The 403,900-nt window shown below is 39.6% G+C and overlaps 4 protein-coding genes and 3 long non-coding RNA genes across 60 annotated transcripts in view; 3 read left to right on the top strand and 4 right to left on the bottom strand.

The window, feature by feature from the left end:
- Positions 1-26,337: 26,337 nt before the first annotated feature.
- LOC134473308 (uncharacterized) lies at positions 26,338-52,717 on the bottom strand. Of its 3 annotated transcripts, none has more exons than XR_010043515.1 (3): positions 52,458-52,717; positions 35,601-50,694; positions 26,338-29,444 (listed from the first exon to the last, which is right to left on the bottom strand). It is a non-coding gene; the product is annotated as an uncharacterized LOC134473308 (long non-coding RNA). The 3 variants fall into 3 exon arrangements; XR_010043514.1 differs by having other exon boundaries at positions 26,338-35,750; positions 36,674-50,694; XR_010043513.1 differs by having other exon boundaries at positions 26,338-50,694.
- Kansl1l (KAT8 regulatory NSL complex subunit 1 like) lies at positions 28,290-113,008 on the top strand. Of its 2 annotated transcripts, XM_013157340.3 has the most exons (14): positions 28,290-29,377; positions 50,610-50,751; positions 66,599-66,796; positions 71,735-71,856; positions 80,369-80,570; positions 89,305-89,470; positions 92,611-92,718; positions 99,051-99,179; positions 100,955-101,073; positions 101,776-101,900; positions 103,150-103,201; positions 104,746-104,858; positions 105,811-105,976; positions 106,850-113,008. In XM_013157340.3, the coding sequence occupies exons 1-14, from the start codon at positions 28,290-28,292 to the stop codon at positions 107,078-107,080; spliced, it is 2,961 nt and encodes a 986-aa protein (XP_013012794.1). In that variant the 3' UTR covers positions 107,081-113,008. The 2 variants fall into 2 exon arrangements, with proteins under 2 accessions (XP_013012794.1, XP_013012797.1); XM_013157343.3 differs by lacking the exon at positions 66,599-66,796.
- Rpe (ribulose-5-phosphate-3-epimerase) lies at positions 107,623-128,942 on the bottom strand. Of its 3 annotated transcripts, none has more exons than XM_063237436.1 (6): positions 128,808-128,942; positions 122,247-122,326; positions 112,868-113,007; positions 112,384-112,518; positions 111,766-111,852; positions 107,623-110,028 (listed from the first exon to the last, which is right to left on the bottom strand). In XM_063237436.1, the coding sequence occupies exons 1-6, from the start codon at positions 128,930-128,932 to the stop codon at positions 109,906-109,908; spliced, it is 690 nt and encodes a 229-aa protein (XP_063093506.1). In that variant the 5' UTR covers positions 128,933-128,942; the 3' UTR covers positions 107,623-109,905. The 3 variants fall into 3 exon arrangements, with proteins under 3 accessions (XP_063093506.1, XP_003474245.1, XP_063093507.1); XM_003474197.5 differs by lacking the exon at positions 128,808-128,942 and adding an exon at positions 128,186-128,409; XM_063237437.1 differs by lacking the exon at positions 122,247-122,326 and having other exon boundaries at positions 128,808-128,934.
- Positions 128,943-129,067: 125 nt separating this feature from the next.
- LOC134473309 (uncharacterized) lies at positions 129,068-134,036 on the top strand. Its single transcript, XR_010043516.1, has 2 exons — positions 129,068-130,107; positions 133,102-134,036. It is a non-coding gene; the product is annotated as an uncharacterized LOC134473309 (long non-coding RNA).
- Unc80 (unc-80 homolog, NALCN channel complex subunit) lies at positions 129,385-330,693 on the bottom strand. 12 transcript variants are annotated; one of them, XM_063237423.1, is made up of 65 exons: positions 330,528-330,693; positions 329,617-329,665; positions 326,875-327,031; positions 325,537-325,838; positions 316,918-317,041; positions 314,148-314,221; positions 311,122-311,261; positions 300,043-300,304; positions 298,864-298,998; positions 297,353-297,569; positions 296,546-296,686; positions 295,181-295,449; positions 293,668-294,039; positions 289,460-289,606; positions 285,533-285,680; positions 283,286-283,434; positions 277,447-277,613; positions 276,651-276,752; positions 268,956-269,170; positions 267,955-268,061; positions 267,391-267,487; positions 262,361-262,533; positions 238,909-239,121; positions 231,403-231,574; positions 228,097-228,230; positions 222,600-222,765; positions 217,401-217,604; positions 215,474-215,574; positions 211,576-211,776; positions 204,904-205,011; positions 203,692-203,830; positions 199,928-200,109; positions 199,267-199,398; positions 195,833-196,019; positions 195,138-195,269; positions 192,422-192,565; positions 190,417-190,517; positions 189,472-189,558; positions 186,022-186,205; positions 184,420-184,514; positions 182,883-182,972; positions 182,184-182,285; positions 180,295-180,475; positions 179,049-179,317; positions 177,656-177,790; positions 176,039-176,177; positions 175,124-175,220; positions 172,647-172,817; positions 169,408-169,500; positions 168,117-168,152; positions 167,583-167,801; positions 161,774-161,974; positions 159,204-159,327; positions 158,130-158,255; positions 156,832-156,955; positions 155,950-156,156; positions 153,236-153,420; positions 152,486-152,651; positions 150,695-150,874; positions 147,653-147,791; positions 144,934-144,990; positions 137,564-137,645; positions 136,422-136,533; positions 134,764-134,963; positions 129,385-133,380 (listed from the first exon to the last, which is right to left on the bottom strand). In XM_063237423.1, the coding sequence occupies exons 1-65, from the start codon at positions 330,617-330,619 to the stop codon at positions 133,120-133,122; spliced, it is 10,017 nt and encodes a 3,338-aa protein (XP_063093493.1). In that variant the 5' UTR covers positions 330,620-330,693; the 3' UTR covers positions 129,385-133,119. The 12 variants fall into 12 exon arrangements, with proteins under 12 accessions (XP_063093493.1, XP_063093494.1, XP_063093497.1 ...); XM_063237424.1 differs by having other exon boundaries at positions 195,138-195,266; XM_063237427.1 differs by having other exon boundaries at positions 231,439-231,574.
- On the top strand, positions 278,312-281,453 carry LOC134473306 (uncharacterized). The gene is made up of 2 exons (XR_010043512.1): positions 278,312-278,786; positions 280,192-281,453. It is a non-coding gene; the product is annotated as an uncharacterized LOC134473306 (long non-coding RNA).
- A 24,110-nt stretch (positions 330,694-354,803) lies between the features above and the next one.
- The window catches only part of Map2 (microtubule associated protein 2), a 269,697-nt gene continuing 220,600 nt past the window's right edge, over positions 354,804-403,900 (bottom strand). For 10 of the 38 annotated variants that reach the window (XM_063237389.1, XM_063237391.1, XM_063237388.1 and 7 more), the window contains 12 exons: positions 394,567-394,812; positions 389,086-392,808; positions 388,680-388,886; positions 388,353-388,487; positions 385,459-385,520; positions 381,436-381,606; positions 380,419-380,566; positions 374,944-375,284; positions 364,682-364,774; positions 362,617-362,698; positions 358,834-358,946; positions 354,804-358,677 (listed from right to left, as the gene is read on the bottom strand). In XM_063237389.1, coding sequence (XP_063093459.1) covers positions 358,462-358,677; positions 358,834-358,946; positions 362,617-362,698; positions 364,682-364,774; positions 374,944-375,284; positions 380,419-380,566; positions 381,436-381,606; positions 385,459-385,520; positions 388,353-388,487; positions 388,680-388,886; positions 389,086-392,808; positions 394,567-394,812 — 5,537 coding nt within the window. In that variant the 3' untranslated portion in view covers positions 354,804-358,461. The remainder of the gene's footprint in view (positions 358,678-358,833; positions 358,947-362,616; positions 362,699-364,681; positions 364,775-374,943; positions 375,285-380,418; positions 380,567-381,435; positions 381,607-385,458; positions 385,521-388,352; positions 388,488-388,679; positions 388,887-389,085; positions 392,809-394,566; positions 394,813-403,900) is intronic. The other 28 variants (XM_063237396.1, XM_063237398.1, XM_063237405.1 and 25 more) reach the window with 21 other exon arrangements.

Below are 403,900 nucleotides of genomic sequence, written 5' to 3'. Positions count from 1 at the left end.
TTTTGCCTTCCCACCATCAATATAGGAATTTCGTATTTTTTCCAGAGCTTTAATTTTTATTTTATTCGTTCTAAAAGATGTGTAGTGATCTCTCCTGGCTTTAATTCGCATTTCTGTATTAATGAATGATAGTGCACAGCTTTTACTGTGCCTGTCTCCCACATTCTTCCTTTGATGAATTGTCTGCCTGGATCTTTTACCAGTCTTATCTGGGCTGCTCATTTATTACTGTTGAGTTCCGAGAATTCTTTTTATATATCCTAATGTTGTCGAGAACCAGGCAGAGTCAGCCGGACAGCTCATCTAGTTTTTTAACAGTTCCATTTTTTACACTTATGTTTGCAGAGAGAGCATATCTAAAGAGCTGAAGGCGCTGATTTTCGGTGGCATTAAGCCAGGGAGATACTGAAATCAAATGGGTCCAGTGACTCCAGCAAGAAGGAGGGGCTCTGTGGCTGAGGGACCCGTGGCCTGAGGCTGCCGAGCGGCTCAACAGAGCCAGCGTGTTTTAAGGGTGATGAGCCAGGCAGCCCTGTACCTCGGCAGAACCCCGGAGGAGAAACACCTCGTACAGCCACTTTGGACACGGGAAAGCCAGTGAGAGACGGCCGGGTCGCACCAGCCTGCAGCCCCCGCCTGACCTCCTGTGCAGTTAGCTCGCTGCCACTGGTCTCGAGTTTTGAGTACAGCACAGTAAATATGCAGAGTGGTTTGGGGAATCACTATGCTGAGCCCTCCAGTTCAAAATAAGAAATGCCTCAGTTTATGTAGGTCTTCTGTAATTCTTCAATATTTTTTAGTTTTCAACATAAAGATTCTGTACATGTTTTGTTACATTTATACTCAAGTACTTTGTTTCTTGAAGCCACTGTACATTATATTGCTTTTTTGTTCTGGTTTGTAATTACTTATTGCCAAGATAACTGGTTGTTTGTTGATCCTGTATCCTATGGTTTGCTGAATTCACCTAATTTTAGGAGTTACTTTGTAGATTCTTTGCTTTTTTCTACACAGACAAAAATGCCATGCATGAATAGGAATAGTTATACTTCTGTATTTATAACCTGTAAATCTTTTATATACCCCATTTGTTTTGGTTTTAACTTACTGATCCGCACTTCCACTACAATCTTACACAGGAAGCGGGAGAACAGAGAAGTCTTTATTGTTCTTAGTCTTCAGGGGAAAGCATTGGGGTTGCACTTGTAGGAGTTTTTACATTTTTAAAAATAGAAGCCCTTTATCAGTTTAGGCATGATCGTAAATACCCTAATTTGGTGTAAATTTTAATCATTAATAAATATTGATTCTGCCAAGTGCTATATTTTTTTACATCAATAACACAATTATATAGTTTACTTCTTTGGCCTATTAGTAAACTGAATGTCTTAGTCTATTCCTGATGGCACACCAGTCACTTATAAATAATAGAACTGTATTTGTAACAGTTCTGGAGGCTGAGAAATCCAAGATGAAAGTGTTGGCAGATTCAGTGTCTGGGAAAGGCCCAGTCTGCTTCCAAGGTGATACCTTGGACATTGGGTCCTCTGGTGGGGATGAACACTACATCCCCACAGGACAGAATGGTCAAAAGCAAACCAGCTTTCCCTCGAGCTCTTTTATCAGGGTACTGACCTCATCAGATGGGTGACCCTATGCTGTGAAGTTTCAACATGTATTTTGGGCTACAAAACACTCAAAATATAGCACCAAAATGTTTTGATTGCTTTGAATATTGAAACAACCTTGCATTCTTGATATTAACCCTATGTGGTCATTATTTAAACACATTGTTTGCATTAGTTTAAAAACAGTTCCTTGAGAATTTTTGTGTCTTATAAGAGGTTTGGCACCATAATTTTCTTGTGTTTCTCTGGTTTTATCATGATAATGCTGATTTCATAAAACAAGTAGGGGATTACTTTTCACTTTTCCTGCATATAGTGAATTTGTTAGAGGAAAACAATCCTGGTCATTTATTTTGTGGAATGTCCACCATTATTGATTTGGCTCATTGATCTCTCATGGTTTCTGTTTATTCCTCCATGTACTGTGTTTACTGAAAACATAGATCGGGAGGCTTATTTTTGCTCAGATAACTTAAGAAATGGTAATATGAACATTCTGTATCACATCATGAAACATGTAACTAGTTTCCTTCCTTTTACTAATTCTGAAATTGATCAGTTGGTTCATATTGCCATAAAACTTCCTATCAAGATATTAACATCTTGGTTTCTGCCCATAATTATTTATGAGCTCTGTTATTCATTAGGAATTCCAAAAAGTAGTTTAACTTTTCACTCTTTTTGTATTTATTAACATTCTAAAGAACTCATCATTCTAAAGAACATATCCATTAGGTCACAGAGGAATCAGAAGCTGAGAAATAGAAGTGCAAGGGGTTTTTCGAGAGGTTACAACTGTGAAAATAAAGAGAAGGAAGTCCTGTGGGGCAGGGAAGACAGAATCTTTGACCATGAAGTGTGTTTGGCAGAGTCTGGCCCAGCCCAGCTGGGAGCTGTGGAATAGATTACACATTAGGTAGTGAAGCCAGCCGGCCACTAATTCCTGTCCTCTGCCCAGCCATCATCCCCAGACAGCCTAGGAGGAAACCCCTGCTCAGAAGTGGATGCAAGTCTGCTAGGTTCTAGCATCTGCAGGCTGTCGGCTGTGTTTCTTACAGTAAAATGGTAGTCTTTCTTGAAGGGACATCTGGGAATAGCGTTTACGTAGATATCAGATCATAAGATACAATTTATAAATGAGATGTAGAATAAATTCTAGATTCTTTCCTTTTATCAGTTTTTGACATATTGAGTGGGCATTGTAGCAACTTCCCGTGGCAAGGACTATGGAAATTCTGATGATTTTCAGTTAATTGAAATGGCTATTCTTTTTAATGTATAAATCGTTGTATCTTGTAAGAACCCTTCCAAGTTTGTTCCTGATTTTTCTATTTTATTATGGAAGATGTAAAATACAAAAAAAAATACATATAAATGTTGAATAAACTGTGTATTACCCATCTTTGGCAGTTATCAAATCATGATAATGTTTAGTGATCTATACATTTTTATACTCCTCATAGATTATTTAAAAATTAATTAATGCCAGAGCTGTGTGTGTGGTGCACACCTGCAATCCCAGCACTTGGGAGGCTGAGGCAGCAGGACTGCTGTGATTTCGAGGTTAGCGTAGGCTACATAGTGAGTTCAAGGCCAGCCTGAACTACATAGCAAGAACCTGTCTCAAAACAGTTCAGTCAATCAATCAATAAATAAAATACCAGACATTCTACAATCTTGAATATTATTGACATGACCCATTATTTATGAAAGTGTCTTTGTTTTCTGGTACAACATTTCTATTTCCTATTAGGAAAAATTTCCTAATAGGAAAGGAGCAGTATCAGATACAGCTCCAAAGATTTATGGTGTATTTATTGGAATAATTTCAGCTCTAATCTTGTGTCAATTTTTTATGTTTCTTTTGCTGTTTCTTTAGGTCATTTTGATTATTAAAATTTATACTTTTTTTCACTCTTTTCCTTAATACACCAGTGATTTATCTTAGCATGTCCCAAGAGAGGATATATTCCGTTTTACAGACGAAAATCATATCAGAATGATTTCTCTCATAACAAAACCCAGATCAAGTTTGGCTTAAACGATGAAGGAAGGACTCACAAGTCTGGAAATTTCAAAGCTGGCTGAGCAGCTTACATTAGTCTTGTGGACTCACTTCACCAGTTGCTTTTGGTCCCTCAGTTCTGTCATTTATGGTGTAGCTCTACTTCTGAAACTAGCAGATGTGAGAGGTACTTTCTTTTTCTTGTGCAGGGTCAGAACATTTTGCACAACATTTTGGGTATAAGAACTGAAATTCATTCTGAAGGGGCTAAGTTTTGTCCCAAGGTAACCTGTGAACCAATGGTCATGTCCAGGGAAATAAAAAGTGTGAGTTTATATAAGCCAGTTAGGGTCCTCGTTGGGAAATGGAGGAGGAACAGATTCACTCCAAGCATGTGAGTTGGATAGAGGCTTCCCTACCAGCAGAAAATGTGCAGAATGAGATTTATGGAACAGCAAACAAACGGGCAACTAAGAAATACCTACTACATAACTGCAAGCTATATTCTGGTTGTTGAGGTCAGGTCCTGGAGACTGTCATATTCCCGTGTATTTTGAATCTCCTCTAGATTACATATAATGCCCAATACGTGGCAAATACTAGGTAGTTATTCTATTGTTTAGATGATAATAAATCATTTATAAATGTTTAGTATAGACACAATTTCATTCTTTTTGGAATATTTTCTATCCTTTGAATCTTTGTATATTAAACCCACAGATGCAGAGGGCTAACTGTATTAGAGTTCACTATAGTAACAGATTCACAGTATCATATATTTTACATACATGATTAGCATATAGACTATATGCCATATATTACATATCTGTGATGAACACATATATCATCTATATTACATATAATTATAATAAACATATAAATATATATGATTTACAGTGGCTAACCAGAGTGTCAGGTTTGAAAGAATGCAAAAGGACTGTCTGCACTGGTGAACCCAATGATCCACAGAAAGTGGGTAGATCTGGCGCTCATTGCAGAGTCCCATTGGAGTCTGTATCAGGAAGCTGTAGGATCTGTGCTGGAAAGTTGATGAGTCTGAGTTGTAAACCTGGAGAGGTGTGTCTGAAGTGATGGTGAAGCCTGGATTGCATCCAAAGGATGGAGACTAGTAAGAATTAATTAAATAGAAATTCCACGGGCTGGGAGATTGCTGAACTCCCTTTGAGGAATAAGGAAGCAGCTGTCTGGAAATGTTTCTCCAGTCCTTGTGCAATAGTGGGAGCTGCAGTAGTCCCCATAGCCTTACAGGAAACACCTCAATAAACACTGTTAAAAATACTATTGTGATATGTTTACATCGGTCATTGTCAAAAGGTTAGGTCTTCTATGGGTAAGACTGTAAGATTTCTGGTTAAAAGATGGTCTTGGCATAAAACTAAATTAAGGAACAAAATTCTGCATATGGCTATGACAATTCATTATTGCTAATTTCATGGTATATTAAATGTATTCATGCCTTCCAGTTGTACAGGTCTTCCAAAATATAAAATTGGGCTTCTTTATCTTGCTGGACATTTTCTTTTGGATTCAGACATCTGCTTTTGTCTTGTGTTGTAGCTACTTATAAAAGGAGGTTTATGGCAAGCTAACATGAGGTCACTAGTGAAATGATATTTGTTTTACAAAAACTTACATGATGTGTATGCTGTATATGCACTACTACACTTAGCGGTGCTTAGATATTAAATAGCCCAGTGAGTGTCAAAAAAATTTTCAGTGGCACCCCATTAAAGGACAACAAATTAGACAGAAGCTTCTTTAATGTACTAGAGATGATTAAAAGGTTATTCTATACTAAGATGGAGATTTACATGTGTTACAAAAATGTCATCATGATTGTCGTGCTAAAATACTATGTATGACTTTTGATCTGAAAATTTCTATGTAAAATTATATAACTGTTTTAACATTCTACAGGGATTCAACTATTAGAACATCCATGGTGGTTAAGCAATATGATTCTCTGGCTATATATTTCAAAGTGCTTGATAGATAAAATTGCATTCCTCCCATTGCAATGCTAATGTCACTGATCTTCTCTTCTGGATATTCAACAAATCAAGTTTAGAGGTCAAAACTAGAAAGATAATGGGCAAAGAGGACAGCCAATATTTTGGCCCCATCCTCTGAGGTCAGTGAGGACCCAGGACATGAGGGAACCTTTTCTGTGACAGCCTACAATTCTGGTGACTCCCAACTTTCTAACTAGGGAGATTGTTGGACCTTGGAATATGAAAAACAACAATTTACTGTGTCTAAGAAGAATCACCAAAAGAAAAAAGTCTCCTAAGATTTCACAGAAAGCAACTTGATCCAACCATGACAGTGACTCATCTTGATGGCTGACACTGACAGAACAAGTGGGAGGCACTGTACATGGTTCCAAGGTAAATCCTGAGGAGACTTAACTGACCTTGGTAAATACCAAGAAGTTAATTTTGATTAATACAGGTCTCACTTTAACTTAGTCTTGAACTTTCAGTAGAAAAATATAGCCACAAAATGTATAAAACAATGCCGTAATAACAAAATAGATATAAAAAGGAACTCCAATCACTAATCCCTTCTGGTAATTTCCAGATATACTAGGAACTGACCACTGTTATGGATAATTAAGAAAAAACTGCAGGACTGGGGATAAAGCTCAGTGGCACTGCATTTGCCTAGTAGTCACAAGGTCCCAAGTTCAACTCCCTATACAGAAAAACAACTATAATAAAATCCACAAAAGCACAACAAAAATGCATAAATTCTTTAGATAAAATCAGCTAAAACTAGAGAGACTTATGACAAAATATCAGACTCTGCTACTACAGAGATCTAAGAGACATTGGGTTGCAGTTACTGTTCCAGTCCCATAAAAACAGTTTCTAGAGTTGGTTCTTTCCCAAACCTGCTTTTCCATTCTAGTGCTCATGCTTTGGTTATACAGTGTCTAATTTCTTTCTTTTTTTCTTCCGTTTTTTTGGATATCAGGGATTGAGCTCACGACCTCATGCTTTCCAGGAAAGTGCTTATGTCGCTGAGCTAAATCCCCAGCCCCAGTCTCTGATTTCTCAAAAAGCATTTTTTTAATTTATTCTTGCCTACAGGCTGCCAAACTCCAAAATGATCATGCAGATAAAACCTATGATAAATACACTACTTTCATAAAGAGAGTTTATAATCCAAAGAAACAAAAGTGAGACTTCCAGGCTGGGGATTTAGCTCAGTGGCTTAAGCGCCTGCCTGGCAAGCATGAGGTCATGAGTTCAATCCCCAGCACCAAAAAAAAAAAAAAAAAAAAAAAAAAGAGACTTCCTTTTTTCCCTTTTTATTCCCTCCAGGCTAAAGCCTATTGGTTGGTGCCACTCACCAACATCTACCACCCACATCTGCCACCCACATCTACCCTGTGACTTCCCTAGTCAGTAAGTCCATGAAGATACATGCAGAACCATGCTAAGCCATTTCTTACTCAAGTCGGCATACATCTAACTGTCACACTGACTGTATGTGTGTCACCTTCAGTGACCCCCAAGAAATTGCCCTGATGTGGATAATTCATATGATGTGTATGATATATTGGAATTTTGTTCAGTTGCAGTGATTCCTGACCAGTCACCTCCAGAATATGCCTATTTACAGACTATGGAGTTAATGTTATAGAGGCAAAATGTTCATTACTTAATTTCTTATGCAAATATCTTTAGTAGCTCCACTGTTGCCTATGAAACATTGCTTAATTTGCATCAAAGCCTTCCATTATTTGTTCCAAATCTACCCTTATATATGTATACATCATTATTTGTAAAAATTGCATTAATAAGTTTAGCATTCTTACTGCCTATGGGCATAGGCACGCAGCCTGAAAAATGGAATATTCTAACACAAATTTCTGAAGCTGCTTTTTTTGTTTGAAATTCCCACCCCCAGACATGAGGAGGACTTCATACGTCTATCTGACTATAGTTTTAGATATTTTGCTTGGGAAACTGGTGGGGATCATTGTCCATGCAAGATCTATTCCTTATTTCTTCCTAAAGAATAATTCTTACATTACTGGAGTGATAACATGTTCTGCTTTACCTGCATTTCCTAGGCTTTCTTGCAACAAAATACATTCACAAGAGAAAGCTATAGAATTGATGAAAGGATTTGAAGAGAGGCACCTTAAAACTGTGTGGCTTTCTGCTTTCCTTTCAACTTCCTGCCTAAAAAATGGTAATAATGGCTGGGGTTTCAGTAGCCATCAAGGACCACAAAATTACTCTATTAGTGGAGCTTGGGTCTGAGAATGATAGAAGAAAATAGCAGAAAAGATCTTGATTTTGTGGAGATTTTATGGAGCCATTGTCCGTATGGACTTCTACATTTCATTGACTTTTAAGGTGCACTATTTATGTATTATTAAGAAGAAAACACACTGCCAATTTGCTCATACAATGTTTTCTTATTACATGAACTGTGAGATCAGACTTCTGACACTTTAAACTGAAAAATGTATTTTAGAATCAATACAATGTGAGACAGAATTATCTCTGTGCTTTTAAAGTATTTTTATTTTGGTCTTTCTGATTTGTAACAGGAAGTCTATCTTCATCCTGATACAAACTAGCTTTTAAGTTTTCTATTTATATTTTGGTCTAGACACTCCCTCAAGGTTTCTGAGTCCTTTTAAAAATTAAGCTTTTTGAAGTTGAAACCAACCACAAGAACATATATTCAAATACATGTTTTTGATGACTTTTGACAAAAACATGCACCCATTTGGCTTCCACCACGATTGAGATACAAAATATTTTCTTCCCTCATACCAGTCACCAGTCAATTGTCCCCAGCTCTGACCTGCGCAGGGACTAATCTGCTGTCATTAAGTTTAGATTTATTTTCCTGGATCCTTTTGTAAGTGGGATCATACAGTATTTACTTTGTGTTTGGTCTCTTTCATTCATCATACTGTTGATGATTCGCTTGTGGTTTTTTTTTTTTTTTTTTTTTTTTTTGCTTGTGTTGTTTTTAATCAGTAGTTTCCTTTAGTTTCTGAGTGGTATTCCATAATGGAGTATATGGCTACTCCACAATTTATTTACCCTTTCATAAGCGATTATCGGATTATAAAGTACCTTGCAGTTTGAGCCTGTGGTGAATAGACTAGTTGTGGCTATTTGTATGCACAGCTTTTAAAATTTCCTTGCAGCTCAGACATTCTGTCCCCAGCCTGGCTCTAAGAATCCTATGACTCCTGCTATCTACTGTTAACCCCGTCTTCGTGTCTCTAAATACTAAAGCTAAATTGATGCTGAAAAGAACTGTTACTGTTACCCCTGCTGCTGCTTTTATTCCACTTTCTAAACCTAATAATAATAATAAAAAATTCCACAATCTGGCAATATAAGACAGTATAAGACAGTTGTCCTGGACATGGAAATATAGAGGATTAAAAAATACAAGCTTCCAAACTGGTTTTTCACTTTATGAGGAGGAGCAGGAAGACTTCTAAATGGACTTTTTATTAAGGTTAAGAATCTACGTACATCAACTTCACTAAGCTTTGTTTTTTTTCCCCCATGCTGGAAAAGGAGTTAAATACTGCAAAAGGTGAGACTTGGGAGGCGCTTGTCTATCCTGCATGTATTTGCTGAGAACTCTGTGCTGGGCCCTGGGGATAGAGCAGTGAGCAGAATGACACATTCCAGCGCTTATTTATATTCTAGATTAGGAAAAGGACAGAAGTCAAAATAAAAAATATATTTTAGATTAGATGGTGATGTGAGTGCTATGGAGAAAAACTGCGCAGGGAAAGAACTCTCAGCCTTGTTGGCTGAGAGCTGCTTGAAACCAGAGATTGATCATTCTCCTCTATCTCTGGCATTATCTCAGTGTCAGCTGTTTCCAGCATGGAAGGAATGACTGCAGACCAGTGCTGAGGGGTTTATCGCTTGGAATCACTGTGATACTGCTTACCTGGACACTTTTACCTGCTTCCAGACAGGTAATATTTATGTCAGCAAGGACAGTGCCCTTCTGTTCTCCTGTTCTCGCTGGATCTCTAAGTGTCCTATTCTGACCTTTCCTTGGAATTCAGAATTCTTTTACTGTGCCTTCTAAATTATGACATATCTGTTTTCTAAAGGTACATGCATTTTCAAGTCCTCACTGAATGAGCAGTGCAAAAAACAATTTGATAAATGATTTATGATGTCAGGTATTTTTTGTTTCTTTTGAGATAGGGTCTCCCTTTGTAGGGCAAACTGGTCTTGAACTCGCTTATGAGGACCAGGCAGGCTTTGAACTCATGGCAATTGTCTTTACTTTTTTCTCTTTGCTAAGACAAATTAATAGACACCCAGAGTTAAAGAGGGAAAGGCTTATTTATGTGACAGTTTGTGGAGATTTCAGTTCATGATAGCTGGCTCCAAGGCAAGGTGGCACATAGCAGAGGGGCAACAGTTCTTCGTGGCAGTGGAAGATAGCAAAAGCAACAAGACAAGACTCTGTTCCTTACATTATATCAGGTCTGGGATTAGGGTGGTGCCAATCCAATCAGGGAACTGACCCAGCAATCAGTCACCCTTAATCCCAGCACTGCACTACAAATCAATCCCACACTCCAGAGTCAGCCACCTCTGAAAAACTCTTAGGACTGCTGAGGTTTTGGAGAAACATCTAGACACAAACTGTAACAGTGATCCTGCCTCCGTTTCTGGAGTGCTGGGATTACAGGCATGCAGCACCATGCTTGGCTATGTTGGTTTTTATAAAAAGGAGTTTTGATGTTCTACAGTATCACGAGAACTGGCATGCTTATCTGCAGATAACTAAAATCATGCTTTAGTATTCAGTGTCAAGGGATAGTGTGCTTAATATATAGTTAAGTAGGGTAAAATCAAACAGTAAGTAGTGCCATCACATACTATAAAATACAGCAGGTCTTCCAGATAATTGCAATGTTTGTTTCTTGTGTTTTCAATTTATTTAACAGCAAGTTCATATTATTAATCATTCCCATATTCCTACTACATTTAAAGCGTTATACAGTTAATATAAAAGAAATAGGAAAATTTTCCCTACAGGATGGCTTCATTCGGTGAAATATTTAAGGTCTACAAAATGTGACAGAATGAAGATCCGGTTATAAGATAAAAGGCAGAACTAAACCAGAGTACTGGAAATAACTTCCTAGGATGTATGATGAACAAATCAGTAGTAATTATGCAAAAGTGCTTTTGAATTGCTTGTATAATTGTAAAGCTTAATACTGGCATTCATTACAAACACCACAAGAGCACTATACTCTGCTATATTTCCATCACCCATCACAAAATGTGTTCAGTAAGCATTATGGAAAATATTTATTTTTAAAACTGTTACCATCCATTATGAATTTTTTTTTTTGTTTTATAATTCCCTCAGGTTAAAATCTGAACACCTGTCATTCAAGGTTTAGCCAATCCAGTGGACAATATTCCTCTCAAGACTCATGGACAGTACCTCCTGAACTATAGATGTTGTCCTCTTTTCTTCCTGAAATCTTAAAATGCCAGGTGAAATCTGAAATCTTTGAATTCTATAAATACGTTTGACACAATACTATTAAAATAGTTTTGTAATTATTTTTGTCTTTTGTCTTTTTATTGGTACCAGGGATCGAACTCAGGACTGCCTGCTTGCAAGGCAGATGCTTATGCCACTGAGCTAAATCCCCAGCCCCTTATTTCTGTCTTTTTGAGACAGGGTCTTGCTATGTAGTTCAGACTGATCCTGAGCTCACTTTGTAACCCAGGCCTGTGGAGAACTCACAATGATCCTCCGGCCCCAGCCTCCGGAGTGATGGGATTACAGGCGTGTACCACGACCCCTGGCTAAAACACACTTTCGATACCTTTATCATTTTTGTGTTTCAGTGTTTACAGCAGCGATACGCCTGCTAAGTAACCAGCAGACCGTTCTAGATTTTCACAACACCCCTCCGTTCACGATTTTTAATCCAACGAAGGTAAATCAATGTTCCGAAACTCCATCCTTGCCTCTCATACTGTAGCGCAATTATTTTAAAAAGCCTTCTTCCTAGGAAATGCAGTTTGTCATAAAAATTATCCCAGCAGTAACCCGAGTGCCGGGAATACCAGGAAGCAGCTGTGTACTCTCCCTCTGCAGGACAGTCAGGGGTTGCGTGAAGGCTAGGACAGCGCTGGCCCGCGTCTCCTGCAACCCCGCCGGCGACCTCCTCCCCTCGGTGGGGTGGAGACGCCGGCCGCCCCGATCTCCGCACGTCCGCTCGGTGCGCACTAGGCTCCCCGCGCCGCCACGGCCGCCCTCTGCCAGCTCCGCGTCCTCCGCCCCCGGCACGCGCGGGCCCCGCCCCTCCGGGGCTTCCCCACCGCCCCTCATTTGCATGGCGCGGCCCCTCCCCGCGGCCATTGGCCGGCGCCGGCCCCGCCCCACCCCCCGCCAGGGTTCCGTCCCGAACTGCCCGGAGCTGGGGCGGCGGGCAGACTGTTAAACCGCGGCGGGCGGCGGGAGTGAGCGCGGCGGGCGGCGGGCGGTGGCGGAGCCGGAGTCGGTCTCAGCGGCCCCACCACGGCCGGACCGACGGCGCGACGCGGCAGGGAGCCGAGCGTCCCAGCAGGCGAGTGGCCGGTGGCGGCTCCACGGCGGCTGCGGGGTGGGTCCCGGGGCCGTGGTAGCGCTGGGAGGAGCGCGGAGACCGCGGGGGTAGTCGCGGGCCCCGGCCGCCCCCGAGCTCCCCTAATTCTCAGGGCCGTCGGACTCGGGGCTCCGGCGCTGGATCGTGGTCTAGGGTAGCGGTAGGACCGCAGCCAAATTTAAACGGCCGAATCCAACAGCCTTGGCAGGAGCGGGCGGAGGGAGGAGTGAGGAGGGCGGCGGGGCGGGGCGGGCCGGCGCGGTCACGTGGGCGGGGCGGGGCTTGGCCCGCTTCCCTTTTGTTTTGCCCTGCGCGTGCGTAGAAGCGGCGCACGTGGTCTCTGGGGTCGGACCGTGGGCGCCGCGGTTGTGTTCGCTTCGGGCAGGCGTGGTGCGCGCAGTTTTCTGGCGGCGCCAGGGCGGAGCCTGCTGTTAGACGCGAAGCTGGGTGTAGATTTTGTGCTTTACTTGAAGCCGGCGTTGATTCGACCTCTAGTTTAGCTGGGGAAGGTGCAGGGAGCCTGAGGACGACTCCGCGGAGGGGCTAAGAGCCCGGGCGTGCGTGTTGCGGGGCGCGGTGGGGCCGGGGCGGCGCCGGCTCCGCTCCGTTCTCGGGGGGCGCGAGGCGCTTTCGGTCCGGATCCCCAGCTTTAAGAACAGTCCTCGTTCCCTTCGTTGTTCCTCAGCTAGGTCCTCTAACTTCGTCAGCTGGGATACTAAGAGAAAATGGCTTTCCTCCCGCAAACCCGGGAGAAGCGTCCCTGCGAGCGCGTCTGGCGGAGCAGGCAGGGCCCTGGGCTGAGTGCGAGGCGGGGCCCGCAGAGGCCGCGGGGACGGCCACGCTCCCGTGCAGGTCTCCTCCTAGGATTGGCTTGCGCGCGGAGCCTGATTCCGGGCCGGTGCTGAAGATCCAGGACCTCTCGCCAGCGAAAGGGGCAGTGTTCTTCACCAGCTCTGCAGATGCAGAAATTGCTAGATGATACCGTCGTATAACCAGAGTCAGGTTTTCAGCAGCTCACTGCTGGACTGCAGACAAGAGTTAAATTGTGAAATGGGGTGTACGCGACTTTCCCGAAGTCTGCTGGAAAGTCCTGTGTTTGAATCTCATTTTTCACTTACCCGCAGTCCTGTCAAAATCTGCCACTTAAAAAAAAATAGCTTTGATCTGCATAGATTATTATACCTTCCATTTTCCAGCTTTTCTAGACTACTTGTAATGATGTGAAACTTTAAAGTCAATTCTGTTGCTTTGATTTTAAGCATTTTAAGTTTGCTTAATGATAAGCAGTTTTTTTCAAAATAACAATTGCTTATCTTATTGTATTTGGAAAGCAAAGATATCAGTAAGGAAAAGCAAAAGTTGTTTGTATTCTTACCTAATCTTCCTATATATGTGTATTTTCCCTAAAACGGATCCTACCGCATCTTCTTAAAAAATTTGTTTTATGGGGCTGGGGATTTAGCTCAGCGGCATGAGCGCCTGCTTTGTAAGCAGGCAGTCGTGAGTTCGATCCCTGGTACCGATAAAAATGAAAAAGACAAAAAAAATTGTTTTATTATCATTGAAAAAATGTTTTGATAGCTGCAAACGGATCATACCACATCTTGTTTAAGAAAAATTCCGTTTTATTAAGTATCATTGAAAAGTGTTTTAATAGCTGCTTAGCATTTCATTATGTACGAATTACGTTTTAAGTTTTTTCTACGGGCAGATGTTCGTAATAATTTGCTATGCAGTGGTCTTTTACATAACTCTTTGAAATTCTCCTCTACTCCTCTTAGATTTGTAGTTTTTTAAATTTTTATTTTCCTGGGTCTGTGTTTTGTAGTTTTTAAGGCTGTTGTTTATAACATCACCAATTTACTTTTTAGAATGTGTATTACATAACATTAGTGTAGTGGTATGCCTTCTGTCTTTTCATTGTCTATGACTAGCTTTAAAAGGAAAAGCCTTTTATTTTCATTAATTTTTTCACTTATATCTGTGGGATATGTCGTATTTCCTAACTTATCGTAAGGTACTTGAGAGGAAAATGCTTTATACAGGACATACTGAAAATCACATTGTGGGTACACAATACATAATTCTTGCTTAGCTGTTAATATTTATCCTTTATAATGTCTGAAAGATCGGGCTGTGTGTTTTACTCAGTTTAGGACTGCATTGCTAATGATAGATACAATTGTTGCTTCAGGTGGTCCTCAGGTAATGTCTTCATAGTTGACTATTTAAAAAGGTCGGGCTTCTCGTCCAAATGCTGAAATTTGAATGTTTCATGCAGTTTGGCTGTCATTTATCATAATTTAAGACTTTCTCATTCTTTACCCATTCATCTTCTAGGGAATTAAAGATTTCACTCTGATCGTTCTAATTGCATTTGTAGCCTTCTTTTTTCCTAGTTTCTAAAGTTCCTTAATTCAGATTGTTCTTGACAGCCCACCTGTTGTTGCCCATAGCAGAGGTCTTCCACATGAATCTTGTATGTAACTGTGCAGTTCTTGTATTTATGCTTTTAATGTGTTTATTCAATTATCTCTTGCTCATGTCCTGTTAGATTTGCCCATAATGTATCAGATGTTTGTCTAAAGAGGCAGAAAACTGGTTCTTTCAGGTTTAGAATTAATTTATAAACTGCAAGAAATGGGGTAGCACAGGTGACAGTTTGGCATTGACAGTGTACTGACTTTTAAATCAAAGACAATTCATGGTGGAAAGGTTTATTACTTAATGTTTAGGTTCTCAGAAACACATTCTATTTGGGTGTAATTCATTATATTGAAGCTTTATTAGTATTTTTAAGTATTTTGAGATACTTAACAATTACAGTGAACTTTTTCATTGTAATATTGAGGCTTTCTTTCTGGCCCTATAGCACAAATTCTCATGTATGTCACTTTTTTTCAATTTTTTTTTTAATCTCTTTTTATCGGTACCGGGATCGAACTCACGACCGCCTGCTTGCAAGGCAGGTGCTTATGCCGTTGAGCTAAATCCCCAGCCCCATGTATGTCACTTTTAATACTTTTTTAAATTATATTTGGTAGTAGGTTATTAATCAGTGTTTAGCTACATTTATAGATTTGAAATTTATAGATTGAAGCCAGAATTGGTTGAGCAAATGTAAATTCTTGCATCCAAATTGATGTGCGCAGATAAACAATGACTCGTTTATATTCCTGTGAGTCATGCGTTTTTAACTACATGGTAATAATTCTATTTGAAGTATGACCTGTTTAATGTGTTTTGTGGCCACCCAAGTGGCTTTATCTTTAATTAAATGCCTTTGTCTTCAAACGGATTCCTTTTTAGGCATGGTTTGTAAAGTGGAAGCAGTTCTTGCTTATAAACATCTCTGAAAACAAAGAATAGATTTAACTACACCCTGGTAATGCCAATAACTGCAGTGTTTTCTGCCGTAAATTGGGAATTCTTCTAAAACTGCACAGGGAAGTATTGAAACCGCAGCACAATATTTAGTATTTCTAGCTTCCATTGTGGTAGTTCCACCAAAGTCAACTCATTCTTTTTATTATTACTGTGTTAATGGGATTTTCCCTTTCTGTGCACAAGTTAGGAAACCGGAGTTCTCTTATATGATGGCAGTGTTTAAAAGCACATCTTTTAAAAAGATTTTGCGTTTTTTCTACTCTGGTTTATACTGTTAGCATAGGTTAGCGATATGAACATTTAAGTTACGTGTGAAAATAATTTTTTTGTTTGTGTGTGGAGATAATTTAAGATTGCACTCTTCAGAGTTCTTTTCTCTCGCTACTGTTGGTAGTCTTTTTTTTTTTTTCCAAGTAAATGTGTATTGCTCTTGATACTTTCATTCTAGTTTTACTCCTCTGCATTTAAAAGAGTTCTGAGTTTATCAAGATTATAATTAAAAGTAAATTTAATGCTGAGGTAGATTTGCATATTTTCCATGGATTGTATTTTTAATACTCATGGATTATATGTATGCTAGAATATAAATAAAGTATTTTAGGAACTAATAAATCATAGTCTTTTAATCTTTGCTCTCAGGAGGAAAAACAGTTTTTATTTAGATTATCAATTTCAACTCTGATGATAGGCTAGGGTACCAAAAATATTTGGGCCTGTAACATATTAAATTCCAAAGGCTTGTAATTATTACGTTACTAATTATCATCTCATCAAGACAGGTAGTTTTTGGGAGAAGATAGCTTTTGTCCATGGAATAAGAGTGCATTTAATTAATACTTAATTCATAAATATGAATGATTTGAGTCTTAAAAGTACAGATTTCAGTCCCTAATACTCCCTCTTCAGATGAAATCATTAATAGAAACACTTTGGAGATGAGGGAAAAGCCTTTTATTTATAATAATAATTTCAAAACAACAAATTCCTTCCTTAATTCTCAGTGAATGTTCTTTGGATTAAATTTTTAACTAAAAATTAAAATTTACATTATACACTTAACTATGTAATCCAGCCCATTGTTCCCATTGGATTAGTTTAATTTATAACAATGAAATTTAATTTAACCAAAAAGAAAAATGTTTCCATCTTTGTAATTAAAAACAGTATTACAGTTGTAAACTTTGGCCTGCTTTATGAAATTCTGTCTGGTTATTTTTTAATGAGCTATTTTAAGAATAATAATGTCTAGATTGTATGCTGAAGGATTATTTTCGTGATGGATTATTTAGAATGACTTCACAAAAGTGTTTGTTTTGGTACCACAAGTAAAACTTAGGGTACCATGGTGATAAGAAATTTAAAAAATTAAAGATGTAAGTTGAAAATTCTATTATGAAAACATAATTAAATTCATATTAAGAAATACAACTGGTTTTTGGGTTACCACAAACTGCTGCTTATTGACAGAGAATCAAATTACTGTTTAGCTGCTTTCTTCGATAATACAGCTTTTTTTTTTTTTAAGCAGGAATTGAACTCATGTCCTTGCGCTTGCCAGGCAGGCATTGTTCCTCTGAGCCTATCCCCAACCCAGTTGCTTGTTTTGAAAGACTTGATACAGTGTCTTAACTAAACTTCACTTAATGTAAACTTACATTAGCTTAGATTTGCGTCACAAATCCTGTTAGCTGGATATGTTAGTTTCTGTATATTGTTACCAAACAGTACTTATTTTTGTTTTTTTTTTTCCTTCTAAATGGTTTGAAGCTCTGTTGTCATTAAATTCTTAAAAAATAGACCAATGGGACCTGGGTGTCTTTGGTATATAGGAAACGGATGATGGAGTTATCTGGAACCTTAGAGTACAGAGTTTCAATAGCTAAAATGACATCTTTAGATCTGGTTTGGATTCTAGTAGCCTTCCCCACAGTTATGTGTATAATTTAGAAACTAAGTATCCGTGAAGATTAAAACTTCTTAGGAAGGGGACTGGGGATTTAGCTCAGCGGCATAAGCACCTGCCTTGCAAGCAGGCGGTCGTGAGTTTGATCCCCCGTACTGATAAAAATGAAAAACACACACACACACACACAAAAAAAACTTCTTAGGAAGCTTTTAGCATTTGTCTTTTCCATGTTTTTCTGTTGCCTAGAATACTGTACTTCCTGAAAATAAGTGTTTGGTTAGAAATGTTTGAGGGCTGCGGGGTCACAGTCAGTGGTTAGTTCAAGATTACCTTAGGGACCATGCATTTTATACTTTGTACTGTCTGGTACAGTAGTTCCTAACTGTAAGTAATGGTTAAGCACACTGAGGCTGTGTATAAATATAAAGCAAACACGGCACACATCAAGAATGCATAACACATTGTGATATTTTTATATTGATTGTTATGTGGTAATATTTTTAATATAGTGGGCTTGGTGAAATTGTACTTTTCCTTGTTTCTTTCTCCTTTTTAAAATATTTCTACTAATGATTTAAAAGTTGCCCATATTTCTATTGAGCAGTAACATTCTGTACTATTGTTTCCTAATTTTCTTATCTAAAGAATTGTTTTTTTTTTTTTTAATCGGTACCGGGGATCGAACTCACGACCGCCTGCTTGCAAGGCAGGTGCTTATGCTGCTAAGCTAAATCCCCAGCCCCTTAAAGAATTCTTTGATGATAAAATAGCTCATGAACTTGAAATTTGGAAGGAATTTTATAATTTGGGATTGTATTTTTTAGAAATATTTAATGCCTGCTGAGTGTCAGTATTCTGTGATACAACAGTGAATGAAAACAGAGAGCCTGTCTTGATGCAGCTGTCATTCTATTGGAAAAATATATGCTAAGGAAGAAATTTTCAGTATGAACTTTTAAATGAATCATTTGTTATAAACATGTACTGTTTTAATATAATCGTTTCACTTGACAAGTGATATATGTTGTCTGATTCAGTTTTGTGTGTATCTTGTTTGGCTCTTTCTGATCATCTAGAATCTCTTGCTTGCTGGCTGACATTAATTGGGATATTCTTAATAATTATTGTATCAAATATCCCTTCTGTCTTCGTCTGGTGTTCCTGTTATGAATATTTATACTTATCATAATTGTTCCACATTTATTAGGCATTCCTTTTTGGATATTCCTCCTACTCTCATTTTTTGGATTTAAAAGTTTCCACTGATAGATCAAGGTCAGAGCTTTTTTCCTCAGCCATGTCTAGTCTAGATTATCAGAGACATTCTTCATTTCTGTCACAATACTTTTGATCTCTAGTGTTTCTTTTAAATTCATTATTAGGAGTTCCATCTGTGTGCTTATACCACTCAACTGTTGTTGGGTGTTGTCTATTTTTTTCCATAAGAGTCCATAGTATATTTACTATACTTGTTTTATTTTAAATTGCTCCTCTGTTAATTCCAACATTTCTGCCATCTGTCTCTGCAAACTGTTTGACTGTTAGTATACTTTGTAACTTTTTTGGTGAAACTGGATACAATGTGTACTTACCTGAGTGAAAGGAATTCCAGCAGGTTGGCCTTGGTGGAGATTTAGGGTAAGGACATTCTTTAGTGATTGGGTGTACATCTTTGGTGATTCTGTGCCCCTGGGCTGTGATTGTTTTTCTTCCCCTTAGGATAAGGATGATGGTTAGAAGAGACTGGGCTTGAGTGTTTCCCTTCTGTTGGAAGGCTGCAGCATGCTGGAGCTAGGTGTATCTTTAATTTGTGTTTAATAACAGCAACAACAACAAAGTAAGGCTTTTTCAAAGATGTCTTAAAAAATAATGTCACTGGTCAGTTCTTCATCCTCTTTTTATTTAACTTGGTAACTTTATGTAGAACTGGGCATTTTTTTTTTTTAATTTTATTTTGAAAGTATACAACAGAACAAGTCAGAATAAAGCCAACTAAGATTGTACAGTGAAATTGGTACAGAACTTCACAGCAGGTTACCGGGATAACAGTAATAGGTATCACAGTATATTTTGTTATCTTTATAATAGTTGTTCTTTCAGTCACGTATATCACTGAAATATAGAACACTATAGAACTTATCAAAACAGAATATTGAATAGAGCAGTACCATTAATCAGAAAAGAGCAAAACAGTAATAAAAATATTTGCCTTCAAAGAAATGGTGGAAGGAAGTCCCCCTTATTTGCTATGGTCAACCTCCCAGGAGATGCTCAGATTTCTGGTTCCCATTTGCTAATGGGCGGGGGAAGGGGGAGGAGAAGGAGGATAGGGAAGTGGGATATTTGACTTTAGGCCATGTAGCAGTAGGTTCACTATTGCTAAGCAGGGACGCAGGATGGTCATTTGCTTTCACAGCGTCCTCAGTTCCAACATGGCGTGGATCTCAGGAGACACTCCTGGTTCTCCCCCTGGAAGGGCTGCAGTCTGCCACCCTGCCTCCACTTATCAGGGAGGGGAGGTGCTTGCTTGGCTTCCCTGAGTCCTGAGTTCCAACATGGTGTGGCTGTCAGGAGACAGTGCTGGTTCTCCCCTTGGAAGGGCTGCAGGGGGCCACACTGCCGCCGCTTACCAGGGAGGGAGAACTGGGCATTTTTAAACACATTGATTTCGTGGTTCCACATGTTCTTGGTGATCTTCCCTTCCCTGTACCAGGGATGTGAACCCAGAACTTCATGCATGCCAGGCAAGCAGGGTACCACTGAGCTACATCCCAGCTCTTTATTTTCAGGTAGGTCAGTTGTTCAGGCCGTGCTGCAGTGTATGATCCCCCTGTCTCAGCCTTCAGAGCTGATAGGATGACAGGCATGTGCTACGAAGCCCCGGCCTTCACTGGTGATGTTTTTCGTCTCCTTTTTGGTCCTGTGTCTTTTCTAGCTCCTTTGCTTTTGCTGCTGTAACGTGAGTGAATACCTAGGCTTGGTCCTGGCTGCTTACTCCTCTTTGTTTATGTCCTCGTCCTGGATAAACTCACCTCGGCCCTGGGTTTTAAATACTATTTATATGCAGTGACTCCTCAGCATAGTATTGCTAATTATAACTCATAACTCTCTCGAGTTCTCTGGCTTGTTTAGCTGCTTCCCCTGGAAAGCTGATCGGCACTTCAAACGTAGCATATCCCAAGCAAGACTGTATTTTTTCTCCTCTGAGCTTTTGTTTTCCGGAGTCTTCCCTGCTTCAGGAAACCGCACTGCTTACTTAGGCGGAAAGCCTGAGTCATTCGTGGTTCCTGTCTTAAGCACTGTACAAGCTTGCCCATCAAAAGTTGGGTTGACTCTTCTCAAAATGTGTTTTAAGTTCCTTATTTTTCTTCATTTCTACTATCATTTCACTAGTCCCAGCCCACAGTGGCGTTTCTTGTTTGGGCTATTTTAGCTCCCTAATTGTCCCTCTGCTTCCAGTCTTGCGGCAGGTAAAGTTTTCACTCTGGGGAAGAACCAGTTTACTTTTGTTTTCCTGTTTTGAAACCCAGTCCTCCTTTAAAGCCCAGGCTGGCCTTGAGTGGGTCGCAGTTTGCCTCAGGACCTCATGATACGTGGACACCATTATGCATTGACCACCACTGTGTTTTGTTTTGTTTTGTTTTTGGGGGCACCAGAGGTCGAACTTGCAACCTCTTACTTGCCAGACAGTTGCTTATGCCGCAGAGCTAAATCCCTGGCCCCTTCACCACTGATGTTTTTAAAGAAATAAACATCAAGCAGATTATGTGACTGCCTCACCCAGATCTCCAGTGGCTGTTCTGTGACTGACATAAAATGCCCATGGCTTGGCTTACCTACCTTTCTCTCCTCCCTCTTCCTCTCTCTTTCCCTCCCCTTCCCATTCTTCCTCTCCCTCCTCTCTCCTTTCCCTCTCTTTTTATCTCCCTCTTCTTTTCCTGGTTCATGATGTCCCACATATAGCTCCCATTTTTGTTCCCCAAACACCCAGTTTATCCCTGCCTCAAAACTGCTTTTCCTGCTTGGAAGACACATACCTTACATTCTTGTTATTTTCACTTTAGTTCTGGGCAGGTATCACCAAGAAAGAGGTCTTGTCTTCATCCACAAACTTAAATTTACTCCTACCCTATCGTAGTCATGCTCTATATTTTATTTAATTTTCATAAAAATACTTTTGAAGTCCTTATTGATAGTTTATTCTATAGCTATCGTTTGCTTTTATGTAAATTCCATGAGAGGAGAAGCCTTATTTGTCATGTCTGGTACTATCTTTATGGCACCTAGCAGAGTTGCTATCACATTTTGCGTAGAAATTATGTGTCAACTGAATTAGTGAATGTTTGCTTTTAGGTTGAATGAATATTCAGTGGAGATTAAAAATTACTTTTGTGACTTTACATTGGCTATTTTTCATTTTCTGCTTTAAAGATATGAACTGTTGATTTCCATAATTTGAACATTTTAATTTTGTTTTATTTTTAAAAGATAAAATAGGATTTCTTTAGCCATCATTAATGTACTTCTCTTAAATAACACATTGCGGAATGTATTGTCCTTATACCTCACGTGGAAACCAGGCTTTATTTGTAGCTCGATATTCTCACTGTCCTTTAAAAATCGGATTGTGAAATACTGGAGACACTTAAGTACTGTAAACAGATTATGCTCATGTGGATTTCAGCTTTTGGAACTAATGGAAATCATCTTGAACTTAGAATTACTGTTTTTTATTTTGTGCTTTTTAAATTATAGTTTTCCTTACCTATTTTGCCTCAAGCCAGTTGACCTGTCTGCATATATATGAAATAATACTGGAGAATAAATGCAACTTAAAACTGTATTGTACTCAAAACTGTTATTCAGCAATAAGCTAAATGATAGCCTTAGTAACTTTTAGTAGTAATCACATCCAATTTCCACTAACCCCTGAGCATTGTAGTACCCTGAGTGCATGTCATAGGTTCCAAACTGACTTTGAAATTAAGTTTTAAGTCTGTGTTGTATTTACTTTGAGTAAGTCCAATTTACCATTTTTTTAAAAATAAATAATGCTTTGGTTGTGACAAAAACTCTGACTCTGTTCTCTTTTTCTTTTTAAAGAATTTTTACACTTACACATTTATTCATTTATATGAGTCACTCTGGTATATCTCACCAAATTAATTCAAAATATGCAGTGCACGTGAAGGCCCTTTGATTTATTTATTTTGGCATGTTGTGTGTTCAGTTGTTTGAAATCACTTAGTAAAACAAAACAGAACCACGGTCAGCTGACCGTGTGTGTGTGTGTGTGTGTGTGTGTGTGTGTGTGTGTGTGTGTGTAGGGTTATTTGAGAGCGCTGTGTTTCCATCAGTCTTGGATGCCCCTTCTTTGGCCAGTGCAGTACTACTGTCCTTTATTGTAAATTGATACGCAGTGTGAGTCCTTTGACTTGGTTCTTAAAGATTGTTTTGATTACTGTAGTTTCTTTGCTTTTGCATTTAATCTTTGATTCAGCTTGGAGTCCTGCCCACTGTGTGTTTGAGATTGTGTTTAATCTTACCAATCTGTCTGAGGAGAATTAGCATTATAATAATAAACAGCGATCTGAATATGGTGAACTCCTCTATTTCTTTAAGATCACCCTGACAGTTTCATCACTGTTGTGTTTAGTAAGTCATGTACAGAGTTGGTTAGATTTTGTTTTGTTGCTGTTGCGACTGAACCCCGGGCTTCTTGTGTGTGGTACCCTCCCGGCGCTCCCTGAGTGAGGTTTAAGGTTTTAGAATTATTACTGCTTTGGGAGGTTTTGGAATTATTCCCCTCTTTAAAACTTCTTTCTGCAGTTTTTAATTTCTAGTGTACAGAGATACAAATGATTGTGTATGCTGACCTTGTCTCTGCTGCCTTATTAAACGTGTGAGTTCTAGGAGGTGGTTTAAGATCCCTGGGGCTTTTTTGCATAGAAAATCATGTGTGCACAGCTACAGTTGCAGTTACTTTCTTACCTGCCTGTCTTTTATTTCTTTTTTTGTTGCCTTCTTGCACTTAATAGGGTTTCTAGTATGACATGGGACGTGAGTGATGGAAACAGATGCTTTGCCTTCTTCCTAATTGAGGGCAAGAAAAATTTATTCTTTCACCAGTCATTGTGATCTGAGGTGTAGGCATTTGTAGAGAACCTTTTTACCAGGCTAAGACTTTACTTTACAATTTGATTTATTTTTCTTATCATGAAACAATACTGAATTTTGTCAACTACCTTTTCTCCTATCTATGAAGGCCATGTATTAGAAAACCTTTCCATGTGGTAAATTTGGGTGATTATTTTTTTTTAAATGTTGAACCTGTCATGGAGAAGGACTTCATGGAAATAAGCCATACTTGGTTATGGTATTTCATCCTTTTTATGTATAGCTGTGTTTGCACATGTATTTTTAAAATAGTAATGAAAACAAATACTGTTACTTACACCCACATAAATCGTAAAACATACTTGAAAATCATGACCCATTGGCTCAGTAACACAGTCAGTAGATGGTGGCGGTTGCTGTGCACCACGTTCTGGTGCTGGAGACCAGAACATGGCCCATATCCTTCCTTTGTGCTGTGAAGAACGATGCGAGGGTACGGGAATGGAAGGTGAGTTAAATGAGCAGATAAAGCGATTGCAGATACACTAGTCAGGGAAGGACCTGGCAGAGACCCTAGAGCAGAGACACGGAAGTGAGAATGCAGGACGTCTCCTATGGAGGCCGCTGTTCCAGGCAGAGACGGCAGAAGGCACAGTGACAGTGTCAGAAGCGAGGGGAGTTTCAAGTGTGGTACGGAGGCTGGCCAGCGTGTAGAGTTCAGGAGTCCAGGGAGCGGATGTGGAAGGTGCGGCCAGGGACTTGACAGTGGAGAAGGTGTAGCCATGTGCTGTGGCACCTACCTCTCTACTCACCAGATATTTAATAAGCGCTTGGTGTGTGTCACATATATAGCATTTTAAAAGAACAGTAATCCAGTCCCTCTTAGCGCTTGTAAGTGTTAGTGATAAATGTAGTTGTTGATGTGATGTAAACGTAGCCAGCAGTGGTATTCAGTTGGCTAATGTTACACAAAACAATTGTGTATCTAAATAATTTGAGTAACTAAGTCCACTTACTTTATTTTAAGGTACATAAAGGAGAAATGCTTATTTTTTGAATGTCATTGGTTGCAGTATACAGAGACCGATTTCAGGCTAGAATTTTTGGTTGTTTTAAGCAGGGGGTAGAGAAGGACCCCAGTACATCGGGGGCTAGAGGCTGGGGCCTGCCTGGGCCCTTCAGAGACGGGAGCTCAAAAGTCCATATTCACGTTCAAGTGTGTTAGTTACCTAGTGCTGGGTAAGAAAATATTCTACAGGGTAGTGACTCGAACATTTATTCCTCGTAGTTTGTTTGTGCTCAGAGGCTCGGTGTGGCTTAGCTGGTGGCCTGAGGCTGCTGCGGGGAGTGGTGGCAGCACAGCCGTCCTCAGTGTTGCTTCTCAGGCCTTCCCCGGGCTGCTGGCATCTGTCCACGGCTCCTGGTGGCCTGGTGGCAGGAAGGGGCGCTGCTTTGCGGTGGGTCTTCCCAGCTCTCAGGAAGCCAGCTCCCCTGAAAGAAGGTAAGGCGGAAGCCACGGCTTCTCTACGGCTTATTCTCCCATGTCGCAGCCATCACTTCTGCTGCGTTCGGTCACCGAGTGAGTCAGCTCAGTCGGGTCCTGCTCCAGATGACCACACAGGGCCTCAGTGCAGACGGGACTGCTAGGATTGTTTTGGAGGACTCCCGTCACCAGCTGAATCTCAGCGCTTTCACAGTTTTCTACTTCTTTACTGTAAGTGAGCCTTACAATTTTCAATCTGTGTTTCTTTCCCTGTAAGTTATATTTTTCAACTAAAAATATCTATGTTTTCCCTACTACTTATTTGTAGTTTCCCCTTAGCTTTATCTAGGGACCTGGATGAAATGTCCTGCCTCATGGTCTTTTTTTTTTTGTGGTACTGGGGATCAAACTCATGATTTGACGCCTGCCAGGCTGGTGCTTATGTCCCTGAGTTAATCCCCAGCCCCTTTTGGTTTTTTTTTTTGAGACAGAGTTTCATTACGCAGTTCAAACTGGCCTTGAATTCACTATGTAGCCTAGGCTAGCCTCAAGCATGCAGAAATCCTCCTGCCTCGGCCTTGCAAGTGTTGGGATTACAGTCAGGTGCCACCATGGCCAGTCACCTCACGTTGTTTCATTCTCTATATCCATAGGATCCTCTTTGCAGTTTTTAGAAAGGGAAAAGGTAGGTGTGGGAAGAGATAAGAATATCATATCTTTTGAATATTAGCATACCATCAGCATTAAGGCAGGGTCCCTCAGAAAATAATTTAGATACTACGATTTAAATACTAAACATAAATGCTAAATACTATTGTGGATCTTTGTAGATTACAAAGTACAGGTCATTGAGTTGATCAAATAATAACTCAGGCTTTTAGAAGTACTACCTAATATTTTACAATAACTTTTTTACTTTCGTAAAAGATTGTAAAATGCAAATAAAATTGGTTTTTGTTTTCCTGGTTTTTAAAATATTTAGGATAAATGGATATCTGCTATGTATAGAATTATTGCTTATTTTTGAGATTTTATACAAAAGTATAAATTTTTAGACAGTTTATGGAGAGAACTATACAGAAATCTCTACATAGATATTATACAGTAAAATACATAGATATATAATATACATTATCACCTAGAATTAACTGTTGACATTCATTTTGCTTTTATTCTTTTTCCCCTAAGGAAAACAATTGTAGTTGAAATATGAGCCCTCTTACACCAGCGTTCTGTGTTGTGTTTTAAAGAACTTGATGCAGCTATGGTTAGAAGCTTGGTGGGGATTTTTCTGGCTTGCTTTTTATTCTTGTAAACATTTCTCTGCACACTGACATTGTGCGGCTTTATGTTTGTGTATTTGTATGGTACTATATACTTCTGTATTTTTGCTTTTTACCTTAATTGCTTTTCCAGGTCTTTTCATAAATTATTCTTTAGCTTTCAACACATTCGTTCGTCATGTTTTATTATCCATCCTCTTGTTTAGACATCGAGATTGTTTTGAAAAGGTGTTTTCCTGTTGCAGACTTTGCTCTCTTTTGTGCCTTTGACAAACATTTTCTACTTGATGGACAAATTACTGAGCAATTCATGGTCTCAGCAGATGTAAGAAATCTTGTTTACCTTCATCCTCATGATAAATGATGTTGTTAGACTTGAAAGAAGGTTGCTTTCTTAACCCAGTGCCATTCGCATGCCGTGGTCAGTGGAGTCCTTGCCGCTCTGTCCTTGCCCACTTGGAGGAGGGGTTCCTCATCTCTCCGGGTCTTAGCATTTGTCTGTTACGTCTGTTGGAGGTGGATGCCTTCTCCTTGTCTGTTATTTGGCTGTAATCTTTGTGATATTTTTAACATGGAAGGTTTTGTACCCTTTTTTCCTGTCTTGGTCATTTGTGCATAGAGTTTACAAAAATAAGCGTGAAGGAAGGGTTCAAGCTAGTATATGAAGACAGACAGTATAAGAGTAGCCATTTAAATAACTATGAAAAGTCATATGTTTACGTATTTTTAAGAGCTCATAACTGTTAATGATGTAAAAATTCTCCTTAGCAATTCAAGCTTTATCATTTTATTATTTTTACTTTTTGGTACCAGGGATCGAACTCACAGCCTTGCACTTGCTAGGCAGGTGCTTATGCCTCTGAGCTAAATCCCTGGCCCCACAAGCTTCATAATTTTAATGGTAGTGAGTTACCTTTTTGGTGAATCAGAATATAAGGCTTCACACTTTTTTTTTTTTTGATAAAATACAATGAAATTTATGTACTTAAAGGATTAATGTAGAGTTGGTATCTGGCAGTCTGCAGTGTTTTTCAAAGGAAGTAATGTCTTCTACAGAGATAACTATTGAAATCCATTTGTGAAGAAGAAAAAAAGCATTGCAGATAAATTTTCAGGAAACGTGATAAGAGATGGGAAAGGTCTTACTATCATATTATTTGTAACAGTTATGAATTTAGGTTTTTAATTTTGGATCAGTTCATTTAGGTCTTACGAAAATATTATGTTTCAGTTCTTAATGTTATTTTCAGATTTGACAGTTAAATTCAGAAATGAAAGTTTAGTGTTACTGTATTTCACAAAGATAAATAATTCTTTTTTGATGAAACTATAGAATTGAGTCTCATTTTCCAGTGTGGTTATAAGATTCCAAGTAGAATAATTTCTTTTAATCTGACTAAACATTATCAAAAAATGGAATTCTGCATCCACAGTTATTTCTCAAGCATCGTGATAAAGTTAAACCAGCCTACCTGCTTCCTCGCTTCCTTCCCTCCTTCCCTCCTCCTTGGGAGTGATGGGGATTAAGCTCAGGGCCTCAGCCTGCTATCCAGGTTCTCTACCGCTGAGCTGTACTCCTGGCCAGTGGTGTGCATCTTTAGTGGGCGTATTAGATACTAACCTTGTAGTCAGAGGGAAGAATAATAGCTTAGTCCTTTATTAGATAAAGTTGGAAGCTGAGAAATAAAGGAAAAATGGTTTTATATTTTAATCAGTAACATCAAGATATTTGTGCTTTTGGAAAAGTATAAGCATAAAACTTTTTCTAGATATATGGTCACTTATGTTTATATTATTTTAGGTTTCCAGTAATTCTCTGCAGGAATCGCCATGACCCCAGCTCTGAGGGAAGCAACAGCAAAGGGTCTCTGCTTTTCAGCTTTGCCAAGTGCCATGGAGTCTGACAAGATGCTGTGCATGGAGAGTGCGAGAACTATAGATGAAAATCTGAAGGGAGACGCTTTCTCTCAGTTGCTGGGATTTCCAACTCCGGAACCCACTCTTAACACTAATTTTGTGAATCTAAAACATTTTGGCTCTCCCCAGCCTTCAAAACATTATCAGACAGTTCTTCTAATGAGTTCTAATTCTACTTTAAATAAATACAATGAAAATTATAAACAAAAGAAGTCAGGGGAACCCAACTGCAATAAGCTGAGGAGCATCCTGCGTAACGGCAGCAATATTCAGCTCAGTACAGTGTGCCATTCGCGTTCTGAAGAGTTCATTAAGAAGGAACCTCTGTCAGATCCAAGCCAGTGCATGAAAGATACACAGGTCATTCTGGAGTCAAATCTGATTAAAGATACCAGTGCAGATACCAAAGCACAACTGCAAAACTGTAAACAGTTCCAAAAGAACGCCCTTTTGGATAAAGTTACTGATGCTGATGTTAAAAAGAGTTTATTGTACTGTGCTCAAAAGAAACCTGGACCTGGCCTCTCCAATGTGCCTAATAGTTCCTCAGCTGCTGTGAAAGAGGAGGAGGTGAATGCACGTTTACTTCACTGTGTAAGCAAACAGAAAATTTTACTGAGCCAGGCGAGAAGAACTCGGAAGCACTTGCAGATGCTCCTGGCAAAGCACGTTGTTGAGCACTATGGTCAGCAGATGAAATTTTCTATGAAGCATCAGCTGCCCCAAACGAAAAGTTTTCACGAACCTACCTCGGTTTTGGATCACAGTTTATCTAAGTGCACCGAAGTTAAGCCAGAGGTCAACGTACTGACTGCAGAGAATAAACTGTGCGTTGATACACAGAATGGCTTTGCTCGGTGCACGGCTGCAGAGATCCAGAAATTCGCACTGTCTGCAGCAGGGCTGCTGTCGCACGTCGAAGAGGGTCTGGATTCTGATGCAACTGACAGCAGCTCTGAGGATGATGCGGATGAATTTGCCATTAGAAGAAACGTGTCCGTGTAAGTGCAAACTCTTTGTTAGACCTTTTCCTGTTCTGTGTATTCCAGCACTTGGTTTCAGGGTATGCTAGAAGGAAACAGATTTTCTAAACTCTTAATGCCATAATCTTTAAGTTATAAAAGTTCAGTGAGTTTTTAAAATGTTTCCTTTGCTAAGCCATTGTGTGTGAATCGGATCTGCAGAGGATGTGCAAATCCTGTATAGAAAATGGTGCAGTACTGGTGTGTACATGCATCTCCTGTGCGCTTGAGATCTTCCCTGGGCTACCGATAGCCCGTACACCGAGAGCGCTGTGCCAGTGGTTGTTATAGTGCATTACTTAGGGAATAATGACAAGAAAGAAACCCATACAAAAGTCTATATAGTTCTTTTCCTGTTTGTGGTATGTGGTTGGTGGAGTCTGCAGATGCAGAATCTGTTGATAGAGGTCTGACCCAATACATACTATTGAAAAATAATTCAGCTGTTCTGTTTAGGGAAAACTCATGCAGGAGTAATAACACTAATTAGCTGCAAGTAAGCCCTCTTCTATTTTATAAATGTAATAAAAGCAAAATCTTTTGATTAAGTGACCCAGCCATTAAGAATGGCCTAAACTAAAAAAAAAAAAAAAAAACAAACATTGAGATCTGCACATTGGAAGTCTTCAGTGGCACTAAGGATTTGTCAGATGAGAGAACATAGACATTTATCTGCTACTTTTTAAAAACTATATATTCATTCATAGCTTTCAGCCTTGACTTTTGCCTACTCAATCACTGTTTCCTGCATTAATATAACTAAAATAAAACTATAATGTCAAGCCTACGTAGGGTACCTGTGGAAGGCTTGCTACATACTGAACACTAGAGGTTCAGCTGTACAGAAGGTATTTAACATTTGCTCTTTTGGACATTTACTTGAAACAAAGATACTTAAGTCATTTTTAAAATACAGAGAATTTTTTACTGTCACACTGTGATAACCCTTCAAAACAGTTCTGATAGCAGTTTCCTAGATAATAGAAATGTTTTATATTTATGTTATCCAGCATCCTATGTGGCTGCCAAGATCTTGAAATTTGGCCAGTGATGAGGAATTGAATTTTGAATATATTTAATTTGACAATTTAAATAGCCAGGTAGAGTATAATTTTTGTTTGTTTGTTTTATTTATTATTTTTTGGTACTGGGGATTGAACCCACAGACTCACACTTGCTAGGTGGGTGCTTGTGCCACTGAGCTAAATCCCTGGCCCTAGAGCATAGTTTTTAATCAATTTACAGGGAATCTATTGATACCTTCAAATTGATATCAGTTACCTATAGAAGTGTGTCACTTTTGCAGATTCTCAAAAATGAGTAAGAATAGAAGTAGAAGCCAAACAAAATTAGAGTTTCCTAATAAATATCAGATCAGCTTTCCCCCTCTTTGGTGAGAAATGAAACAGCACAGTGGGCATTCTAGTGGCCTCTTCGTGCTCTAATTTCACTGTAATTAAAATTTGCTTGAATATTGGAATTATAATAGTTATGAAGCACAGATTATCTTTTGGCTGGTATTGTGCTGGATGCGTCTACATGTTACCTCATTTAACTGTTCCGACAACTTTAAGGTGTAGTTGTTACTGTCTTTATTTACTGAAGAAGAAACAGAGTTGGTATGGGTAGGTGATTTGCCTGCAACTAAAAAGCTAACGAAGCTGGTGGATCTGAGATTTTGCCCACATGCATATGATGTTAAGCCTGTGTGTGACTGATGCTCACCACCGGAATAATGGCAAGCGCTTGTGCTTTAAAAGAAGCTAAGAAATACATCTGTTTTTATATTTAAAATACTTGTAGAAGGAATTCAATTTAATACAATTTAGTAGGTTAATTATTTACTCTTTTATTGTTGAGAGGAGCTAAAGGCAAGTTTGTCTCTTACAACCTACCAAGAGAAATAAACTTAAAACTTCCTAGACTACTTGGTATGTAATGCTATTTCTATTAGTATTTGCTTTCACTGTTCCCTGGCATTCCCTAGTCTGTCATACATTTTATCATTAAATCACGTCTTATGCTTATGGGTTGCCAATACATCTAATAATCTTAAATAACCTAACTTGTAGGAAGGGTTTCAGTACTTTCTGTCAATTTCTTAATGTCGTACGCATATAATTATTGATAGATCAAAATTTTGTTTTAAGAATTGTATTTTTCCTACTAAAAGACACTTCAAACATTTGTATAAAACCTACATACATGGGGAGATCCAAACTATTAAAAAATACGTAATACAAAACATCAAACAATATACCTTCCATTTATTTTCTTGTCAGTACTGTCAGTTTATTGAGCAAAACTGAAGTAACTTAGAAAAAAGTTGGGTTCTGGTTTAGAAAGTTTTTCGTATTGTTTTTTGTCTCTTCGGCAACCCGAGGGGCTTTGTGAATTCATAGATTTTAGGAAAAAATGAGTCTAAGAAGTTTCAACATTAGTTTGCAGCTACTTAAATTACTGACCTTTTAGTATTATGATGACTTGGTTATTAAAGCCTACATCTGTATTTTTAAAACTCCAACTACATTCTAGTGTCAGACTCATCTATATACACATAAATAATAATTCTCTATAATAGTTATTTATATAACTTAGAGACTGAATTACTTATTTAGGTTTTTATTGCTTGTCTTTGCTACTCAAAATACACATTAGATGTTAAATTTTGTTTTGAATATTTCTGCTGACATTAGTAAATTTCATGTGAAAAAGATTCTTCAACATTTGATACATTTTGAAGTTTACTGAACTTTAATAACACAACACAAATGTAATTATCTTTTGATATGAGTATAAAAATGATTTTATTTTTAAGTTGGGTTTAATCAGTTACATTTCAGCTGTTAAATTCTTTTAAAATGTATAATATGCAGAGTTCTTTTCTTTTTTTTTTTTTAATCTTTTTATCGGTACCAGGGGTCGAACTCACGACCGCCTGCTTGCAAGACAGGTGCTTATGCCGCTGAGCTAAATCCCCAGCCCCCAGAGTTATTTTCTTTCTTCTAAAGTTAAATTTTTGGTGTTTTCTGTACATTCGTGGAAACTAATTTTTCAAATGTAGATGAATATTTTAACCTATGCTTTTCAGAATTAAACATAAAATAGTGAATAAAATGCATTTTTATGGACCTAAATTTTTAAGTGCGTGCTAACATAATTAAATTTTCATTATTTCTACTGATTAGGAAGACTTCTCAGCTTAAAATCATGACTTCCATAGTGGCAACTACTAAAACTGACTTGCGCTTATTTTGAGGGCAAGGGTTTCTTTCTCTGTTGTCATAGATCTATTGCCTCTTACTGTCTTGTTTGCTGGTTGTTTGTAATTTGTTGAGTGGGATGGGTGAATATCGCCATAGATGTATATGTATATGTATATGTATATGTATATGTATATGTATATGTAGGTGTATACAATTAAAAAGTTGGGCTTGGCAGTCTGTAAAATTTCTCTTTATACAGTTAATCTTCTCTATCCATAGGTTCCGTATTCATAGACTGAGCAAACCATAGACTAAAATACTTGAAAAATAATTGTGTCAATGTCAAATATGTACAGTCTTTTTTTCCCTGACTTTATTCTTCAAACAGTAGTTTAATGTCCACATTTCCATTGTACTAGACAGCTTAATCTAAAAATGCTTGAAAGCAGATAGGAGAAGGTGTGTATACGTCATATGCACATACTGTGTCATTTCCCTAAGGCATTTGGGCTTCTGGAGTTTGCTCTCTGTGGAACCCTGAAACAGGGCTCCATGGACACCGAGGTGGCTGCATATGTTTTTAATTCTTAAATCTGGAGTTGCTGCTTGATGTCATTTTCCCTCCTTCTTTGACTCTAATACCAAACTGGCTGCCAGGGTATTTTGTGTATCTTAGATACTGCATGAAAGTATGTTTAAGGAATAAATGAATGAATGAATTATGCCAAAATACAGAGGCTAAAAGTAATGATTTTATTATAATATTTGTGTCTTTAAAAATCATTAAATTAGATGTATTATATTTGCCTTAAAAACCTTAGATTATATTATTATATGTCTTCATATGTCTTCTATTTTTCTTGAGTTTGTAACTCTGATAGGAAACATGAATTCTTTTACTGTGGTCAGGAATTAACACTGATTAGCCATTACCAGTGCCTTGTTGTTTTAAATACATATTTGAGTTGCCCCTTTTACTTTCCCTCCATAAATATAGTCAGAACATAAATTCTTGCAGTTGTTACTGATACGCTTTAAAAATAACTTGTGGTTGAATGGGTAGTGTGCACTAAGTGGTAAGAAAATTGATTTTGTTGAAGGATTTTAGGAAGGTTTCATGTTTTTTGAAGGTTTGAGATAATACAGGTTTGTTTCTTTTTTTCTTTTTGAAGGTTTGTAATATGAATAGAATTTTTTCTTAATATTTCATTCTCAAAACAAGTGAAAAAGCTCATTTTGTTCTGAAAATAATTGTATTATAATCATGACTTACTCTGTGACCCTAAGCAAGATTATTCTTAAATCTTTCTAAGTCAGATTCCTTTTCTTTGATATACTTTAAAGTCTGGAGATAATCAGATGGAGTAGGAAAGTGCCAGGGCATGAGAGGGCATCAGTGACTGGGGCTTAATCCTTCGGGGAGAAACAGTGTGAAATCACACCTCAGCACTAACCCACGAGACAGGTGGGAACAAGGGTAGTTCCCATCAACTTCTGACTGCAGGCGGCTCTGGTCTGCCAGTTGAGTGGCCAAAACAGAGTCAAGCAACAGCAAAGAAAAGAAACCCTTGGTCAAGAAACGTGAATGTTGGCAGCTGGGAAATCAGGTGTATTGAACAGGTTATATATAAGAGGATGTGGATGGGTTACCAGTAAGTCAGCTATGACCTGGTAGGAAGGTCTTAGAACTCCAGCCTGGTCTTTCATATCACATAACTGCCTCAAGTGCTAAGGAAAGATACCTATCATTTCCCCAAATTAGTCTCCATAATTGTTAAAATTTTTTTGAATTTTATTTAGCAGGCTTGAAAAGGCAAAAAAAAATTTTTTTAAACCAGATTTAGGCTTTCACCAAAAAAAACCCTCAAAAGACAAAAAAGAATTATTTAAGTAGAGTTGTTGGGTGAATCCTTTCGGATTGAAAAACAGAAAAGAGCAAAGTAGCTTCTTGTAGGCCCACAGAAATGAATACTCATAGGTTTATTACTGCTATTTTGCCGTTGAGCAGGAAAACAAAATAAAGCCAACAAGTGAAGTATCTAGTATCTCGCTGATGAATAGGATAACTAGGAACAGGAACTCAGTGTGAGCAGAGAGGCTGCTAACTTTCCGTTTGTTAAGATGATAAACAAGAGTACCTTTACATTTGTATAGTGTAGAGTTTACAAACTGTTTTCACGTTCATCTCTTATGCTATAAACTGATGAAGTAGGTGAAACAAGTTTGATTTTAAGAAAAACAAGACGAGGGGCGGGGGATTTAGCTCAGCGGCATAAGCGCCTGCCTTGCAAGCAGGCAGTCGTGAGTTCGATCCCCGGTACCGATAAAAAGACAAAAAAAAAAAAAAAAAAAAAAAAAAAAAAAGACGTTAAATGGAAGGCAATTCTGGAGAATCTGCAATGGTATTTGAAAAGTGCTTTCCATTCTGTAGGGAAGAAGTAGCACAGTGAAGGGAGGAACTTCAGAATTATAATCATGAAGTGGGTTAGCTTTAAAAATGATAAAATGTACTGTGTGAGTCCTTTGAGGAAAAAGTACTTCAATTAAATGAGCTCACTGGATTTTAAGATGTGTTCTTCTAGCAGGGTAAGGTGGTGATCTTAGACCATGTGTCACCGACTTGGCTCAGTGTTAGACTGAATGGCACACCTGAAATTTTGGCTTGTTCGAACTAAATTTTCAGGCTGTTCTGTTATATCTAAATACTTTGGATGGATTAGGACAAAGTTAAGTCGACTGAAGCATTTTTAATATCTTAGTGTCGAAAACAAAGCAGAAATCTGCTTGTTTCCTTAAACTAGCCAAGAAGTTAAAGCATTGCTGTGAAAATGGAGGCTTTGATTAAAAAGCACCACGCTGCTTACAGCTGTATGAACTTCTTTAAATGTTGAAGTTACAATTCTTTCCTCTTTACCCCAACACAACTGAGGATGATCAAGTTATGACAGTGTTGATTACGCTGATTCTCACAGATGGAGACAAGTGGAGAAACTTACCATCTTTCTGGACCATGATATTTCAAGTGCTCTATAGGCGGCAGAAGTAATTTTTCTTCAGACTGCTGTACATAATGTGTATCCCTTAAAAGTCCTGTTTACCTTCAGTTTTAGAAACACCATTTTCACAGGAGAAACAAAATAGCAGTCCTAGAGGATAAGGGGAAACAGGATAGGAAAGCTCCTTTGGAGTGGTTCTGCAAGTTGTGATTTTGTTTCCCAGGAGGAAGTCCTCATAAGCATTTGCCTGGGTTACAGCTTAGGAGGGGAGAGCAGCAAAACAGCAGGAGATGCTAGCCCTTCTCCCTCCCTGACAAAAGCTGAGATGCAGTCATCTACCCGTGGATAGCCCCCACCCAACCCCGGAGAGCATGAGGGTCCAAGAAGGGACCTTCAGGTCACAGTGGAGGAGGGGGTGAAGCAGTGTGACCCACTGCACGGAAAGGACAGCTGGGGAGCGGGGCTTGTCTAAGGCGGCTCTCTCAGTGTCAGGCATGCGCTAGGTGCCACCCCTGCCCCATCTCAGGTGTGTGCCCCAGGCTGGTGCTTTGCTGGGTCGCTTACTTGAATGCCAGACCCTGGCTTTGTGACCGTGTTCATATGACCACATATGACCACATTCACAGCCTTGGCTTTGTGGCTTCCCAGTGTGCACCTTTGCCTCAGACAGGAGAGCTCCTAGCGCCAGCCCAGCCAGAGCCCTGGAGTCTGGGTGGCTCTGTGCCCGCCACCAAGGACACACAAGGAGCTAGCTGTGGCTCAGGAGTGCCTTCACTGTGCTAAGTTTCACACTGTGTCACGGACCATTATCAACGTGGTAGTGGATATGCTTGCTCTACAGGCGTAAGTGTGCCCTCGGCCCCAGCCTCTGAAGGTGTGGCCCTGTACTGCCCCAGCAGTGTGACTACAGAGGCCATGCACTGCACATCACTGTCAGTGCACAGTGTGGTCCCCTGGACCCCACTTCCCAGATGGGGGAAGCAAATCAGGAGGCCGGAACGGCATTCAGCACTAAAGGCCCCAGCATGCCCTGCATAGCTGTGGACACCCAGGGTTCTGTATGCTGGGGGTACCTGCTGTCTCCACCCATGCTGTCCTCAGATCCGACGCTGCACACACTCCCATGTCTTCACTGAGCCCGCTGTACCTTCACACACGCTGAGGCCAGTGTGTAACAGGTAGAGTCGACCAGTGCTCCATCTCCTAACGGGCATCAGCGCAAGGCAGCGTTTCACCCCTGGAAGAATAACTTTCCAATAACAGACCCCAAGAGGGAAGGATTTATGAATTCTCTCACGACAATGAAAAATAATTGTTTTTAAGGGAGCTCAGCAAACTGTATGAGAAGACAGAGATGACTCAACAGCATCAGGAAACAGTACATAAACAAAACAAGTTTAAAAGAGATTAAATAAAAAGGTGGCTGGCATTCCATTACTCAGAAAATTTGCAGACCAATAAAAAAAATAAGGGGGTGTCCTAGTTACTTTTTACTCGTCACTTTGACAAAATACCTGAAGTCCAAGTTGGGAAAGGAAAGGTTTATTTCTTACAGTTTTTGGAGGTTTCAGTCCATACTCAGTTGGCTCCAAGGCAGGCTGGCATGGCTGGGCTGCAGTTCATGGTGGCTGCAAACAGCAAGCCAGAACCAGCAAAGAGAGTAAGACACACCTTCTTCCTGCCATTACATCCCATCCTGGCTCCACCCCTATGTGGGTGTAGCACTGACACCATCAATCTAAGCACTAGACAATGAACAATCACAAATGCACAATGCAAACTCATGAGGCCTGGGACCACAGACATAAACCATGACAGGGGGTGACACATTCAAAATACTAAAAGAAAATAAATTTCCCTATTACACATAATCTGACCAGTAAAGTGATCCTTCAGAAGCAACAGAGAGCTGAGACTTCATCACAGAAGCTGAGGGCCTCAGTCATCTGACTGCCTCTCAGGAAATGCTCAGGGGACTTCTTCAAGCTGAGGAGAATGCTGAGTAGTAACAAGAATTCACATGAAGTTGTAAAACTTGCTGGTAAATGTAAATGTACTTCAGTAACAGTGATATGAAAATTATGCTAACATGTCTACTCGGATGGTTAAATTACAAAACTGTTTAATAGCTAATAATTTGCTGTTCGGCACACAATCTAAAAATGTGGACTGTGTTTTGATGCAGTCAGAGTTATTATTGTTATGATTTGGATATGATTTAAGTGTGTCTCCCTGTTGGAAACTTAGTTCCCAGTTTGGTGATAGTGAGAAATGGGGTGAGCTTTCATAGGTGGAGCCTTGTGGGTGCCGCCTGTGGAAGGGATTAAGGTAGTTATCATGGGACTTAGTTGCTGAAAGAGGATTGATGAGGAAAAAGCAAGAGTGGCCCCGCACTTTTGCTGCGTTGCTGGTGCTGCCTTGCTGGCTCCCCATGTGGTGTCTCCATCATTCATTCACACTCTGCCATCCTGGGAGTCAGTCCAGAATGGTGAGGCAGCCAGGCTTTCAGTCTCCAAACCAAGCTACACAAATCTCCTTTCTTTGTGGAGTATCTTGCCTCTGATACTTCTTTAGAGCGATAGAAAATGGAAGAGTATAGTTGTTATCACTTTAAAATACAGTCATACCCATAAGTTGTATTTTTGTAAGCCTCATGGTAACCATAAAGCTAAACAATAAATCAAAACCCATAAGCCATAAACTATAAAACCAAAAAGGGAAAGGATTTGAAACACACCACTACTGAAAATCATCAGTAAAGGAAGACAAAAAGACAAAGAAAGGAACATAGAGTCTACGTTTTAAAAAATGTCATTGTCCTTACTCTTACCTCCTGAATGTAAACTGATTAAATTCCTCAGTCTAAAAACTAAAGTTGCTGAAAGAACTGAAAAAAATCCAAGCAATTCAATTCAGATTTAAAGACACACATTACAATCCAAGCAAATAAATCAAGAAAGATATTCCATGCAAATGGAAACTGGAAGAGAATAGGAATAGTTACAGTTCTATGAGGAAAAAGTACACTTTTAAAAAAGTATAAAAAGAGACAAATAGGTCATTACATTTTGGTAGTGTCCAAGCAAGTATAAATTGTAAATATATACTTAACTATCTAGATATATAATAAAAATAATAGTTCTGAAGAGAGTGCAGATTGTGGTATGGTAACAGAAGAAGACTTTCAACAATGGATAAACCATCTAGATACACTTAAAACCCAACGAATGTAATAGACATATGCCGAGCATCCCATCCATTAACAGCAGAACACACATTGCTTTGAGGTACCTGTGAAAACCTTCTCCAGGATACATCATGTGGTGGGACACACATATAAATCTTAGTAGACTTAAAAATCAAATTATATCATGTATCTTTTCCAGCTAAAATTGTGTAAAGTCAAAAATTAATACTAGGAATTTTTGAAAATTCACAAATAAAACAACATGATCCTGATACGCTAGTAGATTAATAGGTAAAGAGCAATTTTAAAATACCTTGTTATACAAAAACAGAAAATCCAACATACCAAAATTTATGGAATGTAGCAAAAGCATCTTAGGGAAACTTACAGCAATTTAAGAAAGGAACAAAGTTTAATGACATAACACAAGGAATCAGAGACAAAACAAACCCCTAAACTCAGAATTAGTATAAAGAAGAAAATAACAAGGATCAGAGCAGAAATCAGTGAAAGACAAGAAGACAGAGGGTGGAAAAAAAAAGGCAGCTTGCTAGGGGGCTGGATGAAGAGCCTCTGTGCAGAAATCAGATCAGATGCTAGAATTTGACAACATGGAGAGGGCCAGATGGATAACAATCCTTATTAACCAAGGCGGTAGCTGAAAGGAAAAATAAAACTAGGAAGAGGAAGGAAAAGCACAGGTGGAGAACTCAAACACACGCTTACTGAGACCCGTTCCATGCTGTACTAGGTGCACCCGGGCAATCCAAAGTTGTGCTGAGACCGCAGCTGCTGATGACAGGAGTTGGCAAATCCCAGGCCCTTACTAGGAGGATGCGGCGCAGTGAGCAGTAGATCCAAGGGGAAGAGCTATATTGGCTCTCAGTGACTGCTGGAAATTGGATCCCAGGGACCCATGAAGCAGCCAGAGCCACCTGGCCACGCTGGAGATCACGAGAGGACCATACACCTGGGGGCCAAAGTCGTGCACTGCGCAGTTTTCTGACTGATCTGCGCTGAGCTCAGAGCGCAGTGAAGACATGTGACGCAGTGTGCAGTGGATCCAAGAGGAAGAACTGCATTGATTCCTGGTGAGTGCTAGGGATTGGGTCCCGTGGCTGCTGTTGCTGGCTGGAGGACATCTTGGAATTGGGCAGAGTCCGGTGCTGTGGCAACGTCAGTAGGCTGCCCCTGACACAGAGAGGACTGGTGGAGGACATCTTGGAGTTGGGCAGAGTCCAGTGCTGTGGTGACATCAGTCAGCTGCCCCTGGCGCAGAAAGAACTGGCAGGATCTGTTGGAGCTGAGCCACACCTCTGGTTGGGACCCAATAAGCAGGTACAAAATTGTCACGACTCTGTGACATCCACAAGGTGCAACCTAACTTGCAGATTGACTGGCTCAGAGGCTCGAGGCTAGCCTGCACTGTCCCTGTATCCCTGCGTGTACCGCAGATAACAGCAAACTGGAGAGGGGAGCAAAGCCCCAGTCAGCATGCTTCGGAAAGACCCTAAGCAATATGGAGAGGGCCAGAGACCCGCAGGACACACCAGTCTGAAAGAAACCAGAAACATGACAAGAGATAGAAATAAAAAAAATCTCCAGCTGCTGAACATGAGAAAATAAGCCCAGGAGAAGTAAATACAGAAGAGAACTAGTGCAGTAACCATCCAATACTAGACACAGCATCAGCGGACATAAAGAAATGTCTTCACGATCTCATAGATGAATTTAAAACTACTTCTGATCCAAGTGAGCAACATATAAAAAGACTGAAGAAATGATAAGCCCCTTCCAAGAGAACACAGATGGGAGAATGGAGGAACTCAGAAAAGAAAGAGAAACCTTTGATGAAGAATTTAAACATAACCTAAAATACATGAAACAGATCCAAAGAGATTACCAGGAAACTAAAAACTCCATTGAAAACTGGCAAAATGCCTTGACAGAAACTAAAGTTAGCCTTTTGAAACTTGAAGACAGATTTATGATACATGATCATGAAAGAAAAGATCTCTTGAGGAACAGAAAGAAACAATTCAAAGGCTAGAAGATGACAAAGGATATATAACTTAAGAATAAAACACGTGAGTGAAGAAGCAGGAGTAACCAAAAATGAACTATAAAGACTATTCACAGATATAATAAAGGAAAACTTCCCAAGCATAGGAAAAAGAAATGATATCCAGATAAATAAGGCATATAGAACTCCAGCCACCAACAACCAAAACAGATCTACACTCAGACATATTAATAACATATTAATAATAAGATTCCAGAAATCTACCACAAGAGCAGAATATTAAAAGCAGCCAGGGAAAAGAAGCAGATTACCTACAACAGAAAAATTATCAAAATAACAACAGACTTATCAGCACAAACTCTCAAATCGAGAAGAGCCTAGGGGGAAATAGTCCAAGCCCTGAAAGAAAATAATCTACAACCAAGATTGATGTACCCAGAAAAACTCTCTCTCATAATTAATGGAGAAATAAGATATTTCCAAGACAAGGAGGAACTGTGAGAGTTCATGGGTACCAACCCAACTCTACAAAAAATACCAAAGGACATTCCAGAGAGAGAGAAAAAAAAATACCAGGATTCCAGCAACAGTGGCAGAGAGGCCTCAATGAATGGGGCAGACAGTGGAATGAAAGAGTAAAGTGGACAAATTATAGCAGAAAATAGAATAGCAGATATGAGGCAGAGATGGTAAGCTATAATCTTTAATATAAATAACCTCGATACACTAAAAAAAGAAACAGAGTAGATTAAGTTAAACTGAAAACCCTGTATTGCTTACATTGTCTTACTATGACAGATCTTATTTGAAGCTGGTTTGTTAGACCGCAGTTTTTCCTTGGTTGATTTTATTCGAATTTAGTATGCTTGATAGTGTCAAGTCTAAGAGTAGAGGCAACTACTCTGAAGATGACAAGATATAAAAGATGTCCAAGGGGCTGGGGATTTAATTCAGCGGCATAAGCACCTGCATTGCAGGCAGTCGTGGGTTCGATCCCTGGTACCGATAAAAAGGAAAAAAAAAAAGATATCCGTACTGGTTTTGATTATTAACCACTCTCAAGTCCTGCAATGTCTTCAAAGTTGTGTTTTTATAAAAATAGCTATGTAATACTATGCTTAACTATATAAAGCCTGATGATATGGACAAGTGTATTGAAAATAACAAGAGAAAGCATAGTACTATGGTAGATCACCCAATACTGTGGTTTTATGTGTTTTTTTCATTGCATGTTTTTCTAGGAATTTGTTTTGTTGTCTTGTTATGATCTGTTCTTCCCTATAATACAGAAAGGATAGATATACATGTAGAAATTCACACATGGGAAGAATTTTTTTATACTATTTACAGTAACAGATTATATAATGCAGGATGTAATGAACAGATACTCTGAAGAAGAAGAGACACTAAGAAACCCAATGCTAATTCTGTAACATTATGATATAAAATCTAGCAATACTATTATTCACTGTTCAGAGTGATATTAGTCTAGTCTCTTTAGCATACATAAAAATAAGGACAGCTACTACAAAAAGAATGAGAGACATTATGGTAGTCATTATTGACTTCTCCAGTGTCAGGTCTTAAATACCTAAAAAGCCTTCATCATCCTGTAATGATTTGATTAGTTCTATAATATGCAGTATGTATTCAATGTGTGTGAAGATGGGGACAACTATTTGGAAGAAAACTAGAGACAATAAGATAGGCAGTGAAGATCTCCAGTGGACTTGATTTGAAATCCTTATTTCTTTAAATTGTTTCTTTATGAACTGTTCTGTTTTGGTATGTTTAATCTGACCCTCTTTAAGATAAAAAAACATATCAATTCTACAAAGTTTTTGTTGGATCATTGAGCAGAACTGTTGGCAGTGTCACTATTTGAATCTATTCATGCCACCATGAGAAAATCCCTTAGACTAGGGAATTTATAAACTACAGAGACTTAACAGTCTACAGTTCTGGAGGCTGGGAGGTCCAATGTGAAGGTACCAGCAGAATCAGCATTTAATGAATTTATTCTCTGCTTTAAAGACAGTGTCTCCTAGCTGGGTGGAAAAGATGAACAAACTCCTTTAGAGCTCTTTTATAAGGATACTAATTGTAGGTCGCAGGTAGAACCTAATGGCCCTTTGACCCCACCTCCTCTAAATGCTGTCATACGCTTCTGAAGAGGATACAGACATTGAGACTCTAGCACTCTCAATAGCTTACTTGACTTAGTACTAGAAATCCTAGCCAGTGCAGTAAGGCAGGAAATAAATAAAAGACATCCAGATGGGAAAGGAAGACATTAAATTACCTTTTCAAATGATGTAACCCTCCTCATACAAACTTCTGAAGACTCCACCAAAAAAAAAAAAAAAGTTGGAAATAGTAAATTCAATGATGGTGCCAGATACAAAATCAAGATATAAAAATCAGTAGTATTTCTGTATACAAATACATGTGTCTGAAAGACTAATAAAAATATTCTGTGTTAGTATCAAAACAAGTGAAATACTTAGAGTTAAATTTAGCCAAGGTGATAACAGATCTATAAACTGAAAACTAAAAACTTTGATGAAAATAAAATATTGAAATAGGCACAAATAAATATAAAGATATCCTGTGTTCATGTATAGGAAAAGTTAACATTGAAATGTCCACACTACCCAACATGATGTATGTAGACTCATGGAAAAATCCAAAAAGTTGTGTAGAACCCCAAAGATCCCATAATAGCAAAAGAAATCCTGTGCAAAAGAAACAAAGCTGCAGGCATGGATTTCAAAATATATCACAAAATTATAATGTTTACAGCATGTACTAGCATTAAAAGCAGATGTATTAGACCTATTACACTGAGTAGAGAACCTAGAAATAAACCCAGAGTTTATGGTCAGTTGATCTTTGACAGAATCAGTAGCAAACAAATGTGCAAAGATAGACTTTATCAATAAATATTGGACAAATCAAATATCCACTATGTGCAGAAGGATGAAATTGGATCCTTGTATCATTCCATATACCCAAATCAACTTGAAATGGGTTAAAGGCTTGAAACAGTGAAACTCTTAGAAAAAAAGTTTGATATTAGTGTTGTGGGTATGGCCTTAAAGCACAAATAACAAGCCAAAAAACCCAAAATGCAAACAAAAAAAGTCTTCATACAGCAAAAGAAACCACAATGAAGACATAGCCTACAGAATGGAAGAAAACAGTTGCAAGCTTTACATCTGACAAGACATCAGAGCTCTTTATCTTCCATATCTGAAAGATACACGGGAGTCTACAACTCAACAGCAAGAAAGCAGCCTGATTCAAAAGGAGGCAAAGAACCTGACTAGGTTCACTTTAGAAAAGAAGCAAATGACCAACAGGTATTGGAAATAACATTGAGTGTCTCTGACCATCAGAGAAATAGCAAAACCACCGCGAGGTCACGTCTCATATTGTTACAGTGGTTATTATAAGACAAAGGATTAAGAGTGTTGGAGAGGACAGAGAAAAGGAAGCCACCACGCATACACTGGGTGATAGAAACTAGCACAGACATTACGGAAACAGTACGAGTTTCCTCGGTTAAAAAATGGAACAAGCGTATAATCCACCAGTTGTCTTTCTGGCTATAAGTCCAAAGGAAATGAAGTAAGTATGTTGAATTGATAGCTACATTTCTGTATTCATATTTATTCACAATAAAATGTATAATCAGATACTCTCTTTAACCTTTAAAACGCAAGAAGTCCCATCATTAATGAAGTAGCTGTACCTGAAAAATCATTAAAACACTAAGTAAAATAAGCCCGACACTGAAAGAAAATGCATGGTTTTGTCAAATGAGGAAGTCTAAGAGAATCAAACCATAGAAACAGAGAGTAGATTTGTGATTACTTCTTGGAGTGAGGGGTGATGGGAAGATGTTGTTCAGAGTGGCACAGTTGCCTTGAGGTAGAAGCAGTAAGTTCTGGAAGTCTGTTGTCAGTAAGGTGACTAAGGTCCGCATTGTGTTTTGTGAGTTGCTAAGAAAATAAACCTTGTCTGACGTGATGGCGTGCATCTGTAGTCCCCGCACTCAGGAGGCTGAGGCAGGACTGAGACTGCGAGTCCAAAGGCAGCCTGAGCCACAGAGTGAGTTCAAGGCGTTTGAACTACATATTGAGACCCGACTCAAAAAGGCAAAAACAAACAAAAATAAATCTTAAATGTTCTCACCATTAAAAATAATACAGTAGATAATTGATATAATGATACTGATTTAGTAGTTTCAGGATACATATGTATAGGAAAGTATTCCATAAATATGTAAATTTTTGTCATTTAAGCCTTAATAAAGCAGAATATTGTTTAAATTGTAAGAATCACAATTTTAAGTTTTGTTAGATAAACCTGAACACTACAAGTACTGTTTATTTTTACTAGTGGGCTTTTTACAGAACTGATGTCATCAAACTCATTTTTAAAAACTTAATAAATTTTCATACTTGTAAGATAAAACACAATTCATAAAAACATTTTCAGTGCAGTATTTTTTCTTGGATTTCAACATACATACACACTATTTTATGTATTTTTAAAAAATGTTTCTAAAAGTGAAATGTATAATTGATTTGTATAATTAATATTATTTCCCCAATCTAAGTATTATTTTGTTAAATTGGAGGTATATCTTAAAATTAATGGCATCTTAACATCAATAGTGCCAATTTGTGCATAAAAATTAGGACAGTTATCTTTAGTGTGGTTGAAAGTATTAACCACACTATTATATTATAATATTATAAAAATGTATGTAGTTCTGTTGCACCATTTGGAAATGTGAATTAGTATGTATGTTTCCCATGTAATTGACGGATAGCAATACCTTATGGGATTTGGTTTGAATTTTTCCCAAACCTGTCAGATATGTTACAGTTTTGATATGATCACAGTCAAGCTTTGTCATGACTAAAATGGAAGTTTTAGCAATATATATTATGTAGAAAATGCTGAAAATTCTGCAAAAGTACCTTCTTATAGCTCAGTAAGTTGTTGCGTTACTGACTTCAAAAACTGCTGTGTTATTCCACTGCATGAACATCTGATGAGGCCACAACTTCAGTGGGCCAAGCTGTGAAGACTTCTTGTGTTAAAAAAAAGAAAGTGATTGATAGGCTATTTATAAATAATTTAAATTTTTATTAAATTTGCCTCTATTAGAACTAAATTCTTTTAAGGACCCAGGTCAAGGCAAGAAACAGGAGCCCCATTATATGAAGCTTTAAAAGATGGCCTGTTTTCATTTTAGGTTCAAATGCCGATAGGAAATATTTTTATAAGAATTGTTATACTGTTAGGCCTGAGGTTTTAAATTTCATAGGTTTTGTGTTATCTGGCACTATTATCACCATAAGTCATCTATTTTAATTTTCTTAGAACATGACACTGTTTAAGGATGTATGGCCAGTTGTGCTGGTGCATGCCTGTAATCTCAGCACTTGGGAGGCTGAGTCAAGAGGATTGCTATGAGTTCAGGACCAGCCTGGACTACAAAGTGAGGTCAAGGCCAGCCTGAATTACATAGTGAAAACCTGTCTCGGAGACAAAAAAAGAACAAAACACAGGAAACCCCATTGGACATTAATAGAAGAAATGCTTCTATTCGATCTTAATACTCGCCTTGTTGAGGAACAAGGGTTATTTTAATTATCTTTTACCCTTTCTTATCAGTGCCCTTTGCATTGTTTGGTAGAGCCATCACTAAGCCTCTTTTGGTGCCTAGAAACAAGTGTTCTCTGAAAGGTTTTAAATTTGTAATCCCAAAGCAGGGAGGACAGATCTCTTGCTGATGTTAGCTTTGCTTTTCCTTTCTGCGAGGCTCTTTTCCGGTATTTAGTTTGCAGTCACCGCATGGTTGTCTGGTTTCCTGAACAGAAGAAGACAGTGTTTACCTGCCTGCGCGTGCTCACACACCGCTGCGGCATGTCAGTGATCATCATTATATAAGAACTTTATAAACACGGGTAAGATATTTAACTGAGTACTGAGTTTCAACATCTTTTCTGTTTAAGGACAGAAGGCACCAACCACAGAGCTTGTGCTCCCCTTGCTCTCCTTTCTTTCCTCCTTTTCTCCCCTCCCTCCCTTCTTTCTCCTTCCTTCCTTCCTTCCTTCCTAGGAGAGGGCTTGGTAACAGACGCACATGGTTGGAGAACTAAAGTTGTTCAGTGTATGAATTCTTGTAAACTAATATCAAAACTCGGAGGGCTGCCTGACAGTCCACCGCCCTCCCTTTCCTGTTTCACTTCCTCTTAGAACACTTCTTATATCACAGCCTTGCGCTGTCCTTGGACGCTTAGAGCCTCACCCCTTAATTTGGTTTGTCTTCATGCCGAATTCCTAGTGTTCAAACCTATTTTTTAATTATCTTTTTGTTTTCCAAGTACATGTGTGGACAGCTAGGTTGTAGAATATTAAAGTTACTGATTTAGGTCAAGGTGTAATCTCCGTAAAGACAGTGAGCATTTAAATGTGAACTTGTTAAGCTAAATGATACTCATCAATAAAGTTAAGGTACATACTGTACTGTCAGAATGAAACATGGACATACAGGATTTGTTTTACCTCATTTAGTAATCAAGAACCAGACACCTTTCAAGGGGCTTATGAGACCGACGGCTCCCCTGTGCTGGGAGGCTGCTCCCGCCTGCCCTGGGGAAGCCGATCCCTGGAACTTCGCCCATCACTCCAGTCATTTTCAAGGGTGCATTCCATTAGTTTCCATATTAAGACTAAGAAGTAACCCGAATTATTTTGGTTCACATCTTACTGTCAGACTTAACTACCAGTTAGGTCAGGAAATAAAGTCCAGCTAGCTCTGGTACCAGGAGTTGGGTAGTCTGTCGTTAGGTTGGGTCATCATCTCTCCGCCACCTTGTGACTGTACTTGAGGTGTCCCGGTGTTTGAATGTGCGGGATTGGAGGCTGCACCGCATTCTTACTCAGATTCCTGCTGGTGAATATTTGGCTCTGGTTTTACTGATTGAGCTCCCTCAGATGTGTAAGTTGTTGGGTGCGAAGCTGTTAGTCCCTGGGGCATCTAGGACAAGGTCACTGCTTCTCCTGAGTCTGGCAGGGCCCCTGAGAAGTGTACACATTAGGAGCTGATGCACAGTGACGTGGCCTTCCCAGAGAGATACACACAGCGCCTCTTGTTCCCTGTGTAACCAGCGAGGCACGTGTTTGTGGAAGATGAGATGCTTTTCCTGGGCCCCATCTCACCCTCCCCTCAGGATTCTCCTGGGCAGCTCTTGGGCTGATTGTGTCAGGAAAGGAAGGTGCTGCAGGCACTGGCAGGCCTCCTCCCCAAGGAGCACCTGGCTGCAGCCATCTGGTCCTTACCTTCACGGCTTCATCCTCTACCGTCCTCCTCCTAGCAAATAGGAGTCTTCAATATGGAGAAATTAAAGTACGTATTTCTAAATAACTCATGGATCAAGAAGAAATCACAAAAGCTATAAAATGTTTTAAACTGGTGATATAATTCAGTATCATTTTTAATATCATCCAGCTATTAAATTACTGAAGTGGTGGTAATAAAAAAAAATTTAGGCTAGAAATCCTTATTTTAAAAAAAGAAGAAATGGTGTAAAGTCTGTGACCTATATTTCCCACTTAAAAATTACACAGAATGAAACCTAAAACAAATGGAAGGAAAAAAAAGACAGAATAAAAATCAATATGGAAACAAGAAAAAAAGATACAATCAATAATGAAGCAAAAGCAGTAGAGAAAATCAGTGAAACTAAAATACAATTATTTGAAAAGATTGAATTAATTTACCCAGCTAGATGGTCAGGGAAAAAAATGACCAATAGCAGGAAAGAAAAATGTCATTCACATATTACACATATTCATAGATAAATCAGGGAATAATATGAATGACTGTATGCCAATAAATTTGGACCAAGTAGGCTAATGATTCAAGATATAAATTACCAAAATTGCATAGCAGAAACAGAAAACATAAAATACCTTCCATCAACCAGAGAAATTGAATTAATAATTAAAAACCTTCCCACATGCAAGTTCCAGGTAGATGGCTTCACTGATTAATTTTATTGAAATTTAAGTAGATACTTCCAATACTATGCAAGTCCTTTCCAAAAAATACTCCCATCCATTTTATAAGCCAGCATTAGCTTGATTCTGAAACTAGACAAAAGTTTTAATAATAGTAGATCCATATATCCACTTTTTGTAGTCATTAAAAATATGTAGCGAACTATCCAATTACAATCTAGCAAAATTTTTAAAAAAATACATCAAGGCCACCCATGTATAGGTTGTCGGAATCAATATTGATTAAATATACAAAATCAAAGAAAAAAATGATAATTTTCTTAGATACCAAAACAAAATACTTGACAAAGTTCAAACTGACTTATGAGTAGAATTAACAACAAGCTGTAAATAGAAAACAGCTTCCTCAAAATGATAAATGACATTTCCAGAAACTTGATAGCCAATATTTTATTACAGGTGAAAGCCTAAATGCTATTTTTTGTAGGATTTGGAAGAAGTTCCAATGTAACAAAAATGTATGCTTAATATTTTTGAACTGTTAATTTTTCTACTGTATTTCAACTTAATAAAATAGTGTTAGCCAACAGAATGTGTGTCTATGGTGCTAATTGATCATGGAAATAATCTAATAATAGATTGCATAAGATGTTTATAATGAAGCCATATGTTTATTTCTGGATTTAAAATTTTAAACATTTACCAAGTCAATCTTTTTTACCTTCAAGAACCATAGACTTAACTCCAGTTATAGAAATCAGTAAGATCGTATTTATAACAGTATCCATTGAACCATTGTGCTATATATGGGACAATATAAATGTTTTTTTCTGGTTTCTATCAATGGTGAAATGAAATTTCTGGAAAAAAAAAACAGATTTTTAGACTTTTTAAGTGAATTTTTGTGTTTTGCCATTTAATAGTTATTTCCCATCGATTGCTTTGAAAATTTTCCCTGGCAATTTGTCACACACACAAACGTACACCACACATACACACATCATCTATCATTCCAAATAACTTTTCTAATTAAGGTAGCTGAAATATTATATAATTAATCTGTACTCACGAACTATAGATTAGAACAGTATTCTTGCCAAATGATAGAGGAACTATGAAGAGTTAAGATTCAATCTTTATTTTCAAATATACATGAAAGGCTTTGTATAATTTCTTTGTTATCTCTTGGTTGTGAGTCATGTAAATCAGATTTTTAACAAGGTTTTTATCTTAAAAATTCATCAAAATTTGTGTATTTGGTATGGTTATTATTTGAAATGCAGAAAAGCATTCATATTTTTAGTAATTTTGTCACTTTTTAAAAATTGATTTTATGAAATTATGGAACAGTGATACCTGTTTTAATAGATGAAACTTACATATCCTTAAGTTGAATAAACTACACTTTGCTGCACGGACTTCAAACTAGTTCAGATGGTTTGCCCAATACTTGGCTCATGATATTGGTATTATTTGTATTTACTTTGCTTTACTGACCCTCTTTGTCTTAAGTGTTTAGCATAAATAAAGTATTACACTGCAGAAAGATTATTTTACTACTGGGTTTACAGTGTTGAATTGTGGGTGGAAAGGTAAAGAAATTTAGTGTTTTTCATTGACAAGTCTACCTGCCATTCTCCTTTCATGTTATTAGCTGTTCTGTAAAGAAAGGACTATGCTAGGACTCACAGAAGGCAGTAAGCAGCCTGGGAAACCTTGATTGGCTTTGTGTTTTGACTGGTTTTCTTCTTCACAGTGACTGCAGTACTGAATGGAAGTGGCTGGTAGACCGGGCAAGAGTTGGCAGCCGATGGACGTGGCTTCAAGCCCAGATTTCAGAGCTAGAATACAAAATCCAACAATTAACAGATATCCACAGGCAGATTCGTGCTTCGAAGGTATTGTCGTGTTTTATTTTTGTTAAATCGTTACTGTTTTAGTTTCACGACACATAATATTACACATTTTTATAAAATATAGCGACTTGTGTTCAAGAATTTTAATAATTGCTATAAATTGAAGTTATCGTTGTAAAACCTTTTTGTATTTACTAAGGTCATTTTATCAGGCTCTAAGTAATTTAAAATGTCTTTACTACATTTCAGTTAGTAGAAATTAATATATCCCCTCATTTTTTTTTTTAAACCTGTTCTTACTATGTTGACCTGAAACTGTAGCCAAGGTCGGCCATGAACTCTCAATCCTGCTGTGTGCCCTGCGCCACTATGCCCAGTTCCCAGATTTTTTTAACTGCGGCAAAATATACATAACAAAATTTATCATCTGAATGATTTCTATGTAACATTTTAGTAAATCTAAATACATTAAAAATATTGGGCATCCATCTTCATATTGGTTATCAACATTTTAATACTGTCTACTGATTCATAAATGTGGGGTGTATTTTAATTTATGTGTATCTTTCAGGAATGTTTTGCATTTTCTTTGTACAAATCTTTAATCTCATTGGTTAAATACTTGCTGTGTTTATTCTTAGGCATTTTATTAATTTTGATACTATAAATGGAATTGGGTTGTAATTTTCTTTTCAGTGTTCATTTTTAATATATAAAATGCAACTAGTTTTTATTTGTTGACTTTATATCCTGCTACTTTGCTAAACGAATTTATTCTAACAGGTTTTTTTAGTGAAAAATTGAGAGTTTACTATTCATAAGCTCAAATCACCTGAAAAAAAATAATTTTCCTTCTTTTTTTACAATGTGGATGCTTATTTATTTTCTTGTCTATGTGACTAGAACTTCTAGCGCTGAATGGAAGTCGTGAAAGCGGCGTGCTTGCCTTGATCATAGATGAAAAGCTTTTAATCCTGCACCACTGAGGAGGATATTCCTGTGGGTTTTTATGTCTCTCTTATTTATTTATTTATTTGTCTTTTTTTTTTTTTTTATCAGTATCAGAGATCGAACTCACGACTGCCTGCTTGTGAGGCAGGCACTTATGCCGCTGAGCTAAATCTCCAGCCCCCATGTCTCTTTTACTATACTGAAGGACTTTCCTTCTGTTCCTAGATTGTCAGGTTTATTCAATCATAAAAAAATGTGCTGGGGCTGGGGATTAGCTCAGCAGCATAAGCACCTGCCTTGCAAGCAGGTAGTCGTGAGTTCGATCCCTAGTACCGATAAAAAGGAAAAAGACAAAACAAACAAACAAAAAAGTGCTGACTGTGGGCGTGGCGCTGTACAGATTCACAGCTGTGCTGGGAGAGGAAGGCAGAAGGCTCGCTTGGGACCAGTTAGTTGTTCAGGGTGCCATAGTGAGACCTTTTGCAGAAAGAAAAAAGTGTCAAGCTTTGTGAAAAAACATGGTTTTGCACCAGTTGAGATGATCATTTGGTTGCTTTTCCCTTCATTTTGTTAATGTGGTACATTACACTGGCTTTTATCCTGAGCCATAGTTGTATCCTAGAAATAAATGCCACTTCGTCGTGGTTTATAATCCTTTTAATGTACTGCTACATTTTGCCTGCTAATTTTTAGTTCAAAATTTTTACATCAGTGTTCATGAAAGATAATTGGTCTATATTTTCCTTTCTGCTTTACTTTGGCATCAGAGTAATGCTGGGCTTAGAAAGTATTCTTACCTCTTTGATTTTCTGGGAAAGCTTGAAAGAACTGGTAGTTTTTTAAGTGTTCAGATTTAGCAGTGAATCCAGAGCTTTACTTGGTCAGACTTTTGGTTACTCATTCAGTCTTTGTGTTAGTCAGGTTCACGCTGATAAAACCAGCATAAAGGGGGAAAGATTCACTTCATGTTTGTGCTTTCAGTAGTTGTGGTCCATGGCTTCACTGTTTGTGGGCCAGCGATAAGTTGTCACAGTGGAGAGGAAGCTGTGAGCTCATACCTGCGGGGAGCAGAGGGACAGAGGGAGGAAGAGGAAAGGAGCGTGAGGAAGAAAGGCAGGGAAGGAGGAAAGGAAGAGGTCTGGGTAAGATACAGATGCACCCCTTCCAAAGTGCACGCCCTGACCTGCTTCCTCTACATAGGGTGAACCTCTTCAAATTTCCCTCAGCTTAGGATAATGCCATCCAGTTAGGAACCGGCTGATGAGTCCCGCGATCTCCTCGCTGCATCATGTTCCCAGAGCCTCGGCTCCTAAGGCTGCTGCGGTGGGGGTGGCAGTGGGGGTGGGGGTGGGGGGCGCCGAGCCTTCAGCACAGGACCCTGGGGGATCTCTCCAGAACCAGACCAGGCTGGCCAGCACACTTCTCTCTCTTTGTGCTTTACAGCATCCTTGCTGGTGGAGCTGCTTGTCATTTCTTATCTTTGTGGTTTAGTTTTCATAGGTTTTGTGTTTCTAGGAATTTGACCATTTTATCTAAGTTACAAAGTTTTATACATACTGTTACTCATTACATTCGGTCATTCTTTTTATTTCTTTAGAATTAGTAACATTATCCTTAATTTCCTTTCTGGTTTTAGCAGTTTGACTCTTTTGTCTTTGATGTCTTAGTGCATTCAGCTAAAGACCTGTCAGTTTTGTTGATCTTTACAAACATTTTTAGTTTGTTTTTCTGCATTTTTTTCTGTCATTTTAGTTTATCGAGACTGATGTTTATTCTTTCAGCTAGATTTTGGTTTAGGCTTTTTTTCCCATTGATTTACTAGGTTATTAATTTGAGAGTTTTAAAAAATATGTTTATAGTTATAAATTCCTCTTAGCACTACTTTATTGTGTCCCATGAGTTTTGGTATGTTACAGTTTTTTTCATTCATCTGTATTTTCTATTTTCTTTTGTGATATTTTATTTTTCTTTGCCCAGTTGGTTATGTAAGAGTATATTGTTTCACTTGCACAAAATTTCCATTTTTTTCTGTTATTGGTATCTACTTTATTCTTTTGTGGTTACAAAACACATTTTAAAATATACCTTCCATTTTCCATCATTTGAGATGTAATTTGTAGCCTCACATGTGGACTCTTCTTAAAAATCATTCAAATAGACTTGGGAATGTATATGCTGTTGCTGGGTAGATTTTTGTATATTTCTGATAAATCTGTTAATTTATTGTTTTAAATCCTGCGTATATTTCCTTCCAACAGTTATCAGAGGGGCTGTAAATATCTGTAAAACCACTGAGTTACTCCTTCAGTGTTCTCAGTTTCACTTCTGTTGTATTTATAATTCTGTATCTTCTAATACACTGAAACCTTTATTAATATATAATGTCTTATGTCCCTTTCAACAATTTTTAAGGTAAGGTTATTTAAAAAAAATTTTAAAAAGGAAAAAAAACAGAAAAATCAGGAAGCAAACCAAAAAGAACAAAAGCAAAACAACAAAGCGATACAGGATTTCAAACCAAAATGATAGGAATTTAACAATGGTTGTTATATTGCATATTGTTATCCTCAAAATAGTTGCTTAGGTTACCAATACAGGGACGCAAAACTGATCAGACAATATAATTCCCTTTGAGCAGTTTCTTTTCCTTTTACTATATGTACTGTAACTTTCGGATCTTATTTACTCTTTCAGTTTTTATACTGCCGAGACAGTATGGTGTTTACACATGTAAGTCTGACTTACTTGACTTATGACTGTGGCTTTAGTTGAATCCATTTACCTAGAAAAGCCTCGTTTATCCTTCTATAGCTGAGTAGTACTCCATTATATAAAAATACCACATCTTTTTTATCCATTCCTCAGTTGATGGGCATTTGGGTTGCTTCAAAGATCTGGCTATTACAAATTGTGCAGCTGTAAACATGGGTGCACATATGTCCCTGTGGTACAGTGTTCTTAATTCTTTTGGGATGATACCTAGCAGGGGAATAGGTAGGCCGAATGAGACCTCTAATCCTAGTTTTTTGAGGAATCCCCACAGTGATTTCCATAGTGGTTGCACCAGTCTACACTCCCACCAACAGTGGAAAAGGGTTCCTTTTTCCCCATAGCTCCGCCAGCATTTGTTATTTCTTCTTTTTTTTTTTGTCTTTTTCGTTTTTATCGTTACCAGGGATCAAACTCACGACTGCCTGCTTGCAAGGCAGGTGCTTATGCCGCTGAGCTAAATCCCCAGCCCCAGGTTGATTTCTTCTTAATAGCTGTTCTTTCTGAAGTGAGAAAGAATGGCTATTATACTTCAGTGTTTTTTTAATTTGCATTTCTTGAATGACCAATTATGTTGAATGCTTTTTCATCTATTTGCTGTTTGTATTTCTTCATCTGAGAAGTGTGTATTCATTTCAGATGTCCCTTTTTGAATTTAGTCTTTGAGTTTGGGGATCCTGATTTTTTTTTCCCAGTTCTTTGTATGTTCTAGATAGAAGTCTTATGTCTGAAGTACAGTGGGCTAAAATTTTTTCCCACTTTGTGGTTATTTCACTCTGTTGGTTATTTGTTTTGACGTGCAAACACTTTTTAATGACATCTCAGTTGTTAATTCTTTAAAGTACTTCCTATGCAGTTTGATTTTTGTTCATAAACTGCCTACACCTATGTCTTCAAGATTCCTACTTTTTACTCTAGTACACTTAGTGTTTCTGTTTTAATATTTAGATTTTTGATCCATTTTGGCTTTAGTTTTAGTGCATGGAGATAGTTTTGGTCTTCAGCATCTGGAAAGCCAGTTTTCCTAGTACCACTTATTAAAGAGGCTGCCTTTCTTCCAGTGAACATAGTTGGTCCCTTGTCAAAGAAAAGGTGGCTGTATATGTTTGCAGTTGTGTTTGTATCTTCTAATCTGTACAAGTGATCCTTAGATCTTTTTTTGTTTTGTTTTTGTGAGTACCATGCTGATTTTATCACAATAACTTTGCAGTATAATTTCAAGTCAGGGATTGTGATGTTTCTGCCTTACCTTTGTTTCTCAGAATTTCCTTTTCTATTCTAGATCCCTCTTGAGTTTCCAAATTAATTTTAGGAATATTTTCTCTAGATTAGTGAGGTATGCTGATGGTATTTTGATCAGGATTGTATTAAATCTGTTTAACAGTTTTGGTAATATGGCCATTTTAATAATGTTGGTTCCTCCTATCCAAGACCAAGGGATATCTCTCCATTTTTTGGCATCCTCTTCAATCTTTTTCAGAGTACTGTACTTTTCAATGTATAGATCTTTTATTTCCTTTATTAGATTGATTCTTAAGTATTTGATTTTGGGGGATGCTATTAGGTTTTTGTTTCCCTACTTTATCTCTCAGTGAATTTGTTGTTTGTGTACAGAAATGCTCCCAATTTTTATGTGTTGATTTTGTACCCAGGTATACTACTGAAATCTAGAAGTCTTTTGGTGGAGTATTTTGGGGTCTTCTATGTGGAGTATCATGTCATCTGCAAGTAATGATAATTAACTTCATTTCTTATGCATATTCCTTTTATTGCTCTCTCGTCTAATTGCTCTGGCTAATATTTCCAAAACTACATTAAATAGGAATGGTAATAATGTACATCCTTGTCTTGTTCCTGAATTTAGAGTGAAAGTTTTCAATTTTGGTCCAGTTAGTATAATGTTGGCTCTTGGCTTGTCACAGATGACTTTTATCAGAATGAGGTAAAGACCATCTACTCTGATTTTCTCTAGGGTTTTTTTTTTTTATAATCACAAGTGAATGTTTGACTTTATGAAAAGCTTTTTCTGCATCTATTGAGATAATAACATGGTTTTTGACTTTGGCTCTGTTCATGTGGTGTGTTACATTTATTGATTTGCCTATGTTGAACCATCCCTGTATCTCTGGGATGAATCCCACTTGGTCATGATGATTTGCTGCATTCTGTTTGCCAGTATAGTATTGAGGATTTTTGTGTCTATGTTTGTTAGGGATATTGGCCTGTAGTCCTTTTGTTTGGTTGATTCTTTCTCTGGTTTTGGTTATCAGTGAAATACTTGCCTCCAGGAATGAGTTAGGGAGTATTGTTTCCTTTCCAGTTTCATTAAAGAGTTTAAGGAGAATTGACATTAAAATCTCTAAATTTCTTACGGAATTCAGTTGTAAACCCATCAGGACTTGGGCTTTTCTTTGTTGGTAAGTTTTTAATTACCTTTTCAGTTTCATAAACTGATATTGTTTCTGTAGTGCAGTTAGGAAAAAAAAACTGATTGTGTTATTTAGAGTTTTTATATCTTCTTGATTCAGTTTAGATAGTTCTTATGTTTCTAGGAATCTGCATTTCTTCTGTGTTTTTCATCCTATGTGAGTAAAGATTTCTGAAGTAGGTATTAATGATTCTCTGAATTGCCATAGGATCTGTAAATATTTTACCATTTTTGTTCCTTATTGTATGAATTTTTTTCTTTTTCTTGATAAGGTTGGCTAAAGGTCTATCAGTTTTATTTATTCTTTCAAAGAATCAACTCTTTGATTTATTAATTCTTTGTATTGTTTTCTTGATCTCTGCTGTATTAACTTCTGTTCTGATCTTTATAATTTCCTCCCTTGTATGGGCTTTGGGCCTGACTTGCTTTTCTCTTTCTAGAAGCCTGAGGTGTAGCATGAAGTTGTTTATTTGTGCTCACTCTATTTTCCTGATGGCGAGAATTCGCTAAAAATTTCCCTTTCAGTATTGTTTTCATTGCATCCTATAGGTTTTGGAAAGTTGTATTTGCATTTTCATTTGATTATACATTTTTAAAAATTTCTTCTTTAATTTCATCTGTAACCACTGGTTGTTCAGGAGGGTGATATTTATTTTCCGTGTTTATGCAGTTTTTATGGCTTATTTTGTCTTTAATTTCTGGTTTTATTGCACTAGTCAGATAATATGTATGGGATAATTTCAGTTCCTTTGCATTTACTCAGCATGTCTTATGGGCTAGTATGTGGTATTTTAGAGAACATCCCATGCGCAGCGGGGAATGTGTATTCTGATGTTGGGTAGAACACTGTAAATGTGTACTAAGTCCATTTTTTTCACAGGTTTGGTTCGGTTCTATTATTTCTTTGCTGATTTTTTTTTTGTTTAGTTGATTACTTTGTGATAGTGGGGTACTGAGTTCCCCCATTATAATCATGTTGTTGCTTAGTTGAATTTTTCATGTGTACTAATGTTTCTCTTAATGTTGGGTGCTGCCATATTTGGTGCATATATATTTATGACTGTTATGTCTTCCTCTTGAATTTTTCCCCTAACAAGTATGTAGTGACCTTGCTTATTTCTTTTGAAGTTCACATTGTCTGCAAACAAAGTAACTGTGGGAGACAACTTGAGTGACTTGACTCGAATGCAGGAAAATTGCTGCAACTTTGATTATACTGAAGCTTGTTTCCTTATACTGATATGTACAAAGCTGACTATGGTATTATTTCTCTTCAACTGGCTCTAAACATTGCAAATAAAGCCAGTTGAGGTATTGGTATGTAATCACTAAAGCCATCAGACAGTCTCCTGTTTCCTCCCATAGTGCTCTAAAATATTTAAGCACAGTGGGATGGTACAGCTAGTCACCTCCAAGAATGTCAACAGGTATGAGCCTCAAGGAGAGAGGCTATGACTCTCCAGGGCACAAAAGTTTACATATCAGAAACCAAACCAACAGCCTCCTGAAACAATTCAGTTGCTACCTTAAATAAATTATGCAAATTGCTTTGAGTCAAATAAACTGCTATTTTTTATTTAAAAAATTACGCAAATAGAACCTTCTGCATATCCTTATCTCTGCATTTGCCTAGATGCTTTTCTGCCTGCCTGACTACCAGCTCAAGTTACTCACATAATTCCTGCCATCCTCACTGTGACTCATCCCTGAGCCGTCCTCCTTCTTCACAAGCTAATTTCTAGGAGAGGCCTAGGTCAAGGCCTTTGTCACACATCCTCATGAGAACTGGACTCAGGACCCCTTGGCTGCCCTTAAGTTGGAATATGTCTTGGTGCCTTTACTCTCGCCGTGGGTGGCATTGGAGGTGACAGACTGAAATTAACTTGCCGGGATTCCAAATAACATCTCAATGGGATTATAAATATAACTTTCTGGATTGTGAAGAAGTCTGGAAAAGGGATTATGTATACTTGAATGACTGTACTCAGTATTTGGGATTACAGTAGTAACTACCCCTGCTTTTTTCTGGGTTTCTGTTGCACTGAGTATTGTTTTCCATCTTTTAACTTTTAGTCTATGTGTTTCTTTTTTGGTAAAGTGTGTTTCTTGTATACAGCATGTTGTTGGCTCTTGTTGTTTGATCTGTTGTCTCAGTCTGTTTCTTTTGATTGGTGAACTGAGGCCAATTACATTGGTGGTTGTAACTGATATGTATTGGTTCATCTTTGTCATGTTATTTTCCTGCTGCTGTTTTTTCCTGTTTAATTGCTTGTCTTGTTTGATGGTTTCTTTCTGTTGTTGTTCACGAACTAAAGATCATTTTTGTGTCTGTGTAGAATATCTTTCTATCTGCTCTGTAGTGCTGGTTTGATGGTCATCAATTTCTTTAGCTGTTCTTTTTCATGAAGGTATCTTTTTTCATTAATTTTGAAGGACACTTTTGCAGGGTACATTTTGGAAGTTTTTATCTTTCAGGATTTGAAATACTTCAAGTTCTTGAGAGTTCTGTGTTGAGAAGTTAGCTGTGATTCTGATGGCATTTCCTTTATAGGCAATCTGTTTCTCTAATGGGTTTTAATATTTTGCTCTTGTGCTGAATTTCAGGGATATTGATTATATGTCTGGGTGTAGAGTTATTCTGGTTATGGCTAAATGGAATTCTATATGTCTCACTTATCTATATTCTTAAGAAATTGTCTGCTATTCTAGAGATACTTTTTCTTATGTCATTCATGTGGCTTCCTGCTTTTTCACTGATACCTAATATTCTTATTTTTCTTGCATTGTCTTGCAACTGTTGAATTATTGTTTCCTTTTGTTTTGTTCAAGAGATCTTTTCTTTCATGATCACTAACCACAATCCAGTCTTCAGGTTCTGAAAATTTATTTTTAATTCTGTTCAAGTAGTTTTGCTAGCTTAAGGAATTTTTAATTTCCTGGATAGCTGTTTGAATCTGTTTCATGCACTGTTTGTATCCTATATTGATCTTTCACTTTCATGGATTCTATTCTTTTCCTATCATCATGTATTTCTTTATCTGTGTATACTCTGGATTTGCTGAGTGTTTCCTATATAAATGTTGACATTTCTTTTTTTACCTGAAAGGTCATTTCTGCTCTGATTTCCTATATAGCCCCATGGAGTTATTTCTTTATTTCAGTTGCTATCATTTTAGAAATTTTATGTGTCTGTCTTCCAAGTTCTTCTATGTTGATGTCTCCTGGTTGGGCTGCCGGTCTGAGATTGCATTTTGCTTTTTTGTCTTGTCATTTTATATTTGAAAAAAATTTTGTTTTCTGTGATGATTTTTATAGTAGATAGTTATATTACTAGTATCAGGGCCTCTCGATAAAAGTCTGTTCTTCAGGGATGGCTTGTGTATAGATTCTTGATTTGTGTCTGTCCTAAGATCCTATCTTTCCAATTTTTTGAGAGGGATGTTGGTGTCTGTTTGGCTCAGTTCTCAGTCCTTTTGTGTAGGACTGTGGTGAGGTTATTACCTCAGAGCTTCCCCAGTGTTGTCACAGAGGGTAGAGCAGCTGACTACAACAGATACGACATTCTAACGGAAGTAGTGAAATGAGCAATAACTGTAGCGTCACGCACAATTTAGAAACTTGACAAACTGTGGTAACTATTGATTCTGTGCTTTAGACCACAGGATCAAAGCCTATAGTTATGTAACAGAACCTATCATCAGTTAGGAGTCTGCAAAGTGTTTTCCTTAGCCGGGTGATTTTAGGGTGGTGGGGAGATTTAGGGAAGATAGTGTAGAAAATAAAGATAACTGGCAAGGAAGTGGAAGGAAGGATGTGGGACAAAGGATGATCAAGCAAGTTTGGGAAACTACAGAAGAGGACAGAAAAGAAAGAATGAAGGAGCAACTGAGGGGTTCTCTGAGCATGTTCTCTGGGTTTGTGGGTTGCAATTAGTTTTCTGTGGTTGGAGTTTTCCCAACTGTTTAGAAAAGAGAGACAAAAAGAAGGAAACAAAAGGAGGAGAATGAGGAAAAGAAGGGCCAGTTAGTAACCAAGTCGTGGGCTTTTCCCCATGCTGGCTGCCAAGTGCCAAGTGTGGTGGGAGGCCCGGAGACCTGAGTGCCTTAGTTCAGTTTTTAGAGGGGCTGAGAGGGGAAGAGGCAAGATGCGAGGGAGCGAAGATGGTAGAGAGGACCAGAGGGAGATGGCAGAGAGGCTTTAGTTGATTTTTTAATGAAAGGTTTAAATTCCTTTTTCATTTCCAAATTTTGTGCATATTCTGCAGCCATTTCTTGTGGCTACTGCATGGATTACTTCTCACAAAAAGTATAATATCCTATTTTGAATATGTACCAGCCTAACCTTAGTAACGTGCAAAATCTTATTCCTTTAGAGCTTTGTTGTAGGCTTATATTTTATATGTCCCAAAACACAAGCCAGCAATTCTTTTAAATATTATTAGTCTCTTCAGTCTTGTAGAAAATAAGTAGAGTTACACACCACTGTTAAAATGAAACTGGCTTTGATAATTACCCAGGTATTTGCTTTTATTGAGACATACTTCTTCCTGCAGTTTCCAGTTACTATCCAGTGAGTTCTCCTTTGAGGGCTGTGCGTTCTGCTTTCCGCAGTAGTTACACTGGTTTACATTCCCACCTACAGTGCAGTAGGTTCCTTTTCTCAGAATGGTTACCATCAAAAGTCAGATAGAGTTTTGGTTTTTGAAGAGCAAGCTGATACTTGAGGGGTTTTTTCAGATCATGCTTGTGTAACAGTTATCAAAATTGTTCCTCTCATAGGGAAGAGGAAAATAACTGCATATGTGATTATAATTTTATCATTCTCTTTATGGTTTCAAAGACAGGCAAAAAGTGCTTGATTTCTAGAAGTCTGACAAACTTCCTTGTCAAGTTTTGTTAGACGTTGGAAATGAGATACTATTGAGAAGGCAGATTCCCAAGAATAAATTTGTAGTTATTTAGATGGAAATAGCAGTAAGCCTGTTATACTGTGAAAATTTATGATAAAATTTATGGTGCTGTCCTTCCTTTTTCATTTTCTAATGTCTCACCTTTATTCTCTTACACATACTTTGGTGTCTAATGTGTGCTTAGAATATTTAGTGGTGAAGAAAAACTTTCAAGGTTCATACATTTTTAGGGATTTCATTTTAATGGGGATAAAAATTAAGCAACAATTACACGAATAAATGCTATTTTAATTCCAACCATGGGAATGTTCATGTAGTATTTCCTTAGCTTAAAAATACAGTTTTCCCCAAATTATAGGCTGCTTAAATGTTGAAATATTGAAAATTATAGAGTGCTTGAAATTCAAAGCACATTTTCCCATAGAAGCACTGATATAAAGCGCTCTTATGCACTTCCATGAAATCCTATTTAATCTAAATGTTACTAAATGTATGTTTGTAATTTTGTTTTTCTGGGAAACTTCTTTCAACATAGTGGGACTATGGATCTCAGCAGATAACACGGTATTTTAAAAGTTAACAGAGATGATACTAAAAAGAGAGAGCTGTGAATGGAGGTGATCCGACTCTGGACCTAGGTGGTGAGTCCAGGGCCTCCTAAGGTGTGCCACTGGCAAAGGAGACTGTGTTTTGGGCTGTGTTATTATTTATATTCAGATAAGGAAGACAGAAGATGAAGATGGAAGTAGCTGAAAGCTGATGTTATGTTCAGTGATACATGTTCTAGTAGGATATAGAAAAAGCATGAGAGAGACCATTAGGAGAAAAATACTCAGAGATAAAGAGAAAAAGAAGTGATGTGATATTTTTGAGGATAGTTTTCTGATGAGGTGACTGAACCACAAGAAAGGATTCCTTTAAGATCTAAAGGTTGAGCATAATCAATCACAGGTATGATGAGGTAGTGTGGAATTCAGAGGAGCACGACTGAGTTGTGTAAGAATGGGAGAGGAAATGAAGAAACTGGTGAATATTGTTAGTACCTTGTAGGATATGGCAGTGGTATTTGTAGAAAGCTAGATAAAAGAGTTGCCAGAAACCCTTATGCTTGTAGGTCTATTAGAGATGAAGGAACCAAAGTTTCGTGGTGGAAATTTCATTTTTATTACCATAGTTATTTCTCCCATTGTTTGCTTTCCTTTTACAGGGACCTTTGGTTTTAGTAATTTCTTAATCCTTTAAAAATCACCAGATAGTCTTTTCTTTCTGATATTTTTTTAAACAAATACCATATCACATGCATTTTTTATAACATGGAATTCTAAAAATTTGTAAAAAGCGATTTGGAAATTTTCAAGAAAGCAGATTCCTAGTTAAATTGTTGACTGAGGTTTATATTTGTATCTAGACAGTTTAGTTCATATTCCTTTGACCTGATTATTCTCTACATTCTAAGCAATACTATATGCTTGGTGTTTGAATTTTTTTTAGTAAAACATTTGATTATATGTTTTATAATGTCTTATCAGAAAAAATTATTTTAAGGAAGAAAATCTAAACATCCTAATAATAATTCATATAACTGTACATTTTTCTTGGCTCAGGCTAGATGTGGAGCCAGAGCTCTAGTCTCTTAAGATAGGGACTGGGGCCGTAACTCAGGGTAGTAAGAGCACTTGTCTAGCATGCAGGGATCCTTCAGTTAGATTCTCAGCACTGGAAAAAAATAACCAAACCAAAGCAAAACGAGATTATGTAAAATGCCAGGCAATTATGCTGTCATATATAATAGGTATTTTTATACTTTCTCTCTACATTTTTTATGAATCATGTTTTTTATTTACAGCTTACATGAGCTATTATTATACTGAATAGGAAAAACAGCACCTTATTTGCTCTTGAATTATTGTAAAAAAAAATTGGATAGCTAATACTATCTTGCGTCAGAACTTCCTGTTTAAAATACTTCAAAAGGAAAAGTATTTTCTTCTCAGTTAATTTAGAAATAAAGGGAAGACAAAGGCATTGATGCTATTCTGTAAATTTCCTGTTTAAGCTCCATGAAGGAGGGCAGGAAGGACACTGAAAAGACTTAGTATACCCACAAGTTTTGGGTCTTTAAGCTACCCTTTGCTCTTTTATCACGCTTCATATGGCCTAAATTCTGTTTAAATTTTTAGAGAGCAGAAAATAGCAGCTCTTTGTATCCCTTGATTGTTCTTACAACAACTTTATCAGCAGATAGCAACTGGCCTTGTTTGCCCTTCTCCAGCTGAAGCTTTCCATAAGTAAACAGCTTCTCATTCCAGAAAACAACTGTGGTAGTGTTTTCCTGAGAGGCACACTGGTCATCTGTTATTATTCTGTAAGAGTTGTGCCTTCCACATTTTAAATTACATATTTTGGGTGCTTAAAAATTTTCACTTAAGTTTTTCGCTTAAAATTAGCTTTGGTGACTTTATGTGTCTCATTTGTCTAAAAAAATGTGAGACTTTGTTACCTTTTTTCTATCATTGGATAGATAGTGTTATAATACCTAGAATATTCTAGTATCTAAACAATCCTAGTATCCAGAACTGTAGATAGTATCTAGAATTCTTTTCCAGCTTTTTTTTTTTTTTTTTTTTTTTAAAGAACAAAGCCTAACTGTGTTTTTCATGTAAGATTGAATCTTCTTCCGTTTCTTCTGTTTTTGGGTTGTGGTGGGTAAGGACGAGGCCCCCCTTCTTCTCTGATGCTGAGAGTTTGTCCTGGGAGACACTTCAAGGGGAAAATAGATTATAGAGCTGGTGGCTGCGAATGTCCCCCTGGCAGACTTTTTTTTTTTTTTTCCTTTTTCGTTTTTATCGGTACCAGGGATTGAACTCACGACTGCCTGCTTGCAAGGCAGGCCTTATGCCACTGAGCTAAATCCCCAGCCCCTCCTGGCAGACTTTTTAAAAACATCATTCGTGATTGAGCTAAATGCAGCAGACTCTTTGTGTACCAAATGGCAGTATCACAAAGGTTTGGGAAATGAGCTTTTCAAATCCAGGATAGATTTTTTTCATGGAAGCAATAGCATAAATGTGGGTTATGAAATAAGTCTAATCTGCAACAGACTCTCCAACAGTTGAAACTTCCATCAGATCCCAAGGGAGTTAAATTAAATTGGTGGGACGAACTCTTGTGTTGGTGTCACATGCAGATACTTACTTTAAAAAAGACCTCGGGCAAGACTTGTAGAAGTTTTGAATGGGTACCTTCACTGTTTTCTGAGATGGATCATACTGTGCCTGTCACATCTACTTTAATTTTAAAATACCAAATGAAATAAGAACTTCTGGTAGATATGTTTCTTCAGATTTCTGGATGGTCATATTTGTATATTCTAAAATATAAATGAGATCAATAATGGATCCTTTTCTCTTTGAAAAGTCAACATCTTAGCATTATTATAAGTGTTTATTTTAAAGAAATACAATATATAGTCTTTTTTTTTTTATTGGTACCAGGGATCGAACTCACAACTGCCTGCTTGCAAGGCAGGCGCTTATGCCGCTGAGCTAAATCCCCAGCCCCCCCATGATATATAGTCTTTACATAGTACATAAACTAAAGCACATTTATAGGTGCTATCCTCCTTATAAATTACACTTCAACATGATACAGGGCGCCCACATTAGTCATTTGATTTGTCCCCTTATGTTAATTAACTTATTAGTAATTTTAACCATTTCTATTCAGAACCTATTTTAGACACATTAACAGTTTTTAATACTTATTTATCTAGCTACAGGAGCTTAGTAATTGTTTTATATGTGGACACATACGAATGCCACTGCATATATTTTTAGAGGGAGGGCAGAGGAATGGGTAGACTGCAAGGAGGTTTTATGATGAGCACTTAATATGACACAATTAAGAACGTGTGTAAACTCCTTTTTCCTTGCCTGCCCTATTTCCATTGTCTCTAAGGATGTAAGATTGAAAAGCATTGAAAAGGAGGAGACAGCTGGGATATATGAGAAAATGCTGCACAGATCAGCTAGGGAACAAGTGTGTGAGAGTAGTAGCAACGCAGAGGCATGTAGACCGTTCCTTTCAGCCCCTGACACTGCAAAGCGGAAAGCCTGTGTCTTTATACTAACACAGCTACCCTATCAGCAGCATGCGCTGTTCCACAGTGGCACTTTCCTGCCCATGGCTGCTGGCTGTCAGGCACAGGGGCAGCCTCAAAGGGACGCTCTGAAAGGAGAAGTAGAGTTAAGAGTGTTTGTAAGATTGGTATTTTAACTTGCAAAGTTATTTTCAATACAGAACTCAGAAATGCTTGAAACCAAAAAAAGATCAAAGAAATATTTTGAATTTTAACTCCAAAATGTCCTGATTTTGAGTATGAGCCTTTTATTTTTAAATTTCCTTTTTGTCTTTTTGAGACAGGGTCTCTCTCAGGCAGGCCTTGAGCTCACTTTGTAGCCCAGGCTAATCTCACATTTGCAAGGATCCTTCAGCCTCAGCCTCCCAGGTGCTGGGATTATAGGCGTGTGCCACCATGCTAGCTCTTTAATTGTATTCTAAATGTATGATGCTTTTAATGCTAATCTGAAAACCAATAGGAAAAAACGTTACATGTGCATAAGGGACAGCAATGCATTTTACAAGCCCAGTCCATCAGCCGGCCTGTTGTTTTAACCACATGTGTTAAGTTAGCCCTTTTCTAAAGTTAAATTGTACTTTTAAGTGTGTGTTTTAACCACTTACAAGGTATACTAGGATGCACAATTTCATGTGCACTGCAGCATTAAAGCTGATTTGCCATTATTCCAATCCTTTCATTGCTATTTATCTAGGGGATAGTGATCCTAGAAGAAAGTCAGCTTCCAAAAGATATTTTGAAAAAACAAATACAGTTTGCAGAGCAAGCAGCTTCCCTAAGCACTACAGAGAATCTTCAGGTTTCCCAGAGGAGTCAAGAGCCTTTGCCAGAGCAAGATTTTGAAATGTCACCAAGCAGTCCAACACTTCTCCTTCGAAACATAGAAAAACAGGTAAAGTGAGAATAAGTATATGTGGTATGAAATGACATTTTATTGACTTTATAAATTATTCAAATGAATACCATTATATGTGCATTTGTTAAGGGGTAATAAAATTGACTACTTGACACTGCATAAAATTAAAATATTTGGTATATGTACATGGTTTAGCTCTTCTTGATACAATTAGAATTATTTAATATGTAATTAATTGTTACATATCCGTTAGGAAATAGTTCATTTATACTAGGTTTGGAAAGTTCTCTTTGAACAAGGCTGTTCATCACTGTACTTACTTCAGGAAGAAAGAACAGTGGTTCATCTGTGTTTGACTAACTGAATGAAACTTTCACTGAAGAACAATAATGGAATAAGAGTTTTTTTATAAAAATGATATGGAAAGTCAAAGAAGCCTCTAACAGATTACTTTAACTCCAGACCCTTGTCTGGTCTATAAATCCTATTATGGGTGACTCTAGAGGCTGAATTATTTTGTAATAGCTGTGCCTGTCTGTTTATATGCTTTGCAGCGAAGCAGAATCTGCCAGAGCAAAGCCAGTCTTGACCACAGCTGCATGGTATCTTGCTATCCTGGGAAATAACACAGATTCAAACCTGTCTACATCTGATTTTTCTGAATTTTTATAATATAAACTGTTAATGATTTAGTACTAGATTCCTAGCAAACCAAAAATACTGTACAGATTTGGTAGGATTACCATTGCCTAGAGTTTTATTTTCTTCCAGTATATAATCAAAGCACTTTTGTGAATATTTGTAATTAAGTTATTTAGTAAGTATTTATTCTCATATGCTTGCTTCTCTGTTCACTTTCCTGCCCTCATTCCACAGGCTCCGTCCCCTTTCAGTTTGGCATTAGTTGCTGCATACTCTAGAATAATTTATTTGCTTTCTCAGTTAGACTTACTTTCTCCACCTGTTGGTCATTAGTTTATTGGAAACTAAGCTGAGGAATCCATTCGCCTCTTTCTCTCCACCCGTCCACTTCCCTTCCTCCTCATTCCTTCTTCCTCTTCCCTTGGAGACTGAATCAACGCTTTTAACTAAGCTACATCCTCAGCTCTTTGTTTTAAGACTAGGGATTGCTAAGTCACTAAATTGCCCAGGCCAGGTTTAAACTTAGATCCATTTTCCTCAGCCTCCCCAAATGTTGGAATTGACACATATGATACCTCTTCCAGCTTAAATTAATAACTAGTACAATAAATTCTAGAGGAGTTTCTTGTTTTCTCTCCTTAGTTTCACTAATTTTGTTGGACCTGGTAACAGTCCTGATAACATCAGAACTGAGCTGTACAATGCAAAGTGCAGCTGCAGATCCCTTTATTAAAAACGTTTAAGAATTTAACAACAGTGACAGCAGGTATTGAGCAGCACGCGCATAATCCAGTGCTTCTGCACAAGCTGCATGGCTACCATTTGCCATCACTGAACGTAATACCGGATAGCTACAACTTAAAGGTGGAGAGGTTCATTTTGGCTCCTGACTTCATTTCATAGTGGGGGCTCCGAGACAGAAAGAGGCTGGCAGGGGGCATGACACAGAAAAAAGGTACTCAAACTCTGGCAGCCAGGATACACAGCTAAGGGGGAAGCGGGGGACAAAAACACACCCACGCAGGTCACAATCCCAGTGACCTACTTCCAACTAGTCTCCACTTCCTAACACCACATTCAGGTACTAAATGTGCAGTGGAAGACTCCACTGAGGAATATAGTGCCACCACAGTTCAGTCACCTCCCAAGCACAAGAGAATTTGGGAGAGACTTAGAGCTAAACAATAACATTCCAGCTCTCTTTTCAGACTCAAAGGATACCGTTAGCCATGAGTCCTTGTAAAAATCAGTAAAAAAGTTTAACGCTGCAATCATACAGTCGCACAAGATAAACACTTCCAACAATACATTGGCACACTCCAACACACACTTCACAGTCCAAAAGAGAAAAATAGGAATATAGAAGGAATCAGACCACAGCAAGACCACAAAAAAACCTAGCAGAGCAAACATTAAATCCTATAGTTGTATGTCCAGTACCTAGGGACGGTTGTTGTGAGATCTAAGCTCCAAAGTTTGGCTTGGGCAACCCCAATTTCTACAAAAGTCTTACTAGTTGAAGCTCACACATGGTCTGTCTCTTGGGCTTGGTCCACTCATTGCCTGTGGCTTTCCACAGGAGATGGTCCATGATGCTGGTATTCCCAGCTTCCTGGGCTCTCCACAACACCTTGGCCTTCACTTGCATACCTTCACACACTGTTCTCACATGAGCTTCTGCCTGGACTCCAAGGCTTGTTCTAAAACCTGAGTGAAACTTTCATGACCCTGTAACTCTTATATTCTGAATACCTGAAAAAATAGCACTATTTGGATAATACAAGAGTTGGCTGTCACCATGGGTAGTAGCCGGACTCTTTTGGATCATGGCTGCAGCATGAGAATCAAATTTGGGGATGTTTTCCTAGGTGACCCTGAGTGAGCAGATGTCCCAAGGAATCTCTTCTTATATGCAAGATACACAGTTTTAAACCCTTGGTCTTAGGATGGGTAAGATCTTGTTGATTTCTGAGATAACCTCAAGATCTTTTTGTTTTGTTTTGTTTTTGGTCCCTGTACACAATATTTTACTTTTCAGTATTAATCTTTTCAGAAACCATGCTCCTCTTTGTACCAAATTTCTAGCAAAACTGTACAATTATCAGTTAGTTCTGCCTTTTCTCCTGGTTCTTACTACATTAATGGGCAAACCATCCAGCAGTAATCCTGTTACAGCTTGAACATTGAGTTGCCTGGAAATTTCTTACACCATAGTAGTCTGTTTCCTTTATTTACAGTTCTCCATAGTCTCAGTTTTTCTGGCAGAGGGCAACACACATGGTCTCTAGTACAGTTGTCAGTGGAGTCCTTATTCTCCACTGAAGTCTCTTGGGCCTGACCTTTACTGTCCATACTCTTACCTATATCCTAGCCTTTTGATCTCTAATCGTTTCACACACCAAACAATGCTCACAACATCACAGAGCTATAGCTCACTCTTCAAATACTTAAAACACCTGAAAACTAAAGGCTTCTGAAGGCAACACCTTCATTTATAATACCAATTTTCAGTATCAGTTAATGGAGGAAAGGTTTGTTTTGGGTCAGTCCAGTGTCAGTTAGCGTCAGGGCAGAAATGCGTGGCCGAGGAGAGTGAGAAGGAAGTTTCTCATATGATGGCAACCAGGAAGCAGAAAGAAAAGGGAGAAACTTCAGCTGATAATACACCCTTGCATTACACCCCCAGTGACCTACTTTCTCTGATCAGGTACCACCTCTGAACCTGACACTCTTGGGGGGACCTTTTAGGTAACATTAAGGAGCCTAGTAGTTGTGAGACTAAAAGTCATGGCTTAACGTAAGGAGAGTAGGGGAAAAGTATTTATGGGTTTTTTTTTTTTTTTTTTTTTTGAGACATCGTCTCACTATGTAGTTCAGGCTGGCGTTGAACACTGTGTAACTGAAGCTGGCTTCAAACTCAGGATGATTCTCCTGCCTCAGCCTCCTGAGTGGTGGGATTACAGGCACGTACTGCTATGCCCAGCCCAGAGGAAAATAAAAAGGGTCAGCAACAATCACTTGTAGAGGTCACTAATAAATTGCCTGTCAACAGGTTGTTTTCTTAAAAGGTGATAATAATGCTTTACAGGTCAGTTCTTTAAAAATTAAGTTATTTTCAACTTTTTTAGGGAAGACAGTCTGAGTGACTTAAGCATTGAGGGTGGCAAGCCCAATATTATGCCTATTTTTGTTAGGGTAATCTTTTGTCTTGAATGCTTTAATTCTATAACATGAACAGCTATTTCTAAGACGACAATGTGTAACTTATCAACCAGCAATTTCTTACCGTTTGTTTTTCTGTAAGTTTGTATTATTTCTACCCTTTTTTTAAAATCTCCATGTATTCTCTTGTTTCCTTTTCTTTAAATAAAAAAATAAAAAAAACCAAAAAACATAATTGTATTGTTGAGTTGTACACTGAAATATATACACTTAAAGCTGATTAATTTTTGTTTTCAGAGTTGAAATTATGTCTCTCCTAATTTTTATGGTGCATTTCCTACCTCCTGTGTGGGTTGAGGTATAAATTGCTGGTGGTTAAGGTAAAGCTGGACTATTCAGGTGCTGTCCTTCTGATTCAAGTGTCACACACTTGGCCAGCAGTGTCCCACCTGGCTTAATAGATCTCTGACGATGATGTATTTGAAGAGAGAATAATGAAAATAGGATTTTTATGTTGCAGACTGAAAAATGATTTACTTCATTAATGTAACTGAATGACTAAACTAATGAATACTTGGTAAACAGATAAAGAATTTATTGATATTGATGAATTTGGAAATGAACTTTAATCAGAAAAGTATCTAACAATTTTCAAGATGAACTCATTAACTGCATACTCTAAGAAAATAAATGAGAACATTATTGGAATTTTTTTCATGAAAGAAACTTAAAGACCCAGGTTAGGTTATATTCTTTGTCTCATTATTTTTAATGACATATTAGTTTTGTGCAGATGACTTTATTTAGCAGGCTTATATAAATGTATTATTTTGCAGTTAATGAAAACAGAAAAACAGGTTTTAAATTAAACTATTAAAACTCATATGCATATATGGTTCTTTTTTGTTTTTAGTTGGTTTTACATGTTCCAGAGGATAGGATTGGTAGATGAAGAAATCATTAAAAAGGATATGGAAAAGGGCAGATTCTTTTAAAATACAGTTAGTTTGTAACGGAAAAATCAATGTGATGTAATTAATATATTTATGAAAATATATTCATTTGTACAGTACATTTTGAGAGATACCAAGCGTTGACTAGCACTTAGGTCCGAGAGATGGCTCACATCCCTTGCCTAGGAGGAGCACAACGCTGATTGTTTTCTTGCAGAGCGCACAGCTGACGGAGATCATCAACAGTTTGATTGCACCTCTCAACCTATCTCCAACTTCATCACCCCTCTCCTCCAAATCCTGCAGCCATAAGTGTCTCACTAATGGCATTTCCAGAAGGTAGGTATCAGGGAGCCAGGTATGCTTCTAAATGGCTCAGGTTGTGGATGGCGCTGTGGGTGGCAGTCCCTCTCTTGAGTGTGAGAAGTTGGGCCCATAACATGCATCCTAAGGGGTCTGACTCTGAAAGTGCTGAGATGAAGTACACTGGGTCACATGACTCCCTCACTGCCCACTTCCAGCATGGAGCTCAGTGGCCTGTTTGCTTTGTCCACCCACCAGTGTAACTAGCAATACACTTTACCTGGAGGTTGGCACATTCCTGGGTATGTGCACCAGGGCTCCAGAACAGCAAGTGGTGCAGCTCAGGAGCATGCAGGCCATACAGCTGGCGGGGCTGGGACACACCTAGCTGAGTGAATTAAGGGAGAGGATGAAGGCTATGAAGGAACAATTAACAGTGATTCTGAAGATGAACCAAACAGAAATTCTGGAAGTGGAAACCCCAATCAGTTAAATATTGACCAAGCAGAAGATAGTAAATGAGGTTGAAGAATTCTTACCTGCAGACACTTAACAGAGAAAATATAAAGAAATTATGGACTAAACAACCAAGAGCTCTGATCCATGAATAAAGGACTGCCCTTTAAAAATTTTGGTGTAGAAGAGGGTGCCAAGGCTTACACAAACGGAATAGAGTATCTGCTTTATGAAGTTATAACAGAAAACTTTTAGAATCCATAGAAAGATACAGATCTACAGGTATGAGAGGCATTTAGACTCCAAGGAAGCATGGCCAGAAACTGCCTGAAAATGTCAGGAGTACAAAACTGGGAAAGAATAATGAAAGCTGGAATAGAGAACCACCACGTCATTTATACAGACAAATGTGTCAGGATAATTGTAGACTTCTTTGCAGAAACTCTACAAAGGCCAAGGAAAGCAAAGAATGATGCACTGCAGTCTCTGAAAGAAAATAACTACAAACCTTGTTTTATGCTTATTTAGGCTAGACTAGCTTGTGAGCTTACCAAAACTGAGACTGAGGCAAGTGCATAGTGCCCATAGGTATGGGCAGATGTCACGTTCTGATACAAAGCCTGCCACCAAACGCAGCTGTACTCCTGAAGTTCTCACTAGCCACTAGAAAGCCTGCTATCACATGCAGCTTGTCATTTGCCACTCGCTGTGTATGGGGTTTTAATATGAGTCTGCAATCAATTGATTATGGTCTCTGCGCAGTCCTTTGCTACTGTTCATCTATACCTTCACCTACTCCCCAGCACTAACATCAGTACCTCAGCTCCACCTCCGCTCTGGCATTAAATTCTCAAAGGGAACATGCAGCCTAGATCCCTGACTTGTACAGTTCTCAGGAAGGTTGTGGAAGGTTGTGTCCCGTGAGAACGTTAACACTGACACTGTTCTCACAGGATGATGGGGAGCAGCTTTAAATACAGACAAGCTTTGCTGTCTTGCCTGCTGGCCGCCTCCTGCTGTGCAGGCTGGTTCCTCACATGCATTGGGCAGTTGTTGGTCTGGGGCCTGAGGCCTGATTTATAGGCTTTTGTGATTTTTGCTATTCTCCATAGTTGAGGTTGCCAGGTTGGTAAACTCATAAGTGAAATACTTTAGTTCTATTAATAAAGCACACTTATTCTAGCCTTACATCACAGTATGTCACAACTTCTGTATGAAAAGAAATATAAAAGTTTGAAGTTTGCCCACCTTGATATTTTGTGCACCATATAGAACTTACTGTGTGATATATTTTTTAAAAGTGGTAAAGGCCATTTTTATAATATCCTAGTCTGTTCGCACAGTGTCTTTATGGTAAATTCATCTGGTTAATTATTTTCTAGAGCCCTTGTTTGCACACTTGTTATTCATTGATTCCTAGGTCCTATTTCTTACTTAATGGTGGTTTTGTACCAGAAAAATGTTAGGGTTGATTTTTAAGCTTTATTATTCTTGGCAATGGGGCCTGAGATGACTCACTAGGAACAGAACAACTAAGACTGATTCTTTGAACACTAAAGCTTTACATTGTATGACTGTAAAAATAGTTACAAATTTTTAGATCAGATACTCTAGCATGAAGATAAAATGTAAATTGATCCTTGTTTAGCCCATGGGTATTATCTCTGACAGTGTGAACTCTGCCTGTCTGACATGTGCTGACATTTTTGTTGCTTGTTTTTGCCTAAATGAATGTCTCAGTGCGATAGAAAATTAAATTCCAGTGACTCACTGCCATGTTACTTATTTCCACGAATGGTAATTATTCCACATGAAATGCAACCACTCATTTTAATCGAATATAATAATTGAAAACTGCAGTTAAAAATGGCAAAGTAGTCATACAGTCATTCTTTTATCCTCACAGTGTTCTCAGTAGTCACTGCCCAGCTAGAAGCTAATGTTGTTAGCATTGTTCTCCAAACCGATGTTTTTGTAATACTATAAATGATATTAATTACTGTATTAGCTAGGTGAATGGCATCAATAGGGAAATAAAACTTCCCCTGCTGTGTTTTTTAAAGTAGTTCCAGTAGCAACTATTTCGCTTACTTTCTCCTTTTACATCTAATAAGTCATATCTAAAATTTAATGTTGTATAGGGATATTTGGATAAATTGTGGTACAGCTACTGGATGTGATACCATAAAACTAATAAAAATTGTGTAGAAAATGTGTAATCACCTGGAGATACATTTAGTTTGGAATTTTAATTAGAAAAATCAGGATACCAAATTATGGTACAGTATTATTTTTAGAAAAAATACTTGAAGGCTTTAAATCAAAATTATAATACAGATTACTTTCTGCTTAGCTTTATTTCCAAGTTTTCGTTAAAATGAAAAGTAAAGGTATAACACACTTTAGACCTCACTTCTCGGGCAGAAATCTACTGCTGTTATAGTAGCTTCCTACTTCCTTTGCATTTATCCTTTACGAAGTTGCACTTGTGCCAGAGGTGGAAATGCAGACTGTACTGCAACCGTCAGGCCCTTCTGCCCTGCAGTCTGTACTGTAGAAAGCGTTAGACGTACAGAGAGAATGTGATTAGCACAGCTGTTCCTTCCTTCGTGACTCTCAGGACTTTGCTTATTTCAGGTATTCTTTTTCCTGACATTATTTTCCCGTCTAGAGAATTTTAACAAGTAAATCCTAGTGATTCTTAATTATAAGTCGTTCTGTATGTTTCTCTGATAAGCTTTTTACACATTTAGTGTTACCTGTAGTCTGCTGCTGTCATGCAGTTGTGTCCACATTCAAATTTTTACAGATGTGTCAAAATATTTTAATAATTAGGCCTAAGTTTCATTTATTGTCAGTACTCATTTTAAAATGTATTTAAGTTCTAATAAGATTACCCTTTAAGTAATATTTTTGTTAATGTAAAAATAATACAAATTCATTGTAGCAAAAATAGAAAATTCAGAAAAAGAAGACATCACTTTTATTGCTCAAAATATTTTCATTTCTATACTTTTTATATATGATTTTCATGGTCATCTGTTGGCTGTATTCCTATATCTTTTTTAGTTAATATAGCATTAACATTTATTTTCTATTTTACTGGCTACATAATAAGTGTACATATGTGTTTTTAGAAATCATCCTGTTTGAATGTAATTTTACAGTGTAGTTCAACGTATATCCTTACTACTGAGATTGAAGAGATGTTTCTGAGTAAGGAGCATAGTCCCCTGGACAGTATGCAGGGAAATAGCCCAGGCACAGTGCCAGGAAGTATTTGGGTCTTGCTATGTTGTTCACTTGGAGGGTTTACTTTTGACAGTTGGGGGAAACGTGGGCCATTTTTAGCTACTTTAAATTATATTTTATATTAGTTCCCTTAAAATCGTAGCAGCCATCCCCAGTAGGGTTTGGGACACCAGGGAAGTAGGGGGAGGTTTGCTGCCTCCCTTGGAATGGCAGGTTGAATTCATGAAAACTGTAACTGATGAAAAGGAAGCATCTAAAGTAGAGATTGAAAATCACTCAAAAGCTGACTCTTAGGTGAATGTGCTTATGGATGCATTGGTTTTATAGACTGCGTTGTGCTTTTGACCTGGAATATCTCCTCCCAAAACCTCTAGCTTAAAATAATATCTGAAGTCTTTAGGTAAGATTCCTTTTCTGCCTCTTTCTAGCATGAGTTGGTCGAATGCAGCACGTGACTTTCCTGCTGGGATACAGACGTGGCAGCCTTCCCTGTCTGTGTCTCTTCTTGTTGGGAAGTCACTGATTGAATTTCGGGCTTAAGCATAGCCAGGGTATCCTTAACTATTATACATGTGCAACTCTACTTGTCTTTTTTTTGACATGAGCCTTAGTAAGATACTGTTCAACGCAGTACAGTGAGTGTAGGTGCATGTATGCACGGTTCGCTGGGGAACTGTCAGGTTACTAGTCTCTTTGAGAAGGCATATTCTAATCTTTTTCTCCAGAGTTCATCGCTACTTTTCTCTTAAGTATATTTAATATGAAAATGCTGTTGGGAAAAATACTAAAAACATTGGGCTAAAACAGTATCTTAAAATTCTATATTGAATGCCTATTCTGTGTTGTTCCTTCAGCATAGTTTCTTTGACTCCACTGTGTATTTTAAAGCAAACAGCGGAGTGTATACATTGTGAGGGGTGGGACTGAAGAGGAAAGGCCAAGATCTCTTTCCTAGATCTCTAGTTAGTCATGTCCAGGTATACAAGGCTGATCTGCCTTGAGTAATTCCTGGCCTTTTAGGATACCATAAGGATGTAGATCTTCCAGACTATTATACTAAAAGTTCTTGGTTCTTTTTTCTGTGAATGACAATGCACATTGAATACAGCTTAATACAAATAGAGTTCAAAATTTCAGAAGCATTTTTATGACATACTGTTCAATAGCATTTTCTAACTCAATCATCTAGGTTGTAATGTTTCAAATTACACTGGCAATAAATGGATATGTAACTTTAATTCTCAGTCATTGAGTTCTTTTTTGTCTAGCAATTTGAGGTAAAATAAAATACCTACTGTTTGCCTATTTAATGATTTTTGGGCTCTCCTTCTCATCTGTTATTTTTCCCCTCTTCTTTCTGAGATTTATTCTGAGTTACTTTACCTAAGGAAATAAATTTATGCAGTGGAAGGTGTGTACCAATGAATTTCATGGTCCAGTCATTTAAATGGTTTTATCCAAAAATACGTAAACTACCATGATAAAGAGTATGCATTAACTTCAAAAACGTATATCCATGCTTTATAAAATTTCTCCCCTGAAAAATCAGAATCAATAAAACTGAGGCTAAAAATGCAAAGAATTAATCAAGTTGGTTTGAAATAATAAACAGACAAATCCTTAGCCAGTCTTAACCCCCTAAAAAGGACAGAAAAGACCCAGTTCAATGCAGTCAGACATGAAACAGGTGAAATCACAATGCACACTGCTTTAAAAAAAAGCTGTACACCAATAAAAGAAGACACAGATGGATGTAAATTACCAAAACTGAACCTAGAAGATAAAAAAACTGCATAATCAAGTAACAGGCAATGATATTAAAGCAGTAATGAACAACAACTAAGAAAAACTCAGGCCCAGATTCACTGCTGAATTCTATAAAAACTTAAGGGAAGTTCTAACACCAATATCCCTCAGGCTTTTTAATAAAATTGAAAGGGAAGGAGTACTCCTAGAGTCATTCCTAAAGGCTACCATTGTCCTGATTGCAAACTTGACAAAGATCCAACCAAAGAAGGGAACTATAGACCAATCGTTTTTATGACTATAGATGCAAAAATCTTTAAGAAGATAGTAGCAAACAAATTGCAATGAATCATCAAAAAGATACATATGACCAAGTAGGACTCATCCCAGGGAGGTAACGTGTTTCAACATGTGCAAATCAATAAATACATCACATGAACAGAGGCAAGCACAAAAATCAAATGATCATATCCATAGCTGCAGAAAAAGCTTTCGACACAATCCAGCGTCGTCATATGATTGTGAAAACAGTAGTATCTTAAACTGATGAAAGCTGTTTATGTCAAATCTAGTGCCAACAATGGTAGGTTATGACAAATCTATTGCCAGCTTTAAATGAGGAGAAAATGAAAGTTTCCTATAATGAACCCACTGAGGAAGATGGAAAAATACACCATTCACAGTAGTACCAAGAAAAATTAAAGTCTTAGGAATTAACAAAGGAAGTGAAGACCTCTACAGTGAAAAACAGTACTCTGAGAAGGAGATGGAAGAGAACATAAGAAATGGAAAGAGATTCCCTGTTCCTGGGTAGGCAGAACCAATATTGTCAAAATGGCTATACTTCCAAAATTGATACACAGGTTTAATGCAACTCCAATAAAATTGCAACAGCATTCTTCACAGAACTGGAGAAAACAATGCTAAAATTCATACAGAACCAGAAGAGGGAAGCAGAAGGCAGCACAGCACAGTCCTGGACCTGAAGGTGCATAGGTACTGTTAATAACATGTTTCTGGCACAGAAACAGACATGATCATCGGTGAGTGGAATAGAAGATGCAGAAAAACCCCATCACAGTCAGTTACTTGATCTTTGAAAAGGGGACCAAAAACACGTACTGGAGGGCAAAAACAGTCTCTTTAACAAATGGCATTAGGAAAACTGGCCATCCACATGTGTAAGATTGGAACTAGACCCGTATCGCTCACGTGTACTAAATTTAAATTAAAATGGGTCATAAAACTTAAAAAAAAAAAAAAAAAACTAGAGCCCCCTCCAGTAAAAGACTTAATCACAATAAGGACAAGCAGAATTAACAGAGACCTCACAGAAGTACAAACAGCCTCGTAAATGAAAAAAATGTGTAACATCCCTGGCCATTAGAAGAATGCAGATTAAGAAAAATGCCAAGATAACATCCCAGAATGAATGGCCATCATCAAGAAATCTAACATTAACAAATGCTGGGAAGGCTCAGGAGAAGAAGAAACACCTCTGCACTGCTGGCAGGAATGTACACTAGTAGTCACTGTCAGTGTCAGTGTCAGTGTGGCAAGTCCTCCAAAAACTGAACCTAGAAATTCCATGACACAGGTATTTCCCTTCTAAGTAGTATCTAAGAGTTAGACCTTTATTATAATGACACATGCATACCCATGTTTATAGCAGCACAGCTCATAATAACAATCTTGGAAACAGCCTATATGTTCATCAAAAGATGAATCTGTAAAGAAAATGTGGTATTTACACATTGGAGTACCATTCTGCTACAGATGAGTTATTTGTCACAAAGTGGATGCACTTGGACACCATAAAATTAAGTAAATAAGAGATACAAGCTTAAATATCACATGGCTTTTTTTTTTTTTTTTTTTTTTTTTTTTTTTTGTCTTTTTCCTTTTTATGGGTACCGGGGATTGAACTCACGACTGCCTGCTTACAAGGCAGGCGCTTATGCCGCTGAGTTAACCCTCCAGCCCCCTATCACATGGCTTTTATATGAGATATCTAAAAGTATAAGAAGCAAAAGGTAATAAGAAGCAGGGAAATAGGTATGTCTGAAATAGGAAATCAAGAGAGGAAGAGACCGGGAGGGAAGGATAAAAAAAGGAGTGGAATGTGTTAATATACCTGTCCCAACTCCACACAAGGGATGCTATAAACTTACACGAATAGAGTGAAATAGTTGTTACCAACTTTCCCTTCTATACTCAGTTGTGTATATGTTGACTGTATTACAGTGGAGAGGAACTCCTATATTTAATTGCTCTTTCTGGTTTCACCAACATAAACCATTTGGGCATGATTTTTTTTAATATGTAAAACAACTTTGAATTGTTTGCTTTCCTAAAATACCAAACTCTGTAGCTTTAGCCTACATAAATAAGTTTGAAATTGGTAACTTATACCAAAAAAGTTTATTTCACAGTAATATATTAGCATTAACTGAAATATGTTGAAATATGAAGGGTAACTATACTTACTTTTACATGTAGCTTGTGTAATATTTTCATTATTCTACTACTGTAGCTTCTGTATCATTGAAAGCATTTTTCAAATTTCTAGAATAGAGGGGTTGGGGATTTAGCTCAGCGGCATAAGCACCTGCCTTGCAAGCAGATGGTCTTGAGTTCGATCCCCAGTACTGATTTAAAAAAAAAATTTTTTTTTCTAAAATAGGATAGTAACTATTTAAGAAAGCACTGAAAAGTATTCAGTGCTTAAGAGCAGCTAATGTTGCAGTGATGAGACTAGCGTTTTTAAGCCCATAATCATAGGTAATTTTACCCATGTGCAAAAAATTGATGTATTAAAACTAATATATATGAATTACTAACTTACAACTAACAATGAGACTAGAAAACTTGTGGGCATTGTCTAACTTTCGGGATATTTATTTGCTGGAGAAAATAGTAGAAGAAATCATTCTTACAATATGTACTTCTACAATGATACAAATTTTTTCACCAATAAGTACCACAATTACTTGTGGAAGTTAATGTTCTTGTATCCTAATAAACCAAAGCAATTTACGTTTAGTTTTTCTTCTTCCCCCTCTAACTTCCTTCTAATTATTTCCTGTCATTTCAGCTCTTCAGAAAATTTAGAAGAATTCTCTTCATCCAGTAGCTGGTTAGTTAATCAGAAGCACAGTAAAAAAAGGAGAAAAGACAGGATAAGACTGAAATCTCCATCTCTGACTCTAAGTACGGCAGCCCGAACAAGACCCCTTCAGAGTTTCCAAAAACGAAAACTCTACAGATTGAGCCCCACTTTCTATTGGGCTCCTCAGGTAAGGAAACCTTCGGAATACAAGAACAACTATGTCTCCATCAGTGTATTTCATGTTACAAGTGCATATGGATTACGCACAATTATTTAGAATAATTTTACATGTAGAAAACTTAAAAATACAGTATTATGTAATAGGTATTACCAGTATATAAGTGAAATTTACTTATTTTTAAAACAGCAAATTTCAATTTTCTCACACGCTTAGATTGCTGCTGCTGCTGTTTGGGGCTGGGGACTGAACCGAGGCCCCGTATGCCGGCACCACTGACTATGCCTTGCACTTTCCGCCCCTAGTTTAAAAGTTGCTGTTGCTTATGCTATTTTGAAAAACAAAAACAACAAAAAAAAACCAAAACATAGTAGGAAGGGTAACAAGGGAATGGGGATGTGCTGCACACTTCTTATGAATACTTGTTCACATAAAGGCAATCGCACAGTTGCAAGTTAGAAATGATGTTTTTGTTTTTAGGTTTTGTAGTAATCCTGTGAGCAGTCCCTTTTTTTCTTCTGGAACCTAAGCAGTACACTTTTAGTTGTCCATACTTATACAAGAAAATATCCCTCATTAAAAGAATACATTTTGAAAAGCATATTTTTACTTGTAAAAAACAAGATGAATGTACTTCTTTGAAATTCTCCTTGATAGTATTATTATTATTATTATTATTATTATTTGTCTTTTTCCTTTTTATCGGTACCAGGGATGGAACTCACAACTGCCTGCTTTCAAGGCAGGCGCTTATGCCGCTGAGCTAAATCCCCAGCCCCGATAGTATTATTTAATATCAGTGTATTTGTTTCTGACTGTAACGTTAACTATTTTAAATATACTTGTATAAAAATCAGTATCTTTGCTTCATTAGGAATCAGCTTTCAGTTTTGTTAAATCCATTTATACATAAGAATGTGAATTATCATGAATTTTTTTTTAAAAAAGACCATTTTGCATTTTACTAGTTAACATATTATTAGTAGAATTCCCCACTTTGAAAATGTTCTTTAAATTGTTTTATTTCTTCATTTAAAAGAGGTTTCTTAAGTCAATTTATGAGGAAATGATTTTTGAAGTTTTGATATATTACATTATTTTTACACAATAATTTTTCTGCAGTTTCTGAAACAGTAGATCAGTAGATCAACAGCATTTCTGAAATGTAATTCTGTGCTTTCTACCCATAAGTACAATTGTCTGTCTAAAATATTGTACGCGTGAATGTGCCACAGTAGCCTGACTGGAAGAGATCGGCTTGTATAATTTAGCTGGGTTGCTATGACTGTAAAAACCCACCTGAGAAAGTGTGCAGTTTTAAAACTTTCAGCAAACAGAAGCACATGCCCACCTTTTATTTTTCCCATCAGAGCACAGGACAGATTGCTAACCTGAAATGTGAGAGCAGGAGATCCACCAAGTCCCAGCCATGGTCTGCGTGCCTGGGCTGGAGCAGAAGCCGCCACTCACATGCTAACTTATCTTCTAGGAAAATGAACTTGTAACACTGGCAAGCCGCTTGAGGCTGGGTATGGACTAACTTGGGGGTTAATGGGTGGGTGCCCACACTTCTGGGTCAGTGAAAAGCCAAGAAGGACCTCTAGTGGCGCTGGCATGAAAGGCGAAGGGTAGTCACTGTGCAGTAATGCCTAGGGAGTCACTGTATGGCGAACTTCCCTGCCAGCTGGAGAAAGACATAGCTCTAACTCCTACGCACACTGTCCTCTCACCTGAGGGAACGGGGTGGAAAAAGAAAAAACAACAACAAAAAATACTGGTTAAGGTCACAGCTCAGGACACACTGGAAAGCCAAGATTTAATCATGAAGATTCCGGAGTTATTTCCCTTAACCCGTATTACACTATATACTAGCAATCCCGGCAGGGTAACATGGGTTACAGCTGCTGAGCAGAACTAAAGTCAGAAGTAAACCGAGAACCCAAAACAGAAAAGAAGCATGAAGCCCCTGGCTCACCTCCAGCCAGCATGAAGCGAAGCCTGTGGGATGAAGGTTTATTTAGCTCGGGATCTATTAGGTGACAAAGTCTACTTTCCAACAAAAACTACTAGGCATGCTAGGAAAAGTATACTCTGAAAAAGTGATTGTTAGAGCCCCCCTCAAGTATGATAAAGGTAGTGAAATATCTGACAAAAAATCATGAACAGCTGCAATTAATGTGTTAGCAGCGTTATAGGTATAGAAAGCACAGGGCTCCTGCAAACAGGAATGGGGATTCATAACAGCAACTGAAAGTTGATGCTACAAATTTAAAAACATTAACTCATAACTGAGTAGGTTTTTGATAGACTCTATAGCAATCAGAAAATGGCCAAAGATCAGCACACTTACATGGAAGTCAGTAAACTTTACAAACTAAAATGCAAAGAAAAAAGGCACTTTTAAAAACTGTAGAATATCCAAGAATTAGGAGGTAATTCCAGGTACTGTTCCACATACATAATTGGAATACTAGAAGAAGTGAAAGACAATAGAGAAACATTTGAAGTAATACTAGATGAGAATTTTTCAAATTGAGTAACAAAAAACAAACCACATATCAAGGAAACTAAGACAGGATAAATACAAAAAAACACAGGCATGACATGTTCAAATTGAAGAAACCAGAGATGGAGAAAATCTTGAAAAAAAGCCAGAGAAAAATGTCTTATCAAGAAAAGAATGAGGCAAGAACTACAGCTGACTTCTTGTCATAAACTATATAGGCAGAAAGAAAGCAGAAAAATATTTAGTGTTTAAATGGACAAAAACAGCTGCTATGACATGGAAAACAGTTTTTCTCTAAAAAGATACAGCTATGTATGCCCTCATTCATGTTACTTAAAATTATGATTTATGGGTTGGATTATGTTCTGAAGAGCTCATGTTGAAGCTTGAACCCCAATACCTTGAAATGTGACCTAATTTAAGATATTAGAGTGTGCTCTAACTAGTACGACTGTATCCTTATAAAAAGGGGTGAATTTGAACACAAATTAATGGACACATTGCCAAATGCCAAACAGAGGTCAAGATGATGCTTGTGTAAGCTAAAGAACTGCAAGGATTGGTAGCAGATGCCAGAAGCTACGGGAGATACATGGACTTCTTCTTCTTCTCAGTCCTTAAAAGAAACCAACTGTGATAATACCTTGCTGTGATTTCTGGTCTCCAGAGCTGTGAACCTGGAGTTGTTACTGCAGCCATTTGCTTGTGGTATGTTGTTAGGGCATATCTAGAAAACTGTTCCAATGAAATGATTTGTCAATAGGGTCTTTATACATTCAGTTAAGAATTTCAGGAAAGATCCATTTTGGATTATGATAAGCCTTAAGTTCAGTGAGTCCTATCAAGAGAGAAAGCAAAGAAAGAGATGAGATATAGACACACAGAGAATGTCTGTGCAAATGGACGTAGAAATTGGCGTCCTGTTCCCACAAATCAAAGAACAGCAGAAGCCACAGAACCTAAAAGAAGCAAGGGAAGATTTTCCCTTCCAGCTTTCAAATGAACTGGGGCCCTGCCAGTGTTTTATGGTCTGCCATCTAGCCTCTGGAACTGTTTCTGTAGCTTTAGTTACTCAGCTTATGGTAATTTGTTAATGCCAGCCCCAGGAAACTAGAGTCTGGTACCAGGAAATAGGATGTTGCTACAACAAATACCTAAAATCGTAGAAGTGTCTTTGGAATGGCCAATGGGTAGAGAATGGAAGTTTTAAGGTGCATAATAGGAGAAGCCTTCATTCCTGTGTGGGCTCAGAAGGAAGAGAGAATAGCAGACACAGCTGCCGTGCTCTCTGAGAATACACGTGTCTTCATGAACATAATCATGTTGCTAGAAATACGAATGTGAAAGGGGCCCTTGGTAAGATTTCAGGAGGAAGGAAAGAATGTGTTACTGTAAACTGGAGAAAAGATGATTTTTGCTATAAAGTGGCAGGATTATGTTCTACTGTGGGACAGAAAATACAGCTTTTAAACAGTGAACTTGGATAGTCATGTGAAGAAATTTCCCAGCCAAATGTGTGGTAATTAGGGTCTGGTTTCTCCTTGCTTACAGTAAAATGTAAAATAACACGCATAACTGAATAAGGAACTGTTAAGTAAAAAGGAGAGTTTGATGATTGGTAAAATTTGCATTGTCTTACAAAAAAAAGACAACATGCTCTGGAGAAAAGCCAGAGTATGAAAAAATGTTTGCCCCAGAAATATTAATGCATAATTCATGGCTCCAGGCAACTGTCTCAGGAGAAGCAAGACCAGAGCTAGGCTAGCTACAGAGGGTCTTTAGGGAATCCTCTTGTCTAGTGACATGGACCCCCCTTGACATGTGGTAGTACCACAGGTTTTTGGGAATCTTACACCACAGAAACAATACCAGCTTAAACGGAAGGAAAGATGACGTGCAGAGTTTGCAAACCCCTGAAATTTATAGGCAGGAAAGGGACTGCTAAAATTATTCAATTGCAAACATGTTACTCTTCAATATAAAAGAAAATGAATCAAAGCTCTAAATGTGAAAGACAAGCAAGCCGCTGAAAGAAATCTTTATGTCCTTAGGGAGGTTAACTTCAAAAGACTGGTAATTTGGCCTTTGATAATTGTATTCATTTAAAAACAAATACTAAGTCAAAGGGTATATACTGAGCAAAGACTTTTGATATACCCAAATATGTATTTCTATATCACTGAAATATATAGACAAAACATTTTGAATCCTGAGTGAACATATTATATATTTTCAGTGCCTTTTATTATTTATTTATTTATTTATTTATAGACAGGAGTTCACTTTTTTGTGCACTAGGTTGGTCTCGAACTTGCAACAGTCTTTCTGCCTTAGCCTCCCAAGTGCTGGGATTACAGGCATGTACCACCATGCCCAGCTTTTTTCAGTGCCTTTTAAAAGAAAAAATACTGATCTATACTAAAATAGGGATATAGTACTAAAAATGGTGGTTAAAATGGCAAATTTTATATTGTATACCTTTTCCGCAAAGATATACAATATTAAGACTTTAACAGCTCTCTCCTATAAAAAAAAGCATTACTTAGCAAGGAAAGACAATTAAAAATACAATGTGTACCACTGTGTACAAGTAATCTTACTATCCAGAAATTCTACTCTTAAAAACCTACCAGGGATAGTGAATATATATCTGCACAGAAAAATATGTAAGAATGTTAAGAACATTTGTATGGGTTAGAGAGTCTTCAGAAAAAAGACTTAATCAGAGCTAGAAAGACGGGTGGGACGCTCAAAAAAGGAAGAAGAAAAACAAGATTATGAGGATCACCTTCCAAGATTATGGAGGCCAAGAAGCTCATGATATGCTGTTTGCCATGGCCAGAACCAGGAAAGCTAGTGGAGTAATTCATCACAAGCCAAACCCCTGAAGCAGAACAGAGAATACCTAGTATAAGTCTTGCAGTCAGAAAATCAGAAGCATCTATGTCTGAGATGCAAGATGGCTATTCAATCTCAAGAACACAGAGGAAGTTTGGTTTTCTTTCCTGTGCCTTTGGGGCAGAGCATCTCTACTCGGTTTGTTGGAGCACACTTCTGGGTGTGTCCAGTAGGGAATGGAGCAGGGCCTTGGGGTCCATGTCTGGTCCTTTGCCCGTTCTTCTTGGGCTCTACCACTGAGCTCCCCGACTCTTTATTGTTGTCTCGCTAAGTCCCGAAGGCTAGCTTCAAAGATTTGATCCTGCTGCCTCAGCCTCCCGAGTAGCTGGGTCTCAGGCATGAGTCACTATGCCGGGCCCAGTTCTTCTTTCTAATACTGATGTCCAGTACCATGCAGATCACTCACTGCCTTGTTTTCCTCTCCCATAAAAAGGAAAAGGCTACCGTACAGAGTTGAGTCACATCTGAAAGCTGTGCACCATAGTGTGCATCAGAAAAGCCTCTTCAGATGCAAATGAGGATGACGGCCATACAGTTTGTACAAAGAGTGATGGTTTTTATATAGGAGTGAAACACTACAAATATTTCTGAAAGATTAATGTGCCTTTCAGCAGGATGATTACAGCAGAGAAGGCTGGAAAAATGGAAATCAGGAAACTATTTGATAAGGTTATAAAGAGAAGATTGACTACATAGTGGGATGATATAAAGAAACTTTGACTAATTCACCAGTCTAACTGATTTTCCAAAGTTCTGAAGAGAAGAGAAAGGAAAGGCACAGCCAATGATGACACTAAGGACACTTTGTAAACTGTCCCAGTCAGGTCCTCATAGTGACACACCAGGAAAGCTTGAACCAAACCTGAACTGACATGTCATCGGATTCATAGTTCTGTGAACTCCACTGTGGCGGATGAGTGGAAAAGTTTGTATCAGCACATCACGTAGAAAAGGGGCCACAGAGAAAACACGTCTAACCAAAGGCCCACTTTCTACCAGGTGTACTGATGCTTTGAAGTCACTTCCCAGGAAAGGCGTATGTTTCTCTCGCTGGTTGCAATTGGCTGTTGGCTTTCTGAAACTTAGTTTGGTGTCTGGGATGTGTGGGCGAGTTGTGAGTGATAATGCTCACCACATGAAGCCAAGACTGGCGGCAGACATGCTGTAGTACTTGTCATTCCTGTGGACACTAAATGCTCCTGTCACTGAGTCACTTTCTCCTTTATCTAGATGGGAATGAATGAAAGAAGGCAGCACCTTTTCTAATTATATATACAATCTTGGAGTTGCTTAGTAAAAGGAAATAATGTATCTTTATTCACAATCTTATGATGGCCTTACCATCATAAGATTAGTCTGCTTAGTTAATATTTACACCCATCTTACTTTGTTCCCTTTAGTTTTTTAAAAATGCCTCAAAGCAAACTAATGTTTCCTAATCATTTAAAGCATTTGTTAGTAATAAACCCTTTTATTCATTATTTGACTAAAGGTTTTGTTTGTTTGGGTCTTTGTGTTCTGGTTTGTTTTCCAGCACACATTCTTATTCCCGGCATGCGCTATTAGCCTATTGTTTTGTTTTCTCTATAGAAAACCTGTGGTAAAAAATGTGGTTATGTAAACAATCTCCTTTGAAATTCAAAATGAGTTGTTTTTTCATTACAATTAGAAATTAAAAACACATTGTTCTTTTCATCTGTCTTTATATAGAGACAAAATGTTTTACTATCTTACATAATAGCCAGTACTGTGTGAGAGCGCTGACTTTTAACAGAATATTTTCAGAAGAAAACAACACACAGGTCTTTGTAATATTCCATTGTTACAAGGCAGGAATGACTGTTTGGCATTGTGCTGTGATTCTGTTGTCCCGATGCTGCTGTGCTCCTAGAGAGCGGGAAGTAAGAGCAATGAAAAGGGGCAGAGGGTCCCCCTGTGTGGGGGGTATCATGTTTGCTGGGTAGAAACAAAGGGATAAATACATAGGCTGTATACGTGAATACTGATGGCAAGAATAATAGTGGTATTGTGTGGGGTTATCAATATGTGTAGAATTAAGCCCAACAGTGATAACACAGAAAAAGAATAAGGAGAGTTAAAGTGTTCTAATGTCCCAATTTTTTGAGGGAAATGCTAATAGTTTGTGTTGTACTATAAAAGCAAATGGCTTAAGGACCCATATTGTAATCCCTAAGGAGGCAAACTATTCAAAAAAATTACAATGCATAAAACACAACTGCACAAAAAAGAATATAATAAAATACTTAATCCTAAAGCAAGCAAGATAAGGATAAATACAAAACATCTGTTCTAGAAACTCAACAAATGAATTGCTATTTGAAAAGTTAATAAATTAAAAAGCCCTTGAGTAAGACTCTTAAGAAATAATCCAATCTTGATTTGACATTTAAAAAATTTTTAGTGAAACTCACCAGATTAATGGGTTAAGAAGAAAATCCCTGTAATCATTTCAGTGGGTTCAGAAAAAGCAAAGGAGTAAACTCAGTACTAATATATTTAAAAAGTTCTTTCAGCAAAATTAAGTTTATCATGAGCATACCAAAAAACAAAAATCCTACAATCCACATCACTGTAAATTTGATGAGTTAATAAAATTTTTGTTACAAGGACCAAAAGTTTCTCCTTTGGTGAACCTTACCCAGCATGACTGGAATCCCCCCACATAAATAATGAAAGTATTAGTGTTGGATGCAGTTAGATTATTATTTGCAATTAATGTTCAAATAATAGAAAGGTAAACAAAAGCTATAAATATACTACTAGATAAGAAAGTTTTGCACAGTTGTGGGATATGTTAAATAAAAAATTTTAAAATCTTACAATTGAAACAAAGGAAACATTTCAAAAAATATACATGTATGTCATTTTAAAATTGCAAGGTGTTACCGAAATAACTTGAATATGACTTAAATGAAGGTAATGCCATATTGTTGTATTCTTTTCTTTTTACTGTGACTTCCTAAGATAAGAAAAAGTCCACTTTCATGGACATTACTCTTCCTTTCAAAAAACTAAAATGAAATTAGTGAGGCTTAAGGTATGTGGCTGGTTTTTCTTTTCTTTGTGTGGTTCCGGAGATTGAACTCAACAATCTTGTGCTTGCCAAGCAGACGCTTATGCTGCTGAGCTAAACACCATGTGGCCGGCTTTTGTTTAGTTTATCTTATTTTATGTGTCATTCTAAAGCTCTTCTCCACCAGGCTCCTTAGGAAGACAGAACATGTTGGTACTATCTTTTAGGTACTGTATTGTAGCTGTCACACTAGCTCCCATTTAGTCTTCAAGCAGAACTGAAGTCTTCATTCTTCTTCCTTGCAGATTTTGCATTCAAAAGAAACATCATTTTTAAATCCTACAAAAATGCCTTGCCTGCAGTCAGCCCCCACCGGGACCCACTGTGAACACAGTTCAAAGGTGCAGAATCTACGAGAGCATGTTTCCGACCTAGATTCCTCTTTCCATTCAGTTCTTTCACTGCCATCAGGTAAGCTTTCTCCTACGAATTTCTGAGTAACTCTGTGTACTTCCCATAGTGAAACAGAATCCTGTAAATACAAATAATCTAACAAAGGCTATCATTTTGTCACTAGACCTAAGCAGTTTTTACAGAGGAATTTGGTTATCTGTGATGCTAATTTTCTTTTTAAGTTGATTTTTCAGTTACTTTTATTTGCCTTGCTTTGAGTTTTTACCTGGAGTTTTCCTTGCCACATAATGTTCTGCCATTTATAACTATCTGCAGGTTTAGTCAACTTTTGAGCCTCAAGTGTATATGTAATGCCTCTGAGTAAACAAGGCATTTATATTCTACAGATGTAAGGTGGTTTTAAATTTCCAGTTAATTTTTTGGGTAACTGTTCTAGTCCTTTCTATATTGGATCTAAATTAAATGTTATTTTAAAATTTTTTTTCATTTTTATGGTACTAGGAATCAAACTTATGACCTTGCACTTGTTGGCTAATGCCACTGAGCCGTGCCCCCAGCCTCTCAGTATTTTAGATAGAAAAGAAACATGCTTCATAGTCATCTCAGGTTCTTCTATTAGGGCATTTCTCAAATGAGCTTTAGTTTCCTTTGCAGCTTGTGTTAATGTTTAAGTTTTCAGTTAAGAGACGGTTTCTTTGTAAAACAACTTTTTTCTACCTATCCCACTTCTCCAAATCTTAACAGTGTTAGAGTGGCATGTTAGCAGCACCATTCTTTAAACTTTGAATGGGAATTATGTTCATCTGTCTTTGAGAAAACCTTGACAGTACATAGAAAATAATAAGCACCACAATGGCACTGCTGCAGCCAACACTTGGTGTTAGAGTACACTGGCCCTGTGTGCAGTAAGCATATTACCCATGAGCCGTGAGAACAGGTACTGTGGTCTTCTTCATCTTACATGTGAGAAAGTTAGGCTCGAAGACAGTAAGCATTCATCCAACATCATGCAGTGTCTTGGTCACTTTCCTCACTGCTGGAACAGAACACCAACCCTGCACTACAGAGGAGCACAGGTTTATTTTGGCTCCTGGTCTAGAAGTTTCAGCCTTGTATGCTCAGTGGCTCTGTGCCAGGGTCTGGGCAGGGGAAAGCTACTCCCTTCCTGTCGGAGGGGAGGCAGACTCAAGGGTGAACCTAGGAAGGTGAATCTGCCTCCTGCCTCTTCCTGTCAGTCTCATCTCCTCCCAGTAGGCCAGCGTACCGTCCCACAACCTTCCAGACACAAACTTGGGCCACTGTAGACCTGAGCTAATAAACCAAAGAGCTAGGAGCTGATCTGAGGTATTCTAAACCACCTCCTTTTTTCTTTTAAACTTCCTGTTTCTTAAACCGGGCTTGGTGCCATGTGCCTATAATCCTAGCACTCAGGAGGCGGAGGCAGGATTATTCAGTCTGACTGCATAATGAGATCAAGGCCAGCTTGAGCTACATAATAAGACCCTGCCTCAAGAAACCAGAACAAATAATTTCACTGCTGTACATTTCAGTATGTAGTTGTGATGTTTCTTTTGGGAGATCTGCACATGTATGTAATATAGCTTGATTATTTTCTGTCCCTTTAGACCCCACCAGCTGCTCCCTTCCAAAGTCATTTTGTTTCCTACCATTTTGCATTTTATTCCTTTTGATTTAGGTTTCTCTTTTAGTAAGAGAAACCATGTTTCTCTGTTGACATGACCCTGCCAGCTGATATGTACTCTTCCTAAGATAAAACCTGAGAATGTGTATAAGTATCCTTTATCTTACAGGCTCCTTATAGGAGACATTATTTTTTAATAAAATTAGGGCCATCCATTCCTTGAATTCATTTAATGAAATTCTCTAACTTACACACAGTGCACTAAATAGGTGCTAGGCATACACACACACACACACACACACACACACACACACAAGTAGACCAGGGCCCCTGTTTTCCCAGTTAGGACAGCTGCAGTGCACACTGAGAGCATAAGTCGGCTCTCTGGTTAGATCACATTTTAACCCTCACACATGATACAAGTGATCCTCCTTTAATAGGACTCTGCTGTATCTGAAGAGGCTGTTTCTGAATTAGCATGGATCCAAAACCTCCATGTTTAAGTAGCAATTTGAGGGAGAATTTTTAATTTATATTCTTTTGTTCATTTTGTCTCTGGCCTTAGGACACACTCCATGATGATGACCATGAGCCAGTTTGTTTTCTGCGTACTTTTCCCACACATGCACATGGACTTCACCAGCAAAATACTGTTTAAGTAACAGATACATCTCTAAAATCTACTCTCTTGGGTCTATCCTGGTTTGCATGGTTTCTTAAAATGTATCGATTGCTTTATAAGCCCCCCAGCTCCTGCCCCAGGGAAAACTTAGGTGTCTGATATTCACGGTTTTTATCCCAGGCTTCTTCATGCCAGGCAGATGTTTAAATGTCCTGCCACTTAGCTTCATCTCCCACTCTTTAGCTGTTCTGAGAAAAGAGCTTGCTCCTTTGTCCAGGCTGGCCTTGAATTTGAGATCCTCCTACCTCAGGCTCCCAGTTAGGCATGCTAATTTTTAAGCTTGCCTGTATGTTCTTAAAAGAAAAAAAACTTAGCAAATGTGAGCAAATCTTTTGACTTTCTGGTTGTGACAGTTTGAAATACATAAACATAATAAATTGAATTTTTTGAAGTATTGAATAATAGAAAGAAAGCTATGCCAGGAAGTTTTAATCATTGTGAAAGCAGTTTAATATTGTAAACTAAGTGAATGTGCAGTTTGGTGTTTTCATAACAGGTTGCATCTGAATTATAGCAATGTTCTAAGTATTGTTATTTTTTGCAAACTTCATTATTTCTCACGAATTTTGTGGTGATGTAGAATGAGCTGTCTGCCAGGTTTGGCTGTGTTTTAACAGTTAAAAAACCTCTTGGGTACATTGGTTTCCACTCACCTATGAATTGTGTTCATCAGTAGTATCATCTTACCTGCTATTTTAGGAAGTTCACAAAGCTGCTTATCTGTTAGATTTTCCTTATTAAGTACACTTAACCAATAACTCCCAATACAGAACATTACTGTGCAAGCTTACTTGGTATGTACAGTAAGGAAGCACAATATTAGACTGTAAAGAATGGTGTTCACTGAGAACATTTTTACTTTCATTTTTGTAGATGTGCCTCTTCATTTTCACCTTGAAACATTATTTAAAAACAATGAAATGAGAGGAGACCTTGCTGCAAATCAAATTGTAGGCGACTGTATCTTGTCACCATCACCTGGTATGTCACATTTACAAATCTGGTACTTTACGCTGCCTTTGACATCCTTCTTACTTACTATTTTGCATTCTAAGTAAATAAAATTTAACAAAAATAAATGTAAATTCTTAATTTTTAATAATCACTTTTCACAAATCACACAGACAGAAAATACACAGTGGTGTATCATTTGTGAGGCCCTGAGTTTCATCCTCAACACTAAAAAAGGAGTAAGTGAAAGAAAATACACAGGAGCAATCTCTTAAAAATGTGTGATAACTACTAGATGAAAATTATGAAATACAACTGATAAATATAGTGGAAAATACAAGTAAACAAGCATTCTTGTATGACAAAACTGATAAGGATATCCTATTTATGAGTTCATATGTTTAATGCAGTGTAAGTTCTAATAGATTTGGTTAGCTTAAAATAATTCTGTAGGCTACTGAAAAGATGAAATTATATAAAAAGAATGACTAGAAAATACAATTTCCCTCAACCACTTATAGAAATACAGCAAAACTCTTTAATATTTAAGAAAATAGATTTACAAGATAAGCCTAGTCTAGTTTATTATATGATCAGGAAAGAATTGTATATCAGAAGTGGAGAACTTAGTCAATATAACAGTATTGGTAGTTTTTTTCTGAGAAAAATTTGTAAATACTATACTTCATATCATGCAACAGAATGAATTCTAAAAACTATGTCATAAAACTTAAAAGAAAGTATAGCGAAATGTTTGTAATGCTCTGAAAGGTGTGAAGACATTGTCTATGCTTGGAAGTAACTGTAAGACATGAAAGTATTTTGATTGTCTGCAAAGTGAAAATCTTAGTCACATAAGAAAGCCATATGAACTAAGACAAATTATTTCCGGATGAAATGACTACCTAAAAATCTAAAAACTCAAGACTCAAATCAATGTCTGTTAGAACTGGGGTTTTATTATAAAAAACCAACATCCACTAGAGATGGGGCGTAGCTCTGAGATAGGACCTGGTTGCTCAATCAACAAAACAAAACAACTGCTTCTATAAATACCACTCATAAAGTATGCTAGTCATGTGACAATGAAAACAGAATATCTCTAAGATTAGAAAATGTTCACTGAGGGACACAGAAGGATGTTTCTACATGGAAAGAAATGCTGTTTTGTTGGAAGATCTGTAACTTGCCAGTTTTCCACAAGTCACCAATAGAGTGTGATTCTAATCAGAATCACAGAGGTATCCTTTTTGAATACTCTGAGATTTACACAGATGTTGGAGAGGTAAAACTGAAAGATCAAGAGGGCGACATATCAGATATCAAAATGTTGTGATCATTAAGACAATGCAGTACTGGTAGAAGCCAGAGTAAGGCGAAATACAAACAGCCTTGAGAAAGACTCAAAGGTCTGGGTTTTGAGTGGAATTTCCCTATTGCTTAGAAAGGGTGTCTTGGTCCATAAACAGGACAGCAACGATGCACTCACTCTTTGTGTGCCAGCCCTAGTGAAGAGCTTTCATGGGAGCTCACTATTGTCACTACCTTCCCAACTCACTGCAGAGGAGCGGTGGAGCCACACGCCCAGCCCAGGAGCCCGGCTCACAGCCCGTGGGCCAGACAACCAACTTCCATGTATCACAGCGGCACTGAATGATGGTTCATTAAGTAAGATCTGCCCTTTAAGATGGGTGACACTAAAAATACCTATTTCAGATGAATTAAAGATCTTGAAAATGATACTTGAATTGGAAGAAAAGCTAAATGTGACTGTTGATAAAATAATGAAAATGATACCTAACACTTAGTGACAACTTGTGTCACACAGTTTACTGTTCCTGCCTGGTTAGTATTACGATCAGTTCTAGTAAAAAAATACTATTGTAGTTTTAACAAGCATGCTAGTATTTCAGATAACATTAAAATCAGTACGAGCCTTCTGTGAGATACATCCCAAAGCCTTGATTTAAAGTATGTGTTTTATAAGATCACTGTGAGGGAAAAACCCTTATCGCTTACTTTTGTACCTACTCAAAATAAATGTTTACTGAACTGGTAATTCTGTATTCTGACCCAGTTATTCCATTTTCAAGACTAGTGGAATCCTACCAAACATGAAATCAACTTTCCACAAACACATTCATCCCAGCATTTTTGTGAAAATGAAAAACTAGAAACAACTTGAAGAATGTAATAGGGAAATGGTTAAATATATTCTGTAGAATATATTTGTCCTATAGTACAAATGCAACCTTAAAAATCTTACAAGCTCATGAAAAGATAGGTGCATGTTTCCCAAAGAATGCTGTGATAAAAAGGGACACAAGTGCTTTTTACTTTTGTGTATGACACAATTATAACCATGAAAGAATGTCCTTTTTCTCACCCAAAGACATTCTGGTTTGAACAAGAACTGTGTACACACACACACACCTGGGTTTTTAAACAACCCAGGAAACCTGAACATGAACTGGCTTGTAGATGCTAATTTGTCACATATAATAAGGCACTGTGGTTACATAATACACATACGCTATAAGTTTAATTAGTTCATGCTGAGATTTACAGATGAAAAGATATTTCTGAAATTTTCTTTAAAATATTATAGCAAAGGAAAAAAAACTGTTTGAGAAGGGATAAAACAAGATTGCTCATGAGTTGCTCATTGCCAAAGCTGACTGATAGGTACGTACATAGGAGTTCATTATTCTAATCTTTTTTGTACACATGTGACATTTTCCTACAGTATACAGTTAGGGGGAAAGAAAAAGAGCACCAGGGACAAGGAACAGCTAGCTCTGCCTAGCAGAAGACAGACTAAAACACTGCAAAGGATGAATTGTGTTTATGTATCTTCCCATGATATGATCCTACTCTGTGGGACACTGAGATTAGACTCATATCCATGAACATGATTACATTAAGAATCTCCCTAACAGCAATAATTTCATTATACTGTCGATGACGACTGTAATGTCCAACAGCAATGGAATACTTAAATGATTTTGTCTCTAACCTGAAAAATGTAAAGCTACCAAATGCAGAAATAATGGTTATGGGATGGAAAGAAAATTACGCTTTTCTCCTAATTATGATTCACTATTTGAAATACAAATGAGGCATGAAATGTACAGGTATGCGTATAATTGAAAGTTTGTGCAAAAGTGAAAGCACATGTGTTAGAAGTGAGATGATTTCTACTAATGTTGCCCCATTTATCTAACTTATAAAATAAAACTGTGAATGTGTTAGGCAGAGAGTTTGTACTATCAACGTGATGACCCGTTTCACACCACATTGGGATAGAAAGAATAAAGACTGGAACACTCTCAACGTGAAGGCTGCATAGTTAGGCACATTGATACAGTGTTCTTTTGTGTAACCTGTCCTTAGGTTTTATCCTCTGTATAAAAAGTTGGTCAGTGACTTTTCATTGACTGCTAATGATTTCTACAGAAATAAGAACAAGAATTTAACATTGAAAGCACCAGTGTGGCCAGGCAGACTACTACATGTTGAATCAAAGGTGAATCATAAAAAACATTGTAATGCAATGGGGAAAAGTCGACATGAACAGACTATTAAGAGTGTGATGAGCATATATAGGATAAAAGTCATGCAATAAAGAGGGAGTAACATACATAACTGTGCTTAGGACAAGGCAAAAAGAAAGGTTAAAGGAAATGAGAAAGGGCTGAGAGGAACTCCAGAAAGATCACCATCTACAGGAAGTTACAGAGTAAAGGGGAGGGTGTGGTGTGTGAGGACTCCTCAAACTTTACATGTGACTGTTAGAAGGCAGGTCTTGATTCAGAGTCTGGAATCGGCCCTGTGACTCTGCGTTCTGACAAGGTTCCAAGAGATTCAGATGCTATGGGTCAGTGTTGTACATTCATCAGAGACCTAGAACAGGATGATGGGTTCACGTGTCCACAGACGGCTCAGTATTCCCACAGAGTAAGCTCACAAAGAAGGGCATGTATCTAGTGTGCCTTCCTTAACACACAGTCTGGGCATAGCCTGCATTATCTGTTCACTTGTGCATTTATTGTGACACTGCTGACTTTAGTAAGAGGAAACACTGTACCAGAGAAAACCAATTTAGAGCCCAGACTTAACCAAAGTAGTAAAGGCTATGAAAAATGACAGTGGATCTCTTGCAGATACACAACTAAAACATAGTAAATGACTGAACTTTCTATAAAGAAAATGTAGGGGTAACTGGTCAAACTTGAACAGCTTCAAACCTGCTAATAATGCTAATTTCTGACAACTGTGTAGCTCTGTAGAAGAATGTTATTATTTATAAGAAATATACATTCATCTATGTAAAGGAGCCTCCAGACAGAAATGAGTACAGAAGGAGGGAAAGCAAATGTGATAAAAGTTAACTTTCTTTTCCAAGTTTTCTGTAACTCTGTGTTAAAATTTTTAAGAATGGATAGATGAGGAAGAACCTAAACTCACAGGACTCAGCCTCTACCCACCGTGCCTCAGGTTTCATCAGCAGGCTGTCAATACTGAGTGTTTCATGTCTGTACTCATTCCTACCACATTCAGTCAACAGCCGTCTATGCTCCTGAAAGAGACTGGCTGCAGTCACAGCCAGGGACCTTCCACTGCTGTAAATCTAAGTGTTGCACCGGCTCCCTCCCCGTCCCTCTAAGACTTAAGAGGACCCCAAAGCCTGCCTGCCCCTGTGGGCAGCTCCTGCCTGCTCATGGGTCTTCTTCACCGTTTCCTTATTCTACACTACACAGCTCCTCTTCAGGCCCCGCTCCGCCCACTCCCTGGGCCTCAGCACAAACTGTTCTCTCTTCCTTCCCCTCAACATCATTATGAGACCCACCACCTTGGGAAGAAAAGAGAACAGAAGGACAAACCGTCTGGGGAGGTTTACCACTGGCTACACCTCCCGCCCTGTTACATACGTAGGGCTGGAACTTTCAGAGGTGCTCCCGTGATGGCCTGCATGACTGATTTTTTTCTTCCATTTGCTCTGTTCGACATTGTTCAAGTGAATTCTCTAAATTTGTAGGGCTACTATAATTCCTGGAAAAACATTTGGCTATCCTTTCCTCAATACCCACGCCTTTACTCTGTTCTCTAGCACTCCACTTTGGTTCTTTTCTTTCTCACATTTTCTACAACTGTTACTTCAAATTGTCAAGCTTTTCTTCCAGGCCCAGTCTTGATTTTCACCTTCGTCTGTTCCGTTACTCAGCTTAATTAATGCTGCTTGTGACTAGTTGTAAAATCATAATTTTACAAGGCTTCCCTAGAGGCCTCTTGCCTTTTCTTTAGAAGTCTTTCTGGTTAAATCTGTATTCTGAATATGCTCCAGGTCCTATTTCTTGAGAGGGTTTGTCTACTTGTAGTTTATGATGTTGCCAATCAAGATTTCTGGAATTCGTGCACTCATCTTTGAAGTTGATATTCACTGTTAAGACTGTTCCACTGCTGTTTATGGTACCCTCTTTTTACCTCAGTACAAGAAATGAGAGACACTAACCCCTCAAATATAGAAATTAATTCTAGGAATTAATTCACTTAGTCTTCATAGCTCCAACATAGCTATTATCTGTTTTAAAGATGAGGAAACTGGGCTGGGGATTTAGCTCAGTAGCATAAGTGCCTGCCTGGCAAGTGTGACGTCTTGAGTTTGATCCCCGGTACCACAAAAGAAAAAAAAAGAGGAAACAGGTACAGTGACATTCAGCGTCTGAAAATTGTGTTGCATTGTTTTTAAAAAGCGGAAGCAGCTAGGGGCAGCGGCAGTGCCTATAATCCTAGCACTGGGGAGACTGAGGCAGGAGGACCTCTTGGAATTCAAGCCCAGCCTGAACTACATAGTGTGACTCTTACCTCAAAATGAGGGGAGTGAATTTTTTAACAGTATGACATTACAATTTTACTCTGAAACAATCTCTGGCTGCAACAATAAACACATACTCCCTAAATGAAATCTGGTCCTTGCCCTCACGGAGTCCTCGTCTACTGTGACTACGGTGGGGGACCTTTCTTGGATCTAAATTATTTCCAGATTTAACGATAGGCAACTTCAGGATTCAGTTGGTAGTCAACCAAGAACTTGGAGTACTTTAGGATCCCTTTACTTTTACATCCTCTTTAAAAACAAGCAGACAGAATGGCGAACAGCAAACTGGGCACCCAGTGTTTTTAAGGAGTCCTGTTACATGTATTTTTTGCTTAAGTGTTGTTCATCTTAGTATTTCACTACATGCAGTTTTGCACTGGTATCTTAAAATCCTGTAGTGTTAAAACTAAAAACAGGTAAATATGCTCATTATCTGTTCGTGTTAAGAAACTAAAAGCCTGCGTTTCCTTTTCATTTGTTTTAGTACACAGCACTTCCTTGAATCAGTGGAGAAAAGGATATTCGTCTATGTGTAAGCCTCAAATAAGGTCAGAATCTTCTGTACAGCTGTTACAGGCAAGAAAGAAAAGACATTTGAGTGAAACAGCAGTAGGTAGGTTAAAATGAGGATATGATCATTAGTGTTAAATATTGAAAAGAAAATTTTGGTCTTCAAAACACCCCTGTATCACAGGTACTTATAACCCAATCACCCAAAACATCTACAACCCTGAGAACATACTCATGCAGCTAATTCAGTCTGGAGCCTGGGTATCCACCCACTTTATGGCAGTGAAGAGTTTCTCCCCTATGTCCCCTGACCAGCTAACTCTGTCAGTCGTTGTTTCTCAGCTTGTTCTGGACTCAAGACTGGGTCAGTGCAGGACTGCCTTACAGAAACCTATCACTGCTTAAAATTCTGCAGGAGTTCAGAGAAAAGAGGCCATGGTTTAACTGCAGTACTTACCCAGTCTTGTTCAGTTCTCCTTAGGAGTCTTAAATGCAACCAAGAGTTATCAATGGATGTTCTTAGTGGGGGTATAGGGGAGACAATCACCTCAGTTACTGCTAATGATAAAACTGGCATGATTATATTTTGATTAGCAAGGTATGTGATATTTTTGGATCTTACTCATTGTTCCATTTATTAGTCAAGTATTCTCCAACTGTAACAGTAACATAACCAATAAACTAGGAGCTAATTACTTCCACAATGTCCTGACAGTTATACAGAATGAGTTTAGTACCAGCTCTATAACTACAGAAATGTCACTGATAATAGACCAAGTCACTACCCGATGATGTAGTACACTGACTGTGGCACAAAATGAACCAACTCTCATGTTTTCCGATGCTTCATTATTCTCTTTATTGTCTCACGCTTAAACTTGACCACGACTAGCTAGCTTTTAAGGAACCTTCACACATGCATAATGAAACACAGGAAAACTTTATCTTTTAATCAGATGCATTATGAAATGTGTTCCCTAATACACAGTGTTTCACTAGAAAACTTTAAATCCAATTTCAAGTGTACTGCATATACTGTATAAGGGCTAGAAGAACAAATGAAATGACAGACACTGCAACTAGACAGTTCCCTAAGTGGTACAGTCTCTGTAATGTCTGTCTAGATTGTAAGACACCTAGGAGACAATAATCAATTTCATTTGGAGGATCCTGATTTGAAGAAACTAAATCATAAAGGATACTTTTATGACAACTGAAGAACTATAAATGTAGACTTTATAATTAGACTTTATATTTTAAATTAGATTTTATGTAACATGGGAAAATATTCCTGTTAGGATTCATAGTGAAGCAAAACAGGCAACGGCAGGGCAGTAAGTGAGTAAGTGCGTAAATAGGGAACGAAACAAACAGAAGGAACTTAAACAAATGATACCAGAGAAAGAAAACATCAATATCCAGACAGAAGAATTTCAACCATGAAATGATGCTATTAAAAAAACCAGAGATCAGAAACTTACTAGTACTTTAGTTAGCACTTTCAAAACTCAAATGTTAAGATTTTTAAGTTTTTAAAAAAAGAACAAAATGAGAGAACATTATGATCAGTTCTGACATTGCAATTGCTAATACAGGTTAAGAGTCATAGAGAGCAAAGCCACGATAAAGAGAGATTTTACTCAAGAAATAATATGAAATATATTGGATTTAAAAAATTAGCAAATCCCAGAAAATAGAAATGCTTGTATGCAGCAAGAGTATAGATAAGGCTCTTTTATAATTTCCTTTTGCTTATTTTCTGATACATGAATTAAAAAAAAAAAAGAAATAGTAACCTCTCACCTAACTGGGAAAATAATACTAATAATCTTGACCATGTTTAATTTGTGACGTTCTGAATGGTTCTTTCCACGGCAGGAGAAAGGGATAGATTTGAGGAATTTGCTTTCCAACACACAGAACCAGGATCCCATTGCAATTTTTCTGCTGTCTCTAATTTCCATGTTATATCAAGAACCCAGAATTCATCATCACAAGTAGGTTTTTGTTTTGTTTTGTTTAGATTGAACTCTAAATTTGCTTTATTTTGAAATAAAACCAAACTGGCTTGCAGACTACTTTGCTAATCTTTCTCAGCCTTATTTCCTAGCACCTTTAGAACTACCTTATTAGGAAACTGTAAATTTGGTTAGATAAGGCACTTTTTACTTAGAATCTAAGAGTTTATTAATCTTTGGTTATGGATTTTTTTCTGTTGAAAACATTTATCACGGCTATCTCTTACTCTTTAACATTTGAAGATAAATGCAGTTTTGCTAAGGCAATTTAGGATTTATGTTGCTGTTAACCTGTTTTATTTGTCATATGGCCAGGGACTCGAGATGTCAGAAGGTGAGAAGATTTAGAAGTGAACTGTCTGAATAAAGGACAGGGACAAGGGACACATAAATGAAGCTTGTAATAATTATCTTTACTAAAGCTGACCAAAGCAGTATTTCAGAAGCCTTTCCTCATAAGAAGCACATAGTTCTGTGCACCTAAATACACACTACACACCCACAAAGAGGTTTAATTTACAAAACACAGGCATGCGTTAATCGGTAACATTTTATAATCAGATAACAATGTATTTGCAAAAGCTATGCAACAGGTATACTACTTACTATCTTTCATAGCTCATGAAAGAATCTCAGTAACTAGATGCTACTGTAAAGCAGTACTATAATCCTGTTTTGCAGAGTACTGCACGACGGAGGTTAAGAAGTGAAAGCTCTTATGACATAGATAACATTGTGATTCCTATGTCATTAGTAGCCCCTGCTAAATTAGAAAAACTCCAGTATAAAGAAATACTGACTCCAAGGTATGTACACCTACTTACCTCTATATTTCTTTCCTCTCCTTCGTCAATAAGCTTACATGTGGAGTGAAGTTAGAATTTTAACTGAGAAGAGAATGCTGCCTCTTTTCCTACCCTACTTGTAGAGTCATGGAAGGAAAAGGGTGGAAGACAACTTTACACTATTCATGCCATGTGGTATCACAACTTTAGTTTTTAAAACTTCTAGTTTTTAAAAAGTGATAATTTCTAGACTGATTTAGTTTAGCGGGATCTTTTTCAACTGTTTCTATTATGTGTACAGCATTAAAAGGTACTGTAGTGATGATTACAACTACAGCAACACACAATGCTTGCCCACATTAAAAACAGTTGTGCATGCAGTTACAGAGAGTTCAAGATTTGCATAGTTATAACACACTCCAGATAAAACATTTGTGATAAGGAAAATAAGATTCTGATACATTGCAAGTCAGCATTAAACACATTACCTAGAAAGATGAATAGAAAGGACTGAGAGGATATCCACCAGGTCAGAGAAGGAGACCGTAAGAAAGGCAGATAGACAGCACGTAAGGCTTAGGAGCATGTGAGGTTTTGCACAGGATGATAAAAGTTCAGGCGAGGGAAAAACCAGGGTGGGGAAGTCCCTGAATGTAATACACAGGTCTTCTATTGGCAGTGATGTTAGCACACTTTTTGGTAATGATTGAAGTAGTTTCTTAAAAATTTGAAGTCATGAATATTACACCAGGAATTCATACTGCAATGGCTGGAAATCAAGACATAACCCTTGAAATAACTACAGTTAATTCTTTTAATTTCATAATTTGACTCATTACTTCATTAATTACCTTGAAGCATTGAGAACCTATAAAGTATTATGAGAGTTGATATATAAAGAAATGTCAAATTTTTCTTCAAAAGTAAGAAGGGTAAGAAGAATTTTCTTATCCCAAAATTGCCACACATTACAAATCAAATCTTTTTTCTCCTCCTTTTGGCCAGGCTAATTTATTGGCATATCATTGACATAATTCAACATCAGTACATAATACTACATATAAAATGCAGCTGTGTAACTGTCTATTCATTCAAAGATAACAAGTAAAGACTTTTCATCCTTTTCTCATACTACAAATACCTTGTTTTAAAATAAAGTATTAAGATAACCATTTGAATTATGGAAATTCCAAGGGAAGCCTAATGTAAGAATAAAATTGCTATATTTAGAAAGAATAATAAAAGGTGTCTGAAATATTATCTTCAACAGCTGGAGGATGGCTGTTCTTCAGCCTCTGGACGAATGTAACTTAGGTGAAGAGGTAAGCTACCTTTCATTTAATAGGGTAACTGTACTTTGTATGGAACGATGCATGCTTAATCTGACATTTAAGGAACTAAAGGGGAACCCGGGTATTTTAACTTCTACTAATTTTTTCTTTACACTTACAAAGAGCAAGCTTTTGACAAGGGATAGTAATTCTGCTAAAATGTCTCTGTGCACATTTGTGTACAAAAATAAGACAAATAGGAACAGAAGAAAAATTTGAGTTGACACTAAATTTATTTAGAACTTCATCTATCTCAGTACTAGTCATATTTCTCTGCATACAGAGACTTAATCTCAAATTATTTGTAACTAAAATGCCATAAAAATATTAGGGTAAATATGCTTTAGAATTTGGAAGATTTCAGACTTTTTAGAAAGACACATTATCTCTACAGTTCAAGACAGTGCCATACGTGTGGGAAATGGGATATACACTAGAAGTGATTGCACCCCACTGTAGACCAGGCTCCGTGTGAACTATAAAACATTTGTTTTTTTCAGATTTTTGGATTTTGCAATTACAGGTAAAGGACTGGGGACTTGTGCAGATAAAATCATATTAAGACAACCATGCCAGGGGAAGATACTGTATATAACTCATAGTAAAGTGCTGCTCTGCAGAGTATGGTGTAGATTACAGTTTAAAAGACACTTGGTTTCTGTCAGGTAACAGTCTCTGCCAAGCATTCAGATCGGCCACCTCCCAGATTCACCTTTCTTTTAATGCCCTTCCAGCTTCTAAGGCTTTCCTTCTAACCACGGATGCTGGCCAGGAAACATAAGCTCCTGTTGTTATAGTCCAAACAGTTATCTAGATTAGATGCTCTACAAGATAAGCATTAAGTAAATTCCAATTTATCTCAGAACAGTTTAACATTTTTTGTTTTTTCATATTAAGTTTTTAGAATGGTATGTATTCTGTAATGGAAAATCATTAAAAACTGTGAATGAACAGAGACTTGAGAACATTTTTAGGTAAGGTAAGGCAACTGCAAAGCCCAAACAACCCATTTATAATCTAGGTAAGTCTTCACAAGAGTGAAGAGTTTAAAAAATTCCAGATTGGCAGGCGTGGTGGCTCATGCCTGTAATTCCAGCACTTGGGAGGCTGCGGCAGGACCAGCCTGGGCTACAAAGTGAGCTCAAGGCCAGCCTGAACTGCATGGAGAGAGCCTGTCTCAAAAAGACAAAAAAAAAAAAAGTTCCACATGGGCGTGACGGTGCACTTATAATCTTAGTTCTCAGGAGGCTGAGCCAGGAAGGTCAAGGCCAGCATAGGTTATGTAGTGAGTTCAAGGCCAGCCTGAACTACATAGGGAGACCTATCTTAAAAAGATATATAAAAAATAAAAATAAGAATAAATACAATAGTTCCAGCCTCCCATCTGAAGCTAATCCCCTAATACTTATTTTCTGGACTAACATAGATAATTGCATTTATTTAAAAATTTGCTTGCTGCTGTTCTCTAGATGAGGACACTTCGAAACCCATGTCAAACGTTTCCCATAAAAGCAAAATATTTTTTCTAATTCCAGGTAGAAGATCTTTCTGATGATGTGTTTTCTCTAAGACACAAAATATATGAAGAGAGAGAGCAAACCAGGTGGTCACTGTGGGAACAAAGCAAGTGGCACAGGAGAAATAGCAGGCAAGTATTTCAACTAAAAACCCACGGCACGGGTCCACAGGGACTGAGCAAAGCTTTGTGAAGTGAAAAGGAAAGGGTAGTACCACGCAGAACACCGGCTTTCTGTCGGAGCGTGTGCTGATGCACTGAGTCCCCTAGGATTATATATTCAGGCTACTTATGAGTTTCTGTTACTTTCCTCTCATGAAAACCCTCTCTATATGAAGTAGGTCAGTGGCTCTCACATAGGTCTTAGCCCTTCCATTTTAACATTATCTATTTCAAAAATAGTATTTTAAAGCAAAATTTCTCACAAAACCTTCATAGTCTAAAACCCAAATAATCTGAAGTACTCCTCAAAACATAACAGGACTTGCAGAGGGAGAATAAACAAACATATCTAGTAATTACAGATTTGAAAGAATCCTTGATGTTTTACACTACTTGTATTTTCATTATAGCCAAAACTCAAAAAGCAAGATAATATAAAGTCTGGCAGTCACTTCCATGAAGGAGCATCTTTCATTTATTTATTATTATTATAAAACACCCTTTTCTGTTTAGTTCTCAGGGTACCTAGATTTGCTGTCAGTTCCTGTTCAAGTTCTCCTAACAGAGATGAGACTGTGGAATTCTCATCTTTTTCCTTATTTGAGAAATAAAACTTTCTAGAAATTCAGAGGACAATATGAACCAATTCCGAGATATTAAGGAGTTGTCCTCATTGGTCTTTCCAAAATAGAGAAAGCAAACCACACTACATAACCTCAACTCCACAAGTATAATTTGGCAGAATAATGATAAAAATAAAAGCCTTTGATATACAAAAAGAGCATCAGAAAGATAAATATTTTTAAAAAACGTTTTATGCAGAACTGTTTAAAAGAAAACACCAAGCAGACTTAGTGATACCCTGAGTTCACAAAATGTTAAGACCTCAAGAAATAACAGATGGCACCGATTTTCTTGCCAGAGCTTACAGCAAAAATGTGGATGGACCAGAGATGCTTGTGAAGGAAGCCGCAAATGACCCCGGTGGCAGTCAGCACCGTGCTGCCCAGAGTCCCCCTGAGCCGGCCCCAGCATGCCAGGACACCAGTGCACAGGGCTCACCCTCAGGCGACAGCCCAGAAATCAAGGTGCGTGCATGGCCAACACAGTGGCCTTTTTACTTTACAGAAAATTTGTGCATACAAGCTCCTCCCTGTGAACCTGGTTTCCTCACTGCGTGTCAGTCACGGTCAAAGACTTGAGTGGGAATCAGGTCTCTAGGGCAGTGTTAGTACCATCTCCCACCTGCTCATGCCCTGGTAGGGAGCGGGGGTGCTACGGAAGCTGCCGCCCCGAGAGATCGATCAGCACAGAACCGTGGCCGGGATGCAGTGTCCACCACTGTCTTTCCTCCTCCTCCTGCGTTTTCACCTTCGGCTCTCAGAGCCAGTTCCTACCTTAAGGGTAGTGCTTTTTAACGGCATCCCCTTGTGAGCCTTTCCTCACACACAGATGCCACACAATCAGCAACAGATTTATAGGGGGAAGTGGAGTCTATGGAAATTATCAGGCATAGTGCAGAAAACTTAGGGAGGAAAATGTCAAAAGCGAAGGGCTTTCTTAAATGCCCTTCGGCTGAAAATGGAGAACAATGCCCTGTGGCAGCACTTCTTTTGTTTTGGTACCCAGAATTTTTGTTTTTTTGAGACAAGGTTTCACTGTAGCTCAGGCTGGCCCTGAACTCATCTTGTAGCCCAGGCTGGCTTGACCATACAGCAGTCCTCCTGCCTAAGCCTCCTGAGTGCTGGGATTACATGTGTGTGCTACCTTGCACACCTGCATGTCCTCTACTTGGCAGTGACAAAGTGAAGAAATAACTCGCCAGTCAATTCTCAAAATATTCCACTGAGTTAAGATTCAAGAAAAAAATGTTTGGATCTTGTACTACATGAGCACAATAATGATTGTTATTAAATTGGCACTTACAAATGAATTTAAACAAAAACAAACTTCCCTTTCAGTCTCTGTGGTGGGAAAGACGGGCTTTTCCGCTGAAGGATGAAGACCAGGTGGCCTTACCCGGCCACGGTGAAGGACAGGAGCATCCCGGGAGGCCGAGAGCCGCCTTCCGCGGTGATGTCTCTGGTACCAGTGCACCAGAGAGCGGGCACCAGGCGACCAGCCAGCTCGACGCGATGCCAGAATACTCAGCCTTCGGTCTAGGACTTTCTCAGGTTAAAAATAACAGGTGACAGGGAACAGGTAAAGAAAAGGATGTCAACGAAGAGAAGACAGACGCAGACACGAGCTGTGTCCTGGACCTTCCACGCCCTTTCGCCCAATTCAAGAGTAAGAACGGACTGCACGTTTTCATCAGTTAGGCAGTCTGTGAAACAGGCGAGAGAAGCCTCTTTGCTTCTCAGAGCGCAGAAGTAGCTGGCTTTCCACCTCTCGGCAAATGCTCATCATATGAACTATAAGCACCAATATATTAACTGCTGCAATCTGATGTCCAGTCACATTACTGGGTATTAGTAAGACGCTACACCCCCATACCCAGACAGACACACACACCCCTGACATCAAATGACGATTCCGCTTTCTATTCCTATGACAATTCAATGAAATTCCCTGGGATACATATTGGAATGTATACACACACGTCACACGCCTAGACTGAAAACGGCACCAGCAGTGACCCATTCCACTAGGAAACCCACACAGGGAGCACCTATGAATGGAAGCTGCGACACACAACGCAGGTCTGCAACAAGGAGAGACATCTAAGTCTAGATGATGGAGGAGTACTTTTGGCTTTTTATTTGTGAAGTTTGTTTAAACAACAAAAGTTACTTGAGGAAACTCTAGCAGATAACAACACAGTCATCTATTTAAGTGCTGGTATCTGCAGGACTAACCACAGGGTACTGTTTACTCATAATGGAGTTAGGATAGGCAAACCAGAGTTAAGTATCAGTGTGATTTTAAACTGTTACATCTTTGAAAACTCATTTTGCCTACATTATTTTATGTATCACATGAAGAAAAATCAACTTAAAACATGTGGCACAAACAGTAAAGCCCTTCGTAACTTTTTTTAATGGTTGTAATTCTGGCTCCTTCGGCCCTATATCGCTGTAACTATGGAAATAAAACTCTACTCTTACCTGCATCCCATGCATTAAAATGTTCAAAGGACAGTACTTCAGTATCAGAAACTCAGGAGCATACATTAAGGAAGATCTCTTCTGAATCGGTAAAGCTGGTTTTTTTTCTGTGACAGTTGAGAACAATCTGTGTGTATCCACATAACTGAAAACTCTGGCCACCTGGCCTAGTCTATGGGACTTAGCAGTAAGTTTTTTTTCAGGACTGGAAATTATTCCATTCCCTTTGAAGGAAACAAACATTGCAATTCAATACTGACAAACTTGTGCTTGTAGTTTTACTATACATTTATTTTTAAAGAGAAAGAAAACAAAAGCCAGACAAACCCAGGTTGTCCTGGTAAATAAATTTAAATCTTCGTCATGTCTAATATTATATAATCTATGTAAGATTTTTAATTAAAGTTATTTCTATATGCCTTGTGTGACAGAATTAAATGCTACCTATTCATGGCATGACCTCCTTCTAAGTCAAAATTAAAACAATAGTAACAAATTTTTATTCACAGTGTAAGAAAAAACCTAACTTCTATTCCAAGCACAAGTATTAATGCAAATATTCTGAGTCTTACTTCTCGAGAAATGTAATACTGGTCCTGTTACTTCTTGCCACATTTATCATACAGTAAGAGTGTTCACAAAACTCTGGCACCTCTCTGCCTAGCTGGTCTATCTTGGAATAAAATATATATTCTTGGGTCAGGATCCATAGTTCCAGAACATTCTCAGCCACCTGATGCTGCTACAGGGTACGGTCAGACTGAAAATGTTAAATGAAAGAAGCTTCTTTTGTCTAACCCACCTCCTGGAAGCTCTAGTTGTTAAAAAAAGGGAAGACCAAAAACCCTAGGATCTGCCATACTAGGTCCTTCCCATGGTGCCACCCTATTTACTTTCATTTTTAAAATGGAACAAAAATACCTGTCCTACCACTTAGGGGAATAATCTGTAGGTTTAATGAAATCATATAAAAACTTTATGGTCGACCAAACAAACGTATGGAATGTCAGCCACTTTATGTGGAGTAACTTCTAAGTTCTACAAATACTACTGGAGGCTTCCCATTCCTCTTCAGGCCCTTGACACATCCTGCATGGTTTTTAGTTACAGTATGCTCAACACTCCAGCGAGTTAAAAGTGCAGAAGGATGGGTGACTTGCCAAGGGCAGCAGAAAGGGACAGATTCAGAATCTACTCAACACAATGGAAATTCCAAAGGAAAGCTTTACTTTTCCTTTCCACACAGAGCTAACAAACACAGCAGCAGCATCCGGCGCCCTTAGGATGGTGGGTGAGATTAAGAAATCACGGAATAACTAACCAGCTTTGGCAGTATGAATACTATGGTAAAATCCACGCTTGCATTTTACAGTCCTTTACAATCCTTACACTGCTTTTATCGTTTTTAATGAGTTGAGTATAAGAAGGTCAGAAGTGAAAACTGATTCATGCAAGATGTACAGTCTGCCACCCACTCAAGCTTCTAGGTTTTAGTTCCACTGTACTCTTATTATCAGGCTTATAAACCAATCAGAAATAATATGAACTAGGAAAAACAAAGACTGGTTTCAAGAACAGCTGGAAAATAAAACATTCTTTTCAAAAATACAGAAAAAATTTTTTCATAGTAGCTAACATGCCCTTTGTAGGCATTAAGACATAGTTCTGTTTGTAACCTTATCAGTCATGTTTTCACACTATAAAAATCAATTCTTCCATAAAAACGGCATTTCACACTCATCTTTAAATTTCGTGGCTAAAATGTGGTTAAGGTTCTGTACCCAGCTTTGAGTCGCTGGAGTAGCTGCTCAGAGACGCAGCGCTGCCTCAGCTGCAGGGGGTCGGGGAGTCTACGTGCCTGTCCTCCAGGGAAAGGGTTTCACGACACACACGCTGGACTCCCTGCGGTCTCATCGGTCAAGGGAGCGTTTCTGAGCAGCCTCTGAGCACACGTTTCTTAGTAAGTTGATCACAGACCGGGGGTCCTCACTCCGCATGATGGCGCTGCCGGACACAATCATGTTAGCTCCCGCCTGGAAGAAGTGAACATGGTTACGGCTTTCAGGAGGGCCTGCAGCAGCTCTCCACGACAGTTTCTGTCGCCGCCTCCACAGCCGCGTTGAGATGGGTGCACCTTAGTAAGGTAGGAAGTTCAAATGCTCAAGGACGACAATATAAATGTGTTTAAGAAAAAAAAAATCACTGTCTCTCAGGTTAGACTGACTCAAACTATGCAGTATCTTTGCTAATATTTAAATAAGGCTTTAAACCCTCTCAGAGTTTCCCCCAATGTATACCAAAGCTCCTACAGATACTAAGAGCTATTACTAATCTCTGAATTCATTACGTGAATTTGTGGATACTCTGAAAGGACAATTATGGTGAACATGTGAAACTATCCGTAAGTTAATGGTAACATTAAATTTAAATAACCTCATTTTGTGTCAGGAAGAATGGAATATTTATGCCTCCTTAGCATTCCAGAATGCCAGAAAGATTTTCAAGATAGTATTTTAGAAGCAAAGAAATAAAAATGAAGAAAACGCAAACAAACCACCTCTTAAGTTTAGTTCTTAAGATCTGACTTGAAAGTATTCCAATCTGTTTAGCAATTCATTGCAAGAAAGGGCAGGAGGAAAACCACAGAGAAAACTCTATCAGTGAGACCCTGCCATATGACAATAGTGAGGTCTCCAACGTTCCTTATAGAAATCACAAAAGTATGGCACAGATAACACTTCACACGCCTCTTCATTGGAACAGGAATAGCATAACAGTTTAACAGACAGCAATCTATGAGGGACAAATGAATAAATATTCAAAAGCATCTGGGTGGTATGCTCCTCCATAAAACATCTATTGCTGTCAATTTTTTTTTTTTTTTTTGTCTTTTTGAGGCAGGTTCTCCCTATGCAGTTCAGGCTGGTCTCGAACTCGCAATGACCCTCCTGCCTCGGCTGAGTGCTGGGATTACAGGAGTACACCACCATCCTTGGCCTGCTGTCAAGTTTTGACAGGTATGTACCAAGGAGAAAAGCGTGGCTATCAGAGCAGAAACCAGAAGTGCAGACACACTCCCCTGCTGAATAAAAGTGAGCCATGTAGATAGGCGTTGACGGTGTACTCCTGGCACTCAGCAAGCAGAGGAGTGACTCACAAGTTCTGGCCAGCCTAGACTTCACAGAGAGGTCTCAGAGAAGCTTGTACCACCCCACCCCAAAGCAAGCAGGCAGCGTAAGCAGTAATTCCCTACAGTGGCATTCCAGGCCTCACATCCTCTTAGCTACGTGAAAACAGAACAAACGCTTGTCACTGCTACAGGGTCAAACGGACATCAGGCAGACTTTCATCAAAAGCTGTTCAGCTCTTACAAGTGACAAATAGGTGACACTTCTAAAAACCAGTATGATAATTAGGTCAACTAAATTTCCTTAGACAGTAAAAAGCAATGAAAGATATCGTTCCTTTCCCTCATCTGGAAGATTTCTCACTCAAGGCCTTGCAGCCAGAGAGCTGGCATTTGATACCTTTTTTCTCCATTAATGAACATTACTGAAATAATTTTCTACTTAACAATTTTATGTTATTTTAGAAATTCACTTATTGTTCTGTTTTCCTAGTTTTACATTTGGACAAGAGCATCAACAACCACAAAGCACTTTCCCAAGAAAGAAAGTCAATCCAGGAAACACAGGAGAACTGTCTAGGGCCACCCAACAGTGACAGCAAGGGTGCAGTCATAGTCAAGGTCACCCGGTGGTGTCACTCACCTCTGCACACTTATGGACAGTGTCAGGACCCACGCCACCATCCACCTCTATGTCCAGGGACGGAAACTGGGTCCTCAGCCAGTGGACCTAGACACATTGAACAAGTAAGTGACTCCTGAGCAGGAATGTGGGGAAAAAACAGCCCTGACAGACAAAAAATCAAATAGGTCATTAGCTAGCCCCTAAAACGCCAACCCTCTCAAATAAAGACATTATCTGTAAAAAAATAAATAAATAAAATAAATAATAATAATGAGGAACACATGCTTTTTAATGTACAGAAATGAACTTTATAAAAGGAAGTTTTCTGCTTGACAAACGATGTTCAATTTGCCATGGTTTTGCAGAGCCTAGATTTTTATGGAAACAAAACAAGCAAACCATTGATACTCAGTGAAAACCCCAAGATATCCCAAAGTATCTAGAGGCCACAGAGATAAAGGTTTCAAAAGGAAATAGGTAGGCATATAACAGCAGTGCTCCATTCAAACCCTAGATGTCACTGGCTGCTCACACTGTACTAGAATGAAGTAGGCACCCTGTCCCAGTGTAACATAAACCACCCTCTCTATATACACTATGCGAATAAACACACAAGCTACTAAATCCTTCTGTTACCTTTGGCATCATGTCCTCCATGAATTTCTGTCCTCCAAACCCAGGTTCCACTGTCATGACCAAGGCCATATCGATTTGATTAGCCCATGGTGCCAAATACTCAACCGTAGTTCCAGGTTTGATGGCAAGGCCAACCTGTGACAGAGATAAAGGTGCTACTTCACACAAACAATCATTTCCCTGTGTTACAGGGGCATCGCAGACCTAGCAGGAATATAGATTCGTATTTTTTAAAAAATGGAATTATTCAGAACATTACGTAAGTCTTTTTTCTTTTTAAATCAGTATTTCGGCTATCAAATATAAATGGCTCCAAACAGCAGTAACCTGCAGAAACAATTAACAGAATATACACATCCTATCTGACAAACAACTTACACTTCATCTCCAGCTTCACAGCTAAAGAACTGCTGTGTAAGTTAGGTCTTCTTTACCTGCCGGTTCCCATGTTCCACCAAATCGACTGCCATCGCGGACCTCTTACCTTCATCCCGTTCTCCCGGATGTCTTTGATCAAAGCCCCGGGGTTGTCGGTGGCCTCGAGATGAAAGGTGTATTGATTGGCTCCCGCGACGGCCATTGGCTTCACCCACTGCTCGGGCCTGGCCACCATCATGTGCATGTCTGGCAAGGAAAGACGGGCCATCAGCACCACTAGAGCACCACCAGGAGGAAGGCACCCGGCTTGGGCAAGCGCACGCTCTCCATCCGACTGCCGCACTGCGGTACCGGAGCCTCCCTCTACCCTCATGGATCTACCCTCATGGAAAGCGCGGGCTGCTGCGTTCGGAAACTACCGCCCAGAAGTCAGGAGCCCTGGCTCCCGACGACGCCAGGCTAAGAAACGTTCGCGTTCGCGGCCCATCTTTCTCAGCAAGTGGATCTCTGACTCCCCACTTACTCCTGCAGGCTAGCCTTAGGAGCGCTTAGCAAGGCCTCGGGCTGAGGTCTGGCTGCGGTGGCTGGGGGATCCATCGCTGCAGAGCGATCACTGCGGGAGAGGCAGGAAACAAGAGGCCAAGCCGGCCACACTCAGAGTGCACGCGGTCAGGCCGGTGACCGGGAGTGGACGGGCATGGGGCTGCACTCCACAGGGACGGAACAGCACCGGGCTTTGGGAAGAAGGGGCGAGTCTGACTGCAGCCGCTGCTGTGATGCTACCGAGAGGGCAGCGGGGTACAGCAACTGCGCGGTTGGCCAACCGGCAAGGATGAGACGGCACAGTCACTAAGGGCCAGTGAAAGTTAAGGCGGGAGGATTCGGGCCAGAGCCACTAGAACAGAATGGCTGGGACTGAACGATGACGGACTAGCACAGAAGGAGGGACAGACTCGAGGACAGAAAGGCTGACTGGCGGTCTGATATTTCCTTAGTTTTGAAGTCTGGCTCAAGACCTCTTCAGAGATCTTGACTTCAAACAACAGGGCTTCTTGAGCAGGAAAGGGCCAGTGAGACTGGGCCAAGGATCAGCTCCGTAAGGAAAGAATCCCAAGCCTGACCCAAGTGGTGTGGGGCGCATTCCTGAGTTTTGATTTTACCAGAAGAACATTTATGACATAGCCACACAGCGTTTAAGAGAAAAACTGTAGTATTTTAGAACCTAAGACTTTAAAGTTTACCGAAACTTTAGGAAAAAGTCAGGAGAAGAGTACACAGTTTTACTAATGAAGTCAAGATTAAAATTTATTTCTAAAGTAGAAAAACAAATTAGAATTTTAGTGGGCAAAACTTTCCCTCCCTCCTTACTTTCACACTGCTGGTGACTGAACCTAGGACCTCTGCAATGAACTACATTATTGGTCTTCTGTGCAACAGTGGTGGAACCTGAATTCGTGATCCTTAGTTCCTTAGTTCATATATTCTCCATAAGGAAAATTCAATCTGGCTTATAATATCCAGTTTATTTATTCTGTAAGTTATCAGATTTCCAGTCATTCTGACTCAATCTCCAGCCTACAGTAACAACCCCACTGCCGAATCCCCATAATTTGGGACAGTCATGGATCAATAATTTGCCTATAGTTAATAAGATCAGCAGTTCTCAAATATCCTACTATCTGGTACCCTTTACACTCAAAACTTAACTGAAGAGCTCAAAAAATCTGTTGATGTAGGTTAGAGTAATATGTATTAGGAATTCAAAGACATTTTTAACATTTATTAATAAATTGTTTACACTAAGTCATTAACTGTAATTCCCTTTTATTCAGGGTTTTGCTTCTGCAGTTTCATTTCTGAGGTTTTCTGCTGTTGATCCATGGTCCAAAATAATAAAAAAATTCTGGAAGTAAACAAGTAATTTCTAAGTCTTAAATTGTCGAGCTTGAACCACCTTGCTCGAGGAATGACCCCTCTGCCCAAGTGTGTTTTACTTAATCATCACACGAAGGCTCCCAAGTAACGATGTTGGCAATGCAGATGTGCCAGAGAGGCTGTGAAGTGCTTCCTTTAAGAATTATTTCACATCTTCACAAGAAGAGTAAATACAGTACGGTAACATAGCTTGAAAGACCATATTCACAGATGTCTTACTGCAGCCACTGTATTTTTTTTTTTTTGGGGGGGGGGTCCCCTGGGAATCGAACTCATGACCTTGTGCTTGCCAGGCAGGCACTTCTGCCCCTGAGCTAAATCCCTGGCCCTAGCTGCTGTATTCTTGTTGCTAGTCCCTCACTGCCTAATCATAAATAAGCTACACCAACAGTATAGACTCTGATTTGGCAGTGGTTCTAAGCTGGACAGCGTACTTTGAATTCTGATCTGTTTCCTGCAAGAGCCATTTGTGCACAGTAAATGCTCCCTTCCAACGTGGCGAGGAGCCACAGCTCCCAGTCAGTCACGATGCTGTAAAGTACACTGTGCTGCCACTGTTGCTCTGGAGACAGGCATTCAATAAATCAAGGCACTCAACCATCAGTATGCAGTGGGCTTCCTGTTACCTGATTTTGCCAAGCTACTGGCTAATGTAAGAGACGCTAGGGTAAGGCTGAGTTTGACAGGTTACAGTTATTAAATGCATTTCTGACTTATATTTTTCACTTACAATGCATTTACCAAGAATTACCCCACTGCAAGGCAAGGGGCATCTGCTATTGAGCTCAGAGAGGTAAAAGAGACTTTTCCAATATTGTTTTTCTCCTGCAAGCTCCATCGATGGCAACAAAAACTGACAAGCCATTTTCCCTGAAGTGACAAGTTCATCTTGTTAATTTTAAAGAAAATATGAGTAAAACAGTCAATTCTAATAAAGCACAGTTTGTCAGTTGTGTTTTCAAGAAAAAACAGTGTTCACTGAAAAAGCTAATTCAGCTCCTAATTCAAACTACCATGCAACAGGGTTTTCCTTGAAACAAGTATCACAGCTGAGTATGCAGAAGAGCTTCCTCTTTCATACAAATGTTCAAGAAACAAGATCTTACCATTAACATACCTTACAGATCTAGAGAAAACATTTCTAAAATTCATTTGGAAACAGAAAAGACCTATAGTAGCAAAGGTAATCCTGGATAACAAAGGCAAGGCAGGCTGACTTGAAATTATACTACAAAGCTACTGTGATAAAATCAGCATGGCCCTGGCAAAATAACAGACCTAAGGAACAATGGAACAGGCTAGAAGATGCAGACACAACTACAAAGATACTCAGCCACCTTATCTTTGACAAAGGGACTAAACATGTTCACCAGCATAAAGCCTAAAAATAACACAGTGCTGGAAAAATTGGCTTTCCATAGGCCAAAGATTGAAACTAGACCCACGTTTATTACCATGTACTAAAGTCAGAATGGATCAAAGATCTAGGACAGAGTTTTTGTTGTATTTTTTTTTTGTACTAGGGATTGAACTCAACGACTACAGGTTTGCAAGGTAGGCACTTATGCGGCTGAGCTAAATCCCCAGCCCTGGATCAATGATCTAAATATTAAAATAGAAACACTAAATCTACTGAGAGACAAGGTAGGGAGAAATCTTGAAGACGTGTAGGCAAAGAGTTCATGAACAAAATGCAAACTGCATGAGAAGTATTTCAAAGAATCAACAATTAGGATCTTATTTTATTAAAAAGTTTTTGCCCTTCAAACGAAATCACAGGGCTGGATATTTAGCTCAGTGGCATAAGCACTTGCCTGGCAAGTATGAGTCATGAGTTCAATCCCTGGTACCAAAAAAAAACAACAACAACAACAAAAAAAAACAAAAAAAACAAAATCACAAGAGGCTGGGGATTTAGTTCAGCGGCATAAGCACAATTTAAAAAAAAAAGAAATCACACAAAAAAAATCAATAGAGTGAAAAGGAAACCTACAGAATGGCCAAGAATTTTAGCCAACTATCCCTCAAAGGACTGGAATGTAAGAACTGAAAAACATCAGACCCCCGCCCCCAATTCAAAGAGCCACTCGAAAAATGGACATCTGAGATAAACACATACTTCTAAGATGAAGAAATACAAATGGCAAATAATTACATGAAGAAATGTTCAACATCACTGGTTATTTGAAAAATGCAAATTGAAAATAACATTGAGATTCCACCTCACTCCAGAAAGAATGGCTGCCACCAAGAAATCAACCTATAACAAATGTTGTGGGGCTGTGGGGGAAAAAGGAATCCTTTTGCACTGTTGGTGGGAATGTAGACTGGTGCAACCACTGTGGAAATTCCTCCAAAAACTAGGGTCATTCAACCTAGCTACTCTCTGTCTGGGTATTTTCTCAGAAAAACTGAAAATGTCATGTCACAGGATATATGTGCACCCATGTTTATAGCAGCGCAATTTGTAATAGCCAGATCTGGGACATAAGCCAAATGGCCATAAACAGGAATAGATAAAAAAGATATTGTACTGTGATACAATGGAGTACTACTCAAGTACATAAAAAAGGATAACCTTAAGGCTTTTATAGGTAAATGGAAGCAACTTGAGACCATACTCATAAGTGAAATAAATCAAACTCACATTTATAAACATTGTATTGTCTCCCTAGTGTAAAAAAAAAAAAACACTAAAAAACTGAAAGAGTAATAAGATCCAAGATGTACAACAGATACTATAATAATGAAAGGGTAAGAAAGTGCTCAAAAAGAACGAAGAAATGGGATAGGGGAAAGGAGAAAAGAAAGGAAAAGATTATATGTATTTAAGTATACATATATAAATGTATGTTATGTATATGTATGCAACATAGATAACTGTACTACTAATCTCTGTTCATCAAAAAAAAAGTTTATGCTGTCACTCATCTTTTTTTTTGGTACTGGGAATCGAATTCACAACCTTGCACTTACCAAGCAAGTGCTTGAATCATAGAGCTAAATCCCCAGGCCTTATTTGATCATTTTTATGCCTAAATCTTATAATTAGAACTACTACTTGTAAGATAAGAATATGCACTATATTAACTAGAGTTAATTTCATACTATTTTTAAAAATTTCTATCCTTTTTTCTGTTTTGTTTTTTAAACTAAAAAATGAAGCACGATTTTTTTTCAGATCAGCAATTTATACTGTTTCCTAAGGGCACTTTCTGTGGACACACAGTGATGACACATTGATCAACACCACTGGAATGATCTGTATCAAAGCACCAGCTCACTAATGCACCACTGCCTTTGCATCATCAATATTTGCAACAAATAACACCTTCATTTTATGAAAATAGCTCTGACCACCCAGATAACTGGAAAAGGACTTAAGGATTTCCATGGCCCTGTACCACACTGCAGTAACAGTATAAACACAGTTATCTAAATCACAAACTAGTGATTAGATAATGAGAAAAGATTCCTTATCACTTGATTCCTTAGATGGTTATTTCAGCTCAATACTAAAGTGAAGCAATTAAAATTCTCAGAAGTTATGCACACAACTTGTGATTTAGGTTCCTAAAATACTTGTAGCAATTTTCTAACAACAAAGATAAAAGAACCAAAAAAATGCTTCTGTTACAAATATTAACTAGCAAGTTTTGCAGTGAACAGTAAAAGCAGGAAGAAAAGGGGAATGCACCTAGCAGCAGCAGCGGCACTGGAAACAGGAGAGACCCTGCCACCAGACACAGTCTGGGGAAGAGGCTGCACCAGAAACAGCCAAACTAAAAGGAAAAAAACGAAAAAAAATCTCAAGCCCGCTCTAGAAAGCCTCAAGCAGAGAACTCAGCACCCACTGTACAGTCAAGGTACACTATTTCATCCACGTCGTCTGTGTGTGTGAAAAATTCACAGAGACTCACGGGATCAGATATGACCTGATCAAAGAAGTAAGAAATTTACTCTGGAAATGCCATTTTCAAAAAAAAAAAGATTAAAAAAAAAATTCGGCCTCTCCAAGCATTGTTCCGATAACCTGGAAATTTCCAGTGATGGCGACACTGCTGGAGAAGTGTCCACTGTGTCCCCTGAGCAAAGCATGAAGGGTGTGCTCTTTGGTCCACTCAAAGGACACAAAACCCCCAGCAAGGCTGGAAATGTCCCTCAGCTGACCAGTCCAAGCCCAGGGGTCACTGCCCCACATGGCCAAGGACTTGCGATGGGGCCAGTGTGAGCAAGGAATTCAATGTTGAATTTTAATCACTTCTAACTGGTTACTCGTGGCCTGCACCTACCACCAATGAACAGCACTCCTTTAAGAAACTGGCCGAAAGTATGCCGGTAAAAACAACAGAAGGGAGTCAACGGAAGGGAGTCTGCGGTAGCTTTACACCATACTCTTGAAAGCGCCTCACTTACACTGAACTAGCGTCAGCTAGCAGAGTTCCTATCTCTGACCAGAGCCCTACAACTCAGCAAGGGGCAAAAGGTCAGTATTTATACTCAAAGTATGCTTTCCTAGTATTACATGCTCATGCGGTCATATGGAAAGAAAGAAATTACCCAACAGCCAGCGGATCGCCTATACAATATAAGGAAATAGATGATCTTTATTATCTGTTTATCTACCCTACAAAGTGGCAGTAATACACTGAAAAGGACATCAAAAATAAGGTGACAGACTATCTCAGGATAATCAACTGGCTGACGCAGCAACTAAAAAGGCTGCGTGGGGGACCCACCTTCAAGCCCCCTTCATCTTGGAGGGTCCCTTGAACATATTCAACCCAAATACTCTCAGCCAGAAATTAAATGGGCTCTCTCAGCTTCTTCCATCAGGATGGATACAATCAGATGATGGAAATTGTTTTTTCCTGGTGCTAGTCAATGGAAAATAATTAAGTCTTTAAACCAAACCTTTCATCTAGAGACAAAACTCAACAGATGGCTTCAAAGCTATTCATAGGAAAAGGACTTGCTCAGATAGTAAGACAGGTATCTAAGACCTGTGAGCTCTGCCAAAAGAACAATCCTCTTAACCGAACCATAGTTCCTCCAGGCCGACAGAGACATGGTAAATATCCTGGAGAAGCCTGGCAGCTCGATTTTACTCATATGCCAAAAGTAAGGGACTTCAGTACTTCTTGGTCTGGGTAGATACTTTCAAAACTGGGTTAAGGCTTTCCCTGGCAGAACAGAAAAAACAGAGGAGGTAGTGAAAGTTTTAGTCTCAGAAATCATCCCCAGATTTGGACTTCCTAAGAGCTTACAAAGGATAATGGATCTTCTTTTAAAGCAACAGTAACACAGTGTCTCTCAGGCCCTGGGCATCTCTACCACCTCCACTGTGCGCGGAGGCCACCATCATCAAGAAAAGTAGAAAAGGTAAATGAGACCCTAAAAAGACATCTTCTTCAATGGCTCAGGAAACCCATCTTCAGTGGCCTCATTTACTATCTCTAGCTCTTATCAGAATAAGAAATACGCCTCAAATCCTGGGGCTTAGTCCATATGAAATGCTTTATGGATGCCCTTTCCTCACTAACGATTTTTCTTCAACAGAGAAAATGATGCCTTATTAAAAGATGTCACTTCACTGGCTAAATTTCAACAAACTCTTCAGGAGCTAACAGAAGCTTGGCCTACAGAAAAAGAAAATCCTCTATTCCACCCTGGAGATTTGGTAAGATCTCCTCCCTCATCATCTCCCTCCCTAGGACCAACTTGAGAAGGACTTTACACTGTGATCCTGTCGACTCCTTCCACAGTGAAGACAATAGGCCTGGACTCCTGCATACAGCACACCAGACTCAACCCTGGGAGCCAGAGCCGTCACTGGAAGTGAACAACCACCCACACACCCCTGCGAGCCCACAGCCCTCTTCAAAAAGAAAACGAAGACTTCCGATAAGTAATGCTACTACCAGCCCTTTCACGTTCACTTCACCACTCAAGGCAGGATGCAATTCCTTTTCAATATGGGCACCAGAACAATGCAAAATCACTGCAACAAACATCTTGCTGGATATGTGGCTTTCTGCCCTTGTCCAGTACATCAGGATTTCCTTGACTTAAAGCTATGCATATACCCAAGATGAAAATGCCTGGTATCTATAGAGGGCCTGTGCACAGGATCTCTGTGGAAGTACCTTGGACTACCGATCAAACACTGCAACCCTGTTCAGCTTGAGGCTGCTCGATGGGTCATCCCCCATTACCCCTCACAGCAGTGTGGATTACTTCTTCAGAGGGGGGAAATGTTATAAGGCAGCTGAGCCAGTTAGAAACATTACAGGCAGTCAGACAGGGTTAGGCCCTCGAGGAAGCAGGACCAGATATCTGATGACCTTGGAGGGGACACACACCTTTTGCTGTGGGCCAGATCTCAAGACAGAAGTCAAAGCAAATGCAACCACACTGTTTTAAGTATAATCCTTAGGGATTAAGCCTGGATCACCTTGAAATCAGGAGTCACCATTCCAATCCCTAGGGAAGAGTCACTGCTCTCTAAGAATGCCTGCTTCCCATGTGACTTGCTTTCCCATTCGTCCCTAATGTAATCAATTTTACCTGAACTATTGATTTTATTGGCTAACTACGGTAACGTCCCACCTTATGCCCATCTGCCTTGTGAGTTTCCAGTCCCTCCTCCCCCCCAACCTATGGTTTTACTCTATAACCTTCTCGGGACTCCTTCTGTCTCTCTTCAGACAGAAGCTTTCTTTCTCTCAATAAATATATTCTACTCTTCACCTCCGCTGTTCCTAAAATTCATTCTTCAGTTTTAGAGAACATAAACGCATGGACATGGTAGGTTAGGACTCTCATTCCTCTATATCAGAAGTTATTAAATTCTAGAAGTTACATAAAACACGATTTACAAAAATATGTATAACTTCTTATGCAAAAAGACTTGGAGAAATGAGGCATTGCTAAGACAGTTTAAAACAACAAATGCAAAACCATGTGGACTGAATCTATGCCTCGGTGGATGCAACCCCAGATCATGTGCTAAGAATCTGAATTAGTGTTATCTGAGGAAACTGAGGTGGACCACACTTAGACTCCATGTGGAGAAGGCTGCGCTTTCTATGAAATAAATGACTTCCGGACCATAGATCAGTCAACCGATTCGTAAGTCCAATCACACTGAGTCCCACTCCTATACAATGCACAGCTTCAGGGAAAACGCAGTGAACAAGTTAAGTCACTCTCCGCTCTCATAAATTTTATACTCTGATAAAACTAATCTCTGACTGAAGGAAATTCTAACAAGAAAATCAGTGAGACCTTAACTGGATAAAAGTTAATTTGGCGTGAGTGACCCGAGACCCAGAGATGAGGCAGTCAGCCAAGTGAAAAGCTGCTCAGGCAGACATGGGCAGGTAGGAGACGGAGGCGGAGGAATTTAGCCCCTGAAGCCCTAGCACAGGGAGCAGCGCAGCAGGGACCAGGAGCCAGGCACAGATCAACCTGAAGTTAAGAAATCAACTCTCCACTTTCCCTTCACACAAATAACACATTCAACTTCAGATGACATAACCCACACTTACCAAAGAAAGGGTCCTGGCCTAGCTGCTTTCGGAGGCTTTCTACCACAGGGTGACCAAAGGTGATGTTGGGAACAAAATGCCTACAAGACAAACAAAACCTTACTCTGAAAATGTTTGCAATTCAGTTTCTGCATCTCTCTCAGTATGAAGTGTGATGGGGACAGGAGATGGATCGTGCAAGTTTTCAACTTAGTATTAAAACTGAGGTAAAAATGCTGGGTAATTTTGGTTCTGGGTTAACAGTATCTCCCTGATGTGGCAGCAAATATGTAATGTCACATGCATCTTCATAACGATCAGTCTGTAATTTATAACCCATGATAATTGAAATGCAAAGATAACGAAGTTAAAAATCCCAAAGTTTATGACTTGCTGAACACACAACTAATTAGTGAAATGCACAACCTTAACAGTCTCCCAAATTCTAGCTTGTCACAGGAAACGCGTGGCTACTGCCAATCCACTTCAATCACAAGGCACAGAATACAGTTTATTTAAACTTTATTAAAGATACCCATTTACATGCCAGGGACTATAGCCCTACTTCAATCTGTTTTCACAAAGCCAGATGAAAAGGTACTACTATTACTCCCATTGAAGAACACAGGCTAAGTCATTCGGTTAATAATCTGTGGAGGTAGGATTCAACCGAAGTCTGCCCGGTATCAGACTCAAGATAGCCTTTAACCTGCAAGATTCATGCTGGGTACCTAGGGCACTGTGTCTTGGGAAGAAACATGTCAGTGTTGGCTTTTTAGGCTGACTTCACACATTCGCTGACAAGTGATGGCTGGCCACTCACCAAAGTTCATGACCCTGCAGCTACAGTACCAAGGCAGGCGAGAATCCGGCTCACCCAAGGACTACATTCCAAAGCAGCCCATGTGACTAGCTGTCATGGATGGACTGAGTTTTGTGATATGTGTCACTGCAGAGTCTATAAGTTAAGTGGTACATGAGCATCCTTGGTCCAAAAACCCAAAATGTTTTAAAATTATAAAACTTTTGAGCGCCAACATGATACCTTGGGTTGTAAATTCCACTCACCAAGTGACAGACTGCAATCAAAATGCTGGGTCCCTAACGTGTACCTTCAGATGTGTATAAGGTGTATTTGGGGGGAAAAAAGGAATTTCATGTTTAGATTCAGGTCCCATCCCCCAAGTATCTCATTCTATACACGTAAGTATTGCAAAATAAACAACTGACACACTCCTGCATTTTGGATCAGGTTGTTTTCTACTCTCTGTGGAGCAGGGAACCAGGGCCTTAAGCACGCGGAGCAACCGCCCCTATTCTGGAGGAGGGGCTTTCAACCCTCCCAAAACTCATCCTACTCTTGCTGTACCCTTCTACCATGAAAGCCCTTCAAGACAAAGGCAGTCTATTCCCCTGAATTACCGCTGCAAAGGCCACTCACACTGAACTGTTATACAAATAGCAAACTACACAGGGTGTGGCAGCACACACCTCCCTCTCAGCGCACTAAGAGGCTGAGGCAGGAGGATAAGGGCCCAGGGACAACCCCGGCAGGGAAGCGAGACCCTGACTCACCACATACAAGGGCTGGGGATGCAGCTCACCACGCGGGCACTGAGTTCAATCCCCAGGACCACAGAAGCACACTATAAATAAGCACTGGCTCTGAGGAAAGGTATACAAGAACAGCCATTACGTGGTTACATGTCATCGTGGTTACATGTCAAACAGTTCAAAATAAGAGCAAATACTGCGGAATGGTAAGAAGAGATACAAGATTCATAAAACAATAAGATTTGTAAAGATGGAAAAGAAAGGAAGTAAAAGCTGGGCGTGGTGGCTCACACCTGTAATCCCAGCACTTGGGAGGCTGAGGCAGGAAGATCATTGAGAGTTGGGGGAAACAGCATTGATCAGCTTGCCTGGTATGAACAGCCCAAGAGGTAGGGGTCGTCAGATGAGGGGTGTCAGAGGCCGAGCTTGGCTTTTCAGACTTTACCCACTGTAAAGACAAGTAAAGCAAGAAGCAAATACTAGCTAAGACACAAACAATGGAGCAGGAAAAGGGGCAGGCTGTAAATGGCAAGGCAGCTTTGTAAGAGGTGGTGCTGGCAGGTAGCAAGGAACGGAATAATGGAAGGGAGTCCAGGACTGCTGGTCATCTGATTAGCAGGGAGCCCACCGTGAGACACGCCCAAGCACAAATTTCACAGGTTAGACTTTTAAAATCCCTTGCAAAACAGGTACTATTACCTGCATTTACAGATGAGGAAAAGAGACTTGGGATCATACAGCCAGTACCACAGGCAGGAGTAAAGACAGGCAATCTGGATTCAAATGGTTAGGTTCTCAATTACTATGCACACCGTCCCAGCAAGGAAAACAAGGACCAGAGTCTGGGGGAGAGAACACTGCTGAAAATGACGGACAGGCACAGTTTGAGTTGGAAGAAAACACTTGCCTAGCATGCTAAGGCCCTTAGGTTCAATCCCCAGCACCACAAAGAAAAAAATAAAAAAAAACACAAAAGTGTAGACACTTTCACAAACTAATATGTGGGTCCACATAGGTTGGATTTCATGTATTTAAGAAATTACTAACAGAAATCACTGTCAGGATTATAGATAAGATGCTATGTTAATTAAACTAGAAATAAGGGTCAAAGGTGCAGTCAGTAAAGACTTACTGAATAGTCCACGACTCTGGAATTAAAGAGATTTGACTTTATATACTGTTCATGAGTTTTGTAGTCTTGATCTGAGGTTACACTTACAATAAAGGTAATAAGATAACCACATCTTAGGAAAACACAAGAGTCAACCAAACACAGGTTTTCCTCATTGGGAAAATCAAGCACAACACGTAAACCTGACACCCACACTAGGTAACTGTTTGTGCTACTTAGGATCAGTGCGATGCGCTGGGTTTCCCAAGTACACTAGAAAAACAAAATGCACCCCTTTTCCCAGGAACAAGGGCCACACACCTCGGCAGGAAGCCTGGCTGTGCTGAACTTGCCCAACAGTGGTACCCACAGCAGCACCTGGTACGGACGGACAAACAGCCTCCACCTCAAGCCCACAGCCTCCAAAGAGGGCTGGAGGAGCTGAATCCTAACAAGCGCCTCAGGGAGTTCTTTTCAGACCAACCTGGAAAGCATTCAGTTTACTTTCAGGAGGAGAAACTGCATCAGGAAGTCTGCTTCACTCTACGTTGTTTTCCCTAAAGATACACTCTGGAGTAAGGTGTACAAGAAATAAAGTGCAGGAGCTAAGCATTTCTTTTCCCGAATTAACCCTAACTTTTCCTGGAATTAACCATAACTGTCTGTGATTTTCTGGTCTGTCATTCTGTCCCATCATCAACCTTAAGCTTCACTTAGAATATAACTGTAATGTAATCTGTATTAGACAGACAAGATAAACTCAGTAAAAACAAGGACTGGGGTTGCGGGGTTATACACCAAGACCAGAAAACACTGTTCCCGGGAGTCAGGAATCACACATCTAACAAAACTGCAGACAACATCTAGAAGCCAATGGGACAGAGCAGGGTGGGGTCCAAATGGACACTGGGCCTGGCAGAAGTGGCCACTGCCCCGTTCAGCTTATCCATTAGGATCCTGTCAGAGTGTGGGTGAGGGCTGGTCAATCCTTAGATTTTTAAAACAATTTCCCCCAAAGTCAGAAATCCAGTAGGAATATGAATTTTAAATCTTGCTCAGAAACACTCTTAGGAGCCAAACATTACACTCATGAGGCATTTGTGTATTCTGGGTTGTTTTTCCACATTGTACTTTACTGCAAATATCCAACCGTATGAGTATTCCACCTTCCGAAGTTGATCTCTAAACTTCTTTTGACTTTCTAGATAGACATTCAGTCTAGGTCAGGAAGGAAACTGGGGTCCCTAAAGTGAGGAGAGAGCGTAGAAAGTGAGCACATTCCAAGTGCATTAGATGAAACTTAAAAATTCGGGGAAACTTAAAGGTGGTACCAGGAAGGAAGGCATGCTGAGCTGCCCACCTTGGGCACCAGTTCTCTGCCCCATACGGGCACCACAGGCCTAGGAGATGGCACAGCTGGCCCTGAACTCACTATGTAGCCCAGGCTGGCCACAAACTCACAGCAATTCTCCTGCCTCTGCCTCCTTAGTGCTGGGGATACCAATGTGCACCCCTACACTTGGCATTACTCAATTCTTTTGAGAACACACAATCTCCTTTTTGTTCCAAGTTCAGGACTCACAGAAAGCATTTTTTGAGACAATACAGAGTGTTACATGCTTTTAATCCTGGCTTCCCCATTTCCTACCTATACACAAGATTCATATTCCTCACTGTCAAAAATCCTAGCGATAATGGCAGCACCAACCTCCCAAGTTTGTGTGAGCTTATGCACAAGAAATGTCAGCACAGAAATGGACAAGTGGCCATAAACATTACTACTCTTGTTAGGGATACATAAACTGGCAAAATGAAGACAAATTATTTTTCTCTGCCATTCCACAAAGCCATATATCAGCTGTTAAAGAAATTGCTTTCTTTATCAAACTTACTAACCTTACAAACTGAACCTGTAATTCTTAGCACTCTAAGGTCGAGGCTTTGCCATTTTAGTAAGACAGATTCAGAAGGTGGAATGAAAGAAAGAGGACAGATCCAGCGACACAGAACAAAGCAAGACAAAATTTTTTCCAAGTGAATAACGTTAAAAAGAACTAACCTGCTGTACATAATAACACTAACTTCCAATGTGAGTGACGGCACATGGAAGTTTTATCTATTTTAAGGGAGTTTATTTTTCCTATCCTGACCCACGGTTATGACTTTTATGATTTTTATGACCAGATGACACTGAGGTTCTGAGAGTGGCAGGCACTTGGCAATGGGACGTCAACCTGAAAGTCACACACACTGTGCTTCAGTCAGTCTGACTGTGTTTCCTAGGTCTGTCTCATTTTATAACCAGCTTAAGAAAGCTGTATCAGCCGGGCGTGGTGGCTCACACCTGTAATCCCAGCACTCGGGAGGCTGAGGCAGGAGGATCGTTGCGAGTTCGAGACCAGCCTGGGTTACAAAGTGAGCTCAAGGCCAACCTCTCAAAAAGACAAAAAAAAGGGGGGGGGGGCTGGGGATTTAGCTCAGCGGCATAAGCGCCTGCCTTGCAAGCAGGCAGTCGTGAGTTCGATCCCTGGTACCGATAAAAATGAAAAAGACCAAAAAAAAAAAAAAAAAAAAAAAAGCCGGGCGTGGAGGCTCACGCCTGTAATCCTAACACCCGGGAGGGGAGGCTGAGGCAAGAGGATCGTTGCGGAATTCGAGACCAGCCTAGGCTACAAAGTGAGCTCAAGGCCAGCCTGAACAGCACCGCGAGACCCTGTCTCCAAAAAAAAAAAGCTGTATCCTAGCTCCAAACATTATATGCTCTAACTACAGTGCCTGAAAATGACTTACAAAAACCTACCTCTCCCTAAAGAAGCAACAGGAATCTCAGATTTGGAACAGGGATACGACAGGGAATGTACACTACTGCACTTGCACTCGTTCTAAGCCGTCTAGGCAACGCAACTATAGCTCCGGGGAGGGTAACTGGAGACCCCGGAGCAACTGCCCACCCAGACGCTCGGTCTTCGCACCGATGCACTTGCCCACCTCTGCCCCTGGCCAGCTGCGCGAGCAGGAGGAAGGCACACCCGCCCCCGCCCCTGTGGGCCTCAGTTTCCCCACCTGGACATCAAACATGTCCTTGAGCCACGCTCGCTTCCGGGTCCTTCGGCCGGGTCTTCGGTGGGGGAGGGGAGGGCTGAGACGGGGACCCGACGGCACCGGCGCCGGCCCAGTGCCCGCCGCAGGCCCCTCTTCCTCCGGGGAAGGGGTGCCGAGCACCCCGCAGAGGTGCCCCCGGGGTGCGTCGTCCCGCCCCGCAAGCGGCAACCCGCCCCGAGCCCCCGGGAGTTACCCGTCCATGACGTCCAGGTGCAGATAATCGGCCCCGGAGTCTAGCATCCGGAGACACTCGGCTCCTAAACTGGCCAGGTCGCTGTTCAGGATGGACGGGCCGATCTTGCAGCCCGACGCCATGGTGCTAGTTGCCTAACACAAGTTATCCAAGACGGCCCCGGGTAAAGAGAAGGTTCGTCTGGATTGGGCTCACAATTTGGACCCGCCCCTTCCCCGTAGAATCTTCCGGACGCCGCCGGAAGCAGCCGTCCTTCAAGAGGAAGTCCCGCCTCCGCCCCCAGGGGGTGGGGCCGCTAGGGGAGGGCCTGGCGCAGGGGCTAGACCCACCTTCCTCTGACGTCATTCCCGCCTAGTTTTCCGGTCTACCTCCTTCAGGTAGTTTCTTAGCTTTCTTTTGCATCTGTTCCATTGGCGTTCACTCTTCTCGCTTTGGATCCTCCCTCACTTTTACTTTCTCCGTCATTTACTTATCCAATTCCTTTCCGCCCTCCACCTCGTGTGTTTTATTTGCCTTTGAAAAAATCACCCAGACTTCCCTATCGTGTGCCTCCTGCGGTAACGCTCTGGTCTCCAGTGGGAGCGTCCAGAGCCGTCGCTGCTCCATGCCTCAGTTTCCCCACCTGCGAATGCCGCAGTGCCCGGCATCTCGCTTTGCTGTGAGGATTCTGAGATGGCCGGGTCCTCGGTACGAAGTGATGGTAGCGGCTCCCCTCTCTGTCCCGGGTCTCCTGTGCTCCTCCCGCATTGGGCGAGGGTCCTGGTTCTAGGAGTGTGCGGAATCTGCGGGCTAGGAAGGAGATGAAGAAAACTCCGCGAGGACGGAGCGGTTCCGGGGGGCCGAGGACAGAGCGCCCCGCAATGTGCGGGAAGACACCGCGGTGGGAGGGGCCTAGGCCTTTATGGCAGCTCCGGCCTGTCCTCCCTCTGGGAAGTGCGTAGTCTGTAGCACACTGCAGCCTGGGCGGTGTGTTCCGTGGTCGGGATACCCGTCTTCCCTGTTCCCCACTTTGCTTTATTCTGTAAGTTAAGGGTAAGGGAAGCCGGGTAGAATGGCGCTCACTGCAGGGCGCCGGGGTACTGGGGCTTCTGGGTGGACGGTGACCTCGAACTGGATACAGGCAGCCCGCAGGGACCCCAAGTGAACATGTTGCTGAGAGAGCCAAGCCCTGTCGTAGTGAGAAATAAAACTCAGGCATGTGAAATGATTCTAATTTATTAGAGGTGCATATTCAAACACAGAAGTTCTTAATATCTTTCATAAATATCTTTCATAAACATTTCAATATTTGTTATGCATTTTCCCATGCTCTTTGGTCAGTATTCCTAAGATTTCTTAGTCCTTTGAGGGAAGTTGGCTGTGTAGTCAATCCTTCATTTTTACCTGTAAAGTAACTAACAAAGTACTCGTATCCTGTGGTCACAGTGACTGTTAAAAAAATATCATGGAGGTACACAGATCTGTAATCCTAAATGATCCTAAAATAATGTAATAAATTTATCTTAAGCTTTTCCAAATACATTCTGTCCTCAAATTGTTTTATTCTCCTGAGTGTCAAATCAACGTTTGCTTCTGCAATGCTGCAGTTGAGACCCACTGAAGTAAATGAGGAAGTGGGACATTCCACTTCACTGCTAAGACAGGAGGCTGTGCAGTTGGGAATATGAGGTCACAGGGCAAAAGTATGACTCAGTATTATATAGCAGCAAATTCTGAAGACTGTGCTCTTTTAAAATATCTGAATATCTTGATTCTTGTTTTGGACTGTAATTCTATTCCATTTTTAACTCTTTTTCCCCCCATAAGTCTCTAAAAACACTGTTCTTTCCTCAGAACCTCTCAAGAGCTGGGAACTGGCGTGGGCAAAGTGCTTTGCCCGCCAAAGGAACAGACGCTAAAGAGGAGATGTCCTCCTGTCTCAGGTATTCTCAGAGGCTTGATGCAGAAAACCGTCTTCTCCCAGCCTGTGTAATGGGCCTGATGATATCAGTACCACATATTTTCCCTCAGCAATGCCATGCGCCTGTTTATGCCTTCTGCTGCCAGTGTCAGTAACTCATTTCCTCTTCAGAAGGATCAAATAACTTATTTAATAGAATTATAGAAAGCAGCAAATACTGAAAAATGAAAACAAAATGTTTGCTATACAAAATTCTGTATCCAGGATTTGAACTGGTTTGAATCTGAACAGTACAAATCTCTACCCACTATCACGGGTGATAACATGCTTGTTCTAGTGTCTCTCAAAAGTTAATTTCAGAAAAAGCAATCTCTTTGTCAAGTCCAGTTTTTATACATGGGAGTGGGTACCTGTTATTTTTTTTCATTTGAATAGGTAATTATTAATCATCATGGCTTGAGCAATGATTAGTTATCACTACTGTATTTTTCATAGGTAATAATTGTTAGCTTTTAGTCATGTACTCAATAATACTGTTAACAAAAAGATTGTCAATTACCTTGAAATTTTTCCTTATCTTGCCCAACTGTTGATTTTTAAAAATAGTTATCCCTTCAAACTCCAGGAAACAGTATTCCTGAGAATACATCTTGTGACAGTCTTATGCACACATGCATGGATACTTTAGCCATTACACAGAAACAGTCAACATAATACACTCAACACATTGTTAAAGGATACCTTAGATGGAACAGATGCACACATCTGCAAATCTTAGTAGTTCCAGTGTGAAAATATTCCCACTCCGTAAGGCCTTGTTTCTCAGAGTGGAAGCTTTGCTTTGCTTCTCTTCTCTTTTTCCTTTTTTTTTTTTTTTCAAAGTACAATTAAACGTAGCTTATTGAAAAAGTCTAACAGATTTTCATAGACTAGAATGCGAGAGTCAGGCTAAAGGGTAGACAGACCAGCAAAATCATGTTCAAAACAGCCCAATACATTTAAAATATATATAAAGATATTTAGGGTTTTTGTTGGGTATTTAACAATCTTCTTTGATCCCTTTTTAAATATTTGAAAGTTATATAGAGAGAATTTGAATCAAGAAACAGACATCACATACACTAGAGACTCAAGTACCCAGACACTTGTATTACCAAACATAAGGCCTCTAATGCTAATTAAGCAGCATAATTTTTAACAGGAAAATATATATCAAAGCCAGAAAACCACTTACATATCTACTTTTGCACTTGGGAATTCAGCACTAAGTATAAATGACATGAGAATGTTATAAAACATAAAAGAGGCTGTTTACCTCCTTAATTTTTTAACTGTAAAATTCAAGTTCACTCATCATTAACTTACTACTATTTTTCATTCTCTTAACAAAGGGGACTATAACCCCAAATTACATTTGAAATCGTAAGTCACAGTATAAACAGTGCCTACTTAATAATTTTTTTTTTTTGAGACAAGCGTCTCACTATGTAGCATAGGCTGGTCTTGAACACGCATATATAGCCTGGGTTGGCCTTGAACTCATAGTGATCCTCATGCCTCAGCCTTCCAAGTGTTGGAATTATAGCCAGGCATCCACCATTGTGCCTGGCCCTATAAGCAATTCTAACAAAAATAATTTTGCTTATGATTATGTTAGGTTTAGTCAGTATCCTCGACAAAAGGTACGTTTTACAGCCATTAAAGTGAAAGTTTAACCATGTAGACTATATTTTAAATTCACCTCAATGTAATCAAAGTATATGTTTAACTTTTACTTGAAGACTAGAAAACACACATACATACACGCACCTCCGCCACTGCCACACCAATTTAGGTCTGTGTATAGTAGTTATGTAATAGTTTTCTAACGTAAACTGTTAAAACACTGAAAATTAATATTGGACTACATGATGCCCAGCCCTTCAGTAATCTGCCAGTTATTGGCCTCACAGCCCTTCTAAATCTTATACTCTCCTGGACATAATTGAGCTTCAAGTTAAAGGCCTATTTGTAAAATATACAAGCTTGCTATGTCTATGAAGAAATTGCTTACTTTTTTTTTTCCTCATAAACGTAAATGCCCACGGGATCATAAGAATATTTTTACTACTGAGACAGTTATTTTATTGAACCAGTTCTACTACTAACTTTAATATATGAAAATATATTCTCAAGGGCAGGCACAGGATACTGTAAAGAAATAGTCACATTTCCCAATAAATTCTAAAGTTGGCACTGATGTAGTCAAGACTAGAAGTAAGAGTACTATCTCGAGCTATTATATTTACATTAAGTTTTTATAGTTGTATAGATATTTAGGCTCTTGTTAATTCAGACATCTGTCTGGTCATTTCTAGCATATTTTCTGCCGAGTGGTTGATTATGAAATGGAGTGATCTTACGGTATTAGCATTTTGATTTACAACATGCAGTCAAAATGACAATTGAAAAATAAATTCTGAAAAGTCCACGGCTCTAAAAATAGTATCTTTTTATCCTTCTAAATGGTTCTATTATTGACCCAAACACAAATGGCTGAGGACATGGTATTTAGTATTATCAAACTAATATTTTCCTTATTGTTTTTTTTGTGTAAATTGCTATTTATATAGCCACCTAATTTAACGTTTGAAACTATAAAAATAAACATTTGCATGAGATGTATTTGAACAGTCTCAAAAAATTGCATTCTTTTTAGAACATATTACTTGCTAATATTTCTATGAAAGCACTTGAGTAGTATATATTTTTAACTGCGCAAGGCTTCTTAGATCATAATGTGCAGTGCAATGGCTCTCTCCTCGTACTTCTCCCTGGTTTTTACGGACTCCACCAACTAAATCCTTCTGGCCATTGATTTTAAGACGTTTGTGATACATCAGATGTACTGGCAGCAAAATCTCTTCAGATTGCGCCATCTGTTGCATGTAAAGTGCATTTTATAAGTAATCTTTAAAGCAGACGTATTAAACTCTCAGCAGTGATCCTTCCCATCTCTTCTGTCCCCCCCCCCCAGTGCTTGTAAGACACACAGCTACACATGAGACTCATCCAGGGCCACGTCCACCTCCCCCAGCTCGGTGGGAGTGATCGTGAACTGGCACAACAGGGGGTTCTCCATGCCGTTCTCCTCACTGATGTGAAGCACAGTGTCTCCGTGCTGTAGGAGGCTGGACGTCTCGAGGCCGGTGAAGTCATCAGGGTCTGAGAGCTGCATGGAGAGGGGACTGTGCGCTGCAGCACCTTGTGCTTCTGCCTCCTCCTTTTTGTCTCCTTCGGCGGGGAGGGGCTCTCCCTGTGATCAGGAGGGTCACAGTGTCATGCACACATGGGGAAGCTAGTACACTATCAACAAACTGCGTAGCTTTAACTGGATGTGGAATCAGGCTAGTCTGAGTTCTAGCCTTTATTAGAGGTAAAATCTTACCAGGCATTGCCAGCTTTCTAGGCTTCAGTGCTCCTTTCTGAGTGAGTCACATACTATGCTGAGGACTCCTGTCGTGCCAGGCAAGGGCTCCACCACTAAGCCACATCTCCCCCGTATTTTTTTTTTTTTTTTTAACATTTTATTTTGAGATGGTCTCACTGAGTTGCCCAGGTCAGCCTTGAACTTGTGATCCTCCTGTTTCTGCTTCTCAGATAACTTGGATTATAGCTGTGTGCTACCATAGCCAGCTTAATCGTCAGGGTTTTTTTTTTTTTTTTTTTTTTTAACATTTAGCATAGTTTTGGTCCTGCTTACCTTACAGAATATAAAGATCAAATGGAATAATTATAAATATTAAAATGCTTTTAGAAATTAAAGGCTGGGGCTGGGGGTTTAGCTCAGCGGCATAAGCGCCTGCCTTGAAAGCAGGCAGTTGTGAGTTCGATCCCCTGTACCGATAAAAAGGAAAAAGACAAAAAAAAAAAAAAAAAAAAAGAAATTAAAGGCTATACAAATGTACATAATACTATTAATCTTTAGTATCCTTCACATGAAAAGAATTTGGTACCTATAGCAACTCATTTATAAAAATGAAAAGATGAAAAAAATCAAAATGAATATATGAAAACAATGAGGAAAAAGAACAAAAAGTTCCTCCCACAGGATACCGAAGGTTCTATAAAGCTTCATCTAAATTGGTTGCTTATTCTATGATCCTGGGGATTAAACCCAGGCTGAGCTGCCTCGCCAGCTGTTTTTGTTATAATTTTTTTATTTTGAGACAAATTCTCACAAGTTGCTCAGGCTGGCTTCAAACTCGCTATCCTGCCTCAGCCTCCTAAGTAACTGGGATTCTGGCTATATGCCACTACTCTTGACTAGTAATTTTGTTTCTTGAGACTAACTATCCACTATATGTCATATCCCTGTCATATGTCAGTGGATGTTTCAGTGGCAAGATATTTTTAAGTTTTTCATAACTGAAGAATACAAATATTCCCCCTACCCCATTTTCTTTCTTAGTGATAAGGGTTTCACTGTGTCATTAAGCTGCCCAGGCTGAGCTCAGACTTCCTATCTTCCTGCCTTGGCTGCCCAAAGTTCTGTGATTTTGTTCCTTCTGTGTGTTTTAAATAGATCTGCATGATGGAAGAACCAGTGCCTGGATAGTAAAGTACCACAAACCCATACTTAAGCCAATGGAATGAATTTGCATATTCAAATGGTTGCCTGCTTCTCCAGTGTCCTCACCTGTGTAGGAGACAGGCTGTGCATATCTGCAACCACGATGGCCGGGGAGGACGTGAGGACTGGTTTGTCTGTTCCCTCCGGCCGCCTGGTCAAAGCTGGGCTACAGCCCTGAGGCTGGCCTGTGGCGGGAAGCGTGTCTGCTGGGGCAGCTGTTGGCTCTGACTGAGCCTCGATGAAGGTCACAGATCGCTTCTGATCCACTGTAAATCAGCAGTAAGTCAGTAAAGAAGAAACTGATGGTTAGTGCCACTAATCAGTGTCTCCTGGCTTATCTTAATCAAGACATTGCTGGTTTATCAATCAAGTGAAGAGACCAAGAAAGCTCCTTCCATCTGCTGCTTCCCCTCCTCTTCTCCCTTCAAATCCAACTAGGTTAAGTTTTAACTTCCTAAAGGCCATAAAACAAAGGCCTGAGGTAATAGCTCCTGACATCCTGGGTCTTCCCTATCCAGAAGCCCCATCACAAATTGTGTTAATTGCATCAGATTGTATTAGATTGTACATTCTTCACAAAAATAGCTTCGTTTATATCATAGTAATACCTGTAACTTGGTATTGTATCACAGTAATACCTATAACTGTAAATGTGTGTCTTCCTTTTTCTCTGGGTAAAAGATTGATATGTTAATCAATGCTCTCTTCTGTAAAGAATTGTAAAATCTTACCCAATTGATATGTTAACCATTGTTGCCCTCTACAAATAGAAAGGTTGTGGTGCTAAAGTAAGGTAATTATGTCAGGAAACTCAGAGATAAAGTCTGCTGACTATGCTAATCAAGATTGGGAAGTATGTCAGAACCAAGCCACACAGGAGCTAGGTGACCTAAAAATAAGCTGTGCAAAACAAGACAGTTAATCAACTCTGACCCACTGGTCGCCCCTCATGATCTGACCAATCACAAATGGACAAATCACCAACTGTTCTGCTCTAACTGCTATGATTGGCTTCTGTAACAACGCTTGCTTTGTGGTTTTCATCCTTAAAAACACCAGCCTTGCCCCAACTCAGGGTTCTCGGTTTCCACCTGTTTGGAGGACCCCGTGTACACGGAATAATAAAAACCCCATTGTTTTTACATGAGAGCGAGGCCCTTGGAGTCTTCCTTGCGACACCGGTCTAACACAAGGAGAACATATCTGATGCTTTTGTAGGGTTTGATTGTACCTTCTAAAGCCTGGATAGAAAAATAACTTTTTTTTAGAAAAATAATTTTTATATGATGGCCTAAAACAAGAGTTGTAAAGAACCATTAGGTAAATTTGATCATCCCTCAACTGCCAATAAAACTTAAGAGCCCCAGACTATTATGCCTTATACCTGTCTCTTTGCTAATTCATGTAAAAATTTCAGTGCCTGCTTTTAGTACAAAAATAAGTAAAAACTAAAAGGCATCACAACCCCTCTGTGCCCGAATTCCAGAAAGTAAATCATTTACCTTGGGCTCTTCCATTTCCCTAGGCTCACTGGGGTGGGGACAGGAATTGGGAAGGGTGAGAAGAAAAACAGGTAGTAAAAACTTATTCCCTTAGCCTACAGGCTCTCGGGGGATTTGCTTATCTGCATCAGCTCAGTTACTGTAGACTCTGCTGGCTGAGCTGAGCTGAGCTGAATGGCTTCCTGTTAATGGCATGGGCATGAGGGACACAGGAGGCCTCACCCGATGGCTTTGTTTTGGGTTGGATGCTCCTGCGGGTGGTTGACAGCCTAGCCCCATGGCGGTTTCTTGGTTCAGTCTGAGTCTTCTGCCGTGATAACAGGGGACGTCTTAGCTAGAGAGAACAGGGAAAATCCAAAACTGATAACCGAGTCCTCCTGCTTGGAATAAAACACTGTGCTTCCCAGATTCTGACCCGAAGCTTGTTCTTCCCTTTCCCTATGTCTGCACCCTAAGGTTTCTCCTGGCAGCTACGGCCCAGCAAGTTCTTTCTACATATTTAACTATGAGCACATTCTTCTAGCAGATCCCCTGTAAGCACCTCATCTCTGAATTATTACTCCTTTATACAACCTAGTAATAGTAACATCATTTAAAATGATAAACTTGAGAGTTTCAGTGCAGATAGATCTGTAAGCTGTAGCTGAACTTATGCCAACTTTCAAAGGAAGTTTCTTTCTCTTTTTTTTTTTTGTCTATTTTTGAGATGGGGTCTCACTATGCAGTTCAGGCTGCCCTTGAGCTCACTTTGTAGCCCAGGCTGGTCTCGAACTCTCAAGGATCCTCCAACCTCAACCTCCCAAGTGCTGGGATTACAGGTGTGAGCCACCACGCCCGGCTCAAGAGGAAGTTTCTTAACCTCAGATGGTTTTAAACCGCTGGTGGTACTCAAATCAGTGCTGGACAGCTCCCAGTGGAGCAGCAGCTGTGAGCTTCATTTAGAAAATAAATATATCAGAATCCCTCCTAAGGAAATTGTAAAGATGATCTTATTTCAATTTCAGTTTTTGATTAAATCACTGATGCTAAAAAGAACTGCCTCTTTACAAAAACAGGCCTCAAATCAACTGTATGATGACTTTCCATCATTGGTGTGTTGGGCAGGGAAGGTAGCTTTTGGATATAGAACAAGTCCGCCTCCTTGACTAAGTATTCAGCTTTGCAGATAAGAAGATAAAGATCCAAAATAGAATCTTAGAACTCTCAGCTTGCTCAAGCAATTACCATGTTTTACAGTTGCTCTGAAATTGCTTATTTCGGGCAAGGAGAAGGCAGAATATAATTTTAATAAACATAAGGATTAAAGATCAAATAGAGCTTCCACCTCACGCAGTGATTCTCCCACATGCTCAGAGTCTGCTTACCTGCCTCAGGCCCCTCTTCCTCCCCAGTGGCTGCTGAATAAGGAGGTTCTGCTGGCCAGGCTCACTTTGTATACTTGCCACCCTGTCAAGCATCAACAGTGTAAGTGGACCCTGCAGAGGGCTGAAGACCATTCTCTAGTGGGTGTTAGCCAAAGCCACTTATATGGAATAGTCACTTCAAAGATACCGTGATCTTTGAAGGAGTGTTGGGAAAGGGTCCCTGGAAGGGGGGTTTCAAAGGTTTGGGAAGAAGGACAAGGCCTTATAGCCCCAAGCTGCCAAAATTGAGATTTTATTTTCAATCACTGGTGCCATTCATCTATCATTCAGCAAAATGTTGGTTTGATCACACCCCTGGTTTGGAAGCCACCAAAAGGCTTAAAATGTCATATTCTAATCTCAATTTTTTTTTTCCAAGGGGAAGGGAAGAGGTGGTGACAAACACACACAAACAACTCTTATCACATGGATGGGAACACCTTTGTAAATTTTCCAATTTAAATGAAAATAAGATGGACAAATACCAAACACATCAGACACAGATTCCATTTGGGTGAAGGGGCACATTTAACACGTTTGCAGCCTGAAGTCTCTGTGACTACTGAATAAGTAATAGTCACATGGGTAGAAAATTCATTGATTTTTTAAAAACAATTTTAGATTTAAAAGGCTGGCAAATTAATCTAACATTTCAACTTAGAAACTTTAATATCAAGTAGCTGCACTTAAACATGCTGTGCAGTTTATAAAAGCAACAACCTACTCCCCCCAAATTTACTGTGTATGTGTGTCTTTTATAAGCAAAAATGACTACTGGCAGTGATTGCTATTTTAGTGTTGGGTGAAACTGGAAATACTGACATGGGCCCATGGTTTTTCATTCTGCATGCATGTATCATAGGTATTTATAATGGAAGGGGTGAAATAAATATATTGTGCCCCAGAGAGCACTGTAATTCTGTAAATGATGCCAATGTGATTCTTTGGTAAATGGGGTTAATTAACTTCTGCTTTGCCTTTGCAAAAGGAGAGTCTTTTACAGACTGGTTTTAGTGTATTCCACCGAGGAACCCAGAGTCAGCAACTGTCCAGGAAAAAGACAGATTATAGCCATTCATTTCCATTTTTTTTAAAAAAGACAAGCTACATAAATATCTAGCTGAGTTTTAAGAAGAAAAGTTGGTGGCAAGATGGACAATTAGATATTTCCTTTGTTATACCAACAACTGGCTGATTATCACAGGTGACGAAGTCACATCTGTCATTTTTCAAAAAGTCTTACTCTTACTAGAAGAGAATCAGTAATTTACTAACAAGAGTCTCTTGTTCCTATGAAATTAGGGATTAATTACACCATTTGGGGTACACAATACAAAATTCCAAAAACGTATTTAAAAACTGTTCCCCTGAATATCAACTCCAAAAAGAACAATATACATTATATATGTGTGTGTGTGTGCGCACGTGTGTGTATGTATACCTGACCTTGTACTATGTATGGCATGTATTTCCAACTTTCTGTGAGTTGGAAAACTAGCCCAAAGGAGTAATGCAATAAATTCTGTTGCTGGTATGTTTGAAATTACATTTCCTAATTAATTACACATTCTAACATATGTCTGTTAAATTCGGAAGAGTATTTAACAATATGCACAAATGTAGAAGCAAGTTTCTCCCAATACCAAGCAAAGCTTTCATGTTTGGAATGGATTCTTCATTGACATCTAAATATTACCTCAGTTCCCTTGGCCATAAAGGGAGGTTGATACTTACCAACTACCTCCCATTAAGGTAGAGAAAAGAGTTAGTTAATGTAAAATGGTTTGAACATGAAGAGTGATGTAGATAGCATGCTTTCTTGTTTTACATTTGATGTTTGTAATGAGTTTATTGCTTCTAGAACACTAGAAGGAAGTAACGTTTTAAAACATAATTGGGCAGAGAAAATGAATTCGAGGCAGTCCACTTGTCTCATTTTTATTCAGTAATCCGCGATTGTGAGAAAAATGGTGCAAGAAAAGAAAAATACATGTTACTCAGTGTTAGATGTTAAAACGTAATGGTAATTTCATGATGAGTATTTCAAGGGAGGCTCACAAGCATCAGAAATTTTTCTGTAGATAGGCTTATATCTCAGAAATGTATCAAATTTTTAGCTTTAGAAATTAGCTGTCTGTAAATGATGTAGCATATTATTTTGGAATGCACACATCCAAGATAAAATTATAGAAAAATAATTCCCTGGAATATTTCCCTGGAAATATCTGCCTGATAAATTATATTTTCCCCAGAAATATGATTCCAATATGTCTGGATTTGGAACTTCAATTGCTGACCTAACTGTGAGTCATTTGTACACAACAAACAGCTGGAAAAACTAACAATGGAAATAATTTATACAAAACACCTTTTAGAGTCTATTTCAAATTGGAGGCTCATATAAAAATTAGTTTCAGCCTAGCTTCTTTCCTTATCCTGCAACAGTTTTCAGACATTTGAAGGATTTGTGATATACAAGTAATACTAAAGTGGAACAGGAGAAGGCCAAGGTGTTTATACTAAGCACCTCTATGTTACACCCCATTTTCTGTTTTGGTCTTCTGCAGCAACCCATCATAGCCCCCATCTATCAGAACTGTAATAATCAAGATGATTTCCTCTTTTGGGAAATACTGTGTTTTATTGGCTCTCCTAGTGCTTTAAATTATCATAGTCCAATAGGCCTCTGATTCTTTTGAATAACTGAAGTATCTATTTCACATATTATAATCATGAAAACTAAGTTGAAAGTTGAGACTATATCAAGATTTGTCAAAGCGATGGAATAAGTACTAAAAACCCTTATGCAGAAAACTGGTTTCTTGAGATACTATCAGGTATGTAGTCCATTAGGAAATACATAAATTTTTGTTACATAGTACAGTCTAGACCATGATGTAGAAATAGGAAAAGATGTAATTTGTATCTGAATTGTTTTCCTAATGTTGCCTAAATTTCCCTAGTATAAATTATTCCTTATATTTTGGATGGCCAAGTTTTACTATATTGGCCAAAAAGAATGAAATGATAAGGATAAAAGTAAGCAAATCTTCCTACATTGAAGCTAATGTTTCACAGTATACTTAGATTATCCCTTTATTTTTGAGTTGCTGAAAAATATCCCTATAGCAAACCATATAATCTAAATTTAGAGAAGTAAATTCATCTGAGGCTGGGCAGAACTGTTGTGATTCACAGCATCTACAAAAAGCACAAAAGCTTGAGCTTGGAGTGGTGGTACACTCCTATAATCTCAGTTACTCTGGAGTACTGAAAATTTGAGGATAGCCTGGGCAATGAAGTGATCCTGTCTCAAAATTTAAAAAATGTAAAAGAGTTGGCAATGTAGTTTAGCATTCCCTGAGTTCAATCCCCTGTGCCACAAAAACAACAAAGACAACAGAACAAAACCCTTTTTCAAAATGTAAGGAAGTCATTTACACACTTGGGAAGTTGAAAGAGTATTAGGAAAACAATTGTGACACAGATTACTTCATCTCTTGTTTCAGCATAATAGCCTAAATCGGTGATGGCAAGCCTTTTAGAGACCAAGTGCCAGAAACCCAGTTATTTATTGTACAATGTAAATACTGCAGTTACACCTGAATGCTCAGCTGCTGGGTGACCTGACGCATGTGCCAACAGAGGGCGCTCTGCGTGCCCACTGTGCACACAGGCTGTAGTTTCACCACCACTGTCCTAGATTGTAGTGTCTATGAGATACGTCTGCATTTCCTAATATAACATATTTCTATTAGTGTTTCTTCAAATAAGGGAGAGGTAATGGGGACTTTTAGTAATGCAATGAAAATTCCTATCTCAGTGATTATAGATTGAAGTATACTGCATAAATAAAAAATTTCAGTAGAAGTAGGTGGAAAAGTGAATTAGTGTTTATTGCTTCTCTCTGTGCTTTTGCTTTCTTTTAACATGGTTAAAGAAGCCCAAAGGTGGACCACAAGACCTGCTTACTCTGAGCGATGGTCTTGCGATGGAAGGCCCACAGTGATCACACACCACAAGAACCACAAGGCATTTGGAGAGAACAGGGCTATCGTGGACCAAATCCTGCATTTCCCTTTCACTCCTCCTTTGCACTCAAACAGGATTTTTTACAATTTATTTAGCCTCCATAGCATCTAGGAAGATATATTTTAGATATCAGAGGCTTGAATCTGGATTTTTGATAGCTTGTAAAAACTAATTTAACAATGGCAAAATTCTACTACAAAACACTTTCTCAACCAGTAGTTTTCAGACACATAAAAAAGGTTGTTTGAATTTTTTCCTTTGTACTTTAAGAGTGCTTGCCAATTCTTCATGTTTTGAAAATGTGGATGATCATGAACTGAGCTCAACTTAATAGGTTATTTTTATGTCATGTTCAAACTTAAGCCACATTTTTATGTTCCACTGTGATTATCCTACAGCATTAAATAGCATAATAACTGCTTTTTAAAAAAAAAATAGAGTTGGCTGCCATTTCCTGATTTTCAAAATAGACTGATGTGTTCAATCAGCATCTAATCCTGAAGTATAAACATCTTAAAGACTTGAATAAATTTTGCATGTCTCTATTATATATTCTGGAGAAAAATGTCCCATGTGTGTATGTGTGTGTACACATGTGTATGTGTGTATATATGGGTGTACATATGTGTGTGTGCGCGCATGCTTGCATACCCAGGCATCTGTGCATGCTTTCTGAGGGGGTTAGGGACAGGAACAGAACATCTACAGCCAGTTTCCAGAGAAGAAAATTTTTCCTTGGAATATTGCTTTAGTTTATGATCCAAGAGAAAGAACCTTCTGTCCAAACACAAATGTTTCTAGTAGGCTATTTCTTGAGAAGAATCCTTAAAGAAACCTGTTACCCTATATTAAAAAATTTAGAAAAAAACTTTGAACAGGAGTGCAAAATTTCTATGAGTTTCCAAGTACTCATATAGTCATCTTCATCCCTTCCTCATTTACCCCACTCAGCCGGACTTGCCTCTCTTCTAAAACAAGTAAACTCTTCTTTCACAAGCAAACTCCCATGAATTCAGTTAAGCAAAATATTACTGGGGAGTTGTGGGAGGAGCAGGGTTTGTTATTTCCCTCAGGCAGGCTTCCTGATACTTACTCTCAGCTTCGAGCCAGGTTTAGATCAAAGTTTAGATCCTGGGTACTAGATCTAAAGTACTGTGTAATAAAGTACTGTGTACTAGATATCATGTACATGGCTAGTGTTTTATTGCTTCAGGATTTTGAAAGTCTGTAGCATAAAAAAACCTGATGCCAAAAAGTAACACCTGGAAACCAAATATGAAAAGTGTACTATTTTGTAAACCCACCTCTTCAGTAACTGCCAGAAGTTCCTCTGCTCCAAAGAGGTCTTGATGACACAATAGAGTTCAAAGGATACAACTGGCAGTGTACAGCTAAGGCAGATGGCTATGGGTTGGTGGACTGCTTCTGCATTAATAGAACCATTTTTTAATCCCAAGCGATTGCATCATATTCCCACTTGTTAACACCACACCTGGGTGTGAGTGACTGATACCCCGAGTTTAGAGGATGGTTATAGAAACAACAGTTAACCTAAGATGGTTGTAAAACTCCTGACATGATTGACTAACACAACTACAGGTAAAACCTATAAGTTTGAATCTGAATCAGTTTTGCCTGGCACAGACTTTAGGTTTATTTCCATGACAACGGACCCAGGAAAGAGTAAATTGGTTTTTAGATAACGTTAGTGCTTTGAACCCTGACTCTTTCGGAGATGGGCAGCTCCTTTGATGACTTGGTAAAAATAAACTCAATTTCTTGCCTCCTCTTAACCACCTTGGAATAGTGTTTATACTCATCCAAGATAAAATTTGGTCTAATTAGAAAAGCCACAGGACAAAACCAACTAAATGGGAGTCTGATTTAATACTTTGTACACAGAAAGCCACTGGAGTTATTGTCTAACCGAGGTTCTCCTATCCCACATGGATCCCACAAATATACAAATGTAAGCATTAAACAAATTATTTAAAAACAATGGTCAGTCTGGTAGACCTGTTTGATTAATCTTAAACACTAACCAATTAAGAAAAACTCTCTCAAGGACTGTTTTGTTTCTTAGCTTCTTCATTCTCAAACCTCCAGCTAATAAAATTGTACCCTACAGCACTTCCACATTTATTACCAATAAGGCAAGGGCTCTCAAACACAAATGAATGCCATGAATGATGACCCCTGTTTAAAAAAAGAAAAAGACCCGATGATGGACTAAATTTCCCATTTTCAATTGCAGAAGAAAATGTGAAATCTGAACAAGATGCAAAGAAAACAAAAGACAACCTCCCAGGAACAGCCTCTCAACATTTCCTCATCTTTGTGACAAAGCAATAAACACGCGTGTGTGTGATACTCACTACTTAACGCAAACCTGAAAGGGAATGTTTTCTCAAGAGGGACAAAGGCATTCTAAAGATGTGAACAAGAAGCATTACCCTAATGAGGGTTAGTTGAGAGGTGTAAATCAACAGCACAAGATTGGGAATGTTTGACGTGATTTATCTGAGTGTTAAAGGTGCAGTCCCCTTTTCTGAAACTTTAATCCAATAATCAACATTATATTGTTTGCATCATAAGAATTCTCTTACTGAGAAATGTTTGTGTCTGATATTTCATGGCAAATTTTAGCATCATTTTTATGCTAGAATAGACATTCTTTGTATGTGTTGCTTAAAGAAGCTGTTACAGTAGTCTGCCAAATGGCATGTATTCAAAAGAGGAAACTGTAAATTATAATGACACTGTTACTACCCTCAAAGCATCTTTGCTTTCTTACCTTCCAGAGTATTAGCTAAAGACCTGACTCCATGTAAAACAGGGGCTTCCTGATGATGAAGTTACATTAAGAGGCCTTTGAAAAGCAATCCTTCGTGAATATTTAGTGTGGACAGGAATGATTAGAAAGGACAAATTTTGGGGGGTGGTGGGAATAGCGCTGGATATTGAACCCAGGCTCTCACATGTGCTAAACACATGCCCTACCATTGAGCTTTTGGCATATCGGAATTTTTGCACATCCATTGGACAAGCCTCGTAGAGAATTCTGTAGATTGCTGATTTAGTAAGGTTTTTAGGTGATTTGTAATTGAGCTCCACAGCTGAAAATGAAGGAGGGTTTGCTACACCTTTGACTTCCAGGCTCGTGTGTTCATGAACAACACAGGGCAAGGAATGGAAGTAGGTATCAAGACGGGGCGAGAGAAGACAGGGAGACAGAAGAGACAGGGAACAGCTAGTTTCCCAGCACAGACACCAATAGACAGGTAGCATTGACACTGTACCTAGAGAGGCTGCCCTCGGCGGCCAGGCCCTGGGAGTCATCGAGGACATTAGGTTCACTGCAGGAGGGGTAGGGAGATGAAGCATTTAGGGAAAGAAAATGCAAAAAGAAAAAAAAAGAAAAAAAGGCATGCAATTTTCTGTTTCCAGAACTAAAAATAAGTAAGTTTAACAGAACAAAGAAGGAAAAGGAGACAGTCAACCATTTCACCTTGTGCTGGGTTTGTCAAGACATAAGACTCAAGGTAATGGGGAAGGAAGGACTTTGGATGGATACGACTCTCAGAGGAGTGGTCTTTTTATTAGTCAAGAGTTAAAATGAGCTCCCAATGGACATGAGCTCTGAAATGCATTGCAGAATGGCTCTGTAGAAGATGAACACAGCACTCCTTTGGTAACCATTGGACTCGTGGTTATTGTTTTTAATCTGTCTTATATGTAGTGTTTCTTTGAAAGGACCCTGCTTTTTTCTTAAGCATTCTGACATTATCACAGAGAAACCACTTACCATGAATTTCCATAACAAAACTCTTAGAACTGATGCCATTTTAAAAAAGAAAGAAAAGAACCCAACTCTCCCTGCTAATTTTGCAATGAAAATGCAAGTAAACAAATGGAAGGAAGGTATCTTGGAAAATCCACATGGAACTACCCCCTTACTCCTTACTCTCTCCATCCCCTGTAAATGAATTGTAAACGCCAAAAGAAGAAACCTGTCAGGCTGGGGAGAGAATAATTAAATAGTTTATCAATTTATTTAGATATAGCTGAATGGAGATCTGGGAATGGTAACAGTGTTGTATTTTATTTGTTTTTCCTTTTGTGGCTAGCATCCAGCTAAGCACCCTGAGGCCTTACTCAATTGGGTGGAGTTAGACCATTTAGAAAACTGGAATGCTGGGGCTGGAGATTTAGCTCAGCGGTATTAGCACCTGCCTTGCAAGCAGGCAGTCGTGAGTTCGATCCCCGGTACCGATAAAAATGAAAAAGACAAAAAAAAAAAAAAAAAAAAACTGGAATGCCCACCCCCAAGGAATTGAGAGGTTGATCTAACTGTAAAATAGTCTCTGTCCCCAAGAAGAGTCTGGTTTTCTCTAGTAACAGAGATGATAATTACCTTTACTAGTCTTCAAAAATATGATTCAATCCAAAACGGATTAGCTATATTATCTTTTCTAAATTTCTAGGATATCTATATAATAGACATTTTCTCCCTGGAAATACATTATCTCCTTAATATATCTGTAGAAAGAGAATTGATAGACTGAGTTATTTTAGGTAAATAACCAAAAACTTCTCTACTTAAAAATACTATTACTCTATAATTTAAAATAACTTCTAAGAAAAATGTTAATTTTATTCTTGAACACTACTGGCACATTAACTGCTTATGTGACTTTATATCATTTCTTAGCTTTTATTTTGGTTACAAATTTTATTTATACTATTTTCTTTTCGAAGGAAAACCTGCCAAATAATTAATGAAACAATCTCTTAACAATGTTAGAAACTTTTATGTGTTATTAGTCTTTGTAACAATTAAATATGCTTATATAAAATGCTTTCTTTAAAAACCTGCAATTTGTTTTATTAACTATCTTTTATCATTTCCCTCTATTTGATGTTCTTCAAATTTTGGCTCTGCTTCACAAATTATATTTATTTATGAGGTTCATGAACCATATGTTAAAAGATTTGGGGTCAGGATAATTATGCCTGCATGTAAACTGATTTTATCTGAACATAACAATGTGCCTTAACTTTTATGATTATTTTCTACAAGTGAATTGTACCACAGTCAATATATAAGGATTAAAAATAAAACAACAAACTAATTAAAACCACATAAGGCCTACTCATAATGACTTTAATTCCTAAAATCAAAATAGTGTTTGTAAAATAGTTAATGTTTGGTTCTTACATCAGATCATTTTCTGTATACATTATATATGTGTGCATATATATACACACACATATATACATATATCCCTGAAGTTTTACAACTTATGTTCTTAGATGTCAGAAAACACAAAGATAATATTTAAGAGGGTTTAGACATGGACTCATAGAATGATAGAGTTGCTACCTGAAAGATCATTTTACCAACCTCCTCACTTCACAGAGGAGAATACTGGCTGTGAAGTGACCTGTCCACGGCCACACACAGTGAATCAGGTTCCTTTCGGCTTGGTTAAACATCCCTGCCTCTGCCTGAATACTGGTGACATACCAGAAGCCTGAAGTTTACCAGTTCTATCATGCTGGTGCTATACTTTTGCCAAACACTCATTATTAGGTTAGCTAATAATAAATCTGAAACACAAAAAAGTCATTGGAGCAACAGGAAGAAGACCCTATCTCTTTATGCAAATTTTAAGGACAGGCAATGCTTGGATCACAAGTTGGGGTCCCTTCTATTAGCCTGGCTTACAACACTGCAAACTACTGCCACAGGGAACCTAGTTGAAAAGTCCTTTCTTGAATGCTCTACCTAAAACAATAACCAGTGCTTGCTAATCTTTCAGTCTTTTTTTTTTTTTTTTTTTTTCTTATCTGTACTGGGGATTGAACTCATGACTACCTGCTTATAAGGCAGGTGCTTATGCCACTGAGCTAAATCCCCAGCCCCTAATCTTTCAGTGTTTGCAGGATAATGTGAATGTATTTTCAGTTTCCACCTGGCTCCCAAGTACAGCTTGCGGGACAGTCATGGCTCTTTACCTCTGGCTGGGGAGCATGCCCACTTCGGCCTGCGGCGCGGACACGCTGGAGACGTGGCTGGAGAACCGTCGCCTTCCGATGGCGCTCAGAAGGTAAGCTTCCTGTTCACTTACCACACTGGGCATGCTCACAGAGTCATCTGGAAGCAGGTAGGCGACAAATGTCATAAAAACTGTTCACGGGATCACAAACCCCCAAGCAAAGCCACACTGCAGTTTTGCCCTTGGCCTGAGTACAATCTAACGTTAAATTATCATTAAATTAGTCCATTCTTTACTGGAAAAAAAGAACCCAATAGGACTGATAATACATTATACATACACATCTTGCACTCTCCCACTAAAACAGCCCTTGTGAAATGAATGTAAACTCTGTGACGATTTTTACATGTATATTATGTGTAAAAGTTGACAATGTCCTGCAAATTAAAGATGTCAGAAAAGCTAGAATGTAGGGGCTAGGGATTTAGCTCAGCGGCATAAGCACCTGCTGTCCAAGCAGGCAGTCGTGAGTTCAATCCCTGGTACCAATAAAAATGAAAAAGACAAAAAGAAAAAAAAAACAAAAGAAAAGCTAGAATGTGACATTTTACAACATTCCAGCAGTGTTCCATACAGAGTTCGTTCTTGAATGAGCCAAGTGTAATTCCTTGACCTGTAATTGTATTCGGGACTATACAATTAATGAGTTCTACCCTACTAGTAGTAGGAAAGACTACTTCAAATATTTTCAGGAAAAATTTTTGAAAAAACAATTCTGAAGTAAGCACTCATTTTAAAATGGAAGCATATAATCTTGTTTTTGCCATGAAAACATGTAACATTATACTAAAATCCATAAAAAGTTAACTTTAACACAGTATTTGCAACAAGGGACCTCACTGAAAATAAGTGAATGTGATTTGGTCCTGAGTACTAAACATACTTCATTGAGCGTACTGAGCTTTGGGGAACATATGTTACCACAGAAGATCATCTGCTACTATTTATTTTAAATATGCAAGTGATCATATTTCTAATTGAACTTTTCAAAAGGTGAATATGAAATTTGTTATAAAATCTGTTATGAAATGACTGACAAAATTTATTCTTCTTATAAAATGGTATTTCCTTTTGACACAGGTTCAGAGAGAAATGCATGAAACATATAATAGGGTATGTCAACCTAGGTCCTAGGTGTCACTGATTTTTTTTTACCCTAATTTGAAATCATGTCACATAACATTCCCTCAGTATTTGGTGATTAGTCATGTTTTGCCTTACACTAAGCCTTTTGTTAAATTTTGTAAATGTCTATCATCTGCCCTATAAGACTATAACTAATAGAGAACAGATAACATATGTTATGGTTTATGTTGGTGGCCTCCAGGCCTCATGCATTTATATTATGCATCTGTGATTGGTTCATTGTATAGTGCTTGGATTATGGTGTCAGTGCTACACCCACACAGGGGTGGAGCCAGGATGTGATGTAATGGCAGGAAGAAGGTATGTCTCATTCTTTTGCTGGTTTCTGCCTTGCTATTTGCAGCTGCCATGAACTGCAGCCCCACCGTGCCACCCTGCCTTGGAGCCAACTGAGTATGGACAGAAACCTCCAAAAACTGTAAGAAATAAACCTTTCCTTTCCCAGCTTTGGGCTTCAGGTATTTTGTCTCAGTGAAGAGTAAAAAGTAACTAAGACAACATATCTTTCCCATACATCCTTTTCTTATGTCTGATAGGTCTAAATACAGATTTGATGACTGGAAAAACAGTTTAACTTGAAGCAGTCGATCGTCTGACTTTTTTATCCTTCCTTACATAAATATACACATCACAACTGCATTGCATTGTTTGTTAGCAACAGGGCTTTCATCAGGATGACTGCAATGTCCAAGAACAGAGATTATGGCAAAAATTTCCATCAGTGTATGACAAAGGAGATCCTGTTTATTTGTTCTCTTCTTTGCTTCCCTGCCTGTTTCCTACTGGCTATAGCGTCTGCTTATTCATACGTTACTTGCCAAATAAATCTAGGTATCGATAAGACAGGCAGTATCAATTTTCCATCATAAAAAATGAGACTATTTCACGCATCAAAAATATGTTTTATATTTTCAACTGCTACCTGAACTTTTTCCCCCAAACTTTTAATGTTTATTTTTAACCACTAATCCCATAGCCAAGATTTTAGAGTATTTCCCTAATTATGACTTTAGGTGTATTTCCACAACAGTCACCAAGGTGACTCTGACAGAAGTCTATGTCCGTAGAATGGATGCAGGACAATACGATAATCACCATATCTTACTGAACCTAAAACTAAATCTGGAAATGTACTGCTAAGTGTTTTGGCAAAGCAGTTATTTCTTTTCTTCTACATACCCAACTACAGTGAGGTATTAACATGCTTTTATTCATTCTAATTCATTAAAATTCTGACCTCAACTTCCATTTCCTCTATTTAGTTCAGAGAGGCGTTTTTATTGTTGTTGTTTGGTAGAGATTTATTCTTAAAGCATGGACAGTACAACTTTGCAATGAATGTTTTCTCTTGGGTATCTTCAAATGCAAGTGTAAAATAATCCGTTCAGTTTAGAAGCTCCTTACATGAGAATGGTAATTAATTGAACCTTTTATCTCGCCTTTATTTTCAAATCTGCTCGTGTTAAGCATGCATACACTCGAAAGGCTTCCTGACCAGGTTTCCCGTTACTACACAATGCTAAATCTTCACCACATGCGTTGGAAGCTCCTGGGCTGATCTCATCCTTTGGGATTCTGTTACCTCAAATCAGTGCTATTTCACCTCAAGACAGCCTGTTATATAATTTCATTCTGGCTGCCACACCCAATGCGTCCTTTCCAAGTCCTGACATGCTTTGCCCATTTTTCCTTGCCCATTACATGCTGGTCAGCCCTGAATTCTTTCCAAATAATCAAGGACACAAGAAACCAGAATCCTACTCTGAACCCTTTAATACTTGGAAAAGCAGAAAGTCCCAAGCCCTCCCTCGCGTGGCCAGGTTGTTTACCACCAGGGTTCTTTGGTGTGACCTACTTTCCTCGTCTTCTTCATCAGTCCGACTCAGAGTGTCCTGTGAAGCCTGCTGGGACGGCTCACTGTCCTGTTCCCAGACAGTGCCTGTGCCCGTGTTGGAGCGGGACATGGTGGCCAGGCTCAGGCGGTAGGCAGAGGTGGAGGTGCCCACTGTACTGATGGACGTCTTCCCTTGGTAGGCTGGGGGTCGAGAGACGGAAGGAAACGGACTGTGATACTCTCGAAAGCAAAATGTTTGCTTCAGAGCTCTCCCTAACCACTCGCATTTTTCTTTTTAAGGAAAGGTAAGTTAATAGACAAATCATGCTTAGGACAAAGTAACACATGGACCTGGATATGTTGCCAATGACAAAGAATCACTGTTGGCTGCTGAAGTAACTGTGATTGAACGGTTTCCTTGTGAATATACAACATAACCAACCAGGTGAGGTATTTCGGCAGGAACAACAGTGACTTCCTCTCACTGCTTTTCTATTTCATTTTCCAAAGCTGATAAACTGGAAGTTAATTTTGACCGTAATTTCTACTTCTAATTTGCCAGTTTTTACTGAGACATACACCTGAACCCCACATGAGCATACATAATAAATTAATGAGCGTCCCATAATCAAAACCAGAATTTAAAATCAAAACTGAATTCTCATTCTCCTTTTCTGGCAACTATGATATATAAGATATGTTTCAGTTCTAGATCAGATGATTGTATCAGTTCTGTATCAGATTAATCAGAATATTATTTGAATCGCAATACACAGATTTTGCTGAGATGGCACTTGTCAAAGTTTTTGTCATTAACACGTCATTTGAAAACAACAAAAAAGCTTAAGGGACAAAGAAAAATATGTAACATATTTTACTCCCACCACTGGCACAATACAATTTATTTTCCTTCCTTAGTAGTCTGTTGTTAATATAATTATAAAAAATAAACAATGCACACCCAAAGGAAATAGTTTGAATAGTGTAAAGTATACTCTACTTTAATGATTCTATTGCACCTTCCTCATTCCAGTTTGTGAAAAGTTAGAGACTTTATAATTACTCATGCAACCTGCCTTAAAAAAAAGCACCTCAGCATTGTCATCTGTATGTAAGTTATTTATCCTCTATTGAGTTTCAACTTTTTCCCTTTTTTGGTTTTTCTCTTGTTTTTTGCAGTATGGGGAACTGAACCCAGGGCCTAACACATGCTAGGCAAATTCTACCACTGAGCTACATGCTCAACCCTTTCTGCTTTATTTTCAGACAAGCTCTAAGTGGCCAAGGATGGTCCCGGACCTACGGTCCTTCTATGTTAGCTTCCAGAGCAGCTGGAGTTTCAGGCTTTCATCACCATGCTTGACTGATTTCCTCCTGCTATAAATATATTTTCAGTGATAAACCTTGGGGCTATTTGTGTGAATGAGAGGGAACAACTGTGACAATCTACATCTAATAGATGCCCAATAAATGTGAGGCCCCCTTTTTCAAAAAAGAAATGAAACAAAACTTAAGTAGTTTAATTTAATTACATATTCTAGAAATAGTTTGGATACTAAAATTAGGATTAAAATATTTAGAAAAAAATGAAACTCCTCTGATTTATGGCTTGTTGACAATAGTCACATGATTTGATTATAGTTATTATATATTTCAAACATGTTAATTTTTGAAAAATCACATGGTCAAATCTACTTCTGTTTTCAAAACATGAATTCACACATGACTCCAAAAAGCACAGTAGCCTGAATAGAGTGATTCTTGGTTGGCTGGGAGTTCAGTCGAAATCAAAACACCCCTATACATATTTACCTGATCCACTGTGGACGGCTTCTTTTAGGATTTTTAGTTCACTGTTAAACTCGGCAATGAGCGAGCTCTTACACAGGGGCCGTGGTATGAAGCGCCGCTCCAGCTGGTCCGCAATGTGCTGCCGGGCAGAAAGCTCTTCATGATTCTCTGCTGGTTGGGCCAAAAGCTAAAAAGAAGGCATTGCATTCTCAGGGCCTTAATTTCTTCACCTGTAAAATGGGCTAATTACCATTCCTATCTCGTAAGTTGAGAGGTATAAGGTAACACATGTGAAGTCCTTCACAAGGTCTTTCACAAAGGCAGGCTTACTAGTTTTGGATTTTGAGTCACTGACTCAAAAATTAAGCATAGGAATAAAAAGGCAAGAATAATGAGGGTGCTGGGGGGGGGAGAACATGCTAGAAGTGTCCTACTTTTTTCATATTTATTTAAAATCAGATCTGGGTCATGCCACCGATCTTAAGGGAATGCTCCAGTCTATTCCACCGGTCATATCTTTTTTTAAGGGGAGGAGGTAACGAATAGGGGGAGCGAACTAAGTTTGCAGACTCTAATAACCATGAAGGTACTTCCGGTGTGAAATCTTATTACCCGGTTATAGCTTGGGGCTGCATCTTCATGGAGCATGAAGTTAACAGACTGTGTTAACTGCCCGAAGCAAGTGCCAGGAGCCTTCCCGCAACAGCCCTGGCTTCCCAGAGTGCGGCCCCTGCCCTGGGCTTGGCACTGCGGGCCAAGCGGCCCCCGCACCTTGCACTGAATGAAGGGACGCAAGAGCACAAAGATGGGAATCCGAGTCCGCACGATGAAGTCCAGGAAGTCCCACAGCGCCAGGCCGCCCACCTTGCGCAGAGCCATCTCCTTCACCTGGAGGCTCAGCCAGTACCACTGGCTTCCCAGCTGCCTCTCAAAGCAGACGAGAATCACCTTCAGCGCTTCAGGGCGGGAGAGAGGAAGGAGAGCCTGAGGTCTGGAGCCTGGGGAGACCCCAGCCTCGCAGCCTGCAGCCTGGGCCTGACCGCTCCACGAAATTTTCCTCACTTCTAAACGTCACATTTCCTAACACTCAACGCAGCCCTCAGCGAGCGTTCCTGATGCTGAAGCAAAAATTTGTGTGCTAAACTGTTTTGGTTCTGATGAGAACACGAGTATCTTTCCTAAGGGCACTGACCTACATCAGAAAGAAAAGAGTGATGTGGTCTGTGGAATGGACACAAAACTATTTAATAAACATGACATTTCACTAATACTTTGCTGTCCAAAAGCTTTGTCACCAGTTTTATAGCGATAGCAGCATATTACCCCTATTCACAGCTAAATCATGGATGTTTCGAAAACACTGTTCTTTTAAGCATAAAAAGAGAAGCCCTTGTTATTGAACATAAAGCCAAAACATGCAGAAATACACAAAGTTAAAAGCAAAATGAAGTCCTTCCTCTTCCCCATTCTCCACCCCACACTAAACCGTTCCCAAGAGGTAACCCGCAAATGTCATTAGTGGGTCATTCCAGATATAAGTGACCCCCTTTCTGCACATCAGGCCTGTAAGTCCTGTGGGCTTCTTTCACAGTGCCCCCACAGCGTTCCAGCAGCCCCTTCACAACATCCATTCATTCATGCTCTCACCACGGGGCCTGCCGAAGGCAGTTAAGAGGACCTGGACCTTCTTGACCATGTCTTAGGACCCACCTCTTGGGTATCTAAAAAAATCTGAATGGTGAACATGTTTCAGTTCCTATGAGGACACAAATATCTTTCTTAAGAACACTGTGCTACTAAATACACAAAGAAATCCCACTTCTCAAAGCTGCAGAAACTCCCTCTCCGCTCCTTCCTCAGGGTCTTACTCTTCGCGGCAGCTGGTTACCTCCAGACCCTCCCTGAACTAAGCAGAGAAGCAAGTGAGCAGAAAGCCACTTTCCAAGACGTTGCTATTATTTGGTGCTGACTGGCAGCTGTTGGGTTTCTATTTCCCACTTTTACTTCTGTCAGTCTGATACACAAGCTATTAATAAGGTACTCAAAAACAATCTGGGGCCAGAAGTCATGGATTTGAAATCCAGCACTGTGGTTCACTGTCTCTCTAGGCGAGTTTCTGGGCCTCTGCCTCTTTGCTCCTGAAATAGGAGCACTAACTTCACAGAGTGGTGAGGCGATGGGAAGTCAGGGATGATGCTGTGAGAGACAGAAAATACCGCAGCACAATAAATTCCTTGCTAAGTAAGCAAAACAAAAACAAAACAAAAAACATTAAAGGGGGTTCAAATTAAGCCAGGCATGATGGTGCACACCTGTAATCCCAGCACTCAAGAGGCCGAGCCAGGATTGCTGCCAATTCAAGCCCAGTCTGGCTAAACCGTGAGTTTAAGACTCTGTCTCAAGACCCTCACAAAAAGGACATAAAGTAGGTGGAACTGAAACATGCTCTCATCCGAGGGTTTTTTCTCGGTGAGCTCCTTTCCTCTGTTGTCCTGTGTGTACTCCCCAGCTTTACACAGGATGCCAGCCAGAGTGGGAATTTCATATAAGCCTGCTTCACACCATGGCAACCAGGCACCCTCACAGGTGGGCTCCGTGCACACACTGTTTTCTTCTCCATCTCATTCTCATTGCCAACCATGTCATTTTCAGACACGTCCCTTTAACATGAAGTTCAAATGTCCCAGACTCCAGGGACCTGTCTTCACTGGCGTTTCATCTTGGCCTCCTCATCATGACCTGCCTTGGTGAACTGGAAAATGCCAGCAAGACTTTTGCGAGTGCCTGCTGACAATGTCGCTACTCTGGCTGTTGAGCCAAGAGTAACCTGTTCCGCCAGCCCCATTTATTCAGGGCCAAAGAGTGGCTTTCCATTGGAGAAGATCAAATTAGAGGCTCATGAAAACTTAGGAACTGAAGGAAGAAGGAAATTGGCGAGCCCACAGGGAAGACCGTAAGTAGACTGGCCTTACTCAAGTAGAGATCAAGATGGAAATTTAAAGATGACACTGTGAGCAAAGAAAACTAGCTTGTGGAAGGTATAGCAAAAGAACAAGAATACCAGCACCTTTTATGGCACGACTAGAGCACCTGACCCCAAGGGCTCTGTTCACGTAGATGACAGCCCAGCGAGCCCCACACACCATGCATCATGGTGTATGTGTACAATAGGCTGAGTGTAGACCTTGTAACCGCTCCAGATCTCACCAGTGATCTTGCACAAGACCAGCAAGAGGGAATCCTCCCTACCGATGCCTTCCTTACATTCCCGGACATCTGATGAGAACAACCCAGTTGCAGATTTGAAAGTATTGTTTTTGTCATATTCTTACTGAAGGCAGCTAGACCTGCAAGATGTTTCCTGCAGTTTTGTTAAATACTTTGAGTTGAGGTGGAACTAAGTACATCCATAATACATAGTACACACACACACACACACACACATGCTCACACACACTGGAGAGGGTGGAGTAGAAAGCACCCACCCAAGTACGCAGCCTGGCTAGTGGACTCAGCCAGCCCTTCCCTGCGCAGGTCCTTCCCTGCATCCCCAGGCGTGGAGCAGTGGGCGGGGGAGCTCTCTAGCATGAAGTTCTTGCTCCTGGACGTGCTGATGATTCGCGGTGGCAGCAGCACATTAATGACCGTCTGCAGCAGCAGCTGTACCTCGGGCTGCTCCAGCCACGGGCTATCTGAAGGTTGGAGTTAAGAAGAGGAAGGGGAAAGAAAAACAGTCACAAGGTAGGCTTTTTCATAGCAACGAAAAGTGCAGCTCTTTCCAATTCCAAACCAGGACCCCCCTGCAATTCAGGTGTTTCCCACCCAACACAGCAACCACCCCCCACCAGCAGACACAATGTTCCTGGCACTGAGTAATCCTATTTACCAAAAGCTTAAGGTCTTAGCCAGATGCCTGCTTACCATTCAATCTCCTTTTCACAAATATTCATAAACCACTGTCCTTGCATTTGAGATAAACTTTTCCTAAAAGAAACCCCCCTCTCCTAAGAAGAAAGAGTAACATAAAGAGATCAAAACTGAAAGACCATGGCAGGGTTTCTGCTAAACTCAGTGGCAGCACTACACACTCCGTCCACCTGTCAATTCTCATCATATCGCACTTCAACTAATCCCAATTTCTTAAATGATTTTAAAAGGCCGTGTCTTCTAAGGAGAGCAGAGAAACTTGTCCCAAGGCAGCTAAACTGGAAAGAAAGAAAAACTCTTATTTTCTAAGGTAACCCTATAAACCATTTAGAACGACTTCGAGTGGTAGCTTTCCTGGGAGAAGGAAAGAGGAACAGTAGCCAGATATGTAAGAAAACACAACAACAGTGATATGGTTCTTTTAGTTAAATTAATCAGACCTTTGCTTCCAGATCCTACTGTGAGCACAAATGGGATGAGCAGATTTAAAAGCATCCCCTCCCTTCGCTCTTGATTGGTGAATGGAGAGATCACATGGCTTAAAGGAAAATCTTCTTTTAAAGCCTGTACAGCAATAATAGAGAGAAAGATTAATTGGCCATCACACCCACTTAGTTGATCTTTACACAGCAATGACCGAGATGGTGACTCCCTGCTGACCGCTCCTGTAAACTGAGTTCGATTGTCTGTGCAGCATACGGTGGGAATCCAAGCAAAAGTGATACTTTACCATTTGCTGGACATAATTGAGAGCTATGTGCCTAAAAACACAGTGACATCTTGAATATTAAATGAATTATAATACATATGGTCAGATGTAAAACAATCTTATTTCCCACTTCCATGTGTTCCACCAATTCCACCATGAATATTTTAGAGACAAGTATTCTTGTTCCATTTGCAAGTTATTTAAAAGTCCTCTGACCCCTTCCTAAGGCCTTCTTGAAGCCAGGAAGCAATAAGCAATAAAGAAGAGGTTATTAAAATATATCACTTTGGAGATGTCATTCTTTCTCTTCAGCATGGTAACCATACTTCTTAATGCATTCTCTTTATGGTCTACTTGTTCTTTGGAGGATGACTATCAAGCCCGATTGTCAGACAATGGGTAGATGGTTAATCAGTTACATGTACTTTTCATGTATCACAGAGCTTTTCAATCATTTAATGTTTTTAAAATTGGGTAATAGAGAAATAGGCAAGAGTATTGGAAATGTGCATATTTTTGCCTTGAAAATTATTATTTTAATTTTAAGAAATAGAGTGGAAGAAAAAAAATTTTTTTTTCAGAAATCACCCCTGATACTCAACACACAATCATTAAAGAAAATTAAGATATTCAAATTCTGGTAATGGCATGTGAAAGAATTTTATGTGGTAATTCTTTCTGAAAATAATTTAAAACCAGACTTTGAATATTACTGCCTCTTTTAATTAACAATTGTGAGCTGATTATCTGTAAACCATTATTTTGCACACTTTAAATGACTGAAGGGCTTACTGAGGTCATGGCAGAACTCAATGACTCTGCTATTTTTGAGATCTCAAGAAGAATTACAGAAGTACAACTTAGGGCCGCGCTCAGGGCTGAAGCTCCAAACCGATCAAAGTTCGGAGATGTTCCCAGTTTTGTTTCACAGATTTTGCCCAGCCTTTGCAGAAGGAAAGAGAACACCATGATCTGGCGTCTCAACCAGCAACTCTTAACGAGCGTGACAAACAGGTAAGACAGTCACACCTGTATCTGCAATGCTACAAGCCGGACAACAGCTGTGCTGAAGGGCAGAGGTGGTGAGAGATAAGGGCTGAGATGAAGAAGGGGTAATCCATCAGCAACACTGGAAGGTCCTACCACTCCCATCACCTGAAATACAAACAGAGCACATGACCAGCCTTGACCACTGCAACGTCATGCAACTGTAGTAAGGAGTCTCATTCCATAGTAATAATGATGGTAATGATAGGAATAATAAGTTGAAGGTTGGGCATGTTACTTTCAGTCTTCTCTATCTTGTTGCCTTCTTCTGAAGGCAAGTAATGTCTGGAGTCAGATCAATCATTGGAGTCGATTATTCACACAAGGTTTTGTAGAATGCTGTTTATAGATAGCTATGTAAAGAATGAGAGATGAACCAAAAAGCTGTTCTAGTCAGGAGCCTGGACACTGACTTGTGGGTCGAGAGGAGCACGGTCAACACTCTTGGATGGAGCAAATACTGACAACAGTGACAATGGCAGCAGCTCTATGTGCGCGAGGCAGTCCGACTACAGAGTCGTTGTTCAACTAGTCAAGCAGCGGTTCCTACTCGATGAAATGCTCTAACATGGTTTCCATACATTGTACAAAACCTTGTCAGGACCAGACTCTAGATATTACATCAGTGATTAAAAATAGTTTCTCTTTACATAAACCCTCGAATGACAGTGTCATTTTGCACTGCAACATAAAAAGTAACACCCTCTGTATTTTAAGGTCCCCACCCAAGACTTTCTCAACCTCTTGCCAATCGTGCAGCCTCCACCACCCCACTCTCCAACTGGCAGCCCTCAACTCTCAGCGCAACTTCAAGAGGCGAAATGTCAAAGTAGCGCGTGGGAAGTAGCACGCCAAAATCCCATCTGGGAGGGACGGACCCCTGCGTCTCCCCACGCACCACCTTGAAATGCCCCTCACTAGTTTCAGAGTCACCTGAGCCACCTGTTTTCATGGGGAGGGGCACAAAGTGGTTGACCTGTAAATCTTCAAAGCAGAGAAATCAATAGCAGAGTTAAACGGTGCCAAGTATCGCAAGACGGCCCCGCGGCTACTCACCAGATTGACACAGACATTGATCAGTGACCTAAGGTGAGGCAGGAAGGATATGATTGGCTGCCTCTGAAGTGTCAAACAAACCCCTTCAATCAAATTGCTGGCAGGCTCCCACTCAACCTGTCGCCTGGAATACAACATAGGAGCCGTTAAAATTTTACGGTGCAATACTTGGCACTTTTCTGAGGCAAACCCAAGGTGTATTTCTCAAGGTTTCTGCTGCCTTTAGGAGCATTGCATGGATGATCTTTTATACATTTATACTAGGTGAAAATAAACCAGATTGCAAATCCTTTTTAAAATCTTAAACCGTGTACCAGTTTTTTGGATTGGAATTGTGTAGGATAAGTTAAACTGCATTATTTTAACCAACATGAGTGTATTTCTCTAAGTATAGTTACATTGAAATAAATTTGTAAAAAGCAATATATAAATATAAATATGTATACCATTAGCAGTGCAGCTCCCTTCTAGAGGGTCTGTAACAAGTGAATGAGACAATGATTCTGACACCATCTGGGGCAGGACACGTGTCTGAGACACGTGGTGGAGTTTACCCATGTTGTTCCCAAAGCACAGAGCACACAGGGAGGGGAGGAAGATACTGAGAACACAGCGGGGCACCCCTGCCCCACCGACTAATGAGACAAAATCTACTGAAGAAAAAAAAAAGATGATGAATGGGTTGAATTTTAAGTTCCCTGATTTCAGCTTTGAGAGAGGGTCCGAAGGCTGTCGTTTTAGGGACTCACTTGGGGGCAGTTACTTCCGGCCTCCTGCTGTATTTCTGAAATCTACTTTGCAGACTACACTTGAGTCTATCAGCTTTGATACTACATTACTGCTAATTGGATTTACAGGGCTTCATTCCTGTCAAAGAGGTTACATTAGAAGGGAACCATTTGTCTATTTAAAAAGCATTCTTTGTTGGTCTCCTAAGAAATCATGTTTTGCAATACTTCCTCGGCAGTCTGAATGGTGAAACACATAACCCAGTTGGATGAACATGGCATTTTTCCGTAATAAAAATCAACCCAGTTTCTGTTAGTCTCAGTACAGAAAGATTCATTCCCAGGACTCCTAAATAAACAAGTTGGGCTTTGATAGTATCAGTATTACTTCAATATATTTTCTTGGAAATATTTTCTAAGGTTACATTTTCCTAGCAGAATGGAATCTCTGCAACGACATCATGAAAATGTCATTCGTAAATGACATATTCACATCCCTGATGTCAAAGTACCTAAGAATTTTACACATCACCCACAGCCAATGTGTCTGCCTTAGGTGACTGAGGTCACCTAAAGGAGTTAAATCCAAGCCAGCTTCATTTACATCACCTCTCCCAAGAGAATTTTCTACAATTGGCCACGTCTGTGCATGGGTCCTGAAGTATACTTTCTGGAAGCGTCATGCCACTTACAGTGGGTTTAATCATATGACAGACACGTGGGCCAGTTTACAGAGGGACACTCAACATCCTTAGATATCAAATTACTTAAGTAGAAGAATTTATTTTGAAGTCCACTTATAAGACAGCTATAAATCTTTGCTCAATCATTTTCCAAAAGACACAGATATTCCACAGGGACCACTAAAGACACAGTGATTTAGAAACAGGCATTCCTATGCCACTGAAATCTTAATGTCTAGACATTCATTACCACCAAATAAAAGAATATTTAAAAAGCCATCAATTATTAGCAAGAAATCATCTTTTTCTTTTTCTTGGAAATTGCCTAATGTGAAGCACAAATGTGAAAAAGAACATTGGCTGATACCTAAAAGCACCCTGACAAACTGAACACTAAGTGCTGTAGATTGCTGGGCAAGATTTGCACTGAATTTTGCTTTAGTTTAAAAGGACAGAGAATGGTCAAATGAAGCCAAGTTGAAACTTCCAAATTAGTGGGGTTATCAGCATTTATTAATTGAACTATCTGCTCACTGTGACTATGATCACCAAATTGAGCCCTGTCGCCAGGTAGACTGGCTCAGAGGAATTCCTTTATCTTATTGGAAGGGCACCAGTGAATATTTCTTTGGCCATTGAACAGAAGTCCAGTGGGAAATGTGCTGTTCAGAACTGCACTGAAAGGGGAAAGGTAGGTATTGGTTAACAGTCCTCTAAACTTTTTAGCTGATTTTGGCTGATTATTATAGAACTTGTCATTTTTCTAAGTTGGTACCTTAAATATGTGAACTAATCGTTAACTACAGTACTTGGAGTTGCAAATTAATGTTTCTGGCTGCTTTAGCTGGTGGTTTATAGAGCATCCCCTGGCTTATTTCAAGAGGGAGCGGAGGGTACCGACTGACATACACGGGATGAGGAACCACTGGTGAGAGCTAAGAATGAATAGATTTTTAAAGATGAAAGCACTTTAAAAAGATAAAAGCTATTTCCTCAGAATGGGCCCTCCAGTTGGGTACACTAGTCTTGATGAACTGTCCACAGACATCGCAAGAGAACTTTGGTCATCCCTCAACTCCAGACGTCCCCTCTACGGTAGGAGGTGACAGCTTCTGACTCTGAGGCTTATCGCTCAGTGGCTGCCCTGCGGCCTCCTTACCTCAGCGTGGGCATCTTGTGGATCTTGTTGAACATCCGGTCCAGCCTCTTCAGGATGAGGATGAGGGCCGGCCTCACCGCCTCGGCCGCCCAGTCAGTGATGGGCAGCATCTCCATGATGTAGCGCCGTAGCCCGCGGCTCTCCATCGTCTGGGTGTCATAGGGCGCCAGCTTCAGCAGGGAGTGTGCGATCTCCGCCAGCCTGAAAGGATTGTTTTGAAAAGAATATGCTGAACAGGTCACAATGGAAATGGTCCCACACAGCATCACGCTAATACCTTTCTTCCTGCTGCTTCTCAAGAGACTAGGGAGGGTCTGCACATGCGCAATGACACCATCAAGGGATGCTGCAGAGGGTAAATGAAAAGTCAAAGGAGGACAGGAACTGCCATAGGCAGTCAGGCTTCCCCCAAGGCTGACGAAGATTCCCAGGCACTGCATCCACATAGTGGTTTCTGCTAAGTGTAACAGTCCATAAATAGTCTTCAAAAGCAGATACGGACTACCAATTTGCAAAGAACTAAAAGAGAGCAACATACATTAACCTTTTTTTTTTTTTTTGAGACAGAGTCACACCAGAGAGTGCACGCTGGCCTCAAACTTATAGCTATCCTCTTGCCTCAGCCTCCTGAGTGCTGGGATTACAGGCATGCGCCACCATGCCCAGTCATGCACAACTTTAAAGTCAATTTAAGTTAATTTTGTATAAAAGAAACAGTGTTACAATTTTATAGTTTCATAATGTTAATACAAGGAGTACATACAGAAAGTTTGGAAAATGTATGCCCATTGATGGAATTATCTTCACCTGTTGTACAATTTAAGCCTGGTTTTCCTAAGACTTTCATTCTAAAATAACATACATGACACTCCTGTCACAAGAGAAGTATCGATTTTAAGTTTTAAAATTATGTGAAAACAATTTTTTAAACTAATGATATATGTTAAGGTCCTGTCACTCACTAGTGACTTGAATTAATATATATCTAGCCAGGAAGGTAGGGGATCTTATGAAAGTAGAGTACAGATGAGGGAAATTCAAATAGAGAAGAGGATGAAGCAGCCTAATGTGGCCTGAAGTACACTTGGGAATGACATTATCAGCAGACATGTAGGATTTTCAGGACTGTTATTAAGAGAGGGGAGGAGATCTGAGACACACTATTCTATAGTAAGTTTTTCCTAATTTTTTGAAGCACGTTTGCCTTGGGAAATCTCTGCAGATACCCTCTTAGAGCTGTGGAATCTCAGCACTGAAGAAGACTTTAATAGTCATTTAGGCAAGGAGGTTTCACATGTTGGGCATTTGAATTGTGCTTCTTAAAAACAAAACACAAAACAGACAAAACAGTTTTAAAGACAAATTGAAAAATGGTTTCCCAGGCCTCGCTTAATACATAGTAGTTTCTATATATTTTTAACTTTTAATTTGGAAAATTATGAACGTCTACACATGTAGAGAGGAGAGTATATAGAAAGTCCTTCAAACTACTCATCACCACATTCAGCGATGGCCACTTACATCCCTACATTTTTCCCCTGGAGTGTGGACTATTTTGAAATAATTTTAAGCATCATCTCATTTATCTGTACATATATCAATATGACTCTAAAATTAAAAGGCAAAGGGGAAAAGATATTATAATACAACTGTGGTATCCAATAAATTTAAAATAGTTCCTTTTCTTCATTATTATTATTTTTTTGGTACTGGGGATCAAACTCACGACCTTGTACTTACCAAACAGGCAGTTATGTCACTGAGCTAAACCCTTGGCCAATAGTTTCTTTTTAAAGAAAAAAAAATCAAGTCAATTTTTAATATTTCTTCATTCATATTTTTAAAAAATGGGGGGGAAAATAAGGCCCATACATTTCAATTGATGGTTGGCACCGATTGAATTTTGCTTTTTTTTTTTCCCTATCTTGGAATTTATTTGTTGAAATAATTAGTGGCAGCAATACTGATCTTGCTGACTGAATCTCCAGGTGTTATTTCATCTATCCTATTGTATTCACGTCAGGGGGTAGTTAATTTCAGGGGCTGGATCTATAGACTCGGTTTTGATCTTTTGATTAAGAATTCCTGGCAGGGCGCACACAGTCAGAGGCCCACAGTCCCTAGCTGTCACTCTGTCTATGTTGTTAGTCGCCCGAGTGATCCCTGCACAGATCTACAAAGTACCAGCATGATCCTGGGACCTTCCTTTTCTTACATATTAGCTACTTCATTTTAATAAAGAGAAATGCTGATTACTCTAGGAGAACAGAAAAGGCAGGACAAATGCCTGGCAGGATCTGCAGTGAAGAGCTCTCTGGCATTCTGCTTCAGCAGTCACACGGAAGCCACTGTGTCTCTGATACTCGGATGATTTACAAGGGCCTCACTGATTAGCTTTGTGACAGCAGAATCTACAACTGTGCAAGGCTCTGGAGCAGCCCTTACATCAGGTCCCTAAATTTCCTGCATTGTCTTCCTGGGAGACTTAACTCTGGAGGCATAAATCCAACTCTTCTTCCTCCTGTCCCCGCTTCAGAACTGAGAAATAGTTCCTGTCTCTTCATCCGCACTCTCTCCCCCCAGATTGAACATGTTCACTGTCCTGAAAATGGGGAATTCAGTTACTCCAAAGACATCATTTTAAACAGCCTATATGCTCTTTTTAAAAAAATCTATTTCCCTTGGGTGTGTCATGCAGCAAATAATGCTTTCTCAATTTGTTTGTGGCAGATAAGAATGTATCTAAAGGCACTTATTTCTTCCCACTTCTTATTTCAGAGGTTGTATGGGGCAATGATCAATCTGTGTATTTGATGCATGAGAACAATATCTACGGCTGCACTGAAGCGCCATTTTACTGAAGACTATAAATGATTTTATATTTCTTTAATTCTTGGCCATATGACACAGTGAATTTGCTTTGAGCCTAAAACAGAATTCCCCTGTAGTATTACCTTTGTGGTATGAACACATGAATAATCTCTCTGTGAGAAAAGTTAACATGGTTCTTTCTTAATGAGAACACAAGAAAATTTCTTTGGGAGGGAGAGGTTGGGAGAGGAAGAGAACTGCAGATTCTGCTGCTTTGGCAACTCAGGATTGAGCAAATGAGGCAATAAAATCCTTTAGGACAGAGATTCTATCTCCTTGAGAGTATTTTTTGCCAAAATATGGTAATCACCCATATATTCTGCAAATGCAGGAGAACAGACTGTCTTAACACTTCTTCTCAGCTTTTTGGTTTGATCCAAATTCTTTGTACAAATACCCCCTGCATCCTCACATCACCCCACTTATCTCTTTTAAATCAACTCTTTCTCTTTAGATAGTACCCATTCTTATGCTTTTAAGTATTACCCACAATGCCAAATTTTAAGCATTCAGTTTGACATGCACACACACACTCACATTTTTAAATTTCTATTAAATTATTTTTTCTATTAAATTAACTTTTAATTTCTATTAAAAAACTTAATTATAAGCTTTGGTTGCTACAGGGTCACAGCATTTAGATCTGTCACCTCTCAGCCACATAGACTGCCACCGGATGGCCACCAACCACACAGACCTGTCATTTGAAAATTCATTCTGTGACATTGCCTGCTAGAGGGCATTTAAGTTTTTCCTGTGAACTAAGACTTTTGTCCACCTATTTATTGGTCCAGATGTTCTGGAATGAGTTTCCCGCACTGCATTATGGTTCTTACTCCAACTTTCTCTGGTGACACAGCCAGACACATGAACCAGACATTCATCTACCACAAGGCTGTTGTTGAGGACACCACATACTTTCTTTTTAACAAACACAACCAGGAGATAATTCTTGTTCTTTGTTACTTTTAAAAGCACTACTTCACCAGAAAACAGTTTCTTAAAATTTTATTGACACTACAAATTTGTAACTGCTTGATAATCTCAAAGTTATATTTATGGTCTACGAATAATGCCTAATGTGATCTCATATAATTTCTTATGCTCAGCCTATTACAAACATAATTCTTTTCCACACTGATTTGACTTCTGCATTTGGGAACTCTATCACTTTGTGTCTTACAATTGTCCAAGTTACCTTAAACCTTTATAAAACGATAAATATATAACTATACATGTGAGTAGCAATTATAGCATTGTAGTACTGCCATTTTCTCATGGCTAGCTTTGTATTGGACTGTGGTAATTTTGAAGACCAGAACTGTATTTTCACAATGTCTAGTGTAGTCTTGGGGTCACTTTTATTAGCAGTAGTATCCATCATGTGCTAGGCGCGTGTTGGCCTCTAGAGGGCGCGCTAGTCCCCTCTGACGTCAGCAGCCCCTCCATCCAAATTCCAAGTGTAGTCAGACACTTCATATAACACTTAGTCCTTTCTTTCTTTCTCTTTCTCTCTCTCCCTCTAACACACAGGTTTTATGAATCTTTTCCCCTTTCTCTTACAAACAGCTGTCGGTAGCAGTTTTCTGACTCTGACAGTGTGCTGTTACTCAGTTCACAGAACCCCTCAGGTCAGCCAGGCTTGATTAGTGAGCGAAACCTAGTGGAGCCCAGTTGCTCTAGCACTAGGATCCTTCTACTCCAAACTTGCCTGCCCCTTCTCAGAAGTGTTCTGCCCAGGGGCTGAACCTCTCCATGTGAGACAAGCGCTTCCCTTGGACTGCACAGTTGGATACATGAGCAGAAGCGAAGCTCTGGAATTCTCTTGGTGGACATGGCTGTGCACGGCTCTGCAGGTCTCTGTGTGCACAGCTGTGCAAAGCTCTAAGTTCTCTCAGTGTGCACAGCTGTGCAGCCACAACTCGGCAGAAAAAAGTCTGCAGGGAAAGCACCTGTACTCACATAGATTTCTACCTCTCATTTTTTCTTTCTACCTTTTTTTTCCCCCAAAAGACCATCTTAAAAAAGTCCCTAATCAGGAAATAGCTGTGCTTTGCTGCATCACAATTTCTGAATGATTAGATCGTAACTCTACCTTTAATTTTGTAGGTACATTAAATTTTCCAAGTAAAGCTTTCACTACCTGTGAAATTTTTCTTTCAAGGATTTTTTAATAACCCTTTATGAACAGCTACAAATCTGAATGAATGAAAAAATAAAAACACAACCTTTATAAGAAAGTAACAAGCAAGAAGGCATCTCCACAGGTTGAGGGAAACATCAAGCACACATAACTAAGTCTGGGACCTATCTTTGGAGGACCAGCAATAAAATTTTAAAATAATTCCAGGCCTGATCCAGTTCAGGATTTTTACCAGACATTTCTTTTCAAAAGTTGAAGCCTATGTCATGCACAATAATTACAAAAGGGATTTCAGACCCAACCTAAGTACCATGCCTAAGAATTAAAACCACTCACTTTGCTGCAGGGTATTACTGTATCCGCAGACACTCCAGGGCCAGAGCAAGTCCTTAGCACAGAGCAGTACTGTATTTTTCTTATTAAATGATTGAACTTTACAGGATTCTTGTGAAAAATTAAAATCAGAGCAAATCATAGCAGAAGACTACTTTAGTCCAAATTTAGGTGATGGAAATTTTTATTCATTCTCTTGCATTGAAGAGCAAATATAGGGACTGTGATTGTCTGTCTCAAGAACATTGCCCTTTGTCCACCCTGAGATCCTTTCAGACAGACTTACTGGACAGTTCACCAGGGGTTTCTCTATGATATGCATTCAAATCGCAGGAAACGTTTCATTTCAGATATCTTAACATGAATCCTATAGCATAAAAATTCCCACAGCCCAACCCTGTCCCCTCAGACTCAGGGCCCCAGCCATATCTACTCTTAGTGCAGGGAAAGTGTGGCTGGTACCTCATGTGGGATTTGACATCCAGCAGCTCCAGAGCAGTGACCCGTGGCTCCCCAGCCAGGTTTTGCAAGATCTTCAGCCTTGGTCCGCAGTGCTTATAGAACTCAGTGCAGATATTCAAGAGGGATTCCCTGGGTCTCCTGAACTCTTCCCGAGCGATACGCTCATCCAGTTCCTCTCGGGGAAGTCCTTGCCCTTCCTCCAGTAAGTGAAGGTTTTCCCTGGGAAATTAGAAAAGATCGAACCAGGGGTCTGGAAAGGTGGGCATGTGTCAAGAATGAGAAGAGTGTGAAGGAAATCATAAGATTGCTACTGAGGTAAGGAGGTGGTAGGTTTGGGCCAGGTGAACCTCATGGGAAGGATCAAGTTTACCAGGAGAGACTGTTGCCCTGAATTTTAGTGATTTTCCACGAGCCGCTTCCTGAGGATTTACATGGAAACAGCAGGTCATGATCCCTTGACTACATCTAACAGAACTCTGTCTACCCAGATCCCCGGTCACAAATGGCGTGGAATTCGAGCAGGTCTTTCTGTACCTGATAAAGTGCAGTTTGGCTCCTTGCTCCTGGTACCTAGGAGTCAGAAAACACAGCTTGTGTCAACACCAGTGCAACCCAGCCGCCCTTGGCTGAGGCTTCCTTTATAATTTTCCTAGGAAAAGCTCTTGCTGATATATTTTAATCAGCTCGCAAGCATATACATATTAATCTCAACAAATGAAATCTGTGTCTTTCATTTGGCTGCCATGTACAAAGCAATTATAGTCGCTATGAAAGCTGCTCCATTACTGTATACTTTAAGAAAAATGCATAAGAACTCACAGAATATAGCCAAAGGAGAGACATTTTTGACAACTTTGAATTCTAAGGCACAGCTTTAACACTATGTGCCCTGGTTTAAGGGATCAGAGAAGGAGGGGTGGCTGACCCCTGTTGTTTTGCAGCCTCACCTACTGCTTTGTGATTCACTGATAGTTTGGCAGGAGAAGACTTTTTTTTGTATTCACCTAGTGGATGAACCTAACCCAATATGCATGGACAAGAGATGTAAGTGATAGCATTTTCTCATAAGGTAAGAAGCGAATGCCTGAGTTAATGATCACACTGCGTAATTTATAATTGGGCTTGAATTTATTTTTGCCTTATTTTTAATATGCATATGTGTGCTAAGCTGCGAAGTTTGCATAAATAATAATACACACTTAAAAATATGCTTCAGAGAGAATAGAAATGTTTTTTAGCTTTTCTTACAAGTTCCTTGTTAATGACTCCATACTAGGAAAAGAGAAATTTCTCTTAAGTTGATTGTGGGTTTGTGCCCACAATCAGGGGGAAGAGAATGTCACTGTTGTATTTTGGAATATTTTGAAGCTCACACAAATAGAATGAAGCAGGTAAAGCATTAAGTAGTACAGGTGATGTCTGAGTTACATCAAAACAAGGGAAGGAGAATCAAGTGAGCAGTTATCAAACCCTATTTGAGGACAAAAGTCAAAATTTGGGTAAAATCTGTAGAAAATCTGCCCCGGGGATGAGAAAACATTATTACTAGAGGCAAAGGAAACAACACTGGAAAAGTTTGCAGAGATCACTTAGCAGGGCGATGCAAACAAGCCAACACGACACCAGCTCCGAATGTGGTTTGGGTTTCTCTTTGACAATTTTAAAAGCAGCCTTGATTGTCTCATAACTCTAAAGTCACCTGTATTTCTTTTCACAGAAGACTTTCCACTTAATATTGACTATTTTTGGGACTCCTTTCATTCCCAACAACTGGAATTCAGGTTATAGGAAACTGAAAGATCATAAGAAGGAAAGCGTGCATTACCTGGTGTTCACGCCAGAGGACATGGTGTGGTTGGCCGTGGTGGTCCCCTTGTGACCCTGGTCACACCTGCTCATCTGCGGGGCTGTCATGGGCCTGTAACAATAACAATAATTTCCAGAACAAAGCAACAGTGACCAGCTGGAGGTGGTAGTGCATGCCAATAATCTCAATACTAAAAGGTTGAGGCAGGAGGATCAAGCCAATCCTCGGCTACATAGTAAGTTCAAGTCCAGCCCAAACTATGTAGCAAGACCCTGTCTCAAAAACCAAACCAAACCAAACCAAACAAAAAAATGACAACAGACATGGAAACCATCATGAAAGTTTTATGTTATGTTATGTTTATGTTAGCTTTTGTTGTAGTTTTAGACTCTTAAAAAGGCCAGGCTAGCTAGGGTTGGGCTTTCCTGTCATATATTTTCTGTCTGTTTGGAGAGGTACATTAAAGGCCAGGTTAATTCCTTTAGGTCTGTGAGTCTATCATTATTTAATCATTAAAGACCGCTTCGTGGTTCTGAGTAATAAACTACACTCATCAAATAAGACTCGTGACCAAGTGCCCAAGACTGCTGACTGAGAGTTCAGTGCTCATTCTGCAGGCCGGGCACTCAGCCAATCTGGCCAGGTATGAAAAGCACAGGTTTCTACATATCTCTGTGGCCACTGACACCAAAATCAATCACTCTTACTCTTCTGAGAAACCGTCAAAGAATGAAAAAATTCTCACAGCGAAAGTTACAACTAAGGCCACCCATGAAATCTGTACCTACATTATGGCAGTAATTTAGATGCTTTGGGACAGGTTCCAATCATCTCATTCGATATCTGCAGCATTTATATAAAATATTTAAAGTTTCCCTCTGTGTTGGTATCTAAGACACAGATGGGATAGTGTAGTTTTTTTAAAGGAATTTTTAATGTTTGCTTCTATATCGCTTATGTTCTGTGTGCTAAGTACACCTAGAAATGAAGGAAAGTTCTAATAACCACACCAGGTTCTTCTCTTCCTGCATGGCACCCTGAATTTAAAGATAGTTTCCAAGACTGGCTGTCAGGTGTTACCGCACTGATTACGTCACATTTCAAGCAAATCATGACAAAATGGAGGGGAGGTTACTTGGGCAGCCTTTGAAAGCAGGCAGTCTCTCTGGTTGGGGCAGAGATCAGAAGTGTGAGAAGGTTTCAAAGTGCCACTGTTGGCTGAAGACCGAGGGCCATGCACAGGAGCACATGGGCCTTCTCAGTGTAGAAGCAGCCCTGGCTGAGGGCCTACAAGGACATGGGATTTCAGGCCAGAGCTGTGTGAAGCTGAGTTTACCCCAAAACCTAAATGAGCTTGGAATTAAATTCTTCCCCTGTCCAGTACACAGGGTAAGAGCTCTGAATGACCAGTGCTTTGATTTCTACCTTACGAAACCTGAGAGCAGAACTCAGCCGCCCCTGCCTGTGGCTCACAAAACCCTGAGATAATAAATGAGTTGCACTTTAAGTCTTAAACTTTATAGTAATGTGTTACACAACAATAGACGAGCAACACACTCACATTTGCCTATGTAATGCCTACAGGACTTCTGAATTTCTCTTTTCATAAGATAAAGACCTTAGGAATTGGGAAGTGAATGGGGATTCTTGTCTCTTTTTTGTGAAAACAATGAAATCTATTTTGTTTGGACTGTTACCAACCAGTGAGTCTTTTATTCCACAAAAAGAATACTAACTGCACTGAGATAGAGAAGGCCACAGAATTTCCACTGCCAGAGTCTCACCCACAACTCTTCGTGGTATTTTGGGTAAATCAATTTTGGATAAATTAATTGACTTAGCCTCATAGAAGGGAACAGAAAAGAGGAATGGGTCAACATTATGTACTATAAGGAGAAATAACTAACATGGTACTTCAGAAAAACAGACACCTTTGCTATAGTTGCAGGAAGGGCCTAGTACCAGCATACAGATGGAAGCATGTAGTGTGTAAATCACCGCTTATCTTTACAATGTTCTCCTCCCAGAACTTTAATGAAATCATCAGCAAAGCACTGGGACTGTTTCTCATTGGAAGAGGTAATTTTTTGCGACTTCCTGTTTTACTTTCCCCATTTACTCATTTTAGGTGCATACAAACATTCAAAGATGATTATCTGCTTGCAGAGGATGGTGTGTGGCTCAGGGCTAGGAAGGAGGCATACACTGCAGTTCATGAACAGTGATCTCACTCGCTCTCATTGCCTGGGGCATGCTCAAAAGTTCTTCTGTGGATTCAGGGAGTTCCCTGACTAAACTAACACAGCAACATGGGGCTGGGGAAATCGTGTCTCTTGTGGGGGATGAGGAAGGTAAATCATAAGCAGAATTTTGGTCTAAGAATATGGTACTTTAGGCTAGACAGATGGTACAGCAGAATGTAATGAAGGAGGAAAAACAAAACAAAAAAAAGCAAACCCAGGAAGAGGACATCCCCAGTCCCATCTGGTGAAGAATACATCCTTGTAGATCACTTAGAAGGAAAGAAAATCACTGGCTGAGTGTCCTGCACTCTCTCCATCTTTGATTACATCCAGAGACTGCCACCTGCTCCATCCTTACCACTTGGCAGCTCGGTTCTTCGTATTAGTACACCCAAGAACAGCACAATTGGGCTATGTTCACATTTGACCTCTTGTGCCAATCTACGTTTCCATTCCCAAAGTACCCAACCCTCTCAGCATTATTTAGGCCTGGTCCACAAAAACCATGTTAATCCTGTTATTAGAATTGCAGTGTGCAGTTTATATTTGTTACACAGTTTCTAAAATTATAGTATAAAGTCATACCTTCATTAAAATAAAGTAATACAGTTTAGTTGGATTTGCAGAAATTTAATGTCTCATTAAATCATAAGCTAATAAAAAGGTTGCTCACATTTTCACATTCTCTCTTTTACAAGACTTGTCAATGGCGTAAAATTGCCACCAAGCTCCGCCAGCTATATGCAATTGTATTTAGCAATCATAGTAGGGATATTATTATTACTACACTATTAATACTACCACTATTCTAAACACTGAGTACTGTTTATTCAGGAACTGTTAACTATTTGAAGTTAGGACATCAGGTTTTAACAGATACCCGTAAAATAGTAAGATAGGAAATCTATAAATAACAGATAGGCTTTTAGAGATTTTAAGCTATAACATACTTGTCTTCATCTTTTCAATGGACACCTGTGGTTCAAGGCTGTGATATTTCTGTGGTGGGATTACCTGGTGAGTACCTCCACACTGTATAAAAGGGCTTGCAGGGATGTGGCCAGAGCAGCCATGGCAGCAATCTCCTCCCGGGCAGCAGGTACAGTCTCTACCTGTGATGTCTGCCTTTTTAGCTTTTGTAGGTAACATGGAACTAAAGCTTCCAAGACCATCAGCATCTGAAGACTACAAACCAGAGAAAGAACACCAAGTCACACATTGCACTCTCCTTTTGTGGGCAATATTTAAGAGCACAAAGAAAGCCCCTAAAGTGCCAGGCATGGTGGTGCACACCTGAAATCCCAGCACTTGGAAGGCTAAGCAGAAGGATCACCTTGAGTTTGAGGCCAGCCTGGGCTACACAGTGAGTCCATGGTCAGCCTGAACTACAGGACATAGTAAGATCCTGTCTGAAAAAGCAGAACAGAAAAAAGAAAGCCTCTCCAACGATGAGGAGCTCTAAGTCTCCTTCCCTTCCCACCCAAGTCTGCTGGAAATGTTGGTCACAGTTAACTAATTAACCACCTGCTAATGGGTAGTGAGTTCTGCCTTAAAGAAATATGTGATCTAGTTGGGGGAATTGGCCATTGAAATAAGTGGCTGAACAACTGAGCTACACAGGACATTGAAAGAAACAGGTTTCAGAATCCTCAACAAGGCTTTTCTGTTCAAGAATTTGCTGAGTGTGATTTTGTGGCTGAAACAATTCCAAGACAACAAAAGGCCCTTTTGAAGGAGGTGGGTTTCTAAAAGCTTAAGCGATCTTGCAGTGAGAGACTGGAAACTATCACTGTGATGCGGGCTGGTGATGCCTGTTTACTGGCAGACCCTGCTCATTCACAGCACCCATACTCGGCGTAGTGCTGAGGTGACATTTGAGAATGTCATCTCAAAGCGGAGATGGAACATTCATTCAACTGTAAAATTATGACTCTAAACTTTTTACATCACTATTATACCTAAGTAAAATATACTTATTGATGATCTGGGCTAGTGAAAGATGGAAGAGTAAGGAGGAGAGAAGAAGTAAAAAAGATCAAGATGTGATAACTATCTGTCTATCTATGCACCAATTTCCTCATGACGAACGTATTTATTCTGTATCTCAAACATCCACTGAAAAAAAAGGATAATTTAAGCACAATGACAGTATGACAAGAATGAAAGTCCTGTAAAAATATCCCAGGCCACAACTATTTAAAACATTGTGACTCTACTTAGGAATCATGAAGTCCTCCTATTTAACCTGAGAGGAATGAGAATTAAGGAGGATCAATTTAAAATTAAAAAAAATCATGTAATAATATTGGACATTGGTTTTCTACATACAATGATAGGGAATTTGATGGTGAACTCCAATTTCTTTCCATTTCGCTATGTTTGATTTTTAACTCAAAAGACGTGTCGCATTGGGAATTTGGTAATATGAAGATTTTTTAAAGTCTCTGTTGCTGGCATTTGAATATTAGAGAATGTTACACATTTCATTATTGCAGTGCTTTAATTTTGTAACTTAATCGAGTGCAGAATCACTGATGCATCCTATTAACAATGTACCTGGACACACTGGGAACAAAAAACAGAACAGGAAATACATTTCTACATTAAGTTATAGATTTGGAATTAACTTAACGGAGGGCTGGTCCATTCTGGAAGCTTTTAGAGCTGACATGTTGGAGGAGAAGCAGGAAAGTGGGAGATGAACCACACTGGGAAGAGATTTCAGGTTTGCCCTTCGAAGGGTCACAGTCACACCAGTGGTTGATTGCAGGTACTGTATGATGTTTAACCTCCATCACTGAAGAGAATGAAAAGCTGGGGAGGGCGGGGAAGCATTCCTACTCTCCATATTTCCTCCCATCAAGAGAGTTCAATTAATGTAAATCTTGGGCCCTGGTGGCCTTTCATTCATTGTGTTCTAGGGGAGAGGAAACAATTTACCCAAGCGGCAACTGTGTAAAGGTATGCTGAGCATAATTAGCTCTGCTCAGTCTTTCTTCCAGGGGAGCTGGCCAACAAAGCGGGACTTTTAAATGACAGATGAGACTTATATACAAGGCCAGACGCCACACTGAGGAATTGGGACGATTCACTTTCCATGTGAATCCTTTGGCTTCCTTGTACTTGGCAAAAGGAAAGACAAGACTTATATTCTTGTCCTTTGTGACAGGTGCTCTTACTGCTTCTTGAAACGGGTTTTCACAAGTGGTGTGAATATCTGTAAAATGGGGTTTGCTACTCATCTGTATTACATGAGAGGAAAACATTCTCTGACAAGAGTAAAAATGTTATCCTCCACACAATTCCAAATGAACGGCTTGCCAATTAATGAAGATTTACGATACTTTCCAAATCTTCTGCTATGACACATTTCCTGAATTTAGTTTTTAAAGCCTGTTTGCCAGCATGGTGCCAACTGATACAACCTTCATATTCACGCAACTTTATTTCCTTTGCCGTCTCACAAAGCACGGACTACAGGACTCAGTTACCTTCTAAATGACTCAGGCGCGTACGCCACCACCGTAACACAGAGCTTCATGGCTTCGCTGATGGAGAATGTCAAGTCTTCACTCCCATAGCAGAAATCTGAAAGGACAGAGAGTCGGTGTACACAAAAAGAATGGGTCGTTCTGGGGACAGAGATGAATTTATCACTCCTCACAATGCCTTTCCATTTATATTTCATAGCCTTTTTTATCAGATTTTATTTTCAAACTGTGAAAACTATTAATTTCTTCTTCTGGAGGAAATGGCATTCTTTTTTTCCCCCCTTGAGGCAAGATCTCACTATGTAGTCCAGGCTGGCCTCAAATTTATGGGGGATGACATTCTGTTTTCTACTTTTTAGTAGCTGGATGAAAAATAAAAATGCCTTGTTGAGATGGTTTTAATAATTTATAGAGAAGGCATTGGAATAATCTAAGAGCTAAAACACGATGTTTCATCTTAGGATGATGTCTACTTCTACACACTTCATGACAATCAAAGGCCATTTGGGAGAGCTGTTCACTTAAAATTATTCAAGACAACCAGACCTTCTAACGCTTGACAGAGCAGTGAGAGGGTAGGGGTCTATTGGATATCATTTTAGTATGATTTTCATGGCAGAGAATTTCTTCCTCTAGAGGATCCACAGGAAATTTAAGAAAAAATAGAAGACTTTAAAAATCTACTCAATAGGGGCTGGGGATTTAGCTCAGCAGCATAAGCACCTGCCTTGCAAGCAGGCAGTCGTGAGTTCAATCCCCGGTACCAATAAAAATGAAAAAGACACACACAAAAAAATCTACTCAATAAATGTGTAGCACTTTCTAGATACTCCATCTATCTGTGTATCTGTCTACCTATATATCTATCATCTATCCAGCCATCATCTATCTGTCACAAGAAACTTTTGCATTTACCTAATGACTTAAGAGGCTTCTCGGCTTTGACCAACTCCAGGATGTCTAATATGTCAGCGGTCTCTCCCTCCAGGGATTGCAGCAAATCAAACAGGCACTGAGCTGACACACCTTTGTTGGGGCTATTATTGGCAGCATCCTGTACAAAGAAAAATGACTTTAGTTTACTGACTCTCACCTTGGTACTAATACCACTGACTGATCAAACTTCATAAACACAATCGCTAACAACAATTGCTGCACCTATCTGGAATTCAACTTATATATTTCTGCATCCAGCAGTACTGGTACCTGATTTCAGGGTGGTGCACCTGAATTTCAGGGGGATCTATTAAGTACAAAAGAGATATGTGGGAAACTCATTATAGAACAGTAATAGATGAACTGCTAGAAAGTTTCATGATAATGGCTCTATTGGCATAAAGTAGTACAATTATGGAAATTTTCACAATACATGGTTGAACACTTGAAACGGATGCTTCTTTTAACTAAAGACTTCTTTTAACTAAAGACTATGAATTTCACAGGTCTTGATCAAAAATATATCTCCCAAACAGAAATACAGTACTCGCTATTTTGAATCTATTTGAAATACTTTTGATCTATTCATAAAAACAACAAATCCATATTAAGTTCCTATGTGCCAGGGACCATGGGCACTGAAGTTATAGCAAACTAAAAATCAAACATACATCCACAGGACACCACACAAAAATACCTAACAAGCAAATGCAGAAACCTTAAATTCGGCTGATGACTGTTGCAGACACATGTTAATGAAACAAACACAAGCATAGCACACGGTATGGTGGTAAATGCTCTGAAGAAAAACAAAAGTAAAGCAGGGTAGGTGGTAGAGAATGACAGACAGAAACGATAATTGGGGAACCTTCCTCTCATCATTACCTACTTTCCAAATCTTGCAAGAATGGAGCATAAAAATAGAGCTGGTTTATTTACACACAGGTGAGATGAGATGAGATGGGATGGGGATTAAAGAGAAATGTTGAAGGGAAACGATTTTCTTATTAAAAGAGAAGTAATTTATGGTATTCGTGTCTTATTGTTTGGAGGAAGGGAGCGGAAACATTGAGTACCTAAGCTGAGAATGGCCAGGCCACATACTAAAGGCAGTTTGCACCTGCAGAGCCAACCAGGAAAGCAGCCTACTGTTCTAAAAGCCAGCCCAGGAAGCCAGCCAGCCCAGGAAGCCAGCCTGATCTCCCAGACAGATAGTAGATCAGACTGCTCACTCTAGTAGAAACCAAGCACTAACCCTGCAGTGATAGCCTAACATGGCTGGGCTTTGACCCAAACTGACAGCTTCCCTAACTTTTGTGTCTTCTTTCAACCAATGATAGCCAAATATCTGCCTCTATCCAATCGCGTAAGATGTTCTGCTTCATGTTAGCTCACCGACAACTTCCTAGGCCCACAGCCTTCACTCAGGCTTACCTGAAGCATCCTTCCCTTCCTCCAGAAAGTTTTTCTACTCCTCTGCTGTGTTTGAGGTCTCTGCCAAATGCACCTGGCTCCCTTGGTCTATTAAACTCTGAATAAGTAACCTTTTCTGTTTGTGTTGGTTGATCCTCATGTATCTCCACAGTGCTTACTTACTGGAAACTCCAGGAGAGGGGCCACACTAGCAAACAGCTGCAGCACAAAGGGCTTTCGGTGCAGGATGTAGAACTGGTGGCAGGCGAACTCGATGGCTTGACGTAACTGAGGATTGCTTTCATAGTCTGAGTACACCTGTGGGGAAACGCGTGCTGAGCAAGTGCCTCGAGATGCATGGAATGATGCTTGCTTCTAACACTTCCCATAGCTTGGGAAACAGAAAAATGGCTCATTTCGTAAGCAGGTGGCAGGGAGTATAAAATGGTATAACCTTTCTAGGAAGAAATTTGTTAATCTACACAGAAATTCTGAAAATCTAAACAGACTTTTCCCTAGGAAATTTACAACTGAGAATTTATCTCAAAAGAAGATAAACATGCAAAGATGTTTATCTAAGCAGGTCTCATCTAAGATTGTACATGATAGTCAAAAACTTGAAATGACTCAAATTATTCATTTAGGGTCATTTGTTGAGTGAATTGTGGTCCATGAAAACAAAGGAATAACATGCATTAACTGCTTTTCCATGCTGTAAAGATAATTGTAACTATACTCACGATGTTCTTTTTTATATGAAGATGTAACTTATAAGCATGAACAGTTGGCATGAGCTTTTGTTTAAAAAAGTGTGTGTGTAAACATGCATGCACGTGAGTGTATGTACATGCATGATGGAGAGAGTATCAGGATTTTTGAGAAGTGTAAGCAACGGTTTTTCTGAGAAGGAGGACTTAGGAAATTGGTATTTTCTGTTTAAACTTTATCTTCAAATTTTTATAAAAAGCACACTTGCTTTTGGTAATCAGCAAGACAGTTACAAAAATAGAGAAAACTGCCAATGTTTAAAGTCTTGTCATAGGACACGTAAATTTCTTACCCCATTCGCTGAACAAATTCAACTTTGCATGAACATGTTATTTTTTATAACTTTTTCTAAAACTTCCATAAAAACAGAGAACTAGGGTTAGCCCATGAACCTGCTTGAATTTTACTTAGTTTTCCAAACACAGCCAGGGATACATCAGGCAGGAGTAAGCAGAAACTCATCCTGCTAAATTCACTTCCTCCAAATCCATCTAATCAACTTCCGGGGCAGCAGATAGCTCTGTTCAGACGGAGGTCAGAGAACCTCTCAGGAGAAACAGCACCTAAACCGATGCCATGGAGCCAACCCAACACAGGGATTCTGTAGCACCGAGAGCAGCAGCACTATCTGGAGGTCTTGCCCTGATTCAGGAACCCTGAGGGGGCCTGGTCCCATGCATTTCTAGCTAACAACACCCAGGTGCTGCTGAGAGCACATGGACAGTCACTGGCCTGGAAGAAACAGCAAAGCACATCACACCCGAGAGGCTCAGGATGGGAGCGGATGCACCAGCTTCCACCTAGGCACCTGCAGCATGGTGGGGAGAATCCACTGGTAGCCGCTGAGAGAGAAGAGGTGATTGAAGTGCACAGCGGTGTTGATGACGGTGGCCGCATACTGCCGGAGCAGGGCGCTGTCCTCGGGGTGCAGGATCAGAGCCCCATTGAACACGTTGAGGAAGAGCATGATTTCGTCTCCCCAGGGGAACTCGCTCGGCATGCCGAGGAACATCTCCTCTAGGAGCTGGATCCACAGGCTTTTCTGCAGGGTGTCTAGGCCAAACAGCTCCTTCCCAGCTGTGAGAAGCAGAAACAGCAGGGACAGAGTTAGCCCACCCACGCCAGTGTCATCTGCGTGAGCACATGGCCGAGGCTCTGCTGTGTCCCATGTGTGCCAGCTCCGGGCCGGCCAAGGAGGAGCTCTGTTGCGGAAAGGCGTCCAGGCCCCGAGTGGCCGGCATCAGCACAGCACCTCCTGGTTGTCAGAGCACTTCGTCAGCACCTCTGAGTTTGTTCTGCGGGAAGGCAGGGCCAGGGTGTGCAGTGCTCTGCCTCTAACTAATGTAGCAAGGCACAGCAATACTGATTTAGCCACATTAATAATAGTCCTGGTGTGGGGTTTCCAAAGTGGGTCTCCTTCTGTTCCCATCTGTCTCTCAATTCAGTATAATTTAGAGTAACATATATAGACTTCGAATGTAGAGTTCAGTGAGTTTGTAAAATACCCAACCTCGTAACCAACAGCTCATCAATATAGCAACAATTTTCATCAGCTTCGAAAGTTCGCTGGTGCCTTTTGCTGGAAGTTCATTTCCTCCAATCCAGATGTGACCGCTATTCTTACTTCCATAGCCAGATCAGCTTTTGCCTCCTTTTAAACTCTTATTTTTCAGAGTCAGCCTCTCCTCTCCTAACACCCTGCATACTTTGCTTCATCTGGTTTTTAGTTTTGAGCCCCTTCTCCAAGCTCAGAGCTGACGATGGGGGTGTGCGTGTCACCTGGGAACCTGTTACCAAGGTCAGGCGTGTCACCTGGGAACCTGTTATCAAGGTCAGGCGTGTCACCTGGGAACCTGTTACCAAGGTCAGGCGTGTCACCTGGGAACCTGTTACCAAGGTCAGGCAGGGCCCCCTCCTGGAACTCTGAAGCAGAGGCTGGCACTCAGCAATTTGGGCTTTAATGAGTTCTTTGGGGGATCTGAGGATCCCTTGCTTCCGGAACTCTCTGCCTGGAAGGCTGCTCTACAGGCAAGAACCCGCAAAGGCTGAGGTACCTTGAGGGTCACTGAAGAGTGAGAACTCCGCGTCTATGGCACTGCGCGGGAAGGAGGGCAGCCGCAGGAGGTCCTCCTGCAGCATGGAGACGTGGGACTGTTTGTGGGCCGTGGGGATCTTCTGGGTCAGGGAGATGAGGAACAGCACCCGGCCTACTTCCTCCAGCTTCCGAGTGAACACCTAACAGAAAACAAGAGCAGGAACAGGAGCTCCAGCATCAGGGCCGGGGAAGCAGAGTGACACACCGGGATGACATACCAGGCAGCAAGAGGGGAAAGTGTATTGAGAGGGAGGTGGGTCTTTTCTTTACCACATGGAAAGAGTAAACAAGATTTAATGGACACGCTCTCTGCTTCTGTCTACGCTACAGAAGGAAGAATGTCTCCTGGACTCTGGAGGCTGGAGGGACACAAGGCAGGCGCGGCCAGCTACATTCAGTATCACAGGGGTCCAATTGGTTTGGCTGTCAGAACACAGAAGACTTTCCTGACAGCCAGCCAGCAAGCTAGTTCTGACTGCACCTGGTGAATCTGGGTTTGTCCCTTGAAAGATTAAAGTGGATTCTGGGGGGAAAAGCATTATATTGAGACAAAAGTAGATAGGCCTGTAATTGGTGCCCTTTGTACCTGAGTTAGATGGCTTCCATAGGACTGGTCCCTCCTCTTAGTTCAACTTCTCTTGATGACCAGGGGCAGGGGATGGGACTAGGAAATTCAGGAGAGATGAGCAACTGGAGAGGGGAATTCTGAGCCAGAAGCGTATTATCATCTCCCAGGGAAACTTAAAAGTATGAAGGTTCTACTTTGGGGCTCACATACAGCAAGCATCACATTTTAGGACACTCTTGAAATATGTTCTTAAGCATGGTAAATATCCACACACAGGAGAAGTGCCATTACTGATCATGCTTCTGTCTTCCCGTTAAAATTAGACTAGTGAAATTGTTTATATTTAGTATTTTTCAGTTTTGTCTAATACTCCCGCAGCTTGCTACGAATTAGTGTTTCTCATAAGGCAATATAAGTAGTGAATGGTGGTTAGTATTAAAAATTACTTCAGTGGTCAATTCTATGCCATTATCATTCATCTCATGTAGACATTTTTAATACTTTGATGCCAAGTTAGCATTTTTGATATTTGCAGAAAAATCAAGAAGATCAAGTATCACAAAATTCTTGTTCAAACAATCTTATTAAAAAATAAAGGTAATGCATGGGCAAAACTAACATTGAATCAACTTTACAATTGTATACTAAAGCTATATTTTGCGTGTAGACTAGTGACTTTTCTTAGGCTCAAAGTCTGATTCGAGAGTGGACATTTGAATACCCTTCTGATCTTCAATCCTAAACCTTCATACGACAGCCTGATTGTGTCTTTTAAGAAAAATTACTACAGTCAGATCCTTGACAGGGATAAGCCTCTGGTCATTAGCGGAGCTGGGATGGAATCCAACCTCTGGTCCCTAGTTCAGTGCTTTTTCAGGGACATCAATGGCTTTTACTTTTTCTTTTCAGAGGGCAGAGACCTCTGGGACAACCATCTATCTGATAGCTGCAATCTGTAGACTTCCAATCCTGTTTTACAAAAATGTGAAATGAATATCTATATCTTGAAATTAGGGAGTAAATAGACATTTTTATTGTTTAAATGCAAAGATTTATCATAGTATTTTCCAAGTGATGTTTTTCTTAGTGCTTGTACCTCATGATTCAATTTATGTATAAAACAAACATTATTTTCAGCAAAAAATCTATTGAGCAAGGCCTTTCATTTACTCTCTCCAGAGAGACTCATAATGGAATCACACAGTCTCAGGGCTGGTGACACATTTATGGACTGTCTGTCTCCACGACATGAAGTAGAATAAAAGCGAGTGGTCGGACACCTGTTTCTGAATGAGCTCCTGCCCCTTCTCCGGGTGCATGTGTACCAGGTTCAGCTGTGGGGACACGGACCTCCGGAAGGGGTAAATATCTCGAACATAGGTCTGTGATGGATTACATAAAGAGACAAAAAAAGTTTAAATAGTTAATTTTATTCTCATTTCTTCTTCACTCAAAGGTCAGCCAAAAAAATTATTTTCTAATGGTTTGATTCTTGATTACTTTTATGCTCCTCAATTCTATAAAAATTCAGAGATAGTGAACATCTACCTTGGGAAAGCTTTAGTCCATGCAGAGGGGAGTGTGTCCCATCATGCATCCCTGTACGGGTGTCAGGAGCCATGGAGCCAAAGACAGGGCAACAAACAATGTTTGAGCAGAAGGAGGTCTTGTAAAGTGCTGCCGGGGGTCATCCTGAGGCTGCCCTTTGCTTAGTAAATGAAGTAACCATGGTCATATGTAACACGGTAGAAAAAAGAATCACAGCAGCATTGCAATTCCAACTCTTTACATAACGGGCAACCTAATTTTTTGCTTTGATGTAATCATGATGAATAACTGGTTGGCTTTATTTGCTTTTCCCTTAACACAGATATTATTAACTTTCTGGGCAGACACACCAAAGGGCCAAAAGGTGGCGTAATTGTAGTTCAAAGTCATGCAGACCCCACTCATCATGCCCACCCCTACTTCATTCTCACCTTATTGTAGTGGATAAGGTTCCATCGTTTATCCATGAGGAAGTAATGGGTTGACTGGGATTCTGGGATGTTGAAAAACTCTAGGCACTCCTACAATGAGAATATTAATAAGTGTTTTTCAAGAACATATTGTTTGAGGGAGGGTGAGGAAGGAAGATTATAAGCTCAAGGTCAGTCTGGGAGACTTAGCAAGACCTTGTCTCAAAATAAAAATTTAAGAAAGCAGGTTGGAGATATGGTTTTATGCAAAGCCTTGAGTTTAATCCCCAGTACCACAAACAAACACAAACCCATATTCACCAGGTAGTAAGCTGGAAGATACAAATATTGAAACAATAATTTCTTATTAAGAAATTTATATGTATTTGCATTTTATATATTTTATGTAAGTCCATATACATGAGAATACACATTCAGGAAGTTACCAAGAATGAGGCACAAAGGCTGATAATATAATATAAGCTATTCATTCTCATAGTACTTAAAGATACACAATTATAATTTGGACTGAGTCATAGTCTATGGAGATGCAGTGGCACCTACTGGTCTTCTGTGTTTAGTAATAGCATCAATGAAAATCCAAACTACAGTATGTCGAGAACTTGTTGGATGCTGTATTCTAGGGCCAGTGATTTGCATGTAGATAACTTGTATAGCGTGAACTAGTATCTCAGTACTGCAGGGGGAAAAAACAGAAAGAGAGGTCCTGTGAGTCATTAGGTCACACTGGCTGTCGTGGAACCAGGCTTGGATGGTGCTGTGTCTTTCATTTGTCCTGTCCTTTGGTGTGAGGAGCGCAATCGAGTGGTTGTTGAAATTGCCTCACTGGCTTAGACACTCTTTTGAGGTGTCTGTGTGTAGCCTGTACGAGTAGGATGATTGCATTTCTTTGGAGGGGAATCATTGCCGTAATTATCAGAAAACACTTTCTTACTTGATTTATTCTAAGGCAATGATGGCAAACGTTTTAGAGCTTTCAATTGTACAAACAGCCTGCTACAGTATGTGCACTGAGTTCTCCGTCACCTCTCTAAGGTATGTATTTCCTGCTTTGCCAATAACACCTGCCAATGACAAGTCAAGGCTATACAGAGTCAAGTAGTTGTCACAAAAAGGGTTTCTGGCATGGATCACCAGCTGACACCTAGCGTTTATTCCAGTGCCGTCGGTGGGAAAATGCTGGGAACCCCAGAACCATTGTGATGATCCGAAAAAAGCCCATGAGCTGAAATTCAAAGTATTCCAGGGGAATCAAGAACAACATTAGAGGGTTCTGCTGCTACCTGTAGCCAAGACAGAACCTCCCTAATTACGCCTACTTTAATGAAAGGCTAAAAATACCAGTGAAAGTGGGAACAATCATTTCAGGATGTAATTCATTTAAGGATGTAATAGTGCTGCAAATTCTCAAGGAGTAAAGAATGACACACATCCCACTGGAGACAGAAAAATGTCATTTAACCTAAAATGGTTATTCACAGAGGTAGCCAGAGGAACTGTGCAGAAAAAAATCATTTCTGTCAAAAATCACTCCTACCTTCAAGAGAGCTTCAAACTGAGTATCTTCGTGGACTGGTAGCTGAGTTGGGATGTCACACTCGTTCTGTCCATGAACAACCAAGGTTTTGGTGCCTACCGAAAGGGAAAATCATAACACATGGATCCCACTATAAGAAAATTTGTATCTAAAACATAAACTATTAAAATAATATCAATAAGATGATATTGCTACTAAACACTTAATGTGAGATATGCATTGAACTTTAATAGTTAAAGATATGTTTTAAATATTTTGCACTAAATAATTTTAGCTACCATTCTATTTATGGAGTTTCCAATGCTGTTATCTACTTTTTACATGCATAAATTGTATTTAACTCTCAGAGCAAACCTATGACATGAATATAATCTTCACCTTACAAATGAGGAAACAGAGAAATTGAGTAACTTATCCAAAGACATACATTTACTGTACTTAGTGGAAGAGTCCAAATTCACACAAACACTGCAAGAAATAATACATCCTAGTCTGTTAAATGAGATAACCAGGTGATGCCAGTTGAGATATATAGAGAGAGATTAACAAAACCAAAACAGGCACCAGAAAAGTTGCTTAAGTATAATTTTCTGTATTCTATTTATTTCCCTTGAATCCTTATTTTCAAACCTTTGTGAATATTCTGGCCACCTTGATTTTTTTTAATGAGTTGTTTTTAAGTATATGTGTGACAATATGAATTTCTTTGCTATAATAATACCTGGCCAATATTTTGGATAATCTACACAGCACATAGATACACAACTCATATATGGATTGTTTATCGTGAATCAGGTTTGCCAGCAAGCATTTTATAGACTTAACCTCCTTTATTCATTGTGACAGTGAAGTATGAATCATATTCATATTTTATACACGAGAACAGAAAAATGATCTTTATCTCAGTGAGCCTCAGGAATATGACTAATAAAAGGCAGCGCTGATTTTAACACAGGTTTCTTTGTTGCCAGATCTGTGTCTTGGTCTTTGTATGATTTTGCCTTTCTCTTTATTTCAACAGATGTATAATCATCTATTCTCATAGAAAGCAACCAAAGCTAAAAGATTGGTTAAAATATTCATCTCAAAGACAAACAGGCTACGCAAAATATAGATGGAGAGTACCAAGGGTTTGGAGCACATGTAGTGTTCTTTTGTGATTCTGCCTCTTCCTGCTTCTCTCTTCCAATTTTTCATAAAGCTGCCTCTCACTGAGTTCACAGAGGAGTGGGGCCGGTGTCACACAAACAATATGGCTCTCCCTGCGGTGCCAAAATTCACTCAAAAGTGCTTTCCGTTTAGCTGGCGCTCTATGACAGACTTAAATAAACCTTTAACCTTGGCAGCCGTTCAAAGACCGAGTCACACGGGCCTCGGTTCTGCCGTCTCTTTTCATCTGGCAAATGCTGATGTTTAAAGGCTCTGTTATGGTTTTTTTTTTTCGAATTGTATTAAACAAAAACTCTTTGGTGCATTCAATACCTGGGGTGAGAACTCTGGAAGTTTTCTCAGGAATGAAAGCAGCTCGTGGGTTTTCCAAGGGCTATTTAAAATTTTATTTTTTTAAGTTATGTCACCGGAAGGCGACAGGGGCTGGATTACCCGGCATGGAAGCAGTCACCAGCAGCTTCACCTCGCATTGCTCCTTCTTCATGGTCTGCTTGAGGTCCTTGAAGAAGAGGCCCTCCACGTACCCCACCACCTCCCACAGGAAGGTCAGCGTGGCCGAGATGGCGTCCATGCCCCACTCGCAGGGCGTCCGCACGAAGTACATGATCAGGCCCACCTGGAAGGCAGAACAGCAGCGGTCACAGGGCCGCAGTCCCGCGGGCTCGCAAACTCCATCTCTCACCTTTGCTCCTTCCTCGCACACATCTGCAGTAGGCGAGGTTCACACGCACCCCCAGCAGGAGGTCCGCGTACACAGCACAGCTGATCCTTCTTATCTCCCTTCCCTCCTGCCCGCCTGCCTCCTCCATCTCTAGATCCCGTTCCCCCTTTTCACTATTACTGTTACTATTTAGTTCATGTTTGGGGTGTACCGCATTTACGTTCACTGTGGGTATCTGGTATCTGTACAAGACACACCTGAGATCCTTTTATTCCCCCTTTTCTTTCCCCTTCCCCTTCACTCTGCTTTTAAATTAAACCTTGCTGCTCTTTAGTATTCACTGCTCAAATGCTTCTCTAAGACTCTCAAGGAACAGTGGCCAGGAAGGAGTGTAACTCAGATGCAGACCAAGCAACCGTCCGTCCATCCATCCACACATCCATCCATCCGTCCAGCCACCCATCCATCCACACATCCATCCATCCATCCATCCATCCACCCATCCATCCACACATCCATCCATCCATTCGTCCAGCCACCCATCCATCCACACATCCATCCATCCATCCATCCATCCATCCATCCATCCATCCATCAACACATGTCAATTCTGTTAATATACTGTGTATCACAATGTTAAAAGAATGGCCAAAATATTACTCAGACTACGAGTCATAAACAAAAAAGAATTTTCTCTCCCAAGGAAGAAACAAACATATGAAAGACCAAAACTTTTTCAGTGAATGAAAGAAACTAGTAGTGTAAATGAAACAAATTGGCATTTATCTGAAAATATTTTGAAACAACAGATAATTTGGGGAGTTATTTGAACTTCTTCCTGCTTCCTATTTACCTATCTTCTATTTTACTCCTATATATATGTATTTACTTCAATATATATAATATATTTAAATATATAATATATGTAATATAATATATATGAACAAGTATATATAGAAATATATACATATATGTGGAAATACGTACTTATATAATAATATATACTTATTTCCATATATAATATGGAAATTTACTCCCATATATACTTACTTCTATATATAATATATAAATAGATATTTCCATATATGTAATATATATAAATAAAATACATATTTTATTCCCATATATACTTACTTCCATATATAAATAAATAAATATACAAATATATACTTATTCCATATATATATAAAATAAATGTATAAAATATATAAATATATATTTAATCCTACATATAAATATATATATCTACATGCAATAGTTAAGCTTGTGTGTCTGATGTATTTCACTTAACACTGCGGAGGAAGGTCACGTTTCCAGATATCACCTCATTTGGGAGCTCCAAAGCTAATACCTGTATCGGATGTTTCCCCAAACACCACTTGTAGTAAGTGGTGTAATATATCTAATAACCTCCCTAAGAATGCTCTACTTGGAATACATTAAACATTGTATATGCAGAAATATGTTGAGGACTGATATTGTAGTAGCGAATGAAATAACTTCTGATTTCCATGATTACCTTACTTAATAATGTACAAGAAAATCATAAAGAAAGAATGCAAACTTTTTTTCTGTAGGTTTCCACCTTTTTTTCTTGACAGTTTTGGTAGTCCTGGAAAGCTCTGTAGTTACACCGAAAGGCCCAGTGTTGTTAAGCTAATCTGCTCTGATGGTTTTAAATGGGGAAATACCCTCCAGAACCAACCTCACCTGGAGCAGAAACCTACAAAAGGCAGAAGAGGTGGGAAGCCTGAGGAGTTTAAAGTGCCTCCATCAGTCCAAAATGCAGCTTCCCTAAACTAAGACACACTGAGGCTCTTTCTGAATGGCTGCGGGTGCTGCCAGGTGACAGACTCCTAGGACAGTGGGGTGGGCCTTGCTTATCACAGCAGGACAGTGGTGACTGAGACCGCAGATTAACTCCAGGAGCCCTGGTGCGTGTGTATAAACTGAGGATTTCAAGATTTATTTCCTTTAAATTATCTGGACATCAAACTTCTTTAAAAGCCTTTTCACACCACAGAGGTGCGCGCATCTCCTCCAGCTCCGAAGCTCCAGCACCAGGCCAAATCTGACAGTGGCTTTAAATGTCCTGACGGAGCCTAGGACTGAAGGGCCCACATTCTCAGTATTCCAGAACCAGCCAGAGCCTCAGGTCACAGCAGCCCAGGCTTCCTTCTGCTTTTGACAGCCAAGTATCAAGCAACCTAAAGAGCTCTGTCTCATTAATGGGCAAACAGGAAACACAGCATAGACCATAAAGAAAAGCCTTCTCCTCAATCTATGCAGTCTAAGAAAAGAAGTCCGTGGGAAGCAGGAGGATTCCTAAAGGCTACAGGCTTACATCCAAGAGAAACTGAACACAGCCTAGAAGTACTGTTTATATTTTTGTGTTAGTCTCAACTTAAAAGTGGATTGGACACTTATTTATATTTTTGTCCCTTTCCAGCCAGCAAGCGGGCACTCTGAAGTGAGACCAAATTAGCCCCACACAAGAGAAAGGAATTACAAATGTTCTCTGCCCCGCAGAGCTGTAATGTGAGTTAAATTTATCACCGGGCTGTGGATGTAAATGCACAGGGATAACTATTTCCCTGATGCTAGTGAGGGAGAAAGAAGGAAAGACCTCCCCAGAGAGACATGAGTTTCCTATCTGTCTGCCTCAATTACGGTGCGGTTTCAAAGGATAATTGTCATGCCTCAATCTCCAAACTGCATTTTCATTTGCAGAGTAAGGAGTAGAATGGGGAGAAATCAGTAAAGATTCTGGAGGGGTAAGGAAGGAGTTATCAGAACAGGCTAAAGCATAGATAGTTGGCAGGGAAAAATACATACGCAGATTCTATCGAGGGAAATGTTGGCGTGTGTGTGCTTTAAGCAGCACAAAAGGAAAAGGAGAAAATGACAAAAAATGACCTGAACCACTATAAGGAAGTTGCATTATGTGGTGGGAAGACCAAGGAAATAGGCATCTACTAAGACTCCATCGTACGACAAAGATTGTGGCAGGAAGGGACTCACACACACACACACACACACACACACTCACACGCACACACACACGCACACTGAAAGTGGTGATGCTAGCTGATCATCACCCACTTCAGTCATACAACCCACGGAGATTTATTGAAAAAATATCTTGAGACATTTTCCCTGCATGCCTACTTCTCTTCTCATTGGAAATGAATGCTTATAATCTTCTGGGTGCTGGAACTCACCAAGTAATTGAACAGGATGTGAGATGTCTGAGCAGGAAAATCACCAATATTTAAGAGGAGTTTTCGCAGCATGTACATTAACTCATCCTGAAAGAAGAGCAGAATTTTTAGCGACTCATTCATTCACCAGGCTGTAGAATATACAATTAATTTCTGAAACACTAGGGAGATCTTTTTTCTATTGCACAACAGTTAATTTCAATTATGTTCAATATTTCAATGTGGTATCATTTTCCCAATACAGTTATACTTACAGTATATATGACATTAAATATTGAAATTGTCTGGAGCACCTCTCTCCTAAGAGAGGTGCAACATACCAAGATAACTAAGCAGTAGTCAGACAATTATTTTCGAAATTATTTTTGAATTATTATTTTCGAAATAATAATAAAAAAGACAAATTTAGCCCTTCTTGCTAGGTCACAGGCAAACCACTGGAAAGCTGCATATTTAGTCTATCTGCCAAGGCCTTCCAGGAGTGATGGCAATGGAACAAAAGTCTCTGCTGAGACACTGTTAAGTGCACCACATTTATCAAACATCATAATTCTGTTTCCTAGATTTTGAGTCAAGGAGCTAAAGTGAAGCCAAGAGAAGATAAATCCGTAAGTCTGTAACTACCCTTAGCTTTCAGACCATAAGCCTAGTTTTTAAGCAAATATAACCATGACATAGGGATGAACTAGTAATTTTTAATCATCAGGGCATTTTTTGTTTTCAAAAAACTGCTTTAATTAGAGACAGTCTTACTCTAGGGTGGTCAGGAGCACCAGCTCCTTGCTTGGTGGAGGATGTGAACACCGATCACAACTTACAAACTACTTATGATGACATCAGAGACACCGACGCTGCATGCAAAGAACTATAAATCCCTTCTTCGTTCCTTTTTAAAAAAAATAGTGTTCATTTTTATAGCTATACTTTAAAGGAAGAGGGATTTACTTGTCTATTGCTGATGGTCAGTTTTTCCAGAAAATGTCGAAGCACTGTTGAAGGATCTTCAATTAGACAATTCCATAAGACCTGCTGGGCCACAGCACTCACTTGGGAAGAGAAAAGAAATTCAGTATTTGTCTTTCAAAGGAGAGAAGTCTATTATTCAATTTATAATTCTTAATTTCTCTCTCTCTCTCTCTCTCTCTTTCTCTCTTGCCTTGAAAAGCTTCTCTGAATTCCTTTTCAATTGAAAGGTAACTGTTTTTTGTTTTTGCTATCTCTAAACATTTGACATGTAAGGCAAAGGAAATCAAAACTAGAAAATGGTTTTTGGTATTAGCATTGCTTTAGGAAAGACTATGTACATACTTAGTTGCTTTTGTTATGGAAACCACCCTAATATTAGCAGAAGTAAGTTTTTATTAAGCTAAATGCATATTCCATAGCTTATTGTACAGGTAAATTCCTAAAGTAATTATTTTGTTTTTGAAAATATATTTTGGTTAAAAAGGCATTATGGGTTACCTATTACTGTTTGCATGGATGCTTACAGTATTTCCTTCAGCAAAATAAAGTAGCTGAGCCAGTATTAATTAGGTTTCCATTTCTAAGAGGAACTCTCATGAATAAATCATCCTAATAAAAGACCAAGTGCTACTTTGGAGAAGGAGGTCAGATGAAATTTGCTAGAAATGCCCAGACTAAATAAGCAGTTGAGCAGAAGGAACAGTAAAGCAGGAGTTTAGAATTGACCATGAATTTATCATTCAACCTATATTTTGAATAAATGACTTGGCTGTGAACCATACAACAAAAACTAGACGCTGTATAATCAAAACTATGAACAAGAAATACATAATATAATCTCTAGCTTTCATAAATACAAATAGGCTTGAATTTTTCTTCTTAAGTTCAAATTGGTTAAAAATGTCTTTACAAAATTTTAAAAATATTCTTAGCTGCAGTAAGGGAGTTAAATACTGGAAACACAGAAACATAGAGAATAAGAAGGGAAAAAGAGAACTATTAATGTATTCTAAGCATAAAAACAGTAACAGTAACAATATGTCCTCTCCTACATACAACATACATTTAAATACTACATAGAAAATATTGTTTCATATTCAGCTTTTACTTTGCAATATGAAAAACACATTTTGCACTAATATTTTAGAATGTGATTTCTAATGTGTACAGAAGGCCATTATGTGATGCTAACAAGATTAATTGCCTGTGGCTTGGCATTAAAATTTTTCTAAATATTTGTTATTTTGTACCATGTCATTTATATAGCCTTCATTATTTTTTTAGGAAATTGCTAGAAAACAATTCTGTGTTTAATCCATACTATAAAACTGTCTTCTGTAACATTTATACCAAATTTCATGTTTCACCAACTATGGGTATTTTCTTTGCCAATTCTGTAACTGAAATATAAGTTTTCATTTTCATTTTAAACAATAATTTTGTGTACAGGTGTTGCTGGTCAGTAGATATGTTTATAGCTTTTGCCCATTTTTCTGTTGAGATTTTTAAAAAAATCATTATTTAGTTTTAACATTAAGAATATTAGCGTTTGGTCTGTTACAAATAAAACAGCTTGTCTCCTAGTTTTTCATTTCATTTTGCAGTTACTCTCTTTAGTGTTTCTGGGAAGTTAATCAAATAGGAAAAATAGCTTTAGTTGTATCAGGTTAATAGCTAAGGTTTTTAGGTGGTCAAAACAACTGATTTCCACACTATCAAGTAAGGGTGTTTTGCTTTGGTCTCATAAACGATGTTTCTGGACACAGTTGCCTATTTTAAATGCAATGTTTTGGTCATAAAAGTAGAGGGAGAAGGAGGTAGAGAAAGTGACAGTGTTTGAACGGTGTACTGCAAATGTATAAGCATAACGTGTGGATTATGCGGTCCAGAACAGCAACAACAATTATCGCAGCCATTATGCGATGGAGAACATGCTGCTCTCCATGCATGAAGCAATCAGTGCTCGGCCTCGCGGAAGCCTCACCTGCGACTCCATCCTCACGCACCTCCCCGTCCTCCATCAGGTGCACGATGGGCAGCACGGCCGCGCAGATGCAGGCTGGGAACACTGCCTGCGGGGGCTGCGGCATGTGGTGGTTGGGCGTGTGCTCGGTGGTGTGCTCCTCGTCTGCAGGGGAACAACATCAGAGCCTCTGCTTAGTGATGCGATTCCAACACAGCCAGGGTGTGCAGCTCTGGCTTTACCTACTCAGTGGTGCAGTCCTTACAACCCACAGAAAACGCTAGAAGTCTCTAAAAGGCAAGTTGCTGTACAAGGCTTCTCTGTGTTAAAACAAAACCAGCCCACTTCCTAACTACTATAGGTCTTACTTCTGAAGAGAAACTTAAGACATTCTGGAGCAGGCGGATCAACTCATAACACAAAAATCACAGAAAATAAAATTCCAAGCAGTAACTGAGACAGTTTTCACAGGTGGAACTGTTACAAGCATGTATGTGAGAGATGGTGACATGGGGCAGGAGAAAGCACCCACACACACGTTTAAGGTACGAATGGCTCGACCCATTCATTTTAATGCTCTCTTCTTCACTGACATGTACATTTGATAATAAATTCACAACTTCAGACCACAGCAGCAGACCCTGAGGAGGAAAAAGGGTGTCTAAACTGCAGAGCTGCTGTTTATATTATTATATATAATATATAATTAAAAGTATTATATAATTAAAGGTATTATATTAAAATATTAATTAAAAGTATTAGAGTTAATAGTATTATGTAATTAAAACTATTCACTTTTCACTAAAAAAAATTCTGAGACATGCAAAGAACCAAGAAAATACAATCATATATAGGAAGAAAAGCAGTCTGTGCAACTGTCCCCAAGGAAGCTTAGATGTGTTTATTACTGGATAGAGATTTTAATCAGCTGTTATGTTTATTTTCTACTTTGACGTTTAAAATATACCTATTATAAAACAGATAGAAGGAAACTGGAAATATTTAATGTTTTAAAATGGCAGGCATTAATCTTACCTTATCCATAATTACAGTTAATGTAAATGAACTAAATATTTTAATAAAAAGTTAGTTGTGATTTAATAAAAAGAATTAGTGTTATGATTAACATGACAAGTATATGTTACATGTAAGGACTATAATTTAGTTTCAAAAATACAAATCAAAGGAAGAAGGATGGGAAAGGACACATAGACCACATAGACCACATAGACAGTAGTCAGAAAAGCCCTGGCTTGCCTATACTACTAAACAAAGTGCACTTTAATAGAAGAACTTCTGGTAGAGGCAAAGGCCATGTAATAATGATAAAAGGGTCAATGTGTCAGGAATACAACAGTTATGCACCTAATAATAGAGCCCTGAAACATATGAAGCAAAAACAGACATAAAGGGAGAAATGAGTAATTCAGTAGTACCCACAGGAGTTCCTAAAGTTTCGTTTTCAGTAATGAATAGAACGAAGCAGAATTTAGCAAGATTAGATGACCTGACTACAGTTATAAACCAAGTAGACCTCAGGCATATCTGGAGAGAAAGTATTTTTCTGCAACATCAACTGTAACATATGAACATGATGATCCTTGAAAATGCTATACTAAGTGAAAGAATTCAGTCACAAAAGGTCACATATTATATTATTCTATTTACGTGAAGTACACAGAATAGGCAGAGCCGTAGAAAAAGGCAGTAAATTTGCTCTGGCCAGGAGATGGGAAATTGTGAAGAATGAATTTTTTGGAGGATAACGAAAAAATAAAATTACAGTGATTCTTCAAGAGGACAAATCTTATGGCATGTGAATTATATCACAATAAAAAGATTATATAAACATAGAAGTCCCTCATACTTTTGTGATTAATTAGCATCACTCATTTATTTCAAAGAGCCCAGAGCTGTGGAGGGAAAGGTTGAGAACCACAGTTCTATTTTCTCTGTTTCTTTATATCTTTTTGTTGACTTTATAAATCGCAGTGAAATTTGTATAATCATGAAGCGATGAGTCTTGGCCAGTCGTCCAGTAATACCAAAGCGTATTTCTCAGATTCTTGGAACTAAAACACCACGTTGGTCAGTCTGGCTCCCACCTCCCAGCACACCTAGAATCAAACTTCACGTCAGGACCGGCATGAGGTTCGGTCTTCGGCTGGCTGTTAAATGATTCTAAGGCATCCTAGGACCATGCATGTATCAGAATTATCCAACAAAAAGTGTAAAATATCAATGCACATTCCCAGAGTCAGAGCTTCCAATTTGGTTTTGGGTATAGCCTCGATAGCTTCCCTTAATTTTAATTTTTATTGCTACCTATGGGCGGTACACAATGATAACGTTCACCATAGGGAGCGGGTACACATACATAGCACACCTTAATTCTTTTCATGTACTCTTCCCCTCCTCTCCTTCCCTGGATATTTTTAAAGAAAAGCTTCCTGTTCGATTGCAATGTTCAGCCAAGGTGAAAAACCATCGATCTCAAGAATAATGTCTTCTGTACCCTCAACAATATTATTGTACAAAATTTAATTAAAATCGGACCGACTATAAAAAGTGACAGTTTGGGGATAGCATCAACAATTTTTAAAAATTTTTTGTATTTTCGTATTTTTTAAACTTTAAGTCATCAAACAAGTTATGGCATTTAATAAAGACTGTGTAATGGCATGCTGATGTGAGCCCTGAGGACCAAAGGACGCATCTGCAGCAGGCTCGCACGCACCTTCGGCGCTGACCGCAGAGCGCACTGACCAGACCGAGCCCCGGCGGAAGGAGTAGTTCCTGTGGGAAGTGCTGGAGGTGCAGGACGGACTCACGGACAGCCGGCGGGACGCCAGGTTGGTGACTTCTTCTACTGGCAAGCAAAATGAAGAGTGTGACCTTTGGCTGTTTTTTCTTTTTTTAAACATAAATTTATTCTCATCACAAGTGTACACTCTACTCCGAACATTAGGCTTATGTAATTTAGAGTGTAGTTAGCAATGGAAAAATCAAAAACCTCCTCCAGAAACAACAAATCCCTCCCAAAACTTTCTGCAAAAATAAAGCAGAGAATCACAGAGTGTAGAATGGCTCCTAAGTCATTCCGTTATGACAACCTGTCTTGAAAACAGTTCATTGATTGACCCCGTTTTCAAGGAAGCCAGATGGGTTGCAATGACTGGCACATGCATTCTGGATTCAGCTCTTTCCCGAATCACAGCCAGCGCCTGGGCCATCAGCAGCCAGGGTCACTCAGTGTGGCTAAGGAATCCGGAAATAGCCAGTCCGAACTTGTGGAAACATCCTGCCTCTTTCACTAATGTTAGGAAATGAGAGCAAGATGGAGGGGACGCATCACCCTGTGTCACCCCCCCAGAGCAGCAGGGTCTGCTTCCCTGCGATGCAGCCCCAGGAAAGCCAAAGAGCACAGGGCACCTTCTTCCTCTGGCTCCGAGCTGGGCGTGCAGGTGGGCTCGTAGCAAGCCTCCTGGGTGATAGGGATGGCCGTGATGAGGCTGGCTTCTCGGCCAAGGCGCTTCTTCTCCTCCTCCTGCTGCAGGTTCTTTAAGATGTGTTCCGCCCTCTGATGGGAACGGGACACAGCCCGGGCTGAAAAGGATTTCTGAGGAGACACAAAGGCAAGTTTATGTAGCTGTGACTCCTGGGAGGTGAGAGGCAGAGAGAGAGAAGAGAGAGAGAGAGAGAGAGAGAGAGAGAGAGAGAGAGAGCTGACAAACTACACAAATGTGGTTATTCATCTTTAGGAAATGCCAGGGCATCTGTGATCTGGTTTTATGGAGATTTGTTTATTTTCCCACCATGTTTCTAGTTTATGTATAACAGCACTCTCTAGTCAGAATTTTTTGAGAATATCTATAACTTCTGGAAACAATTCTGTACAATTCTGTTTCACTCTTAGGATTGGGGAGAAGTATCAATGACTCATCCTTTAAACAGTAAGATCAAATAAAGTTTGGTACAAAACTTTTTGAACTGGTTTTAAATGGCAGGACATTTATTATATAGGGTGAATAAATCAGAACAACAGGTCCACGGAAGAGGGGAGGGCAGAGAGGTATGTCTCATATAAACCAGTCGTATCTGTGATTTATCTCATTTACTACACTGTGAACACAAAGATGAACAGTGGCACACTTAATATTTGTAAAAGCAAAGTTACTGAGTGGAAATCAGGAGGTTTGATAGAGTTACTAACGTTGAATATAAAATTTGATTCTATGTTAATCAGCAGCAAAGGCATAAGGAAAAAATATTAGGGCTCATCCGTTCTTCAGCACCAGACAACAAAACAGGAGAAAAATGCAGTCTGCGACATGGTTATCCTATCCATGTCTCCCTTCCTTAATCAAGGTGCCCACACTGAGACAAATTCTTAGTGGTTTGGGGGATGCAGTCAGTGGTCTCAGAGTGGGAAACTGATCCCTGGAACTCTTCACTCCCACCTGAAGTAATGTCTCTGTAACAGCAATTTCACCTTCTCTGCTGCCCTATAGTCCCAAGGCTCTTGAGACGGAGAGAAGGTATTCGTTACTCTGCTAAAGGGCCGCACTCTTAGAAGCCCACTTTGCAGGCAGTAAGACAAAAGGCTGCTATGATAACACAACAGCAAGGAAGAGCACTTAATAGGCCACTCAGCAATGCGTTTTCAAAACCAGTTTCAAAAACTGGCTGCTGACGTGGGATAAGGTAAGAATTGAAGAATGACAAAGAAAATGTGTTCCAAATATAGTACTGTGGAGCTTAGTTTAAAATCTGTTGTGAAGGTGGGATAGAGTTCATTGACTGAAACAGGAACCTATACTGGAGAAGCATCCCAGATCTCCATGCTCATAGTTCAGAGGCTGGAATTACTGCATATAAAGGAGTAGAAACAGGTGTGCCTTTCTCTTTGGTACAGGGTCACAGATTTGAAGATCCCACGTGTGTAAGAATTAAAACAAAATAAGCAATAGAGTTCAGACAAACAATTCTGCACTGCAGAATAGCAGATGAACTTGGAAAATATAACATTGAGCAAAAATGAGACATGCAAGTTTAAATGCCATGTGGTGTCTCTCATTTGAGTAAGGAAAAGTACAAACACAGGACACAACAAAGGATGGATAGAAAGAGATGAGGGGATGCATGCCTTGCAAAGGGAAGGCATCCAAGGGCGGGGTGGTGAGAGGACCGTGGGAGGGGAAGGTAAAGCACATAGAACAAAGATGTGCCATGTACCGGAAAGAACGCCATGTGCACATTAATAATATCAGGAAGAGTGAAAATGGGGGGGAGGGGGAGGGAGGGCGGAAAGAGGAGAAACCAAAATAAATCCAGGCTGTATTATGTACAGCTTATGATGTACCCCTCAAGGTCACTGTAAGCTGTACGCACTGCAAACCTGTTAATATAGAAAAGCAGTGGCTGAAAAGAAAGTTCTTCAGAGAAAACTGCACACACCCAGAAAAGTTATGCATAATACGTTTTTCAAAGGAGTCTGACTTTAAAATATTTTGCTATTCAAAGTGTCAGTTAAGGAAACAAACATGTATTCATTAAAATAGGAAAGAAGTTTTTGTATAGGGTGAAACATATAAGGTAAAACTGTATCTTCTTGGGTGTGTTATGAGGTGTATTAAAACCTTTAATACTTGTATACCAATGGATGCTCAAGATAAAAATAATGGTAGATATATCTAGAGAGGTGTTCTTTTTCTACTTTTGCTTTATTTCCCACATTTTACATTATTCAAAATTTAGAAAATGCTATTCTATGAGTTATAAGCTATATTTTTGCAAATTGAGTTTCTCAAAAGATGCATAGTTTTGGTTGTTGTTTGCAGGTAGATTATGGTCTAAACTTAGCTGATAAAGAGTTACATCACAAATACCAGTGATGCAAGATCTGAGGTCTTGGTGGTAGTGATACTGATGACCAACAAAAGGAGGAACGCTACAAACCAAGACATCCATTCTCTTCTTTCTTCTGTTTGTAACCTCAGATAGTTTACATATTGTGGAGTAAGGGAATATGCTTATTTTATAATAAGTAGTAGCAAAGGTAGACTTCCCACCCTTTGGCTGGGAAATCAATGCTTAATGTTTCAATAGTTTTGTTTAAAAATTTTTCTATTATTAAGTTTATTAGTACACATATGCAATGTATAATGGTTACATTTTTCACGGAGAGTTAATACTCATACCACATCTTGATTCCCGTTTTCATCCCCTCTCTCTTCCCTCCCTCTCTGGTCCCCCCTCCCCTCGGTCCCCTTCCTCCCTCTTTTTGTATGTTTGCAATGCGTAACATTTACATTCCTTGCACGGAGCTGACATACGTACACGACACATCTTAATTCCTCCTTTCATCCCTTCCCACCCCTCCCTTCTCCCACCTCTGGGCCTTTCCCTCTGAGAACATTCTCCCTCCCCACTTCCTATTATCTATCATTTACTTAGCTCTTTATTTTTACTCTGAGCTTCTCCTATAAGAGAAACCATGTGCGATGTAAGCCTGATTTATTTCACTTAACATTCTGATCTCAAGATACCTTCATTTTTCCCTATAAATGGCTCAAGTTTATCTTTCTTTACGGCACGCTAGCACTCTATGGTGTGTAACCGTCACATTTTCTTATAAGGTGGCTGCTGCTTTGATTATAAAACCAAACTTGGAAGACTCCAACTACACACTATCAGATGTCAGTGCTTTCTATTCCTAGGAGTACATCCCCCTGTGGCCGGTTTTCTGCACTGTTCCTCTGTTGCTACCATAAGAGAGAACCCTTTGTCTCGTACGTGTAGTTTCATCTGGGGTGCACTCACTGCCCGCGTCGGGACAGGTGGGCACCCGCGAGCCTGGTACTCACAGACTGGTCCTCGCTGATGGGGTCCTGGACGCTCCCACTGCACTGTGGAACCCACGGGGGGTCGAACATGGGGACGGATGGCATCCCGAGTACTGGCGAGGGCAGAGTGAAGTTGATGCTGGGCGGCGGGATCTGCCCGTGGACAGCAGAGGAACCCAGTGTGAGGAGGACGCAGTAAAGACTGCAGTGCGTGTAATTACCACACGATCTGCCTCAGGCAGCTTTAAAAGTCTACGCAACTGTACGTGAAATAAACAAGCATCACGACATAGGTTCATTTCTCAGGGTTTCCTGCTATGGGGCACAGGATGACTGTGGGCCTCAGGTTGCACCTCGGTAAGATGAGTGACTTCCACCATCCTAATCACCCCATCTTCCCCAAAACATCTATATGGGTGTATCCAGCAAATCACCTGGAATATATAACCTAGTTGTTTATGTCCTTACCTCTGGAATTGGTGCTAAGCTGTTCAGGCTTACGGAAAATCAGTTTCTTACTTTAACATGCTTTTACATTTCAACGTTTTCAGCAAGAAGAATTTGTCCACGCATGACTTAAGTGGGCATGAATGATTAGAGAGAGACACTAAGCATTGCTGAGGCTACGCACCGGGGCTCTGAGGGTGGGTTTGAGAAACTAATTCCCACATATGGCTCTCACCTTAAAAATCTGCTGCGCGCCCTCCTCCATCCGGGGCCACACCTGGTAGCGGAACCTCCAGAGCGTGTGGAACTTGAGCACAGCGTTCAGCCTCTGCACGGTCTCGGGGTGGTGGAACTCTGACATCAGCATGTCCGACACGGCCTCAGGGACCTTCACAGCGCACAGCAGGAACATGGCAGCTAAAGACAGGCAGTGGCAACAGTGCTTTGTAAGACTCTCCATGGTTTCTGAGGTGAGGGACAAAGGGGACCTGCTCCTGGCTCCTGCAAATGCCCCTGAGCTAGCAGAACCACTTCACCAGCTCTCCCCAAAGCCCGCTTGCCTCAGCCCTTGGAGACCAAACGTCACTCTTAGTTCCCCATATCCGTCAACAGCTAGGGCAAAGGCAACAGCATGGCAGTAACTCATGCTAAGCAAAGCTCACTTTGGCTCACAGTGGGAAGGAAATTTCAGGGTAAAAAAGCAGATAAAAACACAGTAATATGCTTTTTAGGAAATGGCTAGAATTTTCTGACATTAGCTAGGCATTAAAAGCAAAGCCATGTCATAGATTCTGTTAGAAATGTCTATACTTCCGAAAGATAGAAGAAACTGAGAAGCAATAAGAGATTTCCTGTGTCATGATACTTTTTCTTTTTTTGTTGTTTGTTCAATAGGATAAAGGGCAGGTAGGGGCTGGAGATTTAGCTCAGCGGCACAAGCGCCTGCCTTGCAAGCAGGCAGTCATGAGTTGGGCAGGTGCCATGGTAAATTATAAAGCTAATCAACAATGAAACAGAAACACACTCTAAAGCATAGATAGATGAATCGGAGAAATCGTAGCAATCAAAAAACTCATTTTCTTCCCGTAAAAACATGCTCAGGCAGCTGCATTAGAAGAACTGGGGTTGATCAAGAAGCCCAGAATAAAGCCTTTCCAATTAATAAGTGAAAACTTTATAAGGCTTCAAGGCCACATAATGGGGAATCATGATTTTGCCATATTTGACTTTATTCTCCGCCCCCCAAAAAAGTAATAAGAACTAAGGAGTAATAAAACCCAAAATGTGTAAATTTTGTTGTAAAAAAGAGAGGGGAAAAAAAAAGAGCTCTAACGGATATAACAGCAAGTATGTTTAGGGGTGTTAAATAGCTGACTATATTAATGTTTTTGGATCATTGAACACAGCTGTTTGCAGTCTCTCTGTTTGAATGTCCACTTTGTATTCTTTGATACTGTGATTTGAGCAACTATTTCTAAGATGATAATATGTAATCTATTAACAGGTGATTTCTTACTTTTTTTTTTTTTTGTAGTTCTGTATTACGTGTACCCTTACACCGCTTTGTTTTGTGTTTTTCTCTTTTTCCTTTTAAATAAAATTAAAAAAAAAAAAGAACTGGGGTTGAGTCCTGGCTCTAGAGCTTCTCTATTCTGTGATCTCGGGTAAGCTTCATAACATCTCTTAGCTTCCCTTTCTTCACTCATAAACTGTCAATGAAATGACGATCACGACGATGATGCTGACACCTGACTGAGGTTGATGTTACAATAAAACAATATCAGCGAGCACCATGCAATAAGGGAAGGGAAGAGCGCAACACAGCTCTAGGGCCTGATCTGTCCCCGGCAGTGTGGGATGAAGGGATGGGTGTCCACAGAGGCACTCACAGCTCTGGGCTTGATTTTCTGTGCAAATCTGGGTAAGTCTCTCCCTCTGACTCTTCATCTATAAAACGTTTACCAACAAGATAGTGTATGGTCCTATTATAAATGTTGTTATGATCATTAGCTTTTGATAATCCTTTTTTAGTCTACCAGCTGAATACATCACGACCTTTCTTCATCACTTTCCATTAAAATGTACTGGCCCCTGCTTAAACTTTTTAAGACAATGCTCATTCTTTAAAACACTGCAGGGCTTGGCTTTCATCTCTGTATAAAAATACTTTTCTTGTAATATTCGCCAATCAGCAGATGCAACAGTACTTTACAATCCTTGTTTTCCTTTACTACCCTGGTAAGAACCTGTCTGAAGAGTTATTCTCTTTTATCTCTATGGCTTGAGACTATAAGGTTTCTACAGCTCGGATCAGTTTTTCTGGTTTTTTTCCAGCCAGTCTCTTTCTCTGGTCCTCTGAAGGTCGAGCAGGCCAAGCGCTCAGGGTCATCCTTCTGCTCTTAGTTCTCTACTGATTCTGCCTAGAGACCCCACCTGCTCACACAGCCAGCTGCCACATACACCAGTGTGTTCCCAGACTGCACCTCTCTCTTTGGTCTTTCTTACTAGCTTTAGCGTCATAAGTTACCCCACTTATCACCTCAGGCTTTCCAAATGAGCCCAGTGCATTTCCAAACCCATGTAAATATGCCCAAATCATTTGCCCTGTTTTGCCAATTTCCAGCTGTTCTCAAAGTCCAGTGTGCTGTGGGCATTTTCCATGGAAGTTGATCCATGACTGTCCCATTACTTGAGCTCCTGCAGCTGCCTCGGAGAAGCACATGGTAGAGAAGCAAACATCTGAGCTTTCACTGAACAAACACATTTTTTAACAAAGTTATTTGTTGCAGTAGGGTAAAAAACAGCAAAAGGCTAAAATCAACTTACATTTCAATTTACAAGTCCTGGGTAAATAAACTATGGTATTTTCATTCATCTAGCAGGATACTTTGTAGCCATTTAAGAGTCAAGTAAAACTATAAGCTGATGTTAAAAATTGGTCTCCAATAAATAAAAATGCAAAAAGAAAAGGTCCTTATAGTATGTTTCATTTGTGTGGAAACAGAAACTTGCAACATGTACATACTAATACATTGACATATACTGATAGGCATTTAAATTGTGAAATGCATATATTAAAATTCAAATGGAACAAAATGGTTTGAGTCTCTCAAGACCAGTCATTTCCTTCTCCAGGAATTTTTGTTTCTCAGGAATCCTTGTAGGTCTAGGGTACACCATACATATACACATATACATATATGTGTATATACACATATGCATACATATGCAAATTTGCATGGCTATGGAAATGCCCATGTACCTATATACACGAATAAGAATTCCATTATGTATATATGTTAATGAGAGCGGTTTATGATAAATACAAGAATTAACAGAAGAAGAAGTCTATCTTTGTGAGAATGTAGGTCCCTGGGAACATCATTCTGAATGATTTGGTAACACTCTGCTATGGTTGAATATTAATCATCCTTAAAAGGCCTGTGTGCTCAAGGCTTGTCCCCCACAGTGTGCTGCCAGGAGTCTGTGGGTCTTAAGGAAATGAGGCTTAGTGAGAAGAAATGGGGTCAGTGGGCATGTGAGCCCAGAGGGAATAGTGGAACCCTGGTCTCTTTATTTTTCTTCTGCTTCCTGGTCAGCAAGTGGGCAGTCCTGCTACGTCACCACTCCCCACCAAGCCTGTCTGGCACCCCCAGCAAATGCCTAGAAGCAGGGGGTCTGCTCGATCATGAGATCATCAGCCAGAACCTCTAAAATCATGAGCCGAAATTTCCTTCTTCTCCTCATAAGTTGACTGTCTCAGGAACTCTGTCACAGTGATAGAAAGCTAACCAACACATATAACGAGAGGTCTGCTTTTGTGCAAACCACACAATGAAATGGGAAGGAAGCGATCAAAACTGCAGTGCACAACTCTACCTGACATCTAACAACAGCTGTCAACCTGACTTAGGAAAAAAACCCTCTGTCTCCCATTTCGACATTTGGATCAGCATTGGCAGGGGCCGCAGGAGCCAGGCCCCAATGGTCTTTCTTTACCTGCTGCCCCTGCCATATGCTCATCCGCGCTGAGCAGCAGCTCCCAGGCAGCTGGCTGGATGTCCCCGTACATCTCCTCTGTCAGGATTGGTGCTGCCTTAATCAGCAGAGACAAGGGAGCAGGGGATAGGCTCATCACCTGGGGGAAAATGGAAAACATGTCTTCAAATCCTTTACAACACTGATCGCTGCCTTCTTAAAACTTACAAGCAACTTCCCTTCTCTCTACTTTCCTTAGATGACCTTATGCATTATATTTTGTTAGGTAGAATAAATTGGAAGTAAAATTGCTAATTGTATAATTTTTTTTTTATCATAAAGTGCCTTTGCGATCACCCAAGGAATGAAATTCAAAGTAAGTATAAGTCTACAAGAAAAGAAAGATACTAAAAGTCTATCAGGACTTTTTCAAGCCTTCTTTTTTCCTTCCTTTTAGTATATTTCCACTGAAAGCTGCAAGTAGTCTCTAATTTATGAGGCAGTTCCCTTAGAAAATTAGTTTTCTAAGCCAGTATGAACTTGGGTGGCATTTCCATTTGAAACATTATATGTGATAATTATGATCCAATATCCACCCACAAAATCCTATTTAATCCATTATTTCAGATACTTATGGTGATCATTTAGATGGTAAATGTAGGTGCTGGGCAAGTCATTTTAAGTGCTTTCCAGAAACACATGAAAGCTTGCCGACTCCCACCTCAAAAGCGAAAGTTATTACAATTTAGAACTTAGGCTGTAATTGCAATATACAATGTGTCCAGCACTGAATATGTAAGTACTTGAACCATTTTATTTAACCTACCCATAAATTCTTGAAGATAAGTCGGTGCTAGAAGCCCCATTTTATAGATGAGGAGACTAAGATAAAGAGACAGTAAATAAATTGCCCTAATCCCAGTGCAGTGGCTGTGGGATACAAATCCAGACGAATTCCAAATCCACATGAGCTGCTGCCCACACTGGCAGGCAGGCAGCTCCCCTGGACGGGTGGAGGTGGAGAAGTCCTGCCCCGGCCCGCAGCCATCTGTGGAAGCTGCCTACCTAGCAAGAAGGACATGCAGCCTCGCACACCTGGTACAACTCCTGCTCACCAATGAAAGGACTGGGCCAACACCGTGCCAATTTGTATCACCTGTCCCAAACAAACAGGCTACCTGGAGCCTCCTCGTGACAATGCCGTACGAATACCTTAGAACCAGGTGCCAATACCTGAAGCCTGATGTACTTCAGCATCCCAGAGTCCTTCTTCCCTTCCAGGTTGGCGTCTGAAACTCGCTTCTTCAGGGAAGGGGTCCTCAGGCACGACTTGTCTGAGCACTAGAAAGGGAATGAAGCATCCGGTGAAGGCATCGTGTTTTCTCATAAACCAACGGGGCTCTATTTCTCTCCCATTCTCCAAATAACCACCGTCCATGGGAAGAATGATTGAAGGGATTTTCATATTTTCTGAAATTTAGAGAAGCAGTTTATTTTGTGATGAATGTGAACTCAGAGATCACTGGTAACAAACCGTTCATTTACATGTGAGGAAATCCCAAGAGGCGAAGTAACTCAACCAAGTCACAAAGGTGGCTATTCGTAAAATGAGGAAAAGCCAAGAAGCTGGTTTGCATTTCAGGGTTAATTATACGCCATCAGGCAGTTAAAAATACAAAAGTTTAAAAACAGTAAGTCAGACAAAATGCATTCTCTCAAAGGGTCTCTGGGTCCAGGATAAACCCAACTCAACTCCCTCAGGAGGCAGAAACAGTTCTTCCCTCCGACCCCTGGGGAACACGGAGCACCCAGGAGCAGTGTCACCCCTCCCAGCTCCTGTTTATTCATCCTGAGTTCTGAGTCTTCCTAGTTTTGCACTCCAGGATGTTCAAAGAGCGAATCTTTCTCCTTCACAGAAGAAAGCTCATCTGTTTTTTTTTTCAGTGTCATGTCAATGAAACACTTTTTCTTTTATGCCAAGAGAAAGAAAAACTAGACTCAAGAATACCAGACAAAGCATCACAGTGTTATAGATGGAGATATTTTGAAGTAAAAGGCAAATCTAAAAGTACATGAATGTTGCAAGAAATTTTTTCGAAACTCTGGTGAAAAGATTCAAAACAATGAACCTGTTATGTGTGGCTGGTGTGGTACCAATTTTTTCAATAAGTCTAATGGGAGACAAGAACTCTTGCTGTGTTTCCTGAAGAAAAAAAAGTGGAGATGCATAGCTGGGAATACATACCATTTGAGGGCAGAAATAGTGCATCGTACTTTTTTCTTGTGACTTGAAAAGCAGCATACAGAAAAACGGTTCTAAAACCATATATAGCAATAGTTTTTCCTGTTATTGTGGGAGTATATCTGAGGTTCCTCAGAATAAAGATATTTATAATTTAGTATCTCTCTGCTTTTATTCTTTCTACCTATTAAAACAACACATGTATATTACAGAACATTTGGTAAAGACAGGAAGACTGTAAAGAATATAAAAATTCCAGTAATGTCCAATTCAATGATAGTCATTATTTGGCTCCTCTTGGCCTATTATTCTCTGTATGCATATTAGCAAAACTGTGATAGTGCTATGTATATGAAATGCAGTCTTAAATAATTCATTATGATTTTATAAGTATTCTTCAGGTCATTACAATTATTTTAAAATACAATTTTCAAATTTTATAATATATTTTACCCTTTATCCTCTGGCTTAACATTTTGTCTTTTTCAGGGATACTTGTAAACATTTTTTTTAATTAAATTGTAAAAATGAGTAACCAGACAAATACAGGAAAACACTCTGCATAGTGGAAAAAGGATGCACATTTATTTTATCTCTTGATATGCTGGGCAATGAGCTTGTGTTTAATCTGCTTCCTGGTGTAAGTCAAACTTCCCACGTATCAAACATTTAATATGGCAGCATGGTTCCTTAGAAAGCATGGTGTGCTTTGGTAACCCTATAACCATTAGGGTACTTGTTCCAGTGGGAATGCAAGGGAATTGGAAGAGTCTTCACAGCACAGTGATAGGGTAGTAGCTATTTTCAAATCATAGTAAGACTTGGAAGGTAGCTGGGAGAGATGGGTTCACCGTGATGAGGACTTCAGTAGGTGAGTGGAGGAATTAAGTATTTCTACGGGCATGACCTCTAGGTCAGACTAAAAGCTGTGAATAGGTGCTTTGTTCTGTGGTAACAATGTAGTACTCTCATAGAAGGACAGAGAAACAGGATGGAGGACCCTAGTCCTGATGGGATCTATAGTTTCTTAAAGTGAAATAGATTTCACTACCCTGTAAGATGTATATGAATGGGTGAAATTACAAGTTAAGGATAAATCGGCAGAAAAAGAATAAGATAAGGCAATTTATCACTAAAAGAGGCCAAGATTAATTGTTGAGACAGTTCTACTAGAGTTAATGATCCGTGGAAGATTGTACAGAGCCCCAAGATGTGTCAGGAGTACTGGGGGATGCTTACAGTTGTATGTCTCAGCAAAATCCATCTTAGTTAACTCAGTGGCTTCTCATTTGGACCACCATTTATTACATTTGCAATGCAAAATCCTTGGCTGACTGGGTAAGGATTTCTCATCCACTCTAAACGAGGAGGAGTGGCTCCTGTCAAAAGCCTGTCCTAGTGTGTGGAGGGGCTCAGAGTCTCAATCCTTTAGTGATGGCTGCTGAGGACAAGAAGCAAATGCCACCTTGAAATTTTCAGTCCGAGAGTAATAAAGCTCTCTGTCAGAGAGCAGAGATGGGTGAGTCCACTAAGAACCAGGAGGAATCAGACATGACAAACGCTGTCGTCCCGTCCTGAGACGGAAAACGGTTCTGGCTGTCAAGCCCCTAAAGCTCGGAGATGTTTCCCTTTCTATCCTTGGTTTCATAAAATTTTGCTGCATCCTTTGGGAAAAAAAACCTAATTATCTGGACAAGTTTGAATGAGTCTCTACTCTTTGAAGTAAGAAAATATTGACTATTGAAGAGTAATAATTATTCAAAAATTTTTCCTTATTCTTTTAATAAGTTGAGAATATTTATTGAGTTAACCACAAGCCAGGAACTGGGCCAACCTCTGGAAATAGACCGAGCAGGAAACTATCTAAGATGCTGGCCTCTGCGGAGAGTACATCCTGCAGAGACAGATAACAAACGGGAAAACAAATGAAAAGCCAAGGGAGGTCAAAAAGGAGATACAGCCTGTGAGGGATGAATCACTGTAGAAATAATAAGATTTTTAAAAGTTGGCAAAGTTGAAATCATCTTACTTTGCCTTTGAGAAAAGGATTTTACTATGAACATCTTGCTGACAGCGGGCAACATTTCCCAAAAGGTGACCCACAGCCTTCAAACTTTGCAACTATCTGACATAGAATTTATGCATGCTATGTCCAGGGCTCACTCTGGCTTATAAAATCAAGGACCAGGTCTTGGCACTACGATAGTGTTGCCTGCAGTTTTAGGGGGAAAAACACTGTTCCTATAGGAAATTATTCAACCCGTCGCTGTTTGCAATGGCTTCATAATATGTGAGGTGCCCTGTCTTTTTGTGGCTATGTATAATCATTTACCCTTCTCTTCTTTTTGTCTGAAGGGAAAACACTGTTTCGACTCTCTAATAGCAAGTACTAATGTAACATTCACTATATTTAGAACATAATTTTGAACAAAATGCAAAAATACAGACAGAATTCTTTGGTGACAGTAATATATACATAGAGGGTCACAGTTTAAGTACGTTATGAAACCCTCAGGTAGGAAGTACATTAAAATAAACCAAAAGAACGGACAACAAGTTCCTGAATATTGAAGTGTAGATCAGCAGATCCATCAGGGTTCAATGGGTTATGAGATGTACTGGCAGCCATAAATATATTCTGCCATTAAAACTGATTAAAGAAAACACAAGAATGAAATAGCAGTGGCTCAGGGCTGATGCTATTCAGACCACTGCTTTTCCTCGCAACTTACTGCTTTTTGTTTTTATTTTGGCTCTGGAAATGTGGGCACTGTTCATTTATGTGACAGACTCAGAACAGGCTAAGGGAAAACCTCGGGGGTGGGGAGATTTGAGCAGGAAGCTAGCTCAAATCTCACATTTCTTTGGGAAAGAAATGTGTATCACAGAAGACTCAGCAGATCCTTTCAGCTTTGCATGCAAATGGCTAAAGGTTGTGAGGTTAGAAGAGTCTTATCCTGCTTTCCTTTCCTTTGGTAGACATAAGCCACAGCAGGACGGCAGAAGCCTTTTACCACTTTATGCCAGTGTCTTGGCTGAGGCAGGAGCAAGGGCATGGGTGAACCATCCTAGAACGAAATCCCACCTACTCAGTATCAGTGGGCCCCCTGCTGGAGTGTCAGGATGACTAGTGCTCCGAGACAGTATCACTAAGCAAATACATAAGATGTTTGCAGCTGATTAAGTGGCAGAGTACGTAAGGCTCTACTCAGAGGCTCAGAAGTTCAGCCTTCTCCTGGCCCTGGTGGTGTATCTTTATTAGCCTATGCAGCCTCACGATGTGTCACCATCCTCAGGGGTCCAGCCACCATCCTCTGTGCTCCTCTTCTCTCTGGTTGGAGAATCTTTTTTTTTTTGGTCCCGGGGATCGAACTCATGACCTCATGCTTGCTAGTGAGATGCATAAGCTGCTGAGCTAAATCTCCAGCTGGTTGGAAAGTTTTGTAATGAATTAACATCCAGGCTTCCTTCAGGTGAAGACTACCTTATTGGACAGGCTGTCTTTTATTTCCTTTACCAAACTCAAAACCTCACCAATAACCATTCTTACTGGAGCACGCCTCTCGACTGCCCTTATTGCTGTTGTGATTTTGTATCCACTGGGAAAGCTGTTAACACAGGTTTCTCAGGTGAGACCTTATACATTACATACAGGCAGGGACTGTATCTCTTTTGTCCATTATTATCACAGAACAAAGTATGGGCTCAGCCTAGTTCCTTAAAAATGTGTTGAACAGGTGACAAGATAAATAGAAAAATAATATGAGAAAATGAATGACGAATGGGAAAATCACAAGTTACTGTTGTACTTTAGACAAAGGAAGAAAGAAAAATAACATTTATCATCCCCCTGAAATATATCCTGTACTCATCACTAGGGAGATCGGAAATTGTTTTAGGGAGATGATGGGCTTTGAGTTGGATCTGAAAGGATATTTGTGTTTGGTTATATACCAACTGGAGATGAAAGCATAGTTTAAGCAAAAGTATAGCAGTAAGTATTTTGATTGTATACAAAGAATATGAACATTAATTTAGATGTGCGTATTTTTGCAATTACCAACATATATAATTTTCCTTAAAGTTACTGATTTTCTTTGAATGTAGTGTTCTTTGTTTGAAATATTATATAAATACATAGAAATGCATGCACGAAAACCTATATACATATATTTTATGTCATTCATCAGTAGTGCATGCACTTTATTGAAACTTATATCAACGTATTCCCTATTTTCATAATCTCAGAATTTGTATAGTTTTGATATTGAGACGTACCACAGTATAATTTAAAAGCTCTGATTTTGATACTTCTTTTCTAAGTTAAAGTCTAGCTGACTGTGTTATAGATGTGATCTATGGACAATCTCATTTTTCTGAGCATTTGAGGTTTTCACCTGGAAAATGAAGACAAAAACATCTCTTGCACAAAGCTTGTTAAAAATTAAAAAAGCATTTGTCCACCTGGGAATATAGCTCAGAGGTCAAGTGCTTGCCTAGCATGCACAAAGCCTTGAGTTCCATTCCCAACACTGCAAATACAAGCAAGCAAACAAACCAAGAGCATTCTGTCAGTGATACATACATATCGCATGCCCTTATTGCATGTTTAGAAAAAATATTAGAAGACCATATCCCAGAAGCTAGCGTGAGAGACATAACTTATTCTGTAGGATCTCTCATGTTAGCTAACATCTCTGCAATGAATATGCATTGTTTTCATAATAAAAAGTTGTAATTTTGAAAAGTCCCTTTGTGACTGCTGTAGCACAAGACCTGGTTATGTAACCCAGCTGCACTTCTGTTTCCTTCCCTCGTATTCCCTAGCTGTTTGATGGATGCCTCATTGCCTATTCTTAGTCCAAGCCTTCTGGGTGAACTCCTTAGCAGAAACTTCCTTTGCTCCTACTTACTTTTTACAGAATATCTGGCCAAATATTGTGCCAACAGCAGGTGCATAATGAATACTTGTGGAAGTGAATAGGTGTTACCCGAAAATCTCTTTGCAAAAAACTATTTGGGAACAGCAGCTGTGGGGGTAACTCATGGCAGTCATGCATCTCGGTTCTCGTGTCTGCTCAGGGGCAGGTGGGAAGTCAGAGCTTTCATCGCAGGAACCCAGAAGCCCTGGTTACTGTCTGTACCTTCTGCCAGTTCAGCTGCCCAGGGTAGCCATCAGCAAAGCCAGCTGCACCTGTGGTTTACAATGACTCCAAAGTCTCACCCTACAGTTCCGGAGCCCAGAACCCTAAACAGGATCCACAGGGCTCTGCTCCTCCTGCAGGCTCTGGGAGCCACTCCATGTCCCTGTCTTTACCAGTTTCTAGGAGCAGCCACTGTTCTTTGCCTCATGACGTGCACTGCCCTGACCTCTGCTTCTGTCGCCTCATCTCTCTCCACCTGACTCCCTGCTCCATTTATAAAAACCCTTGCAATTTCATTAATCCCCTTCACAGAAATAAGACAAAACCTGGAGAAGAACACCACGTTTGCTCATGAAAATGAAGATGGACGCTTTGTGCTATCCTCTGTGAGCCTCAGAACTGCCCACACCTGGAGCTCAGTCTGCACCGCTACAGCTGCCTGACAATCTTCACTTGCAGAGAACGTGGCCCAGGACAGGTGCCTCCTCCTGGACACATAGCTTGCAGCGGTTCTCTCACCTCTTTCTGTTTCTTGCCCCGCAGAGCCACGCTGCTCAAGCTGCTGCTCTCCCTCAAGGAGTCCACACTGTCTCCGTAGAGCAGCTTGATGGCCCTGACCAGCCGGGCGCAGGAGCGGCTGTGGTGCAGGCAGCAGTGGGGATGACAGTAGTCCACGTGCGTGCAGATGAAGCTCTGCTGATTGCACAGCAGGATCATGACCTGGAAAACACACACCGGAAACTCAACTGGGCAGCTGGGTGCACACCTACGGACACTCACGTGGGACAGGAGGAGGAGAATCAGAATGTTGACTTCCCTGATGGCTTTGAAACCCCCAAGAATTCAGCAATTTCCACAGGAGAAAAAGAGTTATAACTGGAGTTGTCCGGTTGGCCTTTGATCTTCCTCTGTAGGTACTTGGTACAAGGATCTTTTGAAAATGTCAAGAGGTTAACAGACTTTCAAAAACTCCAAACAACTATCTTGGAGTATATGATTTCAAATACTTTCAAATGGAGATTTGCAACCCCGCCCCTCTGCCCACAGTTCTTATATTAGAATAGGAGTCAGACAGAAAGATGCACAGATGATCCTTGCCTTAAACTCCAGCCCACTCTTTGTGGAGCTTGAAATCATTCCTGCATCTCCTGCTCTGCCTGCAAAGCTTGAACTGGAACCGGAACCCCCTGCAGAGCCCCAATTCTATTCCTTACTGACAGACTTTTGGCCCTCTAGTGCTTTGGTCATTTCTGCTCTTGTAATTTAATGCAGCTCAAATCCTCACATATCCTAGAATTCCCCATTACTACTCCAGAGAGGAATTTCATTGATTTAAAAGATACAGTTATTTTAAAATAAATAAAGGACTTTATGCCTGTAACTTCCCTCCTTGTTACACAGGGGACAGAACCCAGGTCTTTGCAAATGTTAGGCAAATGCTCAATCACTGAGGCCTTTCCCACACCTTGGGCCCATAACTTTTAAGTAGCCTCCCTAAAAAGGCAGTATTGCATTTGCAGCTGTCGGATGACTCAAATACGCAGAGTCGGCTTCTGAATGCTTCATTCATGAAACTAGTGTGTCATATTGACACCTACCCTGAGAAGGATTGTGTGGCAAGCTGGGTACAGAATGTGAAACCAGTCTACATGCACAGGGCTAATCGAGTCCACCCAGCAGGGCTACCCTGCATTTCTTTAGGGACAAAGAGACATGCTTATTCTGGGAAAAAAAAGATAAATAACAATAACTCCATACGCCTGTCAAATTCAGGTAACAACATCTCATGCTCTTCAAAGCTTTCAACTATTACATATCAAAATATTCAGTTTTCTCAAGAGTCCCTGTATATCCCTGATATCTTTCTTTATCCTAGCATGAGGCAGACTGCATGTGGGAGCTATGGGAATTCTCTTTGTACTCTCAAATCTGGATAATCCAGAAAAACACTAAGGAAATGAACCAAAAAGGCAAAATGATGATAGCCATGTAACAGCCCAAGGAAATTTAGAGCCTGACTGGATTGAGGTAGTGTGGTTTTTTTGCTGTCTGACAGTGGATAGGATTAGTGCTTTCCAGAGGGAAATGAAATCGTGTGAAACCTCTGTAATTTTGAAACTAATAAATTTCATGTTTCAGAACAGTTTTAGATACACAGAAAAGTAGAGCAGAAGGTGTAGAAACCTCCTGTATACACCAGATGCGCACACAAGTACAATGTCTACTATTAACATCTTGCATCACAGCACACATTCATTATAATCACTGAATTTATACTGACATATCATCCGCTATGGTCCGACCTTCATGTGAGGATACCCTCTTGATGTACATCTTTTGGATTTTCACAGGTATGCAGTGCCATATCTCTACCACTGTGCTTCTAAAGTTTTCATCTACTACATCTAGTGGTCAATCAAATTACTGGGAATCTTAAGGAAAAGGACCAAGAGGAGTAACAGGAGATTCTTCTTTGTCTACCCTCCCTTGCTTACTGTTCCTGCCCCTTTTTGAAGCAGTTCTAGAGGTTTCCATGAGAGCATCTTTACAAGGTATGTTAAAAATATGGCAAATGCTGCTGCCAAGTGCCATCCAAAGAAAATGCGGCCTTCTTAAAAATGACATTGTATTCATCTACTTTATTCATCCATCGCATGGTGACACTGTGTTACTTCGGGCTCTTTCCAAAACCAAAGTGGCTAGGAAAAGTGACCTTTCTGAGTCAATTCAGGACACTGAGGCAGCTCGGCAGTGTGACCACACATAACTGAGAATTGTTCAGAAAGGAACAGTAAAAGGGGGTTCATAGCAATATATCTTTTACAATAATATTTTTTAAAAAAATTAAACAGTCACCGCATTGTTTGATCATATCATATAGTTTTAAATTAGTAAACTAGCAAAGTAATTGATATTAATTCTATAAGTGGCCATGCCAACAATTTAAGGAGAAAGAAAATAAATTAAATTAGAAGAAAGGTATAAAAATAATAACAGAAATTAGCGAAACCAAAAAAATTAAACATTCGCAAAAGGACAAAACTAATGTTCTCTGAAAAGATGAGAGAGAGAGAGAGAGAGAGAGAGAGAGAAAACAAGCTACCAATATCAGTAATGATAAAGACATATCACCATAATGTCTATGGAATTTTAAATGACTTTGAAGGAAACAACTTTCCTTTTTGTAAATAATTTTGTTTCCTTAACAAGACTATTCTTGTTAAGAAAAAAAAAATAGGTCAAAGTATCAATTTATCTGAATTGCTTCCACAAGAAAGAATATTTGATGGGTCTTAACTGTGTGTTACATAAATCAAATTTGTAATGTAAAACTGTCTTTCAAAGAACTTTTAGGCCTAAAAATTTATACTACTGATTTCTTCAAAATTTTAAATAAAAATATTGCCTTTACACAAACCCTCAAAAAGCGTTCATGTGCAGAACATCACACAGAAAATTAAATGGCATTTCTGAAGAGTATCTGAGTCCTAAATAAACATAAGGACATAAATTAATGGAGTAATAGGCATGCTAGGCATTAGAAGGCTTAGAATCATAAATATTTCAATTCTTCAATTTTAACCAACCCCTGTATGCAATGAAAGTTTCTAATGTGGAACTGACATCAATAGAAGTAAATCTAGCCAAGAAGAGGACAGACTATTCTTGAACTGAACAAAGAGAGAGGAAAATGTTCACAGGAGCAAAAGAACAGACAAGTACACGATGCCGGTTATATACATTTTAAAGCCAGGCAGAACTAATCCGTGGGGTCAGGGGTGAGTATGGTTACTGTGAGGAGAGGGGCTTTGGAGCTCTGGTGATGCTCTTCCAGACCGGGGAAGTGATGCTGAGTGTGGAGGCTCAGCGCTGCACTCTGGGTGGGTACCACGCTAGCCCTTACCTAACCCCAGCACAAGCCAGATGGAAATCAGAACGTGCAGTGTCTGCCTCTGTCTGTGACAGGAAGTGGTGTTGGGGTCTTGGCAATTGCACACCTGAGATCACGCTTTCTTACTTTTCTCTTCCTCACCATGCCCAGCTCACATCTTGAGCTTCGGCCTGTGCCCACCATTCCCTTGGGTTCTCTCTTGCCTGTCTCCTCTGGATATTCCTTTGAGATGGGACCTTGTCGTCTTTGACTCTCCTTGTCCTGGTTTGTGACAGGATCTGTTACAGCTTCAAGGCTGACACCATGACCTTGGTCTCACCTTCATGGTAACCTGTATGAAGCTGATCACGATGCCTGGCATGTATCACTCAGCCTATCTCGATCACCAACCTGGCCTGGTCCCTTGACTTACAATGACCCACAACTGAACCATAGCAAGAGATCTCCGGTTTTGGTATAATATTTTGTTCTCCCTTTTGGATCTTCCCCAATGCTGCAAGAAACTGACCTCAGACTCCTACTTACGTGAAGCCACGACATGCTCCTATGGTAATTCTCCTCTGTGCCGGCGTTGCTCATTCCTTCAGGCTCAATGCTAGGCTCGCTCGCACTCCAAGGACTCCCTTCTTCAAAAGAAAACACCGAGAAAAGTTTCAGTGGTCCGTCTCCCTCTCGAGCACGTCAGTTGGTAAAGTGGTCCATGCTTTTGAATCCTAGGGCAGACTACCACGGCCCAATGGGTTACAGGGCATAGGACTTGGTTGGAGAAATAAGGAATAGGAGCTGTTCGCACTGCCACCAGCTGAACTGACAATTTCAAAGACATTGACAATCTCTGCTATGGTAGCTTCTACTCTGAGAGATGGGAGCAGAGAAAAAGGCGCAGCAAAGCAAAGTCCTTGAATTGCTGAGATGTTACAGGTGAATGTGCCCAAGACTGACCAGACCTTACAGGTGTAGCTAAGCAGAGACACTAACTGACCTGCAGTGGCCTCAGAGTTACAGCTCTACCAGGGCTGTGACCGCAGCTAGTGTTTGTCTCTAGCCGCTAGGTTCGCTCTCAGACTAGTGAAAGACAGCAGCTGTCAACTGTGGACAGCCCATCTGGCCTCTGTCTGGGGAAGTATCAGGGAAGCATCTGTAGGGGCTCACTGCTTAGTATGTCACCCACAGAGCTAAAACTTTTTATGAGTTTTAAAAAAATGATAAAGCATTATCTCTTGCTTGACTACTCTGAATCAACTGCTGAGGGCAAACCGATCAATTCAAATAAATAATTGCAAGAATTTCCCCTAAATGAACTAGTATAGTAATAATGTTACAGCTTCAGCCCTGTAATAATAGAAGTTGCAGTGATTTTTTTCTATTGTCTCCTTTAAAAAAAAGATGGATCTTAAGTAATGCATAAATTAGCTATTTTCAAAGGCGAGGGTGGGTGGATGTAGAAACACTTCCTATTTTAAATCTTCTTTGATTAGAATATATTCAGCTTCTGTTTAACCAGATTTGTCAATCATTTATCCGCGTTTTATTGCGGACTTGCATCTAGAGACTAAATGCCAGAGGATAAGTTGTGTCTTCATCTTAATCTTTTCCTTGCCTCTTAAGATGCTAAGTAGGGCCCACATTTTTGACTAACACATTTTAGGATCTAGAGTCCCTTTAGGTCCTACAGAGATTCCTGTTTTGGTTGCATGTATAGCTCATTCTCACGTATTTAGCATGGTCTACAGTTATCTCTGAATTTATCTTTAGAGCTTCCCTGCAAGTTAGCAAGGAATAAATAGAATTATTCATATTTGGAGAACACACATTCTTGAGAAATTAAAGGACTTGCTTAATCCTCTATTTTCAGCCCTAGAGAATCTTTCCTCACTGATAACTGGATTTTTAAAAAGTCTTTTTAAGTAGAGACCTTAAAATAGAGAGGGCCGTTAGACATCTGTCCCTATGAAAATTTCACCTGACTTTGAAGGCTCTGATGGGAAGCACGGCTACACAAACACTTCCATTTCTAAAACTGACCTTGTCATCAAAAACAAGTTCTCTCTCTCACTTTGCTCTCTATCTTTGCTGCTCAAAGGGCAGCTCTTGAAGCACCAGCGGCAGCAGCAGCAGCTTCCCCAGGAAGCTTGTGAAAATGTAGCCTTTCTCTCCCACACTGATCCACAGAGCCAGAATGTGCACTTCTAACAAGAGCTCTGAACAGTATGCGTGTGGGCATGCATTCATGTGTGCGTGCGTGCATGTGTGTGTGTGTGTTTGTGTTTGTGTGTTTGTGTGTGTGTGAAGCAGCCTGCTGAGGGCAGGGGGTTTTCAGGCAGAATGAACCGTGCTCCTCTGGCTCTGCTCCGTCTGTGTATAAGTAAGGAAAAGGGCTTCAGCCGTCTCCGGATCTCGGTCCCGGCTTCCTACCCCCCACGTCCCTGCACACCCCGCTCCTCTGTGTTACCTAGATCAGTGACAGTGTCCCTGCTCTGGGACAGCTGCAGCTCCTCAGCCTCAGACTCTGAGTCCTGCCGTGATAGCTTGCTGCTCTTTAAGCTGCCGACCCGGCGGATGCTGGACAAGGAACCCCCCTTCTTCACCTGGAAACTGCGGGTTCCTTTAATCTGGAGCAGGCGAGTACCTCCTATCCTGATCTTCCTGCTGGGAACTGTATTAAAAGAATAAAATAGGGCTTTTCCCCCCTTAGGTTTCCCCAGCCAGTGTTATTTCCAAGCTCTCCCCAGCCTGGCCCTGATTCTCCTCCTCTCTGTCATCCTGGAAGAGCAGGCTTTCTGCCCAGGGGGCGCCCCACCGTGGCCCCATCACCAGGCTGGGGCAGGCAGGCGGAAGACTGGGACCACCCGGAAGGGCTGGTGCAGCATCTTTCTTGGACACAGTGCTCACTGGGGCTGGGAACAACCTGCCTTCTTTCTTTCTGGCCCAGGGTTCACAAGCATGAGCGTGCCTCGCAGCAGCACCAGCAGCTAGAACTGTTAGTATAAGTAGATCACGTGATATGGATTCCCAAGCACCACAAACCATTGGTCTTTAGTTTTCTTTGCAAATGGCATTTGCAGGATTCTGTGAGCTGTTCTGGAAAGCTTTTCCTTTTGTGATACTTAATTAGCAAATAAAAAAGGGGAAGGGCTTCTCTGGCCAGCAGTCAGCAGTGCTCCACCCCTCAGCCAAGGGCCTAAGGGATCTGTTTTCAGTGGGGTGCTTGGGGAGAGCATGCATGCGCAGCGGTTCCTTCTCAGGGCACTTAGTGACTGCATAGATAGCATCCTTGGCTCAGTGAAAAGGCTGAGACGTCGGTCCAAGTGTCGCGACATCCTGAGCCCACCTCACAGTGTATGTGTCCCAAGAATGTCATGCATGAGTCACCTTTGTCATCTGGAAGAAAGTCATCATTGGGGGAATGAAAGGGGAAAAGAAATATGTTTAAAGTTCAAATTTATTTTTTAAAATTAGAAGTATTCTTATTTTCCATATATATTTATATATTTTTTTCTCTTTTACTTTTTTTTGAAGATTTGATGCTGTTGATACTGACTTTATAGCAGCAGGATGAAGAAAGTGTTAAAGGCTTAAAATCCACTATTAGGACAGTGTCAGTTTTATAAGTTTTCTCTTTAAAAATGTAAGCAGGATTTTTTCCTAATTATTTAAGGTACAGCTGCTGATAATTTTTTGAAGTCCCAATCCGGAAGTTTGCATTAGGAGAGTTAATATGTGGCTATAATAAAATTTGCATAACTCTTTATTCATTAAAAATATAATTTCCATGTCATATCAATGTCATATAAAGAATTTCTGAATAATTCCCAGTATGAATGTTGAATCTCTAGTTTACTCCTGTGATTGAGAAACACTAAAATTATCACCTCAGTTGATAAAGGCCTCACAGAATCCCCTGAATAAATTTGGATAGAATTTCACATCTGGAAGAAATTTTTTGCAGCAGAGTTAGATTAAAATCTACAAAAACTACAGACTATAACACTGCACATTAACTGTAGTTAATTATAATTAGAGCACAAAACTCATCCAATTGTATTTCTCAATATTATTTTCAGGTATAACTGAGACTGTGACTCATCTGAAATAGGTTTGAAATGGAATACAACTGTCATCTTTAATGGTTACTAAAGTAATTTCATGTCAAAGTAGTTTGAGAAATAGGGAAAGAGACTGAAGTCATCATTCTTAGACTTTTGCAGAGGTGCCTACTAACATTCTTTGCTTGAGCTTTTGACATTTTCTACCCTCCAGATGCAGCAAAGTAATCCCAAGTTAATGTGATCTGGAAAAGATTTAATGCTGAGAATTTGTTCTGGCAGCAAAGATAAATGGAGATACTTGGTAGGTCGAAAAATTCGGGTTCCTAATTGTGACCCTGGTCATTTACAAGGGACCCAGCGGTTAGAATGCAGAGCTGGCTTTGTAGATGAAAAGAGAGAACCGAAACTGCACAACACTGAATCAGCCTTCATCTCCATGGCAACGTGAGAGCTTATGAAAGCGAGATAAATTTATCTAAATCGGGTAACACAGCTCTTTCTTCCTATTCTCTTACCCCATGCAGCATCCGTTAGCAAGTCCCACTGCCTCTGTGCTTTAGCAGATCGCGGGAGTTCAAAGCCCCTGTCACCTCCTCCCTGGACTAAAGCAACTGTCTGCAGCTGCTGCTCCTTTCCCCTAGGCCACGGATCCAGGCGTATTTAAATCCATAAATCACAACCCACACCTCATCCCACTCTAGCGCTCTAGCCTTCAGCAACTCTGACACACTGAGAGCGGAATTAAACTGATGACCGTATCTGCCAGACCCTGCCGACGCCTCGCCTCGCTTCCTGGCCCAGCTCCTATCTCTCTTTTCCCTTCTAGGGCCACCAGGCTGGGCTTTTGCCCTTCTTCAAAGGCTTCGAGTTCATTCTCGCTGCAGAATCCTTGTTCCTCTGCTCTGTGCAGCGCTGGCTCCTTTGTAGAAGGGAGTATCCAGGCTGACGTCAGTTATGATCATCTTTTCTGACCACATCCCCTCCTGATCCTGGTTGTTTTTTCATATTACTTACTGCCACTGGAAAGTCTGGTATTTTGCAATAGTCACTGTCCTGGGAATATGCGCAAATATCAGTTTAACTATTCATATAGGTAGGAATAGATGCGGGAAATTTTTCTTGCTCATTGCTGTCTTCTGAGAATGGGTAACAGTTGCGGTGCATGCTGGGTACTCAGGAGATGGATGGTGAACAATGAAGCTAGTCTTGGTGCTTGTATTTTGGGATGCTGGTTTTAGTTTGTCTTTGGAACTTGGGTGAACTGATTCAATGAACTCTGCTTGAAGGTTTTATTTTGAGTGCTAAGGATTAAATCACATTAGTTTTTCTTGGGAGAATTTAAGTCGTACTAAGAATGTTTTATTTTGCAAGTTGACATTTTTAACTCTTATAAAAACAGATGGTATGAAAACGTTTAAAAAGTTTTAATAGCTGTAGTTAGTGGGGTTCCTATTACCACCATTTTTGTATTGGCTTTGCAGCTGATTTCCGCTTATCAAAGTGGACATTTTGGAATCTTTGGGAAGATTTTTGCAAACTGATTAAGGACATTTTATGGATCTGTTCTCGTTTCATTTGTAGTTTCAGTTTTGTGTTTTTCACTTATTAAATCACTTTTATATATCAACATAGCCCTTTGGTGAGGAGAAAAAGTGCTAAGCATAGGGAAATTCCAACATTAAAGCGAGGCTGCGTAAATCACAATTATGAAATTAAAATTTCTTAAAATTTAATTGCACATTTTAAATTTTACAAATGATGTGGAACTTACTTTGCTCAAGTTTAATCATGTAGGTATTTGGAATTCTCATTTAACTACTTTAATAATTAATAACTTTGGGCAAAAATTGCCTTCTAAATCAAACTATCTTTGAGCTATGTTTAAAAGATAGAAATAGTTAATGAAAAATTGCTGACTTGATACTTGTCATACTCAGAAATTCCTCCAGAATTTACTTATCCTTCCAACAACCTGGCTTCTTTTCCCTCTAACTTCAGTGGAATGTGATATAATGATTAATTGCATTTTGAAAATGTCGTGACAATATTCTTGTCCTCACAGAATGAAACTTTCCTCGCTGTGTATCTATCCCTTACAAGATTTTATGTAGTCTGTGTTTTCTCTGAGAAGAGCTGTTAGTTCTTTAAACATTAACTGTCGTTGTCTACAGGATACTAGAAGATATTTCAATATACAAACTCAGCTTTGACAAATATGAAAATGTTATTCTAATTGAAATTCTTCATAGAAGCACTGCAATGCAATGAAATTTAGAAAACAGCAAAATCAGATAGTGAAACTCAAGCTTAGAGAAGCTTTTATAAATTTAAATATTGCAATCATCATAGGATTGTGTGGGTTATCTAATATATATGTTCATGAGGTATAAAAATATGAATGAAAACAATTATCATGTGCCTACTATTTGCTAGTTACTGTTTATACTTTTCTTGCATTGTCTTACTTAAAGCTTTTAGCATCACAGTGCAGAAGGTGTTAATAACCCAATTTTATTTATTTACATCCCTGGTCTGTTTCACTTTTTATTGTGAGAGAGGGTCTTGCTAAGTCTCTAAGTTGCCCAGGCTGGGCTCGAATTTACAATCTTCCTGCTTAGGCCTCCATGGGCACTGGGGTCACACGCAGGCACCCTTGCTGTATTGTAACATATTTGAACTGGGGATTTGTCCTACACCGGACATAAGGTCACTAGTGTCAGGCAGCAGGTGTGGTACACTAGGCACTGCTTATGTCTATGTGAACATGCAATGCATTAGCAGCAAAACCAGCAGAATGACTGCCAGCGTCTTTCAGCTCTAGGGAATGAAGGAGTGGAGAGGGTTGGCAGGGTGAGTGAGAAGGGAGGTCTGATGTGCCCAGTGACACAGTGAGAAGCAGACCAGCGCACACCCCTGAGAACTGGCTTAAGTAAACAGCACACAGGCCTTTACTTCGCCTATGCCTCCATTTCAGAATATCACTAACATTCCTATACCACATTATCCTACAGGAAAACATGAACAGTGACAATTCTGCGTTCAAAGCAATGAGTGAATTTGAACTCTGAATTGAAGGTAGTTTAGAAAAGCTTAACCTGTGTATTTCAGATATACTTTACCCTATTGACTGCACAAGAATGATTAATAATAATTTTCGTAGAATTAAATCTGGAAATCCTTTCTCAGTAAGAATAAGATGCAATCAAAGTGATAAATTGTTGCACAGAAAGTGAAGTGACAGTGTTTTTCCATTCTTGCCGACAAAAAATAATGGCTCATTTTTAAAGCTGATACCATCTCAGGCTCAATGGGAGAGTTGCTGAGCTGGAACAAAGTCCCAGGTTTCTAACTAGTACAATGTCCCCCCTCAGAGATGCTACAGAGTCACTGCTGTAGGGAACCAACAATTTGGGTTTTTTGTTTGTTTTTGTTTTGGTACCAGGAATCAAACTCACAACCTTGCACTTGCCAGGCAGGTACTGTGCCATTAAGCTAACCCCCAGCCCCTGGAACCAACAATTTGGACACGTGATATTGTAGTTTAGGCCCCGTAGACCAAATATCCTAGGAGAAACCTTGAAATAATCCTTGTGGTCGCATACCTTTCTTCTCCTCCGCACCCGCATCTGATTTGAGGGTGTGGCTGCTGCTATGGAGGGAATCTTTGGAGTCTTCATTCTCATCTAGGACCCCGGCAAAGCTGATCTTCCTTTCATATCTGTGTCGGTCGAGCTCAGGATCCAGCCGGAGTCTGCAGCTCTCCAAGTCCTGAAAGGCCAGTGAGGAGCCTCTGAACCCTGCCATCGCTCAGATTGTGTGGGTCACACACGACCACACTGACACAGCCAAATGCCTTTATCTGTCACCAACTTGAGACCGTGGCAATGAGAAGCTATTCTTGAATTAGAAAGTAAATAAAAGTCTTCCCCAACTCTTAGTTTTTCTTTGCTACTTTGATGCTTTGTGTTTCAAAAGCACAGACCTTGTCTAAATCTAGAACTAGCTCCATGTCTACAGCTGAGCTTGTATCTTTGGTATTTATCTGTTTAGTAAAACAATCAGGCACTGGGTACAGATGTGTCAGCTATAGTGGGATAAACAAGGAATGATACTTTTCCTAAATCCCAAAGTGCGAGTTAAGAAATCATCAATGGAAAATTCCAAGACTAAGATACAGAGTTTGCAAATCAGATTCGATCCAACTGTGCGCCGTTATAAATAACTGATTCTAGGGCTGTCTGCTAAATCAAAACTAATAAATGGGATCGTGTTCAGGTTTAATCTTGACAAGTAATATTAGTTGGTAAATAATATGGAAAGACAGTTCAGGGTGAAGAAACCTCACGCGTGAAGGTCAGGGGCTCAGAACAGGACCATATGGTAGAATTTCTTACTCTCCACTTGGAAGACCTAGAGATGCTACCCCCATCTGCTGACAAGAGACGACACCTTACTCCAGGCTTTGGGTAGGTAATTACTGAGCAGCAATCTGGCCTCCGACGCCAAAGTTGAAAATTTGACCTGCTCTTCAGGACTACTGATTTTTTCATTCAAAAGACTTGTGTTTAATTATTGATCTACAAAGCTTTTACAGGATTTGCAAAATTTAAAAAGTCATCAAAATGCTAGCCATTTTATACTGTTTTCTAATTATGTTAGACCTCTGAATTAAATACACATGGAAAATATTTTTTAAAATTCAGTTTGCACCAAAACGAAAATCTTAGATTTTTCAGTGCCATATATAAAATTAGATTTCATCCTTTACATGTTATTTCTTCTTTCCTTTTGGATTCAGACCATAAATTGTACTCAGGTCCTCAGAAAACTACATTGTGTCCTCAAAAATAAAGGAGATATATTTATTTAACATTTCCAAAAACACTTCTAAGAAGGAAATTCTCTCTAAAGAAAAATATCTACTTTCCATTATAATATAATATAATAATTAGGGAAATTTCTCACTTGGACAAAAAGTAAAACTGTATCAGTTCTGATTTTTAGGAGCAGTTAGCTTTTCTAATTTCCTTTATCTGCATGTTGAAGCCCTGCCTAATATTTCAAAGTAATATTTAAACATGATCTCTTTTTCTAATCTTTCCAACCCTCCTTTGGCCAGGGGTGGCTCTCTATTACTTTCTTGGGCCACCTTCACAGTTTGCTTCTGGAAATAGTTATTGGGTGCTCATTTTCCTGTTGCAATAAATTCTTTACATTCTCCTCACTGTACCTGGCAACCTTCACACACCGTGTTCACGGTCTACTCCCAGCAAATATTTAATGTAAAGATAAATGTTTGGCCTTCATATATATGAAGAGTATTTTGTTTAGATTTTTTTTAACTTTAAGACATTTGAAACCCAGAAGTATATATTTATAACTTGATTTGTTAAATCCCAAATAGCACAGTTGGTACAGCTTCTAGCAAGATCTTGCATTGAGGCATCCACGGTGCTGCTTGCTCTAATGAATGAATGTGAATCCAGAGGAAGCACTTTGCTGCCTTTAAAACAAAAACTACTTTGGGCTCATTTATACATTTGCTGACAATTACTTATTTTAATATCTTCATTATTGCTTTCTGTGTTTCTTGGTCATCAGCTGTTGATTTTACTAACTCAGGCAACATTTTAATAGACTATTACCTTTGTAAAACAACATTATCTATTTTAAAAAATATTTCCTTATTCTTCTCAAGTCTAGAAGACAACTTTTAAAGAAAAATTTCATTATCATACTCTCATGTTACAAATCTTGTAAAAATTCTTTTCCCTTTTTTTGATACAGTTTTGTATAGTTTATTTTTAGACATGTAAAAATGCTACCAAAAAACACACTAAGTTATATTTAGAGATATACTTGAAAAAAATTGTTAGTAAAAATATCTTTTTAATAATGTTTTTATGACACAACTTTGTCCTTTTTTTTTCCTACCTCAGTTCCTCACTTATCTAGTGGATTTCTGTGTTGCCCTGACTTTCTAAGACGTAACTATGGTAAAACAAATAACTTTTTGCTTTAATGATTGTACTTAAAGTTCTGCTTTCTCTTTTTTTTTTTTTTTTTTTTTGTCTTTTTCGTTTTTATCGGTACCTGGGGATCGAACTCACGACTGCCTGCTTGCAAGGCAGGCGCTTATATCGCTGAGCTAAATCCCCAGCCCCAAGTTCTGCTTTCTCAACTGAATTTTGAATATAACTAGGTTTTTTTTTTCCCCATTAAGGACTTCACCTGGAAATCTCCCATTTTGGAAATGGCCTTATGACATTCTATTGGAAAGATTATTTCTTGGTAGAGAGTTTGTGTCCTGCCAGGTGTGGTGGTGCATGCCTGTAATCTCAGCACTCAGAAGGCTGAGTTAGGAGGATTACTGTGAGTTCAAAACCAGCCTGCGCTACAAAATGAGCTCAAGGCCGGCCTGAATTGCTTAGAGAGACCTTGTCTCAGAAAGACAAAAAACTTTTGAACAACAACAAAAACCCCAGAAAGTTTGTGTCCTGATTCTCATCCCAAAATTTCAGATCCTAGAATATTTCTAGCTTTTCTAATGGATTGTTATAGCATCTTATATTATTCTGTACATTAAGGTAGGTTTTTTTTTTTTATTATACTAAAATGTTACTGGAGTAATAAAACACTTCAAAGATGTATAAGTGACATTGAAGTAAGCGTTTCTTTTTTTTTAAATGAGACTACTTGTTTTGGCTATATTTATGCTTTATCAGTAGACTCACAGTTTAGGATTTGTCAAAAATATATTCAGTTCTTAGAAAAAGTGTTTTGCAGGGGCTGTGAGGAGGGCAAAGCATGACTAAATAACAGTCATGAAATTTCAGCAGTCAAGCAAGATAAATATGTGCTTGGGAGCTCTGCGGTGAACACTGTATTTACAGTCAACAATTATGTACTATTCACTTAAAATTTGTTCAGAGGATTCATTTTGTGTCATGTGTTCTTACCATAATTAAAAATATATTTAAGCATTTCTGTGTTAATAAAGAAGTTCTATGATACAGTAAATTATAATGTTGCTTTACTGTATTACCAACAATAGTTAACTTAAAATAAAAAAACCTAGTTTTGCCTTTATTGTATAAAGGCCACATGCCAGCACAATATGTAAATATACACTTAACAGTGAGAGTATTAGTTTAAAGAATAAAAGATTTATTGGACCTAGTTAAAGGTAACGGAGAAGTAAAACTTTTTCTCTCATTGACTAGATGATTACAAGTCTTGTTTTCCTATAACTTTGGCATTTCCTATAATCTATCATTTGGCTATACAATTATTTAAAAAAATAAAATCTGACACAATATAAAGGATATTTAATTTTGGGGGGTTTTTTTGGTGAGAGGTGGCTGGGGATAGAACTTAGGACCTTGTGCATGCCAGGCAGGTGTTGGGTCACTGAGCTACATCCCTAGCCCAACATTATAGCTTTAGGGAGTTAAAAGGGAAAACAAGGGACTGGGAATTTAGCACAGCGGCATAAGCGCCTGCCTTGCAAGCAGGCAGTTGTGAGTTCAATCCCCGGTACAGATAAAAAGGAAAAAGACAAGAAAAAAAAAAAAAAAAGGGAAGACAAAAATAACTGTAACTTTCTTATTAAACATAGATCAAAATAGTGAATGGTAAAAATCTGAAAATTTCAAAGGTGGTGTACACTGTGTTTGAATGGAATCTTCAGTATAATTAAAAAACATTTACAAGAAATATACTGACAGATACCCACAGGTAAGATGATACATTGTATTTACTTTTAGTACATACTTGAGGAGCCCTTGTTTGACTTTCCATAGTAGTCTCAATGCAATAGTGGAAATGGAAATTTAGAAAATCAAAGGCTGTAGTTAAAATGAAGTTACCTGAAGGGTAGAAACAATACCCTCTCCCAATACCCAAATCATACAGTGTCATAGCTCAAACGTGGGTATGCACTTGGAAATGTGCATTTTGCCCAGAGATTCTTCTGACTTGAAGATACCCGTTTTATGTTTTTTTGGGGGGATGGGGTGGGGTGGGCTTTCTAGATCATTGGAAGACTTAAGGTAGAGATACCACCCTGGGGTCACAAAGCACTGATTCTTTTTTTTTTTTTTTTTTTTTGTCTTTTTCCTTTTTATCGGTGCCAGGGATCGAACTCACGACTGCCTGCCTACAAGGCAGGCGCTTATGCCACTGAGCTAAATCCCCAGCCCCAAAGCACTGATTCTTGATCTACCTCTGAGCCCAACTCAGGACTAGGATACTGCCTTGCTCATGCCAAATTTGGTCTAAAAGGCATGAGAGACGGCGGATACTAAAATTTGCTTGAGAGGAAGCACAGATTGCTAGCATTCATAGTTTTTCTGGGTGAGTAATACAGTCCTTGTGTAAAAGGGGGCAAAGGGAAAGACTGCCTGGCTTGCCCACTGGATGTCACCTGTGATGCAGGAGTGGCCCATTAGTGAATGAGGAGACAAGAAGGGTCAGCTCTGAGGTGGGCCTGGGACCACAGATGCTGTGAAGACTCCTGGGTCTTATGCATTGGGTGTGTGCACAGCTACACACATTAGGTTCTGATGGCCCGTGGTGCAGAAATGCATGTTTGTATATGGTTGTGTGTCTCTGCATGGGGTCATGTTTTCTGCTCATCTGCAATCTCTAACAACAAACACGACACACATAACAGTATGCACTGTTAGACACTGGACACTGAAGTCTTTCCACCTGTAACATCTGAGAAAACTCACTGGAGCACATTTCTGTATTAATTTATGCACAGTGAGCACAAAAATATCTGCCTGTCATTTCTGGGAAATGTTTGGCCATCAGACCCCTCACGGTTGGCAGCATAAGGGACTTTACAAGCCTTCAGGTGTCCTCAGTGTAACTAGTGGTGATCAAACATTGCAGCTGGAGGTGCATTTGAAGTCAATCTTGGAGATATTTTATAGTGCAAAGAGCATTTCTTTGTACATCTAAAAGCACCTGGGTTGAGCTTTTGAGCTACAGGATACACTGGGCCACTGCGTGTTTAAGGAAGTGGGGTACACTGGAAAACTAGGTACAGGCTCTCCTGAGCAACCTGAACATTACCGTGTGTGGAAAACTCACCACAAGAGGCTCAGTGCGGGGTCGGGGCAGGCACGAAAAGGTCTCTCTGAGGAAGGTGGTGATCTCCAGGAGCAGCTGGCACGCTGCCATCTTCAGGGCAAAGGGGCAGCCACATTTAGAGGGGTTCACAGTACCTAAGGAGTGAAAGAGTCTTTCATAAGAGGGATCAAGGGCAAACAGAGAGAAGCACGGTTTGATGGATCGAGCGACACACATGCAAAATCTATTGCATTTGAGAACATTTCCAAAGCGAGCTCAGTTCAGCTACTCCTTTTAGCATAATCTATGCTATTCACCTCTATGTTTCCTCCACTTTGTATTTCAGTGGTTTAACATTAAAATATCAGATAATCAGGACTAATTTTTTTTTTTTATTATCAGTACTGGGGATCGAACTCATGATTGCCTGCTTGCAAGGCAGGTGCTTATGCCGCTAAGCTAAATCCCCAGCCCCTTATTAGGACTAATTTATTTTCCTTCTAGCATCATAAAGTAACAAAATATAGCTCCAACTAAGTTAGGAAACCTTTTTTAATGACAACAGAAAAAAAAGCAGTTTTGCGTTCAATTGGACATAGACTAGGTATATGGCAATGAACTAGACTTGAAACAACTAAAATCTTTTCCTCAATGTTATGACAGATGCTTAGCTTGATGTTTTAAGGGCAGTGACATTGCTTTAGCTCTAGTCTAGTCTAGTGCAACACCAGCAAGAGAATACGTTCTTACCTGGTCAACTACATCACAGTTTACAGTTTACAGTTTACAAAGCTAGCCTGTCACAGGAAAATGCAGTTGCTTATGGATTATGGAAATGTTCTTTTTAGGTCCAAAGAACACCGGTCTTTAATTAGTAAGAGGCTGTATCCACCAAAAGCCAACTAATGAGTTTTGTACTAAAAAATAAACAATGTCCAAAGTGACAGTATGGAGGTATCAAAAATTCCCAGAATTATTTCTCGAATATGTGTCATAAATATGTCATAACAAGTCATGCAGATACTTAGTATACAGCAAAGAAGACCAAAGCCATCTATTGTTTTGCCTTTCAAAAAAGAAAACGGTTATTTTGAATGAATCAAGTCACTGAGTAATCACAATATTGTTAGAGGGTCAATATTACAAAAACATTCCTAAAATGTGTCCTAGCTTGTAAGCTTTCTTAACTGAATAGAATACATACTTCACGAGGTCTGTTGACACAAGGAAGAAATTATGGACTTCTGAAAATACCTGAATTATTGTTTCCTCCATTACAATATTTTGTCTCCAAAGTTAATAAGTGGCTGGAAACCCTGCCTCTCATTAGGAAAGGATAAAACAGGCTATACTAGAATTTCCAAACTTAAATGTGCTTGTGCTGTATTTAGCTTTTAAATATAAGGGTAAATTATGTGTTACTTGACACTTAAATATACTTGTCAGTTTTACATTCAGCAGGTGATATATAGTTCCACATTCCCTAGGTGCAACAATGTTTGAAAATAATTATATATTCTGTATAAATTCCTGCATACGTCCTTTTACTCCTACGGTTATGTCACCCAGACTCTAATTACTCTTTTAGCCAATGAACTTGGTCTTAGTTTGGACTCTGTCATGATTATTTCTGAAATGTTCTCTTACAGTGAACCAGGATGGAGGCTGTCAGGACCTCGGCAATGAGCTGATCCTCCAGGTTTAACACAGTACTTCTGTGGCCTAGGGGAACATGGAGTTTACTTTGGCCTAGGAAGATGAATCTATTTAATGTTGCTTCAGCTCCCCTCTATATTGAAGGGCCCTGAAAGATCCAGCACAGCTTGGTGAAGCCTTCTGGCTAGATGGGTTTTATGTCAGCCAGCCCTTCACTAGTTTTGGTGATTGTTGGATGGGTCACAAGTCTAGAAAGCTATAGATTAAATCCAATTCTCAGTCATTTTAAGACAGTGTTGATTATGTTTGGGATTGACTTTCATTATTAGGCCAAAACAGTTATGTGACAATTTGGTATTTTGCAAACAGCTATGTCAATAAGGTATTTTTTTTTCTGATTTGATAAGGTTTCAGAAGGCAAGGAAAAAAAATAGTAGGGGGATATGAAAAAAAATCCTTGGTGTCAAAGTGGAAAAGAAGACAAAAGGGTTTTCTCTGATTACTGTTTAGTCCTGCCCAATCTGTATTCTAGCTACCCTTCTACTTTTCATGGATGTGAGGATGCAGGAGATTTAACACCAACTAACTAAGAGCAACCCTTAAAATCAAACCAAGGAACATGAATATTGAACTACCAGAGAGGGTTAAAAGGAAGGGGTGTCTCTACCGTCATTGTTATGATTTGTGTCTGGAGGTCCCCCAAAAACCTCCTGTGGTCATGGGAGGTGGGCTTTTCAGAGGTGGCTGAAGCTAGAGTTTGTGACTGGTTCATTGTCTAGAGCTGGGAATGGCAGTGTGAGTGCTGTACCTGCCCCTGCCCCGGGAGAGAGGGAAAAACGGCTCCCTCCTCCCTTCCGCCCCCTTCTGCTCTTGTTGCTTTTGCTGATGAACTGTTGCCCCTGTGCCATGCCTCCCTGCCTTGGAGCCAGCTGATTGTGGACTGAAACCTCTACAATCTGTAAGCTAAATAAACCCTTCTCAGCAATGAGAGAAAAGTAACTAAGACAATCATCATATAAAGACACTAATTCTATAACATTTGAAATGTATACTCATGAAAGGCATATAGACACATGTTTGTGTATATATACATGTTTACATGCTTGCATGGTACACAGCAAATGTATGCACAAAATGGTAGAGGAGATGGATGTCAGAGGGATTTCTGTATCTACTCTGCTACTGTAAGTCTACTAAATACAGTACAGTAGACTGTCATGCTGAAGTCAAACTTGGACTATGTGATTATTTTAAGTTCATATTATATACTGCAGTATGCCCTGATTAAATATGTTAATGTTTTGGAAAACATTTCCTGTTCAGTGTTTTTTTTTTTTTTTAAATTTCCAAGAGCAATAAAGAGTGACAAGACCTCTTATAGGTCAGTAACTTTTCACTACTGTTCTCACGCAGGAGAACAGCCCAATGCCAATCTGTGTGCAATGGCAAGAGTCAGAGGTCAAAGTGGTGGGTTTCCCACACAGCCAGCAGCTCTTGGCCTCAGTCTCTCTTTTCTGTCTAGCTTTTGTCCCCTTCTTTGTGTGGCTTTATGGACGTGCCTTCTATTCATGCACAGGGAAAAGGGGGGACGATGCGGTGGGATCATGGGAAGGTGGTAGGAATATGAGCGAGGAAAGAAATAGTAAGTGCTCCTCAGGCAGAGGTTCTTACAAGCAGGGGTTCTTGTAGGAAAGGGAGTCTCCTTACTGTCATCTAAAAAGTCTTCCTCCTCATCCTCCTTCCTCAGCCTCCTCTTGGTCTCCTCGTCGTAAATGAGGCCCAGCAGGTTGGCCGGGCTCTCACTCTCCCCGTGGCACAGCTCATTCAGCCGCACGCCGATTGCCTACCACAAAGGAAAGGAAGGAAACAGTGCAAATCTGTGAGACTCGGGAATGGCTCGTGCATGCATTGCACAGGGCATCAGTGACCAAGGAGGAGGTGTTTCCGCCTTCTGCTGATATCAACCTCCTCCGCACGCAGTTGTTTTTAATAAAGGATTTGACTGCAGTAGAAACGAGATAGCAAAGATCCTCAGTGTGCCTCTCACTGAGCTATTTTAGGAGAATGTCAGTGTCATGTTAATGAGTGTGTAATGAGCTCGCAGTACAATAATTCTGGTATTGCAATTTTATTTATATCTGCTATTATGCACCGACCTATTGGCTTTTATAGACTTTGTTCCTCCTTTTATGATATACTCTCTGAGTTAGTAAAAAAATGCAAATTTGCAGAAAAATTACATTAGGGATATGACTTAATAACTCAGCAGGTTGACCACGAGACTTTCACACAGACCTCATAAAATCCGTGCTGTTCTTCTGAGTCATCAGGCATGGTTGTGTGATTCAGCAAAAGGAATTTTCCCAAAGAAGAGACAAAAGACACTATCGCTATGTAGTTAATTTAATACCCCGGTTATGCAGTGCATGCAAAAATAGAAGAGACATTGACTGGAGAGGAGAGTCAGGGAAAAGCTGAACTGAGCACTGAACATGGGGTTCAACCATTTGGCTTTCTATGCATTAGTGAGAACAAATTCCAGGAGGCTTCCTTCTTTGCTCCTGTGTCACACTTTTTTTTTAAATACTTAGAAAAGTTACTAGGTCTGGGGCGAGCATGAAATTAGATTTAGTACTGGAAACCAGCACACGTCTGCTATTGGATACACAAAATACAATCAGAACTCTTAAGAAAAACCTAAGTTTCTTTCTAAAAAATATTTTATAGTTCTGCAAACAAAATTTATAGTCTCTTTAAATGCTGGAATTAAGTAATAAGGTGCAAACCAGGAAGCTAAAAAAATACATCAACAAGAAAGTAGCATAAAAAAGATGTCACAACTAGGGATTTAGCTCAGTGGCATAAGCACCTGCCTGGCAAGCGTGAGGTCACAAGTTTGATCCCTGATACCAAAAACAAAACAAAAAAAGGCCACAGAGACCCTAAGATATTATCTGCTAACTTGAGAAGTTTTAAGAAAACAGAACAAAATAGAAAAATGAAACCACCACTACTACCACAAAAGCCTAGTCCTGTGTTTGGAGTGATCAAAAACAAAAACAAAAACAACAACAACAACAAAAACTGCATCTTAAGAGTCAAGGGAAATTTCCACATCGATCATTCTGGGTTATAGTAACCAAACAATTTAAACTAAATCCACAGCTCATACAGCTGAGTGTATTGTCAAATATGAACTTATAGTGTTGAAAAAAAATTCAAACCTCTCATCTCATCTAGGGCTAGACAAATGCCTTTGAGATGTTCCTCTTTTCTTCCTTCCTTCATCAAATATCTACAAGTAAGGTTTATTTGTAAGGTGTTACACAAAACACAAAGTTAAGTAAACTGTTATAGTACACAAGAACCTGTGTTTAATTAATGCTTCCTAGTAGATTGCAAATCCACATACAGAGGGTCACTGTTTGGCAAATAGAACAATAAAGAGGTGAGAGATTTGCAGCTCTGCGGTCTGCAATTGCAGTTCAAGCCCAGTGTGTCTGGTGGTCTGTATTTTGTGATCTTTCTCTACTGGAAGGGTAACGACACCCCGAAATGACACATTAAGAGACTGCAAACACTTCGTGAGTTTAGAAGCAATTAAATTCTGTTCACATGACCACAGAAAGTCTCGGTGCTGTAGACTTAGAGGAACTGGTGTCTGGCTGATGGAAAATGGAGAGCAGAAACTCAGGTGGAGGGCAATAAAAGACACATATTCAGGGAAAGGCACCCTGTGTTCAAGAAGGTCCTCTGAGGGGCGCGTGCTTTCCTGAGATGAGAGCAAGTCATGCCCTGGCCAGCAGAGGAAGTGGTTAGAACCGAGTGTCCATCGAGGGACATTGTGTTGGCTGCCTGACAATGCAGGGACAAGCCATGCAGCCTGCTTTCAAAAATGAATGCCACATCCTGCTGTTACTGAACACACCTTAGATGCCAAGGATCAAGATAAATATTTTTCAGATGCATTAGGTCATCTGACTTCATCATTCATAATCTTGGAATGCTTTGATCAAAGGTTGTAAAGTAGGTTACTGATGCCAGGCTAAATAATTTGAATTTTAACCCAAGGGGAAAGGGAGGGCATTGAAGCATTTTAATTATGCCAGAAACACATTCTGATTTGCACTTCAGCCTGTTTGCTCTGCCAGCAGTTTGGTGAATAAATTGGAGAGAGCAGGTCTGGAGGCTGGTAGATCAGATTGGAATGTCCTGTTTCAGATAAGCTGTGCCTTTGAGAGATCATCCCACGGGCAGTGTGGATCAGGTGAGGGCAGGCAGCGAGGAGGAGAAAAACACTGAGGAAAATACTTTCATTATTCAGACAGGAAGTCAGATCTGCCCCCACAGAATGCAGTGATGTGGGTGGGGTAGAACCAACAGGGGAAACAGGTTTGGAATATGCTCAAAAGCTGTGATATCAGAAGATGCTGGTATGATTAGTAGGAACAGAAAGCTCAGGGATAGCCGTAGGTTGTTTATTTGGGGAGAAGGGTTTTAATTTGGTCATATTGAATTTTTTTAATATAATTTTTATATAATTTTTTTGAATTTTTTAATATAATTAATTATATTAAGTAAAAAGCCTCCAAAATACAGTTGTAAATGCAGTTCTGGCATCTGAAAAGGGCTATGAGTAGAAAAATCTATGCCACTGATATAGAAAACGGTGAAAAACTCAGAAATAATATAGCCCAGGGGTACAATTTTAAGAGATTCCAGGGAATGTTTACATTTATCAGGAGGAAGCAGACAGGGGATCATGGGAGAAGGCAGAGGATTGTGGGAAGTGGCAGAGGACAGGCACAGAGATGCCCGAGGCTCCAGAGCATAAGGATGAAGGGCACAGAAAGATGAGGGCAGTCAGCAGTGTGTATGGCTTCTAGGAAATCAGAGGACACTGGTCATGAAAACATTTGCCTCAAAGAGCCCTTGAAAGGCTGAAACCCTGTAACACTCAGCACTGAATTCATGGTTTATCCTTCTTAGGGGAAGTCCATGGGCCTAGGAATAATGACTGTTACTTTAGAAAGACCACTCAGTAAAATACTACTAGAATGAAGTAGGTAATACAATGGAGTTCTTTAAATTGCTTTAGACAAAAAACAATGAAAATATCCTGAAAGGAAAATAAAGTTAAAAACCTGACAACTGGCCTAATTATCTGTCTTAGTGATTCCAAATTTCATTGTTCATTTTAAAAACGACTGCATAGTAGGTCTGTGTCATGGAAGACGGGAATGGAAGAGACAGAAAAGATGCAGAGTCCCAATTGACTGTGCTGAACTAGAAGGCTCAGTTGCTTGGGAGATTTTGGCAGTTCTGGAGGAAATGGATTGGATGGGCAGAGTGAAGGGCAGGTTTGTAGTTTTGCAGTGGTGTTATGGTTTGTGTCAAACGGTCTCCCCAAGTCTCATGCAATCATGGAAGCAGCTTAATCTAGTGTGTGACCGGTTCATTTTCTAGCATTTGGATTGGTGGTGTGAGTGCCACACCCACCCAGGGGTGGAGCCAGCATACAGTGCAGTGGCAGGAAGAAGGCATGTCTTCCTTTTTTGCAGTTCATGCTTTGCTGTTTGTGGTGGCCATGAACAGTTGCTTCAGCCATTGCCATTTTGCCTTGGAGCCAACTGAGTATGGACTGAAACCTCCAACCTATAAGAAATAAACCTTCCCTTACCTAACTTTAGGCATCAGGTGTTTTGTCTCAACAACAAGAGAAAAAAGTAAGACAAATGGATTATGCCCTTGTTGAGGACTCTTCATCTAAATGAGATGAAACAAACCAACTGTACGTGTCATGATAGAAAGGTGATCAAACATGATGAAGTACTAGAATTGGAATAACAGTATAAACAAAGAACAGGGATGATCAATTGAAGATTCTGAAGGTAAATAAAGATTTTTTATGTGTAAGAAGTATAAGAAGATTTTTTAAGGTACGAAGTATTGAAGTGAAACAATCTTACCTATTAATGGGAAAACGCTGTTCTTATTAAATTAAATTGATATTCATATCTATCTCTTTGTGCCTTTAATAGTTGAATAAGAGAGCGATTCAGACTTCATACATCCCGGCCATTTGTCCTCTTTAAGTAGAAGAATATGAAGGGGTGTATTGCCTTGGGAGACATCTGGAAATGTCTACATTTGTTATCCAATTGATTATTGTTATTACATTGAAGATTCAAATGAGACCGGGACTTCAGTTGTCTTTTTCCTTCAGGTCATAGGAAGCTCTGTGGAGACCTTTCACAGAGTGATAAATTATGTATATATAGCAAATACATTTGCAATTTATATTCTTATAATAAATCTCAAAGAGCATTGTTATGTGCTGTTTAATGTTATTAATAAGGAAATGGTTTAGCAAAACCTCTTCAGATGAAGGAACAGTAATGTTAGTTATTTATAACTGCTTGCCTTTTTTTTGCCTGAGGAGAAATAATTAAAGGAATCAAAACACCTCTCTTCTTAAATGAATTGTCAATTGAAGAAAATTTCCATAAAAGACTACATGTTCAAAACTAGCAGGTCTTTTGTGAAAATTAGACAGATTTTTTTCACCAGCAGAGGGCTGAATGGTATTAATATGGTTTTGTATAGAAAATAAAGAGGTTTAAGAGTAAGAACCACTCATTAACTGCTCTCTGTGGCTTGATGATCTAAATATTCCATATGATAGTTTTATTTTGATGGCAGCAAATTTGGTTCGGCGTAAGGCCTGAAACAGGATCCATGAAACTACGTCATTAGAAGCTATTCCTATTTTAGTAACAAAAACATGAACTGAAAGAAACAGTTTTGTAAGGATGGTTAGTGGGAAGCTTGGGGTGCCACTTGATTATCTCCTAACCAGAGGAGCGGCAGGTTGTGACATTCAGGATGAATGAGCCATGGATTGGGTGGGGTCAAAAGTCTGCAGGAGAGATTCTCAACAGTTGTTTGGAGGTAAAGTATAGAACCAAAGAATAACGCCCTTTCAGATTGCCTGTCCTACCTTTCCTGTAATCCCACTTTCACATTTCTGCCTTTACTATCATATTAGGGCGACTTAGCATCAAGTAGACATATGCTTCCTAAATTACCTAAAAGGTGTCACTGTAGAAAGATGTTCTTAGGAGTAGCTAGCCCTTCTCCTCACTCCCCATTCTCATCTTGATAATGTCTCTCCTCTCAACCCCATGTTTTGTCTACTGTAACATACGCTCCTGAGATTTTTTGTTAGTATAAGCATTCATGACATAAATTAAGGGCACGATTCATATCCACTAGGACAAGAGCTCTTTGTTGGAGCTCTTTATGGGAAGACATAGCCAAGGAAAACTTGCACAGAAAGAAAATGACATATTGCATTCTCACAAAGTAACAATGAGGTGTTGGATTGGCAATTAGCACAATTATTTTGAACATCTGGGGACAGGCTGGAATCCTAATAATATGTGATCTCTCAGTGGAGAAGGTAAAACCAGTCTTCCAGATTAGCAGAACAGGTGACAAAGTCATAATTTTTATTTAAAAATTTATACAACTTTACCTGTGCTCTCTGCCTTCCTTCCAATATTAGTGGCAAATATATTGGGTATGAATCTGTCCAGCTGGGTGCACTGAACAAATAATGTGGAAATCTGATGTCCACAATTTTATGTGTTATCCAGGGCCTTTTGATGTGTTGACTAACTTCCTTCTATAGCATTTTAACTTGTCAGTTATTCCAATCAGATGCTAAGATAATTCATGCTCATAGCCACAGTTTCAGTGCAGGGAAGGACAATACAAGCTTAGGTTCAGTATTTTCATTTCTAGCTTGATGAATCTTGCTTTCTAATTTATGAGAATTAAAATCAGGCAAGACAGAATGACAATGAACCTTTAGTAATGGATTTTCATTTCTTTTGATTCTATGGTGCTAAATGATCTATGTATCTCAAGACATGCCCTTTACTTACACTATTGGACTTAAAAAAAAAAAACACCTGTGCTAAATACTGTTAAATCTAAACAGGATAAAATGTAGAATTAAGTCTGGTGCAACTGTATCCTAATTTGGCTGATTTTTGAAAAATGGACATCACATGGGAGGAATCAGGTCTCCTCACATATATAATACACAACAGAAGCCCTGGGAAAGCCATGCTAAGTCCTGATCATTAGCATCAGGGATTCAATCTGACGGTCCGGAAACACTATCAGACACTTTATGTGTGTGTTTTTAAATATAGGATGTTTGTATAAGAAACAATTTCAAAGAATAGCAGTTAAAATGAGAAAGATTAGTGTGTTAATTTTAATAGAATGTACACATACTGGATCTAATTCATACCTTTTGAATGTGCTTTGGGATTTTGAAGATATAGGTAAAATTAGACAAAAAATACTTGCATAGACACATTCATAGGTACACTAGGTGAATTATTAAGGGAAATTAAGTGTTCGTTAAGAAAAGAAGAATAATTAGAAATCTCTATGAGCTTCTGTCTAAAATTAGCAGGAAAAACTCAAGGCTCTTGAACTCTTCTCATTCCTTACATTTTTTTTTTTTTGCCCTATAGTGAAGAAATTGGAATTAAAGCTTAAAGAAGACTCATTCATTTCTTATTTGTTCACTAATTCATAACCATACTTGCATAGAAGTTGGGTGTTTATGTGTGTGTACATGCATGTGTTTGTGTGTGTGGCTCATTTCTAAAGACTTTTAGGCAATTAAGAGTTGGCACATCAACAAAAGAGATAATTCTATTAGGGAACTGTAAAACATCATATCCTGGAAAGCATACATTAGAAGAGAAAACCAAAACAAGGGTACAAGTTTTTAATTATTATAAGAATAATTTTCACAAAGATGCTTTCAGTGAATACGAGGCTTTGGAATCCAGCCTGGACGATGGAATGTTGGCTCCTCCATCTCCTAAGCTATCTGAAGTCTGCAAGTCTCCTGATGTATATTAACTTATAAGTTTTTTAAAATGCAAAACAGAGATAGTAACATCTAACCTCAAAGACTTATCGGGAGAACAAAATGAGTTCTTCATTTTTCTCCAAACATTTCACTCAGTGCTCAGCACATACGAAGTACTCACTAAACAGTTCCCAAAACAAATGCAATTAAAAATAAATAAAGAAGACTGTCTAGGCCACTCGAGCGTCTAAGTTTTATAGTGGAAAGGAAAGGCTCACGTCTCCCCACTGGTAGAAGAGCTTGGCGGCGTTCCACTGCAGCTTCTGGTTGCGCTTGTTGCCCACGATGGGGGACCGTCCCCGGGACAGACCCTTCTTGGTGATGTTCACGTGGTGCCCTTTCATCCACTCGGGCCAGTTGCCGCGGTTGCAGCGGTGGACGAAACGGGCACATTCCAGAAACAAGGCAGCTCTGGCCACCACTGGGGCTTCCTGCGGGAGGTTGGCAAGGACAGAACGTGAGACTCGTGAAGAACAGGTTTAAGTCACCCCAGCGAGCACCACTAGGCACTTTTAGTTTATGGCAACCTCCATGTTTCAATTCCGCTCGGCTGTGTTTGCCACCCGGGTGTCAGCACAGGATGCGGAAAGCTGCAAAATGTGAAGCCACCAAGGCAAATCTGGACACAGAAGAAACAGATGCTTCAGGAAGGTTTCTGTGTTACTTTTGTCTTTTGCAAGGCATCCAGTAACTAGCTGCACCCTTCCATTTTGCAGATTTAGAGGTAACGGTGGTGTGTGACAGCAGAAGAACTTTGGTTATCACATAGGAAGATATCTGAGTCTAATTTTGACCTGGGTGAGTGAATATTCCATTTGTGGAACAAGTATTATTTTAATCAGCATGTGGTGATGTACCAAAAATGACAATTCATTATTATGAAAATTCATTCATTTCAAGGGGGTAAAATGCTGCCTGTTTATTCTGGCCAGTAAGGAAAGATTTTGATGAGTTAAACTTTCTTTTCTTTTCATTTTGTCATGAATAACAACAAAGCTGCTTACTAAACATGGTTTCAATTGAAAATGTTTCACAAAGAGGAAGTTATTTAATTGAAAAATGAGAAACAGGATATTTCTTTGGGGGTAATACAAATGTGGTTCCATCTTTTCATGTCAAGATGTGGTTGAAAAAATTAAAGAAGAAATCGCTTTTGGCTGATGACCAAAAACTGGTAAAAGAGAGATACTCTAATGAACTCTTTCAAGTCTAAGTAAATAGAAAAAGAAGAAATGTAAAGTTTCTCTAGAGAGTTAATGAGCCATAAGATACATATACATAAAGTATGAATATATATTATCACTTGTGCAAATTTTTGAAAAATGTATCTCAGTATTGATTATGTCAGGGTTACTTGAGATTGCTACAGGTTGCTCAAAAATAATAGCTCTTCAAATTGAAATAATTTCCACCATTTCAAGCAATCGTATTCTTAACAATGCATTGACCCATGATGTTAAAATGGGAATTATCAAATAGACAAAATTATGTGGCAATTAAGGTTTATAACTTATAACGTATTACAGTCCTGTGAGCTAAAAACAGTATTTTCATTTTGAGATTTTTAGAAAGGAAGTCCACTTTCTCTGCTACCACATAGGTGACAATGGTTACATGTAGGAACCAACCTCAGGTCTCTTTGACCCCCAAATCTATACAGGTTCTTCTTTGGTTCAATGTTGTCTTAAGTTATACTCATATAACCCTCAGTAAACCTGATTTCTAGGATGTAAGCAGATACTATTTTAAAATGGGATGTTGGTTCCACATAATACTAATTTTTAAAATATAGATACAGGATCACATTGCTTTCCTATTTAAAATCAACCTATTTCAAGTTCCATCTACCTCAATCACATAATTAGTAAATAAACTCAACGTAAGTGTTTGGTTCACCACTCTGCTCTCATCAAAACTGTGCTATAAATCAGTTATATCAAACTAGCTGCTGTTTCCCAAATAGGACATCCTGTACCTTTTCATTTTTAGAGTCTTTAAATTCCTTTTCTTCTACGACATTCCCACTTTTATGATTCAGTTGGTTACTTCCCCTGAGAAGCCTTCCTTACTTCCATTCCACTCCGCCCTCACTATGGCAGAGTTGGTTGCTTTGTACTTTCAAGTGTCCCCGTATCTCAAACACTGGATGATTCAAGAACATCAGCTCAATAAACATCTTTTCTTGATCCATGCCTTAAATTCCACCATCAGGAATTCCATTAAGAAGTATACTTATGTAAATATTTAACTTTATAAAGCATATTACACATAGTCACAGCACAAAAAGTTGATCTGTGTGGAAACACAGGATGTAAGGTGTGTACTGACTGTCACATGGCATCATTCACTCCCGAGGTACACAGCAATCAGGAATCAATCATCACCCGTGGGCGGGCGAGTCCCAGAACAAGTCTCAGGCTCAGTGAACTGCAATTGTAGAAAGTAAGATGATGCTCTTCACCGGAGTCATCAATGTTGTTCTAAGTGTCTACATTCTCTCATATTAAATATTTGTTTGACGACACACATCAGATATGCTTATCTGTGTCTGGGAAAGTTTGGAACATCTGTCTTTAAACACTAATGTCAGTCTGGAATGCAAGGCGAGTGACACAAATTTATTTTTAGCCTGTCATACTGTGACACATTTTCAATATAAAGCCATGCGAACCTAATGCCTTATGACAGGGAGACAGAAATTACACTGGTGTAGCATTCTGTCATGAAACTTGGCTCCTTGAAGATTACTTAGGTGACATGAACCAAGGCCTGCTGTGTGGGGTAGAAGATCTTTTCGCTGCCCGTAGTCTTAGGTGGCAGTTGAGGGGATGAGAGACATCAGATGAACACACATTCACACTGTGGTACGTGAGATTGTTCTGGAGGCTCAAGGCACTTTTTGAATGAAAGGCAATTTTAATTTACTGCATTCAAACATGTCTCATGACAAAACTCAGATATTACTGGTGTGTGGCTTTTAGCTTCGGGCACTGTAATCGAGGTTTGGAAATGGAGATGAGATCCATATGAAAAGAATTCCTATGATACAGCACAATGTTGACGGGATGAGTGGTTACTTTCTGATGAATTTGACCCCTACAAACAGCTAAACCCAGTGTCTCTTGGAAATGTGACTACATGAAGGCATGATAACTGGGTCCCTCAAATACTAACTTTTTATAATAATTTTCACGATCCTGGTGGACAAAAAGCAGGTGAGGGAATTCTATAATCAATGCAGCAGTGGATGATACCAATGTTTGGCACTGTACTTTGCATATCATTGTTGAGCTGTAGAGCTGAAGACACTACTGTGTGCTAGAAGATAACAAGAATTGGACTCACATGCATGCAGTAGCACTCAAGGCATCCTAATACTGTAACTGTCACTGTGGCTGAATTTTATTATGGAGAGAATTAGCTTGAGGAGCAGGCAACGGAAAAGCTTGAATAGAGAATGCTTCCCGGACATAAATGGAAGTCAGTTTTCCCTCATCTTCTGGAGTTTGCCTCTTACTGATCAGGGCAATCTGAAGGAGCAGTGAAAGAAGGAGGCAGGACCTGAGGGACGGGGATGGATTCGCATCACACAGACAACAGCACAAATGCAGAGAAAGGAAGCAGAAGGAAAGCTGCAGGACTGGAAGGAACCACAGAGTATCGGAGGCCTAGTCAGAAGTGAAATCTAAAAGCTCGACACCATTGCCGTAGCACAAAAACGCTGCTCACAGATCTGGGGGAAAAATAGTGGTGTTACAGGCAGCTGAGTTAGTTAGAAATCCTACAGGCAGTGAGACAGGGCTGGGGCCTCGAAGGAGCCAGTGCAGAAGCCCAGATACCCTGGCAACTGTGGGGGAGGCAGACACCTCCTGCTGGGGACCAGGCCTCAAGACAAAAGAGCAAGCAAAGGCATCCACATCCTGAAGACTGATATTCTAGATGGTACCCTATCACCCTGAGGAAGTCAGGAGTCACCATCCCAACCCCCTAGGGAAGAGTCATTGCTTTGTATTCATGCCCGCTTTCTATGTGACTTGTTTCCCCATTCATCCTCAATTTAATCAATTTTACCTGAATTATTAATCTTATTGGCTAACCATAGTTCTGTCCCACCTAATGCCCATCTGCCTTGTGAATTCCCAGTTTTCCCCACCTTGAACCTGTCTCACCACATTATTTTACTATAAGAAAGCCCATGGAAAGACAGACTCCTTAGCAACCCACTCAGGACCCTTTCTGTCTCTCTCAGACAGAAGCTTTCTTTCTCTCAATAAATACATTGTACTCTTAACCTTTATTGTTCCTACAATTCATTCTTCGATTTAGAGACTCTGTCTCCTACCGGACATAGGAGGTTGGGAGTTTCATTCCCCTGTATCAGAAGGAATATTACAATCTCTTTTTTTTTCCTTGTTAACCTGTCTGTCTAGATACTACCACGACACAAAATTGTTTCTATTCCCAATTTCATAGCCTACAGAGAAGCAAAAATAAATTTTAACTGAAAGGGAAAAGTTTAAGTTCAACCACATGAAATTTTAAAAGCATGAAGGTCGAAAATAGTCAAATGTCAGCAAATTTGTGTAGTTTACTTGCTCTCAAATAAGGAGTCTGCTACAAGGGTTACAGAATCAGCTAGTTAAAATGACAGAAGTCATTCTACAGTCTGGGTTTCTCCAACACTGCAACTGGAAAAGTGCAAGCATCTAACCACTTCCTTTGATTTCCTTTGCCATCTACCCCCAAATTTTGGAGGATGGCTGCGTATATTGAATGCTCCCTTTATGAAACAAGCCGTGGGCTGGGACACTGAGCCAAACAGCTGTGATTGCTTTGGTCTGTGGACCTAGCAAATACTGTTACCAAGATACAGTGTTTGATTGAAGTTTATAATTACACCCCATTGCTTTCCCTGCAGGACTGTATCTAAGCTTGTGATGTGAGGAGAAGCCTTAACTGATCTTGAAAACTCATACAATGCTGGATAAGAACTAATTGTTCTAAAAGACTACTCTCTCTGAGTCCCCGAGGAATTACATAACTTTTTATTGCCTTATAATAAAACCCTGTAAGCACTTGCTGGTGCAAGATACCTGTTTATTTAAAACCCGGAGAATAAGCAGCCACTGTGGGTCTTATCTGGTACAAAAACTGTCTTTGCTAGAGGGCATGTGCTTGCGAGTCAGTATTTATTGCTTAGCTTGTATTAAACTCTTTGCCTGACAGAGATCATTAAGGAACAGACTCCTGAGTTGACAGGCCTTCTCTGCCTGGCCCATTCCTAGGCTGCTGTGGGCAGGCTGGAGGCAGGCGCTATGCTTAGTGCACTGTGAGTTGTTTTAACACTTCTCAGGCTGTGCTAATATTTGGGGTATTTCCAGTACCAAACAAGATTTTCTGTTTCCAACAATGTGATGAATTAAATGCAAAGACAAGCTTCTTTTTGGTCTAGAACACCTGAAGATGCTGGATAAAATAGCCCAAATCCCTCTCTTCTCCCTTCCTTCCTTCCTTCCTTCCTTCCTTCCTTCCTTCCTTCCTTCTTTCCTTCCTTCCTTCCTTCCTTCCTTCCTTCCTTCCTTCCTTCCTTCCTTCCACTTCTAAGATGAAATAAAAGATCCCTGGAGAGTAATATTTGCATTGAGGATTTCTGTGGACCACAGAGAGGGAAAAGCAGAGTTTTCAGTGTGCCTTTAGAAGTTAAATATCTGGGCCCAAGCAGGCGGCAGGTTGGTTCGGACATGCCTGCATAAAGCTAGGATGGCCATTGAGAGCCACTCTCAGTGGATGAGAGAGGAAAAGTATCTGCCTCACAGAAACTGGACTTCCTGACTCACTTTGGCTCCGGTTAGAGGATAAGACAGTCAGAAAGATGAAGGGAGAGAAGAGGGATGGAAGAAAAGGAGGAAGTAGGAAAGGAGAGACAGAGACAGAGAGACAGGGACACAGAGACAGACTTTCAGAAAAACTCTGAATCCTTTCTTTTCCTATATATAATTTTGGGGCAGGAGTGAATGCTATTGTCATCTTCCCTTACCCCAGATAGTTTAAAAATGATTTTAAGTTGCAGTGCTCCTAGATGTTGGTAAAGGAAACTCTCCTTGGAGCATTACCTTAAATGCCCCTCTCATTTGGGTGTGCTCAGAAACCACTCGGGAAAGTGGATGAAACTAGTTTCCTGGCCCAATCTGCAGAGGTTCCAATTGGTCAGGTCTTCAGAAGGTCTGAAACACTGCATTTCTAACAAGCCTTCAGGGGACGCCCATGGTGCAGACTACCGAATGACAGCTTTGAGGACAGCCTTGAGAAACCTTTAAAGATAAAGCTCTCGGGAGAACATTCACATTAAAAATACAGGAAAAAAGACATCCACCATGAGCATGACTCTGCAGAAACAGCAGATTCACAAAGACTGCAGCTCCTGGAATCAGAGTGCACCAACCACACACGCTTTAAGTTTAACATGGGCATCAAAAGTATGCCAGGGCAATTAAAACTACCAACATTGATCAGGCAGTCTTAAAACAACAATACATAGAACTTTCACAAGTAAAAAGCAGCACTCTACTTGAAAACTGTTGAGTGTAAAACTCAACAGATAAACAAACCCAGTCTTTTCTTAGTTCAACACTGCTCACCACCGGGGCCAGATCACTGCTGTCTTGGAAGTGATATGCTGTGTACCAAGGAATGCCCATTGGCATCTGTGGTGTCCTCCCACCAGAGGCCACCGGCAGTGTCCAGGTTGTGACAGACTACAGTTCCTCCAGGCATTGCTAAATGCATCTTGATAGGCAACACTGGCTGGTTGAGAACTATGGACTCACACACATAGTTGGAAAGAGGAAAAATGGAACAGATAGCTGCAAAAAATTATCCAGAATATAATATTGAGACTAAGTGAAGAAAGAAGGCTTAGACAGAGTGTAAAGTGATATAGTCTGTCTAAATCTTCAATTTCTAGAAGGAATTGGAATGTGAAGGACACACTATCAAAGAGATAATAATTGAAAAATTTCCAGAAGAGATACAATATGCTGATCACATGATTCGGTGGTCCTGTGAATTTCAAATAAGACATACATGCAGAACACATTGTAGTGAAACTAAAATATTAGCAATGACAAGATGATATCCAAGTGATTGGGGTGGGACAGAGGAATGTTAAAGGAACATTTGTTAAATCACAAAAAGAATGAGATTGTACCTTTGAAATAGGGAAAGGAAATATGACTTTAAAATTACAATTCTAGCAATAGCATCTTCAAATTGACATAAAAATCAAGTCAGTGACAACAAAACTATAGCTGAGAGCTAATGGCAAATGATCGTCATGACAGAGCCCTCTGAAAGGTACCCTTCAGAAGGAACATGACCTTAGAACATCTGAGCTGTGGTAGGAGGACTGTGAGTGCAAGGCCAGTTTGGACTACACTGCAAGTTCAAGTCTGGCCTAGCTGCATAGGAACAGCCTGTGGGGGAGAAAGGAAGAGAGAAAGAAGGAAAGAAAGAGGAAGGAAGAAAGGGGAATGAGAAGAAGAAAAAAGAAAGAAACTTCTGAGAAATAGTGAACAAAGAATCTGTTAGAGTTTTCAATAAATTTAAAAATCATTTTTCTAAAATCATTTTTCTAAGTAAAGTAATATCAACTTAGTAATATTTAAAGCAAGATAAAGCTGAATGTTAGACAATGGGGTTAAAAACTCTTTTTTTGAGAATGAATTAATATTCATTAATTTTAGACTTTGTTTAGTTAAATATGTATGTAACCTCTTAAAATGTAAGAATAGCAATCTCTAAATTAGTACAGAAAAATAATCTTTAAAACCCTAAATTATACTACAGCAAGAGCAGCAAGTCCTAGTATAACCTAAAATAAGGCCTGAAATGGACACAAGAGCACAAACACAGTAAAATAGTAGAAATTGTGATGACAGGCAAAATATGACAGAAGCTAATTGACACACAGCAGGCATCATAATCTCTGTAAATGGGTTTTCTAGGAAAACTTACAAAATGACACAAAAAATTTAAATATATGCCTTTTACAAGTATAGAAAACCTGGGGCTGGGGATTTAGCTCAGCGGCATAAGTGCCTGCCTTGCAAGTGCGTGGTCGTGAGTTCAATCCCTGGTACCAGTAAAAAAAAAAAAAAAAAAGAATAAAAGAAAACCTGAAGAATTGGCGAGAAGATACTCTAGGTCAACATTAATATAATGAAGCTGCTGCAGTTGTATTGCTATCAGAGAAAATATACCCGAAGGTAAAAAGCATAGCTAGAAATAAACTGGGCCACTCCACCGGGAATGCATACACTTCTACAACTCCTATAGAAAGAAAACCAAAGCTGTCATTCAAAGCTGAGGATGAGCTCTGTGGCTGACTGTTAGACTTTTTAACTGCATGTGGAACATTTATGAAAATTGATAATGATAGAGGGGAAAAAAAGAATTCAACAGAAAGAAATGATCATCACCATCTGAGGTGATGGGTATCACAATTATAAATAATAAATTGGTATCTAGCAGAAAAGCTACACTTTATAAATTGAAATGCACATACACATCCAAATAACCCATGGTTCAAAAAAAAAGTCATTAAGGAAGTTAGAAAGTATGTGAAATAGATTGAGCCCTGGGAGCTGAGGGTGCACGAGATGATTTCTAGTGTACTTGCACTTGGGGAGAGCTTTGGACCATAGTTCCCAGTGGTTAGTACCCTGCTCAGCATCCTATACCACTTGAGGAGGAACAGGAGGTCTCGCAGGCCTGACTGGGCCACACCTAGCAACTTCCATTCAGTCCCAGGGGCCAAGGGTAAACGAGATTATTTCCAGCACTCCCAGGGGAAGCTTTGGAACACTGCTCAAAACCCAGAAATATAGGAAAATGACAAAATGACCAAAATGCAATCTCAAACCTCCAGCCCATCCCAAGCAAGCCTAGGAGCCATATATATAGAAGAAAATATAAGTCATACACCTGAAATACTTGAAATGATAGCAACTAAAATAAAGAAACAATTCTGGGAAGCTATAAAAAAACTCAAATCAGAAATAATCTCCTAGGTAAAAGAAGAAATGATAAATATAATGAAAGGAATGCTGAATACATCTAAAGAAGACATAGTTAAAAAAATTAGAGGAACAATGCAAAAAAAATGGAAGCTCTGATTGAACAATATAAGAAACAAACAATGCATGTAGCAGATTCAAAGAGATATACAGGAAATCAAAAATTCCATTGAAAGTAGGCAAAATTGTGTCAATGAAAGTGAAGATAGAATTTCAGACCTCGAAGACAACAAGATTGCAGCTAGTGAACAGGAAAGGAAAGCTCTTTTAAAAATAACAAGGAATTAGGAAATAACAATTCAACAGCTACAAGATGATGCAAAGAAAAACAACATATGATTGATAAGGATAAATGAAAAAGAAGGAACAACACAAATGATATCAAGAGGCTATTTACAGAAGTAATAGCTGAAAATTTCCCAAACATGAGACTGGAAACTGACATACTTGATCAGTGAAGCATGTAGAAATCCAAATAGCCATAACCAAAATAAAACTACACCAAGACATATAATAATCAGCATCCCAGAAATCCAACATAAGAACAGAATATTAAAAGCTGTCAGAGAGAAAAGACAGATCATCTATAAAGGAAAACCTATCCGAATCACAGCAGGCTTCTTAACACAATCAATGAAGTCAAGAAGATCGTGGAGTGAAGTATTTCAGATCCTAAAGGAAAACGACTTCCAACTCAGGCTGATGTATCTTGAAAAACTGTCCTTCAAAATGGATGTCTTTCCATGTCAAAGAACAGCTTGCGAACTTCATGATCATCAAATCAGCCCTGCAAAGAATACTGAAAGACATTCTACATAGACAAAGGAAAAAAACCACTAAGCAAGGCAGACAATTAAATAGAATGGAAAGGTAAAGAATCAATAGCAGAAAGACAACATGTCAAAAGTAAATCAATATATAACAGTTATAACCATTAATGTAAATGGGCTCAATTCACCAATTAAAAGAAACAGACTGGCAGAATGGGTCAAGAAACAATATCCAACCATGTGTTGTCTATAAGAAACCCATCTAACTCAAAAGGAAACTCATAGACTGAAAGTCAAAGGATGGAAAACAGTACTTCATGCAACAGGAACAAAAACAAAAAAAAGCAGGGGTAGCTATTTCTGTTTGCAGACAATGTGAACTTCAAAACAAGAATGATCCGAAAAGGTAAAAAAGAGCACTACATACTAGTTAAGGGAAAACTTCAAGAGGAAGAGATAACCATCTTAAATATATATGCAACAAATTCCAGAGTACCCAGCTATACAAAACAAGTATTAACAGAAATGAAATATCAAATAAACAATAACACAATTATAACAAGAGACTTTAACATGCCATTGATGCAAAGGGTCAGATCAACTAGACAGAAAATCAGCAAAGAAATAACAGAATTGAAGCACACCTGTGAACAAATGGACTTAATAGACATATACAGAGAGTTCCATCCAACAACATTAGAATATACATTCTTCTCAGCAATACATGGGACATTCTCTAAAACAGACCATTTAATAGCCCACAGAACACAAAGTAAATGCAAAAGAATTGAAATTATGCTATACATGTTATCAGATCATAGCACCATGAAACTATAAATTAATGATAAAAGAAACTGCAAAAACCCCACAAGCACATGGAAATTGAATAATATACTCCTGAGCAATCAGTGGGTCACAGAGGAATTAAAGAAGAAATTAAACAATATCTACAAGCAAAGGAAAATATAAATACAACTTACCAGAATTATGGGATGCAATGAAAGCAGTCCTCAGAGGAAAATTTAATGCAGTCAATTCCCACATCAGGAAAACAGAACAAACACAAATAAACAACCTGATGCTACACCTTAAATATCTAGAAAAAGAAGAGCAAGTCAAGCCCAAAGCCAAAAGAAGGGAGGAAATTATAAAGATCAGAGCAGAAATCAATGCAATAGAGACTAAGAAAACAATTCAAAGAATCAATGATCAAAGTGTTGGTTCTTTGAAAGAATAAATATAATTGATAAGCCCCTAGCAAACTTTATTTTAAAAAGGGAAGATAAAACTCAAATTCATGCAATAAGGAATCAAAAGGGTGAAATCACTAAAGACTCTGTGAAATACAGAAGACCATCAACACCTATTTTGAAAACCTATACTTTCACAGATTTGATAACATTAGAAAACATAAGATTTGTCTATTTGAAGAAATAGACAGATTCCTAGAAACATATGAAATGCCAAAGCTGGGTCAAGAAGATATAAAACTGCTGAATAACCCAATTTTGATTAATGAAATTGAAAAAAGTAATTAAATCCTTACCAACAAAGAGGAGCTTAGGCCCAGACGGTTTCACTGCAGAATTCTACAAGAAATTCAGGGAAGACTTAATGCTGACACTCCTCAAACTCTTCAATGAAATTGAAAGGGAAGCAATTCTTCCTAACTCATTCCTGGAAGCAAATATTACTCTAGCACCAAAACTTAAGAAAGACCCAACTAAAAAGGAAAACTACAGGCCAATCTCCCTAATGAACATAGATACAAAAATTCTCAATAAAATACTAGCAAACAGAATGTGGCAAATCATCAAGATTACACATCATGACCAAGTGGGATTATCCCAGAAACGCAGGGATGGTTCAACATATGTAAGTCAATAAATGTAATCCACCATGTCAATAGAGCCAAAAATAAGAATCACATGATCATTTCTATAGATCACTTCTATAGATCATTTCTATAGAAAGAACTTTTGATAAGCTCCAACATTTATTCATGATAAGAAACTTACAGAAAATTGGAATAGATGGTCTTTACCTCAATATGATAAAGGCCATTTATGACAAACCAACAGCCAGCATCATAGTAAACGGTCCAAAACTGAAAGCCTTTACCCTAAAATCAGGCATAAGACAAGGATGTCATTTATCACTGCTCCTATTGAACATAGTACTGGAAATACTGGCCAGAGCAATTAGACAAGAAAGAGAAATAAAAGGAGTAAGGATAGGAAAAGAGGAAGTTAAATTATCAATATTGGAGATGACATGATACTCTACATAGAAGATCCCCAAACCTCCACTGAAAGACTCCTAAGTATAATAAATAAATTGATTAATGTAGCTCAATACAAAGTCAACACTCAAAAATCAATAGCATTCCTATACACTAACAACAAACTCACTGAAAGAGAAATAAGACAAGCCACACCCTTCACAATAACATCCAAAAAATAAAATACTTAGGAATCAATCTAACAAAAGAAGTAAAAGATTTATTCAGGGAAAATTATAATACCCTGAAAAAAGAAATTGAAGAGGACCTCAGAAAATGGAAAGGTATCCTTTGTTCATGGATAGGAAGAATAAATATTGTGAAAATGGCCATTCTCCCAAAATGGTTATACAGATGTAACGCAATCCCAATCAAAATACCACTAGCATACTTCATAGATCTAGAGAAATCACTCCTAAAATTCATCTGGAACCAGAAGAGACCTAGAATAGCAAAGGCAATTCTAAGCAACAAAGACAAGGCAGGAGGCATCACAATACTTGACTTGAAGTTATACTACAAAGCTACTGTAATAAAATCAACATGGTACTGGAATAAAAACAGATCTGAAGATCAATGAAATAGATTAGAAGATACGACCACAGCCATCAACACATTCAACCACCTTATCTTTGATAAAGGGGTCAAACACATTCACTGGAAGAAAGATAGTCTCTTTAATAAACGGTGCTGGAAAAATTGGCTCTCCATATGCTGAAAACTAAAACTAGACCCATGCTTATCACTATGTACTAACTAAAGTCTAAATATTAAAACAGAAACACTAAATCTTCTGGAAGACAAATTAGGTAAAAATCTTGAAGACATAGGGGCAGGTAGAGAATTCACGAACAGGAATCAAACCACATGGGAAATACTTCCCAGAATCAATAACTGGGATCATGTCTTATTGGAGAGTTTCTGCATGTTGCAAGAAATCTCCAGCAGAATGAAAAGAAAACCCACAAATTGGGAAAAAATTTTAGTGAACTGTCCCTCAGACAAAGGATTTCTGCCTAGAACATATAAAGAATTTTTAAAAATGAAACCCCCAAAATTCAAAGACCCAATTCAAAAATGGGCATCTGAGATCAATATACAGTTCTCAGATGAAGAAATACAAATGGCAAATAAATACATGAAAAAATGTTCATCATCATTAGTTGTCATGGTTTATGTCAGTGGCCCCCAGGCCTCATGCATTTGCATCGTGCATTTGTGATTGGTTCATTGTCTAGAGCTTGGACTGATTGTGTCAGGGCTACACCCACACAGGGGTGGAGCCAGGATATAATATAAGGGCAGGAAGAAGGTGTGTCCCGCTCTCTTGCCAGTTTCTGCCTTGCTGTTTGCAGCTGCCATGAACTGCGGCCGCACCATGCCAGCCTGCCTTGGAGCCAACTGAGTGTGGACTAAAACCTCCAAAAACTGTAAGAAATAAACCTTTTCTTTCCCAACTTTGGGCTTCAGGTATTTTGTCTCAGCAATGAGTAAAAAGTAATTAAGATACTAGTCATTAGAGAAATGCAAACTAAAACAACACTGAGATTTCATCTCACTCCAGAAAGAATGGCCAGGACCAGGAAAAGTACATCTATAACAAATGCTGGAGGGGCTGTGGGGAAAAAGGAACTCTCTTGCACTGTTGGTGGGAGTGTAGACTGGTCCAACCACTGTGGAGGTCAGTCTGGAGATTCCTCAGAAAGCTAGGATTGGAAGTCCCATTTGACCCAGCTATCCCACTTCTAGGCATATTCCCAGAAGAACTGAAAACATCATACCACAGTGATATATGTGCACCCATGTTTATAGCAGCACAACTTGTAATAGCCAGATCTTGGAAACTACCTAAGGGCCCATCACCTGAGAAATGGATGAAAAAGATGTGGTATTTTTATACAATGGAGTACTACTCAGCTGTAAAGAATGATCACATTGAGATATTTATAAATAAATGGACACAACTTGAGACCATACTCATAAGCAAAATAAATCAAATTTACATGTATAAATGCCATATACTCTCCCTAGTGTAAGAAATGGTAAGAGTACATAAGATTTCATGGTAATCATGGCTCCCCATTATTTTGCTTTGAAGTCTTAGATTGTTTTCATTCATTGGCTGGAATGGTTTTATTGTTTTGTTTGATTTTACTATGTATGATGGTGTGAACAGGTAGCTACTGTGAAGAAAACACGACATTATGGCAGCTATTGCTGATTTAATATCATCTTGTTTTGAAGTCTTACCAGGCTTTTGTTCTTCTGTTTCCACTGGTTCTATCATGTTGTGTCTTATTGGATTTTAATATGTGTGACAGTATAAACGAATTTTTTAAGGAAAATGAGATATTATAGTAGCCATTGTTCATTTTCTGCTATTTGGTTTTGAATGTCCTATAATACTTTCATTCTCTTCAATGGTTTTATTACTACTTTGTTATATTTGATATTATTGTGAGTGAAGGTAGGCTCAACCATTTAAAAAAAAGAGACATTATGGTAGCTACTGTTGATATCGTTGTCTTGTGAAGTGCTGTGCTGCCTGCATGGCTCTGTTCTGATTTGCTTTGTTCTATTCTCTTTTGTTTTAATCTCTTTAAAAGAAAAAAGAAAAAAAAGAAAGTATGTGAAATAAACAATACAAATACTACTCAGCAAAATTTATGGCTTATAGTATGTTTTTCCCTAAACAAATATTTAGGAAAAAAAGGAAATTGATGAACTAAGCAATCAATTAATAAGCTAAATTTATTCACAAAGAAAATAAAATTAAGAGCACAAAATAATGAATTAAAGAACAAAACCATAACAGAAATTTCAAAGGACTAAAATATTAACAAAAATCTGAGAAGGCTAAGGGAGAAAAACAGAGATGTTTTTAGGACTATAAAATAAAATAGCTCTAGGGGAAATAATACGAAAATATTCTGATTGATTTAAATCTCAGCAAACACAAAAATGTAATTGAGATTGATAAATCCTGAAAAAATGAAAGTTACTAAAATGGCTCCAAAAACAATTATAATTTTCAAATAATCAATTCAGACCTGAATTTCAATTATGTCTATATTTATCTATAGACTGGATGCAATTCCAAGCATACATTAAAGGATTTTCAAGGCGTCTGACAAGATAATTATAAAATTCACATGGAAGAGCGGAAAGATCCAATAATGTAGGTGATATTTAAAGTTCTAACTAATAAGAGAGAAGAGATTATTCAGGATAGACATGGAATGAAATGGAAGAAAACTAGGAATTACATCCATGTCTGTATGGAAACCTGACCCATGATTAAGACAACATCACATATTAAAGAGGAGAGCATAAAGTAGTCAATATATTGTACTATGATAGTTATTTTTCATATTGAATAAAAATTAATCACTTTATATCAGTTACATAATACATTTTAGTTAAAGGCAAATGGGAAAAGAAAACTGCAAATCTTTTTGAAGAAAACAAAATCTTTACTACCTTGAAATATCTTCAAGACAGGAAATAAGTAATAATGAAAATTTAGATGAATGAAATTATCTTTTTTATTTTTGGTACCAGGGATCGAACTTAGGACAGTGCACTTGCAAGGCAGGTGCTTATGCCACAGAGCTAAATCCCCAGCCCTGAAATTATCTTAAATAAAAATTTTCCCTTTATTAAAATAAACCATAAGGACTGAAGGAAAAATAAGTGACAAATGGTGATAATAAAGTGTAAAAAACAGAAAATAGATTAGAATTGACACTATACTGTTTTAAAATTAAGAACAAACGGCACATCCTCTAGTAAAAGAAAAAAAGACAAAGTCTTTCATCAAAATGGAGAAAGGAATGGTCAGTAAATTCATAACCACATGTTAATACACTTGTTCTTAGCCAAAAGGTCCAGAAGCGATAAAAAATTAATACAGATTAAAGTTTGTTGCTTTAATGGATAAAAATAAAAATGTTGAACAGTATAAGTGCTGACAAGAACAAAGAGCAAGATGAGCTTTCATTACTGTTGTCACTTGTGTAGAACTGTTCCGACTCCTTTGAAAAACACTTGTGTATCAAACAGCAAACTTATGAATCAATAATTGTATTCTTGGATTTATTTAGTAGATTATTAGGAATCAAGGGTATCTGCAGCCATATTTATGGAAATGCTGTTGTCAACTGTCAAAAATCTACCAAAATTAAAATGTTCACTTAGCATATAATGATCCTATAAATCATAGCATGTTCGGACAATTGAATACCATTCCTCAGTGAAAATATATTAACACAATGCAGCAACAAGAAGACACTCCACACTGGACAGGCAAAGGATAGCACAATGTCATGCAAATAAATTTCAAAACAATGCCAAACAATGTAACACATTCTGTGGGATACCCATCCATATGTAGCAAAATTAAGAAAGCACAGAAAATATTAAAACAAACTTTCAAAGAGCAGTGTCCTGTGGGAGCTAAGACGTGTGATTAGGCAGGGAAATAGCAGGCTTTACAAACAACTGGAAATGTTCTGTTTTGAAAGGAGTGTCACAGATGTATAACTTTGAGATTTTTTTCTTATAAACTTTACTAATTTATGATACACACTTTCTTCATAATACATCTCATTTAATTAGATGGTCTTAAAAATTTGGCAACATAGGAGCAGCATTAAAATTCAAGGGGTAATTTAGTAGTTTAATTTGGATTATTACTGAATTTTTATTTATTTATTTATTTTGTCTTTGTGCGGCAGAGTTTCACTATGCAGTTCGGGCTGGCCTTGCACTCACTTTGTAGCCCAGACTGGCCTTGAACTCATAGCAATCGTCCTGCCTCAGCCTCCTGAGTGCTGGGATAACAGGCTTGAGCCACCACACCTGGCTCTATTTTTCTTATGATTGAAAAAGAACGAAATCCTATTTTGCTTTGATATTTTCTCTTATATACATATTCCCTTCCTCTGTGAAAGGGGTAATTTATACAGATCATCAAATAAGCTTGTGATAGTAAGCCCCAGTGTGAATTCTATTTGATGTAATGGACATGAAAGTGAGAGTTATACCTATGATATAATCCTTCTCTGGAGATGGATTATATCTCCAGGAGATGCCTGATATATGCCTTTTTTCCTTGTACAGTTATTAGTAACATTCCATTTCACTCTTAAAAGCTACTCAGATTGTTCATGAATTATAGATTCAGTACTCCTAAAGCTATCTATTTATGAGGCTAAATAATTTAGCGCGAGTCAGACTGTCTCTATTCACAGACCAGCAAGAATTCTGTGACCCCACTGTTAGTCTCATACTCACAGAATTTTTGCATGCAAACCGACATTATCATAAATCATGTCCATACTGAGAAAATATCAGTAATTAGAAATCACCATCTGTCCATGTTACAAATTCAACTGGGTAAATAAGGGTATAATATTCCATGTGACATATACAGAAAACAGACAGATGTGTCTTTATTTGAAGTACTTAATTTTCTTTTTCTTTTTGCATTGGTAGAGTACAAAAACCAAGAGGTAAACTGAATCCATTTAAAAAGCATGCCTTAAAAATATCTCATAGCTGCACCTGATAAATTTATATTAATGAGAAAGATCATGAAGAAGAGCTGAGCTGAACTTAAAATTAACCCAGCTACTTTTGAATTTAGTAATTGCAACAATGAAAACAAGAGGATTGTTTAAAACAAAAACCTTCAGGCTGGAAAAACTTTGAGCACGAAAGTTTCTGGTATTTCTTTCATCTGACTATACGGAAGAAAATTGTAACTCAAAAAATCGCATTTAACAAAACTGCAAACTCAAAGAAATGGCATTTAAATTCTGTGCTTAAGGAAATAAAACGAAGCTATTCTAAAATAAAAAGTACACTGCAATGTAAAAATTTTGTGTAAGGCGTATTCAAAATGTAAGGACAACAAGATAAAGTAACAACAAGGAGGCAAAAACTTGTTGGACTAGAATGGAATGATGAACTCAACACACTTGGTTTTGCTGCTTCCTTAAATTCCACTTGGTGAACTATCAGGATCTACATCTACATCTACACCTACATCTATTTATCTACATTTTTATACTCACATCTATGAGCATATTGCATATATGTTATAGTATATATGCATGTTATATATCCTACACATACTGTATTATACAAGTATTTTACTCATATGTACATATTATACACATATATAAATAAAATCACTGGAAAATAAAAACATACTCAAAATCTGAGGCATTCCTGAAAGACAGGAAGCAGATGGATCAGCTATCAGGGGAAACAAACACACAGCTAAGAAGTACCTTTCGCAGGCTACTTCTGTGAAAGTTACAGTAATCCCATGGAGCGCCCTATCACCCAGATCAACAGGCATGGACTGCAGCTGTCACACCTGTACCAAGGACAGTAAACACTGAACTCTACTGGGATTCAAGCCCCTGGGACAGGGTGGCGACCTATGGGCTGTCCTATCATTGATCGCTCTAAAAGGCTCGCCACCTCTGACTTAGAGCGTGCAACTACAGCTCCCCCTTGCTCTGCCTGCTTGTGGAAATCCACCAGCAGCTTTGGTTTCTTCATCTTCCCACAGCTAGGAAACAGACTCTCGGTGTGTCCCGAGGTGGGGATCATTTCTGACTTGATTCTTTTGCCTTCTTACCAATGCATATGGCAATGAACGTGAAGGCACTTTAATAACTGTTACGCTTTATGCTTATCGCCCTAGTAACCATGTACCTGGAGCACCGGTCATATTGTTATAAATTAGTTCTAAATTAAATGACCGCGTTGCCATGCTGTTCTGTATGCGTCATTGCCCCCACCCCAGTAACCTGTTTGCTGTATCAACTTTTGTTCCCCTTGTAAGAGACCAATGATGCTGTGTCAACCATTGTTCCCTTTATGAGACACAAATGTTCCTGGAATTAGCAGAACAAGGGCTATGAATTGGCTAACCACCCACTGTGAAATGCCTCTGACCTCCAGCAAAGGGGAACAAAGGCCCACCTTGTTTCTGTTTCTCAGTGCTACGTACTTAATGATCAATGAACTATAAAAATCAGTCAAATTCTAACTCAGTTGCACAGCTTTGCTAATTCCATCTGCACTATGTCACTGGGCCAGCTAAAATAAAAGCGCTTCTTTTAAAAGGACGCAGTCATCTTACCCCGTTTTTCATCTCGGGGGTCTTGCCCCGTTTTTCATCATGGGGCCTTGTTTTTTGGGGGGTTACAACAATAACTACCAAATATAATAAAAATGTCAGTATTACTGACACCACCTCTGCTTACCACCACCAGTGCGATCACCACCATAACTGCCTTTTATTCAAAGCAGACCATCTGTTCTCCCTCATTGCCTGAGAGCAAGGAGCAGCTTTTTAAAACTTCAGTTCTGACCTCTGGAAGTTTGACCTCTACACTCTGCACCGTGGTCGGTCCTAACCTGGAACAAGACTCTGCCATGAAGGAAATTCCTCCCCACCCCCGCCACCACTGCTGCAGGCCTTGGCCCACTGAGCACAGTCTAGAGCAGAGCTCACACTTCCCAGTGCAGACTTCTCCATCAGCGGGAATCCACGCAGCCTGCAAAGTTCTCCTACACATAGAGGCTCTAAGGGTGCTGCTAATAACCATCAAACCTCCTGTGTTTTATTTATTATGAGAGTTATGAAATGAGAAGTTCAAATAGGGCCAGAGCAGGTTCCGCAGGGAAGGAAGAAAGAACCTAGAAGCCTTTCAATGACCTAACCACAGCCTAAATTAGTGAAATAAAAGGAATTTTAAGTTTTCTCAAGTTTCAAGTCCAGTTTAATCACAGGAGTCTGGCTCCAATCAGCGACAGAGTATGTTTATTTCCAAACTCCTGTTGGAAAAAAGAAAGGTCTGGAATCATTTTGATGAGAGAGAATGAAATCCCACTACCCAGGGGCTTTGATTTGCAACCTGTTTATCGATATTCCTTCTAAAATAATCTCTACTCAGAAGCCACTATCGATTTCCTATTTGGACTCTCTTTCAAATCCCTGTGTGTTCTCTTTGATATCAGCCTTGTTTCTCCCTGCCCATACGCATTACGTAAACCCTAAAGGCTTCTATGTAGGAAGCAGTTAGGAAGGGTTTCCTTCTGTATTCATATCATCAATGAATATTAATAAAGTAATTCTTTCCTTTAGAAAGTTTCTTTTTGGCCAGTGGTATTGCATTTATTGAGGTGGGGTTCTTAACATTTTGATTTCATGTATGAGTGTTTTGGGGAGCAATTCCACAAATTTTCTGATATTGTATGCCTAATTTTAACTCTTAAGTATGGTTTTCTTAGGAGAATTTCCTCAACTTTCATCGAATTCTGAAAGAATTCATGTTCATAAATGTAAAAAAATCACTGGTTTAGAGAATGAATGTGTAGCTGTGGATCTTTTAAAATTGAAATTCTCTTATATTTTCTTATTATGAATGTATAAGATGCACATGATAAGAAACGTTTTAAAGAATAAAATGTATTTTAAGTGTTAAAAATATCATGCACAATCTTCTTTATTACAGAGACCATATGCAATTAAGTATATTTTCAACATGTCAAGAAAGACACGTTCTGATTTATTTAAATAATCTTTTTGACAGCGCATATGGTATTGCAAAAAGAGTCCTCTGAAGATCCTGTCGTGATTTCCGTTTTAACACCAACTAATTAACTTATTTGGCCTTATGCAAATTCACCTTAGCCCTCAGAGCTTTCTTGGTTCATGTGGAAACTGTCTCTGCCATTACCTGAGATGCAGATTTCAGTTCGGGATCCCATGGGCCTACACCAGCACCAGCAAGTAATCGAGTGCCAACTCGATAATCTGCTAACTACCATCAGGTGCTTATTGACTAAGCATTGTCCACACTCCGTTATCCCAGCATTTCTGAATTTGTATGACTATGGTCACATTTTTCACTCAATTTTTCCATGAGTTGAAATAAGATAGGTGTCATTATAATCATCTTTAATCTAATTAGGCATTTGCTTGAGGAATTTGATGCCTTGCTTGTCAAAAACTTTTTGAAAAGTAGCTGTCATTACAGGGCTAAGAGAAAGATACGAAGGACAGTACCTTTAAACACTTCAGTTTAAACCATCTGTAAACTGGCAACACACTATTGATACCGCATATACATCTAATGCTGTCACCTTTACTTAACCACATCCAAACTCTTGGGAATAAAACATAAAACCTGCCACTTTTGTATGCCTTAAACTGATTTCACATAACATTTTAGTGAGACCAGCATGACACAAAAATATACAAAAATAGGGTCTTCGAAGATAGATTTATGTCCCAATTTGCCTCTTTCTCTGGCTTTGTAGTTCAGTCCTGCAGGTTGGTCTTTCTGAGATTCAATTTTTCCCTTTAGAAATATAGTAGGCAGACAATCAATATTAAACATTAATTTATCAACCTCAGAATTCTGTCCACTATTATGGGAAAATAGATTATATAAAATATAATGAAAAGTATATATGAGAATAAATTATATAGTATATGAAATACAACGTATGTATATATATGTATGTATGTATATACATATACAAAATGAAAATTACTTCTCCCTAAGAAAAGTAAAAAATAAAATGAGATTCTCCAGCTGAGTTTTGTTGGGTCTTTAAGAGTTGGCACCATGGGTGGTACATAGGAAGCCCTCATGAGAAATCTGTTAACTAGTTAACAGTTAACTAGTTAATTACTACAGTATCATATAAGTCACACTGACTTTGCACTTTTAAATTCTACTTCCCTTACCGTTTGGTGGATTTGCTGTGTATGGAACTGCTGCTCCCTACACGCTATGAACAGCTCAAAACTGCTTACTACCCGGGGGAGGTGGAAGGACGTCCCATCCACCTCACAGCGCTCACCGCCTCCCCATTAAACCAAGGCTTGCTTTGCTCTTCGGGTTCCTGAATCTAACCCTGCTGCTTATATCACAACCAACACTGTGGTACCGATCCTGTAACACTTTATAATCATGGCGAACCTGACAGTTCATGGAACAAGCATATATGAATACTTACCAAGCAAGCGTTAACGTGTACTTTTTAACTGTAAATTGACAAAGCACTTCTGATGTGTAAGGTGAGACATACTTCAGTGTATCAGTATTTTCAGTGAACTGGCTATGCATATACTTATCCATTTTAACGCCTGTGCTCTTGTTATGCATTTGTCACATTGGTTTATTCCGAACGGGGGAAGATGTGATTATGAGTACCCATGCATGCCTCAGAGGAGCACAAGCTGGTTTGCACGCTGCTATCCAGAAAGCCAAGATCTGGCTGCTTCTCTTGCTAAGCTCTCTGGTTTCAGACAGGTACCTTTTTGTTCTGCTTGTTTAACTGTCACCAGCCCCAGCCTCCAAAGACTCTCTCCTGTGTTCTTTCCATATTGTAGTCACCAGAGCATGCATCAATGCACAGAGAACATTTTAAATTTAAAAAATAAACTGCAAAGACCAGTGTCAAATTGTTATATGAGTGCTCATCTGGTTCATTATAAGTGGTATTTATATTTTCAAGCTTAAATGAAGCTGCACATCTCACTGGTCACCAAATATCTAAAGGTGAGAGCCACAAATACCAAGAGACTCCATGAACTTTGTTCTAAGATTCAGATGTGTTTTCAAGGCAAACTATGAATTTTAAACCCCTTATTTGTGTGTCATAAAACCTGGAAAATGGATCATTCAAAGGCAGGCTTGGAGATGTTTTTGTTGTAATAAAAAGTTATTTTAGTTTTTTTTAAAATGAAAACAAAAGACTTGTTTTTTGATGTTCACTTGGTCTTTGTAGCCAGTGTTTATACAGTGTATAAAGAGTTTGTAAACCAAAGAGCAAGTAGAGGAAATCAACAGGCTACATTCAAAAATTACATGTGGACCTGGTTTACCTGGCAAAAACACTTTCTAATGAGATCCAGTTTACAATTTTCAGTGCCTTACATGTGTGCACTACTGTACAACGTTCAGCATACTTCTGTGCAGTTCATTTCAACTGATTGTTATTTCCTATTTTTCCTGTACTTGACAAATAATAAAACCAAGACTCAGAAACCTTAAAGAATTAACATATGCCATGCATAATACAAATAATATTATAATAAACTATCGCAGTTACTGTATTTAAGCACCATGATGAGAACTTTCAATCTCCTGTCCCATTTAACCTTCACATCAGCCATCAGAGGCAGACAGACATGTATCGTTATTATATTTCTTCCCATTTTACAAATGTTCAACTAATAAAGTCTGAGGGATTTTAACCCAGGCATTGTGATTCCAGATCCCTCACCTATTTCTAATGAGTGCTGTCTATTCTACACCACAGACCATGTTTATGAAGATTCTTTTCCTTTTTCTTCTCTTACCTCACCAGCATTCTCTTCCCTCTTGCCATTAACTTTGAAGGGAAGAACCCAAAGCACAACCCTAGAGCTGGAGTCAAGCTTAGGGTTCCGTGCCAACCTCCACCGATAGTATGGAAGGGGGATGGGCAAATCCTTCCACCCACTCACCAGATCCAAGGCGGCCGCCAGGATGGAGGCGTCGGGTATAGTTCCCGGCTCACAGCAGTTCAACAGAAACTGAAAGCGCTTCATGCCTTGCCGGATGGCACCAAGATTCACCACGTTTTTGCTTTTTCCACCATCTTGGTTGGGAGAAAGATGGTCGTCGAAACTGTGGCAACCTGCAGCAGTTGTGCCATTGTGGAGGAATGAAAGAGAGAAGGAAACAGGTCACAGATTCGAAAAGAGTTTCAAAGATCTCCAAGAATGTGTTCTTGGCACGTTCAAGGGTTAGCATGAAAACTTTCTTCCCCATACTTCTTTCCCCCTCTCCTCTCCACTTTCCAAAGGCTTGATTTGAGCTCATCCTGACTTTTAGGATCCTCTGTCACATGGCACAGGAAGATGTAGAGCTGACTTAACTACTTGCACGCAGGGTCTGGCCACTTTGGGGCCAGGCCTCGCCAATAGTGGCCTGAGCTCTGGGTAGACTCAGAATGACTCTTCCTGCGGTGAACACCTAGCTTCTGTTGCAATGGAAGACAAGATCATTACAATTTAAGTTCTGTTTCAAGAAATTCATAACAAGGACAGAATTATGGAGAAAACAGTAATGTCTTTTCAGTTACAATGCACAGAATCACTGACTATTGGAGTTGTGGAAGACATCAGGGATTGGTTGTTTAATTCTAGGATTTTTGTAGTTCTAGGATTTGCAGAATTATGTAAGGAATTCCTCAATCCTACCTCATCCAGAAGAAACAGAATTTCTGGAGGGGATGGGTAAGAATGTGTACTGGCAGAGCCTCCGGGCACCCTAACCTTGCTCTGTGGGTGCAGATTTGGGATTCTCTGGCCCCTTTCCCTCTCTCTCAGGTAAACTACTTTTTTTTTTTTTGTCTTTTTCGTTTTTACTGGTACCAGGGATCGAACTCACGACTGCCTGCTTGCAAGGCAGGCACTTATGCCGCTGAGCTAAATCCCCAGCCCCTTCAGGTAAACTACTTATGAATGAGACTCATTCTGGAGCAAACTAAAATGTGGAACATCGACTCCTAGAACTAGAAATTTTGATTCCACTGGCCTAAGGGCTATCCATATGTATTTTTAACATATGCTACATGATCTTAATGCAGAGTCTGAGACAGAAAAATATAGAAGATTGAGTTTTGTTACCTTTTTAGTTCCCAGGTACATTTCCTAAAAATTTAAATATTTCGTGATTTTTTTCTGTAGATTTTATTATATACCTGCCTTTCATTTTATTTTTTTTTCCACCTTTCTTTTTTGAGACATGGTCTTGCTATGTTTCCCAGCTGGTCTTGTGATCCTGAATTCAAGTACTAAATTAAAATAGTTCTCCAGTCTTAACCTCCCAAATGCTGAATTTACAGGTGCATGCAACATATCCAGCTTTATTTTAAATACAAAGTTATAATACTTAATATAGTTTTAAAATAGGGCCCATGCCCATTCTCATAATTCTAAAATGTTCCTATGATGTTCAAGGATATATATCTCCAGGATGTGATTCACCGACTTAGCACTTAGCTTAACTGGCACTGCTGCCCTTCATTTGAGATGCTGTCACCGCCTAGTCCTCACTGAAAAGTCACAGAGCTGATTTCCAGAAATAACTTTCTTACCTCTTTTGTCAAGAATGTGCTTCCCACCCCATTGCCCTTCTCCTTCTCTTCTCCTTCTTCTTTTTGTCTTTCTGAGACAGAGTCTCACTGTGCAGTTCAGGCTGGCCTTGAGCTCATTTTGTAGCCCAGGTTGACCTGCAACTCACAGCACTCCTCCTGCCTCAGCCTCCCAGGTGCTGGGATTATAGGCATGTGCCTGGCTCATCAGTCTACTTCTGCACCTGCCCCCGCAGTCGATGCTCTCAACTGAAGAGTTCCAACACAACTATGTGTCATCATTGGTGGTCACAGAATGGTGAAGGATTTCTGCCCACTGATAAACACGAATGTTGGCAAATTTACTTTCAAAAATCAAATCCCCAGGGAGGTTACCTCCTAATAACTTGTGCTTATATGAGCATAGTCAAGAAGGGCCTTCATTAATAGGCCCAGGTATACCCAAACAATGTGACACATGCAGGGTACCAGCCACTAGATCCAGTGGTTGATAAGGTAAGCACCTACTCTCCTGGGACTCACATCCCTTAGGAACATTTCAAACCTAGCACTCAGAATCCTTTGTACTTTATTACTTCCAGATAAGAAAAGTGCGACATGGTTTAAAAATAATCACTAAATTCCTAGCCTACCTACCACCTTCAAAATCATACTGAAGTACAGAGATGCAGCTCTCAAGGACAGCACATGTCTGAGAGGCGCCTTGCTGTGACTGTCATTGTGTGAATGTTGCAGAGAGCATTTCAGAGACTCAGGTGGACACAGGGTCAACGGGCAGCAGATTCCAATGGGCCAGAGCAGGATAAGCAGCCTGACACTGACGGAAACATTGGTATGTTTTGTGTGAAAAACCCTACATAAGATAGATGATGCAAACATGGTAAAATTTTGTTCAGTACTGCAAATCAGCAGTGGATACTTAAGGTCTACTGGATCTCTACATTTATTTTTTGTGTATGTTTAAAATTTTTCATTAGCACAAAGTGCCTCACAATGTAATTCAGATATCATTATTAAAATTTTCTATATTTCATTCTTTATGGTTATTTCATTTCAGATTCAAATACGCCATATTTGAAAATCTCAACATCAGTTTTTTAAAAAGTTAGTAGACTATATTTTGTACCAAATGCAAAAGGAAAACCATGAGCAAAGTATGATAGCAGGAAATTCACAAGACAGGGCATCAAATGATACATGGAAGGAAAACTGCAGACGTGTAACAAATATTCCCAAGGCAGCTTTGTTTTGAGATTGCTCCTTTTCAAAATACTGCGCTATTCAATTGAATAGAGCTGTTAGAGCAGGCAACTTCCTGTGATGTTTCGTGGCTAAATGTCATTTTGTTACTCATTTATACACACCTCTTTAATAGCTACCTGAATCAAAGGATTCTCATTTGTTGAAGGTGCTTAACAATCCTTGTACTGAATCAATCACAAAGAATAGAGTTTTTCTTCTGAGTAGTTTTATAAACTGTTACTATAGTTAACATTTATGATATGCTAGGAGTAACTGTAATAAGCATGATACAGAGGATGTGTGTTCAATGAAGTTATTCTTACTTGTAGAATTTATTAAGAAAAATTGCCACTATTTCATTAAGGCATTAAGAATAAGATTTTTGTCATTTTACTTGACAAGATGATGCATGGACATTATTTATTCCCATAGATCAGGAAGGAAGAAAGGAAAGGAGGGAGGGGGGAGGAGAGGGAGAGAGGAAGGAACCAACAGACGACGCTATAAGGAGGAGGGAGAGGAGAAGGCAGGCTGGAAGGGCAGACTCAGAGAAAGATGTTCACATGGGCAAGGGCTGCAGTTACTGTAAAACGTCCTTAGATTAGCAGATAACGTCTCGGTTCACTTAGAGCATCTAGAGCTGCCTATTTCACTGAAGTAAGTCTGGAGGAATTGTCTCACAGCATCCAGTTCGCACCTCCAGCCACGGAAGATGCTTAAGGCTGCACACTAATAGGTCTGATGTCTTCCTTGGCCAAACAGGAAGGAATATTTTTAAAAGACATTGTAATTCATACAGAAAATATCATGCTGAACTAAGCAACATTCCACCTTTTGATAGAATTACAAAGATAACAGCAAAGTTTTTTTGGTAAAGTCTGATGATGTTTTTGCGGGGAGACAGAAAGCTATATATGAAGTACTTGTAAAGTAAGTACATGAACACAAGTATGGATCACTGAAAAAGTGTATCCACGACTGTTGATAACCAAAGTCAGTTCGAAGGGTCACAGCAATTATAACTTTGTATTTTCCCCCTCAATTATAATACGAACAACTTGAAGAAAACATGGAAATGTGTGTGTCTCTGCAGATGGATCTTTGCCGTACAATTGTAAAGAAAAAAATATTTTTAATACAAGTTAGTTTGGATGGTGTCTTTTAATTTCCTTCCCGGGGAAGTGACCTAACTACTCCCTGCTAACAAAATAATACATTTTAATTATTTATGAGCTAAAGAAGTAAGAGTGGCTACATCAAAGTACATGATGGTACTCAGTCCTGTGAAACAAAACTGGAAAAAGCTAGTTCATATGAACCAACGATAGGATGTGACAATAGGTCATGAAATTTTAAATTGTGTTCATGTACTTAATGGCCACTGGCTTCTACCTAGTGCATAGTTAGTTTCAAATACAGTGCTCTGCATTTTACCTGAAGCTCCATATTGTGAAGAACACATTACCTAATTAGAATACACAGAAAACAGGATGCAGGGTGGGAGGAGGAACTACAGACACTGCTACAGAAGGAAAAAGAAAGAAACGAAAGATGCCCAGGAAAAACAGATCAATAGACAGAACCGGAAATGGATAAGTGGAAGAGAGAGAGAGAGTGTGTGTGTGTGTGTGTGTGTGTGTGTGTGTGTGTTTCTATGTATGTTGTGATAGACATCAAAATTAGGACAAACCGATCAAATCTATGGAGAAGATTTCCTAACAAAGCCATGTAGCACTGGAACAAGCTGCTTTCTGAAATAATAAACTCCCCCTCAGTGAAAGAGTACAGCGGGCTGCTGGCCACCTGGCAGGGATGTAATGAACAGAATTCCGGGGAGATATGTGGGTGGACAAAGATCCTGTACTGTTCAGATTTTAATAACAGACAGAGCAGAAGAACCTGTCTTCCACTTCACAAATCTATCACCCCGCAGGGAGTGAGGACCTGTGAGACCTCCATAAACATCACTTTAACCAAGTCGAGGATTTGTAAGAGATATGCATGAGGAACGAATGAATGAGAAGTCAACGGAAATGGGAAAAGAGCATTTAAGAATATAAAGAGTTTGTGAAATTTAATGGACCATTTAGTCTAAACACGTTTTTGTTCTGTGTGATCAAAGTTGGAGAGAACCACAGGCCGCATGACATTTACCAAGACGCTTGAAGAAATTCTCCTCCTCTTCCCTTCCATTTTCCATTCCACTCCCGGGTCCGCCTTCGGAAAGCTTCACAGCGCTGGTAAACTTGACCTGAGAAGGAAAGGAAAGGAGTTAGGGGTCACGTTCAAAGGCACGTCTTTGGGTTAAGCTCTTGATTTGAACAAAATGTTAGCATACGAACATTACTTCATTGACTTCAATGGCTAGATAGTTTTATCAATGTAGTTCATTCCTATGCGCTAAAAAAAAAAAATCTCTGTAATTAGCTGGAGGACCAGGTTCAGAGACTGACAGCAGAGAATCAGGCTCTACAGAGGTGATTCACCACTGAGACATTCTTAGAGTTTAATTCCCATGAAGTCTAAGATTGTACATTTATATAAATGCCCCTTGTTTTTTATTTTTTCCCTTCCTGTGATGGTCTGTCACTTAAACATGTTAATTCTTATTGCTTCTCTAAGTTTCCAAAGTCTGTTCAACTCAAGAGTTTCTTTAGCTCTCCCCTACAGGTGTTCAGCGTTTCTCAGCACTGACATTCTTCTAGCAGTGACCCTCACCTTGGAACTTTGCCTGATGAAGGACAAGCGGTCCACAGAGCTGATGTCCAGAAGGTCCTCCACACCATCTGCCAGGCCAGAGAGGGACGATCGTTTCAGCCAGTTTCCTGTTTAACAATTTGAGAATCAGACAGTTAGAACCTTTGCTCTCAAATGGATGAAACAGAGATGCCACCATGGACTGAGAATCAATGAATGTTACATGGCTTTGCTGGGAAGAGAACCAAAAGCAAATTGTTTTTGGTGTACATATTTTGAAACAAGATATTCAGGATTAGACTACAAAATTACATGAATGGAAATGACCAGGATAAAAAGAATCTGGTCTTCTCTAGTGAATGACGGCATAATCCATCTGCTTGTGCTGAAAAACCTTCCTGACCTGGTTGGTCCTGCATGCCCTGGCCCTGCCACACTGTACCCCAGTGATGTACCCACTCTTCCTCTTGTCTCCTTCGTCTTACTACCTTTGTATATGATGCTACCTGAAGTGCCTTCCTTCTTTCTTTTTAGTCTCCTGCCAATGATCTTAATGTCCCCCCCCCCCGCCGTCCAAGAAAAATTCCCTGATTTCTGTTTCCTCCGTCCCTTTAGGTCACATTTTAGTATTATATACTTATGCAGCACTGTGCATGGTACTTTGGTAAAATTCATAGTTTGTGACTAAGTTGTTTGATTATCTGCTTTAGTGACTGTGGTTTCAAGTACACTGCAAGCTCAGCAAAGTTAGGGGGCTGTGTGTTTTGCTCTCAATTTAATCTCTGACGCCTCGCATAGTGTTTGCATGCTATAGAGGCACACAGTAGGATTTAAGAAATCTCTGCAGGCAGGAATGATGGATGGATGGATGGATGGATGGGTGGATGGAGCAGTAAGCCTAGGCCTTATGACTTGACAGCTTGCTTTCTCCATAACCCTACCATGCACTGCTCTGCTTTGATCGTGAGTTGATTTGAGGACATGGCAGGTAATGGAGAATTCATAAATAAATACAGACATACTTTTACCTATGGGGAGCTTGAGCTTCTTCCGGAGGGAAATTCTGCGGGACCGGGAGCGGGCGCGCCGGTCCAAGGTATTCCCTGAGTGGGCTGTGGTGCACTCGGAAGTGTCCTGCTCTGACTGGCTGCTGGTGTCACTTGCTGCACTCTGCGATTTGAACATCTTGCGCCAGAAATCTTTTCGCCCCAGGTTGGCCCCTTGCATTTGTTCGTCACTGTGATCAAGCAGAAAATAGGATGAACTATTTGACAGCAGATGGGAAAATCTATTACACGTCCCTCAACCTCCTGCCAGAGTTATTTACACAGATCACAGAGAACAATCTTCTGGAGCCCACTCTGGAAGGGTGGGTGGCAGAGGAGGAGGAGGGAGACTGAGGTTGACTCTGAACTTTTCCTGAGAACAGTCCTGTCTCAGCTATCAAATGGCGCTGACTGCTTCTCTCAATTGTAATGAAAACACTACCATCGCAGGATTTCCCTGCAGGTGTGAGTCATAACAGAAACACTTAGCACTGTCAAGGAGTATTTAACTTCTTTCAAAGCTCTGTGGGGCTTGCACTGTATATTCCTCAGTTCCCGCTCCTCACCCCAGTGGTAAGATACTGGGCACTAAATAACATCATGAGAAGTTTTTAAATGAATGAAATGTGATCTTTATACCTAGGAACTACATCCTCATTAAAGTCAGTGAGTCAAAGAATCTTGCATGGAGTTTCAAAATGCAACACAGGTCCAACGCAACAGGACAAACAAGAGTAGCCACAGGGGAATAAGCGGCCAGGGTGTTCCAGGAAAGGAAATAGACGAATGGCCAACACCACACAGAGTTGAATCTCACCACAAACAACAACGATAAATTGGCTAAAATAAAACTATAATTTTCACTCACTGAACTGACGTAGATCAAGGGAGGGGGAAAGCAGTGGTTACTATCATACTGCCAGTGCTGAGACAAAAATGGCTCAGTCTTTCTGGAAAGTAAGTTAGTAATATGTTTTTCAAAGTCTGTATCAACACTCTGACAAGTAATTCAATTTCCAGGAAGTAATCTCAGAAAATGTTGGGACCATGAACTAAGAAGTACATAAAAGGAGGTTTTACCGGTCAACTTTGAAACAGTAGAAACAACCTAAACGTTTAGCTCCAGGGAACTAGCTGAAGCTTTTCTCATCATGAATCCATGATATGAATGGAAAATATCCAAAGAGGCTCAACTTTATCAACCTTTTCAATCAAATGCTACATCGGCTTTGCTCAAAGGGTGTCGGGGAAATGGGCCATAAAACCACTTTTAATATTGCTTGTTAATGTGATTATTTATACGAGAAAGAAGGAGAAGAGACAGTAACGGGGGAAGGACAGGAAGAGAAACTGAAGGCAGAGAGACAGCCAAAATCATTCCAAGTGATCATTCATCCTTCTCTTGAACCCACTTAGATCAAAGAAATGTTTCCATTTCATGACATTTCTCAAAGTGACAATATTTACAGAGAGGCACATGCCAACACACATCTTCACGTGCAGTAGAAGAACAGACATGTCCTAGATGCTGAGACCTTTAGTAGTGATTATAGCTAACCGAACAAAGAGAATATTGCATAACCCAAAAAATTCACCTATCAAAATAGATGGTTTTACTTTAAAATCCAATTTACCTTTTATACCATTCTCTTTCACCAGATTAGCCCAATAACTGCTAGTATAATTTGGAGGAAAAAATCCTGTTTCTTTTTTTGAGCAGATTTTATGTGATAAAGCCTTTTAACTGATTTTATTCAGTCATGGGACTTGTCATTCAAAATAGTCAAAAAAATCCTTTTTTTTTTTTTTTTTTTTTTTTTTTGCTAGAGTTTGAATTTGTATTTGTTTTTAAGGGTTTCCTTAATCGCAAAACAAAAGCTAAATTTTGAGAAAGGATGTTAAAGAAAACAAAAGCTTAATGATGATTTGACAATTCTGCCCTTTCATGGATTCATTTATTCTTAAAAGAATCATATAATGAGTCAAGCTCCATCGCAGTATTGAGGCTGAAACAGTAAATGAAATTCATATGCCCGCTGGAGCCAGGGCTTAATCTCCTCCTCCTGACCTTTCTCTGCTCAGCAGTGCCAGACTATAAAACCCTGCAATGCTCCAAGAACTGCAGGGACCTCGCCATTCGCTTGGTACAGATCACCAAAATCCTATCTAACGGCTGTGGGCCTCTCAGTTTCGATTTACCTGACTTTGGAGAAAGGATACCACGATGCCTGGCATACCCTGCAGAATTGCTAGAAGAACATTTATAGTAAATGATGGTTTGGGGACCTAAAATGATGTTAGTGTCTCAAATGTTGATCATTCCTCTTGGGGGTAAACAGCTCCCAAAAGAACAGATAAGTTATCAGGCTCAGCCAGCTTTAGAAACTGATTGTTCCTTTTTCTATTCTTTCTCCTCAGTGTATGTTTACAACACATAATAATTACACTTGTGGTGGGGAATTGATATATATATATATATATATATATATATATATATATATATCACGGCATCTTCATCCTTTTTATATTCATCCCCTCCTCCCGACACATTCCGCTTACCCTTTCCCAGACTCCCTCTCATCTCTAGAAAAGTCTGTTTCCTATCACCTTTTTTAAATTTCGTTTTTAGATTATTTATAGTTTGGGTTTGTCAGGTGATACGTAACCTTCTTGGTCTTAGAACTGGAGTCTCAAGACCCATCGATTTTCCTAGAAATGCTTTCTGTTTATCCGTTTAATGGAATGGTGCTCCATTCTATGCACAAGTCATATGTTCTTTATTCATTCACTTGCTGATGGGCATCCATATTGCTCCCAAAGCCTTGGTAGTGTGCACCATGCTGCTATACATGTGAGTATACTAAGACCTTAATGCTTTTGAGACAACACCCAGGAGTTCTACAGCTGGGTCCAAGAGAATTTCCATTCTTAGTTTTTTGAGTAATCTCCATATTGATTTCCAAGGGGTTGTGATGTACTCAGTTATGTCCCCACCAATGATGAACAAGGGCTCTTTTCCCTCACCCACGTGGCTTTTGGACTCGTCCATGATAACCATTCTTAAGGCAGAATGCAGAATTTCAGTGTTCTTTTGATTTGCATTTCTTTAGTGGCTACACATGCTGAACACTTGTTCAAGTACTACTGGCCATTTGTACTTAGTGTCTATCAACTTCAGCTGCCCATTTTTTGATTTGTGTCTTTTTTTTTTGTTTTAGTTCTTTAAATCCTCTAGATTTTAGTCCTCTGTCCAAGGACAAACTGGCAAAACATCTTTTTCCCACTCTGTAGGTTGTCTCTTCACTTGGTCCATGGAGTCCTTTGTTATGTAGAAACTTTTTAATTTGAGATAATTCTATTTATTGATTGTTAGTATTATTTCTTGTACAACTGAGGTTCTGCTTGGTAGTACTTTTCCTTGCCTTTGTCTTAAAAGTTGTACCTATTTTATCTTCCCATAGATTCAATCCTCCTGTTTCCATAGCTCTTTGATCCATTTTGATTTGATTATAGTATTGGGTAGAAAACTATATCAATTCTTCCACATGTGAACAACTAGCTTTCCTAGCACTATTTGTCAAAAGCCTAACTTTTCTCTAGTGTAGACACCTGCTAAATCCATTTGTTTGGTGGTGTGGTTAAACTCTGATGTTTCTCTGTTGCCTTTTTTTCTGGCTGACCTGTCTGTGACAATGGTCCCTTGCTATGATAGCAATGGTGTCTATCTGTCTTTTACCATCCGGTAGCTTTTGTTTTATGAAACTGGATGTGTCGACATCTGTGTACATGACCTTGTAATTGCTATTTCTTTGCTGAATTGTTCTTTGGCTAAGATGTAGTGATGTTCTTTTATGTACTGATCAGTTTGGCTTCAAATTCTCCTTGTTGAAAATTGGAGTAGCTAACCCTACATGCTTTCAGGCTCTGGTGGCAGAAAGTATTATTTTCCATTATCTCACTTGCAGTTTATGGGATTTGTTTGCCTGCTCTGGTCAACTGCGTCTCTTTCAGACAACATATAGTTAGGTTTTATGTTTCATCCAATCTGCCAGTCTGTGTCTTTTGACTGGACAGTTAAAACCATTTATATTGAGCATTATTACCGGAAAGGTATTTGCCGAGTCTTGTCATGGTATTATTTTTCCAGTGATGCTTCTTTTCTGTCTTCCTTTTTAAAAACTATTTTCCCAGTTAGATGAATTCTTTGCTCTTTGAGAATATTGGCCTGTCTCTGTCTAAAATTCCCTTAAGTCGTTTCTCCAGGGCTAAGTAGGTGGTTGTCTGGGTTACCTTCTTGTCACTGAGACACAGTACTCAACACCCACAATTTAAAGAGGCCAAGATTTATTTTGGCTCACAGTTTGTAGAGGTTTTAGTCCACAGTTGGCTGCCTCCACAGCAGGGCAGCATAGCAGGGAAGAAATACTCTATAGCAAAGCAGGCTAGAGGCAAAGAGATGAGGGGAGGAGAGAGGGAGACAGATCTCTCCAGGCCACACCCCCACTGACCAACCTCCTCCAATCAGGCTTCACCTCAAAAGTCAAATTTAACTATGAACTCATCAGTAAACTAATCCGCTGATGATTATCATGCACCCGCGATCCAATCACCTCTCAAAAGCTCCACCAGTGAGTGTACCAGGCTTTGGGAGGACATTAGATATAAATAGTAACAGTGCTCATGAATTTCTTTAGATTCTCTGTGTTATGGAAAACTTTCATCTCTGTCAATTTTGAATGATAATTTTATAGGACACAGTCATCTGTTAGGCAATCATTTTCTTTCAGGGACTGAAAAACTTTTCTCCAAGCTGTCCTGACCTTTTAAGTTTTATGTTGAGAAATTTACTTTTTCTGATAGGCTGACCTTTGTAAATTACTTGTCATTTTTCTCAAACAGCATTATAGTATTCTCTGTGTGTTAAATATCTGGGATTTTGACTTTGATATGTGGTAGGAAGGTTCTTTTCTGCTCATGACTACCGTGTTACCTCCTAAATAAGATGTGGCTGGAAAAGAATCAGCCTTGAGGATGAGATAAAAAATAGCAGCCCCCAAAAGCCTGTCCTTGTCTGACCTGCCTTCCACACAGTAGCCTCCAAGCAAGAAGAATAAGGTCTTATTTTTAGGAAAAGAAGGTATTTGGGGTTCTAAATCCCTCATTTACTTGGATGTTCATTTCCTAAACCTGTAAAATTCTGTACTATAATTTTGGTTTAAATTTTTTTTGTATCTTTGCATTGCTGTCTAGTCTTTCCTTAACTCCTATAATGCTAAGGAACTTTTCCCCTGGTCGTCCGGCGACTGTTGGATAGAGTTTTTGTGGTGTCTTGTTTGTAGGCTGTCACGGGATACATGGTTTATCACATCAACTCTTCAGGTCCTGATAATCTCCCCTCAGATTGGTTGTGCCTGCCCATATTTTAAATTGAATTTTCCATATTCAGGATTTCTGCTTGATTCCTTTCCAGAATCTCTAATTCTTTACTGAAGTGTCATTCATATCCTGCATTTTCTTCTTCAGTTCAACCAGCTTTTGTGTCTTTTCAAGCTTGATGAACATCTTATTAAGTAAATCCTTTCTCTGTTTACTTATACCCACTTTGAGGTCACTGAATACTTTATGCATTTGCTTATTTTTCCTTTGATCCCTTCCACATTTTAACATTTGGTTTTTGAATGCTTTGCTTGAAAGGGCAACTCCATTTCATTGCCCATGAGATCAGATTTGGGGGAGTTAAGAGGTTTTGGAGGTATCTTGTTGCCTTGTTTTCTCACGTCTGTGTGTTTTCATGTGGAAGGCTGAAGACCAGTAAGTAGAGAAAACTCTATCAGCTCTCTGACATCTCTCTCGGCAGTTATGTCGCCCTGTGCTGTTAACCCTGACTTGGATCATTTGAATTAGCTTGTGCACTAATTCAACCCACTTAACATATTAGGATCCGTTCTGATCACCGCATTGCAAGAAGAGAAGAACTATAGATTCTATCAGCATCTATAGAATCAACTATACATCAATCATATCATTTAAAATTTTTTAAAATCTTCATTTTCTTCAATAACCCAGGAAGATAGTGAAATAATACTGATGGCAAGTACTTTGGGAGGTGGAGGATGAAGGAAGGAAAAAGGAAAAATAAAGTAGTCTGAAAAGAAGGAAAGAAGAAAAAAGAGAAGAGCGAATGCAAGAAAGAAAGGTGACAGGACTTCGGTGATACTATTTTTATATATGGAATCGAGAGTGGGGAGAGCGCAATTTAGAGGCTGTGTGCAGGAAAAAGGAAGAAAAGAGAGAGAGAAACATGACTGGAGATGGAGGGATGCTGTGAGAAGCTGGGAAACGATATGCTGGTAGAAAGCTTGCATCTGAGCCCCTCACAGCTTTAGGTGAGGGCTAACCTGACGTGTACATGGAAGATCCTAAAAGCAATAACTAATTCTTACTATTTCACATCTATGAACACTTCATACACATAGTCTAAGAGAGGAAAAAATGAAAGGACCCAAAAAATGAAAGGAAATTAAATAAATAAAAGCAATAAAAAATATGCTTTGTTGGTGGTATCTGTGTCACACAAAAGCAGGGGACAGGGGAGACTTGGAGGGGAGGGACAGCAAAGCAAACCTTTGGCGTGGAAGAGCCTGGTGTGGCGAGGTAAGGGACTCTTAGTCCCTCACTCTTATCAAAAGCAATGCCACACAGAAGAGAGAAAGAAATAAAAGAATACAAAATACATTGTGCTGACAGCGTTGGTGTGCTAAAAAAGATGGGGGGAGGAGAGAGGGCTTGAAAGGATGGAGGGGAGAAGTAAATAGACAGGAAAGGAGGAAGAACTTCGAATGGCACACTGCAGAGCGCGCAGAACAGTTGAGATCCATTTATGACTCAACTGAACAGCTAACTGAGTTATCCCTGTGAAACAGCATGTGGCAGAGGGAAACCGAGGGTGGGTGGCTAAGAGCAACAGTTCGGATTCCCGTCCCCTTCCTAGTGCACAGCAGCCCCCAGCCTTTGCAGAAAGCAATAGGAGCTGAGAAGGAAGCGTGTGAGCGTGCACGCATGCACGCCCATTCTCAGCCCTGTTTATACTGCTCCGGTCCCCTGTGGCCGTGACAGGGAGAGGATGTTATATCCACTGCCACTTGACCTCCAACAACTCGTGCTCCTGCCTGTCACGGGGTGAAGGGCTGGGAGGTCCAGATGGATCGCTGACTACTTCGTGTGTCCTCTGCAGACAGACTTACAAACATCTTCTGAGCGATTCCTACACGCCTGCAGAGCACTGCTGCTTCACCTCACCTCAGCTAGGGCCGCTAACTAAAGATAGCTTTGCTTGGACATTAGGAAAAGTGGAGGGGACGTGACAACAAAGGACAGTGGAATGGACTGCAGGGCAGGACCACAGCACACTGGAAGAGAATCTGTTTCTGCTAAAACCGAGCACTGGACAAGTTTACTTCTGGATTTGTCTGTATCAGTGTGTGTGAAAGGCAGAAACGGGGACACGATGAGATAAAAGTAAAAACAAGGCAAATATTGAAGAAAATGAAAAGCAAACAAAAACCCTGAATAAAATAATAACAGACCATTCAGCAGCTCTTAGAAAATGAAATGCTTGGCAGTGTGACGTGCTCAGCTCTCTGCACTGGAGATAACATGAGCGCTACTTACTGCTCCGGGGTCTGTGAGGGGCGACCAGACAGGAAGCTGCGGCATTCCTCCGGGGCTGTGGAGGACACCTGGCCTTTGTCCACAATGCTTCCGGCCTCTGACCTATGCAAATGACACATGGCACCCGTCACAGCACAGCGGGACATCGCCACTTCATGGTTCACACAGTCCGTAGAGCAAAACATCTGTCACCCGTTCACACTGCTTTGTCACCACGAGCCTTTGCTGTACGGAATTTCTACCTTACGACGTATCTCACGCTGACTTCTCGCTTACCAGTACCATTATTGCTGCAGAATTCTTAACTGCAAGCAGAACTTTGAATTGAGGAGTTTCCTTTCATCTGCATAATGTTATTTAATATACAATCACCATAAAACAAATGCATGTTTACTAGAAGAACACCTAACCTGGCTCTGTAGAGCGATTTGTCTTACGCCATCACTTACTGAACAGAATGATGTGGCACCAGAAATCACTTTTCTTTTCCAGATAAAAATGTAAATTTCATATAGAAGAGAATAAAATATAGATCATGCTTTACCATATTATTAAGAGGCATGAAGTGAAATTCAAATATATGAAAATTTGAGGAATATTGAGCTGATTTTTATTATTACTTAATAACAAACTAATTTCTTTTCTAAGCTGAAGTTCAATCCTATCAGTGACACCACCTATACAAGACCATCTTACCACACCTTTACTAAAGTTAAGCCACATCAGGGGCCCTACGGACACAGCACGATGCTGACAAAAGGAAATCGCGGATATTTCCAGAGCTCAGGCTTTCTACCTTTTGTTCCCTGCAGGCTTAGGCTCTGGCTCATTGCTCTCCACCTTCTTCCCCGGTGCCAGCTTTTCAGCACTGTCCAGCAAGGCGCTGAGAGCCACTCTCCTGAAGACATTCCCATGAGCTTCTTTGATAAACTGGACCAGCTGACGAATGTCACAGTACAGCCCCTTTTAGAAAGCAAGAGAAAGGGAAGATGGGTGTGATTAGTTTCATAGGGGGAAAAGGTAATTCCTTGGGTTTCCATAAACATTGGAATCATAAAAGAAAGTTAATTATGGCTGTTGAAGTTTATGGCACACTATCGTTCCTGTAGAGCAATGCCAAGAACATTGCTAGTCATCCTGAATATGAAAAAGAATGGTAGCAAGCTTGGCATTCAGAAAGCTGGCTGAATGGCTAGTGTTATGGTCAATACACTGTGTCAATTTGAGAAGTTTAGAAGTTTAACTCAGAGACTTAGCAGGGAGCCAGGAACCTTAGTTTGCAAAGGAGGGCAAGGAGATTTTGTGAGTGCTACACCAGTTGGTAGGGGTGGGCTGTGTACAACATAAAGGAGGAGAAAAGGCTTTTTCCCCATTTTTCTGGGGGCTGATTTGAAGTGTTGTCCCAGTGCCATGCCATCCTGCCTTGGAGCCAGCTGATTATGACTGAAACCTCCACAAACAATGAGCTAAATAAACCTTTCCTTCCTTCATTTTGGGTGTCAGGTATTTTATCCCAGAATAAGAAAAATTAACCAAGATAGCCAGAAAGACATCACTCTGTGTTTTTCATCAATGGATTCCCATTTAATTATAACTTAATGATGGTATTTACAGAAAAAGGTAGGTATAAATTTATCTAGACTCAAGAGTTCATGTGGGAAGCCGCCTATGATGGCGCCCATTTCCTGCTTCCGGGTTCTTCCCGGCCTGAACAAGCCCGCCAAATTGTCATGTCTGCCCAGTTACCCGTGACGCTAGCCTATCAGCTTGTTAGACGCGCTTCTCTGTGATTGGATACTGCTTCCCCTTATAAGAGGTTGTTCCTGCCCCCAACGGGCGGAAGAGGAACCAACGTTGAGGGTGGCGGACCTTGTTAGGTCCGGTTCGCTGTACGCAATAAAGTTTGAGAGCTGATCCTGCTCGAGTTTGGTCTCCTGTCTCCCGCGGCTCCGGTCATCTGGTGGCCCGTACGGGGAAAAAGGTAAAAGACTCAGCGACGTGCCTCTTCGGCCGGGAGGTGCGATTGCTGTCGCCTGCGGTACGACGGAGGACCTGGCCCAATAACAACGGAAGGCCGCGAGCACCTCTTCTCTTCACCCTGATCAGCTACGTGAGATACAGCGGTTCCCGGGACAGGTGAGTACTGGGTCACCTGGGTTGGGTGGACGCACCTAACAGATTTTGAGTGCCACACGAGTGGACGCCGGTTTTTTTTTCTTTTCTTTTCCCTTTGCATCTGTTTTGCTTTCACTTCGCTAATACAGCCCGACAGGCTTTTGATAGAGCTCGATCGGAATGCTCAGAGGAGCCCGGAGCCACTGCCGATTGTAGGTCTCCGGAGGACCCTCAGGGCTCTAATTCTGATTTGGATTCGGAAGGCTCAGAAGAGGAGGTCGTCTTTGCTAAGCATGACCCTCCTACACTGTTAAAAGAGGAACTTAGGGCTCGGGAAGATAAAAAGGGGAACCAAACACCACCCTGCCCGAGCTACTCCGCTTTGCGGGAGGAACTTAGGTCCTTCCGCTCCTTGGCAAGCTCGCAACCCATGGTCGCCCCCTTTAGGACGCCAGGCCCCACTGCACCACCGTGGCCGGAAGAGGAGTTGCTCCCTGGGCTGCCACCTCCACCCGTGGCCGCCAGAGGGCGCCCACAACCTATGGCACCGCCCTGGTTAGAGGGAGAGCTACTTCCTGGATTACCTCCTGCGCCCCCTTCTGGGGGAGGAGGAGGACGTTCCTTCCGTATGTGGTAAATGCTCTCCAAGTTCTGGAGACGGCGGGTCCCATTAAACCCTCTTCAACGGTAGCCTCCATATTCCTAGGTATTCAACATCAGCTATGGAATAGAACCTCAAAAGTGTTCGTCTCACATATCAGAGCCCATACTAATTTACCTGGGCCCTTGGCGGAGGGCAATGCCTTGGCAGACTCGGCCACGTGCCCGATATGGGTCTTCACCTTTCCCAACCCTCTGGAAGCAGCCCAAAAATTCCATTCTCAGTTCCATGTTAATGCCCGCACCCTCATGGCGCGCTTCAACATCACGAGAGCACAAGCACGACGGTATTGCCCAGCTTGTGTGATCTCTTCACCCCAACAATCTATTGGCATTAACCCAAGAGGACTTCGCCCAAATCATATTTGGCAAATGGATGTTACACACATCCCAGAATTCGGAAAACTTAAATATGTTCATGACATTTTGTCAACAAATGGAGGTCACTCTTAAACATGGCATTCCTTACAACCCCCAAGGACAAGGCATCATTGAGCGATCCCATCGGACACTCAAGGGTGTCTTACAAAAACAAAAGGAGGGAATAGGCCATGGCCTAACGCCCAAAGGAAGAATATCATTGGCACTCTTTACCATAAATTTTTTAAACCTTAATCACAATAATCATTCCCCTGCCATGGAGCACAATAACCCGTCCCCGGCTGACAAAGGGCTGGTGAGATGGAAAGATATCCTTACAGGACAATGGATGGGCCCGGATCCAGTGGTTAGCTGGACCCGAGGTGCAGTTTGTGTCTTCCCACAGGAACCAGGCTGCGAACCGCTGTGGGTCCCGGAAAGATTGACGCGAGCAGTAAACTCCCCACCAGTTCCTGATAAAGCACAGGAGGATAAGCCCGCGGACACAAGTCAACTCGACCCTTCTGGGACCGACGCTCAGCGCCCGAGACCATCTACAAACTAAAATGTCTGGTTTGGAGCTTTTTCTATTCTGTGGGTTCCTATTAATCACCCCTGTTCGCACAAAGTCCCTCATAGTCGGTCAGGAACTTGACAATATGGACGGTATCCAACTAGGTCCAGTCAGGTTCGATTTATCAACTTTAGGCAGTGTTATAGCCAGTTTGTGGGAACGCGTCACCTCCTGGTTCTCCTGGCCCAACCTGACTACTTGGATCCTGATTGCCGTGGCCATCCTAGTGGGGCTTGTGGTTATTAAATGCTTGTTAGATCGCCTCATACAAACTCAGCAGCAGGTTAAGATCACAGCCATGGCAGCCATGCAAATGGCAGCAGGTGGCTCATCAGGCCAGCAGGCCACCGCATATCTCCTTCACATTGCAGAACATCAGCTATAAGAGCTGAGTGGGCAAGCCAATGACGGGTAAGACGGGAAAAGCCCTCCCGGTCAACCTAAGACAGGCTCCACTCAGATATACATGGCCTATAAGGCCAGGGGTCCCTCCTGGAGTCAAATTATTGGCATTGAGATGCGAGACCAAGGGTACTGCAGTGCCATCCGCCCCAAAGGTTGGGGGGAAGGCAGGAATGAATGTCTATATGCATCCAGGTTCGGTTCACAAAAGCCTGGCCCTGCGAAAAAATGAACCACTCACCTTGAGCATGGTCCTGGCACAAGGATATGCACAAAACGGGGTGATGCACAGCAGGGTATAGACCTCTACATTCTCTCATGCCTCGGCCTACAAGGTAGGCCCACTCCTAGGTGTCTAACAGCAACAAGGTCATAGACACCTTGGAGGGACCCACAGACCATCCTATTTTAATAAATAAAAAAGGGGGAGATGTGGGAAGCCGCCTATGATGGCGCCCATTTCCTGCTTCCGGGTTCTTCCCGGCCTGAACAAGCCCGCCAAATTGTCATGTCTGCCCAGTTACCCGTGACGCTAGCCTATCAGCTTGTTAGACGCGCTTCTCTGTGATTGGATACTGCTTCCCCTTATAAGAGGTTGTTCCTGCCCCCAACGGGCGGAAGAGGAACCAACGTTGAGGGTGGCGGACCTTGTTAGGTCCGGTTCGCTGTACGCAATAAAGTTTGAGAGCTGATCCTGCTCGAGTTTGGTCTCCTGTCTCCCGCGGCTCCGGTCAAGTTCAGTCCCTGTTCAGCATCTCTAAATTTGATGCATTACTATGACAAAAATGATAAATCCTCCACGTACTGCAAACAAAGCCCATTTATTCAAAGCATGTGGAATTTTTCTAGAGTCACTTAACAGGTAATATGTATGTTGTAGGCCAGTTTAACCTGACCTTGACTATAAAGTTCAGACTATAGTACTGTTAATACTAAATACATTGGTGAGGCACCATTTAAAAGAATATACAAGACTTTGTACTTTAGAGACTAAGCTTTGCACTAGCTTTTCCTCCTCTGTCTTTCTTCTTTAAAGAGGTACTTATGTAGTTTTTGTCTATTGATGGCAAAGCAGAGTGAAAAGTCTAAAAATCAAACAAAAAAAAACCCCACTTATCTTTTTAGTTTGGGCTGTCAAAACTTTAAGGCCACTGAGACAACTACGCCTAAAATCATTAGAGAATCAGAAGAAATGATCTGGGGTATGACACGGGGAGCGTGCCCCTGGGGCCCTGAGGAGCAGATCCCGTGTACAGTGCCCTTCAGCAGCTCCTCTCTGGAAGAGCCCCATGGAGAGGGCGCCAAACTCCTAGCCAGCGCACAGCAGAGGGCGCTGTGTGAAACAATTGCTGTGAACTCAGGACGGAGCCTCCAGCAGCCTCCCCAGGCCCCCGATGCTGCCCAAAACTTGGGGACCTTTGTGTCACTCAGCAAAGTGGAGAAACTAAAGAATGATTGAAGTTTGATTTCCAGTCATTCCTGTGAGACGGTGGATCAAAACTGAACTCACAATGATTCAAAGAAAATTAAGACCTACAATATTTGTCATATATCCGCATGAGGCTGTGGATAAAGACCGATAATCCATACATTACACCCCATTTGATAAATTACTTAGAGCTCCGACCAAAACAAATATATGGATGATGCCTGCATTACACTGGAAGTCCAAGAACCCTGTTGGATTGGCCTTGACCGTCAGGCATCATAAACTTTCTTTGGTGTAGAGTTTTAGTCTCTTTATGGAAAGTGATTAACTTCAATAGTTTAGAATTATTTAAAACATCACCCTTGATTTAGGCAGATAAGCAAATGGTGTCCATATGTGCGCATGGACTCATTTTACATGAAAGTAATAACACCTAGTAGTTGAGAGGCTGCTGCTTTGCTTCCCAGAGAAACTTGGATTCATTTATGGACGACAGAGTGGTCAGGCTTCAACTCCACTGACTACTCCGAGACACAATCTCCTTGGTAGAAACAAGCAGCAACATTTCACAAACGCTTCTCTCCCAACACTATTGTGATTTCAGTGGTTTAGTTGGCACAGTGTTCTGGGAGGAATAGCTAAAAGGTTACAGGGCTCCATAAGAGAAAAACAAAAACCAGTTTTAACAGTACGTGTGCATTCATCTTTAAAGTATATCCAGTTTCAATAACATTTGGTTCAACATTCTTTAATATTTCACAAACCAATAAGCAGTGCGCTTGCACCTTCTTTCTGAACGGCCCTAACCCTAACCCTAACCCTAACCCTAACCCTAACCCTGACCCTAACTCTGACCCTAACCCTAACCCTAACCCTTGCAATGATTTCACCGAACAGAACACAACCTTTGAGATGAAAGAAAAGTCAACCTGCCCACAGGGAGGGCAGTGAGGAACAAGGAGAAAGGCATTGATAAGGCCTCACTGTGAGTTACTGGTGACTCCGGGGGAAGTGGATACTTCAGGTTTCAGCCCAGGACCCACTCTGTGAGCACAGACACAGAACTCCTGGGGGAAGAGGAGGGGAGCTTCTCACCAGATTCTCCGGGCTGTGCAGTTCGTGCGTGGTGGAAGCACAGCGTGTGATGAGCGACTTAAACATGGCACTGACGATAATGCCTTCCACATTCTGGGCTGTGGATTTGTTGTCTACCGTGGTGAAGTTGTTTCCGAACCCAGCCTTGTCTGGAATGCAAAGACACAAGTTACAGACAAAGTTTCTGTTCAGCTACACAGTCTGAAGGAGTGAGGAAGGAAAATATTTGGCACCCAGAAACAGGGAAGAGGTAGACAAAATCCAAGCACAGAGGACTGAAGACGGCTGGTTTAACAGCCTCTAAGCAAACCTGGAAACAAGTGAATCATAATCTTCCCTGTCTTTCCTTGGCATTTCCAACAGAATTGGTAGAGTATTTTGACTGCTGTCTTCTTAGCAAAAAGAAGGGTATTGACTTTTGACTTCAGGGTTAGAGTAATCTTTAAGTAAGTGACCACTCTGAAAAATGACCTGCCAAATGTCCCCTTTAGGCAGAAAGTGTCTGTGGGGAGGAGGAAGGCGGGCTCAGTGGAAGCTGCTCAGTGGGTCAGAAGTGGAGGGAGGTAGAAGCAGCCAGTTGAGCCAGTCAGCGTACAGGAAGAAGCAGAGAGAAGCTCAAGAAGGGGACTCATATAGACAGTGAGAAAGGAACACCCTGTGCTCAGCTGCAGAATGTTGCCAGGTACCTCTCGGTATGTGGAGAGAGAAAGTCTGCAACACTCCCACTCCTCAGAGAGCCCCCTTGTGACCCACACACATATACAATGCCAGGGACTGAGCCCACCCATCCTCATAGTGTTTTCTACCCTCGGGGCTCAGGTACTCAGCGGCCTTGCCAGAAATCCCTGTGTGGCTAGTGAGCTACCAGTAGGAAAGAGATCCAGTCTGAGATGATCATACAGGGACCCATCTGGCTGATCCATTCACTGCGGCCCACATCCACATCTCCAGAATCCCAGGAGACACACATTGCCTTAAAATAACACATTTCCTTGAAACGATGGGGTCACTTCTATATTTCACCTTACTAAAAGAAAGATTTCAGTCTAAGCTGATGGTGCCTATCTCAGGTAACTTTAAAAAATATTACTTTGGGAGCAATAATTTCTCTTGGAGATCTCAACTACAATCCTCAGTTCATTGCTTTTTAAATTTATCATATGCTTGGCTCAAAGTAATTCTGCTAACACAGATTATGTTTCTATAGATGAGCAATGCTTTTAAATGTGATAATCAAACAATAAAGCCTGGGATCCAACCAGGAAAACTGCTCCAAAATCTATCAAGTGGATGTTCAATATAAATTAATTAACTATGAATATTCGCATGCAAATATGAAGAATAAAAACTTTCAATTGATTACTGCATTTGCATGCAAATGGCACAAAAGGGGTTGAGTCTCTTATACATGCAGCTTAACTGTGACTGTTAATCTTGATAAGTGAACTTCATTAGATGAAGAAATTCCTAGCTGATCAGGACAGCACACTGTTGTGGGTACTGGGGTGAGTCATGGAGGTATAAGCTCAAGTACTTACATGCTCTGCTCTGTTCTGCTTCCTAACCACAATGCATTGAGCAACTTGCTCATCCATGACATATTTCTGCCTTGGAGTCAGCCTACCATGGACTGAACCCCTTGGAAATTGAGCCAAATTAAAAGTCTTCCTTTAAAGTGTAGGTTTGGGTATTGTGTCTTTAGGACGGAAAACCTAATACAGTAATTTAGGTCTCTATATTGGAGTTATAAAATAGGTTATAGGCCTCTGTATGGATTCTTTTGCTTAGCTGTTAAAAATTAATTCTATATGTATATACAAAAAAATCACATTATTCCTATGTTTATTGTGACCACATGTATTTATTTTCTCTTTGCTGTTTTATGTTTTCAAAAACTGCCAAGCACCATGCCTAACACATCTTAGATACTCATTTCATACTTATTGAATTAATAATTTTCTGTCTGTAGTGAAACTGGGTAAGAGAAAGTCATGTGAGACACAGCAATCCTCTGGTTAGTAATGTAAAGACGGAGAATTAAGGTGAGGATGCCACAAGCTTTACCAAATTCTCACAAACCGTGTCCTCAAAGATGATGTGCGGGATTTATGCTTGTGCTCAGTTACACCCACACTCACGCGTGCGTGCATACATCTCTCTTCTTCTAACTCCATCACCACAGATGGAAACACTACCTGCTTCACCTCACATCGATGGCTCCTCGTACTCGGGGGCAGCTTTACTTACTGTCGGTGACCGGCTCCATACAAAATCCTAGCAAAGCATGCAAGAAGTCCACTACATTATTGAGAGAATCCTTGTTCACATAGTCCCTCATGGTCTGGCGGAACTGCATCTTATCTAGCTTATATAGCTTAGTGAGGCAGCTCTGGGCCTGCAATGAAGGAAGAAAAGTGAAAAAGTCAAAAGCACCAGCGTCAGCGACAGGTGTCATGAGTCTAAGACAGAAGCCTTCGGAAAGCAAAGACTTCCCTTCGCCCCCACTGGCGGGTGCCAGGCAACCCCCCAGCCCCACCTGTCAAAGCAGGGGCAGAGACAGACTGGGCCGTCCCTGTGCACTTGCATAGAGAAGAAGCACTCCTCGGGAGAAGCCGGAAGCTTAACGTGCATCCCAGGAGGAGTTCAATATTTTCATCAAGATCAAGATTTTAGGATCTTAATGAAAATAATGCAAAGTGTATATCTGCGATGAGTCACAGCAATTCATAAGGCTTTGTGCCCCTCCCAGGTCGAAACTCAATGGGGCAGAGAGGGAAAGCAGGGTAGGAAGGAGGGTCCAGTGCCTTGAGACACATAAGAAGTATAAAATAAAGCCTGGTTTGTTTATTTTTCTGTCTGAATTTGGTTCTGAAAATATGGTGTTTAAATACAAGTTAGCTTCATGAGCACAAAAACAAGTTGGCTACACACTGCTAAAATACCAGCCTGTTTCTTAGGAGTCAGCAGATAATTTTGCCACCTGTTAAAAGGAAAAGGGTACAGTTCCTGCCACCACAACCAATGAAGTGACGATTATTGGCTGTAGAAGGAAGCAAATAAAATGCTGATACTGCCCAGGAGTGTGGGGCACCGTCTAGCTCTCTTCTAGGATCGAAAGGAAAATTCCATTTGTGTGGTGCTTTGCTGTTTAAAACACAGTTCTCACACGAGCAAGCATCACATGTGACTTTCACATCTTTTTTTTGAGTTTTCCCTTGTTACAGGCAAGAGGAGTGAAGCTCTCAGATGCCAAGGACTTTTTCCTGGTTGATGCCACAAATTCCACAGCACAGTCAAAACTAGAAGTCAGGGCCTTGTGTCCTAATCCAGTTATTCATCCTGTGATATATATTCATCTCGTTAATGATTCAGAAAATGATGTTCTTGGGAAATGTGTTTAGATACCACCCATTAAAAAAAAAAAGATTTTGGACGATTAGTAACAGATCAGTTGGTATCTTGGGGAAAGAAAAAAAACTGTTTGTGAACAAAAGGGATACAAGAAAACCCACCATGATGGGACAGAATGGGAAAATGGTAGCAGCCTTTGGGTTGAAATAAGCTGCCAAAGTACCAAGAGAGGAGGGAAAGTGTGTGTGTGGGGGTCACCATAAGTGAGGACAGAGAACTTCTCACCACCAGGCCAAGGCGGGGAGTCGGACTGGGAAGACGGTGCATGGTACTGGTGGGCTCTCAATGATGACCCAGAAGGAAACTGAATCTGCACTACAATTTTAACAAGCCCCAGGGAAAGACACTTGGAAATTTTAAGAATGAAAGACAGAAAGTTAAAAAAGAAGAACAGGAAAATAGCTACAATATCAGCAGCTAGTTTGGTATTATCTTATTTAATCAGTCTAGCTATATCACAGTCAGATGGACTTTAAAAATTTTTTTCTTCACTATGTACTGACAGATCTAAAATCAAGTATTTTTATTCCCACAGAATTACTAGTTACTAGATCCCATGTAAATTCATATATTTTATTAATTTATTTCTTATAAAATGGATGCTGTGTTATAAAGTGAAGTTTGCAAAACACTTAGGTAAAATATGTTCTACACAAATAATTCAAGTATTATTCCATAAAGAATTTGTGAAGAAATTTACTTTAATATTTACAAAGGACTTTTAAAATCCTGGATTGGAAAATCTTTAAATATAGATTATTCCATGTACTCTTTAAAATACACCACATGGGTCTCATTTCAAATATATTCTTTAAGGATCTTAGGTTGCCTACACGTTTTGCATGAGTTCAATAGAAAGTTCAAGTTTAAAAATAAGATTGTCAAGCCTTTAAATGTTTAGTTTCTGAATGAAGGTCCTAAACAGCTTCAAAAAAATAAAAAAGTGTTACAGAATGAGTTCCTTTTCAATAATTTGGTAAAGATTCCATCAATGATCTAAGAAGTGTTGCAGGGCCGTGGGATTGAATCACTAAGCATCTTAATGACTGTCATTAAACAATCTGCTCCTTAAAAAAGATATAGAGACTATGATCTGCTAAAAATAAGAAACACTACTAACTTTTTCAACAAAGGTAACTCCTGAAAAGGGAAAGGTAGAGAAGAATGTGACTAACTTCTTGAGCTAGACATTTTTCAGGGGAATCTCGCCAACTTGGATGTCTCCGACAATATGTTTATTGAACATCAATAACCCCTCATGACCTCTGTAATGAGCCTGGAATACAGGGATTGTCCTTTAGGTCAACCTGGCATCTGGCTAGAAAAAAGTAGCCTGGCATCCTCAGCAAAGCATGCACACTCATAGATACCAAGCATGGTAGACAGATACTAGTAACAGTCACTTTCATAACAAGCAAGCCCTGCTTTCTGCGAATCCAGAAAGAAGAGACAGTTGTCAGAGCTAGTTTGTATCCGCCATGAGGGCATGACACTTTGGATTACATTTCGGCTCTTCGTCTCATGAAACTGGTCTTTTGCCTGAAGAGTGAAGCTGTTTAGTTAACCTTCTAGGCTTTATTTCATACTGAGGCAGAATTGAAAAGTTACAAATTTGCATCCCCATGTGCAAAGGTGGCAGCAATGTAAGCTTTCTGTTGCTTTATTAGTATCTTGACTTGGAAATTTTGACCCTAAAATCTTGATCTTGGTCAACATGTTTGAGTTGAAGAATTTTGAAGTCAGTTACTTCGAATATACCCCCCATATACATATAACACAGTGAAATAATAAAACATAATATAAAAGAAAGATGGATAAATAAGTAGATGATGGATGACACATTAAACAAGAAACCCAGCATGCTAATACTGTGTGAACACTCCATGACAAAACCTAACACCACGGAAAACCGGGCTGGTATCAGACTTTGACATGGTCCCAAATCTCTGTCAAGCTCTGCTGAAAGGTTTTCTGGATTCGGATTTGCATCAAATCCTTAATTTTAAGAGAATATTTTCTTATAATTTTAATGCAAATGTATGTGTGAGGAAACTCCCAGCTCAGGCTTGCTGAGAAAGTAGATTGTTGCTCAATTCAGATGGGGAAACGCAGCAATTAGTGACGCAACGGAGACTGACCCAGGGCAAATCGATTCCATAAGAGTTGCACCTGCCTGGGCAGGAATCAGTGCAGAGTTTCAGGTTTCACACAGTTCTGAGGGACAGGATCTCAAATATCTAGAAGTCGAGGCTCATTCTCAGACAAAGCAACCAGAACATTACTGGCTACTTTTATAGTCCTATTTTGTCCCAATAAGGGCCATTTTCCATGTCTAAGTAAGAACAAACTGGGTCTTAAACTTTGATCCCTTTCTCTAATATAAAATACGCTTCTACAGGACCCAGACACATGATCAAAAAATCACTAGTCACAGGCCAGCAAGGGCTTGCTGAAGGTTCTCGCCTCCACAAAGTTCTTCAAACTGCCCTTCGCACATTCCAATTATGCATCCTTTCACCAACCGGTGCTTGGGCTGCTTTAGGCAGGAGGCAGAAGAGTTTTCCCAATGAAACCTCCCTAAGCTTGAGTTTTAGGTGTCTTGAGATATCTTGTGGGACACACGCCCACCCCAAGACGGCACTGAAGATCTCCATGAAATGCAATATATTTTAGGGAACACTGACCCTCATTGTCAAAGGACTCATTCCTCAACTGGAGACAGGGAAGAGGGAGAGGAAATGGAATCTACTTTACTTCTCTTACATTCTCTCGGAATACCTGGTGTCTCAGACGATCTCCAGAGAGCCCTCGATGTCCTTCCCCGCAACCATAGGCACACCCCAAGGACTTCACAATCTTGATGAGCATGGTAAGGGCCAGCCTATGGTTGCTCACCGGTGTGCTGTCATCCTAGCGCCCGCGATGGAGAAACAAGAAGTCAGTTTACTGGATCACTGAAGTCCTCTCGCCACTAAGATGCTATGCATTTTGTGATTTAAATAAACCAGGTGATTTGCAATAAGCACCTGCCTAAGGGGAAACAGAATTGTCAAGGGCTCAACAAACAAACTCAATTTTTCTAAAATTTAGCACCTGAATTGAAAGAAAGCAATCAAGTTTTGAGGGAAGGAGCACTGATCTCCTCATTAGAAGACACACTCTGTGTCAATGGTGGTGAACCTGACATGCATGCTGCAGCCGCCATTTGTGATCACTGGAAGCTCTAACAGGTTCGTCATTCCTGCCTTATATCCTGGACAGACTCAGAACAGCTGCTTAGATGGACATGATGAGACCATCGGAGATGAAGGCAAAAAGCTTTCTGTGAGAAGGCTTCTAATAATGCCACCAGGTAAGGATTATTGCTCAGCTTTGGGAATTGACCTGTATTTGGAACTCTGGAATCTCAAGACATTTTTGAGGAATTTTTCTAATTGTATTCTCTTCTTGTTCTACAGGATACATGCGCAAGCAATGTGAGAGTACATGGAACTTACTAAACATGCAACTTGATTCTTCTCTTGAGAATAGATAGCAAGCTCTCCTGAGAGAACTGTGGGAATTATCATCATCCTCTCATTGGCTCTTTCTCATCCTTTCTTTTTGTAAGTGGAGAGCATGGTTCCCCCAAAAGGCACCTTCTTGAATTACTGTATTTCCTTGTTGCTAAGGGAAGATGCTGAGCCCAAGGAAAGATGCTAACAAATGGGAGAGCCATGTCTTTGGTGGTGGCAGACACCCTTGGTCCTTCCAGCTACATTCAGCCCTCAGCACATGCACTTTGGCCCTAGAATTCTAGCTTTTTGTCTTTACTTGGCTATGATAGTACATACTTTAACTCATCTTTCTGTATTTTAGTTTCTTTGCCTGTGAATTAAAGATCCTAATAGCTGCTTTTTCTGCTTCACAGGTTTACTGTGTCAATGAAATTACAGATGAGAATTGCCCTGCCATTGTAAGAGACTTTTCTCATTGGTCCTGGGGTCAGGTTGACACGCAAACTTTGACCACATATTGAGAAGGACTCCAATGTGGGCAGGGTGTGAAAGGGTTAAGGCGCTATCTAACTCTTATCATCTGCCTTAACCGGTAGGGTAGAGGCTTTTCTCCATCAAGGTTCTATAACTGGTCCTTCTTGGCCTATCTGCAAATTCCTATATTGGAAAGAGTGCTGCACCCTAGAGATTCTCTTTGCAGAGGAAAACAGTCTTTCTCTGGGCTGTCAGGTGTGTCAATGGCTGACAGCACTCAGCTGAGCACCCTCCAGGGCTGCCTCCAGCTGGCCAGCTGCGGCCACCATCAGACCAACCCTATGCTGCTTTCCTGGAGGCAGCCTACATCTGATGAAATGGTCAGTAGCATTAATGTGGGGAGGCTGGTGCTACAGGTCCGCATTCCCTGAGGATGGCTTTGCAAAGCCATTGCAGACCCAGAGCCTCCTCTTTCATGAAACATTCACCAACTGAGAAATCATCTTTAATTTGGTGTCATCTTAGCACCAGCCTTTAGTTACTGGTTAACCATAGCAAAGCTACTCAGCCATTGTGCTCTATGCAGTGGGAAACATCCTAATCCCTAACTCTGGAGATGTGAGAGTCCAGTCAAAACATGTAAGCCTCTGATAAAAGCAAAATAAATGTTAATTATTATTACTAGGAGTGGGCGCTGCCAACCTCTGGGGCATCATTAAAAAAGTCCCCTTTTGGTGGATGAATTAGACAAAGCAGAGCTCCCTGGGTGGATCGGACCTCAGATGAGTGACTCTTTGACCGGAGCTAGAATCAGATTTCAGCTCACTGGCTCCCATACTCAAAAGCCTCCGGGTAGGACACAGACAACACGGTCAGATGAGCAGTGCCTCAGAAAAAGTCCCCCACAGCAATGGCTTACTGGGAAACATACATTATATATATGCTGATTACACGGTTTTAAATCACTATCTGCTCCTTTGAAAATTCTCTAGCTCTGAAAGCTCTTTGTAAATATTTGCTCAGGTTTTTAGTTCTTCAGATGTCCTTGGGATTTAGGTTGCTTTCATAGGTGATGTTCAGAAAGACATATATAGCTACAAGCAGAAATCACAGGTATCAGAAAAAGATTTGAAGCTCTCAGGAGTACATTAGTAGCCAACACAGAAACAGAAACTTGATCTTCCTTTTGGTCTTAATTCCCCAAGCTTCTGGTACTACTAGATGGCAAAATTAGATAAAGTCTCTGATTCCACTGAAAATAACGGATGGTTTTAGGGCAAAACAGACCTTTGTAAATTACAGACACAAGGTGCTTCACCTACTACCAGGTTTCATTTGATAAATTCTTTGTACTAAAAAATATGTAATATTATTTCAAGAACTAAGCAGGTACACAACATTTATCCCCTGGCGACTCTTTTGGGACTACGTCAGCTGACCTTCAAACACCACATACTGACCAGCAGTGACAATTTTGGTCCAATAACTTGTATAGTGTCAAGCTCTAATGTCTAATGTCTACCTGATTAAGACAGGAGAAGAAAATCCTCAAGGAAAGGATAAGGAACTCAACAGTACTGAAGCAGGAATATTTGGATCAGAATCTATGGATATTGGGAAGGTGAAAGATTATGAAACTCAGAAAATTAAGTATGTGCTAAGTGAGACTGAAAAGAGAAATTATAAAAAAGAATTCTACAATTCTTATCAGATGTGAAGACATGACAGCATATAAGAACATAATAGGCAATTTACAGTTTATATAATGTATACAGATGGCAGAATTCTATTACTATATTACATTTATAAATGCTTGACATGATAACAGATTGCTACCTATTAGAGATTCAAATTTCTTGATTTCAATTTCTGAACATCGTTTTCCAGCAAGAACCTCAAACTGCAATCAGTGTTAAGTTACACGAATTTAAGCCGTGGTAATTTGCATATAAACTCAATAAAATGAAATCTTGATGTTACACACAGAGATCATAACTGGTGCTGCCAAAGCAGAGGAAATGAAGTTTAGAGATGATCAATAACAAGAAGACAAAAGCAGCTGGGACCTGGCGCAGGAGGACACGAGAGGACCGAGGCTAGGAGAGTCCTGGGCCAAGCCAGCGTCACACAAGCAGAGCTCTTCCCCTGCCTTCTCCTTAACCACAGTTAAAGCTGCCTGTGAAAACTGTACCTAAATCAAGGCAGAGTTTTATATTAAGGAAAATTATATTGCTTGTTTGCACCCTCCTAAAATTCCTATATTGAAGCCTTAATTCCCGAACTGATGAGCATTTCGGAGTCTTCTGGAGTTAATTAGAATTCAATGAGGTCAGATATTAGGTAGCCCAGTGGGATTAGCCTCATAAAAGAAATACTAGATACCAGATCAGTACTCTCCATCTCCATCTCTGTTTCTCTGTCTCTCTCTCTTCTTCCCCCTCTCCTTTCTTCTCCCACACACACACAAAGAAAAGGTTATAAGAACGCATACAGCTGTGTCTCTTAAGTCAGCTAGAAGCCAAGAGAAGACGCCCTGGAATGCAACCGCCCTGCTGATACCTTAACCTTAGACTTCAAGCATTCGAATCTGTGTGCAGTAAATTTCTGCTGTTTTAGCAGTCTACAGCACTTTGTTATGGTAGCCTGAGCAGATTTAGACGCAACTTCAATAGACTAGACCCTGCAAGTCTTGAGAAAGAGGCCAGCCTTGGTGGCTTTCTCAGAATTATTGCACTGTAATGTATCTGAGATAGTCTGCAGAAATAGCATGACCAAAGAATTAGTTCCAACACTTGATGCCTGATGGTGGTATTTAGATTTAGAACACAGTCTCAACAGATTATTTCTACTCAGGCCTTCTGAGAACGTAATGAAAAAGTGTACACAATCGCAACTCTCTCACTCTTGTGACTAGTTGCTGTTTTGAGTCAGTAAATTCTGGACAAGCCAGCACCGGAAAGGAGGTTTTCCATGAGGGCACAGAAGGAGGCTCAGTCGTACCTTTTCTCGGTTCTTATCATTCTTCTCATAAGGACCACCTCCACCACCGCCACCTCCTCCTCCTCCATCGCCTCCTCCGCCTCCACCATCTCCACTTCCTCCTTGTTCTCCTCCACCGTTTCCAGCTCCGCTAACTGAAGGGCCCCCAAATGCACAGGTGGAACTTCCGGATACCCCTTTGAACTGAAAAGTTCCTTCACTGGGTCTCTTTTCCACAGTCTCATTTTCCTTGTTGCTACTTTTCTTTCTGTTCTTTTCCACACAGGGCACAACCCCAAGTTGAAGCAAGCATTCCACAATGTTCAGGGCCACGTCACAGATGCGAGAGCTGATGTCATGGTTAAGGACAAGATAAACAGCCTTCAGAACCACCTGTTAAAGACCAAGATAAGTATACGAGGATTATCAGTGGTCCCTGCTTTATAAATTTGGTTATTCTGTTTAATCCGCTTCCATATCCTGTGCTGTGGATTGGCTCATAAATAATTCAGACAATCTTCAGATTTCCTTATCTGAATTGCATTGGAACCTTGGGTACGTGCTTAATATAGAGTATAAATCACCAAAAGAATTAAAAACACCATCTTCATTTGTCCTCCAAAACCCGCCAGGATGTGGACAATTACAGGAGTATCAAAGCGTAGTGAGTTAAAAACACAGCAATTATTTACCCAAATGGAAACTTGTTTGACTGATTTTTAAAATCAAAGTATTTCAGTTATCTACCTTTTTCTCTCCACAAAATGAATAAAGAATGATGGCCTTGTGTTCATAACAGAGAAACACTCGCAATTGTATCATTAGTTACCCCTCAATTTTAAAGGCACAATATTTGCAAGTTTAAATTATGAGTCTTTAGGAATTTTAATACTTTAAATTATTTGCTCAGCCTGCTTCCCTAATGTGCAATAATAATGTACATGGGCTATAATTTTAAAATATAAAAACTCTTTCATTTGCTAATAACTATATTCAAAACAGGCATTCTTCAAGCATGCAAGCTTAAATCTTTTAAGGATTTAGATTTATTTCTCTGGCTACGCTGGAGGCATGGAGTCTTATTGCTTATATAATAAAAGAAAATAAATAACCCCTGATTCTCATTCTGATAAAAAGGAGTTTACCAAAGCAAAATACATGTATATTTATATGATAGATATATTCAGGATTCACTCAAAATTCTGGATTATAAAAATTTTCAGGCCGGGGATTGAGCTCAGTGGCACAGTGCCTGCCTGGCAAGTGCAAGGTTCTGAGTTCAATTCCCAGTACCAAAAAAAAAAAAAAAAAAAAATTTCTTTTGGAGATCAGATGGAGTCTAATGCAATGAGTAGGAAAAAATAAAAAGGGGACCTGCATAGTTGATGCCCTTGTGAAGTTTCTTAAAATAGCTTTTTAATTTTAAGATTGAGTGCTTCTAAGAATCTATATGGCCATTTTACCCAGCCTTGTAAAAAAGGAACGAAGGGCTCAATCTCTTTGGAGCTTCCTAAGGAAAGTCCCTGCTTCTTACCGAGAGATCCAGCATGCCGTTCTTGTGAACAAAGTTGTTGGCACCATCACTGTGCTCCGTGTCCTCCAGGTAACTGTAGTTGATGCAGGAGTCTGTGAGGCTCCGAGGCAGGTTGGCACATGCCAGGGGCTCATGTGGCATCTCTGGGATGGGCACCTGGTTGCAAAGCTTCCGCATGTGCTCGCTGAAGAAGTCTGCGTAGCCTACGTTGAATGATGCCAGCGTGGTGTTGAAGGTCGCCACAGTGATAGTGGAGATCTGAGATCGCACTGATAAAGTAAAAGCAGTGCCTCAGTTTCCCTCCTATTACCCCACCGCCGCAGTCAGATAATTACACTACTGTTTGGATCATGATCCTGAGCATAGCTGTCGCTTTTTTGGGGATCTCATTTGCACACTCAAGCTATTCTCAGTTCCCATGGAGCTGCTGGGGCCACACAGGCCATGTCACAGCAACGAACAGTGAAAGTTACAGGAAAACGGAACTGTAACTGGCTGCCTTGAGGCTAAGGTTGGGACTTCACTGACACTGGGTGGATTTGAACGCCTTGTAGATGACAGACTGTGTTGGTATCGACTACTTTAATTAAAATATTGTCCCTGCCACGGATTTAGTTCAGTGACATAAGCACCTGGTTGGCAAGCACAGGGTCACGAGTTTGAACCCTGGTACAAACAAAACAAAACAAAACAACAAACAAAATATTGTCCCATACGTATATGGCTAGTAACATATTTTGTTTTGGTCTAGTGTAGTAAGAGCAACAGACAAGAAAAATTCTTCTTTGGTTAAAAGTAGTGGAATATAAATTTTCAGTAGCACCTGACAGATGTCACTGAATATTTGAAATACAATTCAAGGAAAAAAAGGGATGAGATTTATGCTCCCATCAGAGCACAGGAATAAGAAAAGGATTAATTACTCTGTCGGGTAAAGAACAGGGAACTGATCTAGATTCCATTCATATCTGCTCTGCTTGAAGCACCCAGGTATCTAGCTCATAGCAGCCACCTGAGCAGGGGCTGGGCGGGTGTGGAGGCCAGGGACTTCCCACCCACCCAGTGAAGATGCACGAATCCCTCCAACACAAACTGCAGAGGCAACTCTGCCAACTGTGGGTCTGTGATCATTTGAGGAACACACAATGTGCTCCTCCCAGCTGTCTTACCTACAGAGGGACTGGTGCCTAGGGTGCAGTGTCTGATAGACACATGCCAAGAGGGCTAACAAGTAAGTTACCAAGAGGTAGAATGCAAAAAGTGCAAGTCTCCAAAAAATGTAAGGAAACATATACAGTAAAAACGGAAGTGGAGCAAGGAGAGGAGAGGGGAGTGGGCAGCCCGCCCCACCCCGCCTGCACGCACCTTCCTTGACCGTGTTCTCGCCGTGGCTGTTGGAGTGGTCTGGCAGGTCGCTCACCAGTGTGTGATGTGAGTGCGAGGGCCTGGCGCCCAGGCTTTCCATCTCCGTGGCTGCATCCGAGCTGCCCCGCCGCGTCAGTTTCCCTGGCATGGATGAGAGCGACCCAGAGGGTTTTGACATCTGAAAGACTCTGCAGAGACTGTCTCCCCAAAAGACAGCGGCCAGGATGAGGGCTATTAGGGAGCAGGGGAAGTGCAGCCCACAGGACAAGACTTGAACTTGCCTCGGAACACTCAAGGTCAGCACAAGGCTTAGAAACGCCCGTGATAAGGTCCGACCCTGTCTACATCAAACGTCAGAAACCATCTGCTGAAGCCCTGCTGGCTGTCAGCTCCTGCTTTTCAACTAACCCTCTTACTATGCCATCTCAAAAATGGCAAAAGGACATGTCTTTTTGTTTGCTTAGCTTCTTTCTTTATTAAATAACAAAGTGAAATTTGAAAGTCTGTCTTTAGACTAACAAATGAAAGTTAACGTGCAGAACCCTCTAAGGCCATGTTTCTGCATGATTTAAGACACAAGACCATTACCTGGCTAATTATACAGAACTCTTGCATAATTAATTTAATTATCTGTGTTTGTTTGGCTGTGAAAACACTGCATTATTTAAGCACTAAGAAACCTGCATGTAGACCCTGATAGCTTGGCTGAACTATTCAAAAAAGATCCAGTGTTGTCAGGGATTCTTGGGGTAAGATTGCTGCACAGGTCCCTCAAACTCTGCCTCCCTTGGGAGCCTTTGCAGTCACCTAAAATGGTGGTTTGCCAGCCTCCTTTTTCAATGCCTCGCCTTTCTTCTCCAAGCCCAGAGAAACTGCCAAAGGAAAATGTGCTGCGGGTAGGGGACACATCCAGGTGGTCCTCGTGAAGCAGGAATGGCACGCCCATCCTCCGGGGCCTCCTCTTCCCCGTGTGGTGGAACGGAATGGAACCTTTCCTCTCTCGATCTTCCTTTCGGCTCTTGAACTGCAGTGGTGAGAGATGAGGGGTTAGAAGTGGGGCAAAGGAACGGCGACAGCTTCTCTGTGGACTGCCTGTTCTACAGGGAAACATAGGAAATGTCCCAGAGGGTGGAGACCCAGGGAGTCACTGAATACCACTCAGAAAGGGGGAGAAAATTCCCTGATGTGGTCAAAGAGCAAAAGAAACTGAGTCAAAGGTCCCACATTCTGTAGGTGTTTCCACTGTGGGGACTGGAGTGGTGGTTCTCAGTGTGGCCCCTGGGACAGTATCATCGGGTCCCTTGGGAACAGATAGAAATGCAGATTCCCAAGGTCAAGCACAGACACACAGTGTCAGAAACTCAGCAGGGGAGGCTCAGAAATGTGTGCTGGGGGTAGTGCGCTCTGTAGGTGACTTTGACGCATGCTGAAATTTCAATATAGAATTCATGAGTCACCGTTTGGACCAGGATACCTCTTTTCTTTCTCACTTTTCCAGGCTGAACCAATCATTCCAGTCAGCTAACTTCAAATATGTGTCACTGTTCACAAGGAGAGCTGAGATGATTCAGAACACCATATTGTAGTGGTATGATTGGAAAATACAGTGAATGTTTAATTTTTTAAAAAGTATTATAGCAAAATATTTAATTAGTTCTGGGATCAGACCAGGGGCACTTACATTTCTGAAAGCTACTCAAAAATTGTCATGTGAGTATTAAAATATCTGTTTTTCTCTTAGTTAATATTTTTTTTAAAAACCAATGGTTATTTTTAAAAACCAATTCAACTACTGTTGCATTACTAACGAAGGGAAACATGACTGCTTATTTAGAAACAACTGAACTCCATAGATTGTAAGTTCAAAATATGTTCATGTTACTCATTGACATAAACTAAAACATTTGAGAAACAAAAAGCAAACCCACTTCTCATACACAAGTCTAAACACAGTATAATGTTTTCCATTTGATTAACTATGTACCTATAAAATACAGAGGGAGTCATGGATTCAGAAGAGCACACATTGTTTAGCTACAAGGCTTATTTATTTTTTTTTTTTTTTTAGTTTGGGCTCAGTCTTTGGCAAATTACCCAAAATTTTTAAGGATTAATTTCTTCTCTGCAAAACAAGGAGAAGAAGGATCTCACTGGAATAAGAGACTAGTCATATAAAATCCTTTATAAAACAAGTTGAACCACACAAATGTAGATAACCACCATCGTTCATCCATGTTGGTTCTTTTCCCCGCCCTCCGGGCAGGGCCCACGGACTCTTGGTCACTGAATTATCATAAAGCCTAAGTGATCCTACTCACCTTTTTAAAAATGTTCATGCCCAGGTCTGAAGAAAGATCTGGAACTGCAGACCTACGCAGATTGGTCAATGAAACCTTGGAAAAAGCCTCAGGGCTAAGAGATTTTTCCTCTTCATTACATTTCAGTGTAAGATCCTGAAAAAAAAAAATAGGATAGGCCATGACTGAGGACTTAGGGCTGTCCATCTGAACCCTTTTATTACTGAGATGTCACCTTGTTCACAGAGATGAGCCCACTGATTTGATACCTATGGATTATTTAACTTTGAAAACCCAAATTCTGCTGCTGAAAAGATATATTTCAAATATATTCCATTTAAAGTTTTCAGCAATGAGGCTGTGTATTCTCAGATGCAGAATGATAAGAAAGTAGTAGGGAATCATATCTCTTTTTCTTTTTTATGAAAATGAGTGCTTTTTCCATTTAGTAATTCATTAAAAGAGATACTCCTTCTGGATAGAATATCTACTAGCAAGCGTATTTTTCTTTCTGACTCTGATATTCATACTTAGTTTTAGAACATGCAGAAAAAGCATTCAGACCCTGGTGACTCAAATTTAAGTGGACCCCTAATCTGGAACACCCTGCAAGTCAAATTTTTCTCTACATCTTCAAGATACGTGGTTGATGAGAAAGGGGGGAAGAACAAGTTTTCAGGTGATATTACAACATTCATTTATCAAAGAGAAATTTTCACATGGTGCCACCCTATCAACACACACCCAGTTTATTTCTCTAAGCATCTAGAATACATAGCAAGACTGTTACCAAAAAGCAATATTGCTAATGACCACACTGAGACACTCAAAACTTTGAGTCATGCCAAAGAGGTTCAATCACATTCAGTGAAGTGTTACTGTAACACACTTTATGTTGGTAACTGACATATTATTGAAGGTCAGAACTCTACTAATTAATGCTTTGATTACCCAGGAAATCCAGTTTTCATTATTCTGGGCAAACAAAGGCATACCATAAATTAGCACCTGTGCGAATGTGCTTCCTCCCATGGTAAATTAAGAATGAAAAAGCAGAAAAATATGCAGCACTGAGAACTAGAAGGAAATAGATAATGGTAATGAAATAATCCAGCAACTGAGCAGTCAGTTCCAGAACACTTTAAAGACGAATGCATAGCAGACAGAAGGAGAGTGTGTTATGACCAAGATTGGTCTCACTTGGGTTTTGTGAGTGTTGACCAGCGAGGGTGCTGCGGCCACCATGGAGCTACTCCGGGGTCTGGGCAGCAGGGGCACATCGGGCTCTGTGGCCTTCTCGGGCTTCTCTTCCAACATGTGTCGCAGCCTCTGGAGATAGTACATCAGGGACCACTGAGTGCCTTCCTCAGACCAGTGGGGCTGGAGTAGGCAGCGGAGGACAGCAACGTCAAAGTAGGTGGCATAGCGTGACCGCTGGCACGGGGGTATCACAAGAGAGGCCCTGTTCCGGGGACAGAAAGAAGAGAAGGACACAGGTGGTCAGGCCGGCCCGGGGCAGCCAGTGCGTGTAGCCCCCCTTTTCCCATCCACCCGGGTGCTCATTCACTTTTCCTCTGCCTGGTTTACTCCGGGACCCTCCTGCCTGGCCTCACTCATTCCTCTTTCCTAACACATTTCCTAGAAGCAGAGACTTTGAAAGCGTTTTGAAGGAATGGGTAAGAATCAATTAGGAAAAATGACGCTGGGGCAGGAAGGCTTTCCCGACCTGTGGGCTGGCAGTGGTGGGGAATAGAATGGGCAGCGCTGGGCAGTAATGGGGCCAGCTGGATAGAAACAGATGAGGTTTGGGGCTGGGGATTTAGCTCAGCGGCATAAACGCCTGCCTTGCAAGCAGGCAGTCGTGAGTTCGATCCCTGGTACCGATAAAAACGAAAAAGACAAAAAAAAAAAAAAAAAAAAAAAAAAAAAAAAGAAACAGATGAGGTTCACACCGGATGCTTCTTTTGTCACTATGCTGTCACATTCGCCTCCAGCAATATCCATCTTGTCTACCGCACTAGACTATTTTAATTTCAACTGTGAAAATGATTGTGTAAAAGAATTAAGGAAATTGCAAAATTCTTGGCAAACCAAAGTCTTGCTCTAAGGAAAATGAGATCATTTTGAAAATTCTAAAGTTATATATCCACCTAAGAGAACAAAACTAATTTTAAAAATCTCAGAAATCTGGAATCCTATTCAATTTAGATGCATGACATATTCGGTACTTAGTATTCAATTTAACAATACTAAAATAGTTTTGAGCAATCCCTTAGCGTAAGACATTATTTTACATATCACATTGGAAGGAATGAATGACTGTGGAGTTCAAAGTTCATATTAGAAAATTTCAACCCCCAATGTGAATTAGGGGTGTTCGATTTGACAGATATTAAAATCATGAAGGTAGAGTCTTCATAAATGAGATTAATACCCTTCCTTCCAGAAGATTCTTCAGAGAGCCTCCTGCTCTCTTCCTGCCATGTGAGGATAGATTGAAGACAATAATCAGAACCAGAACCTGATCTTGGACTTCTAGCTTCTGGAATTGTGAGAATAAATATATGTGGTGTATACACTGCCCAATTTATGGTATCTTATTCTAGCAGCCCCAAATGACTATCAGCAGATATAAAAGATTCATCTTGGAAAATATGTGATCCAAAAGACATACAGACAATAAAGGATAAAATATCTGGTGGCAACCATGGATCCAAAATGATTTCATTTTCCTTAGACTGAGACTTTGGTTTGCCATTTGGATTTAAAATTTGAAACAACCCTCATTTCCTTCTAAGTTAGATAATGCAAAGGAGAAATGTGTGTATCTGGAATCAACTAGTCGATGGTACGAACTGCACACAAATACCTCTTCCAAAACATGCAACCACTGAGAGAGTTTCCTAAAATTCCCGGGTCCATAGTTTGAATCGAGATCCATGATTTCAAATTTCAATGCTATCATATCCCTAATATTTTTTTTTTTGTCTTTTTCTTTTTTATCGGTACCGGGGATTGAACTCACGACTGCCTGCTTACAAGGCAGGCGCTTATGCCGCTGAGCTAAATCCCCAGCCCCAATCATATCCCTAATAGTTTTGAATATTAATATTTGATGTATAGCAAGCTGAATACAGGTTAAAGGTCAGCCACATGTGGTGCTATCATACTGAATTAACTAACTGGGTTGGCAGTCATATTAGAGAAGCTTTCTACAATACTTTAATTTCATGCCAGTGTTCCCCCCAGAGCACCACCATACTGTGCATGCCAACTTTCAATGCATCCCAGAGTCTCACAGATTCTCCTTCCAACCACTGCTCATCAGCTTTTCTCATGAATAGCACCATACTTCTAGCCACCCATATCTCTACAACTACTTTCTTAAAGTCTGGTTATTTCTGCCTTATTCTTCCGTTCCCTTGCTCAGCCCTTTCCAATAAATTACTATTCTGTAGCCCGTGGAACAAAATTTAAGCTCCTTACAGTAGTCAACAAGGCCACGCAATCTGATGTGCCCGTTACTCCATTCCTGTTTCCCATCACCCTAGCTCTTGTGAGCTAGTTATCAGTGTTTTGCCTTCCAGCTCAAATCCTCCTTTTCTCTTGCAAATAAGCCTGTCTGAATATCCTCTCAACTCTTCCTTCGGAGACCTGTACTGATAATACCTCCAAGATCAGTCTGAGGAAGTGTAACACCATCAGTTCGCATCTCTGACCATCTCCTACTCAGCATTCACTACTCTCCCCCTCCTTCAAGCCCATTTCATTTCTCTTTCTTAAAAATATAAACATCATTTAACCTACTCTTCTAAGCCTGTTGTTAATGCCAAAGACAATAGGAATCCTTTTTTTCCAATCTGGATTTATAACGAAAAGACAAAGTGTGAGGTTGGCTGGCTATCAGCTATGTAATTTTCGGTCTTCAAGCCTTCACAACAGGCATCTGGCTCATTATAAGAGGCTTGAAGACCACCATTTCCTTGATAAGGCTTCTATGATGAAGGCAGATATTAGTTTCACAGAATTATTTTTCTCCCTTTAGACTAGCTGTAGTTATTATTTACCCTTTATTTTCTGTCCCTTTGAGAACCCAATATTTCTAGTTATTAAATGAGAAAGTATTATAAATTACTTCAAATCCTTACAGCCCTGTCCCACAGATGCCAGGGGGCACCTCTCTCCCATGATTACCCCAAGGATAGCAAAGAGAGGACAGGTAAAAACACACCCATTCTAGGCTTCCTAAACCAGGTTTCCAACGCTGGAGCCCAAGAATCTTTATGTCAAACAGCATCCCAAGGTATTCCTTCAATATTTCTAATCAGCTTGGAAGACAGTGGTCCTGGAGAAACTTGAAGTTCACGATGTCTGCTCTGTTAGGTCAACATCGCAAGCAATTCCTGCCTGGAAATGCTATGACTGGGCCACACTGACAATTTCCTTCCTGAGGGCTGCAGAAAGGAAACTGTGAGTCTGTACACATGGTTTATTTGAAAATAATTAAAGACCGTGTAGTCAAGTCCTGTAGATCTTAACAGCTTTCTACAGGGGCTGTCGGTTCCTCGGGTGGCAGGCTGTGAAACTGTACTGACTCATAAGGAGGCTGTGATCAGAGACAAAACACATGTCTGTAACCTGTGCAACCGAAAACTGCTGAGTAAATTCACATTTCCAGTTGCTTGACATTCCATGGAAACAGCGACAAATTGACAAGCCATTCTGCTCCAAATGTTCACACACTGAAGTACCTACGTGTAAGGAGTTACTGAAGTATGAGCCTACGCCATTGTAATGGAGCTGTACTGTTCTGAATAGTCACTAAAAAGTGATCAATTGGTTTCATTTAGTACATCATTATCAGACGTAATTAACTAGTCATAAACTGAAGAAGTCATTTTAATTAGCAAACTAATTAGTATGTGAGAGAAATTTACATAACTAGATCAAAATGGTATGGGGGAAGCTCAGTATAGGACACAATGGAAAAATTATTTCCAGCCCTAATATTCTAGAATACTGTAAGTGATTTACTTTAAGTAGAAAAAATGGAAATTTCAAGAAGGAATCTAAATAGAGCTTTTCTGCTACATGATGTATGTAAAAATAATAAAGAAAAAATAGATACAAAATATTAATGATGTTTATATATACTGGATGGATTCATGGATTTCTCAGTATTTTATATATTTAAAAATATTTTCTAAGTATTTCACGTTTGAAGGCTACTGTTCCAGAATAGCTGTTACCTCTTTCTTCTCCCTTTTTCTCTCTCTTCAAATAAATCATCTCCTTAGTTAAAAAGAAATAAAAATGTTTTCTATAATTAGCATTATACAAAATTATATTAGTACAATAAGCACTATTACGATGAAAATGATTTTCAGAAAATGTAAGAATTGGTTTAATGTATTTTCCAAGTAGTGATATCTTTGGGAAACAAAATTATTACAAGTGTTGGAAGATGCCAGAAAAGAACACGAAAGGCAAATAAGAACCTTGGAAATGACAGACAATCTGTAGAGGCAGAGAACTGTGGAAATCAGCCTTGACCCTGTGCAGCTTTTAATGAAGCATAAATTAAGTCTCTGCATATGGTAATTAAAGATGAAATCTCACTCTAATTTAAAAACTAGCTACCTGTTCATCGATTGGCAAGAACAGGGAAGAATAATGCTCAGGTCAGTAAGGGTCAGAGTAAAAGGCATAGTGAATCAGATTTGTTGGATATAAGCAGACAGCTTCTGTTGCTAGGATATTTATACTGCTTTGTTGTTACAGTTCTCTTTTCTGGTTAATACAAGAACTCCACCAATAAAGACACATTAACATTAGCATTTTCTGAAAGGTCTACCTTGTTCATAATTTCCATGGCAACCAATCACAGTAGCTAGGAAGAGAGAAGACTGAACTCATTCTCCAAAGTGTAACTGACTCACGTCTAATGCACACATGTAGATGTACCCAGTCTGTGGGTGACTGCATGCATACATGTGTAAGAACAGTGCATATTCATGTAAATACCCGCATGCAGTAATGTCACAGAACAAAATGCAAAACAAAGTTCTTCCTCTAATATGAATTTTGGATATTTTAGTTGGCTTGTTTTTGTAGGCGAATCAGATAGGAACCATTACAATTTAGGATTTTTTGGTCAGAGAAAAAACATTATTTCCTGTTTATATCTGTAACTTTATAATGCTTAAATTGACAAGAAAAAATGAATATAAGGTCATGGGTAGTTTAGAGCTTCAAGATTTTCTCTTGATATTGGTTTTTATAATTTTTTAAAAAAATGTCAGGTACATGCATGGTAGTTGAAATAAATGATGGCTCACTTTTATCCAAAATAAAATTAAAATTTTTGGAATTTGTATAAAATAGAATCAGTGGAGGAAGGTTTAATAATAGATGATAGTGATTTCATCATCATTATTTTTACCGTTTGCCTATTTGTCTGTTTTGTAGCTGGCTTCCAAGGCAGCTCCTTGGACCCTGCCTCCGGATATTTACACCCACTGTAGTTCTCCACACTGGGTCAGAGTTGATTGGTGTGATCCACAGAACACAGCAGAAGTACTGTCCTTCAGAAACCAGGCCATAAAAGGCACTGACTTTTCCATTCAGCTTGCTGCCCCCCTGCCCCATCATTCTGGGATAATTTGAGGGGAACCCAGCTTCTGCAACCTGTGCGGTCTTAGGAGAGCCCCAGAGACTGAAGTCCGAAGCCTCTGCACACAGCTATTTGAGTAAATGTGAAAGCAGGTCCTCTGGCCCCGCCCAGCCTCCAGGTGACCACAGCTCTGGCCAACATCTTTGGAGACCCTGAGCCACAGTCATTTAGCTGGACTGATAATCAGAAACTATGTGAGAAAACAAATGTTATCGGCTTAAACTGCTAAGGTTTGTAAGAATTTGTTATACAGCAACTGATAGCCAGTACAGATATCGGGATCAAGACAACTCTAAATTCTGGGGATGGCTGTGGAATCTTCAAGAATGTGGTTTTGGAGAAAATATAAATTCCCTTGCTTGCATTGGGCCTAGAACTTGTGATTTTTGGAGGGGATGCTGGCCATGGCCTGGGGGCGGAATAACGAACAGGCTACTGCACAGTGGAGGAAGGGGGTCCTTGGCATATGCTGGTGTGAATATTCTTGCTGTTACACAGAAAGTTTAAAAATGTGCCCAACAAACGAAGTGATCTAACAAAGGAGACTGATGCATAAAACAGCGAAGATGCCTTCTGGTATCTTCTTGCTGACTGCAGTAACTTGAGAGAGAGAGGAAACACAAACCAAAGGAAGAACTATCAAAGGTGAAAGAGTTGAGACTTGGTAATACTGAAAATTCTCAGCCTTTCCAGAGAGCAAACAATGCTAAAATTAAGAAATGGCTTCCAACCAAACATAAATTCTAGGGAACTTATGGGAAAACAGTTTAAAGAAAAATCCTATAGTGAAAGTATAACATCATTTGTTAGAACTAAAAGCATACCTTATAATATTTTTTCATCAGATAAAGATACTCTAGAGACTTTGATATATTTGATATAATCAAATATATATACTCATACAGTTAAATTTTGGATTGCGAGTATGTTGATCCAGGAGTGTTTTGCAAGATGAGTAAACATTTCTAAGAAGTGTTAACTTGCTAAACCAGCAAAACAACACAATGAAGTCCCAAAGCCTCTGCACACAGCTATTTGAGTAAATGTGAAAGCAGGTCCTCTGGCCCCGCCCAGCCTCCAGATGACCACAGCTCTGGCCAACATAATGACGACCAGTTTGTCTTTCTTTTGCTGCTTTGATACACAAGTGCTTTGGAGGATGAGAACCAATTATTCTCACAAACCAAGGTTTTACTGTAGGTACATATATTTGGAAGCCCAAGGTGGAGATGAAATGATAAAGTTATCCCAAGGACATGTGTGATGTGAATTCTAATAAAATTATCTCAAAGAGATTTGTGATGCAAATTTTGTCTTTTCTCTGGGACCCTGATAAGATCCACAACAGAATACAGGCAGAGATTATGACTGGCTGATAATCAACAGAATCCAACAAAGGTAATGAGATTTCATTCCCTTAATGAAGGTACTTTATATGACAAAGCTGATGAGAAGCCACCCCTGTGATTGTATGATGTTTTTTAAAAAGCCTCTGTGCTAGTAGATTGGAATGAGAGCCAATTTCTGTTCCTGGCTGAGGAAGTCAGCTGCCTATAGAAAGAACCCTGAGGAGGTGACCGTGGGCAGGCTCTTGGGTGAGTACAGGTCCCCATCAGTACTCAGTAAGAACACAGAAACCTCAGTCCTCTAACTACAAGCAAATGCCATCTGTCAACATCCCGAAGGAGTCTGCAAGTGGATCAATCCTCATGCAAGTCTGCGAGGAGATACCAGCCTGATAAGCAGGGATCCCTGAAGCAGAGAATCCAGCTATGTTATGCTTGGACCCCTACAGAAATTATGAGATGAGAAATATCTGTTATTTTACATCACTGTTTATTGTAATTTGGTACATAATAAAAAATAAAAGCAAAAAATTCATACGAGAGTCAGAAATTACAGAAATACCAATTTTGATCAGACACAAGAGGGACATTTCACTAAGGTAAGATACCTAAAAACAAAATGAACTGCATTAGGGAGTATTAAATTCTCCATTACATAAAGTGTGTCAGTAAAAGCTGTTATTACAGCAGCTAGATGATAGGAGACCACACTGGCTAATCCTCAGAATTACGTGAATCCACGCTAATTCATTTTATTTTTAACTGACAGACCATAATTTGGTGCAATAGATCAGTAAAGCTTTATTCCTTCCATCTAACCGAAAGTTTGTGCCTTTTGATCAATGTCTGTCTTTTGCCATCCAACAGCAACAGTTCTACTGGCTGAAGCTCTACTCTGTATGTCTATGAGTACAACACGGTCAGATCCTATGTGTACAACAGGATTTTAACTGATCATCATCACCACTGACCTGGTACAAGACAATGTCGAATAAACACACATAATCACCCTCACATGACCAGAGTCACTGCTGAAATTTCATATGCTCAAACAATGGTAGATTATTCAAACAGATCACTTGATTTTAAAGTTCAAGGCATAAACATATTATTTACTTGTTATTTTAAAGAGCTTAATAGTTTGGTTCAAAACAATTGTATTTATATAGCATGATGTTACCATAATTCTATGAAATTTTCAAAGACACTAGATACACATACCCTGGTTTGGGTGCCAAGTAGGTGATTTAAAACTCATCAAACAAAAAGGCAGGACAGATACTAGGAGGAAGAGCTATGATTCAGGTTTTGGTAAGAAATTTTTATCCAGAATGTCCAGAAAGGAGATGCTTAAAACTAAATAGTAAGACAATACAGGTAAAATGTATGTAAGAATTGGAATGAACACTCATTAGCGAACATCTCTGAACAGCTAATAAACACACAGAACATCCTTAACATGACTGGTCATTAAAAACCACAATTAGATCCCATTTCATACCCAACCGAATGACTATAATAAAGAAGGCAACAAAAAATGTTCTGGAAGATACAGAGACACACACGTCTCATATGTGGCTGGGAGAACTTAAAATGGTAAGGCTATTTTGATAGTTTTAAAAAATTAAACATACATCTTTTTCTGTCTGTCCGGCTGTCTGTCTGTCTGTGTCTGTCTCTTTCTCTCTCCTAGGAATCAGACTCAGGACCTTGTGTTTGCCAACCAGGTGTTGTGCTGCTGAGCTAAATCCCCAGCAAACATACATTTTTCTGTACACTCCAGCAATTGTATTCCTAAATATTCACTCGACTGAAGTGAAAATCTATGCTTACGCGTAAAACATGCTAAGTGCTTAGTGTAGCAGGATTATTAGTAATAGATAAAAAGTAGAAACAAAATACCTGTCAGCCAATGAATAGATAATGTGATAGAGCTGTACAACGGAATATTATTCAGTCACAAAAGGAACGAACTACTGAGTTGTGCTACACTGTGGGTAAGCCTCAAAAACCACTGTGCTATGTAAAAGCAGCTAGATAGCTACAAACTACATAGTTCCATTAATAAGAAATGTTCAGGAATAAAAATTAAAACAGGAAGTACATCAGCAGTTATCTGGGGTGAGGCGTGGGAACTGAAGTGACTGTGAACAGGTACAGGGGATTTTCTGGGGTAACCGATGTGTTCTAAAATTGGATTGTGGTGGTATTTGTGCAATTTTGTACATACACTGACAGTTCAACTGCAAAATTAAAGCAGGTGAATTTTATGGTGTATGGGGGGAGGGAAGGGGATAAAAAACCGAAACAAACCATAGCACATATATGTACCAAACTCCCCAAGATAACTGATTATAAACTGCAAGTACTGCAAACAGGTACTAAAATTTTTTTTAATTTTTTAAGTAAAAAAATTAGTATCTCAGTATAGTTCCTTTTACCTGTTACTGAAATTAGATGGTAACTACTAGACCACAGTTCCATTTGAAAGTGTAGATACACAAATGAGGGCAGGGCCCCTTGCCCTGACAAGCCCTGTGAATCCAAGTGTCGGCACTTTCAGGAAGAGGCAGACTGACACTCCCGGAAAAGGTGTTTGCAAGCAAATTCACTACACATGTGAAATGACAGGGCCAAGACGAGGGCCGTACGAACTTCAGGCTTTATGCTTTCCAAGCACTTTGCGATAGCACCCATGTCTGTGCAACGATGTACAGAAAATGAGATGAATACGCACTTCTCAGATGAAGAAATGCAAATGGCAAATAAATACATGAAAAAATGCTCATCATTAGTCATTAGACAAATGCAAATTGAAACCACACTGAGATCCCATCTCACTCCTGAAAGAATGGCCAGGATCAAGAAAACTACCAACAACAAATGCTGGGAAGGCTGTGGGGAAAAAGGAACTCTCCTGCACTGTTGGTGGGAGTGTAGACTGGTACAACCACCGTGGAGGTCAATCTGGAGATTCCTCAAAAAGCTGGGATTGGAAGTCCTGTTTGACCCAACTATTCCACTTCTGGGCATATTCCCAGAAGAACTGAAAACATCATACCACAGTGATATATGTGCCCCCATGTTTATAGCGGCACAATTTGTAATCGCCAGATCTTGGAAACAACCTAAGTGCCCATCAACTGAAGAATGGATAAAAATGTTGTGGTATTTTTATACAATGGAGTACTACTCAGCTATAAAGAATGATCACATTGAGACATTTATAAATAAATGGACACAACTTGAGACCATACTCATAAGCAAAATAAATCAAACTCACATGTATAAGTACCGCATAGTCTCCCTAGTGTAAGAAATGGTGGGAGTACATAAGATTTTATAGTAATCATGATTCCTCATTATATTGCTTTGAAGCCTTATAATGTTTTCATTCATTGGCTGGAATGGTTTTGTTCTGTTTTGTTTGATGTTATTATCTGTGATGGTATGAACAGCTATTCTGAAGAAAACAAGACATTATGACAGCCATTGCTGATTTAATATCATCTTGCTTTGAACTTTTACTATGCTTTTGTTCTTCTGTTTCCATGGGTTCTATCATGTTGTGTTTTACTGGATTTTAATATGTGTGACAGTATAAAATTTTTTAAGGAAAATGAGATATGATAGTAGCCATTGTTCATTTTTTGCTATTTGGTTTTGAATGTCCTATAATACTTTCATTCTGTTGAATGGTTTTATACTATTTTGTTATGTTTGATGCTATTGTATGTGAAGTTATGCTCAATTATTTCAAAGAAAGAGACATTATGATAGCTACTATTAATATCAGGTTGTCTTGTGAAGTACTGTGTTGCTTACATTGCTCTGTTCTGATTTGCTTTGTTCTGTTCTTTTGTCTTAATTTCTTTAAAAACATTTTTTAAAAAGGATGTACAGAAAGTATCTGTATACACTAAAACAGGTATTTAACGTTATCTCCAACATAATCTCTTGGTAGCATGATTAGGGTTTCTGCACTTAAAAATTTAAAACACTTAAAGTAGTATCTGACTCAAACAATTCAAATTAAATCAGATCTGTCTTTCCACGTCCACCTGCATTAGTTTACATAAAAGACATTCATAGTGCACTTCTGCCATTAATTATTAAACTACACCTTGGCCAAGAATACACACACACTTATCACGCACAAGCATATTTTAAAGATCATGGGACTAGGAAAGTAGCTGAAGTACGTATTTAATTTTGGTAACTGGGAATACCTATTAAATCCCTGACCTTGAGCTCACCTACCTGGAATGGGATGGGCCTCTCTCCTGGGAAGTCTGGGAGGACAGGCTTCCATCAAATGAGTTTACCCGGTGGCAGCCTGAACTCGTGGCCTTGGGTGAGATGGAATCAGACTGGAACGTTTCACAGACCACCTGAAGTCCCTTCCAGAGGCAGAGACAGTAGATTAGTCTTTGTCCTCTTGCAGTGCATCCGCTAGAATTAGATTCTACATTAATACAGAGGCACATCTGTGCTGGTTTTGCAGTATAGCTACAGTGTCACAGACTCAGGAATACTGACTCTGCCTAAAAGGAAATGGAAACAGATTTCTACAGTGCACTTGCATCCCTCTACATTCTGCTGAGCACTGTCCTAAATCTCATTTTGTTTTGCCCTTGACTTCTTTCTGTTTCACGTCTATCTCTAGTATCTTCAGGAAAATTCAAAATCCAGCAGGTCATCACAGATACACCGAGAACAGAACGAAGGCAGGAGGCTAAAGAGTAGCAGAACATAATCAAATTGAGGCCAGCACAGGATAGCGGAAGGGCCAGGTTCTAGTTTCCTCATCATTCCTTAGGGGGGACCCAATACATTTCTCAGTGTGAATGACAACCTGCAGTCTGATTGACAAGTACACGCTCAGCAATGCTTTTACAGAGTAGCTCATTCAAGTTACATTTAATTTATAACACTGCCCTGGACAAGTGTGGGGGAGGGGTTCCCATAGATCTCAGATTAAATTCTTCCCTGAAGTATAAAGAAACCCCAAAAACTTACTGCAGAATTTTAGGCCTTATACTTTTGATTTTCATACACACATTAAGGACTATTTCAACTGTGATTTATAGAAAAATATTCACAGCCAGAAATTTCACAAAGTAATTTTTCCGAGCTTGATCAAAGATTCCTTAAATTGAGTGTACTATGTATAAGTCAGGTTAGATGATTTGGGAGACATTAAAACATTAGACAGCTGGGTGAGGTGGCACGTGTGAGAACATGAGCTGGATCTCTGCAACTCCTCCTCACTCCCCCCAAAACTGGATAAACATAAATGGGTGAAGTTTTAAGACCAATGAGTATAGGCTAGAGCAGCATATTCAATAGAACTATAAGGCAAGCCACAATAGCAACATATCTGAATTTAATGATTTAGAGGCCACATTAAAAATATCAAAAGGAACATTAGAAAGGAGCAGCTAAATTAATTTAACAATACATTCATTTTAACCTTAAATGACCATTTCAGCATGTAGTCAATATTAAAAGTTATTAAGATGTTCATGGTTTTTGCACACGATGTGCTCAGAACTCTGGCGCGCCCTTGAACTCAGCTCTCTACTGGTTCATAAAGGATAAACTTCAGACAGACAGGAGGAAAGAGATCATCTCAGGGAGAGGAAGCGGTGGGAGCAGACTCAGGGTTCACTGAGCATGCGCCATATGCTGGGGGGCAATGCACAGCTAACTAAAGGAGAGAGCAGAAACATGGGCACTTAGGACAGTTCCAGGCTGGGGAAGGCACAGTGGACCCAGGAGAAGAGCTCAGGCTTGAAATAGTGGCCAAGGATCTTCCAAGGGTCCCCAAGGAGTTCGAGATGTACAGAATAGCCTCAGTGGAATGACTAATTAACTAATAGCATATTAAAAAGACTACTTAGTTATCACCCAGCGGTATTTATGTTTCAAGCCAGAAACACTAACAGCAAAAATCCACTTAGATGGTTTATATGAGAATCAAAGTATGAGGTCCTAGATTTAAAGGGTAGCAGTGGGCAGAATAAAGAGCACATCTTAAAACATAATGTAAATTAATATGACTCAGCAACAAATCAATTTGAGAGGGTTAAGCATAACAAAGTTATCATCTATGCGACATACCATTAAAATATGCAACATTGAGGAAAACAGATCTTGTAAATTAAACTAGGCACTTGATATATTATCGAGGACTGTATTTTATATTTCTTAAAACATCTGTTTTGGATTTATCTAGGTATAGTTTTTAATTACATATCTATCCTGTGGATATTTAGAATTTTCAATTCAGGATTATTAATATTTGAGTTTCCTCAAATAATAGCTTTCAAGTGCTATTTTACTTTTTAAAGTATTGGTTTCTTTTTTTAATTTTTAAAAAAGAATGCTCCATTGTTTCCTCTGAACTTCTTCTAACTCACTGACCTCTGGGAACAAATTTCAATGCTGGAAATGGCCAAATTCATGTTGCCCCAGAGTCAGAGTGACTACAATCTGAAGACCACTAGCAGGCAAGTTGATTGTAAAAGGCTGTCAGGTACATTCAAATACAAGATGTTAAAGAACACAAATCACAATTGTTCATTAAATGGCAGATACAGTAAAACTCTAAATTTTCAGCAAGTGGGAAGGGTATGATATTCCTGAAAATAATACACTGTTGGAAAGAGGATCCAATTCTAACAGAACGTAGCAAGTTTTGATTTGCACTTGAAAGTGGAGACTGATCATCTAATGACATATTAAGTTAATAGCAATATATATTTTGTGGCTTTCATTTCTTTCCTTCATTACATATGACAAGCTTGCTTTGAATTATATTGCTTTATCTGTCATCTTCTGTTTTATGGGTTACATACTGACTTCTCATGAAATTTCAGATTCCTTAAGAAATAGGAACAAACTTTAGACTTCCTTTCTACTCCTTCCTCCTCACTTCCTGAGACACTCATCAACCAATGTTAGAGTTGCTTAATAAGCAGAGTATTTAATAATGACTGAGAAAGCAATGATACTTCAATGTGACACGAATAACGATAACTAATATTTACTGAGTGTTACCTGTTGGCCACTGACATAAAACACTATTTTCCACATACTAATTGAGATAAGACACTGGTCATGCATTGTCTTGTTCAGAGCCTCTACACTTTTCAGAGGTGCATAACATTAATTTTCTTACTTGATTAATAGCAAACCTGAGGACAGTAAGAGCTGCCCACTGAGGTCAGCAGAGAGCTTTGAACTCAGTAGGATGATCCTAGACTCAATTACAAAAAACTAACCTCTCCATGGCCTGTGTCTCGATTGGGTGACTCACAGGTCTGACTTTGACTGTTGATAGGAGAGCTTCTCTTGGCTGCAAAGATAAAGGAAACTCCATCATGAATTTTCTAAGATGACAAGTTCATCTCAGTTCATAAATTCAAGTCATTTTAAAACAAAATACATTTTAATAGATCATTGTCATTTTGTGGTATAATTTGTAAAAGAAATCCAGGGTCCAGAGCAAAAATCTTTACATAGCCAGGTTGTCAGTGCAGAGTCAGCTCTCCAGTTTCATTCAGCAGGTAAAGGTGTTAAACAGCTTGCAATGCTAAAAATATAATCAGGTAACACTTATTTATAAACTACTATACACCAAGTCCTCTTTTAAGCATTTACATATATTAAAACAAAGCTCTCAATAGCCTATAATACTAATAGATTATTGTAGTGATTTTACAGATGAAGAAATCAAGGTACAAGGAGTTTGACTTTCCCAAGCTCAACAGTTACACGAAGATCCCAGTCCAGGCTACGTTTCCCCAGAGTCTGTGTTTCAGGATGTTAAAGTCACCGCTCAACTAGGAGTCAAGCTAGTGACATCTGTACCTTGGGATCAGACTGGGAACTAAGATGCCAAAACCTCACGTGAATGGTGAGTAAAGGGGTACTGAGAAGGAAAGGGCTTCCCAAGGGCACCATGCTCTTTCTGGCCATGCCATCTGAGCTGAGACTAAGTCCCCTTCGGATGCTGGGCATCCTTTCAGGGTCACAGGGATCAGGCACAGGGGAAAGAAACCAGCCACGAGTATCACCCAGAAACCAGGAGAGGGTGTGGTGACCAGACCAGACGCTAGCACAGATGGACATGATACCTTTGTGTGTCTGTGTTGAGAGGTGTGTGTGTGTGTGTGACAGAGAGAGAGGGAGGGAGGGGAGAGAGAGAGAGAGAGAGAGAGAGAGAGAGAGAGAGAGAGAGAGAGAGAGAGAGAGACTAGGGTAGCTCAGTGGTAGAGCTCTTGCCTAGCATCTGCAAGCCCTGTGCTTTGTCTCCAGCACTAGAGAGGGAGGGAGAGAGGAAGGGAGGGAAAGTGAGCCCCAGTTTTGAAGTGATTATTGCCCTATACATATAGGAAAGCACAGAAAGATTAAGAATTTGTTTAAAATTAAATTCCCTTAACTAATATATCATGAGTATATGGCTTTTCCACTAAAATTTTTTGTCATTCTTAAGCCTATTTCTTCTCCTGTATGTGTCTATTGTTTTTATTTTTTAAAAGTCTTTTATTGGGGCTGGAGATTTAGCTCAGCGGCATAAGCGTCTGCCTTGCAAGCAGGCAGTCGTGAGTTCAATCCCTGGTACTGATAAAAAGGAAAAAGACAAAAAAAGAAAAAAAAAAGTCTTTTATCTGTCTTATAGTTAACTCTGCAATTGTTTGACTCCAAAGTGACTACCCCTTCCATCTCAGAATCTGAACTAGATATCTAGTTATGACACACTTTCCTAATTAATATTTTGTACGAAAGAACATCACTTTTGAATTTATGTTTCAAGAGTTAAGGTTTAGCATATGTAAATGGTGTAATTAATCTACTTTTGCTACATTGCTTGTGTTTTAAAATGACTGGGGATACAGTTCAGCCCAACAAGCACAAGGTGGTGAGTTTGATCCCTGGTCCAAAAATAAATAAATAAATAAAATTAAAATAAAAATGGCTGCATTTGTCACTATAAGCATCTTATCAAATACATAAACAATATGGTACTTCTTGGTTACATAATTCCTTAGCACAATACATATTTTGTGTAACTATTAGGTCTGGGGGAAAAGTTATGTAAGAACTTACAGTTTCCTTCATTTACAGAGCCATTTTTACTTGCATAATTCCTTACTGTCCGCAAAAAACCTTACGAAGTTAAGCAAACTGTGTACATACGTTCGTATGCATGTATGTTTAAATTTTAAGATATAGGCGTGTACACAGATCTGTAGATTTTCCACATATAACGTGTTTTTAAATTTTATTGCTGTGTTGAGAAGTTTGCAAACAGAAACATGGGATGTGCAAGGTCCCTGAGGCACAGTCTCATTTACTGCTTACTGAGACGCTGTGCAGGACAGCACTGTCATATCCTGCACCTTCATGGAAATACTCGGGAGAGTTAGGTTATATGCCCATAGCAGGAGACGTGAGTGTAGTACATGTGTAGGAGGAGCCTCCTATGAACTCTAATCGTGTTCTGTTTGTTGTCTAACAGTGCTAAAATTCTCCCTGGGCAGTCCCTGAAGTGCAGTGCTTTGATGCATTGAAACACTAAGACAAGATGGTCAAGGAACTTCTTCTCCATCTATGGATGAAGATGATGATGAGGAGGAGGAAGAGGATGCAGATGAGGAGGAGATGACAATGGTGATGATACTAACTAGAGTAATAGCTCCTGCTTACTCACCAGGCACCAGACATTCTTCTAAACCTTTACATGTGCTGACTCATTTATTTATTCCTCATGATCATCCTGTAAGTACTAATCATTTGATATTTTAAATCACACCTTACAGCAGAGGCCTGAGGCACTGAAATGTCTTACCCAAAGTCACGGAATAGAAAAGCACGCGTCCTTGTTTAGTGTTTCCCCTATGCGACTAAGCCCTGTCCCCGGGACACCTGAACACCTTGCCAGAGAGATCCGCTTCTCCTTGGCTTCCTAGGGCAAATCATCCCAATGCTGCTGTCCCCAGGTGTGAGGGGATCGCCATCACCATCTCACTTCACAGGCAGGTCACAAACCTGTGATGATGCTCCTGATGGGCTTCACCAGAGCTGTGAATCCGGAGACCTCAGGCTGCTTGTGCTCCCACATCGGCTGCCATATGACCAGCCCACTGGCCAGGCGGAAGGTGAGGTCGGACTCCTGGGGGCAGAGAAAGCTGTGTGCAGTGACCGGCTCCTGGGCACTGGCTGAAGGAATCAGTGCGCGCATTGCTTACAAGCTTATTTATCGGAGTGGGTGATCTACCAAACCTTCCATGCCCAGGTGGTTTCCAGGGTAAAACAACGACCCTGAATTTGTCATGGTAATTACTGCAGAGACCACAGTAATTACTTTATGCAAAATTTTAACAAAATTAAAATTCAGCTTTGGGCAATGCTTCGAAACACAATGACTGTTTTGTATTTGCAGAAATTGAGACTTTCTTATTTCAAGACTCATGGTAGATCGCTCCATTTGTGGTTATCACTATAATTCCTCTTAATTATTTAATTGTCCTCATTTCTCTCTCATAGTCAATATCCCCAGATGCCATCTGTTTGGACTTTCTATGTATTTTCTGGTACATCCCTCCTCCATTTCATGGAATCAGATAAACATACTTTGACTCTTCATAGGGTGTGACTTTGTAATGTGGTTCTCTCAATAACCTTTAACTCCTTAAGGCTAGGGACAGATCAACCATTTCCAAGTCCCAAGGAATTGTCATGCACCAAGAACCATACACATGATATTCAATAAATGCTGGCTGAATTGGGCTGACTTTACAACCCATGCTCACACAATTCATCTATCACTGAAGACCTCTTTCAGAAACATATTCTCTAGTTCATCACTGCATTCTTTTGAGAGGCTGAGATACTTAAAATTCACCCTCATTCTGTATAAATCAAATATATAGCATTGTAAGATTACATTTTAAACACTTTTGCCTCTCGAAACCATATAAAGATGGAAGCTCAGAATTTGACCATGGATTAATGAACACATTCAAGACCCTGGCATTTACTTAGGACTGTGATTTGCAGCCCTGACTTGCATATTTCAAGACTTATGGCTTTATTCTGGGCTGCTTGATATTATTGCCTGTGATGAAATGAACAGCTATTTTGAAGAAAATAAGTCATCATAATAGCTAGTGCTTATTTACTATCATCTTGTTTTGAAGCCCCACCAAACTATGGCTCTTCTGTCTCCATTGGTTTTATCATGATGTATCTTGCTGGATTTTATTATATGTGATAGTATAAACAAAAATTGTTATAGGCAAAGAGATAATATAGAAACCATTGTTTGTTTTCTGTTAGCTGGTTCTAAATACCCTACAATGCTTTCATCCACTTGAATGGTTTTACATTGACCGGATATATTTGAAGCTATAGTATATGAAATTATATTCAAATATTTCAAGAAAAAAGACACTATGGTAACTACTATTAAGTCAGGTTATTTGGTGGTGAAGCACTAGGTTGCTGAAACTGTCATGCTTTGACCTGTATTGTTATGTTGTCATGTCCTCTTTTATTTCAATCTCTCCCTTATTCATTAATAAAATTATTTAGTTATTTTTTATCATTTTTTTAATTAAGGGGAAAAATAAAAAAATTAGCAGTATATATTATAGTAACTTTTTTGATTTCCTATTAACTTGATTTGAAGTCCTGTAATACTCTATCTTGTTTTGACTGATTAAACTCTGTTCTGTTCTGTATGATAGTATCAAGTTTGAGGGTATAGGCAACTACTTTGAAGGCAATAAGATTCACTATGATGCCCATTCCGGTTTGACTGTTATCTTCGTTGGAAGTCCTGTAATGTGTACAAGGTTTAGGTTTTATTGGTCTTGTTCTCTATTGTTTTGTTCAACTTTCTAATACCTAACGAGATAGACAATTCTTTTTAGGGAAGCAAGAGGCATTATGGTAACCATTGTTGATAACTTTGTACCCTGTTTTTACATCATGTGCTATGTCTATCCTTGGTTTTGACTGACAGCTTTGTTTTGCCATATTTGACTTTATTCTCTTCCAAAAAAAAAAAAAAAACTAATAAGAACTAAGGAGTAATAAAACCCAAAATGTGTAAATTTTGTTGTAAAAAGAGAGGGGGAAAAAGTGCTCTAAAGGATACAACTGCAAGTGTGTTTAGCGGTGTTAAATAGATGACCATATTAATGCTTTTGGTTGGATCATTGAACACAACAGTTTGCAGTCTCTCTGTTTGAATGTCACTTTATATGCTTTGATACTGTGACTTGAGCAACTATCTCCAAGATGATAATGTGTAATCTATTAACTGGTGATTTCTGTTTTTTTTTTTTTTTTTTTTTGTAGTTCTGTATTACTTGTACCCTTACACCACTTTGTTTTGTTTTGTTTTTTCTTTTTCCTTTTAAATAAAATTTAAAAAAAGACTTACGGAGCTATTAAAACACAGGAGGCTTGGGTCTCACTCCCTGCCCCCCACCCAGACATATGAACTTAGAATCTGTGAGGATTTCTAAAACTACTCCTGCTGATTCTTAAAAGCAGCTGCCACTGAAATCTACTGAAGTAAAAGGATAAGAGCTAGGAAGAAATTGGAAAAAGAAAAATAAGTGACTGAAATGGTGAATTGATGTATCTGGATATCAAGCAATCTGCAGCTGAAAAGGCTGATCCACTCCCTGAGTGAGTTCACACACTGGTATAGCAATGGTTCTTCTACAAAGCTGAAAACTAGGCTGGGTCCTGGCCCCCTTGGCAGCCGAGCCACAGCAAGATCCACAATAGAAAAGCCTCCAGGGCTGCCTGGGGAAGCATTAGGGCAACTCACAAAGCATTTAGTCAAACCCACTGCACATTTATTCTACAAATATTTATAGAACGCATATGCACCTGGCACTATTCTAGAGTCTTGAATACAATAAAGAACAAGGCATATAGAAATCGCTGCTCCCAGGACAAAGGAGAAATGAAGCATTTCAAGGATGCTTCGGGCAGGGAGCTGACATCTTGAACAGGAAGGTCAGGGAAGCACAGTGAGTAGGTGTCTTTTGACTAAAGGTCTAAATTAAATAAAGAGCTTCTAATGTAGATATCTCCAGGAAAAATATATCACGAAAGAGAATCAGCAGTGCAAAGGTTCTAAGTTTGCCTTGTGTGTTAAAAACATGCAGTAAACAGTATGCTTGGTTTCAAGAGAACAAGAGAAGAGTAGAAAAAAATAAGGCCAGAGAAGTGCCAGGTAATTTATTGTCTTATAGGACACAGGAAGTTCTTCAGCAATTACTAATTAAGAAGGGGAGACATTGGAGAATTCTGAGTAGCAGTGGTAAGACTGGACATACGAGTTATTGGTTCACTCAAACTACTGGGAGTCACTTGAGAAACATCAAAGGTAAAAGGACAGATGATTGAGGAAGCTGTTTTTATCATCTAGGTGAAAGATGGTGAGGAGAGGCTGCTAATCGAAAAATGAGACATTGTAGATTCAGAATATATTTTAGGGATACAGAATTTGCTAATTAGTAGGGAGTAAAATGTGAGAGAAAGAAGGGTGGGAAGGATTTTTGGTTCTGTCATCGATAAAAATGGACAAGATGATGAGGAGGAGAAGACTTAGGAATTTCAGAAGCATGACATACTCTTTGAGATGCCTATTAGACCCTCAGCTAGAGATGTTAAGCAAGAAGCTAGACAGACAGGGGTTAGAGGAGAGTAACCCAAATTCCCCTAAAATGGACACGGGAAATCTGTGTGGCATTACTCAGCAAGCAGGGAATTAACATTAAGTAAAGCTCACCAGATCTGTCTTCAGAAATTCAAGAAGTGGAATATCAATTGACCTGGTTTTATTAATCTCTTGGTTTTCTGAGCTCAATCATTTTCCATGATTTTCCTGAGTAATCCTGACACAAGTGAAACTCCATGGACACTGCCTCAGGAAACGCTGAGATCTTGTACTAAAATCCTGCCCTTTAACACCTGCCCTCTCAGTGTGACAGCTACCGTCATGATGTTCTAATCTGTTATATCCCCAAATACAACATTTTTGAGAACAAGATGAGTTCTGAGCATTTCCTCCAAAAGGATAAACGCACAGCTGTTGATTGAATGAGCGTATCTACATTTTCTTCCAATAACACCCATGGCCTCCCCGTTATGTTGCTCTGCTCTTTTGTAAGTCTTTTCAGTTGATGGAAGGCTGTAAAGTCTGGGGCCCTAACTCTCTGCTAGAGTCTCCTTTCATTCAATCCCCAAAGTTATATGACGCATCCAAACAGCAACTGGACAGCTGGAGAAGAGACTATTTTATCATTTAGGCAGCTGTGGAGCAGATGGTCTTAACGTCCTGAGAAAAACCACAAGTTGTAATAAACACTGGTAGAATCCATGTTGCTATATTTCAGGTGCTTTTCTCGCTCTCACGGAAGGTCTGTTCCCATGATATCTCACAGCAATTTTAAATGTATTTACTAGTTTCTTAGATTTAATCAAACAATTGTTATTTTAAATTCCAGTTTTAAATTGCTTACTTTGCCTATATAGAGTTCGCTAAAATCCTCTTGCAGTCCTGCACATTCTTTGTTTCCTATTATTTCTCCAGTACTTTAAATAATATCTAGCATGCAGTAAGCACTCCAAATATTTATTGAAGGAACAAGTGGCTATTATAAAATTATAACATTATGACACCGTATTTCAGGTTTTCTGTTTAATGAATATTTGTGAATAAGTTTATTTAAAATTAAGTTTAGCCTAAAATTAATAGTATATTTGACATAATTTTTAGAGTATTGATTTCATCTGAAATATCTGAGTTAACTATAAATCAAAATAGTGAAATGCACATTAAATAATAGTCTTACAAATTAATGAGCCATTTATATTAGAGTAATTTAGTTATCAATGAATTCATTCATCCAACAAATACTAAGTACCTCCTAAATGCATAAACTATGTTAGTTACAATGATAATCGTATACTGATAATTACTGTCTTCAAACTATTCAGAATGTAGTGGGAGAGAAAAGCACTTGAAGGGATGACAATGACAATAAACTAAGTATTAACAATAAAGATGTCCCTAGAGTATTATGGAAATAGAGAAGGAGCAAAGATGGAATTTAAGTGAAGTTCTAAAGAATGGGTAGGTATTTTCTAGACAGAGGAGTAAGTATGAGGCATTCCAGGGAGCAGGACCTGTTTGCAAACGGCTTTATAAAAATTATATTCTTGAGGAGGCTGCAAAGATCTGGATCTCACACACAGGAGAAATAGTCAAACATATGGAAAGCTGAGTACATGAGATCTAGGAATTGGAATTTTATCCTTTAGATGATAAGAACCAACAAACTATCTTAAACACACAGATCAATCCATGCCTTAGACAGATTGTTTTGGTACTGATGTTGGATCATATGGGAGAACCCAGGGAAGAAAGAAGTCCAAGTCAGACATGGCGAGAGCTTAAGTTAAAGTACTAAGTCAAAGTGAGAAAATGTTTTAATTTGAGAATTAGTTAGGAGACAAATGGGTAGGATTCTGTGATTAGTGGCTTGTGCGGCTAAGGATGAGAGGGAAAGCAAAGGTCATGAGTCTGTGCAAGTGACCTGAAATGCAGCACAGGGGACAAGGGCTCACTCCAGGGGAACCTGATGTGTTATGGGTCAGCTATTTGAAGAAGTCAGTTGAAAACTTGGTCTAGATTCCAAGAGAGGTGTCTGCTTTAGAGCACAGAAGTAGGTGATCTCAGCCTGTACCACAGAAATAGCAAGTGAAACTGGGGCAGGGAAGGAGCTCTTCTGAGGCCAAGATGTAGTAAGAAGAGGAAGGTGGCCAAGATGAATTTCTGGAGAACCTCAAGATTGACGGGACAAAGAAATTAAGTTCGCAAGAGATATAGCAGAAATAATCAGGAATGCAAGAACAACGGACAGAATGTGGGGTTGTTAAGAAAACAGAAAGTTTCAAGAGAAAGGCCTGATGTGGTTTCAAAGACAGCTGGGATGAATACTGCAAGAGAGAGATTAGGTCCGACAGCTCAGAGGCTACTCTTGGGCCAGCGAAAATAGCCCCAGGGCAGAACCTTGAACCAAATTCTGCAGAAAGTCAGGTAGCACTGGACCTGAATCTAACTTTGGTTTATTAATCAGCTTTACTATTATCTCTGCAACCCTCAGCTTCCTTTCTGGCTAAACAGAAGCAGAGAAACCCGCCCTTGTGGGTGGCTGTAAAAATCAGAGACGACGTTGAAAATTGTCTGCCATGCAATGGCAGAGAGCAAAGCAAGGGTAAGAGGCCGAGGAGTGGACACAGGGTGAAGTGGTGGGGTGGCGGCCTCAGCCTTGACTGAGCCAGGCTTGGCCCTCACCAGTCCGTAGTCCTACCCGAGGCTCAACCCGCAGTTCTCTAAGGAGTAAGAGAAAAGATTGACCAGCTGGCCGCACACTTCGGCTGTCACGGCTTTGCAAAAGCACTAGTCCATGGTCGTGTGGTCTCCCCAGCAGTAGGTAGTCTCCAGGGTCAGACTAGAAAAGGTGGGATTTGGTTTTGATCTAGGGTTGGAAGAGTGAAGGGAAAGCATATAGTTGTGCTGGTGTCAGGCAAAGCACACGGGTGCAGGATGGACAGGAAAAGACAGGTGCAGTTTGATTACCTGCAAGCTAAGGAAGCCTGAGGGCACCAGCTCTCAGCCAGGGGTGATTCATTTGCACCCGACTACCTGGGGACATCTGGTGACTGCAGGAGTCATTTGTGTTTGTCACCGCTCAGGAGAGAGGGTAGGTTACTGGCATCTTGCAGATAGAGGACAGAGAGATAAGAAGTCCCTCAAGACATAGGAATGCATCACACCACAGAGAAATAACTGGCCCCAAATGCCAACAGTGCCGAGGCCAAAAGGTCCTGATCTGAGGATTTTTATACTCCCTAACTATACTGGAAAAGGAAATTCCTCTCTTGACTGGAAAAGGCCTCCAGGGAAATGTATTGAGGGGACTATTGATTCTTCATGGCATCTAGAACAATACTTCCCTCATAGCAATGACAAATGGACAAAACAATAGGCATGATGTAAGTAGAGCTAATAATAATGATTTACTATTTATCACTGTGTGGCGTTTGCATGCATTTTCTTATTTCTTCTAAGTGTCCCATTGCCAGGCCACAGGTAAAACTTGAGGCTGTTGGGTGAGCTTTCTCAACTACCTATATTTCCTCCTGAAAGAGGACTTAGCTGCTTCTCTACCAATGTTACATAATACCAATAGCAATAAAATATCAACCTCAAGGCCTGCTAATATTTGTTGATGCTTTTCTGTTTGTCAGGCTGAGCAATATAACCCATGCAATCCTCACAATGCCTTGTAAACTTATTCTAATGTCCAATTTATTCCTGGGGAAACTGAGGCTACAGTAAACTGCTCAGTGCCTTATAGCAGAAAGCAGGTGGTACGGATTTTAGTGTAATCTGTTTCCACATCTTGAATTCCCAGCCATGTCTTCCAAACAAAGCTAGAGCCTCTCTGTGCATCCCTGTTTTTCCACATTTTTCCAATGCAGATGATATTTGTTGACACACACACCACTTTCTAGGCTCTTTCTAAGAATCTTTTTCTTTGTCTTCTCCATTTGGAGCACTATGTATCCATGCACAATTGCTGTTTTTAGCACTTGGATCGGCTTCTGATAATAACTCGGATTTTTTCAATGAGTGAGTCGTTAAAAACTTTTTGATGCATCTTATATGACACACACTAGGCCACACATTCAGGAAGCAGTGTGACCATCACAAGCAGTGTGCCTGTACTCAACAAGCACTGTTTGAGTGGGAATGATGGGCAGTAACAATCATGCAAACCTGAAAACTCAGGATGTGATAAGTACTAAGGAAAAAAAATAGAGAAGACATAGGCCAATATGCTCACGGCACAAGAGTCGTCAAGAAAGAACTTTCCAAGGTGTCAACATTTGAGTTGTGAGGGAACTGAGGAGAAAGACACAGTCATGTGAAAATATGGGGTAGAAGGTGGAAGCAGTTAAGAATGCCACAGAATATGGAAGAGTTAGGGACCATGTGTACATGGCGGAGGGCAGGGTGGAACCCTCGTGAAAATGATGAGACTGAAACTGGAGTTTGAAGGACCAAGAAGGAAGACAGAAGAGAAAGGAGGTCCCAGCAGGGAGCACGAAGGTATTCAAGGGATGGCACCAAACTGGGCCACCCGGCAAGTCACAATTTTTTTCCCCATATTTCAGCACATACCACTGACGAAGAAAAGATGGGAAGAACAATTGTTCCATAGATAGTAGGATACTCAATGGCTCCTGAGGCTGGATCAGAGGTATCCAGTAGAGATCGACAGTTCATATAGTAAAAGAATTCAAGCTCTCAATCAGCTTGACCTTATACATAATGTCTAATATGCTGGGCGTTATTTTGAGACGGGTAAAGAACCACTGACTTTTAGGTGAGTAAAGGACATATGACGATTTATGGTTTTGAAGTAGTGTTTTTCAGTTTAGTAAAAAATAAAACTTCCAATTCCTTGGCTGGTTATAAAATCACACAAAGTCAAGAATCACAGACCATGGAGATGTCATTGGAAGACGCGACTCTGTCCCAGCCCAGACCCAGTCTCCCTTCCTGCTTACCTTAATCCTGTGCACCAGGGGAGCGAACAGAAACACAAAGAGCTCCACGGTGGCCATGGAGTTCTGGAAGACTTTCCTTCTGCTGGTCTCTTCTTCATCATTGGGGCCGCTTTGACAGGGCTGCCCTGGGGAACCCTGGTTTTCAACCTGGTGGATGAAAGCACTGCTACTGCCACCCCAGCTGGATCCTCGGTCTGTGCCCCCAAACCGCTCGCTGTTGCAGTCTTGGGGGGCCTCCAGGAGCATCCAGTGCAAGGTGTGCAGGAGTTTTGTCTCAGCGACACCCAGTTTATCCTGATGGCCTGCATGAAACAACCCACATAGCTAAGTAAAGGTAAACTCTGTGAGCTGAACAATGGATTTCAACTTCTGATCTGGGAAACATCTTTTGCTCTGTGCCCCAGTTCCCCAGAAGACACTAATATTTCCCTAGCAACAACTGTAGGCAGGACTCATTCTTGTTCTGGGGGACTTTCTTATTGGCTGCAATCTCTGCAATATAGTCTATGAGAATCAGATATCCAAATGTTACCAAATAGGCACCATGACACAAAAGTATAGGCTTTGAAGATAATAAGCATTCTATTTTGGACCACAGAATCCAGACAGGTCCATTTATAAAGATAATATTTGAGTAGAGACCTTAATGAGGGGCACAGAAGAAATGGAGAAGAGTGTGCCTTCTAACACAGGATAGACAGCTAGGACATATTGCCAGCAAGAAAAACAACTTGCAAAATAATCTTTATGTGTACACAAACATACACATACACACACACTCACACACAATACTACACAGCTGGGAAAATGTCTGAAGAGAATATGCCAAAGAGAAAATCCCTGGCTTTGGCTCACTTACAATAGTTTAATCCTTAAGTAAAGGATTAATATATATTAATAATATATATTAATATAATAATAAATATATTTAATATATATAAATAATTATAATAATAATTATTATTATTATATTTATTTATTATTATATTTATTATTATATATAATATAAATATTATATTATATTATTATATTTATTTATTATTATATTTATTATTATATATAATATAAATATTATATTATATTATAATATTTATTATTATAAAATAATAAAATATATTTAAGTATTGCTTGTTAAAAACTAAAATAAAGATAATCAGTTCGCTCATTGGTAAAATGGAAATCACGATGGCACCAGTGCAAAGGGAGTTTTGTGAGAACTAAATGGGAAATCTGTGCACAGTGCCTGGGACAATGGTAAACGCTCCGTACACACTGTTCTCATGAGGGTTTAACATAAAGGGCGACGGTGCAATCAACAAGCGATGCAGGGGCACCAACCTAGCTTGTTCCTGTTGGAAAGGAGGGTTGCCGTGCAGTGGAGAACGTGCGGCAGAGCAGCCTGCACCAGCTCCCATCTGGAAATGCTCTGGATGGCTTCAGACAGGGCAGGAGAAAGGCCATGCAATTTGTTTTCTACCAGCACTCGTTCAAAGGACTGTAGGTTAAAAAAAGGAATGTAAGATGAGAAACTGAAGATCCTGATTGGTAAGAATTATACACTGAGCTTCCATAAACCCTAAATGATCCACGTCACTGGATCAAATTCTTAAAGATGCACTCACATGGCATGGCATGCATCTGCTGACATTCAGTGGGTCAATTATAATTTCTCCTTGTTGTTCATTTTCAGGCCTCCGATCCAAATGGCTTAAATTACTAAGCAATCCTTATTTCCTTCGAAATAAGCTTCCTCTAACAAAGACTATCAGGCCTATAACCCCCTGAGATTTTTCTTAATATAATATTTTGCAGAACATTACTGAGTCATTCAAAGGGGCTGTCACAACTGCAGACCAAAATGAAATGTGATCCACTAAACTGTCGTTAAGAGACAGAATTTATGTCAGCTTGCTCAATACATATTAACTAAGACAGAGCTCCTCCAAGAAATCTGAGTTTGAGGTTCCTGATTTATTCCATGTCCCAAGCAATGGCCTGACACAGAACACTCCTTAAAATAGATTCTGGAAAAATCAAAGAACACTGTACAGTACAGAAAGGGGAAGGGAGAGAAAGAAGGAGAAGGGAATGAGCCATCTTTGTTTTATTGCTTGTTAAGTCTCCTAGAACAAAAAATAAGTTGATCCCACTGTTTTCTTTTTTAATGGTGGAAAAGAATGTCATTACGAGCTGCTGAAGAAAGTGAAACTGTTAAGTACTAGAATAGCAGACACATGATTGGTGCTCGATGTACCAAGTCATCAAGGAATTAGCAAAATTATCTTGTAGAAAGATCAAAATACTACAAGTCTTAATTGTTCTAATGGTATTACCAGATATTTATCCTGTATTACTAGGCTATTTAGGAAACAGATATGGCTTATTAAGAGATTATCCAAAGAAAATTATTTACATTTTAACTCAAAAAGTTCACCTTTATGAATACGAGGTACACTAAAGTTTTGGTAAGGAGTACACCCATGTATAGTCTTTTCTTTTAAGGAAATTAAATTGAAACCTTTAGTTATGCTGGAAAAATCCAAATATGTCTGTATATCTAGGTGATATTAAATAAAAGGTGACCGAAAGATTATAAAGAATTTATACGGGGGCTGGGGATTTAGCTCAGCAGCATAAGCGCCTGCCTTGAAAGCAGGCAGTCGTGAGTTCGATCCCCGGTACCGATAAAAAGGAAAAAGACAAAAAAAAAAAAAAAAAAAAAAAGAATTTATACAACTAATGGATACAATGAAGCGGGTGAGTTCTATACTCCATCCTCTTGGGGAGTTTGGGGAAGTTGATGTAATTTTCTTCTTAAATATTACTAATGTTTCTTTTTTATGATTTTTAAATCCTGGAAATTGTTTTTGATGCTGATACCTGCACACCCTGTCTTTATCCCTATCTGTCTACCTATCATAATTTGACTACACTAAAATATCAGACTTATAAAATCATGATGGTTTTTAAGCGAGTGTAATTGTCAGCATAGTTTAAGGAAAGTTTAAAGATTTCAGGTGCCAAACTATTCTTACAAGTTAGGTACAACAAGAAATTCCATTAACAGATCCTTACAAGAAATTTATATTTCAAAAATATCTCTGTGACAACTTTGAAAGAAGACACAAGACAAATTCCTACCTCAGTGTGTGTGTGTTTGTGTGTGTGTGTGTGTGTGTGTGTGTGTGTGTGTAACTCTCCAGTTGGCTTCCATCACAGCTTATGACTCTAACCTGTGTAAATAGGCACATTTCTACTTTTACATTATAGTACATACCATGAAAGGTCCGAGTTTTAACGAAGTCTGTTATGATTCATTTCAATTTTGCTTCACGATTTCCATATTTTATTGTCTCAGTTAATAAACTGGGAATTTGTAAGGATATGGGATTCACTTAGACCCTCAGGACAAACATACTTTATTCTGTATACACATTAATAGCACTGTTCCCTCAGTTATTTCATAGCATACATTTTCTGATTTGAAAAATAGATGCAAAACCTACAAGTAAAGAATTGCATATTGTTAAGGCAATTCACAGCATTTCTCCTACGAAGGTCCATCGTATAATGGTCTCAGTTTTGCTGATTAACCGTTTGAATTTCCACCTTTGCCTCTACCACCTGATTCACTTACCACTCTGCCCTCCCTTCTGTGATTCAATCACTCCCCACCTGTCACTCATTCCCCACTGGGGGCGTAGGTTCTTCAACCACCCAAGCTATTCCCAAGCACAACCTCAGGCCTTTTCTACCCCCTGCTTATAAATTAGGACCCCCATCATAATGATCTCTAATATCTGTTGCTTAATTTTTCCACATGGTGCTTATTATCATCTGGTTCATTCTGCATCTTTCTAACCAATTTGTTTGTGGCCTGTGTGTCTCCTACTAGAATGTAAACAAGGTTGTCTCTTCTTTGCTGGATGCTGGGAGTGCAATTGTGTATGGCACACGGGAGGTGTTCGGTAATACGGCCGAGTGGATTAATATGTACGATCAGTATGACTTAGTCTTTCTTTGGATTCAAGTTACAACAGAGAATATGGAAATGATCACGAAATGGAGAAAATCACATACCACACAAGAAGCTTCATACTGCTTCCCCAATTTAGGCCTCAAAAAAGCACTGAAAAATTAATAAAAAGATTGTTACAAACACAAGTAAAATTACTTTTAAAGCATCTCGATGACATATTTTCCAACGAAAAAGCACGATGCTAGGCAACGTACATTTGAAGCTTCCCTATAGCTCGTTAATGAGCAGGTGCTGAACAGCTGACATTTGCTCTTCCGTGTGTAATTACATATATGAGGAAAAAAGATGTGGGTCTCCGTAATTCTCCACATCCACTCTTATTCTGGAGACTTTTGCCTAATCCAATTCGAAGTCACCCACAGTCAGAAGGACTGCATCGCTCGAAGGGTGTAAGAAAAACTGGAAAGAGACACGGCTGGGAATCGTGATTTGCAAATCTAATGTCTTATCTGATATATCGCTGAAATTAATAATAATAATATAATAATAATAAATCTTCTTTGCTGTTTATTGCCATTGGTTTCAGGCTGGTCCGGGAGAATAAATCCCTTTTGAAAAATCCCCCTCCGGAGCCTTAGCCAGAGAGACTACGCTGGTCGAATCTGAGCAAAAATGGGTAACAAGTGGGCACTGCGGATATTCGCCGCCGACAGGAGCTGGAAAACAACAGGTCACCGGGCGGGAATTTCAGCAGGAGCCCGGCGGGTCACGGTCACCTTCCCGCTCCCGCCCCCTCCCAGCCCTAAATCACGCACACAGTCACCCCGAGCCGCCGATCTGCTGCTGGCCGTCAAACTTCACCGGAATATTTCGAATGCGTGTTTTTCAGCAGGGACGCAGAGCCCGACCCGGAGCCCCGGCTGCGGCGAGGTCCGGGCCTCGCAGGCGAAGGCGCGGGCACCCCGGGACCCCGGACCCTCCGCCCCGCGCCCCGGCCGTGCGCGCCCCTCACCTGGTCTGGCGCCACAGGAAGGTCTGGATGGGCAGGGGGACGCCGCGGCCGCCGTCCTGCTCCTGGCCCTCGGAGCTCTTCCTCTTCACCATGATGGTGGCTCCGCAGCCCCAGGCAGCACCCGGCTCCCCGGGCCGCGCGCCCGCCGCCCTCCCCGCGCCCTCCCCGAGGCCGAGCGGTGCGGCCGCCCCCGCCGGCGCCCGGCGCCCCTCCCCGCCCCCACCTCGCGGGACTCGGCTGCGCGGGCGCGCGGGGGCGCTGCGGGGCCGCGCGTTCAGCACCGCGCGCGGCGGACAGCGCCCCCTCGGCCTCGCGTCCGCGCCGCCGGCTGCACCGGGAGCGGCCCCGGCCCTGCTTCCCGGGCTCTGGTTGGCCCTGTCCGGGGAGGAGGAGCCGTGCGGAGCCACGGGGCGGCCCGGCCTGGCCTCGCTCGCGTCTCCGGGGAGGAGGTCAGGGCCCCCCGGGGACGGCCCGGGGAGCGCACCGGCCTCCCGAGCGGTGCCACCGGGCAGCCAGGCGGGCCGGGCAAGGGGGAGGCACTGTGGAAGCCCCCTGGCCTGAGGACTGGTTTTAAAAGTGGGGACCACAAGAAGTTCACCTGGCTTGTTTGGCAAAGCAGGAGCTGGAAAGCCCCAGGCTAACCAGATGTGGGTATCAGTTAACCGAGAAAGAACGCTGGGACGACGCGGTGGGGAAATGTGGTTTGTAATTGTCCACTTAGGTGATCCTGCTCACTTCAGTGATCCCTGCCGTCTCCTTTGGTTGTAACAATTAAATACCTGTGTAGTTATGGTTGGAACACTGCGAATGCATTGCCTAGCGGTAAAGCAAGGAGGGGTAGTTGAGGTGAGGTGGGGTGGCTTCCCCACCTCACCTAACTAGAAAACCGAAGCCATTGATCCATCTGCAATCAATCAAAACAAATACAGTGCAGCTTTTAAAGAGACATCGGTGCAATCAATGCAAGGAAAAATCTATCTCATAGAATAGAAAACAATATCCCTTGTGTAAGTCTCATCCAGATAAAGTATTCACCCTTTCCGCCATTTAAATAAACTTTTCACTTTCTTGAAGTCATCTTTTAATATGAAATTTTAAAATGGATCTTGGAACAAAAATAATAGAATCTAAATATGATCTTCAATGCATATTTACGAAATGCACTTCCTGTCCCAGACTTCTGCTCATGAGGAACTTGTGGTACTGAAGAAAATGGAGGCACAGGAAGAGGAGAGTTCCATGGGAACCATGAGCTCGTCCTTGTTTATAAGCAAAAGAACCAGACAGAAAACATAGGCAGGAATCAAATTTTTAAAAAGGCTTAGTGAAAGATAAGCTAAGGTGTTTGGATATGAAGAGTCTAGCCAGCGTGGTTTCATGTAAATGTGATTCCTCTGACAGACACAGAGGTTGTGTAAAACAGGCACGGGCTCTAGAAAGGATCACCACTCTGCATTCTAGAGAAATATTCTGTGAGATCCGGCGTCAAGGTCCTGATAGTAGAACACAGAAAAGGCTGCGAGTTTGAATCTCGGTGCAGAAGTAGCCTTGGGAAGACCATAGCCCTGCAGGAACGGGGAGCCGAGGCATGAGGATGAGGAGTTCGAAGCCAGCCTGGGGGATCTTTTTAAGGTAGTGACTTAGCAAGACCCTGTCCCCAAATTTTTTAAAAGTCATACTGAAGAAAGAAAGGAAAGAAGGAAGGAAGGAAGAAAACTTGCTGAAAGCCATGGAAGCAGATTAAATCCAGGCAAATATATGGAAAGATAAAAGGCCCAACTTGGGTGTATGGGGGACATCAGCCTAGTCTATTGTCACAAAGGATGTTGTAAGAGGTCACAGCATAGGATAGGACAGGGAGGTGTGTAAAATTCCAAGATGACCCACAATAGTCCCACTCCCTTGGTGTAGACACACACACACACATGCACACACCTCCGAGTTATTAAAAATACCCTCCTTGGGGGCTACTATGAAGTGATTAATATAAATATTCTTGAATTAAAAAATTAATAGATTTTATTTCTTAGAGCAACTTTAGGTTTACAGGAAAACTGAACAGATGAAATGGAGCTCTCATAGAATCCCTGTCCGCCACATGCCCAGTCTCTCCCGTTGGGAACACTCATCGTTGGTTGGTACATTTGTTACTACTGATGAAGTACTACGATGCATTATTAACTAGAATTCATAGTTTCCATTAGAGTTCACTGTGTTTTACAGTCCTGTAGGATTTGCCGAGTAGTGTCATTTACTCGTCATTATGTTATCATACAGAATAGTTTGCCCTGGAAATCCCGGTACCCAGTCTATTCATTCCCCTCCTCTCTCTTTTCCTACCCTGGTAACCACTGTTACTTTCACTGTCTTGAGCATTTTGCCTTCTCTGGAATATCCTATGTTTAGTATGCTACAATATGCAGTTTTTCAGATAGGGTTTTCACTTAGCAATGTCTATTTAACTTTCCTCTGTACTTTTGGTAGCTCAGTAGCTCATTTCTTTTTATTTCTGAATTAATATTTCACTGTATAGAACATATCTTTGGTTGTCCACTTGCCTACTGAAGCACGTCCCAGTTGCTTCCAATTTTTGACAGCTATGAATAAAGCCTCTACAAATATTTGTGTGCAGGTATTTGTGTGGATGTAAGTTTTCAATTCATTTGATTACATTTGATTCCTGGATTGTATAATAAGACAAACTTGATTAGTTTTGTAAAAAACTACCAAACTCTCTTGCAAAATGGTTATAATATTGGATTTTTAAAAGAGGCCATACTTACAGTCAAGAAAACTTCATGAAGGAAAAAGCCACAGTGAGCATTACTTAGAGAGGAGAGTGTTAATGAACAAGATTCTTAACATTTTCCCTTTAGAAAAAAATGCAGCTTGGCGCTAATGTTCATTTAATTTTTCATAAATGCATTCATTAGAGCTGAAGCAAATCTGACTCTTTTCAAAGTGAAAATAAATTATAAAACTGTCCTTAGAGGTCTGGGGATTTAGCTCAGTGGTAAAAGCACCTGCCTGCCAAGCATGAGATCATGAATTTGATCCCTGGTATCAAACAAACAAAAACTGTCCTTAGAGTGATGTCATTTGTTTCCAAAGGTTGTCAATACACCAGAGTGATGGCAAAATCACAAAACAAGTGAGATATTTTGTGGGGCACTTTAGGGATAAGGAGACTGTATTTAAGGACTGTAATCCATAAATTATCTTGGGTAAACATTGCAGCTGCAAGCATGGCTGGGGAATATTCTTAGGGCAGATGGGAGAGCATACAGTCTCCTGGTGAACAGTCGGATTGATCATTGTTGGATGGAGAGATAGTTCCTCTGATGGGAGATTTTAAAAGAACAGTAGAGCCTAAGTTGGCAGGAAAAGAGAGTATATGCGAATTCGTCCTTGGGTTCGTCCATGGGTTACATGAGCTGTGAAGTAATTGGTAAAGTCATTGTCTAAAAATTATATTTGATGGGGAGGGAGTAGGGTATTTGTTAAAACTTTGGTGATAGAGTATATTTAGTAGTTTTTAATGGGTCCAGATCGGTTTTAAGTGCATCAACCAATCGAGAGAAAATCCACAGTTAAAAGGGAGAAAACTGAGATACAGAAAGGTCGCATAGCTTGAGGTTGCACAGTAAATGATGGAGTAAATGGGGAAGTCAGGCTCTAAAGCTCTGCCCAGCCCACCACAGTGCTCTGTGTTACATAGTCCTGAGAGTGCTATGAGTCAGGCAATGGAAGCAGCTCGAGGCCGAGGAAAGGAATTGTGCCATTAATAGACGGGGTAGAGAAACAGCCAATGTCCCCCTCCATTCCTGAGCACCCTTGAGGCAGTGAGTCATCTGAGGGTGGGAGAAATCTATAATAAGAGCTGTCAAGTTCTGTTTTCAAAATAACAGTTTAAGGGAGAATCAATATTGCCATTTTGGTTAACTCCATACAGAATCACCCGCTCCCCACCTTATATTTTATCCTTTGGAAAGAAGCCTTCATCCTCTAAATACTTTCCCTCAACTACCTTCTTGTACATAGTTCAATTTAAGTGAACATCACTGGAATAAAACCAAGAACCAGCTCATCTAAGGAATTGGACAGCTGTAATCAGTGAGTCAGCTCCATTCGAATCAAGGCATGTTATCATCATCTCACTGGGTAGAGATTGGATTGGATGGGGAACTTTCCCAGAGAGGGTTCCCAGTGATGGTATAGCTAACTGATCACTAAATCTTAGGACACATGTGAAGGTAAACCACAAGATCCAGACTGATGTAGCTAAATATAAATTTACCCCTGAAGGCTATTTTCTCTTTCTAATGGAAGGGTCTATTTTGATAGTGGCCTGATGCCAAGTTGGCAGATGTGTGCAAAAATAAACATTCTAGATAGATGAGGTGAGCAGGGGAGAACTCTGGCTGCATTTTGAAAAAAAAATGCTGCAGTAAGCAGAATCTAGAATCTTGTAAGTGTATGAGAACCAGCACTAATGTAAGCACTCATAGTAATTACTAAAAACAGTGCTGGAAAAGAGCTCTCCATTACTCAGTGGAAATCCATTAAATTCAAGGTGAAATGTGACTGCCATGATGTCATGTATCTATCAGTCAGAAGCAGATGACAATGCCATTGAGGCCGCAGAGCTGGAGACTGAAGGGAAGAATCATGCCCACCATGTGAAATGGATATACTCCATGTGTCTTGAGCATCCTTAGTCCAAACAGCTGATCTCTCCAAAGGACGCAGACCCAGTGGTCTCTGACTGGTCAGAGCAAAGTTCCAAATCCATAATCTATACTCACATAAGCTCCTTACTTCCCAAGGTCTGACTTTGTTTCATGTAGCTTTGCTCTAGACGCATCGGCCATTTGAGGATGGTGTACTGTTGGTCTTTTCTCCTCCATGTCATCATGTAGTTGGGCAACAGCTCCAATGTAACCTCTTCTAACAAGATGTTATTATCCTGTCTAAAAGAGTCCTCTTTGTTCTGTTTTGAATAAGTTCTAGGACATTCTGTTTGTTACTTTATAGTTTACAACTCTGAACATACCATTTTTTAAGGTTTACCAGTGTCCAGTTTAAAAGACTAGAAAGATAATTTCTTAAGTATTTAGAAGTCCAATAAAAAATTCTTAACAACCTCTGTGTGAAAAGTACAATAAAACAAGTCGTCTAAACAAACCTCTGTGTGAAAAATACAATAAAACAAATATACAGACTTGCAAAGATTCTATGTCCTTCATAGGGAGATCCAATTTAATTAAGATACTTGTTGACTCTTTGAATCCAATCTTATTTCAAGATTCTTCATAAAATCATTTTTTTTGTCTTTTTCGTTTTTATCGGTACCAGGGATTGAACTCACAACTGCCTGCTTGCAAGGCAGGCACTTATGCCGCTAAGCTAAATCCCCATCCCTTCTTCATAAAATCTTAAAAAGCTATTTCTCAAGTTCTTAGGGAATTTCAAAGAACTAAGACTAGGCAAGATAGATATGAAAAAGAAGGAAATGGTTGGGGATCATATATATACTTATTCCTGTGAGTATAGTGTAGAGATACTTATACTCTACATAACAAGGTATAGTAATTAAGGCAATGTGATCGATAATAGTATGGTGATTGAAATATTAATTAACATAACAGGATAAATTAAGGAAATCACATGACACAGTGGGATACAGTCTCTATTGAGAAAAGAGTAAATTGAAATTAGTACCTAAAATGCTTCCAGAAATAAATTCAAAAAGGTTAAATATAAAAAGGAAAGCAATTAGAGTTTTTAAACAAAAATAAGTTTTTACTGCCTGTTTCCTATAGATTCTTTGAGTCTTTCTTACAAAAGAGTGAAAATATTAAAGACTTAAAAATACTTGTAATGAGAGAGAAAAGATATTTGCAATGCACTTCATCATCAAAGAATTAGGATCCAGAATACATAAAAATATTATAAAGGAAATAAAATTGAAAAATGAGTTCATTTCTTAACAAAAATTTCAATAATCCATATCATCAGTGTCAGCAATGAGCCTGAAGATGCAAATCAAAACAATTTTATTCTTTTCCAGACCTGTAAGATTAAACGACTTTAAAGCTCTCACAACCTCTAGTTGAGTTAGGAATATGTAGAACTGCCCATGAGGATTTAAATTAAAAGTGACTTGGAAATTAATTTTTCACTATTTAATAAAATTGAAATCTGTGGGGCTGGAGGTTTAGGTCAGCAGCATAAGCACCTGCCTTGCAAGTGTGTGGCCATGAGTTCGATCCCTGGTACCAATAAAAAGGAAAAAGACAGAAAAAAAATTGAAATCTGTGCTCCCTTCAATCTGCTAACTCCCTTTATAAGTAGAACCTGGAGAACTTATCACATATGTGCACCAAAATATAAGAAGAATGTTTTATCACACTAATATTTTAGGAATATTCAAAAGATCCTATACATATTCATACATGAGAAACATGAAAATTATCACATCCACACGATGGAATAATATTCACAATTAACATCTTAAGCAGAGCTCCTTGCATTAGTATAAGATAATTTTTATAATATACTGTTGAGTGAGCATAACAACATGCAGAATGATTTCCTGATAAATTGCTATTTATTTTTAAAGTCTAAAATATGCAAAACTATATGTATGATTTGGGAAAACATGTTTGATCCCAGCTTCTCAGGAAGCAGAGCTCAAAACGCTGGTTTGTGTGTGATGTGTTAGTAGGGAGCAAATGAAAGTCAGATAAAAGGCAGGAGTGGACAGAGGCACAGCTAACAGAGTGATGCATTACCAGTTAGCACTGGGCTTGGGAACACGAGTGACTGCTTGGGCTGTCCTTTAAGACCTGGCTTCTCCAGATAACGTGCCTAGAGAAGGAAAGGAGAAGAGTTTAGAAGTTCAGTTTTCCTCATGGGACGTTTTGCAATCCCGCTCGCCTATGTGTACACTGATGAAGTGTCCTATGGCATCTCCTGGCTCGGCATCCGTAAGGAGTTGCTGGATCACTATCTCAGTTTGTGGCAGAGGCATTCAGTAAGGTGAATTTGGCAAAAGCCCACACTGTATCGATCTTTACAGAGAAAACTAGAGCTGGAAAATGTCACTGGCTCTAGAGACTCGTGAGGATGAGAAAATGGGAATTGGCAAGTAAGAAGTTCAGAGGTGACACTCACTTCTGGACACTGAGGAGCAATGACTCTGGAGCCTGACTCTGTGAATGTAAAAAAAATCAGCATTGGTTCTCATAAAGTATGCAGTGATGGGGGTATCAGACAGTACTTTGAATCTGGTTTGTCTTCTGAAGCCCAAGGATAAGAGTGGCCATTGTGTGAGGTTATTGGGAGAAGTCAATGAGTTACAATACTTTCTGGATACTCGTATTGTGTAACTAATGATTATGCTAAAAGTTTGAAACCTGAAACAAGTGTTTTATCATGCTCACAATTCGTGATCCAGGAGTCTGGGAAGTGGGCAGGACAGTTCCCACTGACAGTCTCTCATGCTGCGACAGTAAGATGTGCTTGGGACTGATTGTCCCTTCCAGCTGACAGGTGGGCACTCAGCTGGTACTGTCCCCTGGAAGGAACACACATGTGCTCTCTGGGGTGTCAGTCTCCCCCTTGGCAGTACAGGACGTCCTGGTGGAAGCCACATTGTCTTTTTCAACCTGGTCCCTAAAACTCGTAGCAACATTTCTGTTGTAGTCTATCAGTTACGAGAAAGTTACTAGGGCGGCCCCAAAGTCAGGAGGAAGCAACATACACTCCACTTTTAATAAGAAGAAATGTCAAATCATTCTCAAGCAGGCTTTGAAATAACCACAGTTTGACTTAAATCACTCTGAACAGCACCTCCCCTCCCTAAATCACTGGTATTATTCTTTTGACCTGGTAACATAATAGTTTGGCCTCTCCAATGAACTCTCATAGCTTGGTCTTCTTTTTCTTTTTGATTTAGTGTTGAATCCACAATGCTCCCTACACAGAGCAGAGATGGACCAGTAATAATGCAGGTGAGCGTCAGAGCCCATGTTCTATAAATCCTGCAGTTATTTGGAGAAGAGGGATACGACACTTTAATTTTTTTTCTAGCTGACATCTTGTTAGGGCTTGTTAGTCAACATGTTCCTGAAGCACAGGTCAGAAAACGTGGCATCACACTCCAGCGCCTGCAGAGTTTGGGGGTGGATGCTCGACACTGTTTAGAAACCACTTATCTGAAACCATTAAAAATGAACAGTGGTCCCAGAATAAGTCGCATCTCTGCATTAGCTTTAATTTTAATTCATACCAGCTCACTGATTCTCATAAATTACCTTACAGTAATGTTTCAGGAATATAAAAATCTTTTTTTTCTATAGAGATTTTGTTGTTGTTGCTTTTTTTTTTGGCTTTTTTGAGACAGTATCTTATTATGCAGTTCAGGCTGGCCTTGAGCTCACTTTGCAGCCGGGGTTGGTTTCAAACTTGCAACGATCCTCCTACCTCAGCCGCCCCCCCCCCCCGCCCTCGTATTGGGATTACAGACATGTGCCACCATGCTTGGCTTCTATAGAGATTTAAAAAGACCAAAAGAAAGGTGTGGATTGTTGTTTGGGGTAGACTTAATCTCATAAAGCCCACTTTACTTGTTTTGTGTTTTGGAAACAATTATTTGTTGCAATGTTTAAATTATATAAATGTTTCACAGTGCTGGAAGCTGTGTTTGCTGAGTTACTATTCATTTTCAATTAATGATGGCATAAATATAAATATTTTAAATCTTCAGCCTTCTTTATTATGCACACTGTTATATTATGATGATGAAAGCATACAAGTTTTTCACTTCATATCCTTGCATGATAATGGCAACTTTATTTTATTAAGGTATAAATGCTAAATATTCCTTTAGAAAACTATTCCAAGTTCATTTAATTTTTTCCTGGTGGTCTGAGGAAAAAAGCATTTTAAAAAATTGCTTTACTCAGGAGTGATACCTGCTGGCTTCTGAGAGCCTGAGATATTCTTGCACAACGGCTACTCTGTAAAAAACTAAAATTGTTTGAGAAAATCTATCATTTTAAATATGCAAATGCAGCATATGCACATAAGCATTTCACGGGACATTTTCTACTCATGAAAGATTTGTTTGTGGAGGTCTAAAATTTCAGGAATGCCTTCATCGATGCGGAGAGCAGCGATGCTGATGCTGGGGCTGCCTTAGGGGATCACTGGGCAAAGAGGTCAGGCTGTAAGGTCGCTGCCGCAGGTCGGCGCGGCCCGTCTGTTCCCTGGCACATGGGCCCGCTTGTAGCATGCCAACCTCTGTGTCACAGATCTGGGGCAGCAGCGTGTTCCTCACCCTGGCTTCCCTACCAGAGAGAGCTTTCAGTGTTCTGCAGTGAAAATGGCTTTTTTTCCCTTGCACCTCAAATGACACCTGAGAATTTTCTTCTGGGTTCCCCAACAGTATGAGGTTAGGCTTGTGCCCTAAAGCTGGGAGACTTGATCGGCAGACTCTGTGGCAACTTGCTGTGACATTCCCCAAGCTCTGACAGCTCCTGGTGTTCTCTTTGGAAAGACAGACAATAACTATTGAGAAAAGTGGAGAAATACATAGGAGTGCCTAACAGGAAGGCTGTGACGACAGTGAGGCGAATTATAAATCGAGGTCCATCAATAACACAGCAGATGTTAAGTTTTGAAATACTTTGATTTTTCTTTGATTTCAGCATACTAGTTCCCATTGAGGAAACCCTCTAAGTGACAGATACACCAACTTCTCCCTTCTCTAGTTTTCTGGCTCAAAATGTTGAGCACCTAGACTGATATCTCTTTATCTGATTAAGAAATAAACCACACATTTATTTCTCATACTGCTGATTAATTGGATTTCTAGGATGGGTTGGGTGGGCTTCTTAAAATTTTTTTTTTTTTTTTTGGTCTTTTCCATTTTTATCGGTACCAGGGATCGAACTCACGACTGCCTGCTTGCAAGGCAGGTGCTTACGCCACTGAGCTAAACCCCCAGCCCCCGGGCTTCTTAAAATTAATGGCTTTTGGTCCTGGTGGTTCAGAAATTACTAGAGGAACTCTAAAAATATGAATATCCAAGTATTATCAATATAAATTAAGACTCTTTGGTTGGAGGGGAAAGTTTCTCAGGAAATTTTCAACGTCTTCATGAGGTTTATTGTGCAAACAGATGAAGAACCATTTTATCCTAACCCAAATGAATTCAAAATAAATGGACAGTACAAAAAAGTAGATAAGTAGCCAAGCTCAAACATAAAAGTTGAATGTATTAAAGGAAAAAAATAACAGATTTAATTTTTATTATTTTAGTATTTAAAAGGTGCCTATATGAAAAATCAGAAAATAAAACTCTTGTTTTTAACAATTATAATTCTAGTATTACAAAAGTAAGCCAAGAATTTGGAGTTGTATCAACAGGAAGAGCAACAAAAAATCCTCAGAGGCACTCACTTCATTCATTGCTACCATCTAGCATTTAATCTGCAAAATAAATTTCATGGTTTATGTCACCACTGAACTCACACTAAATGGAGAAGAACTGAAAACTGTATGCGTAAAATCAGGAATGAGACATGAATGTCTAGTTTCATTACTCTTGTTTAATTTAGTACTTAAAACTTTAACCAGGCCAATTAGGCAAGAGAAAGAACTAGAGGAATTTAATAGAAAGGAAGATGTCAAACCATGTTTTCTTGCCTACGACACAATCCTTTACAAAGAAGATCCAAATAACTCCACCAGAAGTTTGTTAGAACCAAGGAACTAATTCAGCACTGTGCCTCCAAAGTCAATGCATGAAAATCAATAGTGCTTCTGTACTGTACACCAACAATAAAATCAGGAAAATAATCCCACTTATAATACAGTAGCTTCAAACAAATCACATAGGAATTAAGCTAACCAAGGAAATGAGAGACCTGCATGAGGAAAACTATGGTGCTCTGAAAAAAGGGATTGAAGAGGACATCAGAAAGCAGAAAGACACCCCCTGTGTGGATAAGCAGAGCCAATATTGTCAAAATTTCCCCCTTTCCAAAATTATATTTATAATTTATATATTTAATACAGTTCTAGTCAAAATGCCAGCAGTATTTTTCACAGACTAAAAATTAATTGTAAAATTCATGTGGAACCAGAAGAGACCCAGAATACCCAAAGTAATCCTGAACAACAAGAAAAAAAGTATCTCAATCTTGGACTTCAAGTTATATTACAGAGCTATACTAACAAAAACAGCATGGTACTGTCACAAAAACAGATAAACTGACAAATGGAATAAAACAGAGGATTCTGAGACAACTTCAAGCCCCTTCAGCCATCTGATTTTTGACAAACAGGCCGAGCATATGTTGGAGAAAAGATAACATTTTACAAATGGTGCTGGGAAAAGTCATGCATGTGCCAAAGAATGAATCCAGATCCATATAGCTCATCCTGTACTAAAATAAATCAGAATGAATCAAAGGCCTATATAGAAACCTTCCTTCTACTGAAAGAAAATTTGGCAAAACTCTTTAATACACCAGCACAAGCAAGGACTTTCTGAACAGAGCCACAATTGCTCAAGAAATAACACCAATAGTTTAAAGAATAGGATGATAGCAAATTAAAAATCTGCACAATAAAGGAAATAGCCAACAACATGAAGAGACAACCTAGAGAATGGGAAAAAAGGCTGCTTGGCTGTCCACTTTCATGCATATATCCAATATACTCGGGTATCATCTGGAATATTCCAGAATGTGGAAGAACACTGATTAACACTGACATAAGAAATCAGGGAAGCCGTATGGATAACTGAAGCATCAATATTGCTAAGGAAAAACTGAAATTGTATGGAGGTTAATTTTTAAAAACTCCACACAGCAATTATTTGGCAGACAATATCTGAAGTAATTTTGAACTGTTGAAATTTGTAACTCTGTCCTTTGACTAAAGGGCACCACTCAGTGATGGGGCCCTTTAGCTACTCTATCTTCTCCTTGGTCACTGTGTGGTAGAAATCAGGGCACAAGAACCACATGATATTGATCCCATTACCTCCGTACAGATCAGGATTCAGCCCATGGTGGCCTGAGGGATAAATAAGATCCTTTGTCTCTGTGGGCTAATACGGAATTTTATTTATTTTTTAGTTTTACCAATAAATGTTTGTTGAAGAGCCACTATACTTCCATTTAATGGTGAAAAACAACAAAACACATTTTTTACAAGAGCATCAAAATATGAAATAGTGATACGTCTCATCACAAAATTTACAAGACCTATATACAGAAAACTAGAAAACATTACAGAGAAATTAAAGCTCTCAAGACATACTTTAAGGTGAAATACTTGAAGATAATTTTCCAAAAATTGATGTAATAATCTAATTCTAATGAAAATTCCAATTTCCATATCACTTGCTCTGGGGAGGAGGAACCAATATAATGAAAATGGCTATACTTCCCAAACTGTTAATACAGATTAAATGCAATTCCAGTTAAAATTTCAACAGCGTATCTCACAGAATTAGAGAAGGCAGGTGAATCCTAAAATTCATTTGGAACCAAAAGAGACCTAGAATAGCACAGGCAATTCTGAGTAACAAAGGCAAGTCAATCGGCATCATAATTCCTGACTTGAAATTATACTGTAAATCTACTGTAATAAAAACAGTATGGCAAAATGCAGCCCTAAGGATTTATGGAACAGATTAAAATGCACAGAAACAACTCCAAACATACTCAGCCATCTTGTCTGACAAAAGTACCAAACACATTCACTGAAAGAAGGATAGTCTCATTAATGGTGCTGGAAAACTGACTTTGCACATGCTGAAGATTAAAATTGGACCCATATCTTTCACCATGCACTAAACTAAATTCAAACTGTATCAAAGATCTGAATATTAAAACAAATATTAAATCTTCTGAAAGATAGAATCAGTAAAACTCTTGAAGATGCCAGTGTGGGCAAAGACTTTATGAAGAATCTTCTGATCACACAGGAACTATCACAAAGAATCAACAATTAGGATCTCATCTTATTAAAAAGATTTTGGCACAGCAAAAGAAACCACCAACAGAGTGAAGAGACCACCCACAGTGTGGGAAAAAAATGTTTTCCAGGTGTTCCTCAGACAAAGGACTAATATCTAGAATATACAAAGGATTAAAAAATATCAGACTTCTCAAATTTAAAAGCCTTGTCTAAAAATGGGCATCTGAAATGAATAGATGTTTTTCAGATGAAGAAGTAGAAATAGCAAATAAACATGAAAAGATGTTCAACATCTTTGGTCATTTGAGAGATGCAAAAGAAAACAATGCTGAAATTCTATCTCACTCTAGAAAGAATGACTATTATAAAGAAACCAACTAATAACAAATAGCTTGCAGGGCTGTAGGGGAAGAGGAATCCTTCTCCATTATTGGTGAGAGTGTAGACTGGTGCAACCACTGTGGAAATCAGTGTAGAGATTCTTCAAATACTCGGACTAGAGGTTCCATTTGACCTGTCTATTGCCCTCTACGTAATTTCCTAGAAGAATTAAAAACATTATACTCCTGTGATATATGTGCATCCACGTTTGTAGCAGTATAATTTGTAATAGCTAAATCTTGGAAACAACTTAAGTTGTTTGCAAGTTTTATCCATAACTGAGGAATGGATAAAAAAGATGTGGTATTTTTATGCAATAAAATACTACTCAGCCATAAAAAGGACAAACTAGAGACTTTTATAGGTAAATGGATGCAACTTGTCTCTATGCTCATAAGTGAAATAAATCAGATTGGTATATATAAAGATTATATTACCTCCCTAGTGTGATTGGCTGAAAGAGATAATAAGATATCAGTGCATATTAATTCTGGCAATAATGTCATGTTAGCCTTCCAAAGTTTTTCTTCCTTTTCAAAATTATTTTAATGATTTTGAGTGTTTTGGATTTTCATATCAATTTTAGAAAAGCCTGATTATTTAAAAAAACTGAATTTTTATGTTTTAAAATAAAAAAAGAAAAAGAAAAAATTTTGAGGCATGTGCAAAATATACAAAATTTGGATTTAAATATCCATGTGGAAATTTTATTGGAACAGATCCAAACTCATTTATTTACATGCTAACCAGTTACTTGTTTTGATAGTTGAGTAGATAGAAAAGGTGTGGCAAACAAAATATTAAAAATGTATCATTCAGCTCTTTGCAGAATAGTTTTGCAAACTGCTATCTAAATCATTGGTTGTTTTAAGATGTTTTCTTGAGATTTAATAATATTCATCTATTGTTACCAAATGCACTTGAATTAAATGTATATGTAACAAGTTGGCAAGAAAAAAATTGAAGAAAGCGTGGAAAGATCTTTTATCTGGAAGTAAAAATAGCGTACAGTTTCTAGAAGTCATTTGGCCACGTTTATATGGCTCTAAAAATGTCTTATAAATCTATATGCCCTTTGACTCATCAATTTCACACCCAGGAGTTCTCATTAAGGACATAATTAAAAATATGTGTAGAAATGTGAGAAAAGACACTGTTTTTACTAGTGAAAATCTGAAAATAAATCAAGTGTTCAAATACAAATAATTAAGTTGTAGTATATTCACAATATGGGATACATTAAGTCATAAAAAGGATATTGCAGACCTACCTTGTTGACTGAAGGAGCTTTAAAGGGACAGTATGATAAACAGAAGAATATGCACAACATATTCTTTTGGTAAAATTATGAGATGTGACATTGTATTAAATATTATTTTTTTAAATGTAAAACATGGAACAGCAGGAAACGCAGCATTTACTTTCAAATACTCTACTGTGTACCCAGGCATACTATTTTACTTACATTTCCTAGCAATCATGCACTATCCACTCATTTTTTAATTTTTAGTGTACTATGCACTGTCTCGTTCTCATAGGTGTAGAAATGGAAGCGCAGAAAGTAAATTTCCCAACTATATAACAAGGATGCAGTAAGACCAGGGTGGAATCGCTCGTACCCTTTATTTCCTGCAGCGTGGTTTCTCCACAGTTTGGGCTGAGCTGGACGTGGGGGTGCACATCTGCAATCCTGGGACTCTGAGAAGCTGAGGCAGGAAGATCAAAATTTCCAGCCTAGTCTATGCTAAATTGAATTAGTGAAACACCGTCCCAAAATTAAAAATATAAAGACTGGAGATGTAGCTCAGTGAGCAGATCCTCTGTAAATGTATCAACTCCTCACAAGGAAGGTAAACATCGTATATTGCAACCATGAACAAAAAAGGGAGGAAAGGAGATGAAGGATGGGTGAGAGAGGGAGGGAAAGGCAAGTTAGGAAAAGGAATGAAGATGTGCCCTGTGCCTGTGCCAAGAAACTAACATTTAAAAAAAGAAAAAAGATCAGCTGTGTCTTATCTGAATAAGAAACTAACCATGGAACACGGTATGCTTTTTATTATAAAAAGCGAATGCCCTGCCTGAGACATGGTGGTGCTTACACGGCTTTTAAAGTCGGAGATTAATGCCATTTGCTGCTCGGCCATTTATTGTCTGTGTGTTCACGGACAACTTATTTAACCTTGTGAGCCCTCATTTTCTTGACATGATATGGAGATAATGACATTTACCTCGTAGAGTCACTGTGAAGATTAAAAGAGGCATGTACCAAAGCATGTAAGGCATGGTTAGAGGCAATAAACTCTGATTCCCTCAAGTATGTTGTAAGCAAAGAGGATCATAAATTACCCTTGTGTGTCTGCATAGAGATTACTGGAAATGCTGTACTAAGCGCGAGGCTACTGCAAGAAGCAATTTAATTATATTTCTTAAGACTGGTTACTGTCAGATTAGAACCACTGGTTATGTAAGGGATCATTCTTTTCTTGAATGCATTTCCAAGGACACTTTGTTGGAGGAAAAGATTGATCTGTAATCATTCATACCAATCATTCTCTGTAATGTTTACGCAGTCCTCTCATTACAGACAAACACTCTTTATATCTGGGTGGAAGATATCCAGAATAATACACTTGATGGTGAAGAAAATATGTTAGCTGGCCAGAAAACACAAAATTATTTGTAAGGACAAATTGATAATTTTCTTTCTGATTGAGTTAGGATTATAACTTAATATATTTTTTTTAAATGCCAGAAAGTGAGAAATAGTTGTTTATAGGTTTCCTGGCCAGAGTACCTACTAAGGTAGCTGAGTACCTCTCTTGCCGTTGATTTAAACAAGAAAACAGATCAACCAAGCGCTTGTGAATAACAAGACACTGTGACTGAGATACTCTGAAACCACTACTTGTCTCATCTTGGTTCCTAAATCGTCCTGCATCACAGTGAGGAATTTTAATCTATTTTTAGCATATTTTTAAACAGGCCAAACTGATTTCTTTTTTATATTTACTTCTTTTACTTGTAGCATGGCTAAGCTCTTCCTCTTTACAAAATCAATTGTATTAAACTTTGATGTCTTTCTAGAAAAGATTGGTGAAAAACTTTGCCATGGAGAGCAGATGACATAGGACTGGAGATCCGGGAAGAAGTAGTTTACTTGTTTTTGTATTTAATCCTTGTTCTAAAAAGAATGAATGCCAATAATTTACATGTTATTAATATATTTTGCACTTATATTGATGAAAAATTTCTCTTCCAAGCAAAGGAAAATTTTCCATCTTCTGTTGGATCTTGCCTGCTGTGGATGAATTGTGTTCTTGTGAAGCAGCTTCTCCACTCAAGCAAGATTGTTGCCTTGGCACCGGGATTGATGTAATTAACAAGAAATCGCCCTCCCCAAGGGCAATGGGAACCTTCAGACTTGGCCTTTTCCTTTCCTGTTGGAGGCATCAAAAACACTTCTCTCAGTTATGAAGACATTAAAAACTAACTCGAATTTTAGAATGAGGATAGAATATTTATATTATATCCACAAGCATGTATATGCTAAAGTTAGATCAGAATAGAAAAGAATTCAAAGGCAATTATGCACCAGTGATAACAGGCACCTGTAACGCATTTAAGTTTATCTAGAGAAGAAACACAATATATTATGTAACCAAAATTAATCCACTGTGGTTTTTCAGACTGGCCCCAAAGCACAGTAGTTTTTAAATCCATCAACCCATCATCCACTAATGTATAAATGAGAAAACCCAATCGTTTTCACTTAAGAACCAAAATCACTTTGCAAATCTAATTGACTAATTCACAAAGATATAAGCAAGAATCACCATGGTCATTTTTCGCAGCTGGAAGGGTTGACATAAAAACTGACTCTAAGGCCAAGAAATATATCAGTAATGAAAGGGATTTGCATCACTTTCTTTTAATCTTTTATATTTTATGGAGATGAAGCTGCTTCAGGTAATTAGCGAGGTCTGTTTGTCTCTCTGTAAACTTGTGCTTTTGATTATATAAACAAATAAACTTACTCATATTCCTTGAGAAGCCAGTTAAGGAGTTAGCAGCCACATGCCAGCATGACAGCAGCTGTAAATGCTGGCGAAACAATGAAAGCCGAAATTGGTCTGAAAAATGTGCAAGTCTCAGGAGGATACAGTGAGCTCCGACGGCCCAGAGGGATGTCTCTCTACCTTTGGCCATGCTGACAGTCACTGCGTGCCCTAGATGCATGGTGTCTCTAGAGGAAAACATTTATAATCCAAGCTGCTCAGGCTACATGGGGGGAACTTATTTCATATTGTCCTTTCAGGGCTGCAGAAGATACTTCGTTACGAATGGCCAAGTCACGTAACTGGTCCTAGGTTATATATAAGTGAAATGAAGCAATGCGGCCCTGGTGAGCTGATTCTGCCGCCCGGCTAGCTCACTGTGTGGTCTGCTCTGAAAGCCCACAGCTCCTCATGTCTCACTCCATCCCTGTGCAGTATCCACTTTGGTGGCTTCTGTGACATAGTGGGGTCCCTCTATGCCTAGTGCTCAGTTTTTCTGATCACCTCCCTTTTTTTCCTGCTTGCCTGTAAATTATTATACTGTCTCATTTGGGACTTTGCAAGTTTCCTCTTTTGTGACCACACACAAGATGGGCTGAACGAACCCATCTAGTCTTTAGGGTCCAGGGCCACTGCTTAGATTAGGAGTTATTCCAAGTTCTGGTTTTAGATTATAAGTCTTGTTAGTAACAAACTTTAAATATTATGTTACTGTAGCAAAACTAAAAACTTTGTTTTGGCCATTTCTGGCTTAGAATATTATTCTTAATTATCCAGATATTTCATACCTAAAATAACAAATGAATCCTTGTCTGATGAGTGAAAATGAAGAAAACATAGGACAGTTAGGAAAAGAAGACCCTCTCCTAACTTCACGTACAACAATCCTGAGACAGTGGACCACTCGGGACCAGCATGGCTGGTCGCATAGGAGGAATCAGTGTAAATAACATAACCCAGGCGAGGAAGGACTGCTGCAGCTTTCAATCTGCTGACTTAATGTTTTAAAATTTAGCATCTCTGATTTCAAAATACATGCAAGTACGGACAGCTATTTTGAAGAGGACAAGAGACATTATGGCAGCCATTGTCGATTTTCCTATTGTCTGGTTCCGAAGGCCTGTAATGCTTTCATTACTCTGTTCTGATACTAATACCATAGTGTCAGTATTTAGACACTAATACTATTTTGCTTTGTACGAATTCATTGTGTGTGAAGATATAGACAACTATTTAGAAGAAACAAGAAACATTATGGTAGTCACTGTAGATTTCCTGTTGTCTTGCTTTGAAATCTGTGTCACTTACACTGTTTTCTTCTGATCTGCTTTTGTTCTGTTTAGTTTTACCCTCTTTAAAATAAAAATACAAACAAACAAACAACAGCCTATAGGAACCTAGAACGTGCAATCCGTGAACTCTAATGGGCCTCCCCCATTGCATGCCTGGTCACCAGACCCATCCTAAAGGATAAAGGCTGAATTGTGGGATGCATTTTGGGACACATCATAGTGGCTGCTCCTTCCTACTTCATGCGTTTCATTCACTAGATGGCATTTTTCTGCTTTAAGAGCTTAGTTTCATCAGTGATCATTACTAATTTGTGTAGCTGGGGTAGAGATTACCGGGACCAGCCACTCCTCATACCTACTTTGCCTGGCTTAGGACCATCCAGAATCTGGGCCAATGCCACATATCTATCTTTGGCTATTTCTACTTCTATATCCAGATGAGATTTAGTGGTTTTTCCCACTTTTCTCTATGGGCTTTCTGGTAATATGTTATCTTCTCCACTCGAATGTTTTCTCTTAGTCATTAATGTCATCATATTTGGTTCCCCAAGTCAAAGCCTCAGGTTTAGTTTTTTCTGTTAACTAACTCGCATCCCATGATCTCTTAGTTCGGTCTCTTTTATCCCCCTCATCTTCTATTTTTTATTCATTTGGTTTATGGTTTCTTAAAACATGGTCTTGCTACTATGTAGTCCAGGCTGGTTCTGAACTCATGTATCCCAGGCTGCCCTCGAACTCACGGTGGTCCTCCTGCCTCAGCTTCTCACACGCTGGGATTACAGCCTGGCCCCAAAGTGTTTTAGACTTGTTCTTTCCTCCAGATGCTCACTGCCGTTCTCACCTGGGTGGGCTCCTGTCACTTTGCCCTGGTTTCCCCAACACTAATCTCTTCTAATCTAATCTTGTGTTGCCAAAACCACTCTTTTTAAAATTCTGATCACGTCATTTCTCTGTCAAAGTATTTAATTCATTCTCTCCTTTTCCCTCTCTCTCCCTCTTTTCTTTCTTTGTCTGGCTCTCTGTCTTTCTGTCTCTCTTTCTTTTTCAAATCTGGCCTCATTTCGTTTCACCCACTTAGGACTTTCTGTGGAGAATGTATCCTTCATTAATGACTCTGCTTTGCTTTAGAAATCCCCTTCCAGTCAGCTTTCCTCCCTGACCCTTGTATCTGGGCCTGGAGGTTGAGGTTAAGAGAAGGCTCCTGCCTTGATTCTGAAAGCCTCCAGGCTGACACCCACAGTGAGTCCTAAGCCTCCAGGGCACTGGGCAGGTGAGGATTTTGGAGTCACTCAAGAAGTGTTTGTGGCACTGATTCATTTTCTGTTTAAAAGAGCACAGGCATTGTGAAATTAGCCAAAAGTGTAGAAAAGACAGTTGCAAACGAGTTGTTAAAATGGTATTCTGTAGGCCCCAGAATTTACTAAGGGCTTGACTGGTGGCAGGTTACAAAAGTGAAAGTAAGACCTTGGCCCCTCCCAGCTGCAGCTTATAATGGGAATTGTATCAAAGACTTAGTGAAGGACATGGAAATGGGAAACTCAGAGAGGAAATGGGGAAGAGACTGCAAAGGGACTTCTTTGGACAGAAACACTATGCTGGCTGGGGACAGAGGAGGGAGGGGGGTCACAGGTTAAGGGAGACACAGACATTGCTAACTTCTTACCCTTAGCTTAATAAAAGGAAGATTCAAAGGAGCTACTTGGAGAGCCCTGAAATGTGTTCTGAGATGTTGGGGGACCTGACAAACTGGGAAATCTCGTAGCTGGGAGAGGGCTAACCGCTCTCCTGGGGGGTCTGAGCGCACTGCAGAGTGACGCGCTGCCTCCACGGCTAGAGTTTCTGGTCCTGTGTACATGCAGAGAGGGGAAGGTGAGCACGCTGGAGAGAGATGTCCTGGGTCCCGTCCAACAAGCCCACCTGGATGGAGGGAAGTCTCAGCAGAAAGACACTCCCGGTGGACACTGGGTGTCCAGTGAGAAAGAGAAAACATCCGCTGAAACCATGATGGTCACAGAGTAACAGCTCCATGCTGCGAAGTTTGGTTCCCTGAAGGTGCACAGCCAGCACCCTGAGAAACGAAGTCTGCAGAGAGGAAAACAGGAGGACATTACCCCAAGCCCATGGGTCTACTGGCCACAGGCAAACCCATTTTACACCATCGAGCTCAGGATTCTCACTGCTACGTGGGCTGGAATTTTTAATTTCTGAATTGGATTAAAAGACTCTTCATACTGTTACAGGCAGCTGAGCTAGTTAGAAATATTATAGGCAGTCAGACAGGACTAGGCCCTCTAAGAAGTCGGCACAGAGGACCAGATGTCTGAGGACCTTGGAGGAGACACACGCCTCTTGCTATGGGCCAGATCTTAGGGCAGAAGGCAAAATAAACACCACCACATCCTTAAATATAATCCTTAGGGATTAAGTCTGGATCACCTTGAAATCAGGAGTCACCATTCCAATCCCTAGGGACGAGTCACTGCTCTCTAAGAATGCCCACCTTGCAAATTCCCACTTTTCCCTACTTTTGAGCCATTTAATCTCATGATTTTGCTCTATAAAAGTCCCAGGAAAAGACAGAGTCTTTGGCAACCCACCCAGGACCCCTTCTGTCTCTCTCTCAGACAGAAGCTTTCTTTCTCTCAATAAATATACTGTGCTTTTAACCTCCGTTGTTTCTAAAATACATTCTTCGATTTTAGAGAATACAAACTCTTACCGGACATACAGTAGGCTGGGAGTTTCACTTCCCTATATCAATACCTCCCACAGAATTTAATTATCTGAAAGTGATTTGAAAGTCATGGGTTTGCCTAAGTCTTTAGCTTGAGGCAGAGGAAGATTCTTCTCCCACTGAATAATATGTAAGGATCTATGGCAGAGAAAAATTTGTGTTTTGATGACTATATGAGTCTACTCAATCACCATACTTGTTACATAGGATAAGACAAATACCATGTCACTAGTTTTCTATCCATGTAATAAGTGCTTGTTGCGTTTTCTACATTTGACCCAGAAAAATGGCTATGAAGTCTCCAAGGCATTTATTTCTGTCTTAATTTCTTAATTCTAGTGAAAAGTAGCATTTTTTACTAATAGTTGAAAGCAAATAAGACCATTTACATGCATGTTCAGGCAAGTTCATATTTAACGTAGTGCACTGTAGAGCTCAGAACTGTAGAACTTTTGTTTTCATAATGAAAATGTAATATGCCATATTTGTAATGAAAGCAAGAATTTTTAAAAATCTGTGTCATAATATAGGAAGAAAAAAAGCCTCTGAGAAAGTCATGTAGTGCTGGAAGCAAGGATGGTGGCACAGTCAGTGCCAAGTCCATGACAAATTAACACTTACATTAGAAACCTTTATTCGCTGTGAAAAATCCAACTGCTTGCTGAGTGGTTGCAGTATAAATTCTTTATCCAATTTTCCTCATAATTTCCAAATAAACTGTTGAATTTTAGATATTGTTGGTTCCTTTCTACTGGATACAGATGTCACTTCTGAAATGATACCTCGCATGGGTGATATTAGACAAAGAACCACAGAAAAATTTTCCAGTGTCTTCTTGTCTAATAGTTGTCACTGGATAGCTTTTAAAAGCAGAATTTCTCTATACACAGATATTTTTTTTTTTTTGTCTTTTTCGTTTTTTATTGGTACCAGGGATCGAACTCACGACTGCCTGCTTGCAAGGCAGGTACTTATGCCGCTGAGCTAAATCTCCAGCCCCTATACACAGATATTTTAATCATTCATAATTCTGTTTCATTTTCTGAATTAGCAGTAAGCTAATGATCCTTTTTTCTAAAATTAGATTTATGCATGTAAAACTGAGATTTTTATACATGTACTTGGTATCTTTGTTGTTGACAAATACACAAACTGCTAGGTAGAGTACCTAATTAAGTCAAGCCTAACACTGTATATTAGAGGAGACATCTTGTTTGAATTCTGCCCAAGTTATTAAATTTTAAATTTTAAAGGAACGTTATTACTCACTTTAGCTATAAAATGGGAATGCTAGTAAGGGCAGTATTCTTAGCCGTCAACATGTATGAAAAGGCTGCCTGTTTATAATCATCCAATACGCATGCATTGTTAATGTCCATATCAGTTGGGTGGAGTTTAAAATAGGGATGAATTCTCAGAACACAGAAACTCCTTACCATAGGCATGTGTGGGCCCCAAATCACGGGGATGGTCTCAGGGAGGTCATTAGCTGCTCATGCCTCCCTCTGCTGCTGGCCTTCGGATCCCAAGTCACCTCTGTGGCATCTACTGTGCATCTCACAGCGAGAGTTCGAGGCTATGGGCATGGTAGTTTTCATCAGCAAGCACTCGAGGATCATGGGAGAGGTGGAGACTGTACCAGTGATCCAGTCAGGGCATGATTCTGCAAGGGCCAGGTATTTGCCTATCAGGACGTTACTGAAGCACCATTGCCTCCCGAGCCTTGGAGGGGAGAATCTGGAGTGGGATGGTGATGGCTCTGCACTGTGACAGAGTAGAGGAGGACAAAGGAGGTCAGCATATCAGCGTGGAGTGGTCAGAAGCAGGCAGCGATGGCCCAAAAGCCCGTCAATCAGCAGCTGCCTGCAGATCAGCCCTGACTTTAACATATCGAGGTGGCCCGACGGGGCTGGAGCATTTGCTGGGTTTTATTATTATTTTTTCTTCCTTTGCTATTAAAAGTAACAGGGAAGTGTTAATAAACTCAAGGCTACTGAACATGGCAATTTTGTCATTTCTCACTTGACAAGAAGGTTTTGTTATCAAAATATGGCAAAACGGGAAGAAACTCCTCAGAAATGTTCATTTTACCTCGCTCCAGTGATAAACATAAGTGGATCTTAAATGTTTTTATAAGATGCATGAAAATGACCAGTTGCTACTATCAAATTTCATATTAATATGCTCTCTCAAAGTTTTTTGTTTCCAATCGAGGCAAGATGAAATCTATTAAATACTGTTTTTCCCGGGGTTTAGTTTTTTTGTTTTTAGTGTTTGTTTTATAGAATGAGAAAGAAACTGTGAGCAGGGCAGGAAGCGGCATCCTGCTCTCTTTGCACGATGCAAACTTTGGAGTTTCTGGTGCTATCACGGAGGTTGTGCTTGCTTGAGACTGAAGCCCAGAGGAAGCAGAACCAACAATTGGAAAAAAAAGATCCTTGATAGCATCTTCTGAGAGTCTCCATCCAGAGTAGGAGACAGAAGAGTTTTTGATAACATCTCTTCAGTGCTTAGGTCCAACCACGCCTGGGGCAGACATACCCAACTAACCTGTTACTTCAGTAAATTCAACTCTATGCAGAAGCCAGTTTAAATTTGAGTTTCTGTCACTGGCAACAGCAACCTGTGTCTACAGTTGTGATGAAAGACCAATTCCCTTATCAATCAGATGAGTTCTAGTATGGGGGCTAACACATACTAGGAATTCGACAGATGGTAATCTTCACAATTTTTCTTTAATTGGGTTGAATACACATGCACACATGTATGCATTCCTCCAAAATGAAGAAACAACAACAAAAGCTGAAAGAAGCCATGAGGTGACAAGCAATTTTATTTTGCAAAACAATCACTATACAGCAACAAATACATTTGCAAATTTGATTGAAAAACATGAACTAACTACAACCAGCCATCGAAGAAATGCCTTTCTATGGTAACAGGCTCTAGAATTATCAGAAGAAAGAAACCCCCCACAGATTTATAGTGGCTTGTTGGAACCCTGGAATCCCAGCATACAGAGTAAACATTTTTGTTGATTTTTTTTTCTTTTTGCTAAAGTTGAAGTGGACTTTTATGATTGACATTGTTTCGAGTTTGAAAATCATCTTTTATCTTGCAGAGGGACTTGGCCTCAACCTACACACCAAGGCTAAAAATTCTAGATGTTACAAAAAAAGCGCACAAATCCAAAAAACCAAAAATGAACATCTGTGCTGATTTTAACACATCAACCTTAGCAGGAATGCCTGGCATTTGCTTTCCTAAACTATGAACCTATTTTATCTTCACTGCTTAGACTATGAATTATTTATTTTCCTTTTTGTGGCCTAAAAAAAAAAAAATAGGAGAAAAACAGTAATTGTAGCTGTGGCATAATCAACCCCAGTCAGGTTCTTTCTTACTGACAGTACTGACAGGATGTCACAGCTTGGTTGATGATCCCACTCCTGCAGTGTTGCTGGATGAGCGTATTCCACTGTGTAATGGCACCCTAATGCTAGCCTCCTTGCAGCCAAACCTACCAAGCGCTACACAGGTGTCTTGCTTATGGGTGGGGGCTTCAGCCCATCACCCTGCTGGAACTCAGCAGGTGAATCCAGAGCGAGCTGGTTCATTGCTTCCTCAATGAACCTGGCCTTTGAAACTCATCAGGATCTCGGATCTTCCCTGCACTGTTGCGCGGTATCCAATTGTAAGCTGCAGGTGACCCGGAGAGAGTGAGTTCATTGGAGAAGTTGGCCTTTTAACTCTTCACAGCTCTGGATTACTTATGTATGCTTAAACAGGTTCTCAAAGGCTAAAGCCAGAGAGAAACTGGCATTAGTAGATCTAGAAATGGAACTAAGAAGCTTTCATTTCTAGATCAGCGTATGTGTGTCCCCACGAAAGTGGTGCTCAAAAAGCTTAATTTAAGTCGTTAGCTTGAGAGTAAAGGTAAGATGGGATCTGCCTCATATCCCCACAAAAAGACATTTTAGCCTGTGTTTCTCTTGCTTTACTAATGCAAACATTCAGTTCCATTTTTATTAATTGTATAAACAATAACATTTTTATGCAAAACAAGGGTACTTAGTCATTATCATTTGGTTGTGATTAGGAATAAACACTTACTTTAATGCCAAATCTATTAAGCTAGTGCCTTATATAACTTTTTATTTTGGATGTGTATTTGGAAATACTGAATTTTAATAGGTAGACATGTTTACTTAGTCTTCACTTTTATAAAAAAGAAAAGTCAAGCCAAGTTGAAAACACACTTTTTTCCCACAGGTCAAAGCTTTTCTAGAGAATGTCAATCACTATCTAACACTATCAAAACATGTAAGAAAATACCTAACTCTCCATACAACTATTCTTTCTCCTATTTCCTGGTGTAGTTCTAGGGAAGGTGATGAACAGATAGCCAAAATCGATCAAATCAAGTCTCACAGCATTTACTAGGCTCAAAGTGTCATATCCCTAATTCTCAGTAGTTGCTAAAATTTTTACAAAAATAACCTATTTAGAAATGGCCCAAGACATATTTGCCTGTTTAAACCTCCTAGCTGAGAAAGAATGGAGAATTTCGTTCCTAGGGTTTTCTTGTGGCAATCACATTCTTGCTGTATCCAATGGCTCATCAAAGTGGAACCTTGTCTTCTATCTTTGCATTCCTTGGCTTTGAGTCTTAGATATTTCTCTATTTGTTTTCTGTTCTATGCTTACGTCTCATCCTTTATATTCAGGAACTAGTTTGTCTCACAGGGACCAAAGATCCAAGAGACCATGTCTTTCACTGTTTAGATCCAATCTAGAAGCCCTGAGCAAGAGAAAGAACAGATGAGATGCTAAAAAGCATCCATCCAGTTTGGTAACTCTGCCCTGTTCAGACCATTGATTGTTGCAATCTAAGATGAATGATTTGCAAGTGGAATTACCTGATTGACTTGTGATTTCCAGAGTGTAAATTATGTTAGAACAATATTATCTACTGATAAATAAATAAGTCACACCAAGTACCTTTACAGAGTGCAGTATCAAAGTCCTAGAGAAAAAAATTCATTTAGATATCTGTGTCTCAAATATTTTATGGTGATAGTTTTTCAAAATACTGTATTTCTCCTTTTTGATTGAGTGATCTTTGCTTTGGGTTAGGAGGCCAAACACTTTCTATTAGAAAATTTAATACACAGCTATCACTTGGAAGAATGGGAAAACATGTCCCAAATCACCATGCTTATTTTCAACTTTAGCAAATGAAGAAAAAAAGAAAGAAAGAAAGAAAAAGTCTTAAGAGGTTTGTCGCATGAATGAGTGTGGGAATAAAACCAAAACTATTCTGTGATTAAAATGAGATAAATCCATAATCTTAAACCAACAATCTGTAAACCCTTTTATGTATAACTGGACCCACCCCCATAAACGCCGTGTTGGTGAAAGCAAAGAAAAATATTTTTTTCTAGCATCACGGGAGAGACTTGTATCTGGCACTAAAACAGGGTTACAGTTTTGAGTTGTTACAGAAAGCAACTTCATGCTAAATCTTTTTGTCTTTTTTAACATGTTTTTTCAATAGGGAGAGAACCCTGCTAACATCTACTTTCACATACCTAAAACTGCAACACCAAAGGGTGCAGGAGACACAGATACTGTGAATAAAGAAGTATAATATTCAAGTATATGAGGAAGTATCACAAATGGCCACAGAGAAATATATATATATATATTTATATCTATAATACTGTATCAAACAGATGGAGAGGGGGTGTGGAACTGGTCGTGTGGACATAAATCTAGCTGATCGACTGACATTCTAATCAGACATGAATCCATCCTAATCAAAGTGCATCGTTCCTAGGAGACACACTTTTACATCGCTTCCTCAGCCACAGCGAATGCTTTGTAACATTTTTAGTTAAATAATTTATTGGATTGATACTCTGATATAATTATCCAGGTCCCAAATGTTAATAACTTAACTGACTCTTTCTTCCCATTTATACAAAATAATGCTTTAAAAAAAAAAAAACATTTCTTCCATGCTCTTCCCTTCCTGCAATCAGATGCCTGAATTTTAACCTGTAATAAGTTACGACGGGCAGTTTTTACTTCTTCACTCAGAAACAGAACGGTGAAATGAGCAGCTTGGATTTTAACAAGGCCTTTCGGAACGTAGATGGGTAGCCTTCAGGCACATGAAAGGTAAAAATGCATCTTTTAAAAATAATAATAATAATACTCCATGCAAAACAGAGCAGAGCGAAAATAACTGTCCAATTGTACCCATGTAAAGCCAGGGTGTTTCTGTTGCAACTGGAAGTCGATTTCTGCATATACTATTCATTTTTTATATAAAATTGTAACAATGACTAGAGTTTAGGGATGAGATCATTTATCATAGGGCTTGTAAAGAATGCCTGGAACCCCTGCTCAGAGGTCACTCCTGCCCAGAGCTCGCGCCTGGGCACGATGCCTCCGACCCAAACGAGGCTTCATAAGCCTTGCTTGGCCAGGGCAGCAGTGACGTCCTCGGCCAGCGTGGCGAGCTGGGGGGATTCCAGCAGGTTGATGCTTCCGGAGGAGGAGACGTTGCTGAGTCGCCGGGGAGATGCCACGCTGGACCTGCCTGGGGACTGCGTGATGATCTCGGCCCCGTGGTCCACGCGGGCCTTCGCGTGCTCCCTGAAGTTCAGCTTCTGGCTGTCGATCTGTTCAAGACAGGCACAGGAGCCCATGAACCCAAACACGCACCCCACAGGGCCCCCAGGCTGGTGCCAATGGCACTGCTTCCATTTTGCCAAGGAGCACTTCACATTTAGTTGTTTTCTTTTCTTTTTATCCCCCTAAACACGTGCCTGGCTTACCTTGACATTACCCCCTCCTGGTACGTGGTGAGCGTTGTCCAGTGAACCCACTTTAGCCTGGGCTTTTTCTTTGAAATCCAGTTTTACACTCTCGATTTTCACTCGCCCGCCACCTTTGAGAGGAGAAAGGTTTTTAAAGGCCTTGCTAAAATTAAAGCTAATATTTGTATGACTGTTTCCCTAAAATGAGTACAGCCAATAGATCAGGGAGGACGGCAGGCATGACCCCTACTATCCTCCTGAACACGGATGTGAATGGAATCTAGTTGATTTTGTAGTCTGAATGGTATTTCCCAGTGATCCAAAATGATGACCTCATTGTTACACCATTACACAGATTGCATCATATGTTAATATTTTTCTTCTTTCTCTACTTTAGAAATCAGATAATTTTTTTCTTATTGTTATACCAAAAGAGCTAAAAGGAACACAATAAAAATATTTGATTGTATCTTGTCTAAAACTTGGCAGATGGAGTCTAAATGGAATAAATTAAATTGAAATAAAACATTAGTTTTCTTCCTGGTAGCAAACCATTTATCCAAAGAAGTTTGAGGCTGGAATGGTGCACATACAGACAGTATGCACCTGGCCCATGGATTCTAACCACTGATTCTGCTTCCTTGGATTGATAATGTTTAGGAAAAAATGTTGCATCACCACTGAATACATGCAACACTTTTTCTTGTCATCAGTTCTTAAGCAATGTAAGAAGGATTTATATGGCACTTACATTGTAAGTATTTGTGAGATAATTTAAAATTTATAGGTGGATATATATATATATATATATATATAGTTTTTATGCAAATCCTATGTAATTTTGTATGACACACTTGGGCATCCACAGATCTGGTATCTGCAGGAGGTCCTGGAGCCAATCCTCCTGTCATTTGTAAATTTTCAACACTGAAAAATTCCCTGATGGATTGAGACTGGAGCTGGGTTGTTTATAACCAGTAAGATTTAAGATCTTCTCAAAGCAGCTAGCACAGCAAAGGAAAGGAATCAGAGGACATTCTCCTACAGATGCCATGGCACTAGTTTAGCGCTGACTTGATCTGATAACGTGGGGAGGGTTTTAACCTAACGCTGACTAGTCTGGGCCTTGAGGCTCTGCTGATTGTCAAGGGTGCTCCCTTCAGTGGACACCCCACCTTTCAGAGTGGCCTTCCTCATTTCCGCATAGCTTTCTAAGGCTTCCAAATGTAGGGAATCTTCTACATTGTGTAGGTTTCTGTTGTACTTTAGCCCTTCCCTTGACTACTATTGAGTGTTTGTGGAAACTTTGACCTGAAAAGAAGCTGCATTGGACTCCTTTTTATGACTCCATATTGCACCTAACAGATCTGGTTCATTTTCATCAGCTTGGTCTGAACCATATGCATTCTTGTAAGAGGCTGGCAGTGGATGGTGACTTTCTATGCTTTGCATTACACTGGGATTCTGATTTAGGGAAAATGTCTGAGGGGATCTTGGAACCATAGGTAAGACTGCTCAATTTTGGATTCTTGATATTTGCATTTCTCTGTAGACCAAAGAGAGAAGTCTGTTAATGCTTTGCAGATCTCTTCAACCTTGTTGTATTTTTCTCATGTACCACAAAGATATTTATGTTAATACTCAACTGCTTGGGGGGGTCTCTTGAAGTCATAACATATTACTGATTTTTATTTTGAAGAAACATATGTCCAATCTCCTGAAGACTGATAGGTAACTCATGTTTCTAGGAGATATGTAGTTATTACTCCCTCAAGGTATGGATTCTTAATGGTGTGTTATTTTTCCCATTTTTACCTGCCTTGTGGGCTGTGATGGGATTAGTATGACTAACCATAATTCACAAAAACATAATTATATTCAAAAGAAGCTGGAGAATATTGGGCTTTCAACTTGATGGGATCAGCTTTTTTGGTATTTTATTTTGGAATTTTTTGTGATAGCCTTTGTAGAACTTAACTCTTACAAGCTTTTTTTCTGATTATGTATTATTATATCAATATAAATTTATTACATTTTCTTTGAACTGTCTGTAGAGAGGAAAAAATAATAATGTAATACTGATTCAGAATGTATTCAGAAAATGGGGCTGGGTAATTGAAAGAGAATTTCTGGTTAAATTCTTGTGCAATTTTTAGAGAATCCCCTTGGAATTCAGTGATCTACACTTATGGTTTTGAAGAACTCTGTTACCCACTAGAGGCCATAATTTTAAAAGACTGTAATTTTTATGAAGCTTTGGAAGTGAAGTTCAGACCCTGAAAGTTTGGGACTATCTTCTTTATTTTTTCCTCAGATCTTCTATGTTCCATAACTCTGCAAAAAGCAGAGTGTTGACAATCTCCACGCTACACTTCTTTATGAATTGAGCTCTCTGAGTCACCCAATAGAAGCAGGAGCCAGATTTAGAAATAAGTGGGAGCCTATGACAATAGTCTTTTAGGGCCAGAAACATCATACAAAGAATGGCTCCTTATTTTTCTGTGTATCCAGATCCTAGGAAAATTTGACTGATTCTGTCCTTATCACCCAGACTGAAAGAATCTAGCATTTTCTTTTGTGTTGTGCAGGAAACCAGGCCTTGTGGGCAGATACTTCAAGCATACATGGACAGAGTAGTTTAAAGTTAGTGCAGTGTAAACTTCAGCTTCAGATGGGGAATTGCTGTACTAGTGCTGGCTGGACATGTTGCTGCCCCTTTGTGAGGAGTAGCAGACACTACTTCTGCAGTAGTGATTCCGGAACCAGTCACGGAGACCCACGTGTATGTCCATCAGCTCCTCGGCTCTTTCTGAGCATCTTCAACAAAATGATGCCTGATTTCTGCATGTTTTTTATTTGTTTTTCTACCATGAATCACTGTTTCAATCAATAAAGTCTTATTGATCTTCTGGCCAGAAATCTTACTTAGCTCAATTATTTTATACTTTGTTTCTGATAAATTTCGAGAAAATGATGAATGAGAATAAGCTGTTATTTGGATTATATGCTAAGATTCCAAGCATTGGTGGTAAGAATCATGGTTACTTTCATTTGTCCTTACATCATACAACTGGATCTATAAATTATGTCAAAATACTGTCAATAAAACTAGATTTCACAGCTATGCTTTATAACATGTATGAGTAGAATTCAGCAAACGTATATGATACATAGAAGAAATGACTCACAGCATGTTAGATTCGTATTTTCAAACTCCCAGTAAATATGACTGTAAATTCTATTTCAAACACAAGTCCAATGAGGTGTTTTTTAAAAGAGGGGGGTCTATGGTTATATAAACTGGGGAGCAGTGTATTCTCCTTGGGACTACAGTATTTACTGACTTAATAAAGACCTGAGAAATTCATCAGCTACACAGTTTGTTCAGTTGTGGTAAACACAATCCTTATTTTACATAACAAAATGATTTCAGGAAAAATGCTGATAAATAATTCTTTCAAAGTTACACACGAATACGTGACCCAACATATTTTATATGCAATGTGTTTTGAAAGGGCTCCAATGAACATGCTACATGTTTAGAAAGATATGCATCTTATATTCCTTTTAATTTTTAGCCTATTTCATGAAGTGCAGCCTATACACGTTAATTGAGGGCATTTCTCTTGAATGAAGATGCTTTGAGATTTTTCACTTAAGTTTCTATTAATAAATTCATGAAGTTTCAGGATTTTGAAACCCTTTTCCAATTTGGTGTTTCACATTAGCAATAAAAAGTTTGCTTGTAATTTCCTGAATCCAACTAAATAGCTGTCAGACTTTGAAAACTCATTTATTTACCTGGCCTGTGGCGAATATTCTTCAGAGAGCCACATTTGGATGTCACATGGCTTACGTCTATCTTCTTGGTAACAATCTGTACCTGTGTGAGCCACACAAAACACAACAAAGAATCAGGCATGGAAAAACCTTCAAGGTCATACATGAAATCTAGTAACATAAATCACAACACATCACAGGTCCAGCAACCAGCTTCCCACATACACACACACACACACACACACACACACACACACACACACGGACACTAATACACACAGGAAAACATAATTCCCTATGTGCCCCTCACCCCAATTTGGGTTGGAAGAAGAACTTGTGTGAGTAAAAATCCTGGAACAGAAGATTTTTATTAGCAGAAAACAGCAGGAGCGAAGAAATATTTGCATTAATGAGGCAAGCTTCTGCTTGGAGAACTAAACCACACTGTGTTAAATCTTTTCACAAGCAAAAAGCTGAGAGAAAGGATGGATTATTTTTAATCAAGTGATTTTTACATAGCAGTGACCAACATTGCTCATAGCTACAAGAAGACCCATATTGCTTTAAGACACAGGAAGAACAAGGTTCTAAAATGTACTTTTGTGTTATCAAATTATAATAAGTCATTTAGCCATGACTTATTTCCTGCATACCCTATTATAAAGTAACAGCAATATTTTTTTTGAAGATTTTAGTGAACATGTTTGTTCTCCTTTAATACTTGAAGTGATGCTTCTGGAAATGTATCTTGTCCATCTGCGTGAGGAGTGCACGGAAATGAGATACCAAAGGGATGAAGCCAGGATACCTGCGTATTTAAGTAGATGTCTCTTCCCTAGAGGAAGGTTTAAGACTATGGTTTGGTTCGTTGGAAGTTTTTACTAGCTTTATGACCTTTACCCCAATTTATCCGCTGTTCACTGTGTTTTGACCAGTAGCATCTGCAGTGCAGGACAGCGTGCCCATCCTCTGGCCCCCTCAGGATGATCACTGGGCCCTGGGACTGGGTGTGTGAGGATCAAGGGAATGTGGGAGAAGGCAACCATGTCAGTGTAAGCATGGACCCCGAGTTTAGTTCCCTGTCCCTTAAAGAGCACAGCAATGCCACGAAGGACTTCCCCTGACAATGATCTTGTTATGCTCAGTGGAGCATCTTTGATTCCCAGGTAACCAGGCACTTGCTTGTGTTTTTCTTTTCACTGCCTACTCCACTTTGCCCAGCTGAGGAACAAGTAGCCAAGAGCTATCTGGGGACTCCTGAGGAATCCGGAGTCAATACCCTGTGAGTCACTTGAGTTACGAGTTACAGAGCCTCGTTTAGACAACAGGATCTGTCTAGCAGTCAGCGTGAGTCACCTTTTAAACATTATTCCTATTTCAGCAAGAGTCATGCTTCCTTTAGCTCGACTCTGCCTGACCATTTCAATTACGCTTCAACCACGCTTACAAAATATGAGTTCATCCTTCATTTCCTCTCATGTGACACTATTTCCACTAAATAAATAAGAGGGACAGGAAAAATCCCATTAAGACAACATGTACAGTAGAACTTGAATCCTCTCACTTTACATTATAGATGAAGCACGCTTCAGCAGTTTGGTCTTGTTCTAAATGATATTCTAACCTTCATGCATAATGGGCCGCTGTAAGACTGACATTAAACACTTCGGGCATTTCAAGTGTATCATCAGTTTTCGCCTCAAGGATAATTTTAATTGAAACTAGAAAAGTGTGAGCCTAGCTAACTGTTACAGGAAAACAGACAGCGTGAGGGGACAGCTTGAAGACAGAAGGGCCAGCAAAACAAGCCAGCAGGTGAGGTGGGTTTGTCATCCCCAGGAAAACCATGGTGCACCCCAACAAGGGCTTTGATTCCCAGCTGAAAGTAAGAAGCTCACCGGTGATGGCAGGATGGAAAGTCCCTCACCCCAATGCAAGGCTGACAAGCTACCACACCAGGAGAGATGCAGGACAGCAGTGGGGGGGGTGCGCTGGGACGGAGGCAGGAAAAAAGACGGGGTGCTTGCTGGTTGTGCAGCTGGTTCCACACAATCAGAACAGCTTTCTGATAGAAGCTTCTACTTACATTTCCGCCCCCAGCAGAATGTTTGATGTTATCCTTGGAACCACATCTTGACTGCACTTTGCTAAAATCGGTCTTCTTGTTTAAAATCCTAACCTAAAAGGAATTGGAGGTAACTTCATCGTGCGTTTTTCTTTGAGGATGTGGGGGACAGGGAACCAGAAAGGGTAGCACCAAGAGACTGCAGACGCCCTTTGCACCTCCCTAATTATTTAGGAGAAGAGACTAAGGCTGCAACTGAAGAGCAGTTCTATGTGATGTAAATACGACTCTGTCTCCCAAGGGGCAAATGCTTGGAGCCTTAGGGATGCTGCCTATACCCAGGTGCAGTCTAGGAACAACTGGAGGAGTAACAGAATAAAGCTCTTTTGGGTCACCCATGGCAGGGAGGCTGGCAGCTCGTAGGAGCCATGAGGAGTTGGTGATGAAGTTCACTGCGGTTGGGCCCAGGATCCTGGGGTGCACATTCTTCCCCCACACCCCAACAGAGCCAGGGTTTTAGCTGTCAATCCTCTCCTCCACTCGCCTTGATGGTCCTGTTTGTCCACACCCCACAGAGGAGGCTCACAAATGGCCTGGCTGAATGCTTCAAATAGGTTTCAAATGCCCATTTGTCCAAGGGAAGCGCCCCCAGGACCCGCCTCGCTAGGAAGAGCTTTAGGACTTTCTTGCAAGTGGGGCTCACTGGCCGTCAGAAGGCCTCCTGCGGGCAGCTGCTCATGAACAGCAGCACCTCAGAGAGGGCTGCAGGAAGCTTTTGTTCATTTTTAGGGCCAAGGTGACTTGTCCAAGGTCACACAGACAGTCTAGGCCATGGTTGAATAGGGCAGACCTGAAGTTAGATGTTCTGTTTACATTTTCAGAACAGCAAACCTTCATGTAAAAATAGCAGCAAGTCTGCATCTGGAAAGGCATCGTCCTGATGTATGAGAATGTACGAACTCATAACTCTTGGGACTTCTTGCATGTGTCTTTTGAACTATGAATGGTTTAGAGGACAATCAATGGAACAACAACAACAAAAAAAGGTTTATTTTTGTTGGTGGTGTTATTCTTTGTTTTCTTTTCTATCAGTATTTCCCCCCCTCCCCAACCCAAAGTTGAAATCATGTTTTTAATGATTTAGGGCTAAGTTTAACTTTGTATTAAGAACTAAATAAATATGCCCTCGATGTACAGCCATCGCTAAGCGTGTTTGTGTGTCTTTTGGTGTTTGCAGACAAGAATCCAAAATACAAAGGGACATCGCATCTTGACTGTTTTCACTAGGCAGCCTTAAGTCACAGTGCCTGTCTCACGTGGACAAGATAGCTTGTCGCCCGCGGAGAAATATCACTGACAGCTCTCAGCAGCAGCCCAAGGGAAAGGCCTGTTGTCAAAGCCTGAATTCAGGAGACATGATGATGAGTCTGCTCTCCAAGGCATAATAAAAATTCCAACTCGGAAAGGGTGAAGGACATCACAGCGTCTCCATCTAATGATAAGTATAGTTGTACTGTAAGTGTTTCACATAAACTGCAGATGCAGTTTTAAACCAATAAAGACTGCATTTTCAAAACTTCATAGATAGATAAGTTATTTTGACAAAGCAAATGATTTTGATTTATTTTAGCTCTTGTAATAATACTTTAAGTTATTCTCCATGAGTATCTAATTATTTTGGAAATGCAGTAGAACTAACATGAGCCGTTTCGCTAAACCTTGGGGACACACAATGTTGCATGTTTTACTTATAAATTTTAATTTAGAAATCATTAGAATACCAGTCAAATGACTCACTACCAAGTGATCAAAAAGTCAAACATTAAATCTGATTCAGTCACTACAAAAATGAAAATTTTAATCTCACTTGCATAAATCTACTTGACCTTAAAGTTTAATCAACTGTTTGACAATTTTTATCATTCCTAAAATAAATGGTTTACTCCCCAAGGGACTTACTGTCAGCACATAGAAAGGATTTAAAATCTTAAAGCTCTGGAAATTAAAGGCAAACGTCTATTGATTTCCCCAGATTTTCTAGTTGTAGATTTTTTTCCAGCAAAACAACCAGCTGGCTTTTTCAACCAGCTGGTGCTTTCTCAAACTTTGTAAAGCAGACTTCGACATGTTCAGCGCCTATCTTTTACTTATTTCTACACCGCAAGGCTTCACGATTCGTTGTTTTTATCTGAAATAAGGTCAAGTATGAAAGTTGTTCTTCATCTTGTCTAATGGTTGAGTATGAAAAACTACTTTAGACAAGGATGCTGAATGCTTAGTAAGACTTATGCACTAGCTGGACAGTTTATGCCTGGTGTCCACTTTGTTACTGTGACTTACCTTTCTGTCTTAGCAAAATGCAAATTCTTCATGCCATAGGTCTCTATGGTTATTTGTAAATAACGGACACTTTAGAGTTAGCTCCACAAGTAACAGCAACTCTCAGAAACCATTCCATAAAATAGAAAAATACAGATGGTGCTGTGAGATAGAGTCATAATCCAGGTTATTATTATACTTTAAATTAAAATTAAAAAGTTTTAATCAAAGAACTGAGTTTTAAGTCCCTGGGTTTTATGGATGCATCTAAAAAAGTCTTTTCCTCCCCTTTTATTTAACTAAAAATGAATTTTCAGTTTCAGGAAAATTTCTGTTTTCTGAAAAGCCTATGTTAAGGGAAAACTATCTTAACAATTTAGAGATTATCAAGGAAAGCTATAACGAACTTTTATTTGACGAATGACCAATTTTCTACATTGACAAAATGGAGAGAAAATCTGAGTAATGAGGTTCTAAGATTATCTATAAAGTATAAACCATCAGTATATGTTTATGACACAAAATAACTACATTCATGTTGGGGAACTGGTACATACACATTTTGCACCTTAATCACTTTTACACTCTAAACTACACTTTAATCTTAATGAATTTATTTCAACCAAAAAAGTACTTGCATTGTTAGTACAAAATGGGATGGCTTGGAAGCACGTGAGAATCTTCCTTCTGCTTGTGTCACAGTTAAACAGAAATAAATCAATCAACTTGTTCATCTTCTGAAGGCCCCACCCTACTTCAAATTCCTTCTGACTTCTTCTGCTTCTTAAATGCATCAGAATTTCTTAGTGAGGCAATCAGAATTCTTAGCAGTTATATTTTGGAGCTTTTCTTCTCTTATCCTCTTTATAGTTTATTTTGTGTTTAGAATATATTATACTCCATAGGTTAATGACTTGTTTACACTTTCAACTTTATTTCCATTTGTTTTTGTTACTTGTCTCTAGAGTGTCCCCACGCTCAGTGGAGTCTAACAGGTCTTTTAGGCTGAGCTTAATCAGAAACACCTTGCAGGGTGGCGGGTATCTGTGGCCTAAATGAGTATTACAGGTTTTATAAAAAAGCCCATAGGTCACTTGGATAAAGACTTGACTTTTCACTCACACATGAAGAGCGTATAAGTATCCATTAATGCAAGTGAAAAACTTTAATCAGAATTAATTATTTTAATTCTATCTGTTCTTCCAAAATGATAGAGAAAATTACAGTCATTTTCTGGATATCTGCAAGACTTTAGTGAGATTTGATCATGATAATCTAATTGGAATGGTCTATCACTGTCCTTTCTTCCAACTATGTGTAACTGTTCTAGAGAAATTCTTGTCCTTTAAAATGAGGTCACTCTAGGAAAGGATAGGGAGACAAAAATATACAGGGTATGTGGGCAAGAAGTTTCTTACTAGTTAGTTGGAAATGAGACACATGAAATGAAAGAAAATACACTTCTAAAATACAGTTTTTAGTAAAACAACCTATAAGCCAGAGGCATTCATTCTAACATCAAGTTGAGTATCTTGTGCAGTGGGATTTTGATTTTAATTTGTTTTAGTTTGACACTCTGGTGATGGTTTCTTTATTCAAAGGTCCACATGTCAGTCAAGATGCTAGGTACAGACAGTAACTGGGTGTCCTAAAGATTGGGTTCTGCTAGACCCGGAGGCATGCTCTGGGGATAAACCTAAGCTGCATAATCATTTTTTTCTTCCTTGGTGTGAGGTTGTCTCAGAAGCAGTTTCGAAAGAACATTTTGGTGGAAGAGATGAGTTTTGTCATTAAACCTACTGCTAAATATTTTTAGATGCCCTCATAAGAGGGACTGGAAGGGATATTTTAGGCACAAAAGTCTCCGGGACTTCTGAAAATGAACAGATAATGAGCTCTTTCAAATTCGCAGACTACCAATTCTTGTTGTTTTTCTATGATTTTTCTCCTTTAACATTTAAGACACTTTGAGGATTTGCTGAATAAAATAATTTGACATAATCTGCTCAGGTAACTGAAGGTAATGAGATTTCAGGTTTGTTTTCATGTCTTTGCTTGGCTCATAAAGGAAGAACAAACAAAAAAAAAGAGGTCCTACAGCCTCAACGATGTGAACTCAGAGCCATACTTTTTGCAGAGATTTTAATAATTGGTATTCACAAATCTGAGCTCTAAAACAACCTGTTGTCCTAGGGGGTAGCTATAAAATTTCTATGGCATAAAGACAAAGTCCCTAAACTTATGGACCTTTTACAATAATCATCTCCACCATAAATAAATAATAAATAAAATAAAAATAAGTTTTTAAACATAATAACTAAATTTTAGCAAACAAATTTTTTTCACCCGTACTAGGTTGACTGACAGTATTTTCAACTTCATGGGCATTTTATTACTTGTCTTATTTAGTATTTATTGCATCTCTATTGTGATGGAAAGAATTGGATTGGGAATAACTTAAAATTAAATTAGGGTAAGGCTGAAGAAAGAACTAAGAAACAAAACAAAATAAAACCCCTTCTTTCTGCCTAGATTGTAGAGCTATACTTCTGTCTCCTATTTCTCTTTTGCCAGGGTAGTTAGCAGTCTCAATAAAATGTTTGATAAAAGATTAAATACATGATTGAGAAAGCAGTCACATTTACTCTTTTTCTCTTAGTCTAATATTTTATAAACATGCCTATATGTTAATACCACCCAGCAGTACACAAATCTTCACAGTGATAATCATCATAACTTTGTATGAGCAAACATCCTGACTTACTAAAATATATTGGTTCTCTCCAGAATTCCATTTTCTTGAGTATAAAATTGAAAGTAGATTATTCAGTAGCACATCAAAGACCTAAAAATACCTGAGGATATTGTCTGAACTTTTCACAAAGACATAGGGAGCTTGGTCTCCATTTCACTGTTTCATCCCCTCCTTCCTCCTTCTGTCTCCCTCTTCCCCATGTATTTGTCCTCTTTTCTATCTCAAAGACACCACTTTTATAGCTTGTCTTCTGTGGCACAAACACACATGGGGTCATATCAGAATGCCGAAATGCATGCTTTTTGAGTAAATGAGTTTTTGAGTTGCAAAACTGCTTCACACTCTAAGTAAAACCATTCATTTGAGAGCTATAAGCAACCTCATTATTTAAACCAAATGGTGCAATTTACAGAACAAATATTATTTTGCTGCTCTGTTCTACAAATAAGAAACCCAAGGACAAGAGAGATCAGTGTCCAATACCACCTAAAACTGATGGACGAGCTGGACCAAGAGTTCAGTGCTTAAATCCTAGCTCAACGTTCTTTTGGTCAAAATTCACTGTGGTTCAAATGTGGAGCATTTTTTAAGGTAATAATCTCAATGACATATGATATTCACACTTAGTAATGCTGCTGGAAAGAATGCATCAGCCCATAAAGACGGCATGCTCCATTCAGTTATCACTAGGGTAATATTTACTGAGCACCCACTCAGAGTGAGATTCTGAAGACATGAAGGAACTCATTTCTGATTGTTTGGTGGTCATGGTCTACCAGCTGAGATAAGATAGACACTGAACAGCTAGTTATACAGTGCAGTGTTTAATGTAACCTGAACCAGGGCAAATGTAAAGCTTCTGAGGACCGTGAAATCAGTAGCACTTAAAGATGTTCAAGAAACAGGATGTAAAGAAAGGAGGTGAAAACAAGACTCTCAGATTCTTGATTTCAAATATTAAAGTTATCTGACTAGATATAAAAATATTTAATGTGGTGTGAATTTTCTACCCTTCGGTCACACTGATGTCCTTTTGGTGTCAGTTACACTGATGCCTGTGCTGTCCCAGTACATGCTACACCTGCTTCTACCATGAGGCCTTGGCATGTATGGTTCTCTGTGCCTACAGGACTCTTCCTACTTATCAACGGAGCTGACACTCTTACTTCTTTGGCTTTTCTATTTAAATATCATCTAGATATACTATACCATATTGTAGTATAATTATGTCATAAGTTTGAATGTGGTGGATTTATCTAAATAATTTGTTTTTGCACAGATGTCACAGCCACGCTGACTGGGAAGGTAACAGGATGACAAATTCTAAAAGGTTCATTATATAAAAGATGAGCCTCACTCTTCCCTGATATGGGAGGGCATTTCTTGCCGATGCCAGTATCTGTAGCTTAGCTGACCTGAGAATGGATGGCTGTGGCCATGTATGAAACGAGAGTGCATCATTGACCCAGCCATCAGTCAGGTCCACAGATATGACCAGTAGAGTCCCTGCCTCAGTAACCATGCTGCCCGGTGAGCAATCAGTGAACACACGTTCTAGGAAATGCCTGGTCAGCAATGCTCAGTTATGACAAAAGCACATAACTGGTACTTTTTATAGTGATCTTCATAAAGGTGATAGAGAAATATAAGCAACTTGTCAAAATTTCAGAGTACAAAGTCTCTCTAAAAAACCCGATTCAGAAACAGAAAAGGTAAAAAAGTACTATTCAGCAAATTAATTTTTAAAACCTATGTGTTTAGAGAAAAAGTTTATTTTCACAGCTTTAATTCAAGCAGCTACATGCTTCAAAAGCTAACACTGGTTTAAAATTCAGATTGCATCTACACTGAGGCACTAACTACACAGAGACAGTTCCAAGCTTTTGTCTATACCTTGAGTTAAATGGACCAAGCCCATTATCTATAGTCAGCCCCATATGACATACGTTCTTTCTGGCAGAACAAATTTATGTTTTAGCTGACAAGATTAACTACAGTGCTTCCTATAAAGCTCATCATATCTTCAACTAGCTTATCTATTCCATTAGACAATGATTTGCCTCGCTGACCTGAACCACTGAGCCGAGCCTCTCTGGCAGTAAAAAATCAGACTTTAACAAAAGAGATGAGCGCTGTAAGCACAAGCCCTGTACATTCAGAAGAGCAACAAATACTCAAATTGGGAAATCATGGATTCCCATGTATCACTATTACAAATCTTGCTTCTGCCAAAAGCAGTTACTGCCCTGTTCTCTTTAATGATTCTCAATTGACTCTTGTCCATTGAAAGAGTCTAGGATAATCAATATACGATTGAGAATGGTATGAGTGGCTTTGGTTTCTTCAGTAGTGTACATTTATTGGCATCCAATCAGATAATAAAGGTTTACAACATATCATTTTGATAATTTCTATGAGGCCTTAAAGTAAAAAGTTTCTCAGTCTTTCTTTAAAGAACTCTTAAAAAACTTGGTAGTGTGGCTGCACCTAGTTATGAGAAGCTGAAAAATGCAAAAGACCAATGAGAAATCTGTGCCCTCTGCCTAATTTGGTTTTGAACCTGAAATTGCTCTAAAAAATAAAGTCTACTTTAAAGAAATCCAGTCAACCCAGGTGTCCTAAGTTTGATAGATGAGAAAAAAAAATGTTCTTACCACTTGCTAACTACCATAGTTTCTACAGCAATTTTAGTTCAGGTCAAAAGAGTACGATGCTTTCATGTCAACTTTATGAATTACCAAATATAGTAAAAGTCAATTAAAATTTAGATATGGGAAACCAACTAGATCCAATAAAGAAGAAAAAGAAAATAGATATGCTCATAATTTTTGTACTTAAGCTAAGCCATTCTTCTCATTTGAAGGGTTCCTTTGAACACAACAATATAATTCAAGATTTCTACATCCAATGTTATGGCATGTATCAAGGTGCACCCCTCCCTCCAGCCTTACATGGTCATGGGGGTGGTTTAAGATGGCTGCATTAGGGTGTGTGAATGTGGATTAAAGGTGAGATACTGGAATTAATGAGTGGATAATGGAAGCCCCATCCTGGTTGGGGGTGACATCAATCAACTGCCTTACAGCCTAGATGCAATATAAAAGGAAAGAGAAAAGGCTTCTGCATGCTGCCTTCTCCTACCATGAACCAATTCTTCTCTGTGATGTCCCTCTGTTATACCACCCTGCCTTAGAGCCAGCCAACCATGGGCTGAAACCTCTACAAACTGTGAGCTGAAACAGACACTTCCTTCTTCAACTTCGAGTATCAGGTAGCTTGTTTCAGCAATCAGACACAAATTATAGTGATAATCTTCCCCATTTTGCTATATTTTCCTTTTAGTTTCAACAAAAATCTCAAAAAGTGATTTATATTTCTTCTGATTCTAAGAAAAAAATAGACTCTTTTATATAGCACTATTTTATCATAAGCAAGGAGGTGTTAGAGTACCAGAATAGGAAAATATTTATAAAAAGAGATTGATTTAAATATAAAATATAGACAAGTTAAAGAGTTCTCATTAAAAGTCATAATAAGAATTTTTCTAGTGGCACAAAGCTGATTTAATTCAAATTACTTTTAAAATTATTTATGCATGTTACCTTTTAAATTATTTATACTAGTATAAAAATAGTGCAATAGGGCTGGGGATTTAGCTCAGCGGCATAAGTGCCTGCCTTGCAAGCAGGCAGACATGAGTTCGATCCCTGGTACCCATAAAAAGGAAAAAGACAAAAAAAAATAGTGCAATATTTGAATATTTCTAAAAGGTCCAAAATATTTTTTTCTTGAGTTCTCAGAACTGATGAATATAAGGATAGTATAAATATTTTTTTAAAACTTTTTTTTTTGAATTGCAGGCTTTTTTAGAATTTGTGATTTTTTGCTGACAAAAATTTCTTATAGTTCATATTTTTCATAATGTCTTTCCATGAAAAAGTATTTTACCTATGACTCTATTAAAGGATGTTATAATTGTCCTAAAATGGGGCTATCTTTCCCCTCTTAGTCCCTAAGTTGATTTTTCTGAACTGCATGGGTTTTCTTAAACAGAATTATGAGATAGAAGAAGGTTCTCTTCTAAAGAAGGAGCAACATGGAATTTTGATTTCAGGACAAGTAGGAGCCTTGGTAGCTTCGCATTCTGGTAAGATCTTCTCTCTACACCTCTAAAATACATTTTCTTTGGTTTGAAAGAGGGATACTAGAAATCAGTGGGAGAAAGTGTAAGAAAGAAGAAAAATGGTAATAAAAATGGTAGAAAAATGCTAAGGTTAAAAGAGAAAGTATTCCTAAGAATATGTGAAAAGGTATTATGAGTTTGTTCACAAGCAAAGAGAATCACTGCTTTTGTCCTTCTTTCAAAGACAGATGTTTTCTTTTACTTCTCTTCAAGAAAAGCTGGAATTATCCAAATAGTGATCAAGTTTTAGAGAAATGTTAAATAATATTTGTATTATTTCCTTCCAGAATTTACCCAAAATGTACAGTGATGAGCAAAGTTCAGATCAAAGCAGAACTCAAAGCCCCCTAGTTGGAAAAGACATAAATATTTGCTCTGGAATTGGAGTTTAATGATCTTTTCTAATTATTCTATTCAATATAGTTATCATTAAGCAGACTTTCCAAGGCTACAACTTCATAAAAATCTGTGGCCTACTTATTAACATAAATCCTTGCCCTTCACAATATTTGGGGAATAGTAGCCAGAGAAGTAACTTAGTAAACCATGCTCTGATTTTAGAGTAAACACAGGAAAATAGTAGAAGATGTTATAGGAAACTTTGGGGTAAAGGAAGGAAACAAAATTGGAATCATTGAAAGCCAAATTAAACTCATGGTGAAGGTCTAAAATAGAAAACTCAAATTGACAACAGGAGAGTAACTTTAAGCTCAAGGTAAAATCCACACATCTGTAGTGATAACTTCAGAAAAGACCTATTAGGAAATCGTCTGAAACATCCCTCTCCATGATTAAACCAGTTGTTATCCAAAAATGCGCAGAAGAAATGGAGGAATTCTGTGATTCTCATCACAACGTATAAAGCCTGGTTCTTCAGGTAAGGTCCAGACTCAGCAGCGAGCTGCGACCTTACTGATACCACCTCCCTCTGCCCTGGTGTTTGAAGAACTGCTAACTGAGGAAGGCAGTGTAGCAACCAATGGGATGTTATTTCTGGCTGCACGGAGATGGTCGTGGGATCCTTACCTGTCCCCCTTTAGGCTGGTATTTAATGTTGTCTGTGGACCCGATTTTGGATTTGACGTTCTTCAGGTCTGGCAGTGGCTGGTTAATAAGCCGGAGCTGCTTGGGAGTAGCGGGGGATTTGGGAGGAGTACGGATGATGGCGACCTTCTTCTCGCTGGGCACCAGGATGGCAGACTTGGGGGTTCCTGGCGTGTGAGGGGTCCTGGGGAAGCTGGGGGTTCCTGGAGTGCCTGGGGTGCGTGAAGAATAACTTGGAGGGGTGCCGGGTGTGATGGCAGTCGATCCAGGGGTAGTAGGTGTTGAGGTGCCACTTTTTCCTGCCCTGCGAATTGGCTCTGACCCTGTATTAATAAAGGGGTAAGACAAGCACCAAACACCAGCGTTAATGTTCTCCTTAAGGTACCATTCTACCTGGGGACTTGATTAAATTTGCATGAATTACCACAAAAAGCCAAAAAAATATACCAGTACCTCCTCCTCGAGGTCCATAATCTAAGTGATGTTCTTTTGAAAATCTGTTCCCGTTAATGTGAGGATAAAACTGGATATTTCTTGATTTATTCTCCTTACATCTCATTATAAATGTGTCAAGAATGACCTTCTACTTGCACTATCATTAAGGCACTTAGACTGCCTTTAGCTGTGTGGAAAAAGTAGGTCTCTATTTTTTGAAGCTTTCTGAATGATATGTAGGTCATTCACTCCTCTGTCGTTCATTCATTCTGAGCTCTGGTGTACATATGACAGGGATCTGTAAATCTGCATCACACGGTGTTAGCCTATGCGGAAAACAATGGATTGAATCATATCCCATGTTAGTCCCTCTGCTAATACTAAGCACTGCGGGTTGCATGCATGTTTAATGGAAGCTGGTAGACATTACTCTGCTATACGGTACTGCTTATTTCCTTTATAAGGAAACACCCCAGTGCTTTATTCTAAAGAGATCTATTTCTTTCTGTAGAAAATTGGGATGTTACAAAATATTCATTGTGATACTTGCACCTGATTGTGTTATTCATATAGTAGTGCAATCTTCAGAGATGAATTTCTTGGCTGTCACTTCAGCCCAGCCTCATTTTAATAAAAAATATAGTGAATGTTTAAACTACAAAAATTATTATAGTAAAAGACACATTGCTATTCACCCTCCTCAAGATACTCCCCTCGTTTGAACGCACCTGTCTCATCTTTCTTGACATTTTCTGAACTAGTTCTGGACGTCTTCTTTCATGCCTAATTGCTTTGTTCTGACTGTCTCAACGTTCTGAATCGACTTCAAACATTTATCTTTCATGATCATTTTAACTTTGGGGAAGAGCCAGGAGGTGCATGATGCCAGGCACAGTGATTAAGACTGATGAGGACGCACAGTAAGGTTTTAGGAGTTGGCCATGCTGTCAGATGGCACCGTATTTATGGTTCATAAAGGCAGTCACAAAAGAGGACTCCCAGAACGGCCTCAAAGAATGATCAGATAAGTGTGTTTGAAGGGAAGGGGAATATTTTGAAGGAGATTGATAGCAGTATGTCTTTTACTGTAATAATTTCAAAAATTTAAATATTTACTGTATATTTTGATCACCTCTTGTATTTTACTCTTTCCTCTCTGTTTTCTTCCTGATTCTAGGTTTCTCTGAGATTATCTTTTTGAATGTATTTTCAATACCATTTCAAATGCTCTTCTGAAAGAGGAACAATAGAAACAAATATATACTGTGTAGATTTCAAAGCACTTTTGCAAATACCAAACAATTTGAAGCAAGCAAACATGCATAATAGGGGTAGCTCTTATTATTGTTAATTAAGAAATGAGAACACTGAAGTTTGTTTACTCAGATACTATTAAATTTTAAGCCAAATAGATATTTAGTGTGGTTTGACTGTCACCTTTTAAGCATTCAGATTTGATTTACAACTTGTATTTTGTAAGTAAAGGCACAATCTGTATTTTTTACTGGTTACACTATGGAAAACCAACAAAGCCTCTGAAATTTTGCAAGGGATTAAAATAGGACTCAGCTTTAGAATCACTGAAGTGAAAGAGATCTGAGAAGCCAACCAATGCAACCAATAACCAGTGTGGAAGGTTCTTCCTGAGGAGAGGATGTTTAAAGTAAACATTGCTTCGCATTTTAAGGAATGAGATTCTTAGACCATTGTGATGTCCAGATAGCAGAAATCAGACCACTGGGCTGGATTTCATTTCCTGAAGAAATAGAACAGTTTGACTTCCTCTTTCTGTGAACAGTTTTCATGCATTAAGAGAAAATTGCCCCTGGTTCCCTTTGGCTTTTAATAAAAGTGTACAAAATACCTGCATGACTCAGATGATAACAGAAATGGGATACAAGGCAGTTAAAGTGATGGAGTTGTGCACATCCTCTGGGTTTCTAAAAATTTTTTTTAATTGCTTTCCATAAAGATGGTTTTTCAAGACCAGGATGACAGGACCAGTCAGGCAGCATTCTGTAAGCTTCCTTGGGGTATAAGTTTTTAATGTAGGCTTCCTTGTGTTACCATGTCCCTCTCAAAAATTTCTCCATAAATTTTATTTCTTCCTCAAATGTTTTCTCTGTGATTTCACCAGCGTTGAGAATCTCTAAAGTGAAAGAGATCTGACATTCTGGAAAGAAATTTCTGCATAATTTGCCACTATACCTATATTTTGGTAACTTTCATAAGGGTTAAACACAGCAATTTTATTTTTTTTTAATGGGATGAATCGGATTCAAAATTTATCAAAGTGTGTTAATGTGCTCTTTATTGTATGGAGACCGAGCAGAAGCAATATACTAGATATCAGCAAAAATTTTTATCATAATAAATAATTTGTTTCTAAAGTATGTGTCATTACTGGTAGAAAATGAGATTTTTCATAAAAGGCAAGAGTTTTGTGTTGGATTAGAAAAATGAAGATAAACCATGAGTATTAAGGCCTTTATATTGCTATTAATACACTTGACCTCATTTTATTGCATTAAGTTGTTGTAGTCTCAAACGAGTGTTTCTTATCCTGAATTAAAGATGCAAAGTTAAAAACTAACGTAATTTTCAAAATACCTGTGAGTTTATCGAACTGTTCCCTTCTTTATCTTCTCAACCTGATGACAAAGCCTTTCTCTCTTCCTGAGCTAAGTGAGCTTTCTGCATAGCATTCGTTCCTGCAAATCCTTTCATCAGTTTTATGAAAGACCAGGATATTTCTGGGTTTGGTTAAGGAGAGGGTAGAATGCCAGTGGCAAATGCATTGCTTTTCTGGTTGTCTCTATGCCTTTTAGACACTGCTATGCAGAGCTAAAACAGGCCTGCTGGTCTCAGAGGATCAGTGTATCAGTTATGCTTATTGTCCAATAATGTAATAAAATATGTTTGCGAACACAAATAAAACTAGAATGTCAAAACAGGACTGGCTCAGGACATTTCTAAAAGCAATTTATACAGAGGTCCAAGTTAAAAGGCAGAATCCAGTGGCATAAAGACACGGATTTATGGTGACAGGGCCATCTTTCATTATTCAAGGTGCTCCTTTGGGAGCGTGGTGCCTTTGTCTTGTCTCATCATCCTTGGGGTGGCTGTGTATCTTCAATTCCAAATCCAGATATTTGGAGTTAAAGTCACTTCCCTGGAGATTACTAATTCTTAAATGCCCTCTTTCTTATTGTAATAAAATAATTTATTTTTCCTATTATAAAAGAAACATTTAGTGATTTCAAAGTGTTCCCAGTACAGATTTTAAAAGATGTGAATAGTTCACAAAACTAAATGTTGGATACAGTTACTATAATTACAATAAACATTTTCACTGCAAGCAAAAGCACTCCAAAAATCAGCCATATTGAAGTAGACCAATTATTATTAAATGTTTTTTAAAAGCAAGTGGTGAAATCAACTACAATGTGATAGAGATAGCAATTTCCACCAGTGTATAACAGTTTCTGAATTACAGAGGTATCATTTCAAAGTAGTTCCAAAGAGCAGTTCTCAAACACTATTTCCCAAAAATAAATATAGAGAAGACATTAAGAGGACAGCTTGTGAAATTAACAGTGGGTTGACAATCAAATTCAACCACTCACTAGCTACATAGGATTGGACAAGTTATTTTCTCTCTAAGGTAAAGTTTTTAATTAACCAAATTTCAGCTATTATTACCTGTTACCATTATGATTTAAGATAAGTGAAAAATATATCTTCCGGTCTTCTCCAGGATGCTTTATTCCAGCATCTGAGCTGTTTCTCTTAGAGAAGCTCTTTACTGCTTATTGATTGGCCATCTTCCCTAATTCTCTCAAAAATGTATCTTAAGAGTTTGGTATCCACACACTCAATAAATGGCAGCCATTTTTGTTGTAAGGGAAAAATACTTAGAAAAATATTCTGCGTCCTTCTTTTACAAGATGGTTTCCCAGAACACAATGTGTAAGTGTGTAATGAGAGGAACATTACATAAATTGTTGTAACTGCCAATCAGTTCACTATGGGTCATCAATCAATGGAGAAACTACTGTTCAGCTCATACTATTTTTACAGCTACCCTGGAATGCAAGTTCTCAACAAATTAAGCAGGATCTCAGATTTTGAATTCTGACTTTTCATTTAGATTTGAGTCTTACATTTATATAGATGCATGTTTTTTTTTTTTTTTGGAGTAAATACATTTATTGATACTCATTTTATATATAGTTCAATGAAATAATCTACAAATATAAAAGCATTTTTTTCTTTTGGATATCACCATGGTCCATGTAAATACTCAACAGTCAGAGTCATCTGCAGGAAGCACTCCAAGTCACACTGTTAGGTTTACAGACCTGAATGTATGGTTCATTACACAGTGGCACTTATGTACTCAAGTGGTCCAGTGGCTTTGGAGTATAGGACAACTGGGTATGTAGAGTAAAAATAATGTAAAGTTTAAATCAATGGGAAGGGTATCAACCATCAACAAAAAGAAACAATTATAAATCAATAAGCTTAGGTGAAAAAAGTACCACAGCTGACACTTGGTGTCAGAATACTGGAGACGAGGATGTGACACAACACACGTCACAGCACTGCATGTTCTCTCTGGCCTCCAGTGGAGCCTTCCAGTGCCTTTGGGTCAACCGACAGCAATGCTGACAGAATACACTCTCTGATTGTTGCTTTTCTCAACTAATTCCTTTTTAAAAACGTTTTGCCCTAAACTTAAACCAAGAAAGCAAACATATATTCAGAAAAATGACTATCTCAATCTTACTTAGTAGACAATAAGGTACTGTTGGTCCCGTTTCCTCCATGAATTGTTTTTACTCAGAAAGCTGTTTTAGAGCCAGCTAGAGTCTGTGTTCTCTGATTCTTACGACAAAGCTAATCTGTTCTGAATACATGTTTGATTTGAAAAATGTAAAGCAGAAGCAAATAATCAGCTCTTTTCCACATTAGAGACTTTTAAAAATAACTGAAAAGGAAGCAAAACCAAAAGAAACATACTGGTGGTCCGTCGCGCTGAGGAGGAGATGGAGCTGTTGAGGGAGAAGGGATTTTCGTCTCTGTCGCCTGACACGCCTCGGCGAGGAGGGAGGATGGAGGACGGCCTCGGGAGGGCAGAGCGCTTTTCTGGGCTCTTGGTCATGCCATCCTAAGTTGGGAAAATGAGGAGACACTGGGTTCTTGTCAACTTTCATTGCAGGGACACAAAGTGAGTTCATCGTGCTAAGGAGTTTTCCTCCTGCGCTGATAAATTTATTTTAATAGACACTACCAAATTTCATACACTTATCATCATTTCTACTTCCAATAACTGATGAAGTGTTCTGGGTTACCCAGATATTTCACACAATTATATTATTCTGGAGTTAGTTCTGAAAATTATTTACTAAAGCCACCTTCAAAATACTGCTATTTCTACTGAAAATTCTTCATTAGCATGATGACTTATTCATCAGCAAGAACTGGCCAAAGGGCATTGCATGAATAATATTCCCAAGAACGACCACTGCCATATAGTACACACCTATGGATAGGAACTCTATGCCCATCACATCCATTTATGACTTCACTCTAGCCACCAAATATTATATACATTTTACATCTGCAGAAACTTCTATAATGAGTTAATGTAATTTCTTTCAAATTCACAGAGTTGGCAGAGGTGGTATTTTAACCCCAGTGTATCGATGGTGACTATGTTGTGTACAACAGAGTTTGTTGTTGTTATACTGTAATTATCTGTTACAGATGTCATTATATAGAATAGAATAGATTTGGTTTTACCAGGTTTTGATATTTTACAAGAAAAAAACTCATAATGGATAATACATCTATTCTATACTTATTATTACTAAGAGACTATTAAAATATTGCAATTGTATTTGTTAACAGGTTCTGTTGTTTATGTCAAAGAACTTAGTATTTTATAACCTTGCTTTTGTTAACCCTGAATGATACCACATAACTGTCTCCCAAATTATATTCCTATCTGCACCTTCCAGTGACCTACAGCCTTACCTTGTTCCCTGATTTTGAGTTTGGGAAACGCTCTGTGGAGCCCGCTGAGTTGGGCTGTGTTAAAAAACTGTCAGAAAAGGTACCCCTTTCAGCCGTGCTAGAGTAGGCTGTGCTGAAGCGTGGAGGCTTTGTGCTACCCTGCAAAGCAGGAATCTTTGACAAGGTAGGATGCTAGCCATGAAAGAAAACAAACAAAAGTACAAAATAAACCAAACTATGAAGTAAAAGGAAAAAAAATCAAAAAAGCACAAACATATAATAAATCAAATGTATACTTTAATAAGAACACATGATACAATGACTGTAATCAATGATGAAAATGTACATTCATGTGAGAACATGAGCTTTTCATTAAACACTTCCTTTTAGCTGGAATTAATAATACTTTTATCTACTGTATGTGAACATAAAAATACTGACCTATTAAACCTCGTATTCGTCAGGTCTAAAACAGAAATCTATGTTATTTGCTCTCCTTTCAAATACTGTGATTATTTATGCTTAGTATATTATATGGAAAAAATGAATAATTGTTAAATAAACAATGAGTGGTAGGTTGATGGAAGGATCAAAAAAAAAAAAAAAAAAAGAATAGTATTGCTCAGTCTTGGAAGAGTTAGCCTTGTGAAATTCTAAGACCAAAGCATTGTGCGTGGTTTGATCTAGGAACTGTAACAGCCTAGCTCTACCCCGAGAATCAGAAGATGTGGTTGAAAGTAGAAATGCCCTAGTTAACCTTGAATAATGGAGGTAAGAGAAAGCCTTTCTGGGAAGAAGTAGGCTAGTGATGAAATCTCCCACTGTTAAAGTTTAAGGCTGGAGTTTGGTTCTGAAGCAGAAAAAGACACATATACCCCTCTTTGGTGTGGATCACTGCAGCTGGCAGCTGCATAGGAAGCAACTCTGTTTGTACCCTCATCCCTTCAGCTTCTGGACTGAATTTTTCAGAAAATGAACAGAATTTCAAGATTGCAATAGAATTGGGTTATTCTGAGGAGCCTATTGTAGAATGCTTGTGGAAGCAATTCATACTGTACATTTATATCGAGAGTCGTATTTAGATCCATAGTCACAATGCATATTATTTTCAGTGAATTAAGCTTTAAAATGCACATTACAGTTACTTCTGCTTTCTGGGATATTGGAGGAATATGGTCCCTCATGGGGTCATTATCTGATAAGGGAATGAGAAATGACACAATGCCAGCTCTTTGGGAATTTCAAACTTTGCTAGTATTTTCATAAATGAAACCCTTTCACTCTCAGAGAATGAAATGAGATCTTCAGATCATGAATTCCACCATTTAAGGATGGCTCACTAATAAAAATACTTTAAAAATATAAATGGTGAGATAGGCAGATTATCACAATGGAAATTAGCAAAATAGTCATTTTGGTGATTTAAAAGATGATGCTAAATAGCTTAGTTTGGGGACTTCTGAAATAATTTTATAAATAGTTCTTATTTAAGAAACATAGATAAAATATTCTTCATGAGTACTATATACAAAGTTTCTAATCCACAGGTCGAAAAATGATGCCATTTCTGGAAAATGTCTTTATAGTTTAATGTGCTCCTAATACCTAAGTACAGCCTTTAATGTGTATACGCAATCCATACCTCCATCACATTTTAAAGAGCTTTAGATAACACACAGAAGATCTAGTAATTCATCTACTAATATTACTTTACAGATTGAGAGACCTATTTTTCAGATAATCCATACTGACTTCCTTAGGAAACATGAAGTAACATACAGCAAGTTCATTCTACGAATAAAACACAACTAGGGAGCTGTTCCTGGTGCAGAATGGGTGGGATCTTGCTATGCACAGTTGACAATTGGTATGATGTGCTATATGATCTAAAGACAGTCAGCTCCAAACTGACCCCTATAAAAATCACCGGACTTCATTCACACACACTGACGACCCCAGGGGAGACTGCAAGTGTAAGTGGCTTTTGGAGAAAGCTATGCTGGCATCTCATGAGGCCTCCTGGAAGACTTCGTTAAAAACACAGACAAGAATGACAAAGCCAAGGTGACCATTATCTCTAAATAATCAATTTGATTTAGCTGTTTCAAAAGTAGTGGATGAAACTGAGAATTTTATCTCCAGGTTTCACGTCCACAGCCACTTTGACGGGGACAGAAGCAGACACAGATCGTGGAAACCACTTCTCTGCAGGCCTGGGGCCATGAGTGGGAAGCCTAACTGGGTCAGCACGGTTGTTCTCTTTTGCTTGATCCTACTCGTGAAAGAATGAATTTCAAAAATGTGTTCCAAGAGAGAAGAATGGAGAAGCTGGATTGGCTCTAATTAAGAGAGACAAGCCTAATGCTAAGCAAACTGCCATCACCACCAGAAACCCAGGGGAATGAAAGATTGTGGATAATTTTCATAATAAAGATAAGACAACTGTTTTCATGAATGTCCTGAATATCAGAGATAAATCACACAAGTATTAGTCTAGGAATTTTAGGAAACATAAAGAGAGGGTAAGGTATTGGAAAGAAAAAAGGAATGATACAAAAGAGAAGCTAAGAATGATGGACTTATCTTCTCCACAGAGATGCAGTGAACATTTACAATGTAAAAAGTTAGTTTTATATCACACAATGTCCTTGACAGACTAACGACTTGAACTTTTCCTATAGGTTTTCTAAAAGATGTATATTTAAATTTTTTTCCTAAAGGGGAGAAACTCAAGACTTATTTTTGGTATCTGGTCCTAAAATCATTTACTTTCTAAATAGTAACAAAATAATTAAAACAACAACTGCTATTATTTATTAAATGAATGCTACTTTCTAGTCATTATACAATGCAGTGATGTATAAAATTACTGTAAACTTAATTAAATTATAATTTAGGAATTTTTATCATGCTCTTTTTAGACAAGACAGAAAAATAAAGATCATTTAAATAATAAATGTGCAAGATTCGAACATGACAAGTCACTAACTAGTTCCCAGTTAGAAACAATGTAAAGAGATACAAAACTTAGAATCCATCGCTCTCAAAATAAAGCCCAATACTGACCAAAGCAATAAATGAATTCTATTACCTGCCATATATTCAGGAACATGTCTGAAAACATTTGTAGAAAGTTAAATGTTTTCCTTGATCAAAGTGAAGTCTTTCAAATTCAAGGTGATTATCAAAAGTTTGGTCATAAATGGAAGTGAATCATTTTCAAAATAAATAAAAGCAAAAGTATAAAAACCTATCAGTTATTAGAAGGTTAAATTATGTCTTGTGACTTAAATATCACATATAATTACGGAGAGCCAGAATGTTGTAATAAGTTATTAATTAACATCATTCAAATTATTTTTCATAATGTCTATACTTCATGAACAGTTCATCAATTTTTTTTCTTCTAGTTGTAAAGAAGAAAAAGTATTTCATGTTAGCTTTGGTCTTTAAAATATAGTTAATAATGTGAAACATAAAAAGTCAAAGTAGAAAATATGTACAAACATGAAAACATTAAATACTGTTAATAGAATCACATTAAAACAATAACACAGTTTCTCAGAATCTGGCAAATAGAGGTTTGGTAACACATAGTAAAAAATTTTCACTGTAGACTTTTTTGGGAATACTTTTTTTCTAGTAGTATGTTATTCAAAAGAAAGCATTTATGAACTTTATATTTACATCTCTAATATACTGTAAAACAGTTATGTTGATTGTAATGGTAAATTTCATTCTATATATGGCAAATGAATCGGTCTTCCCCACTTTTGCCAAATCATTGTGCTGCTATATGGTTTTATCTTACTAGTAAATGGGCTATCCAACCGCGTCCCCCCAGCTACCATCACATATCATTCCAGAGGACATTAATACTTGCTCAGTTGCTCTTGAGAATCCATCTGGATGAATGAACAGCTTAAAATGACATTTAAAGGTAAATATCTAAGGACGTAAAGAATCTCTAAAGTTATTAAGACACTGCAATGAACACCAAAAGAAAGCTCAAATGAAAAACAAGGTAAAACTTGTTTTACTCACAGAAACTTTGTCCTTTGCCTGTTTAAATACACTGGGAGCCTGAGTTGATTCACCACCTGTTGCTGTAGAAAAGAAAAGACATAAATGACCTCAAACTAAGTGGCTAAAAACTGCACACATGTATTTTTTTCAGTGCCTTTGGGATATTCTACTGTGTCAACAGACTAATGCACAGCAAACTTTTGTTTGTTGTGAGGCTCAGATTTGGTAACTGAAGAAACCTGAGCCTCAGTAACATAGCATGAGACTTCTAGTGTGTGCTACTTAAGACATTTCCGTGTGTATCAAAGATCAGGTAGGGACTAGTCATAGTGTACGGACGGGTTCACAGTGTACCTTAGAAACACTACTGCACGAAGTTAGACTCTTTAGAAGTCACAGAATAGCAAAATAAGCACTGCGGACTTTAAGCAAAAGGAAACTGATTGGTTTCAAGGGTCAGTGTGACATACAGGTGCTCACTGAGATTTCCAAACCCTCCTGTTTTGCTGTATTTTACATTCCAAACTATCATGATCTCTCTGCACCCTCTACTTCACAATATGAATGACATACTTGTTTGATGTGAAATGCACTATGTGAGAAGGGGAGAAAAATAGCTTATCAGGGACAGACGACAAGAGAAGAATTTCAAGTTCAGTAAATACAGACCATGTTCTACACATGCACTCTCTGTATGAAATTATTACCACATCTGTTACTGCTGTTTCTCCTTCTGCTGTTTTATACTTCTGGTTTCAATTTTAAACTCCATCACCTTGAGAGTATTTGCTGTTGATAACTTACCTGCTGTATTTCACAATCTAAGACAATTCTTTTGTTTTGGAAAAGTCATCTACATTTGAAAGTTATATTCAGAAAATAAAATATGCAAGCTTATGTGTTTACTTTCTCTTTAATTTTCTTTGGTAAGAGACAGATCCTCAGGGAAACAATGTTTATACTTATGAGTCTTCCAAATGAGTTTCAAAAGATTTCTTATGCCACGGACAGCTCTAACATCCAAATAATAGCTGTCTGCAAAATGCTTTGAGGTAGGTAATATTGTGCAGATTCTAGAACTGAGTTTTAAAAGTAGTGAGAAGAATGCCTTCTTACTTATATAACATACCTCAAATTTCTGTGACATACGCATGTAGTTTGTTTCAAACCAATGACACTTGCTGAGTATATGCCTTCTGCCAGAATATCTTAATATTTGACTAGAATAAGAGAATATTCAAATTGTTTCAAAGATTTCAAGGATCTTTCAAACAGTAATAGTTTCAGTGCAGTAAACTGATTACCAGTGGACATGCAAACACTACTGAGACATCTCACATCTCTTCTAAAATTTCATAACCCTGATAATATCTTTAATATTCAAGATAAGCTGGAGGAGTTTTAAATGCTCAAGCTGGAAGATTCTGCTTGCTCAAGCATTTACCTAAATAGAAGATTTCCAAGTTTAATAAGGCTAAACTCCTTTAAAAAATGAACTACAATATAAGATTTGGAGATGCCATGTTAATTTCTAGTTTCTATTTTGGAAGTATTTCTCCTCTTGAATCTCTATCAAGCTCTGCATGTATAGATAAGCCTTCTGTTTTCAGACAGTGCTTCTGATATTTGTTATGAAAGAAAAACATATAAGATGTTTCCTATCTGAAGAACACAAATATGAAAGACTTGAAATGCTTAGTGTCTGTTATAAAACCAACAATTCCCTTGATTTTCTTTTTCTCACAAAAGTGATGCTGGTCTTAACCATTAAAACCATCTGAAGGTGAATGCAGAGACATGTGTGTTGCACAAAGGAAAGGTAAATATTCCTGTCTGACCTAGCAATCTGATATACATCATTTAAATGTTAAATGCCATTTAAATGTTAAAATAAAACATATCGTACTACTGTAAACATCATGATTATCCTAGCGCAGTTACACTTACCAAATACTTTGAATTGAAATTTGGAAGTAAAGTTTGCACTATATATTGGTAGGGGTTTTATTATGATTTCTAACATGTTTCATTCTTTTGTTTCACCATCTTTTAAAACTTGGTAAGTAAATGCATATATTTGAAGAGTGAAGAGGAGTAGGTAGGTAGCAAAATCAAAATAAACCTAACTTTATTTCTAATGTAGGTTTCTCTGACAGGGAAAAGAATTTTATCTTAAAAATTCTGCAATCTGAATTATGCCAGAAAATTAAACTGTCTAGTTCAACACATCTAAGACAATCAATCCCTTTGACAAAGTTCAAAAGATATAGCACAGTAGTGGTCTGAAAGGCCTGATAATCATGGATACAAGTAGTAAAATTTCACGGAATTGTCACACGATTTCATTTTCTTGCTTCTTTGTTCATCTAAAACAAAATGATTCTGCAAAGCACAATTTTACCTCAGTTTGTTTTTCATTTTCAGTGTCTCAATCTCTATGCATTTTTGGTGGTGTTCAGTAAAATTCATCAACATCAGTAACAGATTTGGCAGTGACAGCAGAGAAAATAAGACAAAGATACATGGATTTAAGCATGAAGGAAATAGATAAGCAAAATAATGAGAATGCATACCATGGTGAAATTCATCGCCACCGTCTAACCAAACACACAGAATGAAACTAGGAATCCCCAGAACGTGACATTAGAGCATAATGCCAAGATACAACCACGCACTCTTACGTCTGAGCATGATAGAGAGACAGATGGCCATGAGCTCTTCTGCAGGGAGGGAAAAAAAAAGAATAATGATACAAGACACTTAGTAGCAAAATTGTTCATGACGGCTGAGATTCTTGGAAGAAAAGCAAAATGAAGAAGCTGCTACAATAATGAGATTTAAAATAAACAAAAAGAAAAGAAATACATGTCTATGTTTGCCAGCCACATTGCACAACCGAGTAGGTCAGTCACCTGTGGTTTTCCGCTTAACACAGGAGAGATGAGTTGGTCTAGTGTATTTGATAGCAGGTTTTAAAATGAATTTCCTGGAGGGAGAGTGGGCCTGAACTTCTGTTTTTTTAGCAAGTTCAGCCTTCTTATAAACTGCTACGAATAAGAAAACACAAAGAACATACCATCAGGAAAAAAAAAAAAAAAAGAAAGAAAAGACACAGTTGGAACAAACCCAAATGAAACTTTTGTAAATAATCAGTTACCACTGGTAGGCAGTTTCTTCTACACACAAGTAAAACGAATGACTTCAAAAAACATCGGTAAAGAAGTGATCATTAAATGAACCTTTTTTCCTTCTCACTTCATCCCTGGAGACCGTGCTAGGTTCCTTTTTAGCTATTTTTCTTTCAGGAGTGGAAATTCTGCCTCTCCCGGTTTTAAAAGGCTTTTCTTTTCTATGTTTCTCAAGAGATGGTCTCCGAGCTTCCTTGTCAGCTTTCTCCTCTTTAGGAATAGTTTCTAACTGCTCTGTCATGATGCTTCTATCATCATCTGTGGATCAAAGCAAATCATGACAACAAGAACAGTGACAACATTAGTAACAAATTGTACAGAATCCTCCGCAGCACACTTCCCAAAATGCAAAATAAAGAGATAAAGGGATACTTTTTACATTAAAAAAAAAGCCCATTAGGTTACTGGGATGGATTTGGGAATAGAAAATTAAAAAAAAAAAAAAAAAAGAGCACACCTTGAGTGTCCACCCAGAGACTGTCTGCATCCATGACGGAGTCGTCAATCGTGGTCTCGTCTTTGTAATCGTCGTAGGTCTCTGTCTTATATTCCGAGAGCGCGGCTTCTCTCTCGGGGGAGGCCGGGGCTTCTGGGGAGCCGTCCTTAGGTTCTGCCTGGGCTTCGGCTGCCACCTCCTCTTCCAGCTCTTCCTCCTCCTGCGGGGAGGGCCTCCTTTCCATCTCGGGCTGCTCCAGGGCTGCAAAGCGCACGCTGTGGGACCCCGATTCCCCTTCATCGGTTGTGGTCTGCACCACGGTGATGAAGTCGTCCTCTATGGTCACCACAGACTCAATGCCTCCTTTGCGTTCACCGGGGCAGGTCTCCAGCACGTTTTCCCTGCTGCTGGGGGCGCCCAGGTCGGTGATCTGCAGGGTGTCCGAGCGGAAGAGCAGTTTATCATACTCTCCCCGGGCTTCTATCTCCTCTTCCTCGCTCTGGACTTCTGCAGGTTGGGCCATGGCCGCTTCAGGCTGTGGCTCGGGCACGTCGGAGGCTGTGACGGCGATGTCTGGGGTCTCTCTGCTGTCTTCTTTTGGCAAGGTTGGAATAGATTCCATCTGGACATCAGCCGGCTCTTGGGCGGCTAAGTCGGCCTCCGAGACAGCAGGTGGGCAAGGGACCTCCACAGACACTTTAAGGGCGATTTCATCTTGGATTAGGGATGATTCAGGGGACGTTTCCTTCTTGCCCTCATCAGGTTTCAAGGACTCCATGGTGAGGCTCTCGTGCTCACCACTAGACTCGTAGGATTCCTCTTTGTCTACAGCCTCCTGGTGTACCAGGTCGGGCTTGGCCACCTTCTCTTTGACTTCCGTCTCACTGACTCTGGCGCCGTCCTTCAGGTGGCCAGCCTCGACCCCCAGGAACACATCTGCCTCCCGGGGCGCTTCAGATGGGGGCACCTGTTCCTGCTGAACCTCCAGGGTAAGCTCCGCTATCTCTCTGGCATCCACATCCAGCCTTGCCATTATTGGCCCCAAATCACTGATTTTAACATCTAATGGAGCCTCATCAGCTTTAGTTGCAGCAAAATCCAGTTCGTGTTCAGTTTTTTTGGATGGTTCCACCTCAGCGACCTCTGGCACCGAACTAAGTCCTTTCTCTGCTTTCTCAGACGCTGCGTCTTTGGATGCTGTCAGCTCTTTGGCCGAAGGTTCTGTGTGTGTCACTCCTAACCCAAACATGTCCACTGTGGCACCAGCCTCCTGGGCCTCCTTGGCGTGCTCTTTGGCATCGGCATGTTCCTCGCTTTTTTCTAGGACAGTATCCAGCTTATCATTTCCTTTCCTCTCCTGGTCAAACTCCCTGAGAAGACCAGAGGTAGGGGATGTTTCTTTCTCGGCACCGAACTCATCTTTGACTCTCCCAGCTGCTGCCAGCTTTACTTCAATCAATGACAGGTCTGTTGCCAAATCCCTTCGAACTTTGTCATCAGTTCCCTCGTAAAAGGAACCACTGTCTCCCGACAGATTCTCGCTGTCTTGAACAGGTGACGGAAGCGGGACTGTGTATTTGTTGAACACACAGTAGCCTAGGTCTTCTAGCTGACTGTCTGTTTTCACAATGACATGGTTCTCATCGGTCACAGGGGGCAGGCCAGTGCTGCTCTCCTCAATCACTGTCTCTGAGGGGACAGATTTCCTTCTGGCAGCTTCAGCATCTGCACTCACGGAAGCTAACCTTGACCTGGTGCCGGCCAGATCCAGCATTTCAGGCAAGTCGGGGGCCATGACAGTGCCATTTTTATAATAATCTTTGGCCACAAAGGGCGACTCACAGGGTGCCTCCACTTGGGTATTTTCCCCTCCGGTAGTTTTTTCTTCCTCTAGTTTTTCTTCTTCCTCTTTGCTTTCTATTGGGAAGCAAGGGGCTTTCTCCACTGCAGGAGTAGTGGCAGGAAGATAATCGTCGCCTTCATCCATACTTCCACTCGTGTTGGTGAGAATATCAGAAGCCAGAGGAGAGAGGTCATGACCACGGCCAAAGTTAAATCCCAGAGCTATGGAATCCAAGCAAGACATGGGCAAGTTGATGGACATGCTTCTTTGTTCTATCGCGGACCTCCCACCGAGTCCTAAACTTCTACTGAGTGTCAGGTCATCCTTATTCTTACTGTGCAGGTCTCTTTTCTCCCCATACACTTTTGGATCAATGGTGAACATCCTTTCTTGAGGAGAACTGGGTTCCTCAGGTACCTCAGCTGGGTAACTCTGTGCAAGAGTGCTGTACCCAGCTTCCTGTGCTGGGGCACTGGGCTGGGGCTCTTTCTCTGCTTGAGAACCCTTGTCACCATCTTCACGCATGGTAGATATGCTTTCAACAGACTCTGGGGCACTTTCTCTTGTGTCACTCAGTTCATAGTAGTCACTGGCCAGCTGAATGCTTTTGGTCACTTCTTCCTTCAAGGCAGATGTTTCGAAGTACTTAGACATTCCTGACTTATCTTCATAAAACGGCATGTCAATTTCTGTTGATTGTGCAGCTCCAACTCCTTCCACCTTGCTGTCTTTATCGGCAACTTTCTCCTGAAAAAGTTCCTGCAATGTACTCTTTTCATGGAGTGCAGCTGGCTCAATGGAGACTTTTTCCAGGGTGTTCGAGATCATGGTTGGATCTGTCATTGCTTGTTCCAAACTCGCAGGGAAGGAGTCCTGTTTTAACATATCTGTAGCATGCTCTTGGCTTTTAGGTTCTTCTTGCAAGAAAGTGTGCTCAGTGGCAGTCTGGATGATGCCCGTTTCTTCATCTCTCAATTTTGAGGGTTCATGTTCTTTTGGCACAGCTTCTTTGTCAGAAATAGATGTCTTTTCTTCAAGCTTTGGCTGAAGTTCCCTTCCGGCAAGTGCAGGTTCCTGTCCACTGAGGGTGGAGATCTCTGTTTTCTCTTGAGGTGTGACCCCTGTTTCTTCCCCTAAACCTTTCTCAGTGACAGATTCTTCTACAACCGGAACGTGAGCATCCGTGGGTAAGGTGATTGCCTCTGAGGCTGCTGCTTCTGCCACTTTATCAGGTTTAGCTTTTTGTGTGTCTTCAACTTTAGCACTATCTTTGGCAGTCACTGGGCCGATTTCTTGTGGTGTATGCTTGTCATCTGGTTGCAATGACAAAGGGTCAAAGGGTGATGCTTCTGCGATGATTTCATTCTTCATGATATCTACGGGAAGAGTGAAACATCCAGCTTGAAAGGGACTTGGCATGGGAGAATCAAACTGCTTCCCTTCCCACCTGGGGACATCCTCCAGCACATCTTTCTCCCTCATGGGTGTCAAGGGGCCAGGAGACACGGGAGCAGCTAACCCCCACTCGTCTTTCTTTGTCTCCACTGGCATTTCAATGAACCAGTCTTTTTGCTCTTTGGAGGCTGGAGGCTGGGCAGGGAGGCCAATGCCAGGCACTATGAAGCTTGGTTCTGCCTTCGGTTTCATGTCTTCGAGGGTGGCACCAACAGGCTGCCCAAACAGAGAGGAAGGTGCCTTTTCTGCTTCTGCACCTTGTGTGCCCTTACTTTTGGGGGAAGTTTGAGTTGCGTCAGGCTGAGGAACTAAGGCAGCATGTTTAAGGTCTTCACCAGGCTCACTTTCCAGCTTTGACTCCTTCTCTTTCTTTTCTAAGGGCTCAGCTGCTGAGGGAGTCAATTCCTGCTGATCATGGAGCTCCATCTTCGAGGCTGTAAGCAAATCTGAAGTAATCGGGTTGATTTTTAAACAAATCATAGGCAAGGGCTTTCAGGCAGTAAGCTTCAAATTGTATTTTGAAATGACAAATGAATGGCAGAGACATGAAAAATGTGGGGCATGCAAGCATGCTATTCGTCTACAAATCAATATGAAAATGCCAGAGCTGAGATACAGATGCATGTCCCTAAAATGAACTGCTGTAAGTTAATGTGTGCAGGAATTATAAGAAGAGTTTACTTTAGACTACCCATTTGTCTTTTTTTGTTTTTTCATTTGTCTGGCATGTCTGAAACATGTGACGTGTATTATAGTAGAAAAGAAACAATGTGTCTTCTATATATTAATGCATATCGAATAAGTGGTTAATGTTATGATGTAAAATCTATATTAAGGACTATATATGAATAAAGATTGATTTCTATTGAATTTTATTCACAAGTTTCCTCCTTTGAAAATGAATTGGTAGGCCAGGGCAAAATGCCAATGATATTAATTAATGATATAAGAAATAATAGTTTCAGATAATCTGATCGACAGAGGCCTGGACTAATTTGAGAGGCAGTGCAAGGTTATAGCATAAATTTTTAGAAATCATCTGAGATTAAATTTCAAGAATATAAGTAAATATTTGTTTTCAATTTTACATAATTTAAGAATCAACAAGGCAATATGTACCACATATGCAATATTTTTATTACCTAATCATTGCTTAATCTGTCTCGCAGATGTAACAATATCTGTATTACATTATTAATATTGGGAAGCCAATATTATGAGTATTGTGGGGCCAAATTTATGAGTAATAAATTTTTCAAAAGAGTCAACTGTTAAAATACCGTTCTCCTTAGGATCATGACCTCATTCTTTGTGAATATGACCAACTGGAGAGGTACTGACCAGTACTGGCTTTAGAGATGCTTCATGGAAAACAAGTGACTTGTTCTTATTTTCATTTAATAACCAATCCAAAAGGCTTTAAAGCCACATTCATGTTTTGGGATCAAAATATTTCACAGTAGTCATTAGAGCTAAGTGTAGTTATGTGGAGAAGCTCTGGGGAAAAATCACAAATTTCAACCATCTCTCGAAGAGCAAGTGTATGGGTCATCATTACCTTATATGCTTGTGTGTCCTGTTGTAATAATAGAAGAGAGATATTTTATGAACTTGTAACAAAGGTTAGATGGAAGAAAAATCAAGAGATATGGGGGTGACTGAAGGGATTGGCTGCTATGGAAAGAAAATGACATGAGAAGCATCAACAGAGCTTTAAAGGAACCAAACCAGTATTTGTGGAAGCATAAATAATATAGCAGGTTGCAATTGCAAATAAAAGCCATTCTTCTATTTAAGCTTCTATATGCCAAAGTCCAATTGGAGGATTTAAAAGAAAAGCATATGAGTTGCTACCTCAAAACAAAAACAAAAACCAAAACAAAAATATACATGTATTAGCAATGTGACTGGCAAACATTCGAGATGAGGAGGGAGGGAGACTCAGAAGCTCACACAGCATCATCAGCCTGCTGCAAAGCGTCTTGTATCATAGCAAAGGACAACCAAGAATCAGCTGTAGCAGGGGACAACCAAGCTGCCATACAGCACTGCGCAAGCCACACTCTGCTCACAAAGGCTAAAACGGTGGTCTCATGATCATGAGAAGACCCAGAGATGAAACAGCTTTAGAAAGGCGCCAGGTTTGGAAGCCACAGGAGAGACCATTTGCAACAAAACACATGCACATCCTGAGAGAAACACACCTTCCTTGGAAGAGGAAGGGGTTTTTACTTCCGGAGACAACTCTGTGACCTCTTTTACACTTTCCTCATGCAGAGCCCCAGGGGGCGCACTCTCTTCTGGAACTATCTGTGCCTCGGGGCTAGCCTCCACTTGGCCCTCACTGGGCCCCTTGGCTTGGTCTGAGGACTTAGCAGCCCCACACTGTTTCCCAGGAAGAGCAGCAGGTTTCTCTTCCTCAGCCATCGGACCCTCTAGGGTTTCTTCTTCTTAGGGATGAGAAAGATGTTGACATCATGACCACATAACAATATGCAGAAGACAGAAACATTATTCAAGGAACACTTTCAGCTCCACTGGAAGAGATTCATCAGGACCTCCCATAGGTTTTACCATTTGGATCAGCAAATTGATAGTCTCGTGCAGCATACATGATATACTGATTGGAAAATTACAGTGTATAGTCTGCTAATAGTGATGCCTTTTAAGGTCTCATGAAAAGGCTATTTATTTTAAACTCTAGAGCTGAAAGAGTTTTATGGATCGATTACCCTTAGTGGTAAAGTTGCACACACATGGAAAGCTTGCTGGGAATAGGAGATGGGTGCTGCCAGGTGACAGATGGTTGTGACATAGATGTGTTGATGCACGGAAAAAACCTCTTTGCGTTTGTTAGGTATGTTCTGTTTTCTCCAATGCAGGAAGCCCCTACATAAGAATTCCTGCTTGCTTTATTTAAAATGAGCAAACTTCACAGAGGAGTCTTGGGAATTAAAAAAAAAAAGTCCTTCCATGTAATAACCAACAAATTATTGTAACAGCTTTACCAGAAAGTCCACTGAAACTTTTTTGGGGGGGTGGGTAACCAGGAATTGAACTCAGGGCTTTGCACTTGCCAGGCAGGTACTGTGCCTCTGAGCTCTATGCCCAGACTGAAACTTTAAAATATATTCAATATCCTCAAATTAATAGGCTATCTAACTAGCCTAGGTCAAAGACTACCTAACTCAATTTGTATTATCTTCACTGAATAAAATGATGCCTTAGAAAATGAAGAATTTGAAGGAGCATGTACAATATTTTGAAAGTTTAGGTCAAGATGAAATTTAAATTTTATTTATACAAGTCTTCCTCTGGGGTATAATTGTTACAATATTGTTTAATTGATAATATAGCTCCTGTGTCTCTAACACTGACAAAGAAAATGTGCATATTAGGAATAAAATCTTATTTCTACAATTCATGGCAAAAATCTCTCAGGAAAGATAATTGAGTGGTGACCAAATTGCCAAAATATCCCCCTACATATAAAACATACATAAAATATAAAAGGAAAATTCAGCCTTTGAAACCTTTAAAACATAAATAATGAACTTGGGAAGGTTCTAAGTTACTGTATTCATTTGTTCTCTATACTTCAAGTGTAAATTAAAAAAACCAATTTTATCCCTTAAGAAATCAGGAGGGAAATATATACATTGTTAGTGCTGCAAACGGACAATTGTTATGGAATTTCTATGAAATAATTGCACATTGTGTAAATGGTCCTGTGAGAAAGACTACAGATGAAAAGAAAAGGACTTTCCTGTTTTAAGAAATACTGACCCTCTGGGAGACAGGGAGAATGACTCCATGTCTTCATATGTGGCACTTAGATATTTACAGCCTTTCAATTTAACTCTGTAAGTGACATTTAACAAATTCCAGTTCTAACTTCTTATTGAGGAAATGTTATAATGTATAGATTTTACTCACAGTTTAATTTTATATAAATGCTTTCCTAGTGTGTTGCTTTTCTGAATAAACCTTAATCCAAGAATTTGTTTCTGAATCCACATTACGTTTTTAGCTTTCCATTTTTACAATTTGCGTAGATCATGTTTATTTCCCCGGCCTGCCCTATTCCTCATTCACAAATCCTTATGTATTTTTTAGCTCACACTGTTAGAAAGCTTACTTTCCACTGTTTAGGTTGTATTACTTCATCAGGTATCTGAGCCATTAGAACTGTTTGCTTCCAAGATGATTCTTGAGGAAGTTTATTGTCATGTAGTTGGTCAGAGGTGAGTTTATTTAAATCTTGTCCCATAAGAAAAATTTCTGCAAGGGTTTCTCTAAGCAGGTTACTGTGACCATGTGAAAATAATGTCTTCATGTAAGCAATATTATTTTAAGCTTTCTTTCCTTTTTTTGTTATAAAATTACTAGTTGGCAGAAGACAAGATGTAAGCCAGCATCCAATAATTTCACCCTCACCACAGCAAGTTATGTACTAGGGTCTCCTGGATTCATGAGACTGAAAATCATTTTCCCCCTCTTAGCCCTGAGCTCCTAACATGAGGCAAGACAGTCACCTGGGGAAGCCTCTGCAGTTTTTGCTGACAACTGCATGCAATGGATAACAAATTCCTGCCATAACACCTATTGGGCTCCAAACAGACCCTTCATCTTTTCTCTTTTAAAGAATAATGGTGTTAACAAAGCACTACAAAGAAAGCTCATTCTGCTTAACGCTAGTCTTAGCAATACTGTGGATCCAAGGTGGAAAAAAATTTTCAGGGTCATCTTTTATGGTTTGAAAAAAAAGTTCTTCCTTATTGATTCATTTGCCAGTAGTAGAAATGGGTCTTGTTAGTTAAACATTTTGTTCTCTGTCTCCTGAACCCTTTCAGAAGTTATGATATTTAAAAAAAAAAGTGCACACATCCCTCAAATAAGGCTTTTTCTCCCTTTTGGAGACAGGGTCTCACTATGCAGTTCAGGCTGGCCTTGAGCTCACTTTGTAGCCCAGGCTGGTCTCAAACTTGTAATCATTCTCCTGCCTCAGCCTCCTGAGTGCTGGGATTACAGGCGTGAGCCGCCATGTCTGGCTTTTAAGGTTTCTTTTAGAACATTTTTGAAGCATTTGGATCTATACAACCTATATAGGGACTTCGCATTCATATGGAAAAAACAGTCTCCTGCCCCCCACCCCCACAGGAAGGCACACTGAATGGATGCAAGTAGCCAAAGCTGCAGGCTGGGGAGGAGGAGCAAAAGGGCACCATGCTTGGTTCACCTTTCTCCTGGCCTAAGTGGGCCTCTGCGCTGTGCGCTGGGACACTGGGGGGCACACTAGAGGTGGTCCATTGTGAGCGGAACAAGGGATGCTCATAGTACTCCTCATCGGAAGGGGAAGGGTCATCATCAGGCACAGACACCGAGATGGAGGGGGCTAGGAGTCTACGCCTCTCCCCGCTGCTGACAGGTTCGTGGCTGGGGAACCTGTGTAGAGGACCCACTTGATCCTCAGCCCCTTCATCTACAAACAGACACACAGGAAGAAACTGCAGGGTGAACTGGACGAGACAGACACCGGATCAGACGGACGAGACGAGACTAGACAAGACGCGGGAACAAGGACACGCAGGACAGTGGCAGCAGCACGAGAGGATGGAGGGAACGGGTCAGCACGACCAAGCAGATGAGGATGGGTGACGGGGATGCCGCATGCTTTGGGAGCCACTGCAGTAGCTGTCCTTTAGGAAAAGCTGCATTGATCTAAGTCAATCAAAAGTATCGACACCCTTGCTGCAAAACAGAAACGATCTGTACGTGCCTCTCAGGTGAGGCAGAGTGACCAAGGAAACACTGTAATAGAAACGAAGCATTACAAAACAAGCGCGTTCTCTGCAGGAAGTCCTTTTGAGAAGACCAACTCTTCTTATTCTTGTACCAATGCATTTGTAAGTTAAAGGAGGGGGGAAAAAGCTGTCAGGATATCATGCCTCTATGACTGCAAGGAAAAACAGTTCCTGTATGAAACACAACTTTAATTATCTAGGATGTACCAATAACATTCTGGTTAATTCAGTTTGAGTCAGTGACTTTAGCCAGTAATGTTAACTCTCAGTTGTCCTAAACAAAACCTACAAAGCAGAACATGGTCCCCACAGCTCTTTCATTGGATGCTAAGGCTGGTGCGATTCTGCAGCACTGCAGATGTACAGTGTACTATCTGAGGAAGCTTTTAAGGTCACGAAGTTGTTTTCCTACATTTGCTTCTCTTCTGAAAGCCCAATGAAGATACTATTAGCCCTCCCAGAGCTGGCTCGGTTTGATGGGATCGGCATGGGGTCTTATTTATACCACTGACTCCTGTCTGCTCCTTGGGTTTGAAATCTTACTGCACATTTCTTATTCAAACTGCTTCCATTTCTGTCCTTTTGTGTGTCTTGGCATAGAAGTCTGACTTATCTGAACAAAATTCCTCAAACTTACAATTGTAGACCAGTCTGTTTAGCAGGTAGACTTGGTAGAATTCGATGAGGTGGAAGGACTGTGAGAATGAGAATTGGGGGGTTAGGATTTGGCTTGGACACTGTTCATGGGGGCGTTTTACTCTTTTTGCTAATCACTAAACCTAGAAATGTGTTTAAAATTTTACAGCGCTTGATATAATTTTTACTTCTCTAGGGATCAAAGTGACAAAATTATAGCATTAGTTTGCAAATTCAGTGCGTTTCTTAGGACAGGAAATTACTTTCAGCCCCAAGTGCTGACGACCGGAAGTAAGTCTGAAATCATAAGGATACTAAAAATAATGCTCTGTGGATGGATTGCTTTTAATCTTTTAAGCATGTTATTTACTGATTATTCCACGGAAGTTGCTTCGGGATGGATGCTCAGAATTTTCTCAGCCATTGTACTTATTATATCACGGGCTAGCAGATGCCTAAAATAATGTTGGATATTCTTAGTTCAACCCAGCTCAGTCTCTCAGCTGAGGAGGTAATTGCCCAGATCTGGTCTCCAACACTGACTGAAGCATGGCCCTCAGCTGGCATGGATCCCAGCTGCTTCTTTCCACCACAGCTCCCTGAGACTAGCAACTTCCCCTCTATGTAAGTTACTGTAAATAATTTGGGTATGTTCAATAGATTGCACAGGGATGCAAGAAGTGGAAAAGGGGTATTTGCCTCTCTGCTTTTTGGGGGGAAGGGTGTAGAGAAGACTATAGTATAAAACCAAAGAGCTGAAAACAGCTGTCAGCTGGAGGACATCCTCAGAAGATGTTTTCAAGCTTCCGAAGATTTTGGCTCCCTCTTTCTTGTCATTGTTGCTCTTTTTTATAAGTTCTCAAACGTAAAAGCAGCCCACAGCTTCGCTTCAGATCTGTAACATCTCAAAAGAGGCAGTGTTTTCTATTCTGAGGACTTTCACTGTAACCAGTCAACAACAGAATTTTAAAGGCCATAGTGGAAAAGTAGCTTCGTTTTGTATTTTCTAGGCCATGAGCCAAGACTAGTTTCGGAGGAGTGTCTGGCGAAGGCCAGTTGTTTCCTGGTTTTGTCTGCTATCTGCACTCCAAATCTCTGTCTAGGACCTGTGAATGAAATCCATCCCCCATACAAGCTCCAGAGATAAGTGAACTACGCTGAAGAAGCTAATTCTCAGCATACGCTTAGTTCCAGTGCTAAGGACTGAAGACATTAGGTTCTCATTTGCTTTGAATGAGAACATGGTAGATGCTGCTGGGTCACTCCCAGGAGAGGGGGATGCATAATAATTAAAAATAATTGGAATATTTATTTTGGGGGTGGTTTTAGAAAAAGGCCATTTTCAGAGTAGTTTGTAATAAGGAACTCCCATTTGAAGATAATTTACTCCCATAATCCCACAGTAAGGAACCTGACAAGAGGCGGAATCAGGGATGTAATACAATTATGGGTTGTAGGATTTAGATTTGGACTGGAATTGTGGGTAAATCACTTGTCCAGGCACAAGCCACCTCAGTAGACATGAGTATAAGCTATCTTTGTGCATTGCTAGGAAGATTAAATGAGAAGATATTTGTGAAAGCTCCAAACCCAGTGTTTGACTCAAACATGTTAGCACCTTCTGTGTACCTAGACACTTTTCAAGTACTTCTGCTCTTTCCCTTTATTGGACACATCAAAGTTGGGCTCAAGAGAGTTGGAAAAATTGAATTCATTTTTAAACATTAGTTTTGCTGTTTAACTTAATGACTGATTGCATTCAGCCTTTTACTTTAAGTAGGTATGGTTCTGAGCCTCTGTTATTGCCACAACATATTCAATATCATTTAATAATATTACATATAAAAAGGTCAATTATACAAAAGTCTTTTTGCATAATTATCTTCAAAACTGAAGCATATCTGGATCAATGGAGGAATAAATATCCTCTAGCTTGCTTTATTCAAACTTTTTCTTTTTTAAGAAGCATTTGAATATTTATATTGGGTTAAAGTAAGTATTGCTACTTCAGGAAGATCCAGTTGGTCAGCCCCAGGGTGCAAAGAAGTAGTCACCTTTACGAGTGATTATGCTTCCTAAAGGATCAGAGACCCTGATTTCTGCTTGCTGGGACTTCACCTCCTGTGTCAGCAGCAGATGGCTGAAGGCGGCTGGCCCCTGCCACGTGGCTCTTCTCCATCTCTAAGCCCTTTCCATCCTGCAAGCTTTTGCCTTAGGATGTCTGAGTGTTCTGACCATGCTGCTCCAGAATGACACAGAGGGAAACTGGCTTTAGTGTAGCAATTACTATCGCTACATCTGTGACACAGAACACCACTCTAGAACTCTGGAGCAAACTCAGAGGGCAGCGGAGTTCCTGTTTTCAGTTCCTCTGTTTTCAGGTGATCCCACTGTACTTTCACAGGCTTTCAAATTCTAAGAGCTCTGTTGAAATGGCAGTTATTAAAACTGGGTCAGAAAGTAAAAGGTGGTAAACTGGAAAATATCATAACTAGTGTTGGAAAACTATACCATGGTTTCCTTTCTAAGTGTGTTAGTTGTTAATTTTTTTCATCAAACACCCTTGTACATGTTCCCCAAAATAACCACATATCCGGGGAATTATCACTGTTACATTAATTAAAATTAATGAATATTTATAAATTATGGTAATGAATGTTAAATTTTTTGGTCACTGAAACTTCTTGAACTAAACTTTACTTTTTCATTTTAAAGAAAAATATAGATAAAATGGTACGAAATTTCAAAGCAAGACTGCAGGAGAGTAACAGTGGTTAGTACTTCACATATTGTTGTCTTCAAAGTAGTTGCTCATATTACAAAATACAGGCATGAAAAATTGATCAAACTATGTTATATTCTGTGGGAGCTTTCGGCCTTTCCCTTTGGGAAAGAACAGCTTTAAAAATGTTTGATAGTTAATAAAAAGTTAATGTATCCCCAAAGTCACTGAATGCTCAATTTAATCCAAGAGCTCTTTTCCTTTTGTACAAAAGGATCAGACCGTAGAAGCTGCTTGAAAGGTATGTCAAAGAAGAAAAAACAGTCCCCTCACGAAGCCAAGGAACTCACCTCATCCCTTCCTAGCACACCTGCTGTAAGCAGGACATTCAAAGAAATTGCAACGGATCTTGACAGACTAGTAAGATTAAAGATTGAATAGTTCAAAGGTGTGATTGTTCATTAATTTATTTTCTGACAAAATTAGACTTGAAAGTAAAACTTATTATTTGCTGTACATAATTGGGATTTAAAATAAACAAGAGGTAATGTTTTGTCTAGACCTCATTTCTTTAACATATTTAGCGCGAGCATGTTACTTGGTGTTTAATGAGGGAAATTTTATAAAATATATACTTGTATCACATAACTCAAAAAATGGTTATACCTTCAAAAGTAAATCATCAGGGCTTTATATAGTTTATTGCTTTTCTAAAAAAAATAAGCCTCTAAAATAACTGAATTACTTTCAGTGATAACTAAGTTGGCACTTTCTCTAAGCATGTGGAAACCACTTGGGGTAAGCAATACTGAAATGTAAAGGAACAGTTTACAGTGACACATAAGTGACCAAAGTGTGAAACTGATTCCATATTTTATTTATCTTTTCATTATATCAGCCTTGTTACCCTGCTGAAAGCAGGCTGGGTGGATTCCCAGATGGATGGCAAGGCTCACCTTCCTTTTCGGTTGGAGCACCCATTAGGAAGTAAGAGCCGGTGACTTGGTCTCCGGAATACTTTGGAAAGAGGCCAGCTGTGTGGACGTCAGCTCCCTCTCTGGGTTAAGAGGATTCCCTGACGCTTGCATGGCTTTGAGCAGGGGCTCAGATACGCTGTCAGTGGCCTGGGGCGGGACAACTGTCACTTAGGGATGCCTGCTGCACTGGGGCTGCAATGCAGGCCCACGACCCAGCTGGCCGCTGGTACCTCCCTTTCCTGTGGTCCGCCAGCCCCTGCCTCACTACCCATTCACATGTCCCTCCTTGCTGCTCATCTGAGAAGCTTCACCTCCTGGCCCCTCTCCCTAAATCCCCCTTTCCTCCATCTGTGCTCGGCCAACTCTTCCTCGCTTCACCCATCTAATCAAAGCTATTCTGTCTTAGGGCTTCTTGATCTTTGCCTTCCTAGGGCTCATTCAATTTGAAGTTATTTGAAAGCTTATTTACTGGACTTCCCTTCTTCACTGGACCATGTGCTTCTTAAAATCAAGGTTCAGAGCCAGGAGTGATGGTGCATGCTTGTAATCCCAGCACTCGGGAGGCTGAGGCAGGAGGTTTGCTGTGAGTTTGAGATCAGCCTGGGCTACAAACTAAGTTCAAGCCCAGCTTGAACTGCAGACAGAGACCTTGTCTCAAGAAAAAAAAAAAGAAAAGAAAATCTGTGTTCAGGCCCGCTTTGTCCCTTAGCACATACTGAGAGATTAATAGTCAGTGGCTGTTATGCACTTACTATCATTCCTAATGTTTTTCCTCAGAATAATTTTATTCGTTTAACATTATTTCAGGAGTTAAATAAGGAAAAAAGTTTCAATTTCAAAAATGCAAAACTTGGTAAAAATGTGTAAATTATAAATTATAATGGACTTCATTATATGTTGTTCAGTTATTTAGATTTTTGTTTTTAGCAAAGTGGGGAATATTTTAAAAGAACATGACTGCTAATTATAAAAAGATGAGTCTTCTGAGACAAAAGGTATTCAGTTTTTTAATGCAATAAAGTGAACTCTAAAGTGATGCCAAGATGAAAAGCAAATGAAGCTGTGAATAAATAGTTTTAAAGTTCTGGTTTCGGTGTGGGAAGAGCACGGTACAAAAAGGCCACTACTGTTCCTCTGACTTAGGTCTGTTCACTTATGCATCGTTCAGAGTTCCCAGAAAAGTCAGGAGAGAGCCCGTGCTCAGTTGCTATCTCAACATAATTTAGTTCAGTGCTTTTCATCTGAGCTTGTGAATGGGTATCCTTCAAAAGCACCCCTCTGTTTTATCAGTGAGAACTGCCAAGCTGACACAGCATTCCACATGGAGGAAGGGCATGAATATATTCATGGCAATAACAGGTCTCAGCAGGAAAGGAGCCCTGCTCTCAGCTCTCTGTTC

This window comes from Cavia porcellus, unplaced genomic scaffold (genome assembly GCF_034190915.1).
Source record: "Cavia porcellus strain 051 isolate PalLab524CR breed Dunkin Hartley unplaced genomic scaffold, mCavPor4.1 scaffold_26, whole genome shotgun sequence".
Classification (NCBI taxonomy): Eukaryota; Metazoa; Chordata; class Mammalia; order Rodentia; family Caviidae; genus Cavia; species Cavia porcellus.
The sequence above is the reverse complement of the archived record's forward strand: the minus strand, read 5'-3'. Positions and strand labels throughout refer to the sequence as shown.

What these genes read in the sequence shown, in the direction of transcription:
- Kansl1l (XM_013157340.3), top strand. Translation starts at nt 28,290, where the DNA reads ATGACCCCAGCTCTGAGGGAAGCAACAGCAAAGGGTCTCTGCTTTTCA. An exon ending in AGTTCTTTCACTGCCATCAG is followed by an intron (nt 89,471 to 92,610) that starts GTAAGCTTTCTC and finishes TCATTTTTGTAG; the next exon opens with ATGTGCCTCTTCATTTTCAC. An exon ending in AATGTAACTTAGGTGAAGAG is followed by an intron (nt 103,202 to 104,745) that starts GTAAGCTACCTT and finishes TTCTAATTCCAG; the next exon opens with GTAGAAGATCTTTCTGATGA.
- Rpe (XM_063237436.1), bottom strand. Translation starts at nt 128,932, where the DNA reads ATGCGGGAGGAGCACAGGAGACCCGGGACAGAGAGGGGAGCCGCTACC. An exon ending in GGGCACTGCGGCATTCGCAG is followed by an intron (nt 122,327 to 128,807) that starts GTGGGGAAACTG and finishes TTTGTCTTGTAG; the next exon opens with GCATTTTGTTCCCAACATCA. An exon ending in CTGTCCATAAGTGTGCAGAG is followed by an intron (nt 110,029 to 111,765) that starts GTGAGTGACACC and finishes CACTTCTTCCAG; the next exon opens with GCGGGAGCTAACATGATTGT.
- Unc80 (XM_063237423.1), bottom strand. Translation starts at nt 330,619, where the DNA reads ATGGTGAAGAGGAAGAGCTCCGAGGGCCAGGAGCAGGACGGCGGCCGC. An exon ending in GCATGAACATTTTTAAAAAG is followed by an intron (nt 297,570 to 298,863) that starts GTGAGTAGGATC and finishes TCACCACTGCAG; the next exon opens with TTCAAGAGCCGAAAGGAAGA. An exon ending in TCCTACAAGAACCCCTGCTT is followed by an intron (nt 228,231 to 231,402) that starts GTAAGAACCTCT and finishes TTCACTCCTTAG; the next exon opens with GTACTGTGAACCCCTCTAAA.